Source organism: Microcaecilia unicolor, chromosome 4 (genome assembly GCF_901765095.1).
Source record: "Microcaecilia unicolor chromosome 4, aMicUni1.1, whole genome shotgun sequence".
NCBI classification, from domain to species: Eukaryota; Metazoa; Chordata; class Amphibia; order Gymnophiona; family Siphonopidae; genus Microcaecilia; species Microcaecilia unicolor.
In genome coordinates this window covers 275,063,075-275,479,954 of record NC_044034.1, presented here as the reverse complement: position 1 = coordinate 275,479,954, position 416,880 = coordinate 275,063,075, and the positions used below count along the sequence as shown (strand labels likewise).

At 42.9% G+C, this 416,880-nt stretch overlaps 2 protein-coding genes and 1 long non-coding RNA gene across 8 annotated transcripts; 1 reads left to right on the top strand and 2 right to left on the bottom strand.

Moving 5' to 3' along the window:
- Positions 1-6,230: 6,230 nt before the first annotated feature.
- GPM6B (glycoprotein M6B) lies at positions 6,231-283,985 on the bottom strand. Of its 6 annotated transcripts, none has more exons than XM_030201573.1 (8): positions 131,202-131,342; positions 113,703-113,807; positions 48,589-48,775; positions 34,999-35,155; positions 27,628-27,799; positions 18,156-18,229; positions 15,922-15,987; positions 6,231-7,767 (listed from the first exon to the last, which is right to left on the bottom strand). In XM_030201573.1, exons 1-8 carry the CDS (start codon positions 131,290-131,292, stop codon positions 7,618-7,620), a joined length of 1,002 nt encoding a protein of 333 aa, XP_030057433.1. In that variant the 5' UTR covers positions 131,293-131,342; the 3' UTR covers positions 6,231-7,617. The 6 variants fall into 6 exon arrangements, with proteins under 6 accessions (XP_030057433.1, XP_030057437.1, XP_030057435.1 ...); XM_030201574.1 differs by lacking the exon at positions 6,231-7,767 and adding an exon at positions 9,423-10,544 and having other exon boundaries at positions 131,202-131,344; XM_030201577.1 differs by lacking the exons at positions 113,703-113,807; positions 131,202-131,342 and adding an exon at positions 283,764-283,985.
- Positions 283,986-353,265: 69,280 nt separating this feature from the next.
- Positions 353,266-393,749, bottom strand: GEMIN8 (gem nuclear organelle associated protein 8). The gene is made up of 3 exons (XM_030199576.1): positions 393,635-393,749; positions 392,600-393,025; positions 353,266-354,713 (listed from the first exon to the last, which is right to left on the bottom strand). Exons 1-3 carry the CDS (start codon positions 393,705-393,707, stop codon positions 354,460-354,462), a joined length of 753 nt encoding a protein of 250 aa, XP_030055436.1. The 5' UTR covers positions 393,708-393,749; the 3' UTR covers positions 353,266-354,459.
- Positions 387,389-416,425, top strand: LOC115468059. The gene is made up of 4 exons (XR_003941811.1): positions 387,389-387,468; positions 387,508-387,518; positions 410,088-410,093; positions 416,416-416,425. It is a non-coding gene; the product is annotated as an uncharacterized LOC115468059 (long non-coding RNA).
- Positions 416,426-416,880: the final 455 nt, after the last annotated feature.

Below are 416,880 nucleotides of genomic sequence, written 5' to 3'. Positions count from 1 at the left end.
ATAGTTATAGCAGCAGATAAGAACCAGGAAATCCCAGTTCAAATTCTACAGCACCTCCCTGTGCTCTTAGCAAAGTCACTTAACGTTCCATTGCATCAGGTATGTACCTCACACACCTAAGGTAAAGCTGAAAAAGGCATAAGCTAAATCCAAAATCCATTTCCCCTGTGTAGAAAAACATGCCTGTATAAATTGTAGATTGAAGGGTTTTGGTTACGTAAGTAGAATTATGATTATGCTTAAATGTAATTGTGTATGTTTCAGTGCTGAGTATTGACTGAAGTCGGAATGCAGAATAGTGAATACAATGCTACTGGACATTATACAAAAGTATTTATCCCTGGATTCTATACAGATGGCCCAAATTTGGGCACCAAGGGCAGATGTGTGCACGTGCACATTAATTAGCTAAGGAGACATCAACAATTGATATCACTTAGCTACAATTTAGAATTGCACACACATCTGCTCTAGGTGCTATTCTGCAACAGCTGCACCTACATTTTAAAAGTGCACAACTCCAAAGGGGCGAGGCAATGGGGTAGAGCACAGGCCACTTAGAGAGTGTTCTCAGAAGTTGGGCGCAACATTATAAGAATACATGGATTTGCGCACCCAGCTGCTGTAAATTGGGCACCAGTATTTACAGCAGGTTTTGGCAGGTGTAAATGCTGGCTCCCAAAGTTTAAATCCCAAAGAGAAAACCAAAAAAGCTGCCACAAGTAGTGCAATGGAACAAACACAAGAGTGGAAGGAAAGATGTATGAGGATGCTCTAATGTACTTGAAAACGTGGTTTTAATAAAGCAAGTCCCAGACACTTAAATTCAACACAATCTGTGTTTTGGCTCAACAAGCCTGCTTTAGGAGTCAACTGCTGTGTCTTGACAAAATATGTAGAAACAGAGAATCAAAATATCGATACAATCATTCTTTTCTTTCTTCCTTCCAACAAGAACGCACATGTGAACTGAACTGTATACTGTTGGCAAGCACACCAGTGATAGTTCGCTTCATAAGCGCATTCTTGTTGGACGGCAGAAAGAATGATTTTATCGATGTTTTGATGCTCTATTTTTACATATTTTGTCAAGACTTAGCAGTTGACTCCTAAAGAAGGCTTGTTGAGCCGAAACACAAACTGTGTTGCGTTTACATGTCTGGGACTTGCTTTATTAAAACCACATTTTAAAGTATATTGGAGCGTCTTGATACATCATTTCCTTCCACTCTTGTGTTGGCTCCCAAAGTTTGGCATGAAATCAGCTCTAAGCTACTCTTCTATAAAGGGTGCTCTGCACAGAGTGAAATTTATAGAATACTACTTTAGTTCAGATTTTTCTGGTGCCTAATCTTGGGCACCATTTACCAAATCTGACCCTTAGTGCCCAATTTCTATCATTGGTAAAGAAATTATGCTAGAGTTTTCAGAAACATTGTACACAAATAGTTCCAGTAACAAAGCTGGATCCCACAGTCAATTTTAAGGAAAAGGAAGTTCAAATATTCTCTTCTTGGTAGTTTGGGTGTTCATTTAGGCTAACGTGACAGTATGGAAACAAGTCCAAATGCATTTACTCTATCATGTGGCAATGCATCCAGCATGCCTGCTGGCCTTAGTGGTTCTGTATTATAATGCAATTTCACTTGGCATGTTCTCAAACTTTGAAAACTTAACAAAAATGTAAAAACAAGGGAATGAAGTGTGGAGTTAGTGGATGTGAAAGGAAGCCAGCCAGCTGCTTGACTTTTTTTTTCTTTAATTGTTGATGTGGCAGTTCCCACCTGCATGCTTCCAGCTCAGTTGGAACAAGCATCCATTGGAAAAATAACACCATGAGCGATTGTTTGTAAAAAGAGTATTTTCCTATTTAAGAACATATCCAGCAGGTGTAGGTGGTGGCCCTCAACTAGAAGCCAGAAACTACCACCCCAAGTATCCATTGAGTAACAGCGCTAGATTCTGCCTCTGGCTGGGCTACTGAAAAGGGCTACTTTGCCCTAGAAGGTCCTGTAAATGTTTTCCATAAAAAGCTTCATTTCATGTAACTTATATCCCAGTAATTTTAGTACAAAAATTGTATTTTCCTGTCACTACATAATTTGTTTTTGATTTTTTTCAAGTAATAAACAAAAATGAATACGCAATCTAATATTTTATACTATTCTTTATTTTGAAAATTGTCAAAAAATTAGCCTTCTGTAGAGCTGAGGCATTGACTAGGTTTTAATGCACTGTATTTTAAGCCCATTCACTTTACTTCATAGCACACTTTTTCTTCAGGGCAATGAATAAGTGGCTTTTCTTATGATGAAATGGAAAAAAAAAAAAAATCAAGAAACTGAATATCTCAATAGATGCAATAACTCCTGATGTGACCTCTCTTATATAAGTCATGCACAACTATATACACATGGGTCTAGGGCTGACACTGGAGACCTCTAGTAATTAACTTTTAGTACATACAAAACACATCATGCAATACTGTGCTATTTATAAAGTGATGTGGAATGTTGGCTTCAGTAATATCAAACAGTTTGTGCCCTAATGTAGAACTTCTGTTGCTTAGAAAATATGGAATACAGCTAAGATTGTTGGCACACCCTATCCTAAAAGCTTTCATGAAGGAACTGTGTAATACACAGAAGGGATACAATGGGTGTTTATTAAACCCTAAGGGCTTTGGATTTTAAACTATGAGCCCTGTCAAAGGAGTCTTGCTTACGTTTTGTGCCCAGGGGTTATGGGAACAGTTTCAACCATACATTTTTATGTTTTGGGGGGGTTTATAGCATAGGCTTTTGAACCAATTGTGAATGATGTACTACAGTTCAGGGTTACTGCTAATAAACATTTGCTGCTCTTACTAGTGTAAAATTTTCATCAATTCTTTGTAGTAAAAATTAGGGACACTGTCATATTACAGTCAGACACACCAGACTCCCAGGATTCAGCATCTCCAAGACCCAGTGGTAAAGTCAGCGCTTTGAGGATTTGCTCAGTGGCAGGATCACTGCTGGAGACTGAGCAACAGCAGTGGTAGCAGCCCAGCATCTCTCACTGCAATGTCATTGGCAGCAGCAGTTACAGTTTCAGCAGTGCTCCTCTCCTCTCCCCCCCCCCCCCCCCACTATAAGGCCTATACTGTATGTAGATTAAAGTGTGACAGTCAAGGCTTTTTTTTTTGGAGGGGGGGGGGTAGAATGGTGCTGATGACTCCCTGCTGCAGACAAACTGGGATAAGAAAGTAAGGGGGGCTAGGGAGAATGAGTCAGGTAAATGGAAGGTAGGAGGGAGCAAGGGGGGAGAGAGAGAATTAGAGGTGTTGTGAGGGGGATTGAAAGTCTATGAAGAGATTGAGAGAACGGGGTGGGGGGGGGGGAGTAAGGGAGCACATTGAAAGTCTGTGTGCGTAAGAAAGGCTCAGTGTAGGGAGGGAGATGAGAGTAATGTCCCTCCCTACCCTGATCCTTGGCCAGGGCCAGCCCAATTCAGTTTTTTTGGGGAGGGGAGGAAGGCAGACTGGCACAGCAGTCACCACCAACCAAAAGGTCAACATAGTCAGCAGCATGAGATCTTGGGCTTCCATACATGCTCAAGCTCTGACACATTCTGCCTCTTCCAAACTTCCCTGAGAGTGTGGGGCAGCAGGCCTAGAGTATGCATGGAAGCTCAAGGCTCCTTACCACCAATCACCCTGATTTTTATTTGCCAGAGGCCTGGATAGACACTGCAGCAGTAGTGCAGCAGCAGAAGCAAGTGGGGGGGGGGGGGGATGAAAAGGAAGCAGGGAGGGGCCCTAGGAGGTGAACCCACCAAATTGTCAGCATCATATATACCTTTGAGCCAATCTTAATGCCTGAATCCTCCCCCCCCCCTTTGAATTTTCCCTCCTTTACTGTGATTCTCCTTATCCTTCCATCCCCCTTACCTGAGATCCCATTTCCCTCCTCTGAGTTCTGCTGTCCTACTGCGATTCCATCCGTCTCTCCTCATCCTTCAGATCGTCCTCCCTTCCCAGCACCACTCAATGAAACCCCTTTCCCCTAAGAGTCTGGTAGAGTTTCAAAATGAAATATGTATAGTTACAGTTTGACAGAATGCTATGTTTCCCCTTCCTCCCTTCCTATACTGGCATACTCCACCCTGTTTTTCCCACTGAGCTTCTATACAGATATGCTTAAGGATGGAAAGGTCTGTGTAGTTGATAGGGTAAATGGTGGTATGTGAGGTTAGCATGTGTGTGTCTGTCTAGAGGAAGACTGTAGGTGTGGATGTGTACAAAGCTCTAGGTGAAATGGAATAGGTAAGGAATACAAGTTGATTTTTGTTTTGGGGGGGGGGGTGTTTAAAGAATGGGGGAAATGCATATGTTTGTGAATTAAGTCTTTAGACGTCTCTAAAGGGTGACAGGCTAATTCAGGGCAGTAGTACCTAGTTTTGAGATTGGCTTCAGTGCCTACAGCCCAGCTTGGCCCTCCCCTGAACAGGAGTAGCTCCCCCCCTCACAGCCTACCTTATAATCAGTGCAGGAGCCATCCCCAACTATGGAGGGGGAGGAGTAGAGCATAATCCTTTTTTAGGGGGGGGGGGGAACAAAAGGACAGCATAGTTTCAACTTAGAAGACCAATTTCAGTTCAGTTTTAGCAGCAAAACCAAAAATCAGTTATTCTCTAGTTTATTGGTTACATTTGTATCCCACATTTTCCCACCTATTTGCAGGCTCAATGTGGCTTACATAATACCGTAGAGGCGATCGCCATTTCCCGTAGTCAAACAAATCCAGACAGTTGTTGTGGACGAATAAGGTTCATGTGTTATAGACACATTGGGGAATTGTAGAGAGGAAGAGTTGTGTAGTCTGTTAGGAGCTTTGGTTTCATTGTGTTGCGAGGTTTAGGCACGTAGGTTGGGTCGGTCGGGTATGCCTTTTTGAACAGATTGGTTTTTAGTGATTTCCGGAAGTTCAGGTGGTTGTACATTGTTTTCACGGCTTTTGGTAGTGCGTTCCACAGTTGTGTGCTTATGTAGAAGCTGGATGCATAGGTTGATTTCTATTTGAGTCCTTTACAGCTTGGGTAGTGGAGGTTTAGGTACGTTCGTGTTGATCTGATACTGTTTCTTATTGGTAGGTCTATGAGGTCTCTCATGTATCCTGGGGGCTTCACCGATGATTTTATGGACCAAGGTGCAGATTTTGAAAGCGATACGTTCTTTGATTGGTAGTGTAGTTTTTTTCTCTGAGGGGTTTGGCGCTTTCGAACCGTGCTTTTCCAAATATAAGCCTAGCTGCTGTATTTTGAGCGGTCTGAAGTTTCTTTATGAGTTGTTCTTTGTATCCTGCGTGGATTCCATTGCAGTAATCTGCATGGCTTAGTACCATTGATTGTATCAGGCTGCGAAATGTTTCCCTATCTCTCACTCCTGTCCCCTCCCATTCTCTTCCTTGATGTTCTTCCGCCTCTCTTCTTGCCATTATTTACCCCTCCTCACAATCATTGACCTCTCCCCTTCCACCATACTAATAGCTTCATATTACTTGCTTTACCAGTCCCCCTCTCCCCCATTTCCTTCCCAACCTCCTTGCTGTGGCCTTTGATTCCCCTGTACACAGCTACTATCATCAGCAGGGTGATTGTGGCATGCCTCCTTTTCTGCTTGTATGAACTGGCTCCTGTTGGCATGTTGAATATGGCCATTGCCACCTGCAGGCTTTTATGCCACAGAGGCTGGAGGCCCCAGCACTGACTTTCTTGTGGCTGCCATCACTTCTAGCTCCCAGCTAACACCTAGGCACAAACACCTATGCACCCAAACTCATAAGTACAGACAGGCAGTTGTACCCTCTCCAGTAGGTGGTGGTGGTTACTTTAAGCATGTTTTAATGTGCAAATATACTGACATTTATGGGAATGCCACCTAACTGCTACAAGAAACCAGGGGGTGCGATAATAGATGAACTATCTGGTTTGCATCCAATTTACATTAAGGCAGCAATGAACACTTCAGGTGATTAGGTGTACTCCAGCTTCCTACAGCAAAATTTGCTGCAAAGTTTCATTGTAAATAATAATTAAAAAAAAATAAAAATATGAGTTGAGTGGCTTGGAGACATCTGAAAGACTTGAAACCCCACATGATCATCGGTGCTGTGTATTGATTTTACTGGTTACTTAATTTCAAGGTGTATTTGAAACAACTGCGCAAAAAACACACCAATGGATTATATTATCTACAAATATTTATTGTAACACTTGGATATAACTACAGGAAGCCCTTGGCACTGATAGAAAATATTGATTCACTGTTAGGTTACAAAAATTTATACATAGCAAAATTTAATGCTTTTTACATAAAAATATTAGACTAAACAAAACTTCAAAAAACTCCCAGTAATGGCTACATAGAATTAGAAAAGAATTAGGCTTTAAGACACTGCCTTCATTATCCTTACATAACACCACCAGGCTAGAACAATCACCTGCAATGCTGTAGAAATATTAACTCTCTTTCATGCAACTGGGTAAACACCTAGGCTATTCTGTAACATCTGTTCTACATAACAATACATTTGTTTTCATTTTAAATGAACTTTTAGGCATTTAACCAAAGAAAATTCAAATAGAATGTGATACCTGAACCACTTGTGCCCACAGTTTAATAGCAATACCTGTAAGATGAGTAAGTAGACCGTAGACCTGTTCTTCAGATATATGTACTTCTTACAGTAACACATTTCCACACTTTTTTCAAGGAAATGCAACTGGCAAAACTAAACCACAAGAGTACAACTTAACATGGGTGTGTGACTTACAGTAACACTATTATGTTCACAGCACCAATGTGCTTTTTTTTTTTTCCTTTCAAAAATTAAGCATCATTTTATGAAGACCAATACAGAATTTCTCACAATCACTAGTCAACAAACATAATTGAAAGGTTCCAGAAAACAAAACATGGTTAACATTTGGGCAACCGACTAAGACTGTGCCAAGTTTGGGGCTGAAAAAGCACAAGATCTTGATATTCAGAAATAATTCTGTGATTTGTAAAATAGTGAACAAAAGGTCATCCCCACCCCCCCACACCCAAATTCTGGGGAAATGGGAGGTCATAACTGCTGCTTGGTTTCTCTTTTTAAGGAACTTGTATAAAATGTGCAAACTCAAATTTTTAACAGGCTAAACCACTATCATTTTAAACAGGAGCACTTTGTAACACATCTGGTAGGGGGTATAATTACAGTGATGTTACCAGCGACATCTACTACCTCCGTTCCTTGGTGCTGGTGGCTTTAAGTAACCCAAACGCAGCTCTAAACATGTCTCCTACTGGAAAGAGCAGGTAGGGTTAATGCTGGATTTACAAACCTCAAAATGAGTAGTCACTGGTAAGTATATGACATGCTGCCTTTTTAAAATGCTAGAGCTGAAACGCCTCCCTAAGTGTACATTTAAGAGGTTATCCATTGGAAGGTTTTCCTAATGTCCCTGGAGTATGAATGTTAAGTTTTAACACTTCTCTTAGGTTGGTGGACATATACATCTTTACTGCAGGGCAGTTTGCTGATTTGTCAGAGCTACAAATTCTTCTGTTGAGTTACTTGGTCGGGCATTTTATGTGTAAGAATTGAGTTGCTCCTTTGATCGTGTCTGGATATCTTGGAGCTCTTGCTCTTCCTTTGCTCTGATATCCTGGTAGACCTGCATTTTGCTTGCATCCTTTAAGTAGGCCCAGTTAGAAGACAGTACCATGAGGAAGTGGATCTGGAAAAGAAGGGTGAGCATGATGGCTAGTGAGCATGTCAAGGAGGCAAAGCAAGCAGCTAGTCAGATTAATAGAAAAGCAGCATTTTAAATTTTAAAACATGTCTAGACATAAAAAGGGAAATTACTGAAGAGAGAGTAGGTTATTTTTCTATACTAGCAAGCACTCTACCATTAAGAAATCAGACAAAAGAATTTCAGAGAATCTCTAGAATGTCAGACATGCATTCCATTCTATAGTTAATAGTAACGCTGGAGGTGGTTAGTGTGCACAAGTGCTGGAAAGTCTCCAAAAACTTCAGTTAGCACAGAACAGGAGAGAAAAAGCTGTAAAAGGAGGAAAGTTGATCTGCACCTTACTACAGCCTGAAGACTAAAGGCAGACAGAACATATTCATATTTTCAATGCAGAGATTCTAGCTGAGTAATTTTATACAAAGGAGGTAAAAATGCATTCCATAAACTAGCATTTTAAAATTATGTTTAAAGTAAATAGGGGGAACTGGCTAGTGTTCAACTAAGAACAGGAAAATTACATATACTGGATATGTAAAATATCAGTATAAAAGACTACCTATAAACTAAAGCATGCAATTTCCAGAACTGTTAAAAAAAAAAAAAAACCTTAAAAGGCAAAATGTGTTAATTCAACTACAAATAGAACATTGAGACTCTGTGGACTTCATTGCAGTTTACTTTGCAAGAAAACCTGTTTATTCAGTTTCTTTTTGCATTCTAGAAGAGCAGTGCTTCTCAACCTGTATGCCCCAACAGCACTAGTGCCATCCTCCACTCTCCCCCCAGCCAGGAGTGCAGCATTTTAGATCTGCCATCTGCTCTGTTGACCTCACTCTAGAGTCTGAACAGGCTGGTTCCTGCTTGCACCAAGTGTTAACAAGGCAGTGAAATCAAACTAGCAAAGTGCTACTCTGCTCCTGCCAACTTGAGAGCGAGGAGGAGGAGGAGGAGGATGTGAAAGAGCCAGGCTAATGAAAGGAATGGTGGGATGTAGAGGATAAAGGATTTTGCAAGGCATGGTGGGAGCCTAGAGGACAGAACTGTAAAGACAAGTGGATGTGCCAAAGAGGATTGTGCAGTGAATGTGGGGAGAGGAGTGTGGGTGGGGTGGGGTGGGGGGGAGTTGTCATGCTGTAGGTTAAAGAAAAATCACAAACATAGGGGTGGGGGGAATCATACCTTGCAACCATCCTCATCCTGCATACATTTATAAATTTGCCTAATTTTGTTATAGATTTTTAGACTCCAATTTTGTTAATAGTACAATTCCTGGTATTTTCAAGACCCAGCAACTAGTGGGTAAGTGGATTACAAAACTTAAAAACATAGTAACTTGATTCAGTGCACCACAAAGGTCAAGCAAATTCAAAACCCTGAAATAAAGGTTGAGAAATACTGACTCCTGCCATGTTTCATACCACAAATGTTCATCTGTAAACCTTAGTTCTCTCCTCTCTGCCTTTTCACATTCCACTAATCAGATTTGCACCCCAAGACCTGGCTTTGAGACCTCAGTCATATAAAAAAGAAAAAATATATATGTACAGCATATAAAAGATACACAGCTTAGTTAGGGGCTTTATTTTCAGATCCAAAACAAGATAGTTTGGCCATTTTCTCTCAATTTTATTTTTGTGTTGGCCGTGATATTTGGAATAAATATTTAAAGTTTATGAAAGCTCAGATAGCAGTGAATCCTACAGAAAGAGATGCTTACAGAAAAGGACCATCCTGTCAGGACTCTGTCAGAGGGAAGGAGAAGATCAGAGAACAAGTCCCTTTGTGTATATCCCATGCCTGTATGAACTCCACCACTACATTTGCTCTTTCAATCTTCGGTTAGAAGCCTGTTCCAAGTATTAACCATAATCACTAGTGGAAAAGTACCTTTTCTCTTCACCTTGACCTTCCCTCTTGTCAGCTGTCTGAATATGGAAATACACAACGTCTGCCATCATTGCTGTATAAGACTATTATAATGTAGAATTATTCTTTACAGCACTTTCTTGATTATAACCATGGATTAGGTTTGTGTACATTAGACTGGAACAGAAAGCCAAGGACAGTAACTACAGTTTAAAGTGCAGTCCACTACACAGTTCACTTTAGACAACACACAGGAGCAGGGAAGTTCTCCTATGTTTATATTTATTAGTTCTTGATATAATAGGAGTGCAAGTATTTAATGACTTCCACCATTTAGGATCTTTATTCCCTCAAATCATGTCTCTCCGTGCAACTTTTGGTAGCTCTGCTATAGTTCTTAAAATGAAGTGTGCGAGGGAGATGAGCTTGCAAGCTCAGTATTCCAGTTTTCCCAAACTTTTCCAAAGTTTGCTTAAAAATGCCTTGTCACAAAAGATAAAATACAAAAATCCAGTTTGCACATTGAACAAAAGTGATAGACAAGTGAAATGTTTTTTTGGATCAAAAAAATAAGCTCCTCTTAAAGAGTAACAATGTTACTATCTTGAACAGAAAATGTAGCCAGATCTCATCCACTTCATGGTTCACATACAAACATCTTGTTTTAACAGACTAATATGACGTTTTATTAAAGCTATTCACAAAGTTACTGTCATACAAAATGCTAAAGCGGGACTGTCAGTGCAGGATGTCAGTGGCACTTCAAGCTACAACACTGCAGCCTATAAAGCTCATTATGGGACCTATACAATTTAGAATTTAGTGCAGCAATCTTCCCGACTCTTAAACTTCAAAACCGCATAGTTATATGTGGTAGCCATCATGTAGACCAGCTGGTGGAAGAGAACAAACAAAAAAACAAAACAAAACACAAAATGACAATAAGACACAAACAGCTGACGGCTGAAGCAGCCTTGGATACATTTTTAGCAATAACCATACTTTGGCCTGAATGAGAAGAGGACAAAATCATAGACTGCCACAAATGAACACACAATTTGGCTCTTCTCAGTACAAATTTAAGGCAGCAGTACTTCTAATTTTCCTCAGGATATCAACTGGCCCATTTTCTAGCTGTATTATTTTTAGACCTCCCCTCCCCTCCCCGTACTACATTGTTGATCATTTTAATTACAAAGTTAGTGAATTGTTATTATAAGTAGGGCCTCCACTGATATAAAATACAGAATACAGCTCCTCATTGTCATGTAAGCAGTCTATGCTGCTGTTGTGATTTAGATGCATCAGGATATTTCTGATGCTTAATAGACCCAACTCTTCGATCTGCCGAAAGCCATAATAGTGAAAAAGGCCAAAGAGATGCCCATATCCAGAATCTTACAGCATTAAGCCACCAGAAAAAAAAGGGTACAAACCGTCACCTGAAAATATAGAGTACTGCTGCTTTAAATCAACCATTTAATTTTACTCCTTAAAGCAGATACAAGTCTGGAGATGCCCAACATGAAAATTGGTTAGTCTTTGTGGATTCTTCAGCGGTGGCGTAAAAAGCTGGTGCAAGTAGTGTTAAAAATCAGGGGAAAAAAGAAACATGAGGTTGCAGGCAACTTGTGGCTATGATGGCTCCACAAAGCTTGAGCCTTTGTTCAACAGCCATCTAGGTGGAGAAGCTAGACATGCAGGCAGGAGGTAGGGCATTTTAGAGGGTATAAAATTGACGGGTATCACCTTATGTGCCCAAGGTTCTCACCAATGCAACATCACCTTCCTGGCCCCTCCTCTCCCACAACCTAAAATTAACCTCGAGGGGTTAATTTAAGGTGGAGGTGAGGGTACAGTCTCTTAACTAAAGTGTCTGTGTTATACTGGTGTCTCCCCTAAAGAAAACATAAGAGGGGACATTTTTTTTTAAAAATTAGATCCTGTCCTAGAATACATTAACATCTACAAGTAAACATCAATGGAGTCTTTAGGAAGGATGGCCACTTTCTAACCATACTAAAGGTGGACTATAGGGTTATTTAAATGCATATTTATCATTGTGTCCAAAGGAAATGTCCGAACTAAAAAAGGCTGATCAAAAGGTTAAAGGGATGCAACTACACAGGAAAAGTAAATCAACAAAGATGGTGGCCCCCATGAATGTGCCCAAATTTCAGGCAGTAAGCACCCTACTCAAAATGGAATAAAAAATTAAAAAAATTTTCATTTACCTTCTCCTGCCAAAAGGGAAATCAGCATCATTTCTGTATAATTTATTTAGGGGCCTAGTTACTAACCTACAGTAAAAGCTGTGTGTTAATTGCACTATTTTATCACAAGTTAATTTTCCCACTGGATTTATTAAACTGAAGTAACTTAGTAGCACAGTTTAACAGATCATGTGAGTTATTTCCCTGTATCCCTACAGCTTGGAAATGCATATATTCTGGCCATGACAACGCATGGTGGTAGTTTCCTTACCAGCTCAGAGGAAAGGGGTTGCTAGGCTTTTAGTATGCCCACACATGCCCATCAGGAGAAAGGAGGCTATATGTTAACCCATGACATTTTGCATTACAGCAAGGGGTCTCAACCCAGTCCTAGGGACACACCCAGCCACCCAGGTTTTCAGGATATTCATAATGAATATGCATGAAATATACATTGCATACAATAGAGCTAATGCATGCAAATTTATCTCATAGATATTCATTGTGGGTATCCTGAAAACCTGACTGGCTGGGTGTGTCCCAAGGATTGGGTTAAGAACTACTGCATTACAGTAGTGGCATGGCAGGAATGAATAAGGATCACTTCTAATTCTCATTAGTTCTACTTTATGGAGATCTTTTGGGTCAACTCTTTGAGAAGAAATTTTGACAAAAGGGTGGGATTGGAAGGCTGGGGTATCACTTTAATGAAGGACCTTTAAAGGCACCGTTATATATTTATGGGCCAGACAAAAAGGGGATAGCAGAGACTTGGGGCAAGTTAGACAGGGTGGGTGAGAGGCATGTAGAGGGGTCTTGCAGCCCCTCTTTAAGCCCACAGCCTGGGATTACCACTTCAGCAGACAATGCTCCCATAATGCAGCCTTTGAAGTTTTTTTCATGAGCTGTGCTAAAAGGTTGACAAGGTAATGAGCTGATCTGCATGTATGAATGACCAAATAACTTGCAGTATCAGCAAACAATGCAGGCCAATTAGAAAACCATAGTAAACAGCCCCTCAGGCATTTACATAGTGCAAAAAAACAAACAAACCCAAAAACATACAGCAGCTTGAGTGCATGAGCCTCTTTAGATGGCTCAAGTCCATATTTTAAAATCTTAAGGATCTCTTCAACTGTATTCTAAATTCTAATTAAGCCACATGAAGGGCAATTCTGTAATCCAGGCACCTACAATTATGCGCCTAAATGTTTTGAATACTAGCACTTATGTGCATACATGTATACACTCCCGCAAAAGTATTAGTAGGGTGCCCGAGTGCTATTCTGCAAATAACCACTTAATTTACTTAGTGCGTATTTGTGCATGGGGATGTAAACATGGGCGGAGCATCCACTTATGCACTTAACTTACAGAATACTGTAAAATTATGCACCCACACTAATGCCAATGATACAGCTGGTATAACTATGGGCACCAGAATGTTAGGTACACCGATACTAGGTTATACAAGTAGTCTTACAACAGCACCTGGGTGCCCATGTGCCACTATAGATTAAGGTCCTACTGCACAGCCTGAGGGCGCCTAAATACAGACATCCAGTTGTAGAATTGCTCCCTTAGGGAGAGATGCACGGAACACAGCGCCAGAAAAAATTAAAAGAGTGGAGCATTGATTTTTAAGCGACCAATGCTTAACACTAACAGCTTGCAAATTATATGCCCACTGTTAACGTTGAACATTGGTCAGTAAAGGGATTGGAACTTCCTGGTGCATGCCCACAAGAGCTGTGCAGTAGATGCAGCTCTTGTGCGCATGTCCAGTAAAGGGGTGGGGGGAGGGCAAGAAAGGTTTTTGGCAGTGGATAGGAGGAAGCAAAGGGGTAAGTGTGCGGGGGAACAGAAAGAGCTGCTGCCGCCTGAGAAGTTAGGAGGCAAGTGCAGCTGTAAAAGTCACCCTGCCCTAACAACTAAAACCTACCGACAGCTCAGGAGCCGTCAGTAGATTTTAGTCGTTAGTGCAAGGAGTTTCCGTGCCCCACTGTTCTGAGCACTGCACGGAATTTTAATGCAGGCAAGCTCATTAGCAGAAGACTTTTGGTCACTGCTTCCATGCATGGTAAAGCAGTGGCTGCCTCTGTGCATTAGCCTCAAAATAATGTTTCATTTAAACTGACTAAAACCAGTCTAAATGAAGCGTTGCAAGTCTGATTTGCTTTCAGCATCAGGCCCTTATGGGCAGATGATCGAAAGCCCTGCGCTGTTCCAAACAGCATTCTAAAAATAGCGCTGGAACAGCGTGGGGTTTTATCGCCCCTATTATCAGTGATAATAGCATGCAAATTTAAGCTTGCTATTCTCTCTGATCATAGGGTAGAACTGTGGGAGGATTGCAGTGTGAAGCCCCACCCAGCGCATCCCAGGATGCACTGGGCAGGGCGCCGCCATTTTCGAGGTGGCACCAATGGAAGAGGAGAGAGGCCACTCCCTCCTCCAACGAAGGTAGGGGATGGGGAAGGACTGCTAGACCACCAGGTTGGCGGGGGGGGGGGGGGGAATTGACTGGCGGCCCATTGGGCCATCAGGGACATCTGATGGGATGCTAGAGGGGGCTGGAGACCCACCGGATCTCCAGCCACCCTGAACCTGTGTTGGGGGGGTCGAGGGGACCTCCTCCGGACCTCCAGCCCGTGTCGCTGGGGGGGGGGGGGTCGGGTCAGGGTTGCTTGGGGGAAGGACTGCTGCATTGGGGAGAATGGGGAGCCTGCTAGCGTGTAAATGCATGCTGGACAGGGCTCACCATGGCCGCTAGACTACCAGGTTGCGGGGGGAATTGACTGGCGGCCCATTGGGCCGTCAGGGACATCTGAGGGGATGCTAGAGGAGGTTGGGTGGGGCTGGAGACCCACCGGATCTCCAGCCCCCCTGAACCTATGTCGGAGGGGGGGTCGAGGGGACCTCCTCTGGACCTCCAGCCCGTGTCGCTGGGGGGGGGGGGGGTCGGGTCAGGGTTGCTGGGTGGGGGGGCTGCTAGCATGTAAATGCATGCTGGACAGGGCTCACCATTCCTCCCCAATGGTCTGCAAACCCTAACACCAGCTCCGAGCTAGCGTAGGGTTTACCGCGGAACAGTGCACCAATGTTTGGCGTGCTGCAAGCTGATCATTGGGGAGGAATACATTTAGCATGCATTTGCATGCTACTTGCGCTAAGAGCCCTGCTAGCTGCGTTGAGAGCCCGCGAGTGTATTGTTTCACATGCTCAGGGGCTCTGATCATGGGGCAGTAGCAAACACAGGTGCTAATATGGCGTTAACGGCCTCTAGCACCTGCGTTTGCTTCTGATCATCAACCCATTAGTGCCTAATAACTGTGGCCTTATTGAATGGTGCATTAGGTTCAAGCTGATCACAAAGAGCCAAAACCTCTGAGGATTCTACTTAATGGCTGTGCAGTGAAAGTGAGTACCTTCCCTGGCTAGAAAGATAACAACAACAAAAAAAAAAAAAACTTATGCAAACTTTTGCTGTATGTTTTTTTCAATTATATTTCTTATTCTGGCAAATATCAGTGCCACAAGGTTTATCTCTCCACTGCATAGTTTACAACTTGCTCACCTACTGCAGTCAGCAGCATTTTGATGTTATAAGTGGGGAGACAAACAGGCCATATTTAGCTTGGCTTCATTTCAGAATTTTATGCATCTTTTTGAGGGAGAAGAAAAAGTGCATTGAGCTCTCTAGTGATGCTATGTAACTAGACACAACAGTTTTACTTACTTTCTTGGTAGGATCAAGCCTTATTTTGTCTCCAAAGGTAACCATTTTCCATGGATTCATTGTCATGAGGTGGGTATGACCTGTTGTATTGTAGGTCCCGAGAAGCTTCCCATGGTTGGCATTCTAGTTATCTGCATTCTAATCCCTTATTTTCAAAGTTAAGCAAGTTCACTTAAGTGAATCCATAAAACACCCAAAGTAAAATGATAGAAAAGATGCACACAAATTGATCTCTATGTGTTTTTAATGATGCACTTTTGCTTTGCATTTTTTTTTCTTTTTTCACTCTACATTTGGAATTTGCAGCGTGTTACTCACCAGTGCAATAACAGTGGCTCCGGCTCCAGCACAAGCCACAATGAACAGGTGATAGGACATGTAGAACTAGAAAAGAATTGTAAGGCAAAATAAACATGACATAATACCTGCACGTTATAGAATATGAGGTTAATTGTGAACCTTCAATTTTTATTACAGTTTGTTCTCTATTTATAATGACTTTTTTTTTTTTTTAAATAAAGGTGATGGAAAATTAATTTCCAAAACAGTAAAAACGTTTCAAGTTGCCAATTAATGAAACATGGAAGTCTACAGTTCAGTTGACCAGAACGTATACTACTGTATTTAAAAAACGGGAGCATTATTTGCAAGTTTGCCTTTTCGGCACTTCAGAAAAATTCCACCCCTAATCCATCAGAATCTTTCAAAAGAACACTCCCCCCGGTGATCAAACCTCTGGAAAACAAACCATGAGTGGTGGGTAAGGTGTTTGTGTGTGGCTGCTTTATGACTAAGTAAATGTTCTGTTATTTTTTTTTCTAGTGGAAATCACACCCAAAAATCAAACTTCTTGAAGTTGCAATTTAGGTTTGCTCCCTGGTTTGTACTATAAAAAATTATAAAACTGAAATTTCAGTTTTGGGTATTTTTCTTTTCAGGTAGTACAAGGCAGCGCCAATTGTAGTGTAAACAACACGGTTCTACCCTGTGACTGCCCCTGTGAACCTTACACGCAATCTACCTTCACTGCTAGGTCTTACCTGTTTAATCTGTCCAATTAAAATCCTTTTAAGTTTTACACTCTTGAGTTACTATATGCTGACATTAGGACAGTTTTCTTTGCATCCAACTGCAGCTCATGAGAAATTGTAACCTCATTAGACAGCGAGTAAGCCCTGATGCAGGCTACAAAACTAGCCCAGATTCAGTGTTTCATCCAGGGTTGTGCTGGTAAATTTTTAACAATGGGCTTTCTCGCCAGGCGTAGCCAGCCCTGCAATTTGGTTTGGAGGGGCCCAACGCATGCCTCTGTGCCCCCCTCACACGGGCACGCTAGGCATACCTTTGCTGACAGCCAATAAATGGACTGCTACTACTCCCTGCTGCTTGTTTCTGGCTCTCAGCGGCCTGCTGGGACTTCTCTTGCACATGCTCGAGAAGTTTCAGCCTGCTGCTCAGAACTGGAAACAAGGAGAGGGGATAAACAGCAGTCTTTTTAGTTGGCTGACAGGGCTGAGCATCCCCACCAGCAAAGTAAAAGAGAATTCAGGAGGGGGCCCAAGCCTACATTTTGGGAGCCAGTTAAAGTAGCCGGGGGGGGGGGGGGGGGGGCTTCTTTAACAACCGGCTCCCAAAATTCTTAAAAACTTAGCAAATAGCTCTCAGGAGCCCGTGAGAACCCCCCTCTAGCACACCACTGGTTTTCATCCATCATTTCTGTGCAGACACTTGAATGAATACAGGGGATTACAGCTAAACACAGCAGACACCAGCTGGAAGTGACTGGGCACTCGCACACAGGCAGTGGTAATGTCTAGTTTTCTTTTTGGGGTTTATTACCACTACTAGGGACAGAAAAAGTACCTGCATATAATGTGTACAGTGCTGCATATGTCTAGTAGCACTATAGACATGATTAGTGTACTAGGGCTGACAGTAACTATGTAGGGGGGGGGGGGGGGGGGGAAGACTTTTTGGGCAACCTGCACGTGTCCTTTCAGAGTCAGATAATGGTTGTCATCTGACAGCGTCCCAAACCTGACCCACAAATTCTTCTCATTAAGCCACGATGTGCACACACACACACAAAAAAGATAGCCAGTAAAACCTTGATATTCACTCTTAGTCTCCAAGGGGCCACCAACAGGTCAGGTTTTCAGGATATCCCTATTATGCATGAGAGACAGATTTGCATGGCTACAGCATATTAATATTCAGAAAACCTGTCCAAAAGCAAGGAGATTTATTGTGTGCAGCTGATTGATGGACTTCCAAAAGACAAGTCTTGTGCTTTAAAGAGTGGTCATATTAGAACTACATTACTCACAGCAGCACATTTTTCTACACTGTTTTCGATACAATAAAATACGCTTAAGAGTGACAGTTTCAGCCTTTTCTGAAAGGGAAGGGAATAGAATCAGCTGGTGGTGTAGTGAGGTGACCTGGAAATGTATTTCTAGAGAAATCATTCTGAGCAGTGTTCCTGAATGGACTAGCACTGCAAAAGTGAAAAGATTTGGGGGGGGGGGGGGGGGGAAGGGCAGCATATCTACCTCATTTGTGCTGCAGATACTCTCCAGGGTTGAGCCACATGCTTTGCCAGGTGAAGCACTCCACGGTATGATGCCTGAAAAACATGACCGAACACGATTGCATGTTACAGCCCCAATATAAAAGCACAAATTCCTGACTCTCCTTCAAGTTTTTTTCCTCCCTCTCCCACCCACGTGCCATCTGTGTTCTCTTATCACGCGCCCACGCAAGCTGCCAAGTGCTGCTGCTTTGTGGATTGGCAGTAGGAATTCTGGAGCAGCACACCTCCTGGAGACCATGCATCATCCACAGATCAAATCCAGCTTCTGCCTGCCAACAGGCTGTTATCGAATCAGTCTCCCACATAGCACAGAATGCTCCCATTAGATCTCGCAAAGAGGGGAGAGAGAGAAAAGCATTTTTCTTTTTAATGGGGAAAAAAAAAAAAGATATGGAAGGTTGCAGAGCTGCCGTATTTGAAAGCACAGACGAGGGACATTTTGAAATAAAACATGACAATCTCCCATAAAGATTTGCCCTTCTGAGGTGTTTTTAACATAGAATGATATATATATATATTTTTATTTATTTTTTTTAATCTAGAGAAGGGCAGTGGGATATATCTAGATTTTAGACCTATACAATTTCTCTAAATGACATTTACACATGTTGTATTATTGACATTGTAGAAAAGTCTAAATTAAATCCTCTTTGCCACAGTACAGAACATATGGTTCTCAGCTTTTTCCTTGCGGGTCACTGCCATCTGGCCAGTCTGATTTTCAGGCCATCAACTATATACATGTAGGAAACATTTACATACAATGGAGGTTGTGTATACAATTTCCTGCACATTCACTGCAGTTAACCTGAAAAGCCGACTGAGCATGTTGTCCCCAAGGGCTACATTTAGTTCCAGTGTTCCAAGATGACATTAGCTTAAAAACATTCATCTGATCATTTCTACATATTTTTATCTGAACAGATGTACAAGGCTCAATTCAAACGTCAGTACTGACTGTCTCATATGTACAGCTGCTAAAAAATCCATCCTGTCTTGGGCAGCCTGCATTGTTTGAGTCAAACCTGCCTTTATTTTATTTATTTACTAGTAAGAAAGGCCCATTTCTGACACAAATGAAACGGGCGCTAGCAAGGTTTTCTTCGGAGTATGTATGTTTGGGAGAGTGTATGTGAGAGTGACTGTTTGAGAGTCAGAGTGAAAGTGTGAGTGTGTGAGAGAGAGAGTGAGTCTGGGTGTGAGTGTGTTTGTGAGAGAGTGTGTGTGTGAGAATGAGAGTGTGTGCAAGTGTGTATGTGAGACACAGTGTGATAGAGAGTGTGTGTGTGTGGCCATCCATGCTCCTCTGTCCCCTGCCCCCTCCATTCATCCCTTTCCAGCATGTCCCCTCTTTGCCTGAGGCCTGCCCTGCAATCCATATCCATCCATGGCCATCTGTCCCCTCCATTCATCCCTATCCAGCAATTCCCCTTTCCCGTCCCAATCCATGGCCATCCATGTTACTGTGTCACCTGCCCCCTCCATTCATCCCTATCCAGCATTTCCCCTGTCTGCCTGAGGCCTGCCCTGCAATCCATGCTCCTCTGTCCCCTGCCCCCTCCATTCATCCCTTTCCAGCATTTCCCCTCTCTACCTGAGGCCTGTCCTGCAATCCATATCCATCCATGCCCATCTGTCCCCTTCATTCATCCCTATCCAGCAATTCCCCTTTCCCTGAGCCCTGCCGTCCCAATCCATGGCCATCCATGTTACTCTGTCACCTGCCCCCTCCATTCATCCCTATCCAGCATTCCCCTCTCTGCCTGAGGCCTGCCCTGCAATCCATGCTCCTCTGTCCCCTGCCCCCTCCATTCATCCCTTTCCAGCATTTCCCCTCTCTACCTGAGGCCTGTCCTGCAATCCATATCCATCCATGCCCATCTGTCCCCTTCATTCATCCCTATCCAGCAATTCCCCTTTCCCTGAGCCCTGCCCTCCCAATCCATGGCCATCCATGTTACTCTGTCTCCTGCCCCCTCCATTCATCCCTTTCCAGCATTTCCCCTCTCTGCCTGAGGCCTGCCCTGCAATCCATATCCATCCATGCCCATCTGTCCCCTCCATTCATCCCTATCCAGCAATTCCCCTTTCCCTGAGCCCTGCCCTGCAATCCATATATGCCCATCTGTCCCCTCCATTCATCCCTATCCAGCATTTCCCCTCTCTGCCTGAGGCCTGCCTTGCAATCCATGCTCCTCTGTCCCCTGCCACCTCCATTCATCCTTTTCCAGCAAGTCCCCTCTCTCCCTTCCATGACCCCCCCTCGCATCCATGCTCCTCTCTCTCCCATGTCCCAGCCTGGCCCGCCCTCTTCTCCTCCCCCCCTTCGCATCCATGCCCCCCCCTTCGCATCCATGCCCCCCCCCCTTCGCATCCATGCATCGGGGTTTTTTTTTTTTTTTTTTTCTTATTTTAAAATTTACCTCCGTGGCGGTTCCGGCAGCGAAGCGTCAGGGAAGGAGGCGGCGCTCCCGACGTCTAGGTTTCCCTTCGCTGTGTTCCGCCTTCTTTTGACGTCATCCTTGACGTCAGAAGAAGGCGGAACACAGCGAAGGGAAGGCTAGACGCCGAGAGCGCCACCTCCTTCCCTGACGCTTCGCTGCCGAGCGATGGGATTGGTTGAGTGTCATTGCTCCGCCCTCGACGTCATCACGTTTGACGCGTGGGCGGGGCAGACACAATGGGATCTCACCCCCTTCACTTTTGGCTAAAAGAGGCTTCATGGAACGTTGGAGGTGCGTTTTATATAGAGAGATTGTATTTGCACCCCACATTTTCCCACCTTTTTGCAGGCTCAATGTGGCTTACAGAGTATGGAAATGAGAACGTCATTACATGATTTAAGAAAACAGTCGATCATAAGCTGAGGTGGAAGAGGAATTTAGGTAGAAAGGTATTAGGTAAGGTCGTGTGAGAGGTGTTTTGGTGTACTTGGGTGGTTTAAGGAATGATTTGTTTCATTGAGGGTGACTTTTGTAGGCTCTGTTGAAGAGATTAAGGATTAAGTCATTTCAACTAGGCATGCTTTTCTGATGTACAGTAAAAGTCCAAAAATCCAGACTGCTCCGGGATTGGGTCAGTATGGATTTTTGGATTCTCAGGCAGGATCTGAATCAGAAATAAAAATGACAGTATTTAGTTTTTATGAACTATGGTGAAAATGACTGTACAGAATGGGCTTCTAACTACCCCATCCCTATCGTCTACAGCAATATCTATGTGGAAATCAATGTTTATTTTTATCCTGAAATGCACTGCATTGGAAGCTTTTGCCACTGAAGTAGGACAGCTATAAAGGCCCCAGGAGGGATGAAGGTCACTGGAAGCAGGCAAGAATAGGGTAGTCTGGTTCAGGAGCAAAGTCATCAGGCTGCTACATTAACATGAAACAGTGCCTGCATGCTCTCTGAGGCCCCCGCCCGTGACTACATCTCCTTCCTTCCTTCCTTCCCTCCCGCCCTCCCTGCAACTGCGCATCATTTTCCCCACACTAGGCTTTGCTTGCTTGCTCTCATCTGTTCCTGAAATCTTCATGCTGTAGCACCAGTGGCAGCCTTATTCACAGGCTGCCTCCAGCATGCACAATGTCTTTACCTGCTGACCTGTCCTGCCCTTCCAGCAACAGGAAGTTGCATCAGAAGGGGGCGCGAGGAAGGCACGGTGCATGCCAGAGACAGCTTATGAGTAAGGCTGCTGCTGGCACTGCAGCACGAAGATTTCAGGAACAGGTGAGAGCAAGTGGGCAGAGCCAGGTGTGGGAAAAAGATGGCTGACCATGCGAGGAGGGAGGGAAAGGAGGGACGAATAGCCACAGGAGGGGCCTCAGAGAGCAAGTGGCAGGGCTGGGTGTGGGGAAAGACACATGACTGTGCAGGGAAGAAGGACAGGAAGGAAGGAAGGAGGGAACAGGAAGGGGGGAGGTCTCAGAGCAAACAGGCAAGGCTGGGAAAAAAAAAAAAAAAAAAAAAAGACACCAAGCCGTGTTTGTGATGGGGAGGGGGGCAGGAGAGAGTCTGTATTCTCAAGCGGTCTGGAAGTCGCAATTTTTGGAGTTCCGGATTCTTGGGTGATCTGATTTCCGGTATCTGTAGGTTGTGAAAACTGTAAGGCTGTTTATAGCTATTCTGCATGCTTTTTTAGATTCTTTAATTTGCAATTTTCAATTTGTATTTCTTATCTTTTCATTACTTTTTATTTTTTTAATTTTTTAAATTGTAATCGTGATTAATCACATGATTAAAGTTATGACGTGACTTGCCCATAGTCACAGGAGCTGCAGTGGAGAAAACATACTTTTAATTGTGTGATTGTGATTAAAATTTTAATTGAAATGCAGCCCTAATTTGAACCACTCATTTGTATGTAATAGATCACATGAGTACTGGATTTTAACTGCGTAATAACTAATCTCTCTATATAAAAGGCAACCCCAACGTTCTGAAGCCTCCACGGAAGTTGAGGCGCCCGAGATATCCGGTGTGCACTGGAGTGTCTGCACCGCCCTCGCGTCAAAACGTCATGACGTCGAGGGCGGAGCTATGACACTCGACGAGGGCCAAAACGGAAATGCCACAGCGAACAAGGCAAGTAGCTCGGAGGGACGGAGGGAGGGGGCCCCTTGCTAGCGCCCGTTTCATTGCGCTCAGAAACGGGCATTTTTTCCTAGTATGCTTATAATCACTTTGGATAAATGTACAGAATGGAACATAAAATGGAGTACTGCTATATGAACCTTTGATATTTCCAACCATAGGAGTTAATTTTTCAAAATAGCTGTAAAAAACAAAATGGCTGTTAAAAAAAAAAAAAGAAAGAAAAAGCATGGTATGTTATAGGATCAACTGGTCAGGTCATATTTACGTACACAGAACAGGAGGTGATGCACACACAGGGAGGATTCACATGGCGAAGAGCTAGGGAAGCCATGAAAGTTCCATCAACCTCACTTCCTCCCCAATCTAGCTCACCCAAACCAGATTTCCTCCACTTCATTCTTCTTTCCTCCACAGCCCATCTACATCATTACCTATCCCTTCCAAACCTGTTCATATCACATACTTTCTCACAGGTCACCCCCCAATTAGTTCTTAACCCACCCCCTTTTTTCTTAAGGCTACATATACTTGGGTACTTACTCCCTCTGCTCTACTCTCCCATCCTCAATTCTCTGCTCACTGCTTCCTCCTGAGCTGATCAGTTGTGCTCCCTCCTCCTACAGTAGTTCCTCTCCCCATTAGGTTCCCCCTTGCACCTCCCTAGCAGGCTAGGGCTCACCCATCCCCCCCCCCCCCCCCCCCACTCACTCAGCAGATTCAGCATCATGTCAATTTATTATTCTGTCATTTCTACAGCTATGATCACTTTTCTGCTCCCCCTTCCCAGAGTCCTAGCACATCTATTCCCCGAGACCATTCATTTATTCACAGATGTGTGACTCTTTCCATTTCCTGCAGCAAGATCCAGGCCAAGAGCCCCTACAAATCTCTTCACCACCTGCATACTGAAGCACAACTTAAGAACGATCCACGAGCAAGCTTCCTTCCGCAGATTATTGAAGACCCATCTTTTTGAAAAAATGTACGGAAAGAGCCAAAACACAAAGTCCACACTTACTGTTCATTAATGCATCATACATCCACTTCTGAACTCTCATCCTCCGTTATCTCACATCACTCATACCTTTACTCACAGAAATATGTATACCATATGTTTTTATGCCTTAATATTGCCCTCTAAGCTCCCATTGTCTCCTTCCAATGTTTGTGTCCCATTGTTACATTCCTTAACGACACTTCGATTGTCTTGCATAACTCTGCACAATGTAATTCATAACCAATTTGTAACAAATTGTATTTCCATCATTCATTTCATATTATAAGCCACACTGAGCCCGCAAAAAGGTGGGAAAATGTGGGATACAAATGCAATAAATAAATAAATAAATAAATAAATAAATAAAGCCATCAGTTCTACAACTGAACACAGTGCTTCCTGCCCTCAGCCTAAGTCCAGATATCACATGCTAAGTGGAAAATCCTGATATGATCCAGAAGCCCTGGACACAAATATGCATTCAATTCGACCCGCTGCATGACAACCCATCTGATAACGCTCTAATGGCCACAGAGTGAGTGGCTAGCCTGGCTGTAAGCTAACTAATGCTCTGTGCAAAAATGAAAATTGTCACCCCATTTGGAGGTGTTAGCTTTGGCACAGCACCCCATCCCTCCTTTTATTAGTGACAATGACTACAGCATAACAACCCCCTTTCTCTCTCCTCCTACAAATTTATCTCCTCTCTCTCCCACCTTCAATCCAGCACCATAAACCTTCAACCTCTCTTTCCCCTGCCCACATGACATGGACAGACACCACAGAGGGGCATCAGTATGGGAAAAACCCCTTATTAATGGCACCCTACATAGCCACACAGAGCAGTAGAACTGTGCTGGGAATGAGAAAAGAAGTCAATACTCAGAAGCTGAGCCAGGAGGGAGACCAAACCATGAAACCTATCATGTTGAAAGGATAAGGTGTATATATCCCACTAAACACCACCCATCTCTCTTATCACCTATCCCTGCTGCCATGGGAGGCTCTTTGGGAGGCTGCAGCAATGGGCCAAGTGGGCTCATTGGGCTGCTTCAACCCAATGTTTGTAACAAGGGTAGATGGCATACCACTCAATTTGAATCTTAACCATATGTCCTCTCATAAGAGCATAAGAATAGCCATACTGGGTCAGAACAATGGTCCATCTAGCCCAGTACCCTGCTTCCAACTGTGGCAAATACAGGCCACAATTACCTAGCAGAGTCCCAAATAGTAGCAACATTCCATGCTACTGATCCCAAGGCAAGCAGTGGCTTCCCCCATGTCTATTTCAATAGCAGACTATGGACTTTTTCCTCCAGGAATTTGTCCAAACCTTTTTTAAAGTCAGATACGCTAACTGCTATAACCACATATTCTGGCAAAGAGTTCAACAGCTTAACTATTGATCGAGTGAAAAAATATTTCCTCCTATTTGTTATAAAAATATTTCCATGTAACTTCATTGAGTGTCCCTACTCTGTACTTTTTGAAAGAGTAAAAAAAAAATCCAATTCACTTCTACTCATTCTACACCACTCAGGATTCTGTAGACCTCTATCATGTCTCCCTTCAGCCATCTCTTTTCCAAGCTGAAGAGCCCTAACCTCCTTAGCTTTTTCTCATATGAGAGAAGTTCCATCCCTTTTATAATTTTGGTCATCCTTCTTTGAACCTTTTCTAATTCTGCTATATCTTAAGATACGGCAACCAGAATTGTATGTAATACTCAAGGTGAGGTCACACCATGGAGTGATACAGAGGCATCACAATATTCTTAATCTTATTTTCAATCCCTTTCCTAATAATTCCTAGCATCCTGTTTGCTTTTTGGCCACCGCCACACCCTGGGAAGAAGATTTCAGAGTATATCTGGATTATTACAAAGATATCAAAGAGGAGCAATTCTTAGGAGATATTTCAGGCTGTGGTATCCCATTACTGCCACAATCCTGACTCTCCAAGTCCCTCAAGTAAAATTATTTATTTATCCACAAGACCATAGGAGTGGAAATGGATAGAATATCAGCTGCCTCCCAGCACAGCAAATAAATTTTTAAACTTTAAACAATTTTGCAACCTTTATGTTTGCAGTTTGACTTCTATCCACTGTGCCTGCTTCTTCTTGGTCTTCTCTAGTTTCCTCTTTGCCTTCACATTCCTTCTCTTAACAATGATTGTCTTCTTCTCATTTCTATATAATTTCCCTTTCTTCCTATCTCTCACCTCCTTCAATTCCATTCCTGCCTTTTCTCTTGATTTTCTTACTTTCATGTCTGTTCTCGTCACCATGACCTTCCTTTTGCTTTCACAACCTTTGTCCTTTTCCTAGTCCCTTATGGTAACTCTGCTCCCTTATGCTTGTGTCCTTTAGCCCATCTGTCTACTCTTCTTCCTCTCCCAGATGATGTCCCCTTCCCTCCACCCACTTTCTCCATCTTAGACCTGCTGCTTCTTTCAGCAACCCTCACCCTTACAGCCTTATCTACTCTTCCACAGCTCCCCTCCCAGCCTCTGACCCCATCACCCAGTCTCTTGCCTTACAGCTCTTCGCAGCACCTCTTTTCAATTCTCTTACCCCTTGCTAGCCCCCTAATATTCCTCTGCTAGCCAGCCACTTCTCAGTTGTTTTATCCCTTCTCAGTCTAATTCTTTATTCTCCCCACTGATAGAATAAGGCAAAACATTAATCTACCCCCATACCTGATGTAGCTTTGCTCCCCCTCCTGCAGCCCATTGGCCAAACACAGCCAGCCAATCAGCTGCAGTGGGAGGCAGAAGCAGCAGCCTAGGAAACAGAAGTACTTCCTGCTTTCTATTGCTGCTCTGCTGCACATAGCTCTCAGCACTCAATTGTGGAATGGGCTGCCTCAATTGGTCAAACTTACTCCTGATCACCCGAACTTCAAGAAGCGCCTCAAGACCTTCCTTCAAACCCGCCTGGCATCTCTTCCTTCTGAATTCCAACTGACGTAGCAACAAATTGTTCACCCCTACTCTTTCCCCTTTTCCCTCCTTAGCTATTTCCCTTACCCTTTTATGACATTAATTGTTTGTTTGATGAATTGTTGTATGTTTTTATAGACTGTTGTACGCCACATTGAGCCTGCCCATGGGTGGGAATATTGTGGGCTATAAATGCTATAAATAAATAAATAACTGCACTAGAGAACATTAAGGGTACTCAAGCACCCAAAGAGCTGGTGCCTATTTTTCAATCCCCTCCAAGAAAACACAACCAAGACCAAAGCACATATAGCATTTTAATATCTTTAAATATTATGCAAATTAGAATGTTCCTTGCACCAATGCCACATATAAATAAAATTAATAGGGAAATGTGATCTGTTTCCTTCTCCTGGTATGTTCAGACACGATGGAGGTAGTAGTCCAAGATGATGATTTTCCTTTGCTATGCAACCTATTTTGTCTTTCAAAATTGTGTATTAACATGCAAAGGAGTTTGTGAAGTACAGCTCTTACCAAAAAGCTTGCCAATTGAATGCCTGCCCAGCCCAGCAATACCAAAACCCACACATGGCAAAGACTCAGAAAAACACCAATGCAAATGTATGGCGATTGTACACCTTTAAACAAAACAATTTTTATAGCCTCTTAAGGAATTGTTTATGCTAATGCCACACATATTTTGATATTCATTGCTATTTGTTTGATACATATATCTTGTAGTGTGAAGTGCGTTTTTGTTTTTTAAATTGCATTGTTTTGCCACCCTTTCCTATCTCACAATATATGAAAACTCAAAACACCACTACACAAGACCTTGCTACCATTGGTAGCAAGGATGAACAATTTACTATAAGGATGAAAATGAATACCATATTGCCGTATATCCACACAGATCTGGTCTCCTGAAGCAGTGGCATTTGACTGCAGGGACTTGATGACTTCACAGGATGACCATATGTTGTAGAACATGAAGACAGGCACAGCAGAAAATCCAAAGACACCAAGCCAGGCTACACCGAGCACATAGGTGAGGAAAACAAACTGGGGCATAGAAAAAAAAAGGGATCACCACATTATTTTCATATATACCAATATCAGAGGACTTTGAAATAAAACAAAAATGCAAAACCTACACTATTATAGGTTATCTTTAAAATCCACAAAGCCCAGTTTAAACTTTGAAGGTAATAAGAATCTCTTGCACATAGACAATTTGTGTAAAGGTGAAGTAATGTGGCAACCGTGTTAGTCCATTTTAAAGGTAATAAATAGAAATAAAACAGTAAAAAGAAAATACGATACTTTTTTATTGGACTAACAATACATTTTTTGATTAGCTTTCGAAAGTAACCGTTCTTCACATCAGAAATAAGCAAATGTTGACAAATATCAGAATATATAAGTGGAACACAAAAGCATTCCAATGACAGTCTCACAGGAAGAGGGTGGAGTATGTTAGGTGAGAAACGGGGAGAGCTGGGTGGGTGAGAGTCAGGGAGATGGATGGCTGATAAGAGGGTGACAAAGCAGTAATGGGATAGAAAACCCAGATCTTTGTTAAGTCTTTGAAAAGTTATATATACAGTTATTTTTCTTATATTCCGCTAATTTAATTTGCATAGTTCATAGCAGATTACAGAAAGATACTAGACCACAGAACGTCTAGGATGTAACATTTTCAAAGGGGATATGACAAAACTGACACACACTATTATCCATATATTGAGAAAACAATAACGTCTTTAGGCCCTTTTTAAATATATCATAACAAACATTGTAATTGAATAGGGAAAAATATTGAAAGCGTAGCTGCCTGATATGCAAACACGCAAATGCAATGTTTCGTCCTAGAAATGCCCTTGGGGTTCAAAAAAAAAAAATCAGACAGAAGACAATTACGGGTGTTGTATAAATTTTCTTCCTAGTGCATGGTATACAAGCAAAATTAGATATTGTGGTACTAATCCCTGCACAATTTTCTATAACATACATCTAGTTTGAAATTTATCCAGGCCTCAACTGGAAGCCAATGCAATTTACTATAATAAATTGTAATTCTATCTGATTTTCTAAGGGAGTAGATCAAACGAACTACTACATTTTGAATTCTTTGTAGTTTTTTTCAGTAAATATTTTGGCAGTCCCACATAGATAATATTACTGTAGTCAAGTCTGCTAAGAATAAGTGACTGAACTACAAGTCTAAACTGATTAATTGGTAAAAATTTACGAACGGCTCTTAACTTTCTCATAATGTAAAAAGAATTGTTAACAAGAGAATTTATCTGAGGTTCCAGAATAAGACTACTGTCCAAGATAATACCCAATTATCTTTATAGATTTTCCAGAGTAAAACTTTCCCCATCAATGATCAGAGTAGATTTTGGTTCCTGAATCGATTTTGTTTAGATTAACAAAAATACAGTTTTGTTTTTGGTTTCAAATAATGGGAGGACATCTAATTGGAAATAAGACAGCAGGGAAATTGCGGTATAAACATCTTGTAAATCAGTGAGGACTGGAAATATGATAGCGATATTATCCACATATATATAGCTCTTACAACCTTCTTTCTCTAAGAATCTACCCAACAATGACATCAGGACATTAAACATGATTGGTGACAGGGATGAACCTGAGGTACACCTGATGGCGATGACAAATCAAACAGTTCTGCCAAACCTGCCCAAGATTTCCAACAGAACTAAATGATCTGCCAAATCGAAGGCACTGGACAAGTCTAGCTGCATAACAAGGGCTCCTGGTTTCTTACCTATAAGAGTTCTTACATGATCCAATAATGTGATAGAGTTTCCGTAGTATAATTAGTACAAAAACCTGATTGTGCATCACGCAATAAGTCAAACTGGTCTAAATATGACTCCAATTGCTTGGTAACCAAAGCTTCCATTATTTTAGTGAAATATAGAGTAGATGCCACTCAAAACTGGGATGATGTGGTCTGATTTCTGAACACCCACAATTAAATGTGATGCAGGGTTCTGGATGACCTGCATGGCCTTGAATCTGGCAGCTGACATGCCAACATAAAGAGAATCGCAGTAATCTATTCTAGTTCTTACCAGGCTCTGCACAATCATCTAAAAATCACTGATAGACACCATCCACTTCAGCTTACTAAATACTGTGCTTGATGAACTTTTGGTCAGACCCCTCTATGTAGCCCAGACTCTGTAGCAGCAATTTTGGCCAGGACACAAAGACCACAGCTCCCTGCATAACACGGTATGTATTCACCTCAGGTTTCTCTAGTATACACCACCATTGAGGTTCTTCCAGAACCTTGGCCAGTGTTTTAATCTGGTTCAGGTGGCTACTGATTAAAAACAATGTTCAAAACTTGATGCAAGTAAAATGTATCATTTTCAGGGTAGAGTTCTTCCAGCTCTGGATGGCTTGAACTTTAGCACCAGAACAACCTATAAAATATTATAATTAAGCTGGTTATAGTTACTTTTTAAGGTAGAAGAAAACCTCTTGAGAATATCTGCTTCTATTTTGTGCACTAGTGAATTGAGATCCCTTCCATTTAAATCAAAATACCTGCTGCTAATATTTGCAGTTGTTTTTAACTTGTTGACTGAGAAAATCTAAGTTGAGCAGTACTAACTTGGAAGCAATTTCTAAATACATTTCATCTTTAGTGGAGGAGTAGCCTAGTGGTTAGTACAGTGGACTTTGATCCTGGGGAACTGAGTTCGATTCCCATTGCAGCTCCTTGCGACTCTGGGCAAGTCACTTAACCCTCCATTGCCCCTGGTACAAAATAAGTACCTGAATATATATAAACCGCTTTAAATGTAGTTGCAAAAACCTCAGAAAGGTGGTATATCAAGACCCATTTCCCTTTTCCTTTATGGGATTCCTTTAAACAGTGCTTTTCAACCAGGTTCTTTGGCAAACCCAGCCAATCAAGTTGTCAGGATATCCACAATGAATTTACATGAGCTAGATTTACATAAGAGTAGCCATACTGGGTCAGACCAATGGTCCATCTAGCCCAGTATCCTGTTTTTCTAACAGTGGCCAAGCCAGGTCACAAGTATCTGGCAGAAACCCAAATCGTGGCAACACTCCATACTACAAATCCCAGGGCAAGCAGTTGTTTCCCATGTCTGTTTCAATAGCAGAGTATGAACTTTTCCTCCTGGAATTTGTCCAAACCTTTTTAAACCCAGATACGCTAACCACTGCTACCGCCTCCTCCAGCAAAGAGTTCCAGAGCTTAACTATTCATTGAGTGAAAAAATATTTCCTCCTATTTGTTTTAAAAGTATTTCCATGTAGCTTCCTCGAGTGTCCCCTAGTCTTTGTACTTTTGGAACGAGTAAAAAAAAAATTGATTTACTTCTACTCGTTCTACACTACTCAGGATTTTGTAGACCTCAATCATATCTCCCCTCAGCCGTCTCTTTTCCAAGCTTAAGAGCCCTAACCTCTTTATCATTTCCTCATACAAGAGGATTGCCGTCCCCTTTATCATTTTAGTCACTCTTCTTTGAACCTTTTCTAATCCCACTATATCTTTTTTGAGATACGTCAACCAGAACTGAACGCAATACTCAAGGTGTGGACGCACCATGGAGCAATACAAAGGCATTATAGTATTTTAAATCTTATTCACCATCCCTTTCCTAATAATTCCTAGCATCCTGTTTGCTGGCTGGGTATGCTCCGAGGACTGGGTTGAGAACCCCTGCTTCTAAGTATGTTAAAGATCAGGTCTTGAGAATAATATTCTCTCTTAGGAACACTTATAGTACTGTTGATCAGTGTTCTGTGGATGATTTTAAGGTACTAAGCAATGACATTTGTTTAGCTGTGTCTATTGTTAATATATCTTTGAAAGAAGGTAATGTACCTGCTAATTTAAGGATGGGCAACTTCAGTTCTTGAGGGCTGTAATCCAGTCAGGTTTTCAGGATTTCCCAAATATGTATGAGATCTATTTGCATACAATGGAGGCAGTACATGCAAATCTCTCTCATGCATATTCATGAAAACTTGACTGGGTGGGTGTGCCCTGAGGGCTTAGAACCCCCTGCTATATAGAGACCCTCTTGTTTGTCAGTGTTTTTCTCCACCATCTCTATTGGTAGGGTATTCCAGACAACCACCACCCTTCCAGTAAAAAAGCATTTCCTGATGTTACTCTTAAGTATACCACCCTTCAACTTCATGTCCTCTAGTTCTCCTGCTTTCCCATCTCTGGAAAAGATTTATTTATATATTACTGCTTTTCAAGTATTTAAATATCTGTATCATATCTCCCCTATACCTCCTCAACCCATAGGAGCAGGTATGGCAGGGAATAGGAGGGGGAAGGGGAAGAAGGGGAGGGGGAGGGGAAGGTATCATTTGGTCATGATGGGCACCTAGTAATAGTATATCTGGTATTTACTACCTATCTCAAGAATATGCATGTTAATGGAGTAGTTTTCTGACTGATGTTAAATTTGCATTGTTGCCATCATTAAAACATTGAAATATCAATAAGGGGACATAGGTAAGACGGGAGGGGAAGAGTTGAATGGGGAAGAAAAGAAAATTACTTGATGTCTAAGAAGGACTGGCAGTTACGAGTTGCATTGTCATCGTTCCTTGTTACAATATTATGTATATCTCTCTAATTTTCTGTCAATAAACAGATTTAAACATACGTCTTTTTCTCTAGGGTATACATGTTCAGGTTTTCAAGTCTTCTCATATGTCTTTGGGTGGCAGAAGTCCCCGAGCCCCGTCAGCATAAGCCTTCCCTCCAGCGCAGTTCTCCGCTGCATTGCCTGCCCTACTTCCGCTCACGTCGCACATGCTTGGTTTTGATGAAACCAAGCATGTGTGACGTGAGAAGCAGCAGCTGCACTGGGCAGGCAATGCGGCAGAGAACAGCGCTGGAGGGAAGACTTCTGCTGGTGGGGCAAAATGTGTCGTCCTCCCCCCCCTACTTTGGGCTTTGGCCCGCCCGGCATCTGGGGGAGGGGCGGCAGCAGCAGCGGTCCTACCCTGGGCCCAGCTAAGCCTCAGCAGCCCTGCATGAGATTATTATCCCAGTTGCACCAGATTGATCTCTCTGGTATATAATTGGGTTTTGTTCAAATCTTGAGAATAGAGATTCCCATCTCTAGCTGGAAAAGATTTTTCCTTGCCTACAGACATACCCCAAGGGTCTACATTGTCTGCAGTGCTTTTTAATGTATATATGATTCCATAAGTCAATTGGTTGAGTTTCAGTGAAAAGCATGCATTTGACACTTAATCCAGCAGTTTGAGATTCCAATATAGTCAACAAAAAGTATGGAATTGAATTAATGCTATTTTATGTACTAAACTGTAAATGACTGGATGAAACATAATAGGTTCAGCATAAACAAGAACTGGAGATTTTATTCTTGGGAAGGTCTCTAACCTATGATTTGCCTACATCTTTCTGAACTGATCAATAGGTGATGCCTGTTTCTACACAATTAAAGATTTTTAATTGTGTAAAAACAGGCATTACCTATTGAAAGTCAAGAACCACTCATCATTTGAGATGTCAAATACAGTCTGAAACTGGAGGGAAAAAGGATTTTGAGCCAGTTTCGGTGCCGTATCCAAAACCAAAAGTTGGTCAGCCTCTGTATTACATAGAACTTATATAGATACATCACAGCTGAACTACACAAATGTAGACCAGATTAGTAATAGAGAATTACTGCTCCAAAAACCAAAGTGGCCAATGGGTCTAAAATAGTTAAAGACTGAGGGTAATATGCGGGTCAATATTCAGCCCATAAGCAGTAAGTGGATGGAAAGTCTGGCTCAACTAAACCCTGGTTATTCAATGCCAGGGCATGTGTGGCTCCTGGCACTGAATATCCGGGTATGACCAATGATCTGGAAGTTAACCGTTACTGGCCTATAATCAGATCAGTGTCCAGTTAACTCAGCGCATAAAGTTAGGACAGCTGTTTTGCTGTCCTAACTTAACACTTGGAGCTGGGACCAGTTCTACCAGGCTCACCCCCCCCCCCCCCAAGTTACTTTCTTGCTCTAGCCACACCTCATCAATCAATAACTCACATACACACAATTATGGGATAACCATAGGCCACAGCTTGATTTTTTAACAAATTTCAAAATAGTTTACATCAGTAAATAACCTACCCCCCCCCCCCCACGAGCTACAGCTGTCAAAGGCATAACATCAACACCCCGCAACCGCAGCTCGCCATGAAAGCAAAGCTGCAACTTCCACTTCTTGCTATCACTGGCACTCTTCCTCTTCCGGCTCCATCCTGACAGCAAGAGCCCTAGCCTATGTGGACCTCCACACATTTATTCTGGGTCACCCGACCCACCTTTAATGACCTGGCTCATCCCCCATGAGCCATTGCTCCTGTAGCTCGGGGTTTTTGCTACTGCGACAACCCAAATGCACTCCACCTAAAAAACAAAACTACAGCACAAAAGTCATGCCCCACCCCACTAAATCAAAAGACTAGGCAGGAGGGCAGGAAAGCCTTCTGAATAGTCGTGAACAAGTGATTTGTTGGTTTAGCCTCTGTTCTAAAATTTAGGATGATATTGTGTTTTAAGTTAATTTCTGATTCTTGGATCCCACTGATAGTGGTCTATGAAAATGAGAATATTTTCCTTTATGCTAATTTCTGAAATGATTTAATTTCTAATAATTTCTGTTATTGCGTTCTTTTGTGAATGTTATAATTTAAAACTAATAAAGAAATCAAAATAAACAGCCAGGAGCCTTTCTTAGCCATTTAAATCACTTTGAGCTCTAGTGAAAATGTCATAAAAAAGACTGAAGTTGATATTCAGAGTCCAACGTTTCCTAAATATTAATCTTGCCAAAAATACTGTAATGGTGTTCTGGCAGTCTAACAAAACCCCATGAGCTCACAACCGTTGACTAGAAACCAAGGAATTGGTGACATATTCAGATAATCCTAACCCGACTGGTTAAAAACACAACAAGGTGAAACAAAACCACAAACTGGAAAATATATTACTCAAGAAATTGATTCAAGATTCAAATGCTTATGAAATGAAGAACTGGAAAAAAAACCCCTGAACAAACCTAGTGTGTAGTCTCAAAATATTGCATGTAAAGTGTTTCTTGTAAATAGTAGTTTAAGGATGATGATTAGAGAAGAAAGCCATTTGTGTAGCAGTGACAAACTTCTCTCAGTTCTGCCTACTTTAAATGTACTGCAACTTACCATGCCACTGATGCATCGACCACAGGCTGTTGTCTTAAATTCGCTGTGCAACTCCTTCACGGCGCTTGTTGTATAAAACCCTTCTGCCAAAAGTATTATGCCATACAGGAAGAAAAAAGATGCAATTCCGTAGATGACATACTGCATCAACTGTACTCTGTAACAGAAAAAAAAATCTTAAAGACTTAGTTTCCCTCAACGTATTCTTCCTCTCATTTTTTCCTAATATTTTGCTGTTTATAAAATGTATAGGTCATATCAAAATCAAAGCGGGCTACATACAGAAACTTACAAACTTTAGTTAATTGAGTATTCTGTTTGTGATTATGTAAAAGTGGTAAAATAAAATGTCCAATAAAACCACTTCAAATCTCTAAAACACAAATAAAATCATATGGTTGCTGCATATCCTTAGCAGTGAGGTGTTAACACTTTACTGTCATCAACATTACTTTATAAAAGAGGGAGCAAAGGCACTGCATAGATTTTCTAAATAGATTACATAAGCACTCAAACATTAACAAAAATTATCACAGGCTTGCTTAAACAAATGTGTAACATCTTCAGAAATATCACATTGTGATTTATGAGTCATAATTCCATCAGTAACATTCCACATTAGAGGGCCAACTAATCATCTGCTCCCTGGACTCCGCCAGACAGGCAAGTCACACAGATGGAACATCTAACATTGTCTGTCAGATCTCAAGGCTCTGGGTGGATGATAAACCTTCAAAACTGAGGAGCTACAGATCCATGCCTCACAATGCAAAGCCTTATGAATCAATACGTTTGGAGCGAAGTTTAAAATATCGGCAACCAATGTAGTGAATGTAGAATTGGAGTCATATGCTGTTAATGCCTCACATCTAATAATCTGTGCAGCAGCATTTTGAACCAACTGAAAACAATGTATGTTAATGCCTCACATCTAATAATCTGTGCAGCAGCGTTTTGAACAGAAAACAATGTAATATATAAAAGACGGAAAGTGATGACCACAAATGCTCGCAGTCTAAGCAATAAAGTTCATGACCTGCAAGTCCTGATGTTACAGGCAGACTTAGACGTTGTTGCAATCACGGAGACGTGGCTCAATGGTTCCCATGAATGGGATGCAAACGTACCAGGTTGCAATCTATTTAGGAAGGATAGAGATGGTCATAAAGGTGGAGGAGTAGCTCTGTATGTGAGAAATGATATTGCAGTGACTGAAATGATAGGGGCCTGGGGAAAGGAAGAAGAGTTATGGATCATCTTAAAAAGAGATGATAGAATCTCTGTCCATATGGGTGTTGTCTACAGACCTCCGACACAATTGGAGAAACTAGATAAAGATCTGATCACAGATATTCAAACGTTGGGAAAGAAGAGAGGTGCTGTTGCTGGGAGATTTCAATCTGCAGGATATAGATTGGAAGGTTCCATCTGCGGAATTGGAAAGAAGTAGAGAGATCGTGGATGCTTTTCAAAGTGCTCTGCTCAGACAAATGGTGACGGAACCCACAAGGGAGGGAGCGACGCTGGATCTGGTGCTCACAAATGGGGATAAGTGTGTCAAATGTCCAAGAGGGTGTCCACCTGGGCAGCAGTGACCATCAAACAGTTTGGTTTGATATAACAGCGGAAGTGGAGGGCGGCCACTCAAAACCCAAAGTCCTGGATTTCAAGCACGCTGACTTTAGTAAAATGGGGGAATACCTGAGGAAGGAGCTGATGCGCTGGGAGGACATACGAGAAGTGGAAGGACAGTGGTCCAGGTTGAAAGAAGCTATAAATATGGCCACAAACCTTTATGTAAGGAGAGTAAATAAAAGCAAGAGAAAAAGGAAACCATATTGGTTCTCTAAGCAAGTGGCTGAGAAAATAAAGGCTAAAGAGTTGGCGTTCATGAAATACAGAAAAACTCAAGAAGAGGAACACGGAGAGGAATATCGGATGAAACTGAAAGAAGCCAAGAGAGAGAGATACGTCTGGTGAAAGTGCAAGCGGAAGAATAAATGGCTAGAAACGTAAGGAGGGGCGACAAAAATTTCTTCAGGTATATTTGTGAAAGGAGGAAGACTAAAAATGGAATTGTGAGACTGAAAGATGCTGCGAACCGATATGTAGATAATGATGAAGAAAAAGCAAATTTGCTAAACAGATACTTTTGTTCTGTTTTCACTGAAGAAAATCCTGGAGAAGGACCATGATTGATTGGCAAAAGTACATATGAGAATGGAGTGGATATAGCACCGTTCACAGAAGAGAGTGTGTATGAACAACTTGAAAATCGAAAGGTGGACAAAGCCATGGGACCGGACGAGATCCACCCCAGGATACTGAGGGAGCTCAGAGAGATTCTGTAAGGTCCTCTTAAAGATTTGTTTAATAAATCCTTGGAGACGGGAGAGGTTCCGTGGGATTGCAGAAGAGTGGATGTGGTCCCTCTTCACAAAAGTGGTGATAGGGAAGAAGCTGGAAACTACAGGCCGGTAAGCCTCACTTCGGTTATTGGAAAAGTAATGGAAGCGATGCTGAAGGAAAGGATAGTGAATTTTCTGGAAGCCAGTAAGTTGCAAGATCCGAGAAAAAATGGTTTTACCAAAGGTAAATCATGCCAAACGAATCTTATTGAATTCTTTGACTGGGTGAATGGAGAATTGAATCAAGGACGTGCTATAGATGTAATCAACTTAGATTTCAGCAAAGCTTTTGACATGGTTCCCCACAGGAGGCTCTTGAATAAACTTGACAGGCTGAAGATAGGACCCAACGTGGTGAACTGGATTAGGAACTGGTTGACAGATGCCAGAGGGTGGTGGTTAATGGAATTCACTCGGATGAGGGAAAGGTGAGTAGTGGAGTGCCTCTGGGATCGGTGCTGAGGCCGATTCTTTTCAATATATTTGTGAGTGACATTGCAGACGGGTTAGAAGGTAAAGTTTGCCTTTTTGCGGATTATACCAAGATTTGTAAGAGTGGACACCCCGGAGGGAGTGGAAAACATGAAAAAGGATCTGCAGAAGAATGGTATAAGGTTTTGCAATTAAAATTCAATGCAAAGAAATGCAAAGTGATGCACTTAGGGAGTAGAAATCCACGGGAGACGTATGTGTTAGGCGGAGAGAGGGATCTTGGGGTGATAGTATCTGAGGACCTGAAGGTGACGAAACAGCGTGACAAGGCGGTGGCCATAGCCAGAAGGTTGCTAGGCTGTATAAAGAGAGGTGTGACCAGCAGAAGAAAGGAGGTGTTGATGCCCCTGTACAAGTTGTTGGTGAGGCCCCACCTGGAGTATTGTGTTCAGTTTTGGAGGCCGTATCTTGCTAAGGATGTAAAAAGAATTGAAGCGGTACAAAGAAAAGCTACAAAAATGGTATGGGATTTGCGTTACAAGACATATGAGAAACTTGCTGACCTGAACATGTATACCCTGGAGGAAAGGAGAAACAGGGGTGATATGATACAGACATTCAAATATTTGAAAGGTATCAATCCGCAAACGAACCTTTTCCGTAGATGGGAAGGCGGTAGAACTAGAGGGCATGAAATGAGGTTGAAGGGGGACAGACTCAAGAAAAATGTCAGGAAGTATTTTTTCACGGAGAGAGTGGTGTATACTTGGGATGCCCTCCCGCTGTAGGTGGTGGAGATGAAAACGGTAACAGAATTAAAAAATGCATGGGATAAACAAAGGAATTCTGTTCAGAAGGAATGGATCCTCAGAAGCTTAGCAGAGATTGGATGGAAGCACCAGTGGTGGGAGGCGGGGCTAGTGCTGGGCAGACTTCTACGGTCTGTGCCCTGAAAATGGCAGATACATCAAGGTCAGGTATACACATAAAGTAGCACATATGAGTTTATGTTGCTGGGCAGACTGGATGGACCATACAGGTCTTTTTCTGCCATCATCTACTATGTAACTATAACTTGGTATCCCCAAATATATATCATTACATTGATCCAGAAATTAAATCACAAATGTCTGTACCACTAATATAAATTTGTCTATATAAAAAAAAGGTCTCAACCCACATACCTTTGTCAGCTATTAAAAAAAAAAACCTGCCACCTTCATTTATGATTATAATGTCAACTGATATTGTAACCAGGTACCTTTCATGTGCAGCCAAGGATAGAACAATCTCCTCCAGCCACAGGCTCCCGGTACAATGAAGAAATAGATGTCCACCAGTAACTTCAATCTTAAGGACTTTTATTCTATGCAGGTTTCTAGTACACAGTTCCAACAGCAGCATTCACCTTCAATCTTAAGCACATATAAGCCACCTGAAAGTGTGTGGCAAATAGTCCCCTTTAAGCAGCAGGCTATCAGCACATACCAGGATTCAATACAGGCTTACAGTCAGCTCCAGTCTGGGCTCTTTATCCAGAGCACAATAACAGTAGGTCAATTCCCAAGACAAACAGTTCTTTCAGTTCATCATCACAGTTCAGTCACCAAGCAGCAGTTTCTACCTTCTATCCTCTTTACCTTCAGGAGAGTTCAATACTTTAGAGACTCCCTCTACCCAAGGGTTTTCCCCTGCATCAGCTTCACAGTGAATTCAATACTTTTGGGACATCCTCTCACCCCAAGGAATTTCAGCCTGCTTCAGTACTTTAGGGACCTCCCTGCCCAAGGGTTTTCAGCCTGCAACTGCTTCTCTCCTTCTGCTTCTCTCTCCTGGACTGAACTCCTAGGACTCCTTCCCACCTGCCTAATCAATCCCTGGCTTCAGCTACCACAACCAATCATTCTCCTTCCATTAACTTCCCCACACCCGTACCAGCTGAGTTAAGCATTAGACTAATGAGACCAATGATGAGCTCCTGCACACAGGGGTTCCTAACTCTCTTTCCGCCTAGTGGCAGCCACTCTACACAACCTGCCAGCTTACACCCATGCCTTCCCCGATTGCACCTAGGAGAGCAGTCCGGGTTCTTCATCTCACCCTCTGGCTCCTTGCCTGCAATGCCTTCTGGGACTTGTATTTCAGACTGAAACTGCCTTAACCCAACTATCCTGGATGTGACTATCACAATATCTAGATTCCAAGAATTCTTAACTGTAAATCAAATGGCAATTCCCAGACATCAATCTTAATACATTGTGGATACTTGGAATAAGAAAATCTGCTCTGCCATACCAATCCAGGTTGAAACAGGTGATTCTATAATATCCACATCTGTACTGTTTAAGCCCTTTACTACCTGCTATATAACCCTGTCTTTGGGGCCATCGACAAGTATCAAACTAAATGTCATCCATATACAATCTATAATACATTCCCAATCTACAAATTGGCTGAACATAAATATTAAATAAAGCCAACTCCTGAATATGTTGGCATCCAGCTAGATTGATCATTGCCCATTCTAACCAGCTGAATCCTCTTTTGTTAAGATGGACTTGGATATCTGAAACACAAGTACATTTTCCAGTAGCACATCTCCAATACTACTACATGATTAAGTCTATCAAAAAGCAGCAGACACCAAGCACCACCAGCATAAGAGAGGTCCTAACCTGAAACCCTCTCCAAATCACTTAAAAAATAGAAATTAACAATGTTATGGGGACAGACGAATGACTAATTTAAGTAAAATATTTCTTTATTAAAAATGGTGGTGGATGTATGAAACAGCCTACTAATGAAGATGAAAACTCTAAATTCAAGAAAGCATGGAACAAGCAGCATAGAGATCTTAAATTAAGCTTGTTCCTTATTCCTGCCATAGACATTTGTGTGTTGTATGTTTTGTTTATACGCTGCTTATTTTCTTCTATTGTCAATTTGATGTACATGTTTTTATTATTAACCACCTAGGATGTTAGTTACTGTATATACTGAATATAAACCGAGATAACATTTCCCCCCCTTTTACAGGGGAAAATATTAACTCAAATATTAACTGATGGTTTATATTCAAGCAGTCCTTTTTCTCCTTCCTCCTCACTCTCTCCTCTGTGGCATCCAGCATGCCTGCTGTTTCCTTCCTCCTTTCTCCGAGATGTCCTGCTGTGGCTAGCTCCACCCCCTTGCTCCTCTGAACTGAAAATTCCCATGCACTCACTCCCATTGTACAGACAAAGCCACCCACCCAGGCTTATCTTACAGCCCTGATGGTCCAGTGGTGAGCTGAGGCAGAAGTGATTCCTCCCTGCACTCTTGCCATGCTGTCTCCATACAGAAAATGGCTGCTGCGAGTTCCAGTGGAGCCGGCTATGGCAGGATCTCTCGAAGAAGGGAGGGAATGGCAGGAATGCCAGATGCCATAGGGGAGGAAGAGTAGGCCCAAAAATAAACAGATTTAATTTTTGGTTCCTTTTTTTACCAGAAAATCTTGTTTTTTATTCAAGTATATACGATCTAAAAATCTAAGGGGGGGGGGGGGGGAGAAGGAAAATAGTTGGTATGGATGGGCAGACTGGTTAAACAGTTTGGCCTTTATCCATCATAAATTTCTAGGGGCCCTGTTTACTAAGACATAGCGTTTTTAATGCGCCTACAATTAGCGCACATGCTGTGTAGGTGCCTATAATGATATAGTAGGCACGTACACTGTTAATGCATGTACATGGTTAACGCACGTTAAAAACGCTCACACACTTATAACACAGTTTAGTAAACAGGGCCCTAGGTTTCCTTAACTCAGTTGATTGAGGCAGTATCCTGGTGGTGCCAAACTCTTTCCACTTTACAATTAACAACCTGCCAGTGCGAGATATTCAAACGCATTGAAATGTTTTTTAGTCTTCCCCCAATCTGTACCTTTGTCTATCTCAGATTTTTAACAGCTCCACGCTTTGCATATTTAAACCTCTGGTCAAATTTACTTCATAAAACAAAGTTTGATTCTTCATGATTCTTCATTCAGGAGTACTTAAATCAGCTCAACTCTTCTGAAACTGGACACAGGTGGGTTTTTAACTTAGTATGGGCCCTTTTTTGAAACTGGAGCTATTTTGGATTTACTATGACAAATTTCTATAATTGTTCTTTCACAAACAGTTTAGTTTATTCAGAGACTTAGTTCAACACCTTTTCTAATCAAAGTGTTTTTACAATGCACTGTTACACAAATGTTTAAAGGAAAACGAGAATAGAGTTGGAGAAGAAACTGGGAAGGACAGAAAATACAGAAAGATAAAGGAATTGATGTGAAATAAACTGCACAGGGATCAGTGCTTTTTTTGTGCAGGTATGGCATACTGGCCCATTTTTTCTCAGGCCGGCTCACATGCCTGCCCTCAGCTCCCTTTCTGTTCATGCCACCTGCGTTGCAATCTTTTATTTTACCCGAAGTTGCAGCGGCGAACCGGCAGTGAAATCAGTAAACAGGCTCGCCTCCTCGTTTCCCTTCCCTCTCAGCGTCCCGCCTTCCTGTGATGTAATTTCCTTTCCACAAGGGTGGGACGCTGAGAGAGAAGGGAAGCAAGGAGGTGAGCCTGCCTGTTGCTTTCACTGCCAGTTCACCGCTGCGACTTCTGGTAAAATAAAAGATTTCAATGCAGGGGGCACGAACGGAAAGTCAGGGAGCTGAGGGCAGGCAGGTGGGGCTGGAATGAACTCGGGGCAGGGGAGAGAGGAGACTCATTGGACATGGAGGGGAGGGAAGGAGACTCGCTGGACATGGAGGGAAGGAGAGGGCAGGGGAGAGATGAGATGCGCTGGACATGGAGGGGAGGGAAGGATAGGGGCAAAGGAGAATCGCTGGACATGGAGGGGAGAGAAGGATAGGGGTAAAGGAGAATCGCTGGACATGGATGGGAGGGGAGGCCAGAGGAGAGTTGCTGGACATGGATGGATGGAGGGGAGGGCAGGAGAAATGCTGGACATGGATGGAGGAGAGGAAAGACAGGAAGGAGATGCACATGGATGGAGTGGAAGGCAGGGAAGAGAAATGTTGGAGGGAAGGAAAGAAAGGAAGGAAGGATATGCACACTGATGGACTGGAAGGGAGAGGAGAAATTCTGGACATGGATAGAGAGGAGGAAAGAGAGGAATGAGATGAACAAGGATGGAGAGGAGGGGAGGGAAGACAGAGGAGATGCACATGGATTTAAGAGAGATGAGAAATTCTGGACACAGATGGAGGGAACAGAGTTGAAATGCTGGACATGGATGGAGGGGAGGAGAGAGGAGAAATGCTGGACATGGATGGAGGGAAGGAGAGAGGAGAAATGATGGACATGGATGGAGGGATAGAGGAGAAATGCTGGACATAGATGGAGGGATAGAGGAGAAATGCTGGACAAAGATGGAGGGGTAGAGGAGAAATGCTGGACAAAGATGGAGGGGTAGAGGAGAAATGCTGGACAAAGATGGAGGGGTAGAGGAGAAATGCTGGACATGGATGGATGAGAGGGAAGAGAGAGGAAGGAGATGCATACTGACAGAGATAAGGGAAAGGGAAAAGAGGAGGAAAACTGTACATTGATAGAGAAAATAGGCAAAAACTGAATCCACTCTATACCTCCTCCAGTCAAATCTGCGGAGGACCCAGCTTTTACCTATGGATGTAGGGCAAAAAATGAAGAAGAAAGGAGGAAAGTAAAGAAACAAATGGAAAGGAAGCCCTGGAAACGGAGTTAAGGGAACACATAAAGAGCAGCAGAATCAGAGACTGGGACCAACATGATCAGAAAAACAAAGTCACCAGACAACAAAGGTATAAAAATAATTTTATTTTCATTTTAGTGTTTGGAATATGTCCAATTTGAGAATTTACATCTGCTGTCTTATTTTGCACTGGGTACCTGGAGCTGTAACAGCTTACAGAAATTATTTATAATGAAAAAAAAAATCACATTTTTTCTCCTATACTTATATTTTCAATGATGCCTGTTTATATGTGCCTAGTATAAGGGGTGTGGCTACCATATGGGTAGAGCCATAGATGGTGACCCCACTCATGAGTACTGGTACCTTTTTTCCTACAAATAAAGTACTGACAGGGATATAATACTAGCAAACAGTACTAGGGGAAGTCCAATGTTAAACTTGGAAACCCTAGTACAGAGGAGCCCCTGATCACAGCCCAAGGTACTCCAAAGAAAAGCTTCCACAATAGCAAGCATCAATGCTTTGGTGGAAGTAAAAAGGTTTAAATTAATGCCTTGGAATTCTGAAAGGATGGCTCAGTCCTAAGACCAAGTGAAATAGTTTTTCACAAAATGAGGGCCAGATATGCAAGTTATCATGCATCCTGTCATGACTATGTCATAACAACACTCTGTAAGCCACATTGAGCCTGCAAATAGGTGGGATAATGTGGGGTACAAATGCAATAAAATAAAATAAATAAATAAATACATACATACAATAGACAGAGTATGAAATCTAATATTAGGTGCCAGTATAAATGGCTCTGTACATAAGAATCTTACATTTTATATGGAAGGAAATGGGTAATAATTGTTCTGCTTCATGATCCCACCTCCAAGCATGAGAAAGCAATTTTAATACACATGTATAGGAAAAACTGTGCCGTGGCCCTAATATGGTACACAGGCAAAGACCAAATTGTGAAGGAAGCAGATATTATTGAGGAATTCAACATGACCCATGTTTTGGCATGATGCCTGCATCAGGGGTCAATGGTCATCTCCAAAATACAGTGCTTCAGAAGTGATTCCACAATAACAGCAGTAGTAGCTCAGTCCAAAATGTCTCATCCCTGCTTCAACAGTCTGTGGAGACCACCACTGACCCCTGACACAGGCATAACAATGAAACACGGGCCATGTTGGGTCTCTCAATAGAATCTGATTCACTGAAGTCTGGTCTTCATTCGTGTCCCATCTTTGAACCACTGCACTGTTTCTTGTGCATCTTTTGCTTGTGTTTTTCTTTCCCTCTGGTCTGCTGGTCAAAGCAATTTTAATTACCATATTCTGAATAACTTGTAGCCTTTTCAGGGAACAGTGTAATGCCATTAAGAAGATAATTGCAGTATTCAAGTCAGCTGAGTATAAGGACATGGTTCAGTATTTGACGATCATTAAAGGCCAACAGACATCATATTGAAACATCTGTCACATCGCATAGGAAGGGAAGCTTGCCACCTGGGATATCTGTTGCTCAAAAAGCAGGTGACACTCTATAGTGTACCCCAGATATTAGGAACCTCCTTTTTGATAATTTAATTCATAATTTAATATTCATAAAGACGTACAAAAAAGATTCCCCATAACGATCTGACTTCCAAATTATTCCAATATTACAACTATTACCGAACCCTCCTATTTGTTCATCTTAATTACATCCTCATGACTGAACTTTATATCTTGTCCTGATATCATTATGTTATGTTTATCAATCCACTTCCAATCCTACATGATTTACTCATGCACTCTCATTTGTAACAATTGTAAAATTATTCGGTTAATCAGCATTGATAATAGTACTTACAAGCAATAATTAGCACTAATTGGCAATAATTAGAATTTATGCACACAACTTGCAAAGCGTATTCTGTAATGAACTGCACTTAAATTCTAATGGGTGCAGTTCAAAAGGGGCATAGCTATGGGAAGGGAAATGGGCGTTTCCAAATTCTCAGGCGTAGTAATTCCCTTATCTCTTATTTGTCCTGTTTGTCTGTCCTAATTAGATTGTAAGCTCTGTCGAGCAGGGACTGTCTCTTCATGTTCAAGTGTACAGTACTGCGTACATCTAGTAGCGCTATCGAAATGATAAGTAGTAGTAGTAGTATGATTGCTATGATATTCTTATGCTCCTATCTGTATCTTTATTCTGAAATTCTTATTCTATAATGTGTATATGTTGTTGTAACATTTTGTAAGCCATATTGAGCCTGCAAATAGGTGGGAAAATGTGGGATACAAATGCAGCAAATAAATAATGTCATAGGACAGATTGCAATGGAGAGATCTCTCGTAACTCACATGATGACTAAGGAGTTTATTTTATTTTTACATAAAAGTTTTTATATATCGCCTTCATGTGAAAATAATTTGAAGTGGTTTACAAATGAGACCACCATATAAACCTTCCCTTTCTCACCCACCTTAATAAAACCTTTAACATTTTCCTGGTTGCAAACAGTTTCCTTAATTCCTGACCTAACCACTTATTAATATCAAACAAAAAAAAAAGTGAAAACTAAATACTGGCTACTGTTGCCAGACAGGAATTTAGTAACGCAGGTCAGAAGAGTAATACAGTCCCACCAGCTGAATTTTGTCAGCTTAAAAATTCCAGTTGAAACAATGCCTTTGAAATATGGTCAATACAAATATTTATAAAACCTGCCAATATCACAAAGGCTAATATGATTGCCAAGATATCAATAAATAGTACCTATACAAATAAACTCACAAGGGAGCCTCGGCACTAAGGACCCCAACAGAACAAGTTCAAATCGTAGGGCTATAGTTGTTATAATTAATCGGTACCCTTTTTTTAGTACAGTAATGGAGAAGAAAAAAAGGCACAAGGTGGTATAAAACACCCAAAAATAATCATCATAGTCCAACATGTAAATAGTTCCAGAACTGGGGAGATGCACTGCAAATGAAATGGCCTGATCCAAAAAAGCAAACTTATCTGAAGACATCGTCACATTAAAATTCACAATGTCTTCATCCTCCCAGCATGGTCTATTGAAAATATTGACAAGCACAAGGACAAATACTGAACCCTTGGGAATACTTAATAGAAGATACCACATTTTACTCAAAAGAGCATATGCAAAGAAAGGACCTTAAAAAAAAATCTAAATACTATGATACCAATGTCCAGTTCCATAGAAAATATAGAGTACATTTTGTAGATCAAGAGTGTTCATTTTCTGCTTTAGGAGTCCCTTTATGAAATTCTCTCTCTCCTTGTATTAGGATGGAATATAATTATCTTTGTTTTATCTTTGTTTTAGAAAGAAGGTAAAAACTTTCTTATTTTTCAAAAACTTTAGACAATTACACTTAAAACTGACTTTTGAGTAATTTTTATGTTTACAAATTTTATACACTGCACTGAACCCTAAAAGAGGAGCTTGGAGGTATCAAACCTCATTTTGAATTTTTGTATTTTTCCTTTTTTTTTTTTAAGACAGAATGTGAAAATGTACGAGGTTGCGAAAACCTTTTAGAAGGCACTGCAACTGAACTACCTTCAACATAAGAACTAACATTATAGCTTTAAGAGGAGACCACGGAAAACAAGACTGTATAATTACGTGGGCTGTAAAAAGCAAATGCAATGCAGCTATGCAGTCAGGCTAAAAATATTATCCATTACCAGGATTTTCAATGAATCACCAATGTAGGATACAGCTCATAAGAACAGACCATTGTGTTGACTAACAAGGCCACTGAGGATATAAATCATGTTGTTCTTCCCTAGAGGTTTACTTAACTTGCAACATTTTATTTTACTTTACCCTTCAAAGAAGCAAAATGAACAAGAATGAACCTATACTATAGTAAGAAATAACACTGCCATTTCAGTATGCTCAGTTGTGCAGTTGACAATATGCAGTCATGCAAAAAAAAAAAAAGTACAGTTGGGCCCTTTGATGTACTACTTAATGCAGAGAATATTAAAATCTTGGAAACAGATGGAGTTGACTGGAGTGTGTGATGTTATGCTGAATTATTCCCTTTGATATTTTTAAGTACTGAAGCTGCAAGAAATTAAATTCTAGGACAAGGAATGTGCCATCACAAGACTGCAAGCAAACGACTTGTATATTTTAGTTTGGGGCATAAAAAAAAGGTCACAGGGTCTATGTTCACTATTCTCTAGTGATGTCGCTTTCAATGATTCAATCACATCTTGACCTAAGCTCCTCTGATTGACCTAAGCTCCTCTGATTGAGTTCATGTTGCCTTGTACTCTTATCAGGGCTGGCCCTACCACCGAGTAACTGATTTTTTTTGCACAAGGCCTCACTTTTTTGCCTTGCCTTTCAAACTGTACTGACTTATGCAATGAGGGCCCTAACAAGTGAATGTCTGCATATGACAGTCTTTGCACCCCCCATGAGCCACCCCCTGTGTTGTTATTATAATCTGCTAGATTCAAGATATTCCACAATCCTTTTGTTTGGCAATAGATTCAATTAATCCACCCACAAGCAAAGGCAGATTGGTTAACTTGTTAGTTACCAGCTTCCTTGGTGGTGTGAGCTATCTACCCATTAATCCACCCACAAGCAAAGGCAGATTGGTTAGCTTGTTAGTTACCAGCTTCCTTGGTGGTGTGAGCTATCTACCCTAATGCAGGTCACTCCTGTCTCCAGCTGTTCGCAAAAAATCACTGAACATGCACTTCTGGACACAAACTAGGTCTAAGCTCTAGAATGTATCCATTCTGGCCTCACTGCCTAATATACTTTCAGTTTTGTGACCTCTGTATGAGCCCTTAAAAGTATTGGAGCCTACCTCCCATTTATAAACATTTGCATTTCTGAATTGTTCATTCATTTATAATTTATCTTGTCACCCCTTTCCTTTAACTTTTACTTAATCTAGATGTGTTAATTTACATTGCTTTTTTTTTTTGGTAAGGTTCAGACTCAATGATATCACTCTTCTGCATTTAGAATTAGAAACAGCAGATGCACAATACATACACTTCACTCAGCAGAGCGTGGTCATTGGTGTTCGTGGAGAAATGTTGTTCAAGGATGGTTACTGTCCCAGTGAGTGCCACATGGCCACAGCCACAGAATAACGCTACCCCAGAGAAGCAGAGAATGGTGGCCACCAGGGAAGCATATGGAACTCCTCCCAAGCACTTAATACAGCATTCAAAGCAACCTATGGAAAAAGAAAAAAAAAGACAGAAAATTTACAAACAGCCTGGCTGAATACTAGAAGCATACCACTTATGCAAGAAAAATACTGTGATACACGGGGCAGGGTGGGATGGTGGATCTTAATGTTCATTTAGCTAGGATGGTGGAAATATTGAAGAAAAGAAAAATGCCGACTGCAGTGTGATAGAAATGTGCAGACTGGAAAGTCAATTAGTCTTTTTCTGCAGTTATCTTATTCTATTTTGGGGCTCATTTTCAAAGCACTTAGACTTACAAAGTTCCATAGGCTACTACGTAACTTTGTAAGTGTGTTTTGAAAATACGCCGCAGTGTCATATATACTAAACAGAAACATACAACAGAATAGATCAAATACTATAGCTAAAGAGCTTTCTTCTTTTATGCATGCTACGAGTTGTAGTGGATGTAGTTTTTGTTGTACTAAGTTCCACTTCAGAATGTACTTGGTAAGATTCATGTAAAATATTTATAGCCATAAAGGGAGGAAATACATACAGCTGTGAAATGCATAAGACAGTCCAACAAAATGTATCACAGAATTAGTTTTCATAGTTTCCCGTTTTCTGTAGGATCAACAGAATTATTAGAACTCTCTACCAATACAACAGACCTAAAATTCTTGATGATATGCTAATCTTGTACCACATTAAGTGGTATTACAGCAAACTTAATTCTACACTTTCACTTCCACAGGTATACCTCATGAAAGTATTACATGTGAATCTCCTACAACTTAATGCATGCATGGGATTCTATGCAATTACTTGAGATATGTCACCACATATGTCTTATCTGTATCTTGTCTCGAAGAAACTCCACGGAGCAGGGCCAGCTCCTTACATATGTATATGCAATGCTCATGCTGCACATTTCTTGTAACAGTATTAGTGTATGCCTAATATTTCAATTATAAAATAGGGTATTTTAAAAAAATGCTTGCAAATCGATTTGTAGTTTTAAAAACCTACTTGTAAATACTATATAAACTTTGATGTACAAAAAAGATATTTGCATCAATTGCATTTTCTGACTTGCCATTTACTTCTTTAACAGATATACTATATGGAGGTAATTCTAGAAATGTGCACTCAAAAACAGGCACACATTCTATTAACGCAGGCACCTACTTTCCTTTATAGAATACTACTTCTACTACTACTTAACATTTCTAAAGCGCTACTAGGGTTACGCAGCACTGTACAGTTTAACAAAGAAGGACAGTCCCTGCTCAAAGGAGCTTACAATCTAACAGACAACATGTGCAGTCAGCTTACAATCTAATGGACAACATGTGCAGACAGTCAACTGGGGCAGTCTAGATTTCCTGGATAGAGGTAAAATGATTAGGTGCCGAAGGTGACATTGAAGAGATGGGCTTTGAGTAAGGATTTGAAGATGGGCAGGGAGGGGGCTCTGCGTATGGGCTCAGGGAGTTTGTTCCAAGCATAGGGAGAGGCGAGGAAGAATGAGCGGAGCCTGGAGTTGGCGATGGTGGCGAAGGAAGCAGAGAGGAGGGATTTGTCCTGTGAGCGGAGGTTTCGGGTAGGAGCGTAAGGGGAGATAAGGGTAGAGAGGTAGTGAGGGGCTGCAGATTGAGTGCATTTGTAGGTTAGTAGAAGTTTGAACTGTATGCAGTACCTGATTGGAAGTCAGTGAAATGACTTGAGGAGAGGGGTGATATGAGCATATTGGTCCAGGCGGAAGATAAGACGTGCAGCAGAGTTCTGAACAGATTGAAGGGGGGATAGGTGGCTAAGTGGGAGGCCAGTGAGGAGTAGGCTGCAATAGTCAAGGCAAGAGGTAATAAGAGAGTGGACGAGCGTTCGGGTGGTGTGCTCCAAGAGAAAAGGGCGAATTTTGCTGATGTTGTAGAGAGAGAGAGAAGTGACAGGTCTTGGCTATCTGCTGGATATGCGCGGAGAAGGAGAGGGAGAAGTCAAAGACGACTCCAAGGTTGCGGGCAGATGACACGGGGAGGATGAGAGTGCCATCGACTAAGATAGAGAGTGGGGGGAGAGGAGATGTGGGTTTGGGTGGAAAGATAATAAGCTCTGTCTTGGACATGTTCAGTTTCAGGTGGCGGTTGGACATCCAGGCAGCAATGTCCGATAAGCAGGCCGATACGTTGGCCTGGGTTTCCACAGTGATGTCTGGTGTGGAGAGATAAAGCTGGGTGTCGTCGGCATAGAGATGATATTGGAAGCCATGAGATAAGATCAGCAAGCCCAGGGAAGAGGTGTAGATTGAAAAAAGAAGGGGTCCAAGGACAGATCCCTGAGGAACTCCAACAGAGAGCGGGATGGGGGTGGAGGAAGATCCATGAGAATGTACTCTGAAGGTACGGTGGGAGAGAAGAGGAGAACCAGGAGAGGACAGAGCCCTGGAACCCAAATGAAGATAGTGTGGCAAGGAGTAAATTGTGATTGACAGTGTCAAATGCAGCGGATAGGTCGAGGCAGATGAGGATGGAGTAAATGACCTTTGGATTTGGCAAGGAACAGGTCATTACAGACTTTGGTGAGTGCCGTTTCTGTCAAGTGTAGAGGGCGAAAACCAGATTGAAGCGGATCAAGGGTGGCATGAGAGGAGAGAAAATCGAGGCAGCGGCTGTGAACAGCACGTTCAAGTATCTTGGAAAGGAAGGGTAGGTGGGAGATGGGGCGATAGTTGGAGGGGCAGGTAGGGTCAAGTGAAGGTTTTTTGAAAAAAGGTGTGACTACAGCATGCTTGAAGGTGTCCGGGACGGTTGCAGTGGAGAAAGAGAGGTTGAGGATTTGACAGATGGAGGGGGTGACAGTAGGAGAGATGGTGTTAAGTAAGTTGGTGGGGATCGGGTCAGAGGAACAGGTGGTGCATTTCGAGGTGGAAAGAAGGTGGGCGGTTTCCTCTTTGGTGATATTAGGAAAAGAGGAAAAGGAGGCCTGGGTTGGTTGGTTGAGGGAGTGGGTTAGAGGGTGAGGAGGAGGTGGTTTGGTAGTAAATTTGAGGTTGATCTTTTGTACCTTATTGCGGAAGTAGTCAGCCAGAGTTTGAGGAGAGAGTGAGGGGGAGGGTGGGAGCGGAGGGCACCTTAAGGAGGGAGTTAAGGGTGGCAAAGAGATGACGAGGGTTGGAGCTGAGGGAATTAGTTAATTGGGTGTAATAGTCCTGTTTGGCAAGGAATAGGGAGGACTGGAAGGATAACATGAATACTGGCATAACAGCTAATATACACACCTATAAATTGGTCACAAGCATTTACACCAACCACAGAGCTGGTGTTACGTGCTTGCACATAAAAGCCAGATATATAGCATTCTATAAATTATGTACGAAAATGTGAGCCCTGCCCACGTGTATACCTACATACAATACACATATGTGAGATATGCTATTTTACGGAAGGGAAAGGAAAATGGGACTTGATATACTGCCTTTCTGAGGTTTTTGCAACTACATTCAAAGCGGTTTACATATATCCAGGTACTTATTTTGTACCAGGGGCAATGGAGGGTTACGTGACTTGCCCAGAGTCACAAGGAGCTGCAGTGGGAACCGAACTCAGTTCCCCAGGATCAAAATCCACTGCACTAACCACTAGGCTACTCCTCCACTAGCAACATTCCATGTAGAAGCCTGCCCTTGCAGATCAGCAACGCAGCCGCGCAGGCTTCTGTTTCTGTGAGTCTGATGTCCTGCACGTATGGGCTGAGGTATTTCGGTTTAAGTTAAACAAAGATAAAACTCAGTGTCAAGAGCTCTCGTCCGTCCATGCCAGATTTTCCTCACGCTTCCTTGTCATTAAAGACCAGACTTCTCCCTATTTCACAGAGCCTTAGACTGCTAGGTGTTGAGCTGGACCCTCACCTGCACTTGGATCTGCAAGTGTGAGCGGTCACCAAGCGGATGTTCTATGCAATGTGGAGGCTGCGGCATTTTAGGTTTTGTCTCACCAGAGAGCTCTTCTGCACACTCGTTCACTGCAGTGGAATTTATGCAGGCTGCCAGGAGCAACTACTGAGGAAATTCCAGACTGCCCAGAATACTGCTGCGAGACTCATCTTGGGCAAATCGCGCATGGTTCCTGCGCAGCCTCTACGTTTCAATCTATACTGGCTACCAGTAAGAGAACGAATCACATTCAAGATCTGCACATTAACACGCAAAATAATTTACGGAGTAGCTCCGGAATACATGATTCCTTTAATAGATCTCCCACCTAGAAATGCCATCACAACAGCTCGCACCTATCTCCAACTTCATTATCCATCTTGCAGGGGTGTCAAATACAAGCTTCTTTTTGCCTCTACTTTCCACTACTCCAGCCCGAAAACTTAGAATGCTCTACCTCTGTTCCTAAAATCACAAGCTGATCACCACCTTTTCAAGAAGTTGCTGAAAACGTTCCTTTTTGAAAAAACGTTCTCCATTAGTAATTCTGCTGTTTAGTCATCCTAATTGCTGCTAGCGTTTTATCCTTATTCTACTGTAAAATTCATGTGTTGTATCTCTCTACTTTTGTAATTCATGTAAGCCACATTGTGCCTGCATTTGTGGGAAAATGTGGGGTAGAAATGAACAATAAATAAATAATAATAAATAAATAAATGTATGGGCATTAAGGATCAAACAGGTTATAGGCAATACTGAAAATGGCTTGCTGCAACTTCTAGCGTCAGTCTCACAAGATTGCTGCAGGAACTCATGGCAGCCATTTTTGGTATGGAGATTGCACAGGCAGGAGCGTAGGAGGCTCACTCCTGCCCAACCTCACTAAAGTGCATTTGAAAATATGAATATATTGGAATGTCTCTCACCTCACACTTCTCTGGAGTACATGTTTAGGTCCTTGAGTCCCATTTCTTATGGCTTATGATGCAGATCTGGCATTATTTGGAGACTGTTTTCTAGACTACATCTGCCAATGTTCTTTTCAAGGTTCAACATCCAGGTTCAAACAGAATATTCCAGATGAGATCTTATTGTACACTTCATTTTTTTTCTGGTAAAGCCTCTCCTGTTACACCTGAGCATTTCTGTGGTTCTGTCCACTGCCTCAATCATACTGTCTTGCTTTCTTGAGAAATTTCATGTCCATCACAATCTTACATGATGGGGGAACGGAAGTCAGAGCACTGTATTAGAAATAAGACTATGCAGTTGTCTTATCTGGAACAGTGGAGAACATATAAGAAAGCAAAACAAGAGCTGCCTAGCAAAGCAATGATGTCCTGTAAGATGTTAAGCTTCTACAGCTGCAATATATCTCTAGGGTTAACTAGACACATTTGGATGGGAGAGGGTCTTCTGACATCAACTATGGGCCTGACACTTAAAAAGATTCACAAGGTTACCACCAATGCTGATTTATTTTTTTAAAAATATTTGTGACTCTATGTGTGTAATTTTATGGTTTCGCGAGGAGGTGGTGTTAAGGGCTCGCTGACCAAAATGTTGTATGGACAGTGGCAAAAATGTAGCCACTCTCCACATAACTTCAATGCATAAGGCCTATGCAAATAATAATAAGCACTTCAACTCAAAATACTTGACCACCGGTTTTGTTAGCTATAGGAATTTCTACCTATGTTTTTTTTTTATACGTTTTGTTTTGCAGAAAGCTTTTGAATTCTCCCTTGAAAAAGCCGGAGGGCGAAACGGGTCTCTGTTGGGAGTTGGAGCTACACAGCAAGTCTGATCAAGAATGAGCTAAGTAGCTTATTTGTTTTGCATGCTGTTGGTGGACTATGGTGAGCAGGATGTTCATAAGAACAAGAATTTTGCAGAAAGAAAATAATTTAAAGAATTATATTTGTGGAGGTTTGTTAGACTGATGATGATTGACTAACCTGACTGAGTGCTATGAAGATGGAAGTGGCATAGTTTGCCTGAGCACCCGGGTAAACTGAGGTCTTTTCCCCCCATTTTATATTGAAGGTAGTTTCCTCAGCACCATCATTTATATCTACAGTTTGGGTTAATACCAATAATAATAAAGCCTAACTTATGTGCCACAGCAGTGTACTTAGGAACGATCACCAATACTTTATCCAGTGTCCGGGGCCACCACTGAATATTAGTCCCTTTACTACCACATGAACTATTCCCTTAGACTTCCTAAATGCATGACCGCCTTGCACTGAATCTTAGCTGCTGAACACTTGGCCAAGTCTCAGATTTTAAGATTCATTTATTTTGCCTGAGTCAACAAGTCTCTCAATCCTTTTGCATATATTATGTGCAAAAAGGCACAGACCTTTTCTACTAATTGTTCCATAATGGTCTCTTATGAAAAAATATGTAAACAGAAGCAGCCCCAGTGGCGATTCCAGAGGTACTCAACCGATATAACACCTTTTTTCTTTTTATGAATGTTATTCACTAATCCTTTCTTGGCCATCACTCAGTTTCTAATACATTCTGCCATCATAGGACCCACTAAGTTGTTCAGTTTATTTATAAAGCCATTTTCAAAGAGATTTCCGCAGCTAATATCTGTGGGGAAATAAAAGCTTTTGAAAAACTGCCACCAATATGAGCAATGGGTCAGCAATGGGGGGGGGGGGGGGGGGGGGGGCTGGGTTAAGGTGGTCCCTTGAGGTACACATAGGGATTTCATTTAGAAATTCTTCTCAGGCTTTTAAACTCTGTGCACTTTTTCATACATCCTAAGAATTACATACCCCCCAAAAAAGGAAAAATTATGCAAAAGTAAATTATTATATTTTTTAACACAAAATATAGAACAGTATTACAACATTCACAGACACAGGTTCAGGTACTTCAATATATTACCACACTCTAAGGCAGTTTATATTGTTCCAAATGAATGACGAGTGCTTCTGGAAGCAAAAATCTCAGGCGTTATACCCTGTTCATCTCTCACATGTGTGCAAACACACACTTGCATGTGGCCGTTAGGAAAATTTTTCTTACAACGTGGTGCCTCAAAACACTTATTGCAGCACACAAGAATAAAACAGTCTTGTACATGGTTTTTCTACTGCAAACTACCTCCCCCCCCCCAAAAAAAAAACAACCCAAAGACATATATACATACAGAGTGATGCAGAAATAAAAAAGCACACAACTTACTGCTGCGTTAAAATTGAAGCAGTAATTTGCAGCTTATTGCTAAAATATCCCCCTTCCTGTCGATGTGTGAGTGGCGACTGGCTCATATGCCGATAGGAAGGAGGACATCTTAAAGTTGCTGGATTTGCATCCCTCACCTCCAACAAAGCATATCTAGTGGCCCCCTTCCTCCCCCTAATCTTAAAATAAAAGAAAAACAAAAGCAAAAAACAAATACCTTTTCCATCCCTGCACCCCACAGACCCCATCCCCCCAGCATACCTTCAAGAGGCAGAAGCAATACCCACTCTCTCCTGCTTTCAAACTACCATCTTGGAAAATGGCAGCACTTGACCCCTAGCAGTGCATCCTTGGACACACCATGTGGGATCAAGTCTGCCAAATATAGGATTACCATATCTATGGAGACAAAAAAAATGCTGCCCAGCCCTGCCCCATCACAGTTACTTTGACCCCCCCCCCCCCCCCCCAAGAAAGCCAGATTCTTTAAGCAGTGAAAATACTGGTAAAAGTAATAAATACATTTTCTTCTGTACTTTAAATACTAAATTAGAAAAGATGTATATATCCATAAAAGCAAACAACCATGAACAGCATGTCCCCCTTTCCTTTCCCTCCCATTCACGTGCAGCTTGTTCCCTTCTTTCCCTCCCATCCACATAAAGCTTGCTCCCTTCGCTCCCTCTCCTCCTCCTGGACCTACCTTACAGCCCTGTGGTCAAGAACCCCACTCTTTCCTGCCCGCTGTCACTGCTTCTTGAAAATGGCTGCCAAGACTTCAAGCGGTGGCCTTCCAAGACTTCCACAAAATCTTGCGAGGCTGCTGCTTGAAGTCTTGGCAGCCATTTTCAATAAGTGGTAGCAGCAGGCAGGAAACAGTGGGGTTTCTTTCCTGCCCTGAAGAGGCCACTAGACCACCAAGGCATGTTTCAGTAGGTTCGGAGGGGGGGTGGGGAGGCGAGGCGGCCAGCATGCCCACCAGCCAGCCCAGAAACCACGACAAATGGGCTAGCTGGAAAAAACCACCCGAACACCCAACATTACCCTGAAAAGGACATGTCCGGGAAGATCTTGACATATGGTAACCCTAGCCAAATATGGGCATTTCCCTCTTATTTGTAGTCTGCATAGACAGTACAAAAATAAGGGAAAGGTTCCCTTATTAGGAAGGCTGACCCTCCCCTCTCCCTCCTCCTCTACACATATAGTTTATTCCTGGATACACCACACGGAGTCCAGCCCTGCCATTTTCCAAGATGGTGATACAGAAGAAGGAATGAGTAGGCACCACACTCCTGCCTCTTGAAGATACACCGGGTGGGAGAGGGGAATCAGGGGGCTACTAGACTACCAGGTATGTTGGTTTTGGAGTTGGGGGTAGTGGGAATGCTGCTAGACATCAGGGTTATTGTTTTGTTTGGACACCGGGTGGGAGAGGGGAATCAGGGGGCTACTAGACCACCAGGTATGTTGGTTTTGGAGTTGGGGGGTGGTTGGAATGCTGCTAGACAACAGGGTTATTTTTTTTTGCTTGGGGGGGGGGGGGGGTAGACTATTAGCTTTTCTGCCCCAATGCAGAGGATAATCTAACCCTTCTATGCTACCTCAGACCTGGTGGTAAGTTTCTCAGCTTGTGCTGCCTTAAAAACCAGTGGCATAGCTATGGGGGGCCATGGGGGCCTGGGCACCCAAATTGGCTCTGGGGCCCCTGACCCCAACCAGCTGAAGCGTTTTAGCTGTCCCGCGCTGGTCTCGCACTTGCCTCCTTTCCTGTTTCCAGTCACACCATGCATGCTCTCATTTTAATGAAACTGAGCATGATCAGTTTCATTAAAACGAGTGTGCATTGCACGGCGCGCTGAAAACAGGAGAGAAATCAAGTGGGAGACCAGCGTGGGACAGATAAATGCTTCAGCTGGCGGAGATTGGGGATCCCCACCAGCATAGGTACCTTGCAGCAGCAGGGGGGGGGGGTGGTTGGAAGCAGTGGAAGGGGGTCAGAAGCAGTGGTGGAGGCGGCCTATAATGTGCCCCCCCAGTTTGGGCTCTGGACCCCCCTCCCACCAAGGTCTGGCTACTCCCCTGTTAAAAACATCTTTGCACTGGGGCAGAATAGCTAATAGCCTACTACCATTCGTTTTAATATGTTGTGTGCCAATGTCCACTGCATGAGTTAACTTCCACACTGAACCTGTTTCTGCATTGTTTGCCCACTAATGTGCATGCATTCCTCTCATTAACAGCCTACTGTTGCCTGTGGCTGCTTCATGTAACAGCACCTGAGCACTTTGTAGCGCAGGAAGATGACAGAACAGCTCCTGTTCAGCCAGCTGTGCCTCCTGCTGGCGCGATTATGCATTATACAATTGTGCATATGCAGGATTTTTCTAATTGAGCCAGTGTATAATCATTTAGTTTTCTGGTGTGTATTTGCACCTGCAAAGTACACAGGATAAAGAATGCCTGCATCACCAACCCACTACTGGTTTTTGAAAGATGAATGCCACAGGAAGTTTCCTTTGAATCTGAGATTCAAGGGCTTACAGACATTGCAAGTAGTATGAAAGTCCCTTTTTATGAAGGTCCACTGCCCACACTGATCTAAAGTTCTTGCTTACTTCAGTTAAAGAAATGTAAGGTTTTTTCTGTATGATTTAGTACATAAGCACTGCCACGCTGGGAAAAGACCAAAGGTCCATCAAGACTAGCACTCCGTCTCCGACAGCGGCCAATCCAGGCCCCAAGAACCTGGCAAAACCCCAAAATGTAATAACGATCAATGGACTTTTCCTTCAGGAATCTGTCCAGACCCCCTTTAAACTCAGCAAGGCCAGCTGCCGTCACTACCTTCTCCGGCAACGAGTTCCAGAGTCTAACCACGCGCTGAGTAAAGAAAAACTTTCTCCAATTTGTTTTAAACCTACCACATTCTAATTTCATCTTGTGTCCCCTGGTTCTATTATTGTTAGAAAGCGTAAACAAACGCTTCACATCTGTCCGCTCTACCCCACTCATTATTTTGTAGACCTCTATCATATCACCCCTCAGCCGTCTTTTCTCCAGGCTAAAGAGTCCTAGCCTTCTTAACCTCTCCTCATAAGGTAGTCGTCCCATCCCTTTTATCATTTTCGTCGCCCTTCTCTGCACCTTCTCCAATTCCTTTATATCTTTTTTGAGATGAGGCAACCAGAACTGAACACAATACTCCAGGTGCGGTCACACCATGGAGCGATATAACGGCATTATAACATCCTCATTTTTGTTTTCCATCCTTTTTCTAATAATACTCAACATTCTGTTCGCCTTCTTAGCCGCCGCAGCACATTGAGCGGAAGATTTCAACGCCCTATCCATGATGACTCCCAGATCCCTTTCTCGGTCCGTAACTCCTAAAGCGGAACCTTGCATGACATAGCCGTCATTCGGGTTCCTCCTTCCCACGTGCATCACTTTGCACTTCTCAACGTTGAACTTCATCTGCCATTTGGACACCCAATCTCCCAGTCTCACGAGGTCCTCTTGTAATCTTTCACACTCCTCCCACGACGAGACAACCCTGGATAACTTTGTGTCATCTGCGAATTTAATTACCTCACTAGTTAATCCCATCTCAAGGTCATTTATAAATATGTTAAAAAGCAGCGGTCCCAGTACAGACCCCTGAGGGACCCCACTAACTACCCTTCTCCATCGAGAATAATGACCATTCAACCCTACTCTCTGCTTCCTATCTTTTAACCAGCTCTTAAACCATAATAATACACTGCCTCTGATCCCATGACTCTCCAGTTTCCTTTGGAGTCTTTCATGAGGCACTTTGTCAAACGCCTTCTGAAAATCTAGATATACAATATCGAACGGCTCCCCTTTGTCCACATGTTAGTTCACCCCCTCACAAAAATGCAGTAGATTTGTGAGGCAAGACTTTCCTTCACTAAATCCCTGCTGACTTTGTCTCAGTAGCCCATGCTTTTGTATGGGATCTGTAATTTTATTCTTAATAATAGCCTCCACCATTTTTCCCGGCACCGACGTCAGACTCACCGGTCTATAATTTCCCAGATCTCCTCTGGAACCCTTTTTAAAAATCGGCGTTACATTAGCCACCCTCCAATCTTCCGGTACCACACCTGATTTTAGGTATAAATTGCATATTACTACCAGTAGCTCCACAAGTTCATTTTTCAGCTCTATTAATACTCTGGGATGAATACCATCCGGTCCCGGTGATTTGCTACTTTTTAGTTTGCAGAACTGCCCCATTACATCCTCCAAGTTTACAGAGAAATCATTTAGTCTTTCTGACCGGTATCCCTCCCAAATCCTCCTCAGTGAAGATCGAAGCAAAGAATTCATTTAATTTCTCCGCTACAGCTTTGTCTTCCTTGATCGCCCCTTTAACACCACCGTCGTCCAGTGGCCCTACCGATTCTTTAGCCGGCTTTCTGCTTTTTAGATACCTAAAAAAATTTTTTGCTATGTGTTTTCGCTTCTAACGCTAACTTTTTTCAAAGTCCTTCTTAGCCCTCCTTATCTCCTTTTTGCATTTGGCTTGACATTCCTTATGCTTTACCTTATTGTCTTCAGTCTGTTCCCTTCTCCATTTTCTGAAGGATTGTTTTTTGGCTCTAATAGCTTCCTTTACATTACCGTTTAGCCACGCCGGCTGTCGTTTGGTCTTTTTTCCTCTTTTTTTATGCATGATTTCCCTCTGTTAAACTTTGCTATCATAGATCCTGTAACATGTTGGCTTCAAAATACCCCTATCCTTTCTTTTAATAGTACATCATTAGTTCACTCAGCACTGTGATCAGAATATCCACTTACTTGAATAATTGAATACAACTGTCTATGGTGCTGCCAACACCTCTGACCTCTCTACATCACATAATATATCCCATTTGATAAGTACATAAGTATTGCCATACTGGGAAAGACCAAAGGTCCATCGAGCCCAGTATCCTGTTTCCAACAGTGGCCAATCCAGGTCACAAATACCCGGCAAGATCCCAAAAATGTACAAAACACTGCCTTGTACATTTTGTTGTGCAACTTTTATGCAAACCCTCTTCAGAAAATGGATTATCCGCCCTGTCATCTAGTTGTTGTCCTCCTCCAATACCAACATAAGTTCATGTTTCTTGACTTCAAATTGAGCAATGCTTATTTATGTTTAAACAAAACAGTCACAACAAGGGCGACGAAAGGCAGGGGGACAGCAAGTAATGTAAAAACTTGTGCTTTATTGAACATCCAGTACTCGACACAAGCCATGTTTCAGCCCACACAGGCCTTCCTAGCAGTCACTTAAAATTGGATGTGTGTAGTTGAAATTAGAGAATTGCAGGTATATTCAATGTCTGAATCAAAGATTAATCATAAGTACATAAGTATTGCCGTACTGGGAAAGACCAAAGGTCCATCAAGCCCAGCATCCTGTTTCCAACAGTGGCCAATCCAGATCACAAATACCTGGCAAGATCCCAAAAAAGTACAAAACATTTTATACTGCTTATCCCAGAAATAGTAGATTTTCCCAGAAGTCTATTTAATAATGGTCTATGGACTTTTACTTTAGGAAGCCGTCCAAACCTTTTTAAAACTCCGCTAAGCTAACCGCATTTACAACATTCTCTGGCAACGAATTCCAGAGTTTAATTACACATTGAGTGAAGAAAAACTTTCTCCGATTCATTTTAAATTTACTACATTGTAGCTTCATCGCATGCCCCCTAGTCCTAGTATTTTTGGAAAGCGTGAACAGACACTTCACATCTACCCGTTCAACTCCACTCATTATTTTATAGACCTCTATATCATATCTCCCCTCAGCTGCCTTTTCTCCAAGCTGAAGAGCCCTAGCCGCTTTAGCCTTTCCTCATAGGGAAGTTGTCCCATCCCCTTTATCATTTTTGTCGCCCTTCCCTGCACCTTTTCTAATTCCACTATATCTTTTTTGAGATACGGTGACCAGAATTGAACACAATATTCGAGGTGCGGTCACACCATGGAGCGATACAAAGGCATTATAACATCCTCATTTTTGTTTTCCATTCCTTTCCTAATAATACCTAACATTCTATTTGCTTTCTTAGCCACAGCAGCACACTGAGCAGAAGGTTTCAACGTATCAACGACGACACCTAGATCCCTTTCTTGGTCCGTGACACCTAACGTGGAACCTTGCATGACGTACCTATAATTCAGGTTCCTCTTTCCCACATGCATCACTTTGCACTTGCACATTAAACGTCATCTGCCATTTAGACGCCCAGTCTCATAAGGTCCTCTTGTAATTTTTCACAATCCTCCCGCGATTTAACGACTTTAAATAACTTTGTGTCATCAGCAAATTTAATTACCTCACTAGTTACTCCCATCTCTAGGTCATTTATAAATATGTTAAAAAGCAGTGGCTCCAGCACAGACCCCTGGGGAACCCCACTAACTACCCTTCTCCATTGAGAATACTGACCATTTAACCCTACTCTCTGTTTTCTAACTTTTAACCAGTTTTTAATCCACAATAGAACACTACCTCCTATCCCATGACTCTAATTTCCTCTGGAGTCTTTCATGAGGTACTTTTTCAAATGCCTTCTGAAAATCCAGATACACAATATCAACCGGCTCCCCTTTATCCACATGTTTGTTCACCCCGTCAAAGAAATGTAGTAGATTGGAAAGGCAAGATTTCCCTTCACTAAATCCATGTTGACTTTCTCATTAATCCATGCTTTTGAATATGCACTGTAACTTTGTTCTTAATTAATAGTCTCTACCATTTTGCCCGGCACCAACGTCAGACTCAGCGGTCTATAATTTCCCGGATCTCCTCTGGAACCTTTTTTAAAAATTGGTGTTACATTGGCCACCCTCCAGTCTTCCAGTACCACACTTGATTTTAAGGATAAATTACATATTTCTAACAATAGCTCTGCAAGCTCATTTTTCAGTTCTATCAGTACTCTGGGATGAATACCATCCTATCCAGGAGATTTGCTGCTCTTCAGTTTGTAGAACTGCCCCATTACATCCTCCAGGTTTACAGAGAATTCATTAAGTTTCTCCGACTCGTCAGCTTTGAATACCATTTCTGGCACCGTTATCCCACCCAAATCTTCCTTGGTGAAGACCGAAGAAAACTACTACTACTATTTAGCATTTCTATAGCGCTACAAGGCAAACGCAGCGCTGCACAAACATAGAAAGAATTCATTTAATCTCTCCACTACGGCTTTGTCTTCCTTGATTGCCCCTTTTACTCCTCGGTCATCTAGCGGTCCAACAGATTATTTTGCCGGCTTCCTGCTTAATATACCTATGTGTTTTTGCCTCCAACACAATCTTTTTTCGAAGTCTCTCTTAGCCTTCCTTATCAGCGCTTTGCATTTGACTTGACATTCCTTATGCCATTTCTTATTATTTTCGATCGGTTCCTTCTTCCATTTTCTGAAGGATTTTCTTTTAGCTCATATAGCTTCCTTCACCTCACTTTTTAACCATGCCGGCTGTGGTTTGGTCTTCCATCCTCCTTTTTTAATATGCGGAATATATTTGGCCTGGGCTTCCAAGATGGTGTTTTTTGAACAGCATCCACGCCTGATGTAAATTTTTGACCCTTGCAGTCGCTCCTCTAAGTTTTCTTTTCACCATTCTTCTCATTTTATCAGTCTCCTTTTTAAAAGTTAAACGCTAACATATTTGATTTCCTATGTATATTTACTTCAAAGCTAATATCAAATCTGATCATATTATGATCACTGTTATCAAGCGGCCCCAGCACCATTACCACCCGAACCAGATCATGTGCTCCACTAAGGACTAGGTCTAGAATTTTTCCTTCTCTCGTCAGCTCCTGTACCAGCTGATCCATAAAGCTGTCCTTGATTTCATCAAGGAATTTTACCTCCCTAGCGTGTCCCGATGTTACATTTACCCAGTCAATAGCGGGGTAATTAAAATCAGCCATTATTATTGTGTTGCCCAGTTTGTTTGCGTCCCTAATTTCTTTTAACATTTCTGCATCCATCTGTTCATCCTGGCCAGGCGGACGGTAGTATACTCCTATCAATATCCTTTTCCCCTTTACACATGGAATTTCAATCCACAGTGATTCCAAGATGTGTTTTGTTTCCTGCAGAATTTTCAATCTATTTGATTCAAGGCTCTCGTTAACATACAATGCTACTCCCTCCACCAATTCGATCCACCCTATCACTACGATATAATTTGTACCCCTGTATGACAGTGTCCCACTGGTTATCCTCCTTCCACCAGGTCTCAGAGATGCTTATTATATCTAATTTTTCATTTAGTGCAATATATTCTAACTTTCCCATCTTATTTCTTAGGCTCCTGGCATTCGCATATAGACATTTCAAATTATGTTTGTTGTTCCTATTTATATCATGCTCAAGTACTTGACAGCATTAATTTGCAATCTTTAGTCTGCTTTTTATTTAAGGACACCTGATCTACTACTGTCTCTTTTGCAACCTCACTATCAGGATACCCTATCTTCAATGTTTTGGTGATATCTTTGAAAGATACCTTATCCCGAACCATGCGCTTTTGAGCGACTGTCGGCCTCCCCCCCCCCCCTCCCCCCCATTTCTAGTTTAAAAGCTGCTCTATCTCCTTTTAAAATGCCAATGCCTGCAGCCTGGTCCCACCCTGGTTAAGGTGGAGCCCATCCTTTCGGAATAGGCTCCCCCTTCCCCAGAATGTTGCCCAGTTCCTAACAAATCTAAAAACCTCCTCCCTGCACCATCGTCTCATCCACGCATTGAGACTCCGGAGCTCTGCCTGTCTCTTGGGCCCTGCGCGTGGAACGGGTAGAATTTCAGAAAATGCTACCCTAGATGATCTGGATTTGAGCTTTCTACCTAAGAGCCTAAATTTGGCTTCCAGAACCTCTCTCCCACATTTTCCTATGTCATTGGTACCCACATGTACCAAGACAGCTAACTGCTCCCCAGCACTATCTAAAATCCTATCTAGGTGACGCGTGAGGTCCGTCACCTTCGCACCAGGCAGGTAAGTCACCAGGCGATCCTCACATCCACCAGCCACCCAGCTATCTATATGCCTAATGATTGAATCACCAACTACAACAGCTGTCCTAACCTTTCCCTCCCGGGCAGCACTTGGAGACATATCCTCATTGCGAGATAATCTGTTAGTGAAATCACCTTCAGAATCGCTTGGACTCAGTGTTCAATAAAGCACAAGTTTTTACATTAGTTGTGCTTTATTGAACACTGAGTCCAAGCGAGTTTTTTTTACTTTACTTGCTGTCCCCCCCTTCCTTTTATCACCCTTGTGACTGTTTTGTCTGTACGGCTACAAGGGTTGCAGTTCTTGTGTTTTCTGGTTGTGTTATTTATGTTTAAATCACTTTTACTGAGACCAACAACAAAATTTGATCAAACACATTGTTCTAAATTACAAGAAACCATCATCTCCCCCCCCCCCCAAAAAAAAATATCCCCCTACCCACCTAACAGCCAGAGCCATAGCTTTAAACATATATACCAACTTAGGAAGATAGATTAAGCACTACTGCATGCCCTAGGAGTCAGGGTCTGCCAGAAGCACTCCCAGATTCTCTGAAATTGACATCCCTGGGGCGACATAATATCTTGTATACCAAGTCTTTGCATCTGTAAAACAATCATCTGCTGCTACCACATAGCCAAAGAGGGAGGTTCCAAAGAAAGCCAGTAGAGAAGAATCGCATGTTGAGCCAAACACCGCACGGGCCTGGAAGTCTGAGTGGCCAACATGTTCAAGCTTCCCTAGATAATATTTTCCAAAAAGTCATCTTTGGGACACAACTCAGGGGACGTTTCTAAAGGAGATTCAAAACGTAAATTCTAAAGGAGATTCAAAAAGTAAATTAAGGACTGCCAAAAAGCCAGCACCACCAGACAAAAACCAAAACATGACCCTGGGTTTCACCAGGTCTTAAGCACTTGAGGCAGGAGTCTGCAGTAGCAAAGAACCCAGTAGGCACACCATGGAGAAATATACAAATTCAAAAGAAACTTGTAGTGTTGCTCCCACATTTGAGTGTTGGGAATGATCTTGTAAATAGCAAAGAAGCAGGAGTGCATATAAAAGTCATCTAAGTCAATATTCAGATCAGCATTCCACAGAGAAGTCAAATGGGCAAAGTCCAAGTCAGGTGTTGTATCCGAAAGAAATTTATAATAAAAGACCAAGGGAATGAGTTTCTGCAAGCCTAGACTATATGCCTCAGAAAGTCTCTGGCACATCCTTACAGAGCTGCTCCCATGGCAAACTGTTTACATAATACTGTAACTGTAAACAGGCAAAGGAGTTATGTGTCGGGAGCCGATATTGGGTTTGTAGTTCCACAAATACTCGGAGTTTGCCCTCTTCAGTGAGCACATGAAAGAGATAGTGTAGTCCCTTAGCACTGCAATCCAAGGAAGTTTGAGGCTCAGATTCAGGGAAAAAAATCTGGGTTCCAGGTTATTGCAATGCTTATTTATAAATTGTTTGCACCCTTCCCCCTCCACAAATTCCTTTAAGGGCATGACAGTGAACTGTTTTCTGTCACTGATTCCTCCCCCTCATAAAAGGATCTTTGGCTTTCATGAGCACAAACATGATTAGTCTGTCCACTTAATCAAGTGATGTGCATGCTAAAGTAAACAATGTCTATAAATTTTCAATTTGTTTCCAAGTAACACTGTAATTCTGAGTTTACATTAATCATCTATATTTTTGTTTAATGGTTTAAATGGAAAACGTTGGCAGAGGTGGACAAGCAGCATATGCAAATCAATCTCACGCATATTCATTGTGGAAATCTTGAAAACCCAACTGGGTTGTGGCCCTCAAGGACCATGGTTGCCCACCCCTGTGCTAGAGAAGATAATTCTGCAGTATCTGCAAATCTGGGAGACTGAGTATTGCCTATAAAACAGGTCAGGTGATCTGTAAGCACAATTGTGGAGACAGCAATTTTTTAACCTTAAAGTACAAGTTATATTGCTTAATCCCCATGGTTAATGAGGTGAGGGTAGTACCAAAACAATTCATGGTTAGATTTTAAACTATATTCTTTTCTCTCAGCCTCTTGTTGGCTAAAATCCAAGCATAGGGTCTGTGCTTTGAGCTGAAGATGGTCCCTTGAGGAGTAACATCTATACAATATGGGGAGAAGGGGAGATAATGTTCTGCCACTTGATTCCCTACTGGGGTAATGATGTAATGACCACTGCATCTGAAGCAGGAAGATTGCCACTTGCTTGCTTTTTTTTTTTTTAAGTTTTTGAGATGGTTACTGACCACTATTCATTTTGAACCAATATTTGAAACAAGTATGAAACATTAAACTGAACTTAGTTTCAAGTTATTTTTGAAGAAGGGGAGCAGACACACAATAAATATACTTTGGTTACAGTCTCAAACCCAATGGGATTCTTCACAAGTGTTCCAGTAATGATCTCATCCATTTTATGAGCATCTGGTATGTGTCCAAGACTGCAGAACCTTTCCTGAAACTTGTTTTTGTTAGTTGGAGGATATATGCTAATTCATTGGAGTACAGCAAGGTTATTCATGCCATGTTTCCTCCGACAATGAGCTTCATGTTGTCTTGCATTTTTATGAAGGGATTAGAAATCCTCTACAGCACTGCTTCCCACTCATTCCTTGGCCCACACTAACCCAAACAGGTTTTCAGAATACCCACAATGAATATGCATGAGAGAGATTTGCAAACCAAGGAGGCATTGCATACAAATCTATTTCATGCCTATTCATTGTGGGTATCCTGAAAGCCTGACTGGATGTGTGCCCCAAGAACTGTGCAGAAACAAGACCAGCAGAACTGGGGAATGGGAAAGTTATGTGGGAGTCCACTGCCAGAGATGGCCACAGGCTGCTTGCGAGTCTGGCAGAACTCAGGTCCCTGATGGCTGGCTAGATCATACAGGACAGGGATTGCCATTTCCTTTAGGCTAGCTAGGCCTGAATTGAGAAAGGGAGTTAAGGACCTAGAGGAAGTCTAGAGCAGGGACAGCAACCACAGTCTGTGGGGGCCACAACCCACTTGGGTTTTCAAGATTTCTATAATGAATATACATGAGATCAATTTGCATTGTAAGCAAATAGCAAACTCTACTGGGCTGTGAACCTCGAGCACCATAGTTGCTCACCCCTGGCCTAGAGTAAATAAGCCAACTAAGGAGTGTTCCTGGGTAAAGCACAGGCCAAAGTGACTAAGCCCTAGGATCCCAACAAATCCTTGGGCTACAAAAGGATTTGAAGTCTCCTTCAGGTGGCGAGTGGGACTTGTGCATCCTAGCTCTAACCCCTAAGAAGTGAGGATCTGTTTCTCCAGTGGATCCTGAGCACTTAGGCAGGAGTGTTTTGAAAGTAGCTTGTAAGCAATTCCTGAAGATACTTTTCGAGATGTTTTGGGGAGATTACTATTGAGTCTCCAATGGCACTGGCACTAGCAATAACAATAGAGTACTGATACATGTTTTGTGATTTTTGTAAACTGTTCTACAAGAACATCTTGCAAGATTGCCTAGAAGAATTTTGGGTACCCATACAGGGACCCCCAAAGATTGGAGCCTGCCTAAGATCCCAGAAAAGGAATTTCAGATAAAGATTTTAGGCAAAAACAAACCTATTTTTTTACTTTGCTTAATGGTTGATCATTTTTTCCTTGTATATATTTCCTTTTGGGGGATACAGGAAATAAAATGTGGCTTTTAGAGAATGTGCATTGTAGAATAATTTCTTTAAAAATAAATGTATACTCTGCTTCCCTGGTTCATCAAAGCAAAGATCTTTGGAGTATTTTGCCTCCTACCTCCCCTCCCCACCCCCGGGGCTCTTCATTTGTACTTTATTTTTTTCTTTTTAAAGGTTCAAATATTTTTATTAACTATAAAAAGTACACAAATCATCCATAATAAAGCTGGTATTTATACACATAACGTGTCCGGCAGTTTAAAAAAACCTGACTATATCAACATTTCCATTAATACTCCTTCCTACCCCATCTCCAACTCCATTCCCATTCCTTCCCCCCGCTTTCTCAAGTAGACATCCCCAGAATCTATTCAATATTCTGTTCCATACTGTGTGGGTCAAGAGTTTTAGGAGGGTTTCCACACACCTTGGAATACTTTTCATTCATAAAGTCTAATGCTTATACTTTCAACCTTTCCATAGTATGCAAAACCACTGTTTAGGAGCACCAAGGATGGCACTTCAGGCAAAAACCAGTTTAATAGCAGGCATTTATGTGCTACCACTACCCTTTTTAAAAATCTGAGAAATGCTCAACAGCAAACCAGGGATTACCACTATATTAGTGCCAAGCAGCATAGAAATGTTGACAACAAAAAAAGTGTCCTCCAGAAGTGTAGTAATCAGTCAATACCAGAGCGTATGCCCTAGTGTGTCATGAGGATTCTGATATCTAGGGAAGGCACTGACACTTTTTAAATTGGTTTTAAAAGTGTGCTATAGTTAAGATGTAAACCTTCGTTTGAGAACTAATTCTGCAATTCCTATAAAAGCTGTTATCCATAATGACTTTTGTGCCCTTCAATCTTTAATGCATTCCTTATGAACTTCCCACTGCAGGTCATACTTCTGCTAACTCCTGAAAATGGCAAGGACATATCAAGATCAGGTATACATATCACATCATACCTTATGGTATGAGTTTATCTTGTTGGGCAGAATGGATGGATTGTACAGGTCTATCCCCCCCCCCCCCCCCCCCCACACACACACACTCTCTCACCTCTGCTGGTCAGAGGCCTGGTAAGCCTGAACCATCTTTTACTGAGCTGATATGGATTCTACTGCTTGTGGCCTGAATACATCAGTAACCATCAGGATCCAGCTTTCTACAATGGAATACTTCTGCTTGGCATAGCTGTTATGACTTCATTCAAGGACACATTGTTTACTGCAAACTAGCCTCCAGTTATTTCCTGGGAAAGTGTGGAGGAGTGTGCCTCAGAGACAGTGTCTATGGAAGCATCTGTGAACCATGGAGGGGAGTGGTACCATCAGGCTTGTGACTGATAAAGAGACTTCACTGGAATCACAAGGCCTTTCACTGTCATCACCATGAATTCTGCTGGGCAAATGTACACAGTTTGTGACTGGTCTATGTGTATCACCTGGACCGAGAAGAATGCCAAGGCTGAATAAGAGAGAAAGAAAGAAGGAAGAAGAGAAGGAGATTTGCCTGGCATATAGATCTCTCTCAGAGAAGCTAGAGAGACTGATTTTTCCCAACTACCTATGAACTGAATTTGGTGCTGAACACCAAATGGTTCAAAAGCAGCTCTATGGCTTTTCATGAACTGAGTAACCACCTGCACAGAACAGGGACCGTGGACTTTTTCCAGATCTACAATGGCCTGCAGAGTGACGTGATGTGCTGGAGCTTAGAAGAGAAGCCAAATCATCACCCCCTTGGATTCTGAATCTATGGGACTTCAAATGGTGAACTTGCAGGATTTTTCTTCCTATAGCAGGGGATAGTCTTGGTTTTGCCTCAGGATCTGTGGTCATTAGCCTAATTCTGCTGCTGTTGGTAACCTTTTCTCGGGATACTATAGTTGTGTAAATAAAAAAAAAAAAATATATATATATATATATTGTTATTGCTAGTGCCAGTGCCATTGGAGACTCAATATATATATATCTGTGTGTGTGTGTTTCTAATAATCGTTATTTTGTTAGTGTACAGAGTTTTGTAACTTGCTTTGCATAATACTTCCTCTGCTGCCACTGGAAAGGGAAGCTACTGCTGGTGCCAAGAACTTCGTCAGTGAGGTGTCAAGTGCAGAGGTGTTGGTAGAGCTGGGCAGCACTATGTATGGAACTATGGGCAGGCTGGGAAAGCTGGCCTCCTTGGCAGCTTTGCCCTTTCACACGCTCTGCTTATAAAGCACATGCTGCTGGGGTCTTCATTTTTCTGCAATCTGTAAAAGAAATGGAGATGAGAGAAGGGAGAAAAGAGATAAGAGGTTTGGGATAAAGTTAAGAATGCAAATAAAGTGAAAAGGTTGGAAACGAGGGAGATGGAAATGTGAGAGGGCAATGAAAGGGAGATGGACAAGCAAAGCTAAGGAAATAAAGGAAATATTAAAAATAAGAGGCTGAGAAGATGGAGACAGGGCACCTCAAAACTCAGTGTACTGCCATGAGAATGACCTGGATTGATTCAGTCTGCACTCTAGACAGCTAACAGAGGATGCCATGGAGGCATTCAAAACGCATGGCAATGGAGGACCAGTAGCAATGAATAGCACTGCCTAGAAATTATTTTAGGCCTGTAACTGCCAGGGTTCCAGAAAGCTTACTGTCATAGCAACAACTTGGTTAAGTGAATTGAAAAAGGCACATAAAATGAGGAAGGGGGTGGGAACATGCAGGTATCTTCAAAGTTTCAAGGCATCCGGACACCAGTCCTAGTTCCAACTGACCTAAGGGATGCATAAAAGAAAGATAAACATGCCAGACAGATAGAATAAAAAGTACAGAGAAAGGAAGCGGTGAAGATGAAACAAGAAGACAGTGAGAATGAGGAAATACCAACTCCCTGTACAGATTTTCCACCTTTGTTTACTAGTTTGTGTGCTTTGGCACCTACTTGTATGTTTGCTCAATATCTGAAACACTGATTTTTTTTAATTAGGATTTATTTACCGCCTTTTTGAAGGAATTCACTCATGGTGGTGTACAATAAGAATAAATCAAACATGAGCAATTGGCAATTAAAGCAGTAAAAATATTCAAATAATACAAAGTATGGTACAGTATACTACTTACAATGTCAACACAATATATAATTGACAGTGAAGGGCATAAACAAAGATGGAACATATAGACAGATAAGAGAGTAAGAAGATTTAAAAAGGTGACTAATTTAAAAAAAGTTGCACATGAGGTTAGAGAGATGGTTAACATATAGATAGGTAAGAGAGTAAGAGGAGTTAAGAAAATAAGGTGACTTAACAAAAGGTGCACATGAGGTCGGAGAAATGGTTACTTATTATCTCAGATAGGGTAGGAAGCTGCAGTATGTGCAGCCTGTGTCACTCCTTGTGTGTGTGAACGAGATTTCTTACATAAAGTCCTGGTTGAAGAGACAAGCTTTCACCTGCTTCCTGAAGTAGAGACAGTCTTGTGTTAAACTGAGCCTTTCAGGCAGTGCATTCCAGAGTGTGGGGGCTACTCTGGAGAAGGCTCACTTGCGGGAATCACATTGTGCAATGGGAGTAACTAGTGAGGTAATTAAATTTGCTGACATAAGTTATTAAATCGCAACAGGATTGTGAAAAATTACAAGAGGACCTTACGAGACTGGGCATCTAAACGGCAGATGACATTTAGGCCCAGATGATCAAAAGCCCTGCGCTGTTCCAAACAGCGCCCTAAAAATAGCGCCGGGACAGCGCAGGGCTTTTCTGCATCGATGATCAAAGATAATGCATGCAAATCTAAGCAGCGCTATTATCTCTGATCATCATGTTTAAAGTGCGGGAGAATTGTGCCGAGCATGCGCTCAGCACAATCCTCCCGCACTTGTTTGACAGGTCTGGGCTGTCAAAAGCCCAAACCTGTCAATCCTGTCAAACAGCCTGCCCCGATGCCCCCCCCCCACCCAGCGACGGGGGGGGGGGGGGGCTGGAGGATCGGAGGGTCTCCACCCCCGAAATCGTTGCTCCATCGACAGGGGGGGGGGCTGGAGGTCCGGTGGACCTCCAGCCCACCCCAAATCCTCCCCCCAGCGTTGTCCTTAAATTCCCTGGTGGTCCGTGGTGTTGTGACACCCCCCTGGCTCTGACCCGGCCCCCTCCCGGCCCCCTTACCTTGTGTTGGAGGAGGGACGCAGCCTGCCTGCCTCCCTCCTCTTCCAGTCAGTCGACGCCCAAAATGGCGGCGTCCAGCACTGCCCACTGCATCCTGGGGTGCACTGGGCGGGGCTACAGACCATGTAAGGGAGCGATTCCTGCATGCTGGACAGGGCTCACCATTCCTCCCCAATGATCCACAAAATCTAACGCCAGCTCGGAGCTGGCGTTGATTTTGCTGCGGCCAGCACCCAATCTTTGGCGCGCTGGTCGCTGATCATTGGGGATGAATGCGTTAAGCGCCAATTAGCATGCATTTGCAAGCTAATTGCGCTAGAAGCCCTGTTTAGTATGGTCTGTAGCCCCGCCCAGTGCATCCCAGGATGCAGTGGGCGGTGCTGGGCGCCGCCATTTTGGGCGTCGACTGACTGGAAGAGGAGGGAGGCAGGCAGGCTGCGTGCCTCCTCAAACACAAGGTAGGGGGGCCGGGAGGGGGCTAGGGGGGTGTCACAACACCACGGACCACCAGGGAATTTAAGGACAACGCTGGGGGGAGGATTTGGGGTGGGCTGGAGGTCCACCGGACCTCCAGCCCCCCCCCCCACCGTCGATGGAGCAACGATTTCTGGGGGTTTCGGGGGCTGGAGACCCACTGGACCTCCAGCCCCCCGTTTGCATTTGCCTTGGGGGGGGGGGGGGGAAGGGGGGCCTGCCAGCATGCAACTACATGCTGGACAGGGCTCACCATTCCTCCCCAATGATCCGCAAAATCTAACGCCAGCTCGGAGCTGGCGTTGATTTTGCTGCGGCCAGTGACCCAATCTTTGGCGCACTGGTCGCTGATCATTGGGGATGAATGCGTTAAGCGCCAATTAGCATGCATTTGCAAGCTAATTGCGCTAGAAGCCCTGTTTAGCATGCATTTGCATGCTACTTGCACTGAGAGCCCTCGAGTGCGCTGTTTCAGGCGCTTGAGGGCTCTGATCATTGGTCGCCTGCAAACTCTGACGCTAGTATGGCGTTAACAGCCTCTAGCGCCAGAGTTTGCTTTTGATCATGAGGGCCTTAATGCCAGCAAGTACAAAGTGATGCATGTGGGAAAGAGGATCTCAAGTTATAGCTACTTAATGCAAGGTTCTACATTAGGAGTCACCAACCAGGAAAGGGATCTAAGTGTCGTGGTTGATGATACGTTGAAAACCTCTACTCAGTGTGCGGTGGCAGCTAAGAAAGCAAATAGAATGTTAGGTATTATTAGGAAAGGAATGGAAAACAAAAATGAGGATGTTATAATGCCTTTGTATCGCTTCATGGTGCAACCGCACCTTGAATATTGTGTTCAATTCTGGTCATCACATCTTAAAAGATATAGTGGAATTAGAAAAGGTGCAGAGAAGGGTGACAAAAATGATAAAGGGGATGGGACGACTTCCCCATGAGGAAAGGCTAAAGCGGCTAGGGCTCTTCAGCTTGGAGAAAAGATGGCTGCGGGGAGATATGATAGAGGTCTATAAACTAATGAGTGGAGCGGAATGGGTAGATGTGAATCGCTTGTTTACTCTTTCCAAAAATAATAGGACTAGGGGGCACGCAATGAAGCTACAAAGTAGTAAATTTAAAACAAATTGGAGAAAATTTCACTCATCGTGTAAACTCTGGAATTCGTTACCAGAGAACGTAGTAAAAGCAGTTTGCATAGCGGGGTTTTAAAAAAAAAAGGTTTGGATGGCTTCCTAAAGGAAAAGTCCATAGACTATTATTAAAATGGACTTGGGGTAAATTCCACTGCTTATTTCTGGGAAAATGTTTTGCACTTTTTTGGGACCTTGCCAGGTACATGTGACCTGGATTGGCCACTATTGGAAACAGGATGCTGGGTTTGATGGACCTTCGGTCTGTCCCCGTATGGCAGTACTTGTGTACTTATGTCTTTTGGAGAGGGTGTGGTTAGTGATAGTCCTTGAGAGGACACTGGTGTCCTTGGTGTGTAGAGAATCATACTATTCTTCAGGTACTCAGGGCCATTTCTTTTAAGGGACTTGAAGATCAGACTTAGATTTTTAAATTTAGCCTTGTATTGTACTGGAAGTTCTTGCAAAAATGGTGTGATGGGGTCACGTCGCTTGCAACCTTCTATGAGTCTTGCTGCAGCATTCTGAATCAATTGGAGCTGATGCAAGCCCTTTGTAGTCAGACCATTGTATAGTGCAGTGCAGTAATCCAGTCAATGTTATCATGGCATGCACAACTGGGATGAAATTTACCTTCTCGATGTAAGGAGAGAGGCAGCGTAGCTGTCACAAGTAGTAGAAGCAGCTCTAAAAGGTTGTTTGGATTTGGGGAATCAGAATAAGTGTTGAATCTAACTATATTCCAAGGTTCCTGACTTTTGATTTAAGGGGGGAGTCTGTACGTCCCAAAAGAGTTTTTGATGTCAGGTTCAACCAAAGTTTGTTGTGTTTAACCCATTCTTGAATTGATGTTAGACAGGTAATCAGTTTATTCAAGGCTGTAGGTAAGTCAGGTTCAATGGGTATGAGTAGCTGCACATCATCCGCGTAGAAGACAGTGATTTTAATAAAAATGTAAAAATAAAAAGCCTACAAAATGTCTCCTCAAAACATATTCTAACTTCTCATACTGACTGATAGTTTAAACATTAATATTTCTATAAATGTCTAAGGGCCAGATGTACTCAGTTTTCCACCAGTTGTATCTTGGAGACGAGTGTTTAGTGCAATCTTGACTAAATGCTTTTTCCTCTTTTTTCTGTTACTACTACTACATTACTGAATTTAAAGGGCCAGCGATGTATTTATTTGTTTAAATGCACCTTTTAGGTCCCCTTTTTTAGAAAAAGCTTTTAAATACTGTATACCTTAATAGCATTTCAGCTTTTAACTCGCCTTTCACTTGATTCCCCACCCTCCAACCTGTTAGCAAAGGAGGCTGGTGAACCATCAGTTGAATAAGTGCAGATCTATCAGCAGCAGGAAGAGGAAATACAGTGGGAGGATGAGGGAGTGTTTGTTAAACCTGCAGTGTAGATGGCTTCCTCCCTCAGATAAAGTATATTCTCTTTATAACAGCTCAGTTGGCCCAGACACTAAATGCTAGAGTACGGAGCTATTGGTTTCATGTATCGCTTATTGTGCTTAACCAGACAGCCTGGGTTTCCATTGCTGACTCCAGAGAAAGCAGGATAAAGGTGAGAGTGGGACTCCCCTTCACTTTGCTCTCTTGTACCATCTCCCCCCTGCCCCCCAGCCACCGCTGCAACCATTGCCATCATCCTGTATAAACAAAACAGCAATTGCCACTTGCCCATTATTGCAGGATATCAGAACCAGAAACTATAAAGTTCATATTTACAATCTGTGAGTTAAAGTTTTATTTTAACTACATAACTATTTCTAAGAATCTGTTAGATTCCTTAAAACTACCCTCTGCATTAAGTCTCCAAAGAAATTCACATAGATGTGCTAAGTACATCCATTTGTTTCTTTATTGCTGGAAGCCTTTGATCTCAAAGGTCTGGTATGAATTTACAACTTTATAAAGGTCTGTTCTTTTCTTTTAGATTATTTAAAGCCTTAACCCCGCATTGCCAACTAGTAAGATTGCTGCTCCACAGAGTGAACGCCATAGGATTGACTGCAGTACCACCCAGTGATATTTTGCTTAACTAGCTTCGAAGAAAAAAAATGTGCCTTGGTCCGGCACACCACAAGACCTCGAGGATCCCAGTGGTGTATGGTAGAGAAAACTATAATCCCCACCAACCAAAGAGAAGGCAAAAGTGCAAGAGGTCAAAAGATCACCTCATTGCCACACCAGACCACCCTTGAGAACTATGGGACTGATGAATGCCAGATAGCTGCAAAAAATCCTCGGCGATCCATGATGTCATACATGAACAGCATCTTGACATCCTAGGAATAAGTGAAACCTGGCTAGATGAAAGTTTGGGTTTGCCACTGGCTGAACTATTCCCAACAGGCTTCAACATCTAGCATCAACCAAAACCAGGAAGATGGGGTGGAGGGATAGCAGTCTTGTTCTGGGATACAATCAAACTGCACAGAATCTCCACCCTCCAGCTACATGAATCAGAATATCTTTTAATCCATCTTGAAGGAGAAACCAATCTGGCTGCTCATGGTATACCGAGCACCTCGTAACAACACATTATCTGTGCAAGAACTCCTAAACCTGATTACACAAGTGACCCTGAATTACCCTAGGCTGGTGATCATGGGAGATTTCAATCTACACATTGAAACCCCAGATATCACCACAGCTGCCTTTCTGGACAACAATCCATGATGCTAGTAGCAGCTCTTATATCCTTCCATCTCCGTGCTGAGATTCAAACACTGTCCATAACGTTAATACACTTCCTTTCAAAACCAACGTTAATTGCCATTTGTCCAAAGTTCAAAATATCCTCTCAATCCATCCACTCCATGAGATTTTTCCAAACCAAAATCACACGTGTCTAGAGGATTCCTCTCGGCCATCTCACATTGTAAAGCTAAGTGCTGGATTTTTTGACTTTTTGCCTTTTCAAATATTTAGTAGTTATGAGATAACAATACATTAAATATTAAATTTTGATGGGGGTGAGGTTTTTATAGGAGCAACAGACAGTACTGACTTGCTCGGTTCTGTTATAGGTGACAATTAAGTATTGATTATTAAGTTATACTTTGTATTTAACACAGGTGGTGTTGTTTGAAAAAGTTTTACATAAAAAACAAAAAAGTTAAGAGAAGTTCTATGATAGAGATTTATCCACCCTTGGAGGCAGCACCTTGAGTGTATCGCCTCGTTTCTGGGTGAGTCTATCACTCTGAGAATTTCTCCTATAAATATTATAATTACCATATTGTTTCATTGTTATTAGTCACCCAGAACCATTCTAGGTCAATCCTCTCACTTGAGTATCTCCTAGTTAGTACATTCTCTGGTATTATATTGTTAGGTTCACCTCAAATAAATGCAGCATTGGGAGATAACTATCTGTAGGTCCCTTCTTCAAATATGGACTCTTGTTCACCCTCCTTACCACCAATTGTTGACTTGGCTGTGCTCCTCTTGTTTTTAGTCCCTTTGAGATATTATTGATTAGACGGCAATGAATCAAGTAGTGTGAGCAGAAAAACTGACGGAGAGAGTATGTTCCATCTGTGTCTGTCTGTGGTTTCTGGGAGAGAGAGTGCCAAGTCGCTCTAGGTGGTAGACAGTGAGCTGACCCCTTTAACTACAGCACTGAAGCCAGTATCTTTTCCCAGATGTCCAAGTTCTGGGGGACCACTCCTATGAACTCTCCTAAAGTAATGAATCTGGAAGATTGGAGAGTGGTGGCCAAGATGGAATGGACTCGCTCTGGCAGGTAGTCATAGCTTTGCAGATTTTCAGGGGACATTGTTACTAAGATATCTTTGACACCATAAGGCTCAATTCCCTTGAAGTTAATAGTTTCTAAAAAGAAAGAGAGTATTGAAAATTTCGGTAGTAATTTGACATTTATGAATTTTCCTTACAATAATTTGATTTCTTTTAAGGAGATGCTCAAGCAATATTTCCTGGATATACTGAAGCAATATTTCCTGGATAGCCTACATATGGCTCGTACTTCTCTCTCCAAAACATAACATGCTGCCTAGTACTGTTCAAAAGGTAATAGGAGATGAGATAGGTGATTCTTTCGATGCTAATGTGACTACTATTTTGGAGACCTCTGTGCAGGCAGCCATATACCAGAGGTGCTGTGGTCACCTTTGTAGATCTCTCGGATCTGAATTTGGTACTAAGATGAGATGAAGCCCTTTCATGATGCTGCTATATACGTGTAGCAGGCTGCCAAAATCTTTTGTTATTGCAGTTTCAGACAGAACATTTTGGCTCCTGCTCCAGAAAACAGATGCCAAAGTGTAAGAGTAGGAGGTACCCTCAGGGAGTTTGATCCAACAGGACTTAAATATGAGGTTTTGGCGAGAAGTATAAAACCTGACATTGGAGGAGTCATGTCCTCCCTCCCCTAGAGGGAGTCCAGACAGCTCTTTCCTCTCCTAGAGGGAATCCAGCTAAGGATGTAGAGAACCAGTAAGTAGGAAATCCTGCTGCACTGGGGCCTACCACAGCTTTAGCTCCTTGCACAAGGGACTATGGGAAGGGAAGGGAAATGGGACTTGATATACTGCCTTTCTGTGGTATTTTGCAACTACATTCAAAGTGGTTTACATATATACAGGTACTTATTTTGTACCTGGGGCAATGGAGGGTTAAGTGACTTGCCCACAGTCACAAGGAGCTGCAGTGGGAATCAAACCCAGTTCCCCAGGATCAAAGTCCGCTGCACTAACCACTAGGCTACTCCTCCACTCCTGGGAGGAGAAGACTATTACAAGGGCTGCTAGTGGGTTAATTATCTGTTCCCTGGAGTCATGCATTTTCTCCACAAAAACTCTAACCAATTAGCATATGCACCATTGCTAACAACTGGTATCCATTCTTAATCCCTTCTTCACTGAATACTGAATAGCAGAACTTAACTTTTTTTTCCTCATCTCCCACCACACATTTCCCCTCATCTCCTCAGTCTTACCAACCCTACCTCTGCCTTGCTACTTTCACTAAAATCTACCACTTATGTTTTTTGTTTCATTAATACTTTGCCATTTTGAGTACTTTCTCCATCTCTTTCAATTTACTAGAATACTGTTCCCTACACTCCTTTTCCTGATATTCATTGTATGTTCTGAAAGTTGATTTCTGCTCTTAGGGTTATAAATGGTCCGTATTTTCAATGGAGAAGGGTAGATAGTGGGGTTCCCCAGGGGTCTGTGCGGGGACCACTGCTTAACATTTATAAATGATCTAGGTAATTAAAATTTGCCAATACAAAGTTATCCAATGCTGTTAAATCACAAGAGGATTGTGAAAAATTGCAAAACGACTTTGAGATTGGGACACTGGGTATCCAAATGGCAGCCGACGTTTAATGTGAGCAAGTGCAAAGAGATGCATGTAGGAAAGAGGAACCCAAACTATAGCTATGTGTTACAAGGTTCTACATTAGGAGTCACCACCCAGGAAAAGGATCTAGGTGTCCATTGACAATACATTGAAACCCAATGTTCATTGTGCAGTGGTGGCTAAGAAAGCAAACAGAATGTTAGGAAAGGATGGAAAACAAAATGAGAATGTTATAATGCCTTTGTATCAGTCCATGGTGCGACCACACCTCAAATACTGTATTAAATTCTGGTCACCACATCTCAAAAAAAGATATAGCGGAATTAGAAAAGGTACAGAGACGGGTGATGAAAATGATAAAGGGGATGGGATGACTTCCCTATGAGGAATGGCTAATATGGCTAGAGCTCTTCAGCTTGGAGAAGATATGGCTGAGGGGAGATATGATAGAGTTCTATAAAACACTGAGTGGAGTGGAACAGGTAGATGTGAATCACTTGTTAACGCTCTCCAAAAATACTAGGACTAGGGGGTATGCAATGAAGCTACTAAGTTGTAAATTTCAAACAAACCGGAGAAAATATTTCTTCACTCAACATGTAATTAAACTCTGCCAGAGAATGTGGTAAAAGCAGTTAGCTTAGCAAGGTTTTAAAAATGTTTGGATAACTTCCTAAAAGAAAAGTCCATAAGCCATTATTAAGATGGACTTGGGGAAAATCCACTGCTTATTTCTAGGATAAGCAGCATAAAACTTGTTTTACTCTTTTGGGATCTTGCCAGGTACTTGTGACCTGGACTGGCCACTCTTGGAAAACAGGATACCAGGCTTGATAGACCTTCGGTCTGTCCCAGTATTGCAACGCTTATGTTATGACTTATATAAGTTGGACAGAAGTTTTCATTTAGACTTTTGCTTGAACAGTATACCTTTTATTCCCAAGAGCTTTCTGGTCTCATGTCTCTTGTCTCATTAAAAATGTCTAAGTTGAAAGTACTGAAAAAAGGTATCTTGTCTGCTATACAATCCCATATTTGCTGTAATTGTGGCACTGAACCCTCAATACATAAAGAGAAACCTGCTGCTTCCAATTTCTCTGTGAAGGTAAGTATGTTGAGAAGGGCCTACAGTCACACAATTTACTGGAAGGAAATACTTTCCCCATTACTTTTACTCCTTTCTTAAATAAATCTCAACATTTTATCAGTGGATCTAGGCAAGGATGTCAGGCCTCCAAAGTAGGGGACTCCCTTTCCATGCTATCCCCTTCTTGATAATCAAACACACATTTCCCAAACCCTGCCATCCCAACTGTGTCCAATTCCGTATCATGTCAATTATTCTTCACAGCCATATGGATGGCTGCCTTGAAATATGTATTCAAGTTAGGCATAGCTACCTTCCCCCCTCCCCCCCAATCTTATTTGAGCTAACACACGTTTGACAATTATTTTAGGTTTCGTTCCCTTCCATATGAATTTGGATAACATTCCATTTTTTAAATTGTTTTAAAAGGAACAGGGGTAATTATGCAAAAAGAAACAGAAGTTGGGGAAGGATCATCTGTAACACTGTCATTCGTCTCCACCAGGATAACATCAATGATTTCCACGGACCAACATCAGTTAACAGAATGTAATTTAGTACAGTGTTTCCCAAGTTGGTACTGGAGTACCCACTTGCCAGTCAGGTTTTCAAGATATCCACAATGAATATGCAAGAGATTGATTTGTATAGACTGCCACTATTGTGTGCAAATCTTTCATGCATATTCACTGTGGATATCATGAAAACCTGCCTTGCAAGGGGTTACTCCAGGACCAACTTGGGAAACAATGATTTAACACAAACAACCAAGTTAAATCGTTGGATACTTGAATACCTAAGAATCTGAAACTTGGCAGAGATATCTTAATTCGCAATATTAAAAAGTGTGGTTTCTGTTTTATCCTTGATAACTTTAAACCCCAATAGATTAGCAAAGTGATACATTTCCTCCAAAAAATGTGGGAGGGAGTCTTTAGGGTTTTGAATAAATATTAAAGTATCATCTGCATACAAAAGAATTTTGTGCAAATCCTCCCCCCCCCCCCCCCCCGCCCATATAGGCTGAATTGCCAAATTTTGTTTCATATATGAGGAGAATGGTTCCATAGCCAAAGCAAACAGTAAGGGTAACATCAGACATCCTTGTCTTACCCATTACTAGAAGTAGTAGTTTCTAATATTTTGCTTTTGGGAGAATTATAAGGGGCCACATACATTGTATAAAATTTGCATTTATGAGTAAAAGCCTCTTTAAAGCAGTTTAAGGCCTCTTTAATTCTAAAGAGTTCTGCAGACGGGGCAATCGAATCCACATCTGGAAGGTCAAAATCTCCCACCAACTTCACCCTCCCCTTCATTCCCACCTTTTGGGCATCTTTGATCAGATCTGTGTCAAGAGATCTGTACATCACTCTGGTGTAGATAAAAGTACCATCGCTCTCTTCCACAAAAACTCCAAAGTGCCTCCTCTTTACCCCTATGAAACAGGACTACTTTAGCATCCAGATCTATAGAAACAAAATTTGACAGGCTTACATAACTGATTGGATCATGAGGTCAGGAAGGAGGAGCCTGTAGTATCTCAAACACTTCTTTCACTTGGAGTGTCATCACAGAAGTGTATTTAAAACTTAGTGGCCTATTTCTGGGTTCGTTCTTCCCTTCTGCCCTGTGTTGAGACTGAAGGGTAGAGCTCTCAGGCACCCAAGAATGAGAGTGTCTTATGTTCCACAGGGATCTTAACACCAGTAGAACCAGAGGCTAAGTTTGGGGAAAAGGAAATTTCTTTGCTATATTGAACATGATACAGTTATTTCAAGTGTGTGAAGATAAGAAGGTTGAAGTCAGAGGAAAGACTGCAAGACAGGTATAAATTCTACAGAGTCTGCACTTGAAAATAATTCGGTGGGAGATCATATGCAGTGGTTTTATGAGAAAGATTCAAAATTCTTCTGCTGGAAAGGAAGGTCTACAGCCAAATACACAAATCTAAGGTTGATGAAGAAACCCCTAATGTCTGCATATCTAGTTAACTAATTCTTGGACTCTACTATTTTGTATGGTTTGTACCAGACACAATGTACTGTTTGCCAAGTAATTCAAATGTTCTGCTGGGGTTTGGCTAAAGGATTTTCCATAAACCTGAAGGTCTTTAAGGCTAAAATTTTCCTCTTGCCAGGAAAGAACCCCTTTAGCATGGGTTACTGGATGGCCCCTGAGATGCCTGTGAGCCCCTGTGTTTGAATGGAGTACAGTACCAATGTCGACACGTCATTAAAAACTTACCCAGGGCATGACAAAAATGGCTGAGATTGCTTTCCCCGCAACCCAAAATAGAAATCCTAACATATGAACTACCATAATGTGTCAGACCAAGGGTCCATCAATCCCAGTGTCGTGTTTCTGCTTTGGCCAATCTAGATCACATGTATCTGGCAGAATCCTAAAAACCTTCCACCTCCCAAAATCTTTTCAGGATTTAGTGCTGCTTATCAGCAGTGGATTCCCCCCCCCCCCCCCCCTCCAAATTTACTTTAACAGTATATTGATTTTTCATACAGGAATTGTTCAAACCTTTTTAAACCTAGATAAGCTTCTTTTAGGACATTCTCTGGCAACAAATTCTAGAACCTATTTTTTCATTCAATGCATAATTTTCTCTGACTTGTTTTAATGGTACTACATAGTAACTTCCTCTGTTCTCTGGTCTTTAAAGTCACGTGTATAGTGAAATGTATGATATTTTGCATGATTATGTATTTTATGATACTGTAAGAGTGGGTGTATTTTGTTTTGGAATTATGTATGTTCTTTTGTAACCCACTTAGATAAGTTTGATAATGTGGGATATAAATTTGATAAAATGGGTAAATGGTTATGAAGACCTCATATCTTCCCTCAGTCTTTACTTCTCCCACATGAAGAACCCTAACCTCTTGAGCCATTCTGTACCAATTTACCATTTTGGTTGACCTTTTATATTTCCATGATATATGCTAGTGCATTTTTGGCAGAAATCAAAACGTCTCTCCTTCACTGAAAAGGAGTCCCTCTGAGCCACCAGCCCCCCCCCAGCCCCCCTCCCTGGTAGGTCAGTGGCATTTTCCAAGTGCTGTTAATCAATGGAAATGACTTGAGATTGCCATTGGAGGTCCTGACATACATTTTGAGATTGTAAACTGGTTCCAATCTCAAAATGGCTGCCAGGTCCTCCCACAGGAAGTCTCGGTGGCTATTTCTATTGAGCACTGACCATGAATGAGTGAGCTTCATTCCTGCCTCTGAAGAGGTCACTAGACCACCAGAGGCCATTAAAGCTAGGCCTGGGGAGAATCTATGGTGGGCCAGGTCTCTGCCAGTAAGAGGGGAGAGGGTGCATAGGTCGAGCCTGGAACGACCTTTCCAGTTTTGGTTGAAACCAAGCAGTGAATTTCAGCCATGGATTTGATTTTGGTCAGCCTCTATCGTAAAAGGTACTTTTTAGAAAGGAGACTTAAATGGAAAACATGCTACTTTACTTTAATGGTCCATCTTTCCAAATAAGCTCATAAGCAGATTACAGCTACACAACAATATAAAATACCAAAGTAGAAATTAAAGGTGCCTATTTTTAGAAGGGCCAATACAAACAAGCAACTCTGTAGAGCAAGGCACTGGACCAGAAACCAGTAGTGTAGCTAGGTGGGGCGCCAGGGGAGCTGCCGCTCCCTGAAATGGAGTTCTGCCGGCGCATAGTTTCTCGTGTTGCATTGAAAATGTGCGCCGGTGCTGGCGGAAGTCCGCTCTCACTCCCCCCACGCCGTCAACCTGGCTCCGCTTCTGGCAGAAACATCACCAGTAGCACATGAACCCTCATTGACAAATTTACACCTGCTTCAAAGATGTAAATGGGTACTATGTGCTCTTGGTATGCATGCTTACATATTCTGCTTAACATGCACAGAAAGTTTAATAAAAATTACCCACAAAACATGCAAGATCAGAAAAAGATCCCATAACAATGTTGGAAATTAGCTCGCTACATAAAGGAGTTTTTGTTCATTCCAAAATGTATGGATTTTAAGGAACACATCTCAAAATAAGAGATGTAGCGCTCATTGTAAAGATCAACGTTCAGCAGAAAAATTCCAAACAATGTAATCTAAACTGCAGTTTATATACTGCACAAATCCCAGCATGAGGTTCAAGGCAGTTTACAAGATTAGAAGCTGCATAAAAGCAGGAAGAACAAAATTACGAAAAAGTACAATTTAAAATTTATCACATAAAAAGTTCTTCAATTTATTTAACCGCATATAAATTCTAAGCAGACTAAAACTGGAAGAGAATTTCACTCAGCAATAGCACAAAAACATTGAATCAAACTGACGTTTAAATCTTATATTTTTAAAAACTGGGTATCTCAATTATAAATTGTCCCGAATTCTAGCAGAATTGTAAAAACAATGAGAAAAAAACCCCACAGATGAACAATTCAGAAGAATTCCCATACAACACTTGAAAAACAAGGCATACCATTTTGAAAATATTTGTACACAAACACAAACTTATGCAATTCTCTAAGACAACCAGAAACACTTTCAAATTTTCTTAGTCAGAAAATCAGCTTTACTGTTGAATTCTGTATAAACTGAAATTTGACAAGCAATTTGTTATTCAGTCTGACATATAAAGAATTACAATAATCCAAATTAGATATTGCTAGCATTTGGACTAATACAGAAAAATGTGATCCTTTCAAAATAAGATCTTATCAGCCTCAATTAATGCATACGAAAAAAAGATTTCTTCCAGACTTCACTAATCTGAGCTTCTAGGACAGAAAGTGAAACAGTTAGGTACACAGTCAGTGTTCTCATTGATCCTTCTTGTTAAAGGTAAAGGCCAAATAAGGGTAGCTCACATCCTGGAGCTTAATCTGTGGCTGCGTGAATAGTGCCAACATGAGCTCTTCGGTTTGCTAGACCATGGGATGATTTTCCAAGAGCTACTGAGCAGCAGAGATAGTGTCCATCTATCAAAGAAGGGACAAAGTAACAAACTGGCTAATCTACTAAAGAGGGATTTAAACTTAATTTGCTGGGGATGGGTAAGAAAAGCCCCCAAGTCATTAATAACCCTCAGGAACGTAAGACATGTCTTTATAGAAATGGGAAAAGGGTAATATCTGGAGAGCTTTGTATACCAATGCCCATAGTTTTGGAAAACAAATGTCAATCTAAAGCTGTGTACGAAAAAGTGGACTTGGGAGCGATTGTCGTATCTGATAATGTTATGGTGGCAAAGCAGGTATAAAAGGTGATGGTCAAAGCCAACGATGCTCGGGTGCAAAGGGAGAGGAATGGCCAGCAGGAAAAGAAAGGCAATTGCTCCTTTGTATGAGTTTCTGGTGAGGCCCCATTTAGAATACTGTGTGCAATTCTGGAGACTGCACTCTGAAAAAATATAAACAGGCTGGAGTCAGTCCGGAAGGCAGCTACAAAACTGGGCAGTGATATCTGTCTTGAAGCATATGGGAACAAAAGAAAAGCAGACCTTATAAGAAAGTTATCTTTAAGCTAACTCCCAGGTGTCAAACAGCCTTGCCCAATATAGCCATGTTTTGCCAGACAGCTATGTCAGGGGCCAAGAAAAAATAAAATACAAAACAATTAATGTATAACATAAAATGATCTCTAGAACAATTCAAAAGCAATGCCATAAACCTACATATATACAAAGACTGCATGCATATAAAATATAAATAAACACACTTTCATAAGTGAGATGAGGGTGGATACATTTTTAACCAAAATGTTAATTGGTTCCTTTTATCAGTTTTTTTTTTTTTAAGTTTTGGTGGAAACAGTCTTTATATCAGCTGGGTAAGCATCTCATCCCTTGGAGTTTTATCATGTCTTTAGGGAGCATTTAATGATTCATTTAAAATGAGAAAGTTAAGATTTTTTTCTATTTATCTTGAATGGTAGTATATAACTTAAATTGCTTTAGAGGTTGACTAGTCATCTCCAATTTTTTACTTATTTGGGGAGTTTTTTTTTAAATATGTTTTATTTTATAAGGAAGGCGCCATGATGTGTGTTTTAAATATATTGATATTTTATATACATGCAGTCTGTGCGTCTATATATAGGTTTACGGCATTGCTTTTGAATTGTTCTAGTGATTGTTTTAGGTTATGTCTTTAATAATGGTTTTGTATTATTTTAGTTTTCTTGCCCCTGACACAGCTGTCTGGTGAAACATGACCAAATCGGACAATGCTGTTTGACACTTGGGAGTTTTAAAGAGTTAATAAAAACTATTTTCTTACAAAGTATGCTTTTCTTTGGTTTCCACCTTGGATATTGAAGGCCAGTTGCTTTGTTGCTTTCTGATAAAGCATATGGGGACATACTTACATACCTCAATATGTATACTCTGGAAGAAAGGCAGGAGATATATTTAAATTTCTCTGTGGCATTAATGTACAGGAGGTGAGCCTTTTTCAAATGAAGCAAAACTCTGGAATGAGAGGGCATAGGATGAAGTTAAGAGGTTACAAGCTCAGGAGTAATTTAAGGAAATACGCTTTTCATTGAAAGGGTGGTGGACATGTGGAATGATAGAGGTAGTGGAGAAAAGGACTGTCTGAATTTAAGAAAGTGTGGGACAGGCATGTGGAATCTCTCAGGGAAAGGAGGAGATAGTGGTTGCTGAGGATAGGCAGACTGGATGGGCCATTTGGCCCTTCTCTGCCATAATGTTTCTCAGTTTCTAAATCCTGACCAGCTGGGTGTGCCCCAATGACTGGGTTGAGAAGCACTGGTCTAGGCCTTCAAAACATGTTTTGAAATTTAGTCCCAAGTTTAAGTCTCCATGAAGTGTAAACTTGTGAACAGAAAAATAGTAACATGTAGAATAATCCCCAACAACATCCCTTCAATGTGAAATAAAAAAATCAGTACCAAAATTACTATAAAGAACCACATCTATCAACACATTGAGAATGCTGTACTTCCAAACATAATTCAAACATGCATACAGCTCTTTTCCATGTTCTTCACTCACATTTCTGAAAAGTAATAACAGGGACTACATTATGACAATTTTCCATGATTCAGGGGGCAATAAGCAAAGTGGAAGTAGTTTTTGCTCAACTGAAACCTGCTAGTGATGAGGTGACATTTTAATGCACATGTACATTATTGCATCCTGATGCAGGCAAGATTGTTGATCATGGTGTATTTCGGTGTACCTCACAAAAGGGACTGGAACCACACTAAAAACTTCCATGTATGCAACCTAGGCTGGAAAATACAGCATTTCATATATGTTGATATATGATTAAAAAATAGTCAATAGTGATATCTGAATTTTTCAGCAGAGTGAAGCAGCAGTTAGCTTTTTATCATTTTACATATTTTAAAATTTTGTACTCATCAGTTTATACTTAACTGATTTTAAAATTAGAAATGTTAATTAGGTTTAGATGCTATTTCTGAAAAAGACCTTGCATGTGATATGATTGTCCCTAGAAATCCTCCTTAGTAATCTAGTTTTGCCTGTCACACAATGGGAGTTTCTGCATAATCCCACATACTTTGTTAACCTGCATGCAGCTATAGAAACTAAGGATGTTACTATGGGGCCCTTTTACCATGGCATAGTACGCACCAGCGTAAGCCTTCCACACGGAAAAAAAATGCACTGTCACGGAACACGCTGAGGTGTGCTACGGTAGTGTGCCCATCAGCACATGCTAATCCTGTGCAGAAAAATATTTATTTTTTCAGCGTGGGAGGTGTGACTATGGGCAGAGAGTAGGCATGCCCTGCACTAATCGGATAGCATGGGCACATTGCAGCACACTGCCTGATTACTGTGGGGGATTCCTTAGCACCAAGAAAAGAGGTGTCACTAAGGGCTCCTGCGGTAATGGCCATGCACTAATTGGGAAATTAGTGCATGGCCATTAAAGAAATATATGGAAATGTGGCCATTTTACCACCACGCTAAAAGTGGCAGCAGTGCACGGAAAACCCCTACACTAATAGCGCTGGCCACGTTTTAGCATGGTTTGGTAAAAGGGCTCCTTAATGAGAAAAAAAATTAATTAAATGTACTGTGCTAGTACAATGTTGAGTACTAAAATAAGAATTAAAAAAAAAATCCATGAAGCTAGTCAAATGTAGTAGGCTAGTTCAATAAAATGACTACATCTATAACCTTACTGTACACCGCCTTGAATGAATTCCTTCAAAAAGGCGGTAAATAAATCCTAATAAATAGACAATAAGCCATATATATTAAAATCCTTGCTTCATTTACAGAAAAACCCTATTGCACTCCTAGTGATTGTAACACATACTTCAAATGTGAGCCGTACAGTTAGGGAAAAAGAATTCCCACATCAATATAATCTGATTTTCAATGGTCATTTTGTCTAAAGAATTGCTAGAACCCTTTTGTGAAGCAAAGTAGAATAAAAACATTTTTGTCCTCAGGGCTGTGAACAGCAGTTGCCATGGAGGCATGTTAGTAACAGCCCAGTAGTTTCCCCAGATCTGCCTGCAATCCTGGCTACAGATTTCACACACTCTCAGAAGAAGGGCAGCCAGCTAAAACAAGGACTCAAATTATTCTGTAGGAAATGAATGCCATTAAATTGCACACATACAAAATCCTCTAGACTACATATTTCTTTGATGAGGGAGCAAAAAAAAAAGAAAAAAACCCCACAGGAACTAAGAATTCTTTTTTGAAAACTGACCATTACAGGAAACTGGCATTGAATGAAATTAAAAGAAAAACCAAAGCAAATGGCACTGGTTATCTGCTGCCCCACCTGAATATCTGATGCTGCTTTCGGCTATGCCAGGCAATGTAGAATCTTTTAGGAAAAACGCATACAGCCAATTGCAATGGAACACACACATGGCCTAATAGCAGAAGTCAAAAGGGTTAGTTAATGAACAATAGCATTTCCAGTGTAAAATACAAGCCGGGGGGGGGGGAGGAGAAGAGAAGAGAGAGAGAGGAACCCTCAAAATATAATGATATCCTTTAAGCTCTTCCCAAAGTTGCTTGTCTTTAATAACTGTCCATAGACAGCAGAATTAAATCAGGTACACAAGTGGGAAACCTCATTGCATGTCACCAAGTTCAATAGTTTACACAGAGCCCTGAACTAGGGTAGGGAGAGTTCCGAGTCTGCATGGCCTTCCCCCTTTACAGTGGTCTCCCTTAGTAAGTTCCATAGCTCTCAAGTAGTAGTAAAACTCTCAGAGAGTTGGGAGGGGACACTGTGCATTATCAGTCCTGCTGTTTATGAAGAACATCTGTTACGGATACATAACTCTACTTTCATCAGCAAAATTGAATGTGATACTGTCCCAAGGAGTAGCACATTCATATGTTGATGCTAGAATTGAACAGTTTGTAAGGACAGATTTTTCAGAACTGTTTGACTGAATGAAGACTCGTCCAGTTAGTAATGTGAGTAAAGACCAAGAGCTACAGTAGCAGTAGAGGATCCATCTGAAGAGATTGGATTCCACTGATCATAAAAATACCAGATTGTTAACAGAACTGAAAACAATGCTTTGCACTTGAATACTGAGTCTATTGGAGTCTAGAAAAATGTTTATGGATTCTGTCTTTCAAGTATTAAGCAAGAGCTCACTTACAGCCCAGATTATGCCATTTTTTTTTTACATTGGTATCTATGAGGCTTATGATATTTCCTCATTAATGTGAATAGGTATTACTACCTTTGCTGGGAAATTTAGAATGGGCTCATATACCTTATTTCATTTATTATGTTAGTATCCCATCTAAAAGTCTAGGCAGGTAACCAAACAGTAAAACAGACAAGACACTTTAAAATATACAAATAAACTAATAGTCAAACAAAATAAAATTAGACAAAATATAAAAAAATAAAACACAAGTGACAGATTAAGCACAAAAGCAAAAACAATTATGATGAAACTGCACATAAAAGATTCATAGAGATGTGATTAAGACTTGAAGCTCATTAATTCTACAACAGTTACAGTTAGATCATTTATAACTCACCAATACCGTTCATGATAGTTCATAGCAGATTATAACCAAGATACTAGATCACAATAAGTCTAGGACGTACCAATAAAAGTACTGCATTAGCATAGATATTGCTCTAACAAATAGTAAATTTTACACAGAAACTGTAGAAATTACTTCTTAAAGACATTGCTGTAAATATTTAAAACCTTCTTAAAAGTATCAAAACCCAGAAGAAATCTAAATTTAAACGGCAAGAGATTCCACAACTTAACAGCCTGATACGCAAAAGAACAGAAATAATTTACTTGAGGTAATACCCTGGGGACTAGGGAAAAAGAAAAAAGAAAAAAAACTTGCAATCCTTGATGAGTTTGGCATAACTGGTAAGGTAAGGGATTTCTAAATTCTCATTCTTATGTTAAGTGGCAGGGATTGTTATCTAAAACTTGGTCCTTACCCTCAGGTGTGCCTCGGGAGGAGGTAAGGAGCAGTCTGCCTGTGACTGATACAATAAAACCTCCAAACTACTGGATCCTGATAAGATTATGGGTCACTCTGCACTGGAGTTAAAGTGACTTATGGTATCATATGATTCTGATACTACAATAACACATCCTTGTATCAGCTCTTGAGAAATTCATTGAATAATTTTTGTAAAAATGTGTACCAGAACACACACGGAACCTGAACAGGATGGCTCATCCACTACAGTAATCACAATTGGAGTTGAGATTAGTGGCTTCTTAATAAGGTAGGGCTTTTGAAACTTCCAATCTGTCCTTTTTATGGAACCACTAGTAAAAAAGCCCCGTTTCTGATGCAAATGAAACGGGGGCTAGCAAGAGTTTCTTCAGAGTGTGCATGTGGGAGTGTGTATGTCCCTGCCCTCTGCCCTCTCTCTCTCCCCCTCCCCCCTCCGAGTCCAGTCCTTCAGTGTTAAGTTTCCTGCTGTGCTGTGTTTGTGTTACAGAGAGAGTGAGGGCGTCTCTCTCCCCTCCCCACTCTGAGTCCTTCACTGTTAGAGAGAGAGGGATTTCGTGCTGTGCTGTTTTCCTTCACTCATGGGGAAACCGGATATCTCTGGCGCTTCACACTTCCGGCTGGAGGCTTCATAGAACGTTGGGGTTGCCTTTTATATATATAGATATGGTAACCCTAAGCTTTCTAGTGCATGAATATTGCACAGATTACAAAATGAAAACATTTATTTATTGCATTTGTATCCCACATTTTCCCACCTCTTCGCAGGCTCAATGTGGCTTACAATACATCATGAATAGTGGAAATGTATAAGAAATAGACATGTAGTATTACAGAAGGATCTTGGGTTACATGGTGATATTAAAACAACATAGTAGTATAACAAGCAGAAATTATAAGACAATTCTGGGTAAATGTGGAAGAGTTCACATTTGTTGGTCTTTGTGGTATACCTTATTAAAGAGATGGGTTTTCAGTAGTTTGAGGAAGTTAGTTCATAGATCATTTTTAAGTTGCGCGGCAGCGCGTTCCAGAATTGTGTACTTAGGTAGGAAAAGGTTGACGCACGGGTTAGTTTATATTTTAGGCCTTTGCAGTTGGGGTAGTGAAGATAAAGGAATGTGCGGGATGATTTTTTAGCATTCCTGGGTGGCAAGTCTATCAGGTATGACATGTAGGCTGGGGCATCTCCGTGAATTATTTTATGAACTAGGGAACATATTTTGAACATGATGCGTTCTTTCTGTGGGAGCCAGTGCAGCTTTTCTCGAAGGGGTGTAGCACTTTCATATTTTGTTTTACCAAATATGAGTCTAGCTGCGGTGTTCTGGGCTGTCTGAAGTTTCTTGATTATTTGCTCTTTGCAGCCCGCATAGAGTGCGTTGCAGTAGTCTAGATGACTGAGTACCATTGACTGTACCAGGTTACGGAAGACAGATCTAGGGAAGAAAGGTCTTACTCTTTTTAGTTTCCACATTGAGTGGAACATCTTCTTGGTTGTGTTTTTCGCGTGGTTCTCAAGTGTTAGGTGTCGATCAATGGTAACGCCAAGAATTTTTAGGGTGTCCGAAATTGGAAGATTCAGTTTTGGTGTGTTAATGGTGGTGAATTTGTTTGTGTTATGTTGAGAGGTAAGTATTAGGCATTGGGTTTTTTCTGCATTGAGTTTCAGCTGAAATGCATCCGCCCATGAATGCATGATATGTAGGCTTTGGTTGATGTCATTGGAAATTTCCGTTAGATCTTGTTTAAATGGGATGTAAATCAAAGTAGATGAGGACATCTATGCATGTTCTGAACAGGAAAAATCTCTGCATTGGATTAGTTGTGGCATAACCTGATGCGCTGTACTGAACCAATAAGGGCCTGCACAGGATAGCATAGGGGTTCTATTTTTTAAAATCTTGTGGTTTGAGGGAGCACCATGATAAGGGTCATCTGTTGAGTGACCACTTTTGAACAAGGTGCTTTGGATTTTCTTCCTGCTCAGACTAGTGCAACAGCACCATACACATCTGCAGTTTTTAAACAAGAAGTTTCAGCTCAGACTGGCGCCTTCTCTGGAGAGACATGGTGATCCCCTGTTTCAGGGCAGGACTTGGAAGGCCACTGCATGAGGGGAATAGAAGTAATGTTGCATGAAGAGGACTTGGATTGTACAGAGCATTGCTTCTGTATTACAGAGCTCATGGAAAATGTTCTTTGGGAGCAATTCATGCCTTCCAGGAGACTAATGATAAATACTCAAATTGCATAGATCAGCTTCAAACTCTGGGTGAAGTTCACCCATGTCTCACAAATAAGCCTACTGAAAATGGTTTATGCCTAAGGTAGTTGAGGCCAAATAGTCTTCTCCTACTCCTTTTGGGCTTCCACCTTAAATAATCAACCAGTATTTGTTCAGCTGTTTTATCACAAGTCTTAATTCACAACTACTAGGAAGCTTTCTGCTTACTTTGTAAATATTGGATTAGGTAAAGAATATGTTGATAATGGTTGGCTAAGAACAAGGTATGCATAGCCAACAGGTGTCGCCACTGTGCAATGACTGGGACTACATTCTTCCAAAGGCTTTGAAGGCTGGTTGCACTGTGCTCCTACAGCTCTAGCCTGTCCACGGCTGTTTTTGTATGGCAGTCTGCAGCACTGCTGCTGGGCCACTAGGCCCAGCCCAAGTTGAAGTAATTTTCAAGATGCTTTCATTGAACAATCTGAAAAGAGCATACTTAGTGATGCACTTCAGATCCCCAAAAGGGAATGGAGGAGTAGCCTAGTGGTTAGTGCAGTGGACTTTGATCCTGGGGAACTGAGTTCGATTCCCACTGCAGTTCCTTGTGAATCTGGGCAAGTCACTTAACCCTCCATTGTCCCTGGTACAAAATAAGTACCTGAATATATATATATATAAACCGCTTTGAATGTAGTTGCAAAAACCTCAGAAAGGCAGTATATCAAGTCCCATTTCCCTTTCCCTATATTGCTCTAGAGGAAGGACAAACTTCAGAATTATGTCTGGCACTTACTTGTGCTCATCCACTTGATCATCAACCTAAAATCCTTCCTAATTTAAACAATATTTAACTGTTAAATTCAAAACATTTTGTTTCACTATTTTTTTTTTTACCATTTAATATTCAAAATATATCTCCACTTAACTTTCAGTGTTTACTTAGGTCCTCCCATCAATGGCTAGTGTTTTGCTGTTTAAAGTTTTACTGCTGCATCAGGGAACTTACTGGACCATGCAAAATGTCTATGCTCTTCAAGTATTCTAAACCTATAAACCTTCCCCTTCCTCCATTTGCAAACATGTGTCTGCTGTCTGTCTTCTTGCCTATTTCCATTAATTTTACTTGATATATCACTCATTTAAAAGGAAGGCAGAGTGGTTCACCTAATGTGCCACTAGTAAAATACAGCAAGTTAAAAAAAATCAATAAAAAGTACAACAAAACTGAAGTGCCATGCAATACACTAAGAAAGTGGTTCCCAAACCTGGCCCTGGAGACAACAAAGCAAGTGGAGAAAGTGCATGCAAATCTCTCTCATGAATATTCATTGTGGATATCCTGCAAGCCTGACTGGTTGGAGTGCCTCCAGGACCAGGTTTGGGAGCCCCTGCACTAAGACATTAGCACAAAGGGGAAAAAAAAGTATCACAATAATAGCTGGCACCATCAATCCATAAAGCAACAAGCCTGGAAAGGCCATTGAAGTCTTAGGCCCAGATGCATCAACCATACGTAAAAAAATCTAAAACATAAAAGTGCCTACCGAATTTGAAAAAACGAAGAATGCACCAAAAAAACAAGTCGCACATGTTTGGTGCGGTATTGTAAAGTACAATGCATTACAGATTCGTTAAACTGTTGTAATCCCCGTCGGTAATCGGCCCCTAAAGCATGCGCAGAGCAGCCAAGCGTTATCCTGGCTGCTCTGCGCTTGCCACAATCGTCAAAACAACCACCACCAAAAAAAACCCAAACACGTGGCTCCCCGCTTCCCCCTGCTTAAAATATAAAATCAAACCAAAAATAAAAAAAGGATTGAGAGGTGGCAAGGGCGCTCATCAGGAGCGTCCTGTATGGACGGCCTTGCCCCCCCCCCCCCCCCGAGGTCGCCACTGCTCCCCGCTTCCCCCTGTATTAAATAAAAAATCAAAACAAAAATCAAAGGTTTAGCAGCCCCGGCCCCCCTCCCTTCCTCTCTTTCTCCTTCTCCCACAGCTCCGCCTCCCGCCATCCTCTGCCCCCGTGCCCCGCCCCCTGAGGTCATCGTCGCCGCTCCCCACCTCCGCCTTATCAGGCCCGCGCAGCGCCTCTCACCTCTGTGTGAAGGCGCTGCACGGGCAAGATCATCTGATCGCTGCGAGTCTTCAGGAGGACATCTCTCCATCCCTGACCTGGGCCCGCCCCTTCTGACGGAGCTGTGGGAGGAGAAAGACAGAGACAGGAAGGGAGGGGGGCCGGAGCTGCTAAACTTGATTTTTGGTTTGATTTTTTATTTAATAGAGGGGGAAGCGGGGAGCAGCGGCAACCTCGGGGGGGGGGGGGGGCAAGGCTGTCCATACAGGACGCTCCTGACGAGCGCCTTTGCCCCCTCCCGATCCTTTTTTTATTTTTGGTTTGATTTTATATTTTAAGCAGGGGGAAGCGGGAAGCCACGTGTTTGTGTGGGTTATTTATATTTTCAAATGTGCCAGCTTTGATTTTTATGCTGCAGGGAGAAGCGGGGAGCAGTGTCTGTATGACAGCTCAGGCCTTAACGACAGGTCTGACTTCACATTAAATATATCGCGGTAACTGATTCGGTGCAATCGTCGGTATGGTTAGTGCATTCCGAATTGTCCACATTACAATTGGAAGTGACTCGTCTGCATTCCGTTTTCGCTAGCTGCTACCGTCGTCGGAAAATGGCCTTTAATGCTACGGTTGAAAATTTCTTCGTTAAAGGGTCATTAAAGTTTAGTGCATCTGGGCCATAGTTATAACCATATGTCATCCAGGGGCGTTGCCAGACCTTACGGTGGGAGGGGGTCAGAGCCTGAGGTTTGGGGCACATTTTGAGTGCCACCCCGCTGCCCCCCCACCACGCCTCGCTTTGCTTCACCTCACCTCCCCCCTCACGCCTTCTCGCACCCCCCTCGCCTCGCAAATACCTTTGCTGGAGGGGGTCCCCAACCCCCACCAGCCAGTTGAAGCCTTCCTTCAGCACCATCTCCGGCACAGCCGCGTTCCCGCCCTGTTCTTCTTGCTCCTCCTGTCCTATGCACGCTGACACTCCTTCTCAGTTTCACGTAAAGGAACATCAGCGTGCACAGGACAGAAGCAGCAAGAAGAACAGGCCAGGAACGCGGCTGTGCCAGAGACTGTGCTGAAAAAGGCTTCGGCTGGTGGGGGTTGGGGACCCCCGCCAGCCAAACCAGGGGCCTAGACATAATTTGTGGGGGCCCAGGCCCCCATGGCCTCCCGTAGCTATGCCCCTGTGTCATCCCCATCATGTTTGACTGCTTATATGGTTGGCTTGGCAGAGACTTGACAACCAATATTTAAGCATGAGTGGTTGGGGCCCGCACAAAGTGGCGGACACAATTCTGGCCAACTTACTGTGCATATTGGATAGACCATGTGGATTTTTATCAGCTGTCCTTTACTGCGTTACTGTGTGTATGCATTGAGCTCTCAAATTTCAAAAAATTGGTCTCAGATACTGAATTCCACAGGACAGGGAAAAAGGGGGACAAAAAAAAAGTCTAACTGCCTGCTGGAGTCAAGTCTTGATCTGAACAAAGGTGTTATTGCTAATTGATTCTGCTCTAAAAAGTGCAGAACCTGCACAGGGGTATAAGGGATCAACAAATCTGCAAGTTAAAAAGGCAGTCCAACTGATTTTATATCATGATAAAACACAAACAGGCAGCCAATATGCTTCATGCAATTTAGCTAAGCAAATCAAAGTTTTGGAACATTTGGAAGCACTGTATGCTGTATTTCAGAAGACAATTATATAATTAATTTTCATATCTGTTGGTGACTAAACATAAATTTAGGCAGAGCTGGTTTATCCACAAATGCCCAAATAGTTCTAATAGATTGCATGACACAAAAAAAAAAAAGAAAAAGATTTCATTATGATAATGATGTGAGCATCAAAAATCAGTTGCAAATCCAGGACTCCTCCTAATATTTTCAGAGTTGATTCGACAGTTGATCAGTATCCAGATAATATAGGAGCCACACTGGGCAATTAATTAGAAACACACTTGCCTTAAATTTTGAGGGGCTGAGTTTAAGTCTATGGTCCTGGAACCTATCAGCAATAAGACTGCAGACTAGAATTAAATGAAGATTAAATCTGGATATTTAGGGTCTACATCTGCAAAAGTGTTAATACCTAATGACTGGATCATGAAGAGAGACCTAAGATCCCCCTTAACCAGGAAAGAGGGGCATCAACCAGAGGGGGGGGGGGGGGGTCAAGGATTCTTCAAAGTGGAAAGAAGGGTATCCCTGATATCAATCCTTAGAGTGAAACAGACATAATTAAAGAAAAATTCCCAGCTGTGAGATGGAGGTAACAAAAGTGCAAGTGGAAATATTTGACCAAATTAATAAACCACCTTCAAAGTTTCTACAATATTTTATTGGCTTTGCACTAGCTGGAGAAGAGAAAAGTGAGAGATCAAGAGGCACTGAAGGGACCAAAGAGAAAACCCTGCCATACACTGCACTGAAGTACGAAGAAACATTCTTACCTGTTGCCAAGCAGTAACCAGTATCCCTGGGCAATCCAAGACAGTCAAATTAAAGTCTCTAGATCCTCATCCAACAATACTGGTAGAGAATTAAATAACCAGTTCCAATAACATAATAAGAATGTTTATTGTATCAGGACAGAGACAGGAATTCAGGAATCAGATTCTCTGTCTGAATTACAAAGCATTGTACTGCACCTTATATAGCGTAACATTGTGATTTCCATAAGTACAACCCAAACACATTCATGGTTTGTTAGTACATACACATTATTTAGTAACAACACTTGCTAATCTTGTTAAATATCCCTCACTCACTAATAAGTGATGCCCTTTAGCACTACCTATTTTGGCAGAAGATGCATAAAATGATGTAGGCCAGACATGCGTAGTTAGCAAAAGTCAGTCAAGAGGTAGCTTGAAGAGGTCAATGTCTGACCTCTCACGTCTTCACACACTTTTAAGCAAAACAAATTCTGCTCAAAACCAGAATGATAGGGCTATACTATGTGCCAGGTATTTTATATAAGATACATCCCCGTTTACATAACTTCTACATGACCATTTCATTTTTTTTTTGTTACATTTGTACCCCACGCTTTCCCACTCATGGCAGGCTCAATGCGGCTTACATATCTTTTGTGCAAATCCCCTCCTATATGCTTGCTATATCCTTCAGTGTGGATCACTACTGTACTCCCCGATATTCCTTCACTGACTGTACAATTCACAATAGCAGAAAACATAGGCCTATGATTTTCTTCCATCAACAGTTCAAGGGAAAAAAAAAAAAGGCTGGAGCAACAGAGAAAGCACTGCACCCTCTGGTATGCCACAGGCACTAGGTTAGAAACGTGAGACCTTTTAGTTGTAAGTAACAGGCTGGTCAGACAAGAATGAACCAAACCAGCATAAGATGGTTCCTCCAAAACCAGAATCTTGCAGATGTGTCACTAGAAGGCTATGATCAACCAAATCAAAGGCTGTGGATAGGCTATGGAATTCAACATGCATGGCTACTGAAGTTGTTTCAGTACTACGTAATGGTATAAATCCTGATTGTCATGGATGTAAAAGATTTCTCTTGCCAACAAAATTCTGAGCTGATGAACAGTTTTTTTTCCAATAACCTTTGAGACAAATGATAAATTCACAACTTCCATGTAATTTTCCGCTACGGTAGAATCCAAGGTACATGTTTTCAATAATGGTCTTACTGAAGCAGCCTTCCACAGAGCAGGGAACACACAAGATTCTAGATTAATAATGGCCACAGAGAATGAAGAGTACATAAGTAATGCCATACTGGGAAAAGACCAAAGGTCCATCGTGCCCAGCATCCTGTCCATGACAGCGGCCAATCCAGGTCAAGGGCACCTGGCAAGCTACCCAAACGTACAAACATTTTATACAAGTTATTCCCGAAATTGTGGATTTTTCCCAAGTCCATTTAGTAGCGGTCTATGGACTTGTCCTTTAGGAAACCGTCCAACCCCTTTTAAAACTCTGCCAAGCTAACCGCCTTCACTACATTCTCTGGCAACGAATTCCAGAGTTTAATTATGCGTTGGGTAAAGAAAAATTTTCTCCGATTTGTTTTAAATTTACTACACTGTAGTTTCTTTACATGCCCCCTAGTCCTAGTATTTTTGGAAAGCGTGAACAGACGCTTCACATCCACCTGTTCCACTCCACTCATTTTATATACCTCTATCAAGTCTCCACTCAGCCGTCTCTTCTCCAAGCTGAAAAGACCTAGCCGCCTTAGTCTTTCTTCATAGGGAAGTCGTCCCATCCCCACTATCATTTTTGTCGCTCTTCGCTGCACCTTTTCCAGTTCTACTATATCTTTCTTGAGATGCAGCGACCAGAATTGAACACAATACTCAAGGTGCGGTCGCACCATGTACATAAGTACATAAGTACATAAGTAGTGCCATACTGGGAAAGACCAAAGGTCCATCTAGCCCAGCATCCTGTCACCGACAGTGGCCAATCCAGGTCAAGGGCACCTGGCACGCTCCCCAAACGTAAAAACATTCCAGACAAGTTATACCTAAAAATGAGGAATTTTTCCAGTCCATTTAATAGCGGTCTATGGACTTGTCCTTTAGGAATCTATCTAACCCCTTTTTAAACTCCGTCAAGCTAACCGCCCGTACCACGTTCTCCGGCAATGAATTCCAGAGTCTAATTACACGTTGGGTGAAGAAAAATTTTCTCCGATTCGTTTTAAATTTACCACACTGTAGCTTCAACTCATGCCCTCTAGTCCTAGTATTTTTGGATAGCGTGAACAGTCGCTTCACATCCACCCGATCCATTCCACTCATTATTTTATACACTTCTATCATATCTCCCCTCAGCCGTCTCTTCTCCAAGCTGAAAAGCCCTAGCCTTCTCAGCCTCTCTTCATAGGAAAGTCGTCCCATCCCCACTATCATTTTCGTCGCCCTTCGCTGTACCTTTTCCAATTCTACTATATCTTTTTTGAGATACGGAGACCAGTACTGAACACAATACTCCAGGTGCGGTCGCACCATGGAGCGATACAACGGCATTATAACATCCTCATATCTGTTCTCCATACCTTTCCTAATACCCAAAATTCTATTCGCTTTCCTAACCGCAGCAGCACACTGAGCAGAAGGTTTCAGTGTATTATCAACAATGACACCCTGATCCCTTTCTTGGTCCGTAACTCCTAACGTGGAACCTTGCATGACGTAGCTATAATTTGGGTTCTTTTTTCCCACATGCATCACCTTGCACTTGTTCACACTAAACATCATCTGCCATTTAGCCGCCCAGTCTCCCAGTCTCGTAAGGTCCTTCTGTAATTTTTCACAATTGTCTCACGAGTTAACGACTTTGAATAACTTTGTGTGATCAGCAAATTTAATTACCTCGCTGGTTACTCCCACATCTCTAAATCATTTATAAATATATTAAAAAGCAGCTGTCCTAGCACTGACCCCTGAGGAACCCCACTAACTACCCTTCTCCAATGTGAATACTGCCCATTTAACCCCACTCTCTGTTTCCTATCCTTCAACCAGTTTTTAATCCACAATAGGAGTGAGCAAAAACAAACCTTCAGAAGGGATCAGATCAAAATCAGATAAAGAAATTTTAATTGAAAACAATAGCTTGCCCAAATCCCCCAAAAGTAATAAAGGTTGAACAACAGATGAAATGCTGGATGATGATTAAGGCAAATCACTAGTGCAAGATATTCCATTGGTCCTCCTGGAACAGCACCCTCAGATATAGGGTCTCCCCCACAGGACCCGCTAAATTTGTATTATAGTAAATGGGAATAAATTGTGCACATAACCAATTTTTTTCAGTGAAATAATGCACTGGTTGAGTAGCAGAGTACAGCTGCTACTCAATTTTGTGCCCATGTTTATAGAACAGATTAGACGGATGGAGCCTCTCCAGTGGGAATTTTGCTTGGGTGAAGTGTATCTAAAAATTGCAAACATGTACGCACATTTCTTATGATTTACATTTTTTTTTGTTTTGCATCAATACATGAAAAGTACCATTGTTATTTGAGCAGGGTTAGTGCCATATATATATATATATATATATGTTTTACTTTACTAGTATTACCCTGGTCTCACCACTCACACAGTTCCAGGCACCAGCTAGCTCGTTGTGGGTCTGGGGCACCCCGAGAGCACGGCCACAAAGAAAATTCTCCTCCTTAACACTTCTCCACACTCTATCCGGATCTTACTCTTTATAATTTACTGAGATAGGTGCGGGCCGGGGCTGGCTAAGATCTTGAATGCTGTGGGGTTTTGAACTAGGGCTTTATTTCTTTCTTTACTCTATGATCTCTTCTCTTTACCAGTTTGGGAGTAAATGAATTTCACTTTGAAGACCAGTCCAGAGAGTTATGCAAAAATAACCAAAACTTTATTGAAAATTCCGCAACAGGCAGTTCAACTGCTCCTTGAACAATTTATAATCCAATTTAAGATCAGACGTTAACTGTATCCCAAAGCAAACTTAGTGATATGGTGTATATTCTTAAAGGCAATTTATAATCCTACAGCACATACATATTTACAGTTCCTCTAGTTCATACCCATCCTGTCTGGGAGAAACAATCTAAGGCTGTACCTGCTGCACTTGTGCAACAAGCAAATCTTCCTTTTGGACCAGACCACCGTGTCTCTCCACTTCCTCTGCTCCAAAAGGTGAGTACCTCTCCAGGCTACCACCTTTGGCTCTGAACAGCTCTTCACTGTTCCTGCTCCCAGGCTGGGACCCCCTATATCCCACCTGGAGAACTCCTCCATCTCACAATTAATGCTAGAATTAGCAGAAACCACCTCTGGTCAGTCTTAGTTTCTTGAACCCATCCAGGACTCCCCCACTCCTCCAAGGGTACCAGTAGGGGGTAAGGCAACCAAAGACCTTGTGCACTCCCCATCACTAACATTTATTAACTCCTAACTCTTCCCACACTGTCATTCAACAACCAAAACCATTCTCTCTGCAACTTATCCAGGAACTCACCCCCAACTCTCCCCTAAAGAAACTCTGGAGAGTTTTCTCATGATACTTAGTAATCACCTTTAATGGGGTATTATAGTAGTTTACATTGGGGCTTCCTATCATATAGCACTGTATGTTTCTGTGGCCTTTGACACTGTCAATCACGAGGTTATGCTACATCAGCTGAATGAAATTAGGATTGTTTGCACTGCACTGGTTTTCTTTTCAAAACTGAGTGACTAGGAGGGGCATAATCGAAAGGGGTGCCCAAGTTTTCCTGAGGACGTCCTTGCAGGACATCCTGGCGAAGGGGCGGGGAAGCCCGTATTGTCGAAACTAGATGAACGTCCATCTTTTGTTTCGATAATACAGTCGGGGACGCCCAAATCTGGACATTTAGGTCGTCCCTAGAGATGGTCGTCCTTAGACTTAGTTTCCATTATCGCCGAAAATCAGAAACAACCAAGGATGCCCATCTCAGAAATGACCAAATTCAAGCCCTTTGGTCATGGGAGGAGCCAGCATTCGTAGTGCACTGGTCCCCCTCACATGCCAGGACACCAACCGGGCACCCTAGGGGGCACTGCAGTGGACTTCAGAAAAAGCTCCCAGGTACATACTACTACTATCATCTAGCATTTCTATAGCGCTACAAGGCGTATGCAGCGCTGCAGAAATATAAAAGAAAGACAGTCCCTGCTCAAAGAGCTTACAATCTAATAGACAAAAAATAAAGTAAGCAAATCAAATCAATTAATGTGTACAGGAAGGAGGAGAGGAGGGTAGGTGGAGGTGAGTGGTTACGAGTCAAAAGCAATGTTAAAGAGGTGGGCTTTCAGTCTAGATTTAAAGGTGGCCAAGGATGGGGCAAGACGTGGGGCTCAGGAAGTTTATTCCAGGCGTAGGGTGCAGCGAGACAGAAGGCACGAAGTCTGGAGTTGGCAGTAGTGGAGAAGGGAACAGATAAGAAGGATTTATCCATGGAGCGGAGTGCATGGGAAGGGGTGTAGGGAAGGACGAGTGTAGAGAGATACTGGGGAGCAGCAGAGCGAGTACATTTATAGGTTAGTAGAAGAAGATTGAACAGGATGCGAAAACGGATAGGGAGCCATAGCTCCCTTACCTTGTGTGCTGAGCTCCCCAAAACCCACACCCCACAACCATAGCCCTTTTGGGTGAAGGGGGGCACCTCGATGTGGGTACAGTGGGTTTCTGGTGCGTTTCGAAGGGCTCACATTTACCACCACAAGTCTAACAGGTGGGGGGAGGATGGGCCTGGGTCCGCCTGCCTGAAGTGCACTACACCCACTAAAACTGCTCCAGGGACCTACATGCTGCTGTCATGGAGCTGGGTATGATATTTGAGGCTGGCATAGAGGCTGGCAAAAAATATAGAAAAAACATTTTTTAATGGTAGGAGGGGGTTAGTGACCACTGGGGGAGTAAGGGGAGGTCATCCCCGATTCCCTCAGGTGGTCATCTGGTCAGTTCGGGCACCTTTTTGTGGCTTGGTCGAAGGGAAAAAAAAGGACCAGGTGAAGTCGTCCAAGTGTTCGTCAGGGATGCCCTTTTAAGGACACCCATGTGTTAGGCACGCCCAAGTCCCGCCTTCGCTACACCTCCGACATGCGGCCAGGAGCTTTGGTCATCCCCGCAACGGAAAGCAGTTGGGGACGCCCCAAATCGGCTTTCCATTATACCGATTTGGGTGACTGTGTGAGAAGGACGCCCATTTTGCAATTTGTGTCGAAAGATGGGCATCTCTCTCTCCTTCGAAAATAAGCCTGTTGGTGTGTTTACCTTTTCAGTCTTCCACATTCTCTTTGATATCAGGAATACCATGAGATTTAACATTAGCAGCTTTATTTTTCAATATTTATGTTGTTCCTCTGGCTTTTTCCATGTTGAATGATATTGCTTGTTCCTGTTAATATTCCTGCAGCAGCTATTGCCATGCAAGTCTGGTTTTATTAGAACTGTATGGAGCCAGATGAAACATCAAAAATTAGCTTTAAAAATTCAAGAGATTTGACGTCTTGATTTTTGGGCAGAGTAATCCCTCAAAATTTACCAATACCTATGAATACAGATAATTGGTTTGTTCCAATTTCTTCTGAGAGTCTGCAATTGAAGCTATTTCTGTCAGAAGAAAATTCCGGACGGTAATCCGGGTTTAAGTAATTTCTCACCTGGATTACTGTTAACAGACTGTACTTAGATCTTCCATGTTTTTCCTTTAAAGCTTGGCTGGTTTAAAATACAGTTATGTGAAAAAAGTATTAATCCCTTCCTGATTTCATCTGTTATTGCATACAGTATTTGTCACACTGAATGGTTTTTGATCTTTAAACAAAAGATAACATTAGAAAAGGGAACCCGAGTAAGCACATTAACAGTTTGTAAATTATATAGCTTCATATATTTAAGTAACAAAATTATCCAAGTCCCATATCACCCATGTTAAAAAGTAACTGCTCCTTTAGTTACTCAACCAATTGACCACATTTAATAATTTGGTTCAACTGATTGAACAGTCACGCTTGATTTGCAGTCAGCCCTGTTGAATCTAAACCTAACTATACATTGGCACTATCATGAGCGAAAAGAAGTCACCACAAAGTTTCTACAAGAACATTATGCCACAATCACAGGATATTACAGAAGAGGACAAATGTTGTTGAAATATATCAGTCTAGAAAAAGTTACAAAGCCATGTCTAAAGGTCTGGAACTCCACCAAACCACAGTGAAAGCCATTATCTCCAAATAGAGAAGACTTGAAACAGTGGTGAATGTTCCCCAGCCTACCAAAGTGACTTCAAGGGCACAGTGACAACTCATCCAGGAAGTCACAAGACATCCCAGATCATCATCCAAAGAACTCCAGGCTTCCCTAGCCTCAGCTAAAATCAGCATGCAAGACTCCACAATAAGAAAGACTAGGCAAAAAAGGGATTCATGGGAGAATAGCAAGGAGGAAACCACCACTATCCAAGAGTAACATCAATGTTCATCTCGTATTTGCAAAAATGTCTGGATGATCAACAAGTCTTTTGGGATAATGTTCTATGGACAGATGAGTCAAACATGGAATTCTGGACAACACAGGCCCCATTGTGTCTGGCTATATCAAATACAGCATTCCATAGTAAGATCATCATACCAGCAGTCAAACATGACGATGACAGTGTGATGTACAGGGAGGGGATGCTTTGCTGCCTCATGACTTGGACCACCATGAATTCTGCACTGTACCAGAAAATTCCCAAGGTGAACATGTAAGTATTTGTCCATGAGCTGAAGTTGAAGCGTATTGGGTTATGCAGCAAGACAATGATCCAAAACACAAAACAAGTCCACATCAGAATGGCCGACAAGAAAAAAAATTAAAATTTTGCACTGGCCTAATTAAAGTTCTTACTTGAACCCAATAGAGATGCTGCAGTAGGACCCGAAACAAGCAGCTCATGCACAAAAACTTATGATCGTGTCAGAATTAAAGCAGTTCTGCAAAGAAGAGTGGGCTAAGATTCTTCAACAGCAATGTGAAAGACTGACATCAAATTATAGTTAGCATTTGGTCACAATTATTGCTTTTAAATGTGGTGCAACTAGGGTTAACATATTTGCGGAGACAAAAAAAAAAAAAAAAAAAGACACAAAATAAAATGCCGCTGCACCCCCAGCACCGCCCCCACCACACCCCCTACCCCACCCATGCTGCACAGTCACCTTCACCCCCCCAAGAAAGCCAGATTCTATAAGCAGTAAAAATACTAGTAAAAGTAACATATGCATTTTCTTCCATACACTGCTAAAAATGTACATTTCCAAAAGAGTAAACGTCCATGATCAGCATGTTCCCCCTCTTCTCTCCATCCCCTTCTATCCCATGTACTGTATTTCCTCCTTTTCCCACGTATGTCCCCCTTACCAATCTTTTTTCCAGCCCCTCCCTCCACCCACAATCCATTTTTTTACAGCACCCTCCCTCTACCCACACAACTCCACCCATCCCCTTTTCCTCCCACCCTAAGTCAGGGTGCCCCTCCACAAACATAACTTAACCTGCTCTGGAGGTCTAGTGGTAGCCTCAAGGACAGGAAAGAACCCCACTCTTTGCTGCCCGCTGCCACTTCAAAATGGTTGGCGAGACTACAAGCAGTGGTCTTGGCAAGACTTCTGTGGAAGTCTCACGAGGCCATCGCTTTAAGTCACGGCAGCCATTTTGAAGTGGCAGCAAGCAGGTCAGCAGAAGCAGGTAGCAAAGATTAGGATTCTTTCCTGCCTCGAAGAGGCCACCACTAGACCACCAGGGTGCATTATAAGTACATTTCAGGGTGGCACTCTGAGGCCTGCTTGCCAGCCAGCCCGCCCAGAAACCCGACAGTCCTCTGAAAAGAAGGACAAGTCTAGGGAAATCCGGACATATGGTAACTCTAATTGCAACCAGTTATTAGGTTAAAGGGAATTTTTTTTTCAAATGGGTCATATGGGTGTTTGATAACTATTCTTGAAATAAATGTGCTGCGTTTATTATGGTTCCCTTTGTCTAACATTACATTTTGTTTAAAGATCAGAAACCATTCAGTGTGACATGTGCAATAATAGGGGAAATTTGGGGGGGGGGGGGGGATACTTGTTCACATTACTGTACATAGCTCAGGTACTACTGGAGTTTAGTCAATATAAACATGTTACCCCTCATGTCCTTTGCATTGGTCACCTTTGAAGTAGAGAATTTTAAGATCATATTCTTGTATTCAAAGCTTTGCCTAGCAAGGCCCCACTGGGTATTTGTTCCACCCTTAAGATTTACCATCCTTTTTTAAACTTTGCCCTCTGCAAAGAAACATTTCCTTCATCTCCCTTCAGTGAAATATTACCGCCTGACCAAGATGTGGGAATGATTATTTTTCTGGTCCAAATTTGTGGACAACTTTACCAGCTGATTTGCATATACCAACCCTGCCCCCTTCACTTTAGGAAAAAGCTAGAGGTATATTTGTTCCAGCAGGCATTTGCATCTGTATTGTGATATTTGTTTTCAGCAGACATTCACATCGTGATAATCAGTTAACATTCTTTGGTTATGTTGGCCTTGCTCTGATTTGACGTATTTTCATATTGATGATTGCTTAACAGTACATACCTACACAAAGGCATAGGAGCTTTTTTTATGGGGGGGGGGGGGGAATGGGGGAATCAGGAACTTAAAAATTAAATAACTGTAGCCCAATAGTACCTTGATGCATCCCCCTCCCTCCCTCCCTATGTAGTGTGCTCCGTACACTTATACCACTATAGAAAGTAGTTGAAGCAGCCCAAAATATTTTTGCATGATTTAGTTTGGTCATCTGGAGATGAAGATCAAACACCTATGTCAATGCCAGTGGAATACCATTCTGGTTGGAGGAACCAAGCAGAGCAATCTCTAGCTCAAGCTGGTGATGCTGTGTTGGTCCAAAAAAAGAAAAAAAATCTTGATATGTCATTCTATAAGAAACTCAGAAATGACCCTACCCCCTCCCTCCAAAGATATTAAAGGTCTGTTAGATATAGGAAAGGAAGGGCGGTCTTTCCAAAATTGAATAATTCATTGTGACAGTTAAGGGCTGTCGATTTCTGTTAGATGTCAAAGTTAAGTGTTGGGAATTACACTCAGCAATTGTGCAGCCATGTGTTACTGCTTGGACCGTTGCACACAATAGTCTATCTGGAGACAGGCACAAAAATTTTAACTGTATTGCTTGAATCTTTAGTTTATAAAAAAATGTTAATAGAAATGCTGGAATCAGTTAAAAAATACAGGTCAATTAATAGAAAATAAAAAAGCTGTATAAATTGATTCAAAAAATGTTATAGCTACAACATATGTGGAGGGGCATAATCGAACGCAAACGCCCATGTGTAAGAACGTCCATCTCCGAGAACAGGTCTGTGAAGGGGTGGGTCAAATCGTATTTTCGAAAAAGATGGACGTTTATCTTTAGTTTCCAAATACGGTTTGTGCCAGGCAAATGCATTGGATGTGGGCGTTTTTGAGATGTGGGCGTTTGTTTGAGCTGGGCGTTTTCGTTTTTCAGCGATAATCGAAACCGAAGCGTTCCAGCTCAAAAACGACCAAATCCAAGGCTTTGGGTCATGGAAGGGGCCATGATTCGTAGTGCACTGGTCCCCCTCACATGCCAGGACACCAACCGGGCACCCTAGGGGGCACTTTTAAAAAAAATAGGAAAAAAACATTAAATTACCTCCCAGGTGCATAGCTCCTTTACCTTGGGTGCTGAGACCCCCAAATCCCCCCAAAACCCACTCCACACAACTCAACACCATTACCATAGCACTTAATGGTGAAGGGGGGCACCTACATGTGGGTACAGTGGGTTTGAGGGGGGGGGGGGTTAGAGGGCTCCCATTTACCACCACAAGTGGTACAGGTAGGGGGGAATGGGCCTGGGTCCGCCTGCCTGAAATGCACTGCATTACCCACTAAAACTGCTCCAGGGACAGGACTTGTTGCTGCTGTATAACCTTGGCACAGCAGTTCACACCGTAAGACTAATCTCGCTGAAAAAAAACGTCCTTTATTTCAATAACCGCGTTTACTCACAGTTAACTGCAGATCAGAGGTTGTGCCCCACTGGCAACGAGTCTCCCTGGTACTAAGATTAGCAGTAGCTCAGAGCTGGCAGAATGGTGTACAATGCCCTCTTTCAGCAACATTCAAGGTAAGAACTAAGTTCTGTAACATGGCTAACACACGAAAGGGATCTAAAATGGACTTACAAAAATGGCCACTACCTCGTGGACTACCGGAAACAAAACAGGGCACACTCTGACCCAGTTAGCAGGGGGAAAAGCACCATGGGAGAAGAGCCTACCAACTACCAACATCGTGAGACTAACACAAGCTAGTGAAATCACGGAGCCCAATACCCTACACCCACCACAATGCAATGCTGATGTGACCCTGCAGTGCACCCGAGAGCCACATCTGACCCAGGGAAAGGCTGTGAGAGGATCGAACACATTCTGCTGTCATGGAGGTGGGTACGGAATTTGAGGGTGGCATAGAGGCTGGGAAATAAGGTTTTTGCAAGTGGGGTTTTTTTGGTGGGAGGGGGTTAGTGACCACTGGGGGAGTCAGGGGAGGTGATTCCCGATTCCCTCCGGTGGTCATCTGGTCATTTAGGGCACTTTTTTGGGACCGGTTCATGAGAAAAAAGGGTCCAAAAAAAGTGTCCTAAATTCTCACTAAAAACGCCTTTCTTTTTTCCATTATCGGCCGAGCACGCCCATCTCTGCTCGGCCGATAACCACGCCCCAGTCCCGCCTTCACCACACCCCCGTCAACTTTATTCGCTCCCGCGACGGAGTGCAGTTGAAGACGCCCAAAATCGGCTTTAGATTATACTGATTTGGCCGCCCACGGGAAACGGACGCCCATCTCCCGAGCATGGGCGTTTTTCTCACTTCAAAAATAAGCAGGATAGTAACATAGTGAATCACGGCACATAAAGACCTGTACTGTCCATCTAGTCTGCCCAACAAGATAAACTCATTTTACATGATACTTTATATGCATACCAGAGTTTGATTTGTCCTTGCCATTCTCAAGGCACAGACTGTAGAAGTCTGCCCAGCACCAGTGGCGTAGGAAGGGGGGGGGGGGGGGGTGTTGGCTCGCTGGTTCCCTGCTCTTTCTGCCTCGGAACAGGTTACTTCCTGTTCCGGGGCAGAGAAAGCAGGGAAGGGGCAGAGAAAGCAGGGAAGCAGCAGAGCCGACGCAGCTCCCAGTTACGTGCACTGGGGGCGGATCGGCCCTCCCGCCTGCCCCCTGCTGAAAGGTAGGGTGCGTTTCAGGGGGGGGGCGCCATGCCCTGCACCCGGGGGGGCGGGGGGGGGGGGTGCGCAGCGGCGACCCGCCCCGGGTGTCAGGCACCCTCGCTACGGCACTGCCCAGCACTCTTCTTGTACTAAAAGTTCTAAAGCTAATGTCGAAGCCCCTTAAAATTTACACTCAAGCCCACCCATATCTATTCTGTCACAATCAGGGCGTAGACCGTAGAACTCTGCCCGGCACCGGTTTTGCTTCCCAATTACTGGCATCACCACCCAATCTCTGCTAAGATTCCGTGGATCCATTCCTTCTAAACAGGATTCCTTTGTGTTTATCCCACGTGTGTTTGAATTCCATTACCATTTTCATCTCTACCACCTCCTGTGGGAGGGCATTCCATGTATCCACCACCCTTTCTGTGAAAAAATACTTCCTGACATTATTCCTGAGTCTGCCCCCCTTCAACCTCAATTCATGTCCTCTAGTTCTACCGTCTTCCCATCTCCGGAAAAGGTTTGTTTGCGGATTAATACCTTTCAAATATTTGAATGTCTGTATCATGTCAACCCTGTTTCTCCTTTCCTTAAGTAGGAACAGTTTTAATTATGGCCCAATAGTTCTGTCATGATAAAACTGTTAAAATGTACACCACTGAGGTTCCAAGTATGAAAACCCCTTTAGGGAGATATATGATGTAATGGCAAGTCCAGAGGAGTACAACTTGTGAGAAAGTATTTAGTCCTCCACAGAGCCTTATTTTGGTACATTTAACAAACACCTTCTTTCCAATGTGGGGAGGAGGAGGTAAGGCAGACCTGGTCTTGAGTTTGCTTTACTGTATTCGGGAGTTTTAGTTCTGCTTTTCTCATGAAATCTAATATGCAAATTAAACCTACAGCCCCATTCATGCAATGGAGTAAACCTAGCACTGGATAAACCCTGTCAGGCAAATCTGGAACCTAGGAGATACCTTCATGTCTTAAGCATGATTTCATTATCTAGAAATCGCTGCTACAATGTTCTATGGGGGTTCTTAGAACTCATTAATTCCGACACAGTCAAACACTGACACCCCCTCCCCATTTATTAAGCTGTGCAGCAATGCCAACACCGGCATTAGCGAATGGCAGCCACTAGTGCAGCTTAGTAAATACGGGGGGGGGGGGGGGAGTGAATCCTACATCAAGGGGTGGAGGTGTATTAGTAAACACCTCAGATGAAGTCACAGAGATAAATATCATCTGAAAAGGTGCAATTGCCTCGCATGTACCTGCTTTTTGAAATGACAATAAAAAGCAAAGAATAGAGGGGGGAGGGGCATTAAATTCAACTATAAAATAATTACGATTACTCATTTGTGCCCAAACTTTTACACCTTGATGTGATTTATAAACTAAACAGAAGCTTCAGTTTCAGGTATCAGTGCCTGAAACACAGATCCTCAATTCCCTTAGATAGTTCTATTCACAGAGTGAGTTGGTCGTTATTTGTACCTCTTTGAAAGTACAAAAAAGCCCCAATCAAGGCTTGGCCTAATACTGCTATCAGTCATCATAATTCTTAGAGGGTTTCCGTAATTTACACAGTTTGAATCCCAAGCATTTCATCACATCTCTGCAACACAGCTCAAAAGAGTATTCTACATATGTAGCAATGTGTCTCATACCTTCGGCAATAGGTATTAATAAATAAATAAATTCATAGACCATTCAAATCACTGCATTACCTTAAAAATAAAGTGCCCAACAGAGATGTACACAAAGCAAACATCTTCCCATTTTGTTTTTGGTTTGGCCTTTTCCCTTAAATTCTTTTTGTTCCATTTCAAACATGCATTAGAACTTTAAAGGATGCAAATTAACTTAGAGGCAAGTTTGTTAACATGTGCTAAGCAGTTAACTCATGAAATCAGCAAGAGGTAACTTCAGGGCACAGCTACTTTAGCCGTTACTGAATTAGCACAACAACCTGTGCTAATTCACCAACTGCATACCACAGCAACCGAATACATTATCAGCAGGTAATGAGTGTGGACTGTGTATTGCAGCTAGCACATAGGGTACAAAGGCTCGTAAAAGTCTATGCGCCAGGGGCATAGCCAGACTTCGGCGGGAGGGGGGTCCAGAGCCCAAGGTGAGGGGGCACATTTTAGCCACCCCCCTGGCGTTGCCAACCCCCCTGCCATTACCGACCCACCCACCCCCCGCCACCAGCAACTTTGGCCCCCCCCCCCGACGAACCTTTTGACCCCGCTGTCGCCTACCTTTACTGGTGGGAGACCCCAACCCCCGCCAGCCGAGGTCCTCTTCTTCCTTCATTCTGTTTCTGAGTCTAAAGTTCTGCACGTTATACGTGCAGGACGTCAGACTCACAGAAACAGAACAAAGCCTTGCGATTTGCAGGGCTTCGTTCTGTAGCTACAACCCTGCTATGCACACCCAGCACACGCTAAATCAGCATTACTGCCCAACTACCGCATGCCTGGTAACTCTGAATTTGGCACGTGCTGAAAACACGCAGTAGAAAATCGTGTGGCGTTTACCCAGCAGTAAATGGCAGTGGATACACGTTGCATGCCTACCACTCGGGTAGCATGTGAGACCCTACCGCTAAGTCAATGGGTGGTGGTAAGGTCTCAGGTCAAAAATGGACGCACAGTTTTTTTATTTTGCCGCATGTCCATTTTTGGGTCCCTTTAAAAAAAAAAAAGCCCTTTCTCCAAAAACTGACTTGGCACGTGAACAAAATCTGTCCGCAGCTTAGAAAAAGGGCCCCATGGCGCTTTATCACACGCTGTCACTTGCATAGTAACCATAAATGCACTTACTGCCTGCTAAGTACTAATCAGAAAATGCTGGGCATGTCCCCAACAGTAAGCATTCAGGCTTTACTTATAATGCATTAGTTTTTGCATTTAACACAGTAAATGCAAAAACAGAGCCTTTACTGTATGTTAAGTTGATTTTGTGTGCATTGAATTTAAGGTGAATTAATAAATGCATGCATTCTCCTAGTTCCACCAATCTTTCTCTTTTAATTTACTTGTTTGTACTTTTAATTATGCTGAAGAGAACTACAGCCAACTGTTCAAATTTAAAAGTTCAGCACAAGCAACCATCTGTCATTATGTGACTCAATTAATTAGGAAACAAATAAAATTAAAAAAAATCTCCACTTTGGAAGCTATGCAACCTCCCTCTCAAAGGAAAAATAACGAAAAACAAAAACCACAAACCTACTAATCGGAAGTTCACAAGTGAGTAATCACATTCTGGTTCCCGCCCTCTCCCTTCCATCCCCCAATCTCATTTACCTCGATTCCCCAAGGGGCTCCTATTGCCTCGCTGATACTGGTGTGGCCTTGAACTTCCGCACATCCAGCGGTACCTGTCAATTTCCATTTCTGGTCTGGTGATCACTGCCAATTTTAGGTGGTAAAAAGTCAGTGTCTCCAGCATACATTTTCATTCTGTTCAGTACTTTTTTTGTTCATTTATATTTGAAGTGGAGTGTCCAGAGCTAAAAGTGCATTTGACGATTTCCACTCCCTTTCCATCCCTCAGTTCCCAATCTGTACCAACTGTGACCAGGAAAGCAACGTACAACATTCACCTTTTCTGCGTTTTTTATGGACTATCACCACCCATAGTTACAAGCATCCCTAGACATCTTCACAATTCATTTGTTTGAATACGGTAAGAAAAAAAATATGCTTCAATCTTTTTTTTTCTGCAGTGGCAGGTCAGATCTTTAGTTTTATCTTAAATACACTTTTTACACAACATTTTCTTTCCTATCCCTGCTATTTTTAGAACTTATGAGCCCAGTTAGAAGGTAATTGTTGCTGGTTGTAGCAACAGAACGAGCTGTTCAGTCAAGTGACAGCTAATTCTCCTACACAGATTTTTAAAATAATTGTCTTTCCTACCCACTCACGTCCAGCCTCTTCATTCCTTTAATTTTTTTGTTTGTTTTTTAAAAATATACACACACATATATATACATATACACACACACACACATCTCCTAATATACACAGTAATACTCTTCTGAAAACACATCACTCCAGCACTTAAGGCCCCGATGATCAATTCTCCACACTGTTCCAAAACAGCTCCCTATAAATAGCACTGGAACAGCATGGGGAATTAACTCCCCAATGATCAAAGCTAATAGCATGCAAATTTATACACATTATTAGCATTGATCATCTTGGGAAGGGTTGGGATGATTGTGCCTGAGCGCATCTTCCCGCACTTGTTTCACAGGTCTGGGCTGTCAAACCCTGGACCAGTCAAACACAGGGGCTGGAGATCTGTGGGACCCCCGGACCCACTTCCCAATGCAAGGCCCCCCCCCCCCAACATGAGGGCACTGGGGGTTAGAGGTCCGGTGGATCTCCAGCTCCTCTAACCCCCACAAACACAAATTTACCTGGTGGCCCAAATGGGCTGCAGACGCACCCCCCCCCCCCCCCCCGATGATCTAGTAGCAAACCCTCCTGCCCTCCCATACCTCAGCATTGGAGGAGGGAGTGGCACCCCAAGCCCAAAGCAGAAGCAACAGGTTCCTGTTGCTGAGAAGCAGGAGGAAAAGAAACCTGTGAGGGAGACAACATGGCCACCATTCCTGCTGAAATCGGGACCGAGTCCCAATGCCTCAGCAGGAGGGAGGGCAAATCAACTCCAGCATGCACCCCCACCCAGGCCATTTCCAAAGTCAGAAATGGTCCATTGCACTGTGGGCACACAGAACTGGCACACAGTGCTAAGCTGATGGCTCTTGCTCACAGTGCGGCGCTTCCCAGTCACATGTCAGGCAGGCAGATTTGCATACCAAGGGAGTGTATGCAAATTTATCTCACGCATATTCATTGTATGGTATCTTGAAAACCTGACTGGCTAGGTGTGTCCCAAGGATTGGGTTTAGAACCCCTGGTTTACAGTGATACTGTGTCTAGAGAAGAGAGGATTCATAAATGCCCTGGAAAGTGGATGGTGCTATGTATAATCTGGGTAAGAAATTTAAAGCTTTTTTAAAATATGGATTTGAATTGTTTTGTTTGTGATATGTTTATCTTTTTATTTTAGTTTTTTTAATGTTTATTTTCCTTTGTTAGGGTCAGATACCTGCAGCGATAACAGAGATCAGTGCATGGATTGAGGCCAAGATGCAGTGTGCCAAAACATGTCTGGTTGAAAAAAATATTTTGTATTAAAGGACTATTGGACTGGTCTAAAGAGACTTTTTTTTTTTAAATAAAATTGTTTTAATTTTGTTATGTATGTAAATAAGATTAGGGGTTCTTTTACTAAGCTGCGCTAAAAAGTGGCCAACGGTAGGTTTTAGCACGTGGGTTTCCTGTGTGTGTGTGTGTGGTTTTGTTGTTGTTTTTGTGTTGTGTGTGAATGTTCCAATGAATATGTTACTTTCCTAACTAAATTTCTGTATTGGAGTCGTTTAAATAAAACACCGCTTTGATCTCTACAAGTTAAGCAGTATATCAAGTGTTAACAAATATACATGACCACAGATGTTAGCTTACAGGAATTTTTGCCACCCTGAGCCAGTACCTCATTTGCTCACCACTTGAGCCGGCCCTGAGCTTGGGTGAACCAACATTAAGTTTTATGATACCACAAAGTACACTAGAAGAAAGGGATATATACAAAAGCACCCAATTGCTTTGGTTCACTGAATTCTTCTATAAAATCTGACTGAATTATATCTAACAATGTAATCCTTAGACCTTAGTTGGTAGTCCTAGGCAGTGCTTTTTTTGTGCCGGTACGCAGCAGTACGGCGTACCGGCACCTTTTTTTCAGGTCCCGCTCCCATCCATTTAATTTTTCCGGTCACGATTCCCCTCTCTCCCCTGCCCTCCCCTCCATGCCAGCAACTCTCTCTCTCCTGCCCTGCATGTCCGACATGTCCCCTCTCTCCCCTACCCTCCCCTCTCCAAGTCGTGACGAACCAGCCGGCGGTGAAGACAGTGGTAATCACTGATGCAGGCACGCAGAAAACACAGGGCGCGCGCAAGCAGGTTCGTCTTCTCCTCTGATCTCGCGTTGCTTCCCTCTCAGCCTTCGAGGGCGGGACGCACTGAGAGGGAAGCAATGCGAGATCAGAGGAGAAGACGAACCTGCTTGCGCGCGCCCTGCGTTTTCTGCGTGCCTGCATCAGTGAGTACCACTGTCTTCACCGCCGGCCGGTTCGTCGCGATTTGGAGAGGGGAGGGCAAGGGAGAGAGGGGACATGTCGGACATACAGGGCAGGGGAGAGAGAATTGCTGGCATGGAGGGGAGGGCAGGGGAGAGAGGGGACATGTCGGACATGCAGGGCAGGGGAGAGAGAAATGCTGGACATGGAGGGGAGGGCATGGGGTAGAGGAGACATGCTGGCCATGGGCAGGGGAGGGAGGAGAATTGCTGGGCATGGATGAGGGGAGGGCAGGGGAGGGAGGCGACATGCTGGGCATGGAGGGCAGGGGAGGGGAGAGAGAAGTGCTGGACGTGGAGAGGAGGGCAGGGGGAGAGGATACATGCTGGACATGAGCAGGGGAGGGAGGCAGGGGGAGAGGAGGGTTGCTGGACATGGGTGGATGGAGTAGAGGGCAGGGGGAGAAAAGAAATGCTGGACATGGATGGAGGCGAGGGAAGAGAGTGAGGAAGGAGATGAGATGAGGGAAAAGGAAGAGAGGAGAAAATCTGCACATGGATGTAGAAAATAGGCAGAAGCTGGATCCACTGGACAGTCAAGTCTGCGGAGGACCCAGCTTTTACATACGGATGTAGGGCAAGAAATGAAGAAAGGCGAAAAGTAAAGAACTAAATGGAAAGGAAGCCCTGGAAACGGAGTTAAGAGGACAGAAAGCAGCAGAATCAGATACTGAGCCAGCATGATCAGAAAAACAAAGTCACCAGACAACAAAGGTAGAAAAAATCATTTTATTTTCATTTTAGTGTCTGGAATATGTCCAATTTGAGAATTTACATCTGCTGTCTTATTTTGCACTGGGTATACTGGAACTGTAACAGCTTACAGAAATTATTTATAATGAAAAAAAATCACATTATTTTTTTCTCCTATACTAGTATAATATTTTCAATGATGTCACGGTCTGTGCCCTGAAGAGCACAGGTACAAATCAAAGTAGGGTATACACAAAAAGTAGCACATATGAGTTATCTTGTTGGGCAGACTGGATGGACCGTGCAGGTCTTTTTCTGCTGTCATCTACCATGTTACTATGTTTATATGCGCTATGGCTGGTATAGGGGGTGTGGCTAATGTGGGTGTGGTTATAATAGGGGTGGAGTCATATGTGGTGACTCCGCCCACAATGAGTACCTGCACCTTTTTTTCTACAAAAAAAGCACTGGTCCTAGGAGGGACCTTCCTATAATACTACTACTACTACTATTTAGCATTTCTATAGCGCTACAAGACATACGCAGCACTGCACAAACATAGAAGAAAGACAGTCCCTGCTCAAAGAGCTTACAATCTAATAGACAAAAAATAAATAAAGTAAGCAAATCAAATCAATTAATGTGAACAGGAAGGAAGAGAGGAGGGTAGGTGGAGGCGAGTGGTTACGAGTCAAAAGCAATGTTAAAGAGGTGGCCAAGGATGGGGCAAGACGTAGGGCCTCAGGAAGTTTATTCCAGGCGTAGGGTGCAGCGAGACAGAAGGCGCGAAGTCTGGAGTTGGCAGTAGTGGAGAAGGGAACAGATAAGAAGGATTTATCCATGGAGCGGAGTGCACGGGATGGGGTGTAGGGAAGGACGAGTGTGGAGAGATACTGGGGAGCAGCAGAGTGAGTACATTTATAGGTTAGTAGAAGAAGTTTGAACAGGATGCGAAAACGGATAGGGAGCCAGTGAAGCGACTTGAGGAGAGAGGTAGTATGAGTAAAGCGACCCTAGCGGAAGACGAGACAGGCAGCAGAGTTTTGAACCGATTGGAGAGGGGAGAGGTGACTAAGTGGGAGGCCAGCAAGAAGCAGATTGCAGTAGTCTAAACGAGAGGTGACAAGGGTGTGGATGAGGGTTTTGGTAGAGTGCTCGGAAAGAAAGGGGCGGATTTTACGGATGTTGTAAATTTTACGGATGTTGTAAAGAAAGAAACGACAGGTCTTGGCAATCTGCTGGATATGAGCAGAGAAGGAGAGAGAAGAGTCAAAGATGACCCCAAGGTTTCGAGCTGAGGAGACAGAGAGAATGAGAGAGCCATCAACAGAAATAGAAAACGGGGGGAGCGGGGAGGTGGGTTTGGGGGGGGGGGGAAAAATGAGAAGCTCGGTTTTCGTCATATTTAATTTCAGGTGGCGTTGAGACATCCAGACAGCAATGTCAGACAAGCACGCTGAAACTTTGGTTTGGATGCAAGGTGAGATATCAGGGGTAGAAAGGTAGATTTGGGAGTCATCAGCATAGAGATGGTAGGAAATGCCATGGGATGAAATTAATGAACCAAGGGAAGAAGTGTAGATAGAGAAGAGGAGGGGACCAAGAACAGAACCCTGAGGTACGCCGACAGGCAGAGGGATAGAAGTAGAAGAGGATCCACCAGAATGAACACTAAAGGTGTGGAGGGAGAGGTAGGAAGAGAACCAGGAAAGGACAGAGCCCTGGAATCCAAGTGAGGACAGGGTATCGAGAAGTATGCTGTGATCGACAGTGTCAAAAGCAGCGGAAAGATCAAGAAGAATGAGGATGGAATATTGACCTCTGGATTTAGCCAGTAATAGGTCATTGGAGACTTTAGTAAGCGCAGTTTCGGTTGAGTGGAGAGGGCGAAAACCAGATTGTAGTGGGTCAAGAATAGCATGTGAGGAGAGAAAATCAAGGCAGTGGCGGTGAACAGCACGCTCAAGTAATTTGGAGAGAAAAGGAAGGAGGGAGATGGGTCGGTAATTAGAGGGACAAGTAGGGTCGAGTGAAGGCTTCTTAAGGAGAGGTGTGACCACAGCATGTTTAAAGGCAGCAGGGACAGTTGCAGTGGAAAGTGAGAGGTTGAGAATATGACAGATAAAAGGAATAAGAGCAGGAGAGATGGCATTAAGAAGGTGGGTGGGAATGGGATCAGAGGAACAGGTGGTACATTTTGAGGAAGAAAGGAGAAGTGTAGTTTCCTCAATAGTAACTTCAGGAAAGGAGGAAAGAGAATGAGGGGAAGGAGAGAGAGGGGAATGGACTAGTGGAGGGAGAGGTGGTGAGGTAGAGAAAGCAAGGTTTATCTTTTGAACCTTGTTGTGAAAGAATTCAGCAATGTACTTTGAGGGTGTAAATGTACTTTGAGGGTAAAATTGAGGGTAAAATTTAAGTGTTTGTGGGCCCAATTCATTTGAAGAATTTTGTTGAAACCGGGTCTCACTGGCCCCCCCCCCCCCCTTTGCCTAATCATCTGATAGTGGATAATATGTCTGCTAACTTAAGTGAAAAGTCTATTTAAAAGCTTTAATTTTTCTGCTCTATTATGAAATTAATTTGAATAAAATCCAAATAATAAATTTGGAGTCTTCTGAGTTTCCTTCCCCCCCCCCCTTTTCTTTACTGTGTTAATTTATAATACATTCTGTCACATGTAGTTTTCTTAACCATTGCATTTAAATATGTGCTTTTTTTCTCGCTTATATTTGTATATTTCTACTGATAAACTATCAAACACATCACTCCAATATAGCGTCACACTGGGGATTCAGATCTGAAAGATAAAATGTATTAAATAAAGAAAAAAATAGCCTTTTATGCTCCACTGTAAATATTAACATCACAGGCTTCCACCACCTTCCGGAAAAAAAAAAACCACAGAGAAAAACTCCCAGAATATTTCAAAAATTCTAAAGAAGTGGGAGAAAAGTCTGTGTTTAAAAAACACATGAATCCATTCATTAGTAAGGATGGAAGTTTAAGCAATTCTAGCAATGTTATAAGAGTTTTTGCTCTATTTTGAGTTTTCTTTACTTGCAGGAAGGCTTCTCTGTTTGAATGAGGATTTTAGTCTAGTGAGGGATTGCTAATTAGTGTCTATTTGGGTGATTTATATTCATAGTGAGATTTAGTGTTGTGGGTATTTGGATCTGTATTATGTTAAATTGTATTACCCTCCCTTCTGTTTTTTAAACACAGACCTTTCTCCCACTTCTTTAGAATTTTTGAAATATTCTGGGAGTTTTTCTCTGTTTTTTTTTTTTCGGAAGGTGGTGGAAGCCTGTGATGTTAATATTTACAGTGGAGCATAAAAGTCAGGCTCCCTGTTACACTGAGGCTATTTTTTTTACATTTAATACATTTTATCTTTCAGATCTGAATCCCCAGTGTGACACTATATTGGAGTGATGTGTTTGATAGTTTCTTTGTTACAACTACACACTCGTTGCAGATTGTTTATTTGTGATATTTCTACTGATGGAATTTATTTTCTGTTTTCAACTTTTGTACTTGTGGTAGCATTGTGAATTCAAATAAAAATAAAAGTTTTTTAAAAAATGAACGAGTATATTTAGTACTTTAGGACAAGCTCATGTAGTTCCTGGTTTTCCCATATGTCTTTGGGGTGGAAGGGTGGTGAGAAATCATCTGTTTTGTAGGGTGTAGGAATATTGGGCATGAAGCATTATACAAAAAAAAAAAAAAAAACACCCCCCCCCCCCCCAAACCACTTCAGTTATAATACAATACAGACCTCTTATTCTTACAGATTGTTTGATAGAAATTAAATATACCATTTCTAAAAACACCTATTTTAAAGTCCTTAGAAGTAGAGTGAGTGCTGAAAGCAATCCCAAACCCTCTTCAGTAGAAGCCTAGATCAACTTGCTTTCAGACTTAAGACTCATGGTTCCACAGCCAATCAGTTCTTCAAGCAATCTACTATGAATATGCATGAAATTTCCACATACGGGACTTCCAATGTATACAAGTCCCCCTACTGCTGCATACCCAGGGAAATCCAACTGGTTGCAGAATCATTAGGACAGGTCTGATAACCTCTTGTCTAGACTATCTGATTTCATAAACAATCATTGCAAACCCTTCTGTTGTACAAGCCATCTATTAAACCTACTCACACAAGAGAATCAGGAAATCTTTGGTTCTTATTCTGACATTTCTAGAAAGTTTTTGCAGCTTTGACTCCTCCCAGAAGCTGTCAAAGGCAGATGTTCTAATGTGTACCATAAGTTAGGAGCCTTTAGGGGTCATTTTACAAAGCTGTGGTAAAAAGTGGCCTTAGCGCACCCTTATGTGGGTCTTTCCTACACTACCGCTGCCAGAAAATGACCACTTTTCCATTTGTTGGAATTAATAGCCATGCGTTGTTGCCATTAGTGCACAGTCATCAACAAAAACTAGCATGGGAGCCCTTACCCCTACCCATTCTGTAGGCAGTACAGGCTAATGTGCTAATCCTGTGCTAATAAGTTAGTGTGAAGCAATGTAGATGTGCTGATTAGCGCAGAAATGCCCACTCTTCCCCCCAACCCCCCCCCCCTCCCAGAAGAATAAAAATTTTTACTATGTAGTTTGTACATGCACATTCAGAATTAACTGTGTGATGCAGTACAACCCACAGTAAGCCCTTTTAAGCTACGGTATGCATGTGCTAGCTAGTGCTTATTGCAGCTTAGTAAGAGGAGCCCTTAGTACATTCCATCTTGAATAGAATTGTTTCAAGGAGAGGGTATATAAATTATTATAAATGAAATATTTTGCTACAGGGGCTTATTTGCCTAGAAGTTGAGATGGCAAAATTAAGCACATAACATTTTTGCAAAAATTTGCAAAACGTTCATAGAAAACCTATTTACACTTAACTGAAGCCTAGTATTTAAAACTACCTGTGGATATGACAGTTTAATCTGGCGAGTCCAAAGAAATCCCCTTCAATAAGTGGTGTGGGACTGGTCACCTCTCTAGCTGACTTCAGATAGACACTGGCAGGGAGAGTTGAACTTTGAACCGGTGAGAATGCGGAGACCACAGGACAGCAAAGCATGCTGCACAGGTCACACATGGCCTCTTGCGATGGAAATGAGCAGCTTCAGAAAATTCCCAGCTCTTGGCGCTGTGAGCACACAGATCTGGAGCTGGAATTGAAGCTTGCTCCCTTGGGCTTGAAGAATGAATTGCACCTCAAGATACAAGGGCCTGAAGTGGTACTAAGTGACTCTTGGTAAAGTTTACCACCCAGCTAAAGTGCTGCAGGAAGGAGACCACCCAAGTCTTCACACTCCAAGCCTCCTGCTCCAAACAGGCCCAAAGCAGCCAACCATCCAGACATGAGTGCACTATTATTCCTTCCCTGTGAAGGAATGCCAAAACCAAGGCCATAAACTTGGTAAAAGGTTAGAAGGGATGAAACAGAAACACAGAAATACAGAGGCAGATAAAGACCATATGACCTATCCAGTCTGCCCATCCATGCCATCTACTATCATTTCCTTTACCTTAGAGATCTTATGTATGTGTCCCAAGCTTTCTTGAAATTAGATATAGTCAGAGGCTGTTCCACAAATTCACCACCTTTTCTGTGAAGTAATATTTCCTTAGATTATTCCTGAGATTGTCTCCTTTTCACTTTCATCCTATGCCCCCTCACTGCAAAGATTCTTTTCAATTGTAAGCCTTGCCTCCTGTGCATTCATGCCATGGAGCTATTTAAAAGTTTGTAATCTCTCCCCTCTCCTGTGTTTCTTCCAAAGTATACATATTGAGATCTTTAAGTCTCTCCCCATATATTTTATGACAAAGACCAATGACCATTTTAGTAGTGAGGCCAAACAAGAGCTCTCAACTGAAAGTGCTCCTCAGGGCACAAAACCACAAGTGGTGGTTCTGGCATCCTGAATGGCAATGTAGAAGTACACTTTCAAAAGGATCAGAAGCCAGAAACTCACAGATTTTTATATGTTCTTTTAAACATGTATAATATATTTATAGGTTTCTTAGAATTTCAATTGTGACCCCTGAGGCAGACGCCTAGGTGCGTCGAAACACGGACCATGTCTGGTCCCTTGATTGACCAATAAAGCGTTTTCTCTCAACACCATCTCCCGAGTTGGTTTCGTCTGTGGTCAGCCTTTACTCCTTTTGTACTGTGTGGATTCGTCGTAGAGGCTACTCCTGTTTTGGTGCTTCTCACAAGCTAATGGTAACATTAGCCCATGGCTATTAATAAAAATAATGCAATCTTTATAACACTGCAGGCTGTAGGAAGCAGCAGTTATGTAATCAAATTAAAATGTATTTTCAAGGATGCTGTGTAATGTGTTAAAAATAACAGAAATTTTAGTTACTACTGGTGTCAGCCATAGCAAATATTAAGCCACTGAAATCAGAATTTCATTCTTTTTCTTTAGTTTGTACATACGTATTTAGAAGTCATACCTAAAAATTTCAAGGGATGTATGGAAAAAAAATAGATGATTCAGAAGTGACCTAGCAGGGGGCAGAAAAAAAAGGAACAATACCTACAGAAGAGGCATAATGGTGGAAAAGTGGAGGAAAAGGTGATGGAAGCATGTTGGGTGCACTAGAATATTGCTTCTCAACCTAGTTCCATCAGGTTTTCAGGATATTCACAATCAAGAGTGGCCCATGGCAAGCTACTACCTGAGGCAACGGATGAGATGCTGCCCCTGCCCCCCCCCCCTCCTCCAAGTGCAACATCTCTCCCTTCACATTTTCTCTCCAAACTCCTTTCCTCCCCCTCCCTCCAATGGTCTGGCATCTCCTCTCTTCCTTCAAAAACCCCTTCCCCGAATCTACCTTTTCTTGTTTTCCAAAAGTTGCCGTTGGTAGCGATTCCCATAGGTTGCCCTGCCGCTGGCACCGGCCTCTTCTCTCTACTGCAGCCCACCTCTGAGGAAACAGGAAGTTATGTCAGAGAGGTGGACTGCAGTAGAGAGAAGAGGCCAGTGCGGCGGCAGGCAGTCCATGGGAAATCGCTGCCGCCATTGCTTTTTGGAAATCAAGAAAAGGTAGATTCAGGGAAGGGGATTGTTGAAGGAAGAAAGGAAGGAAGGACGGGGTGAGCTGCCAGACTGCAGCCAGTGTGGGAGAATGCTGCTCCATGAGAAGTGCCACCTGAGGTTCCCACTTCAGTTGGCCTAATGGTAGGGCTGCCACTATCCACAACGAATACGCACAACATAGATTTACATACCAAAGGAGGCAGTGCATGCAAATCTCCCTTGTGTACATTCATTGTGGATATCCTGAAAACCTGATAGGTGCCTCAAGGACTGGGTTGAGGAGGACTGTACTAGAAAGACTTGAACTAGCAACACCAGCTGTACACGGTATCTCAGGGATATTTACTGCAGTTGGCAAGGATCCTCAGGCATGAAAGCAAAACCACTCCAGAACTTGTTTATTCCAACATACAGCTATCACTGCAAACATGTCAGAACTTCTCAGGTGACTCGTCCCAATCATAACCTTACAAGACCATGGGCAAGGCATGTGGCTAGTGAGATTTCAGTGTTCCTGCTGCACACCAGGGGAGGAAGGCAGAGCAGTGAAAATTGCGAATGGCAGGCTCCTGCTGCCAATGGATGCCATCATGGTGAGTGACATGCAACTGTGGAGGGGGCAAGGAATGGCCAGCCTGGTGCCACACCTCTCCCTGAAAAAGTGGGCTCTAGTACCACCTTGAAATGGCAAGAATAGAAAAGTGATAAACGTGAATCAAAAGTGGAAACTATTTGCCAAGATACTCCAAGTATATTATTTCTTGCCCTTTAGGTTACCCTTAAAAAAGAAAATTGGTGTATGAATGATTTTACAGTCTTATCAAAGTTGTAATTCTTTTTCTTATATGTTTTTAATTGATTTGTACACCACTCTGCTTGGTAGTTAGAACGGTATAGTAAAAGTAATAAAACTAATCTGTAATGCTTCTTACTATGGGCTTACCCATGGACCTTTTTCACACCACATGCTCTATATTTTAGTTTTATACATTTTGGGGGTGTATAAAAAGGTGTCATATGTCTGCCTTATGCAATGACTCCATATCATCATCTCCCCTCTCTATCCTGATTTGCACAGTCATATAATAATGAAGTGCATAAGTAATAGGAGTGTTGCCATCCTAATCTCTCTCCAGGAATAAGACAGAACCAAAAACAAAGATGGAAGGACTCAAGTTTTATATTTGAATGGCTGTGCATGATTTGGTGGAGATCATTTAATAGAGCTCTCCATTATTTCAAGCAAACTTTCCTTTGCCCAAGTGTGTCCTGCTGAGAGATTCCCATTCATAGCTTGCATTACAGTTGAAAAACTAATCACATAGCCTAAAAGGATGTGAAGGTATTCCATTCAGCAGCATATCAAATATAAATAAACCTGAAACTTCCTGCAAACAGATGTTGCACTTCAAAGTAACACTTTAACCTCACTAGCTCAAGGATCAGCTGGGTTTGAAGAGCACCTCATGGATAAACTATTTCAAAATGTTTGGCAGGGCAGTAACATAAATATTAGGAGTTTTCATAATTTATGGTTTGAGTACAGTAGAGTACTCAGTCTTATCAACCCATGAAATACACTATTATGAAAAACTTTACAGCAGCCACCAGAAGTCTGATCAAAATACATGTGCACAGTAGGGATGGGCATTCATTAGCAATGATATGAGAAAGGTCAATGACATCTCATGTCATTGCACGTCTAACAGAAATGAGCAAAACACAAAAATGTTTTTGCTGATTCTTTCAAGACTGTGTACTATTTGCAAAGAGAGCGTCCATTGTGCATGTGTGAACCACTGAGCATGCATGTATAGTGCTCCTTATCAGAAAACAAATGCACCCTCTTTGCACATTGTGCACTGTCTCCCGAAAAAAGTGCAAATTAAGTGACTTTGCTCCCAAGATGAAAAACATGACCAGATGAAAACAAAAAACCAAATACACCTAGAAATGACAAAATCCATCTCTAATACACAATTAGCATACTAACAGCTACTGCAGTTTAAACCTAGATCTTAACATGTAACCTCAGAGTATATTCTATGAAGCTGTCACAAGATGACTAATCTGAGGTTTTCATTTCTGGGTCCATTTTATTGTCCTCTGCCACCTTGCTGACCCTAGAAAAGTGGTGCTCTGGACTGAAGCAATTGTGGGAGACTTCTCCCACGGCAACTGGGAAAGGAACACACCCTTCCCGAGCATATGCCAAACCCAAAATTATGAAGACAATACCCTTGTGTAAAACTGTGTGCGCACACTGCTGCCCTTTTGTGTTCTATACTTTTTATCTTTTAGCATTACAAATGTTCAAGTAGCACTGCAGCATTGCCACATAATAATATTTCTTTCTACAGATACAAATGCATCCATTTGCTTAATAAAACACTGTTGGACAATTATTTCTTAATTCCATAGGCTACAATTTCTTTTATATTCCTGAGCACTAAAAAAAACCCCACATTTATAAAGGATTAAGAAATGTCTTAGTAACCTAAAATTAGAGAATTCAGATCAGTAATTTAAGACCTAGCCAACCTTTCATGAACCAGCAGTCACTGGTCAAGAGAATGTTAACTCAGTACAACAGTCTAGATTTCATATTTGCCAAGGTTGCTCTTCTATAGATTATTCTTCCCTTAAAATCAGTATTTCATTTTAAATGCTACTCTGTTTTCTTAGATGAAAGCAACACCCCTGCTCTCCATCATTCTGCTATTAATTTAGCTTCTGTGATGCAGTTACTAATACAAAATGGTGTTTCATTATGAGCACTTATTGATTCTCAGCGAGTGCTTTCTTGTGCAACGCTCGGGTTTTGATGTAATTCAGTACTGGGAGTTAAAGTCTGTCACATTTAATATAAACCCTTACCAATGAATGTGTCCAGCATGTCTTATGATTCAATGAAGAAGCAATAAAACACATTTGCTTTTAACTCGGGATGGTTTTGTGCAAAAAAGCAAGACTAAAAAAAAGCAAAGTCCAGATGCATATTTATACACTTAGAGAAATGGCTGTTCCTCGTCACAGTCAATATGGGTGGCATCCAACTTCATAAAGGCATTCGAGCATGGCTCCTGGTCTAGCTTTGCGAAGACAGCTGTTAAATTTGCAGGATTTTTAAACTAACAGCTAGATCACTGCCCGGAGGGAAAGTTTTAGAATAAAGCCAGGGAGCAATCAACACATTTGAACTGCTATGCAACAAAAACCTCTCGTTACAAAAAAACAATAAATTCTGCTCCAGGTGGTAGACAGGAATGCTAACTAGGAAGACCAATGCGTTTTTCAATGTGGGCCATTTCATCCTCCGCATGCATGTTTAGCGACACTGTTCCTTATGCAGTGGATCACCATCAATTCTTTTCATTAGGGTATTGGATTTCAAAAACATTTTACAAGATTCTGTTAAGCAAATCTTCTTTTTGCTGCACAAATCAAATACAAGCAAACGGAACACGTCTGCTCCTCTGTCTAGAAGCATTTTGATTGTACTGCTTGTGTGCTGCATATAATATGGAATAAAATAAAAAGGAAAATGAGTAGTTTTATCACAGTCTATTAATGCCTTGTGGGGGTCTTTCATATAGGTGCACTGACAGTTTTAGCACGCATTAAAAATAGGCTTGCGCTGAACGCTAAAGATGCCAATGTATTCCTATGAGCGTCTTCAGCATTTAGCACTCACCTATTTTTAATGCATGCTAAAAATGCCAGCGTGCCTACGTAAAAGACCCCCTTTGTATGAGGTGCTGTATCTTACAATGAAAAAATACAAATACAAACCAAAAACCCAATACTCCAGTAAGGTTCAGCCTACAGAACACATAAATGACAATCTATTCACCATCTTATTGAATGCACTTTGTGGTTTTAATACACTGCATAGATTTTTTGTACATCAAGACAGCTCATATTTAATAATTCATATACCAATATTTTACAAATGGCACTATTATTTTAATAAAGCTGTTTAGCTTTTTATTCTGATCTGAATGAAACATAAGTATGCCCCTCCTGGCATACAACTTGTTACTTTCACTTACTGAACTCCATATTTATACCTTTAAAAAGAAAAACTACCAGTTTAGCAGTCAGAGAGAAAACAAGTGGTAGGGTCTGTACACAGATTTCTCCATGACTAGAAGATAATAATAAACCCCCCTTTCTATGATAAATTGTCACTGCCCCAGATAAATGCTATGCATTAGTGCTTTGTGAATAAAAGTAATGCAGCCTCGATTGATAATTGAAGTCAATTTGATTAGCAAGTTCAATACCATATTTCTGAGTTTTAATTTTCTTGCAGAAAGGACTGCTTCCACTGTGGTGATCAGCAGCTGTCAGATGGAAAAAAAAATCAGATTTAGCAGCCTTTTCAAAGCTAAACAGACTATATGAACCTAAAAATCAGTCAGAAAATGATTCAATAACATTTTCTTCCCACAGATCATTTCCATATGAAACTGTGTGTAGATTCAACCCATTTCAAAAATGTCATCATGGACAACATACTAAAAAGCTCTATGGTTTCAAAAATATATGGCATTGGCTTTCTTTCTCCCAGCGAGATACTTGAAATCAACAATTACAAAAAATGTTTTTAAATAAAATAAAAAATAGCCAAAATTTCCAAAAGCCATAAAAAAATGAGCACATACACATTAGTGATATTTACACAACTGTTTACATTTGAGAAAAAAATTTCAAAAAAAGTCAACTTTAAGTGAAACAGAGATCATAGTCTACCATTTAAGAATCTCTCTACATAAAGTAAATACAGAGATATTCTTAAATGAACTGCAATGTGTGTGTGTGTATATATATATATATATACATACACACACACAAACACCATGAAAAGTGTCATGCCAATGCTCCTTCTCATGGTCTATGCCTAGTTCATTCCCACTCTCCCCCTACCCCCACACCAATTCCCTAAAAATAAAGGACCTAACCCTTTTTGAAAACACTGAATAAAAAGCTTTGAACAGGCTATTGTTCAAGCTCTAGGCTACCTTTTTTCTCTTGGCTTTGTTCTGTATTTTCCTCTGCAGCAGTTTCCATGGCTGGTTTCATCCCATCCACCAAAAATGCTTTTTTCCCAACAAACACTCTCTTCTCCTCTTCGTCCTCGCTGCCTTCCTCGTCACTTATTTACAGCCTGCAGTGATTGAGTGGCTCTGTTCTTCCCTACAGTAGCTAACAACCCTTTCCAAGATGCAGAAGTCTTTGTCAGCTTCAATTTCACTCTGCTTACTGGTCCATAATGATTTCTGCCAGAAAACTCAGTGATACGTCACCGAGGATCCCAGTTATAAAATAGCCATTCTGTGGCTGATTATGCTTAGACCTTGTATATTTTAAGATGGGAGGAAATCTGCTTCCTAGCAGTTATTCCTCCCCTTTCAACACCCCCTCCCTCTTTTGCTCTCACCCTTTCCTTCTCTAAAGGCTTCCAATGAATGCTAATCAATTCTCATGCCAAAGAATAGATGAGTGACATCACAAGGGTAGGGGGGAATGTGTGCGAGAATGAAAGAAGCCCCCTCCTGCCTCATGACTCAGCTATGGAGCTAGCCCCCTTGTATACTGTCTAAGGAGTGTGCATATCACACAATCACAAGGCTCACTTTCCCATGGGACTCTCATTATGCTTTGCATGTTGATTTATTCCATATGCCCTCTTCTCCTGCAGAGCACTGGAGCAGGATGTACCACGCTGCTTCAAGCTTATGCTTGAAGCAGAGAAATAAGAGCTTGTTCAAAAGCCAATGAAGCAATGAAAAAAAAATCTAAGCACAATATAAAAAAAAAGAACACAAATAAGATATTCCCTAACCACTGCCTCTCAATAAAATATCAAAAAATGTTTTTAAAAACATTTCATCGCAATGTGTGCTTACATGCTTGCTTTTTTTTTTTTTTTTTTTGCAGACAACCTACTAACTCTTAACTACTGCTTTTAGTCGCCAACCAGTGTTCTTTTTCATGTTGACAGCTTTTGATTTCAATGGCTATAGGAGCCAAGGTTACACTTTTAAAATGTAAGCCAATGCCAATTCTGTTTGAAAAGTGTGGGGCTCCATTTACCATGTTCATACTAAATGATTTCCTTTCAGTGAACAAAAATTATCCTAATTATTGTTCATGAACCTTTGAGCCTACACAGGCTACTCCTATCATACGATGGAGTTAAGAACGTCCCATCTTTTGCAGCACAGTCTGTAAAGAGTTCACGTGAAATGAAACAATTCAATGTAATCTTCAGTTCTGATATTTTATGATTCATATCTATTTTCTTCATTGTTTGCTACTCAAATGAAAGCTCAATAAAATTAACATGGTCCTCTGAATTAATATACATATCTACACACACTCCAGTCTCAAGTTTTAATGTCCATGGTAAGAAGAAACCTCAACAAGCAAACGTGTCTCACCGCAGGATTCAACCAGGAAACCACATGCCATCAAATTAATTGGTGATGAGATCAAAATATTTTTCGTTTCCTAAATGATCATAAGTTGTTTTGAAATTGAGTTTGTACAACAATGATGTAAAACACACTAAATTTCCAGTACTTGTGTTGAAAATAAAGTCCTCCAGAACTGAAAGCATGCTTATACATTTACGAGAAACCAAAGCAATATATAGTGTCCGTGTTTAATGTTAAATGCTTAGAGTTCTCTGTTGCAACCAAAACATAAGTGTCAGCTTGTACTATCCCTCTCATGCCCCGAGACATACTATACGAAAAGCAGCACCAACACCATTCACAATCTTTCTAAAATCAAGAGTTAAGAAAAAAAACAAAATGTTAAACATACCCATTTTCTTTCTGGTATTTACTTCATTTCCGAGGTTGAAATAAGTTTTGGAAGTTCTTGCACACTCCTCTGGCTTAGTCACTCCCACCATTCTGAATCTACACAAATCAGGACTCTGCTGTGTAGCTGCTTATTAGAAAGCAAATCCTAGCAACAACCTGATACAGCCAAAAGATTCACGAAGTATAAACAGAGGGAAGAGAGGGGAGGAGGTAAGAGGGGTGTGTCCAAAATTTTTCACACATAAAACTTTCTTGCATTACATTGTGTAAGAACATTGGGGAAAAAACCCATAAAAATAACCCGCCCCCCCCCAAGACAGCAAGAGAAATACAGCATAAAACTGACAAAATGGAGGGGGGGGGGAGATATTTTCAGGCAGGAAATACGGACAAGAGGCACTTGCACTATGCAGCTTCAGAGTCTTCCTTAAACTTATCAAATAAGGAATTTGGGAATCTTGTTCTTTAGTTAAAAATTTAGTTCTCTTCCTCCCAGTATCAAGAAAAAGGATCAACAATGAACCACTTTTCTGCAACAGGGTGCTGCTGGTCACTGTGATTTAGAAAGGTCCTTCATTATCCTTACTGATTTCACCCTATCTGAACCAAAGTTTCAAACTGAGTACGGGTTCTAAAGTCGATTCAGGTTACCCCCCCCCCCCCGAGCATAAGTACACAGTTCACTCAATATGGAGGGTACCCAAGCACCCAAGCTAGCACCTCTGTCTACTTTATGGTTCCATTCACAAAATAGGACATCTGTGCTCAGGGTCAAATACACCAAAAAGTTTCTATAGAAAACAAAATGGGGATGTCCCTATAGTACATCTAATATTCAAAAGGAAAAACAATCATCACCATTGTGCACCTTCACTCAAAAACTGCTTCAATAGTACTAGACAGAGAATTATTCCTTATAAAATTTCTCATCATCGAATCAGCAGTAAAGGGTTAACTATACGTTGTCTGGCCAAGAATGGCTTTCATATGTATCTTTACTAGTGGTTTCTATAGCTTATCAACACAAATATTTCTCTATTCATAAATTAGGTAGAAGCTACATGGCTCAACAATTTTATCCCTTAGCTGAGACCCCTTTGTTTAGGGATCCCCTAAACTGTGCTCCACAACTAGATAGAAAATAACCTTATTCACAGAAGCAGTCTAGAGAAACTGATGTGGTATTCAACATCCACTTTGAATGAAAATGGCCAAGGTCGGAGTAACTTCTGAAGGGGGCGGAGGGGAATGCAAGGGGGGAAAAATCAGCATACAGCTGAGGCACATAATTGCAAATGCCACAATGAGCAAAAACAGGAGGGTATTCAGAAGTTAAAACAATTTTGCTATTTAAAATATACAGCATGAACAAAATAAATGGTATGGGATGGTAAAAATGACTTTTTATTTTATATCATTCAAGATGTCCATGAAAATCTCATTAGTGGTTTCTATGAGCTGTGTGTAATGTAACCATCAGTAACTTTAAACAAAATACAGCCATTATCCCCTATTAGATATTCTGTCATTTTTATGCCTACATGCAAGATAGTCACAGCGCAATATTTCCCTCCCCCTCCAACAATATAAACAGGAAAATCCACAGCTAACCTATGATGTGCTCTTTTTCCAATAAATTATAACATTGGTCTATTCAGATTAGTAGGTCAGCAAGGAAGTCACACTTAATTCATTTCCAACAGACTAAAGCTAGTTTAACCAGAGCAGCTCTTGCAAATCCACCTAATTTATTTACAAAAACTTTCTATACTGCTCCGACAGGCAGAGCAGAGTGGTGTACAGACTACAAAAGAAAGCATGAAAACTATGAAACACTGGAAAGCACGGCACTCATACCAAGAGTTGGGTAGAATTAAGGAACAAAAAGGCAAGTGGTAGGGAATTTAAGGGGGGGCAACCACAGTAAAGCAGGTCAAGAGGCAAAACAGGTTTAGCTGGTGACTTCAGTCAGACTTTCTCCAAAAGCTAACTGAAAGAGCCAAGTTTTTGCTCAACTTTAAAATTCTTAAAGGAGAGATTGCTATGGAGAGAGAGGGGGATATTGTTCCTGGTGCGAGGTGAAAGGGAGAAAAAAGCGCTATGTTGTTTAGATTCCCGATAGGCATGTCTTGGATCAGGCAAAACTAAGTGGTGATTGTTTAAGGAATCAAAGATCCTGGCAGAGCAGTAACGACCAGACAGGCAAGAAAGGTAGTCTGGAATCCCCAGTCTAATGGCCTTGAAGGCAAGTGTCGCAACTTTATGTATTATCCATGGTTCAACAGAAAGCCAATGATATTGTTTCAGTAGAGGTGAGATTATGGTGAAAACAATGGGCACAGCATAGTAACCTGATTGCTGTGTGTTTGCAGTTTCCTTAGTGTATTACGGAGAAAGCTGGTGTAGACAACATTGCAGTAATCCAGATGAGAGGTGAAAAAAAAGGGATTAATCCATGGAAATGTTGGGCATCAAAGAGGTGACGAATTGCCAGAAGACCAGGAAACTTTAGTTAAGTGCAAGATTTGTGGCAGAGGAGTCAAGTAACGAAAACTAGATACTGGCACAATTGAAGTGCCGAAAAATATAATGGAATATAGAGGAGGTGAAGGTGTGGAACAGAACCAGCAAGCAATGGTTTTTATCAGTATTGAGTACTAATTGATGGTCCTTGAGCCAGCTAGCAACTGACTTGAGGCTTCTCTGATAAGGATGTCCATTGGCAAAAAACCATGGCTGCTGATCATTGTTCTCTATCCACAATTTAATGTCTTCACCGATGACCACTTTGGGCCAGATCCAGTAAATGGCAGTAAAAAAAAAAAAAAGGCTCTCAGTGCTATTCTATAAAGGTCACTCCAGGGTGAACACCCTTCAGAATCAGCACTACATGCTATTGTAATCACGCCTAAATTGGGGCTCCAGGACTTATTAGCACCCAATTGTTGTTAATTGGCTCATTAACCAAGTTGCACACGCATCTTAGAATCATACCCAAATTGTGGGTTTGTCTCTTCATATGCCTAAATAAAGCAGTTTTACAAGTGGGGAAAATCCCCCAAAAAACATCCCCCAAACCAATCCATGTCATCTTTCAATGGACAAAGTCAGGAACGTGGATTTGGAACAGAAGCACTTATTTTGCCACATTAAACTACACTAGAAAGAATTACAGAAGTACAATCTGCCCAACTTTATGCCGCTTATACAAGTTAATTACCTCATCTAGAGTTTCCATATGGTGAAAGTTAAAAATCAATGATTCATCTAACTTAGAAACAAGACACTACCTAGGCCTACTAGCTTGTATTTGGCAAACATCTAGCAACAGTTAAGAAGCAAGTTCAGTTACTTCCTTAACATTATTGGCTGCTTAATTATCCTTTTCCCTTAATTTGATAGATTCTGGTGTAGAAAACCAGAGTACATGCTGGTGGGGGGGGGGGGGGGGTTACACACTACAGAAAAACATTAGATTTGTGGGATAAAAACTCCACACACGTTTCTAAACAGAGGAGAAAATATGTTCAGTCTTATCAAGATCTCTCATTGACAGCATGAGCTATTGTTTCCACATGAAACTATTTTAATTTCATTCCTATTATTTTCAAGGAAACAGGACTGTTATTGGAAAAACACTTCTCCATGTCCTTGAGAAACAAAACATGCTGTACATGGACTGTGCTCCTTAGACCTTGCCTTTGTCATTCTTGCTTTACCTCTATCAACTCTTAACTAGGCAGGAAATATGGTGGTAGTATCCCTAGTACGGGGTTAGATTTTTTTTTTTTTTTTTGAGGGAGGGGGGCGGCGGCGCGGAACAGAACAAACTGCTTTCTCAGCTGCTTGTACAGGAAGGTGAATGTTTCTTTATCCCAGACAAGTCAAAATGATAAAAGGAAGAAATTAAGAAATCCTACATCTTTCTGCACCCTTCTACTGGGCATGCTGCTTTTCTAATAAGCTACTTTCTATAAGTAATGCATTGACAAAATCTTTATCCCTTCTATAATTGAAACAGTTCTTTTAAACTGGTATTAGCAATTTTTTGGTGAGGGAGGAAAAACCTTTAGTCCCAAAAGTTTGCATTGTTAATGAGCTTTTTTTACAAGATCAATTGTGATAGGATCTAACAGCTCAATTACACATTAATCAATGCACTTCACTTCTCCCTTGACCACTCCTGCAATCCTCAACCCCACTGAGCAATCAGTATAGTAAAAATCACCCACCCATCCTACTGTTCTGGAGCCAAAGCATCCCTGCAGCCTGGCAGAGGGAGGTTAGAGAAGCACTGCTGGAATGCAAGAAGGATCTATCAGTGCAGTCATTCTTCTATTCACATTTACACTCCACAGATGTTACTGCAAACCATCTGTGCTGCCAATCAGTGGCTCTAGGGGTGAAGCACACCAATCTTTTGGTGTTCACAAATTTGTTATGTACATGCTATTATTGTGCTCTGCTTAGGAAATAGGTGGATATGTTTTCATTGAATAAATGGGAACATGACAAATATAGGCTGAAAACACATTGTTGGTTTTCTCCAACTAATTTTAAGTGGGCTCCCTTGAACAAACCCCTTTGGCAAAGCTTTTGAGAAATGTAATGGCTGTTATCTTAGTTACTCCTGCTGCCATAATTCTGAAGTAAAGAGGTGCTTGTTGTGCTGACTCAGCAGAATTGTGGGTATGACAATGAAAGTGTAAATTGAATACAGGGCTTGCCATCTCCTGTGATAAGAGTTGCAAAATCTTGAGCCACCACCTCGTCCCAGTACTAGAATGTACAAGACTGTCACACCCTCCAAATGACCCAGAGATGCCTCCTCTTAACACTCACACAACCTTCCTTTTCCTACAATGGCCCATGCTATTCTTAGACTCTACAGTTGCTTCATCTTTTCCCCCTTCTCCTATCCTTGTTTTCCTCCTGACCCATCCTATACCTTAATGCTCTTTACTGTCCCTATCTCCCCCATTCAGCTCCTACATACATCCAACTCCCAACATCTCCTTGTGGTTTCTACCCCACTGTACAGAGCAGCCACAACACTGGCAAAGGGTGCAGTAAGAGACAAAATATGAAGGAAAGGGAATGACAGAAGGCAGATGATTAAAGGATATGGTTGGAAAGAAGATAGAAAAAAAATCAGGCATAATTGGAGATATAGGAAAGAGGAACACTTTCATGGTTGGGAATGAAGAAATGAACCAACTTGCACCTTCTCCCTTCAAGCTTCCATTGGTTAAGATATATGGAACAAAAAGTTGGTAAAGCCATGGTCCTGATGTCTCACTCCATTCCAATACCTACAGTTGAAGGGAAGAGAGGAAACACGGCATCATGGAGAGGGACAAAAATATTGTAGATTTGGTGGACAGATGAGACACTGGGTAGACACTTAAGGGAAGGAGATATATTGGAAGATGAGTAGGTAATATCCTTTTAAGAAGGGCCAAGAAAAAAGAAAAGAGAGAAAACAGAAAACAAGGAAAGATGGAGGAAGAGCCTGCAACAGACGTAATGGCAGCCTAAGTTCCTTGCTCTTCCTTCCTGATTTGGAACATCTCTTACCATACTCATTTTTGGACCTGATTTGAAATTCCATGTGGAACAGCAGATTAGTGGCAATAGTAGCCGTCATACACAGTAAAACAAACTGCATTTGGGGTACAGCGTAGCGGAAAATGCCCAAAACAAGATCTGCCCACACCGCTTAAGATGGCGTCACTGTGAGAGTTTCAAGACCTTTTGGACCCAATTATGAAGGAGCTGATTTATTTTATTTTTGTTACATTTGTACCCCGCTCTTTCCCACTCATGGCAGGCTCAATGCGGCTTACATATTATATACAGGTACTTATTTGTACCTAGGGCAATGGAGGGTTAAGTGACTTGCCCAGAGTCACAAGGAGCTGCCTGTGCCTGAAGTGGGAATCGGACTCAGTTCCCCAGGACCAAAGTCCACCACCCTAACCACTAGGCCACTCCTCCATACAAGATAGTGCCACCAATATCAACACACTACAACAAGACTTGGCTACTGTGTCGGATGAACTCACTTCAGATTTAGAACAGAGTATCGGGCTTAGAGGACACTTGGAGTAGGAGTTCAAGGATCCTGCGTAGTTGCATTCATGAATGTCACCAACAGACTTGATTGCTATCTCTATGAACCAGGAGGTTTGCTAATTAGTAGTCTGCTGTCACGTTTGGGTGGTACTGCCCCTTAGGCAATACTTTTGTGCACTATTATGTTCTGACTTTTATATGTTGTACAAGTATGGTTGGAGTTCTGGTTAAAATATTTGGTGGGCTTTTGACTCAATTCATGATGGTGCTATGATGGCTAGGGAAGGTGAAGGGTAGATGGGTGGCGGTGGGGGTGGGGGATGGTACAAGGGTTGGGTGAGGGGTTACTGAAATTTGTGAGAGCATTGCTGTGGGAAGCGTGTTTGGAATGGGGAGATTGTGCTGTTTAGTGGAGTATGCATGTGATACGTCTTGAGTATAAATCTTGATCCTGTGCTGGTTCTCCATGTATCTTATGTTTTATGGCAGTAATGATGTTGTTCTCTTCATATGAATGGCTTAAACCATCCCATTAAGAAAAAAAGTTTTAACTTATTTGAAGTGAACTAAGGTAGATATTTGCTATTTACAGAACACTCATTTAAATGCTACAGAGTCTGGTAAATTGAAGGGTGGCTGAGTTAAAGCATGTCACTATGCTGCTGCTAACAAAAAGGAAAGGAGTTGCAATTTTAATTAGGCGGGAGCTCATATCATGATACATTCACAGCAGATAAAGAAGGCATAGAGATGCAGTTAGAGATTTCTGTTGCCAGTGTTAGATTTTTTTTTTCTACTCAACATCAACATGCCCTCAGTAGGTCACAGACAATTCCTTCAGGGCTGTGCCAACAATAGTTGCTGGGGATTTTAATGTGATTGATCCCATCTTAGACAAGAAACCCCATGCCCCTGCTTATACCCACCACTCAAACTATACATGCGTTAATGGAGGCTTCTGAATTGGTAGATATCTGGCATTTATGAAATCCATGTGGCCAGGAATTTATTTTTTTACTCCCAAGTCCATAAATCTCTCTCTTTTATCAATTATTTTTTTAACATCTAAATGTGGCTTATACCCATTTTCAAACTATACATGCATTAATGGAGGCTTGTGGGTTGGTGGATATTTGGTGTTTATGAAATCCATTTAGCCAGGAATTTATTTTTTTACTTCCAAGTCCATAAATCTCTCTCTCATATTGATTTTTTTAAATATCTAAATGTATACTCCCTCAGATATAGCATATACTCCCTCAGATATAGCATCTTTCTATTGAAGACTGATCTCTCTGATCATGCAGGCATAACTATCGCTCTAACCCCAGTTACCAGGTGGGATGCTTTGAAAGCTACCTTACCTTGAGGGGGGGGGGGGGGAGATAATTCTTCATTACTCCGAACATTTGAATAAGCATCAAAAGGCTGAACTTGACACTTTGGAGGCAACTATACACAAAGCTGAACAGAATTTGATAAAGAAATGGAATCAGATTTAAATATATACCCTAAAGCTAAACATCAATACAATTCTGTTCTGAGTTATAGAGCTTGAGGTGCATTATTTCTACAGTACTCAGCCTATTATGAAACTTCTATTCGTGCTGGAAAAGGTTTGGCTGCATATCTTAACGTAGAAACAGGGAGAATATTGCTGCTATTCAATCTGTGGATGGTCAGCTACATAATGAAGGACAGGACATATTACAACAGTTTGTTAATTTTTACCAGCAGTTTTATGCCTTGGAAAGTCCTACCTCTTTAGATTGATGTGTTCCTGGGCTCTTTACAGGCTCTGACTTTAATGGACAAGGATAGGCAAATGTTAGCTCAGCCTATTACAGTGAAGCTGGAAGTGATTTCTGCACTTAAAGATTTGCAGAATGGCAAAACCCCCGGTATGGATGGGTATACTACAAATCTTTTCAAACATCGAATGCCATCTTTACTACAGACTTATCACTATATGCTAGAGAAAGGGGTTCTACAGGGTACCATGAATGAGACATTCATGATAATGCTTCCCAAACTGGGGAGAGATCCTCAGGAAGTTGGGAATTACAGGCCCCTGTCTCTAATGTGGAAACAAAATTTATGCAAAACTTTTAGTTTTAAGCCTCACTGTTTAACGAAACTTATTAATCCTGATCAAATGTGTTTTGTAGCATGCCCACACTCTGCCAACAATACCAGACTGTTTTCAGCTACTTCACCTTGACCAACAATTGGATGTCCCTGCTTTCTTGGTGTCACTAAATGCTGAAAATTCATTTGACAGGGTGGAGTGGGCCTATATGTTGAAAGTCCTTGCGTGTGGTATATGGGTTTGGTTTGGGGGATGTCCTCTCTCTCCTCTCCTGCTTGATCTGGTGTTAGAGCCACTGTTGCTAGTTATCAAACAGGATGTTGATATCAAAGACATTTCCTGGCATGATAATACTTTTAAGTTCTCGGCAGACGATGTGTTATATTTAACAGAACCCGATATCATATTCCTGCAACTACTGCAAGTGATTACCTCTTTTGGTGACTTTTCTGGTTATAGGATCAACTGGACAGAATCAGAACACACATCTCTAAATGTTCAGTGTAACAAAGGGTTGATTGCTTCTTTCCCTTCTAAAAATGGCAGGATGCAGGCTTTAATTATCTGGGCATACAGATCTGCAGGACTGTAGAGGACACAGTTAAAACTAATGAACACAATCTTTTGGCAAAAATTCATGACCACTGTGACAAGTAGTCTCCCAGGTGGCTTTGCTGGTGGGGACAGGCAGAGATGATAAAGATGCCACTGGCCCTTTTAGTTTTTTTTAACTATAGGAACATACCTGTTTTCTTCTCTGATGCCTTCTACAAAACCTTGGCTGGACTTATGTCTCATTTTTTTATGGCAAGGCAAGAGGTCCAGGATTGCTCTAAGTTTTATATGGCCAAAGACCTGGGAGGTATAAATCTACCAAATTTTTATGATTTATTACTGTGCTTATACTCCAAGGCACATACTGGCTGCTAGATCCAACTCAGAAGGCACTTGCAGGGGTGAGTTCCTCTGCTCAAGTCTCGCCAAATTCCCCTATGGAGAAACCCTTTACTCTGTATAGGTGGGCAGATGTTTGAGTGGCATGACTGGGTCTCCAAGCAGATTTTCGTACTGTAAGATTTAACTACTGATTGTAACCTGCCTTCTTTCTCTACATTGAGATGACGATATGGCAATACCATTCACACACTGCTTCAAATGGATCCAATTGTGTCATACCTTACATAGTGCTTTACCTCCCTTGTCTACACTGGCAGAGGAAGCCACACTCTTTGCTTTGTGTACTCAGATTCAGGCCTTAGGCCATGAGGCTTCTTGCTAGTACAAAATCTTTTTCTAAAGTGAACATTCAACTACCCCTAAAGGATGGATTGTGTTCTATCTGGGTGTGAGAGACAACGAACTGATTTCATGGAGAATCAATGATATACCTTTTGGCTCTACAGAGTGAGATGTTGTATATCAACATTGGTGCATCAAGCTCTCTATTGGCTGGCACATAGGGTACTATGGACACCTGTTAAACTGCACAAAGTTGATCCTGCACTTGGCGCCTTATGCTGGTCATGCACAAGGTACTCTGGACCATATGATTTTTTAATGACCAGTTGTGCAACAATTTTGGAGACAGATCTGAAGCTTTATGCAGAGTATTTATCTGTACAGCCTATTTTTCCATATGTGCTTCATATCTAGAAATTTCACATACTGTGGCCCACCAGAACTGAAACTCAAAGTTCTTCCAAGCTTTCAAAATAGATTGGAGTGCAATGGCAGTATAGCTTGGAAGAACTTTGAGTTTCAGTTCTGGTGGGCCACAGTATGTGAAATTTCTAGATATGAAGCACATATGGAAAAATAGGCTGTACAGATAAATACAGTCCTCCCTCCCTTCCCCTCTAATCCCCAATCTGGTACCCATATCATGCCACATATACACAAACACTATATACAGCCAAATGCTGAGTGTGTGTGTGTGTGTGTGGTTTGGATGTGATGCTGTCCTGTATGGGGTAATGGGTGCCAGATTTAGGATTAGAGAGCAAGGGAGGAGGGAGGGGTGTTGGGTTTAACCACATGATTGACAAAAAAACAACTAATCTGCAAGTGTGTGAGTTACTCTGAGCACCTGTTGCATTATTGATGTGCTTGTATATTTCTTTGCTAAAACAAAAATTATATGAACTCAAGGAGAAAGTTAGTGAGTAAAGCACGTGGAGCATGGCTCACAGAATTCTTCCTAACCCCTTTGTATTGTGCATGAGTGTACAGCATGGCTGTGATCTTCAGGGAAGAAGGGAGCAATGACATGAATGGCTGGTTTCAAAGGATTCAATTAGCTTCTAAGGAATACTACTACACATCTTTTACTACAAATCATTTCTATAGCGCTACCAATCGTATGCAGCACTTCATAATTGAACATTGAAGAGACAGTCCCTGCTCAAAAGAGCTTACAATCTAAGTCAGGACAGACAGGACAATGAAACCTAGTGTGATATATCTATCCATGAGATGTTACCAGCAACAACTTTCAAAGAATGAATTTTTCCATTTAAATCACAGGCTGATTATGTTCAAATACAACAGGTAGTACTTAGCACCCACAGCAACCAAAATCACAGAATTCAGTCACTAGGTGTTGCTATATACAAGTGATGGCGAACCTTTCAGAGACCGAGTGCCCAAACAGCAACCCAAAATTTAATTATTTATCGCAAAGTGCCAACAGGGCAATTTAACCTGAACAGCAGCAATGTGGGTTTTAAACTGGTTCTAGCCAGTTTAGAACGCAAAAGTAGTAAACCGGGGACATGCACAAAAGGGCATTTTCCTGTCACAGTAGCAGCCAACGAAAATGGTATGCACATGAGCAAATCAGTATTAAAATACTAATCTGATGCGATGCACTACCGTTTTCTGAGGAAGTCACCGTGGAAAACCTAATGGGACTAAAGAGTTTCCATACAATTGATATTCAGAGTATCATCAGATGAAAAATAGGACAACAGACAATGATTTCAACTTTGTGAAAGCTTTCTCTGTAATTGGACAGCATGATAATGATAACAAAGATGAAGAAGATGCAAGTGATGAATTAGCAATACTAGTAATGTAGATGACAATGATTATGTTAAAAAGTCAAGTGCTTCAGACAGGTTCCTTTGATCAATACCTGCAGACCCAGTTAAAAAAGCATCAGTAATATTGTGGCCTGGCCTGATTTGAAGGACCTTTTTAATCAGACTAATCAATTCACTTCTTAATAGTGCAGTTGTTGAACACCTTTTTAGCTGTGGTGGATGATTAAAGACTCACAAGTGCACTCACATGAGTGACAAGTCACTTTCAAAATTTAGTTTTACTAAAACGAAGTAGATTGAATTGTAGAGCAATAAATTTGTTGGGATTACAATGTTAGCAGCTGCATTCACTATAGTTATGGTACTTTTACCTTTTATTCAAAAAAAGAATTATATTAGGCAGTAACTTTTACTTTAAGTAAAAATTTTAATGTGTTCTCACTGTACTTTGACTTAAGTATTAAAATATGCATTTATTTTTACTTAAGTACTTTGAACAACACTGGTTGTGGGTCACCTTTGACATTTGTGCTTATTTTTTTTTGCTGTTAGAAGGATGGGTAGCCAAGTGTAAAGGAGCAGTCAAGTTCATTCTATGGTCAGTGTTTCTTGCTAGATCTAGAGATGGGTGCATTGAATACAGGGGCAACTCTGCATTTTCATTGCTGGCCAACAGGTCTATTTGAGAATTTCTCCGGTTCCTACAAATATTCAGTTTGGTTTGAAGCTTTACTGACCATTTGTGGGACTCAAGTGGAACTTGCTGGCAATCTGGCTCTGACTGCCTAGTATATAGGTGATAAATCCATACTGCTTCCTGACAGAGCCAAAAAACTCGCCCCTTAGAAACGATTGATGTGGAAGATGGTGGACAGAGTGTAAAATATTGCTCTCTGTTCCAGACAACTGATGTGGAGCAGTTTTCAGCTTTTCACCAGGACCCCCAGTGAGATCTCCAACTGATGGTTGAGGAATCTGTTAGGAATACACCAATGTTCTGGAGGTGCAAAGGGTATACTTTTGAGCAAGTTGTTCTCCCATCACCAACAGGGTCTGAAGTTTAGTTGGTAAACAAACTTAGAAACAGAGGTTTAGTATATTGATTTCATTAGAATCTGAAAACCTACTGGGACTAACTTTGAGGTGAGCAAAATGTACAACTTGCAATGCAGTTTTCATATGGCACAATATCCGCATGTAGGTTAGGATTCTGATCCATAGGATGTACACATCAGATCCGCCTAACAAATGCCTCTGTAGCCTACACAGCATCTATGAAGTTTTTTAAAAAGTGTCAACAAAATGTCTTCATTAAAGCTATTTTTTTTAAAGTTTAACACATCAGTTTACAGGACACACAGAAGCCTTTCCATGAGCCTTATAGCTTTATTCCAGGTTCTGTGTCTGCCTCCCACATTCTGAGAGGGAGCCATCCCATTTTAACAAACAGAGCAGGCTGAGACCAGAACATGATGATGGACAGCTGGACATTTAAAGAAGGGAAATTTATAGCTACTCATTGGTGGAAGTATGTAACAAAAGCTGACAAAGATTCAGTAGTTAAACTTGAAAACCAAGCAACTTGGTTCTTCCTCCCACCAATAACCTCTTCCAAAAATAAGCTGCTATATTTTACCTTGAGAGGATAGCAAGGTTACCCATGTGATACATGTAGAATTAGTTCCCACTCTCTAATAACTATTTCTTCACTTTAAAATAGAGGTTTTATTTCCCTTCTGTTTTTGTGTAACAACCATGCTATAAGAGCCATATATTTAGAAAACAGCAAAGCATGAAAGCAAACATTGACCTTTTTCGCAGTAATTTGCTCATATGCATAGAAAATGTCAACTGATCATAACAGTATGGGTTATGACGACATGCTGAATTTCACTAGGGAGTTATTTCCCAGAATCAGCAGGGCACAGAAGAGTACAGGAGAGCAGAGTATGAAAGATGCAGATCAGTTGTTCCCAAGCTTGACATGGAGGCTCACCAGCCAATTTTTCAGGATATCCATAATGAATATTCACGAGAGAGATTTGCATACACTGTTTCCACTGCATGCAAATCTCTCTCATGAGTATTCATTGACTGGCTGGGGAGCTCCCAGGACAGGTTTGAGAACAACTGATGTAAATATATAGAAAAATATTGCTACCACCACAATCTATGAAGCTTTCAATCTAATCTAGATGTGAGGGGAGTTTTCAGTGAGACGTACGTGCCCGATTAGAAGCACACATTAAAAATATCATCCTTTTGTTACAGGCAATAGTTACAACATAAGCAAGCTCCCCAGGACAACAGAGAATAGGATCTATGTCACGCTATGCAGGCACTCCCCATTTTGCAAGCAAGCTATTTACATAAACCAGAAGCATGAGAGGTTTTACATCAATACTACCATTTGGTGTGCTACCTTTCCTCTAAGAGGTACATCCATTCTACTACTGTGCACAATGTTTGGACTGCATCACCAAATGCATTTGCAGCACCATCTGAGATCTACACATCCTACATTGCGGATAATTATCGAAACCACTCCAGATGTGGTTTGCAGATCTCTCAGAGGGGACAGGAAAGAGATTAAATTCCAGTTTAGACCCCAGCTAATGTCTATACACAAAAATGCAGTTTATTAATGGTTAGACTAGAGGGAAGTGCAAGTCACTCAGTGTCTGCATGGAAATGAATTTCATGAAGGGACAGGTCTGCGGGAAGAAAGCAAACCAGGGCCATGAGAACAGTGCAGCCAGCAGGCCATGGGGTCTTCATGGGTGAGTGAGCTCTTCAACTCCATTCTTCTCCCTGCTCAATGCACAGCAACAAACAGCAGCACTCCCATAATAAAGACCCTCTCCATTCCTTCCCATTTTATCATCATTCATATCTCAACTATGACATGACTGAAGAGAATTCTGATGGGAAATGCATGTCAATTAGCATATTTGCTCCCACATACAATAGCCTTAATCTGCAACGTTTTGAAAACTATGAAAAGGAGAAAAATTAAGGACTTCTTCACAGCAGTGTTTTAAAAGTGAGAACTTGTTAGGAATGCATCAAGATAGACAAGACAAATTTGACCTCAGATGGTAAATAAGTGGATAAAACCCCATCCATTACAACACATTAGTTTGACCCAGTTGATAAAAGCACTTTTTTTTTTTTTTACTGATGAACCTGTCTGATCTACACTCTCTAAAGCCTGGTAAGACTTTAAACAAATTCATCTTCTGACATGTAGTGAAAACGGTACCACAATGAAGATAAACTAGCGTTTCAGCAGACGAAAACATGAAAGCAAATCAAGTGAAACAAGGGGGGCAGATGCTGTGTTTATGAAAGGATGAAATGCAATAAGTCCAAGTCAAATATTTACCTTTATGGAATATGGAAATAGAAACCCATGATATATTCAAGGCACAGTATTTAATCTCCAAGGAGAATAAAAGCTTCTACACAAAAAGAGACAGTATCACTTTACTCATGGTTTAAGTAGTATGATATGGTTTAGTTAATTCATTCCTGTGATCTATGCAATTTATAGCCAAGAGCATTAAGAAGCAAATCAATTAGACTCAGGCCTTCAGTAAACAGGACTGCTTAACTCAATATTCCATCCCCTCCTCCATGACGATTTATGACCAGCTTATAATGGAAGGCTGCAGTGTCTTATTCCATTTACATGTAGGAGATCTTATTCCAAATTTAAACAAAAAATAAATAATAGCTCCCATTCACTTAAACCCGTCCCCCAACACAATCACATCATTCAAGATAGTGGGCACTAAGGTACCAGGGAGCTGGAACTATGTGGATGCTTAGATGGTCTAGACTCTAGAAGGATGTAGCGCATGCTATTTACACATAGTGTACACTATCGTGCATTAATTGCAATTAATACATGCTATATGCCATTACCATGCACTATTTGCATATAGCTTACTAAAGTCTCCAATGACCTATTACTGGCTAAATCCAGAGGTCAATATTCCATCCTCATTCTTCTTGATCTTTCCGCTGCTTTTGACATTGTCGATCACAGCATACTTCTCGATACCCTGTCCTCACTTGGATTCCAGGGCTCTGTCCTTTCCTGGTTCTCTTCCTACCTCTCCCTCCGCACCTTTAGTGTTCACTCTGGTGGATCCTCTTCTACTTCTATCCCTCTGCCTGTCGGCGTACCTCAGGGTTCTGTTCTTGGTCCCCTCCTCTTTTCTATCTACACTTCTTCCCTTGGTTCATTAATCTCATCCCATGGCTTTTCCTACCATCTCTATGCTGATGACTCCCAAATCTACCTTTCTACCCCTGATATCTCACCTTGCATCCAAACCAAAGTTTTAGCGTGTTTGTCTGACATTGCTGCCTGGATGTCTCAACGCCACCTGAAATTAAATATGACCAAAACCGAGCTTCTCATTTTCCCCCCCAAACCCACCTCCCCGCTCCCCCCGTTTTCTATTTCTGTTGATGGCTCTCTCATTCTCCCTGTCTCCTCAGCTCGAAACCTTGGGGTCATCTTTGACTCTTCTCTCTCCTTCTCTGCTCATATCCAGCAGACCGCCAAGACCTGTCGTTTCTTTCTTTACAACATCCGTAAAATCCGCCCCTTTCTTTCCGAGCACTCTACCAAAACCCTCATCCACACCCTTGTCACCTCTCGTTTAGACTACTGCAATCTGCTTCTTGCTGGCCTCCCACTTAGTCACCTCTCCCCTCTCCAGTCAGTTCAAAACTCTGCTGCCCGTCTCATCTTCCGCCAGGGTCGCTTTACTCATACTACCCCTCTCCTCAAGACCCTTCACTGGCTCCCTATCCGTTTTCGCATCCTGTTCAAACTTCTTCTACTAACCTATAAATGTATTCACTCTGCTGCTCCCCAGTATCGCTCCACACTCGTCCTTCCCTACACCCCTTCCCGTGCACTCCGCTCCATGGATAAATCCTTCTTATCTGTTCCCTTCTCCACTACTGCCAACTCCAGACTTCGCGCCTTCTGTCTCGCTGCACCCTATGCCTGGAATAAACTTCCTGAGCCCCTACGTCTTGCCCCATCCTTGGCCACCTTTAAATCTAGACTGAAAGCCCACCTCTTTAACATTGCCTTTGACTCGTAACCACTTGTAACCACTCGCCTCCACCTACCCTCCTCTCTTCCTTCCCGTTCACATTAATTGATTTGATTTGCTTATTTTTTATTTTTTGTCTATTAGATTGTAAGCTCTTTGAGCAGGGACCGTCTTTCTTCTATGTTTGTGCAGCGCTGCGTATGCCTTGTAGCGCTATAGAAATGCTAAATAGTAGTAGTAGTAGTGCATTCTGCCTCCCACCAGCATATGCACAGAACTGAAAACATAAAACAGAATGGTCACAAACTACAGGTTTATACTTTGAGAAAATTTATTCTGAAAACAAAAGGTCTGCTTTAGTGAATGATCTTACTACCAGGTCAAAGCTATTTTTATTTAAACACACACTACAGCCTGCTTTTTTTTTGTCCTCAAGTTACTGTTCTATGAAATCAGACTACTCAGGCAAGTCATGTTCTCTGCTCATGACATCCTCATTGTCTGAAGAGGTCATGAGCATGGAAATTACAGTTCCATGGCGTCCCACAGATCAATCCAGAGACTTGTGGGTTGTGTTCCTCTACCAGCAGGTGGAGACAGAAAGAACCTTCCGAGGTTTGCTGTATGTGGGCCTGTGCAGCCAACTGAACCTCAGTATTCTCTCTGTCAAGCAGGTGCAGGGACATCTCTGTGCAGCTCTGATTTGATCTGGCTACTGGCGTCCTTTGGGCCTATTTTAGCACAGACAGGGGTTGAGAGGCTGTTTGCAGCTTATGGTGTACACCTGGTGGTGCAGGTCCCTTCCGGTCTCCCCCTACTTTTCCTCCATCACCCGGGGCTGTTGGCCTGATTGGGTGTTTCCTTTCTCTCCTGATTAAAAGAAAAAAATGGTAAGAGACTTTGTTTTGTTTAATCATACGGAGGAACTAGACATTCTGCTAAAACAGTTTTGGGGCAGGTGTTTGTGGAGCATGTCAGTGCCTTCTGAGGAGGCTAAGCGCTGCTCCTGGTGTGGGTGCCGGACAGCAGCATTGGGGGAGTGAGAGTCCTGCCGCCGTCAGCCCGCAGTGGGTGTTCAGCGCGACGGGGGTTCCCCTCAGGTGTCCGGTGAGTCAGAAGCGCAGGGGATAGTTTAGGCGGTTTCCTCGGGGTAGATAGTGCAGCGCGCGTTGGTGGGCGCCATTTTCTCCTCTCAGGCGCGACTCGCTCCGCACATGGCGGTTGATTGATAAGAGGCGCAGCGGGCTTCTGTGGCACAGGCTGCAATGAAGGGAAGTGATGTACAGGGTTCAGGGGAGTCCCTTGCAGTTCATTTTTCCCCAGATTTTGTTTTATTAATGCACAATGCCTTTCTTCTGAAGAAATCAGGAGCTTCTCTTCAGGCAATCCTGTCTCTTCCTCAGCAAACTTCGGTTGCTGCAGCCTCAGTTTTTACTGCCAAAACGTCTCTGGGTGACACAGATGGCCTGGTTTTGTCTCCGGGCTTTCCTTCAGAATCACTGGATTTGGCATATGAGGTCACCCTGCCCTCTGAGGAGGGGGATGATCTTCACCCTGCCCTCTGAGGAAAGGGATGATCTGACGGTTGCCCACATTTTTTCACAAAGAAGAGCTTCCCCTCCCTGATTGTTAGGGCTTTTGAGGTTTTGGTCATTTCCCCCCTGAATCGTCAAAGGGAACAGGTCCGGTGCCCTCTATTATGTCTGGCACCAAATGTGCATGAGGCCATGAAGATCCTTATTTCGGTGCAGTGGGATATGCCAGATAGTGGGCTTAAGGTTGCTTAGAGCTATGTTGTGTCTTTACGCGCTACCTGCTCCTGACGGACTTGCTGAAGGTCCCTATGGTGGATTCTTTAATCACAGTGGTCACTAAGAAAACCACTATCCCTGTGGAGGGGGGGGCATGGCACTCAAGGACCATCAGGATCGTAAGTTGGAGACTTGCTTGAAGCTGTCCTTGAAGTAGCAGCCCTTTCCCTGCAGGCCTCACTTTGTGGCTTGTATGTGGCGTGGGCATGCTTATCGTGGGTACAGAAAGTCTCCTTTCCGGATGATCTCATGGCTGTTTTGCCAGCCTTGGAGTCCGGTTTAGCCTTCCTTGCGGATCTTCTTTATGATCCTTTGAGGGCTTCGGAGAAGGAGGTTTCCCTAGTGGTCACCGCTCATCGCTGGCTGTGGTTGCGACATTGGGCTGCAGATGTGGCCTTTAAGTCACGTTTAGCAAGTCTTCCTTTTAGGGGAAAGCTTTTGTTTGGTACAGACTTAGAACAGATTGTGAAGGACCTCGGTGACTCTAAGGGCCAGTGCCTCCCGGAGGACAGGTCCAAGTTTGTATGACCGGCGGGACCTAGACCTAAGTTTGAGGTACACGGCGCTACTGTCCAGGTCGCAGGGCCTCTTTTCAGAGAGCAAGGTCTTCTCAGAGGGCTCAGCCCTTTCGAGGTGACAGGCGGGCCTTCCTTTCCGATAACAGAAACCAGCCTGCAGTCAGGTCCGCCCAATGATGGGGCCCTGGTCCATGTCCAGCTGGTTATTGGGGGCAGACTGTCCCTATTCCTGGTGGAGTGGACCAGGGTAACATCCGACGAATGGGTCTTGGAGTTTATCAGAGATGGCTACAAGTTAGAATTGGCTTGTCGAATAGTAGTCTTTTCTGGGATCTCCTTGCAAATGTCCCGCCAAGGTGCGGGCCGTTCGACACACCCTCCTCAACTTACAACGGCTGGGTGCCATCCAGCCTGTACCCCCAGCAGCAGAAAGAGGGTGCGGTCGATACTCCATTTATTTTGTGGTGCCAAAAAAGGGCAGTTCTTGGTGACCCATCTTAGATCTCAAGTGCGTCAACAGGTCCTTATGGGTTTGGCTTTTCTGCATGGAAACCCACAGACGCTTTCTTCGCTTTGCCGTGATCAGTCATCATTTTTAATTCAAGCGATGCCCTTCGGCCTAGCCACAGTGCCTCAGACCTTTTCCAAGGTCCTAGTAGTAGTGGCAGCCTATCTCAGGAAGAAATGGATTCAGGTCCATCCCTATCTAGATGACTGGCTTGTGTGGGCGTCTTCTTTCGAGGAGAGTCGGCGGGCAACCGACAAAGTGGTCGGGTTGCTTCAGTCGCTTGGTTGGGTGATCAACTTACCAAAGTGCTGCCTAACGCCTTCCCAAACGCTGGAAGACTTGGGGGGTGTGCTTTGATACCCCAACAGGGATAGTTTCTCTTCCTTCAGCTCAAGCACAGCGGTTACAGGCTCAGTTACGAGCGTTGTTTCAAACTCCAAACCCACGGGCTTGGGACTATGTACAAGTTCTAGGTTCCATGGCCTCCACCTTGGACATGGTAAAGTGGGCCAGAACTCACATGCACTCCCTCCAGTGACACCTTCTGAGTCATTGGTCTTCCGCTCTCGGAGGATTACGAGGTTTGGGTGCCATGCTCGGCCCGTCTTCACACAATCATGCACTGGTGGTTCATTCAAAAGAATCTGGTGTTGGGCATTCCTCTGGTAACCCTGGACTGGAAGATAGTGACCACGGATGTGTCACTGTCTGGCTGGGGGGCTCATTGCCTGCAAAAGACAGCCCAGGGCATTTGGATTCGATGGAGGAGTCATGGTCCATCAACCGCTTGGAGTTATGGGCGATTCGTCTGGCCCTTCGGGAGTCTGTCTCTTCTCCGTGGTTGCCCAGTTCGAGTTCTTTTGGGCAATGCGACGGTAGTCGCCTATGTTAATCATCAGAGGGGCACCAGGAGTGCACCCCTAGTGCACGAGGCGGCTCTGTTCTGCCGTTGGGCAGAGACTCATCTCTTGTTCTTGACAGTGGCTCATATAGCGGGGTCACAGAATGTACAAGCGGACTTTCTCAGTCACCAGTTGGAGCTGGGGGAGTGGACGTTCTCCCCTCTGGCCTTCGATCAAATAACTGCCCGTTGGGGGATGCCAGAGATGGACTTAATGGTCACCGCATTCAATGCGAAGGTTCCCCGTTTCTTCAGGAGGGGACAAGAGCTGGGCTCAGAAGGCATCAATGCCCTTCTTCAACCTTGGGCCAGGCGCCTGCTCTATACCTTCCCCCGTGGCCAATGGTGGGCAGGTTACTGACTCGCATTGCCAGTCATCTCGGTCGAGTGATCCTAATGGTCCCGGATTGGCCCAGACGACCCTGGTATGCAGATATGATCAGGCTTCTGTTCGATCGTCCTTTTCTGCTACTGGTGCAGAACAGTCTTCTGCTGCAGGGGCCAGTCACGAGGGAGGATCCCCCCCCTTTGGTCTTATGGCCTGGTCCTTGAAAGGGCAAGGTTGAGAAGGAAAGGGCGAGGTTGAGAAGAAAAGGGTATCAGGACGCGGTTATCGCTACGATGCTGTAGGCTCGGAAAAGATCCACCTCGATAGCTTATTCTAAGGTGTGGCGTACCTTCGATTCGTGGTGTGCGAGTTAGGGATTGTCAGTGGCTTCGGCTTCAGTATCGGTTATCCTTGGGTTTCTTCAAGAGGCTGTACAAAAATCACTCTCGTTGAGTTCTCTTAAGGTGCAGGTGGCAGCTCTGGCATGTTTTAGAGGCCGGCTTCAGGGGGCATCCATTGCCTCCCACCCAGATGTGGTTAGGTTCTTCAGAAGCGTAAATCGTTTGTGCCCTCCTCACGTGCCAGTTCCGCCATCCTGGAACCTTAATCTAGCTCTCAAAGCGCTACAGTGTCCTCCTTTAGAACCCTTATCAGGGATTACAATTAAGGATCTCACCTTGAAGGCGATTTTCCTAGTAGCCATTACTTCCGCTAGGAGAATTTCAGAGTTGCAGGCCCTTTCTTGCAGAGACCCCTTCCTGCATTTTACGGAGGCGGGGGTAGCGATTAGGACAATTCCTTCGTTTTTGCCCAAGGTAATTTCTCGTTTCCACTTGGGGCAGTCCCTGCATTTGCTGGCCTTCCGCCAGGAAGATTACCCTGAGCAATTCCGGGTTCTTCACTGCCTCGACGTGAGACGGGCTCTTCTCAGGTATTTGGAGGTGACGAATGAATTTTGTCTTTCTGACCATTTCTTTGTCCTTTTTGGAGGCCGTAAGAAGGGTCATATGGCGTCCAAGGACACCATAGCCTATTGGTTGCGGGAGGCCTTCTCTTCAGCATACATGTCAGGCTTTCAAGGCAGAAACTAGGTTCATGAGCCCTTGGGCCACTGCCGAGGAGCGGCAGTGGCAGGCAAAAACCACCCCACACCAGAGACAAGGCAGATCTCTTACAGAAACAGCTAGACTTCACCTGCACTTGACTGCCCTTCCCCAGGAGTTGAGCCCCTGGGTGCAGACGGCCGGCAGGACTTACCGGACAGGACAGGCACTGGATTCCAACTAGGCTGAACAGGGACTGAGGGTCAGAAGGGAAAGGAATATATATGGGCAGCAAGACAGGAAACTGGGCTAGGACTCACAGACAAACAATACTACACAAAGCAGGAAATGGACAAGCTAAAGGACAGGAACTGAAAGCTGCCACGCAGCCACTGAAACAGGGTACAAATACTGACAGACAAGAGACAGGACTGAAAGCTGCAGAGCAGCCACTAAGCAAGAGACTAAACAGAAACTAGACAAGGAACACAGACCAGAAACAAGACTAGGGAAACAAGCAAATAAACCTAAGCTAAACTACACACAGACTAACTAGAATCAGACAAGGAACTAACAAGAAACCAGACTAGGCAGAAGTGCAACAAAGCACCAACAAACCCGGGACCTTAAAAGATGCAAAGGCAAACTCAGAAGGTTCCAGGTGGTAATAAACCCATCAACAGCTGAACTCAGCTGCAGGAATCATGAGGCAGCTATGGGTGAGGCTAGCTGCCAAACTTCAAACCAAGTCTGGAGGGCTGGAATATCTGGACCGGACCAGAAAGTCTGGAAAGTCTATGGCAGCCACCGGTTCTGGCCATCAGAGGGCATGAGGAACACAAACCAAGACACAGGCAGAAAGCATACTGAAGCAAAGAGAGGCTTAACACACACAGGTGCAGTATAGTGGAGTAATCAGAGCCATGCTGGAAGCAGCCAGCACACAGAGACAGAGACAGAACTAACTCAGGAAGAACAAACAGAAGCCAGCTCAGAAGCTGACCGCCGGACATAAAGTGAGTCTGAGACGGGTTACGACCACAATCGTGACAATACGTGGCATTGGGCAAGCAAGCCCCTTTGCAAATTCGTGCTCATTCTACGTGGGCTCAAGCTTCCTCCTATGCAGAGTCCCGTTTGGATTCTCTGGAAGATATCTGCAGGGCAGCTACATGGGCTTCAATCCATACATTCACTCGCCATTATCAGATGTGGCAGCTCGTCAAGATGTGGTGTTTGGCTCGTCGGTGAATTCTGCCAGGTTGGGGGTGTCCTGCCCTACTTGAGGACTGCTTGGGTACATCCCACAAGTCTCTGGATTGATCTGTGGGAAGCAATGGAAGGAAAAAATTAATTCTTACCTGATAATTTTCTTTCCATTAGTCCCAACAGATCAATCCAGAGGCCCCCCCTGGGTTTACTGTCTGTGGTTTTGTTGCGGTTGGTTAGGTTTTTTTCGGGTTCCGTTCTAAATGTTCCTTCGTTTGATTAAAAAAATAAAATAAATAAATATAGAAGTGGTGGAAGTATGTTGGGCAATTGGTCTGACAATGTCAGGAGAGTTTTCTATTGTTTCCATTCCACTGCTTTGGTATCGTTCATACTGAGGTTCAGTTGGCTGCACAGGTCCACATACAGCAAGCCTCGGAGGTTCTCTCTACCTCCACCTGCTGGTAGAGGGACACAACCCACAAGTCTCTGGATTGATCTGTTGGGACTAATGGAAAGAAAATTATCAGGTAAGAATTAATTTTTCCTTCAAGAGGACAATCCATTATCAGTGCAAGTGAAAAACAGGGAAGTTTTCTAGATAAAATAAGTTAGCAGAAAAACCATGAATTGCCAACTCCCTAAGGAGATATTTTACAAAGGTGTGGTAGTGTTTTTAGTGCGTGATCAACTCTAGAGACACCCATAGGAATGAATTTACTGATTTGTGCTGTTGGACGATGGAACTGATGACTAAGGGAGGGAGAGGCAGAGATTTAAAAAAGATACAGCAAGAAAAACACTGGATCTTTTCTCTTAATACTGTTAAAAATATGGGTTTGAATATGGCTGTGGAGTGGTAAGCTTTTTATTGAACATTACTACCTTAAGAATTGACTTGTCTGTGATTGGTTGTTCCTGTGAGTGTTTGGTATAAAAGTTGGTGGCCATTTTGGACAAGCTTTGAAACAGCAGGTTCGCGAAACAAGTGGCCCTTGTTGGAGTTTTGCACAGCTGGAATTTGTTCATGTTCTGCAGCACTTGGAGAGTTCCTTTATGCACTGGAATAGTAGTATTTTGAGAAGGTGATATTGGGAAAAGACACCTCTTCAGTCAAGCTAAGTACGTGTGAGACTTTTTGATATATTTTCATGAACCACCGTGGTGTGGGTTTTGTGTGGGTTTTGGCTATTTTTCTCTGTTTTTTTTTTTAGTAAACAACTTTCTCCTCCATTTCTGGAGTCTTTTGTTGTTCTTTTTTTTTTCTGGTGATAAATAATTTAGTGGGGTCAATGATAATATCTGGGAATGCCATTAGGGATAGATAGACACGTTTGGTCAGACCATTGCTCTTTGTTGAGGCCTTGTTTGTTTAAATTGTGAGATTTTTCATAGCTCCCCACAGTCTGGGTTAGCCATCTTGTTAATGAACTACATGTTTCATGCTCTTTTTGTGTCACATTTTTGAACCATGCCTTGCAGTGCTAAAAAAAAATTAAATGCCAAGATTTTAAACTTCTGACAACAACAAAAAAATCTAGTCAAAAAAGTGAGAATATAAAAGAAAACAATAACCCAAAATTCCCCAATTTAAAGGGTGTCATATACAAAGCAAAAACTTCTCGGCACTATTTCTTCTGCAGTTTAATCAGTCCAATATTTTCTGCATAGTTTTACTAATCAAAAAATAGTTAATTGATTTTGTGAACTTTCTAGCTACTTTATGGGCAAACAATTTACTTGATGCAGACCTCAGGGAAACAATTTTCTCCACTTTGCAACATACTTTGCTCAGGTCTCCACTTCCCACTGACTCAGCAGCAAGCTGACACAACCAATGTTTCGAGTGGCAACTCTGCATCAGGAGCACAGATATAAGTGTCAAAATATTTCTTTAAAAATGCATTAAAAGGTTCAGTTCACAGTCATAATCCATAACGTGACTGCAAATGTTTCAAGCAGTCAAATTGAAGATAGCACCTAGATTAAAAAACAAAGCCAATGAAATCAGTCATTCTATAGTCACATTATCATCCACACCCGTTACAAAGAAAGCCACTCTATTCCTTCATTAAGTCCTCTGGGAGTAATTGTGGCTAATTTATGTATCCAAAATTATATGCCAAGCTGCTGGGCTTGGTCCACCTCCTCCTCCAGTCTGGAAGCCAGCACATCTATAATTCACCATTTAATATTCAATATATGATGATACACAGGAGAGGTCCACAAAAAAACTTCAATGGTACAGGCACACCTGCATGGGGTACAGTCCCTTTATCTATATAGCTGTAATACAGAGCTTGGCTTGACAACCTACTGCTAGAAAAGAGCCTAAACACAGGGTGAACTTTAGTCCAATTCCAGCTGTTTATTTATTTATTTGTATTTTGCTCACACCTTTTTCAGTAGTAGCTCAAGGTGAGTTACATTCAGGTACACTGGATATTTCTCTGTCCCAGGAGGGCTCACAATCTAAGTTTGTACCTGAGGCAATGGATGTTTAAGTGGCTTGCCCAAGATCATAAGAAACAGCAGTGGGATTTGAACCGGCCACCTCTGGATTTCAAGACCGGCGCTCTAACCTCTAGGCCACTCCTCTACTTAGCTGAGTCATTATTGCATGAACTGTGCACTACGCTTCTTATACAGCTTGACCTCACCACTCTGGTGCCTGGGTTCAGGGACTTTCCTGAATGCCAAGAACTGCATCTTCAGTTACGTAAAAATGTGGTTTCTGAGGACCAAACGTTCAGAACACAGGGAGGAGCTTGCTTATCTTCAAAGAGAATGCCTCCACTAGAACCATATAAAGCAGCTTTGGACACCAAGGAATACTAGCTGGGCTTACCATCCAACCAGCCACCTTCTCTTCTGCTGCACTGCTGGGGCTCTCTTCTGTTCATCTGGTGTCCTGCACCAACATTGCCCGCTACCCTCATCTATATCCAGATTGTATTCTAGCTCTATTATTACTAAAGGGTAATAATAGGAGGCCTGATTTCAGGCTTTGATGCATTACTTCTCCATGAGTTACCTCACATTTGTACATAATTCACAGAAGCTAGTTATTCATGTTTGCACTTTGGGTTGTTTTACTTGGTTGCAAATAGCCCTTATTTTTTTTTTTTTAATAATAATTGGCCTGGTGTTAACTGTCAGTTCTAGGAGCGATAGAACTAGGATTTGTATAATGTGTGGGATGAGTTTTAGAAAATCCTGATAACAGCTACCATTACAGATTTTGCCCATCCCACTCATAGTACACTCAGAAAGCACTATACTGTACCTAGCTCCACCAACACACCTATGATTCATCATGTTATGATGTTATACTGTGCCCTTTAGTACATTTAGTTCAAATAAAGTGATTCATAAAATTGAAACTCAAATATTGGCTGAGAACCGGAAAAAATCAACAGCATCAGATCACTGATCTTAATGGCGAATTAATGTTGTTGTGATGGCTCCCAAACGTGGGGAAGAGACAGGGGAATGCAAGACCAGCAGCTGGCATATCAAGAACAATTTTGGATGCATAAATTAGCCACAATTGCTCCTAAAGGAGGAACAGAGTGGTTCTTATGATTGAATAGTCACATGATATCCTTGCCAATGACTGACTGGCTGGTTTCAATGTGTTGCAAAAGAGCATTATAAAGGAAGTGTCACTGTGAGGCCAAGATGCCCTGCTCCACCAAGTGTTCCTGAATACCCAAAAGTAAAGAGCCGTAGTCCTACTCGGGGAAGCACTGAACAACTCATGCCAACACCAACAGTCTTGCCAAACCTGAAACAATATGTTATCAAAATCTCAGAACCTAACAGATCCCTATTCAGACACTTGGCCTTGCAGTCACACATACAGAACAGAGATGGCCCCTCTTCATTCTTCAAAAAGTAACCTGAAATCCTAAGAAGCTAGACTCTGCATGCAGCACAATACCAGAAAAACAGAAAGAAACCCATTGCTATACACTGCAAAATAAGACAGCAGATGTAAATTCTCAAATTGGACATATTCCAAACACTAAAATGAAAATAAAATGATTTTTTTCTACTTTTGTCTGGTGACTTTGTTTTTCTGATCATGCTGGTCCCAGTCTCTGATTCTGCTGCTGTCTATCTGTTCCCTTAACTCCATTTCCAGGGCTTCCTTTCCATTTATTTCTTTACTTTCCTCCTTTCTTCCCCTACATCCATAAGTAAAAGCTGGGTCCTCTGCAGACTTGACTGGAGAAGGTATAGAGTGGATCCAGCTTTTGCCTATTTTCTCCATCCATGTCTAGTTTTTCTCCTTTTCCCTCATCTCCATCAGTATGCATCTACTTTCACTTTCTTCCCTCCCCTGCATCCATATGAATCTCCTTCCTCACTCTTCCCTCTCCTCCATCCATGTCCAGCATTTTTCCTCTATTCCCTCCATCCATTTCCAGCATTTCTCCTCTCTCACCCCCTCCATCCATGTTCATCTCACTTCCTTTCTCTTCCCTCCCCTCCATCCATGTCCAGCATTTCTCCTCTCCTCTCCATCCATGTGCATCTCCTTCTTGTCTTCCCTCTCCTCCATCCATGTCCAGCATTTGTCCTACCATCCCCTCCATCCATATTCAGCAACTCTCCTCTCTCCCCTGTCCTCCCCTCCCACCCATGTCCAGCGATGCTCCTTTGCCCTCCCCTCCCATGTTCAGTAACTGAAGCAGTAGAGCTGAGTAAGTTTTTGCTTCATATATGATTGCCTCTACAAATGAAAAAAAAATCTAAATAGCTTCCTTTAGAGAGTTTGGGAGCGGGGATTTTTGGCTAAAGATTTTAAACTTAGCATACTGACAGGCAGCCAATATAAACAGGGACCTACTGACTTGGAATGGCAAAGGCTATTAGTTAAATTTAAGTTTTGAATGTCCAAAGGTCAGAAGTTACCATTTAAGTGAGATCTGATTATCAAAAATCTGACAGCAGCTTGAGTGATAACTACTTATAACTCTTATGATGTGATCTGGAAAGACTTTATTGAGAAAACAAGTCCTCTAAGCAGAGCACTGTGTAAAACTGTAAAATAAGCCTGCTCCAGATAAGCTCACGCATCAGAACACAATCATATATTTGTTCTCCCGCTGCATTTTTATATCATGCCTGAATACATGTATTGTAAACAACATCCGCCTCCATCTCTGTGCTGCAGCACAACCATTCCTTTAGATGAAAAAGGACGTATTTCAATCATTCCAGAACTAGAAAGTATTCAGAATCTACAGCATTAAGATACAAATCAGGTTGAAATGTTCAACCTAATTTCCGTTGTTTTAAAAATCATTTTCCATTTTACCCTTTAAGCATTTAACTTTTTTCTAGGACTTTCTCTCTTTTTGTGTCCTTATTTTACTGACTGCTGGCAACTTGAAAGGATGTACATGTCTAATTAACTAACTAACATTTCTAAAGCGCTACTAGGGTTACGCAGCGCTGTACAATTTAAACATAGAAGGACAGTCCCTGCTCAAAGAGCTTACAATCTAAAAGACAAGAGAACAATCTAAAGACAAATGTACAATCTAGAGGACGAGTTAATCTGATAGGGTGGATAGATTGGGGCATTCTATATTTCTCAAGCGGTTAGGCGCCGAAGGCAGCATTGAAGAGGTGAGTTTTAAGCAGAGATTTGAAGATGGGTAGGGAGGGGGCAAGGTGTATGGGTAAAGGAAGATTGTTCCAGGCATAGGGTGAGGCAAGGCAGAATGAGCGGAGCCTGGAGTTGGCAGTGGTGGAGAAGGATACTGAGAGAAGGGCTTTGTCCTGTGAGCGGAGGTTACGGGCAGGAACATAGGGGGAGATGAGGGTGGAGAGGTAGTGAGGAGCCGCAGACTGAGTGCATTTGTAGGTAAGGAGGAGGAGCTTGAATTGTATGCGATATCTGATCGGAAGCCAATGAAGTGATTTGAGGAGAGGGGTGATATGAGTATATCGGTTCTGGCAGAATATAAGACGTGCAGCAGCGTTCTGAACGGATTGAAGGGGGGATAGATGGCATGTATTCGAGCATGTGTCTCCTCTGCTTGATACACATCAATCTAGTGACAATTTTGGACACATTCACCCTTCCCTCCTCTCTCCTGGTTTCCCTTTACGTCCCTTCCCCATTATTACTTATGTAGGTTTTCAGTTGAATTAGCATATTATTATTGCATTGGCGTCTGCCTCTGAGGTGCACTGTAAGCCAAATTGAGCCTGACGCTGTTGGGAAAATGTAGGGTACAAATGAGATAAATAAATAAATAAAAAGTTCTGCATTACTGTTAACCTCATTGCTATACTTATTTTGGAGTTTTTGTAGATTAAGACTTACATTGGTTTAAAGTTATGCACATGAGATTTAAAAGCCATATAGGCCCTTTCTGCAGAGATTGGTGGACTTGAAAGATTATTCTTATCTAGATATTTATTTGGATTTTGCTCACACCTTTTTCAGTAGTAGCTCAAAATGAGTTACATTCAGTTACACTGGGAAACCTGGTTTGCTCCCACTGTAGCTCTTTGGGACTCTGGGCAATCACTTAACCCTTCATTACCCCAGGCACAAAATAAGTACCTGTATATAATAATATGTAAACTGCTTTGATTATAACCACAGAAAGGTGATATATCAAATCCCATCCCTATGCTTATCTTGGTCTTATAAAATTCGGTGAAATCTACAAAGAATAAAAGTATTGTTACAGATGAAGTTTTAGGTTCTTCCAAAGAGCCAAGAAACAGGTAAATTTTAAGACCATTTCTAATAGCCTGTGTCATAAATTTAAAGTACCTTGAGTTTGTTTCATTAACTGCCACATCTGGGATTAATTCACCAAACCGTGGCTAAACCAACCAATCAGGTTGGTGAATTTGGAGTTTTTGCAATGAATGAAGTTTCAATGACAGGTCACATCCTTACAGGGGGGGGAGGGGGAAATCTCAGTATAACCTGAATGATCTATCTTAGTTAAAGAACTCCTAACATTTACCAATAAAATCTGAAATACAAGACAGACATTACCAGCATTGCTATAGATCTAAAAACTGAAATATCAGCAAAGCAGCATGCCCCTGCAAACACCTGTTTCAGTTAACACTAAATTGTAAATTATTACAGCTTGAACTAGACTGCGACTTCAATAGAAGGAAATTTTGAAAACTAATACGATTTGGTCCTTTTAATGTATTTCTTGATATACCACCAATTCTTTTTTTTTTTGGGGGGTGGGGGGGGGGGTGGGGGAGAGGGCAAGGCCAAAGTAGCAGTTCTAGTCTACTGTTTACTTCCATGCTCTCTACAAGGAATGTTTCCCATCAATTATACCTGCTGCAATATGGGGTAATTTTATAAAAGCTTTGGGGTTTGTTTGTGGGTTGTTTTTTTTGTAAAAACGTACACTACACATTCTTATGCCCTTCCACCCCTCTGGATATAAGTACATATTACAGACAGTAGGTATGTACTTTTACGTGATCCGTAAGTAGGCATAATAGTCAGTGTACCTGAATGTTAACTCACCTTGAGTTACTACTGAAAAGGTGTGAACAAAATCCGAATAAATATTTAGGGGAGGAATTTGGGTGGAGCACAGGCAGAATCACAAATGACCAGTATAGGATATTATGCACCTTACATATTTTATTTTCTTAAAATTTTATATTTCATGAAGTTGTTCATCTCTTATACCTGTTATCCACCAATGCATAGAACAAACAAGTCTTACAATTGCACCCCTTCTCCCCACACCCTTCTGAATCCCATCACATCTTCCTTCCCCTCCCTCCAGATCTTTCAACTTCCAGCACTTATCTTTAGCACCTCATTGCTAGCCCCCCTCCTCCCCACCACCCTTACTTACCAGATTCTGGTTGCCAAAGACTAACCTCTTCAAAAGCAGAGTGTGATTCATCTCACATACTCCACTAAGCCTCCAAGTATCCAAATATTTATCCCCTCTCTCAAACCTTGATGCTATTAACATTTCCATCAAACCAATATGGTATAATCTCACTTTCCACTGCTGTGGGGCAAGTATTTCCTTTTTTCCCCCAGTGTATAAGTTTACAACATACTAGTACTACACTCATCCAACAGCTTTATTACTTCTAGCTCCCCAACTTTTGCCACCATTCCCTTCAAAAAGATTGGGGGGTAGGAGGGGTGGGGTATAGCTGCAAGGCAACATGGCACATATTCACTGCTTGCTGTATTGCCCTCTAGTATTGCTGCATCTTTAGGTATGCCCTCTGCCAAGCATCCCCTCCAATGTAGTCCCAGAGTTCTCAGGAACATTATCTTTATCCTGTCTGGAGTCAAATACCATCTGCACAACACTAAATTCTTTTGCAGAAGAACTGAAATAGTGCCTTTAGCCACAGTGCTAAAATACCCTCCCCACTGCTTATTAGTAAACTCATTCCTCAAATTTATTTCCTCATAAACTTGTATGTCATATCCTTCTGGAAAACTACTGAATGCTATTATTGCCCCTTTCACTATTGGAGCCCATCCACAGATTCTCTAATTATTAGGAATCAGCTGCCCTCTCTCATCAGCTGCTCTTCAAGTAATGTTGTTCTACTACTTACTACTGCTTATTATCATTTCTATAGTGCTACTAGATATATGCAGTGCTGTACACTTGAACATGAAGACTCCCTGCTCGACAGAGCTGACAATCTAATGAGGACAGAGAAACAGGACAAATAAGGGATAAGGGAATTAAGGTGGGAATGATAAAACAGACATGGGCATTAAACAAGCGAGGGGTTAGGAGATAAAAGCCAGTAAGAGATTTACCTAGTGAACGGGGTTCCCGGAGAGGAGTGTAAGGAGAGAAGAGTGAAGAGGTGCTGAGGAGCTGCAGAGTGAATGCACTTGTAAGTCAATATGAGGAGTTTGAATAGATAGGGAGCCAATGAAGTGACTTGAAATAGGGCTAATATGAGCATATTGAGACTGGCGGAATATAAATTGTGCAGCAAAATTCTGAACAGATTTAAGGGGAGAAAAATGGCTTAGTGGGAGACCTGTGAGAAGCAAGTTGCAATAGTCTAAGCAAGAGGTGAAAAGTATGGATAAGGGTTTTGGTAGTGTGTTCAGAAAGGAAAGGACACATTTTGGTGATATTATAGAGAATAACGACAGGCTTTAGTAGTCTGTTGAGTATGTGCAGAGGAAGAGAGGCGTCAAAGATGACCCCAAGGTTAAAAGCTGATGAGACGGGGAGAATGTTATCCACAGAGACAGAGAATTGGGGGGGGGGGGGGGGAAGAGGAGAGGCTGGTTTATGGGAAAGGATAAGAAGCTCAGTCTTGGTCATGTTTAGTTTCAGATGGTGGCGAAGCATCCAGGCAGCAATGTCAGACAGGCAGGTTGATAGTTGGGCCTGAATTCCTGCTGATCTTTCTGGCATAGAGTGGTAGATCTGGGAGTCATTAGCATCAAGGTGACACTGAAAACCATGGGATGAGATCAGAGCATCAAGGGAGAAGTATAGATGGAGACAAGAAGAGGTCCCAAGACAGAACCCTGAGGTACACAAACTGATAGTGGGATATAAGTGGAGGATCCACCTGAGTATACACTAAAAGTAAGATGGGAGAAAAGAAGAAAACCAGGAAAGAACACAGCCCTGAAATCCAAGTGAGGACAGCATATCAAGGGGCAGACGGTGATCAACAGTGTCAAAAACAGAAGATAAAGAAGGATAAGGATAGAATACAGACCTCTGGATCTGGCCAGGAACAGGTCATTAGAGACTTTAGCAAGCACTGTTTCAGTTGAATGAAGAGGGTGAAAGCCACATTGGATCAAGAATAGCCTGAGATGAAAGAAAGCCAAAACAATGGCAGTGAAACGGAGGAGGGAGATGGGGGTGATAGTTGGAAGGACAGGTAGGGTCCAATGAAGGTTTTTTGAGGAGTGGTGTAACTGAAGGAGGGCTGACAGAATGGACTGAGGGAAGGAGAAGTAGAGGTAACTTGGTTGAGAATTTAAGGTTAATCTTGTGAACCTCATCATGACAGTACTCAGCCAGAGCCTGGGGAGAAAGTGAAGGCACTGTGAGGAGAGTTTTCAGTATGGCAGAGACATCAAGGGTTTGAGCCAAGAGAGGTTTGACAACTGGATATAGTAATCCTGTTTGGCAAGTGAAAGAGCAGACTGGAAAGAGGTCAGCAAGAATTTTGAAATGTATGGAGTCAGCATGACATGGGATTTTAGCCAAAGGAGTTTGGCAAATCAGGTATAGGAATGTAGGTAGCAGATTCTAGAGGTCAGCTGGGGTTTGGTATGCCTTCCAGAACAGGAAATGGGAGGAGCAAGAGTATCCAGAGCAGAGGAGAGAATAGTATTATAGGAAGAGACAGCCTCATTGGCAGATCTGGATAACATAGTGGTTGAGAAAATGTTTGAAACACTGGAGGACAAAGTAGAAGGGTCAATAGCCTAAAGATTCCTAAATGTATTGGATAGGAGATTGGACAGGAGTGAAGGGGAGGGTGTTTGTGTGAAGGTTATCAGATGATGGTTGGAGAGGAGAAGAGCTGAGGTGCAGAAACTGGGGAGTGAGCAGTTGGAGAAGATAACATCAAAACAGTGGCCATTCTGGTGAGTAGGGGTAGTGGAGCACAGTTGAAGATTGAAAAAGGATGTTAAAGCGAGAAACTGATAAGCATAAGAGTTAGAGGGATCATTAGCATGAATGCTAAAATCCCCAAGAATGAGGGAAGAAGATGATGGTTCAAGAAAGAAGGAAAGCCAGGCATCAAAGTCAGTGAGAAAGGGACTCATCAGGGGGGTTGATAAATGAGAGGTACAGGAGTGAATAGACGGATGGATTGGACTTTGAAGGAAGAAAAGCAACAAGACTGAGGTGGAAGAAGAGGTTGAAATCTACAAGAGGGTGAGAGTAGTATCCCAACACCACCTCCGTGGCCAACCAGGCAAGGAGTATGGGAAAACAGGTAACTTGCATGACAGGGCCACAGCTAAAGCAGAGTCTTCAGGGCAAAGCCAAGTCTCAGGGCAAGCAGAAGAGTATGAGAGATAAAGAGGTCATGGATGTAGGAAAGTTTGTTGCAGACAAAGTGGGAATGCCACAGAGCACATGAGAAAGGCAGAGAAGGAGCAAGAAGAGGAACATAAATTTGACTGGAGACATCACGGTGTGATCTGCACAAACAGGATGAGAGCAGATGTGGAGGACCAGGATTGGGACTGATATCTCCAGCAGAGAGCAGAAGAAGGAGCAAGAGAGTACGGAGAAGAGTAGGAGAGGCATGGTGACAGTGACGAAGGTCAGATGGCTGAATGAAAGGAAGAAAATGTTAAGGGAAGACAAAAGGGATGGTGGGATGATGAAAGCAGAAGGTAGGCAATGCATTCCTGTGGTATACAGTGGTTTCAGATGGAGAAAGATTGGGGAGGGACAGTACCAAGAGAAACTGTACTAGAGCCATAAGAAATAGCAGAGAGAAATTACGAAGTGTACAGAGAAAATGTTTCGCACAGCACCTGGAGCGAAGGACCTAGGTAGATCGGGGTGGACCTTGAAGTCACCCCAGAGAAGGCTGCAAGGATATGCAGATGGGCTGCAAGTCATCCACAACACCTGGAAGGCAGTGCGTGGAGGCGCTAGGTACAAGGAGTGTAGGCCCTGGGTGGATCGGGGTGGACCTGAAAGTCACCCCAGAGAAGGATGTGAGGATATGCAGATTGGCTGCAAGTCCTCCACAGCATATATAGGGGAACACCCCTCTTCTCCATCAATCCATATGCAACTCCTCCAGTCCCAAATCCCCTCTTCAAAAAAATGGTAAAATATGTTAAGGGCCTATTTGAGATGGGTGGAAGTAGGACTTCTCTCCCTTCCCAGCTGGAAATCAATGTTGAATCTCAATAGTACTAAGCTACATTTCAGCCTCTTATTTCTCACTCTTATATTATCTCATACCTTAAAAAGGTGTTTTTAAAGGGATAGGCGATATTAAGGCCCTGCCACCCTTTTCTAGATAACCAAATCCCCCTCTCAGTGGGCATTACACTGCTAACTCCTGCTGCAGTGAAACATGGTTATATCCCGGTTCACTTTTCACTACTAAATATGCTTTAGCTAGTCTGCCAAATTCATGCAGTTTGGCAATGTTTATCCTCCCAGCTTTCTGCTCCTACATAGGGTCTTAGTGGCTATATGGGGTAGCTTCCCATCCCAGAGAAACATGTTGATCACTTGCTGCATTCTCTCCAAGGCTGTCTCTGGCACCTCTATAGCCAGCACCTGAAAACAACATATCAGTCTTGCATTACACTCATTTTAACTACTGCTGTCCACCCGCACCATAAAATATGGCTCATAACGTAACAGCTCAGAGCAGGTCCCCAGTGATGTATCCTCAAAGCACTTAGACTTACAGTACAAAGTTCCATAGTAACCTATAAGTCTAAGTGCTTTGAAAATGAGCCCCTGCTACTAAATCAAAGAGAGATTTAAACATCAGAGAAGACTAAGAACCTTTTCTTTATTGAAACCATTTGTGACCACATCTGGGAAAAGGAGACTACAGTCACCAGAAACAAACAAAATGAGGTTTTAATGAATTCTGTTAGAACAATTTTTAACACAACAGTTCAAACTCCATCCTTTTATGTGAAAAAATAAAGTTACACAAGTTCAAACGTAACTTTTGCAGATTGCTTATGGACCCCATGACATGAAACATTACCTATTCTTAACATTTTCAGTGTGCTACTTTAGTCATCTTTTCCCAGAGATGGTCACATTTGATTCCTTTTGCATTTAATTTGTTTTTATGGACTCTGCCTTTGGGTTTACATAATCCTTTTGTGTAGCTTGTACATTACTGGCAAAGCCCATTAGAGGGAGCTTTTATTTTTAAAGCAGCAATAGTCTCCTGTATTTTTCTGCCTTTCACTTTTACAATGCCTCATTACTACTCATAAGAACAGAATAGCCATACCAGGTCAGACCAATGGTCCCATCTAGCTCGGTATTCTGCTTCCAATAGAGGCCAGTCCAGGTCACAAGTACCCGGCAGAAACCCAAATAGTGAAAAAAAAAAAAAACAAAAGGCATAATGAATCTGCACAACAGTGGTAAGAAACATAAGGCTATATCACCAAAAAAGCCCAACAAAGCTTAAAAAAGGAAGATCCAGATAGAAGGCATCATAAAGCAAATCAAACAGCTATGCGATCTCCTATAGCGCAAAGCTATGCCAGATCTGCAGCATTTCACACATATTAATCATTTGCCTCCTATACTGGATGGAATCCTTTAAACTATTTATAAAAAGAAAAAAATCAAATATCAAATGAATTTTAATTGCTTACATAAATTTGCAATAAAACCAAGAAACAGCAACCCCAATACTTAACACCACAATGGCACAGCGCTGAGGATAAAGCAAAGCTCCCGATTCTCACTACTTGGAGATCATGGCATTTCAGTTCTATAGAACCAGCTTCCGGAGTGATTTTACACTGGTTGCTGGGCACTAAAACAAAAGTGAACAAATGATAAAAAGCCAAATTTAAACGCAAAACAGTGCTATAATTTAGGCTAAAAAGCTGGCTCACCACTGTATATAAAACATGATTCTAGTAAGTGCAACAAAGTAACAACTTAATAGGAATACGTACAATTGCAAACTGCAACATAAAGGCGGCAGCTGGCAAAAAGGCATGAACATGATGTGAGGGCGCGGGAAGGTGCATTTGCTGGACTTTAAATCTGTCAGAACGTAATGACGTCAAGAGCAAGAAAGCCACATAAAAATGAGTGTAAAAAAAATCTGCCATAAACGCGGCACACCATGTCAAACTGGGCATTGGAAAATCATGAACTAATAAAGGAGGTGAGAAACCGGCCAAAACAAAAATATTTAAAAGAAAAGGAATGGTACAAATGAACGAATAAAAATAAAAATAAATAGTAAAGCGAATTCCAGAGCAAAAAAGGAAACCAATGAACACACTTTGATGTCTCAAAACGGAACAAAAATATGAAGTGGTGCAAAACCCACAGCCATACATCAATGACACATCCCTAGTTAAGCACCCAATGTCCTATTCAGACCATTTGGCTCAATGGTATAAAGAACGTTGATGGATTCATTATCTTTCTAACAGAGAAGGGCATTTACATTGCCCCCTCGTGGATACTGCACAACTTGTTCTAACACTACAAAAAAGAAGATGAGAAAAAGAATGGTGTTGAGATAAACAATGTTCCACTAGGGGTGTTGCTACATCTTGGCATTGAAGATGACTCTTATGTTCTAAAATACATGCCTTGATGGAACGTAAAGTTTTGCCCACAAAAACCAATTGGCATGGGCACCAGATGGCCGTTCCCTTATATATCTTGCGTAGAAACCCAAATAGTAGCAACATTCCATGCTACCAATCCCAGGGCAAGCAGTGGCTTCCCCATGTCTGTCTCAATAAGACTATAGGGACTTTTCCTCCAGGAACTTGTCCAAACTTTTTTTAAGCCCAGATGAGCTAACCGCTGTTACTACATCCTCCAGCAAAGAGTTCCAGAGTTTAATTATTCTTTGAGTGAAAAAATATTTCCTCTTATTTGTTGTAAAAGTATTTCCATGTAATTTCAAGTGTCCCCTAGTCTTTGCACTTTTTGACAGAGTGAAAAATCGATTCACTTCTACTCAGTCTACACCAGGGGCGTATCTGAGGTTCGGCTTTAGGGGGGCAGGGGCTAGAGTGAGGGGGCACATTATAGCCCCCCCCCCCGCCGTCAACCCCCCCCCCCCCACCGCCGTTAACACTCCCTCCCTCCCCCGCCGTCACCTACCCCGAGGTCCGCTTCCTCCGGCTTTTTAAAATATTGCTTCAGCTGGCGGGGGACCCCAACCCCCCGCCAGCCCAGCCGCGATCTTTAACTTTTTCATCCTTGTCGTGCAGCGCACTGTGAAAGCTGCATGCATCTTTAGTTCCAGTTGGATGGAGTCTCTGACGTCGCCGTCAGACTCCATCCAACTGGAACTAAAGATGCATGCAGCTTTCACAGCGTGCTGCACGACGAGGATGAAAAAGTTAAAGATCGCGGCTGGGCTGGCGGGGGGTTGGGGTCCCCCGCCAGCTGAAGCAATATTTTAAAAAGCCGTAGGAAGCGGACCTCAGGGTAGGTGACGGCGGTAGGCAAGGGAGGGAAGGTTAACGGTGGTAGGGGGGTCCGTGGCAAAATCTGCGGGGGCCCAGGCCCCTGTGGCCCCACGCAGATACACCCCTGGTCTACACCACTCAGGATTTTATTTAGACCTCAATTATATCCTCTCTCATCCATCTCTTTTCCAAGCTGAAGAGTCCTAACCTCTTTAGCCTTTCCTCATATGGGAAGAGTTCCATCCCTTGTATCAATTTGGTCGCTCTTCTTTGAACCTTTTCTAATTCCACTGTACTCCTAGTATTCCTAATACAGCAAGCTCATTAGCAGGGGCCCCTTTGTGTGCAAGATAAAAAGCTGGGAATGTTGGCGTACACCTTCATTAAACTGCACTAAGCACATACAGAAGAATCCTGTATATGGTGCCAAACAGTCGCTACTTCTGCACATTTTTGGTGCAGAAATGTGTTCTAATGGATTCAAGGCGCCAAAATGGGGCAAAAATGGCAGATCCACCTGAACACACACATGGCGATTTATAGATCAGTGCCTAAGAGTTTCTGTGTGGATCTGCAAGAGGGCGGGGGTTTCCTCTTAAATGTGCACAGTGTTACAGAATACTGCAGATCTGCACCCAATTTTTATGCTGGGCTTTACACCTGGTTCAGTTGGATTAACTCATGACCAAAGTTGAGTGTGGACCCCGGTGCTACACGCTATTCTAGGAAGGGTTTCGATCCAAGAATATCTATTATAGAATACCATTCAGTGCTGAATTTTGAGCACCATTTAACTGAATCTAGCCTTTATTGTGTGGTTTACATGGTATGCTTGCACACAACCATGTTAAGGGACTTTATGGTATTTTATGTTTTTTTGTATTATTTGTTACATTTGTACCCCACATTTTCCCACCTATTTGCAGGCACAATTAGAAGGCCTATCACAGTAGAAAGTGTAACAAGCTCTCTGAACAACGTTATAACAACATTATCCAAAATTGTCTGGGCTGCTGCTGCTAAACACCATCACAAGCGTGAAGAGGAGAACCTCTCTGTTTCAGTACATATCAATATGCCCTCAATGGTGCCATTAATTGATTACATGCAGGCATGGAGCCCCACAAAGCTTCTACAGCTTACACAGATATTACAACTCCACATCCTCGGGGGGGGGGGGGGAGGGTACTTCTACGGAGTGTATTAGCAGTTTCCCCAATTCAAAATGTGTTAATGTGTGCAAAAAACATGCGCCAGCTAAAACGTGTCTTTTATATTCAAACACTAAAAATAGAAAATAAACATCCACAATCACAATATCAGTCACTTATCTTGGATCCAAAATGATCTCACATAATCTCCTACGGACTAAAATCGCCACTCGACGAGGTGCCCCGTTTTGCATCTTCATCAGGAGCACTATTTGTGAATACATCCTGTCTGCTAAAATACAGGATGTATTTGCAAGTAATGCTTTGAATTGGGGAAACTGCTAATATACTCCACAGAAGTAACCAGAAAGTGTGGCGTTGTAATCGCTGTGGAAGCTGTAGAAGCCATGTGGGGCTCTATATCCTATATAATAAAATGCACCTGCAACATTCTGAAGCTGACAGCATGGCTGAGGCATTCCTGCTCTCTGTATCCATCTCCCGAATTGACATCACGTACTTCCGGGTTCATCACAAGCAGAAGTGACCAACCACATGAGGTTTCTCGGCTTCAGAATGTTGGAGGTGCATTCCATTAAATAGGATTGGTCAGTTCCTTGAAGCATAGCCAGAGCTCAGCGTCCTGCACAGTAACGCTCAGACACCAGAGAGAGGGGGGGAGGTATCTCTGTTACACACTCTCTCTCACAGTCAATGTCTTTCTCTCTCTCACACACTGTCTCTCACACTGTATCACATTCACTCTCTATGTGTCACACAGTCACTCACACACTCTCTTGGTCTCATACACTCAGTCTCACAGACAGTCTGTCTCTCACACACACTCTCTCTCTCTCTCGCACACATTGTATCTGTGTGAAACACACTCTCTCTCACACTGTCTCATATACGCACATGCAGAAACTCTCATTCTCACACACACACTCTCTCTCTCTCACAGACACACTTGCACCCAGGCTCACTCTCTCTCTCACACACACACACAGTCACTCTCACATACACTCTCTCAAACATACACACTCCGAGGAAAACCTTGCTAGCGCCCATTTCATGTGTGTCAGAAACGGGCCTTTTTTACTAGTCTGTAATATAATCAATTAATGGCACCACTGAGGGAATATTGATGTACAGTGAAACTGATGGGTTGTTCTTTAACACATGCGATGGTGTTTAGCAGCAACCCAGTCAATTTGGATGTTGTCGCAATATTTGATACTATTCTCTCTGCACAGATAGCGATTTTACAGGTAGAAAATGGGCATGAAAGGCATTTCGTAGTTAATGCTTCAAATACTGTGTGTGCTAATCAGCACTTTAGTACAAACCAACTTACCCCCAGATTCTATACAGCGTAACTTAAGTTGCATGTGAAAATTCAGCCGCATTCTGGATTTGTGCACAGAACTTATTTAACAAGCCATTCAGAGCCAATAATTTCCAATTAACAAGCAATTGACACTAATTGGCTTTAATTAGAATTTACACACAACTGTCTAAGCATATTCTATAACATGATGCGCGTAGTTGAAAAGGGGGCATGGCTGTTTCCAAAATCTATGCACGTTTTTATAGAATGCACCCCATCTGCACCTAATTTAGGCATCGACATTTACACCAAGTTTTACTTGGCTTAACTGCCTGTGACTAAATTTAGTTGTGTGGATGAGAGCTCTACGTATTCTATAAAACCATGCAGAAATTTAGGAATATTGTAAAAAGTATGCCTAGGTGTATTTTTTTCCGCCACTGATTTTTTTAGGCATTAAATATAAAACCCAGCCCTTACTGCCTCCTGAAAAGGAGATGCTAAATGCTTCTGCGATAACCAAGCAAAGTAGTGAATAGTAGCTGCAAAATTAACATGGCCCCTGCAATAGCAAATGCTGGGAAGCTCCCAAACAATTGCCAAGTTAAATTTGTGGTTACTGCAAGCCAAACTTCAGTATTAAGCTATGGAAATTTTACCACAGGTTAGTAAAATGGCCCCAAAGATAGCCCCCTATGTTGGGGTTGAAGGTTGCCAGAAAAGCTGAAGCATTAAGGACACCATGCCTTTATCTCTCTATATAATAATTGGTCAATCTGTGTCCCTGGCTGGCTGGGTTTCGTAACAGTATGCTGATGAGCTTATGTCAGCTCGCCTCCAGCGTTCCCTTCCCTCTCAGTGTCCCGCCCTTGTGGAAAGTCGAAATCAGAGGATGGCGGGACACAGAGGGAAGGCAAGGGAAAGCTGGAGGTGATGCGAGTCGAGCCTGCCGCCGCTGCTGCAACCTCAGGTATGGAGTGGAGGGGAAGGGAGGATCACTGGGCATGGATGAGATGGGATGGGATGGGATGGGAGGGCAGAATCGCTGGACATGGAGGGGAGGGCAGGGCAGGAGAGAATCGCTCAACATGGAGGGGAGGGCAGGGGGGAGAGAATAGAAAACGCTTAGACAACAGCCTTCCTAGGGCCCGTTTCATTTGTTCCAAAACGGGTGATTTTGCTTGTATGCCTATAAAAGTACTAAAAATCATGAAGTATATTTTGCTATATGAACTTAAGATGCACAACACGCTAAGATGTGTAACGTGACGCTGTGAAAGGAATTCCATCATCCGTTCATAACACAATTCCTACCTTGGGATACCAACCACTAGAAAAGGTATAAGCATAGTATGCAGAGCAATTACACAACTTATTTATATTGCCAGTAGAAATTGACACTGTTTTCTCTCTCATCTACCTCCCCCCCAACAAGCAAATATGCAAACAGCTGGGCTGTCCCACAAAAGCCAAGTACAGCCTCAAAAGTATTTTGGACAGATTAAGTATTCCAACTCAAAGAAATATCGTGCCAGACAGTAATGGCTGTGTAGGGAATTGGGGGGAGGGGAAGAGGAGATTTGTTTACTCAAACTAAATGGCTTAGCAGTGCTCTAAAGTGTATGTACAATTTTTTAAGTGTTAATCTTGGAGGAGTTTTGCCCAAACATTTTGAAAATGCTGCAGACAATATTTGAGTTCTGCATACTTTAGTTGGACTGTTTTGTTTTCTGAATTTTCCCATAAGTCCTGCCGCCCCCCACCCAACCACTTTCTCTCCTCAGGGAGGGTTGAACCTAACTTGGACCCCTTCCCTCTGCTTGATTCCCCCCCCCTTGACAAATTTGATCATCACCTTTCTCTGACCCTCCCTCCCAGTTTTTTGGCTCCCCATTTCTCTCCTCTTACTGTCCCCTAAAGAACACCATCCCTCTGTACTTTCCCCAGCTCTCTAATTGTCTGTCACTTAAGTTCTCTCTCCCTAACAGCTCTCCTGGACACACTCCCCAATTTGCTCTGTCACCACACTCCCACCTACAGACTCAGCTTGCTGTTTATTCTCCCTCCCCTCCACTGTTCCCTCAAACTGCATTGCTGACAGTGGGAAGTGGTACTTTAATTTTTTTTTTTAATCACTAGGGGCAGATAGATTTACTGGAGTCCTGCAGAGCTTGTCAGCCCCTTATTATTGAGACTGTCAGTGAAACGGCATCTTCCACCCCCCCCCCCCCCCCCCCCACCACCGGCAGAACTGTAGGTGGAGAACTCCCGTTCAACTTAGAGGGAACAGCATTCCCCTCCTGAACCAGCCTGTTCCTTCTCCCATACTAATCACTCAAGATGAGTATAGCTGCAACTGGATGCAGCCGCTCTCCTCTTCTGCCACCCAGTCCAACTGATGATTTTTTTTTTCATTAGATCTTTTTTTCTGTTTGCATTTCCACCACATCTAAACTGTATAGCAGAGTCCTCAGAGCACCAGATGTCACAGGAAACAGCAATTAAAATTCAATGGCCTTGAAGTTACATTTTTTAAATAGCTACTTGTAAAATATCTAGCTAGCAAACGAGCTTTGAAAACAAACATTTACTGAATATCAGGCTATGGAGATGTTGAGGGCAAAAGAAACCACCCCACAGTAGAAAGATGACTACATTACCAAAACAGCTATTTCATAACTATGGGAGACGGAGGTTTTAGTTTAAGAGAAAAGGAGCACAAATAAGCTATCGGTAAAGAACACTAAGTTGATCTTAAACCAGATATTAGTTGAGGAAAATACAAGTACAGTAGGACACCGATTCTAAGGCCTAACCTCAGAAGAGAGAAGTCCGGATAACGGAAAAACCAGATGATTGGACATTCCTTTTTGAAAAAAAGGACAAGTGTTGAGGATTTTTTTTTGTTTTCAATAATAAATGGGAAGCCAATACCAATTTGTATTTGAAATATTTTCAGTTGTGAAGAAATATACAATGAACAGTAAATCACTCTGCAAAAATCAAACAAATATTCAGAACAATAAAAAGGTACAAGAGTAATACACAGTCTTTCCTGCAGAACAGGGAGTATGAGACAGCTATGAGGGGCTCAGAAACTATACAATGTCAACACTGTGCATACCTCCTTGTCACATTTTGTGTAAGAAACCCCCCTGCCCAACACCTCCCCCTAAACATACCAATCATCCACAAACCCCACATCAAGTACCTCACCCACACACAATACCGAAATACTTCGTGATGTATTACCCTTCACTACAAATTATAATGTTCTATTACGTATTGTGTAGTCATTACAAGTAGTATACCATTCTAATTCTAATGTTGTATTAGCACGTGGTGTTCAAAAGTAGTATACCGTGCCATACTTTGTATTGTTACTTGAATATTTTTACTGCTGTAATTGCCTATTGCTCATGTTTGATCTATTCTTACTGTACACCACCTTGAGTGAATTCCTTCAAAAAGGTGGTAAATAAATCCTAATAAATAATAAATAAATATGCAACTGCAAATATAGTGATGCCTGCCACCAGGAAAAGGTACTAGAAAGCCCCAACTATGAATGCGATCCATCCTTATAATGCCACCATAAACAAATGTATCTAAGATGTTCTGCGCTTTTTCCTCCGCTCTCACCTAACTTCATGAGCTGCTACCTTCCTCATCTTGTGAAATCAAAGTTTCTTAGAAGTACTACCTTCCGAGGTCCAATGATGCAAGATGACCAACAATAATGCAATATAAGCCACTGCTGATGTCATTGCTGAAATTGTGTAAAAGAAGGGAAGCCTTCACCCCCCCATCCTGAATATTTTTTTGTTACATTTGTATCCCACATTTTCCCACTTATTTGCAGGCTCAATGTGGCTTGCATAGTACCGTAGTGGCGTTCGCCAGTTCTGGAATGAACAAATACAGATGTTATTGTAGTAGAATAGGTTTATGTAAGGTAGGTATGTTAGGGAACTTAAAGAGGAAGAGGGAAGTTGTGTTGTGTCCATTACGATTTTTGGTTTTGTTGTGTTGCAGGTGCTCAGGCTTTTATGTTGGGTCAGTGGAATATGCCTTTCTGAATAGGTTTGTTTCTAGTTCTTTCCAGAAATTTAGGTGGTTGTATGTTGTTTTTACTATTTTTGGCAGTGCGTTCCATAGTTGTGCACTTAAATAGGAATAATCTGAAAATAGGTAGAAAATCCTCACGGCTTCCAAAGTTGGAAAAGAGAATTTTCCATCCTTGGCACAAAGTCCAAATTTCCCACTACACTCAAAAACGGGGATGGCTTATGTGCCTTCCCCTGACTCTTTCGCCACCACTTCCAAAAAAGTTGAAAAAGGTCTCCAGAAAGATAGTTTGCTTTTCAAAATCTCCAGTGCACACTGGATCCTGATGTAAATTGATGGGGGAATAAGGACCACTCCAAGTCTTCATCAAATCTAAAGGGAAAATATCTCTCTAAATCCCAGTAATCATTTCATGGACCCAGTGGAGTAAATACAGCGACACTGTAAATGCGAAGGTCTAAGAAGTTGACACCCCCTTATATGGCTGGGAAGTCCTGCCCAGCGCATTTCAAAATGCACTGAACAGGGTTCTGTCATTTTGTAGGCAGTACTGGAAGAGGAGCGAGTACTGCTCCCTCCTCCTATGAGGTACGGAGCAGGTGGGGGACCAGTTTGGCAGCCCACTTAAGTCACTAAGGATTTTATTTTGGGCATGGGGGGTAGGGGGGCTGGAGACCCATCAGACCTCGTGTTGGGGAGTGTCGCAGGGTTGGAGATCCGCTGGACCTCCAAGCCCCTCTTGTTGCTGTCCCTGGGGAGCACTAACAATGCAAGGGTCCAGGGGTCCAATGGACCCCCAGGACAGTGACAGCTCAGGCTGCCTGACTGATGGGAGGGTGTGTGGTGGCGGGAACAGAGCCTTAACCCTAATGCCTGCTCTGAGCACTGCGCTCTGATCATAAGCACCTAACACCCTTTGATCATGGGCACCATGTAAATGCAGTTGCTAGTCCAGCGCTAATGGCCTCCCACATTTACTTTTGATCATCTGGGCCTGAAAAGAATCAGCTGGTTCATACCTTCACAGGTTGGCCACTAAAGGCACTTGCTAGAGAAGCAAGGATTCGAGAAGGATCAGGGACAAGAAACAGAACTAAAACAGTTGCTGCCTGGTTTTAGTGGACAGAATGGGGAACCTGTCCACCCCTACAAAACCCAAAAGAAGGCGGTAGTCAGTTTTGTGTTTCTACTACAATAACCAGGCACCCTTTTCCATCTATGCAGGGCTGAGGGGTATACTAATTTACTATTTATTAGTATCTTATCTACTAGAACCACCTGCCAATGTGAGGAGGTTGGGGAAACTGAAGTGAATAATAAATAAGCACCGATATATATTTAACATCTGTCAATATGAACAGCAGATATCCTAAACTTGAGTGCTCATAAGACTCTCACCAGCCTGGTGAGCAGGTTTAACTATCTAGGGGAATTAAAGTAACTATTAATTATATTTTCATCTATCTCTGGAGAGAGCAGGAAAGAACTGTAAATAGCCACTAACTGATCAGTGAAGATGTGTACTGTGCCTAAATCAATTAAAAGGACATTAAAAGTTTGGTTCAGACAAAAGAAAAAACGGACTATGTGGCAGGACTTATACCAGGCAGCCGCCTAGATGTGAAGTCAGGGGGTGGGGGGAAGATAATACACTTTTTCAAATTCTAAACACACTAGCAGCAAGAGAACAGCTAAAGTTTCAAAGCTGTGTTAATAAGGTAAAGTTTACCTGTAGGCAGCCATTTTTGTATATTAAAAAAAAAAAAAAAAAGTTTCACAAGAACCTTAAACCCTAATAACAAAATTGTATACCATTGTTAAGAGGAACAGAAAATTCCACTTTTCTTAGGTGGCTTCACAAGTCGAGGACATTAATGCCATTTCTCTCGGCACCAATGAAGATCCGCTCTGGCTATGCGGTTTAAGAGAAGGGTTTTGCGATATTACAGTTGAACCCTGACCGTGCTTAGTGAAATGCAGTGACTGTGTCAGGTTTAACACAGGAGTGTGTGTGGCTGAAAGAAAAATAAAATGGTTACTGAAGGAGTACCGCAAGGACATCTGGAGCAAGAGAAAGGTAAGGTACTATGGCGATAGGTAAAAAAAAACAAAAACTAAGAAGCAAGTTATTTTAAAGTGCACAAGGTTGCCCTCGGAAGCAGGAATTCACATGACCAACATTTGGACACATTGAACTATTTAGTTTAGGTGAACTTTGGAACAGCAGAAGCATCATATATTTAAGAGAGTTTCACGTAGATAAATACTGCTTTATAAAGCAAGAACTTTATTTGTTGCATTTGTACCCCACATTTTCCCACCTATTTGCAGGCTCAATGTGGCTTACATAGTACCGTGAGGTGTTCGCCACCTCCGGTGATGAAACAAATACCAAGTGATGTTGTTACAGACGCATTAGAGAATTAAGAGAAGAGTGATATATTGTTCATTGCAGGTTATGGTTTCGTTATGTTGTTGAGTTCAGGTACTAAGGTTGGATCAGTAGGGTATGCCTTTTCGAACAGATTGGTCTTTATTTATTTATTATTACATTTGTACCCCGCGCTTTCCCACTCATGGCAGGCTCAATGCGGCTTACATATTGTATACAGGTACTTATTTGTACCTGGGGCAATGGAGGGTTAAGTGACTTGCCTAGAGTCACAAGGAGCTGCCTGTGCCTGAAGTGGGAATCAAACTCAGTTCCCCAGGACCAGAGTCCACCACCCTAACCACTAGGCCACTCCTCCACTTATATAGGAGAAGCTGGATCCGTAAATTGATTTGTACTTGAGTCCCTTGCAGCTAGGGTACTGAAGATTTAGGTATGTTTGTGACGTTCTAATTGTGTTTCTGGTTGGTAGGTCTACGAGATCAGCCATATAACTCGGGGCTTCGCCATAGATAATCTTTTTTTTTTTTTGTACCCCGCGCTTTCCCACTCATGGCAGGCTGAATGCGGCTTAGGTACTTATTTGTAACTGGGGCAATGGAGGGTTAAGTGACTTGCCCAGAGTCACAAGGCACTGCCTGTGCCTGTAGTGGGAATTGAACCCAGTTCCCCAGGACCAATGTCTACCACGCTAACCACTAGGCCACTCCTTGTGAACCAGGGTGCAGATTTTTAAAGTAATATGTTCTTTGATTGGGAGCCAGTGCAGTTTTTCTCGTATTGAATTTAAGAGAATTTTTTTCTGGGATTGAATTATTACATCAAGTAAAATAGTGCTTTGTAAAGAACACTGATGAGTAATGTGCTGTGGTAGTAAAATTCCACAACTTCTGTAAATGGCACTTGTGATTGTAAAAAAAAAAAAAAAAAAGTCAGACTAGGGTAGCACCTCTAGAACTGCAATTTTGATACACCTCATTTACTATGTTAATATAATAGGAAAAATATCCAAGAGGAGGGGTGGGGAATCAAATGTCAAAAGGAGCAGTTAGGGTGAAAGTTCTTGAAGGTGTAAGAGTGGTACACAGGGCAGAACAGACATGCCAGAGCTGGAATGGCATAAATATATGGAATGGAGTCATCATCTAATGGTTGGCGCAATGGGCTGAGAACCAGGTTCGAATCCCACTGTGGTTCCTTTTGAACCTGAGCAAGTCACCTATTCCGCCACTGCCCCACATACAAAAACTTACATTGTGAGTCTACTAGTGTCAGAGAAAAGAGCTTGTATGCAATATGTAAACCGCTTTGGTTGCATCACAGCAAACTTGTATATCAAGAATCTAATAAATCTGTACTTTACCAATAGGAAAGATACATAGTAAGTTGCCTCAAATATAGCACTAGGAAGGTAGCCTTAGGATGTTGACACTGTTGATCACAGCCTACTCCTTGGCACACTGTCCTCACTTGGATTTCAGAACTCCGCTCTTTCCTGGTTTTCTTCTTATCTCTCACAGCGTACTTTTAGTGTATACTCTGGTGGATCCTCCTCTTCCTCTATCCCGCTGTCAGTGGGTGTACCTCAAGGATCTGTCCTAGGACCTCTCCTTTTCTCCATCTATACTTCCTCCCTTGGTGCTCTGATCTCATCCCACGGTTTTCAGTATCATCTTTACGCTGATGACTCCCAGATCTGCCTCTCCACACCAGAAATCTTGTCAGAAATCCAGGTCAAGGTATCTGCCTGTCTGTCTGACATTGCTGCCTGGATGTCTCACCGCCATCTGAAACTTAATATGTCCAAAACTGAGCTCCTTATCTTCCCACCTAAACCAACCTCTCCCCTTCCCCCATTCTCTATTTCTGTGGACAACACGCTCATTCTTCCTGTCTTATCCGCTCGTAACCTTGGGGTCATCTTCGACTCCTCCCTCTCCTTCTCTGCACATATTCAGCAGATTGCTAAAACCTGTCGTTTCTTCCTCTATAATATCGCCAAAATTCACCCTTTCCCTTTCTGAGCACGCTACCAGAACCCGCATCACCTCTCGCTTAGACTACTGCAACTTGCTTTTCACAAGTCTTCCACTCAGCCATCTCTCTCCTCTTTAATCTGTTCAACATTCTGCTGCACGACTAATATTCCACCAAAATCACCATGCTCATATCAGCCCTCTCCTGAAGTCACTTCACTGGCTCCCTATCCATTTCTGTATACAATTCAAGCTTCTCTTATTGACCTATAAGTGCATTCACTCTGCAGCCCCTCACTACCTCTCTATACTCCTTCCCAGGAACTCCATTCACTAGGTAAATCTCTCCTAACTGCACCCTTCTCCTCCACCGCTAACTCCAGACTCCGCTCCTTTTATCTTGCCGCACCTTATGCCTGGAATACACTTCCTGAGCCGCTACGTCAAGCTCCATCTCTGGCCACCTTCAAATCTGGGCTAAAGGCCCACCTGTTTGATGTTGCTTTTGACTCCTAAATTTTCACTTGTTCGTAACCTTTATCTTGTCTTCCTCTCTTCAATAGTCCCTTATCCCTGTGTGTCTTGTCTGTCCTACCCTTATCCCTTATTTGTCCTGTCTGTCCTGAATTAGATTGTAAGCTCTCTTGAGCAGGGACTGTCTCTTCTTCATGTTCAATTGTGAAATGCTGCGTACGACTGGTAGCGCTATAGAAATGATTTGTAGTAGTAGTAATGTAGGAAATTTTAGATGGGCAGGGTTTAATTGAGCAGAAGTGGGACTGGGTAAATGCTGAGAGAGATCAGGTTGTTACACACACTAGAATTCCGGCCAAGTTGCCAATACAGGGACATGCTGCTTGTTTCTTCCATTCTCCACAACCCCTTCCCCAAATGGATGCAAAACCCACCATTTTTAGTGGTCTGTACTAAAATAAACCAAATTCCTGCCTTACAAATATTAAAAAAAAAAAAGGTCAGCATAACCCACTAAATATTTCCTGAAGCCTATTTTTAAATTTGGGATACCACAAGGCAGTAATCAAGCCAACAATAGTATTTTAGGGGCTTACCATTGTTTTCATGAAATTACTTTGAGTGAATGTTACATAAATAGAAATAGACATGATCCTGAAATAGTTTCTCTCATTACAATAACTGCATTGTGGCTAAGAATTTTCTTCTACTTTGCAATATGGTATTTTATTACCCATGTTATTCTACTATAATTGGCCATAGAAACATTTTTAAAAAATGAAGGCAGATAAAGACCATATGGACTATGCATTCTTCCCATCCATGCCATCTAATATCTCTTCCTCTTTAGACAGCATATGTGCTTCTCCCATGCTTTCTTGTGTTCAGAAACAGTCTTCTTCTACCAGGAGGCCACTGCACGCATCCACCACCCTTTGTGTAGTAGTATTTCCTTATGTTACTCCTGAGACTGGTCCCCTTTCATCTTCACCCTAAGCCCCCTCATTCTAGAGCTTCCTTTCAACTGAAAAGACTCGCCTTCTGAGCATTTATACCATGGAGATTTTTAAATGCATCATGCAAGGGATCAGTTGGCACCATTTTGAACAGAAGCACCAATAGGGCAGAAATAGCTGGATAATAAGTCCTTCACAGGTTTGTTTGGGACTGGAGCAGATCTCTGGAGTAGCCTCCACACTTTGGAATGCACTCCCTGAAAGGCCCTGCTTAACACAAGACTATCTCTACTTCAGGAAGCAGGTTAACACTTGGCTCTTCAACCAGGACTTTAATGGAGGACAAAGGAGTGACACGTGCTGCACATACCGAAGCAGGACATGTTTAGCCATTCCTACCCTAGCGGAGATAATATTTAACCATCTCTCTGATCTCATGTGCACCTTTCTTTAAATTAGTCACCTTATTTTCTAACTCTTCTTACTCTACCTATATATATGTTCCATCTTTGCTTATACCTTACACTGCCAATTAAATGTTCTATTACATACTCTGTTAATATTGTAAGTAGTACACAATGCCACATTTTGTATTATTTGAATATTTTTACTGCTGTAATTGTCTATTGTTCATGTTTGATTTATTCTTACTGTACACTGCCTTGACTGAATTTCTTCAAAAAGGCAGCAAATAATAAATAAATGAGAGAGAGATTGTCATCAGAGGAGCATAAAGACAAAAACAAAAAAGGTGGGAATATAAAAGCCAGGCTATCCAAAGATTGGAACCAAACTGAAATTAAAATAACCAGCGTTTATTAATTTCCAAACAAATGATAGTAAAACAATTACACATAAAAATTGACTTGACACGTTGTGTTTCGGCCGGATAGGCCTACATCAGGAGTCTTGTAAATAGATACTGGAATGAAAACATCAACTAGTGTAATGATTGAATCTCAAAATCATCGTTAACACTTCCAAAAGTAAAAGAACTGCAAACAGAACCTAACGAGTGGTCTTTATAAAGACCGTTATGTAAACAATCTGTCTGTCACAGAGAAACTCAAGTCAATTTTTATGTGTAATTGTTTTATTATCATTTGTTTGGAAATTAATAAACGCTGGTTATTTTAATTTCAGTTTGGTTCCAATCTTTGGATAGCCTGGCTTTTATATTCCCACCTTTTTTGTTTTTGTCTTTTCGCCTTGTGGGATCTATTGAGTTCTCCACTTTTGTGGATTCTCTCTAGACATCAGAGGAGTATAACATCCCAAGCATCAGTGGCACTGTTCAGTGTACATAAGTACATAAGTAATGCCATACTGGGAAAAGACCAAAGGTCCATCGAGCCCAGCATCCTGTCCCCGACAGCGGCCAATCCAGGTCAAGGGCACCTGGCAAGCTTCTTCTGTCCTGGTGAGAGGGAGAGAGCATGGTCTCTGCCAATAGGTAGCTGCACCTATTTACGTGAAAAGTCTGTTTAAATTTTTTTTTTTAAAAAGTTGAGAAATTTACTTTAATCAAGTTTAACAAATAAATGACTACTACTAATATGCTTTTTATTTTACTTATGCTTTAATGTGCAAATACTTTGGTAAATAGGCACCTAAGGGGGCTTTTTTTTCTAAAGCTTAGTCTGTGCTAAGTACCACATGACCCATAGGTATAAAATAGGATGTGCAGCATTTAGGGCACACGCTAAGCTTTAGGAAGAGAACTCCTAAATGCTCACAGTCACTCAGATACATATATTCCAACGTGAGTACTGGGCTAAAGGACTCAGTACGCATTCAGAAGAATAGAATATCCAATTTTGGTGTTTTGGAATGACAATGTATACTTGAGAAAGACACTTAAAACTGTTCTTTTTAAGGAATTTCTTATTTCTAGTTAAATGCTTTTTGGTTTCTCATATTTTTATTACTAAGATGTAGTTTCTTTTTTAATCATATTGTAAACTGCTTTGAACCAATTTGCTGTTAGTGGTATATAAATTGGAGACTAACAAAATGCCTTTTTCTTGAATAAAAACTTCACAGTCTATATAACAGTTAAACGGCAGTGGAACATTTTTGGTTACTGATGGTGCACTGGGCAAAAAACAACAACAACAAAAAAAACCCGAGAAGCCCTTATGACTCATGTTCTGCTATCAATGCTATTGTACATTTATAGATTTCATTACACCTTTGATATACTGCCTCTGTCACCATATTTTAAACAGTTTATAAAATAAAACTAAAGTAGAATAAAATAGAAACTATAAAGAACTTGGACATAAGGTCAAAGTTACAATCAAATTCTGAGAAAAAGGGAGACACAAAATGCTGGAAAGATTACACAAGGCATAAGAGACAGAACCCAAGGTCAAAGAACATGGTGCCAAAAGAAGGTTATCCAAAAGTTAGCACAGAGGAAGACAACTCGGAAGGATACACTCAGCCAAAATATCTTCAGAAATGCCTCTCTTTAATGAGGTTTCTAAACTTAAGTCTAGTGGCAGGCCATTCCACAATGATGGAACCAGTACACTGAAACAGAAACCCTTGTACAGTCCAATTGAATTTTAAAGGTGTGATGAATTACTAGTAAATTATGTTGGGAATATCAGACTGCCCACTGAGGAACACGCAAACAGAAGATGGCTGGTAAACCAGAACAGAAAACTCGAGGCATTTCTGAGTGTTATAAAATGGAATTCAGTAGGAAATAGAAAACCAAATGTTCCTCCCTGAGGAGCATCATATCCCCCTCCCCTTCCCTGTCATATCCACCCCCCCCCCCTTAACTGCTTGATTGAAATGTTCTGGATATCAGAGTGGAGTGGAGGAGTGGCCTAAAGATTAGTGTAATGCGTTGCAGACCTGGGAAGCCGGGATCAATTCCCACTGCTGCCTGGCAGTCAGAAGTGAGTTCAGATCCTGGGGAACCAGGTTCAATTCCCTTTGCAGCTCTGTGTGACCCCGGGCAAGTCACTTTAGTCCTCCATTGCCCCAAGCACAATATATAAAACTTAGAATATGAGCCCATTAGGGACAGTGCAAAGTACATGTACCATGTTTCCCCGAAAATAAGACAGTGTCTTATATTAATTTTTGCTCCCAAAGATACGCTAGGTCTTATTTTCAGGGGATGTCTTATTCAGGAGTAGTAGGGGGACTGTGGTGGTCGGGAACAGTATTGAAGTGGGGGGCGGCAGTGGCGTACCAAGGGGGGGGTGGGGGCGGTCCGCCCCGGGTGTCGGCGGGTGGGGGGGTGCTCCGTCGTCTCCTGCCACCACCCTGCGTTTTTTTTTTTTTAATCCATGCAGCGATGCAGGTATCTGCCCTGCTGTATGCTGTGAAAAAAGAAAATCGCTTCGCTGGCGTTGGGCCTTCTTTCGCTATGTCCCGCCCTCGAGGAAATAGGAAGTTACCTCAAAGAGGGCGGGACATAGTGAAGGAAGGCCCGACGCCAGCGAAGTGATTTTCTTTTTTCACAGCACACAGCAGGGCAGATACCTGCATCGCTGCATGGATTAAAAAAAAAAAATGCAGGGTGGTGGCAGGAGAAGAAGGCTCTGTCGCTCTCCACGGAGGGGGGGGGGGCTCAGATGGGAGAAGGAGGTGGGGGAGCTGAGAGGGGTTCTCAGAGGGGAGAAGGGGTCTGAAGCTGGAACTGGGGTCTGACAAGGGGGCAGGAGGGAGAATGGGTCCATGCCTGGGGCAGGTGGGAGAACGATCTGGGGCTGAAAAGGGGGGTATTTGGGAAAAGGGGGCTAGTGCTGGAACTGTGGGCTGAAACGGGGCAGGGGCAGGGGCTGAAACTGTGGGCTAAAACGGGGCAGGGGCTGAAACTGGGGGCTTTAAAGGGGACAGGGAGAAGTGGCTGGGGGCTGAAGCTCAGGACTGATGGGAGAAAAGGGCTGGGGACTGGTGGGATAGTGGGGCTGAAAAGGGGGGCAGGTGGGAGATGTGGGCTGGGGCTGGAACTAGGGGCAGGTGGAACTGGGGGCTGAAGAGAGGGGACAGACCCTGGATGGAAGTGGGGAGCGTGAGGGAGGGCAGACCCTGGATGGATGGGAGAGGGAGGGCAGACGGATTGAAGGGGCAGAGAGAAAGGGCAGATGGTGGGTGGAAGGGGGAGAGAGAAAGAGGGCAGACTGGGACAAATGGTGGATGGAAGGGAGAGGGAGGGCAGACAGTGGATGGAAGGGACATTAGAGAGGGCAGACACTGGATGGCAGAGAGAGAGCAAAGACAGATCCTGGATGAAAGGAAGACAGTGAAAAGAAGATGAGGAAAGCAGAAACCAGAGACAACAAACTGTAAATATATATTTTTATTATTTTGCTTTAGGATATAGTATTGTAGCTGTGTTGTTTATAAATAGAACATGTAAATAAGGTAATCTTTTTATTGGACTAATTTTAATACATTTTGACTTAACTTTCAGAGAACAAAACCCCCTTCCTCAGGTCAGGATAGGATACTGTAACAGCACTATACTGTACTGACCTGAGGAAGGAGATTTTGGCCTCTGGAAGCTAAATGTATTAGTCCAATAAAATGGTATTTTATTTTCTGTATTTGTTTTATTTCTATTTGTTAATTTGTAAAGTGGTGATTAGTATGGGAAAATTAGGTTCTTACCTTGGTAATTTTCTTTCCTTTAGTCATAGCAGATGAAGCCATTACGTATGGGTTATGTCCATCAACCAGCAGGGGAGATAGAGAGCACTCAAACTTTCACAGTGCCCTCTTGGCCAGCTAGCTCCACTGCCTCTTCAGTATTTGAAGCTTCCAAAGCAGTATGGCAAACCGCAATGGGAATCACAAGAGCTTTCCTCACAGCGAACGATGGCCCATCACAAGGGCATGAACTCATAAAGGAGGGAATGCACATCCTCCTGGAGGGAATAAACTCATCCTCCTTATTGTATAAGTGGAGGGGAACACACGCGCCTCCTGGAGGGAATCACACATCCTCCCAACACACTGGAGGGAATGAACTCATCCTCCTATTTATAGAACTGGAGGGGAACGCACGCGCCTCCTGGAGGGAATGAACACATCCTCCTAAATTTAAACTGAACATGAATCCTGAAGATTGTTTTCCAACTTTCTCCCAAGGAAGGAACTTCAGGAAATTAGAACAGAACCTGAAAAACAGATTCACAGCATACAGACAATCATACAGGGAGGGCTCATGGCTTCATCTGCTATGACTAAAGGAAAGAAAATTACCAAGGTAAGAACCTAATTTTCCCTTCCTTGTCATCAAGCAGATGAAGCCATTACGTATGGGATGTAACAAAGCAATCCCTAGATAGGGTGGGAACAAGCCACACCACGCGCTAGCACTTGTACACCAAAACGCGCATCCCTCCTGGCAGCCACATCCAGCCTGTAATGTCGGGCAAAGGAGAGCTTAGAAGCCCATGTTGCTGCACTGCATATCTCTTGAAGAGAGAGTGCTCCAGTTTCAGCCCAAGAGGAAGAAATCGCTCTAGTAGAATGTGCCTTAAAGGCTACAGGCGGAACCCTGCCGGCCAGCAGATAAGCTGAAAAGATAGTTTCTTTGAGCCAGCGGGCAATAGTGGCTTTAGACGCTGGAGACCCTCTGCGAGAACCGGATAGCAAAACAAACAGATGATCAGAAGTCCTGAAAGAGTTAGTAACTCGCAGATACTGCAGCAGAGTCCTGCGCACATCCAAAAGGTGCAGCTGGCCAAAAGATTCTGGAAAGTCTTCCTCTGAAAAAGAGGGCAAGAAAATAGGCTGGTTTAAGTGAAAGGCTGAAACCACCTTAGGCATAAAGGAAGGCACGGTCCGAACCGTGACTCCGGACTCTGAAAATTGCAGAAATGGGTCTCTACAGGACAGCGCCTGGAGCTCTGACACCCGTCTCGCCGAGGTAATGGCCACCAGAAAAACGGCCTTCAGTGTCAAGTCTTTCTCCGATTCTCGCCGAAGCGGCTCAAAAGGAGATGCCTGCAGGGTTTTCAAAACTAGCCCCAGGTTCCAAGCTGGACAGGGTGCTCGCACTGGAGGTCGGAGCCGAAGCACCCCTCTAAGAAACCGTGCCACATCTGGGTGAGCAGCCAAAGACATGCCTTCCACCTTACCACGAAGGGAGGCCAACGCTGCCACCTGCACCCGCAGGGAATTATAGGCCAAGCCTTTTTGTACACCTTCCTGCAAAAAGTCCAGAATCGGCGAGACAGGAGCCCGCAATGGAACAATGGCTCTGGAAGCACACCAAGACTCAAACAGGCACCAAATCCTGGCATAAGTCACGGAAGTGGACCGCTTGCGGGCTTGCAGGAGAGTGGAAATAACTTTATTGGAATAACCTTTATCCCTCAATTGCGCCCTCTCAATAGCCATGCCGTAAGACCAAAGCGGCCGGCGTCCTCCAAGGCTACCGGTCCCTGAGTCAACAGGTTTGGTACCAGAGGTAACGGCAGAGGAGCCTCCAGGAGCATCTGTCAGAGGTCTGCATACCAAGGTCTCCTTGGCCAATCCGGGGCGATGAGGACCACTTCTCCTGGGTGCAGCCAAATCCGCAAGAGCAGGCGCCCTATCAAGGGCCATGGGGGAAACACAAAGTAGACCCGGAGGCCAGGGTTGAGCCAAGGCATCCAACCCCGCCGAGCAAGGATCTCTCCATCTGCTGAAGAAGCACGGGACTTTGGTATTGGCACTTGTCGCCATTAGATCCATCACGGGCTTGCCCCATTTGGCACAGATCTGCAGGAATACTTCGTCTGCCAGATTCCATTCTGCTGGATCGATCTGATGCCTGCTCAGATAATCGGCCTGCACATTGCTCTGACCTGCAATATGAGCTGCCGACAGACACTGAAGATGCAGCTCGGCCCAGTGGCAAATCAGTTCGGCCTGCGCGGCTAGTGCTCTGCACCTTGTTCCGCCTTGTCGATTTATATAGGCCACCGTTGTCGTGTTGTCCGACATCACTCTGACAGCCAATCCTTCCAGGGTCACTTGAAAGGCCAGAAGCGCCTGAAACACCGCTTTCAACTCTAGGCGGTTGATGGACCACTCCGACTCCTTGGGTGTCCATAGACCCTGGGCATGCTTCCCCTTGCAGTGTGCGCCCCAGCCCTTCAGGCTGGCATCTGTTACCAGTAGGCACCAAACGGGGAGCGTCAGCGGCATTCCTCGCCGCAGCATGCTGTCCGAGAGCCACCACTCCATGCTGAGACGGGCCGCAGGGAGCCAAGTAAGTCTGCATTGGTAATCCTGAGAAATAGGAGACCATCTCCGGAGTAGGGAATACTGTAGAGGTCTCAGGTGCGCTCTCGCCCAGGGTACCACTTCCATTGTGGCTGTCATCGATCCCAGCAGCTAGACAATGTCCCAAGCTCTCGGGCGGGGCATCCTCAGGAGCAGACGGACCTGATTCTGAAGCTTGCACCGCCTTAGCTCGGGTAGGAACACATAGCCCGAGACTGTGTCGAACCTGGCCCCCAAAAATTCTAGAGATTGAGAAGGGGTCAGGTGACTTTTGGCCATATTGACGACCCAGCCTAGAGATTGCAGTACTGAGACCACTCTGGCTGTAGCTTGTAAGCTCTCTGTTGCAGAGTCTGCTCTGATGAGCCAGTCGTCTAGGTACGGGTGAACCCTGATACCTTCTCGCCTGAGAAAAGCAGCTACTACCACCATTACCTTCGAAAAGGTTCGGGGAGCTGCGGCGAGGCCAAAAGGCAAGGCCCTGAACTGGAAATGTTTTCCCAACACCGCAAACCTCAGAAACTTCTGGTGCGGGGGCCAAATCGGTATGTGCAAGTAAGCTTCTTTCAGGTCTAGAGACGTGAGAAACTCTCCTGGCTGAACCGCCGCAATGACGGAACGCAGGGATTCCATGTGGAAATGCCGCACTCTCAGGGACTTGTTCACTTCTTTTAAGTCCAGAATAGGGCGAAAGGACCCACCTTTTCGCGGCACCACAAAGTAGATGGAGTATCGGTCGCAGCCTTGCTCGGCGGGAGGCACCGGGGTCACTGCCCCTAACTGAATCAGACCTTGTAAAGTCTCCTCCACCGCCGCCCATTTGACGGCAGAACCGCATCGGGACTCCACAAACACGTCTCTTACTGGGGCGTTGAATTCTATTCTGTATCCATCTCTGATCAGGTCCAGAACCCACTGATCTGAGGAAATCTTGGCCCACTCCTCGACAAAGAGGGAAAGCCGTCCTCCGATGACAGGCATCGAGGAGAGGGCCGGCGCACCATCATTGAGAGGGTCGCCCCTGAACTCCTGGTCTTGAGCCACCGGCTGCGGAACGCTTGTCCGAGCGAAAGGAGTTCCTCTGCTGACCACGGGCACGTGAAGTGAACCCAGCAGAACGCCCCGGGCGGTACCTTCTAGCTTCACGGAAGCGAGGTCTGTACGAGGAGTGGACCGCCTGGCCCTTAGAGGAAGGCCTCTGCCTATCTTCGGGCAAGCGCTGGGGTTTTGGATCACCCAGGCCTTTCACAATTTTCTCTAACTCCTCACCAAATAGGAGAAGTCCTTGAAAAGGCAACTTCACCAACCTTTGCTTAGAGGCCATGTCCGCTGCCCAGTGTCGTAGCCACAGATGACGGCGAGCCGCCACTGCTACTGCCATTTGTTTAGCCGAAGCTCTGACAAGGTCATAAAGGGCATCAGCCAGAAAGGACAAGGCCACCTCCATCCGCGAAGCCACATCCAAGAAGGGCTCCGCTCCATCTCCGGGCTGAGCCACTGCCTGTTGCAGCCAAGCTAGGCAGGCTCTCACAGCATAACAGCTGCATGCAGACGCCCGAACAGTGAGACCTGCAATTTCAAAGGACCGTTACAACGCTGTTTCCAGCCTACGGTCTTGAACGTCCTTCAGGGCAACACCTCCTTCAACAGGGAGGGTAGTTCTCTTTGTCACCGCAGTGACTAGGGTATCCACTGTAGGCATTTGAAAACGAGCCATATGTCCCTCACGCAGAGGGTATAACTGCCCCATAGCCCTGGAAACTCTCAAAGGTCCCTCGGGGTCAGCCCACTGAGCCGAAACAAGCTCTAGGATGGAGTCATGCAAAGGGAAGGCCCGAGCAGCTTTCTTGGTACTAGCCATCCTGGGATTACCCGAGGAGGCCATGCCACTGTCAGGATCTTCATCGAGAGGGCCTGCAGGGTATCTGAAATAAGCGCTGGCAGCTCATCACGGTGGAAAATCCTCACCGCGGAGGGATCATCCAGATCCTGTGGTAAATCCGCACCTGACTCTGGTTCCTCAGACCAAGAACGTCTGTCAGAGTTCTCCGAATCCTCACACCCCGACCACGGGGGGGGGGGGGGGGGGGGAGGTGCACCACAATCTGAAGGGGAATTAACCCTTCTGCGCTTATCTTTAGGCCAAGCATCCGGGAAAAAAGCCTCACTGGGCAGTCCCAGGCCAGAATCCATTGGGGGGGGCAATCAGAGGAGCCTCAGGCGACCCTTGAGGAAGGGCTCTTTTCATCATGTATGCTTTATGCAGCAAAAGCACAAAATCCGGGGAGAAAATCTCACCCTGGGCACCCAAATCCTGTCCGGTGCTAGCCACTCCTGCAATAACCTCATCTCGAGGTGCCCCACCCGGCTCAGGTCTCTCCGTGTCCACGGAGGCCGCGCCATGCGGTGTAAGCAAAATGGCGCCCGCTGCCAGCTCAGAGCGGGAAGAAACATCGCTCGCCATGCTCGGGCCAGCTCCTACGCCAATACAGCACGATTTACAGAGCCCTGCTGCTGATTTGCGCTTGCCACAAGTGGAACAGCGCTTTACTTTGTCTGCAGCCATCGCCGAAAAACAGCGGTAAAATCCAAAATGGCGGTTCGCGCCAAAATCGCCCCGATTGCGGGCCCACCCCGGAAGAGTTGGAAAACACTCTTACCTCAAAGGATCTAGTGTACAACTACGATCCTGCTGAAAATCAGGTCAAGAACCTCTGTTCCAGCGTCTCTGCGTTTAAAAACACGACGCAACTTTTTTTTTTTTTTTTTAAGCTGTGAGGAAAGCAGAGGTATTGAAGACTCCGGAGGCTCAGATGAGTGGGAAAGGCAGGGAAAGGGCAAACCTATATGCCTGCATCCACTGTTGGTGGGTAAGGACAGGGAAAGCAAGGCAATATGTCCACATCCACAGAGGTATGGGTAAGGCAGGGAAAGGGCTAACCTATGTGCCTTTAAAGTGAAGCTGCTATAGCCTCCAACACCCCGGTTAACAACTGGCAAGCCAGGAACCACCTCCCGGCAGATTTTTCTGGAGCTCGAACAAGCTGCAGCCACCCTGCTAAGGGAGATAGAGAATACTGAAGAGGTAGTGGAGCTAGCTGGCCAAGAGGGCACTGTGAAAGTTTGAGTGCTCTCTATCTCCCCTGCTGGTTGATGGACATAACCCATATGTAATGGCTTCATCTGCTTGATGACAAGGAATGAGCTATTCATATCTATTAAAATATGCTAATCAAAATGTAGATTATTTATCTAAGATAATTCCCAGAATTTTAACTGAATCCCAACACTCCCTATCAACAGTGGAGATGATGTATTACTCCAGCAAAGAGAATATTTTATCTAAAACAGAATCCAATCTGGTAGCGCTAAAGAAATTATTTGTAGTAGTAGTAGTAGTTTTTGGATAACCAGACTTCGGTTTCCTTTAATCTTGATGAAATATTACAGATTCAGTTGAGCATGTGTCTAAGACTGTCAATAGCTGGATGTCATCAGTATACATGAAGGTGAAACCCAAGGATTGAATACACAGTGCCAGAAAAAAATATTTAACAACTGGGAGCCAAAACTGAGCCCAGTGGGACATCACAGAACACACTGCATGTAGTGGCAGCTGTTACACCACTGGACCTGAAAAGATCTATTATATAGATAAGATTAGAATCAAACAATTATGGTTCCCAAGGTCTGTCATTCCTTGAAGTACTGAATGACTAACTGAATCAAAAGTGGCTGAGATTTAAGGAGACAAGGATGCCTTCCATGCCTTGACATAAGTTTACCCTAATAAACTTTCAACAATCCAGGAAAATTCCATTCAGTTGAGTGCCCAGAGTGGAAGCTAGTTTGCTAGGATGTAGGGCATTAGTTTTCTCCATAGAACTTGTGATTTGGGCAGCTATACATTTCTCTACAATTTTAGTTATGTAAGGAAGATAGGATGAAGTTTGTAGGAACTGAAGGGTTGGGGTTAGGGTCCTTAAGACAAGGGATGAAATGAAGGCTACTATTCAGAAGGAATTAACCCACAAAACAGACAAAGTAATGATGACATGCAAATGAAGTAGAAGTGGACCAAGAAATTACTTAAAAAGGTCAGTGGAGATAAGGACTTCATTGTTGATGCCAACATTTGCCACCTCCAATTAATATGCAAGGTTAAAGGAGGAGTTACTACCAATATAGCTGTGTGAGTAAATATAAGCAGCCAAAGTCAGGTCCGATAGTAATGATGTATGCATTCCATTGTCAGAAGATCAGGACCACTGAAACATGAGTGTAGTTCAGATATTTACTTTTGCCACAAAGGCTGGTTATCTGCAATAAGGCACAGCGATGAACCGATAGTTGCCGAAAATACAAAAAAAAAAAATTACACATCTCCAGCCTAAGTACTGAATGATTTACAGTCCCAAAGCAACAATTTGATAAGTAGTTGGGCTAATAAGCTGCATCTCACAAGGCTAGAAGAGAGAAACTTCTTTTTTCCTAGTAAAGAAATTGTTTTTTTCTGATGATGAAATTTTGCTGCACCCAAAACTACTTTGATAAATTTGAATTTGAACTCCTGATACAAGTACTCGTATGCTCACAATTAGATTACTATAAATCTTGGTTACTTGGGCTGTACTAAGGGTCTACTGAAATAACTACATACTGTACAGAACACAGCAGCACACCTGATTTTTGTCTTAACTAAATACAACAGAATTTCTTTATTTTATGTTAAACCTCATTGGTTGCCCATTACCTAGAGTACTTTTTAAAATGGCCTGTTTTATATACGATATTACATGGATTGGTGCCAAAAGTATTTATTCGCCCATTTCTAATTTGCCATCTCCTTAAGGGACAGAAAGCTGAACTGTTCAACTGTGTTTTTCTTTCCTTCACCAAGAGGAAGAAAAAGACTAAAAATGTTTGAAATGACAATGGCATTTCAAGCCACCAGTGACTGGAAGGTTTGCTGGGACATTTCGATTATCTTATCCTTATCTGTCATTTAGGAAATATATAAGTTTTGTCACTTTTTTTTTTTTTTTTTAACTGTTCTCCCAGAGGATTGTTCTGGCTCATGATGCTACCGTTATCCACTTTGAACTGCAAGGATATAAGACCAGATGTCAGGTTTAACGTAACATACAATATCACAACAGAGACCCGGGTACCATTAGCTGCCATATGAAAGTTCCTTGACTTCATCCCAAAGCTGGGTCAACTGCTCTGCAGGCCTGCTGGGGATACTGTTAAAGTAGTGGGATTGTGGTGGCTGAAGTCTCTTTCACACTGCAGTTTGGCTATGAGTACTCAAGCTATCAAGAGTCAAACACCACACTCCTATTGGCATATTCAAACAAATATATACTGAATCCTATTCTCTTCACAGGCCCTAGTAACTCAGTAGTAAGCAAAAATCATCCTAGTTCAATTCCAACCATCACAAAGGGCTGGCTCCTGCCAGGTCTCAAAAGTTACAGCATGCACAGGAATATGAATTTGAAATTCAGTTATGAAAAGGAGGTCAAGAATTTGACAGTATTCAATGAGAAACTTTTCTTACCTTGTAAACTACACCAATATAAAAACTTTTCTTACCTTGGCCAGTCGTCTAGTGCTTTATAGATAAGTTGTGGAGAGACATGCTGGAGGGCTATTCCTTCCTTGGGTTTCCCTGGCATGTCTGTGCTCTAGGGTTTTATCTACCCTGGTTAAGCTACACCCTCCCTGCTGAGCACTCTAGAGTTACATCTCTTAATGTGGCCTTATACACTCCATTACAGACTCCTAATAGCCAAATTCAGGATCTATGATTGCAGACATTTGGAAGCAATCTTGGTATAAAAAAAAAAATGAATGGGTAGGTGCTTCTTCCCCAGGTCTGTCCCCTCCACAAACATTGCACGATAGCTTCCTGGTTGACCCAGTGTCATCATTAAAAAGAAAAGCAGTATGTATGCCAGAGACCATCTGCTCAAGCACACTGCTGCAAGTCTCTGCTGGGTCCTGCTCCAAAACCAACAAGAAATGACAGTTAGAGGGGTCAGAATTTGGCAGAAACTTGCAGTGCACTTCAGTTGAGGACCTGTGACACACCACTTCTTTTCAATGCTGACACTGAATCAAACTGCAAAGGAAGGCGAAGAAGAGAAATCTGTGATGATTCTGAGCCAACAGGGAAAAGGTGTCACAGGGATGAGAAAGCTGGAGATTCTGGCTGGGGGGTGGGAGTTGTGTAAAACAAGAGTACCCATTAGAGGAATGGAGAAAATGCGGGAATTAAATATAGGGAGGAAGAGGATGAGATGTGAAAGAACATATGAGGAGAGAGGAGGAATGTGAAGGAAAGCAGGAAGGATAGGTAAAGGGGGGAGCATCAAGAGAGGTAGAAAGAAGGAAACATTCAAATATTCACTGGTGAAAGAAGAGACACACAGAAGGAAAAGATAAAGGTGAAACAGAAAAGAAAAAAAGGAGAAAGACAAAAGAAAAACCAAAAAGGAAAAGATGAAACAAGAGAATGAGAAATAAAAGAGATTCTGAACTATTAAACCAAGCTAGAGTGACACAAGGTTGGTTATTTTAGTTTATCTGTATAACATGCCTTGGGACCCAGTTCAAATTTGTGTATCTGTGCTTATGGGACTGCATAAATTAAATTCTCTTATATGTGACATATCCAACCTAAGGCTTAGGTACTGGATACTAAATATTGTGTGTTAAGCAACTTAAAGTATTTACTTGGAAGATATAAAGGATTACATTTATTTTGGTGGAAAGATGCCCTGCCCTACCCCACCTCAACCCTGTGTTGTGATTTGCAAACCAAAAATCTCAAAACCTTAATCTGGGCCAAAGTATTTAAAAAAAACAAACAAACAAACCAAAACCCACTGGAGATGAGTCAGTTCAAGGAAGAAAAAAAGCCCACATACATACAAAGCTCAGAAGAGGTATTTTATCTTTCACTGGAAGGGATGTGAATGGCCTATAAGGCAAATGTAAGCTTTGAGAACTGGAGTCTATTAACAAGTTCTGCCTACAGATTGAGCCATACTATATGCCTAGTTCCAGCTACTATCCTAGTAATTGCTTAGTGATACAGAGATAAGGACTAGAACTAGCAAACTGTAGACATTTAACCTTAGATCTCTGGGAAGAAAGTGACATCTCTAGCATAAACCGTATTTCAAAGATGAAAACTGGATATTTTAAGCAGGCATTCTAAATAGCTTGAGGAGGCAATGTGACTTTATCCTGTCAATTTAAGTGTTGTATTTCAATAGGTTCAGTTATAATGCATAAATGATAGTTCATGGATGTCATCTATGAGACTATGTGATTGAAATGGTTATATTGCAGTAAAGCATTCAATTTTTAGCACCCCTGCTCCCAACATAAAATCATTAAACTAGCTTTAGTAAAGTTTTCCTGACATATATCTTCCTTCAAGTTTCACATTCTAGTGAGCAACATAATTGCTACAATTGAAGGTTTCTCCTGCAAAGCTATCACCAGATGGCCCAGTGATTCTTCCCTTTTCTTCTACCTCAACCAGAGCCAGTTCTGGGATTCTGGTGCCACCATGAGCCTTCATTCACAACTACATGGGGAAGGTTTTTTTTTGTTGTTGTTGTTGGCTTTTAATAGATCCAGCCTTTCATTGTTGCTAATCTAGTCATTGTAGCAATGGCTTCAAGGTCAGAAGTCAAGCATTTACCAGGGACCTTTCTGAACACTGTATCCTGGGCTATAAATCCAGTCTCCAAGTGTCCCCTTAACATGGCTGTCTGGACAGCTACTTTAATGAGGGCCATATTAACGCAATATCGGACCCTAGGAAAACATACAGTTGTTAGCCCCTTCCATGGATCCACCCCAAACATCTCTGTAAACCTATCCCCAACAAAATCATATTTTCTCTTTCCTTATCATCGTTCTCTTCAGAACCTTCATTCGTGGCCTTCCCCTGCCATTCCCCCTCTCCCCCCCCCCAAAAAAAAAAACCTCTCCCCTAAACCAGCATGGGAAAAATTGCCAGGTCTAGTTCTGGGTGTGGCAGGTCATGAGAGTGCATGGGACTGTGCCAAGCACGCGCTCTGAGCAGAGTGGCCTATGAGTTAGAACAGTGAGTGCACTGAGAACCCAAAAGTTAGGCAAGTCATTTTTACCCTCCATCCCCTATAGTAAAAGATTTATTTACCACCTTTTTAAAGAAATTTACCCAAGGCAGTGTGCAACAAGAATAAGCCAGATATAAGAGAGAGACAATTACAGCAGTATATACTATTGTATAGTACGCAACTTATGATGTCCATACACGATATTTATGTATGTATGCATGCATTCGTATACCTAACTATTATCCCAAAACAAGTTTTGGTTCAAAGTGGCTTACAATTTACATTTTGGTGGAGTTACAATAATGTTGTGCAATGTGGAGAGGGCATCTACAGTTTATGTGGTTATTTATAGAGTTTTTGAAGAAATAGATTAAGTGGAAGAGGCAGTGGTAGCTTGTGTGTTCAATTATAGAGTTTTGGTGATATTTATGGGGTTAAATGGGCAGTATTCACAATGAAGAAGGGTAGTTAGTGGGGTTCCTCAGGGGTCTGTGCTAGGACCGCTGCTTTTTAATATATTTATAAATGATTTAGAGATGGGAGTAACTAGCGAGGTAATTAAATTTGCTGATGACACAAAGTTATTCAAAGTCGTTAACTCGTGACAGGATTGTGAAAAATTACAGAAGGACCTTACGAGACTGGGAGACTAGGCGGCTAAATGGCAGATGACGTTTAATGTAAGCAAGTGCAAGGTGACGCATGTGGGAAAAAAGAACCCGAATTATAGCTACGTCATGCAAGGTTCCACGTTAGGAGTTACGGACCAAGAAAGGGATCTGGGTGTCGTCATCGATAATACACTGAAACCTTCTGCTCAGTGTGCTGCTGCAGCTAGGAAAGCAAATAGAATGTTGGGTATTATTAGGAAAGGTATGGAAAACAGGTGTGAGGATGTTATAATGCCGTTATATCGCTCCATGGTGCAACCGCACCTTGAGTATTGTGTTCAATTCTGGTCGCCGCATCTCAAGAAAGATATAGTGGAACTGAAAAAGATGCAGTGAAGGGTGACTAAAATGATAGCAGGGATGGGACAACTTCCCTATGAAGAAAGAATAAGGAGGCTAGGGCTTTTCAGCTTGGAGAAGAGACGGCATGATAGAGGTATATAAAATAATGAGTGGAGTGGAAAATGTTTCTTCACCCAACGCGTAATTAAACTCTGGAATTCGTTGCCAGAGAACGTGGTGAAGGCGGTTAGCTTGGCAGAGTTTAAAAAGGGGTTAGACGGTTTCCTAAAGGACAAGTCCATAAACCACTGCTAAATGGACCTGGGAAAAATCCACAATTCCAGGAACAACATGTATAGAATGTTTGTACGTTTGGGAAGCTTGCCAGGTGCCCTTGGCCTGGATTGGCCGCTGTCGTGGATAGGATGCTGGGCTCGATGGACCTTTGGTCTTTTCCCAGTGTGGCATCACTTATGCACTTATTGATATAGTTTTTGAAGAGGTAGATTTTAATAAGAGACAATTACAGCAGTAAAAAAATAATCCAAACAAAAGGGTAACTTAAGGAAAAACTGCACGTGGAGTCAGAAAAGGTATGTGAAAATTATAAGGGTGCATAAGCAAGTCCTCCTACAGCGAGGCGGGCAACCTATGGGCCGCCAGTGAATTCTATGTAATCTGCCAGCTGATCTGCCCTGGTGAATTCTATGCAGGAGTGAAGAAAAGTACCAGGCCCAGTAATCAGTAACAACTTCAGTGCCTAGGAGCCTGGGTGCCCACATGCTCCTTGGCACTAAGGTTCCTGCATATCCGTCCTCCTCTGTCCCATATAGAATGCATATAGAACATGTCAGAGGGAGCAGAACCAGTAGGGCCTTCATGCATGGGGGCGCCAAAGCTCCTCTGCACTGAAAATATTGCTGGTTCTGGGCCTAGTACTTTGCCGCTTCTTATGGGCCCTGGCCTCGTAGACATGGCAGTGGCAGCAAAAAGGGATGGAGGTAGATTTAAGGAAAAGTGCTGCATTTGTGGTGAGGGAGGGAGAGAGAGACAATGTTGGGATCAGGGCAGGTGGGAAGATCGGCAACACATTGACAGAAGGAAGCATACTTGTTAGGTTTTCTTTGGTATATTGACTCCTTTTGGATCATCTTTATTTTGGTTCTAAATGGGTTATAATTAAGGGTGTGGGGGAAGGTCATTAAATTGTAATTTGGGACTTCTCTTTATGTGTGTGTGTGTGTGTGTGTGTGTGTGTGTGTGTGTGTGTGTGTTACATAATATGTACATATGTGTATTTGTTTCCTTTGTAAACCTATTTCTATTCAAATGTGGTGTTTGATGTAAACAAATTCTTGAATTAAAAAAATAAAAACCATACAAGTCCTGAATACAATAGGATAAAATCAGGATGAATCAACCTTGTTGGCGAATCTAGATCCAGTTGGCAACCTTACATGGAGGCAATGTTCATAACCCATAGCACACTGAGCAGAAAGTTTCAGTGTATTATCGACGACGACACCCAGATCCCTTTCTTGGTCCGTAACTCCTAACGTGGAACCTTGCATGACGTAGGTGGTCTCGGTCACTACAGAACAGCAACATCCATTTACTGGAGGTTGGGTCTATGATTGCAGAATTCTGGAAGCAAATCTGGGGGCTCTGGACTATTCCCCAACATCTTGGAGAGACAAAACATACAGAATTCCCTATTCAGTTCACAGTCTGCACACTTCCCTTCCTATATCTTAACCACTAGCTCTGTAATAAGACCACCAAGGAACAGCCACTCTCTGATGTTGGTGGCTATTTCAATTATGTCCCTATGGACTTTGCAGGCAGCATTCTGCCACAACCACTCCATTGCACCAACACAAGCAGCATCTGAAGAACATGCATTTCTAAAAAGAAAGGATTAGACCCAATTCTCACAGGACATCGTTGTTGATTTTACACATATTAAAACAACTATATTCTACAGTTACCTGCACAGTTCACTACAGATCACAAATATTACTAGGTCTATGCAGCTGATAAAAGACCCAGCCATCCCCCTCATTTGTAGCCTGTTAAGACTATCCCAGGTACATCCCGATTTTCTTTTCATCCGTAGTTGCAGTAATATCACTACCAACTCAACTACCCCTTGACCACCTGGTCATTAAATCATATTTCCACTATTTCATTTGCAGGAACTAGTAAAATCAGGACTCCATACATAGTCACATTTCTTTTTTTTTCCTTTGCAGAACAGTCTCTTCTAGTTTTCAAATCCAATTAGAAAAAGAAAAGGCAGTAAGCTGTGGACAGGTCACCTACAGGGAATCTAGTTGTATCTACTGGTTTATCTGTAGAGTGTGAGGGATAAAAGAAGGCAATGAAGGTGAGATGGGGTAGAAATAGGGAGGTAAAGGGGGAATAGGAACCTGAATAAAGGGGTAGGAGAAAAGTTGGCAGGAGATGAAAGAAGCTAGAGTAGGTGAGGAAATGATAGCCAGAGACTGATGAAGCTGGGGAGGCAATGAATACAGAGGATGGAAATGGGGAACAGGAAAAAGTGAAATTCAGGGAATAGGAGAAGGGCCAAAAAACAGGGCTGTGGAGTCGATACACCAAACCTTCGACCAGGGACGCAGAGACCCCCAGTCGGGCCCAGGGCAGGACAACTCCATCCCCCCCACCTGAGCCGCTGCCTCCCCCCCACCCACACAAGACTGCCGCCCCCTGCCCCCTTACCTTCCTGTATGACTGCTGCTGTCCTCTCCTGTTCTTGTATGCTGGAGTCAACACCCAGGGTCCTGGGCAGCATGAAGCAGGACCAGGAGAGACCAACAAACCTGGAAGCAGGCATTAAGATTGGCAGCGCCGGGTCTGGGGAATTTTGCCCCCCTCCCCCCTCGGCAGCCCTGCCTTCCTGGTTACTCTACTACCCACCTCAGACTGATATTAGGCTTTAAAGTTTTGTTCTGGATTTTTAGATCAGGACAAAAAAAATTTTAATATAAAATTATAAATTAACCATTATAAGTTATTTTGAAGCTGGAGTTGGTACATTTTTACTGACTCCAACTTCACAGCCCTGGAGGAAAGTATAGGAAGTAATAAGCAGGTAAGTAGGTGAAAAAGGGACTGTGGGAAGAAGGAAGGATGAAACCTAGTTACAGGTCGATAAAAAGGCAAATGAGAGAAATGGAAACAAAAATGAAGGAGTCAAAGTTACGCATAAGGAAGAAGACAGGGTAAAGAAACAGAAATATTTGAAGCGGGGGAGAATATTTGAAGCGGGGGAGTCGGAGAAACTAAACAAATTCTCTGTAACCTTGGAGGATGTAATGGGTCAGTTCAGCAAGCTGAAGAGTAGTAAATCACCGGGACCTGATGGTATTCATCCCAGAGTATTAATAGAACTAAAAAATGAACTTGCGGAGCTACTGTTAGAAATATGCAATCTGTCCCTAAAATCGAGTGTAGTACCGGAAGACTGGAGGGTAGCCAATGTTACTCCGATTTTTAAGAAGGGTTCCAGAGGAGATCCGGGAAATTATAGACCGGTGAGTCTGACGTCGGTGCCGGGCAAGATGGTGGAGGCTATTATTAAGAATAAAATTGCAGAGCATATACAAAAACATGGACTGATGAGACAAAGTCAGCACGGATTTAGTGAAGGGAAGTCTTGCCTCACCAATCTAATGCATTTTTTTGAGGGGGTAAGCAAACATGTGGACAATGGGGAGCCGGTTGATATTGTATATCTGGATTTTCAGAAGGCGTTTGACAAAGTGCCGCACGAAAGACTCCTGAAGAAATTGCATGGAATCGGAGGTAGGGTATTATTATGGATTAAGAACTGGTTGAAAGATAGGAAGCAGAGAGTAGGATTGCGTGGCCAGTATTCTCAGTGGAGGAGGGTAGTTAGTGGGGTCCCGCAGGGGTCTGTGCTGGGTCCGTTGCTTTTTAATGTATTTATAAATGACCTAGAGATGGGAATAACTAGTGAGGTAATTAAATTCGCCGATGACACAAAATTATTCAGGGTCGTCAAGTCGCAGGAGGAATGTGAACGATTACAGGAGGACCTTGCGAGACTGGGAGAATGGGCGTGCAAGTGGCAGATGAAGTTCAATGTTGACAAGTGCAAAGTGATGCATGTGGGTAAGAGGAACCCGAATTATAGCTACGTCTTGCAAGGTTCCGCGTTAGGAGTTACGGATCAAGAAAGGGATCTGGGTGTCGTCGTCGATGATACGCTGAAACCTTCTGCTCAGTGTGCTGCTGCGGCTAGGAAAGCGAATAGAATGTTGGGTGTTATTAGGAAGGGTATGGAGTCCAGGTGTGCGGATGTTATAATGCCGTTGTATCGCTCCATGGTGCGACCGCACCTGGAGTATTGTGTTCAGTACTGGTCTCCGTATCTCAAAAAAGATATAGTAGAATTGGAAAAGGTACAGCGAAGGGCGACGAAAATGATAGTGTGGATGGGACGACTTTCCTATGAAGAGAGGCTGAGAAGGCTAGGGCTTTTCAGCTTGGAGAAGAGACGGCTGAGGGGAGATATGATAGAAGTGTATAAAATAATGAGTGGAATGGATCGGGTGGATGTGAAGCGACTGTTCACGCTATCCAAAAATACTAGGACTAGAGGGCATGAGTTGAAGCTACAGTGTGGTAAATTTAAAACGAAAAGTTTTCTTCACCCAACGTGTAATTAGACTCTGGAATTCGTTGCCGGAGAACGTGGTACGGGCGGTTAGCTTGACGGAGTTTAAAAAGGGGTTAGATAGATTCCTAAAGGACAAGTCCATAGACCGCTATTAAATGGACTTGGAAAAATTCCGCATTTTTAGGTATAACTTGTCTGGAATGTTTTTACGTTTGGGGAGCGTGCCAGGTGCCCTTGACCTGGATTGGCCACTGTCGGTGACAGGATGCTGGGCTAGATGGACCTTTGGTCTTTCCCAGTATGGCACTACTTATGTACTTAAATGAGATCTTGGAAAGGGACTTGCTTCAACAAAAGGAAGTGATAAAGAGACCAGGAACAAACTGATTGGAAAATGGTCAGAAAAACAAGGATACAGAAATGTATTTTTTATATTTAGAAAAAAAATAGATGTCAGCTTTAAAAATGTGCCTACCTTGTATTTTGTTCTGTACTGAAGAAATGCATCTATTTCTCCTTCTTTGGGGTTTCACTGCTCAGTCTAGTTTCTTTGGTTTTCCAGCAACTATTTTTTTGGGGGGGCGGGGGGTTAATTAAACTAAACGATAGCCTGTGTTTTTGAGGATTTGGTTGATAAAATCTACAGTTCCATCTTTCTCAGCTGGAAAACAGCCCCTGTACCTCATATTCTTAATAAAAGGCCCCCCCGCCCACACACACACAACCCTGATCCTTGGGAGGTATGATGGTGTTTTAGAACAGGGCTTCCGAGAGAGCGGGGGGGGGGGGGGGGGGGGAGGCAAAATTCCCCAGGCCCAGCATCCAAGGGGGGCAAGTGCCAATAGTCACCATGGGTTCAGGAACAAAACTTTTTACCGCACCGCAGGAACGGTAAAAAGTTTCTGCAGTAAAAAAAATGCTTTCCTCCCTTGCCGTCTTCTTCCTCCCGCCAGGTCTCACCTACAGGATCCTATCGCCAGCAGCAACCTTCCTTCTGCCGCTTCACGCCTTCTCTCCTGCAACTTTGTTTAGCATCAAAACAGGAAGTTGCAGTAGAGAGGGCAGGACACAGCAGAAGGCATTAGGAAGGCTTCTGAGGCGGAGACTGTGAAATGCTACCAGATGTAGAAACTTGTAGGCAAGGTCAGCAAGGAAGAGGAAGTGAGGGAAGAAAAGTGGCAGAGGGGAGAGCAACCCCGAAGAGAGCCCCAGGCCCAGCTTAGTCTCAAGATGGACCTGCTCTAGAGTGTTTGTAGTGCTGACTTTTTGTAGGTAGGGTTTGTGCAGTTTGTATTCTTAACTTGGTGCTGGTATGGTATGGGAAACATTTGCTAAGTTTTGTCTTACACATCACACAGTGTCTGGCAGTGGAAGGAGTTTTAGTTGTTATCAGTAATTTGACATAAAAACAGAAGAATAAAACCCACATAAACAAGCAGACAATACACAAGCACAGTGAGGGTGACTGAAGACAGACTATGTTAGAAGGTCCAAATATTTATTAATATCCAAGATGACACAAGCCATGTTTTGGCCTAATAGGCCTGCATCAGGGCACTACAATAAATAAATAAGTTAGTTAACAGGGACAATACAACAGATTAAAAGACAAATGCTACAAAAAGATAGCATAAAAGATGGCACAAATAGAAGTATAAAAACAAATTACAAAAATCCAATAAAACCAATTTAAAAATTATACAAGGGTAACGGAAATAAATATTAATACATATAAATTAAACATATCGCCACATTAGTGCTGCCTAAGCAATAGCATTAGACATAAAATGCTATATATTTGATGTCAATATGCTAATATCAAATGGATTAAATGTAGAATTAAACCTTGTGCAGAACCATTTTTAATTTTGTAATTAAGCACTGATAAAAGGTTATAAATGTATTTGAATGCCAAAACAGTATCTGGTTATTGTTTAACATAAGATACTATTTTGGCAAATACATTTATAACCTTTTAAAATTAATTTACATTTTTAGGTTTAAATACATAATGGACACATTTGTACAACTGTATGATTATGAATATGGATTTGTTTTGATGTGGTAAGCATGTTGTCAGCAGTATGACATTACCCACCTAATAGGTGAAGTAAAGAGGTAATGGCCTCCATTTCACATATTATGGCATTGATCCCCACCACTTTCTCTCATATAGCATGCTGCCCCTCCCCCCCCCAGCAATCTTCATATGCAATCTCATATAGTGCCACCCTCCAGCAGCCTTCATGCAATCTCATATTTCTCACATCTTGCCATCGTTCAAGCTTTCTACTTTCCTAGTCTTGCTCTGGAGACTTGAAACCGAAAAATACCCAAACTTCCTGCACGGCACGGCTCAGCTCAAGCTTACACTAATGAGCTGAACTACTGCGAGCAAGTAGGAAAATGTTTTTGTGGTAACAAAATTTAAAAAAGAATACAAATTTGGGGACAAGATCTCAGTTGCTAGGGTGCAATGTTTAGGTGTCATGGCAACCTGGCACCTGGGATTTGTGAAGCCTTGGATTAATATACAGATAGGGTGATACCTGTGCAAACATGTTGCCCACCACTAATGGCAATGAAACTCACACAAAGTTGACAAAGAAAACAAAACACAGTAAAAGTTTATTTGCTGCTTGAAAGAGACCAGCATATCATGACTATGGGCCCGATTTACTAAGCTTCTCCATGCCCCCTCAGAAATAGAATGGAAGAAAAACCTTAGCAAAATCAGATCCCGTCTCTAAGAATCACTAAAAATTGCAAAATATTCTTAACTTTCTGAAATATATGATGGTACAGCTACAAACATGCAATTCAAATCAAGATGAACCTTGGCATTTGAGAAGTAAATTAAACAATTAAATAAGCGAATGAGATCAGTCAAAAAAAAAATGAAGCCACGAAACCTGGGCAATTTTGAGCTAATGCAGCCTCAGGAGATTACCTGCTAATTAATTTTATATGATTGATGCTTGACATTTTCAAAAAGACCCTTTCCCCTCCTTGGCAAATGCACAATACATGCCACTTAAATGTTAATGCACAAATACTTCCCATCATTTTGTTACTACTTACACACTTTTTAAAGGTTGTTTTATTGTTGTACATTTTCATCTGCTTTATTTTCTACACCACAAAATGTATTCATTACAAAAATAAATCTACTTTTCTTTGAAAGAACATTGGGTCCTTGGCAGAAAATATTTATATGGATCAGCACAAGGTGGCATGTCTCATTCATTGGAATCTCTAAACATTATAACATCACTGACAGAAAAGCATTGGGATCATGACCCAAAGAGAACTGTGGAAAATGAAGACCTTATGATTCCTTAGGCATTCCCATTCTGACAGATAAAAAGTTGGATGCAAGAAAACAAGACCTAGAGAGAAATCACCAGAAGAAAATCCTGAAGTACCAAAAAACACAGTCTGAGATGGACAATGTGGCAAAGACACCAACATTTCTCATATTTTGGGTGCCATAAGCTTGATCAAGAAGAATCTTCACATACAGCTGGATAAGTTGCCTTGGAAGGAAGCAGCTCTGTTAACATTGTTTTATAAATGCGGCATGAAGTACTGTTGTGAGAGCAACAGGTCACATTAAAAGCTCCCAAGGAAGCCTGATTTAAAGGTGAAATGGGCCCTGCCGAGTGCGTAGCAAGCTGAACTTAAACATTCTAAATATAGCAGATAAATGCATTATTAAATTAAGAACTGCTGCTTTGCATAATTTACAATTGTGAAGAAAGTGTGTTAAGCCTGTAAAATGAACTGGATATTTCCCTGTTTTATGTCTGAATTGTATTTCTCCTATTTGGTCAGCAGATAGTACATGTTTATGCATAAAGCTGCTATAGGGAACTGAATATTTTTTCTTTAACACAAGCCGGAAGCAAGCAGCAGTATAGTTTAAAACTTGTTGACTGGGCTCCGATTGGTCTGGAGTTTGAAATTGCCCAGTACTGCTGGCTGTTGCTTCGGTCTTGGCCTGAAAGAAGAGGAAGACAGATCTTTTTGCTAAAGCTCTGTGATCAATTATATCCCCTGATTTGCCCAGGTACTGTTTTAGACAGTATATAGATGTTTATATTTCAGTTACCTGTTTGCCAATTGCACATTTTATCCACTGTTCCAAGTTCTGAGAATAAAACACAATTGTTTGTTCGTTCTGCTTATCTTTACTGATAAAGAATCCTGGTGGTTTGTATGTTGGGCCTATGAGTGTTTTCTGAGAACTGTGGAACCAGTGGGATCGTGGCTCCAGTATCCTAGATTGGGGATATTTTGAAAGTGGGAGACTCGCCTAGAAGCTGCTGTGACCCAGTCGGTGGAAGAAGGGTGCTAGTGTAGAGCACAAGCAGCAGATGCAGGTGGACCTGAGCTAAGGACAGACCCTCTAAGTGGCCGTGGGGTAACCCCAGGCAAGTGGCTAGGTGTTTCGTATAGCGCTACTTATCTGCTGCTTTTGGTTACCGAGGTCCTTTTTCTCCTAATTAAAGAAACATAAGAGATCATGGTGAGCTCTTGTGTTGCATATTTGGATTATACTCCACATACCATGCCTGGATGTCTCGCCGCCACCTGAAACTAAACATGACCAAAACAGAGCTTCTCCTCTTGCCCCCTAAACCTGCCTCTCCTCTCCCCCTATTCTCTATTTCGGTAGATAACACTCTCATCCTCCCTGTCCCGTCTGCGCGCAACCTTGGAGTCCATCTTTGACTCCGCTCTCTCCTTCTCTGCTCATATTCAGCAGATTGCCAAAACCTGTCGTTTCTTTCTCTATAATATTAACAAAATTTGCCCTTTCCTCTCCGAGGATGCTACCAAAACCCTTACCCACACCCTTATCACCTCTCGCCTAGACTACTGCAATTTGCTTCTCGCTGGTCTCCCGCTCAGCCATCTCTCTCCTCTTCAATCTGTCCAAAACTCTGCTGCGCGTCTTATATTCCGCCAGAGTCACTATACTCACGTTAGCCCTCTCCTCAAGTCGCTTCACTGGCTCCCTATCCGCTTCCGCATACGGTTCAAACTTCTGCTTTTGACCTACAAGTGCATCCACTCCGCAGCTCCTCAGTACCTTTCCGCTCTCATCCCTCCCTACACTCCTCCCCGTGAACTCCGTTCGCTGGGTAAATGTCTCCTGTCATCCCCCTTCTCTCCCACTGCTAACTCCCGGTTCCATTCCTTCTATCTCGCTGCTCCCTATGCCTGGAATAGACTCCCTGAGCCAGTATGTCAGGCTCAATCTCTGGCTGTCTTCAAGTCTAGGCTTAAAGCCCACCTCTTTGCTACTGCTTTTGACTCCTAACCATGACTCTCTTACTCAACACCCTCACTTATCACCCCTACCACTGCAATTTCCCCACCCCTAGCTGTCTGTTCGTCTGTCCAATTTAGATTGTAAGCTCTGTTGAGTAGGGACTGTCGTTTTCATGTTGATTTGTACAGCGCTGCGTAAGTCTAGTAGCGCTATAGAAATGTTTAATAGTAGTAGTAATTAAAGAAACATAAGAGGTCATGGTGAGCTCTTGTGTTGCATATTTAGATTATACTCCACATACCATGTCATATCTGCAAAATTAACCTATATGAAGATTTTCTTTTCTTTTTTAAATTTTCCATGAATACAAATTTCTATGTCAGCACACTGGATTTCTTTTTGCAGTCTCCTTGAGGTGAAGTTCCTTTAAAAGCCTTGATTGAAATAGCATATGTCTGCCAATAAAACCACATGTTGAAACAAAAACAAAGAAACTCCTCAATTACATTTGATAAACTCCTGGAGCTGTGTGAAGCATGTCACTTTAGCAAGACAGCACAAGTGCCCAAGGGAGGTCAATTACGTCCAAACTGCTGTACAGTCGTCAGCAAAAGTTGACCAAGAGATATATTTGCAAGAGTGTTCTTGTGTTTGGCTCAGATGTTGTCTCTCCGGCCTCACTACTTTGCCTGGCATGCTATGTGCATTGTCACTGGTGCATGTAAAAATCACACACAAAAGACGAAACGTGAGATTTGTTCTACAGGCTGGAAAAATCTGACCTGATCATGTTTGGTTTCAATTAGCATACGTTATCATTGGGCACAATTAGAAATTCATGTGGAAGCAATTTGCCAAAGGTTATCTTATCCTTGGAGCAGAGAGCAGGAAATCTTGAAGGAACTTCATAGCCTGTAGTCTGTCCAAACAATAAATCTGGGAGAGGAAGAGGAATAATTTCTAAAAACTAGGCATGCTGGCATCTAATCTGGGGCATTAGCTTGTGATCCAATGCACACAGCACTCCATGTAAAATCAGTTTGTGTTTATTGATGTGCCAAAAAAAGAGTCTGCTTTTCACAGGGTTCATAATTAGGTGGGGGTTGGGGAGGGGAAGAATTAAGGAGTTATCTTCCCCTTCAAGAAATGAATGCTGCTTTTGAATGCATTTTATGGTTTCTTTCATTAACAAAAAGCTCATTATTTTCAGCACCACATTGTAAGGGGAAGTCAGATTTTCTTCTTCCTGAAAATAAAACTTGCAGATAACAGAAGCTTTCAGTTCAGTAGTGTGACTATTTTTGAGTCAAAAAGACTTCAACATACTTTCCCTTGTATGCATTTCCCCTTTCCCCTCTGTCAAAAGTTAAAAGATCAAAATGGTATGGGATGCTCTGCATTTTGGTAACTTTGAGGAAAGTACATTTTCTTCACATACGTCCTTGCACATTAAATACACTCCAACAGGGAGGGAGAAGGGTCAAAACCATTTTGGGCCTACTGCCAGAAAAATGGCAACATTGCTAGCTAAGGGATATACCTCTTGTTCACATTCTAGGGAAGGGGGAGCTAGGGGGTCCCCATATGTCTGGTCTTCCTCACAGTGACGTTATCAGTACCCATGGGCATATTTCAAAACTACTAGCAGAGAGAGGGAGTGCTGGTATGCTAATCTTGCATAAACTGGGATCAGCTGAGTTTGGATGTTCAGAATTTCACTGTAGCTAGGAATAGGGTTTGTGTGCTATAAACATGTCTGTGTGTTGGGAGTTGCTGACCTCTGGGTCTTACTCAAGGTTTTAGATCACAGCTGTTCAAAAATAATCCTATCAATTTCTATCTTTTTCTGATTTGCTGTTCATGCTCAGAAAGTTACCTTCTGATAGAAGGAAAGTGGAGTAACTGAAGCAGCCACTTGCTGTGAATGAACTACTGCAAGATATACAGACTGGCAACAAAATAGCAATTTAACAATACAAATTGAAAATGAATAAATAAATTACAACCTGTCATTTGTAACAAGCATATAAACTAGTCTGTTAATTCCTGGTTCATCTTAAATGTTTAAGATGTCAGTGTGTTTCAAGAAGGCTGGGAGCTGAGGGGGTGCACAGAGTTTAACATAGTAAAATGAAAAGTTGGCTGTGCATTGTTAGAGCAAAACATTAAGGTGTCAGCTATTTATGGAACAGTGCTGCCAAGATTAGAAACAAATCTGTTGTACATTTGGCTCAGCAGTTATGCAAGCAAGGAGTGAGCTTATTGGTGAAAGCCACTTGCACACCACACCACTGGGGATGCTTACAATAATCCACAACTGCATCAGAAGATGTAAGAAACAAGACAACAATCCAGTTCCGGGGTTAAGAAAACAGCATATTCATTTTATTTTGCCAAAGCAGAAATTTTTGTGAATTTATGCTCAGCATTAGCCAATAAGTACATAAGTGTTGCCATACTGGGACAGACTGAAGGTCCATCAAGCCCAGCATCCTGTTTCCAACAGTGCCCAATCCAGGTTACAAGTGTCTGGCAAGGTCCCAAAACAATACATTTTATGCTGCTTATCCTAGAAATATGCAGTGGATGTTTCCAGAGTCCATCTTAATAATGGCTTATGGACTTTTCTTTGAGGAAGTTATCCGAACCTATTTTAAACCCCGCTAAGCTGTCTTTACCACATTCCCTGGCAATGAATTCCAGAGTTTACTCACATGTTGAGTGAAGAAATATTTTCTGATTTGTTTTAAATTTACTACTTTGTAGCTTCATTGCATGCCCCCTAGTCCTAGTATTTTTGGAAAAAGTAAACAATTCATATCTACTCCACTCATTTTATAGACCTCATAATCTCCCCTCAGCAATCTTTTTTCTAAGCTGAAGAGCCCTAGCCACTTTAGCCTTTCCTCATAGGGAAGTCATCTCATCCCCTTTATCATTTTGTCACCCCTCTCTGTACCTTTTTTAATTTTTTTTTTTGAGATGCAGTGACCAGAATTGCACACAATATTTGAGGTGTGGTCACACTATGGAACAATACAAAGGCATTATAACATCCTCATTTTGTTCATGTCAATCTCTACAGGGACAGTGGAATAGTCAGGAAGAGGGTCAAGCCACCCAACCTCTGCCCTTGCCTGTCCCAAGTTCCCCAGTGCCATTCAAGACAAATTTAGTTAAGCAAAGCCAACAGAACAGGGTGGTCCAGCAGGACTAATGTCCCTGATGTTGTTTTACCATCAAAATGTACATTGAAAAAATCCTCCTATGAAAGATGTCATTAAATCTGCTGCAGACAAGTCTAATAAGCAGGTGCATGCATCACTAAAGCCATCATTTCTGTGGGTGCTAATTGAGATTTGGCAACACACTGACAAATAGCACGTGGTGTACAGAGCTGAAGGACAACTGTACGTAATTCCTCCCAGAGCAGCTTTTTATCGACTATACAGCCAAGCCGAGAGCTTGGATGAAAGTGTATACAGTGTATCCTCAGTACTACAGACTATATGGGGGTGGGGTGGGGAGCAGCATCCTTTGCTCTGAAAATCTGTTCCCAATATTTGTTTTTAATGCATATTTTTGTGATTGTAATTCTAAAAAACCATTCTTTTCACAATTGTTTTTATTCTTTTTTCCCCAGAAATAATTTCTTTGTTGCCATTAGAGAATGACACTGGGACGGGAACCCACAGAGGTGGGGATAGGTCAGATCCCATGGGGACGGGGCAGGGACAAACTTTGTCCCTGTGTCACTTTCTACTATGAAGCCTGTTAATAAACTGGACTGTTATTTATGTTTGAATGATGCAGACATTTTTATTATTTTGGAAAGACAAGCAAACATGCTGGCCACAGCTAGCAAACTGCATGGGGATCCTGTACATTCCTGCTACCAGCACATCTTTTAAGAAGACATCTTCTATTGCAGGAGGAACTGTGGAAGATGATCCCGAGAATGTTGATGACTTCTTATTCATCCACAGATTAAAAAATCATGAGTGCTTCATAGGGCATATTTCTCCCCCAGTAAGGCATACAGAACAGGTTGTATTTTGTACCCCTGGACATTTTAACAGGGCAGATTAGGATTCCTTGGGGGTAGTAGAAGTCGGCTATTGTTGGGATTGGAAGGGTAGAGGGTGGTGGTGGTAGAAGGATTATAGTTGCTCATTGTTATTATTGTTTTCTATTTGTACACAACAGTTGCACAGCATATTGTTCCTTTCTATACTTTAATAAAAAGTCATAAGTGTTCGATGCTTCTGTAGATGAAAACAGAGCCCATGGGGACAGAGACAAATTTTATCCCCATGTCATTCTCTAGTTGCCATCAGCTGTTCCCAATGTCCATTGCTCCAAGGATAGACTGTACTGTCACTACTCAAATTACTACCGTGGCTCTGCAGATAAACTGGGCATTTTCTTCTCCAGTGCTAGCAGTTCATAGATTTCAAAACACTACATTTAATAGTTTACAATATTTGATACCCCAACTCTTCATAGGCTGGAGTGATTTACAATCCAAAATTAGAACAGAAAGGAACACCAATAAAAGACCACATATACATCATTAAAAAAGAAATTAACTTAGATAAATGGTCACCACTACCTCTCTTGGTGGGGTAAAGCTGAAGCAATTAAAATAGCTCTTACACAAACTAAATTTCATCCTCAGTATGGTCCCCATTTCCCTCTTCAATCTACAAAAGAAGAGTGCAAAATGTCTACATTTTTGTGGCAACCCCCCTTCCATATTGCTCTCCAAAAGCTTAAAATGCAAAAAAAAAAAAAAAAAAGGTCAATGGTGGAATTTACTTCCCCCTGACTTTAAATCTTATCACCTTGCCTTTACAATGTCTCAAGCAATTTTTTGGTTTCATAATGGTAACTCTAACTCCCCCAGATTGCTCTCCTTTGAATCCAATTTAATCTCTCCCTTGCCGCTGAATCTTCTCCCTTCAGTGGATAAATTTCCATATCCATCATTTTCGAATGCTGAAAACCACAGCAGCCACAATCAATACATACAAAAAAGTTATTAAATTTGAACATTACTTCTCCTGCAAAAACAAGTCTTTGGTTTAGCTGCATTTTAAAATTGACACTACCTACTAAAACTGGCCAACTTGGCAAGACAGAAGTATTTAGTCCCTTTCTTAGTCACTGTGATATTCCTTGAATCCATTTGCTCCTTGTTTGACTTGCCTGTACCTGACACTAACTCTTGGCTTCAACTAATTTAACCACAAAGGACTTTTTATCATTTCGAACTATCAACTTACATCAGATTTCCCCATCTATTTGTCATACCCTACTGCTTGGCAATAAAGAAGCCTCAAGACTCTACGAAAGCATTCATGACTTATTCTCAAACCCTTGTACCAAACTACATCAAAACTGGGAAACCAAATTCCATTAGTAGCCAGGCAAAATTGACTGGTTGAATTTCTGGCCAAAAACCGATTGCCCAACTTTCAGCTGGAATTATTCAATCCTCCTTTTTCCTTCACAAGGCGTATTGGACTTCTTACAAGTTAGCAAAAGTTACAAGATCAACTCTCTCCTGTATGCTAGTCTTGTTCTGCACCTAATGGGATCTCTTTCACATCTAATATCTGAATGCAGTCATGTCCACAACTATTGGATTCAAATATGGAGGAAGATATCATCAATCTCATCTCTTACTTCACATGCTGATCCTACATTTGACATGATAATCCTTTGGTACTCTAATCCGAACATCCACATTATGGACCTACATCAAACTTGAACATTATGATGGATCTTGCTATTCATCTAATAGTACTATATGGGAAGAACAATCTTTATCTGAACATATATGAATAGTGGAGCCACCTTTGTGCCATTCGAAAGCATGAAGAAATTGCAGCTTTCAAGTCCCTCCAGCTTCAAAAAGACTTGGGAACCTTTTGATGAATATATTGCAGTGACTTCTTGATGGCTCTAACCTGCTCATCTCTCTGTGTAATAAATTTGGTATGGTTATTGTTTTTCACATTGAATTTATTAATCTTGGCCACATTAGATTCAATCGACAGGATGAGCATGGGCTGATATAAGGGGTTATTCTTTAAGAAGCTATAAGCAAAATGTGCCATGTTAAATTACCCCTAAGATGACAGCAGAAAATGCCAATATTTCAGATGAGTACAAAAATTTATCTTCACACACACACTTAAAGCATTTAAAATACTAATAAACTAAAGGCTCGCTTAAAGGTATGAGGAGGAGGAGTAGACCAATAACAATTGTGGTGGTGTAATTCATTTTGGTAAAAGTATAATACCAGACATGACACTTCTGAGGTTATTACACCAGATCCTTTAAGCATTCATTAATGCCTGGAGTTCATACATGGTGAAAAAAAAAGCATAAGACTGCTACTGGTTTTCAAACCAGTTCTCAGACACATGCCACCAGTCAGGTTGTCAGGATATCTATAACCAAATTGCAGGAGAGAGAGAGATTTGCATGTACAAATCTTCTCATTCTTTCTAGGACCTGCTAAGGATGAAAGATGTTTCTACCTTCAGCTCCCAAGCTGAGAAAATGTATTTGCTCTACTTGGACAAATTCATTTTTAAAATCCTATTGATCTTAATCTGGTTTTGTAATTGCAAAATAAATGTATTGCTTATTTTGCTTATATTATGTCCTCTCCCAGCAACTACGGCAGTAGATGGACAAGACCAAATATAAAGAGGTTGGGGTTGGGCATCTGCTGGCATAAGGGGTTATTTACTTGATGTTTGTTCAGTGATTAGCTGGGGTAGTAGAGGGAAGCATGAGAGTTGGGGGTGTGGCCTTGTAGGTCACTAAGGGTTGACAGAAATGAAAATCCCGAGTTTGGAGTCTCAATTCCTTTGCAGAGGGTCTGTGGCAGTTACCCGAGCCAATTCTTAAAACTTGGGATGACTTCTCTATAGAAAACTGTCTTTGGGTTGCTTCTGCTAGAGACAGCACCTGTTGGGCAAGGTGAGTGCTGAGCCAAATGCTGTTATCCTTGGTTTGGATAAAATGTGGGGATTTGAGCAGAATTGTGTGTTGATTTGGCAGGGTACCACCTTGCTGTTAACATGGTGAGACTGGTTTACCCTTATCTGGTTGGTGGCATTTTTGGGAGTCCTGGTTCTGCTCTTTTGCTTCAATACTGTGCATCTTGGTTTTCCTTCATGTTCTTTGTATAATAAATTGGAAAGAGCAGATGGCTGTAGCTCTAATCTGTGTCCTTGTCTTGGATTGGGGCAGGTATAGGAGTTTGGGGGATGGAAGGTCAGTTTTCTATGGTGGGATGTGGATAGTACCCAAGAGGGTATCTGGGGTGGACACCATGTCAGGCACTTACATTTTTTTTCATAGCATGGAGACAATATATTTCAGAACACACACAAAAACTGAAAAAAAAACCCTTATGTTTACAGTTAGAACAACCACTTGCATATATCATATATAGATATGTATAATGGGGCTCGAGTATTTTTGTAGAATCCTGAAATCCACAAATGTTTTATGCAGGACATGGATTCAGTACCACAGCAAACCAAATGACCAGAAGTAACTTGGCAATTGTTGGGCTTGGTAAAATATGCACTCTTTCTGAAGATAAACTGGCTTAACAGGAAAAAAAAAACCCCACTACAAATGCCTCACTTCCTTTGGGACAATTTCCTGCCGGTGCTTCACATTTCAGTTGCTGGTTTCAAAATTAACATTAACACATTCTCATCATACTCTGCACAAAATTCCAAGTAGTTAGTTTGTATGGTTGGCAACAAGGAAGAAGCTGAACGATCCCATATGTAGGCTGCTAATAAATCTGATGAGCTGAAATTTGTCTGTGGTGACCTCACATATGCTGCAGTGGAGTACCCTTTCAAGTTTACCTCTGGGAATACCCTGAAACCATTCCAGACTGAGATTATAACAATTTATATCGTATACAAATCCTCATAATACATATGTAGACCTGATTTAAATTTAATGCATGTTTTGCTAACACTAGGAAAGAAAAAAAAAGGTTATGAAATGGCTGCTGTACCTTTGTCTTCTTTATAATATTTACTCTATGGAGAGGGGACTAAAGTATTTGTACAGCACTGCAAGTCTCTAAAATCATTTTAGAACTAACTAGTTGCAAAATAAAAATTTACATGACTATTCAATCATCCCACAAAATTGTATTTTTAAAATTTATGATTATCTACCTGTTCTTGTAATCTTTACCACAAGATTACATGCAAGTACAGATTCATGACCCAAAAAACTTACAGATCTAAGCAGATACCTGAGGCAATGGGAGATGAAGTGAATTGCCCAAGGTCACTACAAGCATGTGCAGTGGAAGAGGGATTTGAGCTCAGGTCTCCCTATCTTATCCTATCGTAATTACTAGGCTGTTCCCTCTCACTGAGCCGATGCACACACTATGAGAATGTTACTTGCAAGTGGTTGCCATTGTTACCTATGCTGATGTTCCCTTCCCTCTGGGAAAGTTAAGACAGGGGGATCATTTTAATCCAGACAGAGCCAAGTCCCCACTCTGATGGGGGGGAGGGAAATTCTCCACTTCAGGGTACAACTGCATAGTTAGCAGCTCAAGGAAACGCTTCGGACACAATAGTGGTATTCCAAAATAAGGTTTTAATTGGAAAAATAAAATTCTCTTCACAACATTCCAGTCGACATGTTAAATAAGCACTCTTAACCCTCACTTTCACAGTCTACTGGGATATATTACTTCCTTTTTCTGGATTTAAGGACCCTGGTTTGGTACCTGTTACTCGAACTATTTTAACCTCTCCTCTGGACTCCTGGATATGAGAGAGAGAGAGAGAGAGAGAGAGAGAGAGAGAGAATAGTAAGTCTCCCAATTTACTACCATGGCTCTGTAGGATCCTCTAGGGATTCAAGGGCCAACATGCTGGATTACACCATTTTACCTACTCCCACAGAGCAGTATTAATGGTTCAGTTCTTCAAAATGTCAACATGTCTTCCACTGGGAGAACCATAGGTCTTAGAACCCTTTATTAAAATGTTTTCAGTGCAGTTACACCTTGCACACTCCTACAAGATACTAAAAAACATACCTTGGACTTGGGAGAAGCCAGCTTTTTAAACTTATGGAAGAGAACAAACCCAACAGTTGTGCAGCTCAGGGAGGCTTCTCAGACCATTATACAGCACATGTCAGTCAATTTAGTTAGGAACAGGTTTCATGCAGTGGCCTATGCCACCAGTCATGAATTTTTTTCTGACCACATCACCACCATCAGGGCCACTGAGGAGGGGGTGGGGAGAGCAAGATTCCTCAGGCCTGGTGCCAGCGATCAAAAGAGATTGCTCTGTCAGCCACAGATCCTGTAGCAGGCACTCATCTCTCTTTTGTTCTGTGGCGGGGGGGGGGGGGGGGGAGGGGAACAGTAGTGGCAGCATCAGCAACGGTGGTGGGGTCATGGAGATAGTTTTCCCCCAGGCCCAGCTTCATCATTCGGAGGCCCTGACCCCCATTACTGATTTAAGAGCTCAATTTCCTGGACTCAGTGCACCAGGAACAAATGGTTATCAGATACTAAAAATGAATTCCCTTGCTGAGTTACAGTTAAATGAGTAGACAATCTGACCACAGAGGGCCAAGAAAAAAACAAAACAAATTTGGCAGGACCCCTCCTGCTTCACTTGCAGGGTTTTTAGGGTCCAAAAAACAAATTGTGTGCATTGTGGGGATCAACATAGTTAAGTTCCAAAAAGTGCTTACTTCACAAAAAAAAAAAAAAATAAAGAATCCTTCAAACTTCTAACCAATTGAATATGTGTATTATTCTCCCCATTGGATGGAGGCAAATATAGGAGTCAATTACAAATGCCTAATTAACATTTGGTTGGTTGTCTGAAATACTCTCCTGTTAAATGGCTGTCTCTTAGGTAGAGCTTGGAGGCTAAGAGGTGATTACTATTTTCTTGATATTGTAACTGGCAATGAAGAACAAGGGGCAATTCTATAAAAGTTGCCCAGATTTGGGTGCTAAATTGCAGAGCATCGAGGGTGAATTTCACAATAGAATTTGGGTGCTCAGATGCCATTATAGAATAGATCAAGTCTGCATTTACGTGCTAAACACATCTTGTATAGTACTCCAGAAGTTATGTGCTTAGGTGTGGGACCCACATGTACCCCCTTGCAGTTACATGCTTAGGGGTCCTTTTATAAAGGTACGCTAGCATTTTTAGTGCATGCGTTAAATATGTGTTTGTGCTAAACACTAGAGACGCTAGTCCCATGCTGCGATTCTCCCTCCTGCCCTGTGTGTACAGTCCAGCATCTCTCCCTCCCTTTGCTCCCCCTATGCCATAAAATCACCTTCAATATTTGCTACAGCAGTGCTACTTGCAGTCTGCACCAGTATTCTTTGAACCATCCTGCCCTTCAGAAAACAGGAAGTTGTGTCAGAAGGAGTGGAACAGTTCAGAGAGTACCTCGGAGTCGGCACAGGCTGCAAGCAGTCACTGGAGGTGGTTTTAAGACATTGGGGGAATTGCAAGGCCCGTGCAAGACCAGGAGGGAAATGCTGCGTAGCACCATTAATAGTAATTTGACTGACAGGGGGTGTGTTTACAATGCACACACCTTGAGTGGCTGTGCCACTGGCCAGTGACCCTCTTCTCTTAAGAAAATGTATCATTGGTGGAGAGAATAAAGCCCACGCAGAGTCCCTGAACATTAGTGGTACTGGGATCTAGAGTCAAAGACATGAATATTCCCCCTAAGCTTGGTATTTACACAGACAATACCCCTCCAAAAGGTGTATCCTCCCACCACTGTCACTCAGATGGAAAGAATAGCCCTTTTGTGGAAAGGGACAACCTTTCAAATCAGAGGTTCACTTACTAGTACTGACAGAGGCACCAAGAGCAGGGGTGGGCAACCTGTAGGCTGCCACTGAATTTTTTTGCAGCCAAGACCGGGAAGTATACACAGAAATGTTTAACCAGAGTTTTGGCGATTTTAAATACTGTAGGTTGCAAATATTTTCAGAATAGCCATTCTACCAGCGTTTCCACCCTTTATTAGTTAAATTCTACTTATCACAGAAGCTCTGTGCATTTCTGGTTCAGACATTATATAATGTTGTGGCCTGCAAGGGATAGTACTGTACTGACATTCATGTGGCCCTGTGTGTACAAAGATTGCCCTCCCTTGCATTAGGAGTCTCTGAGTTGTTTGTAGCAGGCAGAACTTAAGTACTTTCTACTCTAGCAGCAAGTATGGTTTTAGAGCAGAAAGAATAAAGTACCCTTAACAGAAAAGAACACAGTCAGACCTTGTTACCAAAGTGCCTGCTTGAGGGATGTAAGGGCATGTTTTCAATAGTTATTTTTTCCCAAAGATAAGCAGGATTAAATCAGGCACACAAATAAGGGATTTAATATGACAGTGATGGGATGAAATAGCTTTTCCAGAGCTCATGACTGGTGCTAGGTCATAGCCAGCAGCGCATTTTTGGGGGCCCCTCCACCTATTCTTCTCCGATGCCTCCCCCCTTCCCTCGCTAGTTAAGTTTTACCTTGGCTTGTGGGGATGTCCAAGGTCGCTAGTGGAAGAGCTCTTTGGCCTGAACCTCCCTGCGAGAAGTCAAAGCCATGTTTTCCAGCCGCTGACACCGGCACTCCTCATGCGTACTCAGTTAATGGGTGCAAACTAGAAAGCACACTGCCAACTTCCTCACACTGGGAGAGATTCAGGCACGGAGCTCAGGTATCTCCACCAGCCATTCAGGGCCCCTTCCCCCTTTGGCTACACCACTGGGCTAGTGTGAAGTTCCGAGCATGCTGCTTCACCTTCTTTGCTGTTGCTTGCCCCAGCCACATGAAACATGACAATGAGTGCTACCTCGACAATATTTGAATAATTAGTTAGGGATACAACCTGTCACCATGTAACCCAGGGGGCAGGCTTGATTACTGCTCTAGTGTATTCCATGAACTTAGAAAAATTGTAACTAGAAAGCAAATTTACATGTTCATGTGTGCAACATGGAAAAATCAGGAATTACAAAAATGAACATCACAGTCTGGAAACCCTATCATTAGGACAACAGCAAACTATCATAACAAAGTTCAAAGACTAGGGGACAAACCATGAAGATAGTAAGTAGTGCATTTGAAACAAAAAATTTCTTCACTCACACAATTAAGCTCTGAAGTACGTTTGCCAGAGGATGTGGTAAAGCAGTGAGAAGGTGGTTCAGTCGATATCCGGTGCTACAGCACATCCCTTGACAAAGCTCAAAAGCCAAACAGGCACTTGTCGGGGTTCAGAGAATCGAAAATACACTGGAATATGCAGATAAGTGACCACCTTAAGACTGCCAAGATTAGCACAGTTGTGTCAAGTTGATATATAGTGTGTGCGAGAGCATTTTAATAATGCTGAGAACAGTAGCATAAAAATTCAAAAAAAGTTGAAGTCAAACACACAAAAAATTAAAATTTCAGCATTAATTTATAGCACACAGAGGAAGGAAGGGGGTTTTGTCTATGATTAAAATTGTCACACAAGAGGTCTCTCACCTTTTAGGTGAGTGAAATAACATAAGAAAACCCAGTGACTAAATGAGACTTTCCCCTTAAAAAAAACATTAGTTGTTTACTCCAGAAAAAAATGTACTATCTAGTGTTGAGTATGTCCCTGGTGTAAGCAGCATGGAACCTTGCTACTTTTTGGGATCCTGCCAGGTACTTGTGCATCTGGATTGGCCACTGTTGGAAGCAAGATGCTGGGTTGAGAGACCTTTTACCTGACCCAGTATAGCAAGTCTCAACCTATATAATAATTCTCACCTCCAACGTTCTGTCTTGCCTAGGACCGTGGCTCCCTCGGAGGTGGTCTGCTAGGCTCCGTAGATCAGACTGAGATGTCACTGGCCGCATTATGACGTGATCCCGGGAGGAAAAAAAAACACACAGCTGATCGAAACAAAGCGAAAAGGCTCAAGACTGGCTACCTCCCTCCTGAACCTGCCGCGCTCACCAACCGCCCTGAAAAAACCTTGCAACTGACGACACTGCTGTCCTCCCGAACCGTGGCTCCTGGAGTTGCTGAGCTAGGCTCCATAGCCAGGATGACGTCACTAACAGCTGATTCCCAGGCAGGGGGAGGAGTAGGGAAACACGCGGAGCATGTTTCCCTACTCCTCCCCCTGCCTGGGAATCAGCTGTCAGTGCGCCGCTCCCTGCCACTTCGGAGCAAGTGGCAGGGAGTGACACATCAAAACACTACAAGTGCGGCACCACAGAACCCCCCACCCCTCGGCACATCACCCAATCCCCCCCCCCCCCGGCACATCAAACACCCCCCTCCCCCCATCCGAAGCACATCAACACCCCCCCAAGCGCATCAAACCCCGTCGCCACCCGCAGATGCCAGTAGTAACGCTGTCCGGCCGCTGCTGCTTCTCCTGTTGAGCAGCAGCGGCCGCTACAAAAAGAAAAGATGCGATAAATGTTTTTAAACACAGCCCAAATCATTCGCAAATGCCCGAGTCTTACAACGCAGTCTCTGCATCCGCTCCTCCTCTCGACTCCACGTCACTGCCCCTGGAGTAAGACCCCGGAGGAGCGCAGTGACGTGACAGGCGAGAGGAGGAGCGGATGCAGAGACTGCGTTGTAAGACTTGGGCATTTGCGAATAATTTGTGCTGGGTTTAAAAACATTTATCGCTTCTTTTCTTTTTGTAGTGGCCGCTGCTGCTCAACAGGGGAAGCAGCAGCGACCAAACACCATTACCACTGGCAGCTGCGGGTGGCGAGGGGGTTTGATGTGCCGGGAGGGGGGAGGGGAGGGTTGCTGGACATGGGTAGCTTCAGGGGGGGGCAGGGGGAGAGGAGAGTTGCTGGACAGAACTGCAAGGGTGAAGGGGAGGAAAATGTACAGTCTAAGGATACAGCAGAATTGCTTAAAGTTCTGTTTTGTGTTCAAAGATGAAGGGATGGGAGTAGGACCTCAGAAAAACAAGGAAGGAAGTGAGGCAGATCTCAAATGATTTTCAGGTGACAGTTTAGGTAGCTCCTCATGAACAAAAAGCAGAGAAAAAAAAGAAAACAAAAAAGCCAAACAGGTGTGGGTACTGAAGGTCTACAGGCTCCACTATCTGACTTTCTTTTTTTTTAATGCTTCTTTAGTGGTCCTAGATGTCCTATAGGTGCCTACACGGTTAGTGCGCACACTAATTGTATGCGCGTTAAACATTTTAACGCGCCTTAGTAAACAGGTTCCTAAGTAAGTTACGAAACCTCAAATATAGTTGGTTTCAATACAGATTTCAATCGGCAAAGCATTCCACGTGGGAACTACTGCAAGAGAAAAGCCCTTTTTGGATGAAGTTAACCTTGGTTTAGAAAAAGAGGAAACATTAAAATGAATAGCCCTAGTTGTGGTTTTAAAAGGTTATACAGCAATCAGTGCAGATAAATGTTCTGGACAAAGATACACAAAGTCTACTTCAAATGTCTTCATTGTAGACTATGTTGGTGAAACAGTTATTTATTTGAGTAGTACCTTCATTGCAAAATCATTCCCTCTTAATACATGGGTACACTAAGCCACACAGGATCTAAAGGCATAACCATAGATTAAAAGATCATGTAAGGAACTAAAACGGAATCATTAACAACAGTAATCACTGCTGCTCCAGACATAATTAGTCCAGTCTTTTAAATCTTGTTTTTAAATTAAAAATTGTGTTTCCATTGTAAAGTTGATGGCTAAAAATTAGTTGGTTTAACTGTGCATCAGGACTGACTAGCATTTCTTATTAGTACAGTCTTCCAGGCAAAATGCAGTCCATACTGGAGATTCACCGAAGCTAAATACTGAATACAGAATCTAGTGCCTTGGCATACAAGATAAATACTGGATTTCTTTTGTGTAAAGAATTTCTTCCATGAATGCTGATTATGAAAACAATACCTGAAGTCATGTCATCAAAGAAATACTGCAGAAGGTGTTTTCTTTCCACATAATCCTATTGATAGTTTAGAGGGAAGATTTTATTGGCGTATGATAAAGGTTGTGAAGTACTTAAAATGACAGTAAAAGTGCACGAGTACAACTTTTTCCTACCTGTAACATATTAGTATTGTTTTAATTTATAAAGATTTATCACCCCTGAGTTATTTCACTGCTTTTTCTTCCTATCAATTTCTCACCCAAGGGTCCTTTCTGTAGTCTATCAAGGTACTGTGAACAGCTCTGCTCCACTCAGACTCCTAGTTTAAAAAGTAAAACTAAGTAACTGAGCAGACATGGTGGGTTAAGTGGTCCTCATCTGCCAAGATCTACTATGTTATGATTTAGCAAGAGATTCCCTAGAGAGTCCTCTGGTGCATGACAGATTCATGGTACACAGGATTCCTACAATGGGGATGCTGCCAGTGCCTTACAAAATCACTCACAATGACAGGTATGGCTCTCCATGCTCGAACATTTCAAGAAATTGGTAATTGGCAATACCCCCATTGTTTGGCTTCTAATTCCCTCCCCCCCCCCCCCCCCAACAGTGCAGACCTCTCCACACCCCTGTTATCTTCCAAAGCCCCGCATGGGTACACTGCTCTGCCCTTCTGGCCATTAATCAGTCAACCACTGCTTCCCTTCCTCCTTCTCATCACTTCATTAAGCCCATGGCCATCCTGCTGACTGTAAAAATTGGGTGCACGTTATTGTCCATTCATAGGGTTTGGAAAGCCCAACTGAAAGAAATTTGAGTCAGTGTCAGACATAACTGCAATTACCACCAGTGTATTACAATATTAAGGCACACTAAATACAAAAATGTTTTATTCTTACAGTTTGGTCAGCTCCATCACAACAGTGCTTAGGGAAGCAGATAAAAAGGTTACATACAATAAAAAATATATTGATGTTTGAACAAAAAAAAAGTTACTGCATTCTGCAAGAAACCTAATCCCAAGCAACAATATTCCTAGAAACTACAATAAGGTCAAGTATGTCCAAACACCCAAAACAAGAGACAAATACTCAAACTCCAAGAGCTGCTCACTTTGTTCTGGCTTTAAAGTATGTTATGCTAGAGCAGCGTTTTTCAACCGGTGTGCCACAAGAAGTCCAGTAATCTTCTCCACATAAACAGGCAAAATATGCAGCGCCTATGATCTTTTCCTCCCACTCCCTCGGGTCTCTCTCCTCTCCGCTGTGATCTTCAAACTTTGCGAAAGAGCACCATTATATGACACAATCTCTTGACTCGCAGCCAGGTCCGGAGCACTAGAAAGTTATGTGCCTATTTGAAATACCCACAGACCCTGAAGAAGCTTTTTGCGAAATGGGTCCCGTAGATATGGATGGTTTTAATATTTTTTGAGTCGGTGAATATTGAAGCAGACGTCTGTTATTAAGTATTGCTTTAAGATGCTTTAAAATTCTCATTCTGTGCCACCAATAGTGGAACAACCTGCATAATGAATTGTTAAGCTTGAGACAGATCTGCAAAGGCACTTTAACCTTATTCTGCGCAGCTGAAATGTGCTGCTGAAATTGCACAGTGAATGCTGTGCCGCTAATAGAGGAACAAGCTGCACAGTGAATCATTAAGAAGCTTTGTTAATTGAGACAGATATGTGAATGTCATAAGATACCTTCAGACACAAGCAAACTGATTCATAACTTACAAAAAAGCGGAGCGGTTCAATTTAAGCAAATATTGTTAAGAAGTTGACGCTGTTAAATACAAGTAAGCTTCATTGAGAGTGGATGATTTTTCAAAGTTTTGAGAATTTTTTTAAATAAATATTTTTAAATTTGTAAGAACTCTGCTGCTTACTTCTATTTTGAGAGATACATTTTTTTGTGTTTGGTTACTATTATTATTTAATCTCTCTATACTTCGTATTATAGTATGTAGATATTACAATATGCCTTCCTCTGGCCAGCCCCAGGATCCTTCACTCTGATGAGTCTTCCTTTTGCCCTGCAGGAGGGATGTAGCAGAGGGAAAGCCTCAGGATGGCCAGAGGAAGGCCTGCTCTAAAAGCTGCAATGCAAAGTTTGAAAGAATCCAAGCGGAGGGATAGGCCCGAGGGGTGGGTGGAGTTAAGGAAAGAAGATCAAGGGGGGGAGGGAGAGAAAGCAGGCTGCACATGTGTGCGAGGGGAGGGAAGAGAAAATGGGAGATGGGTAGCAAATGTGTAGGAAGAAAGAGAAAAGGGGAGACAGGCTGCACAGAAATAGAAGAGGGAGGGAAAAAGATTTGAGACGACAGAAAAATTGAAGAAAGCTGAATTTGAAAGATCAGAACCAGACCGACATAGGGCAGGAAGTTAGAAAAGAAATTGCAAATGGAAAGGAGGCCCTGGAAACAGAGTTAAGACCACAGAGGAAAGCAGAGCCAAAGATTGGGAACAAGATGATTGGAATAATAAAACCACCCGACTACAAAGTTAGGAAAAATGATCTTATTTTCAGCTTAGCAGCTGAATTCTATTACATTTGTCTGCTTTATTTGCCCTGTACACGAGCAAATACATTTCTTTCTATTTCTCTAATGCAGAGTCTGGTATCTCTGCTTTCAGTTTTGTCTGCATGTTTTTTGCAGATCCTTATTTTGTATCAGGTGAAAGTCATGCTCTGCATTTGCAACTAGGGCGAAGTATTCTGCTGACATGTGGTGTCTGTGTCCATCTTGTTCAAGTTTCCCAGTAGCAGGTATAATGTGTTCAAATGTATTTCAGTAGCATTGTTAAATGAAATAAAAGGTTACAGAAATGGGTGGGGATGGAATGGTTCTTAGCAGGGACCAGCGGGCATGGGTTAAATTCCAGTGGTGTGCTGCAACAATTTTTGTGCCTTGTAAGTGTGCTGTGAGAAGAGAAAGGTAGAAAATCACTGTGGTGGAGAAAAAAATGATTTTTTTTCTATATCAATTTACAGTAGAAGACTGTTTTACTTGCTCAGCAACAACTTTTCCCCATTATGCATGACTAAGATCCCCATTTATGGCTGTGAAAAACAAATTTCTGTAAAAAAAACAGTATTTCCTATCAAGGTCAACAAATGTGTCTCACTGGGACCTAGAGTAAATTTTTATTATTTTAAAAAATTGTATAAAAGTGAGTTTTGTGGTGAGTTTTGCGGCATAATGTCTGCCAAGTGTTAAAATGTCAATTATCAAAACTAAGCAGCAAGACTTTGTGATGCTGTTATACATTATATAACCCCTCTTCTCACACTGAATTGTCTCCACATAAAATTTGAACTGCTTGTAAATCACCTACAAATGGATTCACCATGCAGCACCTTTCTGCTTCTGTCATTTCCCCATAGAACTCTTTCCATACATCGCATAGTAAGCAAAATGCTCTTATCGATTCCCTTCTCCGTTGCTGAAGCTTTTCAAGCTTTTTCTTTTTTTTTTCCACTTTAAATTTTTATTATAATAAATTTGCAACTGTCAATTTCGCAAAGAGCACATCCAGCCAGTGGCGTACCAAGGGGAGGCGATGGGTGCGGTCCGCCCCGGGTGCACGCCGCTGGGGGGGTGCCCCGGCGCTTGCCTGTTGCCCTGTCTCAGTCCGATTTCGCAATTCGCACGTGTTCACTGCTCCCTCTGAGTCTGCCCCGGGGCAGACTCAGAGGGAGCAGTGAACACATGCGAATTGCGAAATGCACCCGGGGGGGGGGGGGGGTGTCATTTCGCCAGGGGGGGGGAAGAGGTGTCATTTTGCCAGGGGGGGGGCGCATCGGCGATCCGCCCCGGGTGTCAGCTAGGGTCGGAATGCCACTGCATCCAGCTCACATTTGCCCACGAAGGGCCAAAAAAATTCTGAACTACTACATCTGGAACTAATTTAGCCGCTATACATACTACTCCAAAACTCATGATAACAAAATCATCCCATAAACAGTATCCACTTCCCAACTAAACCGTGCCCCCCTAATATACAACATCCCCTTCCCCACCCCTCTAACCCTCTCAAACCCCCAACTCAACTTTATGAATGCCCCCTAGTTCTTTGGGACACCCTCTCTCCTCCTCCTATAATACTCCACAATTCTATATACATGTCAGTCGTTGTTGTAAATGAGCCCATTCTCCCTTATGTCGCATTGCCCCCTCCCTGCGGTATGCCGTTAGTCGCTCCATTTGTATTAACTGACCAAATTTACATTTCCAGTCACCCAATGTCAGGGGGGGGGGTCTACCCTCTTCCAATACTGTGCAATAAGGCACTTAGCTGCTGCCAACCCCAAGTGCAATCATTTCCGCTCCTCCCAAGAGTCCCTCTCATTATATAAGCCCAAGAGGAACACCAAAGGGCTACACACCAAAGACGATCCAATCAGCTTTACTAACACTTTCATAACACCGTGCCAAAAAGGCACCACCTTGGAGCAAGCCCACCATGTGTGTATAAATGAACACTTTTGTGAATTACACCTCCAGCCAGTGGAGTGCTGGAGCCGGCTCGAACCGGCTCACAAGAGCCGGCTGTTAATTTTTTAAAGATCTTGCGAGCCGTTTGTTCAGCACGGCGAGCCGGCTCCGGTAAACGTGGTAAGCATGACAGGAGGGCGCCACAAGCCATGCTTACCCCGTTTACCTCACCTCCCACCACTGCACTCGTTTGCCTGTGCCGCCCTGGGAGGGGGGGGTTAAATCGTTTTTATTACTTCTGTCGAAGCGGCCACGTCACTGAAAGCCCTGCCCGTCTCTAGCTTTCCCTTCGTGAGTTCATTCCCTCAGAGTCCCACACAGAGGTGGACCGGGGAGAGAGCCTGTTAAACATTTACCAGCACACCACTGCCTCCAGCATAAGTCTGAGGTACCAGGGTACATCCGTTTCAATCTCTCAGGTGTGTAGTACCATCTGGATAAGACTATATGCATTTTCCTGTACCAAAACACATACCGATGCTTTCTGAACTTCCTCACAAATAACTTCCCACTCTTGATCAAAAAAGCGGCATTTTAAATCTTCCTCCCAAGCCCCCTGAAAACTAAATGGTTTGGGATCATAGCCCCTAAAAAATTTATATATCATTGAAATTGGTCTGGGGACCCTCCTCAACAAAAGCCATAAATTTTCCAGACTTTCCATCTCCTGAGGGTCTCCCCCCCCCCCCAACCCAATGTTCCCACAAAATGTTGAATCTGTATATAGAGAAAAATGTGTTCCCCCCCCCCTCCAGGCAGACTATATATGGAACACAGCTTATCAAAACTTTTCACCTTCCCCCCCTGCAACACAGCACAGAAATTCACAATGCCCGCTTGCTCCCACCGCGCAAATATAGCCATTTTCTCTCCCTGACCCAAATTTTGGTTCCCATCTCAAAGGCGCCAGGGTCAATACCCTATCAGACTGTCCCCATTTCCTCCGCACTTCCCCCCACAATTCCACCAAATGCCTCACATATGGATTCTGTATCCCAGCCAAGATCACCCCCACTCCTTCAGTAGTCCATAAATAAGAACTCATCGGCCTGTGCGGGCTATACGATTCCTCCAACTGGCTAGCAGGCTTAGTTATCCCCCTCTCCCAGTCCATAATCAGCCTCAATTGGGCAGCAACATAATACCATTCAACAAAGATCACTGCTCTAACCCCCCCTCTCAGGAGCACCCCATAACACTCGCCCACCCAAATGGGTAATGCCTACCCCCCCCCCCCCCCCCCCCCCATATAAAGTGTGACGCCAAACCCTGCAATTGTTTAAATGTCCGCTTTGGAACCACCACTGGCAGCGCCTGAAACAAAAACAGTGTAGGCAGCACATTCATCTTCACCACTGCCATACACCCCCACCAAGAAAGCCACAATCCCTTCCACTGGGACAGCTCCCCACTGAATTTGGTCTATTATCTTCCCATAATTAAGACTATACACCCTTGCCAAATCCCTAGGAATCTGAATCCCCAAATACCGAATGTGGTGCTTGGCCCACTTAAACACAAACAATGCTCTGTCTACTCTTTTCCCCCGGTTTCAAAGAAATCCCCAATAGCTCACTTTTATCCATGTTAACCCTTTGGCCAGAATAACGTTCAAATTTCCTAAAAATCTCCACCACCACTGGTAATGTCTGCTCAGGATCCACCACATAAAGTAGCACATCATCCGCAAACAAGACAATATGATGTTCCATTCCACCAACCCTAATACTCCGAAAATCAGAATGCTGACGTATCTTTACTGCCAACGGCTCTATGTACAGTGCAAAAAGGAGAGGCGACAAGGGACAGCCCTGTCTAGTCCCTCTACCTATTGGGGAAAAAAAAAAGATGTATATCCTCCATTAATATTAAGACACGCCTTAGGAGCTGTGTACAAAGCTGCCAGCCACACCCCAAAATTATCTCCCAAGCCCATGCAATTCAACGCTGCTCGCAAAACCCCCCAGCTTACCCCATCAAAATCTTTTCCGCATCTATAGCCAACAAAGCTGTACTAGATCGGGATCTCTGTGCCTCCCATATCAAATGAAGAGTACACCTTATGTTGTCCCCTACCTGCCTCTTCGGGATAAACCCAGATTGATCTATATGGATCAATTTCGGCAACACCCTAGTCAACCTATTAGCCAGGACCTTAGCTACTATCTTTGCATCCACATTCACAAGTGAAATAGGCCTATAGGCACCACAAACCACAGGATCTTTCCCAGGCTTAGGCAGAACCGTTATCCCAGCCTCAGACATAGACGCCGGTAGCACCCTACCCTCCAAAACTCCATTTCCCACCTCCACCAAGAAGTCTCCCAACTCCTCCACAAAGCATTTATAAAACCTCGCCGAATACCCATCTAAACCTGGCGCTTTACCCTTAGGGAGCTGTTTTATCAAACCCTGTACCTCCCCTAATCTAATGGGTTCCCCAAGCTGAACTCTTTCAGACTCATCCAAGCATGGTAATGTGATCTGATCCAAGAACCGAGCCATATCAGCCTTCCATGGCTCCTCAGAAGCACTATAAAGTTCTTGATAATATTTCACAAAACAATACTCAATGTCCGAATCTGTATAGTGCCAGCCTCCCCTCTCATCCTTCAACTTCTGAGTAAGGGAACACTCTCTCCGCACCCGCAAATAACGGGCCAACATTGCACTGGATTTACTGAAAAAGTCAAAATATTGTTGCTTAAGCTCAGCTCACATAAAATCTACCTCTGCCATCTGCAATTGCGCTATTTCCCCTCTCATTTGCTTAAGGTCTGCCCATACCTGCGGCGTAGGGTTCCTTTTGTACATTTGTTCTAAATACAATAATCTCTTCTGCAAAGTCAGCAAGTGCTGCCCTTTTCTTATATGACCCCCACTTAATCAAAGCCCCCCTCACCACTATCTTCAGCGCATCCCATAACACCCCATCTGTTACTTCCCCATTGTCATTAAAGCATCGGAATTCTTGAATAGTAAGCTGAATATCCTCCCGCACTCTCTCATCCTCAAGTAGTGACTCACTGAGTCCCCAGACTCCTTGTCGCCTGCCATTGGCCCAACCCATTTAATTTAATCCACATTGGCGCATGGTCAGACACACAAATGGTCTCTACCTCAGCAGCCCCCACCATATTTATTTCAGTATATTTATACCCTGCCTTTTGCCACAGTGATGCAGCCCCAAAGCGGCTTACAATGAACCAATTAAAATAAATACATAATAGCTACATTTTAGTAATTAGAGAGGGAGAAGAAGGAAAAAAGGGAAAAGTAAAGGAGGCAAAGGGAGGCAAAGATGAGCAGCGAAAGTCCTGGCGGGCCAAGGGGAAAGAAGAAAATCCAGGCTGGCACAGATGGGTCCAGCAAGATCATCTTCAGTTGGATGTCGGGACTGCAACAGGCCCAGGTGGAACAAATGAAGCCGGAGGCAGGTATCCACAGCGACTGAGTCAGCAGGGCAGTAAACAAGATGGCAGACCCAATGGTCATCCTCCGCAGCCTCAACCGCGGGGGCACTCCAGCCAGGGACCTCCATCACTGCAACTCCAAGGAACAGCTGACCAGTGTAACAACTGACTAGCATCAGGACGGGGCACCTCCTCTGCAACGCAGGAATGGGGACTGAAGGATGCAGCACCGGAACCACTCACCAGCAGCGAGGCGTGCAGGGAAAGAAAAGAGAGTAGACCAATGGCCCTAGAAAGGGAAGTTTGATGAGCAAGCGGAGACACAATGTAGACCAGAATCAACTGTCGGCGAGATGTTTAGGCTGTGCCCGAATTTAGTCCAGCTCAAAGATCAGCCAGGGTAACGGGAGACAACTGGAGCTAACCGTCAATGCGATGGTCAAACGGTGGCCAAATACGACCTGCTGTCAATTTATTTCTGCACGATAACAGACCCCTTTCGGCCCAATTACAGCCCTGCTGTAGTTAACTTTCGGCGTGATGTATAGGATGTGCCGATTGGACTTGATTTTAGCCCGATGCACTGTCTGGTGAAACTAAGGCACCCGGAGCTAACTGACAGCGTGATGTTTAGTCGGTGGCCATCTTTGCAGTATTATCATATGCCATCTATCTGAGAATAAGTCTGTGCTGCACGCGAGTAAAAGGTGTAATTCCACTGTACCCCATTTAGCAACCTTCAGCAATCCACCAACTCCAACCCCTTCAAAAATTGCACCAGTGCCTTCCACCCTCTAAGGCCCAAACAACGCCCACTAGTATCTCGAAACACCTCTTTATTCACAAAACCACAAGTGTGCCTGATCATAATACCCACTCCCCCCATCTTTTTTGGCCCTATTCCCTGATGTATCACCACTTCCTGAAAAGGCCTACTACACAGCAAGTGAGCGTCCCTTGGCCTTAAGTGTGTTTCTTGCAAAAACGTTACATCCCACTTCAGCCTGCCCAACTCCCTGAATACTCTACTATGTTTCCCCTGATTATTTAGCCAGTTTACATTCCAGGTACCCACCAACAAAGTCTCTCCCCTCTCCCCCCCCCCCTTGACCCTCTCCTCCCCCACAAATGTTCTCTGCCCACCCCCCTACTCCAAACCCACACTCCTCTGCTCTCCCTTATCCCCAACCCCTCTCCCACCCTCCCCTACCCTTCCCTGTAGCTGATCTCTCTGTCAGTAAATCAGCCATCCCACGAGGAAGCAACGCAAGCTCCCGGGACTTTAACCTCTCCAAAGCTAATCCCTGTCCCTCCCATCACCCTACTTACACCCATTTTCATTACATTCAAGCATCCCACACTCCACCTCCCAACCTCCCCACTGATTAAAGCAATTCACCCCAAGTCCACACAAATCTTTACTCCTTCAGGAAGCTTGCTTGTTGAAAGTCTTCTCCCGATCCACCACTTTCTGCCATGCCGAATCTGCTCTGGGCTCCATTGCAGCCTCCTGTATCTCCTTCTGAACTGGAACATCTCTGCACCCCAGGGAGCACAGTGCTGACCATGCCTCATCTGAAGTCTTGACTTTACGCGATTTTCCATCCACTATTAGCCATATCCCAAACGGGAAAAAACACTTATACCGGATCCCCTTTGACCTCATAAATATTGTGACTTCTAAGGATAGACGCTTTTGTAGTGTAGTCCAGGCCAGATCCTGAAACACACCAATCTTACAATTTTTCCAAATGATTTCTTTTTGTTGCTTTGCTTTGGTCAATATGTTCTTCATGGGGAAATCAGCAAAACACACCACAATGTCCCTCTGACGAGTTTCTCACTGCGGGCCAGCCACTCTGTGCGCTCTCTGAATTCCAAGGTCCGGTAATTGGTCTCCATCCTCAACATTCAAAATGAACCCACACAGTTCTCTAATGACTGCTTCACAATTACTAAAGATGTCCAATTCAGGGATTCCCTTAAATCGCAGATTATTACGGCACAACCTATCGCGAATTTCGGCCCTAATTTCTCTCAGAGCAGTTTGTATATCCTTTCGGATCCCCGCCAGATCGGCCTTCAGGTCCTGGAACCAGGCCACTATATCCGTTTTTGCAATTTCACCAGTCTCGGGTCCCTCCTCAACGTGCTCCTTGCCGGCCTCTGCCAGACTCACCGCCATCCTTATTCCACTCCGCTCAGGCCCCGCTGACGCCACCGGCGTTTTCTTGCCCTGCTTCATTGAAAAACGGAATCGCTCCAGTCCCTTTTTCGGTGGCGTTCCTCAAAAAATCTTTCCCCTTCAATGCACACTTCGGGGTGCCGCTAGATTCTATGGGATTCTCTCACTCTACACCATGCCCCCTCCGCCGTCCGGTCCACGCCTTTGTGATCCTCTCTGCCCCCGGCCAACAAGCTCCACTGCTCACAGGAGAGCAATCCGGACCCTCCAATGCTCCAAATCTCATCCAGACCAAATATTTTCATATATTTAGACCGCCGCTTAACCAGAGCTTTGGCCCCAAGCCGCCATTCCTGCTGCTGACATCACTTCCTCCCTGTGATCCCCCTTTCAAGCTTTTTCATCAGGTGTCTGGAATGGTTTTCCTGAACACACCCACCCATTACACTCTTCTTGCCATATTTAAATCCAACCAGAAAAATCTCCTTTGAGACTGCTTTTAAAATATGAATTATAATCAGGGCAGGTTTTAACCATTAGGATGCCTTGAGCCGTATTGGGGGGGGGGGGGGGGGGGGGCGTTGTTACAGCAAAGAGTAGTTGCAGTCAAAGCAAAGCAATAGTCTAGACTGGTACACACACAGAACACCATCAACTTGTACTTTTACCCGAAAGGAGAGTACATAAATATCCCATTTACACAGGTGAATGGTGGTTGAAAACCTACGAGGGCAATGTTTAATATTTTAAAATGTAACGTCCGATTATACATTTTTAAAAGTATGGTACAGGGAAGGGAAATGTAGCAGATCATGATCCTTTAGTTTATCATCAAAATCTCAGGGGAGGGGGGCAAGATGGATTCAAGATTGAAGGCTAGCTAGGGCATAGTATCCTTGGCCAGCACCATGTTGCGTCCACTCATGGCGTTCTTTAGTTTGCCTATAGGCCACTTCTGCATACAAACTAAGGTGGTGTCCTTTCCTCCAGCTGATCCTTCTGTTTTAACTAAGTTCCTGTCCTATAAGCCTCAAAAAGCAAGAACTATCCATTATTTCTAGCTTTAGTGCTACTCCAGTAGTATAAGATTTATACTTATGCAAGTTTTCAACACTGTAGCTCACATCTCGTTATTGTAAATCCCTTCCAGGTGGAACAGTATGAAACACATGACTTCTATAGAAGACAAACCAAAGCACAAAGAACAGTCCTCCACGCCATATAGCAAAAGTAGGGAACAACGGAGAGGATGAGCAAATAACTAGGAAGTCAAGGTGTTGCTGTCAGTATTTTATTGATTGGTCAAACAAGATTCTATTCGACTCGTGTTCTGGCACCTAGGCCTGCATCAGGAGTCTTATCCCAACCTAATCAAATCGTAAAAAAGATACCACCAGTAAGCACAACACTCAGGTGTACTAGAATTAGCATCACACTTTACGCAAGGACATCTGCCAATAATGAACTGTGGAGAAATAGAACGTCAAAAATCATGCCTCTTAAAAATGTGGTCCCCAGCCCTCTGACATTACTTCCTGTTCCAGGGCAGGGTGCCGACAGTCGCGCGACTGCTCTGCATAACCCCAGGTGGTAAGGACGATGCACTTCGGGGGAGGTGGATGATGCACAGAGGTGTGTGTGATGCGCCAGGTGGGCGTAGCAGCAACCCACCACTGTTTGCTCATATCCAGTGGTGTGCTGGAGCAGGCTCTCACAGGCTCGCAAGAGCCGGTTGTTAAGTTTTTATGAATTTTGGGAGCCGGTTGTTAAAGTAGGGCCCTCCATGGCTACTTTAACAACTGGCTCCTAAAATGTGGGCTTGGGCCTCCTGCTGAATTATCTTTTACTTTGCTGGTGGGGATGCTGAGCCCTGCCAGCCAAGTAAATAAACTATTGCTGCTCCCCGCTCCTTGTTTCCAGCATGCTGCTCAGAGCAAAATGTTGGGAGTGGTGGCAGTCCATTTATTGGCTGGCAGCAAAAGTATGCCTAGCGTGCCCGCACGAAGGGAGGGAGGAGAGAGAGGCAAATGTTGCTCTCCCCCCCCCCCCCCCCCGGCCACACCTGGCCCTTCCAACTGCAGAGCTGGCTACGTCCGGAGAAAGAACCTGTTAAACATTTACCAGCACACCCCTGCTCATATCCTCCACTGTTCCCTACTTTTATAACTGAGAAAAAAAAATCTAAATGGAGTTTATTCTAGTTGCTCTGTACCACCTTTCTCCCCCCTTTCCAGCTGTGCCTAGTACTGCTGTGATACAGTGACTTGTGATGGAAAAAGTCAGTTGGCTGCTATCAGCTTTTCCGTTATTTTTCCCTAAAAGATTACATCTGGAACACACAAATTGCATTAAGATCTGTAGGCTCTGCCATCTAAACATTTCCAAAAAACGTTTTTTTTAGATGAACCCTTCCCTACAGCAGCTCAAATATGAGACAGAACACTCAAAAGGCAACTTAGAGCTCATAACTGTCACAAGATTTGCTGGACTGCCTCTTACAGGGCTGCACTGATTGGTTAACTAAGTGTTTTGTGCTCATCAGATAAAAGCACCACTGTAGTGAGGACATGAAGCAAAACAATTCTCCTCATGGCCCCCCTCCTTTAAGAGGGAGGGGGAAACAAACATACACAACCAGCATCCCACTGAAGCCACCAATCCGAGAACAGATACCTTCATAAGCCGTTACTCCCCAACAATGCAGCTTTGTGAATCTCTAAAAGCAGCACATTTCATCCCAATGTGACACAGTACATCTTGCTCCAAAAGCTATCATAAGCATGAAAAACAGAATGCAAGAAAGGTAGGTTACTAAATTCTAGGAAATGGGCATGTTTTGTTCCATCCAAAACAAATCCTTCCTAGTATGTAGCAGTGAACTCATTCTATAAAAAGTAGACTATTACAAATGACTTCAAATTTCAGTTTGACATACTGTGTGTGTGTGTTGGGGGGGGGGGGGGGGGGTGGTGGCCCACCAAAAAAAAAAAAAACCAAGAAAAAAAAAGTCCCCACGCTCATGAGCTTACAAAGAGCCGAGTATTAAGCATACCACATTTCTGGAGTTTTCCTTTCCTGGTTGGAGTAAGATCAAAACAGACACATTGATGCTTGCTTTGGGATTCAAGTGCAACTTGTAGGTAGTTAAGAACAAAACCTGGAGAGAAACCCACAGGATGCTGCTAGACTCAGCTCCTCCCAACAGTGACAGTTTATTTTCATGGGCTGTTTTTGAACTCTGGGGGTTTCTGATACAACAGGAAAAGATTTGGTTGGGAATTATAAGAGAACCGAGGAGGAAGATGCAGTGTGATTGCCAAAACTCACGGGAATCTCAGCCCCTTAACCCCGGAGTGGGGTGGGTGGTGGGGGTGGTCAACAATAATAGTTGAACTGTTTTGCATGCAGGAGGATCATCCAAGTATAGAGCTGAGCCCTTCCCCAGCCCGAAGTCAAAGCACACAGAAGAATTTCCACAGAAAATCCCCACCATTACAAGACAATGAACTGTACAAATCTCACCCAGAATGGGGAGTAGGAAGAACTGCATTTGGGGCCATTGAGCCCAGGAGGGGATTACTGGTTAAACAGGGCTCTACAAAGTTTTATTTCAGGATATGTTACACAGTGACCACAAGGTTGAGAAGTTCTCACCTCCAGTAAGGATTTAAAGTTAAAGATCTCAAACTACTAAGAAACCAACATACTACTACTACTCATCATTTCTATAGCGCTACTAGACGTACGCAGCGCTGTACACTTGAACATGAAGAGACAGTCCCTGCTCGACAGAGCTTACAATCTAATTAGGACAAACAAGAGATAAGAGAATATTAAAGTGAGAATGATGAAATAAGGGTTCTGAACGAGTAAGGGTTAGGAGTTAAAAGCAGCATCAACATCTCATGCATTTCACGCTGGGCCCCCATCAGAAGTGGTTCATAAATTATCCATGGCAAAGCCCCTGGATACATGATAGACCTCACAGACCTACCAACCAGAAACACAACAGGATCAACACGAACATACCTAAATCTCCACTACCCAAGCTGCAAAGGACTCAAATATAAATCAACCTATGCATCCAGCTTTTCCTACATAAAGCACACAACTATGGAACGCATTACCAAAAGCCACGAAAACAACTTATGTTCACCTAAACTTCCAGAAATCATTAAAAACTAACCTGTTCAAAAAGGCATACCCTACCAACCCACCTTAAATGTCTGTAACCCTGCAACACAACGAAACCAAAGCTCGTAATGGACATATAATAACTCTTCCTCTCTACGATTCCCAAATGTGTCTGTACACACGAACTTTATTCTACCACATTACCGTATTTGTTCATACCAGAATTGGCAAATGCCTTTACAGTACTATGTAAGCCACATTGAACCTGTAAATAGGTGGGAAATGTGAGATACAAATGTAACAAATAAAATTATTTCCCCAATTCCAATATACTGCAAAACACACTATTAACCTGATCCAAATTCACATCGGTCACTGACCAGACTTTTTTTCATAGCTGAATCAGGGAATCTGAACCATAATGAGCTGAATTTCTTCTTTCAGCTTTCACCTGCATAACAGAACTCTGAGAAATTGAATTTTGTATGACAGCAAATGAAATCTACTACATTTCCTCAGCTCAAAGTATTCTCTTACATTCTAGTTCAGATACTGAATCTCTGAACCAAGGTGCTGCCAGTGGTGATCCCAGCATGCCCCGAGAGAACAGGATTTGAGTCCAGCAGTCAGCATCACTTAAAGCTAGCCAGATCTTAAGGCCACAATGCACATACCCACACAGTTACATGGCAGGGCTGGAAGGGTATGCTCTGTCTGGAAGAGGGGGCTTCAGCAGCTGTTGTACAAACTAGTGTTAGGATTATTTTTATTTATTGGGATTTATTAACCGCCTTTATGAAGAGATTCACCCACGGCGGTGTACAGCAGGTACAGTTTAACATAACACTTACAATGTTGTTAACAGCATAACAATAGTAAAATGACCAAGTATAAACATAAATACAATGAATGATGGCAGAAAAACATCCATGGGAAGGCCCAAATCCTGCCCTCAACATGCCTGTTTGTGATTTGAATGTACTGCAGATGAACTGCATAGAATAACGTCTTAAAAATTGTTTTGAAACTAGCAATTTGGATGGATGCCAGAAAGCTTAGTAGCCTGTGACTTCAGGTCACATTATTAGTATGTTCTAGAATTATGGTGCCGCAAGATGGAGGTGGCCTATGAGCAAGCAAACGATGCGTATGCAGAGCTAGTCAATGAGAAAAATAGGGGACAAACAGGATTATAGTTGGGTGCACATGGAAAATAAGTACCAAAAGATTACTTACACATGGATATGGAGATTCACAGCAGAGATAATCTGGCGGCTGTTAAGTTCTTAACCAGTGGTGTCTGCACCCTCAAGGGACACAGAGAAGGATTTTGAAACCTGAGGTAATTTATTGAAACTTTCTAGATGGAGTGAAGGAAGTTAGCAGGGCAGTTAGTAAAATTACAGTAGTACACAGTTACACTAACATGTTTAACACTAGTGGACGTGGTTTACAAAGGGGGTGTGAGGGTTTTATTGATCACAAAGGGGGTATTTGTTACATTTGTATCCCACATTTTCCCACCTATTTGTAGGCTCAATGTGGCTTACATAGTACCGCAGAGGTGTTTGCAGACTCCGGTGAGAACAAATACAAAGTGATGTTGTGGTAAGATGAAGTTCATGTTGCATAGCCACATTAGGGAAACGTACATCGGAAGAGTTGTGTTTTGTCCATTACGTACTTTAGGTTTGTCGTGTTGCAGGGATCAGGCATTTAGGTTGGATCAGTGGGGTATGCCTTTTTGAACAGGCTAGTTTTTAGTGATTTCCGGAAGTTTAGGTGGTCATACGTCAATTTCAAGGCTTTTGGCAATGCGTTCCATAGTTGTGTGCTTATGTAGGAGAACCTGGATGTGTAAGTTGATTTGTATTTAAGTCCTTTGCAGCTTGGGTAGTACAGATTTAGATATGATTCTGTTGATTCTGATGTGTTTCTAGTTGGTAAGTCGATCGGGTCTGTCATGTATCCAGGGGCTTCACTGTAGATAATCATGTGGACCAGGGTACAGATTTTGAAGGCAATACGTTGATTGGGAGCCAGTGCAGTTTTTTTGCGGAGGACGTTTGCGCTTTCAAATTGCGTTTTTCCGAATATACATTCCTCCCTGAGAACTCCGTTCACTGGGTAAATCTCTCTTATCTGCACCCTTCTCCTCCACTGCTGGGTAAATCTTTCTTACCTGCACCCTTCTCCTCTACTGCTAACTCCAGACGCCATTCCTTTTATCTTGCTGCACCATATGCCTGGAATAGACTTCCTGAGCTGGTACGTCAAGCTCCATCTCTGGAAGTCTTCAAATCTAAGCTAAAAGCCCACCTTTTTGATGCTTTTTAACACCTAACCCTTATTCACTTGTTCAGAACCCTTATTTTATCATCCTCACTTTAATATTCCCTTATCTCTTCTTTGTCCTGTTTGTCTGTCCTAATTAGATTGTAAGCTCTGTCAAGCAGGGACTGTCTCCATGTTCAAGTGTACAGCGCTATGTACGTCTAGTAGTGCTTTAGAAATAAGTAGTAATAGTCCCCTGCATCTCTCCTCTCCCTTCCCCACAATGGGGGTCTTAACTACACTCCCTCCCCCACCCTGTACCTTTTAAATGGTTGTATTCTTTGCCAGCAGCACGGACTACCTACTGCACATGCTGGTCCTGCGTCCTCCCTCTGATGTAACTTCCTGTTCGCAAGACCAGGAGTCCCTGCTCACTGCCAGCAAAGAAAAGAATCTGAAAGATATTTGGGGGGGGGGGGGGGGGGGAGTACAGTTATGAGACCATCAGGCACCATCTTTTTTTCCGTCCAGGGCACCATTTTCCCTTACTATATGAGTATGCTGAAGGAAGAAAATTATTTCACTGACTTAAGTCCTGGTAACCTCTTTCGACATGCGAGATAATGTAAAATTTTAACACACTGCTAGCATATCCTTTTAATCTAACACTTTACGTAGGCTCATCCTCTTACATATTGATGTTGTGTTAAACAGTATATACATCTATAGTTCTAGAGCCAGTATGGGCATCCTAGCTGAACCTTAAACCTCCCCCCCCCCCCACATTAATTTTCAGGCCCCTAGGCTGCAGCCAGAATTTTGGCAATTAAACTCAGTCATGATCATCACACAAATTCTAGGAAAATGCAGGCTAAAGAAACCTACTGACAGCCACACAAATTCAGAACCATTGTTTTACTTTGACTACAGCTGCTCTTTGCTGCCCTAAGCAACTGCCTAGTCTTGTTAACACTTCCCTTGGGTTGTGTCAAACCAGGGCTGTGGAGTCAGTCGGTAAAAATGTACCAATCCCAACTTAACCTTCAAAATAAATTTACCATAATGTAAGGTTATATCATTTTATACTAATTCTTAAGTACTGGTAAATAAGCTATATTGACCAGTACTTTAGATCCAGTACAGAAATTTTAAGCAAATATCAATAGGAACAGAAGTCAGAGTTGGACAGTAGAAAAATAGTCAGAATCAAAACTGTGGGTACCAACTCCACAGCCCTGATTCAAAAAGAATGACCGTAAAAAATGACTTCTAGAAAATTAGGAGCCACTTAAGTGCATTCCAAAGTTGATGTTAAAGAGGAAGAATAAGATGATAGAGTGACGTGTTAACATGATCAGAAGGTGTAAAGTAGTGGAAATGTATACTTTCAGCATGGTTAAGAGGCCTGTTCAGTTCTTTTGTCTATTTAACACTGGACCATTTAACTTCCAAAGTTTCATATTACTGGATTAATTTATAACTTCTGTTTTAGTTACCACAACTATAAAAGTTCTTTGGTGCAGATGTCTGGCCCTGAAAAATGCTCCCCTATCAGGCATAATTTTCTTTTTCACCTGAGAAAAGTTTGATACCATGTTGGTGTAAGCTGGTTCTCCTATCTTCTAGCCCGTTTCACCAATGTAACAGTCTAGCCAAATTTTCTGCAAATTAAAGAGTAGCAAATTCCCCACCCAGTTCTAAGGGCACACCTAATCCCTACGGATTTTCAGGATATCATCAATGAATACGCATCCAACACATCACTACAGCGAGGGGGAAGAGGCTTGGCTTTTGCTTCCCTAAAGTACAGCTATTGAAATGAAAGAGGATCTCTGGCAACAACCACTGTACCTAGAGAAGAAAAAAAGTGGAAAAAGCGAGCACCAGAGCCAAATCAGCTGCTGCACTTACCCCAGGAAGGAATCTATAATAGGGAATGAGCCCTCTCCCACAATCCAGATCAAGGAATAAGGACTCGGGGGAGAGTAAGGAAATCCAAAAGGAAAAAGCAATCTGGAACCAAGTTCTACTGAGGAAGGAACTAAAATCTAAGGACACACTGAGAGGCGCCACCTAAAACTAATAAGCTCTTCTCTGGAGAAGGGGTCCGGAGACAGTAAATAGTAAATAGAATTTCACCAGGAACCACCTGCAGCTTTGGGTGTTCCCAAGAAACCTAATAGAGACTAAGAGATGGAGATAGTTTATGTTTCTACTGAACTGACATTGGTACAATAATCACTCAGCACGCTCTCATCCAATTGGCCTTCCAGTGAAACTAAGTCCTGGCTTCCACCTCCCTAAAACTAAAAGTTAGCCTGTCCTGGTACTGACTGGGTAAGTAAGGGTTACAATTGGATTATCAGTTGCTGTAGAATACAAATTTTCCTTTTGGATACCTGCCTAAACTTAATCATTTATGACTGTAAGGTATGTCATTGTAATCCTGCCAGATGATGACAGAGGTAATAGTTTTGAGAAGGTCTTGAAAATCATCACTGTTAAGATGTCAATGAGATTAATTACACTTACTGCGCAGTAAGCAATGTGCGTCTCCATTTTCATGTATTTATGACTTTTGCCAAAGGACATGGAAATCTGCTATATGTATGTTGAAATTCTTCATAAACAGCAATTTTTTTGCTGGCCTAAATTAAACCACTTAAACAGCAGATGAGTAGCGTTGCTATACTTTATTACGTAGAGTGCCCTTCCTCCACACTGGTTTTTCATGGGAAAGGTACCCACACCAACCCCACATGCAAATCTGCACATGTATTTTTCAAAAGGGGAAGCTTTTCCCTTTAAAAACCGATATCAAATACAGGAGAATCTGGAACTGTGAGAGATTCTTGGACAAGGAACTTATAGATTAAATGAGTAAGGCTTGTATAATTGGGAAATAGTGCATTCTACAGAATTAGGTCCAGGAATCTCCTCCAAGCTATTGGAGCTGGCATAAGTTCTATGAATTAATGACTCCAGAGGCCCATGAAGCTAAAACTACCTTTAAAATGTAGAAAGTTATTTTAGTCAGGATAGGAGGTTTATATTCAGTCTCTCCCTCCTCGTGTTCTTAGTTTGGTTTTTAATACTTGGGGAAACAGAGAGAAAGAGGGGTATTTTGATAGCTTGCCCATCCACATCTGGGTAGGAGGAGTTGGAGGAAGGGGGTACAGGGGGTGTTTGGGATATGACTGTTGGGCTCATTCATGGAAGGCTATAAGATTCCAGGGTCTCCACTTTATTCATTGGGTTACTGATTTGGTTGGGGTTTGAGGGGAGGGTTGGGTATTGAAGGGGGGAGGTACTATTTTGTTACAACCTTAAATGGTGGTAGTAGACCTTGTTTAGCTTTGTTGGAATATTATTGATTGCTGTATTGGTCCGATTTGTTCCCATTCACTAATAAAAAGATTTCACATAAAACTGATATCAAAGTCTAAGTTAAGAAGTAACCCAGGTCTTCATACCTATGTTACAATGTTGCCCATCTCCCCCCCCAATAACTAATATACACCTTGAAACAATCAATTTATATACATGACAGACATCAGGCCTATAATCAGTGGTGTGCTGGTAAATTAACAACAACCTCTCTCCCCGGTCCACCTCTGCGCCCTCCGTCTCTGTACATGCCCCCCCCCCCCCAAAAAAAAAAAAAAAAAAAAATTGCAGAGCTAGTTATACCTGGGGAGAGCGCCTGGGGGGGCAATATATTACTCTAAGAAAAAAAAATTAAATGCTCCCAGATTCCAATCTAATTCATGTTTAATGTGGGATAAAATGCCATAAATAAGTAAATAGAAACTCTGAACGTTGAGCACCTGATTCTCATAACATGCCATCAGTTTTATAAACCCTTTACCAGGAGAAAAAAAATCTGTGCAGCAACAGGGTTAGGGTATCCCTATAACCAGCCCCTCTAAATGACACTGATTACGATATATAACAAATTACTACTCTACCTATGAAAAGTTATTCCCTTATTACATTTCCTCTGGTGTGTATGCACAAGCCGGCAAGTTTGAAATGTCTTTTTTTAATAAAACAGTATCCGGTCCACGGTCCTCGCCCCACCTCTTAGATATCTCCTTCCCGCTCCCCCTGTGAAAATTTATTCCGTTATTATACTTCCTCTGTACACATCCATATACACAAGCTGGCATGTTTGAAAATATTTTTTTGAGAATCCTCCCTACGGTCCCCACCCTACCTACTCCAGGCCTTCTCCCCACTCCCCCAAGCCACACTGTCCCAGCACGTACCTAAATGCAGGCAGGCAGCCACCCTGGTTGTCTTATCTATTCTTCGGGGCCCGGGCAGGAAAAATCCCCAGTCTTTCCTGCCCACTGCTGGTGCCGCATAGTCTTTAAAATGGCTGCCGAGACTTACAAAGGTGGCCTTGCAAGACTGGAAGTCTCGGCAGCCATTTTTAAAGAGTGACTGGGGATCCTTCCTGCCCGGGTCTTCAAACCCTTTTGAAATATAAATAGTTTAGGGGCTCATGTAGATAACTAGTGCAACAAAAGTGTATGGTTTGCGACAAAAGTGTATGGTTTGTGAGACATCTGTACTTAGTTTTTTGGCACGTGAAGCAGAAGAGTTGACAGAAGATAACTGTGCAAACACGAGTAAGACATCAGCACATATCCTATTAAAAAAAATGTATGGGGATGAGTGCTAGCTATTCTGCCCCAATGCATAAAATTGCTGCAGACGATTAAAACGAGCACCATGTGGAGACTTTAACACCAGATCTGCGGAAGGGTTAAGGTCATTCTGCAGCAAGTCAATGGAATAGCTGATGGCCTCATTTCTCATCAATCCCCCAACCCCCTACTGCCATGACCCCAGATGGACTCACTCCCACCCCAAGATGACCTCCATTCCCCCCTCGACTCTACCCAGAAAGTCTCTGTTAGTCTAGTGGACCTCCACCCTTGAGATGAACCCCAAAACCCCTCCTGGTAGTTTAGTGGACCCCAATTCTCTCCTCCCAGTAGTTTAGTGGACCCTAATCCCCCCTCCCCAATACCTTTAACAAGAGGCAGGAGATATAGCCACTTGTTCTGCCTCTGTGCTATCACCTTCCAAAACATCAGTGCCTAACCATGCACAGTGCATTCTGGGATTCACCCATGGAGTTGATGTGCCGAATTAGGGAATTTTCTTACTTGGTAGTCAAAGTGGAAGCTACCAAAAGAAGAGAGACTAATGTCATGCAGTATATCCCAGGACCACCTGGAGTCAAGTGCGATGGCAGTGTGGAGGCTGAAGTGAGTGGGTATTAGTCATCCCACTTATTAAAAGGTATCCAAAGGGAGTGGAGTGGCCTAATGGTTAGTGCATTGGGCTTTGATTCTGGCAACCTGGGTTCAATTCTCATTGCAACTCCTTGTGACCTTGGTACATCAACAGATTGTGAGCCCTTTAGGAACAGAAAAAGTACCTGCATATGCGTAAAGTGCTGCGCACATCCATATTAGGGGTCTTCCCTCACTTATTTTTAAAGGTCTTCCTCCTGTCAGTGTGTGAACTAATCACAGCTTATGCACCGACAGAAGGGAAACCTTTTTGTTCTTCTACAGTAAAATGGCTGCATACCACCACCTCAGTGTGCGCCATGTTTTTTTCTGCCCATGCACTCTTAGGGGGCCTTTCTACTTTAGTATTACTGTGTTCTGCTTTGATTTACTTCATCCAGAGAATACAGGTTGGTTTGGACTACAGTCTGGACCTTTGTCACTATATCTTTTCTATGGTACCTCTCTCCCATAAATGCTTTGGGGCCGATGGGTAAAGCTTGCATTAGCCATATGCTAATGGCTTACAGCACATCTTCTGATGCAAGATGAAAGCACAATTTTTGCTCCTCAATGCACTGAACTAATAGCTTGTAAATTATCATCACATCAAGGGATCCTTTTACTAAAGTGAGCTAATGGATTTAGTGCATGCTAAATAAGACACCCATAGGAATACAAAGGGTGTCTTATTTAGCGCATGCTAATTAGTGCACCTAGTGAAGCTATATGGATTTATGTTACTTGATTTGCTTCCTTGTTACGTATCTTCTTATATACATACATATATACATATATATATACATATACACACACAGTTCACATCACTGTTCCCTCAAAAGAAAACTACTTATACTAGACATATGCCTTATGACAAGGGTTCCTAAATTCCATTTTCAAAAGCTGCAAATTAGTTGATTTTCAGGATTTATACAATCAATATTCACAAGATCTATTTGCATAAAAACAGAAGTGCATGCGAATGATCTTACACACACATTCTTTGTGAATAATTCTGAAAACCCAACTGCTGTTGCAGCCCTCAGTGACAAAGTATATTTCTGCCTTATGTAAATAGGCATGTTGCAAACTGCTGTTATTACAATAAGAATCTTTTTAAAACTAGCTTAGAAGTAGTTTTGTATTCACCAAAACAATAAATTCCATTATAGTGGAGAAGTGCTCATTCAGAAAACAATTTCAAGTTATGCAGACCCAATTTCTTCATAAAGAAGATTAAATGATAAAATTATGGAGAGGTTTGGGAATTTTTTTTGTCAACTTTCTCCTGGAGTAATGTGACATCCAAATGTAACCCCATTCTCCCCTAGAACCTCTTCTTCCTTGATACTATAAAAAATTTTTTACAGTAAGCTGTGGTACAGCAGCTATCCCAAGTAGTCCATCTCAGACAATAATACATTCAATACATTCTCATCTAGCCAATAAAAAAAAAAAAAGTTGCTTACAAAAGATGAAATGAAAAATGAGATCCAGTGCAAAACTGAAGCCCCATTTTCTGATTACTTTAACAGCTGCAGTAAATGAATATTTCCTTCCTCCCTCTTTCACTATTTTTCCTCGTAGCCAATTTTGTATTTCTTTTTCAATCTCCAACACTACCCCCCTCCTCTTTTTTCAAACAGACATTTTTTTCCCAGCTCCCATGTTCAGGGAGAAAAGAGGGGGCTTCCATATAACAAAGGAGTATTTGTTAAAAGCTGAATTTGAATCTGGGAAATCTGCCAAATTTAATCCTAAAGACCCCCCTTTTAGTGTCTCCACAATAAAATGGAACAGAGTTGTCCATCTCTGATCATAAAGGCACTGTACTTTGCAAGGACACAAGAGGATAAAAGAATCAGATTTGTGCTTGAGAGGCAACAGTTTGTATTCCCTCTAGTCTCATAACAACTGAATAAGCAAATACACAGGAAAAGATGCTGCAGGAAGGCGGAGGCAAATATTTGTTATAAGCACATACAATGCTGAAATCTAAAAAAAAAACCACAAATGCCTTGCTATGACACCTCAAACAAATCAAGAATTTATATAAATTTTGAGAAGTTGAGAGCATGTATGCTGAAAGATTAAATTTTGCAAATATCGTGAAAGCAGGACAGGATGCAGTTTGCTAGCCTATTTTTACATTATATAGATGACTCTCTCTTTGGAAGTTAACACAAATACTGAAATTGCTATGAATTTAATTTAAAATAAAGGTTCATAAATACATATAGAGGGCCAACTTTGGATGTTTTGCTAAAAATATCCAAAATAAGTGGGGGATATTGCCATTTTCAAAACAGAAAAATGTCTTTTTTCGAAAACAGCCATTTGCTAGTTATTTTTGTGCTCTGTGTTTGCGTTTTTAGTCCATTTTGGGGGGGGAAAAAAAAAAAGCACAAAATCAAGCCATTGTGATGTAGGAGCAGCCAGCATTCTTAGTAGACTGGCCACACAGACATCCCAGGAGAGCAATGGGGCACCCTACTGGAGGAATTCAAATGCTCCCATGTACACATCTCAATGTTGCTCCCTTATCTTGTCTGCTGAGTCCCGAAAACCCACTACCCCCAACTGTATACCACCACAATAGCCCTTATGGGTGAAGGGGCACATATATGTGGGTACAGTAGGTTTCTGGTGAGTTTTGGAGGGCTCACATTTCCCACCACAGGTGTAACAGGTACGGGGTGGTACGGGGCTGGGTTCACCTGTCTGCAGTGCACTGCACCCACCACTAGACTACTCCAGGGACCTGCATGCTGCTCTAATGGACCCAAGTATAACATCTGAGGCTGGAATACAGGCTGGTAAGTAATGTTTTAATCACATTTTTTGGGAGGTGATAGGGGGTTTAGTGACCACTAGGGGAGTAAGGGGAGTTCATCTGGTCATTTAGGCAACTTTTTTGTGGTTTGTTAATAAAAGGTCTAGACCAAAACGTCCAACTTATAGCCCTGGATGTTTGTTTTGTTCCACTGTGGCAGAAAACATCCAAATGTTGGCAACACCCAGATCCGACCCTTAATATGCCCCTGACACAGCCCCTTGTGTTCAGAATGCACTTGACGGACTTCATAGATAAACATTTAAAAATTGGTTTTGAAAATACCAATTTGGACTTTTCATGAGAAAAGCATCCAAATACAGATTTATGCTACCTTTTAGATGTTTTTTTTTCTCTTTTGAAAATGAACCCCATGAAGCCCAATTTATTACAGCTTTACCCAATGCATACCATGATCCCTGTCAACAATTCTGCCTTGCTTAATTGTCCACTGCAGGATGCAAAAGAACCCCCAAGAAAAAATTAAATAAGTTCACTATTAACTTGGTCTACACCAATCATGATTTCATAAGGTTCTTTCAGTCCTCGAAAGTCACCTTTTCTCCGAGCTAAAGAGTGCTAACCTATTTAGTCTCTCTCTTCATAAGAGTTATTCCATCCCCTTTATGATTTTTGTTGCTTCTCTGCACTTTCTACTTGTACCATCTGTCTGGGATAGAGCAACTAGGTTAATATTCATGGTATTAGAATGTTAGGAAAAGAATGGAGACTATTTGCTTTTATGACCACCACTGTACATAGAACCGTTTCCGATTCAAAATGTGGAACCCAGAAATGTGAATCTATAAATTAGAATTCTTCTTATGTGCATCCTTTCCACTTGTCCACATTTGGAATTTTCTTCTGCCATTTAGAATGGCCAGTCCCCCAGTTTTGAAAGATTCTCTAGCAACTCCTCCCAATCTGCTCAGGATTTAAAAACTTTATAACCCATTTGCATCTGATCTTCTCTCATTCCCTTTTCTAAATCATTTTATAAATATTAAAACAGCAGTAGTCCGAGTATCTCTGAAGCACTCAATTTAACTCTCTCTTCTGGGAAGTTTGACCTACTCTTTCGTATCTTTTAATCAACTTCCAAAACACAGTAAGACACCGCCTCCTATCCCATGATATTTTAAGTTGCCAAGATATCTCATGAATGAACGAATGCCTATCAAATCTCTGGGAAGAACACAGAATCTGTCAAATTGCCTCAGAAAAATCAGTGAATCTGATTCATTTATAATCCCTGATGTCTCAAAATGTTGCATGAACAGATGCGATCTCATTCCATGACAGGTAATTAGAGATACCATTTCTAGCATGACTGATCCCAATGATGGAGATAAATTACTGGAAAGTAACTTCAGGGCAACTTGGCAGGGCTGTTATCATGGAGTTTTGTTTGTTGTCCCACCCCTTAAAGCTATAAGGCCTGACACAGGCTCCATATTTGTACCAGCATTGATGCTGTCCTGCTGCAACTACCAGTACAGAAATTTGTAATTAAAGTTTCTACCAACAGTACTACAGTACAAGTCATAGAGCCAAATATTTATCCATCACCACCACAGCAAGCAGCATAAATAAAAACCAATCTGCACTAAATCCTCTCTTCTCTACCCTCCCCCCATTTTCCTTAGCCTTAACACCCTGCGAGTGAAACCTGGACTTGCAGCATACATAACTCGAATCTCCCTGAGCTGTAGGTACTAGGACTGTTTTTGCTATTTTCATAAGAACGATGAACATTATGACATAAGAAACACTGACTCCAAAGGCAGCAACTCATGAACCATGACAACCCCCCCCCCCAAAAAAAAAAAAACCAAAAAAAAAACCCTACCCTACACACCCCATCCACTACAGCTGAGCAAGCTACATAAATGAGTAATTGATTCAAATGGCAAAGTCACAAATCATTTGCAGTTTACCCAGAACATACTTCAGTGTGATACAAGTAAGGGACTTGTAGCCTGTTTACAATATATTGAGAGTGCCAGTAAAATGGTGTAAGCCACTATCAAGAACAAAATTAGTGGCTATATAGAGAAAAATATGGCTTAATGGGGAAGAACCAGCATGGAGTTAGAAAAGGAGGTCCTTACCAATTTATTAGAATTCTCTAAATCAACAAGCATTGGACAAGGAAGAACTGTTTGAGATGGTACCTTATGAGAGACTTTCTAGGACATTAAAAGTCATTGATAGGAGAATCTCTTGCCATGTTAGGACCAACCGGTTAAAAAGCCAAGAAAATAAAGGGCTAAAATGGGGATTAAAAAGGGAGAACAACAGGCTCATTTTCAAAACAAAGCAGTCCAAACACATCATTCGGTGGCAGGAGGACTTTTTCTCTCAAAAACATCTACGTTGCAATTTGACACCTTGATTTTAGTCATTTTGCTCCACAGTTCATCCAAGTTTCAAAAGGGAGTGTTTTGGGCAGGCCATGGGCTTCACCAAGAACATTTTTCTGCACTAATGGAACACAATGAAAAAATGTCTAGGGCCAAAATAAAGGTTTTTGGCTAGACCTGTTTCAATCACAACTAAATCGACAAAAAGTACTCTAAATGACCACTGGAAGGATTAAATTAAGGCATAACCTCATCTTATTCCCCCAGTGGTCACTGACCCCTCCCACTCCCCAAAGATGTGAAAGAAACAGTACATTCCAGGCTCTATGGCAGCTTCAGATGTTATGGCCAGTCCTATTAGAGCAGTAAGAGGATCGCTGGAGTAGCCTATTGGTCAGTATAGTGGACTGTAAAGATGGAGACCCAGGCCTATATATTCCATTCTCCCTGGCACACTTATGGTGGAAAGTATGAGCCTTCCAAAACCACTAAAAAACAAACTTACTGGACCTACAAATAAGTGACACTGTATAAGGGCTACTGTAGTGGGGTCCGGTAGGATTTTGGTGGTTTTAAAGTATTCACCATACCATATAAGGGGGTAATGGTGAGCCGTTTATCTAGGACCTTTTGTGTGAAGTCCACTGTAGTGCCCTATAGGGTACCACACTGCTCTGCTGAGACATCTGTGTGGGCAGTCTACTAAGAATGCTGGACCCCCATACATCTAAATGGCTTGTTTGGGGGCATTTTTCCCTTTGACTTCTCCCCCAACCCCCCCCCCCCCCCCCCCCCAAATGGTCCTAAAGATAGATGTACTGAGCACAAAACTGTCTAGAAAATGGAAGATGGCCATTTTTGAAACAAGTTGGAGATTTTTCTGGTTTGAAAATGGTCATGATCTCTACAGGATTGTTAGAATTTTTCACAAAATGTCCAAAATCAGATTTAGATGTCATATTGAAAATGCCCCTCAGTTTACTGTAGACTACTGACACAAAACTAATTAAGGTTGTTAAAACACATGTGAACTGTGTAAGACTGCAGAAGACCTTAGGAAATTGGAAGATTTGGCATCCAAATGGCAGATGAAATTTAATGTGGACAAATGTGATGCGATGCATACCGAGAATAATCTGAATCAGTTACCTGATGCTAGGGTCCACCCTGGGGGTCATCACCCAAGAAAAAGTTCTAGGTGGTGTTGTAGACAAGTCACGAGTACTGCATTCAGTTCTGGTCGCCATGTCTCACAAAATATACAGCAGAATTAGAAAAAAAGTTTCAAAGAAGAGTGACCAAAATGATAAAGGGGATGGAACTTCTCTCGTATGAGGAAATGCTAAAAAGATTTGAGCTCGTCAGCTTGGAAAAGAGGGGGCGATATGACCAAGTTCTACAAAATCCTGAGTTATGTAGAAATGAGTAGAAGTGAAATTGATTTCTTACTCTTTCAAAAAGTACAAAGACTAGAGGGTCACTCAAGGAACCTACAGGGAAAATTTATGAAGTAATTTTTTTTCTTGACGAATAGTTAAGCTCTAGAACTCTTTGCTGGAGGAGGTAGTAACAGTGGTTAACTTATCTGGGTTTTAAAAAAGGTTTGGACAAGTTCCTGGAGGAAAAGTCCAGTCTCTGCCGTTGAGGCAGACATGGGGAAGCCACTGCTTGTCCTGGGACTGATAGCATGGAATATTGCTACTATTTGGGTTTCTGCCAGGTACTGTCACCTGGATTAACCACTATTGAGAACAGGATACTGGATTAGATGGACCATTGGTCTTACCCAGTATAGTATTCTTATGTTCTTAACACCACAATGATGCACATAGGATCAATATTAGGATCTCTTATTCAGGAAAAGAATCTTGGAGCCAATGTGGACATCACCACAAAATCTTCAGGCTCAGTGTATGAAGGTTTAAAAAAAAGCAATATAATATCATAAAGAGCTTATTAGGATATCACTGAATCAATGCCTTTAGAATTTGAGGTTTTTTCCTCCTATTAATTGGAGAGCACTTTATTCGATCAGTCAGACACCATGGCACCCTGAAGGAGGACACGAAACTGAGGCCAAGTCTCAGAATTTTCAGGACTATTAAAGGATATCTTTGCTGGCTGTGATGTGAACATTAAAAAAAAAGCAGCCAATAGAATGTTACAAATTCTCTAGAAAATAGGTTAAAAAATTGCGCCTCTCTATAGGCACACTATACTACATCTAAAGCAATTCTGTATGCTGTTTATTAGCATGCATTCACATGCGCACTGCAGTCATAGCACATACAAATCTGTGCTGAGATTTGCACAATTTATTATATAATACCTGCAATCAATGACCCTAGCATATGAGTAAGGCACAAGCTTATGACAGAGGATGAGTCCTCTTCGCTGGAACCACCAAGTAAACTTAAGCAACTGAATATGCATGAGATCTACTTGTATACAATGGAAACAGTACATGCAAATCCCTCTCATGCATATTCATTGTGGAAATCTTGAAAACCCGACTGCATTGTTGTCTGAGGACTCTGGTTGCCCACCCCTGGACTAGATAATGAGCTAATACTGAAACCCAGGCTGTGACATGAAATGACTGGGCTTATGGCCAGTCAAAATAGACTGACCTCTTATAACAACTGAAGGCGATTTCCAGCTAACCTCATACCCATTCTGATTTTAGAACCCTGTTTGGAAATGTACAAGCATACTTCATTTCAGAAATGAATAAAAGCTACAGCTCTTTGTATGTAGTAGACCACTCTCAACTCACGTTCTTTAAAGTGAATCGCTCTGGAAGAGAACTTACAGATAGATGATGCATGCAACTGGCAAGACTTCAGCAACTGGCAAGACTTCGTGTTAAACTATATCTAACTGACTCAGATTTGCAGCCAGTGTCTCACTGAAAAGAGAACACCTTATCAAGATGCAAGATCGGTGCTAAAAATTACTAAACAGGGCTTAAATTAACGATTCGAAAACCCGTGTAGAGGTTTAACTAATTTAAAGATTTTACTATTAAAACAAAATGATAAACCAGCCCCTTTATACACCAAGGAGAGAATTTTATAAAGGCATTTTTGTGCCTATTGACAATATACATAAGTAAAATTCTACTTAGAGCTACCCCATGCATGCAATACACACAATAAAAGTGTGCACTTGTATGCAACTCTGGAGTTGGCATGTTCAGGGGTGGAATTTAGGTAGAACATAGACAGACGTTTACAAGATGTATGCATACTTTTAAAAACCTGCTCCCATGCTGGTATTAATTGTGTGGCTTTATTATAGGCACCATAAAAGCTGCACAAATTGCAGCTTTGTGTCTTTATAAAGCAGGTGCCTGCTTGACCTCTCATCCTGCGTAGAGAATGGAGTAGCAGCAGCAGCTTAGTGGTTAGAGCACTGTAACTGACATCCTGGGGTGCCCAGTTAAAATGCCACTGCTGCTCCTTGTAATGTTGGGTAAGTCACCTAAGCCTCCATTGCTTCAGGTAGAAATAGACTGCAATCCCTCCAGTATCATATAAATATCTAGTGTACCTAAATGTAACTCACCTTGAGCTACTTAAAAAAAAAATAAAAAAGCGCAAATAACTTGTTATACAATTATTCTAACAGTATATTATTAATATCATGATATATTTAACATTTTATGAAAAATAAACCCAAACAGAATCTGCTGAAATTGAATTTGTTATTCAACCTCCTTCACATCCTCACAGATCACTGCTTGCACTAATGATGTTAGACTGCTTAAAGTAGTCTAATATAAGCTCCTTTCTTGCAAGATGCACCGAGGGTTTTCCCAGACATGTCACACCTTAGTGGAACAGCTCACAGCTGACAAAGCTTCTGTGCATGTCTGAGAAAGAAAAGACCTTTGCTCCCGCTCCAAGTTTGAGTGCTAGACTTCCATATAAATGAGGCTTCAGTGAAACACTGAGAAAAAAAACAAAATAATGCTTACAGGTTCGACTGACGCTGGTCATGCTCCTTGGATGTGATCTGGAAACAACTTTGAATGTTTCGTTAGTACTATGTTTCAACTCTCAAACTTCAGAATTACTTCCTATTGTCGTCAGTCTAGTGGGAAAATTGCAATGAAAATCTAACACTGCATGAATCAAAACTGCAGCAATTTTTTATTTCCCCTCTCCATGGTTTTGATGGGTCTGGCAGCTGAGTAGATATATCTTCTGGAAAAAAAATGCAGGCAAACAGAACTCAAGTATTATTGCCTAGCTCCACAGGCAAACCTTTTATGCAAAATTTCTTTTAAAGGGTTTAATTTTTTTTAAACCTACGTAACTCAGCAGGCTGCAAGAGCTACTGAACTACATTAGAAACAAATCAACTGTGGAAGGGTTAACCACTAACTTGTGCCATTTTAATACAGGTCACATTTTATACAATGAGACCTAGTTAATAACTTTAAGTTACTCTCTCCTATGGCTTTTCTCATCCCAAGTGCCCTTTTCACTCCTTGATGATCTAATGCTCTCACTGACTCCCTTGCAGGATTTCTGCTTCTAATGCACCTAAACTTTAAAAAAAATTTTAGCATTCCTTATCAAATCTTTGCATCTAATTTGTCTGTGCTTATGCTGCTTCCTGTTTACTTCATTGAGGATCATTTTTCCATTTTTGAGAAACTTTTTAGCTTAATAGCTTCTTCAATCTAACCTTTTAACCATGACCATGGTTATTTGGCCATCCTTCTACCTTTTAAGTGGAAAACATCTGGTCTGGGCTTCCAAGATGGCGTTTTTAAACAATAACTGCTCTGTTACTTCAACTCATTTTATCATAGTTACCCCTTTGAAAGTTAAATGATTATGCAGCAGATTTCCTTAGTATCTTCACTGCAGTTATTAACTCAAATTTGATCATGTTATAATCACTATTGCCAAGTGGATCAAGCACCACTGCAGCTGAACAGCACAAATCCCACAGAAGGGAAAGCATGAAAGTTCATGCTCACAATTTTAATGGCCTCACTGGTACCTACAGGCCTTCTGACTGATCAGGTGGCTGAATCCAGACAACTGCAGGAGTGCAAACACACACCTCTCTCCTGCAGAATGCCAAATAAGCAAAAGCCTGCTCTCTTCCAGCAGTTCTGTGAGGAGGAGGAGGAGGATGTGGAAGAAGAGGGAGTGACTTGGCACCTCTACCAGCCTAGACACCCCCATGCACAATTGAGCCAAGGAACCTGGAACAGAAGCCGCAGAAGCAGGAGAAACCAGACTGTCCACCACCTACTGGAGATAGAGAATACTGACTGACCGAGGAGCATATCATCCTATGTGGCAGAGTTCAGTTTAGTACTTTTTATCTCCACTGCTGATAGATGGTCTCTGGATTCATCTGCTGCCAATAAGGAAGGTGCCACCATCTTCTAGCAGAGATACCATCTTGGATCCTGGCAGAGTCCTGGTCAGCGGTCATTCAAACACTGAAATGAGTCATGTACACCCTGGGTGGGCCCGGGGGAGGGCAGAGCAGGGCTCTGGGAGGCTGCAGATGTTTGTTTGTTGTGGTGGAGGAAGGGAGGGAAGCAGCAATTGTAGTTGGAGTCAGGTAGGGGCAGTAAATTCCATGACCAATACATGCAGGGCAGTTGATGGGCACACTCTTGCATTTACTACACAGGCTTTGCACTTACCCTGTTTTATGTTTTGAAGTTAACCCAGGGTATATTCAAAACAGTTACTGATCCTTCCAAAAACTGCCCTCTGGACATCCTAGGTATCTTTTTTTTTTGGACATGGATGTTCCTGTTAGTCTCTAAATGGAAACGAGTATCCTGGTGTTCCACTGAGCTGTGTGTGGAGCTCGAGTCTGTTCAGTTTGTTAAAAATTTGCCTTGTAGGCTGATAGGTACAAATAAATACATCTGATTCCAAAAAATCCAACACACACAAGAATAAAGTGTCGCATATACTGAGACATTTTTGCACTTTAAGAAATGGATAAGAGGGAATAAATCATTTCATTCTGGCATCCACTACATTACACTCAAAATAAAGCAACATGGGTTTTCATGCTGAGGTCAGATTTCATTTCAGGAGAATGAGAAATTGGTAACCTAGTTTACAAACATTTTCCCCAGCATTTCAATGCAAAGCATAAACAGGTATGTATTTCAAAAAGTCCGACCTTGTAGTTGCTTTCATTGCTATTACTCCACTCCTAACTATGTACAACAATGGTCAAATGAAGGTACGAGCAACTTGCCCGGTGCAGCACAAAACATTTAGAAACAGGTCTAAGGTGCGGCTGGCTGGCTGGGTGGGTAGGTTAAACCATTAACAAATCTGTTACTGCCAAGGTCATTGTGTCCTGCAAGAAATTTGTAAAAAAAAAAAAAAAGGTAGAGAACATGGTATCACATCCACTACTACTACTATTTAGCCTTTCTATAGCGCTACAAGGCGTACGCAGCGCTGCACAAACATAGAAGAAAGACAGTCCCTGCTCAAAGAGCTTACAATCTTAAAGTCTCCCCAAATGAGGGCATTGCTAAAAACTTATTAGCTACTAAATAAGAGAAGTCATCTAGACATCCAGGAGGACAACATACTAGAACTATTCTTGAGCTATGGAACTTGGGCTGCAAAGAAGGGTGGCAAGATATGTATTTTATTTAAAAACTTTGCTTTCAGTCCTGCAGTGGCAGACTTTAGTAAGCAATATGCTTGAAGGCATGCATTTTTCTTTTTTTTCTTGGTCTAACTAGTATGTTGTCCTCCTGGATGTCTAGATGACTTCTCAAATTAAACATGGCTAAAACTTCTCATTTTCCCCCCTAAACCCTCCTCCCCTCTTCCCCCATTCGCTATCTCTGTCAATGGCTCTCATTTCCTCCCTGTCGCCTCGGCTAGTAACCTTGGAGTCATCTTAGATTCCTCTCTCTCTCCTTCTCTGCTCATATTCAACAAATTGCCAAAACCTGTCATTTCTTTATCTTCAACATTAGCAAAATTTGCCCCTTCCTTTCTGAACACGCTACCAGAACCCTTATCACCTCTGGCTTGGATTATTGCAATTTACTTCTCACTGGTCTTCCACTCAGCCATCTCTCTCCTCTCCAGTCTGTCCAAAATTCTGCAACACGACTTATTTTCTGCCAAAATCATTATACCCATACTAGCCCACTCCTCAAGTCACTTCACTGGCTCCCTGTCCGCTTCTGCATACAGTTCAAACTTCTCATACTGACCTTTAAAAATGCATCCATTCTGCTGCCCCCCATTACCTCTCCACTCTCATCTCTCCCTATATTCCTCCCCATGAACTCCGCTCACTGGACAAATCTCTCGTCATCCCCCTTCTCCTCCACTGCTAACTCCAGGCTATGTTCCTTTTCCCTCGCGGCACCTTATGCCTGGAATAGACTTCCTGAGCCTGTACGCCTAGCTCCATCTCTACCAGTTTTCAAATCTATGCTGAAAACCCACCTTTTCACCACTGCTTTTGGCTCCTAGCCTCTGCTCAATTGCCTTCCCCTTGTTCCTTCTCACCCAGTACTTCCCTCACCCTTAATTGTCTTGTCTGTCTATTGAGCAGAGATTGTCTCTGTGTCAGGTGTTCACAGCACTGCGTGCGTCTGGTAGCGCTATACAAATGCTAATAATAATAATATAAATATCCTGGAAACCTGACTGGGTTGAGAACCCTTGCTCCAGACCAAAAGACAACCCCCGATCTCACATCTTTGTCAGTCCCATTAAGTCTGCCTACCGATGGGCTTCATTGTCTACGACAGGGGTTCTCAACCCAGTCCTCATGATGAGGCAGCAATGACACACCTAGCTACTCAGGTTTTCAAGATATCCACATAGAATATGCAAGAGATAGATTTGTATTCAATGCAGACAGTGGATGCAAATTTATCCATGCATATTCATTGTGGATATTCTGAAAACCCAACTAGCTAGGTGTGTCCTGAGGACTGGGTTGAGAACCCCTGGTCTAGGAAAATGGCTCTACTTGGAATTTTGCACAAGTAAAAATACTTTAAAACATGGGCAACTGCGTTACTAGTGGGGTCTCAAATGTTTAAAAAAGTTAAACAGATATTCCTTCTACCCCATAACCTGTTGAAAAACCTTCCCTGTATTAAAATGTTATGAAAACAAAAAAACAGAAGTTTTTATCCAGGCAAAGGCAACAGAAAGGCCAATAAAACCAGAGGAAGTGGAAACAGTGGAACCACAAGAGCCCCCAGCTCAACACCTACGGTGGGGATTCCATTGGACTTCCAGCCCCAGCAGTCTGGCCCCCACAAATTGCAATCCTGGAAAGGGACACTTCCTAGCTCAATTAAAGTAAAGTAATAAGTCTGCAGACTGCACCCTAGGAGCCCATAACATGGCCATGAAGTTCAACCTTGGGGGCCATGGACTTTAGTCTGTAGAACAAATCATGTTGCAACAGTCCAACCCTATGCTGGAGGCAGACAATAGTGCGGGGTTCAATGGCTGCACCATCACTCTCAATAGTGGTGGTGATGTCACTAGAACTCGGTGTTCTGTCTCCATCTGAGGGTCAGGGAGCAAAACTCACTTGCCTAGACAGTCTAGATCAGGAGTGTTCAACCACAGCCCAGGTTTTCAGATTTCCCAAATGAATACGCATGAGATCTATTTACATGCACTACCTTCACTGTATACAAATAGATCTCATGCGTATTTATTGTGGAAACTCTGAAAACCTGACAAGGGATGAGGTTGGATACCCCTGGTCTAGATCAAGGGTTCTTAACCCAATCCTTCTGACACACCCAGTCAGGTTTTCAGGATATCCACAATGACTATACACAAAATAATTGGCATGCATTGTCTCTCCACTGTCTGCAAATCTCTCTCATGCACCTTCACTAAAGATATCCTAAAAACCTAGCTGGGTGTGTCCAGAGGACTGGGTTGAAAACTTCTAGTCTTGATGGGTTAAAAAAAAAGTGTTTAAATCATACCCCTGCCACACTAAAAAATAAATAAATAAAAAATAAAATGCTGACCGCCACCACATGAATAGAGTGCTGCCCATGATCAGCTAAATTAGCCCCAATATTCAATGCTTGTCCATGTCCATGCACTAGAATTTATGCAGGATCACGCAAGCATGCACTGGCCGTTGGCTCTCATGTGGGCCCCAGCTGAATATCAGGGCAGAGAATGGACCTGTATATAATATGTAAACCACAGAAAGGCAGCATTTCAAATGCCTTACACCCTTAAATTCCAGCCTATTAGCAGCTAAGGCCTCTAAACTGGACACTTAAATTTTCTTCAATATAGTTCTACTTGTTGATTCTACCCCATATTTGAAGAATGCCTTAAGCTACTGTCCCAAAATCTTCCCATCCTAAAATAGGAGGTGTCATTTCTGCTCAACTAGTTTAACAAATTTAGGGCCCCGTTTAGTAAGCCGCAGAGTAGGCACGCTAGCATATTTAGCACACACTAAAAATTAGTGCGCGCTCATGCTAGACACCTATATATTCCTATGGGAGTCTAATATTAGTGCACGCTGAAAACACCAGTGTACCTTAGTAAACAGGGCCCTTGGTTACATTTTCTACAACTTTATACTGTAATTTTGGATAGGCTGCCATAATCAAAAGCAAAAAATTATACAGCCTACACAAAAATTCAACAGGACCAACATCCTATCACCGTTTCCATTTCTATGCCCAGAAACCATCATAAAATTGTGAAAATGCAGGCAAGACGAAATTTTTTTACTCTGCTTGAATACAGACATTAACTTTAAACTGCAATTTTGGACAGACTACTATAATCAAATCCAAAAATTATACAGTTTACACAAAAATTCAACAGGACCAACATTCTATCACCATTTCCACCCCAGAAACAATTCTAAAATTGTGAAAATGCAGGCAAGTCTAAATTCTTTGCTTTACTTGAATACAAACATTTTCTGTTTTAAATTCTACTAGCCATCCCACAATAAAACCTGTAACCTGTGGTGTAATATATATATATATATATATATATATATAAAATATTATAGTTTTATTTACTTGGGGAGGGGTGCAGGACCATTGCGGAAGTCACATTTCCATCGCAATTTGTGGGATTTCAGGCCGCCCTGAAAAAACAGCAAGCTGGCTGGGGCATTCAGGAAAGCCCCTGGGGATGCTGGGCCCTGGTAATCATTTGCAATGTGCAGTTGACATCTGTGAAATCACGCGCACATGTGCCATTGTTTAAAGAGTTACGATGAAGCCGGAGGTGTTCCGGAACTCAGGAAATACTGCATCACCAACGTTTTAATATAAAGTGGGGAACACTAATTTTGACCCATAAAGGGTCTGTTTTGTATAAGGTTTATTATGCCATGATCTGCACAATTGCACAATCGTGCATGTATGAATGGCATAGTAAATAGCCCCAAAGCTTGCTGGGAAGTGAGATGGGCCAGAAGAAGCATCTTAGTGACTGGAAAACAGAGAAAAATTGAGCATGCCCAATACAATAAATGGAGACTGGCACCAACACCCGCAACTGCAATTATTTACCAATTTTAAAAGTATCAGTAAAGTTTAAAAAAAGATAAAGAATTCTGATGTAGGGAGCTTGCAGATTATGTACCATGGATTCATTTGGGTCCCGTTTACAGGGAAAATGCTACATATTTAAAGTGTTCTGTTTGGGGTAATGGGAGTCTTTTAAAAAAATGCAGATTCTTACATAAAACTGCTTAAAGCATGGTTGTAAGGTGTTATAAGTGGTTAAAGTTTAAAAATGAGGGGTTTTTTTTTAATATTGGAATGTTTTTGAAAGGTTAGGATCTGTGTAGGCATGCTGTCTCTATAGAAGCCTATGGCCTGAATCTGATTCACCATCAGCAGGAACCTGTTTCTAAGGAGAATTTTAGAATCTCTGGGAAGAAAAGACAGCTGAACAGGAAAGAAGGTGGTTATGCGTTGGTTGTCTGGGTAACTGATGAGAGGAAATATGAAGAGTAGATTTGAATTTTAAGAACTAAAGGTCCCCTTTTGCTTATCACTCGCTAAACAGGAAGTACCGCTGAGCTACAGCAGCAGCCCGGCAGTACTTCCATCCCTAACACACCATCATATCAGTGGTAAATTGGGCAGTACCGCGCACTACCCGGTTACCACCGGGTTAGTGCGGGAGCCCTTACTGTCACCTCAATGGGTGGCAGTAAGGGCTCCCCCTGAAATGGTTGAGAGACTTTCCTTTTATCCACTGCAGTAAAAAAAGGGGCCTCTGCACACGCCTAAGCAGGTTGGTAAAAGGGGCCCTAAGAAAGCTAAATTTTGTGTTTTAAGGAAAGAGTTTAGTAGGAAAATTTCCTGAATTTAAAGGGTTGTTCTCTCAGAAGCTGGAAGTAAATTTTTGAATAAGTTTCGAATGTTTTGAAAACTTAATATAGAATAATTATTTCTATAAATTAAAAAAAACTGTTTAAAAAACTGAGTCAAAAATTGTTTCAAAAAATGTTCAAATAGTTCTGATCCCTTGCACCTTGGATCCTGTAAGGTCTTGTATAACAGAGAAATATAACCAATATAAGATGTATGAATATAGGCAGTTTGTTCGAAAGGAGTGAGTGGATTGGATGAATGGTGGCAGAAAAGAGGAATATAGAAATATTAAGAAATTTGTGTGTAAAAATGAGTTGATATAAGTTTGCAATAAAAGAAAAAAAAGCAAACAATGTACATAAGTTTATTTACTTAAGGGTGGATTTAAATTAAAAGAGGGAGATTCTGTAATTTCTAAGGAGTTATGAAAAGTCTGTGACGGTTGTCAGTGTGAGGAAAAAAATTGAACTAACATTAGTGAAGTCCTCTCACGTACGTCAGGATTCTGATTAAGTAAAGAAGATTCTATTTCTTAGAAAGATATTGATTTCTTAGATTTTTTTAAAGAAAATGTAATGCATTTTTAAAAGAACTTTACTGTAAACCATATGCTTTCTAAATACCTAAAGAAAGTAAAATTTCTAATTTACTTACTGGTTAAATATTAGTGAAGATTGAATGGGACGAATGTGGAAGCTGAATGAGAAGAAGAATTTCTCTAAAGAATCTAGTTCAACAGAAGACAGATTAAAATAGGGACTATAAGTAAAGAACAGTACAGGAAACAATTGAAGGACTGGTATAATTATTTCTGAAAGGTAGATTTTACACAGTGCAGGAATCCAGGCCCTGACAGGAACACAGAGTTAATTTACATACACAGATAAGAAAAGATGATCATCACCTGAAAAAGAAAGGGACAGCCCAACACTAAAGAGAAAATAAGAAGTTGTAAGACATATGTTTGATTCAACAGTGCACACAAACACAGCACACTGAAAGACTGAACAAAATACACTTTTAAAGGGGTGACTTGTTTGAGAAAAAGATTGCGTCCATAAGTACATAAGTATTGCCACACTGGGACAGACCAAAGGTCCATCAAGTCCAGCACCCTGTTTCCAACAATGGCCAATCCAGGTCACAAATACCTGGCCAGATCCCCAAAAAGCTGAAAACATTTTATGATGCTTATCCCAGAAATAAGCAGTGGATTTTCCATAAGTCATTTTAATAATGGTCTATGTACTTTTCCTTTAGGAAGCATCCAGAGCCTTTTTAAACCCAGTTAAGCTAACCGCCTTTACCACATTCTCTAGCAATGAATTCCAGAGTGTTATTACACGCTGAGTGAAGAAATATTTTCTCCAATTCGTATTAAATTTACTACTTTGTAGCTTCATCGAATGCCCCCTAGACCTAGTATTTTTGGAAAGAGTAAACAAAAAATTCACATCTACCCGTTCCACTCCACTCCATCTCTTCTCCAAGCTGAAGAGCCCTAGACCCTTCAGCCTTTCCACGTAGGGAAGTCATCCCATCCCCTTTATCATTTTCATCACCCTTCTCTGTACCTTTTCTAATTCCACTATATCAAAGTAAATACTTACCAGAGGAAAAATTATTTCAGATGCTTACCTGTATGTTACAGAATTAAAGTTTAATTCTTTATTCATTTGAGCTATTAAGGAGAATCATGAAAGAACTCATTAAAGTCAGTATACACTGAGAAGTAAAGCTCTGTGAAACTGTAAAACATCTGATTTTTGGATGAAATCAATGTTTGAGGAAATCGTAACTAATTAGAAGATGTAAAAGTTGTGTTAATAAAACTTTTCATTTAAAGACAGTTCTATGAAAGAATTTAAACACAGTTTATGTAAAAATTCAGCTGAATTTACATAAATTACAAGGAAAGTTAATTTCCATTTTGATATAACACTTTTTTATTGAATTGTTAATTCCAAAGTGCATGTTCATATTACAACTAAAATTCAACATATTTACCTAATAGCATATATTTATAAGTGTAAAGACCCAATTCAGAGGATTGAAACTGGAGATAACTGAGTTTTACATTTACAATTGGTACGTAATGTTTGTCTCATCTGATGATGGGTACTCTTACATTTCCACCTAGCAAACTTTTGGCCCTACTGTTTCCTGCAGTTTTGAACTTCCAGCATAACTAGATCCATCCGTCTTCTAATCAGATTACAACATTAAGAGGCATATTTTCAAAGCACTCAGGGGCTCGTTCATTTTCAAAGCACCTAGACTTTTACAAAGTCCATAGGTTACTATGGTACTAAATCCAAGTCTTCTTCATTCACATGTTCATGGAGATTCCCCCCCCCCCCCTTTTTATAGACCCTCCCAGATTAACTCAGCCAGACATTACAATGATAGTCCTTTAGAGTGGGTATCAGAGTAGTGGAATTTGTGCTTCTGGAGTAGCAGCCTAGTGGTTAATGCAGCGGCCTGAGAACCTGGAGAACTGAGTTTCATTTCCACTGCAGTTCCTTGAGACTTTGGGCAAGTCGTTTAACTCTCCATTGCCCCAGGTACAAAATAAATACCTGTATACAGTGGCGTAGCTACGTGGGGCCACGGGGGCCCTGCCGATGACCTTCTCGACCCCCCCTCCTGCCGCTGCCGACGACCTTCTCGACCCCCCTCCTGCCGCCAACCCTCCCCCGCGGGCTACCTTTGCTGGCGGGGGACCCCAATCCCCGCCAGCTGAGGTCCTCTTCTTCCTGCGAAGGCTTCGTTCTGTTTCTGACATCCTGCACATACAAAGTGCAGGACGTCAGAAATAGAATGAAGCCTTCACGGGAAGAAGACCTCGACTGGTGAGGATTGGGGTCCCCCGCCAGCAAACGTAGCTCACGATGGCGGCGGCGGGAGGGTTGAGAGGGTCGTCGGCAGGAGTCGTCAAAGTTGTTGTTGTTGGTGGTGGTGGCGGTTGGTGGCGCCCGGGGGGGGGGGAGGGGGGCTAAAATGTGCCTCCTCACCTCGGGCTCTGGACCCCCCTCCCGCCGAAGTCTGGCTACGCCCCTGCCTGTATATAAAATCACTTTGTAAGTACACAAAGGCAGTATATCAAGTCCCATTCCCTAATTGTATAAATGCAATTCACAAAAGCCAAAATAGCCACCACAGCAACAGTTATTTGGCAATGCTTTTCTGTAGTGAAAGTGCTACTGATGTTCACAGGAGAATTTAACGTCTTCCATAAAGCATCCTAGGATACAGAATTATAGCTTTCATACACAGTACTGTTAAATAATGCCAGAAGCTCTGCCCCTTATACCAACTACTACTAATCATTTCTATAGCGCTACTAGACGTACGCAGCGCTGTACATGGGACACGAAGAGACAGTCCCTGTTCGACAGAACTTACAATCTAATTAGGACAAACAGGACAAATCCTATATAATAATTCTCACCTCCAACGTTCTGTGCTTGGGACCGTGGCTCCCTGGAGGTGGTGGTCTGCTAGGCAGACACGCACTGACATCAGGACAGCTGATTCGAAGGCAAGGGAAGGAGTAGGGAAACACACGCAGCGTGTTTCCCTACTCCTCCCCCTGCCTTGGAATCATCTGCCACCCCGCGCACTATAGCCCCCTCGACCCCCCCCCCCCCGGCCCGCCAAAAACCGCCCCCCACCGCTGTTGACGGGGGGACCCAAACCCCCGACAGCCGAAGTGCTGTTATGCCCTTCCCATTGTTCATCTTCTCTGCAAGTTTCTCTGCGTGCGTCTGACGTCAGACGCACGCAGAGGAACTTCCAGAGAAGATGAACAACGTGAAGGGCACAACAGCACTTCGGCTGTCAGGGGTTTGGGTCCCCTGTCAGCACAGGTAGTCCACAACAGCGGCGCCGCAGTGGGGGGCGGGGGTGAAATTGCCTGCCTAGGGCCCGTTTCCTTGCCTTCAGAAACAGGCCTTTTTTACTAGTAAGGGAATAAAACATGGGTACTGAACAAGTGAATAAGGGTTAGGAGTTAAAAGCAGCATCCAAAAGGTGGGCTTTCAGCCTAGATTTGAAAGCAGCCAGAGCTGGAACTTGATGTACTGACTTGTCTAAGGAAGTCTATTCCAGGCATATGGTGCAATAAGGTAAAATGAACAGAGTCTGGAGTAGCAGTGGAGGAGAAGGGTACAAATATGAGATTCACCCAATGAATGGAGTTCCCAGGGAGGAGTGTAGGGAGAGAAGAATGGAGAGGTGCTGAGGAGCTGCCAAGTGAATGCACTTGTAAGTCAATAAGAGGAGTATGAATTGTATGGACAGATAGGGAGCCAATTAAGTGATTTGAGGAGAGGGCTAATATGAGCATAGCGACACTTTCAGAATTTAAGTTGTACAGCAGAATTTTGAGCAGATTGACGGGGAGAGAGATGGCTTAGTGGAGACCTGTGAGAAGTAAATTGCAATAAGAGTGTGGATTAAGGGTTTTGGTAGTGTGCTCAGAAAGGAAATAATGAATTTTGGTAGTATTATAGATGAAGAAACAGGTTTTAGCAGTCTGTTGAATATATGCAGAGAAAGAGAGGAGTCAAAGATGACCCCAAGGTTATTAGCTCCTGTAATATAATAAATAAAATAAAACACTTTGCATATTTAGGGTTTTTTTTATTTTTTTTTAAAGCTACCTCAAAATGATGTACAAACAAGAGTATGACTTTGAATACTGTTTACTTCAGAAACAAATCACAAAACCACAAGTGGCAAGGCATGCTAGAACATGCACTGCTATCCTATAATTTACCAGTCTCAGGTGTGCAGAAGTGTAACCGAGGAGCAATTCACATCCTATATCACCTTGCTTCTATTAAGTGGAAATGTTTAAAAAGCTTTTAGGTATTCTGTCTGCATACACTAGTGAAGAGTTGACTTATTTTTCACTTTTGGGAAAGGCTTTGAGGTTCTCTTTTGCAACTTAAAGAAACCATTTATCTGATTTATGAACTGGAGCATGTATAATACAGCCAGTCAGCTGTAGTACATTCATGTATCTGGTTTTGTGTTGCAGGAAAATTTCTGTAGACAAAAGTGTCTTTAGTATAGGTCTCAATCACCTGAAAATGAACATTTCAGACTGTCCAGTTCATGCAACACATGACACCGTGAATTAGACAGCTAGTTATGAATAATCAACTTCAAAATGGAAAAAATTATGTTCTTACCTGATAATTTTCTTTCCTTTAACCATACCAGACCAGTCCAGACTAATGGGTTGTGTCCATTTACCAGCGGAAGGAGACAGAGAAAATAGTTCCAAGTAAACCGCCCCTTAAGGGTATTGTGTAGCCTGGAACGTTCAGTATTTCGAATAGCCAAGCAATGGTGCTCTGAAGTCTAGAAGAAAACACAGTTAATACTAAACAGGCAAACTCTTGGAGCCAATATGCAGAACCTCACAGTTCCTGCTTGGCCAAAGGCAACTGCAACCTCCCCTCACAGTAAAGTAAGCAGGAGGGAATGGTCCATACTGAGCTTGCCCAAGCACAGAGATCTACCCCTGAATAAGGGGAAATAACTCTGTGATCCCAAGTAACAGGAGTCATACAGAGCTGGCACAATAACAAGTGGCAGGAGATTGAATAGAGAAGATGAAGTAGGCAGTGTTGTAAAGGAAACGCTCTGACAGAAGCTAGGGAGGGCATCTGGACTGGTCTGGTATGATTAAAGGGAAGAAAATTATCAGGTAAGAACATAATTTTTCCTAGTCATCTATACCAGACGAGTCCAGACTAATGGGATGTAGCAAAGCAGTTTCCCAAAGGGGGGGGGGGGGGGAGAGAAAAGAAGACTGAAGGTTGAAAAATCAACAAAGCTATACACACGGCAAGCAACTGCTCAGCAGAAAAGGATTTGAATATCCAAACCACCAGGCTACCAAAATGGAACAGAGTTAATACACTAGAAAAGGAAATGAAACCGGACGTAAAACAAACGTCCCGAGCAAAAGAAAAATTACGTACCCCTGTCCCGAGAGTAGCAAAAGAAACAAACAAACAAAAAAAAAAAAAAAGATACTCATGCCAAAGGACCCCCCCTTGGAAGGAAGGCAACAGTCGTATCCGAACAAGGAGAAAAACTGTCTCTCCTAGACCAGGATCCACTTCTCCGAACCCTGGAAGGACAAAGACTAACTCCCAAACCTGCCGATCTGCCTTGAATCCAAGATGGTCGGATCAAGCAACCCTAACAAGTATTAGGAGTACGCAACCCCAAACAGTGCGCCATACTTCATAGAAGAAAGGAAGCAAGGCCCAGGAACCACCCAGACCCGTGCCTAGTGAGAGAATCAAATTCCACAGAAGAGACTCCAGAGTCGAGAGAACCAACTACCTGAGCGCTAGCCTCTCCAGGAGAACCATGAAAAGGGCAGCAGCATACCAGGGTACAACCATAGAAAGAGTACTCCTCAACCAGCTCGCTCAGGACTTAGGGATGAAAGAACAAAGCCAAGATAACAAAAGGAGACAAAAAGAGAGAGAGTCGAGAGCCACACTGTGGAGAAAAGACCCCCAAGGTGCCAAGTAACCACAAAAGGAGCAGAGACTAATTCAAACTCCAGCAATGGAGAAGCTTCTAACCAGCCACCAAGAGGCTATGGCAAGAAAAGGTGCCACAGAAATGGTAGCAAACAGCAGACAAGACAGCCTTGTCTAGCAATCTAAACTGCGGTATGCCACAGTTGCTAAGAAGTTACTGTATCCAACCTGCAGAAAAGAGCTGGGGTTGACCGACAAGGTGAAACAGTGCCCAACAGGTAAAGGTGAAAATACACTTCACAGTCAGACTGAACTGTGCTGAAGGGACAGAAATGAAGCTGCTGCGCTCATCAGGCAGAATAGGATCCGTGCTCGAGAACAAACGGATTTGCACTCAAAGCACACAAACTGAGCCGTGCACCACAGGCAGAGAAAGAGTTGCACACCTCTGGCAAAGAAAGAAATGCACTGAACAAGCAGAGAAGAAGCTGCACACCTCTGGCAAAGAAAGAAATGCACTGAACAAGCAGAGAAGAAGCTGCACACCTCTGGCAAAGAAAGAAATGCACTGAACAAGCAGAGAAGAAGCTGCACACCTCTGGCAAAGAAAGAAATGCACTGAACAAGCAGAGAAGAAGCTGCACACCTCTGGCAAAGAAAGAAATGCACTGAACAAGCAGAGAAGAAGCTGCACACCTCTGGCAAAGAAAGAAATGCACTGAACAAGCAGAGAAGAAGCTGAGAGTGACAGAGGATGAGCAGTGCCCCACTGAAAGAGCTGGATGTTAGAGGTACCTGCAGAACTGAAGCTGCAGTAGCAATGGAACTGTTTATAAAACGCCGGCAAGGAGCTATGCTTCCTATGCAGACATGAAGCTGTGTAGCACCTGCAGTCACAGAGCTGTGCTCCACATACCACCCTGGAACTTCGCCCAATTTGCAGAGAAGAATTGTGCTAAAACACATCTGAGCCACAATGACCGCCCCCTAGGCAACCAATATGGAGTAGCAGTCAACATAGAGAAAGAACTCCCACCAAGAGGGAGGTAAGCATCACAGATCTGGAATCCTCAGACCATAGGGAGCAAAACACAGCCGTAAGGCAGTGAGGAAGAAACAACTCTCACCAGGCCAGGAACAAACAGGAAGGTGGCCACTACCACTAAACTGAGGAAAAACCAGCTAAGGGAGAGTCAAACTCCAGATCTAGAACAGAGCCACTTCCCTGCAGAAAAGAAGAAAAAAAGCGCAGAGCTAAGAGGCGCCCCTTACAGAAAAAGGAGAGAGGCACCTGAAACTAGAAAAAGGCAAAATCCGCCTGTGCCAGGTTAAAACTCCCGCACAAAAGCAAGGGAGGCAAGGAAGAGCTGTGGCAAACTAGTCCTAAAAAGGCACATTCCCATAAAGAGACACTGAACTGAGTCCAAGCAAAAGACTGGCAAGAATGGCGCTATCGAGGGTACTCAAGAAGAGGGGTTGAGCTAGCAGTTGCACACCAAGGGCAACTTGGACCCCCACCAGAAAGAAAGTACCCTGCAGACAACCCAGAGCAGACAGGAGGTATCCATGGGGACAAGAGAACTAGAACCTCCCTAAGGAAGGGAGGAAAAACTGCTGCCAAAACAAGAAAAACAGCAGGAGCATCTCAAACAAGATGCCTGAAGCAGCAGAGACCGGACGGTCTGAAAAAGAACTGACCAATAGCCGTGTAAGGCTGACAGGAATTAAAAAATAGCCCTGGACTAAAAAGACCGAGCCTGCAGCCAAACAGAGCCAGCGAGAGACTTCCTCCACTTTGGAAATGGCAGAGTAAGACCTTCAAACCACAAAGGTACAAGTTCCTGCAATGGGGCCGCCCTCTAGGACCGTGAAAGAGGAGGAAAACAACTGAGTTTCATGATCCAGACACAAGCTGTGCCCCACAAAAAAAAAAAAAAAAAAGCAACTGGTACCAGCTTGGAAGGGTCCAAGACCAGAATCAGACGCCGGGTAGCGAAATTCAAAGAAACTTCGCTAGCAGCCCCCTAGAATACATTGCCAAAGGCGGGAAAATAAATCAGGCAATAGGCAAGAGAAAGAAGGAATAAAAAAAAAAGAAGAAACTTTGTTTAACAATCTTCTTCACTAGTGACAGGAATAAATAAAGGTTTACCTCAGAGGCAGAAAAGGAAGGAAAAAAAAAAACAAAGTTTCTTCTTCCTTTTTTTTTTTTTTTTTTTAAAAACAACCTTTTTTCACTAGTAACAGAAATTAATAAAGGTTTACCTCAGAGGTAGAAAAGGAGGGAAAAACAGTTTCTTTTTCCTTTTTTTTTTTTTTGGTGAACAACCTTCTTAACTAGTGACAGGAATAAAGGCTTACCTCAGAGGCAGAAATTCAGATATACCTACCACCACAGAAGAGGAAAACCCCATAGGGGAGACAAATTACTCTATGCCACAATCAACCATCACCCTGCTAGAAAGACAGCCAGGGAAGGGAGGGGAGGGAACCAGGGTCACTGGATATCACCCTAGCTGGTAGATGATGAACTCAGGACCACTGAGTATCATCTAAAACTAGCCCCAACATAGCTAACAGTACACCCCTGGCTCCACTGTCACCAGAAGAATCTAGGACAGGAGCTACCAGCCAGCAATCCAGAGCAGCTGCACAATCCATCCACCATCCGCTAGGAGACAGAGAAAATACTGAACATTCCAGGCTGCAAGATACCCTTACGGGGCGGTTTACTTGGAACTATTTTCTCTGTCTCCTTCCACTGGTAGATGGACACAACCCATTAGTCTGGACTGGTCTGGTATATCTGACAAGGAAATTCTATTTTTCAACTATGCAAAACTGTATGTAAGTATTTTTAGACAGCTAGTTATGAATAGCCAATTTAAAAACATTCTAACTTTAAAAATGCAGATAAATTTGTTTGAAAACACTTATACACACTTTTTGAAAGCCTATTCAACTAGGGCAAACATATTTCATTCTAACATCCTGACTAGGAAACACAATCTACAAAAAATGAATCTACTCTTAAACCTTTCCATTGATGCCACTTAAGTGTTCTACCTCAGTAGACACTTGAGGGCAATATTACTAAAACTCTTAGAATTCACTGTGAACACGAGCCTCTGACATCAAGACAGTTCCAGGCTTCAGATGATCAAATCTGCTCAGTTGTACAGCTGGTAAGAGTCCATTTAACTATGTACCCCTTTGTGGACTTAGTCTGTAATCATGCAGGTTAAAAACCCTGTGCAATGAAGTCCTACATATAAAATTAACACACCAGCTGACCTTAGCCTCAGCAGGTCTTTACACTTTCCAATCCGGGTTCACACTCGAGATTAGATATTCTCCAAGAGCATTATTTGAGTTCGAGTCAAGAGATGATGAAAGATATAAAAATTGACATATCTGATGGTGAAAGACTCCTGATGCAGGCTCTGTAGGCCGAAACACAGCTGTGTCGAGTCTCGCTCATCGACCATCCAACTGTATTTTTTATCCTTAAAATTGTTAATTCATATGATTTTTATTTTGTTCATCTTCACTGTTTTATGTATATGATAGAGCTCTATCAAAACAAAATAGAGTATCAAACATATTAATATATCAAACATATATTGGCATGGCAAAAGAAATCTACATTTCCTACAGTGTCCTCAAGAGGCAGCAAGATAGAAAAGCCCAAGGGTGGGGGGGCCTACAGATAGCAGGAAGTGAGAAAGTCACAAAATGATCGACAAGCACTGTTCTATACTGGTGACCCCCATGATAATGGCCAATAATAAAAAAAAATTGTGACCCCCCCCCCCCCCCCCAAGGAAGTGAATAAATGATGCACCTATGGACAGCCCACCCAGGTTGACTTCAAATGTTAGCTGTGTGACCACATTTGGGGTCTCAACCCACAGTTTGGGAAGCTCTGGTATAGAAGAATGTAAGTAGTGGTGTATAATATCATACTGTGTGCTAGACATACACAGCACTGTACGCACAGAATCTCTGCTAAACAGAGCTTACAATCTATTCAAGACAAAACAAGGACCAATAAGATTAAGGAATGTTTCATTTATATGGGAACATGGGTATTAAAACAGATGAATGAGTTAACACTGAAAAGCAGCCATTAAAAGAGTGGGCTATAAGCTTGGATTTGAATAAGGCCAGAGACATAGCATAACATACTGACATCAAGACAGGGGTACACTGCAGCAAGATGGAGCAGTTGAGTTGGAAATACAGAAAAACAAAATAGAAACGAGTTACCCAATTAATAGAGTCTCCAGGACACAGTGTAGGGAGAGAAAACAAAAGGGGATATACCAAGGAGTTGCAGAATTAACTTTTAAGTCAGTAAAAAGTTTGAATGGTACGTGGAAATGTATAGGGAGCCAATGTAGAGGCTAGACGAGGTGCTGTGCGAGCGTGCAGAAAATGAATCATGCAGCAGAATTTTAAAATAGATTGAAGGGGGAGAGAGATGGTTCAGTTGCAGACCTGTGAGAAGTAGGTTGCAATAGTTCAAGTGTGTGTTGGGGGGGGGGGGGGGGGGGGGGTGAAAGTGAATAATTAGTAGTGTGTTCAGAAAAGGGACAAATTTTGGTGATGCTATAGAGAAGAATGACAAAAGGGGGGAGGGGTGACAAACTCATTCTTGGCCATGATCAGTTTGCTACCTGGATGTTCCACCACCATCTGAATCAGAATCAAAATTACAGAATGATTGGGGGGTGCCAAGCAAACATTCCGTTCGTGTGCAAGAACTAAGCATGCTTGCACTGCTGGCATCAGCAGCATATATAGCCATGCTTTAGAGGAACATGGACGGCTATAGATTTCTACAGCTGGTGGGACATGGGGATCCCCACCAACTAAAATAAGAGGACAGGGGAAGCTGAGGAATTTGTGCCTAGTGTCCACGGGTGTTGTTCTGGCTATGCTAATAGCATCAAGGGATTAAGTATAGAAAGAAGAGAAGAGAGTCCCTGAAATACAACTGATAGTGGGATGGCAATGGAGGAAGATCCACCAAAGCGTATGCTAGAAGTGCAATGGGAGAGAAAAAAAACCCACAAAACAAAGCCTGAATCTAAATAAGGGCAACATATCAAGGAATAGAAGGTAAATCAACACAGTGTCAAGCCCCTTGGACCTGGCCAGGAACTGATCACTGGAGACTTTGGTAAAGGTTCTCTCTGTTTCAGCCTTGATAGTAAAATTCATGGATGCATATCAGACATACAAGTGAAGGATCCATATTCCTCACTGATCAACATTTTAAGAGGCTCAAAAAAGTGTGTAGTATGGTCAAACTCAGTTATTTCAGCACCAAGAGAAAATGCTGTATAAAAACCTATACACACTAAATTTCCTCTATCTTGCAGAGTTCTGGGGAGGTCTGGGAAAACCCAGATTCAGTGTCCAAGGAATGCACTTGCCCATAACGAAAAGTACAAGTGCATTGTCAAGTTCTTCAAATAAGTCACCAATAAAGTCAGCCTTGTTGACATTAATCACCACCAGATCTCCGCAGAAGACCACAGGATCCAAACTAAGAAGAAAGTCATTTGTTCATTGACAATCTTCCCCTTGTGCAATCTCTCATTTACCATATGGCAAATGGCCATTTGTTGGCTTCTGAAGGTGACTGACATTTTGAACACATGTTGGAGATATGGTAGAATATGGAATATTGCTGCTAGTATTACCCAGTTACAGTTGGGTGGATTTGAATGTGTAGCACTTGCCAAATCATTTTTGCTTCCTAAGGCAATTACACACCTCCTTTTGCAAGTACAGATAATTGTTATTAAATCTGTGTTCTTCCAACTTTACAAGCTACTCCCCTTTTTCATCTTTGAACGTGCTTGCCTTTAACTACAATAAGGCTTGCATAAAACTTGTTTCTGAGCAACCCTTAAAATGAAAATTCCTTGCAAAAACTAAAGCAAATTTTGTAAAAATCAGAGAATCAGGCTTTTATGACAAACAATGGATTTGTCTACTTAAACATTATGCTCCATCAGCCCTATTGTTGAAACCCAAGCCAATTTCACTGGATAAAATTCAGTCAAGAATCAAAAGGTAAGAGAATTGAAGAAAAGCAGCTGCAAAATCTTTACACTACTAAGTGTAACATTTTAGTTGTATGTATAGTATGACATTTGCTCATTGTTTCAGTTTGACAAATTCCAGGCCAAGTGACCATGGAAACTAGAAGTTTATTTTCTGGCACCTGGGATTTGTGTGTCCATTTAGGAAAGAAAGAAGAAAAAAAAAAAGTAGTTCTAACCTGCAGCCGCCATCAGGAACATGAACTTACACAGAACAGTTAAGTCCAAACTGCACAATGTGCTGAACTATTGCACTGCTCTCAAGCCTCAAGACCAGTGCAAGAGTTCCTGTACCTCACAGCTCAGACTAACACAGCTGTGGACAGCACAGAGAATGAAGTTCTTACTCCTGGAGGTAGCTGCTAATAAGGGGGTCAGCAGAATGCAACAAAAGGCTGTCAGAAAAAGGGCTAAGTCTGCACATTGTGTAATTCTAATATCTTCTCTCTATATAAAACACACCGCCAACGTTCTAATGAAGCCGGAAGGCAGCCTGAAACCAGAAGATGTAGTTGTGTAGATCGCTTTTTGCCCATGAGTGTCTGCCCCGCCCTCATGTCAGAACGTTGCTACGCGATGAAATGAGACCTCAGACGCAACACGGACCTATCAAAACGACCTGCAAGACAAAAGAGAGAATCGCTGGGTGGGTATGGATGGCTGGAGGAGGGGCAGAGCAGTGGAGACAATCGCTGGGTGGGTATGGATGCCTGGAGGAGGGGCATGAAAAACCATTTAGGATAACTCTTCCATTTGAAACATTAATGGCAGAAACTCATCACCTTGCTAGCGCCCGTTTCATTTGTTTCGGAAATGGGCCTTTTTTTATTAGTATTTTAATAAAAAGAGTCCCGTTATGTTGAAAATTAAGGGGGAAAATAGCTTTTGTGAAGCTGGAGTAGAAAATACAGTTTCAGAAATATCAAGCTTTCATATTTGATATATCACCTATTAGAAAACCAAGAGCCCCTTTTCCTAAATCACACTAATGATTCCACAGCACGGCAAATGAGATGCAGCCCATTCAATTTGAATGGGCTTCAGCGCATTTGCCGCAAAGGAATTGCTAGGGTGGTTTAGTAAGAGGGCCCCCAAGTGGTTTACAATAATATCAAGTATTTCAAAAACATTAACCCCCTTTACTAAACCACGCTAGTGGCTTCCATGAGCTAATGCTGACACAGCTCATTCACTTTGAATGGGCTGTGTCGGCATTGTAACCTTTTTTATCCCCCTGTTTACTAAGCCATGTGACAATCATCCAAAACAAAAATAAGACACTGTGCTGTTGTACATCCCTAAGTCCTGACCCCATAAAATAGTGCCCCTCTAACCTAAAAAATCTCAGTTTAAGAACCAAAAGCCTTTTTTGAAGAAAATTAAGATGTCTGCCCCCCTTATACTAGCAAACAGAGATCAGTAGTAATTCTAATTTAACAATGGAAAACAAAAAAAAAAATGAAGATCACCATAGGAAAGGAATTTTTGGATTTAACTTGGATTTAACTTAGGCCTTGTCAGTAGCAGCTAAAGGGAGAGTTATATTCAGGTATAGTAGGCTTGCAGGGGGGCTGTCTGGCAAGACCTAGCTGGGGAGGATAGTGGAGAGAATCTTGTGGGGAGGAATAGGCTTAAAAAAAAGGCAGGGCTGGGATAGAGAGCAAGCAAGACTAGAGTAATGACCGGGGGGGGGGGGGGGAGAAGAGAAAAGTGTGTGCTGTATATTTCTGCCACTGGCATGCATGGATGCATTAAAGCCCTAAGTTACTAAGCTTCTCCCTACCATGGGCAAGGAATAGGTAAACAGTCTTAATAAATCAGGACCTAAAGGAGCTGTAGTACACCTCAGAAAAGACCCTCCCTCACCGCTCCTTAATTTTAATACTAGCATCTAAATCTAAAAAAAAAAAAAAAAAGAATCATCATACACACACTCACTAAAGTCAGATAATTCAAACACAGGAATGAATGGTTGGATAGGAACTTTCCATCCTGTTATCCACATAAATTCTCTCCACTGGGAACAGCAGCAACACACATGAATTGTAATTTACGTTTTCCATTCAAATGAAGAATTTGATAAAAACAAATTAAAAAGGTCAGAGGCAAACAAAATTTTCCTCAGGAAACAGATTAAATTGTGGCATAAATGTCAACATAAAATGAAAAACACACCAGAATAAAAATAGATCTATATTAGGAGTCACCACCCAAGAAAGATCTTGGAATTATTTTAGATACTAGATCAATCTAGTGTACTTAAGTCACAGAAAAAAAGCAAGATACAATGTTAAGGATTATTTGAAATAGAGTATTCCTCTGTACAGCCACATCTTGAGTACTGGGTGCAGTTCCAGTCACCCCCATTTCAAAAAGAAAACAGAAGAACTAGGAACAGGCTCAGAAGGGTGACAAAAAACGAGATAGACTTATGAGGTAAGGATAAATAGATTATGACTTTTCAGCTTGGAAAAGGAAAGGGAGTATGATAGATTATAAAATCATAGTAACATAGTAGATGACGGCAGAGAAAGACCTGTACGGTCCATCCAGTCTGCCCAAGACGATACACAAATACCTGACCTTAATTTGTATCTGCCATTTTCACAGTACAGACTATATTAGTCTGCCCAGCACTAGCCCCGCCTCCCAACCACCGGCTCTGCCACCCATCTCCGTTAAGCTTCTGAGGATCCATTCCTTCTGAACAGATTCTTTTATGTTTATCCCACGCATTTTTTGAATTCCGTTACCATTTTCATCTCCACCACCTCCCGCGGGAGGGCATTCCAAGTATCCACCACTCTCTCCGTGAAAAAATACTTCCTGACATTTTTCTTGAGTTTGCCCCCATTCACTCTCATTTCATGTCCTCTAGTTCTACCGCCTTCCCATCTACGGAAAAGATTCGTTTGCGGATTAATACCTTTCAAATATTTGAATGTCTGTATCATAATCACCCCTGTTTCTCCTTTACTCCAGTGTATACATGTTCAGGTCAGCAAGTCTCCCCTCATACATCTTGTAACACAAATCCCATACCATTCTTGTAGCTTTTCTTTGCACTGCTTACATTTTTTTTTACATCCTTAGCAAATCATGACTGGGTTGAACAGTTTAAATAGGGAGCAGATTAACCTTTGCTAACACTAAAACAAGGATGACGTTCCATGAAACTAGCACATTAAAAAAAAAATACTTTCCGATTTTTCAAACAGTGCATAAATTAAGTTGTGGAATCTGTTGCCAGTCAAGACAACTAAAAAGCAGGGTTCAAAAAGACTCTGGACAAATTCCAGAAGGAAGAGTCCATAAATAATGTCAGATGAATTGGTAAAGCTATCACTTATTCCTGGAAATGAGCTAAGGAAACAGATCTACCTTTGAGACCTGCATGGTACGTGACCCAGTCTGGTCACTGTCAAAAGACAAGATCCTAGGCTTGATGGTTTCCGATCTGACTCAGCATGGCTTAACTTAATGAAAAAGTGCTGACAATTCTCCCTCTGCTAGGCCACATTTTGCTTTACATTTTGTATAGTACATCCCTTCCCCCCTCCTCTCAGCCATACCAGAAACAAAAAGGGTGTGGGGGTGAGGAGTGTGGTCCAAATCTGACAGCACCACAAGAGACTAGCATTGCTCTCCAAGAAAAAAAGAAAAAAAAAAAAAAGAGAGAACAGGAACCACTTTGCTGGACATATTGGTGTAGAAACAAACTAACTGCATCAGTTCACAAAGGCGTGGGGAAGGGGGAAGAGAAATCAGTCAAATGTTTTGACAAAAGCATCCCCGAGACTCATGTCTATGCTTCACTGGAACATGGGAATATTGCTTTCCCAAGAGGGGCTTACTCCTAGCTGCTGCACCAAGTCACATGTCTGCACTATCTATGGAAGACAAATACTGATGAACTGAATGCAGCACCACTCCTTTATAAAATGGGACAGAAGTTATCCAACCTTTTTGCTTTCTGTCTGTTATAGGGGGGCATAACTTGTTTATCTGGACTGTCATCAACATAGATAAAAAGGAAACTCATTTCTGCACTATGCTTCTTGCTGCACAAATCGCTTTCCGAATGAAGTGCAGTTCCATTGCGCCAGTTAAAAGTAATCTCCAAGCTATACCTCCAAGTCCATCCCATCAAGACTTCAAGCACTGTGATGACCATGTTAATACTCCAGAGCAGGGAAGACAGCATTTCAGATACTGCTTAAGAGCAAACCTGGTCAAATAGGTTCCAAGCCTACAGGGTTACAGACAGTCCATCTGTGGCCCCTACTTAAAACAAATGCTCACTATGATGATTGCACTGTCAGGAAGGAATTATAGATAGAACGATAGCAAGTAGCTGTAAAAAAAAAAAATAGCACCAGCAGCAGTTGGGTCTGACCAAATCAGAAACAATCTGCCAGTGTTCCTATTCCTTCTACCCCCCCCCCCCCCCCCAAAAAAAAAAAAAAAAAATCTTCCACTGCAATTCCAGCTCTTTAGTAAGAGAAATAAAACCATATTATGGATAAGATAGCATAGTTGTAATGTCAGTTCACCAAGAGCCTTTTTACTAAAGCTTACTGTGCATTAAATGTTAAGAAGCCCATAAGCATAAAATAGGCTTCTTAGCATTTACCATGCACTGTTCTGTAAAGTACACACTAAGCTTTAGTGAAAGGGCACCCAAGAGGCATATTTTCAAAGCACTTTGGGAGGCTAAGTTCCATAGGTTTCTATGGAACTTTGGGAGGCTAAGTGCTTTGAAAATAAGCCTCCAAGTGTACTAAATACATAAGACCGCTTTTTTTCTTTTAAGCATGTTTGTTCTCTAGTCACCATAACACTGTCTAGGCAAAAATTCATGCACACATTAATTTTCGTTGTGGAAATACTGAACTATTTGTAGATTAACAGACAGGGTATTTATAAATATAACAAAATACAAATCAGTTTGTTAAATCCAAAAAACGCACCACTATAAAAATTCAATTTGGTATCCATTAGGGCTTCAGCAGAACAACAATTCTGGTTCAAATTAAAAAATCAAGACATCTTGCCAGAATCAGCGCATGCATAGTAAAATACTGTCAAGTATGTTATTCTAGTACTGACAACCTCCCAGCAAGAACCAAATGCCAATACCATTTGAATGCACTTGGGAATCATCAAGTTGCAGACATGGAAAACAATTTTATTAAAAAGGCTGGTTTAGGAATATCCCCCATACCCCATTATCTGTCTTCTGGGTGGGGGGAGGGGGTGAAAGAGGAAACAATAATTCGGGTCCTAAGATTCCATTCCATCAACACAATGGAAATAATATGCCCATTGTAAAAGATCAACTAACAATGTTTGATGGTAACTCTCCCTCCCTCCCCCCAAGCATCTGCACATTGGTTCTTGATTACATCAGGCACATGAATCATTTTAGGCACATGTTTATGGAAATTATCCAACTTTAAACAGTTGAAAAGAAGGAAGAGGCAAAATCTTTACAGAACTCAAGCACTATAGCATTACAACATTTTTCCAGTGCAAGGGTATTAGGATATCCTAGGCAAACTTTCAGCCTTGCATCGCAATTTAGTGCAGAACATAAATCTTGTTAAATATAATTCTAGGTGGAGAACATACATAATATCAAACTATATTAAAAACAATAAAATTGTCAAACATTAAAACATTAAAATCCAGCCAGAACACACGTGAACTGAGTTGCTTGTACCTACAAACATACCACTGTCATTAATATTACTGTGCAACAACAAAAACATAATCAGACCAATTACTAAACTTGCTGAAAATCTTAAGTCTCTTAGGAGCCCTTTTACAAAGGAATGGAAAGCCTGCAGTAATTTGGCATTACCACCAGGCAACTGCAGGAGCCCAGGGGTCATTCCTGTACCCTCCGTGCACCATTTCCGTATTTTTCTATTTTTACCACCAGGTTAGTGCAGGAGCCCTTACCGCCTCCTAAATAGGTGCTGGTAAGGGCTCCCCCAGGAAATGGCAGCACGGCAAGTGTTTAACACTGCATGGCCATTTCCTTTTTTATAGCTTAGTGCACAAATGTTTGGAGGCAGAGCATTCCAGAGCATAGGACCTGCAATATAAGATATATCCTACCTGTATACTTGTAAGAAGGAATGAGAGAGGAACAGCCTAATGGGTTAGTGCAATGGCCTGAGAACCTGGGTTCAATTCCCAATGAGGCTCCTTGTGACTCTTGTCAACTCACTTAACCCTCCATTGCCCCATGTACAAAATAAGTTCCTGTATATATGTAAACCACTTTGATTGTAACAGAAAGGCGGTATATCAAATTCCATCCCCTTTCCCATTTCATGTCTCTAGGCACTGCCCAAGGTTTCCACAATTAAATTCATCAACAGTTATGGCTATCACACTTTACATTACACTTAATATTCAAGTTTGTTTTTATATGACATTTATGTACATGATGAGGGCAGTTTCCAAAAGTCATTAGCCTAGGTAATTGGGGTAATTTGAATATTAATCATCCTCCCTGTGGGTAAAAATTTGTGCTAAAAGTTGAGTCTTGTGGCTGGCTGACTTGTTTTGCTTTCACTGCTGCCCCACCAGAAGTTGCCACCATAGGCAACTTGTTTGTTTAATGGTTAAGCTAGCCCCAGTGTTTTTTTTCAATACAACTTCACTTAGCTTCTATTTTCTTGTCCAAGCAACACCTTTTACTGGACAAATAAGAATAATCAAAAATATCCCGGAATTTTATAGACCGGTGAATCTTACGTCAGTACGGGCAAAATGGTAGAGACTATTATAAAGAACAAAATTACAGAGCATATTCAAAAAGCATGGATTAATGAGACAAAGCCAACATGGATTTAGCAAAGGAAAATCTTGCCTACCAATCTATTTCTTTGAAGGGGTGAACAAACGTGTGGATAAAGGTGAACCGGTTGATATTGTGTACTGGATTTTCAGAAGGCATTTGACAAAGTACCTCATGAAAGACTCCAGAGGAAATTGGAGAGTCATGGGATAGGAGGTACTGTCCTATTGTGGATTAAAAACTGAGTAAAAGACAGAAAACAGAGAGCAGAGTTTAATGGTAGGTATTCCCAAAGGAGAACGGTAGTTAGTGGGGTTCCCCATGGGTCTGTATGGGGACCGCTGCTTTTTAACATATTCATAAATGACCTAAAGATGGGAGTAACTAGTGAGCTAATTAAATTTGCTGATGACACAAAGTTATCCAAAGTTGTTAAATCATGGGAGGATTGCAAAAACTTACAAGCAGACCTTACGGGACTGGGAGACTGGGCGTCTAAATGGCACATGATGTTTAATGTGAGCAAGTGCAAAGTGATGCATGTGGGAAAGAGGAACCCGAATTATAGCTACATCATGCAAGGTTCCACATTAGGAGTCACAGACCAGGAAAGGGTTCTAGGTGTCATTGATAATACATTGAAACCTTCTGCTCAGTGTGCTGCAGCAGCTAAGAAAGCAAATAGAATGTTAGGTATTAGGAAAGGAATGGAAAACAAAAATGAGGATGTTATAATGCCTTTATATCGCTCCATGGTACAACCACACCTCACATATTGTGTTCAATTCTGGTCGCCGCATCTCAAAAAAGATATAGTGGAATTAGAAAAGGTGCAGCGAAGAATGATGAAAATGATAAAGGGAATGGGACAACTTCCCTATGAGGAAAGGCTAAAGCGGATAGGGCTCTTCAGCTTGGAGAAAAGACAGCTGAGGAGATATATGATAGAAGTCTATAAAATAATGAGTAGAGTGGATCAGGTAGACGTGAAGCATCTGTTTATGATTTCCAAAAATACTTGGACCAGGGGGCATGCAATAAAGCTAAAAAGTAGTAACTTTAAAATGAATCAGAGAAAGTGTTTCTTCACTCAACATGTAATTCAGCTTTGGAATTTGTTGCCAAAAAATGTGGTAAAGGCAGTTAGTTTAGCAGAGTTTAAATTGGACTTGGGGAAAATCCACTATTTCTGAGATAAGCAGCATAAAATGTTTTGTACTTTTTGGGGGGATATTGCCAGGTATTTGTGACCTGGATTGGCCACTGTTGGAAACAGGATGCTGGGCTTGATGGACCTTTGGTCTGTCCCAGTATGGCAATACTTATATGTACTTATACTTGCTATAATGTAGTTAAACTTTCTCAGTTGTCCCCAAACTCTATAGGCTTCTCTCCAGTCCATTTAGCCTTTGTTCTTTCACAATGTTGATTACAGACAGCCACAAGAATTGTAGGAGCATAAATGTGCATATGCCACTGGCCTTAACTGTCCAGGAACCTAAATTTCTGGACACCACAGTGAGAGACAACTGCAAAGATAAAAGAAGCATTTATAAGCAGAGATCCCACACTGCACATCTCCAGGAGACAGCCTGATAGTCCAGTGGTTGACAAATTAGTAAAATACCACTCAAAGGGTATCAAGAATCTTCTTCCTAGCCAATGAAGATGAACAGTAGTGTGCACACGTATTTAACCTCAACCTTCCATAATATATTCAAACGTGTGCTAGTTACCCATCTAAATCCAACTGCTAAACCAAATAGCTCAACTTTCGAAGTGCATCATTCTTTTATACAGAGACATTTTGCTACATGCATAAATACCACAACCCCAGTTTGCACTACAGGCAAATTTCATTTTTTCAAAATTGTGCGGTAAAGCAAACCCATCTACCAAGAAAATGAAATACATTTGACTAATTACCATATAGCTAATTATTTAAAATATTTACAAACACTTAGGGGGTTGTTTCCTAAAGCTTAGCTTGAGTTATCTGCAGCAGGGTCCATTTTATTCCTGTGATAAGACACTTTAGTACTACTTAGCTACACAGTTATTACAGAGGAACTATTGTGTCCATAAGACTCTCTTGTGGGCACCATCCTGGCACATGATGTGCCTACTGTACTTGTACTTACTGGTACAAACCATTTATGGTCTCAATCCAAAATCGAGTGGATTTAAAGTTGAGGTAGAACGAGATAAGGGTCATAATTTTAAAGAGGTACTTGTAATTTTTAAACAGAGATAAAATAAAATAAAAAAAAGGACAACTTATCACAAAGGATAACAACGCAGAGAAAGGCGCCAAGAAATGGGCAGGACCTTCCTTAGGTAGGTCAAACACAGGTTCCCGTCACTTATTTCCCACAAACTGGCTCTCATTCAGACAGTTCGTAGCTTCCGTATAGCAGGCTACAAATAAATGGAACGATAAAGTCAACACCAAGTTTAGATTTAAGAAAACACCATATCACCTTATAAAACAGGCAATTTTAAAACACCTATTTCAGGTGTGCTATTTCACAACAAAATAAAAAAAAATATGCTTTGCAAAGATACATTCTACCCAGTTTACATTTTACTAATTTTTCGAAGCTATTCCTCTGGAGTTGAAGCTCCATAGGCAAAGTTTTATAGGAAAAGTAGTGATTTTGTTTCCGAATGACGTCTTCAAAATAAACGTATGTATGTCTTCGGAATACTTTCCTCGCCAGTGGGGTCCGCTGGGCAGCCCGAGTTTTTCCATAATCTGAAGTTTTCCTAGCTACTTACTTCCCTCTCTAAAGAGGGCACCCCACTACCATACCTTCGTTTATTAAATATCATAAGAAATAGCAAGAAACTGAATTGTAGGGAAAAGAAACGAAGAAAGAACAACTCACTCTTCTGTTCCAATTTTGTACGAATAAAAAAAAAGGGGGTTTTAACGCCTTATCTCCATTTCTCCAAGAAGTGTCACCAAACAATCCTAAATCCCAGATAACTATCTACAAGCATAGGCGCCAGCTCTGTGGGTGCTTGAGCACCCCCAATATTGAACATACTCTTTAACCAAATCAAAAGAGAGGTTAACTTCTGTTGGGTTTAGCACCCCCAATAATTCCGAACAGTTGGCTCCTACGTCCACAAGCCCTCCTCCCCCCCCCCACCCCCGTGATAAAGTTCCTTAGTTTATCCCATCACTTCTCCTCCTTCAGACTTTCAACTACTAGAACCACGAACTAGTCATTCGGGACTGCCAAATCTAAAAAAAAACCACAGTGGCATGAAGGCACCTGCACCTACAGCAAACCGCCCTACTGAGCATCCTTAGAGCAATCACTTTTGGCAAACTCTCTACCCCTGACAGCATGAAGCCAAGAAAAAATGTGAGACGTGGCTACTCCGTCTTCACTTACCCATGCTGATACCGGTTCACACTTGCCCGCTCTTTTCCAGGAACGCTCGAATTGCTTTGACGGCCTCTCCAACTTCGGCGAGCTTTAGGCGCGTGCAGCACAAGACTTCCACGCTAGCGGCAAATCCGGGTGAGCGCGTGCTCCTTCGCCAGGCAGATCACGCCCTCCACCGCCTCTCTACCCACTTAATTCAGCAGGGCGCGCGCGTCGTGACGTACCTGCCTGCTCTTCCTCTAGAGCCAAAAGTGTGTGAGGCGCTGTTAAGTTCGCAGTACCGGTGAGGTTGAATTTCAAGAGTTAAGTTTGGTGTTAACGTGTAGGTCTAACTTCTTTATTTCCCTATTCAAGAAAGAGGTGGTGTGGTTGAGCTAATTAAAGTCCCCTTTCTTACTTTTGGTGGTTAGTCTAAACCCTCTCAAATTAATCACAAACGTCTTACGTTGCTTTAATAAGGTGCTGTGCACCTATGCTTGTTTGTTATAGCTGCTTATTTTGGTTTAGCAAATTACTTAATATCAAAGCTTAATTTATAGACAAAATGGAAGTGGAACTAAAGAGAGGGGCTGATTTCTGCTGTAGGTGCTGGTTCACTTGGCTCCTTTCCCAGCAGCAGAATACCCCTGCTGCTTAGAAATTTGAAAAGTAGTGGGGGTACTGGATCTAAGCCTTCCCCCAATTAAGGCCTTCCTAACATAGGCCCCAATGATCAAAAGTAAATGTGGGGTGCTAGAGGCCACTAGCACCTGCATTTACTAAGCGCTGATGATCAGTGGGCTTTGGCACAGGGAATACCGCAGATTCGCAGAGCTCATTTAAATTAGATTTAAATGAGCTGTCCAGTATTCCGGCCATATGATTGGAGCACTATGCCCTGATCATAGGGGCCAAATAGTGCCTTAAACCTGCACCAGCTCAGAGCTGGTGTTAGTATTAAGGATCTAGCCTGCTAGGCAGCCACGGCTGTCACTGTCAGCCCATGCTCACACCATCAGTCCTGGGGGTCCAGTGGACACCCAGATCCCCTAATAGCTGAGGCTCTGGTGCTTAGTGCCCCTAATCCTCTACCCCTCCCCCGACCCAAGAGCAAAGGGAGCTGGATGTGCTAGTGAATTGCAAGGAGGAGGAGAACGGCTTGGCAGGGAATTTCTTTGGCTGGCCGGGCTTTGGTATCCTGCCAACCAGTTAACAGGTGCAGTGCAGGTTTACAGGGGGCCTTAACCCAAAGTAGGGGGCCCAGGCCCCCAAGGTCCCCACTGTGGTTTTGCCACAGCCGTGAGCTAGCATGCATACTTCCTGTTTGGATTTGAATTTTAGATCTATTTGTCTTTTGAAATCTGAGCTTATGATGAGTGTCCTCCAGGTATAGGAGAGAGAATGCAGTCTAAATTTTGTGTCTCAGGCAATAGAAGGTTCAATGACATGCCCAGGTCACATGGAGGGGGGGAGGAATTCTATAAAGTTCACCAAAGTTTTGCACCAAAATGCAGAACACTGAGTGCAAATTCTATAATGCCATCCAGGTGCCCAGATTCCATTATAGAACAGAGCATTACTTCCACATTTGCACGCCAACATTTAGGTGCTAATATGTCATGTAAAAGACAGGCATAAATGTGAGATAATGAATGTTGCGCTTTAGAGCATAACATAAACTATGCGTGTAAGTGTGAGACCTGCCCACGGGCCACTCACATGAACACCCTCTTGCAGTTGGATACAATGTGGGTTAGGCGCTAAGTTTGCAGAATACAGCTTAGCGACCCACCGACATACATGAATGTAATATTCACATACATAAGTGCTTATATTCTATAACCTTAGTGCACAGCTGGCACTTAGTTTATCTATCACCACCACTGCTGCAATCATCACACCCCCTAAATCAGGGGTAGGCAACTCCAGTCCTCGAGAGCCGCAGGCAGGTCAGTTTTCAGGATATCCACAATGACTATGCAGGAGATAGATTTGCATACCAAGGAGGCAGTGCTTGCAAATCTATCTCCTGCATAGTCATTGTGGATATCCTGAAAACCTGACCTGCCTGCGGCTCTCGAGGACTGGAGTTGCCTACCCCTGCCCTAAATCATATGTTGCGAAGATCCCTTCCAGAGCCATAGCACCACCTATAGAGATAGCCCCCCCCCCCCGGTCCCTCAAAGAGCATACATATGAGTCAGGGGGTGGTGTGGAGGTGCTGGCAGCTGCATGGGACATCACCTGGTTAGCATTAATGCAGCACAGCTACAACCTCCCAAACATATGTCTCCCCATCCAGCAGGTAGTACTGTGAAATGCTGGAGAAGCATGGAGTGGTGTCGAGCTTAGACACAGTTAGAGTTTGCCTGGTGACATCAGCAGAGGCCCTTAAGGAGCTCAATAAGACTCTTCCTCTACTGTGGACACCCTGGAATATCTGTGACCTCCTGGAGATGCATGGAGTGGTGTCAGGCATAGACACGGACAGAGGTTTGCCCGGTGATGTTAGCAGAGGCAATTAGGGAGCTTAGTAAGAGTCATGTGATAGGAGGTAGTGTTCTATTGTGGATTAAAAACTGATTAAAAGATAGAAAACAGAGAGTAGGGTTAAATGGTCAGTATTCTCAATGGAGAAGGGTAGTTAGTGGGGTTCTCCACGGATCTGTGCTGGGACCGCTGCTTTTTAACATATTTATAAATGACCTAGAGATGGGAGTAACTAGTGAGGTAATTACATTTGCTGATGACACAAAGTTATTCAAAGTCGTTAAATCGTGGGAGAATTGTGAAAAATTACAAGAGGACCTTACGAGACTGGGAGACTGGGCGTCTAAATGGCAGATGACATTTAATGTGAGCAAGTGCAAAGTGATGCATGTGGGAAAGAGGAACCCAAATTATAGCTAAGTCATGCAAGGTTCCATGTTAGGAATCACGGACCAAGAAAGGGATCTAGTTGTCGTCGTTGATGATAAGTTGAAACTTCTGCTCAGTGTGCTGCTGCGCCTAAGAAAGCAAATAGAATGTTATTAGGAAAGGAATGGAAAACACAAATGAGAATGTTATAATGCCTTTGTATCGCTCCATGGTGTGACTGCACCTCGAATATTGTGTTCAATTCTGGTCACCGCATCTCAAAAAAGATATAGTGGAATTAGAAAAGGTGCAGAGAAGGGCGACGAAAATGATGAAGGGGTTGGGATGACTTCCCTATGAGGAAAGGCTAAAGCGGCTAGGGCTCTTCAGCTTGGAGAAAAGGCAGCTGAGGAGAGATATGATAGAGGTCTATAAAATAATGAGTGGAGTGGAATGGGTAGATGTGAAGCGTCTGTTTACGCTTTCCAAAAATACTAGGATTAGGGGGTGTGCGATGAAGCTACAATGTAGTAAATTTAAAATGAATCAGAGAAAATTGTTGTTCACTCAACGTGTAATTAAACTCTGGAATTCGTTGCTAGAGAATGTGGTAAAGGTGGTTAGCTTAGCGGAGTTTAAAAAAGGTTTGGACAACTTCCTAAAGGAAAAGTCCATAGACCATTATTAAATGGACTTGGGGGGAAATCCACTATTTCTGGGATAAGCAGTATAAAATGTTTTGTACTTTTTTGGGATCTTGCCAGGTATTTGTGACCTGGATTGGCCACTGTTGGAAACAGGATGCTGGGCTTGATGGATGTTTGGTCTTTCCCAGTATGGCAATACTTATGTACTTCCTCTACTGAGGAACATGGCCGTTAGCATGTGTCTGAAGGGGCTCCAACACTTCTTTGGAGCCCCTTTGGAACCGTCTGAAGAGCAGTAGATTTTGCTTGCTTGATATTGTACACATGGGGAAATGCAAGATCAATAAATCAGTGAAAGTGGACCCTTTCCCTTTAGAAGACACCGTGCATCAGCATGTACAAATGATAAGAGGAGTTCCATTTACTGGGACAGTATGTTATCTTCCTCCTCAGTCTCCTTATCATTGGGTGATCGATCCTTATCATTGGGTGATCGAGCGCCAACCCCTCAACTTGCTGAGACTCAGGAATTGCAGTTGCATACTAGTAATGGTAGTAATGTTTCTCTAGTGAAGGGTGTTACCTCCCCAGAGACAACTCCTGATTCTCTAAATAGTGGGTCCAAGAACATTTTACCACTGCCTGTTCCTATAACATTTTCTGAGTCTCTATTGGTGAACAGATGTTCAAATATGTGAAAGGTATTAATCCGCAAACAAACCTTTTTCGGAGACGGGAAAGCGGTAGAACTTGAGAACATGAAATGAGGTTGAAGGGGGGCAGACTCAAGAAAAATATCAGGAAGTATTTTTTCAACGAGAGAGTGGTGGATACTTGGAATGCCCTCCCACGGGAGGTGGTGGAGATGAAAATGGTAACGGAATTCAAAAATGCGTGGGATAAACATTAAGGAATCCTTTTCAGAAGGAATGGATCCTTGGAAGCTTAGCGGAGAGTGGGTGGCAGCACTGGTGGATGGGAGACGGGGCTAGTGCTGGGCAGACTTCTACGGTCTGTGCCCTAAAAATGGCAGATACAAATCAAGGTCAGGTACACATATAAAGTAGAACATATGAGTTTATCTTGTTGGGCAGACTGGATGGACCGTACAGGTCTTTCTCTGCCATCATCTACTATGTATGTCTTCAGCTGTTACTGCAAAGTCTGCTTCTGATAGTAACTTGGAAGATTTCTCCTTGAAGATAATGGTGCAGCAGTTTTTAGAACTGATAAGGTGTTGCATGGTAATTTGATTGGACTATCAATGTTTTCTAAAGAAACCTCTCAAAAGTTTGCAGAACAATGTAAATGAGTTAATATGGTGGAACAGCAGATGGTTAAGGCAGGTTCACAGTTGAAACCGATACATGCTGCAGTTGCAGCTGTTACCAAGGACAATTTCATGATACATATGCTTTAGAGAATTCTGCCAGAGTTTGTAATTTGATGTTCTTAAATTTCCCAATAACCTATTACTTCTCTCCAAGGGAACTGTTTAAGATGTATTTGAGAGATATTCTCCAACTCCCTAATATTGAATCATTTATTGTGATTGATCTTTATTATCTGCCTAGGGGTGTTAAGGAGATTAAAGAAGGAGGAGGTAATGATGTGATTAACTCTCCTGATAGTTTAGATGTATATAAATTTTTGGAATCATCACAAGATGTTATTACTGAGAGAGCTACTTTATTGGTAACTTTACAGACTGAAGATCAAAAATTGATCATTTTTAAGGCATGTTTTCCAAAGCAGGCTTTATTATTTTGTGGTCAAACAGTTATTTTGTTTCCTGATGTATGTAGATCAACTCACTTGAGAAGGACAGTATTTCTTCAGCTTAAAACTAAAGTTTTGGAGGTATCCTTCTTTATTGTTTCCCTGTAAATGTTTGATAGACTATGAAAATAATTTATATGTGTTTTTAGATCCCTTGCAGCTTGAGACTTTCCTGGTTGGAAAGCTGGCTAGGGAGGCCTCAAATAGCAATTTAATTTTCCTTACTTTGAATGCAGTTGAGAATTTAGTTTATACCGATTTAGTATTTATAATGCCTGTATTGAATGTAGTTACTTATGTTTGTTTCTCTTCAGTTAGAGGTTGGTTGGTATTTTGTATATTTTATTTGTCCCTAATTTTTCTTATTAAAATAATACAATTTCAATTAAAAAAGAACTCAGTACAGCGACTGTGGCATAGAGGCCCCTGGAAGGTGGGCAGAAGGCAGGAAGGGATAAATAGGGTGTCCTGCCAACTCCCTGTCAGATAGTGGCCCCCTAGACATGGGAACCTACACACCTCTCGGGGGGGGGGGGGGAGGGGAACTGGAAGCACTTTTGTGGATCTGGGGTTCTTTGCCATGTCATTCAAGATATATCTGTGAACGGGGAAGTACTATTAATAGTTGATTTTAATATGCTAGATGTTGGGTGAGGTATCTCTGTTGCGAGGTCTTTTAGAAGGAGGAAGATCCTGGATTCTCTACAGGGGGAGCTATTCCAGTTGTTGGTAATGGAACCCATGCGGGATGGGGTCATACTGGACTAGTATCTACTAATAGGGAGAGTGTTTCAGATGTTATAGTAGGTGATCATCTGGCCTCCAGTGATCACCAGATGGTGTGGATAGTGAAGGTTTTAGACTTAAAAAAAAAACTTTATTCAATTGGGGGTTTACCTCAAGGAAATGCTGTCTGGATAGGAACATCTGAAAGAAGTTGGAAAGCAGTGGGCAAAACTGAAATGAGCTATTGTAAGGGCAACAAATGTTTTTATAAGGAAAGTAGAGGAGCAGATGTGGTACTTCTCCATAAAAGCAGAAATAAAGAAGAGGTTGGGAACTATAGGCCAGTAAGTCTGACTTATGTGGAAAGTAAATTAATGGAAGCATTTTTACAATAGAGAATAGTAAAAATCTGATTAGTTTTTTTGACTAGGTGACTAGAGAGTTGGATTGAGGGAGAGCACTGGATGTGGTTTATTTAGATTTTAGAAAAACCTTTGACACAGTTTTGCATAGATGACTAATAAATAAACTGACTGTCCTCGGTAAAGTGACTGAATGGGTTAGGACCTGGTTGAGTGGAAGGTGACAAAGGGTAGTGGTAAATGGAGCTCATTCTGAGGAAAAAGATGTTACCAGTGGTGTGCTGCAAGGTTCGGTTCTTGGGCCGGATCTGTTAAATATTTTTGCAAGCAATATTACTGAGGGGCTGCCTGGTAAGGTTTGCCTCTTTGCAGATGACACCAAAATCTGCAATAGGGTATACACCACTATAGGTGATGTTACCAACTACCGACCAGTGGCTTCCATCCCCCTACTAATTAAATTAATGGAAAACAGAGTGACCTTCCAAGTCAATGAGTATATACAAAAATTCTCCATCCTTCATGAATCTCAATCGGGTTTCCGTCCTACCCATAGTATGGAAACAGTATTGCTTACTTTAATATCCAGATTCAAGCAAGAAATATCATTCGGAAATAGCGTACTCCTTTTACAGTTTGATATATCTGGAGCATTTGACATGGTCGACCATTGTATTCTTACTAGACTTCTGGATAAGTTGGGAATTGGTGGCAATGTTATAAAATGGATTGAAGGGTTTATTACCTCTAGATCCTATCGAGTCAAGCCATCTACAGCAATATCATCTCCCTGGTCATCAGATTGCAGTGTACCTCAGGGTTCTCCCCTATCCCCAATTTTATTCAACCTTATGATGATTCCTTTGGCTAAATCCCTTTCCAAGCATGGTCTCAACCTTTTTATCTATGCTGACAACGTTACCATATTTATTCCCTTCAAATCTAACCTGGCAGAAATTTCCGACAAAATAACCAATGGTATGAATATCCTAACTTCTTGGGCCAACGCTTTCAAAATGAAATCGAACAAAGACAAAACTCAATGCTTAAGCCTCTCCTCCCAATATTCCACATTCCATCCAACTACTCTCACCACTCCTGATATCACAATTCCTATATCCAACAGTCTGAAAGTCCTTGGAGTTACATTGGATAAATACTTATCCCTTGAAGACCACGCCACATCCATCACCAAGAAAATGTGGATGTTGAAACGTGTGAAACCTTATCTCCCCTTGAATACCTTCCACAATTTGGTACAATCCACGGTACTCATCCATGCTGATTACTGTAATAGTATCTTCGTTGGATGTAAAGCCCAAATCATGAAGAAATTTCAAACTGCCCAGAACACGGCAGCTAGGCTTATTTATGGGAAGCCTAGATTTGAAGGTGCAATACCTCTCCGTATGAAACTTCATTGGCTCCCCATTAGAGAACGAGTCAACTTTAAGGCCATCACACTAATCCACAAGATCATCCATGGAGTATCACCAAGTTACATGATCAATCTTTTAAATCTTCCATCCAGAAACAGGTCATCATCTTCACGAACATACCTTAACCTGCACCTTCCCAATTGCAAAGGACTAAAGTATAAAACATATCATGCATCTAACTTCCCCTACCTGGGATCCCAACTCTGGAACGCTCTACCCAGATACATTCGATCAACTAGTAAGTACCTTCCCTTTAGGAAACTATTGAAAACCCATCTATTCAAACAGATTTACCCGAACGACTTGACCTACCATAAGCAAACATAAGCAACCCATCCATTTCCGGATCATCTTATCATTAACAACAATGACTTAGAAATGACCTCCTACCAATCTTCTTACCCTCCATACTCTTCCCCTACCTCTTCTTTATCGCGCTACGTCCTTACCTATCCCTATCCTTTCTCTCATACCTCTTTTATCCCATTTACCCCGTGTTCATTTGTCCTACCATATACCTCCTTTGTTGATTCTGATACTACAAATTGTATTCTCTTGTTACTATGTAAGCCACATTGAGCCTGCGATGAGTGGGAAAGCGCAGGATAGAAATGTAATAAATAAATAATGATGTGGATAACATGGTGAAGCTAGAGGAAACATCTGGAATTTGGCAGCATAGATTTAATGCATAAAAATGCAGGGTCATGCAATTGGGCTGCAAAATCCCGAGGGAATGGTACAGTGTAGTGAGTGAAGAATATTTGTGCATGAAAGAGGAGTGGGACTTGGGTGTGATTGTATGTGATGATCTTAAGGTGGCTAAACAAGTAGAAAAGGTGATGGTTAAAGCTAGAAGGATGCTTGGGTGCATAGGGAGAGGAATGGTCAATAGGAAAAAGGAGGTGATGATGCCCCTGTATAAGTCTCTAGTTAGACCTCATTTAGAATATTGTGTACAATTTTGGAGACCACACCTTCAAAAAGATATAAATAGGATGGAGTCATTCCAGAGGATGGCTACTAAAATGATCAGTGGTCTTTGTCATAAAGTGTATGAGGACAGACTTAAAATCTCAGTATGTATACTTTGGAAAAAAGGCAGGAGAGGAAATATCATAGAGACTTTTGCAGCATAAATGCACAGGAGACAAGTTTCTTTTGGAAGCTGTGGAATGAGGGGACATAGGATGAAGATGAAAGGGGATAGAATCAGAAGTAACCTGAAGAAATACTTCTTCACAGAAAGATGAATTCATGGAACAGCCTCCCGCTGGAAGTGGTGGAGACAAAAACAGTATCTGAATTCAAGAGAGCTTTGGACAAGTACATAGGATCTGTAAGGGAGTGATAGGGAGAGTAGGTGGTATGGATGGGCAGACTGGATAGGCCATATGGTCTTTTTCTGCCTACAGTTTTCTATGTTTCTATCTCATTTATCATAGAGCTCATAGATGTCCCCCAGGTGACAACACACAGCCCCCCACCTGTCCTGAAACCTACATTACTATGTTATGCTAGCAAAATAAGGATTCAATGAACTGAACTATCTTCACACACAAGCCACCCTCAAGTAGCAGGCCCAGGTGCCAGCAGTGCCACCAGAACAGCCAGTTGCTGACAGAGCCCTAGCTGCAGTGGAGATGATAGAGGTGGACACACATCTCAGGGACTTGCCACTGACCTCAGCACAGGGGCCCACCCAGCATGGTGGGGTGCAGGAGGAGGAGGATCCCTTTGCTGACCTGCCCCTACTTGGAGGGGGAAGAGGGACCTGAGGACGAGATGCAGACCTTTGCTACTGTTGCCACACCAGAACCAGCAGCTATGGTGTCTGCAGAGCACCTTCACCAGACAGACCCCATATGTGGCCAGTGTGGGTTGGTCCAAGCTCTGCAACATGACCTGCAGCAGAGCTTGACTGCAATCCAGGCCACACTTTTGCTTCTGCTGGAGGAGGTAAGGATCCTCCTTCAAGAGCAGCAGCAGCACCACCAACAGCCCTCAAGGATCAGTGAAATGAACCAATCTTGGCTTTTATTAACATGTTTTATTGTTTCAGAATTTAAATATTTTGATATAAATACAAGTTACATCTTATATATTCAATACAAAAGTCTTTGGCTCCAATTCTTTCAAAGTTGCTTTCATTACATAATATGCAATGATAAAAACAGCTTTGTATAACACAGTAATTGCACATCCTTGGGGGAAAAAGGGATTATAGATCTGGAATTAAGAGATAGGGGCTACAGGAAGTGTCCAAATGGAACCCGTTTACCACAACCATACCTCCAACACCTTACTGACAGGGGAGGGATTCAAACCTGCCACCCCGAGGTTCCCAGCCCACTGCAGAAACTATTACATTATGCGTCCAGTTGGTCCTTTGGGAAACAAGGGAACGCAAGCTAAACAAGATCTGCCAGTAGGCTAGAGTTTTCTAAATGCAGCAAGTTTCAAAATTTCAAGCCATTTGGAAGGTACTATCAGTTTCAACAATGTGGGTGAGGATACATCACTGCATTATCCTTTTCCATTCTCCTCACCCAGGTCATATCTGTAGGGTAGCTGTGAGTGTGGTTTTCCCTCAGGCTAGGCTTCTGACTAGGGATTGGCAAACATGGTCCTGAGGAACCCTGGGCAGTCAGGTGGTAGGGTGATGTGGAAAGACTCTTTCACAGACATGTTTTTGTACAAGGTTCCTTGGGGAACTCCCAACTACTTGGCTGCCCAGGGTGTCCCCAGGACCATGTTGGCCAATCTCTGGCTGGAAGCCTAGGCTGAGGGAAGGCCACACTCACAGCTGTTCTACAGTCACAGCATTGGCATGGAAGATTCCCTCTGTAGAAGGGGGTGCCTGGCCCTATATGATTACCACTGCTACAGATCCATGATGTGTGTTCCCATACCTGGACATAAGCCCATAAGCAGTCAAAGCAGGTAAAATATACAGCATTCTGGCATACCGTTCAGGGCTGACCAATCACCTACATCACTTGTTACCACTTTAGCCTGGGGGTTCACTATCTTCACCCATACTAGGCCTATGCTGATACACATATTTGTTTTGTAGCATAGGTAGCATTATAGTTGTTTGGGTGAATATATCAGAACCCTGTGGGGACAATAAGAATGCTGGCCACCCAATCCATATCCCTACAGGAGCCCAAGACCAACTTCCCTTCATGGGTGTTCCCTGACAAAGATGGTTGATAAACTAGATTACTGGCATGGGGCTCCAGTAAGGGCTCAGCAGGTAAATATGCAAGGCTCAACCTGCCACTATGGGCATATCTGTTTGACTCTACCAGCATGCAGCAAAAGACAAGCCCCATTACCCCAGCAAGCCCACAACCATTTGGTATACAGTCCATAGCTGATCACAGGAAAGGGGTGTTGTCTAGGTCAAAAGCCAGTCAGGTATGAAGCTGACTGCGTGCTCTGTGTTTTGCAGACCATGAGGCAGGGGAATAGTGGTTCTGAGGTGACCCACAGAGGAGCATGCCACTACAGGCAGCATGTGGGGGACAAAGCTGGGAAGGCCATTAGAGCACTCAACGACAGCCACAACTGGGGCCTATGAGGGTCAGGGCAGTCATTTACACACAGGATGTTCATCACCAACCTCACCCTTAGGGATCAAATAGGGCATGGAACCCATTCCCAGGGACCCCATTCCCCACGGCTGCCCAGGCATGAGGGATTTGGTCAGGCACAAACAACTGTATCCATTCTAGCAGAATATGCACATATCCCCACAGCTACATACTAGAAATATATATTAAGATAAGATTAAGATGTCATTAAATCGCCCAAAAAGAGCTATTCCAAACAGTTAGTTTTTTATTGAATGGTGAAAATAAGGGGGTTACTAAGGCAAATTTTCCACCTTCGGTTTATGGTGATTGGCTGTATAAGAAGCTGTGTGATGAAGAAATATTACAAATTTCAGTAAGGGATAATTTTGATTCTCAAGCATCAATGTGTCTTTGGAGTGAATTTATTGTGGTAAATGATTCTGAAATAGGAAAACCGGTGAGGGATCTTACACCAACTCGTTCAGTTTCTGACCCGTGTTCTACAATATTATTTCTCTCTATATTGGAGACGATAGTTCTATTTCTATCCAAGATTGCAAGTAAGTCATTCAGGGGGTCTTTTACTAAGCTGCAGTAGCATTTAATCAGCTGGTGGTAAACGCCGAGACGCTCATAGGAATACAATGGATTTCTCTGCATTTACTGCCAGCTGCTTTCTACCACGAGCTAAAAATGCTACTGTGGCTTAGTAAAAGACCTCCTTCAATGAGGGAGAGATACTAATTTGACGATAGCAACGGCAAAACCTTTGTTGAAAAAGGGTGAAGGAGAGTTAAATGATCCAAAATGCTGTAGACCAATTTCTGTATTACCATTTTTAGCGAAACTTATAGAAAAAGTTGTATTAAAACAGCTTTAGAAATTTGTGTTGAGCCAACAAGTATTGAATGATTTTCAGTATGGTTTTAGAGAAAATCAAGTGTTGAACTCTTACTATTGTCTTTGATTCATGAACTGAGACTTGGATTGGATCAGAAGATTGGTTTTTGTTTAGTGACTTTGGATATTACATCAGCCTTTGATGCGGTTAATCACACTTTGTTGCTGAAAAAGCTATATGATTTTGGAATTGCTGGTAAGGTACTACAATGGTTTCAGTCTTTTTTGCAGAATAGATCATTTTCGGTTAAAGTAGGTGAAGAATTGTCACATTGTTATAGGATTAATCATGGTGTGCTTCAGGGTTCTGCCTTGTCTTCATTATTATTTAATGTGTACATGGCATCATTGAGTGAGGTTTCCCAATGGTTTGAAGTTTCATTTCGTATGTACGCTGATGATATTCAGTTTTTCTTTCCAATTACTGAGACTCCTGAGAAATTAACATGTTTATTGGGCACATATTTAGATGCTATTTCAGACTGAATGTAATACCATGATTTATCGTTAAATTTTGCAAAAACTGAACTTAGGTACATGGGAAAAATTTAGATCCTTCACTGCCTACAGTTTTGAAATATCGAGGTGTGGATTTACATGTGAAATCTGTTATTAGGAATTTGGGTGTGATGTTAGATTATGACTTAAGTATGCAAGAACAGATAAATCATGTGATTTCTACTTTTTTTTCAGTTACTTGTGCTGAGTAGATTAAATTGAATGATTCCAGCGAGTGATTTTCATACAGTTCTGTAGAGCCTAGTATTATTGTGGTTAGATTATTGCATTTGGGTTTGAATTCAGCTAAAATACAGGCTATGCAGATTGTACAGAATGTGGCAGCTCACGTCCTTGCAGGAACAAAGAGATTTGAGCTTGTTTCTTCTACCTTGAAATGTTTGCATTGGTTGCCAGTGAAATTTTGTGTACAGTACAAAATATTGACTTTGATTCATCACTGTATATGTGGTGTTACTCCACGATATTTTATGGATTCTTTGACTATGTATGAACCACAATGAGATCTTCATTTCATATAGAAGAAACAGCTATCTATGCCTGTTTGTCATTTCTCAGAAACACAGAATTGCACTTTTTCAATAGCTTGGGGGAATCTGTAGAATCATCTTCCAGGTTAATTAAGACTTTGCACCAACTATCAACAATTTAAGAAATTGTTAAAACCTTTTTATTTTTTTTAAAGCATTTATTGCATAAGGACAAGTCTATTTCTTTGGCAGTTCTCCCTATTTTATTTTTGATAGTCGAGATTTGTGATGTTATGTGATTTTATTGTATGTTTTGATATTGTGAATGTTTCTTTTGTAACCCACTTTAATGTTAAAGCAGGATATAAAGCTCTGAAATAAATAAATAAATAAAATAATTGTCACAGCATTAAAACAATATATAAGAATATCCATTCAAAGGTAGCTCAAAGTCCACTGCTGTCCCTGGTTTGCTTGCTGACCAGTGCTTGCACCCTATTCAGTTCAACTGCCAGCTCCTGCAAAATGTAAACAAATCTAGGGTTACAAAAAACTTTGTAAAAAAAATCAGGCATACAAGGTGGCTGGTGATATCCCTACAAGACGGGGAACTGCAAGCTATAAGCTCACTATTTACCTGGAGACACTGGCATAGGTGGAGTTCTGTTGGCCCCTAGCCTCCTATCTTCAGCTGCCTGGTGCTGGGGGGGACAGCACAAGGAGAAAAATACGTTAGTTTCACAGGTTTGCAACGTCTCATGATATCAAGTACCTTCCTCCTTGGAAACATTAGGGTAACAATGATGGTTGAAAATGACATCTGAATCTCTCCATTTAGACATCATTCTCCACAAAATGTCCAAATATGTGGGTCATTATCAAATTCTGCACGTCTCCGCTCAAAACATCTAACTGTGGTCATGTCTAGAATGCCCTATAAAAATGTCCATCTCAGGATTTTCAAACCTCCACTGCCCATACTTGCCATGGGAGCCTAAAAGAATCCTCCTGCTAGGAAGGAGAACTTTAGTTCTGCTGAGGAGGAACTCCTAGTGAAAGAGGTAGTGGTACACCACAGTGGCGTAGCCAGACTACCAATTTTGGGTGGGCACAAAATTTTCTCTCTACCCCCCTCCCCCAGCAAAATGTAGTCACACTCAGACACATTTGTCACACAAGGTAAAGTGCTGCTTTTCAGTGCATCAGATTTTAGACAATTTATTTAATAGCCTAACATCCTTTTCAGTGAGCTTTCAGAGGCCAAAACCTCCTGCTTCAGGTCAGTATAATGCTGTTACGGTATCCTCTCCTGACCTAAGGAAGGAAGTATTGGTCTCTGAAACTTTATTAACACCATATTACTTTATCCTAAATTAAAAATACAATTATTTTCTTTACCTTTGTTGTATGGCCATTTACTTTTTCTCATTGTGTTGCTCCCAGTCTCTAGAGTCTGCTTTCCTTCGTTTTCGCTTAACTCTTCTGCCAGGGTTTCCTGGCCATTTGTCATTTTTCTCTCCTTTTCTTTGCTTTCTTCAATATTTTCCTGCCTCTCTCTCTGTCCAGATTTAATTCATTCTTACTATCCATTCTTTAATTTCCTTCATCTACTTATGGCTTTTCATCTTTTTCTCACCCTTGTTCTCCCCATGCCCCTTCCTCTTATTCTCCAGTCTTTCACTACTCTCCTTTTCCATCCAGCAGCTCTCTTCTTTCTCTCCCCATCCTTCCAGTGTCTCCCCTCTCTCTCCCCATCCTTCCAGTGTCTCCCCTCTCTCTCCCCATCCTTCCAGTAGTCTCCCCTCTTTCTTTCTGCATCCTTCCATCCAGTGTCACCTCTTTCTCCCTACCCTTCCATCCAGCGTCTTCCCTCTTTCTCTCCCCATCCTTCCACCCATCTACCCTCTCTCCTAATCCTTCCATCTAATGTCTCTCTCTCCCTCCTTCTAACCAGTGTCTATCTCTCTACCCTTTTCTGTTCAGTGTCCCTTCTCTCTCCACATCCTTCCAGTCTCTCCCCTTTCTCTCTGCATCCTTCCATCCAGTGTCTCTCTCCCTATCCATCCGTTTTCCCTCTTTCTCTGCCATCCTTCCATCCGTTTTCCCTCTTTCTCTGCCATCCTTCCATCCGTTTTCCCTCTCTCTCCCGATCCTTCCGTTTTCCCTCTTTCTCTGCCATCCTTCCATCTGTTTTCCCTCTTTCTCTGCCATCCTCCTGTTTTCCCTCTTTCTCCCCAGTCCCCATCCTGCCGTTTTTCCTCTTTCTCTGCCATCCTCCTATCTGTTTTCCCTCTTTCTCCCCAGTCCCCATCCTGCCATCCGTTTTCCCTCTTTCTCTCCCCATCCTTCTGTTTTCCCTCTTTCTCTCCCCATCCTTCTGTTTTCCCTCTTTCTCTCCCCATCCTTCTGTTTTCCCTCTCTCTCTCCCCATCCTTCTGTTTTCCCTCTTTCTCCCCAGTCCCCATCCTGCCATCCGTTTTCCCTCTTTCTCTCCCCATCCTTCCATTTTTCTTCCTCCCCAGTCCCATCCTGCCATCCGTTTTCCCTCTTTCTCTCCCCATCCTTCCATTTTTCTTCTTTCTCTCCAGTCCCCATCCTGCCATCCGTTTTCCCTCTTTCTCTCCCCATCCTTCCGTTTTCCCTCTTTCTCTGCCATCCTCCTATCTGTTTTCCCTCTTTCTCGCCCCATCCTTCTGTTTTCCCTCTTTCTCTCACCATCCTTCTGTTTTCCCTCTTTCTCCCCAGTCCCCATCCTGCCATCCATTTTCCCTCTTTCTCTCACCATCCTTCTGTTTTCCCTCTTTCTCCCCAGTCCCCATCCTGCCATCCATTTTCCCTCTTTCTCTCCCCATCCTTCTGTTTTCCCTCTTTCTCCCCAGTCCCCATCCTGCCATCCGTTTTCCCTCTCCCGATTCAGGCCCACCCGATTCAGGCCCGCCAGCCCCAGCTACAAAAAGAAGAAGCGCTCAGCTGATTGAGCTGAGCGCCGCCACAATGCTAAAGACGAGAAAAAATGTTTTAAAAAAAAGCGCGTCACCGCAGGCAGCCTCGAAGCATTGACTGCTGGCTCTGCAGGCTCCTCCCGTCTCTTACGTCACTACCCCTGCTTCGCTCCAGGGGCAGTGACGTAAGAGACGGGAGGAGCCTGCAGAGCCAGCAGCCAATGCTTCGAGGCTGCCTACGGTGCCGCTGTTTTTTTTTTTTTTTTTTTTAACATTTTTTCTCGTTGTTAACGTTGGCGGCGGCGCTTAGCTCAGTCAGCTGAGCGCTTCTTCTTTTTGTAGTGCCGGCCCTGCTGCTCAACAAGAAAAGCAGCAGTGGCCGGCAATGGGAGTGGGCGGGCCAGAGCTGAAATTGCCAGACTACAGCCATAAAAGCAGGTTTTCAGATGGTGAAGCATAGTATAATGTTTACTGCAATTGTCTGGGAACACTCGGGTTACCAGTTCAAGTCTTGTGTGTCTGTCTTTTTTATATACAGTCTTCCCCCCACCTTCTTCTTCCACCTGTCACCAACCACTGGCTACTTCTGCTTTCCAGGCACCCACTCACTCTGGCCTGCAGAGCACTCCCACTATCCTCTCTCCTTTACCCACTTGCCTGTGTGGCTCTCTGACATCCTGGGTTCTGAAGTTCACAATGCACAATACCCCCACTGTGGGATGTGGTGGCAGGTATACAGTTGAACATAGAGGGCATGATCAGGAAGGGTACAACAGACTGACAAGTTAGCTGGTGCTACTGTGACATTTCTTCTATCTTACCTTGGCAGGTGTTGACTCTGACTCTGATGTGGATGATGGACCCAACAGCCAGGCCAGTTGGCTCAGCCAGAGGAGAGTGAGTCTGTGGCAGCAGAAGGATCAGGGCAGGGCACCATGGCAATAGCAGAGGAAGGAGAGGACATAAGGGTGGAACCACCTGCAGGGGAGAAACAGCAGGAAGAGTTAGTGGTGGACCCAACTTCCCCACCCCCCACCCAGATATGCCAGATGCTCCTGAAGAGGCTGAGGTGCCAGATAGGGAGCTACAGCTGTCCTTTAGGGGAGCTTCCCATCACAGGCAGCAGGTTATCCATTTGGCCACCAAATTCCTCACCCAAAACTGAGACATGGCTGACTGCTGGCAACAGAAACTGCAGATGATGCATGAGGGTCTACAGCTATGGGAGCAGAGCGTGCAAGCCCAGGAAAGCAGCCTGCAGGGGCTGCATGCCATGCAGCAGGAGAGCCAGGATGCTTGGCGTATTATCTGGCAGCAGCTTCTTGGAATCTGGAGACATCTTCAGGCCTACACTGAGGCCTTGACCAGCACACTGCCCGCCCAGGAGGTGCCAGACCCTCCCACTGACACCAGTGAGGCTGCCATTCCCACAGCACTGCCCTCTGCACCAGCAGAAAGTGGCATCAGCACCCAGATCAACCAGGGCAGCAGCACAACTACTGCCTCAACTGCTGCACCTGACCCCCTTATCAAAAGAGGCATGGTATTCACTTACTGGTTCCAGGCCCAGTGTGTCCAGCATAAGGCCAAGTCCCTTAGGGGCAGCACACAGTGTTGTGCCCAGCAGCATGTCAGCCACAGGACCAAGAAAGTGGCCTGAATTTCATGCAGCAGCAAAGGCTGGAGGGTGCAATGAGGACTCAGGACAGTTCTAGCACCAAAGGGGGCTTCTCTCCATCGCCTCCTTAGAAGCTAGGGCCATCACCAGCGGCTTGAAGGGGGGGTTATGTGCACGCTCTAGTTATGTACAAGATGAACTTCACAGTCCTGAACTCATTCACTTCCAAATTGCACTGTATTCTAAATAATAATAATAATAGTAATATATTTTAACCTGTGCCTGTTTGATATACTTAAATATTGACCTGGTTATCATTAATAACAGGAATCCATTCCTCTTCCCTGCCTTCTGTTTTTGCTGATTTCTGTGAATAATTCCTATGTGTAGAAGCTCAGAGTATCCTTTTCTTCCAGGATATCCATGGACATGTGTGAAAAATGATGGAAGCGTCCACATTTCTGAAATTCTTTCCTAAAATGCTAAGCACTGCCTCAGCTTATGAATTCTCCACGCAACATGTGCATTGCCATATGGTCCCTTGCATATCTGATTTGCTTTTTTTCCTTGTTACTTAGGACATTTTTTACATTTTCTTTTTAAACATGTCCCAGTTCATCCTACTCTCTAGACTATAAGGGTGATTTTAAAAGCTACTTCTATGAGTGTTTTAATGTTTAATGGCACTTGACATGTTACCTTTTCTACAAAGAGGTCAAAGTGGTTTATAATGATCACAGCAATAAAAATAAAATCACAGTAATAATCATACAATTACAATAAAAAAAACTACTATTATAGGCAGGAAAGACACATTCAACAAGAAATCCAGTCATACAACTCAAACTGTATAGTTATAATAATAGGCAAGAACTGCTGTACGTGTACTATGTTACAGGAAAAACAAAGAAAAACTCTCTTAACAGTTGAAAAAAAAAATAGGTCTTTAACTGGGTTTTATTCTGCAGAAGTGAAAGCTCAGATCTAATTTCTGAGGGTAAGTTCTTCCATAAGTACAGTGCCAGAAAGTAATAGACTGCTTTCCTAGTGTGAGCATTGGGAAGGAATGACCAGACAATTGGAACCCAAAGATCAGAAGGCTTGAGCTGGGGTATAGGGGGTGATCATGGAAAATAAATAAGCAGGCTTTTCTGTATTTAAAAAAAAACTTTGGGCCTTGTTTATTAAGGTTTATTAGTGTTTTTAGCGTGCCTATACTTAGCTTGCGTGCTAACCATGTAGGCGCCTATAAGGATATTGTAAGCATGTACATGGTTAATGCACATTAAAAACATTAACATGCCTATAATGCTGCATAGTAAACAGGGCCCTATATGGGTAAAGAGAATGATTTTAAATTGCATTCGATATTTCACAGGAAGCCAGTGAAGTTGTTTCAAAAAGGGTGATTGTGATCAAATTTCTTTACAGAGTAGCCAAGCAGCAATATTATGCAGGATTTGTAAGCGGCACAATTGGAAATGAGGAAGACCATTATAAATCACATTGCAGTAACTGAGTCATGATATGATGACTGCATGAACCAAAGTCTGAAGAGATACAGAGTCAATACAATGGGAAATGGAGCAGAGATGACGTAACCAAAAAAACCCAGGCCCAGATGCATAAAAGAAACATAGAAGAACCAAAAACATAGAGAGAAATGGGGGAAAGGGAAATGGGACTTGATATACCGCCTTTCTGTGGTATTTTGCAACTACATTCAAAGCAGTTTACATAGTCTATACAGGTACTTATTTAAACCTGGGGCAATGGAGGGTTAAGTGACTTGCCCACAGTCACAAGGAGCTGCAGTGGGAATCAAACCCAGTTCCCCAGGATCAAAGTCCGCTGCACTAACCACTAGGCTACTCCTCCACTCCAAAGGTTCACATTACAAGATATCGATTCTGAAAAAACGACGGATGCTCAAAAATAATCACATGCAAATGAACCGCACGGTAGTACAAAGATGGATGCATGAAAGTCTCACTAACCTGTTGAAATTCCCGGTAGTGGTGTAGGAAACACATGTGCACAATAGTCATTCGCTAAGCACACGGCAAGCACTGTAGCTGTTGTACGCATGTCTAAAAAGATTGCATCATAGACGTGCATCCTGGGCGTGTAAGATAGACGTCACTCGTAAGCAGAGCCTTATAGGCCGTAATCTGTACGCGATTTTTTAATTGCTCTGCAGACGGCTACTGTGGTGTGCTGAGCCAAGTTGCTTGCATCCCATTTTTTTGTGGTGCTTTCACATTTTCATTGGTGTGTGTGACACGTTTCCTTCTCAATTTCTCCTAATTTGTCCATTTGTTTTGCATTGGTAGAGGGGCAGGAAGGAGAGAGGTAACTGTTGTCTTTTGTGTGGGCTGCACACATTTTTTCGAGGGGGGGGGGAGGTTCCTAACGGAATACCGGATATGCAGGGGGATGCAGAGAGATGAGGCCATGGCTGGGTGGTAAGTTTGGTTGTTCTTGCATTTTCCGTGATGTTTCTCTTTTTTTTTTTCCTGGAAGCCATGGAGGACTTTGTTGTGCCCCGACAGGAGGAGGAGGAAACTGTGGCCCAAAGTGGGGACCCTGGTGCCAATGGGAAGCGGAAGCGTGCAACGAAATTCACAGAGGAAGAGCTCAAAGTTTTGGTGCATTGTGTACGTGAAGAGTTTGGCCGGCTTTTTAAAAAGTCAAGGCTCTCCCTAGGACAAAAAAAATCAAATCTGGAGGAAGATAGCGGAGGATGTGAGTGCCGTTGGTGTGCAGAGGCGCACTGTGGAGCAGTGCAAGCATTGGTGGCAAGATTTCAGGGGTCTCGTCAAAGCCAAGGCACGAAAGTAGTGGAAGCATGGAAAGGGTACAGGGAGTTGGCCTCGCTGTGCATTGATCTGACCCCCCTGGAGGAGGCTGTGTTGCCCACCCTCGGCTGCGAGCAGGTAGTTGGCCTGCGTGGTGGTGTCAACACGTCGGAGGCCATTGATGGCATAGAGGGTGAGGTGGTTTTGTCATACTGCAGACAATGGGGTGGCGGCAAGAACTGTGGTGATGGGGTGGTCGAGATCAAACTTGTTTGTGGTTGTCTTTGTAGGGGAATATCTGGAAGATGACACAAGATTGCCAGGTGGGACCCCATGTTCCAGCACTGAAGACAGAAAAGGCGGTGAGTTATATGATTTGCTGTGGGGTGCTGGAAGGGACCAGTAGTAGTGGGTGGAGCAGCTGGTTGTTAATCGGCTGGCTTTTTTTTTTTTGTAGGTGGACATCCGGTAGCAGGCACTTTCACAGGGGTGTCAGAGCCTGCAGCACCATGTTGTAGCCAGGATGAACAAGAAGCAGGTGAGTACTGAGAGGTGGCATTGTGTGTTGCAGGAACTTAAAATAGGACAGTGGTAGTGTGTGTATACTTAATTTGTACCCTTTCTATTTTAAGGGCTATGGTCACTAACACCTACACAGGGAGGAGAGGATGGGGAGCCAGTGGAGGAAACTGACCCTTCAGCTCCTCGATGTAACCCTGTCTTCTGCTGTACAGTCACAATGACCGGCCTCCTGCACCCCCTTCTACAGAGACATGGCTGGATCGGCACCAGATGTGGGAGAAGCAAGAGAAGTGGAACAAGGGTATCAACAGACTGCTGACAGAAGTGGCTGGTTATGTTAAGCATTCCACAGATTACCTATGCGAACAGATGCACATCGTGTCTGACGCAAAGTGCGAGCAGCAGAACTTGGTTGGCAATGCAGTGTTGGAGGAGTTGCAGAACACCAACAACCATTTCCGTGAGTTGTGTGAGATACTACAAAGGAATTTCCATGAGCAACAGCAGCAAGCCGAAAGGCATTTTGAGGAGCAGCAACAGCAGATGAAGATGTTCTTTCAGGATCTCCACTAGGAGCTGAGGGAGCTGAGGTGTGAAGGATCTTGGGATGTCACCGCCGTCAATTCCTGCAGTGCAAATGGTATATTCTCCTTATCTATCCCTAAATACATCTGTCCCACATGCACATATTATCTCCCCCCCTTGACATAATGTGTTTGTCTAATGCGTGTGTTCTTTTTTTCCCCTACTCTTGTGTCCCAGCACTTCTCTCAGTAAGTATCTTCTGTGGCTACTGTATTCATTGTTTCCTAGCCACCAAACACACACAAAATCGTGCACTTTTAACCTTGTTTTTTTTTTTTTTTCTTACAGCCTGGACTACAAGCCAGCTTCCTGTCCCTCCCTTGTGTCCCAGCCCTTCTCTTTACTAGTAAGTATCTCACGTGCCTATTGTGTTCATATTTTGCAGATGCACTCTTAACCCTTGTGGGGTTTTTTTTCTCCTTGCAGCCAGGACTACAAGCCACCTCCCTATCCCTCCCTTGTATACCAGCCCCTCTCCCAGTATTTGGTATTTTTCCCTGTTCATTTTTAGCAAATGCACATGTAACCCAGCAATCTTGTAAAAGAATATATCACATACACTATAACTCCCCCCCCATCTACAATTTTCCTGTCTGACATGTCTTCCAATACCACCCATGGATGGAACATATGTGGGTGGGGTGGGGGCGGGCGTGGGCAGGGGGTTGATGCACAGGTCACCTTGGCTCCTGTCCTGCCAGCTTCTTGCCTCTCATCAACAAAGTCCAACTGTGTCAGGAAGAATCCACCATCCATTTTCTGGTTGCGGCAAAACATGTGTAAGACAAACGTACAAATAGCATGCATATTCGTGCATCGCTTGTCAACGACGCAAAACATGTCCGGCGCTACCTGCACGTCATATATATGTGCCTACACGGCCAGTACATACAAACGTGATGACATCAAAAGTTGAAGCTGATTGGTTTGTCTGTGTTTTCCCTCCCCTGCGCTGCCATCATGTAGTACACTCACAAACGAGATGATGGCGCGTTGTCATTTTTTTATCCTTTGGTGATTTTTTTTTTATAGTCCAATGCATTTTTGCACGGGCAGGCATGGATTCCCTCTCAGTTTGCATTTGTTCACTTTCACTTCGCCCACCACATGTCAGGAGCATCACCTTGCTTCATGCACTATTTCTGATCACTAGCTGAATCTGACCCCCCCCCCCCTCCCGTTTTGCACAACATGTTTCTGTGTTTTTTTTTCTAGTACAGTTTCCATCTATTTTTCACTAATATGTTTTCTGTGGGGCAGTATTTCTATCCACTGTCTGTCTTAGAAACACCCCCGCACGCACACACACACCCTTAGGGGAAAGAAAATACCCCCCCCCCCCCCACACACACACGCATACCCTTATGGGAAAGAACATCACAAGAAGAACACACATAACTTTTTAAACAAACATTTACTTTTTAACTTTTCAACGGGGGGGGGGGGGGGGGGGGGTGTAATATATACAAGGGTGATGTGGAAAAATGCAACAAGGGTGGGGATATATGTACCATATTTATAGGGGGGATATATTATACGGGGGGGGGGAATATATATGATTTATACAGAGGGGGATATATATACCAGGGGAGAAATGTACACAATATATACAGGGGGAAGGAGGAATATATATACAGGGGGGTTGCATATGGGGACCAGGGGGGAGGAGAGGCGGTCATGGATGCGGCACAGAGGGCCCTACTTGGGAGGAGAGATACTGGAGTGCCTGGGAAAGGTGCTCCAGTGCCTCCCGTCCCAAATGCATCAGCTGTGCCGCCTCCATGAGCTCTTCTGAGGTGAGGTCAGTACGGGACAGAGGGATGGGGGAGAATGCATGGTCAACAAGGGCGGGATTGGGAGAGATAGGGGAGGTGGATCTGTCCGCAAGGTTGGGAGCAGGGGGAATGGGGAGGTGCTACAGTAAACAAGGGTAACGGGGGAGGGGTAGGTGAGAGGGTGGGTGACAGGGGATGTCCTCCCCTGTGAGGTCCAGTACAGCAACTTCAAGTAAAGACAAGAAGGCCTGTTAGAAAGCTTCCTCGCAGACACCTTTAACACACACATACCAGTGAAGGCAGTACCTGTGCAACTCACCATGGATGACTATTACTTCGTACCACTCCAGGAGGGGGGTGACTTCCTCGGGGGAGGGGCCCCCGGCATGTGTCGCTCCAGGCAGGGAATGGGGGAGGGAAGTCTGAGGGGAATCTTGGGAGGGGGTAGCAGAGGTTGGAGAGGGAGTGGCAGATGGGATGTTGGTGGTGGGGGGCCTGATGGGGGAGGGAGGGGCAGTGGACGGCAGGAGGGGAGGGCTGGCAGGCTGGGGGAAAGGAGGGTTGACAGGATGGGGAAGAACAGGGCTGGGGGAGAGGAGGGCTGGCAGTACTATGTGGCTCTGGGGGGGAGGCAGTGGTACTCAACTCTGAGTGAGGAGGAGGAGAGGTTAGGCGCAAAGGGCCGTGCTTTGGGGCAGGCAATCTCATCATGAGGGTTTTACGGGATCTCTTGGAGGGGGGACCAGAAGACGGGCTAAGATGGACTAGGGCGTAAGGACAGGGATGTGGACCAGGGGCAGGACCAGAAGGGCGGGGAGGAGCAATACTCACCAGGGACCCCTCCTCCTCCTCCTCATCATCATCATCGCCTTCTTCCTCCTCTTCCTCTGAGGAAGACATTTCTGCATAGAGATAAGGGAACTATCACAACCCAAGGGCATTATCATATTTCCCCCTTCAGTTCATACTGGCTCAAAACGATCGGTCCTGGCATGGTAAGTTTGATGTATCTGGACCCCTGTCCTTATAACCTGTGAGATTAATTTGTTGAAAGAGAGATTGGTGTCAGTAATGATACCAAGATACCTAAAATGAATAACTGTTAGAATGGATAGACCAAATAGGAAAGGTATCAAAGAAGGCTTTACGTGATTGCCAGTAACCCATCAAATCTTTGCAGGATTGAGAATAAGCTTATGAGATACAAAACAGTCAGAAACTGAAAAGAGTGCTGCTTGAAGTGGGGTCAAGCCTGGGGCTGAACTTGATGTGGGAAAAATTATGAGAATGTTGTCAGCATAAATACAGAAATGAAGATTAAAGTCTTGCAGCAAGATTGCTAATGGGCTGATAAAAATATTGAATAACAGAAGTAATAAAATGGAGCCTTGTGAAACTCCACAGTGTAAGGGAATAACGGGTGGAACGGAGGTAGAAGTGTGGACTGTATAAGAGTGGTCAGTGAGAAATGATGTAAACTATGCAAACTATCCCAATATCTTGAAGATGTAAGAAGAAGAGCATGGTCAACAAGGTCAAAGGCTGCAGAAAGATCTAAAGATTCTAGAAGAGCAATGCTACCTCTATCAAAAATAGAATGAAGATCACTGATGAGTGCCGTGACAGTAGTTTCAGTACTGTGGTGAGTTCTGAAGTCCATTTGTCTAGGATGTAGACTAGATAGTTGAGAGGTTTGTTTATATCCTGTTCCTTTGCAATGTCTGTTGAAACTTTGCTAGTGGAATTGTAATAGGGATTTTTTTTTTTTTTTTAATGGTTGAACATCAGCTTCATTGCCTCAATGGCTTTGGAAAAGCAAGTTTTATAGGTAAGCAAGTTAAACTAAGACAGGAAAATTAATTTTAAACTGTTTGTTTTCACCAAGCATATGACATTTCTGGCAATTAGTATGTTACTATGAATAACAAATTACTGCTGTAAAGCCGTGCCCAAAGTAATTGACCTAATTGATGATAACCAATAATTGGTATTGACATCTTAATTGGCAGTCATTAGAAGTTACATAGCAACATATAAAAATGTAAGCAGATTAAGACCATATGGCCTATCCAGTTTGTCCATCCATGTGAGCTACTCTCCTTATCACTCCCTTAGACATCCTACGTATTTGTTCCAAGCTCTTTTGAATTCAGATACTGTTTTCATTTGTACCACTTCCAGTAGGAGGATGTTCCACAAATTCACCACCCTTTCTGTGAATTATTTCCTCAGGTTACTTCTGAGTCTGTCCTCTTTCACCTTCATCCTATGCTGTACAGCATCATTTTATACCACTAATTAAAGGACATGTTCCTGTTTTGAAGGCTCCTGGTGCTTTTTTGTTTAGTATTCCCATAATGGCATCTTGGCAAATCAGTGTGCCTTAATGAAGGCATGACGTTATAGAAATGCTCCCATAGACAATAGTACAATAGAACAAGGAGGCATGTTCTGGGCATGGCTTTGGTTGTTCTTCAAAAAGTATGTATGGATTCTGTATTTGAGAATGCCAATGCATGTAGACCTCAGAAAATGTCCCTGTCAGCATTTATGCCTGCTCTGAGTCATGCATAACTGAATAAGATATGTTTTTTTAGACCTGTGGGCTTGGAGAACTGTTTGGCAGTGGTGATTTGTGCACCATTCTGACAAGGAAATCCACCACCCTTGGCACAAAGAGTGACTTTTAGAGGAAAGTTTATTATTGGCTCTTCATCATGCAGGTTTACAAAATTCACAATGTATATATGGCAAGGTCACTGCAGATATAGTACAGCTAAATGCCACTATTTATCTGAATATATCCACCTTCTGAAGCCACTCTTTTTTTTTTTTTGTATCGTCTGCATTACTAAAATACGTATTATTAGGAAAGGAATGGAAAACAAAAATGAGGATGTTATAATGCCTTTGTATCACTCCATGGTGCGACCGCACCTCGAATATTGTGTTCAATTCTGGTCGCTGCATCTCAAAAAAGATATAGTGGAATTAGAAAAGGTGCAGAGAAGGGCGAAGAAAATGATAAAGGGGGTGGCACGACTTCCCTATGGGGAAAGGCTAAAGCGGCTAGGGCTCTTCGGCTCTTCAGCTTGGAGAAAAGGCGGCTGAGGGGAGATATGATAGTGGTCTATAAAATAATGAGTGGAGTTGAATGGGTAGATGTGAAGCGTCTGTTCACACTTTCCAAAAATACTAGAACTAGGGGGCATGCAATGAAGCTACAATGTAGTAAATTTAAAACAAATCGGAGAAACTTTTCTTCACTCAATGTGTAATTAAACTCTGGAATTCATTGCCAGAGAATGTGGTAAAGGCAGTTAACTTAGCGGACTTTAAGAAAGGTTTGGATGGCTTCCTAAAGGAAAAGTCCATAGACCGTTATTAAATGGACTGGGGAAAATCCACTATTTCTGGGATAATCAGTATAAAATGTTTTGTACATTTTTGGGATCTTGCCGGGTATTTGTGACCTGGATTGGCCACTGTTGGAAACAGGATGCTGGGCTTGATGGACCTTTGGTTTTTCCCAGTATGGCAATACTTATGTACTTACGGTCTTTTCTGTTCTGTTTGATACCATTTTAAGTATTACTTCAATAATGCTTTATATATTTTATAAAAGGCTTTGTGCTTGCTGAGTCTTAATAATACACTTTACTCCTGGGGGAATGCTACTCAAAAAAAAAAAAATCTAAATTCTGCATACAATATTTGAAAATTCTGCTATTTGTAATTTTCTTATGCAGAATTCTGCCACTATAAGGGCTGAGCACCATTTATAGAATCTGGGGACACTACTTATTTTTATAGTATAGCAAGTAGTATGTGTACCCACCCATGAGGTATCCACATACCCTTAAATTCTATATATGGCGACTTAAATTGTGTGTGCTAATGTGGCCGCATGGTCAATTGCATGAACAACTTAATTGGTTAACAAGCCAATCAGTGCTGATAATTGGTACTTAACCAATTAGTGGCTCTAATTGGCTTTAATTAGAATTTACATGCACAACTTTCTAGGGGTATTCTACAATGTGGCACACGTAAATTGTAATGCACACAGTCGAAAAAGGGGCACGGCCATGAGTGGGTTGTGGGAATTTCCAAAAAAACTATGCACAGTATTATGGAATACACCCGATCTGCAACTAACTAATCTGCTCATTGACTCACAAGATAATCTATGGGGAAGCCCCTGCCTACATGCAAGATTTGATAGATCTACCCTCCAGAAATGCTTCCATGACTGCTCGATCCTACCTTAACTTACACTATCCAAGCTGCAAGTCTGTTAAATATAAATTACTCTTTTCCTCTTCCTTCTCCTACGTCAGCCCAAAGTCTTGTAATGGTCTACCTAGATATCTAAAAGAGATTGACGACCACCAGCTTTCCAAGAAATCCTTAAAAACATTTTTATTCAAGAAAGCTTATCCCAACAATAGCAAACAGCCCTCATATTCCTCCTCATGACTTCACCAGTTTCACCACCGACTGCATCAACCTCGTCCTGCATCCTTATATTATCTTCATGTTCTAACCATTTTTCTGTCTTTTTGTATCACTACCCTCATTGAATTGTAACCTTATGTAACCCTGTAAGCTGCGTTGTGCCCGCACTAGTGGGAAAATAAAATGCAGGGTATAAATGTACTAAAAATAAATAAATAAACTAAGCACCCTGTTTACTAAGGTGCACTAGCGTTTTTAGCGTGGGCACAAAATTAGTATGTGCTGTGTAGGCGCACATAGGAATATTGTGGGCACCTACACAGTTAGCACGTGGTAATGGCTAGCACGCACTAAAAGCAGGAATGCGCCTCTAGCGTGGCTTAGTAAATGGGGTCCTTAGGCACAGATATTTAGGCCCGTTTTTAGGTGGCCTAAATAGGTGTGGTGCATAGGCATATTCTATAAACTACACCTAACTTTAGGCATAGTTTTAGAATCACGCTAACCATGTGGTTTTTCAGCGCCAATTTTTTTAAGGCGCCATTTATAGAATTTGGCCAGTAGAGCACATCACAACTCTGTTTCTCTGCTCTGCCCAAACTATGTCCCTGGGAATGCCAGCTTGCAGTGAGTGTATAAGTACATTTTGTTGGAGAATACACTTATAGATGTGTATTTGGCCATGCAGTTTTAGCAGAACTTCTTTTCCTGTGTAAAACACGATTTACAGACAAAAAGCATTCTATAAAATTATCTCCTTCGTGTAATTGGATTTTACAGTCTAACCAGGGCAAATATTTTGGAAGATGATAAATTTTTTGACCATGGCGATTTTATTTTATTTTTAAATAAAAAAGAGTGCAGTTATAAAAGGTACCAGATCATGGACGTAGCAGAAAATCAGTACTGCTTATGACAGGCTTCACTTTTTTTGGTTCCCATTTAAAATTCCTTTAGTGGTTATTACATAACCATACAGTGCTGCAGCAAGCTTTGAAAGGTGTGCTTAAGCATGATAAATTGGCAGTATTGGGGTACAGGGAACTGTAGGCACAAGTAACTTTTTCTTAATTCCACCTAAATATGAAAGCTGGGTCACAGCTGACTGATATCATTTTCCTTCCCATTTGTCACCTCTAAGGCAAGTGCTCTGGTTAGCAGATGTGGTGTCTGGCATTGCTCTTTAAAAAAAAAAAAGAATTATTTATATCTATACAGCAATAGTTCCCAAACCTGGCCCTGGAGGCACCCCAGCCAGTCAGGTTTTCAGGATATCCACAGTGAATATTTATGAGAGAGGTTTGCATGTATATTTGACTGGCTGTGGTGCTTCTAGGACCAGGTTTGGGAACCACTGCTATATGGCATTGTTAGCATATTTCTTTTCAAAAATTTGGAGCTGTAGTAATATATTTATGTCTATATCTATGCACAGGGCCAGCTTAACCATTGGACCAGGTGAGGCTCTGGCCCAGGGCACTGGCAATTAAGGGCACCAGAATACCCAGCCTCTGACCTCACCTGGTCTCCCAGTCCAGTCTCTACCCTTCTTTCTTCCCCTTCACCTCAAGTCCAGCACTGTTCCCTCATCTCTCTCACTCTTCCGTGATTCTGTAAAGTTTGTTGGTTGCCGGTGGCAACAGCAGCAGCATAACAGGCTGCCTTCAGCCAGCCCCTGGGTCTTCCCTCTACTGGGTCTTGCCTCCTCTGATGCAATTTGCTATAGGCAGGATGTAGCAGAGGGAAGACCCAGGGGCTGGCCAAAGTTAGCCTATCATGCTTCTGCTTCCGCCAGCGACTAATGTAAACTTTATAGGACCATGAGGGAGTGAGAGAGGTGAGAAAGATAAAGGAGGGGAACGAGAGATTGGACTGGGGTGGGACAGAAATGCCAGATCCATGGGGGGGGGCGGGAGAGGAGAAGGAAGGAGCAGGTGCTGCCGGCTCAGGGTGCTATTATCCCTTGAGAATACACACACACCTACTTACCTTATATTCTTCTAGAATGAGGGAACAGTATTCCAGCACTTCTCAAGAAGTGGGAAAGAAGATTGGAGTTGATTCCATCCTTAAGAAGATGGAGCAGAGCCTGCTGCTGCCTCATTCTACCTTCCACAGACCCTACTACTACTACTTATCATTTCTATAGCGCTACTAGATGTATGCAGCGCTGTACACTTGAACATGAAGAGACAGTTCGTGCTCGACAGAGCTTACAATCTAATTAGGACAGACAAACAGGACAAACAAGAGATAAAGGAATATTAAAGTGAGGGTGATAAAATAAGGGTTCTGAACAAGTGAATAAGGGTTAGGAGTTAAAAGCAGCATTAAAAAGGTGGGCTTTTAGCTTAGATTTGAAGACGGCCAGAGATGGAGCTTGACGTACCGACTCAGGAAGTCTATTCCAGGCATATGGTGCAGCAAGATAAAAGGAACGGAGTCTAGAGTTAGCAGTGACGGAGAAGGGTGCATTCACTTATAGGTCAATAAGAGGAGTTTGAACTGTATGCGGAAATGGATAGGAAGCCAGTGAAGTGACTTGAGGAGAGGGCTAATATGAGCATAACGACACTGGCGGAATATTAGTCGTGCAGCAGAATTTTGAACAGATTTGCTCCATTTACTTCATCTGTAATGTTCTGGCTGAAAGAAAAATTGAACTGGGAAAGAGAGCCATTACACCACAGCCAGTTCTTATCACTTCTCTAGCAGCTAACTGCAAAACTACTGGTACTGCTCAAATGTAACAACATTCCCACAAAATTGCCATTGTTCAAATTCTGGCACATTGTTACCCTGGCCAATATTGTTTAATCCATGACACTGCTCTGGATACAATGCATCAAGTTAAGTTACATTCACTGGACTGTAAAATGCATTGGCTTGTGCAGCTCCCAGCAGGAAAAGGGAATGCCTTTTCAGGGTGAGATCATATTCTCATACCTCACAGCTCTAAAACTTATTGTTTGGCTAAGAAAACACTCGTGGCTAGTACATAATTAGTATGTAAAATGATAAGCATAGAATTTTCTCTTCAATGGGAACATTTTTAGAACAATGTGAGGAGTTGCAAAGACTGTAGGTACTCTCTAATCCGGTTACCTTCTACCAGTTCTGAAAGGGAAAATATGCATGCACACCCCCTCTGAAAACTGCCTAGAGAAAATGCAGCTGAAGAAATTTACACCTGTTTTTTTTTTTCTTTCCTGCTAATATTTTTTCTGGTCAACAATGCAGTTAGGGCCTATTTTACTGATTCCCGGCGCAGAAAATAGAAGGAAGCCCATTCAATTCCTGTGGGCTTCCTCTCATTTGTCGCATGGGAATTGCTAGCATGGCTTAGTAAAAGAACCCTTAATTTTGGAAACAAAAATCTATATGTCCCCTAGCATTTGCTGCCGTAACCCCTCCCCTTTAAAAACCTCAGGGAGTATGGGCGATGTTCAAACTGCCAGTTTACATGGATAAATAGTCATTTAGCTGCATAAAAGGCTTGTGAGAATTGCGTTAGATTCCTAGCTCAGGTCTTTCAATACTTGGGCTGGGCATGTTGAAGAAGCATTCATAACCCCTTCTGGCCAGGGAGTCATATGCAATGCACAGTAATGAAATCTTGTGGCTAGATTTAGGGTTCATAATTGAAGGTTTCGGGATGGAGCACTGGTACATGGCCACCAGCCAAGGACTAATCACTGCAATTATTAAACTAAAAGAAGTTCAAAGAGGAACAAAGGGGAAAAAATTCTAGAGTAAATGCAAATGAGAATTCATGGCACCAGATCTGAGCATTGGTTCTGCTTGAGCTGGAAGCCCAAAGCAGCAGGGGGAGGGGGGGGGGGGGTGACTAGTAAAAGTGGTAACAGCCCTCAAGCTCCGAATCAGTTGTCAGAGAGCAAATCCAGTTGTGTGTATGAATCCGTGTGAGGACTTTGTCTACTCTAAATCCCATTGTGAGCTGAGAGGCTTGGGAAAGCAACAGCTGTGAAAGATTTGCATTCTGAAAAGAGGGACAGAAAAGCATGAAAGGAGTGACTGTCTAAGCTGCTAGATGTATTCTTTTCCTAGTACTGAATTGCTTAAAGTCATCACTTTTGAACTATCTCATTGGATGAAATCATAGACACTAAATATTAGTCCTGCCCTTTTCTTCACATACAGATGTTTCTGGGATATCTCCACTGTGCCCCTGAACTGAATGATTTAAGGAGTGTTTCAAATGCTTCTGTGGCACAGGAGGTGAGGTTTTTTTCAGTTGAAAGGAAGCTCAGGAATGAGGGGGCATAGGATGAAGGTGAAAGGGGGGGGGGCAGATTCAGAAGTAACATGAGGAAATACTTCTTCATGGAGAGGGTGGTGAATTTGTGGCTCTTAAGTAAGAGGGAGGGATAGTTGATGGTATGGATGGTTAGAATGGATAAGTCATATGGTCTTTATCTGCCTTCATTGTTCTCTGTTTCTATATAAGTCACTAGAGGGCCTTTGGTACTTGGACCTTACTCCTGCCCTGTAAATAGAAGGCCTGGTTATTCTTTTAGTAGACAATGGGGCTCATTTTCGAAAGAGGAAAAACATTTAAAAAGTGGCATAAAGCAGCATTTGGACATTTTGCTTGCCAAAACATTCAAATCACTATTTTCTAAATATATTTTGCAGATGTTTATCTATGCAGTTCACCCACAGTGCATCCAAATCACAAGGGGGCATGTTGTAGGTGGGATTTGGGCATTTTTAACACTTAATTGAACAAAAATGAAATATGACCCTCTCCCACCAAAGGTGTGAAAAACCAGTACATACCAGCCTCTATGACAGCCTCAGATATTATGGACAGGCCTATTAGAGCAGCAAGCAGGTCCCTGGAGTAGCCTAGTGGTTAGTGCAGTGCAATGTGGAGAAGGAGACCCAGTCCCATAATCCATTCTATCTGTTATACTTGTGGTGGAAAGTGTCAGCCCCCCCCCCCAAACCTCCCCAAAAAACCTACTGTACCCACATATAGGTGACATTTGCAGCCATAAGGGCTATTGTAGTGGTGTATAAAGTACAGTAGGTTTTTAGTGGGTTTTAGAGGGCTCACCATACAATATATGGATAATAGTGAGATGTGTACCTGGGTGCTTTTATGTGAAGTCCACTGGACTGCCCCCCTGCTCTGCTGGGATAACTGTGGTCTACTAAGAATGCTGGCTCCTCCTACATCCCAACGGCTTGATTTTGTGCATTTTTCACTTGGACGGTACTTTTTCAAAAATGGACCAAAAAGATGAATGCACAGATCATAAAAACATCTAGCAAGTGGCCATTAAAAAAAAAAAAGATAGATTTTGCTATTTCAAAAATCGCTATATTCACCACCTGGATTCTGGACATTTTGAGCAAAATGTTCAAAGTCGGACAGCCATCACATTGAAAATGCTCCTCAGTGTAGCCTTTATTTCATTGTGATTTACAATTTGTGCTCTTAAAATTCTATTTGTATAGGTATATTTAACCTAGTTTTCCATGGGGCAGGGGAAGGGAAATGGGACTTGATATACTGCCTTTCTGAGGTTTTTGCAACTACATTCAAAGTGGTTTACGTATATTCAGGTACTTATTTTGTACCAGGGGCAATGGAGGGTTAAGTGACTTGCCCAGAGTCACAAGGAGCTGCAGTGGGAATAGAACTAAGTCCCCTAGGATCAAGGTCCACTGCACTAACCACTAGGCTACTCCTCTGTTCCCCAGGGAAGCTGGTCATATAGGATCCTTCAGGTCATTACTCAAAAGGATCTATGCATTTAACAGTGGCTGGTAAATGAGTAAATCTTCTAATCACCGATATTCAAAGCACTATAAGATAGTGCAGCTCTAAATTGCTTTAACAAGCCCAGTACTCCCCATACAGTATTGAGGTGGAACAAAGGGTGGTAACCATGTATTATTCATATTAGCATCCATATACATGGGGACAATTCTATAAAATGGATGCTAATATTTACATTGCATTACACGTAAATACATGTGCATCTTGTATAGTGTGTATACACATGACTAGAGTCTGGGCAGGACCTACTCTTGTGCACATAACTTATAGAATATTATAAAGCATGTTCTTATCTACGACATTTAGAGCCTGCACTTGCACGAGCTCTATGTCTGGTTTAAGTGGGTTGTGCCTAAATACAGTACACATATATTACCTGTCAAACTATTATTCTATACAGGAAACTAGCAGGTTGATGTTCAAAAGTGATTTAAGCAGCTAGAAACAGCTTCTGGCCAATTAAATCACTTGTTCAGGGTTAACCGATCATTTTCAGTGTCACTTAACCGGTTAGTGCCCCTAAAAATGTCCAATTAGTGCCTATTTCAAAAGAGACTATTTGGGGGGGGGGGGGGGGGGCGTTCCAGGGATGGAGTCACCACTTAAGTGACCAAGGTAGCTGCATAAATAGGACCGTATGAAAGTTTGTCCTATATTTATGTGGTCCCTCATAGCTGGTTAAGTGCTGAATATAAAGCACAGCAGAACAGAGAGGGGGGTTCAAAGTACAAAACAAGCAATACAAAGCAAAAAAGCACCAGGAGCATTCAAAACCAGAACATGTCCTTTAATTGTAGTGTAAATTGATGTTGTACATCATTGACCTGACAAGGGCTATGTGTTTTGGCATTCAATGCCTTCATCAGGGGTCGTACAACAAAATAATTCCAAAATGAAGGCATTTGTTAAAGTGTTTTGTTTTGGTTCCCTGAAATGCATGACTGTGTTGAAGAGAGAGAAAAACACATAAGAAGAGTTTTCTTTGATGAACTGCTGAAGGACTTTGCTAATACTGCTTGGAACCAGCTGTCATAAATTGGGACTGAGCCAGAATGGGGGGGGGGGGGGGGGGGGGGGACAAGGAAGTGTTAGAAGTCATTGATTCATTTGGAATAATTTGCATACAGCTTTACTTTCCTCTTTCATGAACATTGAGATGGTTGTTCTTCCTTCTCCAAGAGTAAAATGATAAGCAACAAGGTAACTGTTGTGCTATCCCTGTTGAGAAAAGGAGTTCAAATGATCGACTGAGATCCACTCACCCTAAAGGAAAAGGGAAATGCTAAGAAGGGTTTTTGAATGATGGACAAGTTCCTTATAGACTTCTTTTTGTGAAAGGAAGTTCTACCTCTCCTAGCATCTCCTGTTGGAAGGCGAAGGAGTAGAACAGCCTACTTCTATTAAAAGAGAAGGAGCTTTTTGGGTAGAGTGTTTTTCTGTTTTCTGTGGATAGGGGAGAGCAATCCTTAGGGAGTCCAGTAGTGCTTTTCTTAGTTGGTGGGAAGCATGCAACATTATACAAAAATTCACATACCAAATTTCATCACTATGAGGGACCATACTTTCTGTAGCAAAGGGAAAAAAAGTAGGATGCTCATAATATGTTACTATTTCAGAAATAGCTTTTGATTGCTAACTTTAACATGCCAAGTTAAGTATATTGGGAGAGAGGGTACCTACCCTGACACAATGAATGATTTATCTATATCCATTATGAAACTTTTGCAAATCTGTGCATTCCTATGCTACAAAATGAGATTAAGCAATTCTAATTTGATGTATGTTTTTCCAGTCTTACAACCCCCTCCTTAACAAGAATTATGGAATAAAAATTGTGTCAGGAAATGACAGAGGACTAATCTACGAAAAGCAGAACCTATGATGTCAACATCTTTTGTTCTATGTATATTTTTGCCTTTCATTCAAAGTCTCCTTTTACCTCCTCTAATCCCCTGGGCCTCCTTAGGATTTGCCAATCTAAATAATTTTGAGTAAAGACATTTTTTAGGATAGAGAGAGTGGAAAATGAGGACATCTTGGGCTGGAAAAATAAACTTCCCATCTGATGGAAAGAGCTGACAGTTCTGGCCTGAGCTGTGAGATGCAAATCACTTTCCCTAGCTTCTAGCTCTTAGAAAGAAGGTCATTTAAAATGTGAATGCTATTTTCATTTCACCCGTACAAAAGGAGGATAATTTTATAACAGGGAACCTAGATAGGAAATGTAGATAGGTACATTTGTTGTGCCTATGTTACAAAGGCAAGTAGATCGTAATTATTTATGGTTCCACAGTTTCCATCCTTATAGTAGTTTAACTATCAGCCACTTTTTAAGAGTGCAATGCCTTTGCTCTACTTTATCTGAATTTAAGATTCAAGTTAAGATGATGGTTATTCATTTACAGTGATTTGGAAACTCACTTGAGAGCTCATTTCACTCAAAGAGAACTGTTGCTAAAATATCAAGCTCTGATACAAGAGGACTTTTTGTATGTGTTTTTCCATTTTCAACATGTTCAGCAAAAATAACTACACTCATTCATCAATTCGTATATTGTAATTATGTTCTGTTTTTGAAGAGCTGCAAACTATAGCTTCCCAGAAGGATAAAAACTATTACGGAACACCTTTCTTATAAAAACATGGAAAGAGGCAATTCGATGGGTCATGCTGAGCATCAAATATATGGTAATTGCTAATTGTGTACTTTGTTGATGACTTAGAACATCAGATGTGTGAAATTTAATGGAGAGTTATTGATCAAGTTCAGATGGGGTGGAAAGGTGGCAACTTAGAGAGTATCTTGAATTACAAAGAACAATACTGGATCTATACATTGAATTCTGTTATGCCAACTGGTTTAAATAAAGAAATTGAATGGATGATGATGGTCTGATTCTACTTTGTGATTGGCTGCAGAGGTTTTGGGAATGATTACTTAAGAAACTGGAAAGGTGTCACAGCCATTTTGAATGGAGCTGCACAGGGCAAATGCAAGGGAAAGAAGGTGCATTGATCACTGTTTATGCGGACGAGTGTTTGAAGATTGCTATTGTAGAAGTTTTGGTGCTTTATGTATTTTGTTGCAGGAGACGTGTCTGTGATGCAGTGTTAAGCAACACCTGAATTCATGTTAAAACATCTCTCTATACATGTGAAATGTTTCTTGGCTCCTATATGAAATGAAATGCTGACTGAAAAAGATAAGTACAGATATTTCTTGAAATTGAACTGTTTGTTGAAACAGTTGAAGAATATTGAATATTGGAGAATACAGGTTAACTAAATTCTGACCTGATTGATAAATATTTGACAAATACCTCTGAAGGTCCATTGCAAAAAAAAAAAAAAAAGGTTTATTTGGCTAAACTGGTATGGTGATTCTGCTTTTATTGCTATATTAACTAAGCCTAATTAGATCTTTTTTCTAAAGTGCAATTTACACTGGACTTTTTTAAAATTATTTATTCATTTAATCAATATTTACAAGAAACTTCTTGCTTAGGAAAGTGTTAGTTAACTAGGAACTATTACATAAAGAAATTACAAAAGAAAGAGCAAATAAATCTTTACGCTTTCAAAATTATAAGACACTCAAGTCCATAATTGTAGTTCCAAGATTTCAAGTAATCTAAGGGGAGAATTATAATTTAGGAACAAATTATAAGGTATATCCTTCTCTGCTAAGAAATTATACATCATTCTTTAAAGCTTCTCCATCTTAACTGAGGCTATTAGTGATGACAAATGTTCAGGTTCAGTAAATACATATTTCTCCCCTCCCCCCCCCCCCAGCCTTACTATGCACTTGCAGGGGTACCTTACAAAAAAGGCACCCCCCAAGTGCAAAATTTTGGGCTTGAGTAAAAATTGTTTCCTCCGTTGTCGTGTCTCCTTGGAGACATCAGGAAATAACAATATTTTGAAACCCAAAAAGAGTTTCTCCTTATTACGGAAAAAGAGACGGAAAATCCAAGTTTTATCAGGCATTAATGCGACAGTCGCTACCAAAGTAGCGGCCGTCGCCAACTCAGAGTCAGAAGTCTCAAGCAAAAGAGAAACATCAATAGGTTTTTCAGTCTCTTGATTCAAGTTCTTTTCTGGGACATAATAAACTTGAGAAAAGGGTAGAAAATCCTTTTCCAGAACATTCAAAGTTTCACGGAAGTATCATTTCAACATCTCGAGAGGAAGAACATTTTGTATCCTGGGAAAGTTAACGAATCTCAGGTTGTGATTTTTAGTAAAATTATCAAAAACCTCTGTTTTTCGCCTGAGATTAGTTATGTCTTTTACCATCATAGTTTGTAACGTTTCCAACTTCATAACCCTTTGATCAATTTTTTCCATTTTCTCATTTAAAGCTTTAAACTCTTCCTCCTTTTTTTTCAAATCAGTTTCAATGCTCTTTACTCTCGGTAAAACCTCATCCGTTTGCTTAAGGAAAACACTGGACTTTTAAAGATATGTTACAAAGGCAACTCATGCAACTACCTGCCTTTCTAAAAGAAGCGTACTGTACAAAAGTACACCTGCTCTGAGGTGCTCATTCTCCAGCACCTGGAAGGCCTACATGATTTATGGTTTAAGATAGATAGATATGATTTACAATAGAAAAACATAAAAGCCCATTTGCAGGGGGACAGAAATGGATACAAAAGGAGACCTAGGTTACAGCTAGAGAGGCCAACAGAAATCCAGTTACAGTGCTGAAGCTGGCCCAAAATCCTTTTTCTCTCTGGTTTCAGTTTTAGCAGAAAGGTTATTTTAATTTTTGGTCAAGTTTTCTGTTTCTGCCGAAACTGGCCATGTGTTTTTGGTAGAAGCCAAAAAAAGTTGTACTTTGTCCTAATTGTCTCCCTCCATCTCCCCTCTCCCAAACAGGAGTTCCCATGGGACCCCATCCCAAGTGCCTCCCCCACCCATAGGCTCACCTGGGTCTATCTTATAATCACTGGTGGTCTAGTAGAGTAGCTGGGGAAGAGCACTCTCCAATTACTCCCGCCCATTCCAGCTCTGCTCCCAAAATGGGTGCCATGACTGGACCATTGCTCCCTCCCTGACTACACTTGTAGACCACCAGGGATTTTAAGGTAGTCCTGGGGGGGAAAGGCGCTACTCTTATATATATATTATATGGTAACTAGAGTGCTCTAAATAAATGATTTTGATACAATTGTTTTAATTGAAATTATAGTTTTGTTTCCATCTGGTTTGAAACACAAGTCTCACTTACTGGCATTTAAATGCCATCTGAAGGCACATTTACTGTGTTTGGCCTTTTATGTCACTGCTGGACATATGTAACTTCATGCCTAGTACATATTTTCCTTTAATGGGTTGTTAAGAAGATCAACTGTTTGATTTTAGTTTTTTTTCTGTTTATGATGCTTGTATATTTTGTAAATCTTTTTTTTTCATGTTTCTTTTGTACCTCACCCTGGATAAGGGTGGGTTATAAGTAATAAATCTACTCTAGTTCTTTTCCCTTTTACTAATAATTATAGATTTGATTATTTGTACTGTAAACCGCTTTGATGGTTCTCCATAAAGCAGTATATCAAACCTGATAAATTTCAGATGATAAGCTCCTTAGAAATTAGCCTCTATGTGGCATTATGATATCATGTATCACGCCAACTGTGGTGCAAAGTTAGCCACTGTAAAAGCATTGTGCCTTTAGTTTCCATTTTCATTAGCTATAGTCCATGTATGTGGAGGCTATTATGCTTGGAGGTACAATATGGTGTTTTATTAACTAAATTATTATATTCTGGCTTGGATACTGGTCATATAGCAGAGGGATGTTCACTGCAAGCTCTGACGATCACATTCACACTCACACAAGCTTGATGTTTTGGTTTCGGTTTTTGCTTTAGCTTTGGTTGAACCCAAGCAATGAGTTCGGTTTCAGCTTTCAGACTGTTTTGGTAGCAGTTTTGGTTGGCCTCTGGTTACAGCAGATTCTGGGGATAGGAAAATGTGAGACTCACATTTTCCTATCCTCCCCAGTATACATGGAGGCATAAGAGCCAACTTTTCAAAATGATTAGGTGTGCTGAATTTTTTTTTTTTTACAGGTGGTGCATTCCCCTCGTCCCCCTCCCTCCCACTTCCAGGCCCCTCTCTCTCTCCCTTCTCTCTCTCTTTTTCCTCCCCTCCCTCCCAGTTCCAAGGTTGTCGTCCCTTCCTCCCTCCCTTTGAGTTCCAGGCCCCCTCCCTCCTAATTTTAAAAGTCATTGTCCCGTCCGTGGCCGTGACAACCCTCAGACTTACCCTGTTTCTGGGAGTCAGTGTCTGTGCTGGCTTCTGCTGGTCTCTGTGTCTGTGTCTGTCTTAGGTTCTCTCTGGCTCTGTGTGCTGATTGCCTTACTGAACCTCACCTGTGTGTGCTTTGCCTCTTCCAAGATGGCTGCCGCCTACTCCTCTTTGCCAGTATCCAAGATGGCTCCCGCTGTTCCTTCCTATGGGCTGACTGCTCTGAGTGTCAAGCCTCTGTTTGGTCACAAGGTGATTGCTGCAGCTGTGGCTTTGGTGTTGATGGACTTTATTAGTCACTTGGAGACTACAGTCCTGGCCTTTGCATCTCATCTAAAGGTCCTGGTGTATAGAGTGCTCTGTACACAGTTTCAGTGTTTGCTCTGTGTGAGTTTCTATGTTTGTTTAGACTAGCTAGCGTAGGCTCCGTCTGGCTTGTAGCCTGTGCTTAGCTCTGCTAGTTCTCTGTATTTGTTTCCAGTGCATGACTAGCTAGCTTAGGCACCGTCTGGCTTGTAGCCTGTGTATAGCTCTGCTAGTTCTCTGTGTTTGTTTCCAGAGCATGACTAGTTAGCTTAGGCACCGTGTGGCTTGTAGCCTGTGCATAGCTCTGCTAGTTCTCTGTGTTTGTTTCCAGAGCATGACTAGTTAGCTTAGGCACCGTGTGGCTTGTAGCCTGTGCATAGCTCTGCTAGTTCTCTGTGTTTGTTTCCAGTGCATGACTAGCTAGCTTAGGCACCGTGTGGCTTGTAGCCTGTGCATAGCTCTGCTAGTGCTCTGTGTTTGTTTCCAGTGCATGACTAGCTAGCTTAGGCACCGTGTGGCTTGTAGCCTGTGTATAGCTCTGCTAGTTCTCTGTGTTTGTTTCCAGAGCATGACTAGTTAGCTTAGGCACCGTGTGGCTTGTAGCCTGTGCATAGCTCTGCTAGTTCTCTGTGTTTGTTTCCAGTGCATGACTAGCTAGCTTAGGCACCGTGTGGCTTGTAGCCTGTGCATAGCTCTGCTAGTTCTCTGTGTTTGTTTCCAGTGCATGACTAGTCAGCTTAGGCACCGTCTGGCTTGTAGCCTGTGCATAGCTCTGCTAGTTCTCTGCGTTGTTCCTAGTGTTAGACTAGCTGCCCTTGCTAGCCACTATCCCAAGACTGTGTTTGTTCCTAATGTTAGACTAGCCGCCCTTGCTAGCCACTATCCCAAGACTGTTCCTAATGTTAGACTAGCCGCCCTTGCTAGCCACTTTCCCAAGACTGTGTTTGTTCCTAATGTTAGACTAGCCGTCCTTGCTAGCCACTATCCCAAGATTGTGATTGTTCCTAGTGTAGACTAGCCAGCTTAGGCACCGTCTGGCTTGTAGCCCGTGCATAGCTCTGCTAGTTCTCTGTGTTTGTTCCTAGTGTTAGACTAGCCGCCCTTGCTAGCCACTATCCCTAGACTGTGATTGTTCCTAGTGTAGACTAGCCAGCTTAGGCACCGTCTGGCTTGTAGCCTGTGCATAGCTCTGCTAGTTCTCTGTGTTTGTTCCTAGCGCAGACTAGCCAGCCTTAGGCACTGTCGGGCTTGTAGCCTGTGCATAGCTCTGCTAGTTCTCTGTGTTGGTTCCTAGTGACAGACTAGCCAGCTTAGGCACCGTCTGGCTTGTAGCCTGTGTAAAGCTTTGCTAGTGTTCTGCGTTTGTTTCCAGTGCATGACTTGTTAGCGTGGGCACAGCTTAGTGGTTAGCTGGTATATAGCCTTCCAAGTCTCCTGAGTTTGCTCTGTGTATGTTCCTGTGTATGACTGGTCTGCCTGGGTATAGCGTTCCTGTTAGCCTGGGTACAGTGTACTAGTCATTGTGTTGAATCCTGCCAATGCCAGAACCCGGACAGTCCCTGCTTGTCTGCCTTGCCTTCGCCTAGGTGCCAGGGGGCACTCCTGGATCGTCATTCCTGCTGTGCCTGTAAGTCCTACCGGCTGCCAGAACCTGAGGGCTCAACCCTCTGGGAAAGGCAGTCAAGTGTAGGTGAAGCCTAGGTCCATGTTGTTCCAGTTCCGCGGGTTCCGCTCCAGTGTGTTCCAGTCCAGCGGGTTTCACTCCTGTATGTTCCAGTCCAGTGGGGCCACTCCAGTGTGTCCAGTCCAGTGGGCCCCACTCCAGTGCGCACCCGTCCGGTGCGTTCCAGTTCCGAGTATCCCTGTGTAGAACTCCAGTCCGGGGTTCCTGTCCAGGGTTGTCCCATCTCCACCTGGAAGGTGATCTTGCCTGCCACTGCCGCTCCACGGTAGTGGCCTATGGACTCACAAACCCCGCGCTCCCGGGGAAGAAGCCTGAAGGTATACCAAGGTCCTCGAGAGTGCGGCAAGCGCGAGAGACGCGTCAGGATGCAAAGGCCATGAGTCCGGCAAGATCATCCGTCCGGCGGGGACTGCCGTCCATGTTCGAGTTCCTCACAAACCATCCGGAGGTAGTCCTTAATTTGTGGTCAGATCCCTATATCAACCCAATTTTTTCTGTGAATCATTTTTGGACCCTCCGCGACTACCGGAAGAGACTTTTGTCTGATCCAACCCTGAGAGATACTTTGGAAGCGGCAGCTGAGAGAAAGCGTCTCCAGAGGTGTGGGGTCCGCCATAGTCCAGTTTCGGATATTGATCCTTTGACTCAGGTTTATAGATACCGCTACAGACTTCTCGCGGAGCCAGCCCTGTGGGATACTCCAGAAGCGGAGGCTGAACGAATACGCTGTGGAACCCCCACGCTCGGGGCTTCCCAATGGGTGGTACAGAACAATCGGGGTGCCCCTCACAGTTCAGTTCCTGTTCGTGATGTCAAGTCCAGCCAAGTTCCTAAGCCGGTCCGAGGGGCACTTTCTACCAAGCCCCGGACCCCAGTTCAAGTAGCGCTGCCTCCTAAGCCACTGAGTCCAGTCCAGGGGATGCTTCATACTGAACCTCCAATTCCAGTCCAAGTAACGAGGAAGCTTAAGTCTCCGAGACCAGTCCGAGAAAGGCGTTCGATGGAGCCTCGGATTCCTATGCAAGTGGCGCTCCAGGTCGAGCCTCCGGTCCTCGTTCAAGTGGTACGCCCCTTGAAGTCTCCGAGTCCAGTCCGAGGGAAGCTTTCGATGGAGCCTCAGATTCCTGTGCAAGTGGCGCTCCAGGTCGAGCCTCCCGTCCTCGTTCAAGTGGTACGCCCCTTGAAGTCTCCGAGTCCAGTCCGAGGGAAGCTTTCGATGGAGCCTCAGATTCCTGTGCAAGTGGCGCTCCAGGTCGAGCCTCCAGTCCTCGTTCAAGTGGCACGCCCTCTGAAACCTCTGAGTCCAGTGCGAGGGGTGCTTCTGACGGAGTCTCCGAGACCTGTGCAAATGGCTTCCGTTTCGTTTGTCAGAAGCCCACGTTGTGGATCGGAATTGCCACCTATAGAGACTGTGTCCTCTTCGCTAGCTGCCCTTGCTAGCCACCGACATAGACTGTGTCCTCTTCAGCTAGCCGTCCTTGCTAGCCACCCCCAGAGACTGTGTCCTCTTCAGCTAGCCGTCCTTGCTAGCCACCTCCAGAGACTGGGTTCTCTTCAGCTAGCCGTCCTTGCTAGCCACCTCCAGAGACTGTGTCCTCTTCAGCTAGCCGTCCATGCTAGCCACCTCCAGAGACTGGGTTCTCTTCAGCTAGCCGTCCTTGCTAGCCACCTCCAGAGACTGGGTTCTCTTCAGCTAGCCGTCCTTGCTAGCCACCTCCAGAGACTGTGTCCTCTTCATCTAGCCGTCCTTGCTAGCCACCTCCAGAGACTGGGTCCTTTACAGCTAGCCGTCCTTGCTAGCCACCTCCAGAGACTGTGTCCTTTCCAGCTAGCCGTCCTTGCTAGCCACCTCCAGAGACTGTGTCCTCTTCAGCTAGCCGTCCTTGCTAGCCACCTCCAGAGACTGGGTTCTCTTCAGCTAGCCGTCCTTGCTAGCCACCTCCAGAGACTGTGTTTTCTTCAGCTAGCCGTCCTTGCTAGCCACCTTCAAAGATTGTGTCCTCTGCAGCTAGCCGTCCTTGCTAGCCACCTACAGAGATTGTGTTCTGCCAAGCCTCAGTTAAAGTCCCGTCCCTGCCAGGAGGCAGAGGGCGTCTCGAGTTGCAGTTCCAGTCAAGATGCTGAGTCTGGACCGAGTTGCAAGTCCAGTCAAGATGCTGAGTCTGGATCGAGTTGCAAGTCCAGTCAAGATGCTGAGGCTGGATCGAGTTGCAAGTCCAGTCAAGATGCTGAGTCTGCATCGAGTTGCAAGTCCAGTCAAGATGCTGAGTCTGGATCGAGTTGTAGTTCCAGTCAAGATGCTGAGTCTGCACAGAGTGCAGAGGCCAGCCAAGATATTGAGAGTGTTTTTGAGGATGAGATGACGTTCCAAGGGCATCGTGATAAACTTTGTTCTGATCCTGCCCTGGGGAATATTCCTGAAGCTAAGGCTAGAGAGACGTCCCAGTCCGGTCAGAGGGGTGCGTCCAGCCTTGCAGCTGAATCTCTTCCCAGTTTCAGGTCCGACCAAGATGTTGAGGTCGTCCTAAGTTCCAGTGTTCGTCAGGAGGCTGACTTTTTGCTGAGTGCCCGTGCCAGTCAGGCTCCTGAATCCAGTTCCAGTCAAGGGGTTGAGGCCAGTCCGGGTCCCTATCCCGGCTCCGTGTTGGATGCCAACCCGGGTGCTAGTTCCAGATCCATTTCTGTTCAGACTTCTAGCTCCTCTCAAGATGGGAATGCCACTTCAAGCCTCAGCCTAGCTTCTGATGTTAGCTGGGGTAGTGACTCCAGCTCTGTTCCTGTCATTTCATGGATTTGCCAAGAGGTTCAGGACATTGTGGGTTCCCTCAGGGGAGGGTTACTTTTGAATTGTGTTCCTCTTGATGCATCCATGTTCCTGAGGTTGCCCCGTGGTGACTCGAAGGAGCTTCTGGTCACAAGTTCTACTTTTGTCTGCCAGTTTTGAACTTCATTGTGACTTCCAGCCCAGTGATCTATGTCTGGCTTTTGAGACCTATCAGGAAGTTTCACCATAGTTACCCCTGGATACCTGACCGCCTCCGGGAGACCGAGAGGGGGGTCTTGAGGAGGGGATACTGTCCCGTCCGTGGCCGTGACAACCCTCAGACTTACCCTGTTTCTGGGAGTCAGTGTCTGTGCTGGCTTCTGCTGGTCTCTGTGTCTGTCTTAGGTTCTCTCTGGCTCTGTGTGCTGATTGCCTTACTGAATCTCACCTGTGTGGGCTTTGCCTCTTCCAAGATGGCTGCCGCCTCCTCCTCTTTGCCAGTATCCAAGATGGCTCTCGCTGTTCCTTCCTATGGGCTGACTGCTCTGAGTGTCAAGCCTCTGTTTGGTCACAAGGTGATTGCTGCAGCTGTGGCTTTGGTGTTGATGGGCTTTATTAGTCACTTGGAGACTACAGTCCTGGCCTTTGCATCTCATCTAAAGGTCCTGGTGTATAGAGTGCTCTGTACACAGTTTCAGTGTTTGCTCTGTGTGAGTTTCTATGTTTGTTTAGACTAGCTAGCGTAGGCTCCGTCTGGCTTGTAGCCTGTGCTTAGCTCTGCTAGTTCTCTGTGTTTGTTTCCAGTGCATGACTAGCTAGCTTAGGCACCGTCTGGCTTGTAGCCTGTGTATAGCTTTGCTAGTGCTCTGTGTTTGTTTCCAGTGCATGACTAGCTAGCTTAGGCACCGTCTGGCTTGTAGCCTGTGTATAGTTTTGCTAGTGCTCTGTGTTTGTTTCCAGTGCATGACTAGCTGGCTTAGGCACCGTCTGGCTTGTAGCCTGTGTACAGCTCTGCTAGTTCTCTGTGTTTGTTTCCAGAGCATGACTAGTTAGCTTAGGCACCGTGTGGCTTGTAGCCTGTGCATAGCTCTGCTAGTTCTCTGTGTTTGTTTCCAGAGCATGACTAGTTAGCTTAGGCACCGTCTGGCTTGTAGCCTGTGTAAAGCTTTGCTAGTGTTCTGCGTTTGTTTCCAGTGCATGACTTGTTAGCGTGGGCACAGCTTAGTGGTTAGCTGGTATATAGCCTTCCAAGTCTCCTGAGTTTGCTCTGTGTATGTTCCTGTGTATGACTGGTCTGCCTGGGTATAGCGTTCCTGTTAGCCTGGGTACAGTGTACTAGTCATTGTGTTGAATCCTGCCAATGCCAGAACCCGGACAGTCCCTGCTTGTCTGCCTTGCCTTCGCCTAGGTGCCAGGGGGCACTCCTGGATCGTCATTCCTGCTGTGCCTGTAAGTCCTACCGGCTGCCAGAACCTGAGGGCTCAACCCTCTGGGAAAGGCAGTCAAGTGTAGGTGAAGCCTAGGTCCATGTTGTTCCAGTTCCGCGGGTTCCGCTCCAGTGTGTTCCAGTCCAGCGGGTTTCACTCCTGTATGTTCCAGTCCAGTGGGGCCACTCCAGTGTGTCCAGTCCAGTGGGCCCCACTCCAGTGCGCACCCGTCCGGTGCGTTCCAGTTCCGAGTATCCCTGTGTAGAACTCCAGTCCGGGGTTCCTGTCCAGGGTTGTCCCATCTCCACCTGGAAGGTGATCTTGCCTGCCACTGCCGCTCCACGGTAGTGGCCTATGGACTCACAAACCCCGCGCTCCCGGGGAAGAAGCCTGAAGGTATACCAAGGTCCTCGAGAGTGCGGCAAGCGCGAGAGACGCGTCAGGATGCAAAGGCCATGAGTCCGGCAAGATCATCCGTCCGGCGGGGACTGCCGTCCATGTTCGAGTTCCTCACGAACCATCCGGAGGTAGTCCTTAATTTGTGGTCAGATCCCTATATCAACCCAATTTTTTCTGTGAATCGTTTTTGGACCCTCCGCGACTACCGGAAGAGACTTTTGTCTGATCCAACCCTGAGAGATACTTTGGAAGCGGCAGCTGAGAGAAAGCGTCTCCAGAGGTGTGGGGTCCGCCATAGTCCAGTTTCGGATATTGATCCTTTGACTCAGGTTTATAGATACCGCTACAGACTTCTCGCGGAGCCAGCCCTGTGGGATACTCCAGAAGCGGAGGCTGAACGAATACGCTGTGGAACCCCCACGCTCGGGGCTTCCCAATGGGTGGTACAGAACAATCGGGGTGCCCCTCACAGTTCAGTTCCTGTTCGTGATGTCAAGTCCAGCCAAGTTCCTAAGCCGGTCCGAGGGGCACTTTCTACCAAGCCCCGGACCCCAGTTCAAGTAGCGCTGCCTCCTAAGCCACTGAGTCCAGTCCAGGGGATGCTTCATACTGAACCTCCAATTCCAGTCCAAGTAACGAGGAAGCTTAAGTCTCCGAGACCAGTCCGAGAAAGGCGTTCGATGGAGCCTCGGATTCCTATGCAAGTGGCGCTCCAGGTCGAGCCTCCGGTCCTCGTTCAAGTGGTACGCCCCTTGAAGTCTCCGAGTCCAGTCCGAGGGAAGCTTTCGATGGAGCCTCAGATTCCTGTGCAAGTGGCGCTCCAGGTCGAGCCTCCCGTCCTCGTTCAAGTGGTACGCCCCTTGAAGTCTCCGAGTCCAGTCCGAGGGAAGCTTTCGATGGAGCCTCAGATTCCTGTGCAAGTGGCGCTCCAGGTCGAGCCTCCAGTCCTCGTTCAAGTGGCACGCCCTCTGAAACCTCTGAGTCCAGTGCGAGGGGTGCTTCTGACGGAGTCTCCGAGACCTGTGCAAATGGCTTCCGTTTCGTTTGTCAGAAGCCCACGTTGTGGATCGGAATTGCCACCTATAGAGACTGTGTCCTCTTCGCTAGCTGCCCTTGCTAGCCACCGACATAGACTGTGTCCTCTTCAGCTAGCCGTCCTTGCTAGCCACCCCAGAGACTGTGTCCTCTTCAGCTAGCCGTCCTTGCTAGCCACCTCCAGAGACTGGGTTCTCTTCAGCTAGCCGTCCTTGCTAGCCACCTCCAGAGACTGTGTCCTCTTCAGCTAGCCGTCCTTGCTAGCCACCTCCAGAGACTGGGTTCTCTTCAGCTAGCCGTCCTTGCTAGCCACCTCCAGAGACTGTGTCCTCTTCAGCTAGCCGTCCTTGCTAGCCACCTCCAGAGACTGGGTCCTTTACAGCTAGCCGTCCTTGCTAGCCACCTCCAGAGACTGTGTCCTTTCCAGCTAGCCATCCTTGCTAGCCACCTCCAGAGACTGTGTCCTCTTCAGCTAGCCGTCCTTGCTAGCCACCTCCAGAGACTGGGTTCTCTTCAGCTAGCCGTCCTTGCTAGCCACCTCCAGAGACTGTGTTTTCTTCAGCTAGCCGTCCTTGCTAGCCACCTTCAAAGATTGTGTCCTCTGCAGCTAGCCGTCCTTGCTAGCCACCTACAGAGATTGTGTTCTGCCAAGCCTCAGTTAAAGTCCCGTCCCTGCCAGGAGGCAGAGGGCGTCTCGAGTTGCAGTTCCAGTCAAGATGCTGAGTCTGGACCGAGTTGCAAGTCCAGTCAAGATGCTGAGTCTGGATCGAGTTGCAAGTCCAGTCAAGATGCTGAGGCTGGATCGAGTTGCAAGTCCAGTCAAGATGCTGAGTCTGCATCGAGTTGCAAGTCCAGTCAAGATGCTGAGTCTGGATCGAGTTGTAGTTCCAGTCAAGATGCTGAGTCTGCACAGAGTGCAGAGGCCAGCCAAGATATTGAGAGTGTTTTTGAGGATGAGATGACGTTCCAAGGGCATCGTGATAAACTTTGTTCTGATCCTGCCCTGGGGAATATTCCTGAAGCTAAGGCTAGAGAGACGTCCCAGTCCGGTCAGAGGGGTGCGTCCAGCCTTGCAGCTGAATCTCTTCCCAGTTTCAGGTCCGACCAAGATGTTGAGGTCGTCCTAAGTTCCAGTGTTCGTCAGGAGGCTGACTTTTTGCTGAGTGCCCGTGCCAGTCAGGCTCCTGAATCCAGTTCCAGTCAAGGGGTTGAGGCCAGTCCGGGTCCCTATCCCGGCTCCGTGTTGGATGCCAACCCGGGTGCTAGTTCCAGATCCATTTCTGTTCAGACTTCTAGCTCCTCTCAAGATGGGAATGCCACTTCAAGCCTCAGCCTAGCTTCTGATGTTAGCTGGGGTAGTGACTCCAGCTCTGTTCCTGTCATTTCATGGATTTGCCAAGAGGTTCAGGACATTGTGGGTTCCCTCAGGGGAGGGTTACTTTTGAATTGTGTTCCTCTTGATGCATCCATGTTCCTGAGGTTGCCCCGTGGTGACTCGAAGGAGCTTCCTGGTCACAAGTTCTACTTTTGTCTGCCAGTTTTGAACTTCATTGTGACTTCCAGCCCAGTGATCTATGTCTGGCTTTTGAGACCTATCAGGAAGTTTCACCATAGTTACCCCTGGATACCTGACCGCCTCCGGGAGACCGAGAGGGGGGTCTTGAGGAGGGGATACTGTCCCGTCCGTGGCCGTGACAACCCTCAGACTTACCCTGTTTCTGGGAGTCAGTGTCTGTGCTGGCTTCTGCTGGTCTCTGTGTCTGTCTTAGGTTCTCTCTGGCTCTGTGTGCTGATTGCCTTACTGAATCTCACCTGTGTGGGCTTTGCCTCTTCCAAGATGGCTGCCGCCTCCTCCTCTTTGCCAGTATCCAAGATGGCTCCCGCTGTTCCTTCCTATGGGCTGACTGCTCTGAGTGTCAAGCCTCTGTTTGGTCACAAGGTGATTGCTGCAGCTGTGGCTTTGGTGTTGATGGGCTTTATTAGTCACTTGGAGACTACAGTCCTGGCCTTTGCATCTCATCTAAAGGTCCTGGTGTATAGAGTGCTCTGTACACAGTTTCAGTGTTTGCTCTGTGTGAGTTTCTATGTTTGTTTAGACTAGCTAGCGTAGGCTCCGTCTGGCTTGTAGCCTGTGCTTAGCTCTGCTAGTTCTCTGTGTTTGTTTCCAGTGCATGACTAGCTAGCTTAGGCACCGTCTGGCTTGTAGCCTGTGTATAGCTTTGCTAGTGCTCTGTGTTTGTTTCCAGTGCATGACTAGCTAGCTTAGGCACCGTCTGGCTTGTAGCCTGTGTATAGCTTTGCTAGTGCTCTGTGTTTGTTTCCAGTGCATGACTAGCTAGCTTAGGCACCGTCTGGCTTGTAGCCTGTGTATAGTTTTGCTAGTGCTCTGTGTTTGTTTCCAGTGCATGACTAGCTGGCTTAGGCACCGTCTGGCTTGTAGCCTGTGTACAGCTCTGCTAGTTCTCTGTGTTTGTTTCCAGAGCATGACTAGTTAGCTTAGGCACCGTGTGGCTTGTAGCCTGTGCATAGCTCTGCTAGTTCTCTGTGTTTGTTTCCAGTGCATGACTAGTCAGCTTAGGCACCGTCTGGCTTGTAGCCTGTGCATAGCTCTGCTAGTTCTCTGCGTTGTTCCTAGTGTTAGACTAGCCGCCCTTGCTAGCCACTATCCCAAGACTGTGTTTGTTCCTAATGTTAGACTAGCCGCCCTTGCTAGCCACTATCCCAAGACTATGTTTGTTCCTAATGTTAGACTAGCCGCCCTTGCTAGCCATTATCCCAAGACTGTGTTTGTTCCTAATGTTAGACTAGCCGCCCTTGCTAGCCATTATCCCAAGACTGTGATTGTTCCTAGTGTAGACTAGCCAGCTTAGGCACCGTCTGGCTTGTAGCCTGTGCATAGCTCTGCTAGTTCTCTGTGTTTGTTCCTAGTGTTAGACTAGCCGCCCTTGCTAGCCACTATTCCTAGACTGTGATTGTTCCTAGTGTAGACTAGCCAGCTTAGGCACCGTCTGGCTTGTAGCCTGTGCATAGCTCTGCTAGTTCTCTGTGTTTGTTCCTAGTGCAGACTAGCCAGCCTTAGGCACCGTCGGGCTTGTAGCCTGTGCATAGCTCTGCTAGTTCTCTGTGTTGGTTCCTAGTGACAGACTAGCCAGCTTAGGCACCGTCTGGCTTGTAGCCTGTGTAAAGCTTTGCTAGTGTTCTGCATTTGTTTCCAGTGCATGACTTGTTAGCGTGGGCACAGCTTAGTGGTTAGCTGGTATATAGCCTTCCAAGTCTCCTGAGTTTGCTCTGTGTATGTTCCTGTGTATGACTGGTCTGCCTGGGTATAGCGTTCCTATTAGCCTGGGTACAGTGTACTAGTCATTGTGTTGAATCCTGCCAACTGCCAGAACCCGGACAGTCCCTGCTTGTCTGCCTTGCCTTCGCCTAGGTGCCAGGGGGCACTCCTGGATCGTCATTCCTGCTGTGCCTGTAAGTCCTACCGGCTGCCAGAACCTGAGGGCTCAACCCTCGGGGAAAGGCAGTCAAGTGTAGGTGAAGCCTAGGTCCAGGGTGTTCCAGTTCCGCGGGTTCCGCTCCAGTGTGTTCCAGTCCAGCGGGTTTCACTCCTGTATGTTCCAGTCCAGTGGGGCCACTCCAGTGTGTCCAGTCCAGTGGGCCCCACTCCAGTGCGCACCCGTCCGGTGCGTTCCAGTTCCGAGTATCCCTGTGTAGAACTCCAGTCCGGGGTTCCTGTCCAGGGTTGTCCCATCTCCACCTGGAAGGTGATCTTGCCTGCCACTGCCGCTCCACGGTAGTGGCCTATGGACTCACAAACCCCGCGCTCCCGGGGAAGAAGCCTGAAGGTATACCAAGGTCCTCGAGAGCGCGGCAAGCGCGAGAGACGCGTCAGTCATCTATCTTACCTCGTCAGGGTTAGGGTGGCAGCAGCCGTAAAAAGCATGCAGGCTCGGCGCTTAGTTGTTTTCCCTTCTCTCTCTCTCAGCTCTGGTCCCGCCCTTGCGGAAACAGGAAATGAGGGCAGAACCACAGCTGAGAGAGAGAAGGGAAAACAACTGAGCACCGAGCCAAGTGTACATGCTTTTTACCGCTGCTGTCGCCCTAACCCCACAAGGTAAGATAGATGACTTTTAAAATTCGGAGGGAGGGGGCCTGGAACTCGAAGGGAGGGAGGGAACGAACTTCTGGTGGGTGAAATATTGGGGGTGCTCGAGTACCCACAGCACCCACTTTAAATACCTCCATGTATACTGCATAAAAGTAGGTGCTGTGTTTTCTAAGCACCTTCATGCATGCACTGTAGATGCCGAGTCAGTTTTATAACCACCTACCTAAGCATTAAAAAATGCAATTGTACACACTCAAGTTGCTTATAGAATTATATCTTCCTAAAGTATATATAAGTGAAATATGCTTTTAACATCCTCTTCACCTCCTCCTTCCCCTGCTAAATCTAGGATGAAAAAAATGTGTGGCAGGTTGGGGACAATATTCAGCCCACAGTGGTCAGCATTTTGCTAAGCTCTGACTTTTGCAGGCTGAATTAGGCCTGGATTTATTTATTTTAAACAATTTCTAATCTGCCTACAACTAGGCAGATTACAAAATAAGTATGCATAATCATAAAATCACAAACAGGAATTGCTGATCATGCCAGTCTGTCGGAAAGGTATCAACCCTATGCCTTCACAACTGTTCCAGTTGCATAGCCTCACATAACCTGGTAAAGTGTTCCAAATCTGTGAGCCAGCAATAGAAAATTCAGCTGCTTGCATTACAGCATATCTTGCCTTATTAAATGTATCATTCACAAGCAACATAGATGTTTCCGAACACAAGGCCCTCTTCGGATGATGCCTACAGATGAACTGCTTAAAACACTATGAAATCAATACTGCATACAGCACCTGATGAATCAATCATGCAATCTTATACTGCACTTGAGAGGCAATTGGTAACCAGTGCAAGTACCAGTGACACATTTTCAAACCACGGCCCACCAGTCAATCAAGTGTTGTTTAAACTGTCTATCCCACCTTACAGTCAAACCATCTAGGTGGCTTACAATCTAATATCAATTAAATTGAGAAATACAACAGAGAAGAACAGCAGACAGAGGGAAGCTGGGTAGAACACCATTAGTGATAGGACGGTGGGGGGGGGGGGGGGTTGAGGGAAGACCGAAAGGGGAGCCCTCACTAGGAGGAGCCCTGGGAGGTCTTCAGATGAGCAGAATCAAGCTCAGCAATCAACATAATTGAATAAAAAGGTCTTGAGGGCTAATTTAAACTGTGGCATGGATATTTATAATCTTAGTGGAGGGGGCAATAAATTTCCTAGTGTGTTTGTGGACAATTTCTTTGTAACTAGGGACCGTCAATTGATTTTTCCCAAGGGACTGAAGAGGCTAAGATGGGGAATATTGTACGAGGTGACAAAAAAGGTAGATGGGTTCTTCTGAAGCGATGGATTTAAACACCAGTTGAAGCCATTTGTAAGAGATTCGATGAGAGCTAGGGAGCCAGTGTGTAGCTTTTAGTAGGGTGTGATGTGATCAAAATGACCTGCATTGTAAATCAGTCAGAACACGGTATTTTGAACTTGCTGGAGATGGTGAAAGTCTTTGATAGGGATGCCTTTGTACAATAAATTGGAATAATCTAGTTCTGTAATCACTAGCAAGTGAATAAGGATATGCAGTGCTGATGGTTGTAGAAGAGACTGTATTGCTCTGAGGTGCAATATATAAAACGTTCACTTAGCAACCTGGGTGATTTGTGGTTGGAAAGGGAGGTTGGTATCCATTAGCACCCCAAGAATGTGGGTTTGATCTACTTGCAGGATGGGCTGATAACAAAGAAGAATGGGTAGATGAAGCTGACAGGAAGGATCATTAGTGAAAGTAGCACTTTGGATTTGTCTGGATTAAAGTCTAGATGGCTGCGTTCTGGATAGTCTGAAACACTTGCATCGTGGATTTAACTTATTCACAGGTATAGAGCATTACAGAAATCCGTCCGGTTTAAGCCTGGTCAATAGATGTAACTGAAAAAATGCAGACTTTACCACATTCAAAATTTGATCCTTCATTGATAACTGGCCCTTCATTGATTCAGTGCTGGCCCTTATCTGGGTATCAGTGCTGAATATCCACTTGTTTGGCAGTGCCCAGAAGTTATCCTTGTATGGCCAATATTCACTGCCATAGCTGGAGAGCTAACCAGGCATAATTAGGTAGCATTATCCTATATAATAAAAAGCACCCCCAACGTTCTGAAGCTGACTCCGTGAAAGTGAAGCCTTAAAGCATTCGTGCTCCTGCTGTATCCATCTCCTGAAATGACATCATGTACTTCCGTGTTCGTAAAGACCAATCACTGGAAGGGAACGCTGCAGAGTTGCCAGGCAATGGAATGCGACATCACACGCATGAGGGTGTCGTCCCTCCCTTCCAGTTACAGGCCCCCTACCTCCAAATTTTAAAAGTGAACTTCACTTACAAAGTCGGGTTTACGGTGGCTGGCAGCAGCGGTAAAAGGCATGCAGGCTCGACCCTTCTCTCTCAGCTCTGGTCCCACCCTTGTGGAAACAGGACATGAGGGCGAGACCAGAGCTGAGAGAGAGACAGGCCGAGCCTTTTACCACTGCTGCCGGCCGCCGTAAACCCAACTTCGTAAGTGAAGATGACTTTAAAATTTGGAGGTAGGGGGCCTGGAACTGGAAGGGAGGGACGATGACACCCTCATGCGTGTGATGTCGTGTTCCGATGGGGGGGGGGGGATCCTGGGAGGGAGGGAGGGAGAGAGGGGGGACCCTGGAACTGGGAGGAAGGGGGGACCCATGGCACACACTCTCAGTCTCACACGCACACTCTCTCTCTCGCACCCAGTCTCATTCTCTGTCACACACACATACACTAGCACATTCACTCTCTCACACACACTCTCTCAAACATACACACTCCAAGGAAAACTTTGCTAGCGCCCGTTTCAATTGTGTCAGAAATGGGCCTTTTTTACTAGTAAATTCTATAAATGGCATCCTAAGTTTGGTGTGCAATTGGGCATATGGTTATAGAATAACGTCAGCTATGTGCATAGTGCTAAATCAGAACTAAATTGTTAATAAATCTCGGTAATTGGCATTAAAAAAACACTAATTGGAGTTATTTGTAGTTACAGGCCTAACTGATTTATATCCCTATTCTATAAACTGAGAGGCTAATTCCTTTTTTTTTTTTTTGGCTTCAGATGACCTTTTAATTTTTTTTTATCAATACACTTTATTTACACTTTCCAAGAATTCTCTTGCAACAGAAAATAAGGAATATAACACTTTCACTTTAACAATCATTACTACACATCAAAAAGAAAATATTTATATTTATAGCCTTATTTAGTCCACAAACCTTGGAGGACAGCAAACACTATACTAATAGGAAAAGGAAAAAAAATTCCTAGCTTTAATTATCCAACGCTTACATGAAGGAGAATCACAGGAGTTATCTTAATAGATCATGGTGTAGATGTCATTATCGCTTCTGAATTTGGGGGAGGGGATGCAACTTTTGTTGACTCTAAAAAGGAACTTAAATGTAACGGTTCAAAGAAAACATACTTCACTGATTGATACTTCACAACACATTTACATGGAAAATTCACCTAACTATACAACCAATGAATGTAGTTTAAGAAAATATTTTCTCCTCTTTTGGGCCATTTTAGAGACATCTGGATATATTCTAATTTTATAACCCAAAAAGGTCTCCTCTCTATATCGGAAAAATCGTTTAAGGATCCAATCCCTATCTGATTGCAGTACAAAAGTCACAATAAGGGTTGCTATTTGGATTCCAGCCTTGTCATCTTCGAGTATTTGTGTTAAACTTAAAATCTCAAAAACAGCATCAGTTCCTTCAATCACTACTTGATCAGTTAATTCCTTTTTGTAAGGCTGAAGGTAATAAATCTTTGCGCTTGGAGGATATGCTGCTTCTGGTATTTTTAATACTTCCAGCATATATTTTTTAAAAGTTATTGTCGGTGCTACAGACACCTGTTTAGAAAAATTCACTAAACGGACTTTAGTAAACTTGCTGTAATGTAATTACTTAATTAAGGATTTTCCTTTTTGTGAAAAATAGAAAACAGTATTTGTTTAATTTCTTGACAAGTATGTATTTGCTTGTTTTATATTTGTAAACTGATAAATAAATAAATAAATAAATAAATAAATAAAAGAAATTCACTAAACGCAAAGTTTTGGATCTTTGCTGGTTTTCCAATACTTCAACTTTATGCTGCAGCCATTTATTTTCTTTAATAATATCTATTTGAATTTGTTAGAAGTTTTTTATATCATTACTATTAGTCTCAATTTTTCCTTCAATCACTATTATTTCCTTTTCCAGAGCTTATCAATAGAAATCAAACAAAATAAAACATGGAAAAGAAAATAAGATACCTTTTTTATTGGACATAACTTAATACATTTCTTGATTAGCTTTCGAAGGTTGCCCTTCTTCCTCAGATCGGAAATAAGCAAATGTGCTAGCTGACAGTGTATATAAGTGAAAACATTCAAGCATTACTATGACAGTCTGACAGGGTGGGTGGGTAGGAAGTATGCATGGGGACATCAAAGCATATCATTGATATTCTAACAGGATGGGTGTGGATAGGTGAGGGGAGGGTGATCAACAGAGACATACAGCTTTATGGTTTATAATGGGCTAGGAACCCCAGATCCTTGTTAAGTCCTTTCTGTTGGGTGTTAAAATATTCAATCATTCTGACTTCAAAGGTCTTACGTTCTTGTATGGTTTTAAAGTTACCTTTCAGGATTCTCACTGTGAAGTCACTGGTACAGTGTCCTGGTCCTGTAAAATGTTGACCAACAGGCGTGGGAACCCTGCTGGCACCAGTATTGTTCATATGATGTCTATGTAAATTGAATCTTGTCTTAAGCATCTGGCCTGTTTCTCCAATATAGCATCCTTCGTTACATTTTTTACACTGAATGATATATACCACATTGGAAGATGAGCAAGTGAAAGATCCCTTTATGTTGAATATCTTTCCTTTGTGGATGACTTTGGGGTCCTGTGAAATATTTAGTATTTTTTTGTCATACAGGATAACTTGTCTTCAATAAAAAAGATAAATCATACAATATCACAGTTGAAAACTCATGTTTTGACTATGAGGAAACACACTTCTATGGTTTCGCACTGGGAAACTCAGTACAAAGTGGCACTTAGACTGTACATTCCTCCTAGGAGGGCTTTCCATATGGGGATCTCTCCGTGGGGGGAGTGCCCCAAATGTAAGGAGCCTGGAGCCTCTCTAGGGCATATGCTCTGGAGGTGCAGAGGCATTGTCAGCTATTGGAAGCAGATAATACACTATCCTGCTTATAATCGAACGAGAAAAACGCCCAAGTTCCGACCTAAATCGGGAGATGGACGTTTATCTCACAAAAATGAATAAAGCGGTATAATCGAAAGCCGATTTTTGGACGTTTTCAACTGCACTCCGTCGCGGATGCGGACAAAGTTGATGGGGGCGTGTCAGGTGTGGCGAAGGCGGAACTGGGGCGTGGCTATCTGCCGAACAAAGATGGGCGCATTTCACCGATAATGGGAAAAAAGTATGCGTTTTTAGCTAGAATTTAGGACACTTTTCCTGGACCCTGTTTTTTCACGAATAAGGCCCCAAAAAGTGCCCTAAATGACCAGATGACCACTGGAGGGAATCGGGGATGACCTCCCTTGACTCCCCAAGTGGTCACTAACCCCCTCCCACCACAAAAAAATGATGTTTCACAACTTTTTATTTTCACCCTCAAATGTCATACCCAGCTCCCTGGCAGCAGTATGCAGGTCACTGGAGGAGTTGTTAGGGGGTGCAGTGGACTTCAGGCAGGTGGACCCAGGCCCATCCCCCCCTACCTGTTACAATTGTGCTGCTTAATGCTTATTAGTCGTCCAACCCCCCCCAAACCCACTGTACCCACATGTAGGTGCCCCCCTTCACCCCTTAGGGCTATAGTAATGGTGTAGACTTGTGGGCAGTGGGTTTTGAGGGGGATTTGGGGGGCTCAACACACAAGGGAAGGGTGCTATGCACCTGGGAGCTCTTTTACCTGTTTTTTTGTTTTTGTAAAAGTGCCCCCTAGGGTGCCCGGTTGATGTCCTGGCATGTGAGGGGGACCAGTGCACTACGAATCCTGGCCCCTCCCACGAATAAATGTCTTGGATTTATTCGTTTTTGAGCTGGGCGCTTTCATTTTCCATTATCGCTGAAAAACAAAAACGCCCAGCTCACACATTGTTGAATAAAACATGGGCGTCTATTTTTTCCCAAAATACGGTTCGGTCCACCCCTTCACGGACCCATTCTCGGAGATAAACGCCCATGGAGATAGGCGTTTTCGTTCAATTATGCCCCTCTATGTATCTCATATTTGGAAGGTCAGATGGAAATATGACCCAGGTTTGTTGCTGGGCCACCCTGTACTCGTCCGACCAATACCGAAAGGATTTACAACTTTTGTGCACAAAACCATAGTAGTCGCCATGCAAGTGATACTGTCGGAGTGGGTATCCTACATTTACCCATCCTATTCCCAGTGGCGGACTCGTATGATCCTGCTGTTGAGAGTCGAAAGGATGGGGGTGCATGACTTCAACTCTGGACCTGGTCTGCGGTTTCTAGATACTTGGCACCCATTGTTCGACACACTGACCCCAGCTGCCAGGAGTAGGTTGCTGAACTTTTAATAGTCCCAGGCAATGCATAAGAAGGGGGAGGGTTTATAAAAGGGAGGGAGGGAATTTAGTAAATTGGGGGGGAGGGGGAAGAGAGGGGAGGTAGGGGGTTGTTTGGGGAGGTAGGGGAATTTATTAAAATCTGTATTAAACCACAAGAAGGAAGTACAGCGTCCACAGAGGAGGAGTCATATGTGGAGTGAGAGGAAGTGGGGAGGAGAGGAGGGAACTCTCTTGGTAGTAGGCAATACAATGGGAGGGGGGGACGGGGGGAGAGGAATCATACACAATGGGTAACAAAGTCTGATCTTGGGAGTTATACTATGTGGGGAGTTAAGCTAAATGGGAGGAGCCGTTAAAACTTATTATTGCATAACAATGGAGGGGAAGAGGTGTAAGGTAAAAGTTTGATGACAGCCGTTTGTTTGTAAGGGAGCGCATGTTAACTTTGGAGCAGAGTTCCTTAACCAGTTGATATCTGGATAAGTAGTATTCCCAATAAATAATTGACGAGATGGAATAGAGGGGTGGGGCAGGGAGAAAATATGAAAAGATGGTTGACAGATTGTATCATTCAGTTTTAAAGATGTGCATGTTTAGCTGAATATGTAAATGGCTAATGTTGGACATGTGGTGTTTTAAGTTTTGTCACCAATAAAAATGTTGAACTATAAAATCTGTATTAAGTTGTAGACACGGTTGATGTTCTTTACTCCTGTTGTGATATGGACTTACAAATCTGAGTGTATAACTATCGTTTAGTATTTTTTTTGTCATACAGGATAACTTGTCTTCAATAAAAAAGATAAATCATACAATAATAGGGGAGGAAAGGAGGGCAAGATTAATAAGCCTAGGGAAAGGAGGCAGAAAAAAATAAGTTTTTAGGGCGTGTTTAAAGGCAGAGAGAGTAGGTAGAGTTTTGATGTGAAATGGCAATTCACTCCTAAGGTTAGGTGTGAAAATGTAAACTATTTTTGTAATAGCTGTTCCATGCGGAACTTTGAGCAGGGATTGTCTTTTTTGTGTATGGTGTACAGCGCTGCGTATGCCTTGTAGCGCTATAGAAATGTTTAATAGTAGTAGTAATAGTAATTCACATGAAGTGCACACATCCTGGCATCTAACTTTAAGCAGCATCAAGCACAGTGAAGGTGACCAACTCACACCAGACGACACTTAAGTTTTTAAAAAAGTACTTTTATTTTTCAACACCCAAGACTTGACATGGGCTGTATTTCAGCCACTAGGCCTGCATCAGGAGTCTGAATTGGATGTGAATTGTACTGACTGACTATCACAGTACACTTGCTGCATTCTTCCAACAAGAATTATCAACAAATGGTAAGTATGGAGATAACTATCTAGCCAGCCACAGTGGATAAACTTTAAAAAAAACTTCTCTGCATACACAGAAAGGTGTAGGCGCTCACAACAACATGAGTCAGTGCTCGGATAACTTCTGGGTCTACCTCAACTGTACCCTTTGATTACCCTGGTACTAAACAGATAGTTCCACAACAGTTTGCACTAATATTCAGTAGCATTATCTTGCTAAGTGCTGCTAATTCTCAGCTGTTGGGATGGCCAGCATGATTTAACCTCTGCCCGATTAAATCATTCTGAATATTAGTAGATGCGGGCTTTGGACTGGTTAATACCTGTAATAGACATTGATAGTATCAATACCATGAAATTAGTAGCCATAGGTAAAGGGACAAATGAGGAGGGGGGTGGGGGTAGGAGGGGAAACTGTGAAATAATGATGATGTAAGATTTGATGCAGATGTACACTTGTGTTATGACTGAATGTTTACACAGTGAGTGAATTTATTGGTTTATGTTTGACATGATGCATCATCAATAAAAATCGTTAATAATTAAAGTATTGGGAGGGGGAAGGGGGAGGGACTGTTCATACATGTCACAAAGTTTATCAATGTGGTAAATGTCAGCTTTTGCTTAGTCTGCTTTGTTTAAGGTTTTCGATCCATTGTATATTGAACTTGTGGGAAGCATTCTTTGTTACATCACCAATAACACTTGTTGAAACGTAATTAGGGGGGGAGGGGTGGGTGGGAGGAGGGAGGAGGGGATAAAATGGAAAATTTGTATAGTGACTGGAGTTATGGCATTGATAATTTGTAATGGTCTCTTTTCAAAGCATACTCTGTATCAGCTCTGTTACTATTAATAAAAAGATTTAAACATAAATCATTCTGATTATTGACTCAAATGTATTTATTTGATGGTTCCTTTTTATTATTAGCCCATTACTTCCCTCTTTCTTCTGTAGCCCCTCCCCCCAGCTATCCATGCCATGCAAACACTCACTGACCCTGAGGAGACAGCAATCTCCGTTGGGCCTCCCAGTACCTTGGCGATTCCTTAAAAGCAATAATTAGGCAGCACAGTGGTGATGTGGTTCCCAAAGAAAATTAAAGCTTTACCTGAGGTTTAAACAGATTATTACAGCTTTCAGACAGTTGCTTCCATTTAATTTATAACAAAGCTGTATACAGTCTAAATTTTTCACATCCGCACCTTAGTCTTTAGGCTTCCTTAGGACAGATGCATACAGTGGAACATGGAAAATACAGCAAGGCTCCTGACATGCCCAAGGTTTCTACTTCTTGCAACTCCATCTTTTTCTGTGTTTACTCACAACTTCATAAAACAGGTGGAAGTTTCTCTCCAGCCCTCCAAGTTCTCCCCTTGCACAGTTACTCTCCCACTTTGGCTCAGTCATCTCAGGAAAGCAAGAGAACAGCTAAGCACACAGCTCTGGAGATCTCTATACCACTTTCCAACAGAAGACTATAGGGATCCCATCTTTAATCTCAGGCCTATGGCCTCCTTAAGGAACTTTACTTTCAGTTCTGTCTTGCCCCTTTACTCCCTGAGCACTCTGTAGCATCCCCAGCCCTGGTCTACCTGCGGAACAGAAGGATTGTGCTTGGCCATTGGAGCTCTATATCATGACTTTAAAAATGTGCCATATGAACCTCTGAGCTCAAAAACATATATGGGAATATAATAAATATGGTATGTTGCATGACTTTAAACCAAGAACTGCTTTGGATTATGGCAGGAATATTTGGTATGCACACAAGGCCGCTATCAATTCTCTGGGTCTCCCGAGAGAATCTCTTATTTTTATTTGTTGGAGCAGAATGAGAATCTCTGTAAAGGTCAGTCACCACTTTGATGACCGACTATATACTACACGTGTCAATATAACTCAAAGAAGAAAGCAATCTAGCATTTTTCCAATGAGCCCTCATTTTTCATTTGCTCTAATTTGTGATAAAACATTTCCAGACAGTAAATTCCTTCTATTAAATGTTTTTCCTGATCAGAATGGAAAAAGTGAGGTGCTGCAGAATGTATGTATGGCTCCAGAATCTCTGCAGAAATTCCACAAAACCACAAGCATGGAAACAACTGTTTTTATTCTACTCGAGTGCCTTGCACACATAAAACACTCTACAAATATTTACAGATTTATAAATACATATGTTTACCTTATTTGAAAATGTCTGAGTTTAACAAACTGAAAGACTTGACTTTGCCAGTTTTAAGAAGCAACTAAGTGTAAAAGAACAGAAAACCTAAACTGTGATTTCAAAGGCTCATTTGTTGAAAATAGAATGGTTTAGCTTCTATAAACCACAATGGAATATTCCGAATCAATGGTACATCCTGACTGGTTAGTAATGAAAAGGGCCAATTTCCAGGAAATGCCACCAACATTAAGTTGCAGTTGAAACTTTGTGGAATAAATTTCAAGCCTGTAAACCCCACTCACATTGGTTTTCAGCCAACCTAGACATTTCCATGGTCAGGCCAGCTGAAGTTTCAAACTAGGAAAGGAAAAGTCAGCTTTGTGCTGCACAACAGGAATCAAAATGGGTCACTACTTCCTTCTGTATGTGTTCTGTCCTCTTAAAGGTGAAGGGATTTGAAGCCAGCAATATGGGAATACTTGATAGCCCATGAGCCCCTGTGCCTTTAGGAGGGCAGACTTGATCAACTATTGTTCTGAGATCTTGCCAGGCACCTGGATTGGCCACTGTTGGAAACAGGATACTAGGCTTTATAGATCTTCGGTCTATCCCAGTATGGCAACGCTGCTGTTGTTTGTTTTCATCAATTGCAAGCCAGAGGGGAACAATAGCAGCCACAGCATGGAGCAAATACAGGATGCATTCTTAAGGTTGGGTGTGAAGTAGGAGGGAGAGAGAAATTGAGGGGAGAGAAGGGCTAGGGACAGAACCTCCTTGGCAGAGCAAGATGGACAGCTGGAGACAGGGAAGGGAGAGAACGTGACTATTGGGGGACGAGGAAGGGAGAAAGATTCAGATAACTATTGGCATGACAATTTTACTTATGCTGCCAAAGCAATATATTCTCTTTATATGCAAGTAAAAGATAGAAGATAATTTACAAAGTAATAGTAACAGTAAAATGAAATTACAATATACAGGGAGGTCAATAACAAGAACAATTCCCACAATCTTGTCTGCATTGTCCCTGGTCTGGTCACATTTCTTGCCTGCTGACAGGACACAACATATCTTGCTGCTATAGCTGCTGTCTCTCTTCTTTCCTAATTTTTTTTTCTATTACTTTTGGGAAATGTGTATGCATAATAGCTTTGTGTTTTGCACAGTGCAATAGGATTTCTTGTTAATTTTTGGTCTGCCATTTTCTATGATTGCTTATTATTTGGTAATGGCCTGTACTTTGCATTAATGGGGGATGTGAGATTCTCGGCCCCTCCAGTCTACCAACAATATATAAAGTCAGCAATCTAGCAACTGTCAGAAAGCAGACAACCAAGTGGACTAGAACAGCCGCAGCCTTGTTTATTGGTCAATACCCTTGGAGCCAGGCCCAGATGATAGCCAGATCTTGACTTTGCCCACTTCACAACCCATTTGACAAATGTTCCAGAATCCATACCATACCTCTTCCAGCAGCATACCTTGCAATACATTTGTTATTATGCTTATGGATGATGAAGTGTCTTAAGATAGGTATTAGGTCAGATGGATATTTTGTATGCAGAAGATACCTACCTGCCAAATCTTCTGAATGGTGGGGGTGGGGGAGAAGAGGCCCTTGCCCACTGTATTTGTCGCATTACCAAGCTTACATGAGCAACATCATTGCTGTAATAACCTACCCTATACAGACACACTTTGAGCACCACTGTAAACTGAAATACAATCAGTGGGACATCATGATGGACCAGGAAATTTTTCCTTCCCTAGTGTTTGAGAGGGATATAGGGTCTGTTTACAGTATATGGGATGGGTGAGGGAGGTTGTGTCAGGTACTTGTAGTGAAAGAGGGTTTGCATGTTATGTAGTGGCTGAAGGGAAATACGTGAGATATGTGGGGTGGATGAGGGAGAGTGTATGGAGTATAGGTTGGGTGAAGGAAGGCATCACAGGCGTGTGGAGGTGTGCAAGATAGTGTTTGAGATGTGTGTGGGGTATATATTTAGGTGAGAGTATTGTCAGAGATCTGTAGTGGATCAGCAGCTGTGTGATTATATGGCAGGTAAGGTTTGGTGTATTAGGGTTTGTGGTGGATGAGAATAGGCTGGGTGTGTAGTATGTGAAGAGGTGTGTGTTGGGTGAGGGGTGGTGTTCTGTATGTTGTGGTAAAGGGGTTTATGGCAGTGAGGGGGTAGGTCAAGTGAAGTGGTGTGTGTTGGGTGAGAGATTCCATACAATATGTGACATGTGGTGAATAAACTGTGTACTGAGTGAGGGAGTGTATGTTGGATGCATGGTAGGTGAGGAGGGGTTTCTGGTGAGTGTGACAAGTTAGATATAGTGTGTGTTCAGTGAGGATAGTGTGTATTAGCTGATGACAGTTGTATGCATTGTCTGTTGGATGTGTGGGAAATGTGATGGGTAAAGGTGGTTTGCTGGGTGATGAGTGGTCTCAAGGCTTTGTGGTGTGGTGCCACAAGTATGGGCTGGTTGAGCAGTGGTGTGTGAGGGAGTTATGTTGTAATGGATGAGGGGATATCATATGTGTTAGTAAAATGTGGTCTTGGTGTGTGGTGGTGTTTGGTCTCATCAGCTCGTAACCTTGGGGTCATCTTTGACTCCTCCCTCTCCTTCTCTGCACATATTCAACAGACTGCTAAAACCTGTTGTTTCTTTCTCTATAATATCGGCAAAATTCGCCCTTTCCTTTCCGAGCACACTACCAGAACCCTCATCCACACTCTTATGACCTCTCACTTAGACTATTGCAACTTGCTTCTCACAGGTCTCCCACTAAGCCATCTTTCTCTTCAATCTGTTCAAAATTCTGCAGCACAACTATTCCGCCAGTGTCATCATGCTCATATTAGCCCTCTCCTCAAGTCAGTTCACTGGCTTCCTATCCGTTTTCGCATACAGTTCAAACTCCTCTTATTGACCTATAAGTGCATTCACTCTGCAGCTCCTCAATACCTCTCCACTCTCATCTCTCCCTACATTCCTCCCCGGGAACTCCGTTCACTGGGTAAATCTCTCTTATCTGCACCCTTCTCCTCCACTGCTAACTCCAGACTCCGTTCCTTTTATCTTGCTGCACCATATGCCTAGAATAGACTTCCTGAGCTGGTACGTCAAGCTCCATCTCTGGCCGTCTTCAAATCTAAGCTAAAAGCCCACCTTTTTTATGCTGCTTTTAACTCCTAACCCTTATTCACTTGTTCAGAACCCTTATTTTATCACCCTCACTTTAATATTCCTTTATCTCTTGTTTGTCCTGTTTGTCTGTCCTAATTAGATTGTAAGCTCTGTCGAGCAGGGGCTGTCTCTTCATGTTCAAGTGTACAGCGCTGCGTACGTCTAGTAGCGCTTTAGAAATGATAAGTAGTAGTAGTAGTAGTGTGTGTAGGTAAGTGTGGAGAAAACTTGGTGAATATGGTGGGAATGTTAAGGAGGAGAGTGTATGTGTCAGGTGTGTGGTCAGTGAAGGTGTGGAGGGGTATAGTGAGTAAGGAGTATGTGTGGGCTGCTTCTGGTGAGGAGGTTGTAGGGTCTACAGTAAAAGGTGTGCGATAAGTAAGGGGGTCTACAGGTATGGTGGAGTGATCTTATGCATGTGGTGTGGTGTGTTGTGTAGGATGTCTGATTTGTGAACCAATGTACAAACAACAACAACAATCATTTCTAAAGCGCTACTAGGGTTACGCAGCGCTAAAGAGCTATACATCAGATGTGGTGGATGAAGAGAGGTTTGTGCTTGGTATCTGATGGGTGAGTGCATTGGGAGAAGAATTTTGGGAAAATCTGAGCTGGGGGGAAGACAAGATGGGCATGAGAGACATAAAAATAAAAAAAGACTGGAGAATCACAGCATTTCATTTACCAATACTGTTCTGAGTGTGTCTGAACAGCTGGACTGGCTCCTTGGAGAGCTTCCTCCCTCACCCCATACACTTATCACCCAGGGCTCTAGGCACCATCTACTTTATCAACACTGGTCCTGATCTCGTCAAGTATTTTTGTCAACATATAATGACGATCACTGCTCTATAGACACATTTTACTTCATAGCACTGTTTGTTGTCATCCACTTACCTATTCGTTGTATTTCTGTTCAGCTTGTCTGCTTTTAACTACTTTGCAGAGTACATATACTTTGCTGCAGCACAAAGGCTGATGTTTGTTTGCTGTGGTGCAGCAGCAAAGATCTGCATAGTGAAGCATCAGAAATTTTTCAGTTGTTCAACAGGAACAGATGCCTCAGTAGGGTAGACCTACCTTGCTGGTTCAGTTTGCAGATACCTGCTGCCCTATCATATCTGTAAAAATAACAGACAACCATGGAAATGTGGCACAAACATATTTAGAGACAAAACAGACATCAGAACACGTGTTTTTAAATAAACTTGTTTAATATATACTTATAGGTGTAAACCATACAATGGACATTTCAGGCTTATAAGGGGACCTTTTATCAGAACAGATAAACTGCAGCATCAGGTTCAATTCATATTACATTTCTATATAGAATCAGGCATCATGAACAGGAACCAGCTGTCACTCAATCCAAACTGCAGCCTTTTTACCACATCATCCTCTATCTGAACTTCAGCATCTGCATCAAGCTCAGTCCTATTTCCTTTGATTTGTTTTGGTTGTTTATCTAGGTAACCATGCTCTTTTCGGTTACTACGGCCTTTAAATTTTCAAACAAAAGTTTTAGTAGAATTTTACCAGAGCTATAAAAATTAACACTTAAGTCTTCAGTGTGGGCACAGAGAGAAGCTGGCACTGTCTTTTTAGAATAGCAGAACTTCATGCTGACCTGTGCTGTCAGGTAGCATCTTCGCATTCCCTAACCAATACATTTCTTATAAATAAAGTCAACCCTGCTTTGCTTTTATCCTTCCATGATCTCTTTCACTGAAATCAGCACTTGTTTTTCCATATGATATAAATTAATAATTTTGGAAAAAAAAATATAAGAGGGACGAACTAAGCCTTAAAACACAAAAAAATGAGGCAATATGCAGAAATACTGTGTTATGTATCTTTTGGTTTATTAATATCCTTTCCTAAAAAATAGTTTAATAATGAAATCTGCACGTTAGACCTAATCAAATGAACCCTGCAAATCAGTCCTAGTAGTTCTGATTAGGCTGCAACCAAAATTGTAATAAAAATCAACACTACGCAAGGTAAATTCTGAAGGTCTGTAAGGTCAGTATACCTTACCTAAGATATAACATATTAAGGAATGAAAGAGAAAAAACTATTCACTAAACGCATCATCTAATCTTTGGGCATCTCATACTACATGATTGCACAGTGGAGCCGATATCCTGCTGATGGTTAAACTTGTATGGATATGCAGATTTAATTGGTTAGAGCCAATCACTGAATATAACTGCTTAAGGTCTTCCAGATAAGGACAGCTTTTTTTGTGACCTGACTTGAACAGTTAAGTTTAACTAGATAGTAGTGAACATTAGTATTGCCCATTTAAATGAAAAAACTGTGCCAAGGCACACTCCAAGCTCCACCTCTACTTATTAGGGTACATTTTATTCAGTTGGACAAAATTTGTGTGGTCAGCAGGGTTGAAAGTAATTTCAAAAACAAAGAACAAGTCGTTTGAATCTCATCCTTAGTAGTTCTAGAAATAAAAGCATTTCTTTACTTCTTGCCTTGGGGTTTGCTTATTTCTAGGACTACACGTCAATCGCAATTAATGCAGCAATCACCAATCACGATTACAAAATTTAATTGTGCCTAATGATTAACCACCCTCCCCTCCCTACTCCCTGCCCAGTCCGGCATCTCTTGCTCTTCTCTGGGACCACCGTTGGCTCTCCCCTCCTGGTTTACCTCGTTAGTTGTCTTTGCCTTGCAGCAGCTGGAAGGGTATTGAAATGATGCCTTGGTCTGCACCAGGTCATTCTTTCTGACCCATTCCACCCACTTCCAACGCAGAAAGGGGTGCCGGGTCAGAAGGAAAGGCCCGGCGGAAGCTGAGGCAGCGCGATGATTTACTGCAAGACAACTGATGACGTAAACTGAGAGGGGAAGGAACAGCCGCCGCCTGGAAGAGATGGCAGGCAGTGGGAATTGAAGGAAAATGCAGGAGAGGGCGAGAGAGAGAGAGAGAGAGAATGGGGGGGGGGGGGGGGGGGCACATGAGAGAGAATGGGTGAAGGTCTCCCCAAAGCTACAGTATCTCTTCAATGGCTGGTGGGGTAGCTGAAGCCCTGCCAGCAGACGAAACCCACTTCCTAAGTCACCCCCTTCCTCCTTGTACTGCCTCGGGAGCGAAGAAGTCAGCTGGGTACCTCCAGCCACCAACACTTGCACTCCCCAAGCAAGCTTAGTTTGTGCATGAACTGAGCATGCTTGAGGAATGCCAGCATCAGCGGCTGGAGGCACCCCACTGACATCCTCACTGCTGAGACAGCACAAGCAGGAAGTGGGACACTTTGCCTGTAGATTTCTTTGACTGGCTTTGGCATCCCCACCAGCAAAGGTAGGATATCTAATGTGGGGGGTGGGGAGGAAATGGAAATGTGCCCCCCCTCCCCATGAACAGCTGGCTATGTCCCAACTTTAATTACGTGACTAATCACGATTAAACATTTTAATCGAACTGCAGCCCTACTTATTTCATAGTTAAGTTGTCTAAGGCTCCCACAAATTAACAGGATTTGTATCTGCAGATTGGTGATGGCTGACTTGTCCATCAAGGCCACAGGAATTCAAGAGGTTGGATATAAATGCAATAGTATTGCTAGTATTGGTAGCTGTTTAGATTAGATTACTCTAAAGCCTGAAAGTAAGAGATCAGGAAAGGAGTGGGTAGATCATGTGGCAGGGTATAGAACTGAGAATGCAATCTGAGGGTAGAGAACCAATGAGGAAGAATATTGACTTGGATCAAGAATAATATCCTCCTGCAAGTGGCTGGCCACTGGAATGTATCCTTTCAAAGTGATACAACTGGGCAACAAGAATGGTCAATGGAGCCTTTTCTGCCATCGGCTGCTATATTACTATCTGTTTGTAGATCATTAGTAGGATTACCACGAAGGTCTCATACAATCACCATCATATGTTTTAGAAAATGGAATATATTGTTTGTATTACCTGTGTCAATTTCTGAAGGATCAGACAACTGTCAGTGTACCTCTTTTCATGTGTAAATTAAAGATATGAAATGGATATTTGAAAGTCATGACCTCAGGCATATTGATCAAAAGAGTGGGCTAGTGTAACATTTAATTTTCTTATATTTAAATATTTATGAGCCCTTTTACTGTTAGGTGCTAATGCTGTTAGGAGTTTAAAATGGCTCACCATGAGTAACTGCTATAGGTGTGCACATATACACACACATACAAAAAAATAATAATTTTGAGGGGGCAGAGTGGGCATTATTGCATTAATCAGTGCATCTACATTAGTGCATGCATACCATGAGCCCTTACCTCACTGCGCAATTATTTTTTTAATGGTTGTGCAGTAATGACCACATTAGCACATGAGCATTACTACAAAATATAGAAAAATGGCCATTTTATGGCTGGGGTAAAAATAAATGTGCAGGGAAAAACCTGTGTAAGGGCACACTAAGGCCACTTTTTACCACAGCTTAGCAAAAAGGACCCCTTATTTCTATCCAATGAAAAGCAGACGGCCATCTTTGTTCTTGTGGATATGAACACTGATCTTGCTAAATTTCAATGGACAGGACTCCTCTATTAACCAGCAGAATCTAAAAACACATGACTATAATCATCTATTTGGCTCAAGTTACACAAGGTCAAAGTATTTTAGATCCCAGGCCCTAGATTTATGAAATCTAACAATAAGAACTGTAGATTCCCCGATTCTCTGTTTATCAATTCATACTGTGTGTTCACACAGCTTAACTTACAACCCTAAGTCATACATGAATCTGGTTTTTAAGATGGAGTTTAAATATAGTAAGAGAATCAGACGATAAAAACTAGGAAACATAAGAGACTAACAGTAAACAGACCTTAAAAAGAAGAAACAAGGCCTTAGGTTATTACTCTCAGGAATTGAAAAGGGTCATTGCTAGTCCTGCATACTAAGGGAAAATCATGAACATGTTTGTTTTGTCAAAAGTGAGAAACCATCAGACCACCCACACAAAACAAAATGAACACTGTCCCATCCTGATGACATCTCACAGTTTGGTTTTTCTACTGTTAAACATAACTAAATTTCACATTTTATATGAGTGAATAACAAGGGCAGCACTCTCGCTAAACATGTAGTTTTCAAAACTTTCACACAGAGTAAGCATAAATGATTTCTTATGCTGGCCTGGCGGCTTAGAAGCAGTGCTGTATGTTGCCATGTGGAAGATTTTTGGGTATGACTTTCTGGATTAGGTCTTCTACAGCCTGGATTAGCTGGAGCCGGGGAAGCCCCAAAGCAGCATTCACAGCTCTTAGTATTGGGGAGGGCGGTCCAGATTCAGAACCCATAGCAGTCATGGTGTATGGTTCTTGGCCTAAAGAACCGTTGCTGCAGTGACCACCCAACTGATCTGTATGAAATAAAACTACAAGGCTAAAAACGTTTTCTGTGGGGAAGATGTTAAACGATAAACAGCAGAAAACAAAAACAATTATTCTCAAACAAAAAGGCTACCTTTCCCAACAAAAGCTAAATGGCCCCACAAACCTCTCTGGTACATAAAGGGATGCACTATTTATGTTTGCTTGGAGAGTTGCAGCCTGGAAATCTCCTGGCAGTGAACTCAATACCTCACAGTTTCATAGGAATAACAGGCCAGTATTTTGGCCGCTTCTTATCACAGTTCCTGTCAAAGTTCAGCTGCATGGCTGTTTCCATTGCCTGGATCTTGGCAGCATCTTCACCATAGAGTTTCTTCATCTCAGCTACTCTCCTCTCTCCAGGTCTTTCCGTTGGAGGCTGAACTGACCGTCCACTGGCTGCATGAAGATCATGATCAGCTTCCACGTATACATTTTGCTCCGCTTCCAGCTCTTGCTGTTTCCCTTAAGTAAAGGAAGCACAGAAAGGATTTAAGTTGGACCAAAAAACAAACAGCAAAAATTTCAACATAACTGAATTGTAATGGAGATTAAAGAACCATAAAACTGGGGAAAAATCCCAATATTTTAATCCAATAAATGAAAGCAACAGTAACAAACTACCCCAGCCCCCTTCTCCCACATATTATACAAAAAATATGGGTGGTAACACTATTTCAAGAGCAGCTACACAGAATTAAATTTTGCATATACATCAAACAGAAAATTACATCTGGACTCACATCTCCTTCCATTATTGATATGGTCTCCATCCTAAAATTCCTACCCTTTGTCTAGTGCTGCTTCCTTGAATGGATGATGTCTCGACTTTCCTATCAAGTTATTGTAGTTCCTTTATGCACTATTGTTTGTAATTTTAAAGTGTTCACCGCCTTGGTCTGCTAGTTAGTGAGAGCGGTATAGCAAGTATTTGTAAATAAATCCATCCTCAAAATTATCCAGACATCTGTGTACCTTGGTTGTTAATCTATTGTGAGATGTCGTCTTCAACCAAAAGTGACAGAAATGGGGGCCACAATAGTCCCTGATGTTGTCGATATTTTGAAACCTGTTAATCAACCTTAGTTTCAACATATTAAAATAGATTACATTTTTGGGATGGAATTCCTAGTGGTTTCTTCATGTGGTTAAAACAATGCGACAATCTACAGTTCCTCCACCATAGACCTTTTTTGAATACTGACAGCTACAAATGTCATTTTTTGATCTTTGGAAAGCCTAACACCAGGAACTTTCTGCCACAGAGACAAGATTAAATGTACCTTTTGGAGAAATTTTACATCTATGGAGATTATGCTCTACACTATAGTCTTCATATATAAGGGTACGATGGGTCATGTTAAAGAACAAGGATATGCCACAAATTTAATAAAAATGAACACATGAGCATGCACTGTGGGCACATACAGAATAATTTGTCACCTATGCCGAGACAGAAGAGTTCCAGGCAAGAACGTGAACTTTTTCAGAAATACATTAGATCACATGTAATATTTGCTAACACTGGGATATTTTGATGCTACATCCAGTCATCCACAAACTGCTAATATCAAGACTATGCTATTCAGTCTTTTTACAAAATATTTTTGTACTTACTGAACTGTGGTGCTGCCAATGATAGATGTTTTGGATATTTTTCCTGTGTGTTCAATACTTCTTTCGCAAAGTAACATGAAATTACTACTTCAGGGCCTCTTTTACAAAGCCACGCTAATAATTCTCTGTGCAGCAAATGACAGGAAGCCCATTCAATTCCTATGGGCTTCCTCTCGTTTGCCACGAGGGAATCGCTAGCGCAGCTTTGTAAAAGAAGCCCTCAACTTGTTAATCTCTTGGTGTAGCATATGTAATCTAATGTCCTAGCCTGAAGCTGTGTATTGGAAAAACATCCCAAAACATAATTAATAATTTTGTAAAACAATTGTCAGGTTCTCAGGTTCAGAGCCCGCGGGGCCGGGCTCTGGAGCAAATGTGAGCCCTTGGGCTGCTGACGAGGAGCGACAGCAGCAGGCAAAACCCACCAACCAACGCTGGGCAAGCACACCGGCACGGACTGCAGGCACCGCCCAGCGAGCCGGAACACACGGACTGGAATCCCCCGGACTGGAGGACACAGGACTGCAACACACTGGACTGGTCCGTACAGCTTCACCTGCACTTAGCCACTGCCCCCCAAGGGTTGAGCCCCTGGGTTTGAGTGGCCGGCAGGACTTACCGGATATTGGATGACACAGGGACCAGGACTAGAACAAGCTGGAAACAGCAGTACTCCTAAATCCTAAACTGACATAAGTGCTCCCAAGCCCTAACCAACAGAAGAACTCCAAACAGAAACCAACAAAAGTGTTCCTAACAATAAACCAACAAAAGGACTTCCTAAGCCCTATACTAACAGAAGTGCTACCAATAGCACCACTAGGAAAAGCAGGGGAACCACAGAGAAAGAGCAGGGAACCTAAACACATAAACTAGCACAGGTGCTCCTAAGCACCAAGCACAACAGCTCTACAACCCTAAACTAACTATGGTGCTCCTAAGCACCAAACTACCAGCAGAGCTCCTAGCACTAAAAGGGAAGACAGGGGAGCCACATGGGAAAAAACAGGGAAGCAAAACACAAAAGTCAGAAGAGCTTTCAAAGCCCCAAACACAGAAGAGCTTCCAAAGCACCAAAAGGGGAAGCAGGGGAGCTACAAGGGAAAAGCAGGAAAGCTAAACACACAAGTCACAAGTGCACACTGCACTAACACTGACCTGGCCCTATAGCAAGCGCAAATGCAAACGTTGCAAAGGCCCTGAAGGGAAGAACACCACTTCCTTATCAAGGCCCTGCCTGATGATGTCACCACTACCAGACACAGGCAGGCAGCATACTGACACAGAGCTAGAGCTAACTCAGGCTTAACCCCCACAGATGCAGTATAGCAGAGCAATTAGAGCCACGCTGGAAGTAACCAGCACACAGAGGCAGCTAGCTCAGGTAACACACACAGCTGCAGTATAGTAAAGCAATTAGACTCATGCTGGGAGCAGCCAGCCCACAGACACAGAGCCAGCTCTAGCAACACAGAAACAGAAGCCAGCACAGAAGCTGACCACCAGAGTAAGGTAAGTCTGGGAGAGGTCATGGCCACAATCGTAACAGCAATGAAGCTGCTTCTACCAGAGCAAAACTGAAGCAGCTTTGATGTCCTATTTTCAACAACTGGGCCACACATTTGAAGATCTGCTTTTGTTTATTTTGGAGACCACTGGTAAGGGTCTACAGGGTGGGACTAAAATTAAGCATCATTACAATGCAGATTACAAACATCAGGACAACAAATTAAATCTTATGTAATAAAAATTTGCTGAACAAAATTTAAAGGCTTTCTGAAAACCAAAATAGTTACAAAGTAATCAATATTAAGTTTCATGAGTAGACTGCGATCTTAATCCCTTTGTAGATGGAAATGCTAATACAAGATGATCTTTATTTCAACTATGTCAAGATACACCTAATAATTGAAGTACAAAGGATAAATTCTGACCAGCAAGAATTTTATGAATTAAACAAACAATTCTAGCCTGAACACTGTACCAGTAGTGGCAACATATGATCAGATTTAGATTTTCCATAATCAGCTTAGCCACTGTATTTTGAATCATCTGATGGCTACTCATAAGTTTAGCAGACACTCCTAAATATAAAAGAGTTACAACAGTCTAGTCATGAAAGAGTCAGCAACTGGATAAGTATTGTAAAATCTCTGTAAAAATATAAGCACAATTTTTATTTATTTATTAGGATTTATTTACCACCTTTTCAATTGTTTCAATTTAGACAAAAATTGATTAAAGAACTAATTTGTGGCTCTATTCTTAAGGATGAGTAACAGCATCCCTAAAACTCTTCAAAGAGACCCCCCTGCCAAGAGATAACAAATCTGGAATTAAATGATGATTTAGTCCAAAACATAAAAGCTTGGTTTTATCCACATTTAATTGTAAATGTTGAACCAACAACTGCTTCATGATTTTCTCTATACCATTAAAGGCAAATGGACAAGCTAAACTTAAATTGATATTTTTCTTTTAGTGCCTGTTATCAGCATAAGAGCGAAAAAGCAAAAAGTGGGAATGGAGTCAGGCTCTTCAAAACAGGCCAGAGACGCTCCAATAAAGTTTTTTGATTCACACCTAGCGTCTCTGGCCTGTTTTGAAGAACCTGACTCCATTCCCGTGTTTTGCTTTTTCCCTGCAATTCTTCGTGGGATATTCATATTCTTTCCACATCCCGTGGTTTTTGCTGCATCAGCTTATGAATACTACGGTCCCTTCATTTCTAACACCATACTTAGCGAACTCATAAAATCATTATACAGTAAAGGGGAAATGGGTGACCCTAGTGAAATCCGACATGAGGGACGCCAAAACGTAAACCAAGTAAAAACAGAGAAGATCTTTTACTAAGGTGTGCTTATGTTTTTAGGGCATGCTAAAATTGTGGGCGCACTAAACGTTAGAGACGCCAATGCGTTCCTATGGGCGTCTCTAACGTTTAGCATGCCCACAATTTTAGCATGCGCTAAAAACATGAGCGCGCCTTAGTAAAAGACGCCCAGAATCTCTAATATCGACTTCAGATAACTTCAATAACAAAATATAATAATCAACTGTACTGAAAGCTGCAGAGATAAACTGCAGCAAAACTATATGTCCTCCTCTACTTAAAATCTTCCTAATCAACATCTAAAACCATACTGAGAAATTGATAATAAATTAAATCTTTCTATATACTCTGACAGGAAACAACAAGAAATTTGATCAACTTTGTTAAAAATGGAGTACTAAGCAATAGGCCGGAAACTGACTGTCTGAGCCAAATTCAACCCTGCTGCCTTATTATTTATTTGTAGCATTTGTATCCCACATTTTCCCACCTATTTGCAGGCTCAATGTGGCTTACAATTTTCCGTCATGACTTATGTCATTTCAGAACACATATACAATTGGTAATATATATAGAACATGAATGCTAAATGAACAGTTGGATAGGGATTGGGGGTCACCAATTAAAGGAGAAAACTAGCCCAAGGTCAAAGCTAAATGAACAAAGTTAATTAACCAATTTACTATTCCATGGGAGGATGGGGGGGGGGGGGGGGGGGAACAAGATTATATGGCCATTTATCTAAACAATTAGTTGTTGAAAATCTCTTTACCAGTGGAATCACATCACAACTGGTAACTGATTTAAGTCAACCCCAAATTCTATCGACTGGGATACCCAACAAATCAGCTCTCTCATCTTCCCAATGCTGTGTTGAATCAGGAGACACTTATAAAAGACTGATAGATCATTTCAATCTTATTAGAAAAATAATAGGCAAGATCTGCAGAAGGTTGATTACAATTGTTAATGGAAGAAGAAATCAGGTCTTACCTGATAATTTTTTTCCCTATTAGTCCTTCTCACTATTCCAGAACCTGTGGGTTAGTTGTGCCCATCAACCAGCATGTGGAGACAGAGAACTGAAAACTCAGCTGAGACATCTCTCTTGGCATCCTGTCCAGCTCCTCAGTATTTATGTAGACAAGCAGTAAGGAAAACCTCAGAATAAACACAACAACCGTAAACAACTTGCTAACCTAACACTAACCAGATGAGCATGTGTGCACCTCTCTCATCTCTGGACAACTTGTAGATAACAAGAAATATGCAGGAAACACCGTGCAAGGTGACAGCTGCTATTTGACCCATTACTTCACACCGACTAAACATCTCTGAAACCTTGGGTGGGTTTCTGGAATAGTGGGAAGGCATAATGGAAAGAAAATGATCAGGTCAGACCTAATTTCTCCTTCCATTACGTAGCTTCCCACTATTCCAGAACCTGTAGGATGTTCAAAAGCAACCCCTAGAGTGAGTGGGATCCTGGCGCTGCTGCCCTGAGGAACGAAGCCCCCCCAAAAGGGCTTCTGAGCTTGCTACAATGTCCACTCTGTAGTGCTTGGCAAAAGGTATGCAGCATTGACCACATCACCACCTTGCAAATATCTGCTGGAGTCAGTAGCAGTAAGGTAGTCTTTGCCCAGGATGTCACTTTACACCTCATAGAATGAGCCCACAAGGCCTGAGGAGCCTGCTTCCCTAACAGCACATAAGCTGATGTGATAATATCCTTCAGCCATCTAGCAATTGAGGGCTTGGAAGCCATAAGACCAAGCCTCTGTTTACCAAAATGCACAGTCTGTCTGATTTAAAAGACTCATTCGTGACTTCCAGATATCTAATGAGGACTCATGCACATCAAGAAGCTTCAAGGAAGAATACTAAGCCTCTTCATCCTTTGTGAAAGGATGAAAGATCCACAGATTGGCTGAGATGTAATGCTGATACCACTTTCGGAAGAAAGGGAGGAACCGTGCGCAGGGAGACCCCGCCTCCGAAAAGCAAAGAAAGGGATCCCGAGAGAGAGCCTGAAGCTTCGAAACCCTACATGCTGTCTTTAGCTTAAGATCATTCAAGAAGGCCTACTGGACTGATTCACAAGGTTTCTGAAGAGCCTGAAGGACTAAATTAAGGTTCCACTTTGGACACGGTGTATGAAAGGAAGGCCGCAAGTGGCCCTCTTCCCGCAATAATCAAATGATATCTGGGTGAGCCGCAAGTGACGTCTTCTGTAGTTGGCCCCCTGAAACAGGTCAAAGCTACAACCTGAACTTTTAGAGAACCCAACACCAATCCTTTCTGAAGGCCTGTCTGGAGAAACACTAGAATGTGCGCAATCTGAGCAGAGAAGGGAGAAATCAGTGCTCAGAACACCAGCACTCGAACATCCTCCACTCTCACATATGCCATGGATGTAGAGCATTTCTGAGCCTGAAGCAAGGTAGCAATGACTGAATCAGAATAACCTTTTCGTCTCAATGGAACCCTTTCAATGGTTAAGCCGTAAGACCAAAAGGGGAATGGATTCTCCATGAGCACCGGACCTTGCTTCAGTAGGCTATGTATCTGTAGAAGATGGAGAGGATCCTTCTCCAGAAGTCAAATCAATCCACACGACATGGTCTCCATGGCCAATCCAAGACTACGAGAATTATTCAACCCCGGAGCAATGCGATCCTTTTCAACATGCGGCTTACCACGGGCTGAGGGAAGATTGGCCAGGGCTGTAGCAGGGTATCGATCCCCATTGAACTCAGTTCTTTCCGATGGCTAAAGAACTCAGGCATTTTGGCATTCCTTTTCATTTCAATCAAGCCCAGAAGAAGAGAACCCCGGCTGGATAGCTGCCATTTTCTCAGCAGGTCTAAGGAGGGCCTGCTGAGAAAGTCCAATCCACATTCAAGGACCCAGTGATGCAAGCTGCCAACAAGCAGAGATTTTTCTCTGTCTAACTAATGAGGGAGGCCGCCTCCACCGCCATCAGAAGGCTGTGGGTCTCAGCTTACTTGTTGATATAAGCCACTCCGTCATATTGTCATAGAAAACTTGGACCAGGGTCCCCCACCAGAAAGGGAGCGGTCACATAAGGCATTGTACACTGCCCTAAGCTCCAAGCAACTTATCGACCACCGAGACTCCTTATACATTCGGGTGCCTTGCAACCTGACTTGCTGGCATCCGTTGTTACTAGCTCCCATTGTGTTACCAGAAAGAAAGCTTTGATAGTCTAATTCTTGGGCAACCACCACTACTGCATACTCTGTCTGGCAACCAACGTTCAAGGAAAATGAATGTCATACTTCTGTGACACCAGAGACCAGCGGATGAAGAGAGATTCCTGTAATGGTTGCATATGAGCCCTTGCCCATGACATCACTGCCATTGCCGCTGTCACTGGTCAGAACACGGACATAGTCTCTGAGTCTGGGTCTGTCTTGACTGACCAGAAGATGAATCTGTTGAACCAGATCTCAAAATAAGGGATATGACTAAACACTACTCATCTTACTAGAATTTCACAAGATCAACCAAAATATTTGATTTATCTATTTCAGATTCTCGCAAACATTACAATGCAGCCCAGGCATAGATGAAGGGATGCTTTTAAATTTAAAGAATGAAATCAGAAGCAATTCTTCAGATTTCATAAGAAGAAATATGTGCAATGAAACACAAAACACCTGTAAATATGATCCACAGCTAAGCACTTTGCCATTCATAGTTTGGCATATCTGAAATTTATTGTTAGCTGAGAGAGAGTAGTGGTGAAGCTAAATACCAAACTGTCAACCTCAATGAATATTCTTGAAAGCACCCGCTATTCCCCCCCACACACACACATTTTTAAAGGAGTTATAACACAATCTGGAATTTAGATATAGCCATTATCCTCGGTCAAGGCAGGAAGAATCTTCTCATTAGTTTAGGATGTGATGTGAGAGTTGATTATTTTTTTTCCATCTTGGCATATTTTTCAGGCATTTATACTCTGAAAGAAAAACCTCTGGTTAATATCTGGTAGATATTAAAATACCAATAGTGAAATAGGTTCCATTCCTTATTCTGTCATACCTGCTGATAAATGGGAGAATCCCACTGCCATTCTAATTCAGTGGTACAAGGTAAGGAAATAATAGCAGACACAACAAAAACCCAAATCCTGGCAAGATCCCAAACCAGTACAATACATTTTATACTGCTTATCCTAGAAATAAGCAGTGGACCTGCATACTGCTGTGATGGAGCTGGGTATGACATTTGAGGCTGGCATACAGGCTGGCAAAAAAAGTTTTTAAAGTTCTTTTTTTTTGGTGGGAGGGGGTTAGTGACCAATGGGGGCGTTAGGGAAGGTCATCCCCGATTCCCTCTGGTGGTCATCTGGGCAGTTGGGGCACTTTTTGGGGACTTGTTCGTGACAAAAAAGGGTAAAAAAAAAGTAACCCAAATTCTCGCTTCTGGCGCCCTTCTTTTTTCCATTATCGACCGAGCGCGCCCATCTCTCCTCGGCCGATAAACACGCCCCAGTCCCGCCTTCACCACGCCTCCGTCAACTTTGTTCGTTCCCGCGACAGACTGCAGTTGGAGGCGTCTAAAATCAGCTTTCGATTATACCGATTTGGGCGCCCATGAGAGAAAGGCGCCCATCTCCCGATTTGGGTCGAAATATGGGTGTCTTTCTCTTTCGAAAATAAGCTGGAATGTCAACCTCGCAGTTCTGCTTGGATTACACTTTAAAAAGAGACAGTCACCAGGAACATACAGTAACAATGATGGAAAATAATCATTTTAAACTTGAGTAAATAAGCTTCATATAATGTTTTCTTTGCCATCTTGAATATTTTAGAAGTACACAGCAGTACCATAAATCTAAAAATGTCCTCTATGGCCTCAGACACCTATATAAGATTATTCAAAATATGGAATACCCCTGAAGTCATTGATTCCTTCAACTTCCAGCGGTTAGAAGAGGTGGTTTCTTCCATAACCAAACAGCCTCAGAGACAGGGATATGGACATTTGCCTAACTTTATCAGGGAAGAAATGCACTTGCTCTGTAATTTTGTTTAAGGGGAGGAAAAAGCAAAAGTTACTCACCTGAGTGAGGATAGCAGACCAAGTGTATTCTCACAGCTAGGTGCTAAAAAGTTCTACAATAATCTTGCTAGTCAAAGTTTGAACAGGGCTCAGTCTGATGATGTCACCCAGCTGTGAGAATATGGAAGGCCTGCTTGTCCTCAGAGAAAAGAGGGGAATGAGAGTAATAATGTACACAGTACATACATTTCTTCTCTGAACATAAATCTCACACTGCACACCCTATTGTACCAATACAGTTGCTTGAAAGTGATCTAGAGTTTGACTTTGTGGGGAATACTGCTTTTCACCATTTTAATTGATTGGGAAAAACAACCTTCTGAGTTATGTGGATTTGCAATACATGAAGTGCAAGCCGACAGTAGTAAAGTTGTATAAAGCTTTAAAGTGAAAGGAACAGTAAGAATTAATTAAGAATACCCTGCTAAACTAAATACAATTTATGAGAATCTGTCCTTTCCATTAATATGTATTAGCTGAAAAGGAGCCGATTGGGACATGTAGTTTATTCCTAGAAAACCAAACCCATAATCAGAGATAGCAAATTGTGTTCTGTTGCCAAACCCACAATGCTTTGAAATTAAGTGTAATTATTTCCCCTACTTTCCAAGGGGAGTTTTGCTCAGCTGGAACAGCAGAGATAAGGGTTTCCTCTCAGAGGTAACTGGAAACATTTTAGCAATGTTTGTGCAATCTCAGCATGGGGGAGGAGTTTATTATTTCATAAGAATAAAGGAGTGTGATCTTTTATGATCCCTGGATCTTCACAACAGACAGGTTATTTTCATGCTTTAGTTTTTCACTAGCAGGCTGCTTTAAAGAATGCAAGGCGTCCTAGGCATTTCTTATAGCAACTTTGCAGAAAAAATGGTATAAATATGAGAGAGTAGCAGCAGAATGGAGAGATCTTTAATTTTGCAGTCTGAGAATACACCCTACAAATTATTCCTGGAACAGTGGTTTGCAAGAGTTTTCATCATCATAGGAAACTGACTGCCACTGGCATAGAGAAAGTATTTTCCAGCGATTCTTTTTTTATTTTCAGTTTACTGCACTGGAAATGTATTCCTTTCACAGGTTACCAAGGATATATGCATAGCTATGGAGGGGAGGGGGGGTGAGGCTGGCTGTGCAGGGTGTGCAATGTGCCATGGTGGTTGCACTGCCTGTAGCTTGAGGGAGAACAAAGTATAATTCTTTTTAAACTGCTTTTACTTTAGTCTCTCACTGAGAAATGCAGAAGTCCCTAATCTAACTGCAATAGTTTGTGAACCAAACATTTCTTTGCAGAATAGAAAACCCATATAATTGATACAATGCAGCAGTAGGACAAAGCTGAAGAGATAAACAGTGAGAGGAGGTGGGTAGCATGTTTATTATGGAAATTTATGCTTCCTGCCACAGCTCCTTTCTTTAAATATAAAAAAGAATGGAAAGAGGGTGATTTCAATTACCCCGATACTGACTGGGTAAATGTAACATTGGGGCACGCCAGGGAGGTAAAATTCCTTGATGAAATCAAGGACTGCTTTATGGAGCAGCTGGTACAGAAGCCGACGAGAGAAGGAAAAATTCTAGACCTAGTCCTTAGTGGAGCGCATGATCTGGTGCGGAACGTAATGGTGCTGGGGCCGCTTGATAACAGTGATCATAATATGATCGGATTTGATATTAGCTTTGAAGTATACATAGGAAATCATATACGTTAGCATTTAAACTTTAAAAAAGGAGACTATGATAAAATGAGAAGAATGGTGAAAAAAAAAACAGAGGAGCGGCTGCGAGGGTCAAAAATTTACATCAGGCATGGATGCTGTTCAAAAACATCATCCTGGAAGCCCAGGCCAAATATATTCCGCGTATTAAAAAAGGAGGACGGAAGAATAAACGACAGCCAGTGTGATTAAAAAGTGAGGTGAAGGAAGCTATTAGAGCTAAAAGAAAATCCTTCAGAAAATGGAATAAGTAACCGACTGAAAATAATAAGAAACAGCATAAGGAATGTCAAGTCAAACGCAAAGCGCTGATAAGGAAGGCTAAGAGGGACTTCGAAAAAAAGATTGCGTTGGAGGCCAAAACACATAGTAAAAACTTTTTTAGGTATATTAAAAGCAAGAAGCTGGCAAAAAATTGGTTGAACCGCTAGATGACCGAGGAGTAAAAGAGGCGATCTGGGAAGACAAAGCCGTAGCGGAGAGATTAAATGAATTCTTTGCTTCGGTCTTCCCCGAGGAAGATTTGGGTGGGATACCGGTGCCAGAAATAGTATTCGAAGCTGACGAGTCAGAGAAACTTAATGAATTCTCTGTAAACCTGGAGGGTGTAATGGGGCAGTTCTACAAATTGAAGAGTAGCAAATCTCCTGGACCGGATGGTATTCATCCCAGAGTACTGATAGAACTGAAAAATGAACTTGTGGAGTTATTGTTAGTAATATGTAATTTACCCATAAAATCCAGCGTGGTACCGGAAGATTGGAGGGTGGCCAATGTAACGCTGATTTTTAAAAAAGGTTCCAGAGGAGATCCGGGAAATTATAGACCGGTGAGTCTGACATCGGTGCAGGGCAAAATGGTAGAGACTATTATAAAGAACAAAATTACTGAGCATATTCAAAAGCATGGATTAATGAGACACAGTCAACATGGACTTAGTGAAGGGAAATCTTGCCTCACCAATCTACTACATTTCTTTGAAGGGGTGAACAAACATATGGATAAAGGTGAGCCGGCTGATATTGTGTATCTGGATTTTCAGAAGGCGTTTGACAAAGTACCTCATGAAAGACTCAAGAGGAAATTGGAGAGTCATGGGATAGGAGGTAGTGTTCTACTGTGGATTAAAAGCTGGTTAAAAGATAGAAAACAGAGAGTAGGGTTAAATAGTCAGTATTCTCAATGGAGAAGGGTAGTTAGTGGGGTTCCCCAGGGGTCTGTGCTGGGACCGCTGCTTTTTAACATATTTATAAATGACCTAGAAATGGGAGTAACTAGTGAGGTAATTAAATTTGCTGACACAAAGGATTGTGAAAAATTACAAGAAGACCTTACGAGACTGGGCATCTAAATGGCAGAAGACGTTTATGTGAGCAAGTGCAAAGTGATGCCTGTGGGAAAGAGGAACCCGAATTATAGCTACGTCATGCAAGGTTCCACATTAGGAGTCACAGACCAAGAAAGGGATCTAGGTGTCGTCGTTGATATGTTGAAACTTTCTGCTCAGTGTGCTGCTGTGGCTAAGAAAGCAAATAGAATGTTAGGTATTATTAGGAAAGGAATGGAAAACAAAGAGGAGGATGTTATAATGCCTTTGTATCTCACCATGGTGCGACCGCACTTCGAATATTGTGTTCAATTCAGGTCGCTGTATCTCAAAAAAGATATAGCGGAATTAGAAAAGGTGCAGAGAAGGGCGATGAAAATGATAAAGGGGATGGGACGACTTCCCTATAAGGAAAGGCTAAAGCGGTTAGGGCTCTTCACCTTGGAGAAAAGGCGGCTGAGGGGAGATATGATAGAGGTCTATAAAATAATGAGTGGAGTGGAACGGGTAGATGTGAAGCATCTGTTTACGCTTTCCAAAAATATTAGGACTAGGGGGCATGCGATGAAGCTACAAAGCAGTAAATTTAAATCGAATCAGAGGAAATCTTTCTTCACTCAACATGTAATTAAACTGGAATTCATTGCCAGAGAATGTGGTAAAGGCAGTTAGCTTAGCAAAGTTTAAAAAAGGTTTAGATGGCTTCCTAAAGTCCATAGACCATTATTAAATGGACATGGGGAGAATCCACTATTTCTGGGATTAGCAGTATAGAACGTTTTGTACTTTTTTGGGATCTTGCCAGGTATTTGTGATCTGGATTGGCCACTGTTGGAAACAGGATGTTGGGCTTGATGGTCCCTTTGGTCTTTCCCAGTATGGCAATTTACTTTTAGGCCTCATAAGTACATAAGTATGGAAATACTTATGTATTTATGAAGCCTAAAAGTTAATTTTGCATCCAACATTATCCAAGCAATAGCAACTATTGGGGAGGCTCCATCTATCCAGATCTATATACAAAGAGGCAAACAAAGACACCCTTCATAGAGCCCCTCTCACCCCAATGAGCCTCCTTTTACCATGTATTTTCACACCCAGTCCCGAACAGACATACATGTTTCCAAATGTGCTATTTTATCATCCTATAATCCAGGTATTTGTGACCTGGATTGGCCACTGTTGGAAACAGGATGCTGGGCTTGATGGACCTTTGGTCTGTCCCAATATGGCAATACTTATGTACACTGTTCAACTTATTTGAAGAACAATTCCATTAATCGGAAGCATGGATGAGCATTGGAATGGTCTTAGTAAATAAAGATTTTTTTTTTCCTTTTAAATTTTGGTGATGACAGCAGCTCTATTGTGCAATTTCATTTTCTTTTTATACAGCACAAGGGTATAAGGAATGCAAGGAAGGAGAAGAAGTGAAACTACATGCTAAAGAGTTCACGATCCTCATGCTAATATTTTCATGAGACCTTCTTAGAACTGGCAGTGGTTTACACCACAATCAGATTTTTGTCACGAACATATTTTGCTGTCATTTTCCTTTTTGTGCTTCTTTAAGGAAAAAAATTTAAAAAAAAAAGGTTCAGAAGGTTAAGAACTGGGAAAACAAAGCTTCAAGTCCAGCCAGACACCTCTTGTGACCTTAAGCACATCACTTTACCCTCCTCTGTCTTGGGTATAAAACTACCGTTAGTAAATAGGCCATTAATTTATAATATGTGCCCAGGTTGAGAGGTGATATAGGAGACTATTTTATGAAGGCACATATGTGCCCATTAGGCAGGGGTGTCCAACCTTGGCCCCCAGTAGGTCGGGTTTTCATAATTTCCACAATGGAGGCAGTGCATGCAAATCTCTCATGCATAATCATTGGGGAAATCCTGAAAACTTGACTGGACTGTTGCCCTCTTCCCTAGAAAAGATGCCGAAACCATAACTAAAATGAATAAGACATTTATTAAGATTCCCGAGCAGTGGCGTAGGAAGGGGGGGGGGCGGTCCGCACCGGGTGCATGCCGCTGGGGGTGTGTGGGCTCCGCTGGTTCTCTGCTTCCTCTGCCCCGGAACAGGTTACTTCCTGTTCCGGGGCAGAGAGAGCAGGGAACCAGCGGAGCCGACGCAGCTCCCAGTGACATGCAGTTGGGGCGGATCGGCCCTCCCGTCCGCTCCCCGCTTTCCTATGCCAGTAAGATTGCGCTCGGGGGGGGGGGGGGGGGGGGGGTGCACAGCGGCGACTCGCCCCAGGTGTCAGCCGCCCTCTCTACGGCACTGTTCCCGAGGCAGGAACTTGGCCGAAACACGGTGCCGTGTCTTTTATTTCTAGAATAAAGACTTTCTCTTTTTGTCAATATTCTGACTGCATCGTCGTTCTTCATGGTGTGTGGAAGTGTCCTGTTGCATATACTACTCTTTTTCATTTTTCTTCACTATTGTAGCGTTTCCTATTTGTGGCTCTCTCTCTAGATGTATTTTACAAAATATGCACACCACCATCCATGCTCTTCCCAAACTCCACGTAAGTAAAGGTCACACATGTCTACAACTGAGTTATAGAAGCACATGTACTTTTGCTATTGTGCGTACTTCTGCAATGGAGATAATTTTAGAAGAAGCATGTGTGTGTGAAAATGCCTCTATAAAATTATCCCCTAAAGGTTTTCTCCCTTTGTGCTTCTCCTAGGACAGGGTACTACTTAACTGTACCCCAATGTAACTTGTCCCTTATATTACAAATGAAAAGGCATCAAATAAGAACATTCTGATGTGCTAATTTACCTACTTAGAAGTTGTAAGTAGTTGAAATTTGTTGCATTTTTAGAAAAAAAAATATTGCATAAGAATGGGAATTTGTTCCAGCTACATTTGTAAAACCCTCTCTGTAGGAGTGGATGTAGTTTAGGCTTTGCCTTTATTTTCTCTTTCAACAGCTATTCACTGAAGACTCTCTACTAGGATGCTGCAATAAAGCCACACTCTCATTTTCTTTCTGCTGGCTCTTTTTAAACTTATAGTCCCAGCCATCCATTCCAGAGGCAACATTTCTCAAATATATTCTACTAGTAAAAAAAGGCCCGTTTCTGGAACGAATTAAACGGGCGCTAGCAAGGTTTTCCTGGGAGTGTGTATGTTTGAGAGAGAGAGCCAGAGTGAATGTGCGGGTGTGTGATAGAGTGAGACTGTCTGTGTGACAGTGTGTGTGTGAGAATGAGAGTGTGTGGCAGGGCCCCCTCCCCTATTCCTAATGCCCCTCACCCCGTTCCCTCCCCTCCTTTTCCTCCTCCTTCCCACACTTTGGGTTCCTTAAGGCTTTCAAAAGTCTATGTACCCCCGTGGCCCTAACGCCCAGTATCCGGATACCCCACCGCTTTCCTCCTCACCCCTCCCCCAAGATGTAATACTTTCACGTCCTTCATTTTAAAAAAAAGTGTCCTATCTACCCTGTGTACAAATGCCCGGCATTCAGATTGTGTTCCTCTCGTAAATTTTCATTTCTTTCATTCATTCATTCAGAACTTGCCTCCCCCCCCAACACTTTTGGTTCCTTCAGTCTTTTAAAAACTCTCCTATGTACCCTGTGTGCTAATGGCCAGCATTGAGATTGTTTTCCTGTCCCAAATTTGCATGTCTTTCAGTCATTCACAACTCCACCCCCCCCTTCTCCAGTTTAACACTTTCGTTTCCTTCAGTCTTTTAAAACTCTCCTATCAACCCTGTGTCCTAATGGCCAGCACTCAGATTGTTTTGCTTTGCCAAATTGTCTGTCACTGATGTCACTGAGGTCAGTGCGTGCCTGCCTAGCAGACCACTTCTGGCAGGCACGGTCCCAAGCACATCCTGTTGGAGGTGAGAATTATTATATAGGAAGTGAGAGATAAGCATCTTTGCAATTTTCTCATAAGTGGTCTATGCATTCTAGATTTCCAAAACCTGTAATTGTATTTACTACTACTACTACTAAACATTTCTAAAGCGCTACTAGGATTACACACAATTCTGTAGGCCTGAGGTGTTGTGATGTAGTGAAATATAAGCAAGAAGCAGAAATGTGATATTTTTCTTAATGGCCAGTGTATGAACTTTGACCCAGTTCTAATCTATTTTGGCATGTCACTGGACAGGTCTGACTTATTACAATTATTTGAAGAAAAGAGCAATTACATTGAGTACTTGTACAAATCTATAAAAACTACTTGGTTGCTAGGGGAAACCAAGAGCCCAGACTTTAAAAACATTTATGCTTGCACTATGCTTCTTTGCCAAACATTATGCTCCAGTCTGCAGCCATTCACACTATATAAAAAAGGTTGATGTTCAGCTCTGTAACACTATATGAAAAAGGCTGATGTTGAGCTTGGTAACACTATGAACTGTATTTTCAAAGCATGTTAACTTACAAAGCTACGTTGATGGCTGTTGATGGCTCTCTCATTCTCCCTGTCTCCTCAGCTCGAAACCTTGGGGTCATCTTTGACTCTTCTCTCTCCTTCTCTGCTCATATCCAGCAGACCGCCAAGACCTGTCGTTTCTTTCTTTACAACATCCGTAAAATCCGCCCCTTTCTTTCCGAGCACTCTACCAAAACCCTCATCCACACCCTTGTCACCTCTCGTTTAGACTACTGCAATCTGCTTCTTGCTGGCCTCCCACTAAGTCACCTCTCCCCTCTCCAGTTGGTTCAAAACTCTGCTGCCCGTCTCATCTTCCGCCAGGGTCGCTTTACTCATACTACCCCTCTCCTCAAGACCCTTCACTGGCTCCCTATCCGTTTTCGCATCCTGTTCAAACTTCTTCTACTAACCTATAAATGTACTCACTCTGCTGCTCCCCAGTATCTCTCCACACTCGTCCTTCCCTACACCCCTTCCCGTGCACTCCGCTCCATGGATAAATCCTTCTTATCTGTTCCCTTCTCCACTACTGTCAACTCCAGACTTCGCGCCTTCTGTCTCGCTGCACCCTACGCCTGGAATAAACTTCCTGAGCCCCTACGTCTTGCCCCATCCTTGGCCACTTTTAAATCTAGACTGAAAGCCCACCTCTTTAACATTGCTTTTGACTCGTAACCATTTGTAACCACTCGCCTCCACCTACCTTCCTCTCTTCCTTCCCGTTCACATTAATTGATTTGATTTGCTTACTTATTTTTTTTTGTCTATTAGATTGTAAGCTCTTTGAGCAGGGACTGTCTTTCTTCTCTGTTTGTGCAGCGCTGCGTATGCCTTGTAGCGCTATAGAAATGCTAAATAGTAGTAGTAGTAGTACGTGAGGGGGCATTTTCGAAAGGATCGTCCAAGTTCCGATTTGGATGTCCTTGCAAAACAGTGAAATCCAGGGGCGGGGAAACCTGTATTTTTGAAACAAGATGGACGTCCATCTTTCGTTTCGAAAATGCCGCCAGGGACGTTTCTGACTTTCGGTGATTTTCGAAACCAAAGATGTCCATGTCAGAAAGGTCCTAATGCAAGCCATTTGGGTGTGGGAGGAGCCAACATTTGTAGTGCACTGACATGCCAGGACACCAACTGGGCACTCTAGGGGGCACTGCAGTGGACTTCATAAAATGCTCCCAGGAACATAGCTCTCTTACCTTGTGTAATGAGCCCCCCCAAAACCCACTACCAACAACTGTACACCACTACCATAGCCCTTACGGGTGAAGGGGGCACCTAGATGTGGGTACAGTGGGTTTGCGGTGGGTTTTGGAGAGCTCGCTGTTTCCTCCACAAATGTAACAGGTAGGGGGGGGTATGGGCCTGGGTCCGCCTGTCTGAAGTGCACTGCAGTACCCACTAAAACTGCTCCAGGGACCTGCATGCGCTGTCATGGACCTGAGTATGACATCTGAGGCTGGCACGAAATATTTTGAAAGATGTTTTTTGAGGGTGGGAGGGGGTTAGTGACTACTGGGAGAGTAACGGGAGGTGATCCCTGATTCTCTCTGGTGGTCATCTGGTCATTTCGGCCACCTTTTTGTGCCTTAGTCGTAAGAAAAACAGGTCTGGGTGAAAATGTCCTAGTGTTCATCAGGAACGTCCTTGTTTTTTTCGATTATGGGTTAAGGACATCCAAGTGTTAGGCACGCTCAAGACCCGCCTTCGCTACGCTTCCGGCACGTCCCCTTCAACTTTGGCCGTCCTTGCGACGGAGTGCAGTCGGAGACCTCCTAAATCGGGTTTTGATTATACCGATTTTGACGCCCCTGGGAGAAGAACGTCAATCTTCCGATTTATGTCGGAATATGGACGTCCTTCTCTTTCGAAAATGAGCCCAATAGTAATCTATAGAACTTTGTAAATTTAAGTGCTTTGAAAATGGGCCTCCACGTATCCTATTTGGGATGCTGTGCTCAACTGAAGTATAACAGCCACCTGTGCTTGGCAATATACTATCCCAGTGTTTCCCCAAGTCAGTCCTGGAGTAGTCCCTTGCCAGTCAGGTTTTTAGGACAGTGAGTGCACCAAAGGATCAGGGGACCCATGTGTTCCGAAAGGGAGAGTTCCTTGGTAAGTCAGTCCTCCAAACATGTCGTGAGATTGCACTTCGAGACTTGTTCAGGAAGCCCTATGATGCAGAGATTGTTCCTATGGGAATGATTCTCTAAATCCTCGAGTTTAACCTCCTGGTCTCTAAGTTGCTTTACAAGGTTCATCACTTTCAGACCTAATCAAGTGTTGCCTGATGGGCATCCAGTTTGTGAGACAAAGAACCCAGCTGAGGTTCCAGTGCCTTGTCCACAACCATGGTAAGCTGCGCTAGCTGGCTCTATATATGAAGGCCGCGCCAGTAGGAAGTGCAGTGTCTGCCATATGTCTCACCACACTCATACCTTACTCACAGAAAAATGTATACCAATTGTTTTCCTGGTAGTATATATTACCCCTTTTAGTTTCCTGTTGTTTCCTTCCAATGTTTTACTCTTTTCCACTGTAATATTTCTTAACGATATTATGACTTGTCTCGCATAACTCCTCACAATGTAATCCATAACCAAGTTGCAACAAATTGTATTTCCATCATTCAAAATGTATTGTAAGCCACACTGAGCCCGCAAAAAGGTGGGAAAATGTGGGATACAAATGCAATAAAATAAATTAATATTAGGCTCACTGCCATGCGTTCATCCCTTTTCTTTCTGCGCCAATTTGCTCGACATTGTGGGGCCAGATTTGCCCAAAAATTTGGCCATGCAGCCATCAGATGAAAATCCATCGGACAAGGTCAGGAAAAGCCAAGACCGGGTCAATATAAGCATGGAGAAAGGCAGGGCTCACGGAGCACCAGTAAGACACAGTCACCTCTGCTCAGAGTATCACGTGATCCCCCGGCCTACTATTTTAAATGCTATCCTTGGATTTTACAGGAAGCCAATGCAACCTTTTCAACAAAGGAGATGCCTTCTCAAGTTTCCTAACCTAAAAGTCAACCTCACAGATACATCTGTAACTGCACAATACAGGGAATTGCAATAATCTAAATAAGGAACAAAACAAATCGATTGTGCAATGCTTTGAAAGCTTTGGGAAATTGGCAACAGGGCCAGTCTTAGCAACTGCGGGGCCCTGTGCAGACCAGTTTGCTGCCCCTCCCCCCAGTCCTACCTAACCACACCTCACCCATCCCCGCCCTTTGTTGACAAGATATTTTTTTTTACATTTTCTTTTATTTCAAATAAAGACAAATCAAGCAAAACTTGAATACAAAAACTAATTCAAACATGAAAAATGCTATACTAGGAAACCTTTGAGTTTAAAAAGCAAAACCATGTGCACATAAGGACTAGATAAATGAATTAAAACGAAGCCCCTTAATACAGTGGTGGAAATAAGTATTTGATCCCTTGCTGATTTTGTAAGTTTGCCCACTGACAAAGACATGAGCAGCCCATAATTGAAGGGTAGGTTATTGGTAACAGTGAGAGATAGCACATCACAAATTAAATCCGGAAAATCACATTGTGGAAAGTATATGAATTTATTTGCATTCTGCAGAGGGAAATAAGTATTTAATCCCTCTGGCAAACAAGACCTAATACTTGGTGGCAAAACCCTTGTTGGCAAGCACAGCGGTCAGACGTCTTCTGTAGTTGATGATGAGGTTTGCACACATGTCAGGAGGAATTTTGGTCCACTCCTCTTTGCAGATCATCTCTAAATCATTAAGAGTTCTGGGCTGTCGCTTGGCAACTCGCAGCTTCAGCTCCCTCCATAAGTTTTCAATGGGATTAAGGTCTGGTGACTGGCTAGGCCACTCCATGACCCTAATGTGCTTCTTCCTGAGCCACTCCTTTGTTGCCTTGGCTGTATGTTTTGGGTCATTGTCGTGCTGGAAGACCCAGCCACGACCCATTTTTAAGGCCCTGGCGGAGGGAAGGAGGTTGTCACTCAGAATTGTACGGTACATGGCCCCATCCATTCTCCCATTGATGCGGTGAAGTAGCCCTGTGCCCTTAGCAGAGAAACACCCCCAAAACATAACATTTCCACCTCCATGCTTGACAGTGGGGACGGTGTTCTTTGGGTCATAGGCAGCATTTCTCTTCCTCCAAACACGGCGAGTTGAGTTCATGCCAAAGAGCTCAATTTTTGTCTCATCTGACCACAGCACCTTCTCCCAATCACTCTCGGCATCATCCAGGTGTTCACTGGCAAACTTCAGACGGGCCGTCACATGTGCCTTCCGGAGCAGGGGGACCTTGCGGGCACTGCAGGATTGCAATCCGTTATGTCGTAATGTGTTACCAATGGTTTTCGTGGTGACAGTGGTCCCAGCTGCCTTGAGATCATTGACAAGTTCCCCCCTTGTAGTTGTAGACTGATTTCTAACCTTCCTCATGATCAAGGATACCCCACGAGGTGAGATTTTGCATGGAGCCCCAGATCTTTGTCGATTGACAGTCATTTTGTACTTCTTCCATTTTCTTACTATGGCACCAACAGTTGTCTCCTTCTCGCCCAGCGTCTTACTGATGGTTTTGTAGCCCATTCCAGCCTTGTGCAGGTGTATGATCTTGTCCCTGACATCCTTAGACAGCTCCTTGCTCTTGGCCATTTTCTAGAGGTTAGAGTCTGACTGATTCACTGAGTCTGTGGACAGGTGTCTTTCATACAGGTGACCATTGCCGACAGCTGTCTGTCATGCAGGTAACGAGCTGATTTGGAGCATCTACCTGGTCTGTAGGGGCCAGATCTCTTACTGGTTGGTGGGGGATCAAATACTTATTTCCCTCTGCAGAATGCAAATAAATTCATATACTTTCCACAATGTGATTTTCCGGATTTAATTTGTGATGTGCTATCTCTCACTGTTACCAATAACCTACCCTTCAATTATGGGCTGCTCATGTCTTTGTCAGTGGGCAAACTTACAAAATCAGCAAGGGATCAAATACTTATTTCCACCACTGTATGTAATACTTGGTAGCAATAATGAAACAGTGACTGAATATTCAGATAGCAAGCAGCCTGAGCCAACAGATTTATTTTCCACTGAACATAATCAACCTTGTATGAACTTGGCTGCTAATAGTGTGCTGAACTGGACAGATCCTTTAGCCAGATCCTTTTACCAGCCATGGCGCATATAAACAATAATCATTGAAAACATTACACCAGTACAGGAGAAGAAAAATAACTTGGGTTTTTTTTCATTATAATTTCTGTAAGCTGTTACAGCTCCAGTATACCCAAAATGACACAAACCAAATTAGCATACAGACTCTGCATGCAGCACAATACCAGAAAAACAGAATATTGCTATACATTGCAAAATAAGACAACAGATGTAAATTCTCAAATTGGACATATTCCAAACACTAAAATGAAAATAAAATGATTTTTTTCTACCTTTGTTGTCTTGTGACTTTGTTTTTCCTGATCATGTTGGTCCCAGTGTCTGATTCTGCTGCTCTCTATCTGCTCCCTTAACTCCACTTCCAGGGCTTCCTTTCCATTTATTTCTTTCCTCCTTCCTTCTTCATTTCTTGCCCTACATCCATAGGTAAAAGCTGGGTCCTCCACGGACTTGACTGGAGGAGGTATAGAGTGGATCCAGCTTTTGCTTATTTTCTCCATCCATGTGCAGTTTTTCTCCTCTTTTCCCTTTCCCTCATCTCTGTCAGTATGCATCTCCTTCCTCCCTCTTCCTCCATCCATGTCCAGCATTTCTCCTCTCTCTCCTCCCCTCAATCCATGTTCATCTCACTTCATCTCACGTCCTCTCTCTTACCTCCCCTCCATCCATATCCAGCATTTCAACTCTCCCCTCTCCTCCATTCGTGTACAGAATTTCTCCTCTCCCCTCCATCCATGTGCATCTCCTTCCTGTCTTCCCTCACCTCCATCCATAGCAACTCTCCTCTTTCCCCTGCCCTCCCCACCCATCCATGTGCAGCAATTCTCCTCTGCCCTCCCCTCCCATCTATGTCCAGTGATTCTCCTTTGCCCCCTGTCCTCCCCTCTCATCCACACCCAGTGATTTTCCTCTGTCCCTTGCCCTCCCATCCATGTCCAGCATTTCTCCTCTCTCTCCCTCCATCCATGTGCATCTCCTTCCTGTCTTCCCTCATCTCCATCCATGTCCAGCAACTCTCCTCTCTCCCCTGCCCTCCCCACACATCCATGCCCACTTGCCCAGCGATTCTCCTTTGCCCCGTCCTCCCCTCTCATCCACATCCAGTGATTCTCCTTTGTCCCCCCCTCCCATCTCATCCCATTCATGTCCAGTGATTCTCCTCTGCCCTCCCCTCCATGTCCAGTGACTTGCCTGCCCCAGCCCCCAACTTAACTAACCCCCCCCCCGAGTTTCAGTTCCCAACCCCAGCCACACCTGTGCCCTCAGTTTTCCACAGCCCTCATTTCCTTCCAGCCGCCCTGCGTTTAAAAAGTTGCAGTGGTGGCAGCGGCAGCGAAAAAGTAGGCTCGCCTCCAGCTTTTAAGCCTTCCCTTCTCTCTCGGCGTGCACTGTGCCGCCTTCGCGGAAACTGGAAACAGGAAATTGCATCATAGAAAGGCGGCACAGTGCACGCTGAGAGAGAAGGGAAGGCTTAAAGGCTAGAGGCGAGCCTGCTTTTTCGCTGCCACTGCCGCCGCTGTGACTTTTTAAATGAAGGGTAGCTGGAAGGAAAGCAGCCGAGGATCAAATGGCAGGGAGCAAGAGGAAGCGCCGCGGGGCCCCTGGAGGCGCAAGGCCTTTGTGACTGCTCCTGTCGCCCCTGCCCAAGACCGGCCCTGATTGGTGAAGAGCGAATCGCCCGTAATTGTCTTTTTAAGGTTCAGGTAGCGTGACAGGCCTGCCCTACCTGACACGTGGCTGGGGTTACTCAGTCTCTTTCTATGCTTCGTACTCTGGCTGTCTTAAAAAAATCTTAGTCAAGTCATTTATCTGAGTTTCAAATGTAAACACCTCTTACCTGCACCATGAAGAGAAATTTTAGCAAGCTAAGTCTGCATCTATATGCAGACTTGATGGCCTCCAAGGAACTCGCCTGCCTTCAAGATGTTAAATATGGTAATGCGTGGTAACCAAAAATATGACAGCCAACTGTAGCAGACCAAGAGCAAAGAACAAGTAGAGGATACTAGGCTGGTAGGGAATATGAAGTGACACAGGTACTCATGAAGTAGGGATCACCAGAGTTTACTTTTTTGTTGGATTATGCGTGTGTATATCACATATACACAACTCCACAAGGCAGAAATTTTATTTTCAAAAGAAACCGAGCATGGCTAACACGGTTGACCATGATGGACTTTGTAGCTAATGGAATAGAAGCTTGAAGGATAGTTCTGCTGTCTATGGCATCTGCGTGAAACATTTTAAATGACAACATGGTTAAGTCATTCATCCTAACAAGATGGATAAAATGAGAACAAACTGTAACTGGATAATAATTCTGCTCTATTTCTGGCAAGTGTTTTAGACAAAGGCACTGCATAAGAACTGTATTATTATTACTATGTTCTTATGCAGTGTTGCCAGGGAAACTGCAAAGATCTGCAGAAATAAAAGCAAGTCCTACTCATTCGCCTCCTTCATGATGTCTGATGGCAATGTAAGACTTTACTAGTCACGGATCAGTCAATGCATAGGTAACGAGCATTGCATTTATGTGCCTTCTGACCTATCCTTACCCCCCATGTAATATTTTAAAGCAATCACCATTTTCCTCATTATAATAAGCTCAACACAACTTAGAGTAGATCACTAACATCTGAATTTTACAAAGCGGAGCAGTTTGATATGGCCAAAGACCATCCCCATCCTGACAAAAAGCCCAGCGAGCCCGGTAATCATTAAGAGGTTTCAAGAGTATTTTCCGAGTGAAAGAAAGACCCAAAGGATAGGGAATCCAAGACGGTTGCCGTCTTCTAATCCCCTCAGCATCTTGCAATTTGCTTATCTTCTCTAATGGGGAAAAATAAGGACGGTCAGAAATTGAGTGCTATGTGGCCTCCTATATCAGCCACGGTTTCTTCTGGACCAATTGATTCCTTTGTTTAGAGACCTGGGAGTGTGACGCAGGTTGCAGAGTGGTCCCCATGGGAGTTTGTCCAGGCAGGTGGAGACCTGGAGCTTTCCATGGGGCAAGATAAAGAGGCATATTTTCAAAGCACTTAGCCTTCCAAAGTTCCATAGAACTCCACCCCCCCCCCCCCCCCCCCACCACCACGGAGGGCAAACACACCTCCTGATTCACATGGAACAGAGACACCACTTTTGGTAGAATGGATGGAATCATAATCAAGGACACCAAATCCTTCGCAAAGGACAGATACAGTTCCTGGTACAATAGGGCCTGAATCTGAGACCCTCCGAGCAGAGGTGATCACTACCAGAAACACAGTTTTAAGTGTGAGGTCCTTGATAGAATATGAGTGCAAGGGCTTAAACAGAGCCCCTGACAATGCCCCGAGAACCAAACTGAGGCCCTAAGAATGAAAAGAAGGACGAAGCAGAGGGTGCAAGTGTGCCACTCCCTTCAAGGAACAACCTACCTCCCTGTGCAGAACCAGAAGAGGTGCCCTTCATTTTCCTCCAAAAGCTGGAAACTTCCGCCACCTGGACCATTAGGGAGCTCAAGGCGAGCCCCTGCTCCAAGCCCTGCTGCAGAAACCCTAAAATGTTGGGAACTTTAGCCCTCCAGGGGGAAAGGGCCCAATACCCGCAGCAGGATTCAAAAACCTAGGATATATGCAGGGGGAGAAAACCTGTGATTCTCTAACTGCTGCCTTTCAACAGTCACACCGTAAGACAAAAGAAATTTGGATCCTCTATGTCTACTAGTCCCTGCCGAAGGAGCCCCTGATACCTGAAGAAGAAGGTTGCCTACCAGCAGGCAGCAGAGATCTGTGTACCAAAGTCTGCAGGGCCAATCTGGCACCACCAGCAAGACCAAATGAGGATGACTCGCAATCCTGCACAACACTCAGCTTACCAGAGGCCACAGAGGGAACACATAAGAGCAGCCCTGCTGCCGGCCAAGGCTAAACCAGGGCATCTATCCCCTGAGAAGCCAGGCCCCTCCACTGACTGAAGAAGCGCTCCAACTTTGCATTGGCTTGTGAGGCCATCAAGACAAACTGAGGAGGCCCCCAATGGTCCACTATGCGCTAAAAGGCCTGTTGCCCCAGCTCCCACTCTCCTGGATCTAGAAGAGAGCAACTGAGAAAGTCCGCATGTACATTGTCCTTGCCCACAATATAGACCACAGAAAAAGCCTGCAGATGTGCTTTTGTCCAGCAGCAGAGGCTTGCCACCTCCAGGGCCACAGTATGTCTTTGGGTTCCACCCTGTCTATCGATGTAAGCCACTGCTATCATGTTGTCAGACATCACACTGACCACTTTCCCTTCCAGAAGTGGCTGAAACTCCAGCAGAGCCAACTGGACTGCCCAGGTCGCCTCCTGGGTGGACCAGGTGCCCTGTGATACTCACCCCAGATAGTGAGCTCCCCAGCCAACGAGACTTGCATCTGTGTTGACCAGCACTCACTGAAGATCAAGAGGCCCCCTCCCCCAAACAGGTGCACTGAACTGTTCCACCAGGCCAGACTGAACTTGGTTTTGGGCCTAAGCGGAAGTGAAAGACTGAAGTCCTGAGAGGCTGGAGCCCACTGGGACAACAGAGCCCCTTGCAGAGGGTGCATATAGGTTCTCTCCCATGGCACTTCCTCCAGAGTCGCTGCCATAGAGCCCCATAGCTGCAGGTAGTCCCAGGGCTGTGGAAGCTCGCACAACCGGTGTTTCTGCACCCGCAGTTTCTCTGCCTGCTCCTCTGGGAGAAATACCATACCCCAGCATGTGTCAAAGTGAACTCCCAGAAACTCCAGAACCTGAGACAGAAACAGGTGGCTCTTGGTACAATTCAAGACACAACCAAGGGACTCCAAGAGGAACACGAGCTGATCAGTGGCCTGGCTGGCCTCCAGGTGAATCAGCCAGTTGACCAGGTATGGGTGAACCTGAATCCCCTGGCGCTGAAGATACGCTACCATCACCACCACCTTGGAAACCATGTGTGGCGATGTAGCCAGGCCAAAAGGCAAGGCCTGAAACTGAAAATGCTTGCCCAATACACAGAAGTGCAGATATCTCCTGTAAATGATTGACAGTAAGGATATGGAGATAAGCCTCTGTGAAGTCAGGAACCCCCCTGGCTGCACCAAGGCTATAACTGAGTGCAACGTCTCCATCCAAACGCGTTGGACCTCGAGGCAAGCGTCGACCCCTTGAGGTCTAATATGAGATGGAAGGAGCTACCTTTCTTCAGGACCATGAAATATGAGGTACTGTTCCAAGTCACTCTCCACTGGAGGCACAGGCTCCACCGCCCCAAGAATGCACAGGTGCTGCAGGGAGGAAGCGACAGCCTGTTGCTTCAGAGCCGAGCTGCAGGGCGAGGACATGAAGGCATTGGACACAGGATGCATGAACTCCAGAGAATACCCCTTGCCGATCACCTCCAGGACCCACTAATCTGAGGTTATACATTCCCACTCATCCCAGAAAAGACACAGTCTGCCTCACACTGGCACCAATGAGGGGCCCGGAGAACCCTCATTGGGCAGAACGGGGGACCACAGCTCGGGCTCTTTTTGGGCCTCAAAAGAACCCTGTTTGAAGGACCTGCTCTAGCCACTCCCTTTAGACAAAGATCGGTGGGTGGGCCAAAACTGGCCTGACCCTCTAGCCTGCCCCTTGGAAGCAGAGGAATGCTGAGAGCCTTTCTGCCAAAGTTCAGGGAGCTGGAGAGGCTGTGCCTCCCTTATATCCTTCAATAGCTTCTCCAGGTCCTCTCCAAAGAGCAATCACCCTCTAAATGGAAGCTGACTCAATAGCTTTTTGGAAGCTGCATCCACCACCCAGTGGCGAAGCCATAATCACCAGCGTCCAACCACCGAAGCGGTCACTGAGTGGGAAACTAAGTGGACCAGATCATACAGAACATCCGCTAAAAAGACTGTCCCTGACTCCAATCGAGCCACCTCTGGGGACACCGGGAACTGCACTACCGCAGCATGACCTTTGCCATATAACCACCACAAATGGCAGCTTGAATACCGGACGTCCCCACAGAAAAGGCCTGGTGTAGCTGCTGCTCCATCTTGATGTCATGGAGCTGCTTCAGAGCTGAGCCTCCCTAGACCAGCACAGCAGTCGTCTTAGTGATGGTTGCTCCCAGAGAGTCCATATACCTTTCAACCACCTCCACAGCAAATATACAAAGGTGATCCAGAGTCCTGGCATCTCTAAGGGGACCATCCAGATTTTCCCACTCCGCCATCATGGGGAGTAAGAGCCTGGTGAAAAGGAAAATGCTTAGGGGGCCCAGCCAGAGTGCAAAGCATAGAAAGAGACTGAGTGACCCCAGCCACGTTTCAGATAGGGCAGGCTTGTCACGCTACCTGAACCTGCGCCATCCTGGTCTCTCTGTGGATGCAAATTAAGGGAAAATCCCCTTTAATTACAGGGAAATCCCTCAACCATGAAGTAGAGGATTTCCCTGTTCAGGGCTTCTCTGCTCCTCCCCCTTTAAAGCGGTAGAAGCAGCAAAAAGCCTTATTCCCTGAATCAGGGAAAAAGGCTGCCCAGGGCAACTTGGCAGGAATTTAGATACCTAGGATCCGCGGAGGATCCTTGTGGGAGACACACCCAAACAGGGTAAATGGGCAAGTGGAGAGGGAGGATGGGGATATGCACCACTCAGGCGAGATCCCTCAGGAACAAGCCAAAGTGTCACCCAGGGGGGTCCTTTTACTAAGCTGCGCCGAACAGTGGCCTGCACTGGTGTAGACGCGTGTACTGGGTGTGCGCAGGTCCATTTTTCAGTGCGTCTGCAAAAAAAGCTTTTGGGCCAAAAATGGACGGAGGCACACGTCCATTTTGGGCCTGACACCTTACCGCTACCCATTCACTTAGCGGTAAGGTCTCACGCCATGCATGTGTACTGGATGCACATAAAAAATGAAATTACTGCCCGGGTCACATGGTAGCCGAACGGTAGTTCCAAATTGGCGCACATAAGCGCCTAAGCGGCTTAGTAAAAGGGAGCTCCAGTGGCACTAAGGAGTATGACTGGGGGCTGTGGAGCCAAGCTCCGAGCTCAAGCAGGTACGGTCCTGAGACTGTGACCTGGGATTGGCCGTTAGGCTGAACCGTGCTGTATGGCCATGGCCAGAAGAGCAGGGAGCTAGGCCAGGGACTGAGCACCACAGCACAACCTATCACTGCTGGAAGATAAAGAAAAATATTGGACTGTTCTAGAGAGCACCACAGATTATAACCAATGATGTCACCGATTGAATTCAGTATTCTCTACCTCCATCTGCTGGTGGGAAGGATAACACCCACTGGTTCAGAACAGTGTAAGCTGATGCTAACAAACAGAGAATATTGTAATATTTCATTGCTACATGGCATGATGGATCTTAAAAGACAAAAAGAGATATAAAAAGGTGCAGAGAAGAGCAACCAAAATGACGAGAGGATGGAACTCCTCCTCTGAAAAAAGGTTAAATAAGTGAGGGCTCTTCAGCTTGGAAAAAAGAAACAAGTGAGGGAAGATACTGCAGAGGTCTATAACATAATAAAATGGAATAGATAAGAACAAAATGGGTTATTTACTCTTTCAAAAAGTACAAGGACTAAGGGACACACAAATACTTAATAGTACCTTTAAAACAAATCAAGAAAGTATTTTTTTTCACTCCACACACACATATAAGCTCTGAATTCTTTGTGATGAATGCCAATAGTGTAGATGGGTTTGAAAAAAAGGTTTGGGCAAGTTCCTGGGGGAATATCCCATAATAAAAATTATGTTTATTTGAAGCATAACGTTCATGGCCAAACATCTCCCTTTCAAATATTTTCTCAAATAACCATATTCACAATGAAGGGAAGGATATTTTTTATGACTTTCATGTCATCATTCTAATGTCAATAACTCTCTAAACATTAATCTTTATGAATCAGCTTATAGCGCTAGTTAAGAGAAAACAACACTGAGCTCAAAAATACTGTCTAACCCATCTAAGTTATCACTGCTCAAAAATCCATTAACTGTTTTTTTTTGTGTGTGTGTGGGGGGGGGGGGGGGGGGGGGGGGGGAAATTCAATGCTATCCATGAAATCAGCAGCATGGAATTTGTCTTTGGGGATCCTGACACAGAGGTGCCAACTTTTCAAAATAATTGAGCATGCCACTCCCTGGGCAACATGGAGAAGGTTGCTCAATATTGGGGGTGCTTACTTGTGACTTGGATTGACCACTACTGGAAACAGGAAGCTGGGATTGATGGACCATAAGATGGACTGTATAGCAATTCGTATGTTCTTAATAGTCTAAAAGAATAACAACTGCCCGAATCACTGTATGAAAATCATTAGAATACAGGAAAGGACAAAGTTGCATAAAAGTATAAGGGGTCCTTTTACTAAGGCCTGCTAAATGTCATGCAGACCATTATATTATGCTTACCAAAAATACTAGGACTAGAGGGCATGCGAAAACAAATTGGAGAAAATGTTTTTTCACTCGACATGTAATTAAACTCTGGAATTCATTGCCAGAGAATGTGGTAAAGGCAGTTAGCTTAGCAGAGTTTAAAAAAGGTTTGGACAGCTTCCTGAAGGAAAAGTCCATAGACCATTATTAAATTGGGGAAAATCCACTATTTCCGGGATAAGCAGTATAGAATGTTTTGTACTTTTTTGGGATCTTGCCAGGTATTTGTGACCTGAATTGGCCACTGTTGGAAACAGGATGCTGGGCTTGATGGACCTTTGGTCTGTCCCAGTATGGCAATACTTATGTACTATGTACTTATATTCCTATGGGCTACATGGCATTTAGTGTGTGCAAATTGTTAGTGCACACAAAATCCATGTGTGCACCTTATTAAAAGCAAAAGTCTACACAATGCCTTCTTTGACTGATCTCAGTGGCTGCTTTCAAATGCTGACCAGCTGAGCTTCTCTTTGCTTTGGTATCAGATCCATCATTTTTATCAACATTGTCAGTGCTGTTGTCAGCAAAAGTTTAGCCTGGCCTTTTTGCTCATTTTCATGAAAAGTTGCTTTAGTGCATAATTGCTCAAATATTATACATAGAGGGGCATAATCGAACGCGAACGCCCATTTGTAAAAACGTCCATCTCCGAGAACAGGTCCGTGAAGGGGCGGGCCGAACTGTATTTTCGAAAAAAATGGACGTCCATCTTTTTTTTCGAAAATACATTGGATTAGGGCGTTTTTTGAGCTGGGCGTTTTTGTTTTTTAGCGATAATCGAAACCAAAGCGTCCCAGCTCAAAAACGACCAAATCCAAGGCATTTGGTCGTGGGAGGAGCCAGCATTCGTAGTGCACTGGTCCCCCTGAGATGCCTCTATGCCAGCCTCAAATATCATACCTAGCTCCATGACAGTAGTATGCAGGTCCCCAGAGCAATTTTACTTTAGTTGGTGCTGCGCGGGACCCATGCAGAGAGGAAAAATCGGAAGAAAAAAAAACCAAGCAAGCAAGTGCAGTCAGGGACGTCCAAATTAAAAGATAGTAAAAGGGGGAATCGAACCAGCAACCTTTTGATTACAAGCTCAGTGCTCTAGCCAGTGCACCACTGATTTGACATCCTTCCCTTTCCATTAAGTCTCTCCAAGTTTCTGTCAGCCAATCACAGCTCATTTAGCTGACATCTGTGTCAGCTAAACAGCGGTGATTGGCTGACAGAAACTTGGAGAGACTTAATGGAAAGGGAAGGACGTCTAATCAGTGGTGCACTGGCTAGAGCACTGAGCTTGTAATCAGAAGGTTGCTGGTTCAATTCCCCCTTTTACTATCCTGGTAATTTAGACGTCCCTGACTGCACTTGCTCGTTTTTTTTTTTTCTTCCGATTTTTCCTCTCTGCATGGGTCCCGCACAGCACTAACTAAACTAAAATTACTTCGGGGACCTGCATACTGCTGTCATGGAGCTGGGGATGACATTTGAGGCTGGCTTACAAGTTGGGAAAAAAGTGTTTAACATTCGGGTTTTTTTGGTGGGAGGGGGTTAGTGACCACTGGGGGAGTCAGGGGAGGTCATCCCCGGTTCCCTCCGGTGGTCATCTGGTCATTTAGGGCACTTTTTTGGGACCTGTTCGTGAAAAAAACGGGTCCAACAAAAGTGACCTAAATTCTCTCTGAAAACGCCTTTCTTTTTTCCATTATCGGCTGAGCACGCACATCTCTGCTCAGCCGATAACCACGCCTCAGTCCCGCCTTCACCACGCCTCCAACACGCCCCCGTCAACTTTATGCGTTCCCGCGACGGAGTGCAGTTGGAAACGCCCAAAATCGGCATTCGATTATACCGATTTGGGCACCCACAAGAGAAAGACGTCCATCTCCCGATTTAGGTCAGAATTTGGGCGTTTTTCTCTTTCGAAAATAAGCCTCAGTGTCCTTAGCTTTAGTGCAAAACAGTTAATGCAAGATTACAATCATCCAACAGCCCTATACAAATTAAAACCTATTTGAATACCCTTTGGGGCACCGTTCGGTCTGTTATTATAAAGTGAAAACAGTTTGGCACCACTGCGATTAGGCAGTCCTTCCAAAGTCAGCAGCCATAAGTTCAGGAAATTCCCAAGGAAGGTAAGCTAGGAAGCCTTAGCTACCTACAGAAGTCTATAAGCTGAGACTGGGAAAATAGTGACTGTTCAAGAAGTTCAAGATTACTTCACCAATATGCCAGTATGGGAGGCTGCCAAGAAGGGTGCTGCTGAAGAAAAGCCATATTGGGCCAGATTCTATATATGGCGCCTAAAAAAAAAAAAAGAAATTGGCGCTAAGCGTATTCTATAATCTGCACCTAAATTTAGGCACCAATTATAGAGTACGCTTAGTTGATATTTCAGCACCTAAATCTATGCGCATCCATTTACACCAATGAAAACATGGCCTAAATCTCTATGCATAGATTTAGGTGCACTGGGCCTTTCTATAACTAGGCGCCTAAATTTTAGAACACCCACAAAAACATTTCCCCGCCCATTTTTGCCTGCACAAGTTTGGTGCACATCGTTACAGAATACGATTAGTGAATCGTGCACCTAAATTATAATCAGTTCCAATCAGTGTCCCTTATTGCTTGTTAAGTGATGTCAGCGCTCATTAGCTTGTTAAATTGTGGCAATGTTATAGAATCTGCACTGATTTTGACACCTCTCTCTAAATGTACTATATAGAATCTGGGGGATTATGTGTATTTGGAAAGGGAAAAAAACCTCTTAGGGGACACTGAACATCTATGGGAGAAGATTCTATGGTCACTTTTTTCTTATGATTTTATTTTGATATGTTTGTCTTATGCATTATAAGCAACTTTAAATGACTGTCCAGAACGCAGTATACAAGTTTTTACAAATAAATAAAAACAAAGTAAAACATTGTGGTTTAAGTGATAAGCAAAGTGTGTAGCATGAAAAAAAAAAAATCACCATTATTGTGGGGATACTCTCCAGTAGCAGAGACAGGGAGGCTGGAAGAAAACTGTTTCCAGTCTGCCATGGACCTGGGGAAGATTTATCTTTCAGCAGGACAATAATTCCAAGCAAAAAGCAAAATCAGTGATAGAATGGCTCAGCAAAAAGAAAGTGAATGCCCGAGTGCTCCAACTTTATTCCACCTTACTGTGCTGTCTAAAAATTAGACAACAGTCATGATGACGTGCTGCCATCTACAGGTCATATGCTTTATCTCTGCAGTCAAATATCGGGATAATCTCTATATAAAAGGCAACCCTAACGTTCTAATGAAGCCTCACCGGAAACTTGAAGGGGGCGCGATATCCGGTTTGCCACAGACTGTGTGCCCCACCCTCACGTCACAACGTGACGACGTCGAGGGCGGGCCAACGACGCGCCTCAAGCATGACGCACCAACGGCCCCGTCCATCTCGCCGTTGCTCCCTCCTTCACTCGCCCCCCTCCGTCTGCCCATCACAGCGCCTCTCACCTCAGAGTGAAGGCGCTGCAGCAGGCAACAGATGATCGTTTCCCTTCGGCCCTCCCTCCTTCCCTCCCTGTGTCCCGCCCTCGCAGAATTTACTCAGACAAGGGCGGGACAGGGAGGGAAGGAGGGAGACCCGAGGGGAAACGATCACCTGTTGCCTCTGCTGCAGCGCCTTCACACGGAGGTGAAAGGCACTGTGAGGGGCTGACCCCCCCCCCCCAAGCAACACTGACCCCCCTCAAAGCCCCCACCGTCGCTGCATCTCCCACCCCGCCCCCTCCGAGTCCAACCGACTACTACACTAACAAAGCTACAGCATGTTCACAGCTCCTCCCACCACAAACAGGTGAGCCTATTTAGTTCCCTGTAAGCAAAGAAGCCAATTTGGTTGATCTCTATTTCCACTGTCCCGCGCAGCCGTCATTGCTATACACGCAACATAAAGCAACCAAACGTATGAGCTGCTGCATCCAGCTTGTCGTTCTTTATTATTGCTCCATCTGTAACAACTGTGAAGCTGTTTCATTTGCACCCCCCTCCAAGCCCACAGCCACTCCCTCACAGTTCGCCATCTGCCCCCCCCCCCCAAACATTCACACACACACACACACTCTCTAGCACACACAAAACAAAAAACCTACTGGTAGCCACCAAACACACGACCTGAAGGATCCCTCACTTTCAACCTATCACCACAGGAACGCAGCCCCCCCTTCAAAATTCCCTCGCCACTCCCTCACAGTTCACCATCCCACACCCCCTCCCCCTAACATTCTCACTCACAATCACCATCACGCCCTCCCAACTAGCCTACCCCGCCCACCCCTCCCTTTCCCACCCCTCAAACAACATTCTGACAACAAAAACACAATATCTATCACACACACAAAAACACTTCACTATTGCCAACAAGCCACAGCACGACCTGAAGGCAGTGGGCCACCACAAGCAGGTGGCGGCCGACCATAAGGCCCTGGAGAACACCTGGAAACTTATGCACAAAGTGGTGAGTTGCAGCGGAGTGGGAGAGGGGAGGGAGGACGGCCTGCAAATCTGACGACAGGAAAGGGGGCCGTGGAACTTGGAGGGGAGAGAGGGTGGCGTAGGACTCAGAGGGGACAATCTTGCTAGCGCCCGTTTCATTTCATACAGAAACGGGCCTTTTTACTAGTTATATTTCCTATGAGGGTATGTGTGAGCCAAGTGACACTGTGCTTTATTATTAGTAGGATTTCACTCTTGCTTGCTGTTTTAGCTACCTTGCTATGCTAAATAAACCATTACATAAAATACGGAGTGGAGTGTAACAGGTAGACTTGAAATGCATGTTTACTCTTTCCAAAAATACAAGGATGGGGGCACATAATGAAGCTAACTGAGAACTTAGAACAAATTGTAGAAAATATGTATTCTCTCAAAGTGTAATTAAATTCTGGAATTTGTTGCCAGAAAATGTGGTAAAAGCAGTTAGCTTAGCAGGGATTAAAATACATTTAGCTAGTTCCCTAAAAGAAAAGTCCATAAGCCATTATTAAGATGGACTTGGGAAACTTCACTGCTTATTTCTAGAATAAGCAGCATAAAATCTGTTTTACTGTTTGGGATCTTGTCGCATACTTGTGACCTGGGTTGGAAACAGGATACTGGGCTTGATGGTGAAACTGCCCCAGGACAGACCAAAGGTCCAAATGGGTTAGTTTTGTGCATACCATAACTGGAATGAACCTCACTCCTAAGCCAGGGTATGTGAAGTATGATTTCAGTATCTCAAAATGTACTGCTAATGTTCACTGTAGTATTTGCATTGTGCCAAAGACAGCTTTATTCTGGAGTTCATAAGATGTAATATGCACAGGTAACTTATCCAGGTGCTCTTGGAAGTTATTTTTAATCAAGCCTGTGGCACCCAAAATGATGGGAAATATTTCTGTATCATTCTGCCACATTTTCTTAGACTCGGACTACAATTCTTGGTCCTTGAGGATCTTCCCTCTCTCCACATGATTCACTGAGTAATCACTTGGGACCAACGCCTCTATAAATCAATGCCAGTCTGGTGTTTTTCTCTTTTACTACTATATCTGGTTTTCTGGCATCCAATTCTTTTTTTTTTAATCAGTAAGGATGGGGCAGTCCCAGGTAATCATAGCCTCTTCATTTTCCACAATTTTCTTAGGGTCATGATCCCAATGCTTTTTCAGTATACTAATGTTGTAATGCTTACAGACTTCCCAATGAATGAGCCATTCCACCTAGTATGGCCACACTTATATTCTTATATATTGTAGCACTCTGTCTGTTATTGTTCTCAGCAGGTGTGTGTGGTTAGAGGGAGGGAGGAGATAGTAAGCCAAGGGCCAGAAAATAGGCTTAGCCATTCCCTAAGCCTTGTTTGAATATTTCCCAAGTTGGGGTATATAGTGCTGTGCTGTAAAGAAATATTCCTATTTCCCAGGTGAGATTACGATTAGCACAAGCCCAATGCCAATAGACTTCTCAACTTGCATGAGATGCTTTCATTAACAAACTAGTTAAAAAGGCCCGTTTCCGAAACCAATGAAACGGGCGCTAGCATGTGGCTTTTTGTGTGTGTGTGTGTGCATGTGTCACAGAATTATTTTGTGTGTGAGTGTGTGAGGGTGCGGTGTGTGTGCAGGTTGTTGATGTGTGTCTTTTTGTTTTGTTTTTTCCAGCGGTGGTTCTGTGCTCTCCGTGCTGCACAGATAATGAGCCATTCTGCTGGGGAATGCTCCTCCCTTATTGTCACGTAGTTTCCTCTGATTTGTCCGTCTTACGTTGCCTAGTGTTGCCTGGGAACGGTGTTGTGATGGTCCTTTGTGTTTCAGAATGTGGAGGGTGTTTTTTCTGATTGGTCCGTCATGCAAGGACGGGGCAGAGAGACATGGTCAGTGTTGTGGCTTCACCACCATGAATCCATGAACCCTTCAGGGAGTGACTGAGTGACTTCAGAACATTGTCTTCAGAACGTTGAGGGTGAGTTTTATTATAGTAGATATGCCCACAACCATTTTGCCAACATCTTATTACTAATGCAACAAGAGCACCAGTTTGTAGATCCATACTCCAATCTATATGTTCTCTTTAGAACACTAAAGAGTTGCTAGGATTATAATTTTAGAACCTTCCCACCAAACTGGCCTTTAATATAGGTGATTACATTTCTTCTCCTTCCTATTCAGCTTTCTCCCAGTTTGGCAGATTAGTACTCCAATCCAGTATTCTTTATTACAGTGGTTCCCAACCAGTGGTCTGTGGACCCTTGGGGGTCTATGAGATCACTAAAGGGGGTCAGCAGAACACCAAAGAGAGAAAAGTCTTTTCATGCTGCTATAATTCATTCAAACAGAATACAGAGGCTGCTGTAGCTCAGCAGTAGCAGGATCAGTGGGGGGGGGGGGGGGGGGGGGGGGGGGGGGGGGGGAAGGATGGAAAAAAATCAACACCTGTGGGGGTAGGATTGGAGTTGGCTGTGCAGAGTGGAAGCAGAAGCAATTATAGAAGCTAGGCCAGGTGTACTGGCAATGGGAGTGTGATCAGGGGCAGCTGTAGAGATTGGAAGCAGAATACCAAGATCAGAATCAGCCTACAGAGTCTGGCAACAGTAACGCATCATCAATAGATGAAAAGATAATAATGCTGTAACTAGCTGAAGGGAAAGATGGAGACTAGTAGACATTGCTTAGGGAAGAGAATGAGAGAAAAACAGACTGGTGTGGACTGGCTAAAGAGGAGAAAGAGAAAAAAACTGGGAAGAAACATGGCACTAAAGGAAGAGGGTCTGGAAAGAGTGGCGAGGATGAACTAGGGGTTTCTGAACTTTTTCTGGAGGTTAATAAAGGGTCCAAATCATCATGACCTCCAGATGGTGTACACTGCACTATGAAATTAAAAATATTAAGAAGAGGGGATGCACTTTGATGGAATAAAATAATACCACCCAAGATTTACTGATAAAAGCATGTAAACTCAGCTTCTGGCATGGGTGGGTGTGGAAGGAGTGGGAACAGAGAGGAGGCAGATGCTGGATGGGGGGAGGCGGGATTGTTGCGGTGCACAGTTTGTGAACCACTGGATTAAATAACCAAATTTAACATAGCAGCAGAGTGACTATGTAAAAATGATATACTACTTGTAAGGAAAGAATTTATGGCCTAACCTCTCAGTTTTGACATCACTTAGGTAAATTCAGCATCCTGAAACATAAGACTCAGTAAAAATATAAAGTCTGCACTTACGTAGCTCCTCTCTATGCCGTTCTGTCTGGGCAAAGTACTGACGAAGCTCTTCGGTAATCTCCATGTTGCTCACATCACATTCTATCCCTTCTTCTTCAGACTCATCATCACTTTCAGAATCCTGTTGGGTAGCTGAGTGGTCTTTTAAGATCTGCTGTCTGGGCACATAAGGATGTCTAGGTCTGGTATTAGCACCATAAAAAGAGGCGCAATGATCAACCCTGGAAAGATCGGATCCTCCCCAGTCAGAATAGCGGATATTTGACAGAAGTCCAGGATACCATTGGGGATGATACAAGGTTTCAATGGCCTTTCTGTAGGCTCTCTTGTGTTTGTATAGCCAGTACATGGCCTGGTTGTAATGCATCCAGTATCGTGAATACATTTTTGCAGCATACCATGGTTCAGGATCTTCACTGGATGAATCTGCATAAATCAGATCACAGGTCAACTTTTTGTTTGCCAGTTTAATCATTCAGTTTATAAAATAAAAGCTAGTAATTAAAATGTGAGGAGAAACAGCAATGCACATACTTAATCATTTTTCATTGTATTTCATTACATATATATTTTAGAACATTAATAACACTTTGAAGCCAAGTGATGTCAGGCTGACTGGGACAAGCCAGAAAGAGGGAGATACAAGTTAAAAGCCTTGTATTCATTCCAAGCTGTGGTTTCCTTACTAACAACAGTAATTATCAGCTCTACCTAAAGACAGTGCTGTTAATAATAATAATTAAAAAAACCACCCATCTAAAGTCATCAAAGTTTAGGTAGTTAACGGTTGCTACCAATTTGTGTGGCTGGAAGACTTAAGGCTTTCTATTTTAAAAAAAAAAGGGCATATTAACAGAATCCTCATGTGGTCTCCAATATTCTGATATGACTGATCTTCACACGTGTATTTTTCATATTATTCTTCTCGCACGCATTCGGGGACCGGACCGTCTGTCATCTCGTGCACTCTCCTCCCCGCCTGCTATCCGGCACCTCTTCCTTAAATACCACCCTCCCTCACCGTCCAACTCATACCTGAGGCTGCCCACCAATAATCCCGCATCTTTCCTTGTCCGGGGCTCCTTCCTCTATAACACAACTTCTCCATGGACAAAATGATCTTGCAGTTGCAGCAGCCCTGTGAGACGTCCCGCCTTGCCGGAAACAGGAAATAACGTCATAGGAGGACGGGACACCTGACCGGAAAGCTGCGAGTCCTGCTGTCACAGGCGAATGGCGATCTCGAAGAATAGTAAAGATTTACACGGGAACGGGGTTTACGGGAATCCCGCGGAGATGGAAGTTATGCCTGCGAGGGTTCTGTGGATACCATCTACCTACCCAGGACATCCACATGTTGCTTCAATAATTCAGTGCAGCTGCACCTCACACTGAAACACATATACACAAAGAGGTTTGATTGAGAACAAGAGGCGGCATGACGTCAAAAGTTGAAGCCACTTGCCGTCGTTCTGCCTACACTCAAAACAAAGCAAACAAACCTGTGAGCGGCTGCTGCATCCATGTTCTGTTTGTTGATAGCATTTTCATTTAATCTCATATTTTAAAGCATGCCAGCTTTGCAGCATACGGATGTACAAAGAGGAAGTATGATAAGGGAATTAATTTTTCATAGATAGAACAGTCATTTGTTATAAATCGTAATTAGTGTGTCATTTGGAAGGGCTACTTATAGGAACACCCTAGCTTGTGTTATATTCGTGCAGAGACTTTTTTTCTGCTGGTAAAAGGCCACTAAAACAGACATCATGTTATGAAGAATCAGATGCTCAACATTCAGAATATTTATTTATTTACTTACTTATTTATGGCAGTTATATCCAGTGCTTTTTTTGTAGAAAAAAAGGTACCGGTACTCATTATGGGCGGGGTCACCACATATGGCTCCACCCCTATGATAGCCACACCCACATTAACCACACCCCCTATACCAGCCATGGCGCATATAAACAGACATCATTGAAAATATTATAGTACTATAGGAGAAAAAAATAACGTGATTTTTTTCATTATAAATAATCTCTGTAAGCTCTTACAGCTCCAGTATACCCAGTGCAAAATAAGACAGCCAATGTAAATTCTCAAATTGGACATATTACAAACACTAAAATGAAAATAAAATGATTTTTTTCTACCTTTGTTGTCTGGTGACTGTTTTTCTTTCCATATTAGTCCCAGTCTGTGATTCTGCTTTCCTTTGTTTTCGCTTAACTCTTCTGTGCCATTTGTCATTTTTGTCTCCTTTTTCTTTGCTTTCTTCAATATTTTTCAGGCTCTCTCTCTGTCCAGATTTAATTCATTCTTACTATCCATTCTTTAATTTCCTTCATCTACCTGTGGCTTTTCATCTTTTCCTCCCCCTTGTTCTCCCCATGCCCCTTCCTCTTATTCTCCAGTCTTTCTCTATTCCCCTTTTCCATCCAGCAGCTCTGCTTTCTCTCCCCATCCTTCCAGTGTCTCCCCTATTTCTTTCTGCATTCTTCCATCCAGCATCTTCCCTCTCTCTCTCCCCATCCTTCCATCTGTTTTCCCCCTCTCTCTCCCCATCCTTCCATCTGTTTTTCCCTCTCTCTCCCCATCCTTCCCTCTGTTTTCCCTTTCTCTCTCCCCAATCCTTCCCTGTTTTCCCTCTCTCTCTATCCCCATCCTTCCATCTGTTTTCCCCTCTCCCCAATCCTTCCATCTGTTTTTCCCTCTCTCTCCCCATCCTTCCATCTGTTTTTCCCTCTCTTCTTAATAACACCCAACATTCTATTCGCTTTCCTAGCCGCAGCAGCACACTGAGCAGAAGGTTTCAGCGTATCATCGACGACGACACCCAGATCCCTTTCTTGATCCGTAACTCCTAACGCGGAACCTTGCAAGACGTAGCTATAATTCGGGTTCCTCTTACCCACATGCATCACTTTGCACTTGTCAACATTGAACTTCATCTGCCACTTGCACGCCCATTCTCCCAGTCTCGCAAGGTCCTCCTGTAATCGTTCACATTCCTCCTGCGACTTGACGACCCTGAATAATTTTGTGTCATCGGCGAATTTAATTACCTCACTAGTTATTCCCATCTCTAGGTCATTTATAAATACATTAAAAAGCAACGGACCCAGCACAGACCCCTGCGGGACCCCACTAACTACCCTCCTCCACTGAGAATACTGGTTTCCCTCTTTCTCTCTCTCCCCAATCCTTCCCTCTGTTGTTTTCCCTCTCTCTCTCCCCAATCCTTCCCTCTGTTGTTTTCTCTCTCCCAAATCCTTCCATCTGTTTTCCCTCTCTCTCCCCATCCTTCCATCTGTTTTTCCCTCTCTCCCCAATCCTTCCATCTGTTTTTCCCTCTCTCCCCAATCCTTCCCTCTGTTGGTTTCCCTCTTTCTCTCTCTCCCCAATCCTTCCTCTGTTGGTTTCCCTCTTTCTCTCTCTCCCCCCAATCCTTCCCTCTGTTGGATTCCCTCTCCCTGCCAAGTTTGGCGCGAACGGCGCGAAGACGCGAAGCACGCGGCACCAGCCCCTATTTCCGGCCGCTGCTGCTTCTCCTGTTGTTGAGCAGCAGCGGCCGCTACACAAAGAAAAAGAAGATTAAAAAAAAATTGAAACCTGGCTGAAAGAAACGCGGCACCCCGGCACTGTAGACAGCCATTAGGCATTGGCTGTTGCCCCGCAACCGCTCCTCCTCTTGCCTCTACGTCACTGCCCCTGGAGGAAGACCCCGGAGGAGCGCAGTGACGTAGAGGCAAGAGGAGGAGCGGCTGCGGGGCAACAGCCAATGCCTAATGGCTGTCTACAGTAAGTTTCAGCCAGGTTTCAATTTTTTTAAAAATCTTTTTCTTTGTGTAGCGGCCGCTGCTGCTCAACAGGAGAAGCAGCAGCGGCCGGAAATGGGGGCTGGCACTGCGTGCGGGACATGGACTCACGGGGCGGGGGAACAAAAAAAAAAGGTGCCGGTACGCCGTACCGTTGCGTACCGGCACAAAAAAAGCACTGGTTATATCCCACATTTAACATGAATTAGTTTGAAACCTGGGAGCATTTAAAATTTTTTTTTTTTTTTTTACATGTGCCTAGATAAAAAGCGAAAGATGGTTTATGGTAACTTGTGCCTTTTGTTTTGTGGAATGCAGTGTGTTATAAAACTGCAGTTAATATTGTTATTACTACTATTTAAAAGAACGATATTAAATAATGAGGGCAGAGCTATCTTCATGCAGAAGGCCAGAGTCAGTCTAAATGTGTCAACATTTTCCAGTTCAGTGATATATATTTATTTCTTCTTGAAGTCATTTTTCAACAGCAGTTTCTCTTATTAGTCAATTGCAAGCACAATTATAATGCTAATTAATACGTTTTAGATGTTACTGAATTCTATTATTCTGGCACAGTATAAGTCATCACAAGAACAAAATATAAGAAAACTAATGGACTGCATTAGGAGCTAATAGCCCATATAGTTATGTTTAACAAATGAGAGATCTGCATGAAAGATAATATTTATTTTTTTTATTTTGACTTATAAAAATCACTTGTCCCTGAAACATGCTGAAAACCAGAATAATCCATTTGTACAAAAGAGATGAGGTGAACACGTGATTCCATGTGCCCTAATATAAGGGTGAGTTTAATTTTACTTCCAATCTTTATAACTCCAGGCTTCCCAAGGAAGATTACAACAACGGTTAAGATGAACCCATCAGTAAACAGAATATCCTCACTGAAATTTGGCCACGTATTACTGTATTGTATAGAACGGTGTAGAAAAATGAGCACATAATACAGCCTTTATTAGTGCTGTTTCCACCAGCTACAATAATTTTTAAAGCTGTTTTAGTGATATTCAGTTTTGATTTCATGATATTTATATCTACATATAGGAATAAATTAAAAAGCTGTCAAATAAGTAAAAAAAAATCTTTTGTCCTCCACCTTTTAAGGCACTGCCTATCCAACTGGAACAGTTTTTGACTTTTTACAGATGGACCATGCATAGGTAGTCCATTATTTCTAATAATCTTTTACTATTGTTTCAATAGCGTTTGCTATTGTTTTGGGTATATTTGTGACTCCACCTACTAGCTTCAACCCATATAATGGGCTAGATAGCCTCGTACCGTCTCCTGTTCTCAATCTAACCTTGCACATACAGGCCCAAGGAGGTTTAATGACAGGAGATGGCATGACGTCAAATAGCTGAAGTTGTCTCCCTCGTACTTTAAACAAGCTATTAGTTAACAGTTACCAACAAGAAAAATCCAAATACCTGACTCCACAAACATGAAGAATATGTACAAAAAAAGAGAAAACATTTTTAACTTCTTAGATGAGACGCTGCCTTCATTTACTACCACTGTAATATCTGTAATCCCGGTAGCAAACCTTCAGTCCCTGCAACTCTGCCCCAAAGTACAATTACAGTCCATGTCAACTGGCTCCTCCAAACCTGGTGTGCTGGTCCCTCCAGACTCTCCTTCCTCCAAGCACTCCATTAACTCTGCTAGGCTGTTGGTTGGAGACCTCCTCCCCAGGGGCGTATCTGCGTGGGGCCTCAGGGGCCTGGGCCCCCGCAGATTTCGCCCTGGACCCCCCTACCGCTGCCAACCCTCCCCCTCCGTTGCTCGCCTACCTTCGCTGGCGGGGGACCCCAACCCCCGCCAGCCGAGGTCCGCGTCCTCCTGCCGCTGCCGGCTGCCTTTGGTCCTTTAATTCTTCCATTGAAGCTGGCGCCGACGAAAGTTTCTTTTGAGTCTGACGTCGCTGCACGTTGTACGTGCAGGACGTCAGACTCAGAAATTGTTTCTGAGTCTGACGTCCTGCACGTACAACGTGCAGCGACGTCAGATTCAAAAGAAACTTTTTCGTCGGCGCCAGCTTCAATGGAAGAATGAAAGGACCAAAGGCAGCCGGCAGCGGCAGGAGGACGCGGACCTCGGCTGGCGGGGGTTGGGGTCCCCCGCCAGCGAAGGTAGGTGAGCAACGGAGGGGGAGGGTTAGCAATGGCAGCGGCTGGGGGGAGGGGGATCGGCAATGGCGGCGGCGGCGGGGGGGGGGCTATAATGTGCCCCCCCTCTCTGGCCCTGGCCCCCCCTACCGCCGCAGTTCAGATACGCCCCTGCTCCTCCCCCTCCCAGGTGGAAGGAATCTTGTACTGATTTCTAACCCAAGGGAATTGAGCTTTGCCATCCCTGCTCCCCCTTCTGGCCCTCGTCTGCCATAGCAGCTGCTCTTTCCAGTCCTTTTCCCCCTCCCTTCCACGTGGGGGCCATACCGGGTTTTGGGACCTACCCCCCCCCCCCCAATCCCTTCTCTCAGGGCCTTGTGGGGAATGTAGTCTGGCCCCATACCTCCTCCTGACCTGCTTAGACCCTCCAACCTCCTTACACCACTTAAATCTCTTAAAACAGAAAAAAAGACTCACATAGACAGTCATAAGCGTTTGCTATTGTTATTATATAAAAATGTCTTTATTATCATCATAAACAAAAATAAAGCTATATAGCGCAGCAGTAAAATCCATAATACAATATTGTAAATAGCAAAGGAAGCTCTGGAGCATGGGCAAACACATTTTGAATATAAACCTCCCACCATTCACAGACCCCTCGAAAACTCCCCAAACCCTCCCTCAATTCCCCTTACCCCACCCCCACATCCCCTCCTAACAGAGAGAATGCAAAACCTAAGAGATTTAATAAAACAGTTAAACCTCAGAAGTTTGCTGTTGTTTTCAATAGCGTTTGTGAATGTTTGGGGTTACTCAATATGGCGGCAAGCTCTGCCCACTGCCTTCAGCCCAGATAATGGGCCAGATAGGCTCATGCAGTCTCCTGCCATAAAACCTCCATGCATGGCAAGGAGATTTTATGACAGGAAACGGCATGACATCAAAAAGTTGAATAACTCTAAATGTCAAGTTAGGGCTTGAATTATCATCAAATATCTATCAACAATAAAGTATACAAAGTAATTGGATATCTTTGTATACTTTATCGTTGATCAAAAAGTTGAAGCCATCTCCCCCACACAGCCGCCATATTGGTGTACCATAAATAAACTATCAGCATACGGATGTACACAAAGGAACCGTCAAAACTGTAACATGAGGTTAAATTATGTTTACCTTGTTGCAGGGGAAGGGTGGTCCTGGGGAGTGAGGAGATTCTCTTTGGTGCCTGCGGGTGGGGGCCGTTTGAGCCACTCGTGCTGATGCTCTGGAGCGGTAGACTTGTTTTTGGAGCATTGGTAAGCTCGATTTTTGTAGGGGCAGCTTTAAGAAAGGCCCCAGCTCTGAGCCTCGGGGCCGAGTTGTGGGGACTCACGCGGCTCCAGAAACAAGTCTGCTGATCCAGAGTGCCCACTCCTATGGTGGGACAACATCTGACCCTCCCCCCAAGACCCCTACCTCCATAGTAAAAAAATAAAAAATTAACTTCAGGTTACAGAATGGAATTACCTTTCATCAGTTAGAGTAGTAACACTAGGCTTCCTAAGGCAGATTGCAAAAAAGTTAAGATGAACTCATCAGGAAACAGGATATTCCTACTGAAATTTGGCCATGTATTACTGTATTCTATAGAACAATGTAGAAAAATGAGTACAAGAGTTTATTACTTCTGTTTCTACCAGCTACAGTAATTTTTATTCTGTTATATTGTTTTATTAATTTATGCTGTTTATATTGTTTTAGTAAACCTCCTAGGTTTTGCATTCTCTCTGTTAGGAAAGGATCAGGGGGTGGGGGGATGTAAGGGAAGTTAGGGAAGTTTGAGGGGTCTTTGAAGTGTGTGTGTGTGTGGGGGGGGGTTATATTCAAAATGTATTTGTCAGCGCTCCAGAGCTTGCTTTGTTATTTGCAATGCTGTATAGTGGATTTCAGTGCTGTGCTATATGCCTTTATTTTTGTTTACGATGACAATAAAGGTATTTATGTATAAAAGAGAAGAACGCTCATCTTCTGACACAAATTGGGAGATGGGCGTCCTTCTCTCAGGGTCACCCAAATCGGCATAATCGAAAGCTGATTTTGGGCGTCCTCAACTATTTTTCGTCGCGGGGAACGACCAAAGTTCACGGGGCATGTAAGCAGTGTACCAAAGGCGGGACGGGGGTGTGGTTAAGAGATGGGCGTCCTTGGCCGATAATGGAAAAAAGAAGGGCGTCCCTGACGAGCATTTGGCTGACTTGGTCCAATTTTTTTCACGACCAAGCCTCAAAAAGTTGTCCGAACTGACCTGATGACCACCGGAGGGAATGGGGGATGACCTTCCCTTACTCCCCAGTGGTCACCAACCCCCTCCCACCCTAAAAAAACTTTAAAAATATTTTTTGCCAGCCTCTATTCAAGCCTCAGTTGTCATACCCAGCTCCATCACAGCAGTATGCAGGTCCCTGGAGCAGTTTTTAGTGAGTGCAGTGCACTTCAGGCAGGCGGACCCAGCCCCATCCCCCCCTACCTGTTACACTTGTGGTGGTAAATCTGAGCCCTCCAAATCCCACCCGAAACCCACTGTACCCACATGTAGGTGCCCCCCTTCACGCCTTAGGGCTATGGTAATGGTGTACAGTTGTGGGGAGTGGGTTTGGGGGGCTCAGCACACAAGGTAAGGGAGCTATGCACCTGGAAGCAATATGTGAAGTCCACTGCAGTGCCTCCTAGGGTGCCCTGTTGGTGTCCTGGCATGTGAGGGGGACCAGTGCAGTACGAGTACTGGCTCCTCCCATGACCAAAGGGCTTGCATTTGGTCGTTTTTGAGATGGGCGTCCTCGGTTTCCATTATCGGCGAAAACCAAGGTCACCCATCTCTAAGGTCGACCATTTCACCAAGGTCGACCTTATCATCGAAACGAAAGATAGATGCCCATCTTGTTTCGATAATACGGGATGCCCTGCCCCTTCGTGGGGACGTCCTCAGAGATGGGCGTCCCCATTCGAAAATGCCCCTCCACGTGTGTGTGTGTTTTTATTTGACAGGATTTTTATTTATTTGAAAGTTTCCCATATGTAGATTAAATATGAAATAAAATTGTAAACACTAAAACAGCATTAACAATTATTGTAGCTGGTAGAAACAGCAGTAATAAACTATTTTATGCTCATTTTTGTACACTGTTCTATACAATACAGTAATATATGGCCAGATCTCAGTGAGATCCTTTTTCCTGATGGTTTCATGTTAACTGGTGTTGTTATCTGCCTTAGGAAGGCTGGTGTTATTAAGATGGAATACATTGAAATTAAATGAAGGTTAAATTAAACTCTCATTGGGGCACATGGAATTGCATCTTCACTTCATCTCTTTTGTAGAGGTTTAGGGCCCTGTTTACAAAGGCGCATTAGTGTTTTTAGCACGTGCTAAAAATTAACATGTGCTAACCATGTAGGTGCCCATGGGCATCTACACGGTTAGCATGTGCTAATTTTTAGTGCACGCTAGAAATGTTACCGCGCCTTTGTAATCAGGGCCCTTATATTTTAAATACACATGGATTTTTCTGTTTTGAGCATGTTTCTGGAACAAGTGGATACGTCAAAATAATAAAAGTAATTATTTGGTCAATCAGATCTCTCTTTTGTTGAAATATAACTAAATGGGCTATAATGCAGTCCATTGGTTTTCCGATATTTTGTTCTTGTGATGACTTATACTGTGCCAAAATTGAAGACTCTTATCTTTTCTTTCTGAACGATCATAATATCATGTGAGCAAGTTGATGGATATGGCTGAAACATTTAGCAATGTTGAGATTAGCATATATACCCATCAGGGTATTGTGATAAGGAAGAGGCTGTCCTACCCTGGTTAGGCCCCTAGAGGGCGCTGTTCCCCTAAAATGTCCAGGGAGAAGGGCTGGGTGAGTTGCTGAAGGGAGCCAGTAAGGGGAGGTATAGCTGGAGGGCGCTAGGACCGGGGAGAGTCCTGGAGGTGGAAACAGGTGCAGCAGGTTATGGGCTGGGTCCTGTTTGGCCATTAAACACTGAATACCCCACCTGAGTGGTGAGGGGGGGAGCTAGAGCTAGCAGCGGAAGAAGAGAGCTGGTAGCTGGAGCAGGAGCTCCCCATGTGAAGTACTGGCTGAGCCCTTTGGACTGGTGGGGGTAGAACTGTGTGTTACCAAGAAGGAAGCTGGCTGGGGTAAGAAGGCCCTAGAGTATCAAGAATAAGAACTATGTGTTCAAGGAGGACTGTGTGTCCAGAGACTGAGTAAAAGACTGTGTGTCCCAGAGGAAAAGACTGTGTGTCTAGAACAGTGAAGAGGGGACTGTGTGTCTAGAGCTGTGTGCTACAAGGAGGGACTGTGTGTCCAGGGACTGAGTTAGTACTGAGCCCAAATGCCTGGGTGAGAGGGCTCAGGGGGGAAGAAATCTATGGATATTGAACTGTGCAAGAAGAAATGGTTAAAATGGAAGATTGCACTGAGTAGGAAGAAATGAAATGGTTGAGCTGGAAGAACTGTTTAAGCTTGTGAAAGTGTTTTAAGCTAAAAGAAGTGTGCCCCAGAGGCTGGAATAAAGATTTGTATGAGAAAATCCGGTTAATGAGACCTGACTATGTTTGCTTTGTTGAGAACCAGGTCACCCCGAGTAGAAAGGGGTAGGATACTAATTTGCATAAAATCTGCATACTGAGAACCAGCTCACCCTGAGTGAAAGAGGGACCTGGGATCCTGAGGTGAGAGCTTCATCATCACACACAAGCCTCATCATTTTCACAGTATTTAAAAGTTTGTCCTTTAATGATGCTGCATGTTGAAAAAGCCTTAAGTATAGACAATTATTCAAACATTATCACATGCTCACAACAGAACAGGTAGCCATACACACATTGTAAAAGTTAACAACAATTTCAACAGAGTACATCCAATTTTTTTTTTCTCTTTTCCGTCTTCAAAAGTTTCAGACAGCAGATGTACAGATCAGTAGGACCAAAGCAGTCCAAATAAACCCCCCTGTTTTATAAGTTGGGCTGTGTCAGCTTTAGCGCACGGCAGCCGCTAGCTAGTGTGACTTAATAAATGGGGGAAAGTCAGAAACAACACAGTTTGTACCTAATTGTTCAGCCACCCTTAGGTTTCACCTTTGGATTTAAAAAGCAATATCATGTGCATGCAGGGTCTGGATAAATGAGTTAAAACCATCAAAGTTTTAAACAAATGCCCCAGATATGTAATACTTGGTAGCAATAATGAAACAGTGATGGAACATTCACATAGCAGACAATCAACAAGTTTATTTTCCACTGAAAATAAACTTTGTATTAACTTGGCAGCAAATAGTGTACTGCTTGCATTTACATTCAAACAGACTTTAATTAGAAATAAATATATACAACTGAACTGGCACATTAGACTAATTCTGGACTTTTATATGAAGATAGCACTTCCCTCATTATTCAATACCTCTCTTTTAAGAAGTAGTAATAAAAAATATCAACTGCATTTTTATAACATACCACTGCATTCCACAAAACAAAGGAGCATGTTCCCACATACCATCTTTCTCTTTTGATCTAGGCACAGGAAAAAAAGATTTTAAATGCTGCTTGGTTTCAACCTAATTAAGGTTTAAAATAACATTTGTAATTAAAAATAAAAACTGTGAATGTTGAGCACCTGATTCTAAGAACATGATATCTGTTTTGGTGGTCCTTTACTAGGTGAAAAAACCTCAGCACCAATGCAACACTTGATAAGGTGTCCCTATAACCAGCCCCTCGAAATTACACACTGATTATGATTTAGAACAAATTACTACTCTAACGATGAAAAGTTATTCCGTTGTGATACCTCCACTGTGTACATCCATATGCTGCACAAGCCAGCATGTTTCTAACTATAATTGAGATACAATAACAATGAACGACGATAACGTGGCTACAGCAGCTGATAGTTTGATTTGCTCTGAGGAATATGGTGGCTGCCAGGGGAGATGGCTTCAACTTTTTGACATCATGCCGGCTCCTGTATTGTATTGTATTATAACATTTATAACCCATGCTTTCCCACTTGTCAGCAGGCTCAATGCGGCTTACATAATATAGCAAATTTACAAGATAAAGCAAAATGAATAAAACATCTAAACATAGTATATAAAGAGGTGGACAATAAAAAGGATAAGAGAGGAAGGTGGTAGAGGTATGGAACACGGAGATGGTGTAAGTTGGTGTAATGTATTGTTAAACCTTGGATCATGTGATGACCTCTGATTTCACTGGCCTGAGCAGAGAGCAAGTACGGCTGTGCTGAATTATTGAGCCAAGGATTTGTTTGCACAGTGCCATTTAACCATGGTTTGCCAACAAAGCAATAAATGTTAAATAGTGCACTGCTGTCAGGAAATGCCTAGCCACCCGCCTCAGGTTACCCCACAGCCACTAATAGGGCCTATCCCCAGCACAACTCAGGTCAGCCTGCACCTGCCACTTGTGCCATACACTAGCACCCTCCTCCCACTGACTGGGTCACAACTGCCTCTGGATGAGTCTTACGCTCTCAAATTATCCCCAGTGGTCCCACAGTGTCGAGAAAGCACTCACAGACCCAACACACAAACCACCAGGATTCTTTATCAGTCCAGACAAGCAGGGCAAACAAATGATTATGTTTATTCTCATAAAAATATTAAACAATGGAGAGAAAAATTGCAATCAGCAAAGAGTAACAAATGACTGAAAAATGGATCAATTATAATACTATTTAAACATTTGTTTACTTTCTAGAAAGTACCTGGGGAGATCAGGACATATAACTGCTCACCAGTTATCAAATATAACTGTTATATGCTTTACAGGGTTTCAGCAAAGCGCTTTCTCTCTTTCTGTCCCCCAGGCTGAAACGGGGGGAAAAAACAGTACAATCCAAATGAAAAATGTTCCTGGGCCAATCAGAGCCCAGTCAACACGTTAAAAAAAACTGGTTACATCACTATAGGCATTTCCTTTATCTGTGTGCTAACTGAAAGAAAGAAAGGTCAGTTCTTTGTAATAGCTTAAAACATAACATGCATCACCTGCTGGCCGAACTAGAGAAATGCACTTCAAGGATCAATAAAGGCAATTTTAGAGGCTTAAAACACATTGTTCTGTCACAACCAGGAAGTTTTTTTTAATTCGTGCCAGTTGTACAAATAATTTCTTTTCCATAAACCCCCAGATTCTATATAGTGCACCTAATTTCTTGCGTGCAAATCGGGGTGTATTCTGTTTAGTGCACATAAAGTAATTGGTTAACCAGCCAAACAGCACTGATAGTTGGATGTTAAGCAATTATCGACACTAATTGGGACTAATTAGACTATGTGTGCACTACTTGATAAGCGTATTCTATGATGTAGTCCTTATGAATTCTATCACACAGACCTGAAATGGCATTCCGAGGTGCGTGACATAGGAGTTTCTAAATTCTATGCACGTGATTACAGAATTTGGTGCTCTGAGCGGAAATTTGGATGCCAAAATTTACATCAAGTTCTCCTTGTCATAAATGTCTGCGTCTACCTGATCGATGTCGATCCCGGCTTTAGGAGCTATTCTATATATGGCGCCTTAGACTTTCTCTTGATAGACTACCTATCCTGTGGAATAACGTGGGGTTCTGAGATATTTCCTATTGTGTAAGCTATGCTTTTCACTTCCTCAGAACAATCCAATATAGACATTTGTCTAGGTTGATGGGTCAAGCTGGGTGTTGCTCTCGATTTGGGGGGCTTCCAGGTTGCAGGTTGTCAAGACAATCCCTACAGAGCTGAAAGGTGTCTCCTCAATAAAAAGGCTAAATACTGTTTATGTAGTGCAGTCTAATGGCTAGTACACTGACCTTTGATGCTACAGAGTGGGGTCAAAGTCCCACTGTAGCATTCGGTTCTGATATATTAACCTTTTGGCCAATCATGCTTTTCACTTCCTCAGAACAATTCAACCTAGACATTTGTCTAGGTTGATGGGAAGAGCTGGGTGTTGCTCTTGATTTGGGGGGCCTTCCAGGTTACAGCTGGTCAAACAATCCCTACAGTGCTGAAAGGTGTCTGCTCAATAACAAAGCTGATCTCTCAAAACATCTTCAGATGACAGACACAATAGGTTATATAGAAGTTGAGGTACTGTAGAGGTCTGAACAGTTGACTTGTCATGCTTGAAAACAGAACAGTGATGCACTTGGGCCACTGTCCTGTGTACCCTATATGACATGGTTACTGTAACAGTACTTCCGGGAGACTCTGGGCCCATAGCTTCACACCCTCTTCCCAGATCTGTGAAGTTAACCAATAGAGAAGGGAGGCTTTTAGGCCAGTCCAGGATTTCTCTCGACTTCATCTTGGTGCATTATCGGAACCTGCAGCACTGATTGCAATGGATAGAATCATGGACTACAAATACTACACTGCTTTGGGATGTAAGTTTAAAACCAGAACCAGCCAAAAGGTCTCCCTATGGGAATGGGTCACTTGGCAGCTCTATCACCTCCACAATTATAAGCCTCTTTCTGTACTAGAAACCTCTGAGGGGCATAATCGAATGGGGCACCCAAGTTTTCATGAGGGCGTTCTCGCAGGACGGCCCTGCGAAGGGGCGGGGAAACCCGTATTATTGAAACAAGGTGGGCGTCCATCATTTGTTTTGATAATACGGTCGGGGACGCCCAAATCTCAACATTTAGGTCGACCTTAGAGATGGTCGACCTAAATGTTGAGATGGTTGACCTTAGAGATGGTCGTCCAATGTTTTCAGCCATAACGGAAACCGAGGACGCCCATCTCAAAAACGACCAAATGCAAGCCCTTTGGTCATGGGAGGAGCCATAATTCGTAGTGCACTGTTCCCCCTCACATGCCAGGACACCAACCGGGCACCCTAGGGGGCACTGCAGTGGACTTCACAAATTGCTCCCAGGTGCATAGCTCCCTTACCTTGTGTGCTGAGTCCCCCAACCCCCCCAAAAAACCCACTAGCCACAACTGTACACCACTACCATAGCCCTTACGGGTGAAGGGGGGCACCTACATGTGGACGATGGTGGCTCTCAAGGACCTTTTGAGCAGCTCGCTGTGGTGTCGAGAGGAGCAGTCACAGGGCACCCATTCTATGTCTCTCACTTGGGTTGTATAAAGGAGCCTTAGGAGAGATTTAAAGCGCAGAAGGGAAAGAAAACCTGGTGCGGAATCCCAAGGATTAATGGAGGGTTTAGTGCTCCCTAGGAAACATGGAAGCCATCAAGCGGGAGAAGCTTCTAGCTTCCCTAAACTCTTGTCTACCAATCAAGGGAAGGAGAAACCCCAAAGGGAGGGGTTTTGAGAACTGAGTTGAAAGAAGGGGGCTAAAGGGGCAGAGGAAGGAGATCCCTGGGAGAGAGAGAAGGAACCGGAGGAAAGCACCCCAGCCCAGGCAGAGTAGCTCCCTCACAGCAACTGGCCAGCAGGAGTAAACGGACTACCCAACCCAGGGCAAAGAGGACCTTAAGTTAAGGCTTGACTAAGGAGTTGTGGGTGCTGGTAGCCAGCAGGAGTAAGCGGGTTTCCTAACCCAGGGCATGAAGGACCACAAACAGGATGCTGGACCAGGAATCGGAGGAAGGCCTAAGCCATTGGAATATATCTGCCAAAGCTGTGTTTGTTGTTTGAAACTGCAGAGAGAATATATCTGCCAAAAGTGAAGGCAGTATTTTGTTTGAGAACTATACTTCTTGGCATACGTTTAAGAACTATTGCAACTATTCCCGCCAAAAGGTTGCGATTAGACTTTCATCTGGGAGGGGGAGAAAGAGAGCTAAGCTGTGCCATATTCCCCTTTGCTTTCACGCTTCTAGCGGTACTTCTAGGTTTAGTGAGCCCTTGGGCCACTGCCGAGGAGCGGCAACGGCAGGAGAATCACCCGAACACAGGACAGACAGAACAAACCTCCCGGCACCCCGGGTCGGAACTCTCTGGCAAAGACTGCCGCCGAGGCAGCACAGGCAGCCACCAACTGGACCAGAAATAGCCCAAACTTCACCTGCACTTAACCACCGTTCCTCTGGGGTTGAGCCCCAGAGTGCGGGCGGTCAGCAGGACTTACCGGGCAGGGCAGGAAAGCAGAAATGCAGGGACCAGCAGGATAAAGGCTCCAGGAACCCAGCTGGAGCAGGGCAGGCCGCAGGTAGCAGAGCAAGCCAGGAGACAAGCCGGGTCTGGGCAGGCAGCAGTCAGAAGAGTAGGTCAGAAGATAAGCCGGGTCTGGGCAGGCAGCAGTCAGCAGAATAAGTCAGCAAACAAGCAGGGTCAAAACCTAAAACAGGAAAAACTCAGCAGCACTGCAAACGACTTCCACCAAAGGAAACTCCTCTGAGGACCTCTGTTGCAAGGCAACTAGGAACCTTTCCAGGTGGTTAAAAAAGGCAGCCCACAAGGGAGTTCATCAGGTACGGATACTGCTTAGTTCCAAAAAACTCCCAAAACAATCTGGAGGGCTGGAAGATCCGGACCGGACCGGACCGGACCAGACCAACATACTGTATCTTCTGGAACATGGGAAAAGGTAAACCATCAATTCGCAGCATTCTCTGGGTCTAACTCCCAGGGCCCGAGGTGACTGCAAGCCAGGAACCTGGACACAACCGTGACACTTGCTCATGACATAAATTGCCCGTATGGATAGCTGAAGAGTTGTATGAGGGCTGAGGAGCCACATAAGGAACACCGTGGTCTGGACTGGAGGTTGAACAGCCGCATGATAAACGCCGTGGTTTGGAGCCTTGAAGGACCTCATGTAGAGCATCATAGCCCGAGAGAGTGATACATCTACCAGAAACATTAGTTATAAGCCAGATGCCGACTTGAGGAACCAGTGACTGGAGACAAGCACTACCTTAAGTTGCAGGTGCTTTACAGCAGCTTTCTAACATAAGGGTACCTGGGAGAGATCTGTGCTGGATGGGTAAAGGGTTGAGGGTGATGGAGTCCAGAGTAGGCAGCATTGGGTGTCCAGAGGAAAAGTACCACACGTGGGTGTGCTTTTTGTGTCTGTTTGTTACAGCAGTCCACCAGGAGGCACAGAGGCATTGGCCGAGTCCAGCTGGTGATTTCAGGAGGTGTATGGAGATCCAGTCTTGTCTGGGGAAGAATGCAGCAGGAGAAGACAGATCAACAAAGACAGTAGCAGCAGTGGCAGAAGCAGTAGGAGTTGCTAGAAAAGTGATACATCCTGAAGGACATTTGTACTGGACTGGTTGTACCTACCCTCAATATGCAGAGCTTGATTTGCATGCAATGAAGGCAGTGCATGCAAATCTATCTCATCCATATTTTTATTTGTTGTGGGTATCCTGAAAACTAGACTGGCTGGGGGTATTCCAAGACTGGCTTGAGAACCACAGCTGTACACTGAGGGCCCCTTTTACTAAGTCACATAGGTGCCTACGTGCACCAAAATGGACTTACCGCCCGACTACCATGTGGCTCTTGCAGTAATTTCATTTTTGGCACGCGTCTGGAAATAATTTTTATTTTCAGACGCACGTAGTGAATGCATGCCAAGTGGCATCTGACATGCGTAGGTCCTTACCGCCCAAATTTTTTACCACCAGGTCTATGGCTGGCGGTAAGGTCAGAGACCCAAAATGGATGCACAGCAATTTTCTAAAAAAAAAAAAAAGAGGCCTTTTTTACAGGAGCACTGAAAAATAATTCTGCGCGCGCCCAAAACCCACGCCTACACTACCGCAGGCCACTTTTTACTGTGGCTTTCTAAATGGACCCCTAAAACAGCTTCTGTTCTGTAGGTTTAGATTGTAAATGACCACCAGAGGGACTCAAGTCATTTTCTCTTTGTCTATATTGTAGCAAGCCACCTTAAGTTCTCATTTTTATCTTGACATTGGGACAGTCCAGACCATTACTTTGTTATAAGTTTTTGCATCACACTTCTGATGTTAGTGATCTTTCCAAGAGAAAAAGCATATCATTTTAATGGAGCTAGCTGATTGGCTAAGAATTTGCTGTAAGAAATGAGTATAACCATATATCTTTGAGACTGTTTCAAGGTCTAACAGACTGACATCACCTTTTCTGTATGACAAGTACTATAAAAGAACCTCCTGCACCTGGGGAAATCACATGCATTCATAATTTCAAAACACACACGCAGATATATAAAATTGAACTGTCTACACTGAAGTGCTGTTTCAAAAATGTTTATGATTTGTCTGAGACAAAGGATTGTATCAACAATCATAGCAAAGTGGGTGCTTGCAATTATAAAAATAAAGAAAAAAAGGAGTGTTTAGAACAAGGTAACAGTAAAACAATATTTCTACTAACAGAAGACAGTTTAAATGTGAAGAAAAAACCATCATGTCTGATATTGTGCCTCTCTGATTGATGATATTATTCAAGCACTCAGCACTCATTCAACTGAATGTAATCCTTATCAATGACCTCAGCGGTGACTCTTTTCACATGAGTAAACAGCTCATGACTCGCCTGCCTCCTCATTTGTCAAAGAAAACTTTTATTACAGGCTATTTTATTATATCAACAACTTCTTAACTTTTCACATATACAAAATAATTTAAAAGCTGTTAATACTTAGCCTTTGAATCAGATTTTCAGATCTGCTGCCTACACAGACCATGTTTCACAAGGCATTAAGCCCTAGCTGCCTCAGGGTTCAGATCTGATTGCCAGATGCCAACCTCTAATCAAAGCGTCTTGGGATCTGGCATTCAAGTCCACACCCTGAGGCAGCTAGGGCTTAATGCCTTGCGAAACATGATCTGTGTAGGCAGCGGATTTGGAGACCTGATTGTACTGTTCTAGGCAAAGTATAGATTAGCTTCAACAGCAAGCTTAAACCATCCACAAGTAAGAAGCTTTACCAGCAGATTCTCAATGCTTAAGCAGATCTTCTTTATTGTAGTACTCGGAATAAACAAAGAAAATCCAATTTACAGTTCAGTTGCTTAGATAGAATTGTTGCCTTCTGCACAGAGTGTGCATCTAGCCACTCCAGAGGCAAGGAGTTGGCCAGAACCTCAGCTTAGCTGAGAGGAAAAGCTGTCACTCTCAAAGGAAATAAGGGGGAGAAACTCAGGGTAAATAAAAAGGGAATGAGTTGGGGAGATGATGAAAACCTTTGATGGAATTATAGTAGATTAAGGATGGATTAGCCCTAGAACAGCTGCTGATCAGAAAGCATGTTAGTAAGACGGGGCTCTCTTACACAGACCACCAGGCAGAGAAAGAGGGCTGGCCCTAGCTCAGAGCTAACAGCTAATAGGGAAAGCTCACAAGAAGTCAATCACAGGATACTGCAAACTATAGGAAAAGCAGTCCTAATACACAGTGCTATTTATTACACACACAATGCAATTAAATACAAGTAATACTCATATTAAATCTACATAACAATGCACCCTGCCTCCATGAATATGGGGGTTTGTACACTGATTCAAAAGCTTAGCAGATAATTATCTTTTAAATTATTTTGTATATGTAAAGAGTTTAGAAGTTGTTAATATAACCTGCAATAAAAGTTTTCTTTGACTGATGAGGAGGTAGGCGAGTCATGAACTGTTTGCTCATGTGAAAAGACTCACCACTGAGGTCATTGATAAGGATTAAATTGAGTTGAATGAGTGCTGAGTGTTTGAGCAGTATCGAAGTTTTGGCTCCCACTCTTGAAAGTAGATATTTATGACCATTTAAATTGAGTTCTCTGATTGATGAAGCAGACAAAAACAATAGAGCAACAGCAGGTTGAAAAGTTGCCCCTTTTATCTGTTATAACTTCCAGCACCATCCTACCCATGTAGAAGGCAATTCTATAATTAGGTGCCTAGAGGGTGCCTGATAGGAGCATATTCTATAAAGGAAACTAGGTACCTACTTTCCTTTCTCTGAGGACTGTAAAATCCTTACATATTGTTGATGTCAGTGACTGAGCCCGATGCTAGAAGCAGTACCCCAGCAACTTTTTCTAAAAGCCTTTGGGTGGCTCACCATGGATGTGTGTGCCTGTTGCTGCCTGCCACTGTCATGTGGGATGTCATGTTTTCTGTGGAGCTGATCAGACCTCGTTTTTCACATGGTTACCTCACCACCTAGTTTTTCATATTTTCAGCTTTTTTGTTCTGTCAGTCCTGTCACTTTTACTCGGTTCTCTCCTGGTAGTTGTTCGGTTTGCTGTTGATGTTTTTTTTTTTTAATTCTTTGTTTATAATTTTAAAACAAAATTAAAAGTGAAACACTTGTGTAAGAAAATTGGAAGAATACATCATAAAAAAACATATCACTATTAATAAGGAAACAAGATTAATCCTCATTGGACCCCCAAAATCTAGGAAGGCACAGTCCATAACTCAGGAGATGAGCAAAAGAAAAGAAAAAAAAAATGTACATGCAAAAGCTTAACATGATTAACCTCACATGTAATTTAATCCCAACTCAAATAGTAGATATTAGCAGTGACTACTTTTTTTCAAATCTATGAAGGCTCATAGTTGTTCCTAGATATTTAACTACACATTTACATGGCTAATAAAAAGGATGCACCATGTGCCACAGTTTAAGATCTCATAGCCAGGAAGATCTTTCTTCTTTCCTGGGTTTGCCTTGTGACATCAGGGTACACCCAAATCTTTTTTTCACAAAATAACACTTGTGAATTTTGAAAGAAGAGACACATCACAGCATTCAGATCTTACTCAAATACAAATCTCTCTCAATATCTTCCAATAGAAAAGTTTCCAATAACTGCTGCTGTTGATTTTTCAAGTTGTATCACATTGTGGAAAGTATATGAATTTATTTGCATTCTGCAGAGGGAAATAAGTATTTGATCCCCCACCAACCAGTAAGAGATCTGGCCCCTACAGACCAGGTAGATGCTCCAAATCAACTCGTTACCTGCATGACAGACAGCTGTCGGCAATGGTCACCTGTATGAAAGACACCTGTCCACAGACTCAGTGAATCAGTCAGACTCTAACCTCTACAAAATGGCCAAGAGCAAGGAGCTGTCTAAGGATGTCAGGGACAAGATCATACACCTGCACAAGGCTGGAATGGGCTACAAAACCATCAGTAAGACCTGGGCGAAGGAAAAAAAAAAAAAAAAAAAAAAAAAACAGAGGGAAGGAGACAACTGTTGGTGCCATAGTAAGAAAATGGAAGAAGTACAAAATGACTGTCAATCGACAAAGATCTGGGGCTCCACGCAAAATCTCACCTCGTGGGGTATCCTTGATCATGAGGAAGGTTAGAAATCAGCCTACAACTACAAGGGGGAACTTGTCAATGATCTCAAGGCAGCTGGGACCACTGTCACCACGAAAACCATTGGTAACACATTACGACATAACGGATTGCAATCCTGCAGTGCCCGCAAGGTCCCCCTGCTCCGGAAGGCACATGTGACGGCCCGTCTGAAGTTTGCCAGTGAACACCTGGATGATGCCGAGAGTGATTGGGAGAAGGTGCTGTGGTCAGATGAGACAAAAATTGAGCTCTTTGGCATGAACTCAACTCGCCGTGTTTGGAGGAAGAGAAATGCTGCCTATGACCCAAAGAACACCGTCCCCACTGTCAAGCATGGAGGTGGAAATGTTATGTTTTGGGGGTGTTTCTCTGCTAAGGGCACAGGACTACTTCACCGCATCAATGGGAGAATGGATGGGGCCATGTACCGTACAATTCTGAGTGACAACCTCCTTCCCTCCGCCAGGGCCTTAAAAATGGGTCGTGGCTGGGTCTTCCAGCACGACAATGACCCAAAACATACAGCCAAGGCAACAAAGGAGTGGCTCAGGAAGAAGCACATTAGGGTCATGGAGTGGCCTAGCCAGTCACCAGACCTTAATCCCATTGAAAACTTATGGAGGGAGCTGAAGCTGCGAGTTGCCAAGCGACAGCCCAGAACTCTTAATGATTTAGAGATGATCTGCAAAGAGGAGTGGACCAAAATTCCTCCTGACATGTGTGCAAACCTCATCATCAACTACAGAAGACGTCTGACCGCTGTGCTTGCCAACAAGGGTTTTGCCACCAAGTATTAGGTCTTGTTTGCCAGAGGGATTAAATACTTATTTCCCTCTGCAGAATGCAAATAAATTCATATACTTTCCACAATGTGATTTTCCGGATTTAATTTGTGATGTGCTATCTCTCACTGTTACCAATAACCTACCCTTCAATTATGGGCTGCTCATGTCTTTGTCAGTGGGCAAACTTACAAAATCAGCAAGGGATCAATACTTATTTCCCCCACTGTATTTCTGAGTTCTTTGGGGGATAAATGCACAGGAATCCTTGGTAGCTTGGTACCATATAAGGCCTGACCTTACAGTCTGTGGTATGAGACAGGCAGAAATTCAAACTTCACAAACTGAGTTCTTTTATGAGTCTAAGTCAGAACACTCCTGGGATTCTGATGATAAACCAGGGAGTTTTTACGGAAGTGAGGTCCACTGGTCTCCTTGGTGCCCGCTGGGAGGGAGAGTCAGATTTGGGAGTCTTTTGGGAAAAGACTGTTTCAGAAGGAAAGGAGTGCAGAAAATGCTTAGTCTATGGAACTTTTGATATGCATCGAGGCAGGGGCGTAGCCAGACACCCAAGTTTGGGTGGGCCTGGACCCAAGGTGGGTGGGCAGAACTCCACCTTCTTCTACAAATGATTTGGTTTCTCCCTCTCTCGCCTGCATGCCATATGGTCTTTCAAACATCCCCTCTCCCCCGTAAACCTTTTAAATAGTAGATTTTCACCGGCAGCAAACAGTTGTTGGGAGTTTTTGGCTGGTGGGGCTTGGGGTCCCTGCCAGCCATATTATAGGTGTGCTGCTACTTGGTGGGCCTGAACCCAAAGTGGGTGGGCCTGGGCCCACCCCAGCCCACCCTTGGCTATGCCACTGCATCGAGGGCTTCTGCCTTGGGGATGTGCAATAAAAGCTTACTGATGTACCGTGCTGTGAACAGAATCCCTTTGGAGTTAAATTGCAAGAGGCCGCTTCTTGCATCAGACAGCACAGTGACATCTTCTAGGCCCACTTTTGACCTGAAGGCATCAGAGAAGAGGGCAGTGGAGTTCCTATTACTTTCACAGGCATAGGTATCCTTCACCTTTCTGCTTCTCCTACTCTAGACAGGATTCTTGTTCTCATTCCAGACTGTATTGGGCCCATAAATCCCAAACTGATTTCCGCATACAAATAGCTTAACAAACCAATCAGCGATGATAATTCACACTTCACTTGCAATTATTGACACTGATTGGTATTAATTGGAATTTACATGCAGAACTTGCTAAGCAGATTCTGTAAAATTCTGTGCATAAATTCTAAAACATGGAGCAAAAAAGGGAGTGTGGCCATCGGCAATGGAATGTGCGGGTCATGGGCAATTCTAAAATCTGTGTGCTGATATAGAATACACCTACTCTGCATCTGCACCTAACTTAGTCTCCAGCATTTATGCCAAGTTTTAATTAGCCACATGGACAGGTCCTAGGCGTATTCTACAAATCACATCTAAATTTAGGCATGGTTTATAAAATATGCCTAGGTGTATTTTTTTTTCAGTGCCGATTTATACAGTGCCATATATAGAATCTAATCCTATGCTACTTACATGCAAGCTTAGAGAATAGCTCTTTGGTTAAGTGTGCACTTAAGTGACACCTAAATGCAGGCGTGCCTTACATAGAATTGCCCTCAAAGTGTTTAACAGGTTTCACAGCATATTTCTGCAGATTGGGGGCGCACATTTCCTTATTTGGGCAATTGGCTGGTAAAGGATGCTACTCAAGAAGGAGAAGAAAGATCAGTTTGCTCAACCATTCGGGTGCTGAGATTGATAAAGTTCTTCATATATTATCCCAAATCACATCTAAAACCAATTCAGCAATTGGAATTCATAGGAGCCTTGCTAGACGTTACTTAAGTAACTGCTTTTCTTCTACAGTGAAGGATAACCACCTTGATTTCCATTGTAGAGGAAATTTAGGAGAGTCAGCAAGAATCAGCTGGTCATTTGTTGATGATTTGGGGGCATATGGCCTTAACAGTTCATGTCACTCCAATGGCATACCTCAATTTTGAGGCAAGCCCAATTAACCTTGTTAATCCAGTGGACTCAGTTTACTATGAATCTCCAGGACGTTCACCTGTTACCAGTACTCACTCTGTCCTGGTGGATGAACCAATCCAATCTGGCAAAAGGAATCTCCTTCCATATTCCTCAGATTCAAGCAACTCAGTACCCCTCATAATGAAAAAATTCTGAAGTCCAGACAAGATTGAGAACCATGATTCTTA

What these genes read in the sequence shown, in the direction of transcription:
- GPM6B (XM_030201573.1), bottom strand. Translation starts at nt 131,292, where the DNA reads ATGGTGGGAGTGACTAAGCCAGAGGAGTGTGCAAGAACTTCCAAAACT. An exon ending in GTCGATGCATCAGTGGCATG is followed by an intron (nt 27,800 to 34,998) that starts GTAAGTTGCAGT and finishes TCTATGCCCCAG; the next exon opens with TTTGTTTTCCTCACCTATGT. An exon ending in GAGCCACTGTTATTGCACTG is followed by an intron (nt 7,768 to 15,921) that starts GTGAGTAACACG and finishes CTTCTTTTCCAG; the next exon opens with ATCCACTTCCTCATGGTACT.
- GEMIN8 (XM_030199576.1), bottom strand. Translation starts at nt 393,707, where the DNA reads ATGGAGAAGTTGTGTTATAGAGGAAGGAGCCCCGGACAAGGAAAGATG. An exon ending in TTATTGGTGGGCAGCCTCAG is followed by an intron (nt 393,026 to 393,634) that starts GTATGAGTTGGA and finishes TGATTTATGCAG; the next exon opens with ATTCATCCAGTGAAGATCCT. An exon ending in ACGGCATAGAGAGGAGCTAC is followed by an intron (nt 354,714 to 392,599) that starts GTAAGTGCAGAC and finishes CCTTTACTTAAG; the next exon opens with GGAAACAGCAAGAGCTGGAA.